This window comes from Macaca nemestrina, chromosome 14, assembly GCF_043159975.1.
Source record: "Macaca nemestrina isolate mMacNem1 chromosome 14, mMacNem.hap1, whole genome shotgun sequence".
Taxonomy (NCBI): domain Eukaryota; kingdom Metazoa; phylum Chordata; class Mammalia; order Primates; family Cercopithecidae; genus Macaca; species Macaca nemestrina.
Genome location: NC_092138.1, coordinates 81,424,046 through 81,989,715, shown reverse-complemented (window position 1 = coordinate 81,989,715; position 565,670 = coordinate 81,424,046). Strand labels below are relative to the sequence as shown.

Here is a 565,670-nt window from a genome sequence, read left to right as displayed (position 1 = left end):
GGCATGGTAGCATGCACTTGTAGTCCCGGCTACCTGGGAGGCAGAGATAGGAAGATTGCTTGAGCCCAGGATTTCAAGGCTGCAGTGAGGCATGATTACACCACTGCACTCCAGTCTTGGTGACAGAGTGAGACCCTGACTCAAAAAACAAAACAAAAAAACCTATCCCAAACCTTTCTCTTGAAGCACTATAAAAGAAAAGGCAAATTAAACCTGAAGGGAGGAAACAGATCAGAGCAGAAATTATGAAATTGAGAATAGGAAAGAAAAAAAAAAACTGCAAGTTGGTTCTTTGAAAAGATCAACAAAATTGTTGATCAGCAAATCCGTAGGTAGACCAAAAACCAAACAAAACCCACTGAATTACTAAAACAGGAATGAAAGAGATATTGCTACTTGCTAATCTTAAAAGATAAACCAAAATATAAAGGAATACTATGAGCAACTATATGGCAACAAATTAGATAACTTAGATGAAATCAACACATTCCTGGGAAGCTACAAATCAAAAAATTAAATCTGACTCAGAAGAAATAGAAAATATGGATAGACCTGCAGCAAGTAAAGAAGTTGAGCTAGTACTCAAAAAGCTACCTGCAACAAAAAGTCCAGGCGCAGATGGTGAATTCTACCAAACATTTTAAAAGAATGCCAGTTCTTTTTAAATTTTTAAATTTTTTTATTTTGATTTATGGGTACATAATAGTTATGCCTATATCAAAAGAATATCAATTACTTACACACTCTTCCGAAAAATAGAAGAGGGAGTACTTCCTAATTTGTTCTGTGAAGCCAGTATTACCCTAGTACCAAAATTGGACAAAGACATAGATGAAAAACTAAAGCTACAGAGAAATTTCTCTTATAGACACAAAACTTGCAAACAAAGTACTAGAAACTGAGTGAAGCAATATGGAAAAAGGATTATACATCATGACCATGAGGGATTTATCTCAGGAATACAAAGTTGGTTTAACATGAAAATCAAATTGTGTAATGCCTCACACCAATATAATAAAGGAGAAAAGCCATATTATAATCTCAATAGATGCAGAAAAAGCATTTGATAAAATCCAGTGCGCCTTAATTTTACACACACACACACACACCCCACTCAACAATTTGGAATAAAAGGGAACTTAATCAGCTAATAAGGGGGATCTACAAAAAACATATAGCTTACACCATAAGGCTACATGATAGTACATAATAGGGTTACAAGATACCTAATGAAAGACTGAATGTTTTCCTTCTAAGCTCAGGAATGAGATAAGGATGTTTACTCTTGGTCCTTCCTTTAAACATTATGCTGGAAGTTCCATCTAGGGAAATTAGTCAAGTGAACAGAAGGCATCGAGATTGGAAAGAAAAGAAGTAAAATAACAATATTTTCAGATAATATGTTGCATATAGAAAATCCTAAGGAATTCACTAAAAACGTATTGGAACTCTAAATGAGTTTAGCAAAGTTGAGGATCAATTGATAATTGATTGATTTTTATAAGTTAATTAAAAATATCACTTATTTCTATGTTGTACCAATGGACAGTCTAAATGAAATTCAGAAAACGGTTTCATTTGCAATAGTAAATTCTTTGTTCAAAATGCATTTTTAGGGATGAATTTAATGAAACACATACAAAAATTACACTGGGAAATTACAAAATATTGCTGAAAGAAATTAAGGAAGAGCTAAGTAAATAGAAAGACATCCATTCTTATCAGAATAGTTAATACTGTTAAGATGACAATAGTGACCAAGTTGATTTACAGATTCAGTAGACAAACTAATTCTAAAATTTATGTGGAGTGCAAAGGACCCAGAATACTTAAAATATTTTGAAAAAGAACAAAAGTGGGCTGAGTGCAGTGGCTCACGCCTGTAATCCCAGCACCTTGGGAGGCCGAGGCAGGTGGATCACGAGGTCAGGAGATCAAGACCATCCTGGCTAACACAGTGAAACCCCGTCTCTACTAAAAATACAAAAAATTAGCTGGGCATGGTGGCATGCACCTGTAGTTCCAGCTACTTGGGAGGCGGAGGCAGGAGAATCTCTGGAACCCGGGAGCTGGAGGTGGCAGTGAGCCGAGATTGCACCACTGCATTCCATCCTGGGCGACAAATCAAGACTCCATCACACACACACACACACACACACACACAGAGACCAAAAAAACAAAAGTGGATTACTTCTCTTTCCTGACTTCAAAACTTAACTAAAAAACTATGGTAATCAAGACTCTGTGGTACTGGCACAAGACTGGACATGCAGTTCAAAGGAATAGAATTGACAGTCCAGGATTAAACCTTTACATTTATGGCAAATTGACTTTCAACACAGTGTCAAATTCACTCAATGAGGAAAGAATAGTCTTTTCAACAAATGGTGCTGGTACAACTGGATATCTACATGCAAATGAATGAAGTTGGACTTCTTCCTCACGTTGCATGCAAAATGAACTCAAAATGGATCAGACTTAAATGTAAGAGCTAAAACTGTAAAATCTTCAAAGTAAATCTAGAAGTAAATCTTCATAACCTTGGGTTAGGTAAAGACTTCTTAGACATGATACCAGAAGCTCAAGTGACGAAAAAATATATAAATTGAACTCCATTGAAATTAACATCTTTTTGTGTTTTCACAGGACACTATCAAGAAAGTAAAAAGACAGCCTATAGATTGGGATAAAATATTTGCAAATTCTATACCTAATAAGGAACTTGTATCAGAAAAAAACTCTTACAACTCAAAAAGACAACCTAATTTCTAAAATGGACGAAGGATCTGTATAGACATTTATCCAAAGAAGATATACAAAAGATATATACATAAAAATTGCTAAAAATCAATAACCCTTAGGGGATTGCAAATGCAAACCACAATGAGATGCCACTACAAACTGTCTAGGATGGCTATTTAAAAAAAAGACACAGAAGTATTGATAAGGAAGTGGAGAAATTGGAACCCTCAAGCATTGCTGGTGGGAATGTAAAATGATAGAGCTGCTTTGGGTAACAGTTTTGCAGTTTCTCACATGTTTAAACAAAGTGTAACATACTCAAGAGAAATGAAAACATACTTCCCACAAAAAATTATAGATTCATGTTCATAGGAACATTATTTATAAAAACCAAAATCTAGGAACAACCCAAATGCTCAACTGATGACTGGATAAAAATTAAATGTGGCGTATCTATACAATGAGATGTTTGGCATGTATCGTTATTTCATTCCTTTACTTGCCAAATAATATCTCATTGTGTGGATATCCATATACAATGAGATATTTGGCAAGTAAAGGAATGAAATAATGATTCATGCTATGACTTGGATGAATCTTGAAAACATATAAGGGAAAGAAGTCAGCTTTAAAGACCACACATTGTGTGACTCCATTTATGTGAAATGTCCAGAATAGACAAATCCATAGAAACAGAGTAGATTAGTAGTTTCCTAGGGTTAGGGGTTGGGGGAAAATAGAGAATTTCTGCTAATGAGTGTGAGTTTCTTTTAAGGGTGATGTTCTCAAATTGTGTGCTGATAGTTGTACAAGTCTGAATCCACTTAAAATTTTTGGATTGTACATTTTAAATGGGTAAATCATATAGTATATGAATTATATCTCAATAAAACTTTTTAAACATTTGGAACATGTTGGAGCATTTTTGAATATAATTTATAGATACAAAAACATCTGTTGGTTATTTTCTATACCCACTACTTGTTAAAATATGTTAGTACATCATATTTCCTTGAAAAAAAAAACCAACATGGGTCATCACATATTGAAATGACGAATCAAAGAGTGACAAAATCAAGTGGTCACACAGATGTGGAGCAACAGGAATTCTCATATCGCTAATGGGATAGCAAAATAGGAACAGCATCTTTGAGAAACAGTTTGACATCTCATACGAAGTTAAGCATACACTTCTACTATGACCCATACATTTTACACAAGTGTATTTACCTAAGACAAGAGGAAATCTATGTTTGCACAACAACTTGTAAGTAAATATTCATTATAGGTCAAAGCCGAAAACCATCCAAATGTCTATCGATTAGTGAGTGCATCAACAGTTGTAAATCTACACAGTGGAATACTCAGCAATAAAATAAATGACTACATAAACATAAGACATTTTGCTAAGTAAAATGACTACATACTATACATAGTTCTATTTATGTGAAATTCTAGATAAGGAAAAACTATAGTGAAGGAAGTCAGGTCTGTAGTTGGGGGCATGGGGTCAGGGGAGATAATTGACTGTAAATGGGCATGAGGGAACTTCTTGGTTCAAGAATATTCTACATCTTGATTTGGTCATAAACCAAATGATGTCTCTATCTTATTTAAAACAATTCTCCATTGTCCCAGAATTAATTTCAACTTAATATGGCATTAAACCCATTTATGATGTCAGTACCTCCTACTCTTGAAGTCTTATAAGTAAGTTTATGCTTTCATCTGACTCTTTTGACAATCAAAACAACTTTCAAATGCAAAAATGTGCTAAGCTAGAAGTTCCATATTGGCCATGGTCTGGAGTCAGCTACCGCCTGAAAGACTTTTCTGGGAAAGTTTGGGAGTAGGGAGGGGGACTCCTCATATGGGAGTTACCCTTTTTCATTGGTGATTACAATAAAGAGTTTGCAATCATTGGCTGCAGATTACAGCATACAGGCTAAATTGTTCTATGTGTAAGACAAGCAGTAAAATTGTATGATTCAGAAACAAATCAGTGTTCTTTTCAATGTCAATAAGTTATGTATTAATCAGTACGTCAACAGTTGGAGGAACTCACAATAAGATCCGTTACTCAGGGAACAGGATGTAGGCCATGAATTATAAGACTTTCCCCAGGCAGATAATTTGAGAGTCTGCCAGATGTGACCTGCAGATTATCACTTCTACGACCCCTCTATATGTTTATGCTCACATAATTCCATCATAAAATATATAAAATTGGAGGTGTTCTTTTAGGTATTATTTTTACATGTCAACTCCTAATATTAGACAATAATTTATTTATTTTTTTTGAGACAGAGTCTCGCTCTGTCACCCAGGCTGGAGTGCAGTGGCACAATCTTGGCTCACTGCAACCTCCACCTCCCGGGTTCAAGTGATTCTCTTGCCTCAGCCTCCTGAGTAGCTGGGATTACAGATGTGCACCACTACGACCAGCTAATTTTTGTATTTTAGTAGAGAGGGGGTTTCACTATGTTGGCCAGGCTGGTCTCAAACTCCTGACCTCAAGTGATCCACCGGCCTCAACCTCCCAAGGTGATGGAATTACAGGCGTGAGTCACCGCATCCAGCTAGACCATAAATTCTTTAGTGAAATAACTTTCTCTTAGATAATTCTCCTAGAGAATATTTATTTACAGAATGAATCCTCTCCTTTCATTAGTTTTACCAGTCCTTTTAATTCTGAGGATTAGCTCATCAGCTCTGACCATAGCTGAACCAACTCCTAAAAGAAAAAAATCTAACTACAAAAATTAAAAAAAAAAAAAAAAATTTGAGTGAAAAAAAGAAAAGTTTCTAATCCAAAATCTTTGCCAAACTTATACTATTCAATCTCTCACAAATACTTCCATTAAGTAGTCTGAGTTTCTGACTCAGACATGCATGATATATAGGAAAATGCCTATTGTTTAAGTCACTAAATTTTGGTTTAGCTTGTTATGCATCAGTAGGAAACCTTGAGGTTTACTTGAGGGTGCACATTTTCATAACATACTGAAAAATAATTTAGTACTATCTACTAAAGTTGACTTCAGCATGTCCACTATCATGTCCACCTATCATTTCCACTCCTAAGTATATACCCAAGAGAAATGTGTACGCCTGTGAACCAAAAGGCATATGCATGCAGGTTTTTAATGACATTGTTGAAATAGGCAAAAAGTGAAGACAGTTCAAATGTCTAACAATAGGACAACAGATAAAGTGTGTTGCTTATAAAATAGACAATAACAGCAATAAATATGGACAAGCTGCAACCACAAATGTCAACATGGATGAATCTTGCAGGCATACTGTGGAGGGAAGGACACCAAACACGCCATAATGCGTATCATATGCTTCCTTTTTTTTTTGAAGCAAAGTCTCACTCTGCTGCCCAGGCTGGACTGCAGTAGTGTGATCATAGCTCACTGCAACCTCAACTCCCAGGCTCAGGCAATCCTCCCACCTCAGCATCCTGAGTAGCTGGGACTTCAGTCATGTACTAATGAATTTTTTTAATTTTTAGTAGAGACAGGATCTCACTGTGTTGCCCGGGCTGGTCTCAAACTCCCTGGACTCAGGCAATCCTCCTGCCTCGGCGTCCCAAAGTCCTTGATGATAGGCCTGAGCTACTACCCCTGCCCTGATTACATTTTTTAAAAGCTGCAATAACAGGCAAACTAACATAGGAAGTAGAATAATTCAGGAGTGCAGTCACCTTTGTGGAGAAAGGGCATACTGACGGGCATGGGCACAAAATCAGCTGGTAATATTCCGTAATCACTGGAGAAGAATGTGCAGTGTGTGGGTGTGTGCAGTGACATGGTGAGAGGAGTGTGTGGTGGCATGGTGGAGAAGACTGCGGTGCGTGGGTGTGTGCGGTGGCATGGGGTATTCTCTAGAAGCTGCTAGGTCTGTAGGTTTGTAGTGTAGTTTCAGCCTTACATCTTCTGTCCAGTTCTACCAGTTATTGAAAGTGCAGCATTAAAATCTCCAACTGTGGTAGCTTAATTGTCTATTTTTCCCTCCAAATCTGTCAGTTTTTGTTTCAAATATTTTGGAGCTCTGTTTTAGGTGTATATACATTTATAATTATGTCTTCTTGATGGATCAATACTTCTTTTTTTTTGAGACCGAGTCTTGCTCTGTCGCCCAGGCTAGAGTGCAGTACTGCAATCTTGGCTCACTGCAACCTCTGCCTCCTGGGTTCAAGTGATTCTCCTGCCTCAGCCTCCTGAGTAACTGGGATTACAGGTGTACGCCACCGTGCCTGGCTAATTTTTTTTTTTTTTTTGTATATTTAAATATAGACATGGGGTTTCACCATGTTGGGCAGGCAGGGACACTTTTATCATTATAAAAATATGGACCATACTTTCCTGTCTCTTCACATGTCTTATAATCTTTTGTTGAAAATCAGATACTTAAAATAATATGTGATTATATAATTACATATTATTTTAAAGGGAAATAAAACATATTAACTATTTAAATATTAAATGAAAACCAGGTTTCCCTCCCATTCTAGGGTTTGTTGTTGTTGCTATGTTTTTTTAAGTGACTTCCTAAACTAATTCTGCAAAGTCTTCAATTCTTTTTTATATGTGACCATGGAAGTCTCTGCTCAGTTAGCTGGGTGGTCAGCTAATGACTGGACAGAGATGTCCTTAAGTGCCTTGCACCTAGAAGTCCTCCATTCTGGTAGCTAGTCCTGTTCTTCCATAATCAAAGCTCCATTATCCAAGACCATTGTATTTGCATGACTTTACCTGAAGGTTTGGGAGTGACAGACAGGGGAATCGAGAATAGTTGAAAGCAGTCAGCAACCTAAACTTCAATCTGAGTCCTCACAGTTTTTACAAACCTTAGCTTTCCCTTCCTCTTGTTAGTGTCTTTGGATTCCCTATTCCTGCAAGGTTTCTGGGCTGCTGCTTCTCTAATTCCCTCTCTGCTTTCTCTCCCAGTGCCCCAAGCTTCTCCTCAAGAAGCCAGGAATGAATGCTAAAATCCTATAAGATCATTATTAAATAGAATAATTTAGTTATCTTTATCAACACATTTCCCCATTTGAACTAGCCCAGGGCCTGCTTTCATAAGAAAACAGATCCCTTGAGGTGTTTTCCTAAATAAAAGAGCCACGTAACCCAGAGGGGAGATCCTCATGCTACTCTTCTGAAAGGTGAAGTGGCTGAAGTATACGTTTTGTTATTCCATAGCATTTTTTTCCTTTAAGTTATTTGGTTTTGTGAGAAACCCTCAAAAGACTCATTTATCTCTATAATCTTTTAGGGAAACACCTGCTTAGTGATTGCTCACTTGAAGGTTTCATTTTAATATAACATTTTTTGTTTCATCAGAAAAGAATTATTTTTATTTATTGTTAAAATAATGCATGTTTACAGAGGTAGACTCTAGATTTTGCATTGGTATCCATCCAGTTTATTGGCTAGGGCACTCCTGTCATTAAAATTTTATTGTTTCTTTTTTGTAAGTTCTGCACTGTTCTCATTTGAGTCATTCTAAGATAGCTCACATTTTTAATGCAACTGATAATGGAATCTTTTTCCGGTTACCATATCTTCCAACTGGCTGCAAGAAAATGATTGGTTTTTATTTATTTCTTTTATTAGGCTATTTTACTAAACTCTTCACTTCTGGGGAACATTCTAGTTGATTCTCTTGTTCTTTTTTAGATATAAAATCATATAGTTTGCTAGTGATAATTTTACATGCTTTTCTTCAATATTTGTGACTATTATTCCTATTTAACATCTGATTGTCAATTTTTTTTACCATTATAAGTGTTTATTTCATTATCTGTTTTCTGCACATTATCATTATATGTGTATATGTTTGTATGTAAAACCACACAACTACTATATATTAAAAAACAATATTAAAAACATTCTACTGAAAGTGACCATCTTTGGTTTAAAAATAAAACAGAACAACAACAACAACAAAAAAAACCAAAAAAAAACCTGACATTTTCAAATCTTTTTTTATTTATTTATTTTTTATTTTTTATTATTATACTTTACATTCTAGGGTACATGTGCATAACGTGCAGTTTTGTTACATATGTATACTTGTGCCATGTTGGTGTGCTGCACCCATCAACTTGTCAGCACCCATCAACACGTCATTTACATCAGGTATAACTCCCAATGTCATCCCTCCCCCCTCCCCCCTCCCCATGATAGGCCCCGGTGTGTGATGTTCCCTTTCCCAAGTCCAAGTGATCTCATTGTTCAGTTCCCACCTATGAGTGAGAACATGTGGTGTTTGGTTTTCTGTTCTTGTGATAGTTTGCTAAGAATGATGGTTTCCAGCTGCATCCATGTCCCTACAAAGGACACAAACTCATCCTTTTTTATGGCTGCATAGTATTCCTTGGTGTATATGTGCCACATTTTCTTAATCCAGTCTGTCACTGATAGACATTTGGGTTGATTCCAAGTCTTTGCTATTGTGAAGAGTGCTGCAATAAACATACGTGTACATGTATCTTTATAGCAGCATGATTTATAATCCTTTGGGTATATACCCAGTAATGGGATGGCTGGGTCATATGGTACATCTAGTTCTAGATCCTTGAGGAATCGCCATACTGTTTTCCATAATGGTTGAACTAGTTTACAATCCCACCAACAGTGTAAAAGTGTTCCTATTTCTCCACTTCCTCTCTAGCACCTGTTGTTTCCTGACTTTTTAATGATTGCCATTCTAACTGGTGTGAGATGGTATCTCATTGTGGTTTTGATTTGCATTTCTCTGATGGCCAGTGATGATGAGCATTTTTTCATGTGTCTGTTGGCTGTATGAATGTCTTCTTTTGAGAAATGTCTGTTCATATCCTTTGCCCACTTTTTGATAGGGTTGTTTGTTTTTTTCTTGTAAATTTGTTTGAGTTCTTTGTAGGTTCTGGATATTAGCCTTTTGTCAGATGAGTAGATTGCAAACATTTTCTCCCATTCTGTAGGTTGCCTGTTCACTCTGATGGTAGTTTCTTTTGTTGTGCAGAAGCTCTTTAGTTTAATGAGATCCCATTTGTCAATTTTGGCTTTTGCTGCCGTTGCTTTTGGTGTTTTAGACATGAAGTCCTTGCCCATGCCTATGTCCTGAATGGTATTACCTAGGTTTTCTTCTAGGGTTTTTATGGTATTAGGTCTAACATTTAAGTCTCTAATCCATCTTGAATTAATTTTCGTATACGGAGTAAGGAAAGGATCCAGTTTCAGCTCTCTGCTTATGGCTAGCCAATTTTCCCAGCACCATTTATTAAATACGGAATCCTTTCTCCATTTCTTGTTTCTCTCAGGTTTGTCAAAGATCAGATGGCTGTAGATGTGTGGTATTATTTCTGAGGACTCTGTTCTGTTCCATTGGTCTATATCTCTGATTTGGTACCAGGACCATGCTGTTTTGGTTACTGTAGCCTTGTAGTATAGTTTGAAGTCAGGTAGCGTGATGCCTCCAGCTTTGTTGTTTTGACTTAGGATTGTCTTGACAATGCGGGCTCTTTTTTGGTTCCATATGAACTTGAAAGCAGTTTTTTCAAATTCTGTGAAGAAAGTCATTGGTAGCTTGATGGGGATGGCATTGAATCTATAAATAACCTTGGGCAGTATGGCCATTTTCACGATATTGATTCTTCCTATCCATGAGCATGGTATGTTCTTCCATTTGTTTGTGTCCTCTTTTATTTCACTGAGCAGTGGTTTGTAGTTCTCCTTGAAGAGGTCCTTTACATCCCTTGTAAGTTGTATTCCTAGGTATTTTATTCTCTTTGAAGCAATTGTGAATGCAAGTTCATTCATGATTTGGCTCTCTGTCTGTTACTGGTGTATAAGGATGCTTGTGATTTTTGCTCATTAATTTTGTATCCTGAGACTTTGCCGAAGTTGCTTATCAGCTTAAGGAGATTTTGGGCTGAGATGATGGGGTTTTCTAAATATACAATCATGTCATCTGCAAACAGGGACAATTTGACTTCTTCTTTTCCTAACTGAATATCCTTGATTTCTTTCTCTTGCCTGATTGCCCTCGCCAGAACTTCCAACACTATGTTGAATAGGAGTGGTGAGGGAGGGTATCCCTATCTTGTGCCACTTTTCAAAGGGAATTTTTCCAGTTTTTGCCCATTCAGTATGATATTGGCTGTGGGTTTGTCATAAATAGCTCTTATTATTTTGAGGTACATTCCATCAATACCGAATTTATTGAGAGTTTTTAGCATGAAGGGCTGTTGAATTTTGTCAAAAGACTTTTCTGCATCTATTGAGATAATCATGTGGTTCTTGTCTTTGGTTCTGTTTACATGTTGGATTACATTTATTGATTTGCGAATGTTGAACCAGCCTTGCATCCCAGGGATGAAGCCCACTTGATCATAGTGGATAAGCTTTTTTTTTTTTTTGAGATGGAGTCTCGCTCTGTCGCCCAGGCTGGAGGGCAGTGGCGCGATCTCAGCTCACTGCAGGCTCCGCCTCCTAGGTTTACGCCATTCTCCTGCCTCAGCCTCCCGAGTAGCTGGGACTACAGGCGCCCGCCACCTCGCCCAGCTAGTTTTTTGTATTTTTTAGTAGAGACGGGGTTTCACCGTATAGCCAGGATGGTCTCAATCTTCTGACCTCATGATCCGCCCGTCTCAGCCTCCCAAAGTGCTGGGATTACAGGCTTGAGCCACCACGCCTGGCCGGATAAGCTTTTTGATGTGCTGCTGAATCCGGTTTGCCAGTATTTTATTGAGGATTTTCACATAGATGTTCATCAGGGATATTGGTCTAAAATTCTCTTTTTTTGTTGTGTCTCTGCCAGGCTTTGGTATCAGGATGATGTTGGCTTCATAAAATGAGCTAGGGAGGATTCCCTCTTTTTCTATTGATTGGAATAGTTTCAGAAGGAATGGTACCAGCTCCTCCTTGTACCTCTGGTAGAATTCAGCTGTGAATCCATCTGGTCCTGGACTTTTTTTCATTGGTAGGCTATCAATTATTGCCTCAATTTCAGAGCCTGCTATTGGTCTATTCAGGGATTCAACTTCTTCCTGGTTTAGTCCTGGGAGAGTGTAAGTGTCCAGGAAATTATCCATTTCTTCTAGATTTTCTAGTTTATTTGCGTAGAGGTGTTTATAGTATTCTCTGATGGTAGTTTGTATTTCTGTGGGGTCAATGGTGATATCCCCTTTATCATTTTTTATTGCATCTATTTGATTCTTCTCTCTTTTCTTCTTTATTAGTCTTGCTAGCCATCTAACAATTTTGTTGATCTTCTTATAAAACCAGCTCCTGGATTCATTGATTTTTTGGAGGGTTTTTTGTGTCTCCATCTCCTTCAGTTCTGCTCTGCTCTTAGTTATTTCTTGCCTTCTGCTAGCTTTTGAATGTGTTTGCTCTTGCTTCTCTAGTTCTTTTAATTGTGATGTTAGGGTGTCAATTTTAGATGTTTCCAGCTTTCTCTTGTGGGCATTTAGTGCTATAAATTTCCCTCTACACACTGCTTTAAATGTGTCCCACAGATTCTGGTATGTTGTATCTTTGTTCTTATTGGTTTCAAAGAACATCTTTATTTCTGCCTCCATTTCGCTATGTACCCAGTAGTCATTCAGGAGCAGGTTGTTCAGTTTCCATGTAGTTGAGCGGTTTTGATTGAGTTTCTTAGTTTTGAGTTCTAGTTTGATTGCACTGTGGTCTGAGAGACAGTTTGTTATAATTTGTGTTCTTTTACATTTGCTGAGGAGTGCTTTACTTCCAATTATGTGGTCAATTTTGGAATCAGTGTGATGTGGTGCTGAGAAGAATGTATATTCTGTTGATTTGTGGTGGAGAGTTCTGTAGATGTCTATTAGGTCTGCTTGCTGCAGAGTTGAGTTCAATTCCTGGATATCCTTGTTAACTTTCTGTCTCGTTGATCTGTCTAATGTTGACAGTGGAGTGTTGAAGTCTCCCATTATTATTGTATGGGAGTCTAAGTCTCTTTGTAAGTCTCTAAGGACTTGCTTTATGAATCTATGTGCACCTGTATTGGGTGCATATATATTTAGGATAGTTAGCTCTTCCTGCTGAATTGATCCCTTTACCATTATGTAATGGCCTTCTTTGTCTCTTTTGATCTTTGATGGTTTAAAGTCTGTTTTATCAGAGGCTAGGATTGCAACCCCTGCTTTTTTTTGTTCTCCATTTGCTTGGTAGGTCTTCCTCCATCCCTTTATTTTGAGCCTATGTGGGTCTCTGCATGTGAGTGGGGTCTCCTGAATACAGCAAACTGATGGGTCTTGACTCTTTATCCAGTTTGCCAGTCTGTGTCTTTTAATTGGACCATTTAGTCCATTTACATTTAAGGTTAATATTGTTATGTGTGAACTTGATCCTGCCATTATGATATTAACTGGTTATTTTGCTCGTTAGTTGATGCAGTTTCTTCCTAGCATCGATGGTCTTTACATTTTGGCATGTTTTTGCATTGGCTGGTACCGGTTGTTCCTTTCCATGTTTAGTGCTTCCTTCAGGGTCTCTTGTAAGGCAGGCCTGGTGGTGACAAAATCTCTAAGCATTTGCTTGTCTGTAAAGGATTTTATTTCTCCTTCACTTATGAAACTTAGTTTGGCTGGATATGAAATTCTGGGTTGAGAATTCTTTTCTTTAAGAATGTTGAATATCGGCCCCCACTCTCTTCTGGCTTGTAGAGTTTCTGCCGAGAGATCTGCTGTTAGTCTGATGGGCTTCCCTTTGTGGGTAACCCGACCTTTCTCTCTGGCTGCCCTTAAGATTTTTTCCTTCATTTCAACTTTGGTGAATCTGGCAATTATGTGTCTTGGAGTTGCTCTTCTCGAGGAGTATCTTTGTGGCGTTCTCTGTATTTCCTGGATTTGAATGTCAGCCTGCCTTACTAGGTTGGGGAAGTTCTCCTAGATGATATCCTGAGGAGTGTTTTCCAACTTGGTTCCATTTTCCCCCTCACTTTCAGGCACCCCAATCAGATGTAGGTTTGGTCTTTTTACATAATCCTATACTTCTTGCAGGCTTTGTTCATTTGTTTTTCTTCTTTTTTCTTTATATTTCTCTTCTCGCTTCATTTCATTCATTTGATCTTCAATCGCTGATACTCTTTCTTCCAGTTGATCGAGTCGGTTTCTGAAGCTTGTGCATTTGTCACATATTTCTTGTGTCATGGTTTTCATCTCTGTCATTTCGTTTATGACCTTCTCTGCATTAATTACTCTAGCTATCAATTCTTCCACTCTTTTTTCAAGATTTTTAGTTTCTTTGCGCTGGGTACGTGATTCCTCCTTTAGCTCTGAGAAGTTTGATGGACTGAAGCCTTCTTCTCTCATCTCGTCAAAGTAATTCTCCATCCAGCTTTGATCTGTTGCTGGCGATGAGCTGCGCGCCTTTGCAGGGGGAGATGTGCTCTTATTTTTTGAATTTCCAGCTTTTCTGCCCTGCTTTTTCCCCATCTTTGTGGTTTTTCTGCCTCTGTTCTTTGATGATGGTAATGTACTGATGGGGTTTTGGTGTAGGTGTCCTTCCTGTTTGATAGTTTTCCTTCTAACAGTCAGGACCCTCAGCTGTAGGTCTGTTGGAGATTGCTTGAGGTCTGCTTCAGACCTGTTTGCCTGGGTATCAGCAGCAGAGGCTCAGTTGAAAATGCAGAAATCACCGGTCTTCTGTGTTGTTCGCACTGAGAGTTGGAGACTGGCGCTGTTCCTATTCGGCCATCTTGCTCCGCCCCCCTTCAAATCTTTTTATTTTACATTGTATTGTCAGAATTATCTTTTGTCTTTACATACTCTTGCAAACCAGGCTTTTTTAATGATCAAATAGTATCACAATATTTGGTTATAATTTTTAAATCCATCATTCTACTTTGTTGGACATTTATGTTGCTTCCCATTTTCACTCTTTGATAATGGGAAATAGACACAACAATTAGTAGTAGCGCTTATTGACACAACCCTTCCCCTGTTCGCGATACCATTTTAAGTGCTTGTCTCTCTATTAGTTATTTTAGTCCTCTAATTATTATACTCATTCATAGATGAGTAAACTAAGGCACAGAGCTTTGAAGAAAACGCTAAGTAACCAAGCAGTGGGGCATAGAGTAAAGAGTCCATGTTCTTAGCCAAGAGCTGAATAAATAACTGCTCATGGTCATACAGGGCCAGACACTGCTCTAATAACTTTATACACAACAACTCTTTTATTTCCATTAAATACAACCAACCCTGCTTGAGACCAAGAATTTAAGACCACCCCAGGCAACATAGTGAGAGCTCATCTCTAAAACATTTTTAACAAATTATCTGGGCACGGGGGGCAGAGCAAGATGGCCAATTAGGAACAGCTCCAGTCTCCAGCTCCCAGTGCCAGCGACACAGAAGACGGGTGATTTCTGCGTTTTCAACTGAGGTACTGGGTTCATCTCACTAGGGAGTGCCAGACAGTCGGTGCTGGTCAGCTGCTGCAGCCCGACCAGCGAGAGCTGAAGCAGGGCGAGGCATCGCCTCACCTGGGAAGTGCAAGGGGGAAGGGAATCCCTTTTCGTAGCAAGGGGAACTGAGACACACAACACCTGGAAAATCGGGTAACTCCACCCCAATACTGCGCTTTACCAAGTGTCTTAGCAAAACGCACACCAGGAGATTATATCCCACACCTGGCTGGGAGGGTCCCCCACCCGTGGAGCCTCCCTCATTGCTAGCACAGCAGTCTGCGATCTAATGGCAAGGCAGCAGCGAGGCTGGGGGAGGGGCGCCTGCCATTGCTGAGGCTTATGTAGGTAAACAAAGCCCCTGGGAAGCTCGAACTGGTTGGAGCCCACCGCAGCTCAAGGAGGCCTGCCTGTCTCTGTAGACTCCACCTCTGGGGACAGTGCACAGCTAAACAAACAAACAAAAAAGCAGCAGAAACCTCTGCAGATGCAAACGACCCTGTCTGACAGCTTTGAAGAGAGCAGTGGATCTCCCAACATGGAGGTTGAGATCTGAGAATGGACAGACTGCCTGTTCAAGTGGGTCCCTGACCCCTGAGTAGCCTAACTGGGAGACATCTCCCACTAGGGGCACACCGACACCCCACACCTCACATGGCGGGGTACACCCCTGAGACGAAGCTTCCAAAGCAAGAATCAGACAGGTACACTCGCTCTTCGGCAATATTCTATCTTCTGCAGCCTCTGCTGCTGATACCCAGGCAAAAAGTGTTTGGAGTGGACCTCAAGCAATCTCCAAGAGACCTACAGCCAATGGTCCTGACTGTTAGAAGGAAAACTAACAAACAGGAAGGACACCCACACCAAAACCCCATCAGTATGTCACCATCATCAAAGACCAAAGGCAGAGAAAACCAAAAAGATGGGGAAAAAGCAGGACATAAAAGCTGGAAATTCAGAAAATAAGAGCGCATCTCCCCCTCCAAAGGAACGCAGCTCATTGCCAGCAACAGATCAAAGTGAGATGGAGAATGATGAGTTGAGAGAAGAAGGCTCAGTCCATCAAACTTCTCAGAGCTAAAGGAGGAATTACGTACCCAGCGCAAAGAAACTAAAAATCTTGAAAAAAGAATGGAAGAATGGATAACGAGAATAATCAATGCAGAGAAGGCCATAAACGAACTGACAGAGAGAAAAACCATGACACGAGAAAGACATGACAAATGCACAAGCTTCAGTAACTGACTCGATCAACTGGAAGAAAGAGTATCAGCAATTGAGGATCAAATGAATGAAATGAAGCGAGAAGAGAAGTCTTAAGAAAAAAGAAGAAAAAGAAATGAACAAAGCCTGCAAGAAGTATGGGATTATGTGAAAAGACCAAATCTACATCTGATTGGGGTGCCTGAAAGTGAGGGGGAAAATGGAACCAAGTTGGAAAACACTCTTCAGGATATCATCCAGGAGAACTTCCCCAACCTAGTAAGGCAGACCAACATTCAAATTCAGGAAATACAGAGAATGCCACAAAGATACTCCTCGAGAAGAGCAACTCCAAGACACATAATTGCCAGATTCACCAAAGTTGAAATGAAGGAAAAAATCTTAAGGGCAGCCAGAGAGAAAGGTCGGATTACCCACAAAGGGAAGCCCATCAGACTAACAGCAGATCTCTCGGCAGAAACTCTACAAGCCAGAAGAGAGTGGGGGCCGATATTCAACATTCTTAAAGAAAAGAATTTTCAACCCAGAATTTCATATCCAGCCAAACTAAGTTTCATAAGTGAAGGAGAAATAAAATCCTTTACAGACAAGCAAATGCTTAGAGATTTTGTCACCACCAGGCCTGCCTTACAAGAGACCCTGAAGGAAGCACTAAACATGGAAAGGAACAACCGGTACCAGCCAATGCAAAAACATGCCAAAATGTAAAGACCATCGATGCTAGGAAGAAACTGCATCAACTAACGAGCAAAATAACCAGTTAATATCATAATGGCAGGATCAAGTTCACACATAACAATATTAACCTTAAATGTAAATGGACTAAATGGTCCAATTAAAAGACACAGACTGGCAAACTGGATAAAGAGTCAAGACCCATCAGTTTGCTGTATTCAGGAGACCCCACTCACATGCAGAGACCCACATAGGCTCAAAATAAAGGGATGGAGGAAGACCTACCAAGCAAATGGAGAACAAAAAAAAGCAGGGGTTGCAATCCTAGCCTCTGATAAAACAGACTTTAAACCATCAAAGATCAAAAGAGACAAAGAAGGCCATTACATAATGGTAAAGGGATCAATTCAGCAGGAAGAGCTAACTATCCTAAATATATATGCACCCAATACAGGTGCACATAGATTCATAAAGCAAGTCCTTAGAGACTTACAAAGAGACTTAGACTCCCATACAATAATAATGGGAGACTTCAACACCCCACTGTCAACATTAGACAGATCAACGAGACAGAAAGTTAACAAGGATATCCAGGAATTGAACTCAACTCTGCAGCAAGCAGACCCAATAGACATCTACAGAACTCTCCACCCCAAATCAACAGGATATACATTCTTCTCAGCACCACATCGCACTTATTCCAAAATTGACCACATAATTGGAAGTAAAGCACTCCTCAGCAAATGTAAAAGAACACAAATTATAACAAACTGTCTCTCAGACCACAGTGCAATCAAACTAGAACTCAGGACTGAGAAACTCAATCAAAACCACTCAACCACATGGAAACTGAACAACCTGCTCCTGAATGACTACTGGGTACATAGCGAAATGGAGGCAGAAATAAAGATGTTCTTTGAAACCAATAAGAACAAAGATACAACATACCAGAATCTGTGGGACACATTTAAAGCAGTGTGTAGAGGGAAATTTATAGCACTAAATGCCCACAAGAGAAAGCTGGAAACATCTAAAATTGACACCCTAACATCACAATTAAAAGAACTAGAGAAGCAAGAGCAAACACATTCAAAAGCTAGCAGAAGGCAAGAAATAACTAAGAGCAGAGCAGAACTGAAGGAGATGGAGACACAAAAAACCCTCCAAAAAATCAATGAATCCAGGAGCTGGTTTTATAAGAAGATCAACAAAATTGTTAGATGGCTAGCAAGACTAATAAAGAAGAAAAGAGAGAAGAATCAAATAGATGCAATAAAAAATGATAAAGGGGATATCACCATTGACCCCACAGAAATACAAACTACCATCAGAGAATACTATAAACACCTCTACGCAAATAAACTAGAAAATCTAGAAGAAATGGATAATTTCCTGGACACTTACACTCTCCCAGGACTAAACCAGGAAGAAGTTGAATCCCTGAATAGACCAATAGCAGGCTCTGAAATTGAGGCAATAATTGATAGCCTACCAATGAAAAAAAGTCCAGGACCAGATGGATTCACAGCTGAATTCTACCAGAGGTACAAGGAGGAGCTGGTACCATTCCTTCTGAAACTATTCCAATCAATAGAAAAAGAGGGAATCCTCCCTAGCTCATTTTATGAAGCCAACATCATCCTGATACCAAAGCCTGGCAGAGACACAACAAAAAAAGAGAATTTTAGACCAATATCCCTGATGAACATCTATGTGAAAATCCTCAATAAAATACTGGCAAACCGGATTCAGCAGCACATCAAAAAGCTTATCCACCATGATCAAATGGGCTTCATCCCTGGGATGCAAGGCTGGTTCAACATACATAAATCAATAAATGTAATCCAGCATATAAACAGAACCAAAGACAAAAACCACATGATTATCTCAATAGATGCAGAAAAGGCCTTTGACAAAATTCAGCAGCCCTTCATGCTAAAAACTCTCAATCAATTTGGTATTGATGGAACATATCTCAAAATAATAAGAGCTAGTTATGACAGACCCACAGCCAATATCATACTGAATGGGCAAAAACTAGAAGCATTCCCTTTGAAAACTGGCACAATGTAATCCCAGAACTTTGGGAGGCCAAGACGGGCGGATCATGAGGTCAGGAGATCAAGACCATCCTGGCTAACACGGTGAAACCCTGTCTCTACTAAAAAATACAAAAAAAAAAAAACTAGCTCGGTGAGGTGGCGGGCGCCTGTAGTCCCAGCTACTCGGGAGGCTGAGGCAGGAGAATGGCGGGAACCCGGGAGGCGCAGCTTGCAGTGAGCCGAGATCCGGCCACTGCACTCCAGCCTGGGCGACAGAGTGAGACTCTGTCTCAAAAAAAAAAAAAAAAAAAAAAAAAAAGAAAACCGGCACAAGACAGGGATGCCCTCTCTCACCACTCCTATTCAACATAGTGTTGGAAGTTCTGGTGAGGGCAATCAGGCAAGAGAAAGAAATCAAGGATATTCAGTTAGGAAAAGAAGAAGTCAAATTGTCCCTGTTTGCAGATGACATGATTGTATATTTAGAAAACCCCATCATCTCAGCCCCAAATCTCCTTCAGCTGATAAGCAACTTCAGCAAAGTCTCAGGATAGAAAACCAATGTGCAGAAATCACAAGCATTCTTATATACCAGTAACAGACAAACAGAGAGCTAAATCATGAATGAACTTCCATTCACAATTGCTTCAAAGAGAATAAAATACCTAGGAATACAACTTACAAGGGATGTAAAGGACCTCTTCAAGGAGAACTACAAACCACTGCTCAGTGAAATAAAAGAGGACACAAATAAATGGAAGAACATACCATGCTCATGGATAGGAAGAATCAATATCGTGAAAATGGCCATACTGCCCAAGGTAATTAATAGATTCAATGCCATCCCCATCAAGCTACCAATGACTTTCTTCACAGAATTTGAAAAAACTGCTTTCAAGTTCATATGGAACCAAAAAAGAGCCCGCATTGCCAAGACAATACTAAGTCAAAACAACAAAGCTGAAGGCATCACGCTACCTGACTTCAGACTATACTACAAGGCTACAGTAACCAAAACAGCATGGTCCTGGTACCAAAACAGAGATATAGACCCATGGAACAGAACAGAGTCCTCGGAAATAATACCACACATCTACAGCCATCTGATCTTTGACAAGCCTGAGAAAAACAAAAAACGGGGAAAAGATTCCCTATTTAATAAATGGTGCTGGCATAATTGTCTAGTCATAAGTAGAAAGCTGAAACTGGACCCTTTCCTTACTCCTTATACGAAAATTAATTCAAGATGGATTAGAGACTTAAATGTTAGACCTAATACCATAAAAACTCTAGAAGAAAACCTAGGTAATACCATTCAGGACATAGGCATGGGCAAGGACTTCATGTCTAAAACACCAAAAGCAACGGCAACAAAAGCCAAAATTGACAAATGGAATTTAATTAAACTAAAGAGCTTCTGCACAGCAAAAGGAACTACCATCAGAGTGAACAGGCAACTTACAGAATGGGAGAAAATGTTTGCAATCTACTCATCTGACAAAGGGCTAATATCCAGAACCTACAAAGAACTCAAACAAATTTACAAGAAAAAAACAAACAACCCCATCAAAAAGTGGGCAAGGGATATGAACAGACATTTCTCAAAAGAAGACATTCATACAGCCAACAGACACATGAAACAATGCTTGTCATCTCTGGCCATCAGAGAAATGCAAATCAAAACCACAATGAGATACCATCTCACACCAGTTAGAATGGCAATCATTAAAAAGTCAGGAAACAACAGGTGCTGGAGAGGATGTGGAGAAATAGGCACACTTTTACACTGGTGGTGGGTTGTAAACTAGTTCAACCATTATGGAAAACAGTATGGCAATTCGTCAAGGATCTAGAACTAGATGTACCATATGACCCAGCCATCCCATTACTGGGTATATACCCAAAGGATTATAAATCATGCTGCTATAAAGACACATGCACATGTATGTTCATTGCGACACTATTCACAATAGCAAAGACTTGGAATCAACCCAAATGTCTATCAGTGACAGACTGGATTAAGAAAATGTGGCACATATACACCATAGAATACTATGCAGCCATAAAAAAGGATGAGTTTGTGTCCTTTGTAGGGACATGGATGCAGCTGGAAACCATCATTCTCAGCAAACAATCGCAAGAACAGAAAACCAAACACCACATATTCTCACTCATAGGTGGGAACTGAACAATGAGATCACTTGGACTCAGGAAGGGGCACATCACACCCTGGGGCCTATTATGGGGAGGGAGGCGGGGGGAGGGATTACATTCTGAGTTTTACCTGATGTAAATGACGAGTTGATGGGTGCTGATGAGTTGATGGGTGCAGCACACCAACATGGCACAAGTATACATATGTAACAAACCTGCACGTTATGCACATGTACCCTAGAACTTAAAGTATTTTAATAATAAAAATAATAAAATAAATTTATGATACTAGAAAAAAAAAGATGTACTCTGAATAATTTTCTGTGTGTATATAAGGGAATAATCAATACACCTTCCTTTACAACTGAGAGCTGGGTTCAGCAACTCCAACGGTTCTCTGATTTCCAATTTTATCTCTAAATTCAAGTAAGGAGCAAAATCTTATAACTGGACATAACATGTAGAATAATAAGTGACTTACCAGAAGAAACAAAAACAAAACAAAACAAAAAAAACAAATTATCTGGGCACGATGGCACTCACCTGTGGTCCCAGCTACTCGGGAGGCCATGGCAGGGGGATCACTTGAGTCCAGGAGTTTGAGGTTACAGTGAGCAGTGATTGCGCCACTGCACTCCAGCCTGACCCTGTCTTTAAAGAGAAAACCAAACCAACCAACCAAGCAACCAACCAAAGCAACCTTAGGTGGTGACGAGGCCAGGTTTAGAGGTATACAGACTTGGTTTCAAATTCTAACTTAAACTTGCTAGCTCTGTGGCCTTGATACAATGCATCCTTTGCAGAGCTTGTTCACTTTTCATAATATCGAGATGTTGATTTTTCCTTCATCGTATACTTTTACAGAGAGAATCTGTAAAATGCTTTGCATAATACTTTGGCATGTGGTGAGCATTCAATAAATGATAGTTGTTGATATGAAAATTATTACTTCTATTATCTTAAAGTTAGCTTAATGTTCACCAACATATTCTTGTATTATTATTTTTTAAAGATTTTATTTTTAAGGCACTTTTAGGTTCACAACAAAATTGAGAGTTCTCATATACCCCATGCCCCTACACATCCATAGCCTCCCCAGTTATCAACATCCCCCTCCAGAGTGGCACATTTGTTACAATAGATGAACCAATATTGTCAGACCATAATCGCCCAAAGTCCATAGTTTGCCGTAGGGTTCACTCTTGGTGGTGTACAGTCTATGGATTTTAGAAAATTTATAATGACTTATACCCATTATTATAGTATGATATGGAGTATTTTCACTGTCTTAAAATTCTTCTGTGCTCCTCCTATTCATCCCTCTTCTTACCCCCAACTCCTGTCATCCACTGATCTTTTTACTGTCGCCATATTTTGCCTCTTCTAGAATATCATATAGTTGAAATCATACAGTATGTAACCTTTTCAGATTGGCTTCTTTCACTGAGTAATATGCATTTAAGTTTCCCTCATGTCTTTTTTTTGTTTGTTTGTTTGTTGCTTGACTTGAAACTCATCCCCCATGCCTTTTCTCAGGACTTAATAGCTAATTTCTTTTGAGTGCTGAATAATGTTCTACTGGCTGCACATACCATTGTTTATCCATTCACCTACTAAAGGACATCTTGGTTGTTTCAAAGTTTTGGGAATTAAGAAAAAAGCTGCTATTAACATCCTTGTGCATGTTTTTTTGTATGGACATGTATTCAATTCCTTTGGGTAAACACCAATGGGCACAATTGCTGGATCATGTGGTAAAAGTATGTTTGACTTTGTAAAAAAGAAACTGCCAAACTGTCTTCTAAAGTGGCTGTCCCATTTGGATAAAAGTTTTAGAGTCAGTTTATTGTTATCTACAAAAGAACTTCCCATGATTTTGATTGGGATTGTATCGAATCTATAGCTCATGTTGGAAAGAGCTGATTTGTTTCTTTTTTTTTAAAAATTATACTGTAATTTTTTGGAATACATGTGCAGAACGTGCAGGTTTGTTACATAGGTATACATGTGCCATGGTGGTTTGCTGCACCCATCAACTTGTTATCTACTTTAGGTATTTCTGTTAATGCTATCCCTCCAGAACAGGCACCAGTGTGTGATGTTCCCCTCCCTGTGTCCATGTGTTCTCATTGTTCAACTCTCACTTATGAGTGAGAACATGCAGTGTTTGGTTTTCTGTTCCTGTGTTAGTTTGCTGAGAATGATGATTTCCAGCTTCATCCATGTCCCTGCAAAGGACATGAACTCATCCTTATTTATGGCTGCTTAGTATTCCATGGTGTATATGGGCCACATTTTCTTTATCCAGTCTATCATTGGTGGGCATTTGAGTTGGTTCCAAGTTTTTTGCTATTGTGAACAGTGCTGTGATAAACATATGGGTGCATGTGTCTTTATAGTAGAATGATTTATAATCCTTTGGGTATATACCCAGTAATGGGATTGCTGAGTCAAGTGGTATTTCTGGTTCTAGATCCTTGAGGAATCGCCACCCTGTCTTCCGCAATGGTTGAGCTAATTTACACTTGCATCAACAGAGGAAACGCGTTTCTATTTCTCCACATCCTCTCCAGCACCTGTTGTTTCCTGACTTTTTAATGATTGCCATTCTAACTGGTGTGAGATGGTATCTCATTGTGGTTTTGATTTGCATTTGCATTTCTCTGATGACCAGTGATGATGAGCAGTTTTTCATATGTCTGTTGAGTGCATAAATTTCTTCTTTTGAGAAGTGTCTGTTCATGTCCTTTGCCCACTTTTTGATGGGGTTGTTTGTTTATTTTTCTTGTAAATTTGTTTAAGTTCTTTATAGATTCTGGATATTAGCCTTTGTCAGATGGATAGATTGCAAAAATTTTCTCCCATTCTATAGGTTACCTGTTTACTCTGGATAGTTTATTTTGCTGTGCAGAAGCTCTTTAGTTTAATTAGACCTCATTTGTCAATTTTGGCTTTTGTTGCCATTGCTTTTGGTGTTTTAGTCATGAAGTCTTTGCCCATGCCTATGTCCTGAATGGTATTGCCTAGGCTTTTGTCTAGGGTTTTTATGGTTTTAGGTCTTATGTTAAAGTCATTAATGCATCTTAAGTTAATTTTTGTATAAGGTGTAAGGAAGGGGTCCAGTTTCAGTTTTCTGCATATGGCTAGCCAGTTTTCCCAACACCATTTATTAGATAGGGAATTCTTTCCCCATTGTTGTGTATGTCAGGTTTGTCAAAGATCAGATGGTTGTAGATGTGTGATGTTATTTCTGAGGCCTCTCTTCTGTTTCATTGGTCTATATATCTATTTTGGTATCAGTACCATGCTGTTTTGGTTACTGTAGCCTTGTAGTATAGTTTGAAGTCAGGTAGTGTGAAACCTCCAGCTTTGTTATTTTTGCTTAGGATTGTCTTGGCTATGCAGGCTTTTTTTTGGTTCCATATGAAATTTAAAGTAGTTTTTTCTAATTCTCTGAAAAAAGTCAAAGGTAGCTTGATGGAGATAGCATTGAATCTATAAATTACTTTGGGCCATATGGCCATTTTCATGTTATTGATTCTTCCTATCCATGAGCATGGAATGTTTTTACATTTGTTTGTGTCCTCTCTTATTTTCTTGAGCAGTGGTTTGTAATTCTCCTTGAAGAGGTCCTTCACATTCCATGTAAGTTGTATTCCTAGGTATTTTATTCTCTTTGAAGCAATTGTGAATGGAAGTTCATTCATGATTTGGCTCTCTGTTTGTCTGTTACTGGTATATAAGAATGCTTGTGATTTTTGCACATTAATTTTGTATCCTGAGACTTTGCTGAAGTTGCTTATCAGCTGAAGGAGATTTTGGGCTGAGATGGTGGGGTTTTCTTAATATACGATCATGTCGTCTGCAAACAGAGACAATTTGAATTCCTGCCTTCCTGTTTGAATACCCTTGATTTCTTTCTCTTGCCTGATTGCCCTCGCCAGAACTTCCAACATTATGTTGAATAGGAGTGGTGAGAGAGGGCATCCCTGTCTTGTGCCAATTTTCAAAGGGAATGCTTCCAGTTTTTGCCCATTCAGTATGATATTGGCTGTGGGTTTGTCATAACTAGCTCTTATTATTTTGAGATACATTCCATCAATACAGAATTTATTGAGAGTTTTTAGCATGAAGGGCTGTTGAATTTTATCAAAGGCCTTTTCTGCATCTATTGAGATAATCTTGTGGTTTTTGTCATCGGTTCTGTTTATGTGATGGATTACCTTTATTGATTTGCGTATGTTAAACCAGCCTTGCATCCCAGGGATGAAGCCCACTTGATCGTGGTGGATAAGCTTTTTGATGTGCTGCTGGATTCAGTTTGCCAGGATTTTATTGAGGATTTTCACATCGATGTTCATTAGGGATATTGGCCTGAAATTTTCTTTTGTGTTGTGTCTCTGCCAGGCTTTGGTATCAGGATGCTGCTGGCCTCATAAAGTGAGTTACGGGGGAGTCCCTCTTTTTCTATTGTTTGGAATAGTTTCAGAAGGAATAGTACCAGCTCCTCCTTGTACCTCTGGTAGAATTCTGCTGTGAATATGTCTGGTCCCAGGCTTTTTTTGGTTGGTAGGCTATTAATTACTGCCTCATTTTCAGAACTTGTTATTGGTCTATTCAGATATTTGACTTCTTCCTGGTTTAGTCTTGGGAGGGTTATGTATCCAGGAAATTATCCATTTCTTCTAGATTTTCTAGTTTATTTGTGTAGAGGTGTTTATCGTATTCTCTGATGGTAGTTTGTATTTCTGTGGGATTGGTGGTGATATCCCCTTTATCATTTTTTATTGTGTCTATTTGATTCTTCTCTCTTTCTTGTTTATTAGTCTGGCTAGTGGTCTATCTATTTTGTTGATCTTTTCAAAAAACCTGCTCCTGGATTTATTGAGTTTTTGAAGGGTTTTTTGTGTCTCTATCTCCTTCAGTTCTGCTCTGATCTTAGTTATTTCTTGTCTTCTACTAGCTTTTGAATTTATTTGCTCTTGCTTCTCTAGTTCTTTTAATTGTGATGTTAGGGTGTCAATTTTAGATCTTTTCTGCTTTCTTTTGTGGGCATTTAGTGCTATAAATTTCCCTCTACACACTACTTTGTGTCTTAGAGATTCTGGTATGTTGTGTCTTTGTTCTCATTGGTTTCCTAGAACTTATTTATTTTTGCCTTAATTTTGTTTTTTACCCAGTAGCCAATCAGAAGCAGGTTGTTCAGTTCCCATGTAGTTGTGCAGCTCTGAGTGAGTTTCTTTATCCTGAGTTCTAATTTGATTGCACTGTGGCCTGAGAGACTGTTTGTTATGATTTCTGTTCTTTTTCATTTGCTGAGGAGTGTTTTACTTCCAATTATGTGGTCAATTTTAGAATAAGTGCGATGTGGTGCTGAGAAAAATATATGTTCTGTTGATTTGGGGTGGAGAGTTCTGTAGATGTCTATTAGGTCCGCTTGGTCCAGAGTTGAGTTCAAGTCCTGAATATCCTTGTTAATTTTCTGTCTCGTTAATCTGTCTAACATCGACAGTGGGGTGTTAAAGTCTCCCACTTTATTATTATTGTGTGGGAGTCTAAGTCTCTTTGTAGGTCTTTAAGAACTTGCTTTATGAATCTGGGTGCACCTGCATTGGGTGCATATATATTTAGGATAGTTAGTTCTTCTTGTTGCGTTGATCCTGTTACCATTATGTAATGCCTTTGTTTATCTTTTTTGATGTTTGTTGGTTTAAAGTGTGTTTTATCAGAGTCTAGGATTGCAACCCTTCCTTTTTTTTGCTTTCCATTTGCTTGGTAAATCTTACTCCATCCCTTTATTTTGAGCCTATGTATGTCTTTGGACATGAGATGGGTCTCCTGAATACGGCACACTGATGGGTCTTGACTCTTTATCCAATTTGCTAGGCTGTGTCTTTTAATTGGGCCATTTAGCCCATTTACATTTAAAGTTAATATTGTTATGTGTGAATTCGATTCTGTCATTATGATGCTAGCTGGTTGTTTTGCCTATTAGTTGATGCAGTTTCTTTGTAGTGTCGAAGGTCTTTACAATTTGGTATGTTTTTGCAGTGACTGCTACTGGTTGTTCCTTTCCATGTTTAGTGCTTCCTTCAGGAGCTCTTGTAAGGTAGGCCTGGTGGTGACAAAATCTCTAAGCATTTGTTTGTCTGTAAAGGATTTTATTTCTCCTTCGCTTATGAAGCTTAGTTTGGCTGGATATGAAATTCTGGGTTGAAAATTCTTTTCTTTAAGAATGTTGAATATCGGCCCCCACTCTCTTCTGGCTTGTAGAGTTTCTGCAGAGAGATCTACTGTTAGTCTGATGGGCTTCCCTTTGTGGGTAACCTGACCTTTGTCTCTGGCTGCGCTGAACAGTTTTTCCTTCATTTCTACCTTGGTGAATCTGATGATTATGTGTCTTGGGTTTGCTCTTCTTGAGGAGTTTCTTTGTGGTGTTCTCTGTATTTCCTGAATTTGAATGTTGGCCTATCTTGCTAAGTTGAGGAAGTTCCTGGATAATATCCTGAAGAGTGTTTTCCAATTTGATTCCATTCTCCCTGTCACTTTCAGGTACACCAATCAAACATAGGTTTGATCTTTTCACATAGTCCCATATTTCTTGGAAGCTCTGTTTGTTCCTTTTCATTATTTTTTCTCTAATCTTGTCTTCATGCTTTATTTCATTAAGTTGATCTTTAATCTCTGATATCCTTTCTTCTGCTTGATCGATTTGGCTATTGATACTTATGTACGATTCATGAAGTTCTCATGCTATATTTTTTAGCTTCATCAGGTCATTTATGTTCTTCTCTAAATTGGTTATTCTAGTTAGCAATTCCTCTAACTTTTTTTCAAGGTTCTTAGCTTCCTTGCATTGGTTTAGAACATCCTCCTTTAGCTCAGAGAAGTTTGTTATTACTGACCTTCTGAAGCCTACTTCTGTCAGCTCATCAAAGTCATTCTCCATCCAGCTTTGTTCCGTTGCTGGCAAGGAGTTGTGATCCTTTGGAGGAGAAGAGGCATTCTGGTTTTTGGAATTTTCAGCTTTTTTGTGCTGGTTTTTCCTCATCTTTATGGATTTATCTTCCTTTGGTCTTTGATGTTGGTGACCTACTGATGGGGTTTCTGTGAGGACATCCTTTTTGTTGTTGTTGATGCTGTTCCTTTCTGTTTGTTAGTTTTCCTTCTAACAGTCAGGCCCCTCTGCTGCAAGTCTGCTGGAGTTTGCTGGAGGTCCACTCCAGACCCTGTTTGCCTGGGTATCAACAGCAGAGGCTGCAGAACAGCAAAGGTTGCTGCCTGTTCCTTCCTCTGGAAGCTTTGTCCCAGAGGGGCACCCACCAGATGTCCAGAGCTCTCCTGTATGAGGTGTCTGTTGATCCCTGCTGGGAGGTGTCTCCCAATCAGGAGGCATGGGGATCAGGGACCCACTTGAGGAGGAAGTCTGTCCCTTAGCAAAGCTCCATTGCTGTGCTGGGAGATATGCTGCTCATTCAGAGCTGGCAGGCAGGAATGTTTAAGTCAGCTGAAGCTGCACCCACAGTCACCCCTTCCCCCAGGTGCTCCATCTAAGGGAGATGGGAGTTTTATCTATAAGACCCTGACTGGGGCTGCTGCCTTTCTTTCAGAGATGCCCTGCCGAGAGAGGAGGAATCTAGAGAGGCAGTCTGGCTACAGCAGCTTTATGAGCTTTGGTGGGCTCCACCCAGTCTGAACTTCCTGGTGGCTTTGTTTACACTGTGAGGGGAAAACCACCTACTCAAGCCTCAGTAATGGTGGACGCCCCTCCCCCCATCAAGCTTGAGCGTCTCAGGTTGGCTTAAGACTACTGTGCTGGCGGTGAGAATTTCAAGCCAGTGGATCTTAGCTTGCTGGGCTCCATGGGGGTGAGATCTGCTGAGCTAGATCACTTGGCTCCCTGGCTTCAGCCCCTTTTCCAGGGGAGTGAACAGTTCTGCCTCACTGGTGTTCCAGGTGCCAGGTTCCGGGTTCCTGGGGTCTGAAAAAAAACTCCTGCAGCTAGGTTGGTGTCTGCCCAAACAGCTGCCCAGTTTTGTACTTGAAACCCAGGGCCCTGGTGGCGTAGGCACCCGAGGGAATCTCCTGGTCTGCAGGTTGCAAAGACTGGGAATAGTGCAATATCCGGGCTGGAGTGCACCATTCCTCACAATATGATCCCTCACAGCTTCCCTTGGCTAGCAGAGGGAGTTTCCCAAGCCCTTGTGCTTCACAGGTGAGGCAACGCCCCACCCTGTTCCAGCTCCCCTCCCTGGGCTGTACCCACTGTCTAACCAGTCCCAGTGAGATGAACCGGGTACCTCAGTTGGAAATACAGAAATCACCTGCCTTCTGGGTTGATGTCGCTGGTTGCTGCAGACCAGAGCTGTTCCTATCTGGCCATCTTGCCAGGCCCGTTTGGAAAGAGCTGATTTTTTGATCTTCTTTGATTTCATTTATCAGAGTTTTATAGTTTTCCTTATATAGATCATGTACATATTTTGTTAGATCTATGCCCAAGTATATCACTGTGGGGGAGGGACGCTAGTGTAAACAATGTTGTGTTTTTAATGCAAATTCCATTTCTTTTTTGCTTGTATACAGGACAGCAATTGACTTTTGTTCATTAACCCTGTTTCCTGAAACCTTACTGGAATTGCTTATTGTTAGTTCCAGCAGTTTTTTGTTGATTCTTTCAGATTTTCTCCATAGACGGTCATCTCGTTGTCAATTTTCTTCTAAAATTCTTGTTGTCTTGCTGTATGGTGGTGGGAGGGATTTGTTGTGAGTGCTGACTTTTAGAAAAATAAAGTTTCAAGATTAATATTATTAAAACTTCAAGTCATTAGCTATCATGTTTCGTATGTTTTACAATCAAACAAGCCTATTGGATTTAGCCAGTTTCACTATTCCAAGCTCATGCTATTATGGGCTACTGTAGCCCATTATCCCCAAAATATAATCCTACCACTTAATTAGCTCTGTTTTATATGTTTATATTATTCAATATAGTTGTTGTTCCTTCTTTTCCTAAGAAGGAAACAATTTGCTTATTCATATGGTAGGACCAAGTTCTTCTGAGGGTCTTCTTTCTGGAAATTTGCCATCAGCGATCCAGAGTAAATGAGCTGTCATAAGAACACAGAAAATATGGAGGCTGCATGACTTGCAAAAAAATGTGGCAATAAGTGCATCTTCTCTCCACACATAATTTTTAAAAACCAAATTTTTACCAATGATTTGAGGGTAAATTGGAGACATTTTGCCCTTTTAACACTAAATGCTTCAGTCTGTATTTCTTAAGAACAAGAGCATTATCTTACATAACCACAGTACAGTCATCAAGACCAGGAAATTTGATATTCATAGAATATGAATATCTAATCCCCAGGCCATATTCAAATGTTGTCGATTGTCCTAATAATGTCCTTTATAGCCCATTTTTTCCTGATTTAAGATTCAATGCTGGCCGGGCGCGGTGGCTCACGCCTGTAATCCCAGCACTTTGGGAGGCCGAGATGGGTGGATCATGAGGTCAGGAGATCAAGACCGTCCTGGCTAACACGGTGAAAACCTATCTCTACTAAAAATACAAAAAATTAGCCAGGTGTGGTGGCGGGTGCCTGTAGTCCCAGCTACTCGAGAGGCTGAGGCAGGAGAATGGCGTGAACCCAGGAGGCGGAGCTTGCAGTGAGCTGAGATTGGGCCACTGAACTCCAGCTTGGGTGACTGAGCAAGACTCTGTCTCAAAAAAAAAAAAAAAAAAAAGATTCAATGCTGGGGCATGCATCGTATTTAGTTGTCCTGTCTCTTTCAGGTATGGAACATTTTCTTGGTTTTTGTTTCCTGATTGTGACACTTTTTTTAAAAAATTAGGAGTTTTTAAATTTTATTATTTCTTCTTTTTTATTTCAGTAGGTCTTGGGGGAACAGGTAGTGTTTGGCTACATGGATAAGTTCTTTATTGGTGATTTCTGAGATTTTGGTATACAATCAGTGTACACTATCCCCAATATGTTGTCTTTTGTCCCCTAGTCCCCCATCCTTTCCCCTGAGTCCCCAGAGTCCACTGTGTCATTCTTATGCCTTTGCATCCTCATAGCCTAGCTCCCCCTTATGAGTGAGAACATAGGATGTTTGATTTTCCATTCCTGAGTTACTTCACTTAGAATACTGATCTCCAATTCCATCCGAGTTGCTGCAAATGCCATTATTTCGTTCCTTTTTTGTGGCTGAGTAGTATTCCATGGTATGTGTGTGTGTGTGTGTGTGTGTGTGTGTATATATATATATATATATATATATATATATATCACATTATCTTTATCCACTCATTGATTGTTGAGCATTTGGGCTGGTTCCATATTTTTGCAATTGTGAATTGTGCTGCTATAAACATATGTGTGCAAGTATCTTTTTTGTATGATGACTTTTCCTCTGGGTAGATACCCAGAAGTGGGATTGCTAGATCAAATGGTAGATCTACTTTTAGTTCTTTAAGGAATCTTCACACTGTTTTCCATAGTGGTTGTACTAGTTTACATTCCAACCTGCAGTGTAAAAGTGTTTCCCTTTCATCCCATCCGTGCCAACATCTATTAGTTTTTGATTAAGGCCCTTCTTGCAAGAGTAAGGTGGTACTGCACTGTGGGTTTGATTTGCATTTCCCTGATAATTAATGATGTTGAGCATTTTTTCATATTTATTGTGGCCATTTGTATATCATTTTTTGAGAATTGTCTGTACTTTTGGAAAGTATAGACTGATTATGTTGCATGATATCCCTACATTTAGGTTTGTCTGGTTTACACTCATGGTTAGATTCTGGTGATTTAATTTTGATGGGAATACCGCAGAAGTGATAATGTGTTCTCAGTACCTCGTATCAGAATGTACATGGAGTCTATTTGTCCCAATATTGGTGATGTTAACATGATTACCCTTCAGGCCTCCCCACCGTAAAGTTATTATTTTATCTTTAAACTTACTAAGTAATTTGTGGTGAGATATTTTGACACCATGTAAATACTCTGTTCATCCAACTTTTACCTTCAACAACGACACTGCCTACATTAACCTAATACAACATTTTACCTATGGTAATCTATTGCCTACAAAACCCTTAACTGTGATTGATTATTTTCTAACATCATTCCTCTATATTTATAATTTTTGGCATCCTACTGTGAGGAAGAGCTTCCTATTTCTATTTATTTACATCATAATGAATACGTACATTTTTATATTATTCTATGAATTATGATCAATTATCATTTTTATTTTGATGCTTCAAATAATCTGTCCTAAATTTAGCAATGGGAGCTTCACCAAGTGGGTGTCTATGACCCTTTGCTATATCTCTACCATTCTTTGCATATTTCTTATTTTCTTGTTTGATAAGATACACTAAGTTAATCTTGTTCTTTCCATATCCTAGCTCTGGTATTAGTCATTTTTCCAAGGAGCCATGTTTCCTGCTAGTTGAGAATGGTGTTTAGAAACTAATATCTGGGGCCGGGGATGGTGGCTCATGCCTGTAATCCCATCACTTTGGGAGGCTGAGGTGGCTGGATTGCTTAAGCTCAGGAGGTTGAGACCAGTCTGGCCAATGTGGTAGAGACCCGTTTCTACCAAAAATACAAAAATTAGCCCAGCGTGGTGGCACATGCCTGTAGTCCCAGCTACTCAGGAGGTTGAGGCAGGAGAATCCTTTGAACCTGGGAGGCGGTGGTTGCAGTGAGCCAAGATCATGCTACTGCACTCAGCCAAGATCATGCTACTGCACTCCAGCCTGGGTGACACAGCCAGACCCTGTCTCAAAAACAAAACAAAGATCTAGGACGTGCCCATTACTACTGAGGTTTCATTGCTTTGCAATCCTCTCAGTATGGGTATACTGAATAACATTTCTGATCACTTGTTGGGGCAGTCAGTGATTTCTCTGCAGCTTTAAAAAGTAAATGTTCTTTCCCTAATTTCTGAAAACCAGGAATTAAATTCACGATTGCACAAAATGTATTTTAGGGACATCTTTTCTCTGTATTCTGTTAAGTATTCTACACTGAAATCATTCATAAAAAAATCTTGACATAGCTAAGGATTGACAAGAAGAAAGCAAATAGAAAACTTTGTTTTCTGAGTTTTCCAAAGTATTTTGGAGGAACTGTGTGGTTCACTCTCTATTTGACTTTTTAAAAGTTTGATATAATTGGATCTTTGGGACAATATCCCTGAAGGATCTGAAGTTTCAAACCTCTGTATATTTTAACTGCTGAACTCTAAATTGTTCAGGGACAACAGGTATTCCCCCAAAACAACAAATGATTTAAATTTGCCTAATATTTCAGTTGCTATCTTTTGATATTTTTAGTTATGGCAGTAAGAGTTAACAATTTTGAAAGAAATGAATTGCACTATTGTTTTCTACATAACATTTAACATTTTAAAAAGTGAATTAATTTATTATTTCTTGGACATAGTTAACTTTATGAAGTGCATCATAAAACAACATTTTATTTGAAGTCGGTGACAGGGAATTCAGATGGGAGGGCCAATTCTTCTTGGCTACTACTAAATACTTTTTAAATAACAGAAAAGATCAGATCTCAGGTAACTGGGCTGATTTTTTTCATTTAAAAACTTTTATGCTTGTTAGTCTTAACAGTGGCACAAAAATTAAGCTTCTTCGAAGTAATGCTTTATAATAATCTAATAATTTTTTATTATTAGAGAAATCTATTAAATCTAAAACTTGGCAGAGAAATTTGTAAGATGAAAGCAATGTTTAAGGACATTTGTATTTGAAAATACGAAAGACTCAGTGGAGAAAGAAAACGGTTGAAGGTTTATTAAAAGGCAATATGAGTGAAGAAGCAAGGTAAGTTTTCTGTAGTAATTTTTTGTTTATAATGTGAAATGTAAGAAAAAAAATAATGCTTTGTTTCTGGCTGCCCTGCTAGAAACTAGTTTTGCCCTGCAGCGATCCCTCTGTGGGAATCTCATTGATCACAAGTGAAATTCTGGTGGTGCTAAAGTTAGTTTGCACAAGTTCACTGCTCATGGATATGATCATGACGGTGGTCAACATTCTTCTCTTGCCAATTCCAGTGTTCTTATTTATAACTATGTGCTCTGTAATCTTTTTTTTTTTTTTTTTTTTTTTTTTTTTTTTTGAGACGGAGTCTCGCTCTGTTGCCCAGGCTGGAGTGCAGTGGCACGATCTCCACTCACTGCAAGCTCTGCCTCCCGGGTTGACGCCATTCTCCTGCCTCAGCCTCCCAAGTAGCTGGGACTACAGGCGCCCACCACCATGCCCCACTAATTTTTTGTATTTTTAGTAGAGACGGGGTTTCACCGTGTTAGCCAGGATGGTCTTGATCTCCTGACCTTGTGATCTGCCCGCCTTGGCCTCCCAAAGCGCTGGCATTACAGGCATGAGCAACCGTGCCCAGACTGTAATCTTATTTTCAAAGAGATCTTATGGTAATCTTCCAAGGGAATTTAGTTTCTGCATTTCCTGTATATATGGGTTTTCATGTATTGCCTGGCTATAATTTTTAGAACTCTTCACACACTCACAAAGATATGGGGCTCAACAATGAATGAAATTGTACAGTGGATGTATTAGTATTAAATGTGTTAGTATTAAATTGTGTGACATAAGCTGGCTCTTAAATATAATCACAAATTAGTATCTACAATGCTTCGAGCATTGACTACATTGTAGTCCTTTTTGAAACCAGTGTACAGCCCCCCAAACTGTTAGCTGGAAAGGGTAGAGTTCATTTAGACCCAGTGCCTCCGCATATGAAGTTGGTTTAATTTTTGTTTTTTTTTTTTTGAGACAGAGTCTCACTGTCACCCAGGCTGGAGTGCAGTGGCGCAATCTCGGCTTACTGCAACCTCTGCCTCCCTGTCTCAGCCTCAGCCTCCTGAGTAGCTGAGACCACAGACGTGTGCCACCACATCTGGCTAATTTTTGTATTTTTCGTAGGATTTCACCATCATATTGCCCAGGCTGGTCTAACTCCTGAGCTCAAGCAATCCACCCGCCTCCGCCTCCCAAAGTGCTGGGATTACAGGCATGAGCCACTGTGCCCGGCCTAAAATTTATTTGTTTCTTTCAAGGTTCCTCCTCTTCTTTTAGTGAAGATCAATATTGCTTTTTATTGTACATTTTATTGTACATTAAATGTACAATGTACATATTGTACATTTCTTTTCTCACTTATCTGCATTACTTTTCTGATTTGAGCTCAATAACTTCTTCAATGTACATTCATATTTTTCCTCATTCAGTCACTTTCAAATCTTTATTAAAGACCTACTGCGTGCTAAGGATAGGTTTAGGAGCTCAGATTCAAGTATTAAATATGTATATTGTTTTTTTCAAATTTGCTGTTTTCTAAATTTTGTTGTGGAAGAATCAACTTATATAGATCAAACCTGCTTCCCCCCTTACATCAATAAACACACTGTCCTGTCATTTCTTGTAGTAAAATTGCATTTATAATAATAGTGAAAATGTTTGAGAGTATTTCCTAACTTTATTCACACTTTATTCATTTCTTTATGTCCTCAGGTTAAATGAAGAGAGTAATACTGGAATAAATATAGATGAAAGAAAGAAAATGGAAAGAGAAAACTTCACCATTTGGAGCATTTTTTTCTTGGAGGGATTTTCCCAGTACCCAAGGTTAGAGGTGGTTCTCTTCGTCTTCAGCCTTGTAATGTATCTGGCAACCCTCTTGGGCAACAGCACTCTTATTTTAATCACTATCCTAGATTCACGCCTTAAAACCCCTATGTACTTATTCCTTGGACATCTCTCTTTCATGGATATTTGTTACACATCTGCCTCTATTCCTACTTTGCTGGTGAACTTGCTGTCATCTCAGAAAACCATTATCCTTTCTGGGTGTGCTGTACAGATGTATCTGTCCCTTGCCATGGGCTCCACAGAGTGTGTACTCCTGGCCGTGATGGCATATGACCGTTATGTGGCCATTTGCAACCCGCTGAGATACTCCATCATCATGAACAGGTGCGTCTGTGCACGGATGGCCACGGTCTCCTGGGTGACGGGTTGCCTAACTGCCCTGCTGGAAACCAGTTTAGCTCTGCAGATACCCCTCTGTGGGAATCTCATCGATCACTTCACGTGCGAAATTCTGGCGGTGCTAAAGTTAGCTTGCACAAGTTCATTGCTCGTGAACACGATCATGCTGGTGGTCAGCATTCTCCTCTTGCCAATTCCAATGCTCTTAATTTGCATCTCTTACATCTTCATCCTTTCCACTATTCTGAGAATCAGCTCAGCAGAAGGAAGAAACAAGGCTTTTTCTACCTGTGGCGCCCATTTGACTGTGGTGATCTTGTATTATGGGGCTGCCCTCTCTATGTACCTAAAGCCTTCTTCATCAAAGGCACAAAAAATAGACAAAATCATCTCGTTGCTTTATGGAGTGCTTACCCCTATGTTGAACCCCGTAATTTACAGTTTAAGAAACAAGGAAGTCAAAGATGCTATGAAGAAACTGCTGGGCAAAATACCATTGCATCAAACACACGAACATCTCTGATTGGGTCCCTATGGTTTTACCAGAGATGTGCCCCTGGCAGAGCTCACCAGAGAAATTCTAGACAACATACAACCTCTTAGAACTCTGATCGGATCTTACCTCTATATAATTTCATAATTATGAGATGCGTACACAGAGTGATTGCCTATTAACAATAGTAGGTTTCAATTTGCATTTGTTAATATTTCCTTTTTGTGTTTTGCGGTTGTGAGGTTTTGAGTTATCGAGTCATCAAATGTTCGCTCCAGAAGAAATCTTGTGTATCTTCTGTGCTTAAGATACAGAAGGTGGGAGCATAAAGAAATGAGGTGGGAGCATAAAGAAACAAATAAAGACTGGCCTTGATTGTGCAAGTGAGAAAACAGAATTTAAAAATATAAAAGACTAGCTCAACATCACACAACTGTAGAACTGGGACTACGACATCCTTCCGATTTCTTGGCCAGACCTTGTTTTACCACATGGGGGTGGCTCTCTAATTACCCTTCATTATTCCAGACTCCTCATTAAAACTCCGTATCTCCCTGAGTAAGGCATTCAATGATGCCTACTTGATTTTTCCACTTGCCAGCCTTGCTTTTCTAAGCACATAAAGATGCAAATTGTATCTGCTTTTATGCCAGTATACTACTCATATACTAATTAAGTCTTTTTCATTCATGCTTTTCTTTTTTCTTCATTGGATGATTGACTTCACAGGGACAAGTATTCCTGTTATTTTGTACCTTTTCTGTTTACAGCAGTCATTCAGTAAATTAACACATTTATCAGCTTTACACCAGTCACTTTGAGAAGAAAGTACCACTTGGGAAATTACAAAGAAGAAACAAGGGCAATGAGGTATATTGCTTTATAAATAGTTAAACATTATAGAGACAATATTTATATTAGTTGTTTTAAATCTTTTATTTGCATACAAATATTGCTTGTTAAAAATGCCTTCACTCCCAGATATTCTGAGTCAGTGACTCTAGGGTGGTTCCTCAATAATCTGTAGTTTTAGGTGGAGCCCCAAGAAATTCTGATATAGATTGTGTGGTGACCATACATTGGGAGACGTTATTTCCAGCAAAACTTTATCTTTCAAAAAGAAAAGTAGGGTTAGTTTTTGTTTCTCTCTTTTTCCTTTTTTATTTGATTTTTTCCTTCATTCTTTCTGCCTCCATGTGTACCTTCTTACTTGTCTATCTCTACTTCTAGAGTAGAGAAGGGAAGAGGGTTTTAACTGGAGGAATGTAAACTCACTGGACAAATTAAAAATATAAAATACTTTAAAAGTTTTAGCATTAGATGTTGACTTTTGGATTACTTAACTCTAGCATTAGGAGAAATACCTAATGTAGATGACAGGTTGATGGGTGCAGCAAACCACCATGGCATGTGTATACCTAGGTAACAAACGAGCATGTTCTGCACATGTATCCCAGAACTTAAAGTATAATAAAAAAAATAAAAATAAATACATTTAGGACTTCTGTTACACGTCCCTAGATGTAAAGAAACTCGAAATAACCACATAGCAAAATTCTGGAGAGGAAGCAATGAAACAATTTCTTTTTTTTTTTTTGAGACGGGGTCTCACTCTGTCACCCAGGCTGGAGTGCAGTGGCACAATCTCAGTTCATTGGAACCTCTGCCTCCCAGGTTCAAGCGATTCTCCTGCCTCAGCCTCCCAAGTAGCTGGGATTACAGACATATGCCGCTATGCCTGGCTAATTTTTTGTATTTTTTGTAGAGGCGGGGTTTCCCCATGTTGACCAGGCTGGTCTCGAACTCCTGACCTCAAGTGATCTGCCCATCTCGGCTTCCCAAAATGCTGGGATTACAGGTGTAAGCCAATGTGCCCGACCAACAACGGGACAAATTTGATGCCAGATATTGCTGCCAAGAGACATTTGATAGTAGAGAATGGAATTATGTCCCCAGTAATGGTTTTGGAATGGTAAGGGAAAGCCGGCAGGGAATCATTTATCCTAAAAGTAACTATGTTTCTTCCTAGATACCTCAATCTTCCCAATGCAAAGGGCACAATCATTGCCTGGCAATTTTAGTGTTATGTTGCATTGTAATTTTATAGTAGGCTTTTATTTGAGTAGAGCTAAATTTTGTTATAATAGAACTGAATTGTCTGCTTTCTGGAATTTGTTATGTGTGGTTCTAAATATAAACAGAAATAGCTAGAGCTATAGAAATAGTTGGAAGATTTACTTCAAAGAGGGAACTATGAGAGACTTTGGAGACAGAGACTGAACACCCTGTGTAGTCAGTCTATCAGCTTTGACATAAGGAACTGAGCAGATTGGCATGGAACCAAGTGTTTTAGAATGGGATATAGACCAGAATGGGACAACAAAACAGATGAGAAATAACCCAGATGTCAGAAGACGACCCAGAACAGAACCTGGGTGGGTATCTCCTTGCAGCAGATCTTGGCTAAGAGAATAGTAGTTAAAGCCATATGTTCCATAACATTGTTGTGCACAACTATATATATTATATATGCATAATAAATGTGCTTTATATATAATATGCAATACTAAAGTTAATTATTGGTAAAACAGTGCATTCTTTTCTTTGGATCGCAATCAACACTAATTTCAATTGTTACTTTTATAGAGCCTCAGGTAAGGGATCCTTTTGAGGTACTGTTAAAGCGGAATATATTTGACAGAGAAGGTAGAACTACCTCTGATGGAGAACCAATTCTTGCATGAAGGATTATGTGACTAGATTTATGCTTTAGAAAAATCCATTTATGCCACTTCTCTGCTTAAATCCCTTAGCACTGTTTCACTGCCCTAACATTTGAAGTCCTTAAGATGACATGCAAAAACTTTCATAATCTGATTACTCACCATTCACATCTTTTGCTTTAAGCACACCAAAATTCTTTTGTTTCATGAATGTGTTATGCTCTCTCTTGTTTCTTTCTTTCTTTCTTTCTTTTTTTTTTTTTTTTTGAGACAGAGTCTCACTCTGTCGCCCAGGCTGGAGTGCAGTGGCGTGATCTCAGCCAACTGCAACCTCTGCCTCCCTGGTTCAAGTGATTCTCCTGCCTCAGCTTCTAGAGTAGGTGAGACTATGGGTTGCACACCACCACACCTGGCTAATTTTTGTAATTTTTAGTAGAGACAGGGTTTCACCATATTGGTCAGGCTGGTGTTGAACTCCTGACCTCAGGTGATCCACCCACCTTGGCTTCCCAAAGTACTGAGATTACAGGTGTGAGCCACTGCACCCAGCCTCTTGTTTCTTTTTTTAATTAATAGCATTTATCATACTTTGTAATTCAATAATAATTTCAATTTATTTACCACTGTATACCCAGGACCTAGCACAAGTCTGGCATAGAGAAGACAGACATTCAGTGCATAGTTTTTTTATAAAAAATTAAGTGCTTACTGAACATTGATTGAATAAAAATATACATGTAATAAGCTTTTAATAGCTATTCAATTAGGTACTTGACCATTTCTGTGTTGAATGCCTCTCTTTGATTGCTAGTGGTGGTTAGGTGGTGGTGGTGGTGAGAATATCTACCTAGATTTAAAGAACAAAAATGTCATTAGTTCTTAGCATGGAATCTTTAAGACTAAAGCATTTGATTAACTATCTTTACTTTTCCAATAGAAATGGCACATTGTTAAAAAAGGTAAATATGCTAGAAATTATTGTTTCAGGTCTTTGGCCTCTGGTACTGTATTTGATGCAAATTCTAATGATCAAGATGGAGCATTCTATGTACATTTATGAATGACTCATAATTTGAGTGACTCTAGGGCGGGTCCTCAATAATCTATCGTTATAGGTGGAGCATCAAGAAATTCTGATATAGATTGTGAGATGACCATACATTGGGAGACATTATTTGCAGAAAAAAAATCTATCATTCCAACAGAAAAGTAGGATTAGTTCTTCTTTCTCTCTTTATGAGGAATAAGATGAACACTGGAAGAGTGTTGGATCTGATGAACACAGGAAGAGTGCTCACAATAGAATCAGTACTTGGTCTGTTCATAGAAGGGATTCAAGTATCACCTGAATGATTGGGCCATATGTCCCTTACAGCCTTGACTCCTCATTTGCAAACTAGTAATTATAACATAATAGGCTTTTAGCATTCCTTCATTCTCAGCAATATAAATAGCTGTAATTTTTAGACCTATCTAAGCTATCTAACCTTAGAACTTGTCTCCCTGGATAGAAGAAAAGAAGATAAGTATCATTTGTAGATAAAGTGACCTGGACATGAACAGAAGCTCTTGGACTGACTTGGGTTATGCAAGTTTTACGCTCTCTTTTTTTGATAAGGCACAGAAATAGGAAGTAAATATTGGGCTGATATGTGAAGAAAAAGAGATGATGTGAGGAGGAGTAGAGAGTATCTCTGGCAAGGGAGCAAAAGAAAACATGGCATGAAGAACCAAAAGAAGACAAATGAGTAGAGGCACGTAAAGAAAAGGGAGGAGTGGGGCTGGGTGCGGTGCCTTAGGTCTGTAATCTCATTACTTTGGGAGGCCTAGGTGGGTGGATCACTTGAGGCCTGGAGTTTAAGATCAGCCTGGCCAACATGGTGAAACCCCGTCTCTACTAAAGGTACAAAAATTAGCTGGGCATGGTGGCACATGCCTGTAATCCCAGCTACTCTGGGGGCTGACTCAGGAGAATCGCTTGAACCCAGGAGGCAGAGGTTGCAGTGAGCCGAGGTCATACCACTGCACTCCAGCCTGGGCAACAGAGCAAGACTCTATCTCATAAGCATATTGAACAGCCATTGAAATGGCTTGAGTAGGGGTTTAGCAAGTATTTTCATAGAAAAGTCATTCTGGCCGCCATGTGGAGAACTGATTACGGAGAATAGAAGTGGTCACAGGGAGATCAAGTTGGAGAAAATTGTAGTGGTTCAGGTGAATGTTACTGGAAGCTTGGATTAGCATGGGGCAGTGGAGAAAGTAGACAGATTTGAGAGTTATTTAAAAAGTAACCTGTCAACAATTTGAGAGGTAACATCAGCAGGATTAGACATAGGCAGAGAGAGAGGCAAAAACATCAAAGATGACGCCTCGGTTTCTTGTTTGTAAAACAGAAGACTGATGTTGTCATTAACTGACATAAGGAATCCTGAAAGAGGACTAAGTTTGAGGTTGAAAGGTAGGTCATGATTTGTATTCTAGACATGCTGAATTTTCCCATGATTTTGAGATATGTGGTGGAGATATCAAGGAGTCAGTTGGATATGTTAGTCTGGAATTAATGAGAAAGGTCAGTCTGGAGATACAAATTTTGCATGTACATGATAATTTAAGTAATGAACATGGTTAACATTAACCAGGGAGAGAAAGTAGAGTGAGAACATTGCCTAAAATGAGCCTAGGGGAATGCTAATATTTAAAGCCAACCAATTAGGAAAAGCTAACCAAGGGGCATTGAGAAGAAACAACCCCTGAAGTTGGGGGAGGATAAAAACTAGGAGACCACTTCCAGCTTTGGTCGAGATGAAGTAACCACATTCCACTTTGCCTCTCCCCCGATAGCAATTTAAAACCCTAGACAGAATGCATGGGACAGCTGAGGACTCCTCCACCCCCACCCCCAATGTATCTTGGCTGGGTGACTCCAGTGCAACCTGAAACCCAAACCTACACACTGGGGACAGACAGAAAGCTCTAAAAGAAGCTCTAAGAGAAAGCTCCCTAAAAAGAGGGAAATGGGTCCCCTATACATCAGAGTGAAGTAAATGCCCTGATTTTTTTTCTATTATGCCCAAATCCCCAGGAAATCCTGTGGTGGCAGTAGCAGCATCAACAGTGGTGACTGCACAGGCACCTAGAATCCTCGGGAAGAAGGACTCTTCTTTTTGACCAGAGGAACTGTGACCCCAAGAAGATGGGGGAGTCCCTATTGTTCCCTTACCCACCTCTATCTTCTTACCATTTGGCCCCTGAGACAGATGCAGTTGTGAGATGTGAATAGCAGACTGGAGAAATAAAAGCCCTGGCTTTTTAGCTAGAGAAGGAGGACTTTTAGGGAGTGAAAAGTTTCAGAAAGATCATGGAGATGAGGGAGTCAATAAAGCAATCCCATAAAGTTATATATAAACATCTGGGCCATCTTCAAGTGGAACATGAATTGGTCTGACCCTAAATAGTGTAACAAAGGCTTTGAGAACTAAGCTCTGTAATGTAGGCCACTTTTAAGTCCCAAATATGCCACTGGATGGCATGCATACAGGGCAGATTTAAATAACACTGCAAAGTCTCTGAAAATTTAGGTAAGAGTGAACCATACCTTAAAGAAGATGGGTAGAAGCACATAGCCTGAGCTCAACCAGGTCAATGGCTTGTTGAAACACACACACACAAATCATAATTTCTTTTGGATTTAAACAAGAGTCAAAGTCTCATGACATAATATTCAAAATGTCCAAGATGTAATCCAGAATCACTCAGCATATGAGGAATTAAGAAAATCTCAATATCTTGCAAGGAAAAAGGCAGCAAATGCCAACCCCAACATGACAAAGATGTGGAAGTAATCAGATAAAGGCTTTAAAGCAGCTGTTATAACCATGCTCCAAGTCGTAAGGGCAAACATTCTTAAAATGAATGAAAAGAAAGAGAACCTCAGCAAAAAAAAAAAAAAAAAAAAAAAAAAAAAGGAAGATAAGAAAAGAAACAAGTGGAAATCTTGGGATTAAAAAATACAACTGAAATAAAAAATGTACTTAATGGGCTCAATATAGAATGTAGATTACAGAAGAAAGAGTCTGTGAACTTGAAAACAGATCAACAGAAATCATCCAAACTAAACAACAGAGGGAAAAGATTGAAAAAATAAAACTAACATTTATTTTCCAGTTGTTTTTTGAAGAAAAAAGTGGTAATCTATGGCCAGGCATGGTAGCTCATGCCTATAATCCCAGCACTTTGGGAGGCCAAGGTGGGTGGACCACCTGAGGTTGGGAGTTCAAGACCAGCATGACCAACATGGAGAAACACCATCTCTACTAAAAACACGAATAAATTAGCTGGGTGTGGTGGTGCATGCCTGTAATCCCAGCTACTTGGGAGGCTGAGGCAAAGTGATTGATTCAGCTCACAACTCAAACAAAACAACTGAACAAATGCTTTTCCTCAAGGTAATCATGAAACTTCCAGATGCAGCAGAGCTGCATCCTTCCCATTTTATCACAGTGACTGTTAGAAACACATGTGCTCAAAGGTCAAGATTTAATAATTTTTTTTTTTTTTACTGCTTCATCATATATGCTTCAGTGAAACTGGAACTTTTTTCTATGAGTGCATTATGATAAAGAATACAATAATTACTAGTAGAGTTAGGTGCTAGTGCTTTTATTTCTACTACGGTGCCATCAGTTTTACTCACCATTGCTTTTGCAACATTTGCAACCATTGAAAATATCAAGGTGAAAAAGTAAAATAAACTTGTTTGTATAATTATAAATATTGTTTTGACCTCACAGAAAAGGGCTTGAAGACTTTCAGGGGTCTGCATACCATTTGTGTTAGTTTTCTATTGCTGCTGTAACAAATTACTCCAAACTTAGTGGTTTAAACAATACAAGTTTGTTATCTTACATTTATATAGGTCAGAAATCTGACATGAGTCTCAGTGAACTAAAGCCAATGTATGGGCAGAGATGTATTCCTTTTAAGAGGTACTGGGTAGTAATTATTTCCTTGCCTTTTCCAGTTTCTGGTGGCCACCCACATTTCTTGGCTCATGGCCCCTTCCTCCATCTTCTAAGCTTTCTCATGTAGCAACACCCTGACTCTGCTTCTGTCACCACTTCTCTTTCTCTGACTCCCTCTTACGCGCCTGTTTGTCCACTTTTAAGGCCTCTTTTGATTGCACTGGGCCAAGCTTGATCATCTTTCTGTCTTATGGTCAGCTGATTAGCAACCTTAATTCTATCTTCAACCTTTCTTCTCCTTTGCCATGTAACTAAAATATTCACAGATTCCATGGATTAAGACATGGACATCTTTTGGGGCCATCATTCTTTTTGCCACAACTTGGTTTCAAAATAATTGCAGTAAGAAACAAAAACACGCAGAACTTTTGGATTTCTGAACATTGATTCACAGCTTACTCCAATTCCCAGAGACCCAGAATGATACTGCAATATATGTATCTTGCTCCATGGCTCAGGCTGGAGTGCAGTGGTGTGATCACAGGTCAGTGCCGTTCCAAATTCCTCGGAGCTTCCTCTTCTGTTTTTTGAAATAATTTAAGAGGGTTGGTGTTAATTTTCTTAAACGTTTAGTAGAATTCACTAGTGAAGCCACTTGGTCCTGGGATTTTCTTTTTTGACAGGTTTTTGATTTCCAGTTCAATAACTTTGTTACTTACAGGTTGGTATCGATTTTCTGTTTCTTCTTGAGTCAGATTTGGTAGTTTGTGTAGTTTCCCAAATTGAAAAGGAAGAAGAAAAATTATCTCTTTTGGTAGATGAAATGATGTTATGTAAAAAAATTCTAAACAAGTGACCAGAAAAAAAAAAGAAAAACAATTAGAGGTAATAAATGAATTCAGCAAAGTTATAGGATCCAAGATCTATGTATAAGAACCAGTGATGTTCCTATACATTAGTAGTGAACATTCTGAATAGAAAAAAGGAAAACTATTTTGTTTATTTAGTATCAAAAAGAATAAAATACTTAAGAATAAATTTGACCTGGGAGTTGCAAGACTTGTGTACTAAAACTATAAAAAATTTGAAATTAAAGACCTACTAAATGGAAAGATATTCCATGTTCGTGTAGTGGAAGACTTAAGATACTCCCCCAAAGTGATACCCCCCAAAGTGATCTACAGATTCTATGCAATCCATATCAAAATCCTAATGGATTTTTTTCATGTTAAATTCTAAAGGACGCCAAATAGCCAAAACAATCTTGGAAAGTTAGAAGACTCCCACTTCTTGATTTCAATATGTACTATAGAGCTACAGTAATCAAAACAGTGTGGTACTAGCATAAAGATAGACATATAGGACAATGAAATAGAATTGAGAGTCTAAAAATAAATCCATACATCTGTTGTCAACTGTTTTTTGACAATGGCACCCAGAACATTCAATGGGGGAAAGAATAGTCTGTTTAACAAATAACGTTGGAAATGCAGGATATCTATGTGCAAAAGAATGAAGTTGCACCCTTACCTCATACTATATATACATATATATAATTCACATTATATGTAAAATTCACATTATATATAAAATTCACATAGCTATAATTCACTATATATAGTGAATTATATATTATATATTTATATAATATAACCTATAAATATATATTTAAATTAAAATATAATATTTAAAATAAAATAAATATAAATTAATAAATTAAAACATACAGTATACAGTATTATATAATAATATAATATAATATATAATAATATATAATATATAACAATATATACTGTCATATGTAATAATATATATTATGTATGTAAATATAATTACATATATAATATATATATAATTAACTAAAAATAGATCAAGGACCCAAATGTAAAAGCTGAAACTCTTTGAAGAAACAGAGGGGCAGATATTTATGACTTTGACTATAATAATGGTTTCTTAGATATAACAGTCAAAGCCCAAGCAACAAAAGAGAAAATGGATAAATTGGACTTGATCAAAATAAAAGACTTGTAGCATCAAAGGACACTATTAAGAAAGTGAAAAGGAAACTCACAGAATGGGAGAAAATATTTGCTAACCATAAATCCAGGTCTTGAATTTATGCTAATCATAAATTAGATTCTAGTATATAAAATATATAAAATCCCTATAACAAAAAGAGAAACAATCCAATTAAAAAGCAGGTAAAGGGTGGGCATGGTGGCTCATGCCTGTAATCCCAGCACTTTAGGAGGCTGAGGTGGGCGGATCACTGGAGGTTGGGAGTTCGAGACCAGCTGTCCAACAGGCAGGTCTCTACTAAAAATACAAAAATTAGCTGGGTGTGGTGGTGCGCACCTGTAATCCCAGCTACTCATGAAGCTGAGGTGAGAGAATCACTTGAACCTGGAAGGCAGAGGTTGCAGTGAGCCGAGATCGAGCCACTGCACTCCAGCCTAGGCAACAGAGTGAGACGCTGTCTCAAAGAAAAAATTAAAAATTAAAAAAATAATAATAATAAATAAAGCAGGTAAAGGACTTGTATAGCTATTTTTAAAGAAGATATACATACGGTCAATAAACATATGAAAAGGTACTCAAGTTATTAGTCATGAGAGGAATGCAGTTGCAAACCATAATAAGATTCCCACTGGAATGGTTATAATTAAAAAATGGAAAATAACGAGTGCTAGTGAGAATGTGGAGAAATTGAAACTTTCACACATTGCTGATGAGAACATAAAAGGGGGCAGCTGCTGTGGAAAACAATTTAGTGGCTACTTAAAAAGTTAAACTTAGAATTATAATATGCCCCAGAAATTTCATACCTAGGTATATACCTAATAGAACTGAAAATATGTGTTTACGAAAATACTTGTACCTGAAAACTCATAGCACTCTTCACAATCATAAAAATGTGAAGAAAACTCAAACATCCATCAATGGATTAATGGATAAACAAATGTAGCATAACCATACAATGAAAATATTATTCAACCATAAAAGGAATGAAGTACTGATATGCTACAACATGTATGAACCTTGAAAACACTGTTAAATGAAATAAGCCAGACACAAAATGCCATATATTGTGTGATTCCATTTCTACAAAATACCCAGGTTAGGCACATTCATAGAGACAGAAAGCGGGTTAGTGGTTGCAATGGGCTGGGAAGAGTGAGAAGTGGGGATTACCTGCTTACAGGGTTTTCTTTTAGGGTGATAAAAATATTCCGGAAATAGATTGTGGTAATGGTTGTACAACACTGTGTATGTGGTAAATGCCACTAAATTGTACATTTTAAGGTGTTTAGAATGACTATATGAATTTTACTATGATAAAAAAATAAGAAAATACTATGAACGCTAATGTCAGAAGCTTTGAAAAATTAGATGAAATAGACCACATTGTTAGAAAAATATAACTTGTCATAATTTAGTATGAAAGAGAATACTTGAGAGTTTCTTACGTAGTGATTAAAAACTTTTCTCACTAAAATATTTGGTTTTTTTTTTTTTTTTTTTTTTTGAGACGGAGTCTCGCTCTGTCTCCCAGGCTGGAGTGCAGTGGCCGGATCTCAGCTCTCTGCAAGCTCCGCCTCCCGGGTTTACGCCATTCTCCTGCCTCAGCCTCCCGAGTAGCTGGGACTACAGGCGCCCGCCACCTCGCCCGGCTAGTTTTTTGTATTTTTTAGTAGAGACGGGGTTTCACCGGGTTAGCCAGGATGGTCTCGATCTGCTGACCTCGTGATCCGCCCGTCTTGGCCTCCCAAAGTGCTGGGATTACAGGCTTGAGCCACCGCGCCCGGCCCACTAAAATATCTGTAAATTTTACCAGAAATTTTGGGAATAAGTAACTCTAATCTTAGAAAAAATAATTCCAGGATATAGAAGAAGTGAGAATGCTTCCAAACTCATTTTGTGAAGCTATCAAAATCTTGATACCAAAATATAAGGAAGAGTATATAAAAAATGAAAATCATGGGCCGGTTTTATTCAAGAACATAAATGCAAGTGTCAGAGATAACCCATTTACAATAGCTACAAAACCGGAAAATATCTAGGAATCAATCTAACCAAAGAAGTGAAAGGAATGTAAGGAAAATGATAAAACTCTGGTGAAATAAATTGAAGAGGATGCACAAAAAAGGAAAGATATTCCAAGTCCATGGATTGGAAGAATATTGTTAAAATGACAATACTATCCAAAGCAACTTACAGATGCAACGCAATCCCTATCAAAATACCAATGACATTCTTCACTGAAAAAAAAATCCTAAAATTTATGTGGAACCACAAAAGACCTCGAGTAGCCAAAGCAATCCTGAGCAAAAAGAACATGGCTGGAGGTATCACACTACCTGATTTCAAATTTTACTACAAAGCTATAGTAACCAAAATAGCATGAAAACAGACATATAGACCAATGGAACAGAACTGAGAACCCAGAAACAAACATACACATTTACAGTTCACTTATTTTTGACAAAGGGGCCAAGAACATACAATGGGGAATGTTCTCTTCAATAACATTGAAGATAGTCTCTTCAATAAATGGGGATGGGAAAACGGGATATCCATATGCAGATAAATTAAAGTAGACTCCTATCTCTCACCATACACAAAAATGAAATAACAATGGATTAAAGATGTAAATCTAAGACCTAAAACTGTGAAACTACTAGAAGAAAATATTGGGGAAATGCTCCAGGACATTGGTCTGGGCAAATTTTTTGTGTGTAAGACCTCAAAACCATAGGCACCAAAGCAAAAATAGACAAGTTAGCTTGATTATATCAAGTTTAAAAGTTCTGCACAGCAAAAGAAACAATCAGTAAAGTGAAGAGACAACCCACAGAATGGGAGAAAATATTTACAGACTACCCATCTGACAAGGGATCAATAACCAGAATATATAAGGAGCTCAAAAAACTCAATAACAAAAAAACAAGTAATCTGATTAACAAATAGCCCAAGGAACTAAACAGACATTTCTCAAAAGAAGATGTAGAAATGTCCAACACGTGTATGAAAAGATGTTCAACATTACTAATCAGCAGAGAAATGCAAATCAAAACCACAATGTGATAAACAGGCAGATAAAATGGTTGATATACAAAAGACAGACAATAACAGATGTTGGTGAGAATGTGGAGAGAGGAGAACCCTTGTACACTGTTGGTGGGAATGTCAATGAGTACAGGCACTATGGAGAACAGTATAGAAGTTCCTCAAAAAACCACAAATAAAATTATCATATGATCCAGCACTCCCACTGCTGGGCATATATCCAAAAGAAAGGAAATCAGTGTATCAAAGAGATATCTGCACTCCCATGTTTATTGCAGCACTAATCACAATAGCCAAGCTATGGAATCAATCTAAGTGTCCATCAGTGAATGAATGATAAGAAAATGTGGTATCTATATTCAACAGAATATTATTCAGCCATAAAAATGAATGAAATCCTATGATTTGCAACAATATGGATGGAATTGGAGGCCATAATATTAAGTGATATAATCCAAGCATGGAAAGACAAACATCGCATGTTCTCAGTATTTCGGGAAGATAGAGAATAGACTGGTGGTTACCAGAGGCTGTGAGGCGGAGGAGGGAGGAATGAAGGGAAACAAAAAGAATATACGTGTATTTATTTACTATTACCACAGAACTGTACATTTGAAAATGGTAAAAGTGAAAACTTATATATGTATATTTTACCTCAACAAAAAAAGTTTTAAAATCAGAATTAAACAAGTAACGAAATCTAATCACGTATAAAAAAAGGTAATGCATGTAAAACTTGTATTACATGTAAAACATATCCCAGATATGCATTTGTTTGTTTGTTTGTTTGTTTTGTTTTGTTTTTGAGACAGGGTCTCACGCTGGTGCTCAGGCTGGAGTGCAGTGGTGCAATCTCAGCTCACTGCAGCCTTGACCTCTTAGGCTCAAGAGATCCTCCCACCTCTGCCTTCTGAGTAGCTGGGACTACTGTGGGTGCTACCATGCCCAGTTGATTTTTGTATTTCTTGTAGAGACAGGGTTCACCCTGTTTCCCAGGCTGGTCTTGAACTCATGGGCTCAAGCAATCCACCTGCCTCGGCCTCCCAAAATGCTGGGATTACAGGTGTGTGCCACTACACCCAGTCCTGCAAAGTTGTTTTAATAAAAACATCAACTACCACATTAGTAGATTAAAGGATAAAAGTTATATTGGCATCTCAACAGATGAAAAAAATCCCATTTGATAAAATTAACATCCTTTCATGATTTTACAAAATTGCTAGCAAACTTAAAATAGACACAAATTTCCTTAACTTGGACAAAACCCCATATACTTATTGTGAATTTTGAAAGCATTTTTTTCTTTAGTTCTGTGCAATTTGTTAGCTCATAATTTAATTGTTTAATTGAGATAATATTTGTATATTTTATGGGGTACATGTGATATTTTGTTCTGTGCATAGACTGTGTAATGATCAAGTCACGGTATTTAGGATACACATTGCCTCGAGCATTTATCGTTGCTATGTGTTGGGCATATTTTTTTGAGATGGAGTTTCGCTCTTGTTGCCCAGGCTGGAGTGCAATGGCACGATCTCGACTCACCACAACATTTGCCTCTTGGGTTCAAGCGATTCTCTTGCCTCAGCCTCCTGAGTAGCTCGGATTACAGGCAAGTGCCACCATGCCTGGCTAATTTTGTATTTTTAGTAGAGATGGGGTTTCTCCATGTTGGTCAGGCTGGTCTTGAACTCCTGACCTCAGGTGATCCACCTGCCTCGGCTTCCCAAAGTGCTGGGATTACAGGTGTGAACCACTGCCGTTTCAAGGCCTCTCTTTTAGCTATTTTGAAATATACAATACATTGTTAACTATGGTCACCCTACTCTGCTATCGAACAGCAGAACTTGTTCCTCCTATCTGTTCCTGTATGTTTGTACCCATTAACCAACCTGTCTCATCCCCTGACTCCCCCCACTTCCAAGCTTCTGGTAAGTATTATTCTACTCTCTACCCTCATGAGATTAACTTTTTTAGCTACTACATATGGGTGAGAACTTGCAATATTTGTCTGTAATTTTTCTTTCTCAGGCTAGATTTATTGGGTCTGGATATAAAAGAATGCTAGTACTATAAAATGAATTCAGAAGTGTTTCCTTTTCTCTATTCTCTGAAAAAGTATGTATAAAAATTGGAATTATATTTCCTTAAGTATTTAGTAGAACTCACTGGAGTTTTTCTTTTTCTTCATTTTCTTTATGGATCATGGGTGAATAGAATTGTAGTAATTGGAGTCCTTGGTTCATTAAATAATTTCATTATTCAAATCTCATTTATTTTGGATAATAGCATGAAGAGTCATGAGCTCATTCATTTGCATATAAATTAGAATATTGACAAAATAACTTGTGTCTACCTATAGGCTCATTCCCAGCCTGTTCCTCGACCTTCTTATTAAGGTAAACACTGTTCTGAATTTTGTGTTTATCATTCTTTTGCTTTATTTTTATATGGTTTGTCATATATAATGAGGTGTATTTAGGATCTTCTTTGTCTAAGAGGCATCTCTATTATGTTTTGTGCGAGTAGGTATTCATTCTGACTTCTGCATAATATTCCATTGTGTGAACATACCAAAATTTATACACTTTCCAGTTTTGAGCATTGGGGCTATTTTTTCAGTTTGTTTGTTTTTTGCTATCACGAACAATGTCATTATAAACAATCTTGAACATTTCTTCTGGTATAAATGTGAAAGAGTGCCTGTTGGTTTTTGCTGAATGGAATTATTAGCTTGTATGAAATGTGAATGTTTACTTTTAAAGGATAATCCCAAACTAGTTTCAAGAGTGGCCATTAACAGTTTATAGTCCAACCACTAATGTTTCTGTTAATACACATGCTATCTATAGATTCTGTTAACACACATGCTATCTATAGATTCTGTTAACACACATGCTATCTATAGATTCTGTTAACACACATGCTATCTATAGATTCTGTTAACACACATGCTATCTATAGATTCTGTTAATACACATGCTATGTATACTTGGTATGTCAGACTTTTAAATATTTGCCAATATGAATAAATATAAATTGATATTGTGGTCTTGATTGCATTTCTGTGCTTGTGGTATTAGCTCACTGTTATGAGGATACATAAGAGAACGATATCTTACCACATTTCCTATATGTGCCCTCTGTGCCGATGGAGACTATCTATCTTAGTTTGTTGTGCTGCTGTAACACAATACCTGAGACTTGTGAACACCGAAATTTATGTCACACAATTCTGGAGACTAGGAAGTCTGAGATCAAGGTATTCACGTGTTTGGTGTCTAGTAAGGGCTGATGTCTGCTTCCAAGATAGTGCCTTCAATGCCGCATTCTCCGGAGGAGATGAATGCTGTTCCTCACATGGTGGAAGAACAGAAGAGAATGAATCCTCTCTTGCAAGTTATTTTTATAGCAGCATTAATCCATTCTCGAGGACCCTACCCGAAACACTTCCTAATAGGTTCTACCTTCCAACGCTTGCACTGGGGATTAAGCTTCCAACAAACGCATTTGAATGGGGAGAAAAATGTTGAAACTGTAGCACCATTAGATGATAGAATTCCAGCACAGCTAAGTCAGAAGATTGGCCTCAGGAATATGGTAGGAAGGTTAAATAGAAACATTTCAACTTTGGTGATTCTCTGATGCCCAAGAAATGTAAAGAAGGTGAAAGGTATTACCTAGGACTATAATGAGGGCTGTGTGAAAGAGAGGCAGCCCCAGATAGAGAGTTAAGAACCCCACTACCTCTTAGAAATCCTTGTAGAACTATGACTTTATCAGAGACGGAAGGTTCAAGAATCTTACTAAGGTTAAAGCACACTGAACAAATAATCTGAGATTTGTCAACAAAACAAATTGAGGATGTTTTGCTTTGGCTTTCTGGGAGCTGGTGTTTCTTAGTGCTTGATTTAAGGAGTGGTGTGGGTGTTATCAGACACTTGTGGGAAATAAAACTAGAAGCAAATAGCTTTCGTTTGCCCATTAAGGTTTTTCTAATTTTGGTATGGACATCTCTGGAGCCATAATGTCTTTGCGTGGTTCATGGAGATGGTGCTGGGAAATTAATTATAGGGAACTGCTAATGTATTTGGGCAGTATAGCTATGCCTGGAAGAGCTTTGTAGGTTCATAGGAAACTACTTATTAAAGAGTTTATCTTCTTAAGCAGAATGTGTTGAAATTGTCACTGGATGAATATAAATTCTATTGCAGTTTATTGAAATATTTATGGCATCTTTGTTCCAGATATGGGTGATACAAATGTAGCCAAAATGCCAGCTTAATCTCACTAGTCCTAGAGAAATGAAGCCATTTTATGCATGGTTCAAGTGCTATTAGCATTTTATTAAAAAATTAATGTGCATTTCTAACTCACCCAAGGATATGAGGACAGACTTTGCACTATACAGCCAGATAGTGGATATAAAACCTAGAAGGAAGAGCATGGATCAGTTTGCAGAAATATGGGACATGCCTATGAGCTGTCATTCATAATACATGAGAACGGTCAATCACCATTGAGATATTAACTTTTGTAGACCCTCACATCTCTTTACTCTAGACACTTGCGTTAGCTGGAAGGGCATAGGGATGATACAAGGATGACTCTGGGGAAGACGACAGTGTGAAAGCAGATCTGATGGTGAGCTAATAACCGAGCCATAAACTGGACTACACATGATACATTCAATATGCATATGGAGTAGTCTTTCAAACGGCTTGACCTAGTAATGATCCTCTCTGTTCTGACATGAGCTAAACTGAATGCTACAGCCTAATGCTTTCTGGCTGCTTTAGTTTACTGTAATTGTAATATTCTATTTTGTTGGGTGCTAAGAAATAGAGGCAGTTTCTTTTACCTAGAGAAGGCTCCAATCCAGGACATGGATATTACACCAATTGAGATAATAAAATGGTCACTTCTGCTAAGAGGAGCAGCCAGAGCTTACCCTGAAGGATGTGCCCCAAATAATCTGAATTACATTATCCTATATTAATTGCTCCTGCCCCAGGAAAGGCGTGGGGAGCTGCGGAGCAGAGCACAGTGGGCTGATTTAGGGACTGGGTCAGTAATGGAGGAAAATATAGCCCTGCCTGTGGGAAGGAGGTGAATTTCTTCCAAATGCATAAGAGTTCTGCTTTGAGATTGGCAGAAATCAGCACTAAGTAGAAGGGATTGCATAGATTGTTTTTGTGGATTGTGGAAGCCCAGACATTTATTTCTTGTCTTTCTGTGCTTCAGCGTGGATAACATTCACCTGTGGAGCTTGTTATACATGAAGACTTCTGGGCCTCATTCTCAGTAATTCTGATTCAATAGACCTGGGGTGAAACCTAGGCAACTGCACTTTATGAGCACGCCAGGTGATTACACCATGCATGTAGTCCAAAGGCCACATTTCGGGGGACCATAGTTCTAGAGCAAAGTCCACCATTTCCAGTAGAAACATTATTGTACTCACTCTCATCCCCCTATGAAACTTCATAGTATTTGCAATTTCATAAACCTGAGAGTGATATTTTGAGAGTGAAATAAATTTCTTAAACTTGAGAGTGACATTTTTTTTTTTGAGACTGAGTTTCACTCTTGTTACTGAGGCTGGAGTGCAATGGCGCGATCTCAGCTCACCACAACCTCCACCTCCCGGATTCAAGTGATTCTCCTGCCTCAGCCTCCCAATTAGCTGGGATTACAGGCATGTGCCACCATGCCTGGCTAATTTTGTATTTTTAGTAGAGAAAGGTTTAGTAGAGAAACCTCCATGTTGGTCAGGCTGGTCTCGAACTCCTGACCTCAAGTGATCTGCCGGCCTTGGCTTCCCAAAGTGCTGGGATTACAGGCATGAGCCGCCGCGCCCAGCCGAGAGTGACACTTTTATGCCACTCTTTATGGGCCCTTTTATGAATACTTTCAACTACTCTCACTTCTCAATATTTCACTGTTACTCAAAAGAAGAAATCAATTTCACCTTGAATCCACTTCAAATTCCCCTCAGGAAACTTTCTGAGAAGAAAAGTTCTCTTACTAATAAGTCCCAATTGTATTTGTACACACTCCTACGCTATTGCCTACCCCCAGGTCTGAGTCTCATGGTATCTTATTTAACCTGTGCACAATTCCAGGGCAGCGGTGCCTCTTGGTTCTAACCCATAATGAAGTCTCTTGAAACTCAGCTCCCTCCAGAACAGTGAGGATTAGTCTGTAACTCGTACTTGGTGTAGTGGGAATACTGTCATGATGAACTGAGGTGCCAAATAAAAAGAAAAGCATTATGACTGTGTTGGTTTGGTATATTTTGTCAACAAAGGCATACTCTTGGGCTATTTGCAGAGCGAAGCCAAGTGGCTGCTTCTCCCAGAAGGCCACAGGAAGGTCTTCCGAGAGTGAGAGACAGGCTAAGTGGAGTGGGCTGCGTGCATTTTACTGCTCCCCGAGCAAAGAAGTCCTTCCCAGTAGGGCTCCAGCTCCTTTCCCCATCTTCCATTCCTCTGCCTCTAATGCACCTGCAGATTAACCAAAATATTTTCTTTTATCTTCATGCTCTATTGTTCAATTGTTAGGGAAGAATGATTCCTAAACATTGTATTAATATTAGCACAGTGCCCAGGACAAGTCAAGGGCTACTTCCATTCTACCCTGCATGGGTCAGAACTGTTTCCACTGTGTCTGCTAAGTTGAAATGGAAGGTACCTACTTTAGTAATTATTCTGAGCAGTCCTGGTCCATAGGAGGCTACTCCTAGTACCAGATTGCCTGCCAGCTGTGCTTAGAGGAAACGAATTTAGGCATGGCATCAAAATCCATTTTAACTTCCCTTCTAGTATTGGTTGTCTTTCAGCCGTAGACCAAAGTTAGCAATGGATGAAATTTCTATCTAGAGACTAGCATTCCTATTTACGAGACATATTGATAAAAAATGGGGGCTATGCCATATTTTATGCAAATATTTCCTGAGTACATTATCCTTGAAAAGAATTATTTCAGGTTTTGTTGTATTTTCTAAATTATACTTTAAGTTCTAAGGTACATGTGCACAACGTGCAGTTTTGTTACATATGTATACATGTGCCATGTTGGTGTGCTGCCCCCATTAACTCGTCATTTACATTAGGTATATCTCCTAATGCTATCCCCCCCTGCCCCCACCCCACGACAGGCCCTGGTGTGTGATGTTCCCTACCCTGCGCCTAAGTGTTCTCATTGTTCAGTTCCCACCTATGAGTGAGAACATGCGGTGTTTGGTTTTCTGTCCTTGCAACAGTTTGCTCAGAATAATGGTTTCCAGCTTCACCCATGTCCCTACAAAGGACATAAACTCATCCTTTTTTATGGCTGCATAGTATTCCATGGTGTATATGTGCCACATTTTCTTAATCCAGTCTATCATCATTGATGGACATTTGGGTTGGTTCCAAGTCTTTGCTATTGTTAATAGTGCCACTATAAACATACGTGTGCATGTGTCTTTATAGCAGCATGATTTATAATCCTTTGGGTATATTTTTAAATAGCATAAGTGATGGGCCGGGTGCAGTGGCTCATACCTGTAATCCCAGCACTTTGGGAGGCTGAGGTGGGAGGTTCGCTTGAGCCCAGGAGTTTGAGACCAGCCTGGGTGACATAGGGAGACCCTGTCTCTACAAATAATTAAAAAGTTAGCTGGGCATAGTGATATGCACCTGTGGTCCCAGCTACTCAGGAGGCTGAGGTGGGAAGATTGCCTGAGCACAGGAGTTCAAGGCTGCAGTGAGTCGTGATACCACCACTAAGCTTTAGCCTGGGCGACACAGTAAGACCCTGTCTCTAAATAAATAAGTAAGTAAGTAAATAAATAGCTAGCATAAGCAATGAACCAATATATTCTTGTAAAAAACACTATAGCGATATGCTTTACCAGAGTTCTCCTTTGACCCCATTGCCACCCCATCCCAGCCCTACTCGTAGAGTTAATTTCTCTAATTAGTTTGGCATGTATCTCTCTGGACCTTTCTTAAGTCATCTTATAATAGTTCTCAAACTTTACTGTGTTTGAGCATCACCTGGTGTTATGGGCTAAATCTTGTCTTCCCAGAATTTATCTGTTGAAGCCCTTGTCCCTAGTACCTCAGAATGTAACTGTTTGGAAATAGGGCTTTTAAAGGGGTGATTAAGTTAATATGAGGTTCTGATTCATACAAAGCAATATTAAAATTATGATGTACTCTCATAATAGAATACCATGCTATAGTTAAAAATGATGTATATCTGTGTTTATTCAACTGGGGAAAAATCATGTGACATGAAAAGACAAAAATATTTATATATGAAACATTTTTATATTACTTAGAGATAGGGGGTCCTGAAACCTGTCAAGGCAAACAAACTGGAAAAAAGCTAGCATCCAAAGTTAGCAATGGATGAAATTTACATCTAGAGACTAGCATTCCAATTTACAAGACATGATGACAAAAAATGGGGGCTATACCATGTTTTATGCAAGTATTTCTAGAGTACATCATCCTTGAAAAAAATTATTTCACACAAGCAATGGGCTGGGTGCAGTGGCTCATGCCTGTAATCCCAGCACTTTGGGAGGCTGAGGATCCTTATAGGAAGGAGAAATTTAGGCATTACAAAGAAACACCAGAGATGCTCAAACACAGAGAGAAAATGCCATGTGAGGACACAGCGAGAAGGTGGATATCTGCAAGCCTGGGAAAGAGGCCTCATAAGAAACCGAGCCTGGCAGGGTGCGGTGGCTCATGCCTGTAATACCAGCACTTTGGGAAGCTGAGGCAGGTGGATCACGAGGTCAGGAGTTCAAGAGCAGCCTGGCCAAGATGGTGAATCCCCATCTCTACTAAAAATACAAAAAAAAATTAGCTGGGCGCTCTGGCAGGTGCCTGTAATCCCAGTTACTCGGAAGTCTGAGGCAGGAGCATCGCTTGAACCCAGCAGGTGGAGGTTGTAGTGAGCTGAGACCATGCCAGTGCACTCCAGCCTAAGCAACAGAATGAGACTCCATCTCAAAACAAAACAAAACAAAACAAAAACATAGAAACCGAGCCTGCTGACACCTTGATCCTGGGCTTCTAGTCTCAAAACTGTGAGAAAACAAATTTCTGTTGTTTAAGCCACCCAGTTTATGGAATTTTGTTATGGCAGCCCTAGCAAACTAGTACACTAATAATCATGTTGGGAAAGCATGATACCCCAGCCCACCCTAGAAATTCTATTCAGTAGGTTTGGAGTGGAAGGTGGGAATATGTATTTCTAACAATGTCCCAGATGGGACTTCATGTTTCAGGAATGCAAGATCTTCTTTTACTTCTCTTAAAATACCTTGTTTCCCTGCATAATTTTAAAAATTATTTTAATTTTTTGTGGGTACATATTAGGTGTATATATTTATGAGGCGTATGTGAGATATTTTGCTACAGGCATACAATGTGTAATGACCACATCTGGGTAAATGGGGTATCTATCACCTCAAGCATTTATCCTTTCTTCTTGTTACACACAATTCAGTCATACCTTTTTAGTTATTTTTAAATGTACAATTAAATTATTATTAACTATTGTCATTCTGTTGTGCTATCAAATACTAGATCTTATTCACTTTTTCTGACTATTTTTTTGTACCCGTTAACTATCTCTACTCTCCCACCCCCCACTACCCTTCCCAACCTCTGGTAACCATCATTCTACTCTATTTCCATGAGTTCAATTGTTTTAATTTTTAGCTCCCACAAATAAGTGAAAGCACTCTGTATAATTTCTAATTTCTCGGATTTGGCTTTTTTTCCGGTTTGTTTGCCTTGACAGGGTTCAGGACATGGTATCTCAAAATAACATAAAAATGTTTCATATATAAATATTTTTGCCTTTTCATGTCGCATGACTTTTCCTCAGTTGAATAAATACAGATACATATCATTTTTAATTACTGCAAGGTATTATGAGAGTAGGTCATAATTTTAATATTGCTTTGTCTCTCTCTGAATACTCATTGTTTCTCTTCTTGAGTAATTTCAATTTGCCCAATGGTCAAGAAGCAAATTTTGTCCCAGTGTTCTCTTACTCATTATTTCCACATTGTCTGGATTCAGTCTGGATGATATTTGCTGTTCTTCATCCGCTTTGTCTTTTCTGTTTAGAATTGCCACATATCTGTTTACTGTGCTGGAACAAAAAGAAATTCTTAATTCTCTGTGATGTTGCTTTTACTAAAGACAGGCCTTTAATTCAACAGCTTTAATACACTTTATTTACTGAAAACATGCAATCTTTTATATGACTTTTGTACTGGTTTAAAAACTGCGGAAGATCTTTCACTATTGTGTCTTCTGGTTTTATGATACAGAACATACACACACGTAAGTAAGAATTAATTCTATTAAGACAGAATGAGTCTCCCTACCTGTACACCCCTCCTGTTTTGAAAATGGGATATTGAATCAATATCCCAAGCATGATTGACTTCATCTAAATATATTTCCAAAGCAGTACATGGAAGGAGTCTTTAAGCTTTTTGAAGATACAAAAATGAGAAGAGGTCTACGCACAATCTGTTAAATAGTCAACATAAGCAGAATCATATGCAATAAACTATAAATCATATCCAGTGGGATTTTGATATTAATTTACAAGTAGTGTGTAACTATGAGAGTTTGCCTTGTTCTATCAGGCATAGATTTCTCTTTTCACATAATGTAGATTCTGCTGATCTTCCATACAGGAGTTATGATAAAACTTAATGCAACAGAGTACTGAGAAAAAAGTCCTCTTTAAAATAGTGAAGGGAATGTTGAGAACATGAAGATCCAAACAATGAGGGGATAAGTAGTCAACATAAATTCTTGGTGAAACAAGAGGAGAATGAAGTTATGAGAGCCAACGTGCACGATAGATGTTCCATCTTGGGACATCAATTGGGTCCACGAAGGAGAAATTCTTTAAAGCATGACACACTCCAGGGTTGTTAGGTGGAGTCTTTGGCTTGGCTGAGTACCTTCTTGTCTGGCTTCATAGCATTCCTTTTTATGATTCCAAAGTATTGTAATTCTCAGGGATCAGAAACTTCTGGAAAGAGCTATGATTATTTAAGCAAAGAAGACTAATTTCCAACTTCCCAAGCCTTGGCGGAACAAAAGCGTAAATTATTGCATAGAAAACCGAGGAGCACTGGTGGCCAGAGGTCATCAGAGCTAGCAGGTGGTCAAGAAGAACTTTGATGATATGAGCTCTCTTACAAGGAAACAAACAGCCCTGGGTACTGGCTCAGAGAATAATACCATATTACTGTTACCCAAGCTCTTGCTATTCCTTCTAGCTGGTATGCTCTGGTGGCAATCCATTCTCTTCCTCCTTCTGTCTTTCTTTCTTTCGAAACATGCATCGGTACTTTTCATTGTCTCCATACACCTTGATGCCATTGCCTCCCACTTGAATGTGATTTTTTTGTTTATTTTCATTTTAAAAAATTTTACTTTAAGTTCTGGGATACATGTGCAGAACATGCAGGTTTGTTACATAGGTATACATGTGCCATCGTGGTTTGCTGCACCTATCAATCTGTCATCTAGATTTTAAGCCCCACATGCTTTAGGTATTTGTCCTAATGGTCTCCCTCCCTTCGCCCCACACCCCCTGACAGGCCCCAGTGTGTGATGTTCCCCTCCCTGTGTCCATGTGTTCTCATTGTTCAACTCCCCCTTATGAGTGAGGACATGCTGTGTTTGGTTGTCTGTTCCTGTGTTAGTTTGCTGAGAATGATGGCTTCCAGCTTCATCCGTGTCACTGCAAAGGACATGAACTTATTCTTTTTTATGACTTCAGAATGTGAATATTTTAATGCCCTATTATTAGTTGAAAATAATATATGTTTCTTGATAAAGTAAATAGGTTTACCCCAACAGACAAATTCCTTGATAGTTTAAAAGGAGAAATTCGTTAATGTCTTCGAATGTACTTTTCTCCAGCCTGATATCTTTTGGATCCACACTAGGGGGCACTGTTGAGTTATAAACGCTTTCAACACTGCCTGTTTTGTATTAATGTTGAACTTGCAACTCCTTTCATTTATGTCAGTATTTCACCTTCTGTGCTAACAGTAGGATATGAAAAAGACGTGTGGATTTGCTTCCAGCACAGAAAAAAATAATGATGAATTAAAACAGTGCTTGTTGGAAGGTGGGGAAAGAAAAAATGCATATTTGTGAAGGAGTGCTAATTTTTTTTTCTTTTGGCATTTTTGGATTATAAATTCACATTAGTGATACAGCCAATATACAAACCACAGTTGTAGCAACCAGAGAAAGAAACAGGATATGACCCCTTTTGTAAGATGCTCATAATATTCCCAAGGAGGCAGGAGAAAACTCCATTCATCTGTAGTTTATTCAGAATGTTCTTTTCTGTTGCTTGTCATTTTGGAATGGATTTAGCTGTTGCTAAAAAGTTACAGGAACAACAGCCTCATAGCTAGAAATCATCTGTTTCTTTACAAAACAAGTTCATCTCAGATCAGCCACGTGACTTGCCCCAGCAGTGCCCAGCCCTCTGACCTGAGTTTTGCTGGAACAGTGTCTCTTTTGGGACTAAGAAAGAATTTACGTTCTAAGTTCTTCCTGCTATTTCTCTCAAGTTTGGTGCCTGCTGTGATGGAGAGTTCTTTTTCCTTTAAACCAGATACTGAAAAGTAAACCTAAAATCCCAAATCCATTCAACACAGAATTAAATGTGCAGATTTGGGATAAAATAAGCCACAAATATTTGACCACTATCATGATATACCAGTGCAAAAATTTACAAAAATTGGCCAGGATGATTGAACTTTCTCAGTAGTAAAGCTGACATAGCATCTAAACTGTTTGCAATATTATTTAAGCTGTACTTCAAAAGATTCTTACATTAATTTTTGACCTTTTGTATTAATAGAGTCAGATCTGTCTGTTTTATTATCTACACTTAATATAATTATCATTTTACAAATATTTTAGAAATGATATGCCCTCATTGACTTCCATTAAAAACCGTTTATTAAAAACACACATCTGTTTATGTAGTCGCTGTGCACAACCCGTTTTTTGTGATTCCTGTTGACCCGATGTCCACTCTCCACTAAAGCACCAAATATACTTGGGTTTGCATCCCAGCCCAGCGGGTGTATTTGATTCTCTGAGTCTCACATTAATGAGGATAATAATACCTTCATCATAGTGGCTTTGTAAGAATTAAATGATGCATTAATGTGGAGTAGCCAAGTTGGCAAAGTATTCAATGGGGTCTAGTGTGCTCCTCTTTGCATTCACTTAAGAGCAGCAATGATGTAATATACAGAAACAATGAGTCCAATCTGCTGCATTGTTGTGTGTTCCCACATGACCCTAGAAAAGTATCACAAAGGCAAAAAAAAAAAAAAAAAAAAAAAATTAGAAAGGGGGAATGCTTATTTCTTGCATTATGATGTCAAAGAAAAAACATATATGTTGTTTAAAACCTAGAATAAATTTGAGCTATTTATACTCCAGAATATTTTAATCAAAGTTTTATGAATAATTTTAGATCAAAGAAATGAATAAAATAATCAACAGAAGTACAGCCTGTATTTCTTTAATGCTTCATATTCATATTTAGAACATTTAAGTACTTCATACTTACATGAAGTACAGCCCTTTTGGAAAACATTGGGAGGTTCCTCAAAAAACTAAAAATAGAATTGCCATGTGATCCAGCAATTCCACTTCTGAGTATATATCCAAAGGGAATGAAATCAGCCTGTTGTAGACATAGCTACTTTCCCGTGTTCATTGCAGCATCATTCACAATGGCCAAGGTATGGAAACAACCAAAGTGCCCACCAGTGGATGAATGGATTAAAAAACCGTGGTATGTGTATACAATGGAATACTATTTAGCCTTTAAAAAGCAGAAAATTCTGTCATTTGCAACAACATGGATGAACCTGGAGGGAATTATGCTAAGTAAAATAAGCCAGGCCCAGGGTGGCAAATACTGCATGATCTCACTTATATGTGGAGTTTTGAAAAAGTTGAACTTGTAGAAATGAGTAGAATGAGAGTTACCAGAGGCTGGGAACTGGGGAGGTAGATAGGGAAAGAGGAGATACTGTCAAAATATACAAAGTTTCGATTAGACAGGAGGAATAAGTTCTGGTGATCTGTTGCACAGCATGATAACTATAGTTAATAATAATGCACTGCATACTTTAGGACTTTAAATGTTCTGGCCACAAAAATGGTAAATATTTGAAGTGATGGACATGGTAAATAGCCTGTTAAGTGTAACAATATATACATGTATTGAAACATCACATCATACCCTATAAATAGATACAATAAAGACAGGAAAAAAGATAGTTTAAATTTCTGATTACATTAATTAGTGTGAAGGAAAAGTTAAAGAAAGGCATTGTAATAAAAATGCATTTTCTTAATTTAAAAAATATGAAAAAATATAAAAAATAAATTTTGAAAAGGTAGTAGGGCTTGAGGTCCAAAGGGTACAAACGAGTGTAGTAAATGCATGTAAAGAAAATAGTTTTTCTTTCTTCTTTGTATTCCACTATCCATTGTCCTTCCCAGAGGCAGCCTCTGATAGATTTTTGGGTATCTTTCTATGGAGAGAGACCAATGGATATGAATATGGATATAGATATAGATGTTAATATAATCTTTTCACACATTTAGGATATATCTTTAGGATAAATTACTGGAAGAAATTGCTGATCAAAGTCTTTGTGCATTTTTAATGGTTATATGGCTACATTGCCCTCTGTAGAGGATAGGAGGGCAATGTAGCTATTATAACTATTATAAATATAAATATATATCTTTCTCTCTATAATTCCATACACACATGTGCACATGAATATGTTCTTATCAGCAATACCTATATACTTCAGCAGCATTGATTTTTTTGATCATTTGTTATTTTATAGGTTAAAATATTTTAGTGTAGTTTTGTGACAGAAAGCACTCTTTTTTATTTTTTATTTTTAAACAGGGTCTCACTCTGTCACCCAGGCTGGAGTGCGATGGTGCAATCATGGCTCACTGCAGCCTCAATCTCCTGGGCTCAGGTGATCCTTTCACCTCGGCCTCCTGAGTGGTTGGGACTACAGACACATGGCACAATGCCCGGCTAGTTTTTGTATTTTCAGTAGAGGCAGGATTTTGCCATGTTGCCCAGGCTGGTCTTGTGCTCCTGGGCTCAAGCGATTCTTCCACCTCAGCCTCCCAAAATGCTGGGATTACAGGAATGAGCCACTGTGCCTGGCCTTGTAAACACCTTTTAAGAGTCATTTTCACTTTTTTTCTGTGAATTGTCTTTTCATATCCTTTACCCATTCTTAATTGGACTTCATCTTTTTCTTACTAATATTTAAATATATTAGGAAAATAAGACCTTTGTAATCTCGATTACAATTTTTCGAGCTTTCTATTTATCTTTTGGCCATTTATTTAAGTTTTAATATGCAGACATATACAATTGTTTTGTAACCAAGCCATTCTAAGGTTATAAAAACATAGAATTTGCCACATGCTGAATCCCTATGTGTATTTTGATGTGTTTAGTGTTTACAACATTGCATTTTAAGAGAATTTTTTCTTCCTTTCTACTGGAATTACTATCTTTTACTCTAAAAAATATAATAAAATTTTCTAAAACGGTTTGGAGAGACCAAATTGAATTATAGAAATGGATTGTATTAAAGAACACACAATATCAAAGAGTAGAGTAAGGCTTGATGAATAGAGATAAGTGATTTTAATTGGCACGTTGATTGTATGTCTGTAAATGAATGCTTCTGATGAGCCTGAAACTAGTCCTTCTCTTGATTGGCTCTTTTAAGACAACTTTAGTTTAAGAAGAACATTTGTGAGGTATTCTGGCACTGGCTTTAAAAATATCCCATTAGTATGGCCAATTACTTTTTAGCATTCCTGGGAATATCTGTTGTATATGACAGGTGCATTTTGCCCTGCCCAACAGCACAACATTACACTCATAACATAAGGTTGGAGAAATGTTTTATTAATGACCTTGTTTACATTCTTGATATATATATGTATGTGTACACACACACACACACACATTTTCCTATAAAGGATAATGCTGAACATCAGCAGATAATTTCCAAGATATTTTTAAAAAACAGTGGAGTGCAATCTGATGAGATTTCTCTACAATACTTGTAGCACTTCAAGTCATCGTGTATTATATTTGTAAATATTTAAACAGCGTCACTGGGAGAGATTTTGGCTTATGAAAAGTTATTGTAGAAATGTGCTTAAAAAGCATTTGTGTAATTGTGAGAAGAGTTTCTCAGTGATTAAAGATGGTTAAAGAAAGGTGAGAAGCTGGTTCTCTTTACTTGTTCTCCTCGGCCCCTTTCAGAAGTTTCTGGTTTGTCCTACTAAATGGCTACCCATGGTTTTACTCAACAGCTGTAACTTAAGACTGTCAGGGCTTGTTTCTTTGAGTGAAGGCTGCTGAATTGCTCTTTTTCCAATAAATATAGACTCTAATTTTTTTCATGTTAACCAGACAAAGATTCCCTTTGAAACATGTAGTCTGAGCAACAAACACTGGACCCATTGTCTCTGAAACAATAAGTGCCACATTCAGTCTTTAGAAATGGTGACCAATTTGCTTGTATTCAAGAACCATAGAAGTTTTACACATCTAGAAAAGTGATTCACAGCTGAGTTTTCAATAATGCTAATACTGCATGTAGGAGTGTGATTTAATGCTGTGATGTGTACGGTGTTGTATCCTGACTGTTACATATCTGCCACTCATGGATCAGTCTTGGACTTTTCACAGTGAATTACTAGTAATTCACCCAGTGACTTCAAATGAGAGTAGAACAAATTCTTGTGGATGTTTAGTTTTGCATATAAGCATATAGAATTTGATTATAACTGTCGTACACATTCTGGATGTAATGTGGCACTCAACATCAGGGATAGTCTTGTAGGAGTTACTCCAGGGGCAGACACTGAATCGAGGATTTATGTGCAAATTATATTAGGAAATTGCTCCCTGGGAAAAACTTGTAAAGAAGTAAGAGAAGCAGATCAGGGAACGGAAGGAATCCAGCCAAGGGTAAAATTTCAGGCAAAGTTGTAGCCTCAGTTATATTGTACAGATGAACAGTGGAGATTAAGTTATAGCTCAGAATTTGTTCCAGTTTGAGGCAAGGGGGCTGGACCTTCATAAGTCAGACATTGTTGAAGTATACTTAGGAGTCTTAAACTCTCAGATCTTCCCAACTCACAGCACAGGCAGGCCAAGTGGCATCCGTGGCTGAGGGCAGTCTTTTGAAGATGGTCATAGGTGCAGGCCCATGGAAGTAGAAGCACAGAATAGCTCAGGGTGTGTCGAAGTGGATACAAACAAATGGCAGAAGGACTTCAGGGGGATCTGGGTCTAGTACCAATAGTTGTTTGCTGCAAAGGTATTTGGGTAATAATTCTGAAGAAATTCTTTTCAATAATTAAAAATAATTTATTTAGTGATTATAATACATAATATATTTTTAAAATGTTAGATAAATGATTCTGATCAGATATCCATTTAGTCAAGGACTACACTACAGAAAATCTTACTTCTCACTATTTCTCAAATACACCACACATGCCTCTGTCTCAGGGACTTCTTATTTGTATCTTTTGCCAAGGTTTCACCCCACAGATTGATTTTTGGTAAAAAGCAGGAAAAACATAACTTTGTGATTGATCTGTTTCACCTTGATCCAGTTCTGCTGTCATTGACTAGATGTTGTATACCTCTTAATGTCAGGCAATATGAAATATACATGTTCATGAAGCGTTCTTGCCCAAAATAGAACCTGATCAGATCTTTCCCTAACTTCTGGCTCAGAATACAAATATTATTGTTTTATTTTATTTTGTTTTATTGGACAGAGTCTGTCTCTGTAGCCCGTCCTGGAGCGCAGTGGCGTGATCTCGGCTCACTGCCACCTCCACCTCCTGGGTTCAAGCGATTCTCATGCCTCAGCCTCCCAAGTAGCCAAAACTACAGGCATGCACCAACATGCCCAGCTAATTTTTGTATTTTTAGTAGAAATGGGGTTTCACCATGTTGGCCAGGCTGGTCTTGACCTCAAGTGATCTGCCAGCCTCAGCCTTCCAAAGTGCTGAGATTACAGGTGTGAGCCACCACACCTGGCCTACATATTATTGTTTTATATAGTCAGTGTTGTTTAGAACATTGTACCCACATATTTACCCCTTGCTTTCCTCAACCTCCCTTCTTGCACATCAGCCCTTCCATCTGGAATCACTTTCCTTCTATCTAAAGTGTATCTTTCAGCACGGTACTGACCGATATAGTGATCACTAGTCATGTGAATACTGAGCACTTGAGATATTACTAGTCTGAACTGAGATTTGCCATAAGTGTAAATTACACACTGTGTTTCAAAGGAAGTACCAAACCCAAAATATCTCACTAATGATTCTTTTTTTTTTTTTTTTTGAGACGGAGTCTCACGCTGTTGCCCTGATTCTTATATCAATTACATTTTGAAATGATAATATTTTGGGTATATTGGATTAAGCAGACTCTTATTAAAATTAAATTTACTTTTTTGCTTTAAAAATGTGGCTACTAGAACTTTTAATTTACAGATTACTCACATTATATTTCTGTTGGACAACTCTGTTTTAGAATGTTCTTTAATGATGGCAAATTACGAAGTTTTGTTTTGTCTGAAGATGTCTATTTTGTACTTGCTCTTGAAATTTTTTTCCACTGGATCTGCTGTGCTAGGTTGAGTTATTTCATCTTATCATATTGAGAATATTATTTTACTGCCTGCCTTCCATTTTTGCTGTTAAGATGTCAGTTAATGTTGTTACTCTTTTGGCATTAGTTTGTCTTTCCACTCTAGTTCCTGTTTGAAAAATCTTCTCCTGGTTTGTAATATCCTGATATTTTATTATGATGAATTTAGCTATATGTTTATTATTTTGTATCCTGCTTGGATTCACTATTGATTTCTTCTATAAATTCTAGGAAATTATTCATCATTATCTCTTCAGGTATTACCTCTTCCCCGTTCCATTTCTCCCTTTTTATGAAACTCCATTTACATGTATATTACACTTTAACTGCTAGATCTTAACCTTCTTTTTATTGTTTTCCGTCTTTTTGTCTCTCTAAGGAGCATACTAAGTTAATTCTGTCTAACCTTTTGCTAATACTTTTATCTGTGTCTAATCTTCTGGTTCAGCTCCTTCATGGAATTTGTTTCATATCAATGATTTTATTTTATGTTTTGATACTAGAGGCACAATTTGGTTCTTTTTCAAATCTGCTTACTCTTACAATCCCTTGCTCTTTAATCATATTTAAAACACTTCATTTCTTTGAATATATTTGAAATCAACATATTTTAAAAATATTCTATTACCAGTAATTCCAAACTCTTTGCAGGACTGATTTTATTGTCTATTATTATTGCAGGCTTTCTCAGATGGTAGCTTCTTTCCTTTTGTATTTTGTAATTTTTGACTGTAAGCTGCTCATGGTCCTTGGAATACCTTTGGTGGGAATTCTTTGAGGCTTTTGCTGAGGGTTGGTTCATTGAAAAAATATTAACATTTGCTTCTTCCATGAGCCTAGGGACACTGAAAACCCAGGGGGATAACTTTAAATTAAGTTCTCAGGTTGGTTAGATCATCTAGATAGAGAAAATTTCAGATTCCCGAGGCGGTTAGCCTGTGGAATGAATTTGCATACCTTCTTTACCCCATCCAAAGTTTCAAACAGGCAATTTTCTCTCTTATGCCCTTGGTGTGTGAGGTGTTTGATTCTATTCATCTTACACTGATGTACAAGTAGTTCTTTGGGAACCCACTTGTTATTTGGCCAGTTTTCCATGAGACTGTGCATCATAGGTGAGCTTTGTCTTCTGTCCTCTGCAACCCATAAGCCTGTGAAAACAGAAGCCTAAGGTCACCTGGATTCAGAAAATGCCCCAAAACAAAGCCAGGTTTAGTTCTCCACTTATTCCTTTAGGTATTTTTTTGTTCTTTTCAGTTTTTATTGTCCAAAGGTTGTCTATTTTCTTATCAGCTTATTGAGTATTTAAAAAGAAGTTTAAAAACTATATGTGTATATATTTATTTATTTAGGGCCAGGTATGGTGGCTCATGCCTCTGATCCTAGCACTTTAGGAGGCCAAGGCAGATGGATCACTTGAGTCCAGGAGTTCAAGACCATCCTGGGTAACATGAGTGAAAGCTCATCTTTACAAAAAATACAAAAATTAGCTGGGTGTGGTGGTGCATCCCTGGTCCCAGCTACCCCAGAGGCTGAGGTGGGAACATAACTTGAGCCTGGCAGGCTTGTAGTGAGCCATGATTGAGTCACACTGCACTCCAGCCTGGGCAACAGAGTGAAACCTCATCTCAAGAAAAAGAGTTAATTAAAAAATACATACGTTTAATCTAGCATTTTTAGTCATTTTCACCAGCAGGGTCAATCATGGTCTTTAGTCCATTATGATACCATAAATGGCAGTCTTATGTTTGCTTTAAGTGAAATTTTAAAATTTTATTTGCAACAGGTTTTGTAGTTATTTTATGTGTTCTATTGTCATGTTATCTTGTCTATACTGACACTAGTGCTTTTATATTTTGACTTTTGACTTCTTGAATCCTCTTTCAACTACTTTAACTTCAGAATGTAGTTTAAGACATTTCTATCAAAGGTGCATTTGTGGAATTCTTGCTGTATCTTTAGCATGAGAAGTTTTTTCTGTTGCTTTTGTTTGTGAAAGTTGACAAAGTTTAGAATTTTAGTTCACTATGTTTTTCCCCTCAAAATCTGGCAGACATACTTCCATTTTCTTCCGGAATTTACATGTGATGAAGCTTGAATTTTTTCCATTTCTAGATAAACTTTTCTTCTTCTTGTACTCTATAGTATTTTTTTATTCATGTAATTAAAATAATTTGCCTTTTGTGTTGGGTTTCTAGTTCAATAATTTTTCCCAGAACATACTGAACACTGTTTTTGAATAGACTCAGGATTTCTATTTTTTTAATTCCAGAGATTTTTTTTCTTTCTTTTATGTTTTTTGTTCAGTTCGTTTTTGGATCCTAATGTTTCTGACTTTTCTGTTTTTTAAAAATATTATATTTCCTGTCATTGTTTAATTTTTGTTCTTATTTTCTCTCTGTGCAGTGATAGATTCTCAAGTTTGTCTTCAATATCATTGTTTCAGTTTTACTCGGTGTCACATCTGCTCGTTACCTTCTTCAATGGAGATTTTAATTTTTTTATAAAATATTAGAATTTTTTGTACTTGTTTTTCTCATTTCAGCTAGTTCCTTCTGCATCTCTTTCTTCATTAAACTATACTCCCCATTCAAACTTGGAGTTTTTGTTTTACAAAGGTCATGTCTTCTTATAACTCTGGGAATACTAGGAAACTGTTATCATAATTTTCTTCTGATTCTTCTGGAAGTCATTTTATTATTTTTTTAGAGTCTACTTTTCTCCTGAGTTTTCATGCCTTATATTTGGCTTCCTTCTTTGTTGCACTGTCTTTTCATTGATTCTATATTGATTTATTTGTTATTCACTTAATTTTGAATATTTAGATCTCTCCAGGCATGGTATGGTCTACAAATCAGGGTAGAAGTTTATCTATCTATCTATCTATCTATCTATCTATCTATCTATCTATCTATCTATCTACCTGTCTATCTGTCTATCTTCTATCTATCTACACACATATACACACATATAGTATTTAAATAATTCAGATTCTGTTAGCACAAGTGTTTTTAAAATGTGCTCTACAGGTTCCTAGATTTCTAGAAAGATCCTTCTGGGCAGCCTCGGGGGTCAAGAATGAGCACAAGCCTACCTGTCTGAGTTCTCTTATCCTGAAAACTGAGGCACTCCACACTTACCTGTTTTATATATCAAGTGTCTGCATTAAAATTTATTTGAAGAAAGGAGCAAGCTGTTTAAGACATTTCTGAAAACGATTCCTCTGATGTATGAGTAACATCTTAGGTTAAGTTAGTCACTTTGGAAACTTTGCTGTTTCAGGATATTAGAGTACCAAAAAGTATAAAAGCTGAAGGAAATAGGTCCCAAGAGAAAACAATGGACTACTAACTGCCTAAAAAGACTTAAAGGAGGGGCAAATGACTTAATAAGAGGAAATAGATGTAAATTACTTGAACAAAAATCAGCCAGCTACCATGAAGATGTGCTTAGCTAAAGCGAAATAAGTATGACTTGTATCTGAACTCTGAAATAAAGAGTGAGTCAGCTTAGAGGTTGATGAAGTTTCAGCTCCTTTGGTTTCTACTTACTCCCTTGTGACAGCATCTAAAATACAACTGTTCCAATGAATGCTCCAGGATTTGATAGTTTCTGCAAAGGGAATCCAAGGGGACTGATTGGCTGGAAGCGGGGCGCAGGACTTGAGAATGTCCATGGCGGAAACATTGTGGACAGCAGTGGGACTGACGTCTCAAGGTGAAAGACAAAACCTAAGGAACATCCAGCTCCACTAAGAAAGGATTTTTTCATATCACGCTTTTTTTTTTTTTTTTTGAGACAGAGTCTCCCTCTGTCGCCCAGGTTGGAGTGCAGTGGTGTGATCTTGGCTCACTGCAACCTCTGCCTCCTGGGTTCAAGCGATTCTCCTGCCTCAGCCTCCTGAGTAGCCTGAGATTATAGGCATGCGCCACCATACCCGGCTAATGTTTGTATTTTTAGTAGAGACAGGGTTTCACTATGTTTTCCAGACTGGCCTTGAACTCCTGACCTCAGGTGATTCACCTGCCTTGGCCTCCCAAACTGCTGGGATTACAGGTGTGAGCCACCATGCCCCACTTCACACATATTTTCGTAAGTGTGTTTATGTGATAGGAATTGAGTGGATCAAAACTATAAGATAAAATTTGAGTAAGGAACTAGAATTAACATTAGTGTAGGGTTTGGATACATGGTAGAAGGTGGAGATGGGGGTGTAGTTCTGGGAGCATAATTTTCTCTTTGGCTCTTGTCATTGGCTTCTGCTGGCATCAGTTTACATTTGGGAGTAAAAAGCACACACTGCTTCTCTTCCCTTTCCTCTGTGTTCTTCTTCCTCATTACTTCATCTGTTATCTTACGGGTAATCACATGTTATCTTACAAAAGTACGTTTTTGCTTAAAAGCTTTCCTTTTCTATGCAACGAATTAATTTAATTTAATTTGTTTTTGGAAACAGGGTCTCAGTCTGTTGCTCAGGATAGAGTGGAGTGCAGTGGTGTAATCATAGCTCACCATAACCTTGAGCTCCTGGGCTCAAGAGAGCTTCCTGCCTCAGCCTCCTGAGTAGCTGGGATTATAGGCACGTGCTTCTATATCCAGCTAACTTTTAAAATTTTTGTAGAGACAGAGGTCCCACCATGTTCCCCAGGTTTGTCTCAAACTCCTGACCTCAAGAAATCTTCCCACTTTGGCCTCCCAAAGTGCTGGGATTACAGGAGTGAGCCACACTGGCTGGCCAAAGAATTGATTTTTTTTTTAAAGGAATTATCTCACGTAATAATCTTAGAATATGTGTTTGTATATGTATGTATATGTATGTATGTGTGTACATATATAAATATATATGTGTGTATATATCTATATATCTATATGGACACTTTATCTGTAGATAGTTGATGAACTTTGAGATATGTCATGGCTAAGTGGCAGGAAATGATTGAGCCACCTCAAAGGAGTGACTCAAGGTTGCCTTGAAGCTCAGCAGAACCTTTCCCAGAAAGACGCTGGCCTCTGTGTGAATGCATTCCAATGCTTCCAATGCATTCCAATGCTTCCAGCCTGAAGCATTTGAGGCAGAGGGAGAAAGATCATCAAAAGGCCTGGAGATCCATCTTTGAGAGAGTTGATTTCTCTACTGAATGTGTGCTAGGATTGCTATGAAGGCCAGACCAGAGGTCAAACCCTCTGTTTCTCAGGCTGTATCATTAGGATAAAAGTGAGGCTACCCCATGTGGAGAAATCCTCTATCTCAGGTGAGAACCCTGCTACTATCTTGAAAGGTGGCTCAGATGTTCAGAGGGACCTGCTCGGCAGAACTGGTTTTATACCCTTCAGCAAGCCACATTGGCATAGACGAAACAGTATCACCGTCCTTGATATGGCACCATCTAGAACAAGGTGCTTAAACTGTGGCTGCCCCTAAGAATCACCTGGGGAAACTGTGAAAAACACAGACTCGTGGGCCTCACCACAGACCTACTAAATTAGAGCTTTTACTAAGGCAAAAGAAAATGAGGTAAACCTAAGACAAATTGTGCCCATATTTGTACCTTGTTGAACATATAACTCATCTTGCTAACAGTCATTATGATCGAGGAAAAGGTGGCATTGTAGTCTAGTGAAAAAGCACGGGAGACTAATCACCAGAGAACCTCAAGTGTAAATAACACTCAATTATGTAATAGTTGAATGACCTTACACATTTAACTTCATCTTCAGAGCTTCAGTTTATTTATCTCTTCTCTTTTTTGAGACGGAGCCTTGCTCTGTCTCCCAGGCTGGAGTACAGTGGCGCGATCTCAACTCGCTGCAAGCTCTGCCTCCCAGGTTCAAGCCATTCTCCTGCTTCAGTCTCCCGAGTAGCTGGGACTACAGGTGCCTGCCACCATGACCGGCTCATTTTGTTTTTGTATTTTTGGTAGAGACGGGGTTTCACTGTGTTAGCCAGGATGGTCTCGATCTCCTGACCTCGCGATCTGCCCGCCTCGGCCTCCCAAAGTGCTGGCATTACAGGCATGAGCCACCGCGCCCGGCCTATTTATCTTTTCTTAAGAATTATAGGCCAGGCATGGTGGCTCACCACTGCAATTCCAGTGCTGTGGGAGGCCAAGGTGGGAGAATCGCTTAAGGCCAGGAGTTTCAGACCAGTCTGGGCAACCTAGTGAGATCCTATCTCTACATAAAAATAAAAATATTAGCTTGGTATGGTGGTGCATGTCTGTAGTCTTAGCTACTTTGGAGGCTGAGAGGAGAGGACTGCTTGAGCCCTGGAGTTTGAGGCTGCAGTGAGCTATGATCGAGCCATTGCACTCCAGCCTGGGTGACAGAACCATACCCTGTCTCTAAAAAAAAATAAAATAAAAGTAATAGGAACTGCGAAAGTTTAAGTTTCTCTCTCCTCATGTGTGGATCCAAAGAAATAGACCTTCTGGGTTTCACTGTAACTATACAGAATTTGTATGTTCTCTATGTAACAATTCTACCATATTGAATAAGAAGTTTGTGATATTCTGCTTTGCTTCCATTGTATTACGGAAGTTAAAAGCATATTCCTTTGAATGTGCTTTTTTAAAAAAACGATTGCCCAAGGTGAAATAGTAGTTTACTGATCTGCCAAACAAATTAGCTGAATACTGTGTTGTTCCTTGTGCATGGCAAATTTCATGAGTGGATTTGGAAAACAGATTAAAACTATGAAATACAAAAAATTTCTTTACATTGATCTGACACTAAGTTGGACTTAACTGTGTTTCTTCATATGCCAGTGGATTTACAAGCTTTTCAAGTTTGGTTAGGAAAGGGGTTGTATTTTAGGTACTTATTAGTTGAAAAGAATGTGTATACCATATTGATTTGCAGACAGCTTGCAGCCCTCCACAATCTCAAATTTCTCAGATTGGGAAATATCGCCTTTTAGGAGACATTTTGGGATTGAAGGAGACTTATTTAGGTCAGAAAATTCAAATCCTCTCCTTAGTTTTATGCTGCAGATTCGTTTTTAGGTCATTGGAGGTTTCTCACATTCCAGATGAATCCTTAACATTCAGATAATGGGGACCAGTTTCAGCACCTGCAGGTTCAGCACTCAGTTGGGGTCAGATGGAAGGGCATTTTTATATCTTGTTATTTGATCTGTCACAATCTATACTGAACAACATCTCCCAGGTGTACTGGCCAGTCAATGGGCCTACAATTTGCTGTTTCTACAGTAAAAATATGAGAAAAGCATTACATTTGTTAGGTCACAATAATGACTCACAAATCCTTTCAGTATGTGTGTGTGGCGGGGGTGGGGGGTGAGTGAGGGAGCTGGGAGAGGCTGTACTTTTTGCTTTGCCTGATTTTGGCTCATTGGTAACGTTAATAGTGTAAATGTGTTTTGCTTTTTATTATAACTCAAATGTTGGAACTCATCGGAGAAATCCATACATCTAAAAATCAATGCAAAATACAAAAGTCTAACTCAAAAACGTTTAAAAAACGATGATCCTTACTGTTGTTTTCTTGTGAAGATGGGGGAAGGGTTTCAGTGCACACCTTAGAACAAAACTCCCTAAAAGTCCTCTGTAAGCATCTTTCTTCTGTAAAGTTAGTTTCACTCCACATAGCAGCTGCTCTATTTCTCCCCTTTTCACTTTCTCTTTCCCACCATTTGCCTGAAACTCCTCAATCCCTTCCCTTGTGCCTCCTCAGAATTCTGCCAGTGCACCTTATTCAGGCATTCATCAAGAAAAAGTCCAGTTGAAGGCAGACAGCCAACAAAACCCAGTCGTTAGCTACAGCTCTGGCCGTCCTCGTCCCTCAAGCATGCCCATCGGGAGCTTCCATTCATCTTACCAGTCTGTTATGGAAGAGCTCAGTGAAATGGAAAATGTACAGAGGACTCAGAAGACCTGCTACCAAGAAGCAGTGTGGTACCAGTAAGCTTATTGAATGCTGAGCCCCATCTTCCTCATTCTACAATGAGGCTAGTAGTTTCCACCTTACCAACCAGATAGGTTGGCCCTGTATAAGGGCTAAATTCAATGATGAATGCAGTGGAAGTGCTTTAAGAGCTGGAAACACTTTGATACTGGTATGAGTTTTAGAATAAGAATGTGATCACTGGCTGGGGGTCTTAGAGTTATCTAGTCCTATCCTTTACTTTAACAATGAGAAAATTGACAACCCAGAAAGTGTTGTAACTCACTCAAGGCCATATAGGCAGCTGGAAGCAAAACCAGGTTAGAGCCAGTTTTCCCAGTTTGATGGCCTAGAGTTAGAATGACTTTTTCAACGGTTCCATAATGGAACAAACACAAATTGATCAAATGGCTTTCGGTGTTGGAAGTGATGCTAGCAGATTAAGGATAAAATGGAGGAACAGAGTCAGTGATATTGCTGATAGTGGACAACAAGGGAAAACCATATGAAACAGGGCATCGATGTGGGAAAGAGTGATTGAATTCTTGGAGTTGTTGGTCAAGGATGATAGGGAGTCAGTAACATTTGTTATCCTACCTATTCTAAAATGCCACACAAAGATGTGTTTTGTTTGGAGCATTTATTTATTTTGAATGATTAATGATAGGTTATCATCTCAAATTGAATTCCCTAATTTCCAGTCTTAATTATGGCTATACAACAGCTGTGGATATGTGTCAGAAATTCATTTACTGGAATGAGAAAATTCTCCTTACCCATGAGTCATAAGAATCTTCTTGCCATTGGAGTTTTATTTTAATAGATCCAGTGATTTTTTTTTTTTTTTTTTTGAGATAGAGTCTCACTCTGTCGCCTAGACTGGAGTACAGTTGGATGATCTTGGCTCACTGCAACCACCACCTCCTGGGTTCAAGCACTTCTCCCAGCCTTGCCTCTTGAGTAGCTGGGATTATAGGTGCCCACCACCACACCCGGCTAATTTTTTTTTTTTTTTTTGGATTTTAGTAGAGACGAGGTTTCACCATGTTGGTCAGGCTGGTCTTGAACTATTGACCTCAGGCGATCTGCCCACCTTGGCCTCCCAAAGTGCTGGAATCTGCACCTGGCCAGGCAGTGATTAAGCAACTGGCAAATTATTAGGTTCATGATGTCCAGATTCTCATAATCTGCCTACCTGTATTGCTTACCTTTTATTTTGGGGTTCTCCATCACTTGGGTGAATAGACCTCAGATAAGGCAGATGGCCAGGTCATTCTCTCCTTCTAAATGGCAATGTCATGAGAGACCTGACAACCTGATGGTGGCTAGGTGAGAAGCTGGTGTTCCCAGGTAACAGAGTGATATGCATTAGGAATGAAGTGAGTTAGTTTACTCCGTGTCCTTGCTTTTGTGTTTCTTCCGTTTACATGTCACATGATGTGTGCCCTTAAAGCTTACTCTGTCACCAAGTGTTACCATTTTTCTTAAGCAATTCCTTCAAGGGAAGTTTCATTACCTCTTTCTTTGAAATGATACTCTCCATCTGTTTTTGTTGGCAACGCATGGAACAATTTGCAGTATCCAATTGAAGTTATGCAGGCTGACTTTCATTAATATGTTGCCAAACATTTCTGACTCTTGTGCATTTTTTAAAAATAAAAAATCAAGGTCCCTTGGTAGTCACTTTCTGAACTTTCTGTTCCAAAAGTCCTCTTTTTGGAGGTACTAATGCTTCCTTCTTGTTATGGAGACAGCATTTTTTTTTTTTTAATGTGAGGGACAATGCCTTGAAGAGCTCCGATAATGCTCATTCAGGTTCTTACCATGAACAGTGGGCCAGAGTATATGTATATTGCTGTGGTTGAAGTACATAACTTTAATATACATTCACAGTTTTGATTATCTTCTTGTACAATTTTGAAATTCTCATGTCTGAAAGCATGTTTTGTCTCATCACATCTCAAACTCTTGAACCTATTCTCAGGATGGACTTAAGGACAATAAGAATTTATCTGCTCATTGCCACATTTACAATTCATTACAATTAATTTCATTTGATATAAAACAGATTCTGAAAGAAACTTTTTCAATTTTAACATGGTTGGATATTTCATGAAAAAAAAAAAGCCATACAGAAGCTAGAAAGAGGGGGCAGATCTAGAGAGTGAGAAGAAATTATACATTCTGATCGCAGGCTCTGTGGGGGAGAGGGGAGGGAGAGAGAGAGAGAGACAGAGGGACACACAGAGAGAGAGAGAGAGAATGAATAAATCCTAGATAGCAGGTGCTGAGATCTGAAACCCCCTTGGATCCAGTCATCCTTGTGCTGAGTGTTTCCTGGGGAAAATGACTGCTTGTGGGTGTGTATAAGGTCAAAATAAGTAAGGCACAGGCTTGAGTCTGGGCTATTGGTTGAGAGCTCTAAGAATCTGTGAACCCAAATGATATGGACCACATCCAAGCATGTGGCTGTGTTTCCTCTATCTTTTGCCCAATAAAGTCAACAATTGTACAAGTGGGAAATTATTGGTTAATGATGTCCAGGTACTCACAATCTGCCTACACATATTGCTTATCTTTTAGCCTTGGGTTCTCCACTACTTGGGTGAATAAACTTCAGATGACATCTGTTGCCATTGGTAGAAAAGCCTGAACTAAGGGCTCTATGCCTGGAAGTGGACCACAGTTATCACAAAACTGATGGGTTGGCTGGGCACGGTGGCTCATGTCTGTAATCCCAGCACTTTGGGAGGCTGAGGCATGTGGATAACCTGAGGTCAGGAGTTCCAGACCAGCCTGGCCAACATAGCGAAACTTCGTCTCTACTAAAAATACAAAAATTAGCTGGGCATGGTGGCGTGTGCCTGTAATCCCAGCTACTGGGGGAGCTGAGGCAATAGAATCACTTGAACCTGGGAGGCGGAGGTTGCAGTGAGCCGAGATTGTGCCACTGTACTCCAGCCTGGGCAACAGAGTGTGACTCTGTCTTAAAAAACAAAAAAACAAAAAAACAAACAAACAAAAAAAAACTGATGGCTTGCAAGATTTTGATACATGTGTGGGCCAATTTTACCATAAATCTAGCAAGAAAAAAAGCTGGATCATACCCAAGTTACTGAACCACCTGGGCTTCACTAGTGACCTCATGTGGCAGTGTCAACCCCAGAGGCAGTAGAGTATGGGTCCATCTGGTGGACAAAATTTTCTCTCTGGCTGCATCCATGTTCCTGCAAAGGACATGATCTCACTCTTTTTTATGGCTGCCTAGTATTTCATGGTGTATATGTACATTTTCTTTATCCAGTCTACCATTGATGCACATTTAGGTTAATTCCATATCTTTGCTATTGTGAATAGTGATGCAATGAACATATGCGTACATGTGTCTTTATAACAATTTCTATTCCTTTGGGTATACATCTAGTAATGGGATTGCTGGATCAAATGGTAGTTCTGTTTCTAGCTCTTTGAGGAATCATCACACTGCGTTCCATAACAGTTGAACTGATTTATGCTCCCACCAATAGTGCATAAGTGTTCTCTTTTCTCCACAACCTTGTCAGCATTTGTTATTTTTTGACTTGTTAATAATAGCCATTCTGGCTGGTGTGAGATGGTCTCTCATTGTGGTTTTGATTTGCATTTCTCTAATGACGAGTGATATTGAGCTTTTTTTCATATGCTTGTTGGACACATCTGTATCTTCTTTTGAAGTGCCTGTTTTGTGTCCTTTGTCCACTTTTTAATGGGGTTGCTTGTTCTTTTCTTGTAAATTTGTTTAAATTCCTAATATATGTTGGATATTAGACCTTCGTCAGATGCATAGTTTGCAAATATTTTCTCCCATTTTATAGGTTGTCTGTCTTCTCTGTTTCTTTTGCTGTGCAGAAGCTCTGTTTGATTAAATCCCATTTGTCACTTTTTGCTTTTGTTGCAATTACTTTTGGTATCTTTGTCATGAACTCTTTGCCAGTTTCTATGTACAGAATGGTATTGCCTAGATTGTCTTCCAGGGTTTTTATAGTTTTGGGTTATACATTTAAGTCTTTAATCCATTTTGAGTTGATTTTTGTCTATGGTGTAAGGAAGAGGCCCAATCTTCTGCATATGACTAGCCAGTTATCCCAGTACCATTTATTGAATAGGGAGTCTTTTCCTCATTGCTTGTTTTTGTCAGCTTTGTCGAAGATCAGATGGTTGTAGGTGTGTGGACTTATTTCTGGGCTTTCTGTTCTGTTCCATTGGCCATTATCCTGAGCAAACTAACACAGGAACAGAAAATCAAATATTGCATGTTCTTACTTATAAGTGAGAGCTAAATGATGGCAACACATGGACACAAAGAAGGGAATAACAGATGCTGGGGCCAACTTGAGGGTGGAGGGTGGGAGGAGGGAGCGGATCAGAAAAAATAACCATTGGGTACTAGGCTTAGCACCTGGGTGACAAAATAATCTGTAAAAAAAGCCTCTGTGACATGAGTTTACCTATTTAACAAACTTGCACATGTACCCCTGAACCTAAAATAAAAGTTTTTTTTTTCTCCCTAAAAGGCATTTGTAACCAAGAATGAAGCTTTGAATTGAACAGTAAATTCTTGAGGTTGGTGGACTTATCTTGGATGTGACAGTGGTGTGTTGAAGGAGGAAGAATAAAAGGCATGCTTTAAAGAGAGATGAAGGATTCAAAAATAAGTAACTTTGTTTTATATCCTAAGCTACTAAAGCAGGAACTATCTGTTGCATAATATTAATTCTATGAGATTTTCCTTAAAACTGGAAAACAGAGAAATCACTTCCCAATTGTAAAGGATGCTTATGTTTTTAATTATTACATTCCATCTAGAATATGTAAAAATCCCATAAAAGGGTAAAATGTCAATATTTAGATAACAGAGGTCAAGCTATTATGCAAACGTGGTGAATCCTAGAAGCCTTTAGGCAGATGTTCTCTCCCTCACTTGGGAGAAAGAGCGCATCCTAACACACTCTGGTTGGTGTTCTTTATATGAAAGTGGAATTTCTACTTGTTTTGAATGAAACAAAAATATCTAGGGCATACTTTGATAGGTAGAAACAAAATGTAAAGTTACGGGGTCTTAGTATTTCTGCGGTATTTGGATAATTAGAATCTGATTTGACTGCGCATATTCCCAAGCTAGCATACAATTCTTTTTTTTTTTTGAGACGGAGTCTCGCTCTGTCGCCCAGCTTGGAGTGCAGTGGCGCTATCTCGGCTCACTGCAAGCTCCGCCTCCCGGGTTCAGGCCATTCTCCTGACTCAACCTCCTGAGTAGTTAGGACTACAGGCGCCCGCCACTGCGCCCGGCAATTTTTTTGTATTTTTAGTAGAGACGGGGTTTCACCGTGTTAGCCAGGATGGTCTTGATCTCCTGACCTCGTGATCCACCCGCCTCGGCCTCCCAAAGTGCTGGATTACAGGCATGAGTCACCGCGCCCGGCCACAGTTCTTTTTTTTTTTTTTTTTTAAAGCCATAAAATTACACATCGCAGAATGTAAATTCTGAATGTAAGACTTGAGCAGGAAATGGAGTGTTATGGCCTTTTAACTCTTTTGTATGACTTACCTTGCAACTCAGCGGTGAAGAAGAGCGTCATGGGAAGGTTATGACTTTGAAATCATACTGACCAGGGTTTGAATTGTTGCTCTAGCTAGCATTTGCTAGCCGGTGTGACCTTGAACCTCAGTTTCCTTATTCATAAAATCTACCTTGTTATAAGAATAAGAAATCTGTGGCCAGGTGCAGTGATGCACACCTGTAATCCCAACACTTTGGGAAGCTGAGGCAAAAGAATCGCTTGAGCCCGGGACTTTGAGACCAGCCTGGGCAACAGGGCAAAATGCTTCCTCTACAAAAGATTTAAAAAAAAAAAAAAAAAAAAAAAGCTGAGCATGGTGGCGTGTCCCTGTAGTCCTGGCTAGTTGGGAGACTGCGGTGGGAGAATTACTTGAGCCCGGAGGTTGAGGCTGCAGTAAGCCGAGATAGTGCCACTGCATTTCAGCCTGGGTGACTGAGCAAGACTCTGTCTCAAAAAAAAAAAAAAAAAAAGGTTAAATAAAGTTCCAGGCACCTAGAAGTTACTCTTTAATGGTAACTATTATTATGACGACATGTGTTTTTCATTCATGAGTTGTGCTTTTATGTGTATACATTCATATAAAATCTATACATAATATTTTTTAGGTTCTTACATCTTTTACCATCTTGTTCAGAAATAGTATACATCATATTAGTAAGCATCAACAATTGATCACATCTGTAATCAACCCCCCTTGTCCAATAAGACAGTATAAAATTATAAAAACTGCAACTTATTTTATGCATTGTTTATATAGATATTATTTTACATTCATTTATAATCTGCATCTATGATTCCTTTTGTACTTGGGCACAAAGTCTAAATATTGTATTTAGAGTTATCTAAAACTTAAGAAAAATTATTAGAGGGCAGAGTTCAACGGAATTTTAAGGAGCAAAGGAAATAAGATAATTTCAAAAGATAATGAAGTTAAGTAAATGTGAAAAAACATCTCCATTGGAAATCAGGGGAAAGGGAGCAATAAGATGCCACTCCCCACTTAATGAGATAACAAAGAAAAGAAGAAAAATTGTAAGATAGAAGTTGAAATTCTTAAAATGACAATACCCCAAATTTGAAAAGAAAGTAATGAAAATGATTTTTTTTGGTTATTTTTGGTAAGAACACATTTTGAAGGAAAAAAATCATCATAGAAAGCTGATTTGATTATATGTATTTATTGAGAATGAAAATTGTTTATTTACTTTGACTCAATATCCAGCTCCTCCTGGGAATTTAGAATGCATTGATTCAGGGAAAGGCTATTGAAGATATATGTTCTTTACAACATTCAAAGCGGTGTAAATGTTTAAATTTGGGGGGTGGTTAAGCAAATCTCAGCATAGTCATTTAATGGGCTATTGTGAAGTGGGTGAAAAATTATGAAGGCTGTAAAGCATATGAAAAATTGCTAATGACAAACTTTTAAAGAGAAAGGAAAAACATAAAAATTGATTATAGGCTATGACCACAGTATGTTTTTTAAGTGGTCTTTCTTCTCTATGCTGGGAGGAGGCTGGTCTGGCTTATTTCTCAAGTCCTTGACATTCCCAGGTCTAGTGAGAGATGTTCTCCCTTGAGTCCTCCTTCCCTACACCTAAAGCCAGCTTGCTACTTACAGAAAATACCTTTTGCCCTTTCTCCGGTTCCTTTGACCCACACTTCGTTATACAGACTAAATTCTTTAAAGAGCAATTCTGCCTTGTGTTTTAGTGTCCTCATAGGTGTCTAAATCCAGCCCTTTTCTGTTTATCATTTAGTATCCACAGGGCTCCAGCACAGACCCTTAGGGGAAAGGGATCGTGCTGGAGAAAAATCTGAGTTGCATATACAACATTCTACTGAAAATGACACCTTCCTTCTGGTCCTTACCCAGTGTGCTTGGCCTAAGCGTGCGTGCCACATATTTCCTTTCCTTATGATGGGTTTTTAGCAAAGAAGCTTCTCACTTTTCTAGTAAATAGCCCTGCCTGGGCGATTCCACCAAATATCCAGTCATGCCCAAACCCATCTGAATTTAGATTGAGCATGTTCCAATGCTGTTCCACTGAAACCGCCAGTCCTCCCCCGACCCTTCACATAAGCTTTTGGAGAGTATCTGTGTTGTGTATTGTGAGCTTTGAAGAGATTATATTATTACGTAAAATCCTTACACATCTTTTTTTCTTTTTTTTTTTCTGAAGTAGTTTGGTAATTTCCAGGATGGTTTTCACTGAGTCCATTTGTTTCTATGTGTTTTGACAATATAGTCTTAGTTCTGCTACTGGATCGTTGTATAAACTTACATAACCTGCTACTGGATAGTTATATAAACTTACATAACTACATAACTGTTTAATTTGCAATTCTGAATTTGCAAAAAGAGCAGGTAGACTTCCATGTGTTTAAAGCACTCATCAGAAAACTCTGGGAACTCTTGGTTAAGGACAAGATGAGCTGGGGACCTTTGATTGTCCTCTCAAATCCCCAGGGACTCAGACTGTATTCTTACTTGCCACTGCCTACTTTCTCTTTTGGGGTTGAATAGCCTTCAGATTTTCATCAGCATGAGCTTTAGTATTTTCAGATCTTATTGTCTTTTTTGTGTGTGTGTGCTGAAAGGAAGCAAATATGTCCTTGTAGCTTTGAGTTTTCCTGTTGTAAGGAGACAGACAAAACATAACCAAGGCAATAATTCTAGAAAGTTAAAAAATGATCATGGTTGTGTTCATAATCTGTGTTTCCCGAGTTCCTTTTTTTGTTTTGTTTTGTTTTCAGGAGAAAGCATGAATATAGTCCCAAGGTCCCTGTTCAGTTGGTAACTGGAAATGTCTTTTAGATGATGCTGAAGGTTGCTTTTAGATAGCTGAGTTTCAGAGTAAGCTACTCATAAGGCAGCCTGCGATAGCTGCTACTGCCAGGTCTGGTGGTACACTGTATTTTCAATCTGTTTTCTAATCTTCTTTCATTTGCTGTTTTCATCCATTCTTCCATTTGTCCATTCATCTATCAATCTATTTCATGTTGAATCTCACAACTTGCTATTCAGAAATGAATAAGATTCATGACCAGGTGTAGTGGCTCATCCCTGTAATCCCAGCACTTGGGGAGGCCAAGGTGGGCAGATCACTTGAGCTCAGGAGTTTGAGACCAGCCTGGGCAACACAGTGAGATCCTGTCTTTACTAAAAACACAAAAAATTAGCTGGACATGGTGGCACGTGCCTATGGTCCCAGCTACTCGGGAGGCTGAGGTGGGAGGATCGCTGGAGCCCAGGAGGCAGAGGTTGCAGTGAGCTGACTTCACGCCGCTGTACTCTGGCGTGGGTGACAGAGTAATACCCTGCCTCAAACAAAACAAAACAAAACTAAAAACAGCCTGGCTAACATGGCGAAACCCCGACTCTACTAAAAATACAAAAATTAGCCAGGCATGATGACGCATGCCTGTAATCCCAGCTACTCGGGAGGCTGAGGCAGGAGAATTGCTTGAACCTGGGAGGTGGCGGAGGTGGCAGTGAGCCAAGATCACGCCACTGCACTCCAGCCTGGGCTTTCAATGAACTTACAGGATATAAAAGAACAATGTATTGCTGAATGTGAGAAATGTAACAATCCAATCATGCACAAAATGAAGCAGCAGCACGTTGGAGCCAATATCTGGCTAGGTTTTAAAGAAGAAAACTTTTTTTTTTTTTTTTTCATGAAGACAGGCAAGTGCAGAGACATTCCAGGCAGAGGCAATAGTATATGCAAAAGCGCTGATATAGAAAGTAGTGTGGTGTGTTGGGGCCATAATGAGAGATCAGCTGGCTGAACAGGGGCCACATCGTGAAGAGCTTTGAGTGTCTTGCTAAAGAGCTTGGATTTGATTCTGTAGAGAATGGGGAGTCATCGAGGGATTTCAGACAGAAGGAGGTGTGATTTCATTTGTGCCTTGGAAGAATGGATTGACAGTACACAAGGCTAGAGGTGTGAAGAACAACTATAAACATGTCCAAACATGAGAAGCAGGACCCAGGCATTGTTAGTTAGGATTAGAACAAAGACGGACTAAAATATTTCGGAGGTAAAATGGACAGAAATGGGTATGTTTAGTATTGGACATGAAGAAGAGAAAGGAAGTCAGGGATGACTTGTTTGTTCTGGGTTGGGAAACTGAGAAACTTTTGTGGTCATATACTTAGGGGCACTAGAGAGGTAGTTCGGGTTCCTGGTTGAGTAGTTATGATAGATACCTCCAAATACAATTGTTTAAAGAAAGATGAAGTTTATCTTTCAGTTCTCTAAGTGTCAGAATAGGTGGCTCAGGCAGCTGAAAACTTTTGGAGACCTAGGCTCCTTCTACCTTTTTTTCCTGTCATTCACAACATGTGGTTTCTATATCAAGATCTGGGATAATTGCTCCAGTCCTGGCTATCATGGACACACTGCACACACACCTTCTCTTTAGGGGAATGATTCAGAGGCTGAGCTCATCATTTCTGCTTACATCCACTCTGCTCACATTTGTTGGCCAATCTTAATCAAAAGGCCATAGCTAGATGTAAGAGAGGCTGGAAAATGTTTTCACTTGGGCAGCTATGTCCCATTTAAAATTCTGGTGTTCCATTATTAAAGGAATCAGGGGAGATCAAATACTAGAGGACATTCAGCAATGTTTGCCACGTGTATGCTGTTTCAAGTGCCTGTTGGATATCCAAGTGAAAAATGTCTGTATGTATTTTGAATATATAGGCTCACAGACCAGGAGAGAGGTCTAAACTGAAGAAAAAAAATTTCAATACAGGACATTAACTCTCTTCGTTCTTCCCCCCCAGCAGAGATTGCCAATTCTCGCCAAGTATCCATTCTCTCCACCTTCCTATTAGTGATAGGAGTTGCAGAAGGCCAGGTGACTGCTCAGCTACAGACTCTATCTACCAGCCTCCCTTGCAGATAGGTATTGCCATGTCATGAAGGTCTGAACTTCTTTAACTATTTTTTTTTTTTTTTGAGACAGGGTCTCACTCTGTCACCCAGGCTGGAGTGCAGTGGCATGATCACGGCTCACTGCAGCCTTGACTTCCTGGGTTCAAACCGTCTTCCCATCTCAGCCTCCTGAATAGCTGGGACAACAGTTGTGTGCCAGCCACCATGCCTGGCTAATTTTTAATTATTTGTAGAGATGGGATTCTTACTATGTTCGCTTACTATATTCCCTATGTAGGCTGGTCTCAAACTTCTGAACTCAAGCAATACTCCCTCCTTGGCCTCCCAAAGTGAAAACTGAACCTTTTTTTTTTTTTGAGGTGGAGTCTTGTTCTGTCACTCAGGCTGGAGTGCAGTGGGGTGATCTCGGCTCACTGAAACCTCTGCCTGCTGGGTTCAAACGATTCTCCTGCCTCAGCCTCCCGAGTAGCTGGGATTACAGGCACATGCCACTATGCCTGGATAAGTTTTGTATTTTCAGTAGAGACAGGGCTTTACCATGTTGGCCAGGCTGGTCTCAAAGTTCTGACCTCAGGTGAACTGCTTGCCTTGGCCTCCCAAAGTGCTGGGATTAGAGGCATGAGCCACTGTGCCCAGCCAGAACTGAACTTTTTAATGAAAATTGTTTTTTTTTTCTTTTTTAAAATTTCCTCTCCAAGCATAGTGGCTTATTCCTGTAATCCCAATGCTTTGGGAGGCTGAGGCAGGAGGATGACTTGAAACCATACCAGCCTGGGCCACGTAGTGAGACCATCATCTCTATAAAAAACTAAAAAATTAACTGGGCTTGCTGGTGTGCACCTGTAGTCCCATTTACTCTGAAGGGTGAGGCAGGAGGTTGAGCTCCAGAGTGTAAGCAGCAGTGAGCAATGATCACACCACTACACTTCAGTCTGGGCGACAAAGCAAGATCCTATCTCTATTAAAAAGAAAAATCTGAAACCCTAAATGGAGAAGGAAGAGAGATGTTGAGTCAGCACACTGGAGCAGTAGTGGGGAAGAGAATGCTGGCAACTTGAGGCCCTGCACAGTTTGGCCTGATGCTTCCAAACTTTCAAATTTAAATTACTTTTCTTTAACTTTCTTAGTTCTTTTTCCAACCATCAAACTGAAGGTCTTAGAGTCACAGAATTGCTTTATACCCATTTAACCAAGAGCAATGCTATTGTATACAAAAACAATTCTTTAATGTAGCTGTCACTTAAAAAAAAAAAACAGGGAAATGATTGTAGCCTTCATTTCTTTCTGCTTTGTTCTGTAGTTCAGTATGTGACACTTTCCACCACAAAATTGCAAGTCCTTATCCCCATTTCTTATTTATTCATCTTTGTACCTTTATGTCTATCATCTTGTAGGTTCTGCATAAATGGATTTTGAAGTGATTAAAACCACCATTATTCCTGGCTCCATCAGCTGGTGGAAGAAGCAGCTCTCCTATTTCACCTTTCCTCTCTCTTCCAGCTCCATTGCAATCAGAAGATTATTTATGTATAAAAAGCAAAATGGAGATATTTAAAAGACTGAGAGAGAGCAGAAAGCTGCTTAAGAAATTGCTTTGAGTCCACAGGAGGGAAGCACAAAGGAGATGGGATAATAGTTTTATACACTACATGGTAAGTGTAATAAACTCCAAGCTGGGAGGACAGCAAGGGCACTCTGTGTGGGTTAATTGGTGCCCTGCCTACACGCAAGAGAGAATAAATTTTCAACCACATCAAAGTCTTCTCCAGGAAAAAAAAAAAAAAAGCTCATTAAAAATCCCATTTCCAGGAACCCTGGCAGCCAGACAATAAGAAGGCTTAAAAAAAAAATCACCTCTATTTGGCCTGCTACTCCCTCGAACATTAAACTATTTGCCTTGAGAAGAACAAAGAAAGTATGTAAGTAATATGTTTAAATTCAACTTCTTAGAAAGTGGAGTGATTTAGCCAGGGTTGGCTTCGATCAATCTGAGACCTCCCAAAGCCTCAAAATGTATTATTTAGAACTGTGTAAAAATTCACCTTTGGATACCCTTCTGTCCTGTCCTCTTGAAATGCTTACAGTGTGATACATAGACGCATACAAAATTGCACAATTCCCCTGATGGGGAAAAAGGCAGATTGGCTTCTGCATTCACTTTCAAAGGAAGAATCGGTAGTTCATAGTTTTTTTTTTTTTTTCCCCCCGCTATTTACCTCATTTATCCCAAGATTTTGTGTCACTGTGAGATCACTGATGGCAGGGAACATACCTTACTCAATTTTTAAGACTTTTAAAATTTGGAATAATTTTAAGTTTATGGAAAAGTTGCAAAGATATTATAGAAAATTCCCGTATATCCTTCACCCAGCTTTCCCTAACATTATCATTTTACATAACCATGGTACATTTGTTAAAACTAAGAAGTTACATTAGTACAATGCTATTAATTAAACTACAGACTTTATCCAGATTTCACCAGGTTTTCCACAAATATCCTTTCACTATTCTAGAATTCATGCCAGGATACCACATTCCATTTAGATCATTGTTGCATTTAGATCTTATTCACTTTTATATTTCTGGTACCCAGGATGGTGACTAGTAGGTACTCAATGTATGTTTGCTGAAAGAACAAGCCAGAAAATACAACAAGAATTGAATGGTCAGATACTGAAGAGGGGACTGGGGTGGGGGCCATGGAAGTAGCAGACCTGGATCTAGCACTCAGCAGGGTCCACTTCTGTCTCAAAGCTTCAAAAGGGTGGAGGGGGCAGGAGACAGTTTTAATGAACTGAAGAGTGAGTGGGAAGAGGAGATTGAGTGTGGAGAACTTGCAAAGCAGATTGTCAATGAAAGCAAAGGCAGAAAAGGTACACTAATTGAAGGGGAATAAATGTCATAAAAGTAGTTTTAGGAAAGGGAATAGCGAGCTGTTTTGTAGTCTGAGAAAAGGGAAACATGAAAAGGTGGGGGTGGGTTGGGGATTGAAGACCCAGTAAAGACGAGATGATTGCTGAAATAATGCCCAGGAAAAAGCAAGGGGAATATGATTTGGAGTCCAGGTAGAAATGGGGGCTTGCAGAGACTGATGAAAATTATTGGAATATCTGCTATGTAGTAAGGAAGAGTAAATCAACTAAGAATGAAAGAAAAGAATGACATCATTATTGAAGGCCCAGAGATAATCAGGTCATTATATTTTGGGTCTGGCACTAATGACACTTAGTGCTACTCTTAGACTGCCAGGCTCCCTGAGAACATGCAGTTTCAGGGAGTCTGGCAGTCTAAGTGTGGCGCCAATGTGAATCTTCTTAAGTTCACTCTTTCATTTCTGTTCATACGACTACATCATCGGTCAAATCATTTACTTTGTCCCAGGATTCGGTAACAGGCTTCACTGAATTCATAATGAATAATTTTTGTTTTGTGTTGGGATCCCATAGAGTGACCTGGATATATTAACAGTGGAATTTTTCTATGTTGTTTATAGCAAATTATTCTAGTAATATTTATCCTAATAAAAACAGTAACTATAATCAGAATTTTTTGAGCAGTTACTCTGTTATAGCAATGTACTAGACATTTTATGGACTCTACAAGGCATCTCCATTTCAAATGTGGGAACTGAGTCTTGGAGAGAGTCATTCTTTCATCAAATATTCATGAAGCATCCTCCATGTGTCAGATTCCACTTGAGGCAATTGGGATACATCAACGAGAAAGTGAGACAAAGATCTCTGACCTGTGATGTCACATTTTAGCAGAAAGTCCAAGTAAGTGAATGATGTACCTAAATTCACAAATGTAATAAGTAGCTGCAACGACCTTTACCAATTTTTGGCGGCCTTGTGTCCATTTCACCTTCTTTTGGGGGGGAATTTTACTTTCCCTATTTGATGCAGTTTTGTAGGACTGTTGGTCAAGGTGTCCTGTTTTCCCTAGTACCTATACACTAGGTACATGAGTAGTCTTGACTAGGCCAATTGAATGCTTTTTTTCCCCCCTGAAATACGACTCTTGTATCTAGAGGAAAAAAGTACAGAGAATCATTGAAACTTATCCACCCTTCTAGTACCCTAAGATTTTTTCTGAATGAGATCCCTTGGTGTGTTTATAGGGTTTCTCTTTTCCAAGTCTGATTGGCTGGACTCCCCTTCAATTCGGAGAGCTCCTCCAAATCATTCCATCATCATCAATCATCATCATCATCATTTTCACTTACACTAGCTTTAGTTAGTTTCTGTTGCTTACTATCCAGGAACTTGGATTTGTGATTCCAGAATCAACACTTTGACTACACTTAGCTTCACTAACATACGTTCCGTCACACATTGGAATTCCTGAGAGATTGTCCAAGGATTTTTCTGTTAGCATATATATTCTGACTGGAAAATTTTCCGTCTTTAGACAGAACTGGGCATTGACTTATCTGTGTTTCTTGATTTTGAGCATGACTTAGAAAGGGTGTCCCCTGCTTCATTTCTCTTGGGATATGGAACAGGCTAGACAGAATACCCAATCAGCTTTTACTCAGTTGGCCTTCCTACAATTGTGGAATTTGGCATTTACAAGTGGTTGATGTAATCTTATTTCAGCAAGGGGGCCCAGTCAACAGTTCCCACAACCTCTGGAGACTTCCGTTGCTAGAATCTTATACTGCAGGCCCTATTCATTGATATTCATTGACACAAGCACAAGAGGAATAGCTGGCATTGCTGTCACTTGGAGGGTCATCCTATATTTGTAGAAACATGGAATTATTGTTGCTAGCCTTTATGCCTTGCTGCAGCATTGTACAAACCCCAGGGCACCATTCACATTGTAAGCATCATGAGTGGCACTCCCAGAGTCAGAAGATGCCTGGTGTGGAATTGGCTTCCTGCCTATTTCTTCCGGCTTGGCATGTTCTCCTGGATGCTGGCCCAGACTTCTTTCTTAGGACTCTTCATGGCTGCTTCCTCACGCTGTCTCTAGTTGAGGCTCAAAACTTAACTCTACACTCAGAATTTATTTTTCGTATCTGTTTTATCTAAGAGCTAATTCCTGGATATGCCATGTGTGTGCAGAGACTTTCACTACTCTTCCCCCTTTGCCTGCCTGACTCTTGATACTGCCTCTGCTCACTTTCTCTGTTGCATGCACCAAAGACCTGCACTACCCGTACAGTTCTCTATAGGTGTAAGTTCAGGCCCACTTCTAAAATTGGTGGAGCCCAGTGCAAGGATAGAAGTGAGTGTCCACATGCTATGCTATCTAAATATTTACAAGTGATACTTCAAGCTAGTAACATACCTTCTGTCCACCTACCTTGACTAATATGTCTTCATAATAACTTGGAAGGTCAGGGGTCTTGGACTTCTATAGGTTTTGCTTCTGAACATAGCAGCAGGGAGAACCTGTCACCTAGTCCATATTCTGGCTCTGCCTTCTCTTCTCACTCTAGGTTTGTCTTATACAATGAGAGGTCTCATGCACATGTGTGTGGAAACTCCAGCCCATATTTACAAGCTCCATTCGCATCTCCACAAATGGCTCTCTTTTGGCCATTCCCTGGGCCTAAGGATGTTCTTTTCATTGGTGTTGGTCTGCCCTCAAGAGACAGGGCCTAGGGAAGAGGCCTTCTCTGGCTCTAGACGTGAGCTCAGGGACACTTTGGCAGAGAATTTTGGGGTCCAGGTACGAGAAGCCTGGTCTAGAGGCAGAGATGCAGGTTGAGAGTGAGCCTATACCCTTGGCTCCAGAAAGGTCTTCGTCTGTGAGAAGGAAGATGGCTAGAGAAGGCCAGGGGTTTTCTTTGCCTGAGCTGAAGTATGCAATGGTAAAAGGTAGAGCCAGTCTCATTCTTCTGTAATGTTGGGAGTATAAGCCAGTTTAGCCATGCTCTTCTTCACAAGGGACATTTTGGGGCAATGGGAAGTAGTGGTTATCTTTATACTCAAGATGAGGAAAAAGTGTAATAATATGGTGTTTCTGACCTACTTCTTAGAAGGTGATGAACATAAAAGATATTTCCATTGTCTCTGGATCTTGAGGTAGTTATGTAAGCCATATGACTAGCTGTTTTAGAATAGTACTGTTGACACAAATGCCTAGTCCAAATGAGAAACTGTTCAAATATCATGTGTGGGGGAGAAAGCTCTACATTACTCAAAATTTCAGTGGATAAATTCACTCTTAATTTCATTTCAAGAACAAATGTCAAGTTGCTTTACAGCTACTTTGTCTTTATTAAATTTAATAATCATTTGTTGAATGTCTATTATGCTTTGAATTCTAACTGGAAGGCTATAGAACTAGATGATAAAATGTGATTTGTACCTTGAGGGATAAGAAGGGCATTACTGGGTGAGTAAATTGGAAGAATGTCTTTGAGAAACAAGTTTCCTTATCTGTAAAAAATAACGATAGTGCTTACCTTACAGGGATTTTATGAAGATTAAAAGAGTAACAAAGGCAAGAAACATAGCGCATACTCAATAAATTTTAAGTTTTCCTGTTTTCTTTTTCTTTTTTTTTTTTTGAGGGGGAAGAAAAAGAAAAAGAAAGTGGATTGAGAACATAATGACTTGTTTGAGAAGCTGGGTGCAGCTTGTGTTGTTAGAATATAGTTTGCACAAGAGAAGTGACTGGAGATTAGTCTAAAGAGCTAATTGAAACCAGACTGTATTATCTGACGAGGAGTTCATGTATGTCCTATAGGCAAGAGTACTCAGTGAATGGCCTGATGAGAGGGCTAACATGGGGAGATTTACCATTTTAGAAAATTCATTTGCATAGTATCATAGAGGATGGTTTGGAGATAGAAGAGACTGGAAACAGGATGATCTGCAATCATTTAGATAATACGTGAAATGGTCTCAAACTAAGACTCTGGCTGTGGAATACTTAAGAGAGGACCAATATTAGTGGCCAAGTCAATGATACTTGGTACAAAAGGTTAGAAAGATTAAGTGACAAAGATACTTGAACGTTTCTGGCTGTTGCAGCAACTTGTTTGGAGGGACTACCAACTGGGATAGGCATGACAGATTAGAGGAAGCTTTGTGGGGCAAACCTAGAATTGAAAACATGAGACATCCAGTGCAGATGCCCAGCTGGCCATTGGTAACAGAGAGATCACAGTTGAAATACAAATCTGGGGTCTCCTTCATTTGTATGATAACTGAGACATTCTCCCAGTGCACTCACCTGGTGATATGGTTTGGCTCTGTGTCCCCACCCAAATCCCATCTTGAATTGTAGCTCTCATAATTCTCATGTGTTGTGGGAGGGGCCTGGTGGGAGATAATTGAATCATGGGGAGAGCTACCTCCATACTTTTCTCATGGTAGTGAATAAGTCTCATGAGATCTGACGGTTTTATAAGAGGTTTCCATTATTGTTTCTCTCTCATTTTCTCTTGTCTGATGCCATGTAAGATGTGTCTTTTGCCTTCTTTCATGATTGTGAGGCTTCCCTGGCCACGTGGAACTGTGAATCCATTAAACTTCTTTTTCTTTATAAATTACTCAGTCTTGGGTATGTCTTTATCAGCAGCAGGAAAATGGACTAATACAGCAAATTGGTACTGGTAGAGTGGGGTGCTGCTGTAAAGATACCCAAAAATGTGGATACAATTTTGGAGCTGGGTAACAGGCAGAGGTTGAAACAGTTTGGAGGGCTCAGAAGAAGACAGGAAAATGTGGGAAAGTTAATTTCCTAGAGACTTGTTGAATGGCTTTGACCAAAATGCTGATAATGATATGGACAATGAAATCCATGCTGAGGTGGTCTCAGATGGAGATGAGGAACTTGTTGGGAACTGGAGTTAAGGTGACTCTTGCTATGTTTCAGCAAAAAGACTGGAAGCATTTTACCCCTGCCCTATAGGGACTTTGAATTTGAGGAAGATGATTTAGGGTATCTGGCAGAAGAAATTTCTAAGCAGCAAAATATTCGAGAGGTGACTTGGGTGCTGTTAAAAGCATTCAGTTTTAAAAGGGAAACAGAGCACATAAAAGTTTGGAAAATTCACAGCCTGAAGATGAGATGGAAAAGAAAAACCCATTTTCTGCAGAGAAATTCAAGCCAGCTGCAGAAATTTGCATATGTAATGAGGAGCCAAATGTTAATCCCTAAGACAATGGGAAAAATGTCTCCAGGGCATGTCAGAGACCTTTGTGGCAGCCCCTCTCATCACAGGCCTAGAGGCCTAGGAGGAATAAATGGTTTCATGGGCTGGGCCCAGGGCCCCCCTGCTGTGTGCAGCCTAGGGATTTGGTGCCCTGCATCCCTGCCACTCCAGCCTTGGTTAAAAGGGTCCAAGGTACAGGTTGGGCCATGGCTTCAGAGAGTTCAAGCCCAAGCCTTGGCAGCTTTCATGAAGTGTTGAGCCAGCAGGTGCACAGAAGTCAATAATTGAGGTTTGGGAACCTCCACCTAGGTCTCAGAGGATGTATGGAAACACCTGGCTGTCCAGGCACAGGTTTGCTTCAGGGGTGAAGCCCTTATGGAGAACCTCTACTAGAGAAGTGCAGAAAGGAAATGTGGGGTTGAAGCCCCTACACAGAGTCCCCACTGGGGTGCTGTCTAGTGGAGCTGTGAGAAGAGGACCATCATCCTCCAGACCCTTGAATGGTAGCTCCAGCGACAGCTTGCACCGTGCACCTGCAAAAGCTGCAGACACTCAATGCCAGCCCATGAAAGCAACCAGGAAGGAGGCTGTACTCTACAAAGTCACAGGGGCGGAGCTGCCCAAGATCATGGGAACCCCTCTTGCATCAGCATGCTGTGGATATGATACAAGAAGTCTAAGGAGGTGATTTTGGAGCTTTAAGATTTGACTGTTCTGCTGAATTTCACATTTTGGAGCTTTAAGATATGACTTCTCTACTGAATTTCAGACTTGCGTGGGGCCTTTAGTTCATTTTGGCCAATTTCTTTCTTTTGTAATGGATGTATTTATCCAATGCCTGTACCTCCATTGTATCTAGGAAGTAACTAACTTGCTCTTGATTTTACAGGCTCATAGGCAGAAGGGACTTGCCTTGTCTCTGATGACACTTTGGACTGTGGTCTTTTGAGTTAATGCTGAAATGACTTAAGACTTTTGGGGACTGTTGGGAAGGCATGATTGGTTTTGAAATGTGAGGACGTGAGATTTGGGAGGGACCAGGGGCAGAATGATATGGTCTGGCTCTGTGTTCCCACCCAAATTCCATCTTTAATCATAGCTCTCATAATTCTCACATGTTGTGGTAGGGACCTGGTGGGAGATATTGAATCATGGGGGCAGCTTCCCCAATACTGATCTTGTGAGAGTGAATAAGTCTCATGAGATCTGATGATTTTATAAGGGGTTTCTGCTTTCGCCTCTCTCTCATTCTCTCTTGTCTGCTGCCATGTAAGACATGCCTTTAGCCTTCTGCCATGATTGTGAGGCCTCTCCAGCCACGTGGAACTGTGAGCCTTTTTCTCTTTTTCATTATAAATTACACAGATATGTCTTTATCAGCAGTGTGAAAACAGACTAATACATCCAGCAATGCCCTTCTTATCCCTCAAGGTGCAAGTCACATTTTACCCCCTTGTTCTCTAGTCCTCTGGTCAGAATTCAGGACATAGCAGACCTTCACCAAATGATTATTGAATTCAGTAAAGACAAAGTAGCTGTGAGGCAACTTGTCATTAGTTCTTGCATGGGTTCTCACTTATAAGCGGGAGCTAAATGATGATAATACATGGACACATAGAGGGGAACAGCACATACTGGGGCCTTTTGGAGGGTATTGGCTGGGAGGAGGAGGAAGAGGACCAGGAAGAATAACTGATGGGTACTAGGCTTAATACCTTGGTGATGAAACAATTTGTACAACAAATCCCCATGACACAGGTTTACCTATGTAACAAGTCTGCACATGTACCCCTGAACTTAAAATAAAAGTAAAAAAAAAAAAAAGCATAAATTATCCACAGATGTTTTGAGCCATTTGGAGCTTCCTTTCACACACGTGATATTTGAACTGTTTCTCATTTGGACGTGGCATTTTAGTCCACAGTACTATTCTAAAACAGCTAGTGGTATCACTTACATAACTACCTTAGGGTCCAAGACAACGAAATGCTTTTCATGTTCCTCACCTTCTAAAAAGTAGGTCAGAAACATCATATTTTATACTTTTTCCTCATCTTGAGTATCATGGGCAATGATCAGGTATGTCAGTGAGAGTATAAAGTGATGAAGAAGGAGAATCAAAGAGAAAGTGGGGGAAATAATGAGAATGAGACGAGGTAGTGTGGCAAGAGAGTTAAAGGACTTAGGAAAAGAAGGCTGGACTTAGATTGTAAGGTGCTATATGTGAGATGGTAAAATGAGGTAAAGACTGAAAAGTGGCCATTGGATTTGACAGTGGGGAAGTAATTGTTGATCTTAATGAGATTAAGGGTTGAACAAGTGACAACAGGAGGAAACAGCTAGTTAGATCTTGTTATAGTGAATTTTGGGGCATTCTCTTGGGCAAATTTGAGCATACAAAACACTATTTTTATTAGAAAAACCTGTATATGTGTATACACACATGTGTATATATTTGTAACTCATAGAGATGTGGAAAAATACATTCTTTATGGGTGATAGTGTTTGCCTCAAGATAATGGGAACAGAAGAACAATGGAGAGATATTAGTAATATTTTCTTCATAAACTGTATGGTTTCAATGTTTATGAGTACTTCTTTTGTAATAAAAATATTTAAAACATGGCATTTATTAATAGTTGGTAACTTGAAAAATTAGATTCATGCCTACCAAAAATAAGAAGAATATTTGTAATAATAATAAATACATCTACTGAGTATAAATCAACCACAGGAGAAAACATGCTGAATATGTATTAAAACTCTAAAGTATAGATGACTTTCTAAGCTCAGAAAAAAATAGAGAGATCTGAAAGGAACAAAGGAACATGTTTATTACTAAGGAAAAATTACAGGATGTTAAAAATTAATTTTTAAAAAGTCACAACTAAACACAGGTGGGGCAAACAGTAGATTGGGAGAAGCTACGGCAAAAATAGCAGAAAGTCTGGTGTCTTTATGACACAGAGTCAGGAACGTGCGAGCTGTTATCTGATGGATGAGGCCTTCCAGCGCATTGTGGTGTACAATTTCTGCAACCCCTCTGTTTTCCCTCTCTCTTTTGAAAGTTGACCGGGCAGGACAGTGTGAGAAGTGACCTCCCAAGTGTGCTTCCTCTGTGGCAGGTTTTAGTACAAGAGAATCATTGTCTTTTCTTACTGGACTCACCCCTCTTTTGGAACCAAAATGTTTCTTTTACCTCGAAGAGTGCCAACTTGGTCCTGTTCCCTCTCTGAACCCCAAAGCATTTTAAAATAAAATGACTTTACTCAGAATCTTCTCAATTTTCTAAAACCTCTTGGCTGGAAAATATTAAAACAAAAGGCTTGTTTCATTGAGCAACCTCAAGCCATGTTTTAGGAATTATGGAAAAAGAGTTTACGCAGTCTCTTTATTTAGGATGAGCTTTCCCAGACATTTTAGATAAAACTAGTATTTTATCTTGATATTACTGAAATCATACCAAAGAACTTTGAAAGCATTTTAAAAAGCAGAGAAACCAAGGACTTGATGATCTCAAGGCTTAAAGTCTGCAGCCTGCATTTGCTAGAGCAAGACTTGAAGGGATCTTTCAAGATGCCTTCAGTGAGTGTAATTTAACAGAGTGCCATAGACAGAGTAATTGTTTTGTCCATTTGAGCACCAAGTCTTGGTTCAAAGAGTCAGGCAGAGTCCAACTACTTACATATAATAAATTTTATGGAACTTTGGAGGATGACGACAGAAGTTCAGAATCCATACTTTGAAATAAGAACTAATGTTCCTAATCAAACACATCCACACATAAATATGTGTAAAATATTATATTTTTTCATAAAATCCAACTCCTGCAGAATAAAATATTATTACATGGGATTCTGATACCAGTTCAAGTTCCTCCTCAGTATGTGAAGATAACTCTTTTTTTTTTTTTTTTTTTTTTTGAGATGGACTATTTCTCTGTCCCCCGGGCTGGAGTGCAGTGATGTGATCTCAGCTCATTGCAATCTCTGCCTCCCGGGTTCAAGTGATTTTCCTTCCTCAGTCTCCTGAGTAGCTGGGATTACAGGTGTGTGCCACCATGCCTGGCTAATTTTTGTATTTTCAGAAGAGACGGGGTTTCACTATGTTGGCCAGCCTGGTCTTGAACTCCTAGCCTCAAGTGATCCACCTGCCTCGGCCTTTCAAAGTGCTGGGATGACAGGCGTGAGCCATCACGCCCTGCCCAATATGTGATGATAACTCTGAAAAGTCAAATAGTTTTGGTTCTTATCCAGTCTGGCGTTGCTTTCCCTGCATTTCTCCATGTTTGCATTAGAATGTCCCTTGCTTATTTCACATTGTGGCCTTATCAGGATTTGTACACAGTTCTTAGTCTTTGCATCTACAAATGCTCTAAGTTCACTTTCAGTACAGAATTTTGATGCACTACAATTTGTCCAGTAACATGTTCACCATATGCTTGATGTTAACATTGGGGTTTGTTGGGTCTAATGTTCCATTACCAGAGTTCACCATCCTATTTTTAATTCTCTTCTGGGTCTTTATTCTCCAATACTCTATGGCAGCATTTCTGAACACTGGCTGACCATCAGAATCACTTGGGGGAGGTTTTATTTATTTACTTACTTATTATTAAATTTTTTGAAGAGGAGTCTTTCTCTGTCACCTAAGCTGGAGTGCAATGGCGCGATCTCGGCTCACTGCAGCCTCTGTCTCCTGCGTTCAAGCGATTCTTGTGCCTTGGCCTCCTGAGGAGCTGGGATTGCAGGCACGTGCCACCACGCCTGGCTAATTTTTGTATTTTTAGTAGAGATGAGGTTTCACCATGTTGCCCAGGCTGGTCTTGAACTTCTGACCTCAGGTGATCCACCCACCTTGGCCTTCTAAAATGTTGGGATTACAGGCATGAGCCACCACACTCGGCCAGGGAAGGTTTTAAAACATACAGATGCCCAGGTCCCATCCAAGACTAATCAGAATCTCTGGGAGTGAAACTTGAGCATCAATACATTTTTAAAGCTCCCTAGTGATTCTAATGTGCAGACTGGTTTCAGAAATTTTACTCTAGGGTTAAAAGGGGGAAGATTTTTATGCTGTTTCTTTTGGTAGCAATTCACCCCCTTTTTGGATGCCAAAAGTTAATTCATCATCTGATTCTACAACACAGTGATACTTCCAGAATAACTCTATTAAATATCTCCCTAGGAGTAGTAGTTCATGAAAGCATTTCATGTCCAATATTATGTTGGCTGATAGTTAGCATTAAGTATAGGATAGCCTTCTTCAAGAATTGGGCTTCTGATTCTAGTTGCTTGTACGTTGACATTCATGGAATAGGTAGATGGGATAGATGACTATGTGTCATCAATGTTAAATTGGAGAAGGACTGATAAATTTTCTTTTTGTTCTTGGGGTATAATTTCTATGATGAGTTTAGATCTACAGGGTTTCTGAAATATTACACTTCCTCTGTTTTCTATTTGTCTAATCCTTGCATGTAGGAATCTGAAGGTGCTACATCACCTGCTGTCTTCATGCACAGTGATAGGTTGAAACCTTGGGAGTGACTTGCTTTCTGGAATAATGAGGTTAAGGCCTTGGGAGGAAGTTGCTTTCTGGAATAATGAGGTTAAAGCCATGGGAGAGAGTTGCTTTCTGGAATAATGAGGTTAAAGCCTTGGGAGGGAGTTGCTTTCTGGAATAATGCTTGATCACACTGTCCTGTAGGGGAGGCTAGTTTGGGGTGTAATATCTCTTTTTCATAGCTGTTGTGTATGATGCCAGAGGCTAAACTCTGAGGGACAGTGTTTTATTTGAGACCAAGATGCACATCCAAGATTGGTCATAAAAGCAAAAAGCAGGCATGAGGCTAGATTTAGAAGCTTTAAGCATGGATTTGAGCCCAACTTTGAGATCAATAGAGGTTGATGAACTAGGAATAATGAGAGGTGCATAGATCTGAAGAATAAATATGAAGTCATCTTAAAGAATTCTGAAGACAGAAGTCAGTGATTTTCACTAATTTTTCACGTTGTCATGCTAGGTATCTCTATAGGAGAATATTATTTACTGGTGGCTGAGATGGTTGAACATAAAATAAAAAATCCCAGGGCTATTTTGTCTGAATTGTTTGGTACATCCCAGAGGTATTGATATTACTTTTGCAAAACTCAATTTTGTGTCTGCCTTAGTTCTCGTCCATCTCAAATTCATAGTAAAAGTAATGTTTCACTGAAGTTCACTAAGGCATAGTTTGTAACTCTTGTCAATATAAATCCATTAATTCCTTCTTTTTTTCATTCGGAAAACATTTATTGGTTGCTGTTATGATTTGGATATGGTTTGCTTGGCCCCATGAAGTCTTATGTTGAAATTTGATTCCTAATGTTGGAGGCAGGGCCTGGTGGGAGGTGTTTGGTTCGTGGGGGTGGATCTCTCCTGAATGACTTAGTGCCTTCCTCAAGGTAATAAACGAGTTCTTGCTCTATTAGGTCCTGAGAAAGTTCCCTTAGGAGCTGGTTGTTAGAAAGAGCTTGGCATCTTCCTTCTCGCTCTTGCCTCTTCTTTCAGCAGGTGATCTCTGCACACCAGCTCCCCTTCCCCTTCTGCTGTGAATGGAAGCAGCCTGAGGCCCTCACCAGATGCAGACATCAGCACTGTGCTTCTTGCACGGCCTGTGGAGCTATGAGCCAAATAAACCTCTTTTCTGTACTTTATAAATTTCCCAGCCTCAGATGTTCCTTTTATAGCAACACAAACTAACTAAAACAGATGTCTGCCATTTGCTAGACCTATGATACAATACCTATAGAATTCATTTCTGATATTAAAAAATTTTTTGAGATGTAATTAATATTTCATAAAATTCACCCATTTAAGGTGTACGATAGATACATTTGTTATTCTGGAAATTTGCCTATAGACTTTTAAAATGTCTGCACATTTGATATAAACAGAATCACATGGTAAGTGGTCTTTTGTGTCTGGTTTCTTTCACCTCATAATGTTTTCAAAGTTCATTCATCTTGTAGTAGGTATCAGTACTTCATTACTTTTTATTGCCAAATAATATTCCACTATATGGATTGATCACATTTTATTTTATTTTATTTTTATTATACTTTAAGTTCTAGGGTACATGTGTACAAAGTGCAGATTTGTTACATATGTATACTTGTGCCATGTTGGTGTGCTGCACCCATCAACTCGTCAGCACCCATCAACTCGTCATTTACATCAGGTGTAACTCCCAATGCCATCCCTCCCCCCGCCCCCTCCCCATAATAAGCCCTGGTGTGTGATGTTCCCCTTCCAGAGTCCAAGTGATCTCATTGTTCATTTCCCACCTATGAGTGAGAACATGTGGTGTTTGGTTTTCTGTTCTTGTGATAGTTTGCTGAGAATGATGGTTTCCAGCTGCATCCATGTACCTACAAAGGACACAAACTCATCCTTTTTTGTGGCTGCAGAGTATTCCATGGTGTATACGTGCCACATTTTCTTAATCCAGTCTGTCACTGATAGACATTTGGGTTGATTCCAAGTCTTTGCTATTGTGAATAGTGCCGTAATAAACATACATGTGCATGTGTCTTTATAGCAGCATGATTTATAATCCTTTGGGTATATACCCAGTAATGGGATGGCTGGGTCATATGGTACATATGGTATTTCTAGTTCTAGATCTTTGAGGAATCGCCATACTGTTTTACACAATGGTTGAACCAGTTTACAATCCCACCAACAGTGTAACAGTGTTCCTATTTCTCTACATCCTCTCCAGCACCTGTTGTTTCCTGACTTTTTGATGATTGCTGTTCTAACTGGTGTGAGATGATGTCTCATTGTGGTTTTGATCTGCATTTCTCTGATGGCCAGTGATGACGAGCATTTTTTCATGTGCCTGTTGGCTGTATGCATGTCTTCTTTTGAGAAATGTCTGTTCATATCCTTTGCCCACTTTTTGATAGGGTTGTTTGTTTTTTTCTTGTAAATTTGTTTGAGTTCTTTGTAGGTTCTGGATATTAGCCCTTTGTCAGATGAGTAGATTGCAAAAATTTTCTCCCATTCTGTAGGTCGCCTGTTCACTCTGATGGTAGTTCCTTTTGTTGTGCAGAAGCTCTTTAGTTTAATTAGATCCCATTTGTCAATCTTGGCTTTTGATGCCGTTGCTTTTGGTGTTTTAGACATGAAGTCCTTGCCCATGCCTATGTCCTGAATGGTATTACCTAGGTTTTCTTCTAGGGTTTTTATGGTTTTAGGTCTAACATTTTAGTCTCTAATCCATCTTGAATTAATTTTCATATAAGGAGTAAGGAAAGAATCCAGTTTCAGCTTTCTACTTATGGCTAGTCAATTTTTCCAGGATCATTTATTAAATAGGGAATCCTTTCCCCATTTCTTGTGTCTGTCAGGTTTGTCAAAGATCAGGTGGCTGTAGATGGGTGGCATTATTTCTGAGGGCTCTGTTCTGTTCCATTGGTCTATATCTCTGTTTTGGTACCAGTACCATGCTGTTTTGGTTACTGTAGCCTTGTAGTATAGTTTGAAGTCAGGTACTGTGATGCCTCCAGCTTTGTTCTTTTGACTTAGGATTGTCTTGGCTCTTTTTTGGTTCCGTATGAACTTTAAAGCAGTTTTTTCCAATTCTATGAATAAAGTCATTGGTAGCTTGATGGGAATGGCATTGAATCTATAAATTACCTTGGGCAGTATGGCCATTTTCACGATATTGATTCTTCCTATCCATGAGCATGGTATGTTCTTCCATTTGTTTGTGTCCTCTTTTATTTCACTGAGCAGTGGTTTGTAGTTCTCCTTGAAGAGATCCTTTACATCCCTTGTAAGTTGGATTCCTAGGTATTTTATTCTCTTTGAAGCAATTGTGAATGGAAGTTCACTCATGATTTGGCTCTCTGTTTGTCTGTTACTGGTGTATAAGAATGCTTGTGATTTTTGCACATTGATTTTGTAACCTGAGACTTTGTGAAGTTGCTTATCGGCTTAAGGAGATTTTGGGCTGAGATGGTGGGGTTTTCTAAATATACAATCATGTCATCTGCAAAGAGGGACAATTTGACTTCTTCTTTTCCTAACTGAATACCCTTGATTTCTTTCTCTTGCCTGATTGCCCTAGCCAGAACATCCACCACAATGTTGAATAGGAGTCGTGAGAGAGGGCATCCCTGTCTTGTGCCAGTTTTCAAAGGGAATGCTTCCAGTTTTTGCCCATTCAGTATGATATTGGCTGTGGGTTTGTCATAAATAACTCTTATTATTTTGAGATACATTCCATCAAAACCGAATTTATTGAGCGTTTTTAGCATGAAGGGCTGTTGAATTTTGTCAAAGGCCTTTTCTACATCTATTGAGATAATCATGTGGTTTTTGTCTTTGGTTCTGTTTATATGCTGGATTACGTTTATTCATTTGCGTATGTTGAACCACCCTTGCATTCCAGGGATGAAGCTCACTTGATCATGGTGGATAAGCTTTTTGATGTGCTGCTGGATTCAGTTTGCTAGTATTTTATTGAGGATTTTTGCATTGATGTTCATTAGGGATATTGGTCTAAAATTCTCTTTTTTTGTTGTGTCTCTGCCAGGCTTTGGTATCAGGATGATGTTGGCCTCATAAAATGAGTTAGGGAGGATTCCCTCTTTTTCTATTGATTGGAATAGTTTCAGAAGGAATGGTACCAACTCCTCCTTGTACCTCCGTAGAGTTTGGCTGTGAATCCGTCTGGTCCTGTACTTTTTTTGGTTGGTAGGCTATTAATTATTTCCTCAATTTCAGAGCCTGCTATTGGTCTATTCAGGGATTCAACTTCTTCCTGGTTTAGTCATTGGAGAGTGTAAGTGTCCAGGAAATTATCCATTTCTTCTAGGTTTTCTAGTTTATTTGTGTAGAGGTGTTTATAGTATTCTCAGAGGGTAGTTTGTATTTCTGTGGGGTCGGTAGTGATATCCCCTTTATCATTTTTTATTGCGTCTATTTGATTCTTCTCTCTTTTCTTCTTTATTAGTCTTGCCAGCAGTCTATCAATTTTGTTGATCTTCTCAAAAAACCAGCTCCTGGATTCATTGATTTTTTGTAGGGATTTTTGTGTCTCTATCTCCTTCAGTTCTGCTCTGATCTTAGTTATTTCTTGCCTTCTACTAGCTTTTGAATGTGTTTGCTCTTGCTTCTCTAGTTCTTTTAATTGTGATGTTAGGGTGTCAATTTTAGATCTTTCCAGCTTTCTCTTGTGGGTATTTAGTATTATAAATTTCCCTCTACACACTGCTTTAAATGTGTCCCAGAGATTCTGGTATGTTGTATCTTTGTTCTCATTGGTTTCAAAGAACATCTTTATTTCTGCCTTCATTTTGTTATGTACCCAGCAGTCATTCAGGAGCAGGTTGTTCAGTTTTCATGTAGTTGAGCAGTTTTGATTGATTTTCTTAGTCCTGAGTTCTAGTTTGATTGCACTGTGGTCTGAGAGATAGTTTGTTATAATTTCTGTTCTTTTACATTTCTGAGGAGTGCTTTACTTCCAATTATGTGGTCAGTTTTGGAATAAGTGTGATGTGGTGCTGAGAAGAATATATATTCTGTTGATTTGGGGTAGAGAGTTCTGTAGATGTCTATTAGGTCCACTTGGTGCAGAGTTGAGTTCAATTCCTGGATATCCTTGTTAACTTTCTGTCTCGTTGATCTGTCTAATATTGACAGTGGGGTGTTAAAGTCTCCCATTATTATTTTATGGGAGTCTAAGTCTCTTTGTAAGTCTCTAAGGACTTGCTTTATGAATCTGGGTGCTCCTGTATTGGGTGCATATATATTTAGGATAGTTAGCTCTTCCTGCTAAATTTATCCCTTTACCATTATGTAATGGCCTTCTTTGTCTCTTTTGATCTTTGATGGTTTAAAGTCTGTTTTATTAGAGACTAGGATTGCAACCCCTGCTTTTTTTTGTTTTCCATTTGCTTGGTAGATCTTCCTCCATCCCTTTATTTTGAGCCTATGTGTGTCTCTGCATGTGAGATGCGTCTCCTGAATACAGCAAACTGATGGGTCTTGACTCTTTATCCAATTTGCCAGTCTGTGTCTTTTAATTGGATCATTTAGTCCATTTACATTTAAGGTTAATATTGTTATGTGTGAACTTGATCCTGTCATTATGATATTAGCTGGTTATTTTGCTTGTTAGTTGATGCAGTTTCTTCCTAGCATCGATGATCTTTACATTTTGGCATGTTTTTGCAATGGCTGGTACCGGTTGTTCCTTTCCATGTTTAGTGCTTCCTTCATGATCTCTTGTAGGGCAGGCCTGGTGGTGACAAAATCTCTAAGCATTTGCTTGTCTGTAAAGGATTTTATTTCTCCTTCACTTATGAAGCTTAGTTTGGCTGGATATGAAATTCTGGGTTTAAAATTCTTTTCTTTAAGAATGTTGAATATCGGCCCCCACTCTCTTCTGGCTTGTAGAGTTTCTGCCGAGAGATCTGCTGTCAGTCTGATGGGCTTCCCCTTTGTGGGTAACCCGACCTTTGTCTCTGGCTGCCCTTAACATTTTTTCCTTCATTTCAGCTTTGGTGAATCTGACAATTATGTGTCTTGGAGTTGCTCTTCTCAAGGAGTATCTTTGTGGCGTTCTCTGTATTTCCTGAATTTGAATGTGGCCTGCCTTACTAGGTCAGGGAAGTTCTCCTGGATGATATCCTGAAGAGTGTTTTTCAACTTGGTTCCATTTTCCCCCTCACTTTCAGGCACCCCAATCAGACGTAGATTTGGTCTTTTCACATAATCCCATATTTCTTGGAGGCTTTGTTCATTTCTTTTTCCTTTTTTTTCTCTAGACTTCTCTTCTAACTTCATTTCATTCATCTGATCTTCAATCATTGATACTCTTTCTTCCAGTTGATTGAGTCGGTTACTGAAGCTTGTGCATTTGTCACATATTTCTTGTTTCATGATTTTTATCTCTGTCAGTTCATTTATGGCCTTCTCTGCATTGATTATTCTAGTTATCCATTCTTCCATTCTTTTTTTAAGATTTTTAGTTTCTTTGCATTGGGTACGTAGTTCCTCCTTTAGCTCTGAGAAGTTTGATTGACTGAAGCCTTCTTCTCTCAACTCGTCAAAGTCATTCTCCATCCCGCTTTGATCTGTTGCTGGTGATGAGCTGCGTTCCTTTGGAGGGGCAGATGCGCTCTGATTGTTTGAATTTCCAGCTTTTCTGCCCTGCTTTTTCCCCATCTTTGTGGTTTTATCTGCCTTTGGTCTTTGATGCTAGTGACGTATTGACGGGGTTTTGGTGTGGGTGTCCTTTCTATTTGTTACATTCCTTCAAACAGTCAGGACCCTCAGCTGTAGGTCTGTTGGAGATTGCCTGAGGTCCACTCCAGACCCTGTTTGCCTGGGTATCAGCAATGGAGGCTGCAGAAGATAGAATATTGCTGAACAGCGAGTGCTGCTGTTGATTCTTGCTCTGGAAGCTTTGTCTCAGGGGTGTACCCCGCCATGTGAGGTATGAGGTGTCGGTCTGCACCTAGTGGGGGATGTCCCCGAGTTAGGCTACTCAGGGGTCAGGGACCCACTTGAGCAGGCAGTCTGTCTGTTCTCAGATGTCAGCCTCTGTGCTGGGAGATCCACTGCTCTCTTCAAAGCTGTCAGACAGGTTCATTAACATCTGCAGAGGTTTCTGCTGCTTTTTGTTTAGCTATGCCCTGTCCCCAGAGGTGGAGTCTACAGAGACAGGCAGGCGTCCTTGAGCTGCTGTGGGCTCCAACCAGTTCGAGCTTCCCAGCGGCTTTGTTTACCTACTTAAGTCTCAGCATTGGTAGGGGCCCCTCCCCCAGCCTCGCTGCTGCCTTACAGTTAGATTGCAGACTGCTGTGCTAGCAATGAGGGAGGCTTCATGGTTGTGGGATCCTCCTGGCCAGGTGTGGGATATAATCTCCTGGTGTGCCATTTGCTAAGACCCTTCGTAAAGCGCAGTATTGGGGTGGGAGTTACCAGATTTTCTAGGTGTTGTGTGTCTCAGTTTCCCTTGGCTAGGAAAAGGGATTCCCTTCCCCCTTGCACTTCCCAGGTGAGGCGATGCCTTGCCCTCCTTCAGCTCTCGCTGGTTGGGCTGCACCAGCTGACCAGCACTGATTGTCCGGCACTCCCCAGTGAGACGAACCCGGTACCTCAGTTGTAAATGCAGGAATCACCTGTCTTCTCTGTTGCTCGTGCTGGGAGCTGGAGGCTGGAGCTGTTCCTATTCAGCCATCTTGCTCCGGAATTCCCACATTTTATTTATCTAGCATCAGTTGACGGACATTAGGATTGTTTCTGTTTTTGCCTATTATGAATAATGTTGCTATGAACGTTTGTGTATAAGTTTCTCTTGAGTATATGCCTAGGAGTGGAATTGCTGGGTCATATGGTAATTCCATGTTAAGAAACTACCAAACTGTTTCTAAAATGACTGCATCTCTTTACATTCCTACCAGCAATGTATGGTGGTTGTAATTTCTCCACATCTTTGCCAACAGTTGAGTGTTGTGCTGAACAATCTTTTTGACATTCTTGATTTTCCAAGTTTAATGATATGTGTATGGTGTTTACAATCCTTTGGATTTTCTAAATAGTACATAACAGTACAGAAAATTGTCTACTTTGAAGTTATGCTTTTTCAATGAAACATTTTATCTGTAAAGTTTTAGTGTTTTAAAAAATAAAATGCAGTATGAGAATCCTTTTAGCAAAATAAGGTAGACTGTGTGAGACATATCAACTCTGAATGAACTCTATGAATGAAAATTACTTTGTACAGGAACATGAAACACCTGGCACAGGAAACTCTCAGTGTTTTGAGAACTGGGGCTGTGTGGTGAAGCTGGAGCCAGATCCTGGTGGTTGTTTGCCTGGTCACTATGGGAGAATACAAGGGATCAACACAACCTCTCAAAGGCTTCCTTTTGGAAAATGAAAAATATGATTGGCAGGAGTGAGGGAAAACATCAAGATTGAGAACGGGACTGGTTCCTTATTCTAAGACCGAATAATGACCTCTGGATTAGGACATGAAAACAAGAGAGCTCTGTATTGCTACTGCTGGCTCTAATGGGCATGCTCTGTCCTAGGCTAGTAATCTTTTACTGCAGGTAACAGTTGGGGGAAGGAATGGGAGACAAACATGCTGACCTCGGCAAGCTGTTTATTGTCAGCCTGCCCTGCAACATACTGATAGCAGAGTTCTAATCCTACCAGTTTTTCATCCTTTCCAACCCTGGCTACCCTCAAATGCAAGCCCTTCTTGTCACCTAATCTTTCCCATACTTGCTTGCATTCTTGTATCATGCTATAGTGCTCTTCCTTTATGCAAATCCACATGACTCTCCCCTTTCCAAAGGACTCCTCTGTGCTCTTTGGCACATTCACTCCATGCTAAACGAACTCTGTTATCTTTTATGTCTTTTCTGAACGATCCTTCCACTTCCTGCCTTAATTTAAATGATGCTCTCATTTGAGGAGCGACCCCTTCCCCTGTAGCCTTCTCAAGAGGCTGCTCCTTCACCCCAGTCTCAGCTACTACTCAGATCAACATCCTCCCTGATTACATTGCATTTACAACCCATTGCTCTTCCAGTTGCATGGGAAAATGACCTTCTTGTGAAATTCATTCTATCTAGGTAAACCGTTTTCTAAGTTCAGTTCATGCATGTCATCCATGACTGTGAGCCCTATGACCATATTCATGAACTACTCTGGTACTTGGCTCAGTCTTCTCTCCATCCAGACTCCTTGTGTCATCTGAGCAAATATCATATTCATGGAACAATCTCCCAAGACTCTATCCTCACAGTTCTTTGACACTTTAAGCTTGAATGACTCTCAACCACCCACTTTCAGGGTTATACCTTAGCTTCATTATCATACACTAAAGTAGCAATCTCTTAAATCTGATTTATTTTATTTCATTTTTAGAGATTCATTCTTGCTATGTTGCCCAAGAACACCTGGGCTCTTGTGATCTTCCTGCTGCAGCCTCCAGATAGCTGGGACTACAAGCATGAGCCATCACGTCCTTAAGTCTTATATCCTAATAGCATACTGTTTACCATGAACTATTCATCCCGATCTCTGTCTTCCTTGTTCTATGCTTGTTCTTTGGCCTCATTCTGGATCTACTTTCTCTAAACTGAAAATGTTTAAGAGTAAGAAACAAGTGAGGTTTTTGTTATATTTTGCTGGGTTTGTACCCACAATTATTGTTCATTAGCTGTCTATTTTTACTATCTCTTATTTATTTGGAGTTCTTCTTTGAGTAACTTTTTCCAGGAAAGGTCATTTTGGGGCCTTTGCATACCTGAGAATGCTTTTCTGTTACTTTCACATGTATTGTGTTGCCTGTACACAGATTTCTTTTTACTGCCTTTCCCCCAGAAAACTCAGAAAAGCATTGCTGTACAGCACTTGTTATTGTGGACTAGTATCTGGGGCCAGACTGAGCTTTCTTTGTACTTTAGTGGACTGTGATAGTTTTTTTTTTTTTTTTTTTCCCCTACCCAGTTCTTCTGGTTCCTTAGGGAAAATCTACATGATCCCGTTAAGCCTGTCAATAATGATGCCATGCGGGCCCCCACCCCACCCTGCACTCCCACAGGGTGTGTACATAATGCAGGTTGATCAATCAAAGCACTGCAATCACTAGACATGCTGACTGCTTCTTGGATGGAACCTGACTCAGCCGGGGCCAACCAGAATCTTCCCTGCAGCTGATACAAGGAGTTGGGAGAAATAGTTATTTCTGTTGGGTTTGATAATTGAGGGAATGTGAGTCTGGGATTACTGATAGCTATGTTGAGAGAGAGAGGATGGGGAGAGAGCAAGAGTGAAATCAAGGGAGAGAGGGAGAATATGAACATGAATATGAAGGTAAGCAGCGGCACACAGAACTGAGAAGTGGAAAGAGAAAGACAGCCCTGAAGGTATCATTTGAAGCCTAGAGTCAGCTGACTCTGAAGCAAAATTCATCCTAGACTTCCCAGATTACATGAATCAAAACATTTCTTAAGCTAATTTGAGTTGGGTTTCTTTCACTTGCAGCGGAAGGGTTTTTTTTTTTAAATTAAAAATAAAAAAATCATTTTAGACTGGGTTCAGTGGCTCGCGCCTATAATCCCCACACTTTGGGAGGCTGAGGTAGGCAGATCACTTGAGTTCAGGAGTTCGAGACCAGTCGGGGCAACATAGCAAAACCCGTCTCTACAAAAAAATACAAAAATTAGTTGAGTGTGGTGGCGTGTGCCTGTAGTCCCAGTTACTCAAGAAGTTGAGGTATGAGGATCACCTTAGCCCAGGGAGGTCAAGACTGCAGTGAGCTGTGATCACGCCACTGCATTCCAGCCTGGGTGACAGAGTGAGAAGGTGTACAAAAAAAAAAAAAATTCTTTTAGAGTTGGGGTCTTGCTGTGTTGCCCAGGCTGGTCTTGAACTTCTGGGCTCAAGCCGTTGCTCCCACTCCAGCCTCCTGAGTAGCTGGGACTACAGGTATGTGCTACCAGGCCTGGCACGCTGAAGGATTTCGACCAGTAGTGTCTTAGTCTATTTGGGCTGCTATAATAAAATACCACAGACCAGGTGACTTATAAACAACAGAAATTTATTTCTCACAGTTCTAATGGCTGGGAAGCCTGAGATCAAGCTGCCGGCGGATTAGGAGATGTCTGGTGAGGGCTCATCTTCTGATTCATAGATGGTGCTTTCTTGCCGTGTCTACATGTGATGGAAGGGATGAGCTAGTTTTCTCGGGTCTCTTTACAAAGGCACTAATCCCCACCATGAAGATTCTGCCCTCATGACCTAATCACCTCCCAAAGGCCCAGTCTCCTAATACCATGACTCTGGGAGTTAGAATTGCAATATATGAATTTTAGGGGGACACAAACATTTAAACCATAGCAAGTAGTAATAAATCCACTTTTTCCCCTTTGAGTAGTTGCAGAATTCTTCTCCTCATGAAATCTTAAAACATCTGCAGAGTACGGTTGAGATATCTTCTCAGCAGATTTGCCTGAATTGGTAAAATCAGAATCATTAAAGTTTTTTTTCTATTATTTCTCTGAATACTGCTTTTGTTCTATTTGTTCTTTTCCCCAAATGTTGAACTTCTTAAAACCAGTAATCTATATTTGTCACCTGTTTAGTTTGTTCCCATCCTGCTATGAAGAAATACCCAAGACTGGGTAATTTATGAAGAAAAGAGGTTTAATTGACTTACAATTCTGCATGGTTTAGGAGGCCTCAGGAAACTTACAATCATGGCAGAAGGGGAAGCAACACATCCTTCACATGGCAGCAGGAGAAAGAAGAATGAGAACCGAGTGAAGATCTTGTGAGAACTTACTATCATGAGAATAGCATGGGGGGAACCACCTCCATGATTCAGCTATCTCCCACTGGATCCCTCCCACGACAAGTGGGCATTATGGGATTATAATTCAAGATGAGATTTGAGTTGGGGACACAAAGCCAAACCGTATCATCACCTTTCTTGACATTTCATCTTCTTGATCTTTTTTCTCTGTAGTCGAGAAACCTTCCAAAGTTTGTCCTCCATATTACTGATTTGATTTTCTACATTATATACTTGGTCTTGACTACTTCCAATGAAATTTTGCCTTCTCTTACACTACTTATTTCCCAACATTACTTCTGTATCAAATTCAGATTTATTTTTAAATTTCTGCCTATTTTGTAGCCTCTGTCTTTGAGTCTATAATTTTAATGAGTCTATATTTTTTCAAATTTGTGGAAAGCAAAAGAAATTCACCGGAAGTTTTTCTTCCTGTAACAAATCTTTTGCAAATGCGTATGCTTCCTCCATAGAATATTTTCATAGGCTATTTTTTTTCCTTCTACTTATATCTTCTTGAATAAAGATAGATCTATTTGTCCTTAGTGTTTACCTGTTTATCCACAAACAAGGGGGCTGAATTATTCTTGGATCTACTCCCTATACACCTAATTACTATTAGATTTTTCTTTTCAGGTTTTAAGCTGGAGGACTAACTGGTGCATATGTATATTTCCAGCACATTGAAGTGAGTGAAGAGGGACCATGATCCTAGGCTGTTACATGGGTAAGAACTTGGTGTTTATTTATCTTCCTCTTTCCCTGAAGCTGTTGTACTTGGTGCTAATTATTTGTGCCCAGCAATCCATGCGGCATGGCTCTTTCTGTCATCCAGTCTTGTTCTGCTGCCCACTGCCTTGAAAGCCTTACCTCACTGGGGAGAAGTGCTGTCATTTCAGAGAAGTCTTACTACACTGCCTGCTTCCTTCTTGGCAGAACAACAGCACAGTGCTTGAAATCTCCTTAGATAGTTGCTTTTGATTGTTGCTATCTTAGTCAGTTTGGGAGGCTATAACAAAGTACCATAGATTGAGTGGCTTCTAAAAAACAGAAATTCATTTTTCACAGTTTTGGAGGCTGTGAAGTACAAGATCAAGGTGCTGTGGATTCGGTGTCTGATGAGGACCTACTTCCTGGTTCATAGACAGCACCTTCTTGCTGTGTTATTACATAATGGAAGGGGCATGGGATCTCTCTGGGGCCTCTTTTACAAGGGCACTGCTCCCATTCATGAGGGCTCCACCCTCAGAACCTAGTTGCTACCCAAAGGCCCCGCCTCCAAATCCCATCATGTTGTGAATTAGGTTCAACATTTGAATTCTGGAGACACATAAACATTCAGTCTGTAGCGCTACCCACAGCTACTGGTATAATTCTAAGGAGTGCTTCTCTTTTATTCACTGCTACCCCATCCCAACCCTTGCTCCTTCACATTTGTGAAGGTTAGTAGGGGTATGCCAGGATGTTGTCCACTTACTTTTTTTTCATTAGAGGCTCATCAATGTTGTCTCTAGGCATTATCTTTCCATCTGGTTTCATCATAATCATTCAGAACCCATACAAAAGAATCCTTTCTCAATTTTTAGCAGGGATTCAGGTTTTCTCCCATGTTCCTTTTTTTCATTTCCATGGGGTTTGGGAGGAATAGATGAAAGTTAGGCCCAGTTTTTCTAAATATCTTAAGTCTGACTCCTTTATTTCATCCCCATTGTTACTGCCTTATCTCATATCTGAGCATATCTAACTCTTTATTGCAAGAGTTAGATATGCAATAAATATCTAACTTATTGCAGCTCTTCCTGCCTCTTTTTTGTCATTGCTCCTCTAATGTTGGTGTTCAAGTGAACAATGGTTTGAATCCTAGGAGATATTTTATTGTATTAGAATTGTGTTCAATTTCAAGTAATTAAAAATGGTTCTACTGTTGCTTTAGTAAGTACAGGGGTGGTCAATCCAGGACCAGTGGAGTGACTCGATGATACCATAAAATCCAGGGCCCTTCTGCCTTCCTGCCTTACCATTTTCAGTGATGTCTGCTGTACTTCCAGGCTGTGTATGTAATAGTGAGAGGAAGGCTAAGGAAAAGAGGGAGCACCAAGAGATTCTGCTTACATTTCTTTGTCTGGGAGTGTGCCTCATGGCCATGATAGCTGACAGGAGGCAGGGAAATTGAGTCTTTTACAGACTTCATGGCAGAGGCAAGCAAGAAAGGAATGGGTTGGGGAAGGAAGTGGGTCAGTTAAACTCTCTTGTTCACCACCTTCTTAGTTCCCAACACCTGTTTGTAAGAGGAAAAAACAATGATAGGATATGGCTACTTTATTAGTCTGTTTTCACACTGCTGATAAAGACATGCCTGAGACTGTGTAATTTATAAGAAAAAGAGGTTTAATGGACTCACAGTTCCACGTGGCTGAGGAGGCCTCACAATCATGGTGGAATGTAAAAGGCACGTCTCACATGGCAGCAGATAAGAGAGTTTGTTCAGGGAAACTCCCCTTTATAAAACCATCAGATCTTGTGAGACTTATTCACTATTACAAGAACAGCACAGGAAAGACCTGCCCCCATGATTCAATTACCTCCCACCATGTCCCTCCCATGACACATGGGAATCGTGGGAGCTGCAATTCAAGATGAGATTTGGGTGGGAACACAGTCAAATCATATTCACACTCAGGTCCCAGGGTATGGTTTCTAGACAGGGGGAAAATAACAGGAGGAGGAGAATGGCTGCAAGTGGATGTTTCTCATTTTTTCCCTTAGCTCCCATCTCTAAATCTCTGTCTCTTCAAATTAAGGGATATAATGTTTCCTTCCAAATTTATTCCATTTTATGCCATCATACTGCACAATTATTTCAGTAACAGTGATATGTGGGTTTAATAGTTGTTAAGGTTGAAACATTCCCCTGGAATTTACATGGATTATTTTTGTTGAATAATTGTGCCTTTTAAAAAAAAATTGTAGTCTATTTTAGGGAGGGGTGATTTGTATATATATATTTAAGTCACAGAATTACTCAGAAATGTCCTTGTTTTTTAGATAAAGATGTTTTTGTGGCTCCAGATCTTTAGTACCTTGCTTTTCTTATTTCTAATAGTCCAGCAATGTCTTTTCTTTTTTTTTTTTTCCCCCACCCTCTATGCTCTGACTGCTCCTTGGCATTTTGGACCACTCCAGAACATTAAGTGGCTTTTTCCATTTCTTTTGTGCGTCTCAATGGCCACAGCAGGTTCACAGCTGCAGCACAACTGTGGAGAAGGTCAGAGAATGCTAATGGGACATTTAGCAGCAAGCGTTCCTGCTTGACTTTTTGTTGAAAATAAAATTGAATTGACAGAAGGAGAAAGTGCAATTCTAACTTAATGTAGAAACAGTTTCAAGTTAGGGCTTTTAGATTAGTCATTGATAGATACAATTAAAGATATCATTTCACAAGAAATAATATCCTTACTCTAAAAATGGCCTTTTGAGTGAGTGATGAATCATTATATGAGTCACCAGACATACCCTACTGAGTGCTTCTTCTGTAACATATTAGAGAGATTTGGACTGTGCCTAGTAAATATGCAGTAAAATGTGTACGTTACAATTATGTTGAAATTTGAACATGAGGATAAATGAATAATTTGGGGATGTACACTACTACAGTTGTAATTCAAAAGACATTTTATCTACCTACTTATGTAAACATCGTTCCCTGTAAGTACAGTGTTATGTGCTCTTGCTTTCCCCCTTAGGCAATGTGATAAAGTGAAAAGGTCAGGTGATTTAAGATTAGACGCTCTAAGTACAAGCCCTGGATCTCACATTTACTGGCTACATGAATTCAGATGAATCACTTGATTCCTGACTCCAGTTTTATCATCCACAGAATGATGATAGTAGAGTACCTCACAGAGTTGTTGGAAGTATCACATAGCAGGATGTAGTTTGCACATTGCAAAGTGTTATATATAAGTACGTACTATTTTGTGAACTGATTTTTTTAAATTTTAATTTTTGATGTTAGTGCAATGGCGTGATCTCGGCTCACTGCAACCTCGGCCTTTTTTATGCAGCAAAGCTAAGTACACTTTTCACGTGGATGCATGCTATTCCACTATATGGATGATTCCAACATTTAAGTTATTTCATATATATATATGAGAAACACATACATATATATGTAAATTATTATAAATACTGCTGCAATAAACAGCCTTGTAGACAATCCTTTGCTCGTATACATTACTATTATTATTATTATTATTTGAGACGGAGTCTCACTCTGTCGCCCAGGCTGGAGTTCAGTGGCATGATCTCAGCTCACTACAACCTCTACCTCTTGGGTTCAAGCAATTCTCCTGCCTCAGCCTCCTGAGTAGCTGGGATTAGAGGTGCCCACCACCCCACCTGGCTAATTTTTTATATTTTTGGTAGAGACAGGGTTTCACCATATTGGCCAGGCTGGTCTCAAACTCCTGACCTCAGGTGATCTGATCACCTTGGCCTCCCAAAGTGCTGGGATTACAGGTGTGGGCCACCATACCTGGCCTCATTATTATTTTTTAAAGAAAATATTAGTTCACCTTGAACATTCCTGTGACTCAATGACATGTAGAAGTTAGTTAAGCCCTTATCTGATTCCTAAGTATTCACAATCTAATGCTAACTCTGCCTTCTAAATTTGATTGGTTAGATTACAATCTCTTTTAGTTCAGAAAACATGCCTATTCACCACTGTATCTTCATTTGTTAGGTGATTAGACAAATGACTCCATTAATTGTTGCTGTTATTTTTATCGTAATTTTTCTCATTAGAAAAACTTCTTATGTTGTATGTTCTATTCATTTACAGTCACGTGTTGTTTGATGGGATTACGTTCTGAGAAATGTGTCATTAGCTGCTTTTGTTGTCGTGCTAACATCATTGAGTGTACTTTCTGAGAAATAAAAAACTTTTAATCTAGGAATGTGAAACCCCTTTAGTGATCAGGCCCAGAGAGGCACTGAAATGCAACAGCAGTCACGTCTTACTCCCGCTTCAGTGAAATTATAACCTCCTGAAGCCACCTCTTACGTGCGCTCTGGACTAACTTTCTCCAAGGAGCCGTAAAATGCAATATGCTGAACACCGTAACTTATACCCTGTGGTTCAACAATGCATAGCCAATCACTAACCCATGTAACTTCTGTAAACCAGGGAGAATTCCTGTAAAACAACTTTCTGTCAGCTAATTTCTTATCCCTTTTGCCTTTAAAATACCTGCTTGCCAACATGACAAAACCCTGTCTCTACTAAAAATACGAAAATTAGCCAGGTGTGGTGGATTCGCTTGTAATCCCAACAGCTACTCAGGAGGCTGAGGCAGGAGAATTGCTTGAACCCGGGAGACACAGGTTGCAGTGAGCTGAGATTGTGCCATTGCACTCCAGCCTGGGTGACAGAGCGAGACTTTGTCTCAAAAAACAAAAACAAACAAACAAAAAACGCTGCTTGTAGCAAAGGCTGAAGGGAGCACTCCCCAAGGCAACTTGGAAGTGTGTCTCAGGCTGTGGTCCTCGACCTTAGGCCAAATAAACTCTCTATATTAATTTTGCCTCCATTTCTTTCTTTAGGTCAACATTACACCAACCTAGATGATATAGCCCTGCTACACACCTAGACTAAATGGTATAGCCTGTTACTCCTAGGCTACAAACTGGTACAGCATGTTACTGTACTGAATATGGTAGACAGTAGTAACACAATGGTAAGTATTTATGTCTGTAAACATATCTAAATATAGAAAAAGTACAGTCAAAATCAGCATTGTAATCTTATGAGAGCACCACCATATATGTGGTCCATCTTTGAACAAAACATTGTTGTGGCACATGACTGTATTTCTATTTCGCATTTGAATCACTTATTTCTCCCAAACATGGTATGAAGCAAACAGTTATTAGACAGAAATGATCCAGATGAAGGTCCTGTATGGTTTGTTTCTCAAGTTAATTTTATTCTAAATATCCATAATCTTTACATTAAACAGCAACAAGAGTACATACAACAGCTGTTTCTCTGTTTTGTACTCTTAATTTCTCTTCCCATCATTTCTGAATGATTTCTAGATCAATTTATTAATTATGGTTTCAGCCTCATTTTTATCCTTTTCATGGAGAATTTTGCCAATATTCTCCAGTGTACTCACCTTACAAAGAGAAATCCTAAAGCATTTATATGAGCTTAAGTAGAGAGAGAACATGAAACCTTCAGGAGGCATATGGAAGCCTAGTGCTGTTTTGTGCATCCTACCATGAGAAGATCATGCACCAGTGGATCATAGAAGCAGAGTGAAGGTTTAAATTTCTTCATAATCATTGAGAAGATTTTGTATAAATTCTTCTAAAGGTCTATTTCAAATACACTTTGGTTAAAGTATACGTTAAGAAAGGAAATGTATTTTCATTTATCTTTTCTAATAAGGACAATTATAAAAGTAGAGTAATTTGCTTCTGAGCACAGCTTTGGCTTCCTCTCATATTATTTTCCAAAAAAATCAGTACAGTAGTCCTCCCTTATTCACAGGGGATATGTTCCAAGACCCCTAGCAGATGCCTGAAACCATGGATAGTCTTAAACCCAATCGCTGTTAATAGAAACATGTTTAGGTCTTCCACCCACAGATTTAATGCCTTTTCCATCTTCACAAAGCACTTATCATGCACTGTGGACTTTTGCAGTTTGAGGTGCAACAGCAAAACTGGCATGAATTTCTTTTTTCTTCACAATTTCACTGATAGAAAGCTTGTTCTTATGGTAGATTTTAGCAACCTCAATATGCAATGTTTTTATTTCCTTACTAACTTGAGAACTTTCACCTTTTCGCTTAAGGGAAGCAGCTTACAGCTTCTCTTTGGCGTATCAGAATTGCCATTGTCACTATGCTTGTGCTTTGCGGCCATTATTTAGTAAAGTGAGGATTCTTTGAACATGAGCACTGGATACCATGACAGAAGAATGGATAACTGAGACAACTAGAGACAACTAATAACTGACTAGTGAGCGTGTAGTGTAGACAGTGTGGATACTCGCGACAAAGGGATGATTCAAGTCCTGGGTGGGACAGAGTGGGATGGTGCAAGATCTCATCATGCTACTCCAAACCGTGTGCAATTTAAGACTTCCTAAGTGTTTATTTCTGGAATTTTTCATTTAATATTTTCGAACCATGGTTGACCTCGCGTAACTAAAACCGGTGGGGTTGTGGAGAATACTGGTAATTGCTATTTCGATTTCTTTTTTGTGTATCTGATACTTCTTGTGACAAAAAGTGTTAAATCATACACAAAATTTGAGAGAGTAACACAATGTAACAGATACTTTCCACCTAGATTCAATCATTGTTAATCTTTTGCTACTTGCTTTAGCTATAGATCTACATTTATTTTTTGCTCAGGCATTTGAACCTAAGTTTCAGATAATGTGACATTTCACCCTTAATTACTTCAGCATGCATCTCCTAAGCATGAGATGTTCTCCTAAGTTACCACAATAATATTGTCATGCCTAGGAAAATTCGTAGTAATTTCATAATACAGTATTCTGTATGATCCAGTTTGTAATCAAGTATATCAAAAATTTCCCTCAAAGTATTTTTAAACTAGGATCCAATCAAGATTCAGCACCACATTGATTATTGGCTCTCTTTAGTCTCTTGTTCTACATATTGTTTCCCAGGGACACTGACTTTTCAGTTCTAGGCGGTTGTCCTGCAGAACGGTCTACTTCTGGGGTTGTCTATTTCCTCTTGATTAAACGTTTTTGTCAGGAATATGTCAAAGGTAATTCTGTGTTCTTCATATTACATCCCATCAGGAGGTATAAAAACCATGTTGTTATTAATACAATGCTAGTGATGCCAACTTTAGTTTTGTTACTTGGTTAAGGTTGTGAATGTTAGATATCTCCATTATAAAGGTACATGTTTTCTATTGCAATTAAGACACAATGTGTGGGATGGTATTTGGTGCCAGGCCAATATCCTGTTTTCCAATAATCTTTCATCTAATGGATTTTAGCATTCATTGATGCTAACACGAGTGTTATTACACTAAGAGTTGAAAACGGTGATTTTCTAATTCTATCACCCCTTTTACAGTTATTAGCTGGGACTCCTCTTAAAAAAAAGAGACTGTGTCTCTCTCACTTCCCTCTTCTCTCTCTCTTTTCCTTCTTCTCTCTCTGACACCATTATCCAAACATGGATTTTATTCTATGTATTAGTTCAGTTACTGTTGTTGTGTATTATGTCACCCATACTGTCCCAAAGTGGCCAATGTGAGCCCCTTCAAACTAGCTCTATGTGTGACTGACATGCCCCACTGGCCTTTGAGAATGTCTTTGCTTTCTGGCCCCTGTGTTTTACCTATTCCAGACCTGGTATTAGTCATTCCAAGGAACCCTAGCTCTTTTTAGATAGAATAATATTTAGAAACAAATATTTGGGTGTTAAGTATACTCCTTGATTTTACTGTATCATCTGCTTCCAGGATATTTTAGTGTGTAGATCTAGAAAATATATGTTTTTTAAAAATCATGAGGTCATGTTGATATTTCCAAATCAAGTTTTCATTATTGGCTATTGTCTTTGTTTACTTGTCTCTGTTGTTCTTATACTATATATCTTTTTTTTTTTTTTTTTTTTTTTTTTTGAGTCTCGCTCTGTCATCCAGGCTGGAGTACAGTGGTGCAGTGTCAGCTCATTGCAGCCTCTACCTCCTGTTTTCAAGTGATTCTCCTGCCTCAGCCTCCTGAGTAGCTGGGACTACAGGTGCGTGCCACTAGGCCTGGTTAATTTTTGTATTTTCTTTTAGTAGAGTCAGGGTTGCATCATGTTGGCCAGGCTGGTCTCGAACTCCTGACATCAAGTGATCCACCTGCCTTGGCCTTCCAAAGTGCTGGGATTATAGGTGTGAGCCACCATGCTTGGCTGATGTCTTTGTTCTTAATAGCAGTATATTTACTTATTTGTTTTCTACTACAATATACATCAAATGGGTTTAAAATTAAAATAGAAATACTGTTACCACAACAAATCTATATTTTTGTTCTTTCAATAAACTTCTCTAAGAATATGCAGTCAGCATACTATGCTTAAAAGTTTTGGAAATAATTATTTATGTGATGATGTAGCCAATTTGACAGGTTCACCTGTTCCTCTTTGAGCACAAGCACAGTGATTTTTTTCTTTTTTATTTAATTTTTGAACATGTTTAAATCATTTACATGGTTCAAAATTTGAAACTATATAAAAAGGTGTAGTTGGAGAAGTCTTACTTTCATCCCTATCTTCTTGATCCCTACTCCCACAGGTATCCTTTTTTTTCTTTGAGACAGAGTCTCGCTCTGTTGCCCAGGCTGGAGTGCAGTGGCGCTATCTGCGCTCACTGCAATCTCCACCTCCTGGGTTCATGCCATTCTCCTGCCTCAGCCTCCCGAGTAGCAGGGACCACAGGCACCCACCACCACTCCCAGCTAATTTTTTGTATTCTTTAGTAGAGACGGGGTTTCACCATGTTAGCCAGGATGGTCTCGATCTCCTGACCTCGTGATCTGCCCGCCTCAGCCTGCCAAAGTGCTGGGATTATAGGTGTGAGCCACCACACCTGGCCAAGTATCCATTTTTAATAGTTTCTTGTGTATCTTTCAACATTGTGGCAGCATAGTTATCCGGTGTGTGGTGTGTGGCTATCTTAGAGGTTAATCAGTCCCCTCTTGATGGGTGTATTCATTGATTCCAGACAAATAGTGTCGCACTGAATAACCTTGAGCAAAGCATGAAGATATCTCTTTAGGATGAATTCCCAGATAAGGGATTGCTAGTGAATGCATATGTAGTTTTGTGAGAAATTGCCAAAGTCCCCTTCAAAATAGTATTTGCATTTTGTACTCTCATAATCAAATGAATAAGAGTGCTTGTTTTTCAATATCTTGTCACCAAAGGTATTGTCAAACTTTTAGATTTTTTGCTAATCTGAAATTGTAATTCAGTGTACATGCAGGGGATTGACTCCAGGGCACCTGTGAATACCAAAATCCTCAGTTGCTCAAGTATCTTATATAAATGGCATAGTATTTGCATATAACCTGTGCACAACCCCCTGTATACTTTAAATCATCTCTAGATTAATTATAATACCTAATGCTTTAAATCATCTCTGTATACTTTAAATAATCTCTAGATTAATTATAATACCGAATGCAATGTAAAATCTATGTAAATAGTTGTTATACTATATTGTTGTAAATTTGTATTATTTTTAATGTCATATCACTATTTTGTATTGTTTTATTTCTTGAATGTTTTTGATCCATGGTTGGTTGAATCTGCTCATGTGGAACCTGAGGATATGGAAGGCTGATTGTATTTTTGCTCACTTTTTTCTTACTATGAGTGATGTCGAGCATATTTTCATATGTTTAAGGGATATGTTTCTTTCTTTTTCTATGAATTTCTGACTTTCTGCACAGGACTACCTCTTCTTCCATATGAATGCTATTCTTATCCATTTGGTCTAATTATGGATATGTTATCAAACGGCATTTTAATTTTTTCATTTTCCACCAAACTCTTCCTAACTATAATTTATATTAACCAACTAGTGTGTAATCTTTTATTTGTTTCTCTATGCTCAAATAATCACATATATGTCCTTTTATTTTTTAAAAATGGGGTAACATTATGTACTCTTCTCTGTGCCTTGACATTTCTTTTCTCTCTTGATGATGTATCATTGGCATACCCTCCAAGTCAACCAGTATTGTTCACTGTGTCCTTTTTAAAGACTGTATAATATTCTACAGTATGGATTTGTGATGCTTTGTTCAAACATTTCCCTGAGATGGGCATTCCTTTTGTTTCTGATCTTTTGCTACTGCAGACATAGCTACTGCCAATATCCCTGTATCCAATTGCTAGATTACTCAGTCTTATAGACTGACCAAGGGGAGGTTCAATTCAGGCATTGGGGAAAAAAGAAGCTGTTGATTATTTTCCTCTGGTTCTGGAAGCAGTGCTTTTATCTGAGACTTAGATTTGGGTTTGGGGGTGGGGAAGTATTACTTAAATGGCCTATTTCATATATAAAAAGGAGTTTCCCATATGCTGCATCCTATTTGTTGGCAAGTTACCTTGGATTTTGAGGCCAAACCCCTAAACTGTAATAAAATGCTGCTTTATTCAGCTTTGCCTATTATGTACACTTATCTCCCTAAGACAGTTGTTTTCAACTGGGGGTGATTTTGTCTCCCTGAACTCAAGGGAATATTTGGTAATGTTTGAAGACACTTTTGGTTTTTACCACTGGAAGGATGCTACTGACATCGAGAAGGTAGAAGCCAGGGACACTGCTCAAAATACGGCAATGCACAGAGCAGTCCTCACAGCAGAGTTATTCAGTCCAAATGTCAACAGTGCCACTTTTTCTTAAACTTTTATTTCAGGTTCAGGGGTACATGTGCAGGTTTGCTATATAGGTAAATTGCATGTCACAGGGGTTTGGTGTACAAATTATTTTGTCACCCAGGTTATAATCATAATACCCGATCGTAGTTTTTTGATCCTCACCTTCCTCCCACCCTCCTTCCTCAGGTAGACCCCAGTGTCTGGTGCTCCTTTGTTTCCAGGTGTACTCAATGTTTAGCTTCCACTTATAAGTGAGAACATATGACATCTGGTTTTCTGTTCATGTGTTAGTTTGCTTAGGATCATGGCTTCCAGCTCCATCTATGTTGCTGCAAAGGACATGATCCTGTTTTTTATGGCTGTGTAGTATTCCATGGTGTATATATGCTGCATTTTCTTTAGCCAGTTTACCATTGATGGGTAGGTTGATTCCGTGGCTTTGCTATTGTGAATAGTGCTGTAATGAATATGCATGTGCCTATGTCTTTATGATAGAATGATTTATATTCCTCTGGGTATATGCCCAGTAATGGGATTGGAGAAACCCTGTCATAAGTGAATTCACAGAGAACTTGAATGGTTGAGAATAGATTCAGAACATCATTGGTCTTCTTGGTCATGACATCACCAAATGCCAACTTAGTATCTCCCCATAACTGTACCCCAACTTAATATTTAATATAATACACCTCAATTCATCTCATAGCCTTAGTTTCCAACAGAAAGCTCAATCAACAGATTGTTTATTTAAAAACTTAGGATCAGTTGGGGTCCCTTCTGATAATTAGCTAGAGGACTGGCTAAAATGTGTACATACTAGACTAACTTCCCATGTTTTACAATATTCATTTCATGTGGCTGTGTCAGATCGAGGTATGTATTCCTGTTTCCACCAACTCTTTCTTTTTCCATTTGGTATCAATAACTAAATGGATAAACATAAAAAAGGACAATATTCTGCATGCAGGATTTGCATCACTCTATTTCTCTTTTGTCCTATGGTATTTTCCTTGTTGGGACTACACCTCCCCAAATGTCCTGCATAACTGACCCTCAATTCCACCCTTTTTGATGTCTGTAATTGTTTAACTTTGGATATAAGTTGCATGAGAAGGATGAAGAGGAAGGGAAGCGGAAGAAATTAATTTTTGGATTCTTTAGAAAGCAATACCCACACAGTGTATGGAAGGCTACTTAGTTTTCTGATTGGTTTAAACCCAGGGTCTCTGAGAAAGGAGTAAGCAATGGAGGAAGTGGTGAAATCTCTACTTACAGGTTTTCAAGATGGTAGTCTCCCTTTTTAAAGCAGCAAATCATATGTCAGCATGAGCCCTTGTTTATAATTCTCATTTTAGCTTTATGAATCTTATAATTTAGGAACATTCCTCCCTAATTTGGGAAAAAAGTTGTCTCTCAGATTTGATATTGATTATTGTCATTAGCATTTGTCTCTTTCTAGATATTTTAATGAGAAGTTGAGGAAGTCTGGTTTAGACCTCCAGCCAAACCCTATCTTAATTGTGATTTTAGCTGGAATAAATTGTTCTATGTTAATTGAGATAAAAACCTAAAGAAATCAAATTTGTTCAAAGTCATCATTTGCCAACTTTGGGAAGAAGTCCAAAAGAATCTAGCTAAATTAGTCTCACACATTTCACGAAAAATGGGGAGAGACAATCCATCTGTCTGTGGTTGCCTCTAGCATTTTATTATTTAAGACTGCATGTCAATTTAGGGATAAGCTAACAGTTGAGCCAGGCGCAGTGGCTCATGCCTGTAATCCCAGCACTTTGGGAGGCCAAGGCAGTTGATTGCTTGAGCCCAGGAGTTCAACACCAGCCTTGGCAATACAGCAAGACTCTGTCTTTACAAAATAATACAAAATTTAGCCAGGCATAGTGGCACTCACACTTCTTGTCCCAGGTACTTGGGAGGCTGAGGCTGGGGGATCACCTGAACTGGGGAGGTCGAGGCTGCAGTGAGCCATGATTGTACCACCGCACTCCAGGCTGGGCAACAGAGTGAGACCCTGTCTCAAAAAAAGATAGCAGTTGATATTAATGAAATAGAAAGCCAAAAATGTTAGAAAGGACACATTAATCCAAAAGGTAGATAACCTCCTGGTATTTTGAAAAGTAAGATGCAGAGAAGAATATGTAATACATTTGTACATTTTATAAAACAATCAATGGCTTAAACTCCTGCTATGTATGTACATATACCTGTATGTTTGTATTTGAATATGATTTTATTACTTTATTATTAATATAATAATTAATTATTATTAATAATAGTTTTATTATGACTAATTTTTGAGTGTCAGCAAAATAAGCAAACAAAGGAAAGCAAAGGCTATCTGGGGAACTGAAGAAAACCAAAGTACTGCATTAAAAATGATTATGTGAGCTGGGTGCAGTGGTTCATACCTGTATTCTCAGTGCTTTGGGAGACAGAGGTGGGAAGCCAGGAGTTAGAAATTAGCCTACACAACCTAGTGAGACCCTGTCTCTGCAATACAAAAGAAAAAAATTAGCTGAGTGTGGTGCTGCTCACCTGCAGTCCTAGCTGCTTGACTAGGACTACAGTCAATAGTAGAAAAGAGGCTGAAATAAGAGGATCCCTTGAGCCTAGAAGTCTGAGGCTGTATAGTCTGCTGAGTTGTGATTGAGCCACTATACTCCAGTCAGGGCAACAGAGTGGAGGCCCTATCTCCAATAAAATAAAATAAAATAAAAAATAAAAGTAAAGATGATAATGTCTCATGTTTTTGAGTTTTTAACATATGTCAATATGTGTTTAGGGATAAAAAGTGATGCAAGAAAAAATGGTCACCAAAATATTAATGATTATCTCTAAGTTGGTGGTTTTCAGAAGAATTTTTCTATATAATTTTATGTATTGTTCCAATTCATTGTAATGATAACTTATTGTTTGTAAATAATGAAAAACTGTTTTTGTTGCAAAACCTCACTCTCAACTTCTACAATGCAAACAATCCTATAAATTACATAAAAAATGAAAGACCAATTGGCAGTGTCTTTTTATTACATATATAGCAAATTAATCTCTTTGATACACAAAGAGCTTTTAAATAAATCCACCAAAACCAGTTGAAAACATTAACATAATTTAGGTAAAGATCATCAACTGGCAAGAAATAAAATTAAAATTAGAGTTCATTTTTTCCACTTAACATTTTGGGAAAGATTAAAAAGTTTGAAAATACAAAATATATTTGAAGGTGTAGAAAGCCAGGCATAAAATATAAATTGGTGTGACTTTTTAGGAGTCATTTCATATTTTCAAACATTTCAATGTAAAGTTTGACCCAGTATTTTAACAATTTATTCTATAAAAAAAATAGTTGGACACTGGGGCCTGTCGTGGGGTGAGGGTCTGGGGGAGGGATAGCATTAGGAGGAATACCTAATGTAAATGATGAGTCGATGGGTGCAGCAAACCAACATGGTATATGTATACCTATGCAACAAACCTGCACATTGTGCATATGTACCCTAGAACTTGAAGTATTATAAAAAAATTGGATAAATATAAAAAGATAGTAGTATAAGGATGTTCACCGTAACATTTATGCATATATAAGTGTTAGCAAAACTAACTAGAAACAACTCACGTAGTCTGTCTCAACAGGGCATTGATTGAATTATGTACAATCATCCCTTGGTGCCCAGGGCGGATCAGTTCCTGGACCCCTTGAGGATACCAAAATCCAAGAAAATTCAAGTCCTTGATATAAAATGGTGTAGTGTTTGTACACAACACACACACATCCTCCTGTATGCCTTGAATCACCTTTAGATTACTTAGAATACCCAATACAATGTAAATGCTGTGTAAATAGTTGTATTATTTAGGGAATAATGATGAAGAAGAAAAGTCTGCACATATTCAGTACAGGTACAACTATCCATTTCTTTCCCTGAACAATTTTTGATGCAAAGCTGGTTGAATCCATGGGTGCAGAACACAAGGAAACAGAGAGCCAACAGTATATTCATAAAATGAAATTTCATATAACTAAAAAATGAGACTGATTTCTGTATACTACATACTGATTTGAAAAGATTTTCCTGATGTGTTGATAACTGAAAGCAAGTTTCAGGTTTGCTCTTATGCACTTAATGTTGTATGATGCATGCCATCAGGTACAAAAAAATATGTGCTTATATATGTACAGACAACTTCTGGGAGGATACATAAGAAACTGTTAATAGTGAATATCTTCTGAGAACCAGACTTAAGTAAGTGAGTAGAGTTTACTTTTCACTCTATGCTTTCTCATACTTTTGGAATCCCTTACTCCCAATATTTTATTATAAGAAGCTTCAAACATACAGAAAGTTTAACAACTGTATGGTGAACACAGGAATTAAAAATAAATTTGCCAGACCTGGTGCAGTGGCTCATGCCTGTTATCTCAGCACTTTGGGAGATAGAGACAGGAGGACTGCTTGAGCCCAGGAGCTGGAGACCAGCTTGGGCAATATAGTGAGACCTTATCTCTCCCAACAAACCAACCAACCAACCAACCAACCAACCACCTAGATGTTACAATTAACATTTTGCTATCCTTGCTTTATCACTAAATTTCAAAAAGGAAGGATGATGAATTATTTTAAAAATATACCTAGTGCCCAGGCACGGTGGCTCATGCCTGTAATCCGAGCACTTTGGGAGGCCAAGGCAGGTGGATCACCTGAGGTCAGGGGTTCGAGACCAGCCTGGCCAACACAGTGAAACCCCATCTCTACTAAAAATACAAAAAATTAGCTGAGCGTGGTGGCAGGTGCCTGTAACAGCTACTCGGGAGGCTGAGGCAGGAGAATCACTTGAACCCAGGAGGCAGAGGTTGCAGTGAGCCGAGATCACGCCACTGCACTCCAGCCTGGGCAACAAGAGCGAAACTCTGTCTCAACAACAGCAACAACTACACACACACACACACAAACACACACACACACACTTAGCAAGAAATGAAAGCTTTAGCCAGAAGAGCATAGAATAATGAAACAATAAAATAAAAAAGTACATAAATCTGCTGAAAGAGACAATTAAATAGGATAATGTGATAAATGTCAGCAGCTGTTAGGAGTATAAAGTCCAGTGTTCAGGTCTATGCAAGAGCAAAGAAAAAGACTCTGTGAAGCATACAGGAGGAGTTTCCGTCCCGCAGTTCCTCAGGCCTGTGGTCAAGGGAGGATGTTCCCAGAACAGGAGACCTCGGAACAGGTAGCTTTGGCTCCATGAGAGGTTTATGGCGGATACATGCAATGTGGTCTCTGGACCTCTAAGACTCTGCTTCATCAGGAAGATTTGCTGAAATGCATTTGACCCCCAGGAACCCTTACCTTAGATCTCATAAAAGTGTTGCAAATCAGTTTGGATTTGGATAATGCCTAAACAGGAGGTTGTTTTGTTTTGTTTGCTTTTAAAAAAATTCCTAGTTATTTAACACGAGCTATTCCTTTGTATGTAAACCTTCAATTAAAAGAAAATAATTGGGTTCCAGAAATCTAAATTTCTGAATTCTGAAATCTGAAGTTTTAACAAGCACCCAAGGTGAGTTCATTGCAGGCAGGTGTTGCAAATATGGTCATCTTCTAAAAATGTGGTCTATTTGGGCCTCATGAAGATTCACCTGCTCCAGGAGTCTACAACCTTGTTTTGCCAGGAATGCCTTTCTTCTCAAACAGCTAGTACTTATCTTCTAAATGAGCTTAATTACTAAATTCCTAAGGGAGTTGAACATCAAGGACTTTATCTCTTGGTGTAGATAAATTAGCTCGCTCAAATGTTGTAAACCAGTTTGGACCTGGGAGGGGTCTAGAGAGAGGAAATTATTATTATTTGATACATAACATTTGTACATATTTATGGCATACAGATGGTAGTTCATCACATGTGTAGAACGAGTAATGATTAAGTCACAATATTCAGAGTATCCATCACTTGATTTATCATTTCTATATGTTGGGAACATCTCAAATCCTCTCATCTAGCTGTTTTGAAAAACATAGTACATTGTTGTTAGCTATGATTATTTTTAACTTCCTTGTTATTTAATACTGCTGCTATGTCCCTTTGTGTAAACCTTCACATGGGCATTTAATACCATCTTCTTTAACCCCTGGTTCACTGGGGTCTTCCAGATACAGGCAGTTTAATTCTTCGCTTTTCTGAGTGAGAAAAGTCTGCACATCTTTTTTTCTAGTGTTTTTCTTTGGAAGCTTCGTCCCACTGTTATCACAGAGTATTTGAATTCTCATCAGTTTCCTTGTAACTTCTGTGGAATGTGCTGGTAGAACTGCAGCTGTTAGTCCTTGTTCTTAGAATAAGTTTTCTTCCCCTGAAGGATTAATAAGGAGGCCAACTATTTGCAGTTGCTTCTACCTCATCTCTGACAGTTCTTTAACCCCCTAAGAAGGAAGGATCTCAGAGTTTCTCATTCCTTCTCAGGGTGACAATTGTTGTGAATTCTTTCTTGTCTATTGTTTTTACCTCCTCTTTTTCCATTTTGGCCTGTCAATTTGAGTTGAATTCGTTTCTGGGTGGTCTATCACCTAACAGAAAACATGGTGCACCAAGTAATGAATAACTGAGTTTTTATTATGTTTTTAAAAATACAATAAACATTTCTTGAGCACTTTCTGTGCACTAGGCATTTGCTAAATGCTGGTGACACGAGTGAGAAAGTGGGGACAGAGGCAGCCAAGTCTCTGAAGAATCTTGACACATCCAGTTTGAGAACATCCATCAAACAAGAAACAGCGTTAAGAAAAAGCCTGGAAGTAAATTTGTAAGATGGAGACAATTCAGGTATGCTCAGGATCCAGGGTACCTGGTGAGAAATAAAAGCTGCTTTTCAGACTTGAGAGCTGCTGTTAAAAATCTGAATATTACCCAATAGGAAATTATTTCTTAACCCGCTTCTAAAAGTTAAGCTATGGAGAACTCATTCTCATGCAAAAGCACAATTATACATAAAATGATGCTTCTACTTTCTTTTATAGTCAGTTTAGACAAGGGAAGTGTGGGAAGGGGTGGAGATGATAAAAGAAAAAGGGGGAAGAAATCCAGATTGAAAGATGGTCAGAAAACAGGAGGTATCAGCAAAGGGAAAGCTACGTAGAGAAAAAGGTTGACAGGTCTGTTTCTCAAGGGTCTAGAACAGCATCTGGCACATAGTAGGTGCTTATGAAATGCAGTCATGTGCTGCATGATGTTGTGGTTAATGATGGACCGTGTATACTATGGTGGTCCCATAAGATTATAACAGACCTGAAAATCCCTATTGCCTAGTGACATTGTAGCCATCTTCACATGTATGCCTAGGCTAATGTTTGTATTTGTGTCTTGGTAGTTATGAAAAAAGTTTTAAAAGTTAAAAAAAAGTTAAAAATAGAAAAAAGGTGATAGAATAAATATTTTTGTACAACTGTACAATGTGTTTTCAGCTGTGTTATTACAAGAATTGAAAAATATTAAAAAGCTGAAAGTTAAAAATGTTACAGTAAGCTAAAATTTATTATTGAAGAAAACAATTAATATGGCCTAAGGGTACAGTGTTCACAAAGTCTACAGCAGCGTGAAGTAATGTCCTCAGCCCTCACATTCACTCACTGGCTCACCCGGAGCAACTTCCAGTCCTGTGAGCTTTACTCATGGTAAGTACCCTAGACGTACCATTTTAAATCATTTATACCATCTATTTTTTGTTGTATTTCTTCTACGTTTGCAGATGTTTAGATGCACAAATACCATTGTGTTACAGCTGCCTACAGTGTTCATTACAGTAACATGCTGTACAGGTTTGTAACCTAGGAGCAAAAGACTCTACCGTATATACCAGACGTGTAGTGGGCTATGCCATCTAGGTTTGTGTGAGTACACTTGGTGATGTCCACACAACTTTCATCAGTGCCTAGCAACACGTTTCTCTGAACATAGCCTCATGGGTAAGCGACACATGGCTGTAGTTATTATTAAAGGAAAGAAGAAATCTTTTGGAGAGAAAGATAATAGAAGGGAAATAGATGGACAAGCACAGATGTACAAAGAAAAAAATGTTGAGAGAGGCAACTAATGCAGATAGAAATACAAAAAGGAGGCAGGATGAAAGGGACATAGGGAAAGAAGGGATTGGGACTCAGAGAGGCTCATACATTTATGCCAAGTACTATTGAGCAAATAATTCTTTTTATGTTCTGTGTCTTAGACACTGTGTGGAGTATGTGATGTGGACCTAGGGAGAGTCATTCAACCATTTTGTGTTTATTTAAAAAAAATTCTGAAAGGAAATGGAATCAAATACAGTATTGTAAAATGTTAAGAAGACCTGGTGGGTAGTTGGGATTTTTGCCTTACTAGTCTCTATATAATGTATGCTTGAAACTTTTCATAATACAAACTCAAAAAAATTTTAGAATGATCAATAATTGAGCATGGGCCCATTTAGGCCCCATTCCCTTACACAAAGTCCCTAGAGTTAGAATTGTCAAGGTCTGGCAACAGATGGCATGTGGAAGGCAAATGGGAGAAGGTCGTGTTCACTCCAAATGTTGGTGTCCTGCTGATTAAGAGGATGATTATTCCTCATGAATTGCAGGTTTTGGAAGAAAGCTAAGTAGTTCATTTCTATTTTCCCTGATGGGGTCTCACTCTGTTGCCCAGGCTGAAGTGCTGTGGTGCGATCTCCTCTTACTGCAGCCTTTTAACCTCGCAGGCTCAAGTGATTCTCCCTGCTCAGCCTTCCAAGTAGCTGGGATCACAGGCATAAACCACCATACTTGGCTGATTTTTGTATTTTTTGTAGAGACAAGGTTTCACTATGTTGCCCAGGCTGGTCTTGAACTCTTGGGGCTCAAATGATCCTCCCCACTTGGCCTTCCAAAGCACTGGGATTACAGGTGTGAGCCACAGCGCCTGGCCAGAAGTTTTTTTTTTATTAATGTTGGGGGAATTCTCAAGGAAATATTTGTAGTCCAAAGGAATTTTGTTCCTTATAGAACCGGGGTTTCACGAGGTACAGTGGAGAGGCTGAGAGAGAGAGAGAGAGCGGGGCCTGGGTGGGGAGCTAGAAGACAGGGCTGGGGGCTGTGGCTTCTGGTTTTCAATAGTGAAGAAGGATGAGGTTTGGATGGAAGCCCAGACTGAGGGTGTGGCCAGGATAACAGCTGAATTGGTTGAATTATCCAGCACAGAATTCCTGGTGGAATGTTGATTTGTTGGCTTCTGCAGGGTTCTTTTGCCTCCCAGGTGCTGGGCACAGTTGCTCAAAGCGGCTCCTGCAGGGGAGGTCAAAGGGTCAGAAAGGAGGGAGGTCAGAGGAGAGAGCTGGCGATCTCAGCCTCTGCAAAATGCACTTATTTTTCTTGGCATTTAACAGGTGGACTGGATTGAATCTAGCTGAGGGCTGGGCCGGTCAACAAATTCCCTCAACTCTTTCTCATCACTTCATAACCTCCTCCCTTGTTTAAGGGATCTCTTCTTTTTAAAATTCTTTTTATTTTTATGTTTTGCCTCTGGTGGATATTCTACTTCAGTGTTCATTTGCTAAATGATGGTTTAAGGGAAGAATATTAACCTAATCAACAAAGCAGTGGTGTGAGTGTAGTGGTGTGATCATAGCTCACTGCAGCTCCAACTCCTGGCCTCAAGTTCTGTCTCGGCCTCCCAAAGTGCTGCGATTACAGGTGTGATCCACAGCACCCAGTCCTAAATTCCAGATATTTAGCACTATTTTTCAGGACTTCAAGCTGGCCAACTCAATTGAATTAGAGAAAGATTTTTTGATGTATGAGATTAAGAAGCAAAATTTTAATTTTGTCTATGTAAAGGAAGATTTCTAATGCAGTGATTACTGATTGGTTTAGAATATCACAAACCCGCCCTGTAACACGCTCATGACAACAAACAAATACCACATCAACAGGGAGTCTCAGCAAAAATTAGCATGTCCTAAAACAAACAAAACACCAGCTGAACATCATAGAGGGGGATGAGAGAATTCAAACTTAATTATTTCCTTGGTTGGAAAACAAAATCTTTAAACAAAGAGATTATATCTATAAGGCACTAGGATTTCCAAGGTTCCACCCACAATAAGGCCAGAAGACATAAAGCCAAGTCGTTTGCTGGTTTTTAAATTACTCATATAAACTCGGAAAATTACAAGAGAGTATAACTGAGAGACTGTGTCTAGATCAGCAGTCCCCAACCTTTTTGGCCGCAGGGACTGGTTTTATGGAAGAGGATTTTTCCATGGATGGAGTCAGTGAGGATGGTTTAGAGATGAAACTGTTCCACCTCAGATCATCGGGTATTAGTCAGATTCTTGTAAGGAGTGCACAACCTAGATCCCTTGCATGCGCAGTTCACAATAGAGGTTGTGCTTCTGTGAGAGTCTAATGCCGCCCCTCATCTGACAGAAGGTGGAGTTCAGGCGGTAATGCTTACTTGCCTGCCTGCAGCTCACCACCTGCTGTGTGGCCTGGTTCCTAATAGGCCATGGACTGGTATCAGGGGCCCAGTGTGGGAAAAGTTCCTAAGACAGCTGATAGTCAAAAGACCGGTCTGCTTCCTTTTCTTTGTTTTCCTCCCTGAGTGTACCAATCAGTATTCTTATCTTTTATTCTTTTGCATCCAGGTTGTCATCAAATCTGATTTCTTAAAAGTACCATCTATTTCTTACGATTCTTTAATATCAGTTGCAATCAAACTGCAAAACTTGTTTGTAAGGTGAGCGATAAGAGTGAAACTTCATTGACTACCAGACACTATCCTAAGCACGCGCTATCACCTTTCATCCTTATAACAACTCTCCAACAAGGTATCATCATCATCATCATCATCATCATCATCATCATCATCATTGCAGTTTTACAGATGAGGAAACTGGGGCTTACAGCAGTGGTTCACAGCCATGCTGCCCATTAGAATCTCCTGGGAGCTTTCAAAATGATCAGTGCTCAGGCCATCATTCACCTGGATCAATTAAATCAGGACCTCTGGAGGTGGCACTGGGTTTTTGTAGTTTTTTTTTGAGACGGAGTTTCACTCTTGTTGCCCAGGCTAGAGTGCAATGGTGCGATCTCAGCTCACAGCAACCTCCACCTCCCGGGTTCAAGTCATTCACCTGCCTCAGCCTCTGGAGTAGCTAGGATTACAGGCATGTGCCACTATGCCTGGCTAATTTTGTATTTTTAGTGGAGACAGGGTTTCTCCATGTTGGTTAGGCTGGTCTTGAATTCCTGACCTCAGGTGATCCAACTGCCTCAGCCTCCCATAGTGCTGGGATTACAGACGTAAGCCACCACACCCGGCCAGTTTTTGTAGTTTTTAAAGCTCCTCAGGTGATTACAAAGTGCAGCGAAGGTTAGAGCCACTGGCTTAGAGAGCAAGTAAGCATCACAAGGTCACAAGATTGAGTAATGGACTTGCAATTGGAATCCAGGTTTGTTAGATTTCAAAGTCTCATTTTAACCTCTCTATTATGTTGTCTTTCAAAGTATTTAATTGCTTTTAAACAAAAACCAATTAATATTTTCATATTTTAGATAACTGTAGGAAAGTGCATAAAACATACGTAGAGCTATGAATGGTAAACATACAGTGGTAGTGAAACCACACACATTTCAACATAGAACACTTTCCTATGGTGCCTTCCATGAGTGTAACTTTTATCTTCTCCCTTTAAGAATCTTACGTCCTGACTGTTGAGATAATTACGTTTTGCTTTTCTTTATGCTTTACCGCTTATGTATTTCTAAACCATACTTAAGTTTTGGCTGTTTTTGAAGTTTATATGGAAGGATTCACACCATATGTCGTATTTTGCGTCTGGCTTTTTTCACCCAACATTATGCTTGTGACTCACCTGTGATGCGTGGCTATCTACTGTTGCTAATGTTCATTGTGATGTGATATTCCATTGTAAAAATGTAGCATAATTTGTCTACTTTATGAATGACAGATATTTCAGTTGATTCCAATTTGAGGCAATGGTAGCATATTTCCTGTTGTATGTGTAAATGAGACTCTAGAAGCTGACTTGCTGTAAGTTATGCCTACTTAAACTGACAGGTAAAAATTGTACATGCTTATGGTGTACAACACGTTTTGATATATGTATATATGTGGAATAGCTACATCAACCTATTTAACATATGTATCATCTCACATTTATTTTTTTGTGGTGAGAACACTTAAAATCTACCCTTAGCAATTTTCAAATATATAACATTATTATTAATTGTAGTCATAATGGTGTACAATAGAGCTCTTGAACTTATTCCACCTGTCTAACTGAAATTGTGCGTCCTTTGACCAACATCTCCCCAGTTCTCCCACCCAGGCTATACCTATTTTCAGATTGATAGGTAATGCTATTCACATTTCCAATGTAGCTTATGCTATTAGGTTGGTGCAAACAGAATTGCGGTTTTTGCCTCTAAAGTAATGGCAAATTACAATTGCGATTACGTTTGCACCAACCTAATACTTCATCTTCTACACAGTGGTGTGTGAGATTTCCTAATGTTCCATTTTCTACAATGCGTGCTAGTGTCAGAGTTTAATGTTTGCCGGTGAGGTGGTTCTGAAATAACTGTTGGTATTTTTAATTTATATTTTTCTCATTACCTATGAGGTATAAAATTTTCTCATATGTTTATTGTCTATTTGAATTTCATATTTTGTGAAGTGCCTATTTGAAACTTCTGACTATTTTTCTATAGGTTTTCTGTTCTTGTTGATATATAGTTGTTCTTTTTTTTTGTTTGAGACAGGGTCTCTCTCTGTTGCTCAGGCTGGCATGCAGTGGTGTAATCATGGCTAACTGCAGCTGGACCTCCTGGGCTCAAGTGATCCTCCCACCTCTGTCTCCTGAGGAACTGGGACTACAGGCACATGCCACCATGCCTGGCTAATATTTTTACTTTTTGTAGAGACAGGATCTCACCATGTTGCCCAGGCTGATCACAAACTCCTGGCCTCAAGCAATCCTTTAGCCTCAGCTTCCCCAAGTGCTGGGATTACAGGCATGAGCCACTGTAGGCCTTCTTTATATATTCAGTACTTGCTCAGTAATATTATTGAAAATATTGCTGAAGTATGAGAAAAGTTCTTAATTTTAATACAGTTGAATTTTTCCTTTAGGGTTTATTCTTTTCTATGTTTGAGATCTTCACTTACCCTGGTTTAGTAAAGATATTTTCCTATATTTTAAAAACATCATAGTTTTGCCTTTCTTACTTAGGTTTTCAATTTACATGGAACTAATTTTTGTGTACATAGGAGAGAAAGGACCAATTTCATTTTTCTCCATATGGGAAAAATGGTCCCAGCACCATATTTTGAGCAGTCCTTTCCCTTATGATCAACAGTGTTATTCTGTCATATATCAAGTATCTATTATGTATAAGTCTGTCCCGCTTTCTCTATTGTGTTGCTGTGTCTACTTGTCTATCCCTGAGCAAATACCACACTATCTGAATTATTATAGGTTTATAATGTCTTGATAGCTGGTGAAGCAAGTCCTTCCAACTCTATCAAGAATATTTTGGGTATTCTTAGGTCTCTGCATTTCTATAAATTTAGATGACCAAATCTCACAAAAGGAAACCTGCTGGATTTTGACTGGGATTGCAATGAGTCTATCTAATCCACTTGGGGTAATTTATACCTTTACAATTTTGAGTTTTCAGATTCATAACATGATATGTCTCTCAATTTTTTAGAGATTTTTATTAATGACTCTTTAAAAAGTTATATAATTTCTCTGTATAGGTTTTAAACATATTTTATTTGAGTTAATCATATAGATGGTATTATCTGTTTTAAAAGCACTGTTTAAATTTCATTTTCTGGTAGTATGTAATGGATAAAAAGCTAGTAGATATGAGTAACGATACTTTTGCAAGGATACTAAGAGAAGGAAAAATTACAGAGTATCTCACACAATTATAGATAGAAAATTCTTTAATCAAACTGAATACTATACAAAATAATTTATCATGATCAATTTGGACTCATCCCAAAAGTGTGAAGTTACTTTAATGATTCTAATATTAGAACTTTCATTTACCATAGTTAATTACATTGACAAATTAAGGGAAAAATATTTCAGTAGTGTAGATAAAAATCATTTTTATAAAATTGAACATTCATTCATGATTTGCAAACTAATTGAAAATTAGCTTAATCTAAAAAAAAGTTAACTTCAAAGAACATAGGGCAGGTATTATCTCTAATGGTTAAACATAGAAAACATCTCCTTTACAAGTAAGAGGATTCCAAGAATATCTTCTCTTAACATTGAAATAGGAATCCTTGCTGGATCAATTTGGCAGAAAAAAGGAAAACAAAAGGCATAAGGATTTGAAGAGAATAAACAAAACCATTACTATTAGCTAATAATGTCTTCACTGAAATTTCAAAGAAATTTATAGATAAATTAGAATTAATAAAGAAATTTGGTAAGTTTGCTTGATACAAAAATCAGTATACACAATTATATTGCTATATTCTTGCCACCTACAGTTAAGGTAATTCTAAATTACCTAGGAATAAATGTGACAAACATTTGTGAGACTTTTTAAGGACAAAATTATAATATTTTATTAAAGTAACATTAAAGTACATATCATGTCCATGGATCAGAAATCTCAAAATTCATAAAAATTGCAATGCTCCATCAATTGACCTGTAGATTTGATTGAAGTCAAAATACCAACTTTGTTTATTTTTACAGAACTTGCTAATCTGGGCCTAAAATTTACATGGAAAAGCAGAAATTAATAACCCACTCATTCCTGAAGAACAAGGGAGGTAGATTTCTTTACTAGGTAGCAAGAATTATTTTAAAGCCATAGTAGTCTGATATCTGCAAAGGCAGAGACACAGAGACAAATGAAACAACAGAAACAACAGAAAACTCAAAACCAGAACCAGATATATATATATATATGTATGTATGTATGTATGTATATTTGACTTTTAGCAAAGTTTGCATTGAAGATAGACTACAATAAATCAAGCCACTAAAACTGGTTACTCATATTGTAAAAAGATCAAATTGTATTCCTATTTCTATCATATCTTCTCCCAACAGATTCCACACATGTAAAAATTTAAATATGAAAGGTAGAACTATACAACCTTTAAAGGAAATTATCTTTATGACTTTGGAATAAGTTTCTTAAAGGAGACACATGCACCAATTGTAAGATAAATTATTGATAAATGTAGCTATACTACAATTAAGAACTTACGTTTACCAAGGGACACTGTAAAGAAAGTGAAAAGACAAACCTGGAAGAAGTTATTTGCAACACATACAACAGTAAAAATAATTGTAACCAGAATATAGAATAAAAGTACAGAATAATAATAAAAATATCCCAATAAAAAACAAAAGTCTTGAATGGCATTCCACAGAGGAGAATTAGCCAATAAGCACATGAGATCCCCAACTTCTTTAGTTATTTGATAAATGAAAAATTAAAACACTGTGAGATACCCTTTCATATTCTCCACAGTGAAAATAATTTAAATGTCTGACAATATCAAGTGTTGATGAGGATATAGAACAATGAGTGCTATATCTATCACTGATGGTAGCGTGAGTTTATATCACAGTATTATAAAACAATTTGGCATTATCCAGTCAAGTTGAATATATTCATCTACCTCTGAATATATACTAGATATTCTAACAATGGAAGCCATGTATAAGAATATTTACAGTAGCCGTTTTTGTAATAAGCAAAATCTAGAAACTGAAGTGCTCAACAGTAACATGGTTAACTGTGGTATGTTAATAAAATGAAATACAATATAGCAGTAAAAACGGAATGCACTCTAACTTTGCACAAAAACATGAATATTCAGGCACACAATTTTTAATAAATCAGGTTCTGGAAAACACCTTTCCATTTATTCATAATCATAAGCCATGTAATTTTATATTTGGTTATATAATATTTGGGGAAATTTCCAAAGAAAAGAGAAGGATAAAGCAGAAATTTAGGAAAGGTGCTGGGTCATGAGAGGACTACACAGATAACTTCAAATGTAACGTAATGTTCTATCAAACTGGATGGCGAGTATGCAGGCATTAACATTTTATTTTCATAGGCATTTGCTTTAGTCTTTATACCTTATACATATTTTATAAGCATTCTTTTTATGTTGATAACATATTCTTAAAAGGTTATAGAAAAGAAGCACCATAAAGTACTTTTTAAGCAAAAAGCTAAAATAAAAAAACTAAAACAAAACCCAAAAAAGCTTATCAAAAATATCAGCACCCAGAAACACACATTAAGTGATAATCATTTCATAGTATTCTTAATACATATATACAGGAAGGATAAAATAGAAACTATTAGGACTGTCTCAGTTATCTACCATGCATAACAAACCACCCCAAAATTTAGTGGTTTATAACAACAAAACCAGTTATTTACTCATGATCCTGCCACTGAGCAGAGAGAACTTGATGGGATTGCTAACTTTATTCCATGTGTTGGCTGCAGTTACATAGTTGTATTTAGCGAAGAACTCGGCTGGGGTTGGAACATCTCAGATTGTTTTACTTGTCCATTGGCAATCTTTGCTGGAACAGCTGGGATGGCTTGGGGCCTATCGGCTGGGCTTCTCTTTTCCCATAGTTTCTTGTCATTCAATGAATCTCAAAAATGGGGAAGCAGAAGCTACAAGTCTTTTAAGATCTGGGTGTGGAAGTCCCAGAATATCACTTCCGTGCATTCCATTGGTCAAAGCAAGTTACAAGACCAGCCCAGATGCAAGGCAAAAGGAAACAGGCTGTCTTTTGATGTGCAGAGATGTGTGCCTGCAGGGATTGTAGGAATTGTTTGAGGTCGTCTTTGGAAATGATCTACCCCTGGAATCATAATAAGTATGCAGCTTCCATAGTCTGTTGTCAGAACGCTGGTTTTGCCTGGTTCTTCGAACAATTTCATTCAACAATTATTACTAAATACCTACTATTTGCCAGGGACTGTTTTAGCCATGGTCAAAGCAATGAACCAAACATTTCAGAGATTCAGGCAATCATTCAGGTCATATGCAATTTTATACCAGAAGTCAGGATGGCAAAAGAGTGAATGTTTGGTTAATTTAAATAAAAGAATAGCAACAAGCAATAGCTGCTGACCGTACTCAGTGGCTCAACTGAACTCAGAACTAATAGAACAAAAGTTTCCAGAAATATGAATCTGCTTGAGATCCCATTCAAACAAATTCAGCAAATACCTACTATATAAAAAGACCTTTCCTAGCCCACTAGAGTGAGAGATTATTTTGAAAGCATTTGGTTTGATTCAATTAGGATTTGTTGGACCTATTTGTGAGTTGCCAAAGGAGATAAAAAAGATTAAAAGCACAGGATTCCTGGCCTCACGGTGTCAACGATGTTGAGTACTCGTAGCTATGATACCAGGGAAGTAAAAGTGCCATAACTTGATATTAATGCTAGGGGCATTATAGAAGCTAATATTTCCTTCATCTGTGGGAATTGTGTCTTCATGAAGTAGGTAGCATTGTGAACTAGTTCTTAAAGGTTGCCCACATTTTCATTTGGCAGGATGCCAGCAGGCTTGAAGAAGGACATACTAGCTTAATGTGCTCTGTACTATCAGCTTTGATGGTAGGTGTGTATTTCCTCTTTGTTTCTGACTGAAACTTGTGTGGTGCGTTAATGGTAGTTCAATGATTTCCATTTTCTACTTGAATTCCTTGTTTAAATGACCTATTTACATTACTAGTCTGGGTGACATCTGTGCCTAGAGATGTCTACTAGTTGAAAATGAACAAACAGCAGCTAGGTATTTCTTATCTCTAATGGATGGTCTGCAAATCCCTTTGCTTTAGAATTTTGTGTGCAATGAGTTTTTTAAAAAAAGGAATAAAAGTGACAAACACATGTCGAAGTGCTTTGTGTAAACATGATATTCTTCTTCTGTCGAGGTGACTCTAAACATAGGATATACAGTTGGAATGTGATTGATACAGAATTGTTTGTGCCATTTCTCTTACTCCGTTTCCTGTTTGAAAACTGGACTTATCTTTGGGGTGGAGAAACACTTGAGATTTCTCACCTTTCAATGTCTTAAGGTCTGCTATATTGAGATTCTTAAGGTATGCTTTTCATCCGGATATTCCTCTATAGAAAAGGCTAAAATGAGTCTGAACAGCTGACTGCAGTCAGGCCACCTTTTGGTGCTCTGGGTTCTCAGAATAATATTTCTACTGTATCATGAACATCTTTCTCTTTTTCCTCTTCCTAACAAATATTCATCCATTGCTTTGACAAATTAACATTTAAATAACTGTTGTATACCAGCCGCTATTCTATGGACTTGGGATACATTTATGAAGAAAAGAAACAAAATTCATGCTGTCTTGGAATTTATAGTCTAGCTATAAGTAATAAACTCAATAAGGAAGGAAGTTATAGAATATTAAAAGGTGACAGGTGCTATAAACAATTGAGTAGGGCAATGGGGGCAGGGTGAGAGTGTAAATTACAGCTGTAAAGAGATTTGTTGGGATGATGCTCATTAAGGAGTGAGTTAGCTTTTGGTCCTCTGGGTGTAAGAGCCTTCTGAGCAGGGGGAGCCACCTGCATTCAGGTGCTTTAGTGGGAGCTTTTCCAGGATGTTCTAGGAACAGCCTGTAGGTTAATGTGATGAGCAGACAGTCAACAAAAGGGAGAATAGTTGGGAAGGAGGGAGAGTGGTAACAAGGACAAATTGCATGGGGATTTGAAGGAGTTTCTAAGGACTTTGACTTTTATCCACAGGAGGCTCTTCGGCAGACAAGTGACTTTTTCCCTTCTTTTGTAGTGTTGCTGTCGTATGTTTTACCTCTGCAAATGTTGTAACAGTACTTCGTTGTTTTTGCTTTAAACACCAGTTGACTTTTTTGGAGGGGTAACTTTTGGATTAATGTTTGCATGATATAACTTTTACCATTCTTTTACTTTCAACATACCTATGGTGATATATATGAAGTGAGTTTCTTATAGGCAGCATATTAATGGTTCATGTTTTTTATCCAGTGTGCCAATCATGGTCTTTTAATTGGTATATTTAGATTATTTATATTTAAGGTAATTACTGATAGGGCTTAAGTCTGTATTTTTGTTTTTTGTTTGTTTGCTTCCTCTACTTCTCATTCCTCTGTTTCCCTCCCTCTCTCTCTTTCTACCTTCTTTCTTTTTATGCCTTCCCGTGGGTTACTTGAAGATAATTTGGAATACCATCTTAACTTATTTATAGTAGATTTGTTTGTCTATACTACTTTGTATAGCTTTCTTTAGTGGTTGCTTGGGAGAAATTTTTGAAATTTTGATATCATTTCAAACTTAAAAATAGTTGCAAGAGTAGTACAAAGAACTCCTTTACCCTCTTTACTCAGATTAACCAATATTTTACACTTTGCCCCACTTGCTTTATCATTCTCTGATTTTCTCTGTGGTGTGTGTGTTTGTGTATACATAAATTTTTTTGAACCACTTGAGAGTAAGTTGCAGATATTGTACTTCTTTAACTTGAAATACTTCAGTGTGTATTTCCCAAGAGTAAGGACATTCATTTATAGAACAATTATCAAAATCAAGAAATATAGGCCAGGTGCAGTGGCTCACAGATGTAATCCCAACACTTTAGGACTCCAAGGTGGGCAGGTCACTTGAGGTCAGGAGTGCCAGAGCAGCCTGGCCAATATGGTGAAACCCTGTCTCTACTAAAAATACCGAAATTAGCCCTGCGTGGTGGCATGTGCCTGTAGTCCCAGCTACTCAGGAGGCCGAGGCATGAGAATAACTTGAACCTGGGAGGCGGAGGTTGCAGTGAGCTGAGATTGCACCACTGCACTCTAGCCTGGGTGACAGAGCGAGACTGCCTCAAAAAAAAACAAAAACAAAAACAAAAACAAAACCAACCAACCAAACAACAAAAAAGCAAGAAATATAACATTGTACTCATTCATAAATCTGCTCCACAGTCCATATTCCAATTTTGTCAATTACTCCAATAATGTTTTATGAAACTATTTACCATTCAGTCTCTTTAGTCTTCTTTAATCTGGAGGAATTTTTCATTTTTTTTTTCCTGATGTTTTTACTCTTGACTTTTTGGAGAGTAAAGGCAATTATTCTCTAGAATGTTCTCCAATTTGGGTCAGCCTGCCTGCCTCCTTTCCTTCCTCTCTCCCCTCATCCCTTCCTTCCTCTCACTACGTTGGCCTGTTGCCCAGGTTGGCCTTGAACCACTGGACTCAAGTGATTCTCTCGTCTCAGGATGCCCAGTAGCTGGGACTACAGGTGCATGCCACCATGCCTGGCTTTCTGATATTTCTTTTTTTTCTTTTTTTTGAGACGGAGTCTCACTCTGTCGCCCAGGCTGGAGTGCAGTGGCCGGATCTCAGCTCACTGCAAGCTCCGCCTCCCGGGTTTAAGCCATTCTCCTGCCTCAGCCTCCCAAGTAGCTGGGAGTACAGGCACCTGCCACCTCGCCCAGCTAGTTTTTTGTATTTTTTAGTAGAGACGGGATTTCACCGTGTTAGCCAGGATGGTCTCGATCTCCTGATCTCGTGATCTACCCGTCTCGGCCTCCCGAAGTACTGGGATTACAGGCTTGAGCCACCGCACCTGGCCTCTGGTATTTCTTAAGGAAATATTCACAATATTTATTTGTAATAGAAGAAATGTGGAAACAATCTAAATGTGACATTTAAAAAGTTTGGTTGAATACATTAAGATATAGCTGTATTATGAGATATTATGTAGCCATCAAAATCATGGTATAGATATTTAAATATTAACATAAAAAGTTCTGAATACATTAAGAACAAAAGGCAATGTACAAAGCTGTCTGTATAAATGATCCAATATTTGTAAATAAACATATTATTTACAAGTGCAAATACGCATAGAAAATAGTTTGGAAGGAAATACACCATGTTATTAACAGTAGTTATCTCTGGATATCATTGCTATCTAAATGATGACCTAGAGATTTTTCCTCAAATTTTTCTTTTTAAATTCTATTTCCTGTTTTTCTATAATAAAGATTATGAAGTTTTAAATAGGAGAAAATTCTTTCTTATAACCTCATCGTTCATTATATTGAAGTTATTGTATACACTGTCACTGTATCTCAGCATAGTCTCAATAAAAAGAAACACATCTCTGAGGTTCCGTTGCCAGGAATGGATGAGTGATTTGTTGAGCAACTGCTTTATTTTCATTTCATAGGCATTTAGAGTTATATCATTGTCTTTGTATTAGCTGGAAAAGCATATTAGAGCCAAAGCTGTGGCCCATTCTTATCAATGTGAATTGTACTTTATGGCTTACATTTTGTGTACTTAACTTTTCTTAATATCATCTTATTTTTTTTCAGACTTTGGTTTATCTTCTTTTCCCACCCTAGTTTTCTCATACCACACCTTAATTTTCTTACTGATTAAAAAAAATCCTTTTTATGCTCCACATTCATTTCACTTTGAAATCCTCTTTTGAATAAAGTATGATACAAAAAAAAATGAATAACTTGTTAACTGACCAATTAGTATAAAATCATATATATATAATACAGTAGAATAATAGCTATTTGAGTGCTTACTCTCTGCCAGACCCCGGGTTAAGCAATCGATAGGCATTTTCTCATGAATCCTTACAACCATCCCATATGGTTGATCCTATTTATTTCTCGTAATTTTTAGATAAGGAAAGTGACGCTTTGTTTTTTATTTCTGTATCAATTTTTTCTTTATTTGTGAATTATTTCTTAATTTTGAAAGAGTATGAAAATTTTTCCTTTAGTCTTTTGAAATTTCTGATTTGTCATATCCTAGGAAATAGAAATAATAAAAAGCTGCCAATGAGTGTGTATTGTCACTAGAGGTATAAGCAGATGCTCCTGGGTTCTCAGAGGTTAAATAACTTTCCCAGGATCAGTCAATAAGAAGCGCTGCAGAACTGTCAACTACATAAAAGAAGTATGTTGCATAAGAAAAATACTGAAGGGAACACAAACTCTTAAGTAGTTACCATGAAACTGGTAATTTGTGAATATGATTGCTATTTTTTCATGTTTTCCAAAATTTTCACAAGTATATAATTTTAATTAGAAGGAAAAAAGTTTGTGAACACAGTAACCTGATCAACCATCTTAAAATGAGACCATTTCGATAATTGCCCATTGACAAAGTTGGATTTATGAATGCAGATCTGTTCAGTTATTCACAGTTGTGTCTTTCTCTTCTTTGACCAGCTCCCACCTCTGACCATTTTCCCCCTGAACATTTAAACAACTCACAACTGTATAGTATGGAAATTTCACTTCTGCAATGGCCTCTTCAAGTTGGCCCTTTGCCTACTGATCCACTCGAACAAGATGGGGAATGTTTCCTGCTTATATTTATAAGGATGGGCATTATCGATGAGGTGGTAAGATAGGGAAGATGTGTCCAGACAGTGCAAGAGGGCAGGAGTATTCTGTGAACATGCCGGTGAAGCCACACCAACTATATTGCAGTTGTGTAGCCAGATATTGTTATATGAATAGCAAAAAACTTAACTGCCACACAAATAACCTTTAGATATCTGGAAAAGCCAGTTTCATTTTCAATGTTTTAAATAGGAGCTCCTTAACTTTTCCAGAAAGCTGGGGGTATAAAAAGCCATTAGGGTGTAATGGAAAATACACTGCACTGAGATCAAGGCCAAATATCATTACTTACTTTTTGTAAGATCTTGGTTAGGAGCCTTATGATTTTTTTAATTTTTATTTTTGGACAAGTTCTCAGTCTGTCGCCCAGCCTGGAGTGCAATGGCATGTTCATGGCTCACAGTGGCCTCAACCTCCTTGGCTCAAGCAATCTTCCCACCTCAGCCTTGTGAGTAGTTGGGACCACAGGAGGGTGCCACCATACCTGGCTAATTAAAAAAAAATTGTAGTCATGGGGTCGTGCTGTATTGCACAGGCTCTCTTGAACTCCAGGGCTCAAGTAATCTTCATGCCTCGGCCTCCCAAAGTGCTGGGATTATAGGTGAGTGCCACCACACCTGGCCAGATTTTTGAGCCTCAGTTTCCTCACCTGTAAAATGGAGAACATAGCATAACTTTCCATTTCACAGTCATTTTGATAATCAGATGAGATAATGTAAATTATAGCTTGTTGTAATCTTTAAAACCAAATACCAATAAAAGGCATCCTTACTTTTCACTGAAATTATTCCCAGATCATTGCATGCCAAAGATGAATTTTTCCTAAAATTAAGTACAGTAAAAAAACCCCAACAAAACCTCAAACTATCAGGCATTTGAACTTCATCTTTGAAAGTCTGCAGTGTTACATTTCTTCATCCAGTGACATTGAGCAGGAAGAAGAATTAGCAAGTCAACCACTGCAACATTTATCAAGATTTATCTTTATGAACTCAAATCATTTTTCCATTTCTGCTTCAAATTTTTTTCACTTATTACACAATTGGCTATTTCTTAGTTTTGAAATAGTACAGAAAATTTACCCTTTTTCTTTAGACGTTTCTGATTTGCTGTGATATAGGAAATAGAAATAAGAAAAAGCTGTTAATGAATGAGTAGTTACATCTGGATGCTTCTGAGATCTCTGAATTTCTGAGAAAGATAATGCACCCCATTTCTGGGATGGATGGAAATGCTTCACTGCCTTCTGCTTCTACTGACACCAGGACTGCAGAGCAGAGCAGGTAACTAACAGGGGTAAGGAGAAGCAGCAGCAGTGATGGATAAGATGGCCTATAAGATGGTCTTTGGTCACAGCAGAGAGACTTCTGGAGTCATCCAGGAATTTTGCTGGAAGTCAAAAGGTGATAGAAGAGGTGATAGAAGAGGTGATAGAAGTCAAAATAGCTGGGGAAGAGGTGCTCAATGTCACTGGATGAAGAAATGTAACACTGCAGACTTTCAAAGATGAAGTTCAAATGCCTGATAGTTTGAGGTTTTGTTGGGGTTTTTTTTACTGTACTTAATTTTAGGAAAAATTCATCTTTGGCATGCAATGATCTGGGAATAATTTCAGTGAAATTTATATATATATATATTATATATATATTATATACATACATATATATATGATATACATACATATATATAATATATAAATGAAAGTTAGCCAGGCATGGTGGCACATGCCTGTAGTCCCAGCTACTTGGGAGGCTGAGGCAGGAGGATCATTTGACCCTGGGATGTGGAGGTTGCAGTGAGCCGAGTTTGCGCCATTGCACTCCAGCTTACGCAACAAAGCAAGGCCCTATCTCAAAAAACAAAAACAAGAAAACCCTGAACAGACCAATAATAAACAGTGAGACCGAAAAACTAATTTACAAAAAATGACTATCCTAAGGGAAATAACTTAGCAATTTAATTTTTTAAAAAATTTATTTGTATAAACAAAAAAAGCTCAGGACCAGATGGATTCACAGCTGAATTCTACCAGACATTCAAGGAATAAATGGTACCAATCCTACTGAAACTGTTCCAAAAGATTGAGAAAGAGGGAGTCCTCCCTAAATCATTATATGAAGCCAGTATCACCCTAATACCAAAACTAGGAAAGGATATAACACAAAAAGAAAACTACAGACCAATATCTCTAATGAACATGGGCATGAAAATCCTCAACAAAATGCTAGCCAACCAAATCCAACGGCACATCAAAAAGATAATACATCCTGATCAAGTGGGTTTTATCCCAGGGATGCAAGAGTGGCTTGACATACACAAGTTAATAAATGTGATAACATCATATAAACAGAATTAGAAACAATATGATCATCTCAATGGATGCAGAAAAAGCTTTTGATAATATCCAGCATCCCTTACTGATAAAAACCTCAATAAACTAGGCATAGAAGGGACTTACCTCAAAAAAATAAAAGCCATATGTGACAAACCCACAGCCAACATCATACTGAATGGTGACAAGTTGAAAACATTTCCCCGGAGAACTGGAAGAAGACAAGGATGCCCACTTTCACTACTTCTATTCAACATAGTACAGGAATTCCTAGCCAGAGCAATCAGGCAAGAGAAAGAAATAAAGGGCATCTAAATTGGAAAACAGGAGGTCAAACTACTGCTGTTCACCAATGATATGATCTTATACTTAGAAAACCCTCAAGACTCACCCACAAGACTCTTAAATTTGATAAATGAATTCAGTAAACTCTCAGGTAACAAAATTAATATACACAAATCAGCACTGCTATATATCAACAACAACTGAGCTGAGAATCAAGAATTCAATTCCCTTTACAATAGCAGAAAGACAAAAACAAAAACAAAACCTTAACCAAGGAGGTAAAAAACCTCTATAAGGAAAACTACAAAACACTGCTGAAAGAAATAACAGATGACACAAACAAATGGAAACACATCTTATGCTTATGGATGGGAAGAATCAATATTGTAAAAATGACCATACTGCCCAAGCAATCTACAGATTCAATGCAATTCTCATCAAAATACCAGTATTTTTCACACGAAAAACAGTCCTAAAATTCATACGGAACAAACAGAGAGCCCAAATAGCCAAAGTAATTCTAAGCAAAAAGAACAAATCTGGAGGCATCACACGACTGGACTTCCAATTATACAACAAGATTATAGTTAACAAAACAGCATGGTACTGGTATAAAAATAGGCACTTAGACCAATGAAAGAGAAGAAAGAACCCAGAAATAAAGCCAAATACTTAAACAGCCAACTGATCTTCAACCAAACATATATAAATTGGGAAAACAACACCCTATTCAATAAATGGGAAAACTGGCAAGCCACATGTAGAAGAACAAAACAGGATTACCATCTCTCACCGTATATAATAACCAATTCAAGATGGATCAAAGACTTAAATCTTAGCCCTGAAACCATAAAAATTCTAGAAAATAACATTAGAAAAAGTATTCTGGACATTAGCCTATGCAAAGAATTCATGACCAAGACCTCAAAAGCAAATGCAAAAGAAATAAATGGGACCTAATTAAACTAAAAATCATCTGCACAGCAAAGGAAATAATTGGCAGAGTAAACAGACAATGCACAGAATGGGAGAAAACAGTTGCAAAGTATGTATCTGACAAAGGATTAGTGTCCAGAATTTACAAGGAACTCAAACCAATCAGAAAAAAAAATTTCATCAAAAATTGGGTGAAGGATATGAATAGACATTTTTCAAGAGAAGATACACAAATAACTAACATGAAAAAGTGCTCAGCATCACTAATGATCAGGGAAATGCAAATCAAAACCACAATGAGATATCACCTTACTCCTGCAAGAATGGCCATAATTAAAAAGTCAAAAAACAACAAATAGATGTTGGTATGGATGTGGCGAAAAGGAAATACACTTACACTGCCAATGGGAATGTAAATTAGTACAACCTCTATGGAAAATAGGGTGGTGATTTCTTAAATAACCAAAAGTAAATCTGCCATTAACTCCAACAATCCCACTACAGGGTATCTATCCAAAGGAAAAGAAGTCACGAAAAAGACACATGCACACACATGTTTATAGCAGCACAATTCACAATTGCAAAGATCACAGAATCAACATAAGGGCCCATTGACCAATGAGTAGATAAAATGTGGTATGAATAACCAAGGAATACTACTTAGACATGAAAAGGAATGAAATAATGTCTTTCACAGCAAGTTGGATGATGCTGGAGGCCATTATTGTAAGTGAAGTAATTCGGGAATGGAAAACCAAATACTATATGTTCTCATTTATGAGTGACAGCTAAGCTCTGAGGATACAACGATATGCAGAGTGATATAATGGACTTTGGGGACTTGAGGGGGAGGGTGGGAGGAAGATGAGGGATAAAAGGCTACATATTGAGTGCAGTGTACATTGTTCAGGTGATAGGTTCAGTGAAATCTCAGAATTCACCACTATATAATTCATCCATGTAGCCAAAAACCACTTGTAGCCCAAACCAAAAGCTATTGAAATTAAAATAATAAATAAAAAGAGAAACTATTGTAAGCCCACAACACACAGAATCAGGGAGTCACTGAGTTTCTGTAAGAATGTTCAGCTAATTTTTTTTTTAAATGACAACTTAATGTCCCCAAAGCAATCTAAACAGTTTAGGCATCATTGTAAACTACTTTGTGAAAGAATTTATTATAAACACAAAATTTACTTTCCTCAAAGATAAAGTCTACTGGAAAATTAAATCTTCAGGGTATTATTGAAGATTTTCATATTCTTTCTTAAAAATTTAATTCTGAAGAAGGAAATATAATCAGGTGAAGCAATTAGTTCTGTTTATGAAAAGCATGGCAGACTTACCTCCATCGTAGAACCGTCTTATGCAGATTGCCTTTTAATTACTTAGCTGTTGCTGTATGTCTTAATCCTAGGATGTTCTAATAATGTTGACAATCTCAATGGTGTATGGAGAAGGTTCATGCTCAACATACAAATTTGGGACGTGAGTCAGGCTTGGTTCAAACACATTGAGGTTTTTTTCCACACATACTTTCTTTTGGTAAGTAATCCTTCACAATATGTCAATATCATGAGATCATTATCAGTGGAATTAAACAGAAACAGCTCAAATTGATATAGTTAATTGCACCCTAGATAGAACTAGATAGGAAGCAATTAAATGGCAATATCAGTGGCATACTTCCAGTAAATCAAGAATGGGGTTACAGAAGTATCCTGGCATCTTGGAGGCACATAATGAGGAACCCAAAGGAGCATCTTGATTCTGTTTTTCAATTACCACAAAGGATGATCATTGGGTTAGAAAGAACAGAGTTGCCTATGAAAAAAGGCTATTGACAATCAGTTTAGGATGGCAATACTGGGAGCGGCAGTATCATCCCTATCCTGCATTGCATAGTGAATTTTGAAGGGAAGCAAAGTCTTCCATTAACATCAAATAATTGCAGAAATAACTGCTAAGAATTAGCAATATGTTCCATGAAGTGAGAAGTAAATATCCTAGCATAGAACAAATGGAGCAAAGTCCAGAGTGGGACATAGCAAGGAAGATGGGAACCATTAGTTAAACTGGTTAAAAAGATTAACTGTTGCTTGCCATACCAAGGAACAAAGGAAGAGATAGTCAAACTGGTTAAAGATTATTATGAATTTATTACTGAGTAAAATGTGGAAAGTGGAATCAGAATGTCCTAGAATAATGGATTGGAGCAAGGAGCCAAAGAGAGGATGGATTAAAAATACATGTTCTCTATGAGCCTGCAATTCCATGTCTAGGTATTTATCCAAGAGAAAAAGATATGTCCAAAAAACCTTTAACATAAATATTCATGTCAGCTTTATTTGTAATATTCCCAAATTAAGCTGGGAAGGAGCACACAGGAACTTTCTGGGGTAATGGAAATTTTCTATATCTTGATTGGGTTAGTGACTGCATGGTTGTATACATTTGTCAAAATTCATTGAACTTTGCATTTAAACTCCATGAATTTATTGTAAATTATACCTCAGTAAAGCCAAAACAAAACAAAACAAAACAAAACAAAAGAAAACAGATGGAAGAGAGATTGGGGAGGTGGACGCATACCTTCAAATTGTGGCACCGAACAAGTAGAAAAATCTTCTTGCCTTCCAAGATAGCAAGTGAACAGCAGCATCTCCAGGTTCAAAGCAGCTCTGTTTTCTTGAGCCAATAACCCAAACTACTTTATAGTTTGAATGTATAACTATGTACAAGTAGACCATGTAAAGTAAATAGAGTCTCAGACTAAAACTGAACTATTCAAAATATCCTTATTTATTTGGACACAAAGTTATAAAAACTTGGACATGTAGAACAAATAACTATCTTTTAAAATCTGACACACTTAAGAGAAATTTGCTGTCCTGATGCTACACAATTTCTGAATATTTTAGTGGGTGTGATAGAATAATGGCCCCTGATGCTACACTATTTCCAAATATTTTAGTGGGTGTGGTAGAATAATGGCCCCTAAAATATCAGATCCTGATTTCTAGAAGCTGTAAATGTTATTTTATAAGGAAAAAGGGTCTTTGCATATGTGACTAAGGCTCTTCAGATGAATATATTATCCTGGATTATTCAGGTGGGTTCCAAATGCTTTCACAAGTGTTCTCATGAGAGAGGAAAAAAGGAGATTAGAGAGAGATGCAGAAGAGGAGGAAGCAATGTGACCATCCAGGTAGAGATTATGGTGATGGAAAGCAAGGGAAAAAGGAATGAAGAAGAGCAGTACTTTATTTTTCATTACTTAAATAAACATCTATGTATAGACCTGTCATGTCTGCCAGGTGGAAATTTCATTTTTCGTTTCTATGAGTTGTTCAATTCCATGAGGTTGTGCTGCAGTTTGAGGGGGCTTGCATTGTGCTAGGGTATTGGTGAGAAGCCCATCTGTTTCTTGGTCATTGGAACACCCAAGCCAGTGCTGAAAACCCTTGTCTCTGGTTCATGTAGCCTCCCCCAACCAGAAGACCACTGCTTAATTGCTATGTTGGGAACCTCATAGTTCTTCTGCTTCTGGCTCCTACTTTTGAAGTTAACTCCATGCAGACCGTCTTCATTCTTTTGGTCTAAAATCCAGGGGAACATCATTCTGGCATTGGGGGCAGCATGGGGAAGCCCCACAACCTTCTGCCTGTTATTCTCAAATATTTAATTTATGCCCCAACCTTCTTTTTGCTTCAACTTTTAAGTTCCAGGGTACATGTGCAGGTTGTGCAGGTTTGTTACATATGTAAATGTGTGCCATGGTGGTTTGCTGCACCTATCAACCCATCACCTGGGCATTAAGCCCAGCATTCATTAGCTGTTCTTCCTGATGCTCTTCCTCCCTGTGAGCCCACCCCAGCCACCGTGACAGCCCCCAGTGTGTGGTGTTCCCCACCGAGCGTCCATTGTCATTGGTCAACTCCTTTTTAAAGTTCTCTCTAAATGCTTGAAATTTTGGAGCCCCAGAAGCCAGATTTAGCCACACATTGTTTACCCTTTCTGTCACTGCTAGCTTCATGAAATTCTAGGGGTGAACAACTTTCCAGCAAGTATTGTATATGAGCACCTGGGCCTGGCGGACCTTGCTTAAGGATTGGAGTGAAAATTCTGATGTTCAGAGTGGGTACATCCTGTGGAATGGTTTCCTTCAGGAATTCTATTTTTTCCTGTCTCAGGACATATGTAAACACATTCAGTTCTAGTTACAATTATTAAGTTACCCAACCAGTAATCTTCTGTTTAAATATCTATTTATCTGTAAAATCTGTTAAACTGCTGTTAAAAACACCCCACAAACATTATGCAAGTTTGAATATGGACTGTATTTGATGATATTATGGAAGTTTTGTTAATTTTGTAAGGTATGACAGTGGTATCATGGTTCGTAGGATAATTTCCTTATTTTAAAAAGATGCATGTTGAAATGTTATGGGTGACATGGTGTGAAATCTGCAACTTGCCTTCAAATGGGTCAGTAAAATTGTGTGTATTTGTGTTGTGTGGTATGCATGGTGTATGTATGTGTATATGTGTGTGTGGTGTGGTATGTATGTGTGTGTGTGTGTGTGTCCCTTGCCCCGTCTTTACCCTTTTCTACCTCAAACACAGAAGACTCCTATAAAGATAGGGATGAGGGAGAGGAAGACAGGTAAATCACATGTGAAAAAAATATGAAAAAAATTGTTAAATTTAAGTAAAGGGTTATGGATGGTCACTGTAATATTATAATATTGATTCAACTTCTCTAAAAATCCTCAACTTCTCCTAAAGTCTCACTTTCTTTTTCAGTAAACTAATAATAATGAGAAAAAAGGATTATCAAAATTTATGATGTTCTTGTGAGATAAAGCAAGCTAATAATATATGTAAAAACACTTAGCATGTGTTAGAAAATGCTCAATATTCATCACATTAGCTGTTCCATTATCATTATTGTTGAACCCTCAGACCCCTTGTGGGTCATGAGATTTTGGGGAATGATCTGAGTTGCTCTGGGGCCACTAAGCTCTGAAACAGGAAATTTCAAAGTCTCAAGTTTTGAGAATTTTTTGAAAGCTTTGATTGCATAGAGGTAGGCTATTCCTCAGCTTTATTTGAAATCAGAGCAGCTGTGGGTCTCCTAAAGACTTTCCAGATATATGGAAATACTGCGTTAGTAAGAAGTTGGAAATATGAAAGTTCTGTGATCCTTCTGTGGCTTGTTCCTCTTGGGACACATGCTAGGAATCTTTTTCTAGAGAGACCGCAGGTTATAAGGAGACAATGCTGTGGATTCTGTGCCTCCCTATAACAAATGTGTATTTTTTCAGTTGAGAGTTTGAAATACATAACATGTAGGAAAAGGAATGCTTTTTCTTCCTGTTAATGACTACCTAGTCTGGGTATTATTCATTTATTCATTCATTTATTCATTTATCCATCCCTGTAATATTTATTGAGCACCTGTTATGTGAAGACATGTCTAGATATTATTTTTTTTTTAATCTTGCTTCATCTGCCCCAGGCTTTTTTTCCTCAACGTACAGTAAGAGACGCCTGGAGAGAAATGAAATGCCAAGTGTATTTTAATCCCTTAGAAGTACTGAAATAACCTATTGGGTATTCTGCTGATTACCTGGGTGACAAAATTGTCTGTACACCAAAACCCCACAACACACAATTTACCCACATGACAAACCTGCACAGGTATCCCTTGAATCTAAAATAAAAGTTGGAAAGAAGAAAAGAAAACATTTAATTTCCACTCTCCTAACTTCAATTAATGTAAGTCTGGACCTGTTACTACAAAAATAGTACTATATCCAAAAGATCAATAAGTTCTAGTCAACATTTTTCTTAGTCAATTTAATATAGATAAAAATTACAGTGCAAATGAAACGATATGAATTATTCCTTATAGTAGAGACTCTCAAACCTGGATGCTCATTAGGATCAGCTAAACATTTTTAAATGTTTCTCTTTTTTTTTTTTTTAAAGCCCTTCAGAATCTACTGAACCTGAATCTCTAAAGTCTCAGGACTCTGTTGTTTTAACGGTTTCTGGATGATTTCTGATAAAACTGGTACATAGATTGGCATTTAATAAATGCTTCCTCAGAGTACACTGTAATAGGGTGTGTATTACAAGACATTTTGAAATGGAAATGGAAAGGTTTTGTTTTTCTGTGTCAATCTGAAAACTTAATCCTGAAATAAAGAGGTCAACTTAAAAAAAAAAAAAACTGGAATAAATTTAAGAACCCTCCCACCCTCAAAATGAGTAGACCCTTAGTTCTATACTCATCAACACAAGCACCCAAGCAGGTCGTCCTGATCTGGTGAGTAGGTTCTAGAAACCCAACAACAGTCTCTTAAAATTGTGTTAAACATTTTGCTAAGGAAGACTTTTCATCTCATTTCTTCGCAGTATTGGGGCCGCACTGTGTATACTGCATTGGAACCTTACACAGAAAGCAGGTGTTGTAATGTGGTTTTCTTGTGCTGACTCTCCTGTTGATGAGACACACCTGGGGTGTTTTTCTCAGCCTTGGATCATGCAATTCATTGTTTTTCAATTTCTTCAATTTCTTTTCAATTGCTTTTCAAATCATCTTGAGGACCTAGAGACTCACAGGACTTTTGGAGGGTATCTGATGTTTTTAGTTACAATTTATTTTTAAGTAAATATTTGAAAAACTTCTTAAATGTTCCAAATATTAAGAATTAACCTATACTGAAAATGTAAATAAAGCAAGTTTTCCACTGAGAGGATATTAGAATATTTTAAACTATATTTCCTTTATGAAAAGTGTGCCTTAGAGACAAAGTAGAGAGATGTATCAGAAAGATAATTCTTGATATTTGAATGGCATAATTAAATATATCTTGGAATTTAAAAAGTTTGTATGCCAAAAAGAACAATATTTTGGATTTGAAGCATGGTGAATGAAATAAATTCTGCCTTCCTTCCTTTTTTCTACCCCAATGACCAATAATTCTAACTACTTACGTAGCATGCTACCCAGCAAGTAATATATGCTTAATAAGTATATACTAAATATAATAAAGACCAACCTAAGATGAAAGTTAAAGACAGACTTAACCAATTGCCTGAGAATTCAGTTGCTATTTTGGTGAAAATTTTGTTTTACATAGGTAGTGGAATGGCCATAATTCAATGAAAAGATGAGGGGTATATATCCTGAAAAAGGAGAAAGAAGATTTAGAAAAAAAGGTAGAAAAACCAAGAGTACTTCAGGTTTATAGTTTATCTTTTTTTTTTTTTAATTTCTGCTGTATGTTATTTAGTCTAATATGGTGCAAGACTACATAGTACAATTACAATGGTTTAAAAAGACAACTGTGATTCTTTGACACTCCTCCCATTGAGAGGCAGGGTCAATATTCCCTTCCCTTTGAATCTGGGCTTACCCTAGTGATTTTTTTTCTTCAACTTTCATTTTAAATTCAGGGGTACATGTGCAGGATATGTAGGTTTGTTACATAGGCAAACATGTGCCATGGTGGTTTGCTGCACAGATCATCCCATCATCTCGGTATTAAGCCTTATTTTTTCTGATGCTCTCCCTCCCCTCCCCGCTCTGAAAGACCCCAGTGTGTGGTCTTCTTCCCATATGTCCATGGCTTCTCATCATTGAGCTCCTACACATGAATAAGAACATGGAGAATTTGCTTTTCTGTTCCTGCATTAGTTTGCTGAGGATAATGGCTTGCAACTCCATCCATGTCCCTACAAAGGTCATAATTTCGTTCTTTTTTATGGCTGCATAGTATTCTGTGGTGTATATGTACCACATTTTCTTTATCTTGTCTATCATTAATGGGCATTTAGTTGATTTCATGTCTTTGTTATTGTGAATAGTGCTGTGATGAACATACACATGCATGTATCTTTATAACAGAATATTTCTATTTTGGGAAGTATATACCCAGTAATGGGATTGCTGGGTTGAATAGTATTTCTGCCTCTAGGTCTTTGAGGAATTGCCACACTGTCTTCCACAATGGTTGAACTAATTTACACTCCCACCAATGATGTAAAAGCATTCCTTTTTCTTCACAACCTCACCAGCATCTTTTGTTTTTTGACTTTTTAGTAATAGCCATTCTGACTGTCATAAAATGGTATCTCATTGTGGTTTTGATTTGCACTTCTCTAATGATCAGTGATGTTGAGCTTTTTTTCATATGTTTGTTGGTTGCATGTGTCTTATTTTGAGAAGTATCTATTCATGTCCTTTGCCCACATTTTAATGGGGTTTTTTTCTTTCTTGTAAATTTGTTTAACTTCCTTGCAGACTCTGGATATTAGACCTTTGTCAGATGGATAGATTTCAAAATTGTTCTCATTCTGCAGGTTGTCTGTTCACTCTAATGATAGAGTTTCTGCTCTGTAGAAACTCTTTAATTAGATCCCATTTGTGAATTTTTGCTTTTGTTACAATTGGTTTTGGCATTTTTGTCATGAAATCTTTGCTCATACCTATGTCCTGAATGGTATGGCCTAGATTTTCTTCTAGGATTTATAAGTTTTGGGTTTTACATTTAAGTCTTTAATACATCTTGAGTTGATTTTTTTTTTTTTTTTTTTTGAGATGGAGTCCCACTCTGTTGCCTAGACCGGAGAGCAATGGCGTGATCTTGGCTCACTGCAATGTCTGCCTCTTGGGTTCAAGTGATTCTTCCGCCTCAGCCTCCCAAGTAGTTGGGACTACAGGAGTGCACTACCATGCCTGGCTAATTTTTGTATTTTTCGTAGAGATGGGGTTTCACCATGTTGGCCAGATTGGTCTTGAATTCCTGACCTCAGGTGATCTGCCTGCCTTGGCCTCCCAAAGTGCTGGGATTACAGGTGTGAGCCACTGCACCTGGTCCTTGAGTTGATTTTTGTATATGGTGTGAGGGAGGGGTCCACTGTCAATTTTCTGCATACTACTAGTCAGCTCTCCCCCAGGTTTTTCTAAGATCAGATGGTTGTATGTATGTGGTCTTATTTCTGCGTTCTCTATTCTGTTCCATTGATCTATGCATCTGTTCTTGTACCAGTACCATGCTGTTTTGGTTACCATAGCCTTGTAGTATAGTTTGAAGTTGGGTAGCATGGTGCCTCCAGCTTTGTTCTTTTTGCTGAGGATTGTCTTGGCTCTTCAGTCTCATTTTTGGTTGCATATGAATTTTTTTTTTTTGTTTTTGAGACTGAGTGTCTGTCACCCAGGCTGAAGTGCAGTGGTGTGATCTTGACTCATTGTAAGCTCCGCCTCCTGGGTTCATGCCATTCTCCTGCCTTAGCCTCCTGAGTAGCTGGAACTATAGGTGCCCGCCACCATGCCTGGCTAATTTTTTTGTATTTTTTTTAGTAGAGATGGGGTTTCACTGTGTTAGCCAGCATGGTCTCGAGCTCTTGACCTCGTGATCCACCCGCCTCAGCCTCCCAAAGTGCTGGGATTACAGGCATGAGCCACCGCACCCGGCCTCCATATGAATTTTAAAATAGTTTTTTTCTAACTCTGTGAAGAATGTCAATGGTTGTTTACTGGGAACGACGTTGAATCTATACATTACTTTGGGCAGTATGGCCATTCTGACAATATTGATTCTTCCCGTCCATGAGCATGGAATGTTTCTCCATTTGTGTGTGTGTGTGTGTGTGTGTGTGTGTTCTTCTCTGACTTCTTTGAGCAGTGGTTTGTAGTTCTTTTTGAAGAGGTCCTTCACTTCCCTTGTTAGCTGTATCCTTAGGTATTTTACTCTTTTGTTGTAGCAATTGTGAATGGGACTTCATTCATGATTTGGTTCTCTGCTTGCCTGTTGTTGGTATATAGTAATGCTAGCCATTTTTGCACATTGATTTTATGTCCTGAGAATTTCCTGAAGTGGCTTATCAGCTTAAGCTTTTGGGCTGAATTGATGAGGTTTTCCAGATATAGGATCACGGCATGTGCAAACAGATAATTTGATTTCCTCTCTTCTTTTTTTTTTTTTTTTAATTTATTTATTATTATTATACTTTAAGTTGTAGGGTACATGTGCATAACGTGCAGGTTTGTTACATATGTATACTTGTGCCATGTTGGTGTGCTGCACCCATCAACTCGTCATTTACATCAGGTATAACTCCCAATGCAATCCCTCCCCCCTCCCCCCTCCCCATGATAGGCCCCAGTGTGTGATGTTCCCCTTCCTGAGTCCAAGTGATCTTATTGTTCAGTTCCCACCTATGAGTGAGAACATGCGGTGTTTGGTTTTCTGCTCTTGTGATAGTTTGCTAAGAATGATGGTTTCCAGCTGCATCTATGTCCCTACAAAGGACACAAACTCATCCTTTTTAATGGCTGCATAGTATTCCATGGTGTATATGTGCCACATTTTCTTAATCCAATCTGTCACTGATGGACATTTGGGTTGATTCCAAGTCTTTGCTATTGTGAATAGTGCTGCAATAAACATATGTGTGCATGCGTCTTTATAGCAGCATAATTTATAATCCTTTGGGTATATACCCAGTAATGGGATGGCTGGGTCATATGGTACATCTAGTTCTAGATCCTTGAGGAATTGCCATACTGTTTTCCATAATGGTTGAACTAGTTTACAATCCCACCAACAGTGTAAAAGTGTTCCTATTTCTCCACATCCTCTCCAGCACCTGTTGTTCCCTGACTTTTTAATGATTGCCATTCTAACTGGTGTGAGATGGTATCTCATTGTGGTTTTGATTTGCATTTCTCTGATGGCCAGTGATGATGAGCATTTTTTCATGTGTCTGTTGGCTGTATGAATGTCTTCTTTTGAGAAATGTCTGTTGATATCCTTTGCCCACTTTTTGATGGGGTTGTTTGTTTTTTTCTTGTAAATTTGTTTGAGTTCTTTGTAGGTTCTGGATATTAGCCCTTTGTCAGATGAGTAGATTGCAAAAATTTTCTCCCATTCTGTAGGTTGCCTGTTCACTCTGATGGTAGTTTCTTTTGCTGTGCAGAAGCTCTTTAGTTTAATGAGATCCCATTTGTCAATTTTGGCTTTTGCTGCTGTTGCTTTTGGTGTTTTAGACATGAAGTCTTTGCCCATGCCTATGTCCTGAATGGTACTACCTAGGTTTTCCTCTAGGATTTTTATGGTATTAGGTCTAACATTTAAGTCTCTAATCCATCTTGAATTAATTTTCGTATAAGGAGTAAGGAAAGGATCCAGTTTCAGCTTTCTACTTATGGCTAGCCAATTTTCCCAGCACCATTTATTAAATAGGGAATCCTTTCCCCATTTCTTGTTTCTCTCAGGTTTGTCAAAGATCAGATGGCTGTAGATGTGTGGTATTATTTCTGAGGACTCTGTTCTGTTCCATTGGTCTATATCTCTGTTTTGGTACCAGGACCATGCTGTTTTGGTTACTGTAGCCTTGTAGTATAGTTTGAAGTCAGGTAGCGTGATGCCTCCAGCTTTGTTCTTTTGACTTAGGATTGTCTTGGAGATGAGGGCTCTTTTTTGGTTCCATATGAACTTTAAAGCAGTTTTTTCCAATTCTGTGAAGAAAGTCATTGGTAGCTTGATGGGGATGGCATTGAATCTATAAATTACCTTGGGCAGTATGGCCATTTTCACGATATTGATTCTTCCTATCCATGAGCATGGTATGTTCTTCCATTTGTTTGTGTCCTCTTTTATTTCACTGAGCAGTGGTTTGTAGTTCTCCTTGAAGAGGTCCTTTACATCCCTTGTTAGTTGGATTCCTAGGTATTTGATTCTCTTTGAAGCAATTGTGAATGGAAGTTCATTCCTGATTTGGCTCTCTGTTTGTCTGTTACTGGTGTATAAGAATGCTTGTGATTTTTGCACATTAATTTTGTATCCTGAGACTTTGCTGAAGTTGCTTATCAGCTTAAGGAGATTTTGGGCTGAGACAATGGGGTTTTCTAAATATACAATCATGTCATCTGCAAACAGGGACAATTTGACTTCTTCTTTTCCTAACTGAATACCCTTGATTTCTTTCTCTTGCCTAATTGCCCTAGCCAGAACTTCCAACACTATGTTGAATAGGAGTGGTGAGAGAGGGCATCCCTGTCTTGTGCCAGTTTTCAAAGGGAATGTTTCTAGTTTTTTCCCATTCAGTATGATATTGGCTGGGGGTTTGTCATAAATAGCTCTTATTATTTTGAGGTACGTTCCATCAATACCGAATTTATTGAGCGTTTTTAGCATGAAGGGCTGTTGAATTTTGTCAAAAGCCTTTTCTGCATCTATTGAGATAATCATGTGGTTTTTGTCTTTGGTTCTGTTTATATGCTGGATTATGTTTATTGATTTGCGAATGTTGAACCAGCCTTGCATCCCAGGGATGAAGCCCACTTGATCATGGTGGATAAGCTTTTTGATGTGTTGCTGAATCCGGTTTGCCAGTATTTTATTGAGGATTTTTGCATCGATGTTCATCAGGAATATTGGTCTAAAATTCTCTTTTTTTGTTGTGTCTCTGCCAGGCTTTGGTATCAGGATGATGTTGGCCTGATAAAATGAGTTAGGGAGGATTCCCTCTTTTTCTATTGATTGGAATAGTTTCAGAAGGAATGGTACCAACTCCTCCTTGTACCTCTGGTAGAATTCAGCTGTGAATCCATCTGGTCCTGGACTTTTTTTGGTTGGTAGGCTATTAATTATTGCCGCAATTTCAGAGCCTGCTATTGGTCTATTCAGGGATTCAACTTCTTCCTTGTTTAGTCTTGGAAGAGTGTAAGTGTCCAGGAAATTATCCATTTCTTCTAGATTTTCCAGTTTATTTGCGTAGAGGTGTTTATAGTATTCTCTGATGGTAGTTTGTATTTCTGTGGGGTCGGTGGTGATAGCCCCTTTATCATTTTTAATTGCGTCGATTTGATTCTTCTCTCTTTTCTTCTTTATTAGTCTTGCTAGCGGTCTGTCAATTTTGTTGATCTTTTCAAAAAACCAACTCCTGGATTCATTGATTTTTTGGAGGGTTTTTTGTGTCTCTATCTCCTTCAGTTCTGCTCTGATCTTAGTTATTTCTTGCCTTCTGCTAGCTTTCGAATGTGTTTGCTCTTGCTTCTCTAGTTCTTTTAATTGCGATGTTAGAGTGTCAATTTTAGATCTTTCCTGCTTTCTCTTGTGGGCATTTAGTGCTATAAATTTCCCTCTACACACTGCTTTAAATGTGTCCCACAGATTCTGGTATGTTGTATCTTTGTTCTCATTGGTTTCAAAGAACATCTTTATTTCTGCCTTCATTTCGTTATGTACCCAGTAGTCATTCAGGAGCAGGTTGTTCAGTTTCCATGTAGTTGAGCGGTTTTGATTGAGTTTCTTAGTCCTGAGTTCTAGTTTGATTGCACTGTGGTCTGAGAGACAGTTTGTTATAATTTCTGTTCTTGTACATTTGCTGAGGAGTGCTTTACTTCCAATTACGTGGTCGATTTTGGAGTAAGTACGATGTGGTGCTGAGAAGAATGTATATTCTGTTGATTTGGGGTGGAGAGTTCTATAGATGTCTATTAGGTCTGCTTGCTGCAGAGTTGAGTTCAATTCCTGGATATCCTTGTTAACTTTCTGTCTCGTTGATCTGTCTAATGTTGACAGTGGAGTGTTGAAGTCTCCCATTATTATTGTATGGGAGTCTAAGTCTCTTTGTAAGTCTCTAAGGACTTGCTTGATGAATCTGGGTGCTCCTGTATTGGGTGCATATATATTTAGGATAGTTAGCTCTTCCTGTTGAATTGATCCCTTTACCATTATGTAATGGCCTTCTTTGTCTCTTTTGATCTTTGATGGTTTAAAGTCTGTTTTATCAGAGACTAGTATTGCAACCCCTGCTTTTTTTTGTTCTCCATTTGCTTGGTAAATCTTCCTCCATCTCTTTATTTTGAGCCTATGTATGTCTCTGCGTGTGAGATGGGTCTCCTGAATACAGCAGACTGATGGGTCTTGACTCTTTATCCAGTTTGCCAGTCTGTGTCTTTTAATTGGACCATTTAGTCCATTTACATTTAAGGTTAAGATTGTTATGTGTGAACTTGATCCTGCCATTATATTAACTGGTTATTTTGCTCGTTAGTTGATGCAGTTTCTTCCTAGCCTCGATGGTCTTTACATTTTGGCATGTTTTTGCAATGGCTGGTACCGGTTGTTCCTTTCCATGTTTAGTGCTTCCTTCAGGGTCTCTTGTAAGGCAGGCCTAGTGGTGACAAAATCTCTAAGCATTTGCTTATCTGTAAAGGATTTTATTTCTCCTTCACTTATGAAACTTAGTTTGGCTGGATATGAAATTCTGGGTTTAAAATTCTTTTCTTGAAGAATGTTGAATATTGGCCCCCGCTCTCTTCTGGCTTGGAGAGTTTCTGCCGAGAGATCTGCTGTTAGTCTGATGGGCTTCCCTTTGTGGGTAACCCGACCTTTCTCTCTGGCTGCCCTTAAGATTTTTTCCTTCATTTCAACTTTGGTGAATCTGGCAATTATGTGTCTTGGAGTTGCTCTTCTCGAGGAGTATCTTTGTGGCGTTCTCTGTATTTCCTGGATTTGAATGTTGGCCTGCCCTACTAGGTTGGGGAAGTTCTCCTGGATGATATCCTGAAGAGTGTTTTCCAACTTGGTTCCATTTTCCCCCTCACTTTCAGGCACCCCAATCAGACGTAGATTTGGTCTTTTTACATAATCCCATACTTCTTGCAGGCTTTGTTCATTTCTTTTTCTTCTTTTTTCTTTTGGTTTCTCTTCTCGCTTCATTTCATTCATTTGATCCTCAATCGCTGATACTCTTTCTTCCAGTTGATCAAGTCAGTTACTGAAGCTTGTGCATTTGTCACGTATTTCTCGTGTCATGGTTTTCATCTCTTTCATTTCGTTTAGGACCTTCTCTGCATTAATTACTCTAGCCATCAATTCTTCCACTTTTTTTTCAAGATTTTTAGTTTCTTTGCGCTGGTTACGTAATTCCTCCTTTAGCTCTGAGAAATTTGATGGACTGAAGCCTTCTTCTCTCATCTCGTCAAAGTCATTCTCCGTCCAGCTTTGATCCGTTGCTGGCGATGAGCTGTGCTCCTTTGCCAGGGGAGATGCGCTCTTATTTTTTGAATTTCCAGCTTTTCTGCCCTGCTTTTTCCCCATCTTTGTGGTTTTATCTGCCTCTGGTCTTTGATGTTGGTGATGTACTGATGGGGTTTTGGTATAGGTGTCCTTCCTGTTTGATAGTTTTCCTTCTAACAGTCAGGACCCTCAGCTGTAGGTCTGCTGGAGATTGCTTGAGGTCCACTCCAGACCCTGTTTGCCTGGGTATCAGCAGCAGAGGCTGCAGAAGATAGAATATTTCTGAACAGCGAGTGTACCTGTCTGATTCTTGCTTTGGAAGCTTCCTCTCAGGGGTGTACTCCACCCTGTGAGGTGTGGGGTGTCAGACTGCCCCTAGTGGGGGATGTCTCCCAGTTAGGCTACTCAGGGGTCAGGGACCCACTTGAGCAGGGAGTCTGTCCCTTCTCAGATCTCACCCTCCGTGTTGGGAGATCCACTGCTCTCTTCAAAGCTGTCAGACAGAGTCGTTTGCGTCTGCAGAGGCTTCTGCTGTGTTTGTTATTGTTTACTGTGCCCTGTCCCCAGAGGTGGAGTCTACAGAGACAGGCAGGTTTCCTTGAGCTGCTGTGAGCTCCACCCATTTCGAGCTTCCCAGCTGCTTTGTTTACCTACTTAAGCCTCAGCAATGGCGGGCGCCCCTCCCCCAGCCTCGCTGCTGCCTTGCCGCGAGATCACAGACTGCTGTGCTAGCAATGAGGGAGGCTCCGTGGGCGTGGGACCCTCCCGGCCAGGTGTGGGATATGATCTCCTGGTGTGCCTGTTTGCTTAAAGCGCTGTATTGGGGTGGGAGTTACCCGCTTTTCCAGGCGTTGTGTGTCTCAGTTCCCCTGGCTAGGAAAAGGGATTCCCTTCCCCCTTGCGCTTCCCAGGTGAGGCAATGCCTCGCCCTGCTTCAGCTCTCACTGGTCGGGCTGCAGCAGCTGACCAGCACTGATCGTCTGGCACTCCCCAGTGAGATAAACCCAGTACCTCAGTTGAAAATGCAGAAATCACCGGTCTTCTGTGTGGCTCGCGCTGGGAGTTGGAGACTGGAGCCTTTTTTTTTTTTTTTTTGAGATGATTTCCTCTCTTCTTGTTTGAATACTGTGTTTGTTTTTTTTTTTTCTCTCTTGCCTGATTGCCCTGGCCAGAACTTCCAATACTATGTTGAATAAGAGTGGTGAGAGAGGGCATCCTTGTCTTGTGCCAGTTTTCAATGGGAATGCTTTCAGCTTTTCAGTATGATATTGGCTGTGGGTTTGCCATATATGAGTCTTATTATTTTGAGGTATCGTCCTTCAATATCTAGTTTATTGAGAGTTTTTAACCTGAAGGGATGTTGAATTTTATTGAAGGCTTTTTCTGCATCTATTAAGATAATCATGTGGTTTTTGTCTTTAGTCCTGTTTATGTAATAAATCACATTTATTGATTTGCATATGTTGAACTAACCTTGCATCCTGGGGATGAAGTCAACTTGATTGTGGTGGATAAGCTTTTTGATGTGCTGATGGATTCAGTTTGCCAGTATTTTGTTGAGGATTTCTGCGTTGATGTTCATTGGGATATTGGCCTCAAGTTATCCTCTTTTGTTCTATCTCTGCCAGGTTTGAGTATCAAGATGATCCTGGCCTCATAGAATGAGTTAGGGAGGAGTCCCTCCTTTTCAATTGTTTGGAATAGTCTCAGTAGAAATGGCATCAGCTCTTCTTTGTCTCTCTGGTAGAATTCAGCTGTGAATCCATCTGGTCCTGGGGTGTTTTTTTGTTGTTGTTGTTATTGTTGTTGGTAGGCTATTTATTACTGCCTCAGTTTCACAACTATTGCTTGGCTATTCAGGCATTGAATTTCTTCCTGGTTCAGTCTGGGGAGAGGGTGTATGTGTCCAGGAATTTACCCATTTCTTCTAGATTTTCTAGTTTATGTACATAGAGGTGTTTATAGTATTCTCTGATGATTGTATTTCCATGAGGTCAGTGGTGATATCCTCCTTGTCATTTTTGATTGTGTTTACTTGATTCTTCTCTCTTTTCTTCTTTATTAGCCTAGCTAGTGGTCTATGTATTTTATTAATTTTTTCAAAAAACTAGCTCCTAGATTCGTTGATTTTTTTGGAAGGGTTTTTTTTGTGTCTCTCTCTTCAGTTCACCACTGATCTTGGTTATTTCTTGTCTTCTGCTAGCTTTGGGGTTTGTTTGCACTTAGTTCTCTAGTTCTTTTAGTTGAAATATTAGGTTGTTAACTTGAGATCTTTCTAGCTTTCTGACGTGGCCGTTTAAGTGCTATAAATTTCCCTCTTAACCCTGCTTTAGCTGCATCCCAGAGATTCTGGTGTGTTGTCTCTGTTCTCATTAGTTTCAAAGAACTTCTTGATTTCTTCCTTTGTTTCATTATTTACTCAAGAGTCATTCAGGAGCAGGTTGTTCAATTTCCATGTAGTTGTGTGGTTTTGAGTGAATTTCTTAATCTTGAGTTCTAATTTGATTGTATTGTGGTCTAAGAGACTGTTATGACTTCAGTTCTTTTGCATTTGTTGAAGAGTGTTTTACTTCCAATTATGTGATCATTTTTAGAGTAAGTGCTGTGTGGTGATGAGAAGAATGTATATTCTGTGGTTTTTGGGTGGAGAGTTCTGTTGATATCTATAGGTTCACTTGACCCAGAGCTGAGTTCAGGTCTTGAATATCTTTGTTAATTTTCTGTCTTGATGATCTAATATTGTCAGTGGGGTGTTAGTCTCCCACTATTATTGTATGGGAGTCTAAGTCTCTTTGTAGGTCTCTAAGAACTTGCTTTATAAATCTGGGTGCTCCTGTATTGGGTACATATATATTTAGGAGAGGTAGCTCTTGTTGTTGAATTGAACCCTTCACCATTATGTAATGACCTCCTTTTTCTTTCTCGATCTTTGTTGGTTTAAAATTTATTTTGTCAGAAACTAGGATTGCAACTCTTGCTTTTTTCTGTTTTCCATTTGCATGGTAACTTTTCCTTTATCCCTTTATTTTGAGCCTGTGTGTGTCTTAGCAAGTGAGATAGGTCTCTTGAAGACAGCATACTAATGGGTCTTAGCTCTTTATCCAGCTTACCATTGTATGTCTTTTAATTGGGAGCATTTAGCCCATTTACATTTAAGGTTAATATTGATATGTATGAATTTGATCCTGTCAAGTTGTTAGCTGGTTATTTCGTGGACTTGTTTATGTGGTTGCTTCATAGTGCCCCTAGTCTGTGTGTTTCAGTGTGTTTTTGTATTAGCTGGTTATAGTTTTTCCTTTCCATATTTAGTGCTTCCTTCAGGAACTCTTGCAAGGCATGCCTGGTGGTGACAAATTCCCTAAGCATTTGCTTGTCTGGAAAGGATCTTACTTCTTTTTTGCTTATGAAGCTGTTTTGCCGGATATGAAATTCTGGGTTGGAAGTTCTTTTTTTAAGACTGTTTAATAATTGGCCCCCAATCTCTTCTAGCTTGTAGGGTTTCCACTGAGAACTCTGCTGTTAGTCTGATGGGTTTCCCTTTGTAGGTAACCTGGCCTTTCTCTCTGGCTGCCATTAACATTTCTTCCTTCATTTCAACCTTGGAGAATCTGATGACTATGTGCCTTGGGGCTGATCTTCTCATGGAATATGTTATGGGGTTCTCTGGATTTCCTGAATTTGAATGTTGGCCTGTCTTGCTAGGTTGGGGAAGTTCTCCTGGGTGATATCCTGAAGTGTGTTTTCCACCGTGGTTCTATTCTCCATGTCTCTTTCAGGTCCCCCATCAGTTGTACATTCAATCTCTTTACATAGTCCCATAATTCTCGGAGGTTTTGTTCATTTCTTTTCATTCTTTTTTTAAATTCTTGTCTACCTGCCTTATTTCAGAAAGATAGTCTTCAAGCTCTGAGATTCTTTCCTCTGTTTGGTCTATTCTGCTAATGATAGTTGTGATTCATTGTGAAGTTCTCATGTTGTGTTTTTTGGCTCCATCAGGTTGGTTATGTTTCTCTCTAAACTGGCTATTCTGGCTATCAATGCCTGTATTGTTTCATGATTATTATTATCTTCTTTTTATTGGGTTACACATGCTGCTTTAGCTCAGTGTGGTTCCTTATTACCCACCTTCTGAAGCCTACTTCTGTCAATTCAGCCATCTTAGCCTCAGCCCTGTTCTGTGCCTTTACTGAAGAGGTGTTGTGGCCATTTGGCAGAGAAGAGGCAACTCTGGCTCTTTGAGTTTTCAGTATTTTTGCGTCGATTCTTTTTTTTTTTTTTTTTTTTTTTTTTTTTGAGATGGAGTCTCGTTCTGTCACCCAGGCTGGAGTGCAGTGACATGATCTCGGCTCACTGCAAGCTCCACCTCCTGGGTTCACGCCATTCTCCTGCCTCAGCCTCCTGAGTGGCTGGGACTACAGGCACCTGCCACCACACCTGGCTAATTTTTTGTATTTTTAGTAGAGACAGGGTTTCACTGTGTTAGCCAGGATGGTCTTGATCTCCTGACCTCGTGATCTGCCTGCCTCGGCCTCCCAAAGTGCTGGGATTACAGGCATGAGCCACTGTGCCCAGCTGCATTGCTTCTTATCTTTGTGGGCCTATGTTTGATCTTTGAGGCTGCTGAGCTTTGAATGGGGTTTTGGTTTTTTTTTTTATGTTGTTGTTGTTGTTGTTGTTTTCTGTTGGTTTCTTCTTCTTTTAACAGGCCACCCTACTGTTGGGTTGCTGTGGTTTGCTGGGTGTACACTCCAGACCCTAGTTCCCTTGGTTTTTCCTGTACCCTGAAGGTATCACCAGTGAAGGCTGTGAAATAGTGAAGAGGGCAGCCAGCTCCTTCCTCTGGAAGTTCCACCCAGTTGGGTACTGACCTGTAGGAGGTGGCTGGAGACCCTCATTGGGAGGTCTCACCCAGTCAGGAGGAATGGGATCAGAGACCTGCTTAAAGAAGCAGTCTGGCTGCTATTTGGCAGAGCAGGTGTGCTGCATTGTAGGGGACCTTTCCTTGTCTGCACCGTTTGTGTTCTCCAAAGCCAGCAGGCTGAAACAGCTGAGTCAACTGAACCACAGACATGGTGGTTGCCCCTCCCACTGGGAGCTCTGTCCCAGGGAGAGACCAGAGCTCTATCTGTAGAATCCTGGCTGGAGTAGCAGAAGCCCCCGCACTGATGTCCTCCCAGTGAGGATAAATGGAAAGGGGTCCTGCTTAAAGAAGCAGTCTGGCTACAATCTGGCAAGGCAGCTGTGCTGTGTTGTGGGGGACTCTTTCTGGTCCAGACCCTTTGTATTCTCCAAAGCCAGCAAGCTGAAATGGCTGAGTCTGCTGAACTGCAGATGTGGTAGAAACTCAGACCTGTCTCCTGCAGATTCCAGCCTGTTGCCGTTGGCTGGCTGGAATTCCAAGCCAGTAGGTCTAAACTTGTGAGGTGCTGTGGAAGTGGGGCCACAGAATGACATTGCTTGGCTCCCTGGATTCAGCCCCCTTCCTAGGAATATGTACAGATGGATTTTCTACCTTTCTGGGGATCCTGGAACCAGAGTATGTAAAACTCCTGGGTCCCTGTGTATGACTGAGTGGCTGCTCTGCCAAGTCTCCACACAGCTCCGTGTATTGGACCCAAGGTCCTGGTGGCATGGGCTCATGAGGGGATCTCCTCATCTGTGGACTGCAAAGATCCGTGGGAGAAGTGCAGTTTCCCAGTCAGGGTCACACAATCACTCACTGCTTCTCTTGGCTGCGGGTGGGGGTTCCTTTGGCTCCAAGCCATTTCCAAGTGGACTGTCACCTCCCCACCCCTCTGCTTTTCTTCATTCTCCAGGGGTTGAGTTGCTTGCCTAGTTAGTCCCAATTCAAGAACCTGGGTGTTCAAGTTGAAGGTGCTGAATTCACTCACCCCTTTTCATTCCTCTCTGTGAGTGCTGCAAGTCACAGCTGCTTCTAATCTTGGATTGCTCTACCTTAGTGATGTGCTTGTAATTAACAGAATGCAGGAGAAATAATGTTTCCCTTCCAGGGTCAGTCAACGTCATGTGGCTTCTGAGTTTATCTCTTGAAATTCTCACTGGGAGAAGCCAGTCGCCATGTTCAAAGTCTGACTTCTCTCAAAGCACCATGCTGGAGAGGGCGGATGTAGGCAGTTGAGTGCTTGGCTAATGGTTAGCAGCAACAGCTGGCTATGTGATTTGCTCCACCTTGGACATCTAGCCAGGCAAGCCTTTAGATTACTGCAGCCTCAGTGGACATCTGAATGCAACTGTGTGAGAGACCGCGAATGAGAGCTGCTCAGCACTGCTTCCCCCAGTTCCTGACCCTCAAACCTGGGAACAAAATAAACGAATGGTAGTTTATACCTCTAAATTGTGGAATGATTTTTATACAGTAAGAGTGACTGGAACAATTGTGTGGCCTCATACACTTTAAGGAAAAGTAGAAGCAAAGGTTTCAAGTGTCATCCTGCTAGGAGAATTTCAGAGCAGGCACATCCTTTGCCAGAATGCAGTTTTCCATTTCATGTATCACTCCCGCCTCCCATCCTCTCCCTTGGTGAAACTCCACAGCCCTGCAGCAGCCCCAAATCTTATAAGCCTGTGTGATTCAGGCTTTAACTTTTCCTAGACCTTCTCATGATTCCAACAGCCTCTAGCTCTGTAAAATCTGCATGAGGAACTGTTGTCCAAACTAGGGGAATAAAAGAATCTGTGTTTCGCTCAAAGCCACTGATTGGATTTTGAATTGCTTTCCTTCTCCCTGACATTCCCAGAACAAGATGCTTGTTTTTCCAAGATTCTTTCCTGCTGAATAACAGACTACAAACCATGGCGTAATAGACTTTTGTTGTGAACTGGCCACATGGGCTCAAAGTTCCTTTTCCCATCTCCCTTTTTTATTTTACTTAGACTTACCTTCGTTGGATTACCATGGAGGCAAGAGGAGCATGGAGGGAGCAGGATTTTTCCTAACAGATGTGTAGACTTTTCACATCTTGCTTCCATTACTGTGACTTATATTGTTTTGCACCAAATTTAAAGAAAATTTAATATACGATTTAGGGAAAATTTCATGGACCAATAACAGAACATTTTCACAATTTGACACCTATTTAAGGAGAGGCAATCCTTTCTTTCTTCCTTTCTTCCTTTCTTCCTTTCTTCCTTTTTTTTCTTCCTTCCTTTTTAATTTCTCTTACTGCGTGAGACAACTTATTGTCTTGGTATTTTTTCTCCTCCAACTCCCAAAACAAAACTCATTTTATTTTTTCTTATTTACTTATTCAACAAACATTCATTGAACACCATGTGCTTCCCACTGTTCTAGCTCTGGAAATAAATATATGAGTAAAAAACACAAAGTCCCTGGTCTAATGTAGTTTGATAAATTAACTTGTATTAATGGATATGGAGAAGAATAAAGTGAGAAAGATAGGGGTAGGGATGGGAGTAGAAGCTATTTCTAATTTTATGCAGGTCTGTCATCAGTTTTTGATAATGTTTGAATTAGATCTGAAGGAAATTATAGTAGACAGAATAATGCTCCCTTCTAAAAATTTGCATGTCCTAATCTTTAAATCCTGTGCATATGTTACCTTATGTGCAAAAGGGACTTTGCAGATGCAATTAAGTTAATGGTTTTTTGGTTTTGTTTTATTTTGTTTTGTTTCTAGATGGAGTCTCATTCTGTCACCCTGGCTGGAGTGCAGTGGCACGATCTCGGCTCACCACAACCTCTGCCTCCTGAGTTCAAGCTATTCTCCTGCCTCAACTTCCTGAGTAGCTGGGATTACAGGTACCCGCCACCATGCCCAGCTATTTTTTTTTTTTTGTAGTTTTAGTAGAGACAGGGTTTCACCACGTTGGCCAGGCTAGTCTCGAACCCCTGACCTCAGGTAATTCACCCACCTTGGCCTCCAAAAGTGCTGGGATTACAGGTGTGAGCTGTCATTCTTAGCCAGGTTAATGGTTTTGAGATGGGAAGATTATTCTGGATTATCCCAAGAAAATAGTCCCAATGTAATCACAAGGCTCCTTATAAAAGGGAGACAGAAGGGTCAGAGTCACAAAAGGAAACGTGACATCAGAAGCAGAGTCAGAGAGATTTGAAGATGCTATGGTGGTGATTTGACAGTGGAGGAAGGGGCCATGAACCAAAAAATGCAGATAGCCTCCAGAAGCTGAAAAAGGCATGGAAACAGGTTCTCCCCTACAGCCTCCAGGAGGAACACAACCCTGCTGTCACCTTGATTTTAGGGCTTCTGGTGTCTGGAACTGAAAGATCATAAATTGACGTTGTTTTAAGCTACTACACTCGTGGTAATTTATTACAGCAGCAATAGGAAACGAATACAGTCATGTGGAAGTATGATGTGCAGGGAACTTGGGAAAAAGAAAACCCTAAGGAAAGGGAAGCAAGGGCAAAGGCCTTGCTTGAGGTGGGGTGGGAGCATGTAGGATGGGTTGAAAAGAGAAAAGGAGTCCATATAGCCATGAGTCAAGTGATTTGGGGTAGGGCGTGTTATAAGGGTAGCAGTAGATAAGGCCAGAGAGCTGGAGGATATATGGAGTTAGACCTTTTTTCTGAGTGAGCTAGGAACTCCCCAAAATAGAAAGCATTCATTACAATTGCACTTTGAGAGGCTAAGGCAAGAGGATTGCTTGAGCCCAGGAGTTCAAGACCAGCTTGGGCAATGTGGTAAAGCCCCATCTTTACAAAAAATTAAAAAAATTAGCTGGGCATGGTGAGTAGTCCAAGCTACTCAGGAGCCTGAGGTAAGAGGATCACCTGAGCCCAGGAAGGTACAGGCTGCAGTGAGCTGTGATTGCACCACTGCACTCCAGCCTGCATAACAGAGTGAGTCCCTGCCTCAAAAAAAAATTATTCATTACAGCTGAAAATATATTACCCCATTTATTCATATTTTTTCCTTAATATGTCAAAGTTTCTAAATTTCCTTTGAGGAAATTTTTATGCTTAGAAATTCTTTTTATACCTCAAATCAATTAAATAACTGATTACTAATAAGTAATTACTTCCAGTTTGTAATGGTCTCACCTACACTTAACTTTTAAACTACATCTTGTTAATTTTCATGCGTAGTATTATTAGGTAAGGATCAAACTTTATCGGTCTGAAATTTTTTTTTTTGCCCCAGTGGAAGCTAGTGATCTCAACATTTATTAGATTGTTTACCACATTTTCACTGTGGTGTGACTCCTCTATATTACACATTAAATTCCTATACGTACTAAAATCTGTCTTCTGGCTGCATATTCTGTTTCACTGATCTGTTTGTTCTAGACCAGACCTGTTATGTTTTTAGCAAAGTGCCTAGAAATAGTATATATGTATTTTAACAACTTGCTAAAGGTCTGGAGGTTAAGATAGAGTTTGACTCATTTGAAAAGTTGTTCATATTATTGGAGTACAGGGGAAAGAAGGAGAGAAGGTGAGGTGGGGGCAGTGCCTGGAGATGATGCTAGACACATAGGCAAGACTTGTAAGTCAAGCTGAGCAGTTTATACTTAATTGCAAGGGCAATGGAAAATTATTTTATTAAAAGCTTTTAAGCAGACAGTGATAGGATCAGATACAGCAGGCCAAAACAATTGTATTCAAAATAAACTCAGTGGAAAGTGAGAGCCCAAAGTCAGAAATAACCATGAGAATTTAAATCCCCTCCTTAGGCATATGCAAGATTGTGGGAGGAAGCATTGGACTTCCCCAGTGCTGATCTAAGGGTGCACCCAACTGACAATTGTTCACAGAAAATGGTTAAATAAATGGTGGAACAGTCACAGTTTATTATTTTCCATATTAAAATAAACTAGTATCTAACCCCTACCTTACCAATGACACTGTAGGAGAATTTTCAATGACATAGAAGACAAATTTGTGGCAGATTGTTAAATGAAACTGGAAAGTTATCTTTGGATAGATAACCCAGAGATGTATAGGTGATTGTAACATTTTTCTATTATTTGAATATTCTTTTAATAATAAATTTGTTATACATTTTATACTTAAAAATAAAAAATTAAGATAAAGACACTTGGATTCTGTATTTTCGGAATTCTTATATATCTGGAATGATGATTTTTTCTTTCATACAGGAACAACTATTCATTTAGAGATAATATTCTCATGTCACAGCTTTTCCCCCAGGAAATCCTATAGACTTTTCTCTATTTATTTATTTTTTTTGCATTTTTTATTAGACAGAGTTTTGAGGCCACACAGTGTCTTTTTATGGGGATACAGGGTATTCCTTTGTGTGGTAATTTTATGGGTCAAATTTCCTGGGCTAAAGGATGCCTAGATAGCTGGCAAAATATTTTTTTCTGAGTGTCTGTGAGGATGCTTCTGGAAGAGATGGAATTGAATTGATAGACTAAGTGAAGATCTACCCTTCTCAACATTGAGGAATATCATCCAATCTCTTGAGGTCTGGAATAAGATAAATAGGCTGGTACGTCAGAGCTGCTGCTTTTTTCTTCAGACTCTGAGACTTATACCACCAGCATCCACTCCAGTTTCTTCCTCAACCCTTCCCTTTTTACCTCTTCCCTCCCAACCCCAGGCCTTCAAACTCTATTCCATTGGCTCTCCTAGTTCTCAGGTCTTTGGATTCAGAATGAATTATACCACTGGCTTCCTTGGTTCTCCATTTCACAGGCAGCAGATTGTAGGACTTTTGACTTCCATAATTACATGAACTGATTCCCATAATTAATTATATCTGTATCTATATAATCTCTATCCCTCCTATTGGTTCTGTTTCTCTTGAAAACCCTGATACAGTAGGTCACATCCCTCTAACTCTGAAGACTTACAGGACATTTTCTTGATCTTTGTAATTCAGAAATTTTGGCCTGGCTCTCCTTGGTAATTTTGCCTAGAACATGCTAATCACCTTTGATATGAATAATCTAATCTTTACATATTTTAACTCAGAAAAGTTTTAACCTCTAAATTCTGATTTTGTTGGCCTGTCACTAATGTTTTGACTGGATTTTTATCTAATTTCTCTATATTTATAAAATCATATAGTTTTCAGGTCTGCGTCCTTTATAGCTAAATTTTAGGATGGCTCTTCAAATTATTTTCTACATTTGTTTCTTTGCCACATAATTTCTTTTCTTCACTGACTCCATTGTAGATTTTAATTATATTTCAATGCTGGTTTCTTTTTTGTTCTTCTCTACCTCACCTGGCCTCCTATTCATCTCTAAGTATTGGCTTTGCATCAAATTTTGTTGCGCTAAGTTGTTTCTATTCTCTCTTCATATTTGCTCCATTTTCTGGCATCCTGTTAAGGATGCCAAGTTTTCTAAAAATTTCCTTTGCTTCCCACCAGTTTTTTGTTTGTTTGTTTTGTTTTTGTTTTTGTTTTTGTTTTTTTGAAACAAGGTCTCACTCTGTGGCCCAGACTGGAATGCAGTGGTGAAATCATAGCTCACTGTAACCTCAAACTTCTGGGCTCAAGTGATCCTCCTGCTTCAGCCTCCTGAGTAAGTAGGAGTGCAGGCCTGTGCCACCATGTTTGGCTAATTTTTTTTTCTTTTTGTAGAAACTGGGTCTGCTACATTGCTCAGGCTGGTCTCAAACTCTTGGCCTCAAGCAATCCTCCCGCTTTAGCCTCCCAAAGTGTTGGGATTACAGACATGAGCCATCATGCCTGGCCTCCACCAAATATTCATATGAATAAGTAAGTCGCCTCTAGTCATCTGGGTGTATTATCTTTTCCTTGTGATGCATTATGTTTCTATAGAACCCACTTAATATTTTTTTCTGTTTAAAAACATTTTTAACTTTTAAATTAAAAAATTAAACAAAATTTAAAAATTGAAATAAAAATATTTTTTTCTTCCTTTACAAAAATGGAAAGAGCTATTTAGACCTGGTGTTTATCATCGGTCAAGATGAGTGGATTATCCCTGAGTCTTTGCACTATCTCACTGGGTGCCACTTAGCCAAAATTTCACTGTACTCTATACATTTATTGAGCACATTCTACTGGAATGAGATATGCCTTTTCTCTTAGCTTTGCTCTCTGAACAACATGTGCAACATCACAACCTGCATTGTATGTTCTTATCAAGGCTCTTCCTATTTCTGCCTTTGGTATCTATCTCTCCTATGGAGCCAGAGCAAGAGAGTGAAGGATGAAGCGTATCTCCTGTTGTCTTTCAACTCAGCATTGCCCTTCGTTTCATGTGGCGAAGCTTGAGAATGCCTGAATTATTTTTTCTCGATGAAACTCCATTGGCATTTTAGTCAATGGAAATTAATTGCCTTCCATATATTTCCATTATAGTATCTATTAATCTTATTAATGGTTTCATAGTTTTCTGAATCTTTATCAATATATTAGTATGTTTTCAGGAAAGGTTGCTGTAGAAGTTGCTAAGCAGATACTAATTTAAAAATGTTAAACTATATGTTTTTAAAGAATTTTAATTACATTATTTAATTTTTGTGGGCACATAGTATGTATATATTTGGGGTATAAGGGATTTTTTTTTTTTTTTTTTTTTTTTTTTGAGACGGAGTCTTGCTCTGTCGCCCAGGCTGGAGTGCAGTGACACGATCTCGGCTCACTGCAAGCTCCACCTCCCAGGTTCACGCCATTCTCCTGCCTCAGCCTCCCGAGTAGCTGGGACTACAGGCGCCCGCTACCACGCCTGGCTAATTTTTTTGTAGTTTTTTAGTAGAGACGGGGTTTCATCATGTTAGCCAGGATGGTCTAGATCTCCTGACCTTGTGTTCCGCCCGCCTCGTCCTCCCAAAGTGCTGAGATTACAGGCGTGAGCCACCGCGCCTGGTCAGTATAAGGGATTTTTTGGCACAGGTGTACAATGTGTAATAATCACATCAGGGTAAATAGGGTATCCATTGCTTCAAGCATTTATTCTTTGTGTTACGGTCCAATTATACTCTTTCAGTTATTTTTATAATGTACTACTATTGACTATAGTCACCCTGTTGTGCTATTAAATACTAGGTCTTATTCATTCTATATTTTTGTACCCATTAACCATCCCCACTTTCCCCTGACTTCCCATTACCCTTCCCAGCCTCTGCTAACCATCATTCTACTTTCTATCTCCATGAATTAAATTGTTTTAATTTTTAGCTCCCACAAGTAAGTGAGAACATGTGAAGTATGTCTTTCTGTGCCTGGCTTATTTCACTTAACAAAATGACTTCCAGTTCCATTCATGATATTGTAAATGACAAAATCTTATTCTTTATTATGGTTGAATAGTACTCCATTGTGTACATGTACCACATTTTCTTTATCCATTCATCTGTTGATGGACATCTAGGTTGCTTCCAAATCTTGGCTTTTGCAAATAGTGCTGCAATAAATATGGGAGCACAGATATCTCTTTGATATACTGATTTCTTTTCTTTTGACTATATACTAGCAGTGAGATTGCTGGATCGTACAGTAACCCTATTTTTAGTTTTTTAAGGAACCTCCAAACTGTCCTCCTTAGTGGTTGTACTAATTCACATTCCCACCAACAGTGTATGAAGGTTCTTTTTATTCTACAACCTTGCCAGCATTTGTTGTTGCCTGTCTTGTGGATAAAAGTAATTTTGACTGAGTTGAGATGATACCTCACTGTAGTTTTGATTTTCATTTCTCTGATGATTAACGATAAGCACCAAGCAGATGCCATTTTATGCCAAAACCTTGTATTTTTCTTTCCTTGGTGGAAATACCTAAGTCTTATGCTTAGTTGAAGTGTATTTTCTCAATGGAGTTTTCTCACATAATTACTTATTCTACCACAGCCTCACAATGGCTTGATTAATCTGTCTTTTCATATCATTTGAAGTCTTCTAAAATCCTTTTTGGAATTTGGAGGACATAAATAATAATATATGAAATGAATTTTTGCTTTAACAAAAGTACCTAAATCACTAAGATTAAAATAATATAAAACTTCAAAAATTAATAATACTCAGAATTTCCAAGCCGGGTTGCCTATGTTGAATGCTTCCTGTATATTTTAAGCTAATTGCTCACCCAGCATCCTGGGTAAACATTATCATATTTATCTCTGTGCCAAGAATAAAGAGAAGAACTGATAATTTGATGTCTACACTGCACTCTTGGTTTGAAACAGCTCATGGTCATTTAGACTTTTCATTCATTTTGAAATAGTATCCCTGAGGAAGCAAGGAAGGTAGCATTTCTATCTCTGCAGACAGTAGATAGTTTGGGGCTTATAGATGGACATATAAGCATTCTCTTTGTTTTCTGTTTGTTTGTTTGTTTTGTTTTGTTTTGTTTTCCTATTTCAGAGTCTCACTCTGTTGCCCAGGCTGGAGTGCAGTGGTGTGATCTCAGCTAACTGCAACCTCCGCCTCCTGGGTTCATGCAATTCTCCTGCCATAGCCTCCAGAGTAACTGGGACTACAGGCGCACACCACCACTCCCCACTAATTTTTTGTATTTTTAGTAGAGATGGGGTTTTGCCATGTTTACTAGGCTGGTCTTGAACTCCTGACCACCTCAGGTGATCCACCCACCTCGCCCTCCCAAAGTGCTGAGATTGCAGGCGTGAGCCACCACGGCTAGCTGAGCATTCTTGGCTATATGTTTTCTGGCCCAGGTCTGTCTCTTTACAAATGCTCTGTTCTTTCTCTATGTCATGCTGCCTCAGTATTACCAAATAGTCCTGACCTAATATCAAGGATGATCTCCCTACTACAATTTACAGACACACAGTGTACTGTGATAATTATACTTAATTGCAAACATTTTGGGTGCTGTCATAGTTTCTGTGAAATTTTAACTCTGTCTAAATTATCAAAGGTATAATAAATTTTCAGAAAATTTTGACACTAAGGGAAATTTTTAGACAGTTCTAAAACTATATAAAGTAGTCTTTTTCCCATTGTTCAGGAATGTGAAAGGATATAAATTATTTAGATGTATGTGCTCCACACATCATCAGGCACTCTGTCTCATATATATAATGTGTGTGTGTGTGTGTGTGTGTGTGTTTGTGTATACACACATACAAGGGAAGTGAATACTTCTACCTTAAAAAATATTTAATCTGGCATACCTAAACAACAGATTTGGCTGGTGAAAGTTACTGTGACTCTTACAACTCTCAATGAAAATTGTTCAAGAAGTCATGTTTTAGGCGCATATATTGCTAGAGTATATATAACAAATGGAGTTAGTCTTTGCTGTCGAACGTATTTTGGGTTCTATCTTGCTTAATAAGTGTGTGCACACTGTTTAGTTTGGGTCATCATGTTCCTGGTCTGTGTTTTTTAATAAAGAAAAGCCATTAATACTCAACCAGAAAGCTTTATTAGTCACAGAAAAAGCTGGTAGACCACTGGAACTTTAATAAGATGAAATAGAATTTGTACTATTCAGCTTCTGGAGAGCTGAGTTAGCAAGGAATTTGAAACACCCCATAGACCTTAAGAATCATGTATTTTACTTGGAAATAATGCTACTAAGAAGAGAAAGGGAGATATTTTGAGAAGCAGAGACGGGAGGATTGCTCGAACCCAGGAGTTTGAGACCAGCCTGGGTAACATGGTGAAAACCCAGTCTTTATTAAAAAAAAAAAAAATTAGCCAGGCATGGTGGTGTGTTCCTGTAGTCCCGGCTACTTGGGAGGCTGAGGTGGGAGGATTTCTTGAGCCTGGGAGAGTGAGGCTGCAGTGAGCCGAGATCGCACCATTGCATTCAAGCCTGGGTGGCAGAGTGAGAACCTGTGTCACACATACAAAATAAATAAAAGGAGGGAGAGAGATTACTGGCACAAAATACTACTTAGAAAAGGATAATTTTAGAGTGTGATTGATTTAAAACATTAACTTATCTAATTATGTCATTACATGGATTATTAAGTCATTCAAGTTTTTTTTCTCCTTTATTTTTGTGCCAAATATACCTATATTCCCATCTTGTGTGCTAGGCTTCTCATCAATGTTTACTGCCAGTGAATGCTGTGGTATTCATGTGCATTCTCCCTTCCATTAGTGTATTATTAGATTATACAAGCTGTGGTAAAGAACATTGTTCTGGTCTATGTCTCCATCATGTACTATGGATGACAAGACATTAGAGAACCAATAGATCAGACAGCATTCAGATTAAACACAGAATGTCATAAAAATGCTGGCAAGAGCTAACAAAGCAGTCATTTACACAATGACTCTTGGCACAATAGTTTTTACAGATTTCACATGTCTTAGGTAGGATACAGTCATGGAAAAGAGGCTGGAATCAGATTGTCCAGGTTCAAATTCCAGTTCTACCATTTCCTAGCTGCAGGATCTTGGGCAAGTCACTTAGCCTTTTTTCTCGGTGGTGGCAGCAGTCTTCCAGATTGGAGCTCTCATATCATCTTTTCTGGTATCACCTTCCCTACTTCTTGCCCCATTTCCTAAACCTGCTCCTCTAAACTTCTCAGCAATTTTAATAAAGCTCTTATTTAAATCAACTGTAATTTATTCTGTTGATTACTACTAATGGTTCTCAATGCATACAGGCTTCCAAAAGTAGTGTGACCATGTATTCACATGCTGTGCTTCCCTTCTACCACCAAACTTCCTTTATATCTATTGCCCAAGTTTGAACAATACATAAAATCTGACACCTAACATTCCACACTATTGCATAGTGGTGCTGTGCCATCAATATTTGCAGTGTCATCTCTTTTGTCTATAAAATAGCAGTATGAAATTATGTGAATATTATTTTACTCCTCCTAGCAAGAATTTCTTGAATAAATACCAGTACTAGGTCTATGTTAGGTGTTATAATTGTATTATTTTTCCTTTTAAATGGATTTTTATTGCACATATGATATAGTAATATATTTTTATTAAAAATCAGAACATTATAGATTAAAGACAAATATCCTTGGACTACACTCATTTCTATTCCTGTCTAAACCTTCCAAAGCAAAACAATTACTGCAAGTTTAGAGTAACTTTCCAGATACCTTTTTTACAGATGAAGTACAACAGGAACTAGATGAAAAATAGAAAACCACTCTGTGTTCTGGGTATAAGCATTTATTTACTTAAAATTTTTTTGTCCTACCCTCCCTGGTAGCTGAAGACAGAGGGCATATCTTGGGAGTGCTAGGGTCCCGACCACCACTGGTTCCTCTTCATGCTACCACAGCTGATGCTCCCTGGAAAGCACCACTTCCCAGCAGAAGGCAAACCAACACAAAAATAGAGCATTAAGCCACCAAAGCTAAGAACCCTCATGTAGTCCATTGCACCCCCCTGCAACCTCCATCGGAATAGGTGCTGGTATCCACGGCTGAGAGACCCATAGATGGTTCACATCACAGGACTCTACGCAGACAACCCTCAGAACCAGGTTATCCAAATACCCTCACTGAGAAATGAAACAGGAGATGTTACAACTGACACCACTGGAATACAAAAGACCATTCAAGGCTACTATGAACACCTCTATGTGCATAAACTAGAAAACCTAGAAGAGATGGATAAACTCCTGGTAAAATACAACCTTTGTGGCTTAAATCGGGAAGAATTAGATACCTTGAACAGACCAATAACAGGCAATGAGATTGAAATGGCAATTTAAAAATTACCAACAAAAAAAGTCCAGGACCAGATGGATTCACAGCAGAATTCTGCCAGACATTCAAAGAGGAGTTGGTACCAATCCTTTTGACACTATTCCACAAGATAAAGAAGGAATCCCTGCTAATTCATTCTATGAAGCCAGCATCACCCTAATACCAAAATCAGGAAAGGACACAACCAAAAAAAACAAACTACAGACTGATATCCTTGATGAACACAGACGCTAAAATCCGTAACAAAATACTTGCTAACTGAATCCAACACATATCAAAAAGATAATCCACCATGATCAAAAGGGTTTCATACCAGGGATGCAGGGATGGTTTAACATGTGCAAGTCAATAAATGTGATATGCCACATAAACAGAATTAAAAACAAAAATCACATGGTCATCTCAATAGATGCAGAAAAAACATTCAACAAAATCCAGCATCCCTTTATGATTAAAACTCTCAGCAAAATCTGCATACAAGGGACATACCTCAATGTAATAAAGGCCATCTATGACAAACTCACAGACAACATAATGTTGAATGGGGAAAAGTTGAAAGCATTCCCCCTGAGAACTGGAACAAGACAAGGATGCCCACTCTCACCACTCCTCTTCAACATAGTACTGGAAGTCCTAGCCAGAGCAATCAGACAAGAGAAATAAAGTGCACCCAAACTGGAAAAGAGGAAGTCAAACTGTCACTGTCTGCTGACAATATGATGGTTTACCTTGAAAACCCTAAAGACTCCTCCAGAAAGCTCCTAGAACTGATAAAAAAAATTCAGCAAAGTTTCTGGATACAATATTAATGTGCACAAATCAGTAGCTCTTCTATACACCAACAGCAACCAAGCAGAGAATCAAACCAAGAACTCAACCCCTTTTACAATAGCTGGAAAAAAAAAACCCCTTAGGAATATAACTAACCAAGGAGCTGAAAGACCTCTACAAGGAAAACTACAAAACACTGCTGAAAGAAATCATAGATGACACAAACAGATGGAAACACATCCTATGCTCATGGATGGGTAGAATTAATATTGTGAAAATGAACATACTGGCAAAAGCAATCTACAAATTCAATGCAATCCCCATCAAAATACCACCATCATTCTTCACAGAACTAGAAAAAAACAATTCTAAAATTCATATGGAACCAAAAAAGAGCCCACATAGCAAAAGCAAGACTAAGCAAAAAGAACAAATCTGGAGGCATCACACTACCTGATTTCAAACTATACTATAAGACCATAGTTGCCAAAACAGCATGGTACTGGTATAAAAATAGGCACATAGACCAATGGAACAGAATAGAGAATCCAGAAATAAACCCAAATACAGCCAACTGATCTTTGACAAAGCAAACAAAAACAAAGTGGGAAAAGGACACTCTTTTCAACAAATGGTGCTGGAATAATTCGCTAGCCACATGTAGGAGATTGAGACTTGATGCTCATCTCTCACTTTATACAAAAATCAACTCAAGATAGATTAAGGACTGTAAGACCTGAAACTATAAAAATCCTAGAAGATAACATTGGAAAAAGCCTTCTAGACATTGACTTAGGCAAGGATTTCATGACCAAGAACCCGAAAGCAACTGCAATAGAAGGAAAGATAAATAGTTGGGACTTAATTAAACTAAAGAGCTTTTGCATGGCAAAAGGAACTTTGAGTAAACAACCCACAGAGTGGAAGAAAATCTTCACAATCTATACATCTGACAAAGGACTAATATCCAGAATCTACAATGAACTCAAACAAATCAGTAAGAAAAAAAAATCCCATCAAAAAGTGAGCTAAGGACATGAATAGAGAATTTGCAAATGAAGACATACAAATTGCCAACAAACATATAAAAATGCTCAGTATCACTAATGATCATGGAAATGCAAGTCAAAACCACCATACCATACCACCTTACTCCTGCAAGAATGACCATAAAAAAAAAGTAGATGTTGGCATGGATGCAGTGAAGGGGGGAACACTTCTGTACTGCTGGTGGAAAAGCAAACTAGTATAGCCACTATGGAAAACAATGTGGAGATTCCTTAAAGAACTAGAAGTAGAAATACTATTTGATCCAGCAGTACCACTACTGGGTATCTACCCAGAGGAAAAAGAGTCATTACATGAAAAAGATACTTGCACATGCATTTTTATAGCAGCACAATTCACAATTGCAAAATCGTGGAACCAACCCAAATGCCCATCAATCAATGAGTGGATAAAGAAACTGTGGTATATAGATACAATGGAGTACTACTCAACTATAAAAAGGAATGAATTAACAGTATTTGCAGTGACCTGGATGAGATTGGAGACTGTTAGTCTAAGTGAAGTAACTCAGGAATGAAAAACCAAACATCATATGTTCTCACTGATATGTGGGAGCTAAGCTAAGAGGACTCAAAGGCACAAGAATGACACAATGAACTTTGGGGACTTGGGGGTAAGAATGGGAGGGGTGCTAGGGATAAAAGACTATAAATATGGTGCAGTGTATTGCTCAGGTGACGGGTGCACCAAAATTTCACAAATCACCACTAAAGAGCTTATGTTACCAAATACCACCTATACCCCAAATACCACCTGTACCCCAGATACCACCTGTACCTCAATAATTTATGGAAAAATAAATTTAAAATTATTTTTAAATTTTTTCATGGGTACATATAGTAGTTATATATGTGTATAAGGTATATGAGATGTTTTGATACAGGCATGCAGTGTGAAGTAAGCACATCATGGAGAATGGGGTATCCATGCCCTCAAGCATTTATCCTTTGAGTCACAATCAATCAAATTACACACTTTAAGTTGCTTTAAAATATAAAATTATTAACTATAATCGCCCTATTGTGCTATCAAATAGGTCTTATTCTTTTTTCAGTACCCATTAACCATCCTCACCTCCCCTGCAAAAGGATTTAATACAGGTATTTTGGACTTACACAATCATTACACCATAAGAAGAGCTGGGGGGAAGGAAGGGCATGCTACTTCTAAATGGTTTTATCCATTAAAGGAATTAGTTGTATGCAACAGAAATGGACTCTAGCTGGTTGAAGCAGAAAAAGACTTTATTAAAATTGTGTACTGTGTCGAAGTAATAGGAGGATCTTCCGGATAACATTACTGAGCCAAGGATTGTTCAGACACATACACTGACTAGCTCAGGTCTGTGAAGTTCATCTATATAAAAAAGGATCAGCTTGTGTTCCTGCTACAGACACATTCCTTGCTCATGCAGGCAAATGGAGATGTGCTACCTGCATCCCTGTGGAGTTGCGGTGGAGGTCCCTACTCCTCCAACCATTGGATTCCTGGTGCCTTTCTCCATGCAAATCTACCCCATCTTTTGCCACTCCTCATTTATTCATGGCACCAAAATCTCAACTTCCATTTATCATTCCTGTGACAGAGAATGAAAAAAGTGCTTAAGGGAAATCATAGACTCACAATGATCCACTAGGATGAATGCAGGAACTGAAACAGTTCTGGGACCTTAGGAATATGGTATAATTAATATATCTTACATAATATACAGTCTCCACTGAATGGGTTAGGTAATCAGTGAACACTGTTACACCACTGCCCTGAGGAACCTTCTGGTTTCTGTCTCATGAACCTGCTTGACCATTCTTGTATTTTTGCATTTTTAAAATAGTATTGAAACATTTCTTCCAACCTTGAGCAGCATAATATTTAACAGTGAAAGCAGTGAAAGAGAGTAAGAACAGGGATTCTTGATACTACCATTAGTTTGCAATATGGTGCAAAAATTATTGCCATTGCATTAATAGCCAAGCTGTCTGGGAGCCCTTGGGAACTCTTCTACCTCATATCATCTTAATTACCTATAAAATATAAATAAAACAATTGTTTGTCTCGGTTTCCTTGGGAATACCCTGGTTCCTAGTTGTCCCAGTGCAATTATCGATAATGTCCCAGTTTGGTAAATTCTATAATCACCCTGTTTATAAAGGTCGCCTTTCCTCTGGGTATCATTATCTCAGTAAATCTCTATAGATGTTTGAATCCATAACTAGTTTAATGAATATTCCCTAATGTTTGGGGCAGATGTTTTCTAATTTTTTGCTTGTTTTCCACTCCTGCCTTTTGATGCATTGATGTAGGTTGCCATTGCCTCTCAAGCATGCTTTCATCTGGGACACTGACATTGGCTACCTTTTCCTCCATGAACATATTAGCAGGCAGGCCCTGTATTCTTTTATTCCTTTCTATTCCATGATTAGCATCCCTAATGGCGCATACCCAAAATTACAGCCTTGGCACACTGTGGAAATGTGTAATGGTTAGAAGGAAACTCATGATGTAATGTTACATAAAAGGAGAGAGACTTGAAACTATTTCCATGTGTGGCACTAATTATGACTTTTTAATAGCTGTGACTAGAAACATAGTATTTTGAATTGGTAACAGTACTTATCACCTCCTGGGGAAACAATATTATGAAACAAATATTATTTTGTCTTTTACTCATACAAATTTGCCTTTATTCCACAATTCATCATATAACAGAGAAAGGATGTTTTTAAAATAATACAATGGTGTTAGTTATCCCTTTGCCTTAAGGAGTGCAGAGTCCACAAGTTTCTAGAGGTGCTCCGGCAAAATCATTTAGTATGTAGATTTTAGATCAGTGACAAACCTCTCCAGCTTTCTTTATTTACATATGGAAAGAGACTCTGAGAGACATTTTCAAGGCCTCTCTACAGTGAGTTTAGTGGCTCCACAAGAGAGATGAGAATCAAGGTCATCTTTGGTTATCCAGAAAACTCCTCATCGGGGACTTTGAGGATCTCCTAAATTTGTCAAGCTTTGCATTAACCAGTTCACAATGAACCCAAGGAAATATGGAGCTTTGTGCATCACTGGAATTGATGGCTGGTTCTGGGCCATCTCATGTTTCTTCTTAACATTCTCAGCATGGGTTGTATTATCTAATCCAGACGTAAAACAACCAGTTAAGTATTGTGGATGATCTCTGAGTAACTTGATCTGCCAATGTCTCCCCATGAGATTTCTTGTCTCTTCAGTGGCAGCCAAAATAATTTAGTGAAAAGAACATGACTTTTCAAGTCAGGTTGTCTTGGGCTTGAATCTTCAGTCTACCACTTAATAGCTTTATGTCTCTGGACAACAGCTTTTTTTTTTTTTTTTTTTTTTTTTTTAAAACCCCTGTGACTCTGTTTGCCTAGAATAATCACAACTTCTCTTTGATTATTGGGAACATTTTAAAAGTTTCCTCTACGGTGCCTGATTTGTAACAGGTACTTAGTTAGCCATGTGGTCTGCTCTAGCAGCTGGGAATAAAAAGGTTGACAAGTATCTTGATTTTCAATTAATTTTCTATGAATGCAGAGGTGTACTCAGTTTAGGGGGTGTCAGTCTTACTTCCAAGTCAGGTGGAGAGAGAGGACTGGCAGTGTGACTCAATCCATTGGCTCTACTGCCTTTTGTGTCTCATTGCTATGGTAAAGCTGGTTCTGCTCAGCTTGCTGTTGAGAAAATCCTGTGGATGATCTGGATTCCTGCCGGCACTGCAGTGGTTCCTGCTTGGTCTACCAGATGTTCTGTTTTGGTCGTTGTCCTTCTAATACTATGCCAGAGTGGCTAAGTCTGTAGGGCTTCCTATCTCAGTCTTTCCCCCTTAAAATTAGGCTTGCCTTGAGTTTGTGGCACCTACTTAAGAAAAGCCAATTATTATTATTATTATTTTTTCAATTTCTCTTTGGTGTGCTCACTGTCATTTTCTTTCAGCATCTCTTGCTGTGTAGTACCCTGGTTGAGCCCAAATTTCCCTAACTTTGAGGGAATAGGGGCTGGATTCTTCATTCTTTCCTCTTTGAAAAATCTGAGCTTCTTATGCAGGGTGATACATTCTCTACATAAAGCTTTCCAGAGGAGGGGCAACCTTTCTTCTAGCTGAAAAGTGACTGCTGCTTTTATATTTGCATAATCAAGAGGAACCACACAGGTGAACTGTCACAGAACAGAGATCAGCTCCTAGGTGACTTTCTTTTTAGGTTTCTTCTTAAATCGAGAGGTCACTCCAGAATAAAAATCAAATAAAACAAAACAAAGCAAACAAAACTCGTCTGCCTCATCAGTCACCATCATTAGAGCTATTATATTTCATAAATTCTAGGACAACACTGACAGTAAATGCAGCATTATTTTATGTTCCACTAAGGAAAATACAAAAGTAGTAGACGAAGAATAAAACAAGAAACCTTTGCCAATTAAACTATGACGCATGCTTGATTGTAAGACCCATCGAAATTACAGAGATATTAAAATATGAAAATAAAACAAAAACAGCCAAACCTGAGTCTTACAGTTGGTGAAAAAATGATAAATGACTTCCTCATCAGTAAGAATTAAAGAACCTCCTTCTTCAGTTGGTGATCAGGAGACTAACCAGACCAGACGGCATCCTGTCGATTCAGAGGGAGGTTAAGAGGTTTGGGGTAAGGAAGCGAGGAGGAGGGAATAATGAGGTGGCCGTCCTTGGTATGTATTAAATCCAAGCATGTTAAATTCATGAGTGAGAAACCCCCTGCTTTAAATCCTTCACACACACACACACGCACACACACACGTGCACACACACACACGTTTCTTCCTCATTTCCATCTGGACTTTGTTGAAAACCTCGGGTCAAGCCAGCCTGGAAAAAAAAAAAAAAGAAAAAAATACAGTGGAGCGACCTTCTACAGCATGACATCATGTCTCCCCTGTTTCTCATTATAGAGTTGAGTTTCAGATGTTAAAATCATATCCTCCTTACCCCTCACTGCTTTCTTCTTGCCTTCCCCCACACAATCCCAATTTGATGGAGTTCCATTGTTTTTACAGTTATACCGCAGTGCCAGATGCATAAAATTATTAACCTGACATTGGGAAAACACATGAGTCAGACTTCAGCTTCTATAATTTTTTAACTCGGCAGAGTTTCTAGTGTATTTCTTCACCAGCTGCCAGCCTATAACTTCTTTTTAAGTTTTTAGTTTTGCCCTACATACAAGAGGTTATATTTCATAAAATAAAACTTTGGGTTTGTTAAACAGCATTACTTAATTTACATAATTTCTTAGGCACAGATGTGAAATTGTGACAGGAGTTACAGAACAATGTGTACAGTTTAAAAAATTAACAAATAGTAAAATAGTTTTAAATTTATAAAATAGTGACAATTTGAAAATTTATAAAATAGTGACATAATTAAAAACATTAAAAATGGTGAAGATAAGCCACAAAAATGGAATAATGCTTGTTCTTCTCACTAGAAAATATAGAAAGGCTGTATAAGAATTTTGGCTACAACATACAGTCATTTCTGAAATCTTAATCTAAAAATATCCAAATTATATGAAAACTTAGTTAAAAAATTTAAAGACTAATTTATAGTGAAACTACAGTTTGAAATATATTACATTATTTTTAATATTAGTAACTGTAGTCCCTAGTGTTTTATTAAAGAGAAACATTTGTGCAAGGTACTTAATATCAGCGGAAAATGGCAAACTAACCATTTCTAAAATAAGTTACATTTCTATAGAATGATGACAATGAGATATGCGAAGCTGTCATTGTCTACCCCTCTGCCAGATGTAAGCGTCTATTCATAGAAGAGTTGTAGAAAACTGGAAAATGAGTGAAAGGAAAATAGCATGGTTGATCCTGGAAATGTAACTGACGGGTGAAGTGCTTTAGGTATGAATAGACAGGGAGAAGCCAGATGGAAAAGCAGAGTTATAAATACATACAAAACTTACAACTCCACAAAAGAAACATATTCTTTCTTAATATCTAAAGATATTTTCAAAATATATAATCATTGGCCAGGCGTGGTGGCTCAGGCCTGTAGTCCTAGCACTTCGGGAGGCCAAGGCGGGCAGATCACTTGAGGTCAGGAGTTCAAGACCAGCCTGGACAGCATGGTGAAAGTCCATCTCTACTAAAAATACAAAAATTAGCTGAGCATAATGGCATGTGTCTGTAATCCCAGCTACTCAGGAGGCTGAGGCAGGAGAACTGCTTGAACCTGGGAGGCGGAGGTTGCAGTGAGCCGTGATCACGCCATTGCACTCCAGTCTGGTCATTGCAGTGAGGCTTCCTCTCAAAACAAACAAAAAAAATTAGCTGGGCATGGTGGCATGTGCCTGTAGTCCTACTTACTCAGGAGGATGAGGCATGAAGATTGAGCACAGGAATTTGAGGCTGTAGTGAGCCAAGATCATGCCACTACGCTCCAGTCTAGGCAACAGAGCAAATCCCTGTCTCTAAGAAAAAACAAAAGAAAAATTTAAAATAAACAAAACAGCTAATAGAAAATATTTTTAAAACTGTGTAAGATACTGATAGTTCTCTACTTATCTGTGCTGTCATTTTATATAATATAGAATTTTTAATTGGGCCCACGGTCAACCAGTGAAAGAATACATTTCCTAGGATCCCTTGATTCTAGACGTGGACATGCGATCAAATTCTGGTCAACATGGCAGGTGGCAGTGATGTTTGCAACTTACACTTTGCAAATCCTTTTCTTCCTCCTTATGCTGCTTCTGTGGGATAGAATGTGGTTATGATGCTAGGACCTACAAGAGTGATCTGAAATCACGATGGGAAACTGCCTATTGTGGAAACTGTTGTGGGTACAGCAAAGAAGAAAAAGACCAAGCACCCTCAGCCCTAGACTGCCTGCATGGACATATACCTCATTTTAGCCACTGTTGGTTAGGACCTCTCATCTATAGCAACTGAACAGGATTTCTAACAAATACGCCTCTTTTCTTATGTTAAGAAGGAAAAAACTCAAATTCGAGATTATTGAAAAATGATGATGAGGATATTGGATATCAGATCTTACGTGCTGGAAACTAAAAATATACCCAGAATATATTCTCTTGGTGCATTTTTTTAATTAAATAAGGAGGAATGAAACTAAGCTAACACTCATCAAAGAGTTAGAAAATATTCAAATTAATCTAAGGAAAGCAAGAGAAAAAAATTATAGAAGCAGAAATTAAGACAGAGAAACTGCCCATAAAGTTAAATATATAGCGTGAAAACAAAACATTGCAAAATAATTTTCTCCAAGATGGATACAGACTTGAGTCATTTTTATGAGTTTTTTTCAAATCTTCTGATAACTGGCACTTGCCATGGCACATGAAATATTCCAGAGTCTACAAGAGGAAAGAAAGTTTTGTAATTTATTATACAATGCTAGCTTAACACTGATACTCGAATCTGACAAAACAGACAACTTTTTTTTTTTTTTTTTTTTTTTTTTTTTTACTTTAAGTTCTAGGGTACATGTGCATAATGTGCAGGTTTGTTACATATGTATACTTGTGCCATGTTGGTGTGCTGCACCCATCAACTCATCCTTTACATCAGGTATAACTCCCAATGCAATCCCTCCCCCCTCCCCATAATAGGCCCCGGTGTGTGATGTTCCCCTTCCAGTGTCCAAGTGATCTCATTGTTCAGTTCCCACCTATGAGTGAGAACATGCGGTGTTCGGTTTTCTGTTCTTGTGATAGTTTGCTGAGAATGATGGTTTCCAGCTGCATCCATGTCCCTACAAAGGACACAAACTCATCCTTTTTTATGGCTGCATAGTATTCCATGGTGTATATGAGCCACATTTTCTTAATCCAGTCTGTCACTGATGGACATTTGGGTTGATTCCAAGTCTTTGCTATTGTGAATAGTGCCGCAATGAACATACATGTGCATGTGTCTTTATAGCAGCATGATTTATAATCCTTTGGGTATATACCCAGTAATGGGATGGCTGGGTCATATGGTACTTCTAGCTCCAGATCCTTGAGGAATCGCCATACTGTTTTCCATAATGGTTGAACTAGTTTACAGTCCTACCAACAGTGTAAAAGTGTTCCTATTTCTCCACATCCTCTCCAGCACCTGTTGTTTCCTGACTTTTTAATGATTGCCATTCTAACTGGTGTGAGATGGTATCTCATTGTGGTTTTGATTTGCATTTCTCTGATGGCCAGTGATGATGAGCATTTTTTCATGTGTCTATTGGCTGTATGCATGTCTTCTTTTGAGAAATGTCTGTTCATATCCCTTGCCCACTTTTTGATGGGGTTGTTTGTTTTTTTCTTGTAAATTTGTTTGAGTTCTTTGTAGGTTCTGGACATTAGCCCTTTGTCAGATGAGTAGATTGCAAACATTTTCTCCCATTCTGTAGGTTGCCTGTTCACTCTGATGGTAGTTTCTTTTGCTGTGCAGAAGCTTTAGTTTAATTAGATCCCATTTGTTAATTTTGGCTTTAAAACAGACAAAATTAAAACTCAACATTTATGATCACTGAGGCAAAACTTGCTAAAATGCTTACTATAGGAAAAAAATTCTATGTTTCCAATTACATGGCAAAAAACTACCTAAAATGTTTATGAAAGACAAGAATAAAACTGTGTTTACCATATAAAGGCAAAAAACTACCTCAATAGTTTACAAACCAAATGTAGAACTATGTTAAAAATGATATCTAAGAATATGAAATAATAGAAACACTATTAGCACAATGTATCATGGCATCACTAGATCAAAGGAAAAAAATTTGAACATTTTTATAAATTCTGGAGATGCATTTTCTATACTTTTTTTTGAGACAGAGTCTTGCTCTGTTGCCCAGGCTGGAGTGCAGCGGCACAATCTCTGCTCACTGCAACCTCTGCCTCCCAGGCTCAAGCAATTCTCATGTCTCAGCCTGTAGCTGGGACTACAGGCCAAGTGCCACCATGCCCAGCCAATTTTTGTATTTTTAGTAGGCTAGTCTCGAACTCCTGGCCTCTCCCAAAATACTAGTATTATAGGTATAAGCTCTATAAGTATTTTTTAATACTTAGAGATGCAAAATTGTATATCCAACCATGACAAAACAAGGAAAACTAACATGGTAGCAAACAGTGCTCTCTCATAACACTAACATCGTATCAAGCCCACAAGGAGGACAGGAACACTGGTTTTCATTACTTTTTAAAGGTAGTTTTTTTTAACAGTTCTAGCCAAGCACAAGTCTATAATATTACCATTTCTCAGTGATATTTTGAGTGTAAACAAAAATGACAACACAAAATCCTAGAAGGAAAATAATAGAGATAATGATATTTTCCTCTACATGAGAAACAACATTGGTAAGTATTATGGAAAAATATATAATTAAAATTTACGTAATACCAATTCTAGATTAGCTAAGGAAAAAAACATAAAACAATGAGAGACTCAAATAAAAATGAATAAATGGAGACACAGTATGTTTCTAATAGGATGATCCAGTATGTTAACAATCCTCCTCAGGTTGATTTATATATTTAATGTAACTTCAAGCAAAACCCCACCATGAATATTTGGGCCTATCCAAATTTTTTTGGAAGTACAGGAAGTCAAGAATACAGAATAATATGTACAATAAACATTTTTAGCGTTGTCTATGTTGAGGTAATTGATACAGTAAAATGTACAAATCTTGATTTTACAGGTCAGTGCATTTTTATGAATGTATATATCCCTTGTGATTATCACACAAGATATAAAACATTTTCACACTCCTAGAAAGTTCCCTCATGTTCCCTGCTAATCAACAGCCCCAACTCGGAGATCATTATGACTTTTATCACCATAAATTAGTTTTGCCTGGTATTGAATTGCATAAAAATGGGAGCCTATAGTATATACTCTTTCGTGTCTCTTTTTGACCATCACCCATGTAGCTGTGTGTATCAATCATTTGCTCTTTCTTATTGCTGTGTAGCAGTGCATGATATGACTCCATAACTTGCTGATTCATTTTTCTCTTGATGTACATTGTGTTATTTCCAATTTTGGACTTTTGGAAATAAAGCTGCCATAAACATTCTTGAGTACGTCTTTTTGTGGCTATATACTTTCATGTCTCTTAAGTATATACATAGAAGTGAAATTTCTGGGTCATAGGATAGATGAACTTGATTAGAAACTGGCAAACATCTTTCCAAAGTGATTTTACCGTTTTTCTTTCCCCTCTCCCATCATTGTATGTGAAACCCAGTTGCTCTATATCCTCATCAGCACTTCTATTGCTGGTCTTTTAACTTTAGTCATTTTGCTTGTGTGAAATTGTATCCCATCATTTAAATTTTCATTTTCCTGGTGAATAATGACATTGACTATCTTTTTATTTGTTTACTTTCTATTCAAACATTTTGCCTTGTGAAGTGACAGATGGAGTCTTTTGCTTGTTTTAGTTGTCTGCTCCTTATTGATTTGCAGGTATTTAAAAATATGTATGTTGGGCACAGATCTTTTTTTGTTAGGCATATGTGTTGTAAATATTTTACCCCAGTGTGTGACTTGCCTGTTTGCTTTATTGATGAGAAGTGACTTTCTGATGAGCGGTATCATTTTTGATTCAGTCTATTTTCTTTTAAAGCTAGTCCTTTTTGTATATTGTCCAATAAATAATCTCTCACCCCAGGGTTGCAAAGATATTCCCATATGTTTTCCTGCCAAGGCTTTAAAATTTTAGTCTTCACATTTAAATCTCTGATACTTCCTTGAATAAATTTTTGTGTACGATGTAAGAAATGGATAAAGATTAATTTGGAAGATGTCTAGTTGTTCCAGGACCATATATTAAAAATTAAGTTCCACAGTGAGAACACTTGGACACAGGAAGGAGAACATCACACACTGGGGCCTGTTGTGGGGTGGGGGGAGGGGGAGGGGGGAGGGATAGCATTAGGAGATATACCTAATGTAAATGACGAGTTAATGGGTGCAGCACACCAACATGGCGCATGTATACATATGTAACAAACCTGCACGTTGTGCACATGTACCCTAGAACTTAAAGTATAATAGAAAAGAAAAAAAATTAAGTTCCAGTTTATAAGCAAGATAATCTCTCCATTTATTTAGATCTTATTTAATTTTATTCAGTCATGTTTTATAGTTTACAGTGCTTTTGTCAGAAATCAAAGGCTCATATTTTTGTGGGTCTATTTCTCTAGTTCCTTTGATCTATTTGCCTAGCTTTAACAACAATAGCACATTGCCTTGTTTATTGTAATTTTGTAGTAACTACCGAAACCTGGTATTGTAAGTTCTCCAACATTGCTGTTCTTGAATTTCTTGGTTATATCAGGTCATTTGCATCTTCATATAAACCTTATAATCAGCTTGTATATCTTTACTAATAAAAGCCTGCTGATATTTTGACTGGGAATATGTTGAATTTTTAGAGCAATATGGAGAGGACTGGCAAATTAACAATATTGAGTCTTCTAGTTCATGAGCATGATAATCTCTCCATTTATTTAGATCTTATTTAATTTTATTCAGTGATGTTTTATAATTTTCAGTTAAGAGGCTTTGTATAATTTTCATTAGATTCCCACCCTAGGTTTTTACACTTTTTAATGCCCATGTATGTAATGTTTAAAAAAAATTATTCCCAATTGCTGCGGCTAGTGTTCAGAAATACTCTTGATTTTTGTTCGCTTACCTTATAACCAGCAGTGTTGCTAAAATTCACATATTATTTATTGTCAATAAATCTGTCGGCTTATTTATAGATTTCTTTGGAATTTCCATGCACATAACCATGTCAAGTACAGAGCGTTACTTCTTCCTTTCCAATGCTTAGAACTGTTATTTCTTTTTCTTGCCTTATTTCAACGGGTAGAACCACCAGTATGATGGTCAATAGAAACAATAATAGTGAATATTTACATTAAATTTCCTATTAGCTGTACCATTGTTTTGGTAGATAACCTTTATAGATTAAGTTCTTCCTTATACCTACCATGTTAAGAGTATCCTTTTAAGTAAAAAGGTGTCAAATTTTATGAAATAATTTTTCTCTATCCAATGATAACATTTTGTGGTTTATTTTTCTGAATCATTTGATGTGAATTAAACTGACTGATTTTAAATGTTATGCCAACTTTGCATTCATTGAGTAGCTAGACTTGTTTATGATATATTATCCTTCAAATATATTACTGGATTCAATTATTTTGCATAGGATTTTTCTATGTAAACGAGGAATATTGGTCTATAATTTTTCTTTTTCTTAAATAGTCTTGTCATATTTTGGTAGGATGGTTATGTGAGCCATATAGAATGAGTCAACATGTACTCTTTCTATTTTCTGAAAGTTTATGTAGAACTGGTATTTCTTAAATGCTTGGCAGAATTTTTTTCTTTATTTTGTTTTGGCTTGTGTGTCTCTTTGAAGATTGTTAATTTCAGGTCTTATCTCATAACTCTCTCCCTCTCAGTTTTTTTTAATGTTCTTTTTTCTCTGTTCTAATTTCTATTTCTATTGATCTGTCTTTAAGTTCACTCATCATTTCTTCTGCTGCCCTTCTAGCCTGGCATTGTCCATCTAATGAATGTCTAATTTTAAATATTACTTAAAATTATTTATTTTTATTTGATGAATAAAAATTGTATATATTTATGGTGCACAAACATATTTTGATATATGTATACATTGTGGAATGGTTAAATCATGCTAATTAACATATGCATTAACTTAAAATATTTTATAATACCTATCTCAGTACTTCCTTTTCTCTGTTGAAATTATCAAGTTTTTCATCCATTAGATCTATTTTTTGCTCTAATTTTAAGAGATACTTTTAGTAGTGATTTTACAGTCATTTTTGGGTTATCTGTAATCCTCATATAGATTATATTTTTCTTTTGCACAAAAGTTACATTTTCTATATTTTTGCCTTGAGCTGTAACTTTTTATTGTGTTTAAAAACCATGGAGACTCGTGCTCGCTTTGGCAGAACATACACTAAGAAGATTAGCATGGCCCCTGTGCAAGAATGACGCGAATTTGTGAAGCATTCCATTTTCAAAAAAAGAAAAAAATAATAAAAATAAATAAAAACCACAGAGACTGAAGTAAATATTATTTCTTCCAGAAAGGGCATATCTTTTCCTCTAATCAGGCAGCTAGAATGAAAATGGGAGGCTTTTTGCTTTGATCCAATAAGGAATTTAATAGGATTGTGGCTGATTTGGAGATCTAGTTTCAGATTGCCTTTGTTTTCAAGATTTCTTGAGTGTGAAATCTTATCTATGTATATAATAGGCCCTTCCTTCTTGTAGACTTTGGCTTTCTAATCACTTTTCAGTCTTGCCTCCAGCTTCCCAAATGCTTCTGTAAGACACTGAGCAAAAGTCTATGAGAATTGGTGGCAGGAAGGCTCTGCTATCTCTGCATTTGGGGTTTCTAAGGTTCTGTTTCATTATGCCAGCTCACATGGCTGTTAAAAGTTTAACTTTTTTTTCGTACCCCAGAAGATTCTTTCTGCCTAAATTCAGCAAGTGGTCCCGGGAGGAAAGCAGTTCATAGTCTGTGTTCACCCAAGAAGGGCCTGCCCCACTTTGGAAGTCTTTAATTCTTTGCATTCATAGTCCTTCAATGTGTTAAAAATATTAATTTTACTTCATTTTTTCTATTGTTTTGGTGAGAGAAATAGTCTGTCAACATTCTATATCTGACTTTACTTGAAGTAAAGCTCTGCAATTAAATTGTTGGGGAGAAAAGGAATCTCAAGGTGATGTTTGCATCACAGAATTTTAGAGCATACTATAATTTCACACTGTAATATTGCACAGAGTAGACCAATGTAGTTTGGTAAGCAGAATAGAAACTCAAAAAATGGGTTTTAGTTTGTGATAAAGATTATTTCCTCCCAAAATTTGTAGAGTAATGTGTATTTAAGACATATAAAATACCTATTTATTTAAAAAACTTAGAGCCTTTCCTCACCAAGTACTCCAAAAAGAGATTATATAGGAGTTAATTTGAAAAATGAAGCTACAAGAGAAAATATTTTACAAATACAAGAGAACATACCAAGAGATGCAAAAAATAAAAAACAGAAACAGACTCTGCTTACAACATTAGTAAAATATTTCTAAGCATAAAATTAAGAAAAAATGAAAAAGGAGAATAAAAATAGAATTTTTCTGTCTCAAAATTATTACAAATTTAAAAGTCCAACTTCAAAGTAGGTATATTTGCAAAATAAATGATACACAAGTGTTATCACCCTTAATATATAAAAAGCTCTTATCAATCAAGAAAAAAGCAAATAGAAAAATGCTTTAAGAGGTAATTCACAAAGACATATCAATGGCTTATGAATATATTTTAAAATTTACATCATTAGTAATCAAACCTACCTCATACCATTTTTTTTTGTTCTCCTCCTGAGGTGAGAGGGAACTCCTTAATATTTTCATAGACTCTTTTTTATTCTGTATATTTTAGGTGTACAAAACAATATTTTGATATACACAGTGAAATCATTGCTACAGTCAAACCAATGAACATATCCATCATCTCAGTTACTCTTTTTTTGTGCAAAGAGTATCTAAAATCTGCTCTCTTAAATTTCCAGGATACAATACAATATTATTAATGTGCAATACAATATTGTATTAATAATACAATATATCTCCAGACTTATGCATTTTTCTAACTATGTCTTTGTATCCTTTTACCTACATATAACAACTTACCATCAACAGATAAAAGAATTTTACATTTTTGTTCCATCCTCATTTTATGTTTTGATGTCACAATTAACATATTTTTTCCATTAAGGAAATATTGTATCTATCATTATTTATAATACTTTTGTCTTTTGACCTTTATACAAAGTTGTAAGTGATTTAAACACCACCATTATGGTATTATAGTATTCTGCATTTATATGTTTACTTTTACCAGTGAATTTTATACTCTTATGTCTTTTTATGTTAGTAATTAGTGTCCTTTCATTTTTTTTTTTTTTTGAGATGGAGTCTTGCTCTGTTGCCCAGGCTGGAGTGCAGTGGTGTGATCTCAGCTCACTGCAACCTCTGCATCCCAGGTTCTCCTGCCTCAACCTCCCGAGTAGCTGGGACTACAAGCATGCACCACCATGCCTGGCTAATTTTTGTGTTTCAGTAGAGATGGGGTTTTGCCATGATGACTGGGCTGGTCTTCAACTCCTGACCTCAAGTGATCTGCCCACCTCAGCCTCTCAGAGTGCTGCACCCAGCCTTCTTTCATTTTCATTTGAAGAACTCTCTAGCATTTCTTCTAAGGAAAGTCAATGGTGATGAACTTCCTCAGCATTTGCTTTTCTGAGAAAGTCTTTATTCCTCCTTCATTTCCGAAAGACAGCTTTGGCAGGTATAGTTCTTGACATTCCCTTGTATGTGACATGTTGCTTGTCTTGCTGCTTTCAAAATTCTCTCCTTGACATTGACTTTGGAAAAGCTTATTATAATGTGTCTTGGTGAAGATCTCTTCGGATTGAATCTATTTAGGGACTTTGGGGCTTTATAGATCTGGATTTTCATATCTCTCCCAACATTTGGGCAGTTTTCAGCCATTGTTTCTTTTTTTCTTTTTAAATGTATTATACTTTAAGTTCTGGGATACATGTGCAGAATATGCAAGTTTGTTACATAGGTATATACGTGCCATGGTGATTTGCTGCACCCATCAACCCATCATCTACATTAGGTATTTCCCCTAGTGTTATCCCTCCCCTAGCCCCCCACCCCCTGACAGGCCCCAGTGTGTGATGTTGCCCTCCCTGTGTCCATGTGTTCTCATTGTTCAACTCCCACCTATGAGTGAGAACATGTGGCATTTGGTTTTCTGTTCTTGTGTTTACTGAGAATGATGGTTTCCAGCTTCATCCATGTCCCTGCAAAGGATATGAACTCATCCTTTTTGATGGCTACATAGTATTCCATGGTGTATATGTGCCACACTTTCTTTATCCAGTCTATCATTGATGGGCATTTGGGTTGGTTCCAAGTCTTTGCTATTGTGAACAGTGCCGCAACAAACATACATGTGCATGTGTCTTTATAGTAGAACGATTTATAATCCTTTGGTTGTATACCCAGCAATGGGATTGCTGGGTCAAATGGAATTTCTGGTTCTAGATTCTTGAGGAATCGCCACACTGTCTTCCATAATGGTTGAACTAATTTACACTCCCACCAACAGTGTAAAATTCTCCACATCCTCTCCAGCATCTGTTGTTTCCTGACTTTTTAATGATTGCCATTCTAACTCAGCCATTGTTTCTTTAAGCTTTCTCTTCTCTCTCTCTTCTCTATTTTGGAATCTCATAATGCATATACTGATTTGCTTAATGGTGTCCCATAAGTTCCATAGGCTTTCTTCATTTCTTTTCATCTTTTCATTCTTTTATCTCCTCTGACTGGATAATCTCAAAATATCTGTCTTCAAGTTCACAGTTTCTTCTGCTTGCTTTAGTCTGTGGTTGAAGTTCTCCATTGCATTTCTGGTTACATTCACTGTATTCTTCAGCTCCAGGATTTTCTGTCTGGCAACTTTTTAAATGATTTCTATCTCTTTATTGAATCTTTAGTGTTTTTTACATATTTTTTTCCTGACTTCATTGAGTTATCTATTTGTGTTCTCTTATATCTTGCTGAACTTCTTCAAAATAATTATTTAAATTTCTTTCAGGCAGTTTATAGATCTTGATTTCTTGGGGGTTTTTACTGTGTTCCTTTGTGGTGGCATTTTCTCCTCCCTCCCTCCCTTTCTTCCTTCTTTCCTTCCTTTTTTTAATGTTTTAAAAAAGCAAGACTTATAGCCTTGCATTGATGTCTGCATGTTTGATAGAGCAGTCACCTCTTCCAAACTTTACAGCCTGGCTTTGGTGGGAATCGATTTTCATCTGCACCTAAGTGAAAGACTGCAAGCTGGGTGGGGCTGTGGCAGCTTTGTTTCCAGAGTGCGTGCAGGTATAGTCTCCATGTATTGCTCCCCGTTGAGTTCAGCATTGACAAAGACTATGAGGGCCTCAGTGGCCAAGGCTGCAGGTGTTTGTAATGGCAGCAATAACAGTGTGGGCTGTTGGAGTCCCCAGAAGGAAGGTTGTTGTGGTCCTTCTGTTATCCCATTCCTCACAGGAGAGAGTCCTAGCTGAGGGATTCCCTCTTGATACTGGGTCTGGTGTGGGCTTCAGGAGGCTGCAGTGGTTTCTGGCCAGGGAACAGGTGCTCAGAACAGGTGTGGCACCTGGGTCTTGGGATACTGGTGCGCTCACAGAGGCATGGGTTTATGCACATCACCTACAGAGCTGGGGTCTAGGACTTTGGGGTGTGCATCTCAAGCCCAGAGAGAGGGGATACAGCAGTAGCTCAGACTGTGGGGACAGAGTGCAGCAGTGGTATGGCCCAAGGGATAGAGTGGTGCTGTGATGACTTAGGTCCCAGGGTATGCGGTAGTACAGCAAAGACCCTAGTTCCTGGGAAAGCAGGGTATTGTAGTATCTCAGGCCCTGGGAGTGGGGGTGGGTTGGGGTGCTGTGGCAGTAAGACCCCAGAATGGTGGGGCGCAGCAGCAATGCAGGTCCCATGGGGTGGGGTCCAGCAGTGACTTGAGCGCAGAGGGATGGAGTTGCTCTTCAGCAACTTGGGCCTAGGGATAGTGGGGTGCTGGGTGTCCCAGGCTTCAGGTGGTAAGGTGAAGTAACAGCAAGACCCCAGAAATTGAGAGGTACTATGCCTACTCAGGCAATCAGGGGTGGAGTACAGCATTGGCTCCCTTAGTTGGGCTCAGCACTGGCAAAAACCACAGGGTGTTGAAGCCTGCAGGTGTCTGCGTGGTGATGAGGGCCACTGGGGTCCTCCTGCTTACCTTTTCCCCTTGGAAGAAATCCCTCTGGCTCTGAGCTGATCCCAACTGAAGAATGGAGTAGTGCAAGCAGGGTGTTTCTACACAGCCATCTTTGGTGTTTTTTGCTTCACTGAGTTTCTGCTACCTCTTTGTTCTACTCTGGAGCTCTCTCAGCAATTTCACTGGCATATAGTTATTAGTTGTTTTTGTGGGGGAGATGAAGATTGGTACCTTCTAGTCTGCCATTCTGCTGGTGCTACTCTCTAATAGGCTTTTAAATGAAAAATTTAACATGAATTAAAACTTAGTCAAGGAATGAATTGCCCACAATGAAGTATTTTTGAATCGTTCAAATAATCAAGTCATCTTTGGTTATTTGTTTGGTGTCTTTTCTTTAGCTCACATTCTTCCATCCTGCCCACCCTTCTGAAAGTCTGACATTCATGAAATCTCCTGAGCATCAGTGCACCTGGTATCTACCATGACAACACTGATGATAATGCTAAAAGATGATTTTCCAAATCCCCAGACCGCCCACAATGAAGTATTTTTGAATCTTTCAAATAATCAAGTCATCTTTGGTTATTTGTTTGGTGTCTTTTCTTTAGCTCACATTCTTCCATCCTGCCCACCCTTCTGAAAGTCTGACATTCATGAAATCTCCTGAGCATCAGTGCACCTGGTATCTACCATGACAACACTGATGATAATGCTAAAAGATGATTTTCCAAATCCCCAGACCCTCAGGGTGCCTGAGAGATACTGCAATTGCTTCAGTTTTCACCAAATCAAAGCGGTGCTATGTTGTGGGCACAAAGGAGGAGCCTGTACCCTCCCTTCTCTGTATCACACCTTATCACCTGGGTAGCACCATGAGCCTTTGTTTCCTTGGGGAAACAGCTCCTTTACCTCTTTCATATAATACCATCTATTCCAAGTTACAATGCCGGGAACTAAGACAAAATTATACCGTATTCCAATTAACCCAATTATAGTTATACCCAGTTATCCCATTTAAAGAGCACCCTGGCAAGCAACGTTCATCTGAACTATTTCTTGTTCCACATAAAATCAATGTAGAAAAATGGACACCTAAGCTATTAGCCCACTGCTTATCTTCCATGTCCAGATATAAAGGAATCTCTTTAATGATCATCTGCAACACCCACCAACAAATTCACAGGCTGAGTTAGGAATTAATCATGCTCCATTCCCTTATCTCTTTCTGAAAATCTTCTTCAAAGTTGGCGAGAACTCTCTGCTTCAACACTTACTGTACTGCTAATACTTGTTTGATCATAGCAAAACCATTTTGCTCATAGCCCTCATTTTCTTTCTCTATGTAAGTCACTATCTTTACCTATATTCCGGAGACACAGTGAAGTACAACTAATTGACTCTAGTCAATCTATAGTGAAACAAGTGGCAGAGAAGCCCAAAAATAAGCATCAGGAAAATCTTAAGACTCTAAGTCAATGAATTAAAGAGCTAAAAGCCTCCATAAGAAAGAGAACTGACCTTCTGAGCTTTTGTCCCTTGGGGAATATTAGTTTTACCTTTTCTGCTAAAATGATGGCAGCCAGGCTGGGAACTTAGGCTAGATTATTTATTTAATGTGACAGCCCCTCCTCTCCTTTCTCTCTCTCCAACCCTTTCCCCATGACCTTTCCAGATTCTTCAAGTTTTTTTTTCTTTTTAATTAAACCTCATCAAAAAATGAGAATTAGGTGAACAGGTATTGAAAACTTGAGTTACCTTTTGTTGCTCTTTGTTTCAAAAAATGTTTAAATATTTCCCAGATGATCTTTACCTATGGAAATTAATGGCAGCAACTGCAGCCTTTAAAAGATGTTAAATCATCTCACTGATGTTCAGAAAAAACAGAAGTTCCGTAGTTCCAACTGCCTGTGTGGCAGGAAGAAAACTGAATTCTTGAAAAAGGCCTGTTAATTACAGCTTTCTCTTGTTATAAGAATGATTGCTCAATGGGAAATGGAAGATCACAAATCTTCCACTTTTGGAACTAAATGATAATAGAGTTTTAATACCCTAACACAAATAAAACCTCCTCCTGAGTGAGCTACTCAAACCCTGCATTGCTTGACTAATGTGTTGAGTTAAGTAGGGAGGCCTGCAATGTAGTAATTTCTCCAAGGAGGCTGCAGGGAGAGGAAAGTACATTCCAGACACCTAATCATTTACAATTGAGTTTAATGAGGTAGTAATTTACAGCTTTCGGGGTGGAAGTATGGAAAGGTCCCTGCCAGGAACTGGACAGACTCTTTAAAATCCTGGAGTTTAACGAAGGCATTAGAGGGTGGTTTCATACAGCCGAACTTGTGTAATTCCATCTGCTCAGTGCTTGGACAGGAAGTAAATGACGGGGCACTTGGGACCTACATCTGGAAACAACATGTTTCAGAGGATTTTATAAATCCTGCAGTAAAAGGAGAAGAAGAAGAAAGAAAAAAACAGAGGTGAAAGGGCATAATTATGGAGGACGAGGAAGTACAACAAAGAAGGGGCTTTGCAGGTTCTTTTCGGTTTGAAAAACAACATTTTCTAATGTCAAGGTCAGCCATTGATAATAATTGACAAAACACACTTATCAAGCCTGATACATGAAAACAGAAGGTACTGAAGCTTCCTTTTTGGACAGGATTTGGATGAAGGCTACAAAGTAGTTCAGGATGCACTGATCTTACCTGAAGACGCCCTTCCAGTCTTCCAGCAGTATAGCAGCTACCTTCTTTGTTGTCATTGTTCCTTGGTTTGTGATATACTGGGTTAATTTTGCTTTCTGTTCACTGTTGCCTTTCAAATACAGCTAGCACATGAAAGGAGTCTGCCTTAAAGAGCAGGAAAAAGCTGAAGGCACGATGACATGTTGTAAGGGTAAAAAGTAGCTGCTAGACTGGTCTTTATATTATATGCCAATGATTGACATAAATCGAGATTTGTTTCTTCTCACTTAGGCTGAATGTTCTTTGTATGTCAATTTATGTTACCCCTGTTTCAACTCTCCCAAGAGAAAGTCTCATGCTCCCCAGTTTCCAAATCCTCAAAAACATTCTCCTGTTCGTGACCAAGGGTTCTCATTCTTTCCTCCTCTTGCTGTTTCTGAATGTTGGAAAGAAATGAGGTTAGATCAAAGAGAATAGAGAGGAACCATTACATTCCTGGTCATTAAAGAACATGGATCTCGCTTAAAATTCATCCCTTTGTCAGGCTGTTATAAAATATTTTAGAAGGAAATATTGTGTGACTATGTGCCAGGCAGGCAAGTGGTGCTAGCAAGAGAAATCAGATGCATTCATAGTGAGCTATGTTACTTATTGGGATCTCAATCACATTGACAATCCTAATCATTGATAACAATGTTTGAACATTTACTCTATGCTATGTGGTTTACATGCATTATCTCATTTAATTCTTTCAGTAATCCTATGAAACAGATTATACTTTTATCTCAGTTTGCAGATGAGCAAACAGGTGCATAGACGTTAATAGCTCAAAGTCACTAGGATAGTAGGTGGAAGGGAGAATTCAAATTCATCTTTTTGCTCATATATAACTCACAGATCATAAGAATTAAGCCTATAGTTTCATCTCTTTTGATGTATTACCTTGAGTTTCATATGTTTGGATGTCATAGGAACTTTTAAAAGATTTGGCCAGAGTGATAGTCCTGATGACATCAGGGAAACACTTTCAATTCCTCCAAAAAGCAAAAATTTCTATCTTTAAAGTATGTCATATGATACTTAGACTACTGAGTACAGAAAAAAAGGATTTTTTTGTATCATACTTTTTAAAACCATAGACCTTAAATATAGCTCAAAGAAAAAAGAAATTGGTTTTCAAATGCTTTGTTTTCTTGTTTTCCAGAGAAGGAGCTCTTTTCCGTCTTAAGTTTGAATACATTCTTTTGCTGATTAAAAATCAGAAACAAGTTTTTTAGTGTCTCAAGATCTATAGTCTATGTTTTGAAAGTCTGGGAAAAATATCTACACTGGAATAATAATTATTCTTTGCAAAGCTATGTGTGCCTGTCCACAATGAGAACCACGTGACAAGGTGTTTAGTTACGGTTCCAATCCACATGAACTGGGAAGGAGTTTCAAGTTAAATAAATCTTCACATGTGTGACAAAAACAAGGTCCAATATATTCTACTATTGGTAATGCCAGCAAGGAAATCTGAGAAGTGCTAATAAGGGTGGAGAAAATTTGAAAGTTTTAATATTAAGCTCTCATTTCTTTCTCTTTCTGGTCTGCAGAATTAATAGCCTGATTATTGTAATTTCATTGGGTACTGCTAGTTTATTTCCAGTTTTGAGAATATTACGCTCCTAATCTTAGAAAAAACCAGTCTCTAACTTGGAAAAAGTATATTTAGTTACCCACAAAACTGTTTTCTTTCTTAAACAGATCACAGAACTAATAAAGTAAGCAATCTCCCATCTTCTGGACCAGTGAATGCAAGCTTACATTAGATTGCTGACATCAGATGTTACTTTCATGGTGCTGGAGTTGTGATATGTATTACCTCTCAAATACATTTGGCATGAGTCAAACATTTAAAAATTAAGTCCATTATTCTTTTTTATCCTTTAGAGAAGTACACTAGTGTCCCATTTATCCAGCATGGTTGGGGACTGAGATCTTTTTTTAAACAGATATTTATCCAGAAATTTTACCTTCTCAAATGCCAGTTTTAAACACTTGTGACCAGATTTTATGGATATCTTTCTGGACTATATGAGTTATCTGCTTGCCTTCTTAAAAAGAAGATGCTGAATACAACTTCATCTTATCTTTACAACCTCAGATCTTTGTTCTGAATGACATTGACTGGCACTACCCTGTATTCTGCTGCATTGTAGAGTCACTGCTGATGTTTAAAAGGCTATTGAGGTGTGAAGAGCTGTGCTAAGGCTGACTAGACCAGGTCATTTGAGTTCTTGCACAGGCCTTTGGAAATTGTGTGCGTATATGTGTGGGGGCGTGCTCTCTCTGGTACCATCCTCATAGTTGGTTGCTTTTACTCTCTTTGGATGGAATACCTCACCCTAAACACGTGGCTCTGAGAGAAGCTGCTAAACTCCGCCTGGGTAAGCTGGGACTTTGTGACATCTGTTTAGGTCATTTGGAGACCGTGGTTGTTCCATTTCTCATTCTGGATTGTGTAGTAGATATCCGAGACTGCCAGATTACTCACCTCTGAGTAAGCAGGCAATTTCTAATGTTATGCTTATTTTGCAAAATATTAAACAATTTCACACTCTCCGTCCCAAATCTTCTTGTGTGTGTGTGTTGTAGGCCTTACTTTACTAATGATACTACTGTCTCTTTCAATCACCCCCATTAGAGGCCCAGGTCATAGCATGGACCTTTGGGGCACATTATTTTAAAGCCCAATATCTGAGTTTGAATTTCTTTTCCCCAACTTGATATTTGCATGATCAGAATTAGGTGAACAGGTATTGAAAAGTTGAGTTACCTTTATGTTGCTCTTTGTTTCAAAAAAAAGTTTAAGTATTTCCCAGATGATATTTACCTATGGAAATTAACGGCAGCAGTTGCAGCCTTTAAAAAATGTTAACTCATATAATCATTGTTTCTGATAGGATGATCCAATATGTTCTCAATCCTCCTCAGGTTAATTTATATATTTAAGTTCAAGCAAAACCCCAACATGAATATTTTGGGCCTATCAAAATTTTTTGGGAAGTACAGGAAGTCAAGAATATAGAATAATATGTACAATAAAGATTTTTAGCATTGTTTACATTGAGGTAATTGATACAGTAAATGATCACAAGCTAAGACCCATTTAACAAATATTTTTTGGGTACCTGTTGTGTACCGAAGAACATTCTGGGCTCTTGGGATAAAGTGTACAGCCTAGTTAGTTAACAACAAATAAGCAAGTAAATGTACAGGTTGTCAACTGGTGGTGGTGCAGGGGGTGTGTGGGATAGAGTGTAAGTAGTTGAGATGAACTGAAGATGTTTATGAAAGCTGCTTCAGCAGAGTGGTTGGGAGGAAAGCCTGGTAGGAATGCATCCAAGAGAGGATGGGAAGAGCAGAATTGGAGGCACCATGGATAGGTAAGCTTTTATAGAAGTTTTGTAGTAAAGAAAGGCAGAGATGTGTTATGGTAGCTGGGGTAAATGAGGGTTTTGTTTGACCTTCTAGCATTTTTGTGTGCTGGTATGAATGATTGAGCAGAGAGGGAATTGAAATGCAGGAGAAAGAGGGAACAATTGTTGAAGCAGTGTTGTTATTGAGTTGGCAAGATGGATGAGATCTACTGCACAAGTGAAGGGTGTGGCCTCAGCTCAGACACCAACAGGTCATTCACAGCCCCAGACTGCTAAGAATAAGGCACATATACCAATATATCAGTAGATGTGGTAGCTGGTGCATGTCAATGCCTATTCTGATTGCTTCTGTTTTCTCAGTGAAAAAGGAAGCAGTGTTATCATCTGAAAGAGAACACAGGGTGGATGCATGGGATATTTTTTCTTTCTTTCTTTCTTTTTTTTTTTTTTAGGAGACAATGTCTTGCTCTGTTGGTCAAGCTGGAGAGCAGTGGCCCAATCAGTGCACTGCAGCCTCAGACTCCTCAGCTCAAGCGATCCTCTTGTCCTCAGCCTCCCAAGTAGCTCGGACAACAGGTATGCACCACTATACTTGACTAATTTTTAAATTTTTTGTAGAGACAGGGTTTTGCTATGTTGCTCGGGCTGGTCTTGAACTCCTAGCCTCAAGTGATCCTTCCACTTCAGCCTCCTAAAGTGCAGGGATTATAGGGATGAGCTACTGTGCCAGGTCAACATAGGATATTGAGGAGAGAGAAAAGGCACAAACCAGTCATCTTAGAAATTGAGTGAATGAACTGAAAAAAATATAGTTGAATTACCAGGAGGCTCTAACGGCCCATTTGAGATACATGATCATCAGTGTAAAACTTGATCAGTTTCTTTTTATGGAACATACTTCCCTTATTTTCCTGCCTTTTATGAAGAATTATCATATTGTCATTGCCTCTGGGAAGCACTGGATATTTCTGCCTCCATCCCCTCCTCCCATTCTTGCTTCTCAATTTCTTTCCCCTGTTCCTTCATTCCTAGGAAAGAAATTACTGGCTTTCCCTTTTGACTTTCTGGAATATCTTACACACATCTTTATTATAACACTCTTAAATAAACTGTAATTATTTCTTTACATTTCTGCTTTTATCCTTAACCTCATTATGCATGAGTTTCTAACTGAGGTCCCTAGTACAATATCTTCATATTATAGATTTCTAGGTAAAGGTTTACTGAATAAAAGAAGGAAGGAAAAAAAGTTCTAGCTGTTATTTCTGTATATACAGTTCTTATAGATGGCCTCTTTCCGGTATTCAAAGATTAAAAATCAAATCACCCTTCACTTTGTATCTCTAGAGACTGGCTAGCAGTGATTTTTCTTTGACTTTATTTTGGAGATTCCATTTATTTGTTATTTGTTATTTTTCTTCTGGTGTCTAAATGATGGAGAATATTTCTTGGCACCACTTTAGTAAGACAGAGTTAAAAAAAGATTTATTTTCTAACAAATGTTTCCCTTTCACATAATGGCAAATTACATAAAACATTTCTAGGTCAATCAAGGCAACTGAGAAATTTTGATTTTGACCACAGCTGAGGCAATTTGCTGTGGGGATGGCTGGAGGCACACAGAGGTTCCTGAAGCCAGTTGGTGGGGGCTGTAATTGATTTCAGATGTGCCTGAATAATGCTGAAGATAAATGTCCCAGAGGTAGATTATTGGAGAGCATTTTGGCTGTTTCTAATAAAATTTTCTTTAAAATTCCAAGTTTTTTTTTTTACAGATGCATATAATAGTTCTATCGTGATCTAATGGGCCTGAGTGGAAGCTACATGTTTGTTTGTGATTTCCCATTTCCCCCTAGTTATGAAGGGAATACATAGTCTTAGTAGAAAAATACAGATGACTATAAAGACCCAAATAAAAAGAGTCACTGGATATTTACATACATATATTTATCTAGTTGGAATCATACAGAATGTAATTTTGTATACTAATTTTTATGTGATATCTTGAACTTTTTCCCTCAACAAGATTACAAATTTTCAAGATATGATTTCAATAGTTTTATAATATTATATAGCAGTTTTTTTTTTTCAGTTTCCCATGTTGTCTTGAGGATTTATAGAGATGAGTGTCTTGGGGTCTACCAAGGGCTTTGGGGAAGCAGGAATTGGGAGCGCGGTAATTGAGCCAGCTGGCTCCAGGATCCCCTTGGATTTTTCAGAGTTCACGTTTGACTAATTTTTATATTGGGCTTCTGCACAAAATTCTCCCTGAAGAAGAATTCCCAAACATGTTAAAATTTGAAATCATTATTGGTGAGTTGTAATTTCACATTTGTTGCACATCTAGTGTTTCTATAGTTTAGTGTTATGGGGCACTTTGTACACACACACACACACACACACACACACACTCTTATTTCTTCAGGATATATAAGTAGATATTGAATTACTGGGTCAAGTAATAGATACTGTTAAATTGTGCTAAATATTGTCTGGAGAGTGGTTATGCAACTTCAACTTCCAACAGCGGCGTATAAAAGGACTCATCTCATAACACACAAATCACCTTTCCTTGGTTGTATTTTCTATTTTGAAAAGTAACATATCACTGCTATTTTAATAAGCAATTGCTTTATAATGGTGAGGCTAAATTTTATTTACATGTTTATTAGTAATATTTTCTTGCCTGAATTTACTTGCTCATATTTTTTGCTAACATTTCCATTGGAGCATTAGTATTTCAATCTCTAAGGGTTTACTTGTATGCAAGATTTAAAGATTTAAACTGCAAGGGTCTACTTATATGCAAATTTTTTTCAACAAATACACAGATCAAAAATATAGTATTCACAGATGCGAAACCTGAGTATGGAGTGCTGACTTTTCATACATACAGGTTCCACAAGGCTGACTGTGGGACTTGAGTATGCATGGGTTTGGGTATGGGAGAGTCCTGGAACCAATCCCCCCCACATATACCAGGGATGACCATATAACTGTGCTTTGTATATTAAAGGTATTAACCTTTTGTCTTATTTGTGGCTATTTTTCTAGTTTGTCACTGAAGTGTAAATGATATTTTTATATCATTTAACATATTTTATGGAATCTGATTTGTCGATCATCTGCTTTATGACTCCTATGACTTTTAGAAAATCTCTTTCCATTCACCTATAATTTATAGTTTCATTAAAAACATTAATATTAATTCACGAGGACTTATTTGGGACTAAGATGTGTTTTATTTGTAATTTATAATAGCTTTTATGTTGCTGTTTGAATGATCCATACCAATTTCATTGAATTATTAATGTATGGGAATGTCATTAACTTTATATAGTGACCTGTTATCCAACTATCTAAACTGTATTGTTTTCTCTGATCATTTATTTGAAGAGTTTCTTGGAGTTTCTAGATGGAAAAAAAAAACTATCAGAAAATAATTATTGTTTTGTTTCTTTCTCTACAACCTGTATGCCACTTATCTTTTCTTATTTCCTTACCCCTCTGGCTGGGGTGAGTACAATGTTGAATAGAAGTACTGATTGTGGGTGTCTTTATCATGTTCCTATCTTCAAAGGGAATGATCTAACTTCTTGCCATTTTGGGTGATTGTTGCAAGCTTTCATTAGATTCTGCTTATCAAGTTAAGAAAGTTCATTTTAATTTTTATTTGCTAAGAGTTCTTTAAAATTGTGAATTATTTTTGAATAATAAAATATAAAATTTCTCCATCCATTGAAATATTCATTTGTTTTCTTTTCTTTTGCTAAAGTAATTGAATTATGCTAATTAGGTTTTCTGGTGTGAACCCATCTGAAATTGGACTCAATGCATTATTTATTTTATACATTGCTGGTTCAATTTAATAGTAATTGATGTAGGTACTTTTAAATTTATGTTTTAAAATAAATGTGGCTTATTCTCCTTTCTCCTTCTCACAGTACTTGAGTATGTTTTTGGAATCAAGGTTATAAAAGCATCATAAAACAAGTTGGGGGCTGGGAGCTGTGGCTCACACCCATAATCCCAGCACTTTGGGAGGCTGAGGCAGAAGGACCGCTTGAAGGCAGAAGTTTGAGGCTGCAGTGAACTATGATAGCGCCACTACACTCCAGCCTGGGTAACAGAGCGAGACCCTGTCCAAAAAAAAAAAAACAAACAAACAAAACAAAACCCATCTGGAAACCTCTAGTCACAGTTGAGCTGCTGTAGTCAACACAATGTAAGGTAGAAATAAACTGTTTATTCTGAGCCCTACCCAAATTTTGGAATCATGAGAAGCAGTAAATAATTGTTTTGTATTAAATTCTAATGTGTGCTTGGGTCTGTTTCTGTCTCATCACTTAGTGTGATTGTATCATCTGTCTGTTTATGTCTCATATTGTTCTTAATATTGTTTCATTATATTTTAGAATCTGGTAATGCAATTCCCCCTGCTTATTCTTGTTGTTCAAAATATTATAGCAGGAGTCTCTGAGCCTACTCTGGCTCAAGAGACTGCCTGATAGAAAATAAAAACTAATACTGTAGCTATTACTGTCTGTTTTGCCTTCAGGTGAAATTGAGAATGGTTTTGTCAGTTTCCTAAACCCTTTGGAATTTTTATTAGAATTGCATTAAATTTGTAGATTATTTTGCGAAGAATATTTGCAAGATTTTCTTTACAACCTGAATTGACAGGTCTTTTCAATATCTTCAAATATTGTTACATTCCTAATCTTTGTAGTCATTACATATTTCATGCAATCATGCATTTATTCATTCATTACTAATCCAGAGGGCACAATTCTTTTTTTCTTTTTTCTTTTTTTTTTGTGAGATGGAGTCTTGCTCTGTCGCCCAGGCTGGAGTACAGTGGCACAATATCAACTCACTGCAACCTCTGCCTCCCAGGTTCAAGCAATTCTCCTGCCTCAGACTCCTGAGTAGCTGGGCTACAGGCATGCACCACCACGCCTGGCTAATTTTTGTATTTTTAGTAGACACAGGGTTTCATCATGTTGGCCAGGCTGGTTTTAAACTCCTGACCTGAAGTGATTCGCTCACCTCGGCCTCCCAAAGTGCTGGGATTGCAGGCGGGAGCCACCATGCCCGGCTGCAATTCTTATTAAGCTCAAATTTGTAGACTACTGCTATTTAGTGTACAAGATTTTACAGAATGTGCTTTATATATTAATCCTGTCATCTGGTAGTAGTTAATCTCTACTTTTATTTCTCAATTTCATACATTTTTCTTTTTTAATTTTATTGTGGTACCTGGAATGATACTGTGTCAGTAATGGCTGAGCCTACTCCCCTCTTCCTTGGTCATTGAATGACCAATCTGAGGCTTCTCTGAGAAGGGTAAGACTTTGGGCAAAGCAACTCTAGGCAGCTGAGGCTGACCCTGAAGAAGCTGTCAGTTGGAGGCTCACCAATGACCACATTCCCCTTAGCTGGGCAGCAAGTCCTTTCTTGAAAGGTGACCTGGGCCATGCATTGCTGTGTTATCCACAGCCTGGTTCTGAGAAACTTGGGAAAGTCACATCCCTGGCCCTGTCATGTGGGATGGATGAGGTGGTTCTCTGTAATATCTGCCCCTTCTCATTGTTCCAAACACTGCATTTTTCTCAACCACAGCTTTTCCTCTTTCCCCTGAGGGGTGTTTATTTAAATTGCTTTAAAGTCACTGGAGTAGCTTGACTTACAGCTTTGATGTAAAGTGTGCCTGCAAGACCCTCAGCATGTAGCTGTTCACACATAAGCAAGACACAGCTGTGACAGGGCAAGAGTCCTCACTGCTGGCCCTGGAAGGAAATCCCAGTTAAATTGCATTCATGGTTTTATATTTAATGAAACCGCTTGGTGTGCCGCTGCCATTGTTTCATTTTTCTATGGTGTTTTTAGTGGTTTGCAGTATTGCATGCAGTTCCCAACCTCTAAGCTTTCTGTAGGTAAATAAACCTGAAATTGTATTAATGCATTGTTGGCTGCCATTTCCATTTGTCTACACCCAGAAGCCGTCTCTGCTGTTTTCAATGAACTTTTTGTCCTTGAAGCAAATTAATCAAACTCAGCTGGTGTCACCATTTTAAAAAACCCACAAGAAAAACAAAATTATTTTTCTCTTTTTACATTACCTGTTTCTCCAGTCGTCTCAATTAAGTTCTCCTTGGGACCATCAGTCTAGTCAAAGACAAATACAGAAATGGATATGAGTAGCAGAACTGCAAATAGGTTTTTATGAAAAGAAATTATATAATTAAAGTGATATGCTTTGAATTTTCAAAGAAATATAAAAACTATTTACAATCAGATACTCTCAGCAACTAATTTGGAGCAGTAATCTGAGGTCAAGATGTTTTAAACACTCCTAGGTATGGCAACTGTTTATTTTAACAATGCTTACTTAAAGTTGGTACTACCAAATTTGCTTTTAAAACTCAGTGTGTCATATATCTTTTCCCAATATTCCATTAGAGTTTTAATGGTATAGAAAACTAACTAGATAAGGATCCTAAAACCAAATAAAACTAAATTAATAAATATCATGCAAACTATGGATAATAAGAGAGCATGTTTCAGAGAAGAAAACTAACTAACTTCTACCAGATGCAATGACACAGAGGCTGGATTGAAAATAAAAGATTATAACCTGTACAGACTTCCTTACTAATGCCACTGAGCACCGCAAGCTGGAAAATAAAGCAGAGAGAGATTTCGATTTTCCACTATCTGGTCTTCACAAAACAAAAGATTTATTGGCCAGAAAAAGGTCAGTTTCCCTCCTGACCTCATATGTGAATTCTTTTGTAAGAGTGTCAAATATGTTTTCCTCCCTCTTAAACTCTTATTCCCCATGAAATATTCAGATTTCTTTCTTTCTCTCTCTCTTTATTTCCTTCCTTCCTTCCTCCCTTCCTTCCTTCCTCCCTCCCTCCCTCCCTCCCTCCCTCCCTCCCTTCTTTCTTTTCTTTCTCCCTTCCTTCCTTCCTTCCTTCCTTCCTTCCTTCCTTCCTTCCTTCCTTCCTTCCTTCCTTCCTTCCTTCCTTCCTTCCTTCCTTCCTTCCTTCCTTCCTTCCTTCCTTCCTTCCTTCCTTCCTTCCTTCCTTCCTTTCTTTCTTTCTTTCTTTCTTTCTTTCTTTCTTTCTTTCTTTCTTTCTTTCTTTCTTTCTTTCTTTCTTTCTTTCTTTCTTTCTTTCTTTCTTTCTTTCTTTCTTTCTTCTTTTCTGAGACAGAGTCTTGCTCTGTCACCCAGGCTGGAGTGCAGTGGTGCAATGTCAGCTCACTGCAGTCTCCACCTCCTGGGTTCAAGTGATTCTCCTGCCTCAGCCTCTCAAGTAGCTGGGACTACAGTTTCCCACCACCACACCCAGCTAATTTTTATATTTTCAGTAGAGACGGGGTTTCAGCATGTTGGTCAGGCTGGTTTCGAACTCTTGACTTCAGGTGATCTGCCTGCCTTGGCCTCCCAAAGTGCTGGGATTACAGGCGTGAGCAAGCACGCCTGGCCGAGATACTCAGATGTCTTCTTCTTCCTCCTCCCTCCTCCTTCCTCTTCCCTCTTCCCTCCTCCTTCTCCCCTCCTCCTTCTCCTTCCTCCTCTGCCTCCTCCTGTCTCCTCTTCCTCCTACTACTGCAGTTGCATAGCTTAAAGGAGTGGAGTACAGTGATGGGTTATTTCCCAAGATGTGTGTCTGCTTCAGGTGAAGAAGTTACATGTCAGGAAAGAAAACGAATATGGAAGGTACAGGAAAGGCTTCTATGGGAGTATATCTGAACAAAATAAATCTTTAGACTGCACCAATTATCTATTGCAGTCTGAGGCCTCGAGTTACACTAAAAGTCTCTGTACATTAGTACTTCTGAGATAGAGATTTGGTCAGGATGGAAATGAATGGAAGAAGAATGAAAATAAGCTACATATTCTGATTGTAGGCAAAAATAAAGTCTGCATGAACATCTTGTTTAAGCCTGAGAAAACAGAATAACATGAGGTCCATGAAATATTCTTAAATGTGCATTAATACATTATAACACAAACATTTTTAATGTTATCATTTACTTTAAATATATTTTAATTATTACACAGAATGGACAGATTTTTCTAGTTATTTCCCTGTTGTCAGATATTTAAATCATTTTTCGCTAACAGAAGATATAATAACCAATTATAAAAACTGTAAAATTTATAATTTTTAATTAAAAATTCTGTAATTTAAATTTTGTTAGAAAATAGTCTTAGAGACTGGGCATAGTGGCTTATGCCTGTAATTCCAGCACTTTGGGAGGCCAAGGTGGATGGATAGCTGAGCCCAGGAGTTTGAGACCAGCCTGGGCAACATGGTGAAACCCTGTCTCTACAAAGAATACAAAAATTAGCTGGGCATCGTTGTGTGCACCTGTGGTCCCAGCTACACAGGAGGCTGAGGTGGGATGGTCACTTGAACCCAGGAAGTTCAGGCTGCAGTGAGCTGAGATTGTGCCACTGTACTCTAGCCTGGGTGACGGAGTGAGACCCTGTCTGTAGGTAAGTAAATAAGAAAATAGTCTTAACATGGAAATTATTGGTAAATAGCTATCAGTTTTTAAGGAATCTTGCTACATACTATCAAGTTTCTTCCTAAAATACTATTGCACTTTTGGCCACCATCCCTTTTGGATGAGGAGTGCTCATTCTGATGGACAGTTGCCAGTAGGGGGCCTTTTGTGTTTGTTTTCCTTTAATAAAATAGCTGAAAATTTACATATTATCATTGTCATGATAATTTATCATAATTTGTTATAATTTATCATAATTTATAAATTATAATTTGTATATATCTATTTAATATACTGATGCATTATATATTGATATATCTATATTTTGTATAAATATATAATTATACATATAATTATATACCATCGATGTGATATACAATTATATATGATATATGTGATATATATAATGATATATATGTGATATATATCATGGATATATAATTGTATGTATAATTATATATTTACAATATAAATTATGTAAATATTCAAATATAAATTTATATATTTGTAAAAATTTGTTTATAGATTTTATATATTATGAATATATTATAAATATAATTATATATCATATATATGATTATATAAAATATATTGTTATATATCATACATACTGACATATAGATATATATCACATATATCAGTATATCATATATATCAATATGTCATATATATCATATATTGACATATATATCAATATATATCACATATATAAAACCTTGAAAACCATAGCATCTTCAGTATGCATTTTTGAAGGCCTATTTTTATTATTTAAATATTTATGATCTAATGTTAATAATGCAGTATTTTTTTTCTTTTATTTTGAGACAAGGTCTCACTCTGTTGTCCAGGCTGGAGTGTGGTGGTGTGATCGCAGCTCACTGAAGCCTTGACCTTCTGGACTCAAGTGAACCCCCCATTTCAGCCTCCTGAGTAGCTGGAACTACAGGCATGCTTCACCATGCCCAGCTAACTTTTGTATCTTTTGTAGAGACAGGGTTTTACCATGTTGACCAGGCTGGTCTTGAACTAGATAGACTAAAGGGATTTTCTCATCTCAACCTCCCAAAGTGCTGGGATTACATGTGTGAGCCACTGTGCCTGATTCTATGTAGTAATATTTTGAGGTAGCTACTACTTGTTTTTTTTCTATGTGTAAGTATTTTAAATGTTAAATTAAGAAAAATTTAGGATAAGAACTATATTTTGTTTTGCTAATAAGCATGAAAGCACAGACTTAGAGAAGCACAGCCTAGGATTCGAATCAAATGTATATGACTCCAAACTCCAGACTCCTCTTCATTAGAGCATAGTGCTTTAACAAGTTGACATCAGTGAGTCCTTTTCAGAGTCATTAAACTCTGTTTAGTGCTCAGCATTTTGTATATTTTGGCTTGTTTTCTTTTAAATACCATATGGCTTTTTAAGAATGGAAATATAATCTTACAAGTAATCACTGTCCTAAGACAATTAATAAATTTTGCTGAGTCAATAGTAAAAGTAACTGATAGTAAAACTGACAGTAATTGGAAACATTTGTAAGATATTTCACATTTCGCAAACTGTTTTTCACATGTCCACATTTGCAACATATTGTGAAACAAAAATATAGTTTACAAAACAACATGTATCGCTGATGCTAATCTTATTAGATAAGTTTTCCAAAATTCATACAATGGTGAGGTTATAGGTAATTTTTAATTTTTTAAATTTTTCTTTAAAAACTATATGTATCCTTTTAATAATCATTACATTTAATCTTTTATATAGTTTTAAAGCAATCTAAAAAGATTGAAAGTAAACACCAGACTTGCAATTTTTAAAAAGTTAAATATATTTTTTTGTATAGAACTTCTGTGATTTTATCAGGAACACATTAGATGCCTGTAGTTGAATGGCCAAACTTTATGGCATTCAATTCTCATAGCAATCTGAAGTAGATATGACAGACTTTTTTTTTTTAACAGGTGAAGAAACTGCAATTTAGAGATGTTTGAATGATTTTTCCCCAACCCAGACAATTAATAATTTATGAAGCCAGAACTAGAAGAAACATTTTCTAAATATGAACAAGCAGCTGTAGACTCTTAACCCAATTATTATTCCATATTGAGGGCCAAACATAACCCAAGAAAGCAGCTACAGTCTCCTGCAACCAGGAAAATGAGGAGAAAATGCCCTGGAGAAAATGAAGTCAGAACTTGGAAAATCAAGTGGTGATGGGAACCCCCTAGGTTACTATCTGCTGATGGGTGTGCCTGTTCACAATGGAGCCAGGGGTGTCAGGACACCCTGAAAATCCAGGGGTGTGGTACCCATGGAAAGAACAACTCTAGCTGGCCTCTGGCCTCCCACGCTGCAGGGCCAATTCTTGCTGGGTGTGCTCCAAATTACCCCAAAAGGCAACAGCAACAACTGTGCTAGTATGTCAGCCTTGGAGTCAGGCTTTCTCCTGACTCACATAAACATGACCCAAATGTGCAGCTCTAGAGCCAAGTCTCTGTTCCCTACTCAAAAATTCTGGATAAACTGGTTAGTTCTTGCAAATCCAGTTGCTTAAAATGACTTACCTTGCTTTACGTATGTTCATTACTCTCCTGTGTCTAGGTGACAGCTCTCCTATGAAGCAGTCATTCTAGAGCACTTGTTAAAAACTCCTGTTCTAGAGTGGCACTAGGGGGAGTCAGGCTGGTTCCTGGGCTTGCTCAGGTTCTGCTGTGATGTGTTGGACAACCAGATGGACCTAGGTCTCATCTTCACTAATATCCGGAGAAGAGCTTTGCAATCGGAAAATAAATTCAAATATCCCAAGTGATGTAGGTTGAGATGTACCAGTGTGGGATCTGGGATGTGAACTAGGGAAGTATTAAATTCTAAGTCAGTGCTGGTAGTGGGTATGGAGACGTTAAGCTTCCTTGTGAAATACTGGATTCTGGGGATGAGAAGGGGAGCAGATAGAACCTAGGAAATTTTGGTTGAAATATTAAGATGGTCACAAGACAGAGTTGGAATTACAAAACAAGAGAGGCAGAAGGAAGTGAAAACCTGAGTGGTATTTAGTAAGTAAATGGTATTTAGTGTCTTGTTAAGGGGTGACAGAAAAATGTGAGTCCACTCATAGTGTTTAATTTTTGCTTTGATTTTAGGCCATTTAGCATCCATTCTAGTTTCTTTTGGTAATAGCATCTGAATTTCCATTTGGAAATGATTTTTCTCCATTGTATACAGTCTAATGGACAAGGAAGACCAGTTGGAAATTATCTGCATATTAGATTATGAGCAGAATGGTGAAAGTCTGTTAATTATTGGAGTTCTTTCATGACTGCATCAGTCCCTGGGGCAATGCTACACTTCCTGCTACTACGCTCTCTGGAGCAGTCTAGTTTCTGTATGTTCTGTGCCTCGTCCAATCCTGTGAGTCCTGTGAGCTTCCCTATATCCTTCCCATAAATTCCTCATTTGCTTAAGTTAGAGTCAGTTTCTGATCACAACCAAAGAATCTTCACTAATACTCTCATACTCTAGGCAAAGTAATTGAAGTTGAGCCTTGTGATGTTCACAGTGTTAGCAGTATACCGACACAACATAGCCTGTTCTGTTTTTGAGAGAATGAAGCTGTAACGCCAAATATTTAAAATGATCAGGAGTGGAGGAGGTCACTGGAGGCTGATATAGCAATGTAATATAGTTACTTCCTAATTTAGCGTTCAGCTTGAGGATATGAGTTGATTTCTTTTTCCCTCCAGCATTTTATTATCCAAAATTTTCAAACATATGGCTAAGCTGAACAAATACTATGATGAACATCCCTATGCCCGTTATCTACATTCTATTATTAACATTTTACTATGCTTGCATTGTCACATATGTATCCATCAAATAGTCTTTCTATCCACCTAACAGTCTTACTAGCCATCCTCTTTTTGTTTATGCAATTCAAAGAAAATTGCAGACCTTAATATACTAACATTACTATTCTGTATCATGAGTATCATCAAGAGTTAAATATTCATTTGTAATTGTTTCTTTTGATGTAAAATGTACATACAAAGAAATGCATGAATCTTCATGTTAATTTCCTCAGTTTTAACAAATGCATCCATTGGTGTAGCCCAAACTCCTATTAAGATATAGAACATGGCCAGGCGCGGTGGCTCACACCTGTAATCCCAGCACTTTGGGAGGCCGAGGTGGATGGATCACGAGGTCAGGAGATCGAGACTATCCTGGCTAACATGGTGAAACCCTGTCTCTACTAAAAGTACAAAAAATTAGCCGAGCATGGTGGCCCACGCCTGTAGTCCCAGCTACCCGGGAGGCTGAAGCAGGAGAATCACTTGAATCCGGGAGGCGGAGGTTGCAGTGAACCGAGATTGCGCCACTATACTCCAGCCTGGGCAACAGAGCAAGACTCTGCCTCTAAATAAATAAATAAATAAATTAGTTAATTAAAAATAAAATAAAATAAAAATAATAAGATATAGAACATGACTTGCCCAGAAAGTTTCTTTTGCTCTTTCCTAGACAATTTTTCTTCCTCCCCCAAAGTTAACCACTGTGATTTTTTTCCCAGAGAGCTTACTTCCCATAATGGGGAAACAAGTGAGCCAACACGACAGCTGCCTGGGCCTCTAGTCGTGGGGGTGCTGAAGCATTATTGGGATTGTAACTGATGGACAAAATCTTAGCACTACTCTCAGAGAGAGTTCTGTAGGTGGTTGGAGGGTGTTTGCTTAGATAAGCACTCTGGATGGGAGGAACTGGCTTCTAGGAAGCATGCTTGAATTATAGTTAATGGGTCTCTGGTCCAGGGACAGTGCAGAAGAGGCTAAAAACTGTGACCCTGGTCCTCCTGGTGCAGCAGCACTCAGCCTTGTTTTTAAGTAAAGGTCACACATAGACCTATTAATATCTCTTTGAAGGGACACAAGTGATTAGGCTACCTGTAGTATCAAATTACTGGCCTATAAAAGTCCCCAGATGTCTCTGGGCATGAAGTGAAATCAAAACGTGTGCTGAATAAATGTGTGGCAATTTTGTTCATGTCACTTTAATTACTAACAGGGAGACAACACACCAGGTCTTATCCATTTGCTACAGAAGGCATAACTGAGAAGACTGGAAACTTAGCAAGAAAGGGTGGAGTTATAAATTCACAGATGGTAGACTCGGGACATTGGAAAGGGATGGGCTGGAATCTGGGGAAGACAGAATATCCTCCCCTTTCTCTGTTCCTTTTTTCCCAGGGAAGGTCCAGGAGGGTCTGTGGTTATCATGAATTGGTGAAATTTCAGATTCTGATGTTTTCGGTCTCTTTCTTTGCTACCATTTTCTGCCACAGGTCACAAGGTGACCAGACCACTTCACATAATTCTATTTTAAGCTTGCCCCCTGCAGACAGGCAGGCTCCTTAGTTTTTTCAAAGGGTGATCTTTACCTGGAAATAAAAATGTATGCAGTTGCTCAGTATTACAGCACTGCCCTTTTTCTTCTGCAGGTTTATCACTCATGTATCCCACAAGACTATTCTCTTTTTGGTATTCCTCCTCAAAAACGTTCACATGACTGAATCAACATGATACATAGGTCTTGGGATTCTGAGCTCTTTAGAAGCACCTGCTGGGAGGGCTGAAAATGGGACTCTGTGGCTAAATGGCTGCCACATATCCCTAATTGCCTTGAGGATTTTAGTTTATGGCCCAAAAAACCATGGATGCAAACAGACTTCATCTATATTTCCACACATAATTTTTCTTATAAAAGTAACTTCACCCTACCAAAAAAAGTAGAAAAAAATTCGTAACCTGTCACCATAACAACTGTCTTTAGCATTTTATGTTAGCTCTCCATATGTTTTATAAATTTGACATACGCTCATTACCTCTGTATATTTTGCATTGTTTTTACATCTATTCAATCAAGAATTTTCCCAGGTTGCATCTTTAAAATCATGATTTTCTAAGAGTTCTGAAATATGTCGCTGAGCTAAGGTGATGGGATGTTTAACTATTTCCTATTCCTGTGCATTTTAGGTTATCTGCATTTTCTGCTGGTATAAATTGCGCTGTGATGGACACTTTTTTTCACATAATATTTCCATGTGTTGGCACTTATGTACGAGTATGAAAGGCAACTACTATTAGGGGCTATTACCGTTTGCTAAAGAAGATGGAAGCCTTACCCTCAACATACATAAGCATAATAGTGAAGAGTGCATAATAAAGAACAATTAATGAAGGCTAAGTAATAAAGAATAGATAGCGAAGATAGAGTGCCCCACTGGTGCAGTGGTGGACTCCTCTCCATTCTACCAAGAACTCTGAGCCATGGGAGCCTGTTTTGCAGAGAATATACTATTGTCCTCATGCTTTTTAATATTATAAATTATTAAATACTTTTAATGGCTTAGAACATTATTGGCTATTTTGCACTCGTGTTGCTGCCTGTTTTACTCATCTCTTCAAGTTTTTATGTGATTCCAAAACTTTTATGCTGTGTTAATGGTTTAAATAACATGTTTTTTCCTTATTGCTATTAATAAGTGTTATTCCTATTAATACATTTTTATTCCAAAGTTTTAAGGCATTTTTGTTAACCCATATTTACTTTTTTCATGCTTTCCTCTATATTTTTTGTTATTTTAAAATGTTTTCATTAAGTAGAATTAGAAGAGTTAGTTACACAAATATTTTGTGGCTCTCTGTATATATTACTATATAAAAAGTTGCCACATTTGTTATACCTTCATCTATATTTAGCTTTTTCAAAAAAATTATTAATGCATTTAGAAATAAAACTTGAAAACAGTAATCATAGATGGTGCAGCAGGAAGACACAAAAGCATCTGGAAAAGTAGATTCTGTCTCCTTGACTGCCTGTTACAAGAATTTATTGGTTTGTAATCCAGAGGTTCCTGGCTTCTACAGTTGTCAGAAGTGGCACTTCCCTTTAATTATAAATGAAAGGATCTGTGCCCTCATTATGTTTGACCACAGTCCCAAGGTCTCTGAGACTCCCTGGAGAATATACCCATGTCACCACATCAGTCCTGGTTTGTACTGTGCTTTGGCCAGCAGCCCCATTCTGGCCTGCATCTCTGATCTCTGGATAATAATGTATTATTTCTTCACTGGCTTCCTTAGGCCATGATTACTCTCCCTATACAATTTCATTCCAAATATGAATATAGGCCTATCAGTTAATACCCAGAGCTCAGCTAAGATCAGGTTATAACAATTAAGCAAACTCTACTAACAATACCAGAGAACAAAAGGAGATTCGCCATATAAAAGAAAATCCTGGATATTAAATATGAACATTTCCAGAGTTCACCAGCCAAAACCCATTCCTCATTCCTAGGATCCTCCAGAGAATCTATCTTTTTCCTCCCTGCTTGCAAGTTGCAGGAACTGGTTCACATCTCCAAATTAGTGTGTCTTTGACCTTGTGCCCTGCAAGGGAGTCCAGGCCCCTCTATTCTTCCAGGACCCAGCCAAGGGAAAAATCCATTGTCCCCTCCCTAACTTTTAGCCCAGTATCCTAACTTGAAAACAAATAAACATCCTGCAATGTCTGTTTCTGTAAAAAGAAGAAAACAAACAAATATGTAGGTAAGCATCATTATCTATAACAAAGCCTCTGTAAATTTGAAAGAGCAGATACTAAAAGGCATAAAAAGATTGATTATTAAAAATATATTAAGCGAAATACTTATCCTAAGGAAATTCTAAAAAATATGAAATTTCTTGATTCAAAGTACTATTTTGAGTCAAGTATTAATTCAAAATTGAAATGTAACTACTAAAAGTGAAAATGAGAATAATATGTGATCAAATATAACAAAGTATAAGTCACACATTGTGGTTGTGTAACCAGAAAACTCTAAAGAATAAATCAAAAAATTATCAGAATTAATAAAATAGTTAAGTAAAAGGCCTGAATTAAGGAAAACCTGTGCAGAATTAAGTGGTTTTTAATTATTTACCATCGTAGATAATCAGACATAAGGAGGAAATGGAAGTTTACAAAAATAAAATGATAAATCTGGGAATCCAATGAATAAAGTTATCAAATATACTAAGTTATTTAAAAATTAACATAAAGGTAGAATCCTATTATTTATGCATTTATCCTTTAATTCCACAATTATCTTTGCCATGTCTATGTTGCAGAGACATTTACCACTGAGAATATATCAGTGAACAAGACAGATATAGTCCCTGCCTTTAAAATTCCCACCTATGTGAGGAGGGATGCATGTTTTAAATCGGCATTTTAAATAATTATATGGCAAATTAAAACTGTGATTATTGCGATATATAATGTAGGGGGTTCCCTACACATATGGAAAACATGAGGTGAGAGTGGCACATTTGAGGAATTCAAAGGCAGTTATAGTGACTCAGTGTCAAGAAGAAATGGGAAAAAATGAAGTGGACGGGTAGAGAGAGGAATGTCCTAAAAGATCTGGGGTCTTGTTGACTGTGTTAAAAATGTTGACCTTATTCTAAGAGCAATAGGAAGGCACTGAAAGTTTTTATGAGGGTTTGGAAAAATGTGAATGGCAGGAAACAATCTATACATCCAACAGAAGGGGGAAGACTTTAGAAATTATAGCCAGAGCTAGAATATTTTTCATTACTAAAAATGTTTCTTCAGAATTATTAATGATATGGATAAAATGAAGGTAACTAAGATTTAATATGAAGTGTGGCATCAACTATGTTAATATATGTATATATTATATATATTTTTATAATATATAATTTGTATATAACATGTTTTCTACATGTGTATATATGTATATATTTTCTATATTTATGTGTATATATGTGTGTATAAGTAAATATACATATATACACACACATGCATAGAAAAAGTTAACAATGGTAATCTATGATTTGGGGCTTTCAGTGAATCTTATTTCTTTGATACTTTTTCTGGGTTTTCCACATTTTCTATAATGAATGTGCATTAATTTGACAAGTCTAGGAAAGCATTGTAGTCTTGTGATCTCTTCTAAATTGGTAACTTATCAAACAATTTATTTCTGGGCTACAAAAAGTAAATGATTGGGTACAGTGGCTCACGCCTGTAATCCCAGCACTTTGGGAAGCAGAGGTGAGAGGATCACTTGAGCCCAGGAATTTAAAGCCAGCCTGGGCAACATAGTGAGACCCTGCCTCTATTTAAAAAAGAAAAAAATACAAAAAATAGCCAGGTATGGTGATAAGCTCCTGTAGTCCAAGCTACTCGGGAGGCTGCGGCGGGAGGATCACCTGAGTCAAAGAGGTCGAAGCTGAAGTGAGCCATGATTGTCCCACTGCAGTCCAGCCTGGGTGACAGAGCAAGACGCTGTCTCAAAAAAATAAAAATAAAAATAAAGTTTCAATTAAACTTTATTCATTTACTTTTTTGTTACTGTTGTTTAACTGAGTATGGACCAATCTAACACATTTTTGTACATGATTCCCATATCTGGTAATTTGGTAACTGTTCCTTAAGAGGGAACATGTATGTGCAGAAAAGAGTTAGCACAACAGTTCTGAGACAGCTGTCATTAGAAAGACCTGCTCTCAAGGTAGGGCCTTGACTGGTGTCTGGAAACTTGCATTTTTGGAAGGTTCCCACCATTTGCAGAACTGGTAAGAGTGGCTTGTTATGCCTAGATGGTTTATACAACCTACGTGGTGTACACTGAACACCCACTTTTCTGCTGGAAGTCTGGAGTTTTGGAACATGCTAGGCAGAAGGTAACCACTGTGACCAGCCCCCAGTAAATATCTTGGGTGCTGAGTTTAATAAGCCTCCTTCATAGATAACATTTCACACATACTGTCACTGCTTGCTGCTGGAGGAATTAAGCACACCAGGTGTGACTCTAATGGGAGATAATTCTTGAAAGCTTGGGCATGATTTCCTCTGGGTTTAGACTTGATTTTGCTTTGATATTTTTGCTATAATAAATTGTGCCATGAGTATAGGTTTATGCTGAGTCCTGTGAGTCCTCCTAGCAAACCATTAAACCTTGGGGGTGGTCTTGGGGACCCCCTAACACCATAGCCACCTAAATTTTCATGTCGTTGGAGCTTTTATTACAGAATTGCATTTTTAATTGACTATTAATAAACGTTTAAGTGTGGCTGGGTGTGGTGGTTCACAAATATAATCCTAACATTTTGGAAGGGTGAGGCAAGAGGATTGCTTGTGTCCAGGAATTTGAGACCACCCTGGCAATAAAGCAAGGCTATATCTCTACTAAATAATAATAACAATCATAAATCATTTAAACATAAGAGTTTAAGGAAACGTGCTGAATCCATCATTTCAGTAAAAGATGGTATTTATTTATTTTTTATTTTATATTTTAAATATTGATTGGTTGAGACAGGGTCTTGCTGCCGCTCAAGCTGGAGTGCAGTGGCATGATCATGGCTCATTGTAGCCTTGACCTCCTGGACTCAAGTGATCCTCTTGCCTCAGCCTCCTGAGTAGCTGCGACTACAGGTATGCACTGCCATGCCTGGCTGAATTCTTAATTTTTGTAGAGCCAGGGTCTTGCTATATTACTCAGGCTGGTCTCAAACTCCTGGCCTCAAGTAATCCTCCTGCTTTGGCCTCTCGAACTATTAGGATTACAGGTGTGAGCCATTGTGCCCAGCCGTATTTGTATTTGCATATAATACAGAAGTAGTAGTTAAACCTGTGCTTGTAAGTAGCTATATTACTCACGTGATTGGGCATTGATGATTCACGATCATAGTCCCGTTGTGTTTGAAAATGAAAAATGTCTAAATAACTTCCAAATATTATGCAGTTCATCTAAAACCAAGTAATTCCCACTTTATACTTCACCATATATTTCTATTTTGCTTGAAGTTGTTAGAATTCAACATAGTATATAGCTTTAGCTTTAATTTTTGTGTGTTTTGTGTTAAAACATGTTTACTGTCAAAAGTAAGCAACATATGAAAACATGCATTACCCCACTATACAGTGACAAACACTGCTAACATTTCTGCATACATCACAGCAACCTGTCTTGTCTCCCTTTCAATTTTTTGCCTTTTATGCACATACATACAATATTTTTAACAGAATTGAAATGTGTGTATGTATTTCTGCTTTGTTTCACTTAACATTAAATTGTGAATATTTTCATGTCAGAAAATATCTTTTAGAGCAAAATCTCATTTGCCACATAGAATTCTATCTTATGGATATTCTGTATAATTAACCAGTCTCATCTCATGATACATATAAGCAATTTCTCAGTTGTTAGTATTTCAACAATTACCATACTTGATTCAGATTTTCCAAAAATTGTATTTTAAAAGCATTCTAGAAATACATAAAATTCAAAAATTATAAAGATATCAAAGATATGAAAATACCGAAGGTTGTATTCTAAAGAAAATGTTATTAAATATTTACATAATCTTACAGAAAGCATTTTTAGGCATGACTTCAAATAATGACAGAAATTACAAAAATTGTTAGATTTTTCTGCATAAGAAATATAAACAAACTTGTTATAGAAGAAAACAATATAAAAGGTTAAAATACAAATGACAAACTGAGAACAGATAAATTGAGAAAACCATTTGTAATCCTTATAACGCATGAAAAATATCAGCGATGGCTTACATATTTATTAGGGAAAAATAACAGCAATTGATAAATGGAAAAAAATCAGCAGGGAATTTGCAATGGCCAAGAAAAATGGAAAAGTGTCTTCAATTTCATTATAGAAGATAATAAAATGTAAATTAAGGTAACACAAATATATTTATCCTGTCAAACTGTCAGTAAAAAATTATAAGACCTAATATGAATATGAATGTCTATACCTTCAGCAAGGTTTGTGACATGACTTCTCTGTCATGCTTATGACAAATGCAGACAAATAGTCTTACGTAAATCTAAAAGTGGGTGTTAGTTTTAACTGCCAATTGTTGAACACTATTCCAGACTATTGAATTTAAATCTCAAGAGGTGAGTCTAGGGAATTTACAAGCTGCCCAGGAGACCCTTAAACACACTGAGGTCTGCACACCTCTGGGCTAGATGTCAGAAGCATGAAGGGAACTGACAAGGTAGAAGGTGATTTTCATATTATGCTGCAGTCGGTGTTCCCCAAGATATCCCAATAATCATTTTAATCAGTGACTTAGATTATGATCTAAAGATTGTCCCTTTCAAATTTTCAGGTATCACAGAGCCAGTAGAGTTAATGAATATCTTGGACAATTGCACCAAATGCAACGGATTGAGACAACTAGATCAAGATGTAATTTGATAGAAATAAATGTAAGGCCACTTTATTCCAAGTATCAAGTGCCAAAGGGACACAATACTAGAGAAAGTTTGGGCTTAGCAGCACTGATGATGGAAAAAGTCATACGGCTTTAGTTAGTAGTATCAGTCAACATTATGAATCAGCTACCCAAAAAGGTTAATATGATTTTAGGATGCATTAATATAAATGAAGTAACTAGAATAACAAGAAAATTGACCTTTATCTTATGCCCATCAGTCCACATCAAATGTATTCAGGTTAGGTGCCAAACTCTAGGAGGCTATTCATAAATTAACCTATATTCAGAGAAACCAACAAGTCTGAAAAAGTGACTTGAAATCATGTATATAAGGATACATTGAAACAAGAGATTTTCAGCCTGAAATAGAAGAAACTAGCATTGGAAAAGGAGAAGCATAATTGGAGTCTTTATTTTTTAATTTGCTTTTGCATGATTTACTGCTTTATAAAAGTCACATGGTTGTCCCTAGGTATCTGGGGTGGGGGTGGATCGGTTCTAGGACCATCATGAATACGAAAATCCATGGATGCTCAAGTACCTGATAGAAAATGGTGTAGTATTTGCATAAAACCTTTGCACATCCTCTTGTATACTCTAAGTCATGTTTAGATTAGTTATAATAATATAATATAAATGCTATGTAAATAGTTGCTAATACTGTATTGTTTAGGGAATAATGACAAGTAAAATAGGCCTGTATATGGTCAGTTCAAATGCAACCATCTTTTTTTTCCCCCTAACATTTGTTTATCTGTGGTTGGTTAGAATCTATGTATGTGGAACTAATGGATATAGAGGGCCAACTGTATACTTGCATTACTTTAAAAATTAAAAATTGAAAAATATCTCACTGAATGTGATTTAAACATGTTTTAAACATTTCAATATACACGTGTAATATAATATCCAGGAGAGCTAAGTCTATAACCTTACTACCCTAGATTTTATATTTTCCAGACTTTTAAATGATTCTTCCACATTTATTTTTCCATAGAAATTTTGAATCATTTTGTTAAGTCAAAAAAGGTTCTATTAAGATTTTGATTGGATCTACATGGAATTTATGGGCTAATTTAGGGAAGGTTGACATCTTTTCAATATTGAATTTTTCTATCCCAAGCAAGAGCCCTTATGTCCTTCCATAGAGTTCTTCAGAAGTTTAAAAATGGAGATATAATTCGAATACCATTAAATTCACCCTTTTAAAGTGTAGGATTGGATCGATTTTAATATGTTTGAAGAGTTGTACAGTCATCATCATTATCTAATTAGTACTTAAATTCCTACAAAGAAACTCCCACTCATTAGCAATCACTGCTCATTCCTGCTTTTCCAAGCCCCTGTCAAACACTAATTGATCTTCTGTCTATATGGATTTGCCTATTCTGGACATTTCATATAATGGGAAGCACACAATATGTGGCCTTTTTGTGTTTGGCTTCTCTCACATAGCATTATGTTTTTAAACCATGTTAAAGCATGTATCAGTGCTTCAATCCTTTCTATTGCTGAATAATATTCCATTGTATGGACATACCACATTTCGTTTATCCATTCATCAGTTGATGGATTTTGGATGGTATCCACTTTTGGGCTATTATGAAAATTCTGCATGAACATTGTGTACAAGTTTTTTTTCGAACAAAAATTCCATTCAGAATGTGTACAAATTTTTATGTGAACCTATGTTTTCAGTTTTCTAGGAGCAGAATTGCTGGGTCATATGATTACTCTGTGTTTAGAGAAGAACTGCCAAACTGTTTTCTAAAGTAGCTGCACCATTTTACAATCCTACCAGCAATGTACAAGGGTTCCAATTTTCCACATCCTTATCAATACTTATTGTCTATTTTTAAAAATTTAGCTATTCTTTTTTTTTTTTTTTTTTTTTTTTTTTTTTTTGAGACGGAGTCTCGTCGCCCGGGCTGGAGTGCAGTGGCCGGATCTCAGCTCACTGCAAGCTCCGCCTCCCGGGTTTACGCCATTCTCCTGCCTCAGCCTCCCGAATAGCTGGGACTACAGGCGCCCGCCACCTCGCCCGGCTAGTTTTTTTTTGTATTTTTTTAGTAGAGACGGGGTTTCACCGTGTTAGCCAGGATGGTCTCGATCTCCTGACCTTGTGATCCGCCCGCCTCGGCCTCCCAAAGTGCTGGGATTACAGGCTTGAGCCACCGCGCCCGGCCAAAATTTAGCTATTCTATTGGGTATGAAGTGGTATGTCATTTGTGTTTCCTGATAGCTAATGATTTATTTATTTATTTATTTATTTATTTATTTATTTATTTATTTATTTTGAGATAGAGTGTCACTCTGTCACCCAGGCTGGAGGCTGGAGTATGGTAGCACGATCTTGACTCACTGCAACTTCCACCTCCCAGGTTCAAGCAATTCTTTTTCCTCGGCCACCTGAGTTGCTGGGATTACAGGCATGCACGACCACACCCAGCTAACTTTTTTGTATTTTTAGTGGACACAGGGTTTCAGCATGTTGGTCAGGCTGGTCTTGAACACCTGACCTCAAGTGACCTGCCTGCCTTAGCCTCCCACAGTGCTGGGATTACAGGCCTGAGCCACTGCACCTGGACAAATGTTGAACATGTTTTCATGTGCTCATTGCACATGACAGCACATTAATGTGTTTTCTCTGGAGAAATATCTGTTCAAATCCTTTGCCCATTTTCAGTTTAGTTACTTGTTGACTTTTAAGAATTCTGTATACATTCTGGGTGCAAATCCTTTATCAGATAAGGGATTTGCCAATATTTTCTCCCATTCTGTGGGTTGTCTTTTCACTTTCTTATAGTATTCTTTAAAGCACATGAGTTTTTAATTGCGAAGGAGTCCAATTTATCGTATTTTCTTTTGTTATTTGAGCTTTTGGTGTCATATCTAAGAAACCACTGCTTAATCCAAACTGTAAAGATTTATACTATACTTTCTCCTAAGTTTTACAGTATTAGCTCTTACATTTAGGTCTTTATGGTAATCATTTTGAGTTAATTTTTGACATGGTGTGAGGTAAGTGTCCAATTTCATTCTTTTGCATGTGAGCATACAGTTCTCTCAACAATATTTGTTGAAAAGCCTATTCTTTTATATTAAATTGTCTCGGTGTTTTTTGCCAGATATCAATTAAACATAAGTATATGGGTTTATTTCTAGATTCTCAATTATATTTCATTGATTCGTATGTCTATCTGTATGAAAGTACCATCCTGTCTTGATTACTGTAGCTTTATAGAAAGTGTTAAAATTGATGTGTGTGTCCTTTAACTTTGTACTTTGTTTGTTCATTTTTTTAGGGATGGGTTCTCGCTCTGTTACCCAGGCTGGAGTAGAGTTGTGCAATCATAGCTCACTGCAACTTTGAACTCCTGCCCAGGCTCAAACGATCCTCCCACCTCAGTCTCCTGAGTAGCTGGGACTACAGGCATCTGTCATCATGCCCGACTTGTACTTCTTTTGTAAAATTGTTTCAGTTATTCTGGGTTCTTTATATCACATGAATTTTATGATCAGCATGGTAATTTTGGGGGGAAAAGGCACCTGAGATTGATAAGAATTACATTGAATGTATAGATTAATTTATGGAGAATTTCTCTCTTAACAATATATATATTTTTTAATTTTTATTTTTAGTAGAGATGAGGTCTTGTTATGTTGCCCAGGCCTCTTAACAATATTAAGTCTTCCAATCCATGAATACAGAATGCCTTTCCATTTATTCTATTTACTTAGGTCTTTTACTTTTTCAATGATGTACTATAGTTTTCAGTTGTTACATTTTGAACTTTCTTTCTTTTTTTTTTGAGATGGAGTTTCACTCTTGTTGCTCAGGCTGGAGTGCAATGGCACGATCTCGGTTCACTGCAACCGCTGCCTCCCAAAGCCTTTCTCCTGTCTCAGCCTCCCAAGCAGCTGGGATTACAGGTACCAGCTACCACGTCTGGCTAATTTTTTGTATTTCTAATATAGGTGGGGTTTCGCTATGTTGGCCAGGCTGGTCTCGAACTCCTGACCTCAGTCCACCTGCCTCGGCCTCCCAAAGTGCTGGGATTACAGGCGTGAGCCACCGCAACCTGCCTGAACTTTCTTTGTTAAATTTATTCCTGGGCCAGGCGTGGTGGCTCATGCCTGTAATCCCAGCACTTTTGGAGGCCAAGGTGGGCGGATCACGAGGTCAGGAGATCAAGACCATCCTGGCTAACACGATGAATCCCTGTCTCTACTAAAAATACAGAAAATTAGCCGAGCGTGGTGGCGGGTGCCTGTAGTCCCAGCTACTTGGGAGGCTGAGGCAGGAGAATGGCGTGAACCCGGGAGGTGGAGCTCGCAGTGGGCCGAGATCGCACCACTGCACTCCAGCCTGGGTGACACATCAAGACTCCATCTCAAATAAAATAAAATAAAGTCAAAAAATAATTATTTCTGATTATTGTATTTATTTTTATACTATTGTAAGTGGAGTTGTTTTGTGAAATAATTTCATTTACCCTCATTCTTTGTGTTACTGTCATAAATTTTACTTCTACATATGATATAAACGCTAGAACACATTGCCATGACTTTTGCTTTAAGTCATCAGTTGTCCTTCACGGAAATTGAGAACAAAAAATATTAACCTTTTACATTTACTCAAATATTTACCATTTCCAGTGCTTTTTATTCCTTTGTATCAATACACCTTTTCCTCTGATAGATCATTTTCTTCAGCCTAAATAACTTCCTTCAGCATTTCTTATATTGCAAGTTTGCTGGATACAAATTCTCCTAGCTATTCTTTATCTGAAAATGTCTATATATCATTTTCATTTTTAGAGAATAGAGTCACTGGCTAAATAATTTCAGATAGTTTTTTTTTCTTTTAAAGAAAATGCTGAATTTTTTTTGGCATTTTAAAGATGACATTCTCTTGTGTCTTAATCTCCACTGTTTATGATAGATCAGCCATCTTTTGTATCCTTGTTTTCCTGTTTTGTTGTTGTTGTTTTTTTTTTTTTTTTTTTTTTTTTTTGAGACAGAGTCTCTGTCGCCCAGGCTGGAGTGCAATGGAACAATCTCAGCTCACTGCAGCCTCTACCTCGCCGGTTCAAGTGATTCTCCTGCCTCAGCTTCTCAAGTAGCTGGGATTACAGGCCATGTCACCATGCCTGGCTAATTTTTGTATTTTTTAGTAGAGACAAGGTTTCACCATGTTGACAAGGCTGATCTTGAACATCTGACCTCAAATGATCCACTTGACTTGGCCTCCCAAAGTGCTGGGATACAGGCATGAGCCACCACGCCTGGCCTCCTATATTTAATGACTTTTTTTCCTATAGCTCCTTTAAAAAGTTCTCTTTACTTTGACTGTAATATACCTAGGTTTGATTTTGATTTTCTTTTAATTTATGCTATTTGAGTTCTCTAGGCTGCTTGAAGCTGTAGCTTTGGTTTATCACCGATTTTAGGAATTTTCAGCCATTGTATCAAACCAAAAAAATATTTTTTTGCCCCTTGCTCCCCTTATTCTTAGGGTATGGCTTTTACTTACGGGAATGGTCCTCATTCCCTAGGGCATTTCTGGAATCTCAATGTCCAGGATTCTCAACAGGGCCTCTCAACACTGTCTCAACTAGAAACCCAACATCTCTCAACCCTCTGTGACTCTCTTATCTCCAGTCAGCTCAGTCCTGCATCAGCTACAGTTTGCTGGACCTGTGGAGATGCACCCTGTGTATGTACAGCTCAGTCTTTAGCCAATAACCCACTGGACTCCCCCATGCAGACTTCTTGACCCCTCCTCCTTTGTGCAGCTACATCATCTCCCAAGCCCTAATCCAGCTGCTTCAGCAGCTCCAAGCTCTGACTCCCACTTCATTAGCTCAGTGAGGCTACTATGCTCTGCTTGGGCTTTACTTTCCCTACCCAGTCATCTGGAAATTGCCCCCAGGCAGCAATCCAGGGAAAATGTGAAGTTCATCTTACATATGTTCCTTCTCTTGAGGATTATGATCCTGCATTTCTTGTGGTCCAGTACCTGAAAGCAATTGCCTTATATATTTTGTCCAGTTTTAGAGTTGTTAAGGGTGGTTACACTGTCATGGCAGAGATGAAACCTGACTTTTCTTGTTAAATGATTGATTTAGAATATGCAAAATATGCAATCAGATATATGTAGCTTAAATGAGGCTAGCAAATTTAGATGTTCACAAGAATAATCCAGAGACATTAAAACCTAGTAAGATGGTTTAGGTATAACTCTTCTAGAAGCTGAGCTACATGTATGTCCTTTGAAAACAAGTTGGTCAAATAAAACTTTCATGAGTATTATAGCTCAAAATCCCTGGTGGCAACCTCTGGCTTCATAAACTTAGTCTATCTAAGTCTCGGTTTTCTCATTTGTAAAATTAGAATAATTACACTTACAAGGTTATTGTGAGGTTGAAATAAATGCTTACCAGGGAATATTCATTCCTTAAATAGCTGAGAGCTGGTTTCATCTACAGATCTTGGATTCACCATCAGCTCAGTCAAGGAAGTTGATTCTACTAGCTACTAGGACCCATGACTACCTTCCTCAAAAAGATCACTGAGGACTGGACGTGGTGGTTTCACGCCTGTAACTCCAGCATTTTCGGAGGATGAGGCAGTGGATCACTTGAAGTCAAAAGTCTGAGACCAGCCCAGCCAACATGGCGAAACCCTATCTCCACTAAAAATACAAAAATTAGCCAGGTGTAGTGGAGCATGCCTACAATTCCAGCTACTCGGGAAGCTGAGGCATGAGAGTCACTTGAACCTGGGAGGCAGAGGTTGCAGTGAGCCGAGATTGTACCACTGCCTGGACGACACAGGGAGACTCTGTCTCAAAACAAACAAACAAACAAACAAACAAACAAACAAATGGGGGGGGCTTCTCATTGCCTTTAAACCAGTCAAAGCGTGAGTGAAGTCCCCATCATGGTTGCTGCTTCCCTACTCTTGAACTAACCTCTCTATATTCCTTCACATCTCAAACTGTCTACCATTCCCTCTAGAATTACTGTTCTATAGCCAGTGACCACTACCCCTTTATTTTCAACTATTACCTCCGTGTTCTCTCTCTCTCTACTTTCTTGCCTTTAAATCTGGCTCTTTCCTAAGAAAACTAGAAGTAGCTGTGGCTGTTTACCTTATTTCTTTTTTTGTTTTTCTTTTGTTTTTTTGGATCAGAGTTTTGCTCTGTTGCTCAGGCTGGAGTGCAGCAGTGTGACCATGGCTCACTGTAGCCTCTGTCTCCTGGGCTTAAGTGATCCTCTCACCCCCGCCTCCAAAAATGCAGGAATTATAGGCGTGACCCACCCTGCCTGGCCCATTTACTTTCACTAATCCTATTTACCATAGGACCAGAAAGTAGAGCCAATATCCTTTTGTAGCTCACCATTTCCACTTCATTTCTCCACCATCTCATAAAAACCTTCTCCACTGAGGCTTATTCCATTACACTTTATTCTACACTATTGCTTGCTATTTCATATCAATACTCCCAATTATTTCCCTAATATTCATTCTAAAATCTTGGTACCTGTCTAATCTCCACCTCAATTCCTGTCTTCTTTCCACATTACCTATGGGTGAAGATGACATTGATGACCCAGTCTGTGCCATTAGCTCTGAGCTCCTTGATCTCCTAATCAGTCGTGGCCTCCTCATCTCCACTTCTGCCATGTACTCTCATGCTAATCACTAGCACTTCTAATCGATCCACTTATAAAATTACTAAATCATATATAGTTATCCGTGACCACAATCTCCTTTCCTTCCAGTTGCTTGTTCAACACTCCCATCAGAATTTTCGGCAACCTCTTTATAACAGTAAAGTAATAACTCTTTTAGCATCTCTTTTCTTCATTTCCTTCTTTGTCTCCAGATTAATGTCTGGAGCTCAGGATTTCAAAAACACTCCTTCCTGTAGTCAGAATTCTCTTTAACCTCTGTTTTGTTCATCACCTTGGTCTGGTCTGGCAAATCCCTGATTCCAAATGAATTCATTCATCTGTTCCTTCCCTATCTGTCCACACCAAGTGCTGCTGGCGGAAGTCACACAATAGGTCACAGGAGTTCAGCTATAAAACAGTAATTGACTCAGCCATTCTCCACAATGGCTATTTCAAACTTCCTACTTCCCTTCTTCCTACTCTGAAGTTTTGGTCAACTGGAGTAATGCAATCTGAGCCCCACATTATGTGAGGTATAGATAGAGGCTCAGGTCTAAAGCCAGGCACAAATGCCTAACTTTTATTCATAAACTTGGGCAAATATGTGGAGATTCTCAGTTCATCCATGAGCAACACATTCCCAGTGTTCACTTTTATAGAGTGAACCCAGTTCTGACACAGCACAGCATTTGAGTCTTATGGTTTCAACATAGGGCACTAAAATCCCAGTCCCAAGGACTTGTATCTCATCTGGGTCCTCTATGGGCTTTGTACCTTAGCTCCCACTAAACACATTCCTTCTGTTTCTCATATCTTGAGATGTCTTACTCTGTCTCTTTCTCTGTTTCTCTCTCTCTCAAGTTCTATATTTTAAAATAATATAATTTTATATAGCATTTATATTCATTTAAAATGAGAGGGAATTATTTTCACTGTGTGCATTTTTTCCATCCCAACCTAGAAATCTAAACCTCTTGTTTGCAGCAGATATAATTTTAGTTGTAGCTGATGTAATTTTATATTTGTGTGATTATTTAACGTCAATATCCTCTACTGCACTCAAAGCTTCATTAAGGGCAGAAACCATGTCTGCTTCTTGCCCACCATGTGTCTTCAGCGCAGATCATAATTCTCATGTTTTATAAGTATTCAATAGTTGATCAAGTGAATAAATTATTTTTATTACATATGTAGGAATGGCTTTTAGTATCCTGGACTATTGCTATTCCTAGATCATTCCTCTCACCTCACCAATCCAAACTTCCTTCTCTTAAGGCTCATGCTGTTGGGATCAGGTCATTCTCATCCTCTGCTTGTCATCTTCAGATTTTACTCCATACTGGTTACAGTTATATGAATGTCCTCTCATTATCTGAAACCATCCTTGAATAATTTAGGATGACTTTGGCTGCGAACCAAAGTTTAATTTGCTTTAAAAGATAAGGGAGGCCAGGGGCAGTGAATCACCACCTGTAATCCTCACACTTTGGGAGGCTGAGGCAGGAGAGATGCTTAAGCCCAGGAGTTTGAGATCAGTTTGGGCAACATGGCAATACCCTGCCTCTACAAAAAATATGAAAATTAGCCAGGCATGGTTGTGTGCACCTGTAGTCCCAGCTACTCAGGGCATTTAGGTGAGAGGATCACTAGAGCCCAGGAGGTTGAGGCTACAGTGGGCCAAGATAGCACCACTGCACAATCTGCTTGGATGACACAGCAAGGGCCTGTCTCAAAAAAAAAAAAAAAAAAAAACAAAAGGTTTATTGTGGCACTGTTCACAATAGCAAAGACTTGGAACCAATCCAAATGCCCATCAATGATAGACTGGATAAAGAAACTGTGGCACATACACACCGTGGAATACTATTCAGCCATAAAAAAGGATGTGTTCGTGTCCTTTGCAGGGACATGGATGAAGCTGGAAACCATCATTCTCAGCAAAGTAACACAAGAACAGAAAACCAAACATAGCATGTTCTCACTCATAAGTGGGAGGTGATCAATGAGAGCACATAGACACAGGAAGGGGAACATCACACGCTGGGGCCTGAAGGGGTTGGGGGCTAGGGGAGGGATAGCATTAGGAGAAATACCTAATGTAGATGACGGGTTGATGGGTGCAGCAAACCACCATGGCATGTGTATACCTATGTAACAAGCCTGCACATTCTGTACATGTACCCCAGAACTTAAAGTACAATTATAAAAAGGAGTTTATAACTCACATAATAAATTCAGACATAAAGCACTTCAGGTATATCCATATGAGCAAAGATACAAGCTAATATGAAAAAATAAAGCAATAGTAATATTAATATCAGATAAATTTGAACTAAATGCAAACAACATGAATTGGGCCTAAGAAGGCAATTCATATTAACAAAAGATCTATTACAAAATGAAGGAATAATATTCATGAGTATTTATATACATTTTAATGAAACATAAAAAGAAATAGATACTGACAATAGCACAACACTATTAAGAAATATTTGTATTGTTTTGGTTGAACTACTAAAAGCTTTTAAGAAGCTGTTACTCTTGATTGTAGACAATATATGGTGTTTGAGGTACTTTAGAGACACAATTTTTGCGTATATGTGAATGAAAGTTCCTGAAGAATGCTCAGATCAGTGGAAGGGGGGCCTAGAACAAGCCAACTCTTAAGAGTTCTGAGAGAAACAGTGACCAGGTGTTTTAAAAGCCTAAAGAATTATGCGATATCATAAATAGTTGTGCTGATCTAAAGCATATGCTACATCCTATAGAAAAACATCCTAATTGTGCAGGGTTTTTTCTCCCAGCTCCCTTTAACAAGTCACTCACTGCTTCTATGGTACATGATACTATTAGTGAATTTCTTAGGCACATGCCCTTTAACATAGTTCTTTCACCATTTCTTGGTCAGAAATGTTGTATGGAATACCATGACAATAAATAGAGCAGTCTATAAAGCCACAGGAATTTGTATGCATGTACTTGAGGATAAATTGTTACCCCTTCTAGATTGATGATGGCAGGTCACCTTGGCAAATGGTGCCTTATCAGGACTTTAGCACTAGTCTCATTTATTGGTAGAGTGGACAATCATCAGAGTAATAGCAAAATTAGCCTTGGTAAGGGGAAATCCACACTCCAAGCCCATGTATAACTTTCAACCCTGCCAACATGGTCACTTTGTACATAAATTCATCAAACAAGTCATTGAGGGAAAGAGGCTATCTGATATCCACAGGATGGATCATCTTGTCAACCTACATTCTGAGATCGTCCTCTATAGTAGGTACCATGTGATGAGACACAAATATCTTCACCCACTTTGGCCATTCTGTAAGGTCCATCCACATATCTCATGTCATCAGTTATGGACTTTTCATGTCTCATATATGCTGGCTGAACAGTCAGAGTTTATTTCCCATCATTTGGCATGCATATATCTTACTAAGGCAGGTAGGCCACTTTTTACATCCTGCTTACCAAATCAAATTAGCATAAGGTCATGTATATAATAAACCAGCATGATATTCTATGATATATCAAGATCCCCAAGCTCCGCCAGACTGTAAGATAATAGATATCAAGAGAGTCAGCATAGCACAAAGTCAAGGCAGTGAAGGGATACTATTCTGCCTACCATTGGAAGGCTGAGGAGGGCGGATCACTTGAGGTCAGGAGTTCAAAACCAGCCTGGCCAACATGGGGAAACCCTATCTCCACTAAAAATACAAAAAAGCTGGGCATGGTGGTGGACGCCACCAGCTACTCGGGAGGCTGATGAAGGAGAATCACTTGAACTCGGGAGGTGTAGGTTGCAGTGAGCCGAGATTGTGTCATTGCACTCCAGCCTGGGCGACAGAGCAATACTCTGTCTCAAAAAAAAAAAAAAAAAAAAAGCCAGGAAATATGTTAATTTGCTCCAGTTGAACTATCACATTTGCTCTCTGATAGCAGCTGCAGTCAGAAATACCGCTGGCAATAACTTTAGTAATCATGATGCCACTGCATACAGCAGTTACCATATTTTCATCTTCCACCATAACCCGAAGCTGGGAGGTTATTGTTATTAAATAAGAGAATAATCTTGTTCAAGAATTCTTATCCACAGGTATTGATTATGGAACCACTTTTGGTTCCCGGTATCAGTCAGAGTTCTGATAATAGATGGAATCCATCTCAGTAGCTACAATTAAAAATTTCAATTAAAGCCGGGCGCGGTGGCTCAAGCCTGTAATCCCAGCACTTTGGGAGGCCGAGGCTGGCGGATCACGAGGTCAGGAGATCGAGACCATCCTGGCTAACACGGTGAAACCCCGTCTCTACTAAAAAATACAAAAAACTAGCCAGGCAAGGTGGCGGGCGCCTGTAGTCCCAGCTACTCGGGAGGCTGAGGCAGGAGAATGGCCTAAACCTGGGAGGCGGAGCTTGCAGTGAGCTGAGATCTGGCCACTGCACTCCAGCCTGGGCGACAGAGCGAGACTCCGTCTCAAAAAAAAAAAAAAAAAAAATTCAATTAAAATACTACTTATAAATATATGGGCAGTATTAACAGATTTTGAGGTACCCAGAGTTAACATTAACAGGGAGCCATTAGGTCTGAGAGACAAATGGCGGAAATAGTGTTACTGGAGCCCAGCGAGAAGAGAGTTGCCAGTGGAGAGCTGTATTTATGGACAGTCACGGCTATTGCTAGAGATGTAGCACTGAAGTGAAAAGGATCAAGGAATAAATATTCTGAGCTTCCTCTCATCTCACCTTCTTATCTCCATCAGCCAAACCTAGTGGGAAGTTGGTAGCAAGGGAGCCTTGGTGATACATCGGGAAGAGGTCACTTTTCCAGAGTAAACAACAGTGCAGAGAAGGGTAAATAATGAATATGAGGGTGAGGAAGCAAACAGATTATAATCAGAACAAAAATGCATGTAGAAATAAGGTTTATGTGACCCTGATTTTAGATAACAAGAACTTAACCAGATGATCTATCCAAATACAGTCTTCATGAAGAGATTTTTACAAATGATTTTCTTTTTTTTTTTTCTTTTTTGAGATGGAGTCTCTGTCACTCAGGCTGGAGTACAACCAGGCGATCTCGGTTCACTGCAACCTCTGCCTCCCAGGTTCAAGAAATTCTCTTGCCTCAGCCTCCCGAGTAGCTGGGATTGCAGGCGCCCGCCAGCACGCCTGGCTAATTTTTGTATTTTTACTATAGACGGGGTTTCGCCATGTTGGCCAGGCTGGTCTCAAATTCCTGATCTCAGGTGATCCACCTGCCTTGGCCTCTCAAAGTGCTGGGATTATAGGCATGAACCACTGCGCCCAGCCTGCAAATGCTTTTCTACGATGATTTGTAATGGACAACTACTATTTGGTCAAGGCAACTCAATACCTTTTCTGAGAATTCCATCCTCCATTACTCATCCATCTATGCAGTCTGAAGAGCTAAGTCAGTAAACAGCAAGATAAAGAATAAAGCAGATGTGCAGTGAGCATGTGGGAAAAAATGGGGGAAGCACATGGATAGAGCAGTTCCTTCTCAGTCTGTGCCAGAAACACAGTGTCATATTGCTCTCACATTCCTAGAACGAGATTTCCTAAAATCCTTCAAACAAATCCATCCCATTTTCTTAAGCTTAATTAGTTTAGGATCTGTTATTTAGAATCCTAACTAATAGATCTTCATTATAAATGCATAGTTAGGGTCAACACAACTTTATTCATTGATATATCTTGTCAATTCAAATTTGTACCAATGTGTCCTTTCTTAATTTTAGGTGGTTCTTTCTGGAAAATGTGAGAAGCTAATGAAAACCAAAAGAAACATGACATATATAGACTATAGAAGAGCCAAAGTAGAGGAGAGCCAAAAAAAAAAAAAAAAAAAGAAACAGTAGAAACCAAGGGGGCGAAGTTTTCTACTCTAACAGAATAACCCATTACATCTGTGTAGGCAGTTCTAGGAATATACTGACTGCAATATGTACATGAAATTCTCTATGGAAGGTAGATAATTTCTTGTAGATTTTTAAAATGGTAAAGCGTTTGACTCACAACCAGTTTGATTTTGCTTTGCCAATGTATTCACATTCCAGAAATTAATGGAGGTCTCTTCTCAAAACTCCACAAAGACCAGTGACTTAAAAAAAACTATATATTTACCACTGGTGGAACTGAAATTAAAATGCATATTCTTGGTGAGGCCAGGTACAGTGGCTCACACCTAAAATTCCAGCACTTTGGGAGGACAAGGCAGGTGAACCACTTGAGGTCAGGAGTTTAAGACCAGCCTGGCCAACGTGGTGAAACCCCCATCTCTATTAAAACTGCAAAAATTAGCCGGGCGTGGTGGCAGGCACCTGTAGTTCTAGCTACTTGGGAAGCTGAGGTGGAAGAATCGCTTGAACCCAAGAGATGGAGGTTGCAGTGAGCCAAGATCCTGCCACTATACTCCAGCGTGGCTGACAGAGTGAGACTCCATCTCCAAAAAAAAAAAAAAAAGGAAAAAAAAGACACTTATTTATTAGAACAAATATCCTCAAGAAAGTAACATCATTCTAATGTTCTCTCCTAAACCCAAGCTTAGTGCAAGGAAATAAACTTAATTTAAGAATTGGCCATAGAAATTCAGTTTGGATATATGCTAAGAAACGTATTTATTACATTCTGATCTTGCCCCAAGAAAGGTTAAAATGACTTTGCTTGGTTGGTTGTGTTTAGTTGGTGGGAGAATGTTTGTTTTTCTTCTATATTGCTCTCATAAAACATGCTGGTCATTGTTTGTGGCCATTTGGTTTTGTTGTTTATAGTTGAGAGATGTTGCAATATTAAGTAGGGAAATCTCTGTCATAGAAATTATTTGAACCATAAATGGTTATTTACAAACAAAGCCAGTTTATTCATCTGTGTTTTGTTTATGTTGCTAATTATCAGAGCTAAATGAGTCTTTTCCTTTAGACATCTCCTGAGTCCCAAGTTCCCTTCAGGCAGATTTTAAATACCAGAGACTTTATTTTTCACTAACCACCATGAGCGAATATTTAACCTAATTTCCAAACTATCACTTTGTGATTGTTATTCCCTTATCATTCCCTAATCTCACAGAATCAACATTAAAAATAAGGAGATTTTGAATTCAATGGAATAAACACTGAATATTTTCATGGGCTAGACCCTGTGCTAGCCATTTAGGGTGCAAAAATGCATGTAGTTCCTGGTATATTTGGAGATGAAAGGAAACCAGGGGATCCATAAATGTTGGCCTTTTTCATAAAGTCAAGAAAGTGTTCAGAGTAGAAGGCAATGGGGAAGAAAAGCAGACTCAAGTTAAAGGAAAGGCTTAAGAAAAAGAACAAAGTTTAGGATTTGCCATTAAAATAAAGGCTAGCATTAACTGAGTACTATGTGCCGGGGAGTAGAAAAATTGCTTCACATACATTGTCTTTTTAATTTATAAAACAATCTTTTAATGTCAGTACTGTTGTTCTCATTTTAGAGATGAAGTAGCTGAGGTTCAGAGTTTAAAGGGTTTGCCAAGGTCACACAAGCCTAGTGAATCATGTCTATGAAAGGAGTTGACTAGAAAGCATTAAAGAATTGCTGCATGGCACTACGAATTATATTCAGTTGAATATCTATGAATTTATAACAACACAAATCTGCAGAACTACACCAATTTTTCTAGCAAGGCTTAGCAACTCAAAAAAAAAAAAAAAAAAAAAAAAGAATGAAGACAGCTCATTGCTGCTGCATTCATCTGAAATTGATTGGGCTGGTCTGGCGGTTGTGGCTGAAGTCCCATGATAGAGAAAGAATTGCATGTGCTGAAGAGTCCTGTGAAAATGAATATTAGATTGGAAAAAGAAGATAGTTCCACCAGCTGAGTTCTGATTTATTAGAAAAATTGAGCTGGATTGATAGGATATAGGATTCAACAAAGACAAAAGCAGGACTGAACAGAGGTCAGGAAGTGAAAAAGATGAAAGAATAGCAATTGCTATTCTTGTGTAATTATGTTGTTCAAATTAGATTAAATTTTTTTTTTATTCCATGACACAGTCTTAAGAGGTCCTGAGAACATGGGCCCCCCAAATTAGATTTTAAATGTAGAGTTATGGAAGTCAAAATAGTTGACTCCCACAACGTTCAACTCATCCCAAATGATTACACTAAGCTAAGCATGGTAATCTCAGTCTCACTACTATGGGCTGATTTAGGACTAGGCCAATAATCTGTAAGTCTTGGTGTTATGAGGGAAAGTTTGAAGAGCTTCTGGGAAATGTTTTCTTAACTATAGAAAGGAAACACTGGAAAAAATCAGCTCCAATTATTCATTTGGATAATACAGTGTCTTGCTGCTTTGCCTGAAACTACTGTAGCCATCTTACTACCAATCGAAAGATAAAGCCAATGCAGAGAGGAAGACAGAGCCCAAGGGAGTACTAGAAAAACAAAATCAGAACCCTGATGGATATACTCCATTTCTGACAGGTAATTTGGCTGGAATTATTTGAAGGTAATCCCTGTTTGATTATCTGCTGACATTTTAGTGGGAGGTGAGCATATATAAAGTATCAGATAAGGCCAGGTACTTTGGGAGGCCTAGGCATGAGGATCAGTGAGCTCAGGAGTTGTAGCTTGTTGTCCAAGCTACACAGGAGGCTGAGGTGGGAGGATCACTTGAACTCAGGAGTTCAAGGTTGCAGTGAGCCATGATTGCACTACTGTACTCCAGCCTTGGCAACAGAGTGAGACCCTGATATGGTTTGGCTGTGTCCTCAGCTAAGTCTCATCCTGAACGGTAGCTCCCATAATCCCCAGGTGTCATGGGAGGGACTTGGTGGGAGGCAATTGAATCATGGGGGCAGGTTTATTCCTGTGCTATTCTCTTAATAGTGAATAAGTCTCATGAGGTCTGATGGTTTCATAAAGGGCAGTTCCCCTGCACACACGATCTTGCCTGCTGCCGTGTAAGATATGCCTTTGCTCCTCCTTCACCTTCTGCCATGATTGTGGGGCCTCCCCAGCCATGTGGAGCTGTGAGTCCATTAAACCTCTTTTTCTTTATAAATTACCCAGTCTTGGGTATTTCTTCATAGCAGTATGAAAATGGACTAATATAGAAATTGGTATTAGGAGTGGGCTGCTGCTGTAAAGGTACCTGAAAATGTGGAAGCAACTTTGGAACTGGGTAACAGACAGAGGTTAGAACAGTCTGGAGTACTGAGAAGAAGATAGGAAAATCTGGGAAAGTTTGGAACTTCAAGTCTCTTTGATAGAGACTTGAAGGGCTCAGAAAACAGAAAGATGTGGGGAAGTTTGTAACTTCCTGGAGACTTGTTTAATGGCTTTGACCAAAATGCTGATAGTGACATGGACAATAAAGTCCAGGCTGTGGTGGTCTTAGATGGACATGAGGAACTTGTTGGGAACTGGAGTAAAGGTCTCTCTTGCTCTGCAAAGGAAGCGGTGGCATTTTGCCCCCACCCTAGAGATCTGTGGAACTTTGAACTTGAGAGACATGATTTAGGGTATCTGGCAGAAGAGATTTCTAAGTGGCAAAGTGTTCAATAGGAAGCAGAACATAAAAGTTTGAAAACTTTGTAGCCTGATGATACAATAGAAAAGAGAAACCCATTTTCTGAGGAGAAATTCAAGCCAGCTGCAGAAATTTGCGTAAGTTACAAAGAGCCAAATGTTAAATGCCAAGGCAATGGGGAAAATATCTCCAGGGCATGTCAGAGACCTTTGCGGCAGCTGCTCTCGTCACAGGCCTAGAGGCCTAGGAGGGAAAAATGGTTTCCTGGGCTCAGTCCAGGGCCCCCCTGCTGTGTGCAACCTCGGGACTTGGTGCTCAGCATCCCAGTCACACCAGCTGTGGCTAAAAAGGGCCAAGGTACAGTTCAGGCTGTGGCTTCAGAAGGTACAAGCCCCAATCCTTGACAGCTTCCATGTGGTATTGAGCCTGTGGATGCACAGAAGTCAAGAATTGAGGTTTGGGAACCTCTGCCTAGATTTCATAGGATGTATGGAAACACCTGGATGTCCAGGTAGAGATGTGCTGCAAGGAAGGTAGCCCTCATGGAGAACTTCTGCTAGGGAAGTGCAGAAGGGAAATGTGGGGTGGGAGCTCCCACACAGTGTCCCCACTGGGGCACTGCCTAGTGGAGCTGTGAGAAGAGGGCTACTGTCTCCAGATCCCAGAATGGTAAAGCCACTGACAACTTGTACCCAGCACCTGGAAAAGCCACAGATACTCAATGCCAGCTGTGAAAGCAGCCAGGACTGGGGCTGTACCCTGTAAAGCCACAGGGGCAGAAATTCTCAAGACCATGAGAACCCATCTCTTGCATCAGCATGACCTGGATGTGAGACATGGAGTCAAAGAAGATTATTTTGGAGCTTTAAGATTTGACTGCCCTGCTAGATTTCAAACTTGCATGGGGCCTTTAGCCCCTTTGTTTTGGCCAATTTCTCCCATTTTGAATGGGTGTATTTACTCAGTGGCTGTGCCCCCATTATATCTAGGAAGTAACTAACTTGCTTTTGATTTTACAGGCTGATAGGAGAAAGGGACTTTTGAGATAATGCAAAAATGAACTAAGATTTTGGGGGAACTGTTGAGAAGGCATGATTGGTTTTGAAATGTGAGGACATGAGATTCAGGAGGAGCCAGGGGTAGAATTATATATTTTGGCTGTGTCCCCACCCAAATCTCATCTTGAATTGTAGCTCCCATAATCCTCACATGTTGTGGGAGAGACCTGGTGGGAGGTAATTTAATCTTAGAGGTGGGTTTTTTCCATGCTGTTCTCATGATAGTAAATAAGTCTCATGAGATCTGATGGTTTTATAAATGGCAGTTCCCCAGCACACGTTCTCTTGCCTGCCACCATGTAAGATGTGCCTTTGCTCCTCCTTCACCTTCTACCATGATTGTAAGGCCTCCCCAGCCATGTGGAACTGTGAGTCCATTAAACCTCTTTTTCTTTGTAAGTTACCCAGTCTCAGGTGTTTTTTCACAGCAGTATGAAAATGGACCAATACAAACCTTGTATGATAAAAAAAGTAGCAGATAAAAATGGCTATGAGGAATCTAAAAACATGGTAATTAAAATTCACATTTGAGGAGAAAATTCAGACTGTGGGAAATCTCATCAATAAAGTAGAATACAAAATGGCTATGTTCCTGTAAAATGCTGAAGAAAAGGTTAATGATCAAAGAGAAAATGATAGCTGTAGAAGAGACTCACAGACTCTTCTGGTTTTATTGTAAACCAGTTATCCTACAGAAGAGACCCAGAACAAGTGGAAAAATTGAAACAATTAAAGCTGCAAGGTAGGAAAATATTCCTGAGCAAAATTAATGAAAAGAAATCCATAATTAAACATATCCTGGAAACAGTTTTAATTGTAAGATTGAAGACAAAAATGCACATTTCTTGGCAAATAAAAGAGATCATTTAAAATAGAAGATACTCGATTTAGTTTTAGTTTGTGATTTTTGTCTTTTTTTCCTTGTCTTCATAGTCTTTTTAGTAAGAAGCAGACAAGCTAAATGGGAAACTGCTAGCTAGATGTCATTATAATCTAAAAGTATTTTACAGAATTTTAGAAAAGCTAGGACAAAGTTTAGTTATTGTGAACTATGTTAACTGTCCAATATATAGCTATTATTCCTTGTAGTTGGAGGTTACTAACCAACAAATGACACTGGTGCCCTTTTGCTGTCTGAGTCTGTCCTGTGGCATGTATTTGTTTTATTATAGAGATTTCAATTCAAATTAGAAGTTTATGGCTCTACATTCCAATTGAATGAGATGCAAACTCCATTTACAACATAGAACAATCACAATCAGCTATGAACAAGAATGGGTGGGTGAGGAAGCATTTTCTTCCATGAGTTTTACATAATTTCTTAAATTCTTGTTTGCCCTTGAATACACTGGCCTGAACTGGTGTCATTTATATTGGCCCTCTGAAGTCAAATTGTTGCCACAAGGATTTTGTATGCAGCTTAGCATACTAGTCATAAATTATCAGTTTTAAAGTCTTTTCTTTACAGGGTCTAGATACTGAGTGTCTCATGGAATAGTCATGTTCTCCATGAATTTGAAATGTTTTTCACTGGATAGAGACTGTTGACCAGCAGAGTCTGGTTTGCAGTGATTCAGCTGAAATAGTTGCTCTCTGTCATCAGGGACTCAGAGGAGACAACCTGTGCTATGATTTTACTGTGTCCTGCTTGGTTCGTGTGTTGGAAACTTGATTCCCAGGGTGGTATTGCTGGGAAACGGGGCCTAATAGGAGGTGTTTGGGTCATGGGGCTACTAGCTCATGAATGGATTAGTGTCTTTCTCTTTGGGGTTCATTATCAAGGGAGTGAGTTCCTTATAAAAGAACAAATTCAGCCATCTCCTTTCACCCTATTTTGCCCTTCCATCTTCCACCATGGGATGATGAAGAGCAAAGGCCCTCACCAGACACCAGCCCCTCAATTTTGGACTTCCTTGCTGCCAGAACTGTTTACCAAATAAATTTATGTTCATTGTAAATTACCCATCTGTAGTCTTCTGTTATAGCAGCACAAAATGGACTAAGATAAACCCCTTCTAGCAAAAACAAGCAAATAAACAAAAGGCCATCTCAGTCTTCTGGACCACTTAAATCTCTGTGTACATTTTAGCTAACAAGTCATTGAGGGGCGTGGAGAGCATAATGTTGGTAGGTGGAGATTCACAGTTATCATCTCTTCCTACAATGTTTTAATACTAGAAAATGCTTTGAAGTGTCAAACAGTATAATATAATATAATAAATATAATATAATACAATATAATATAATATAATATAATGTAACCTAGGGTGATAGGAATCCTTTGCAAGCCCTGCTGAGATGCTGCCCTAGGAAAGGAATTATGGCTCAAAGGTACTAAGTTATTGAATGTATTCTGTCCTCAGAGCACTTGGGTGTAAATCTTATCCCAAAAAGCTGTATGTACTGATTGATTTCCTTTATGACTTCTGTTTCCTTATCTCTAAAACAAAATGGCTGAGCTTGGTTGTTATAAGGATTAATGTTAAGGAGCAAAACATATACAGTCACAGTCATATTGTGAGGGGATTGGTTCCAGGAATGCTGCAGATTCCAAAATCCATGGATGCTCAAGTCCTTGATATAAAAGGGCATAGTATTTGCATACAACCTCTGTACATCCCCTTGTGTACTTTATTATGTATTTATTTTTATTGTTTGAGACAGATTCTTGCTCTATCACCCAGGCTTGAGTGCAGTGGTGTGAACTTGGCTTACTGCAACCTTTGCCTCCCGGGTTCAAGAGATTCTCGTGCCTCAGCCTCCTGAACAGCTGGAACTATAGGTGTGAGCCACCACACCCAGCAAAATTTTTGTATTTTTAGTAGAGACGTGGTTTCACCATGTTGGCCAGGCTGGTCTTGGACTCCTCCTGACCGCAGGTGATCCTCCCGCCTCTGCCTCCCAAAGTGCTGGGATTACGGGCCTGAGCCACAGCACCTGGACCCTCTTGTGTGCCTTAAATGATCCCTAGATTACTTGTAATACCTAATAAAATGTAAATGCTATGTTAATAGTTGTTATACTATGTTGTTTTTTATTTGTATTATTTTTATTGTTGCACTGTTATTTATTTTTTAAAAACTGATTTCTATATATGGTCAGTTGAGTCCACAGATTCAAAATCTGACTATGGAGAGCCAACTGTGCAATGTTTAGTTATAATAGATGCTCAATACATGTTACTAGAGCTCCCTCCTTGATTCAATCTCAAGAGAAATAGAATGAGGATCCTTCTAGGTATTTCTGGGAGCAGTTAGAAAATTGCTTTCTATGAGGCCGGGTGCAGTGGCTCACGCCTGTAATCCCAGCACTTTGGGAGGCCAAGGCGAGTGGATCACGAGGTCAGGAGATTGAGACTATGTTGGCTAACATGGTGAAACCCCATCTCTACTAAAAATACAAAAAATTAGCCGGGTGTGGTGGCACACTCCTGTAGTCCCAGCTACTCGGGAGGCTGAGGAAGAATCACTTGAACCTGGGAGGCGGAGGTTACAGTGAGCCAAGTTCGCGCCACTACACTCTAGCTTGGGTGACAGACTGAGACTCTGTTTCAAAAAAAAAAAAAAAGAGAGAGAAAAAAATTGCTTTCTATGAATTAGACTTTATGATTTTTTTTTTCTAAAAGTGAATGTGGCTGTTTTGGTTCAACAGTTAATAGTTGGGCAATCTGAAGAAGAAAGATGTATGCCTGTAACTTATGTTGTTGGGGTGACCTTGAAGAGGGGAAGAATCCTTTGTATTGATCAGAATTAGGTCCAGAGAGGCAATACTTTTATAGAATAATGAAAAAGTACAGATTTAAGAATGAAATTAAACCTAGCGTTGAGGTTCTCCCACTTACTAGCTGTGTAATCTTAAATAACTTCTGTTTGAGCTTTAGTAAGAGATACCACTTGTGAAAGCAATGATTAATTTTCCTTTTTTTCTCCCCTCTGAGTTCTGTTGATTATCACAGTTCCATTGATTTCCTGTTTTTTCCTTCATAAAATGAATAATATTTAAAGGAAAGTTTTCCCCAATTACCCCATTTCAATATATAGCTTATCTCATTTTTCATCTTCTATTTGAACTCTTCTCTGTATTCAGACTCATTATTATATAATCTATATTCACACTAGCACCTCACTGCTTTGATTACTCTTATAGTGTTTTGCTTGCGAATATATTTGTTGGAACTTTAAAAATGTTTATTTCGATAGATCTAGAAGTCGATGTAAAGTGAATTTTATGTCTTTACCTATCTATTGATAATCATTGATGATGAATCTATATACAGTGTTGACCCTCATTCTATAAAGATTACGCAAGGGCAAGATAATCATTTTACATTCTACATGTATAATACATAATACTCGCCATAACCTGCAAAGTATGTGTTACTGAACTCCTTTTTACAAATTGGGAAATTGAGGGTCAGAGTGATTCAATAGCTTGTTCTAAGTCGTATCTAAAAAGTGACATAGCTAGGAATTTAAAGCTAGGTCTCTTCCCATTGTACCATGGTACCTTTTATTTTTGATCTTCATCTCTCTCATTTTTTATACCTTTACAGTTCACACGAATTTAACATTGGCTTTATTCTTAAGGTTTTGGTGGCTGTTCTTGGGGCAGTTGCAAATGACCTCTACATCCTACACTAGATTTAATAGATGTTAATACCATGTCGTAATTGCTTTAGATTTGTCTTTCTATTAAAGAAAGAAAATGTTACTCACACAGCCAAAGCCCATCTTTTCTTTTTCCTTCTTCCCAGGAGCTAGCCAGTATCCTGAAACTTTACCACAAAAGTATATATCTATAAATATAGTATTCTAAATATTAATAATATAATCATATATCATTTCCTCATATATTTTTAAAAGAATCAGACATCATTTTATCTGGAATGCAAGATGAACCAATAAGCAGATGTATTACTTTACAACAACTGGGGAGGAAAATATACCAAAAGCATTATATTTAAAACAGATGCTCTGTTGTCTGAAGTGATTCAAAGAAAAACAATTTTTTTAAATTTATTTATTATTATTATACTTTAAGTTGTAGGGTACATGTGCATAACGTGCAGGTTTGTTACATATGTATACTTGTGCCATGTTGGTGTGCTGCACCCATCAACTCGTCATTTACATCAGGTATAACTCCCAATGCAATCCCTCCCCCCTCCCCCCTCCCCATGATAGGCCCCGGTGTGTGATGTTCCCCTTCCTGAGTCCAAGTGATCTCATTGTTCAGTTCCCACCTATGAGTGAGAACATGCGGTGTTTGGTTTTCTGTTCTTGTGATAGTTTGCTAAGAATGATGGTTTCCAGCTGCATCCATGTCCCTACAAAGGACACAAACTCATCCTTTTTGATGGCTGCATAGTATTCCATGGTGTATATGTGCCACATTTTCTTAATCCAATCTGTCACTGCTGGACAATTTTTTTGATCATAGAATGAAAGAGGAAAAATGGTCACTTTTAAAAAACGTTTTTGTGTTACTTTATATTTGAAGAGGGAGATATGTTGAAGTATTTTCTTTGGTTAAAACTAATCAAGTATGGAAAAATTAATAGTCAAAAAGGAAAGAGAATAAAAGGCAACCCAAGAAGGCTTTCATACATCTTGCATTGTGAGGACTATAAAATGTCCTGGCATAGAGTTAAAGACTCTTTGATTAAAGAAATTGTTCATGAACTAGATTAGTGCAGGACATTTCTCCTTTGTCTAATTAAGCTTCCTGAATCAAGGAATGTAAATTATACCTGGTGATGCTCTGTCAAAATGGACTCCCCTGCTTCCTAAGCAATTAAAGGTAATCAATATTAGCCTGTGGCCCACAACATCTAGGAAACTTCCAATTTATTTTCAAGTTTAGACACATAAAACCAAATATCTTTAGTCTCCTAGATAGATTCCATATTTGCCCTTATTCAACATACTGTTGAATTTTACTATGTTTCTAATATTGTGTCATAGACATACCAAAATAAAACTAAGGTGGGAAAACATAATTTAAGCTTGTTTACAATTCTTCTCTATTCTTACCTGGGCCATATGTTTACCCTGGCCTCAGCTCTATTCAAAGGCACGGCATTTCAGAGTTACTCATGGGGATTTAGGATTCTTTTGTGGAATGCAGCCTCCGAATTATAGCCCCTGAGAGTCAGGAAAGATAAGGATGGAACTCAGGAAGTGGAAACATCCCTGGGCTATTAGCCTTCTGAAGATTCCCAAACCCCTGTGACTGTCTCCCCAAGATGGCGCCCAGCCCTGACTTCCACTCTTCTTTTTAGTTTGTCAGTTCTTTCTTTTGAAGTGAAGTGGCAGCTGTAACTACAATTCCAAGCTATTAGGGATATTAAAATTTACAAGACTGTAAATGTTTTGATTTTTCTTTAAAAATATCTGTAGAATTCATACTAGAAATAACTAACTCTCTATAAGCCATAAAGCACTGATTTTGTTTTGTTTTCTTTTTTGTTTTGTTTTGTTTTGTTTTTAAGAGATGGGGTCTCTCTCTTCCCCATGCTGGAGTGCTGAAATGCACTGGCACGATCACAGCTCACTTCAGCCTCAACCCTCTGGGCTCAATTGATCCTCTAACCTCAGCCTCCTAAGTAGTTGGGACTACAGGTGTGTACCATCACATTTGGCTTTTTTTTTTTTTTTTTTTTTGTATTTTTTGTAGAGACAAGGTTTTGTCATGTTGTCCAGGCTGGTCTCACACTCCTGGACTCAATTGATCCTCCTGCCTTTGCCTCCCAAAGTGCTGGGATTGCAGGTATGAGCCACCACACTTGGCCATGAAGCACTAATTTTCAAATACCTGATTGTGTTTGAAATAATTTAAAGCAATCTTATAACCATTTCAGAATACCTAAGCATAAAGGAAAGTAAATTAATAGCTAAATTCCTAGTAGTTAAATTGAGATATGTACAACAGATGTTTGAAATTACTGTTGATAAAATAGGACTTTAGGAATTGTTTCTAAAGTGATTGCTTTTTTAAAAAAATTGTATTAAACAACAAAAGAATCGTTTTTTAAAGCTTCTCCCTGTCCAATAACCCAAGTTTTGAAATCAAACATGAAAACTGAAAATATATTAGAAAAAGAATTACTGATTTTCAAGCGCCGTATTATGAAAGACAAAGAAAAACATCAGAAGAAAAAATTGTCAACATAGTTGTAAAAACTCAAATTTTATATGCAATTTGTCTTTTTATAATGAATATTAATCCCTAAAGGAATATTTGCATGTTAGATGGATACAAATAGGTGTCCTCTACACAGATGAAATTTCCAAGGTCTCTCTCCAAAAATCATCTCCTTCATTGGTCTATCATTGCCCAAACCACTGTCCCCAGTGCTATTAAAATTCTTGCCTGAAATTATCATCATTTAAAACCTCCTTGGTGAATTAGTCAATTGATGAGAGTACATTAAATTCAAAATACCTCATATTTGACTAAACTGTTAGTATTTTAAAAATTTTCACTGTAATCTCATGGTGAACTCTTGCCTCTCAGTCTTAAAATCCCAATCTGTGGTTCTATATTTTCCACAACAAGATTTTAATTGGGTATTATTTCATTTAAAAATAATTATACTAAACCTAGTACATCTTAACATGAATAACATTTTAATTTAAAATAACTATATTTTCCAAGACAAAAGAATTTGGTGAGAAGAAATGCATTGTGTTACGTTTTTGCAAATGTAATGTCTGGCTTTATAGACAGCTAGATTCTCACATCTACTTATGTATTCAATCTGCTGTAATACATTGTTTTGGCTGAGATTTATAAAAGTACTTGGAAAAGTGAGAGTGTTTTGTAGCCATTTCAGAAAATTTTAGATATACTTCTTTGACACTATACCAAATGACAAGTGATAGTTTCTTAAACGTTAGTTGCAATGTGAAATCTGAAACTATATCAAGGAACTTTTATACTCAATTACGTGACCAACCTATTGGTCTATTTTGTACTTTGAATGGACCTTTTATCCACTCATGATGTTAGAGTATTGATTCACTGAGTTATGTAGATCTTACAAATGTTGATATATTTTATTATGTAACATTGAAACATCAAAAAGATTCACATCAACACCAATCTCAGAAAAACAATTTAAGTAACTTAAAGGTAGAAATGTCTTTAAGTACAATGGTACAGGTACCATTTTTCCAAAGTTGTGATTTTTGCTTGAAAGCTCAAACATTGTAATTGGCAATAAACACTGTCAGTTGTTTCTCTTAAGGTGACAGTCTCACTTTTTTAATTTTCAAGAAAGATGCCTGTCAAACAACCAAATCTGAATAAGAATATTTGTCTTTCAGCTGTTCAAGTTAAAAAAATCATGTTCCATGAAAAAAAAAAAAGCTAGTTCAGCTTGCTACTCAAAATTACACAAGTGTTTTTCTTCAATGAATATGTTAATTTGGTATGTTTTTAAATGCATACTGCCAAGTTCATTACACAGAATATTAAAAAGTAACAAGATTTAATAAAATTAATACTTTTTGCTGCTTCATCAAGAACATTTGAAAGTGAAACTGGCTTTCCCTTTGTGAATGTGTAAAGAATACAATGACTGCTAGTCCGTTAGTACATTTTGGTGTCCTGCCTTGATTTATACCAGCAGTTTCACCCAACATTGCTTTTGTACCATCAGTTCAAAAGTCAATACAGTGAAAACGGCATGATATCTTAGTATTCTTAGGAAAATCATTTTTTACCTATGGACCTTCTGAAAAATCAGGTCTCAGGGATTCTGGTTGGTATGTAGACCATGCAATGGATTCTTGTTGACTCTGCCTCATCTAAGGTGTTGGGGAAAGTAAAGGTCTTCACTTCTCTACTTCACTTCTTGAAAATTTCGCCAGTACTGATACGGAGCTGCAACAAGCTGTTAAATTCAATGCCATGACAGGGGCTGCCCACAGAACTTGGAATTACAATCTGCTGTTCTGGATATTCTTTATTCCTATAAGCTAAATTATCAGTAATAGGAAAATGAGATCTTTATAAAACCTTTCTTTCAGGTGCTAGGAGGATGGGAGGAGGAACAGCAGGAAGCATAGACTGATGTTTTCCCAAGTTCCTGCAGCCATAGGCTTCCTGGGAAGTATAATGGGCTCGTTGATCCAACACTTCTGAAAACCTGGATACCAAGGGTTGACAGAGGTTACTTTGCCTTGGAACTCTTCCACCCCAGAATTTGTAGCTTCTACAGCCCCATTTGCAGTTTACAAACCCATATCCTTCTTCTAGTCCTACGAAACAACCGTTACTCCATCCCACCTCTGCCCAAGGTATTAAAGGGAGCGAAATGCAGGACAGGCTTCCTATACCATCATAGTCAGCTCTAACAACCACAGAAATGGCTAGCAGAGTCCCTTCCAGGCTTCTGTTGGCCTTACTTGGAGAACAACGCTCATGGGTGAAGCTTGCTTCAAAATAAAGAACATCCGAGAGAAATGGGACAGGATGCATCTGAGCATGGTATAATTCATGGTATAATTCTGGTGGCATTTTGGCTTTTCCCTGTTGCTGGTCTAAGATTCACCTTTCTTGAATCTGCTAAGTTGGTTACCATTCATCTTTCTGTGATTTTAGTTTCCCCAAATTTGTCGTTATTGTTTTGCTCTGGGATGAGTGGGCTCTGGGATGATGACATTAGAGCTTTCTTTTTTCCCCAGGGTCACGATGCCCTACGATAGCCATGGCCCATACATGGAAAATTTGTCAGAATCACTACATGAGGACTCAGGGCTGCTTTACATGGTTGTAAAGTTTGTCCATTTGACAAAAGGTGTCTGGCCCAGGGAATGAATGGTGGTTAGCATTCAGCCCTGCTCTGCTCACTAAGCCATGCCCCCACAGTGCTGGGTCTGTCCAGAGGGAGCATCTTTTTTATTGTCTCTACAGAGGGAGTACCTTTTACAAAGGGACTACATTTTTCTAGCTCATAAACGATGCTACTGTAGAAGGCAGCAGCTGCCTTATCAGGACTGGCCTTGGCCCATCCTGGGACTTGTGAGTGATATTTTCCTTTATGGACTGCCAATGTGTGTCCTACTTAGTAGGATTATCTTTAAGGCCTTCCACTTGTCCATTTACTTCTTGCCAAACAGACACCTGCAGAGGGCCCTGGAAAAGTGGGCCAAGAGCTATAATTCCTCCCTGTTGGCTAAGTGGACTAAATCCTCCCACCAAGTTCCAGCAACTAAGTTATCTCTCCCACTAATCTCCTTCCTGTAACTACATCAAACACATACCCTGTTCCGTGCAGCAAACCATCATGGCACATGTATACCTATGTAACAAAACTGCACATTCTGCACATGTACCCCGGAACTTAAAGTATAGTAAAATAAGAAAGAAATGGCAAGAATGAGCTGGGTGTGGTGGCTCACGCCTGTAATCCTAGCACTTTGGGAGGCTGAGGTGGGTGGATCACTTAGGTCAGGAGTTTGAGATTAGCCTGGCCGACATGGTGAAACCCCATCTCTACTAAAAATACAAAAATTAGCCGGGCATGGTGGCGGGCACCTATAATCCCAGCTACTCGGGAGGCTGAGGCAGGAGAATCGCTTGAACCTCAGAAGCAGAGGTTGCAGTGAGCCGAGATCGTGCCATTGCACTCCAGCCTGGACAACAAGAGTGAAACTCTGTCTCAAAAAGACAAAAAAACAGAAATGCATACCCTGTTCCTCAGGAAAAAAAAAAAAAAAGGATTCTGTGAGAATCTAGGAGGGAAGAGGATCTGATAAGCGAGAGGCCAATACACAGCTGGCAAGCACCAAGTTCTCCCTGGAGAAGATCACGTAAGTGAGGACATAAATATGATTTTGCTCTCACCACAACCACCACAACCAGATGATGTAGGCTATGACAAAGTTGTGTACAGTCCTGGCAGTGAGAACTGCTGCTGCTCAGTTCCTGTTGGGCAATCCACGATCCAGAGCAGCAGCTCACAACCAGAATCTGATATTTCTTTCCTCTGCACCTTCAGGTCAAAGGGTGCTGCTAGCTTCCTTTGGGTTCCTTTCATCGTGGTCTGTATACATAGTTCTTTCATTAAAAAGTCTCCAGAAATTCCATTTAAGAGTATGGTTGGTTTCCTGTCAGGCCCTTGGCTGGTACATCATCATGAAATTACAACACCCTGGAGACAAACAGAAAAATCCTGTAAGCTTGAAGATAGAGGTGGATGGTGGGGAGAAGATGTTAGCAGAGAACAATTTTGGATTTCTCAACAGCAGGATAGGAGGCTAGAAATCTATGGATCTTTTTTTTAAATTAAAAAAATGTTCAACCTAGAATTCTATTCCCAGTCAGAATATCAGTTAGGTATGAAATGGACTGAAGATGTTTTCAGACCTTTGGAGTCTCTAGGAATTTACCACCAAACATCCTTTGTCAGGAAGCTATGGGAGGAGATGTTCCACCACAATGAGAGAGTAAACAAATAAAACAGAAAACATGTGACCCATGAAACTAGGAGATACCCCCGAAGGCAGAGGCGAAGGGAATCCTCAGGGTGAGGCCAAGGAAGATCCCAGGGCAGCAGCCGCTTAGCAGGTGTAGGGAGCCACCAAACCAGTGAAGACAGGTCAGCAAGCTCCAGGAGACAGCTCCAAAAGAAGGAATTATTAGGGTGAAAGAATATATTGAAAGGAGATTTAGACAATGGGGAAGAACTTGATGCATTTCTGATAAATGTATAGAAAAGCAAATAAAAATGTAATTAGTAATACCATAGAAAGCAAAAGTGCTGGCCCAACTGGGTTCAGTGTAAATATTGACTATTGAGTTAAACAACATTAATATCTAAACACGCCAGGAATATCAGGGGATAGGATGTATGTGTGCATGTATATGTGTGTGTGCATATATGTGTGTGAGTATATATGTGTATATGTATACATGTATATGAATGCGTGTTTTTATGTATGCGTGAGCACATACATGTGCGTATGTGCATGGGTATGTGTGAGTGTACATGGGCATGTGTGTGTGCACACATGCATGTATGTGTTTGGTGATGGTGGAAGCGGGGAAGAGGTAAAGAAGTAGTCTAGGCAGAGGAGCAAGCTAGCCAATAAATAATGTCTAAAACTGGCAAATCAAGAAATATCACTATAAACATGCTACTGAGATATATGGAAATAGAATTCACTGAAATAAGCAGTTGTCTTTGGGTAGCAAGAAACGGGAGAGAGCTATGGTATGAAAAATTGCCATTTTTTGTTTTGTAATTTATTTTTCTTTTTGTCACAAGCCTTATAAACTTTAAGTTATCTGCAGGTATAATTTTGAAAAATGTAAAAACTACATTTAATATGTGTCAAGATAAAATATTTAAAGTGAGTATATTAATACAAAGGAAATAATTTTGAGTTTATGTTAAGAGAGAAGCAGGATACAAATTGTATATCCAGTGTAAGTTCACCAACTAAAACAACAAAAAACCCAACAAATCTAACCTAAATATAGGAAGAAAGATGTGAGAGCAATGAGATTGATGTGATTATTTTTTCTTTTCTATGATTTGTCTTACTAACCAATCTTTCATGGGACAAAAACCAACAAAAAACATTGCTGAGCGAATCTGAAACAAGAAAGCTGGCAGAAAACATTGCTCCCATGATACCCTGGGCTGGCTCAACGGCTGTTGCCAGGTATCATGCTCAGCACCCACACAGCTTTGATCTCTGAACTGTATCAAAGGATAACAAAAAACCCATTTCACAGCCAGGCACAGTGGCTCACGTCTGTAATTCCACCACTTTGGGAGGCCAAGGAGGGTAGATCATTTGTGCTCAGGACTTTGAGACCAGCCTGGTCAACATGGTGAAAACCCGACTCTACGAGAAATACAAAAATTAGCCGGACCTGGTACACAGCTGTAGTCCCAACTACTCAGGAGGCTGAGGTGGGAGAATCACTTGAGCCCGGGAGGTTGAAGCTGTAGTGGGCTGTAATCGTGCCACTGCACTCCAGCCTGGGTGACAGAGTGAGACTCTGTCCCAAAAACAAAAACAAAAAAACAACTATTTCAGCTATAGCAGGTTGAATTGTGTCACCCAGAAGATATATCCGAGTCTTAACCCCAGGTACCTGTGGATATAACTTTATTTGGAAATAGAGACGTTGCAGGTATAATTAAGGATCTTAAGATGAGATCATCTTGGTTTAGGGCGGGTCCTAAGTCCAATGGCTGGTGTTCTTATTATAAGGAAAAAGAAAGGGAAATTTGAGGTACACAGACACAGAAAAAACACAGGGAATGAGGCCAGGTGAAGATGCAGGCAGAGATTGGAGCTTTGCAGCCACAAGCCAAGGAACACCAGGAGCCACCAGGAGCTGGAAAGAAGGAAGGATCCTTCGCTAGAACTTTTGGAAGGAGCGAGGCCAACAGTTTGGTTTCAGATTTCTGGGCCTAGGTCTGTGAGAGAATTAATTTCTGTTGTTTTCACCATCAAAACCGTGTGGTTCTTTGTTATAGCAGCCCTAGGAAAACTAACACAGCAGGCTTATGCTGATGGAGGAGATGCAAGCCTGCGAGCCAGCATGGATTTCCCAGGAACCTTGCTGTTTGCTAGGCCATGCGCTGGCCTCACAGCTGGTGATAAGAAGGCGAAGACAGAGTCAGCTTGACCAGGGCACTGTGGGCTCTGTGAAAGCCCTTGGCTTCAGCTTATGCACTAGAACAGGCCACTGAGGGCTCTTAAGGTGAGTTCTGTGCTTTAGAAAAAGAACTTGAGAGTGTGGGGGTTGTAGGAAGAACAGGTTGTAATGGGGGAACTGGAGAAATGTCAGTTACGACAGAGTTTCAACTGGGAAGTGTTTGGCCCCCTTACCAAATACCTTAAAATCTTGGCCAGAAGCCTGTGATGTCTGAAGAAGAAGATCCAACATGTCTATCGCTTTCATGATATAAATTATAAGAAAGGGAAGCATGAGAAAATCTTTGCTGGTAGAATTATGCAAAAGAGAGCGTGGTAAAACATGGTAGAGTGATGGATTTTAAAAGGTTAATAACAATGCGCCTTGGCTGGCACGGTGGCTGACATGTATAATCCCAGAACTTTGGGAGGCTGACACTGGTGGATTGCTTGAGCCTAGGAGTTTTAGACCAGCCTGGGTAACATAGGGAAACCCAATCTCTAAATAAATAAATAAATAAATAAAATTAGCTGGGTGTCATGGTGCACACCTGTAGTCTCAACTACTCAGGAGGCTGAAGTAGGAGGATTGCTTGAGCCTAGGAGGTTGGAGCTGCACTGAGCCATAGTGGTGCCACTGTACCCTAGCCTGGGTAACAGAGCAAGACCTTGTCTCAAAACAAAATGCACCTAATATTTTCTGAATGTTTTATTATGTATTATGCCAAGGATTGTTTGTTATTTCATTTAATTCTTCAATGGCACTATGAGGTACTGTTATTTTATTCATGAGGATTTTGAGGCTTAGGCTTGGGTGAGATCACACAATTAAAAGTGGCAGAGCTGGAACCCTAATTCAAGCAACTGTGTTTCTTAACTATTACATGGTACCGCGTTCCCTCTGAGAGGTTTGTTACGTGGATAATAGAATGGGCCAGAAATTAAAAGGGTTTGAATGGGGGCAGTGACAATCAGTATTGGTGGAGGGAAACAGATGGGGGGCTATTTTAAAAGTCATATCTATGGGACTTGGTGGCAAATTAATTGGGAAAAGGAGAGTTTAAAATGACACAAGCAGAGACGTTATAATTTTTTTCTTTCTGCTTTCGAAATAGATGATATTTAGAATTTTGTGTTTGAAATATTGAAAGTTCTACAGAGTCAACTCAATGCAATCTGCCTAAAACAGTTCACTGTATCTTGAGATACAATGGGAAAGGGCCAAATCTCATCTGAGTCACAGAATGAATATAATTCCACGGAAACCTATTCATCAGTAAATTCTGTAGCAAAGATGATATAAAATCAATTAACCACTCACCAGTTTCTCTCATGGACAGCTGGATTCCTAGAGAACTTGTAAACAAGTGAATCCATTTTACATGACACAGTTGTGCATCATCCAATACCCTTCATTGCAAAACAAGACTGATTTTTTTTTTTTTTTTGGCCAGGTGTGGTGGCTCATCAGTAATCTTAGCACTTTGGGAGGTCAAAGTGGGAGGATTGCTTAAGGACAGGAGTTTGAGACCAGCTTGGGTAACAGAGTGAGACCCCCATCCCTACAAAACAATTCATATAAAGACTGATTTTGTTTTCATTTAACTTTATCTTGGGGAATTACTGGTGCATATTTTATACCACATTAAGAATTACCTATACAAGGTCAGGCATGGTAGCTCACGCCTGTAATCCCAGCACTTTGGGAGGCCGAGGTTGGCAGATCACTTGAGGTCAAGACTTTGAGACCAGCCTGGCCAACATGGTGAAACCCTATCTCTGCTAAAAATACCAAAATTAGCCGAGTGTGGTGGGGCATGCCTCCAATACCAGCTATTCAGGTGGCTGAGGCATGAGAACTGCTTGAACCAGGAGGCAGAGGTTGTAGTGAGCTGAGATTGTGCCATTGCACTCCAGCCTGGGCGACAGAGCGAGACTCTGTCTCTGGGGGAAAAAAAAAAGCCTAGGTAACATAGTAAGATCCCATCTCTACAAAAAAAAAAAAAAAAAAATTAGCCATGCATGGTGGTACATGCCTGTGGTCCTAGCTTTTCGGGAAGCTGAGGTGGGAGGATTGCTTGAGCCTGGGAGCTCGAGGCTACAGTGAGTTGTGATTGTGCCACTGCACTCCAGCCTAGGTGACAGTGAAACCCTGTCACAAAACAGAACAAAACAAAACACGACAACAAAAAACTGCAGTGGCTCAGGCAAGTAATCCCAGCACTTTGGGAGGCCAAGGTGGGTGGATCACTTGAGGTCAGGAGTTCAAGACCAGCCTGGCCAATATAGTGAAACCCTGTCTCTACTAAAAATACAAAAATCAGCCAGGTATAGTGGCAGGCACCTGTAATCCCAGCTACTTGGGAGACTGAGGCAGAAGAATTGATTGAATCTGGGAGGCAGAGTTTGCAGTGAGCCAAGATTGAGCCACTGCATTCCAACCTGGATGATAGAGCGTACTCTGTCTCAAAAAAAAAAAAAAAAAAAGAAAAAAAGAATTGCCTGTGTTAGTTTGTTAGGGTTGCCAAAACAAAGTATCGCATCCTGGATAGCTAAAACAACAGAAATTTATTTTTTCACAGTTCTGGATGCCGCAGATCCAAGATCAAGGTGTCCTCAGGTTTGCTTTCTTCTGAACCCTCTCTTCTTGGCTCGTACATGGCCAACTTCCAGCTGTGTTCTCCCATGATCTTTCCTCTGAGCATGCATGTCTGTGTCCAAATCTCCTTTTATAAATGGATTAGGGCCCACCCTAAAGAACTCATTTTAACTCAATTACCTCTTTAAAGACGTTCTTTCCCATGATAATTACATGCTGAGTTCCTGGGGTTGGGACTTCAACATACGAATTTTGGGAGTGAGGAGAACACAATTCAACCCTTAACATTGCCCAGGGTCACAAAGGTCAGAAGAAGGGATGATAAGATCCAGTCACTCAGGCCATTTAAATAATCAGAACCAAGCCAAAAGTGACTTCACTGTGGGACGCTTAAGAAAGTTACCTCCCTCTTGCTTATTACATGGCCTGTTTCCCGGGGCTAAATAGAGATTTCAGTCATTCTTTGGCTTTACTGAGAGCCGTGGGGACATCTACATCTGATATTGGATGAGAATATGGGTGGGTGGAAGTTGAAACGATTGTTTGTTTAGATACGAGTAACGGAGAGGCTGAATGAAATGGTATGATCTCAGAGGGTGGGTTGGAACTGGCAGGATACTTTGAAGGTCAGTCCTATGGGGCTGCTGAAATTATGCCACCTGTCCCCTAGTACAGCTCTTCCTATTAAAAGTCGTCACACATTCATCAGCTTCACCTCACAGAAGAAAGGTTTCCTCTAACCCTACATATGACTCAGTCTATTTCTTAGGGGAAAAAATATTGGAGGGATGTGTATATTTCCCAATGAAACCAAGTGAGGGGAAAGATTTTTGCTATATTTTATTTGATCAAAATACATATTTCCAACAAATTTGCTTTCTAATAAAAAAAACCCACTATAATAACCTATTGTTTGGAATCTTTTTCCCTTCCCTCCCCAGTCTGCTCCCCTGTTTGATGAATGGCCTTCTTTTTCTGCATCACCTGAGGCCTACATATGAATGGTTCCCAAATCTGTCTACTGCTAGAATTTTCTGCTAAGCTTCAGGTGCCTATTGCCAGTTCCCTGTAGGTTTTGCCACCTGAATACTCTGCCATGTTGCTCAGGCTGGTTTTGAACACCTGGCTTCAAGCAATCCTCCCACCTCCGCCTCTCAAAGTGCTGGGATTATAGGCATGAGGCACCACACCTGGCTGGTTCATGAAACTCTTAATCACCAGTTACTCAAATGAAAAACCTGGAGTTGTACCTGCTTTCTTCCCACCTCTCATCTCCCCAATCCAGACACCAAATCCTGCTGACTCCGTGTCTTACACATTTTCTGGCTGTGCTTTCGTCTTCATTCTATTCAGTTTAGATCCCAACCATCTATCACTGAGCCTGTTGTATTTGCTTCTCCAGATGTCTCTGTCTATGCCACCCACTGCTGTTTTTATTTGTACCCCAAACCTACAGGATAAATTCAACCTCCTTAGCCCAAAAGTCCAGGCTTCCATCCTAGGCCCCACTCCTTAGCCTGCATCTTATCCTAAAACACATCCTGTGCTGCAATTATTCGGAAGCAACTTGCTGTTGCTTTAATGTAACCTGATGTTTCCTGACTCAAGGTCATGAGCTCATTTGCAGTTTGTCCTTCTGGCAAACTCTTGTTTCTTTTGCAAGCATCATATCCTTGGGATGCCTTCTTTGGTCCACACAGCCTGAACTTGATGCTTTTCTGTGGCTTGTGGCATGTTGTGTGTGTCCTTCACTCCCATTATCAACTCAACTAGACTGATTTCCTTGTCTGTCTCATACATTAGATTTTGGGTTCCTTATACCTAGGAAAAGTTTTATTCACCTTTTTACCACCAGCATCTAGTCTGTGGATGTCATACAGTGGTCTCTGTAGGTATATTGAATAAGTAAATGTGAAAATGCTTTGAAAAGTTTTAAATTTGATGGAACTATTGGGTTATTTTTACTTTACAAATATTCCTTAAACATCTACAACAAGCTATTGTTTTACTGCAAGAAGAACAATAGAATCAGAGTTAAAAGTTTCAAGTGCAGGCGGGGCATGGTGGCTCACGCTTGTAATTCCAGCACCGTGGGAGGCCAAGGCAGGCAGATCATCTGAGGTCAGGAGTTCAAGATGAGCCTGGCCAACATGGCGATCCCTGTTTCTACTAAAAATACAAAAATTAGCCGGGCGTGTTGGTGTGCACCTGTAATCCCCGTTTCTCAGGAGCTGAGGCAGGAGAATCGCTTGAACCTGGGAGGTAGACGTTGCAGTGGCCAACATCACACCACTCCACTCCAGCCTGGGCAACGGAGCAAGACTCTGTCTCAACAACAACAACAACAACAACAACAACAACAACAACAAAAAGAAGCTTCAAGTCCCTGTTTATTGTCTAGCTGTAAGTTTTCTCTACTGTAAAATAAGGATAGTAGAACTACTTAATCCAGTTGTAAGAATCAATTATGGTAATGTGGGCAGAATTTATTTCTAAACTATAAATACTGTTCTATGAATACATGGGTTAACCACTATGTTCAGTTCTTTCTAAAACTGGGGATACACACACATACACACACACACACAACTTTTTTGTACTTCATCTTGCTTGACTATCTTGTGTAATGTTCCCTTGAATAGGAAGAGGGTAGTTTTGTCATTTTCAAAGGAGAGCAATTTTTAAATTAAGACTAGGCCTCGTTATTCTACTCATCATATATCAGTGCAACTGAATATAAAAGTGCTGCTCAAAAATTCAACCTGTTCTCAAAAAAATATGAAGATGAAACTGGATCCTATTTAGAGAGAATTGTTGTAAGCCACAAAAGTCAGTGATTGAGTGACCTGGGCACATGTCTTTATTTCACCTGAAATAACCAGTAGGCTCACAAAGCCATTTGATCTTTTGAGAGCAGGTGGGAGTTAAACACTGATTTTGGACCTGGAAATGAAGAACAGCTTCTCTTCCCAGCCCCCACAGGCATTTTCTGTTTTTACACAATATAGTATATAGAAAGTGCTCAATAATAAGGTGGCCATACCTCTCGTTTTGTTCAGAGACGTCCTGTTACGAGTCTGTGGTCTTGGTGGAATTAATACAGCACCCCTTATACTCTTTAAATTGTCTATGTTTGGATAATAAATTGTATGTTCATCTCAACCCCTGTACATATTGAATGAACGAATGAATTCTTAGCCTCATCCAACCTGAATAAAACAAACATCTTAGTGATAGCACTGTGTATCATGTCTCACAGAAATTTGACTCACAGTGTTTTACCCACAAGCATAATTCGACTATAGAAACAAAGATTCAGATTTCCTAATAGAGAAGTCAAAAGATTCTTCTCTCTCTCCACTTCTCTCTTAACTTTCCCCATTTTCTTCTTTAAAAGAATTAACATAGTGATCAGACCTGCCAGAGCCATCAAGCCACTCATGATGTTCAAGGGAGCAAAAGGCTGTTGTGATGGAAACAGAGACCTTATAATCACCAGATTTCAGTGTTATTTTCTTATGTGGGATTTTAAACTTGAACCTGGTGGTGAGATTTGTAAAATTTATCTCCAAATTTAACATTGGCTCCATTTGATCAGGAATCTGAATTGCCTAAATCTGAGTTTCAACAATGGGATTAATATTGTTGTGGGTTTATTTGGTTTGCCCTTTGACCCCTCCATTTCAGAACACCTAGAGATCGTGGGACAACAAGTCCTTTCACATGTGTAAAACAACTGCTGGCCATCTGGGAGACTTGCTAAGAATAAATGCACATTTATAGAGGTTCTTTGCCCCAGGCAGGCAAAGCAGCACTGCTAAAAACCTCTCCTCCAGGCAGAAAATGTGACACAAGCACTCCAATTAGCATTAGCAGAAGCTGGCAGGCCAGGGGCCCTGTAGTGGACTACAAAAAAAAAAAAAAAAAGCAAAAACCCTGTGAAGCTATGGGTAATTGCTCCCAGGTATTTACTTAACACCTGTGAGTCCCGGCAAAGGAAAGTTTATGGGGTAGGATCCTGCTAAGGAAACAAATGCCTAAGGGAATGGAGGAGGCTAATTAAGAAGGAAAATCGGAAGCCTGCAGGGATTTCATTTCCTTAAGTGCTCCAGACAATGGTGGGCTGATTTACCAGGCTCTGCTGATGTCATCTTGGGTTCCTACTTTGGATACAAACCTTCCCTAAATGTTAGCCCCCAGGCATTTGAAAACATCTGCTGCCCCTGGGACAGCATATGCAATCGGGCCTCCAATCTGAAGCCAGAAACTGTAGAGAATACAGATAGAGCACTAGGCTAAGCATGAAGGGAAAAAGTCCTATCCCAGATTGGCAGCTAGATCAGAGATAACCTAAGTGGTTGTGAACATAGGATAGCACACACAGGGAGGTGTCGCAGGGTGTCAGAGAGCATGCAGTAAAAGGTAGAGCCAAGAAGTACTACTAAATAGTATCTGAATGTCTCAGAAGTCATTACATGGGAGGGGGTGGAATTGGGACAGTCAGGACCAGAGTTAAGATGAGGAACAACAGGGCGCCTGTCCTGTGTGCCCTTCATAAAGGAAACATGGGGGTAAGGTCTGCAGAGTCCTGGTCAGCGGACAGGTGCACTGGGATAAGGGTGGAGAGAAAGGCAAGTTTTAAGCATGAGTTCAAGTTGGTTGAACAGGGGTGCAGATTCTTAATGGAGGCCTCCAGTTGGGAAGTAACTATTATCTGGCTCTGCCTGACATCACGAATTATTAAAAATGGTACTTCTTAAACGAAGAGATAAATCAGACTCATGCGAATTGAGTCTCTTGAGCTCTTGAATGAATTTCCAATGGCCTCTCAACTTCTTGTTTGGAATTTGTCTCTTAAGAGAAGGAGCTTCACATTCTGTAATCCAAGATTGTTTCAAGAGTTTGAAGCCTTATTCTAACATGCCTGAGTGTCACCTTACAAATGACTTGTCTTTGCTTATTTTGATAAGGGGGCCAAGAGAACATTTGTTGGGGTAATAATTACTGAGGAACGGGAACATATAAAGTGTTTACAACCTGGGCTTTGGATATAGAAGGGAACAGATTTAAGGAACTGCTTTAGACACTTTCTTGACTTTTCTCATCCGTAAAGTGAAGCTAATGTCGAGGGGTTAAATGAGATTTAAGCTTGTGTCTTTATGCAGTAAGCCCTCATTGAATGAGACCAGATGCTTTATAAATGGATTTATTAGGGGAAAAAAATCACTGCTGCTCCTTACCAGTACCGGAGACTGAAATCTGGATTTCCCTGCTTTCCTTACTCCAATCGTCTTTAGGGAGTTACCATTTGGTCAATCGTTGATAGACTGTGGCTTTGCCTGACAATATTCCCCCCTGCCTGCAAGCTCTTTTATAATGGAGAGAAATCTCATTAAGTGTCTCAGAGCTGGTCTTGATCTCTGAGATGGGTAGGCAGAGATAGATAACCCTCCCTATCTTAAGTTTAGGTTGCACAATTTCTATTATCATAGTAAAAATAATATTGGAGCACAGGGGATTCGAGGGGCAGTGAAAACACCCTGTATGATACTGTGAGGGTAGATACATGCCATTACACATTTGTCTAAATCCACAGAATGAATACCATCAACCGTAAACTCTAATGTAAACTATGGACATTGGGTAATTATGATGTGTCAACACAGGTTCATCAATTACAACAAATGTACCACTCTGGTGGGGATTTTGATAATCAGGGACGCTATGCATGTGTGTGGGGCAGGGAGTATATGGGAAATCTCTGTACCTGCCTCTTAATTTTGCTGTGAACCTAAAGCTACTCTTTAAAAAATATCTTTTAAAAAATCTAACTTTTTCGAATATTTACTGCATGCCAGGGATTATCTTAATGCTTTAAGTGCATTTTCTTGTTTAATCCAATAATGACTCCATGAATGGTCCACATTAAATGTGTGTTCTTTGTTAAGAAAAATCAGATATAGAGAAAAATAAAAATAAAACCTCAAAAACAAGAAAAAAAAATTTTCAGGGGATTGTCAGAGGATTATTTTAAATTGCAAGCTCCTTTCCTATTCTGTAGTCATTAAAAATTTCATTTGATTTACCAAAATTCTATATACGATTTTTCTGCATACATCTTTTCTATAAGGCAAGGTGCAGTTAAGGATTTTAGGTTTTGGACAGTGTTCTTTCAAGTCAAGTTCTTCTAATTCTTTAATTCGACGGGTCAAGAAGGGAAAGGAGGCTGGTCTGATGGGCTATCAGAACTTATTAACATTAGTGTCACTAAAGTTGGAAGACAATCCCCCACTGCTAAATTTGACTGACTTAAGAAGAAGGAAGGAAAGAAAAAAAACTTCAGGAGCCTTGAGAAGAAGCAATTACAGTGCTCACTGAGGCACATTGCTGTTCCTTGGGCAACTTGGAGTTGATGAGACAAGGAGTCATCTGGTTTGTACAGAGCTTGAGCTTTACTGCTCATTCCTAAGAATTGTGCCGTGCAGTTTCTCCTTTCTCTCTTTCATCAACCTTTGGAGCGCCATGTTGTGTGCCACCTGCCTCACTTCTTTCTGCTCCCTAACCCTTACTCTGAGACCTTACACACTTTCGTTTTTCTCCCTGTGCCCATTAAACTCTACTCTCCTATTCTTTTGTCATGCTAAGGCAGTGTTTTTTAAAATGTGGTACAAGAACTATGCATGTTGGAATTCCAAATGGGACTTAAAAATGCCGATTCTGGGCCCCATTCCAGACTTATCAAAGAAAACTCTCTGAAGGGAAGGCACTCAGTTGTTGCTTTTACACTGAATTTTGATAACCAATGCAGAAAATTAGAATAGAGTGTTCTCTCCCAGGGAACCTAACTATTTAACAGAAATGGTCACTTTATACCAAAGGCTAAAGTAAATGAAGAAAAAACATCTTTTTATAGCAGCGATTCTCAGCCTGGAGTTTATATTAAAACCCCCTGGAAAGACTTAAAACATTGTTTGAAAAACTGCCCAGGCCACACTCAAGACCAATTATATTAGAATCTCTGGAGAGAGGATCCACACTCAAGGGCAATCATATTAGAATCTCTGGAGAGAGGATCCAGGCATCACTATTTTTGAAAGCCTTTCCAGGTGATTTTAATGTACAACCACTGTTAAGAGCTACATACTCTTTTGCAGAGCAGAAGGAGGCTACGGAAAAATAGAGTAATGCTTCTCGAACTTAATGTGCATGTGAGTCACCTGGGGATCTTATTAAAATGGAGATCTTGATTCTGTGGATCCGGATGTTGCCTGAGAATCTGTATTTCTAACAAGCTCCCAGGTCCTCAGACCACACTTTGAGTAACAAAGCACCGAGTGCTTGTTCTCAAACTTAGCTGTAGATTAGAATCCGCAGGTGGCTTCACAATAGGTTGGTGTCCCAGCTGCACTCTAGACCAATTAAATCAGAATTTCTAGGAGTGGGATCTAGCCATCAGTAGTTTTTTAAGCTTCTCAGGTGATTCCAATGTACAGCAAGGTCTGGGAACCAGTGCAGAAGAGGGGTAGTCAATTTTTACTAAGTCCCACAGAAGATAGGATATTTTAAATATACTGAAACCCAAAAGAGCAGAGGACGTTGATCCTCTGATAATTGCTGATGTCAAAATCTGGCATCATGGAATTTTTAAAATCTTAATTTGTTTCACTTGGTTTATGAAAAAATTATTGTGTTCCCCCTTAAGATTTCTACCTTCCCCACCCCTCCCTTGTTACACCCTCACGGTGGGTGAATACTCATGTGTTTCTTCAATTTCCTGGTCCCAAGCATGCCTGGGATGAACTTCATGCCCAGTTAGCCTGTCATATCACATTACTTTGCTCAGACATGGGCTCAGCTGGCTTTCTAAATAAGACATCAAGTCCAGAAAATTTAAACACATGTGGGGGTCATAGGAAATCTGTTTAAAACAAACACTTTGGTGCTCATGGAAACAAGAAGTTTAATGACATTGTCTAAGAAAGCCATCCAGAAGGACTCCTCAGAGCTCTCAAATGGTTCTTGGTTATCAGTTGCTGGGAACATCCCAACTGGCAGGAAGCACATCAGTTTGATGACATGTAGGGGCTGTTAGATGGAAGGATTTTAGAATTTCACTCCGGGTTTAACTCCATAGGGACAGATACTTCATGCTTCTCTCTGTGATCTAATCAAGAATCTTGTTTTTCAAAAAAGGAGTCCTAAAAATAAATTAATACCAGGGCCATTTGATTTGACTTTCATCTTTTCCCAGTTTGTGCTAGGATGGGTCTTGTTTAAGTTCTGTAAGTGAACCCCACTGCTCTTCTCCTAAAGTTATTCCAGGAAATGGTATAACCAGGCAAGCCTTACCTTGTGGTTTTTGTGCCTCCAGCAGGATATGACATGCAAGCTTCCTGACTTCTTCGTCTGTCTGAATCCTCTGGGTTCTGTCTTGTGATAAAGGTCTCAGCACGATATTCCACATATTTCATGCTCTCCTCTTCACAGAAACAGACTGAAAAAGACAGCATGCTTTCAGGAGAGTCCCATTGAGAGAAGATGGACATAGGGTAGTACATAAAATGCTAATTGAAAGAATAATGGTACGATTCTTGAAACCTATGAGCAATGCTCTTCATGCCGAGAAGTGACAAGGAAGATTTGCAAATTCAAAGAATCTGACTTTGTTGACTTTGGAAAATCTCACTGTATCCCTTTTGCTAAGATGCCGGAGAAAAGGGCCTTTTGCCGTGATTCCAATAAGTGTGACCTGCTCTAGTTAATAGTCCCATTTCCTGGTCCATGCTGAGTCACTGCTGAAGTTTTTAGTCATGGACAGTCAGAAGCCAGTCTGTGTAAACTCTCCTGGCCCCTCCTGGCTTCACCGTCTCTTCCTCTTTCTCTACTTCTCTGAAGACAGTGCTCTTTGGTTTCTAATTTTCTGGAATCCAGAATACACCCTCCCCTTTAGGGAAGTGAAATAGAGACTCTGGAGATATTCCACCCCCTGACCATCAGAGACACAGGGAAGGGGTCATCGTGTGGCTAAAAGTCAGGGAGATCAGAACCAAGGCCAAGGTTGAATTTCTCTCTGAACTAACCCTCAACTCTGACCTAGAATGTCCCCCTTTTGAGGTTCTTTGTCATAGATGTAGCAACAGCAATGCAGGATCCCACAGAGAGGTCACGATGTTCCTGTTCTTCCAATTCATACAGGCCAGGATCAGGGACTTTAATTTTGAGATGAACCTCTTACACTTATCTTAGTAAACCTTGTTGCTGAAGTAGAAGGTCACTGATACATAAACTCTTGAGTTTAATCAAATATTAAAATGAGGCTGGGTACAATGGCTCATGCCTATAATCCCAGTACTTTGTGAGATGAAGATGGGAGGATTGCTTGAGCCCAGGAGTTCAAAACCAGCCTGGGCAACATAGTGAAATCCTGTCTCCACCAAAAAAAAAAAAAAAAAAGATTAAAATGGCAATTATTCCTTTGTTTCTTTCAGAACTAATATCAGAAGATTCACTGAGTGTGGGGTAACATGCCCTTTAACTCTGTTTGGCTGAATATTAAGACAATGTTCTCTGTTTTTCTATGCAACCTATAAGTATTGTTAAATGTTGATTATATGAGAGCTTACAGAGGGAGATCTAAGCAAGTGGTGCTTGCCCTTAAGTATAGACAACATCTTTTGGGAAAGAAGGCACACATATGTGAAAAAATGAGAGTGCAACAAGTATAAGCAGAGGGAGTCACCCCCGTGGGCTAAAGTGGTCATGGACAGCTTTGGAGAGAGGTTTTGGAGAAACCTTTGGGGGCTTGGTGTTCAGGGGCAGCCCTATAGGGGTGTCGAAGGGTGATATATGCAATCCTGATAAAATCTCTGTAGATACAGAAGTGGATTATATATGACATGTATGATCATGTATGTGTATATGTATGTGCACACATGTATGTATGTGTCATAGATGATGGACTCTATAAAGGCTAAACAATGACTAACATCAGATTTTTAATTAGGAATTTAACTTTAATAAAGAGTTATTCAGATTTTCATTTTTTTGCATCAGTTTTGGGATTTTTTTGCATCATTTATTTCAGCTGAATTGTCAAAGTTATTGACATAAGCGATTTCTAATGTTTTCTTCATCATCATCATCATCATCATCATCATCATCAATTTTTGAGACAGAGTCTCACTCTGCCATCCAGAGTGCAGTGGCACAATCATGGCTTACTGCAGACTTGACTTCCTGGGCTCAAGCGATCCTCCCACCTCAGTCCCTCAAGTAGCTGGGACTACATGTGTGTGCCACCATGCCTAGTAAATGTTTTAAATTTTTCATAGAGATGGGGTTCTTACTATGTTGCACAGGCTGGTCTTGAACTCCTGGGCTCAATTGATCCCCAAATCTCTAGCTTCCTAAAGTGCTGTGATTACAGGCATGAGCCATCACACCTGGTCCTGAGGATTTCTTACTGTTTTTAATGTCAATAAGATTCACAGTGATATCTTTTTTTCAGTTCTTCTGATATTGGTTATTTGTATTTTCTTTTATTCTTGATCAGCCTGATGAAGCTCCTTAATTTTGCTAAACTTTACAAAAAGTCAGCTATTAATTTCATTGATTTTCTCTATTTTTTTTTTGTTTTCTCTTTCATTGATTTTCATTGTTTTATATTTTTTTCTTTTACTTACTTTGGGCTTAGTTTTGCTCTTTGTTTTCTGATTTCTTAAGGTGGTCACTAACGATCAATTTTAGTTCTTTTTTTTTTTTTCCCAATATAGGCATTTAAAGATACATATTTTCCTCCAAATACTGCTTTATCTCATCCCATAAATTTTGGTATCTTGTATTTCCATTATCATTCAATTCAAAATATTTTATAATTCCTTTGTGATTTCTTCTTTCACTCATTGCTTTTTTCCCCCCACAGAGACAGGATCTTGCTTGCCCAGGCTTGAATGCAATGATATGGTCATAGTTCACTGTAAGCTCAATCTCCTGGGTTCAAGACATCCTCCTGCATTAGCCTCCTGGGTGGCTAGGACTATAGGGATGCTCCACCATGCCCAGCTAATTAAAGAATTTTTTTTTTCTTTTCTGTAGAGATGATGATATGGTTTGACTGTGTCCTTACCCAAATCTTAACTTGAATTCTATCTCCCAGAATTCCCACGTGTTGTGGGAGGGACCTAGGGGGAGGTAGTTGAATCATGGGGGCCAGTCTTTCCCATGCTAGTCTCATGATAGTGAATAAGTCTCATGAGATCTGATGGGTTTATCAGGGGTTTCCACTTTTGCTTCTTCCTCATTTTTCTCTTGCTGCTACCATATAAGAAGTGCTTTTCACCTCCTGCCATGATTCTGAGGCCTCCCCAGCCATGTGGAACTGTAAATCCAATTAAACCTCTTTTTCTTCCCAGTCTCGTGTATGTCTTTATCAGCAGCATGAAAATGGACTAATATAGTAAATTGGTACCAGAAGTGAGAAGTTGGGGGTGGCTCCTGAAGATAATCAGTATTATTTTGCCTGGCAACTGCCTCAGGGGAGTCCATCACTGTTGCCTCTGGCAGTGCAGGGTTCATCTCCTCAGACAAAGGTGGAAAGGCTAGTGGCAGCCCGAGTCAGGGTGCGGATGTTGCCACTACTGGAGATGGGGAAGCTGTTTCTTCTGGCAAAAAAGGTTCATCAGAATTTACAAACTCAGCATCCCCAGCTTCATCAGGGTCCTCCCACACATCCCCATTCCAAGTTGCAGGGTCCCATTCTTTTCTAATCATTGCCCTCACTTTAACTGTAGATACCTGGTGAGGCTGCGGATGCACCTTTCATTGCAGGTCAGCCACTTGCAGGATAGGAGCTGTGTCTGTTTTTCCAATTTCAGCTCTTTCTCTACAGGAGATAAGATTCTCACTCAGGGCAATTTTAGCAGATTTGAGGCTCAGCATCTGTTTCTGAAGCCAGGAGACGCAATCCCTGAGTTCATTGTTTTCTTTTATCATTTTGTCCACTGAACTTAGGAGCAGCCAACCAGCTTCATTACGTATCTTGGCTCTCCACATATGGTCAAAGGTATTACATATAGAGTCACTAAACTCCTTGTCTCTCATGAGTGGTGAACCAGGAGTGTCAAATGCATTTATTTTGCATAACTCTAAACAGTTCATGCCAAGGACTATCAGTGTTTTCCATACTATTGGAAGTAGAGTCCTTAGTATTTTTGGGTCTAATTATATTAAGCAGCCAACTCCAGAAACCCCAAAACCAACAAAAGAACTCCATCCTTAGTATTCTGTTCCTCTAAAACCATTCCTGGTAACAAAATCTGTATTAGTCAAGGTTCTCTAGAACGAAAGAACTAATAGGAGATATATATGTATAATATATATATGCACCTATACATATATACACATATATATACATATATAGAGAGAATATTTCATATATATATATATACAAATATATATATATGACTTTATTAAGTATTAACCTACACAATCACAAGTTCCCAAAATAGGCTGTCAGCAAGCTTGAGGAGCAAGGAGAACCAGCCCAAGTCTCAAAACTGAAGAACTTGGAGTCTGATGTTCGAGGGCAGGAAGAATTCAGCATGGGAGAAAGATGTAGGCTGGGAGGCTAGGCCAGTCTCACCTTTTCATGTTTTTCTGCCTGTTTATGTTTGCTAGCAGCTGATTAGATAGTGCCCACCAGATTAAGGGTGGGTTGCTTTCCCCCACCCACTGACTCTAATGTTAATCTCCTTTGGCAACACCCTCACAGAGGGTGTTGTGATTAATAAAGAAATTGGGCACTTTCTTTTGAAGGAGAATGATCAATACTTCACATCCTTCAATCAAGTTGACACTCAGTATTAACCACCACTGATGTGTTCTTGCTATGTTGCCCATACTGGTCTCGAACTCCTGAGCTCAAGTGATCCTCCTATCTTGGCCTCTCAAAGAGTTGGGATTACAGGCATGAGCCACCATGCATGGCCAGCTCATTTATTACTTATCGTTTATTTTAAAATTTTCATCTAGTTGGATGTCTTAGATATCTAATTCTTTTTTATTCCTAATTTAATGCCATTGTGGTCAGAGAACATCCTCTTTGTGCTTTTAATATTGTTAAATGTATCAAAATTATTTTCATGGCTCCAAGTGTAGTCTATTCTAATAATTATGCACACTAAAAAGAATGTATATCCTACTGGTATTGATTGTATTGTTTTAGAAATATCAGTTGATAATGTTGATCAAATAATCTATGTCTTTGCTGATATCATGTCTAGTTCTATCAGTCGCTGAGACAGGTATTTCAGCAATTAAAATATCTAACAATATCTCTAGCAATTAAAATCCATATTATGAAACTGTCTATTTATTCTTTATGTATTTTGAAGCCCTATTACTGGCTGATACTGAAAGTTCTGGTAGTTGTTCAACTTACAGTTACACATTAGTTTTCTTTCTCTAGTAGCTGCTCTTGTTTAGTCTCATCCTATAAATATACAGCTTATATATACAGCTTATTATTTGGTTAAACAGTCTAAGGTTTATGGAGCAATTTCTCTTAGAAACTTATTTTTTTCTGGTACTCCATACAAATTTAAGCCATTTTGGCCTCCCTGAACTCTGATCTCTGTGTCCTCAAGTTACTAAGACTTCTGGTCGGGTGCGGTAGCTCATTCCTGTAATCTCAGCACTTTGGGAGGCCAAGGTGGGTGGATCACTTGCGGCCAGAAGTTTGAGACCAGCCTGGCCAACATGATGAAACCCCATTTCTACAAAAATAAAATAAAATGAAATAAAAAATAAAATTAAATAAAAAAGACTTCTGTGTTGTGCTTGGATTCCTCTTCCTTGATTCATCCTGTAGAAAGCTGGGGTAATCACTGGACTCCTCATTTGTTTCTCTTCTTTCAGGCATCATAGTCTTGTGCTACCTATCATATAATATGTAAAAATAGTTGAGTCGTTTTATATATTTCGTCCATTTTTCTAGTTGTTTATAGTGGAGGGCTAGTCTGGTACCAGATACCCCACCATGGCCAAGGATGAAAATATAAAGTTTATTTTTAGGTACCAAATCACAAGAGCTAGAAAGCTTCTTTTCTAAAGCTCCCATTCATCTGAAAACCTCCTTTCATTGGTCAGAGTGGGGTAATTAATATGCTTATATCCGAACCAATCTCTTTGGTGTTCAGACTACTAATTGTAAATCAATCACTCTGGCAAGGCAAACTATATTCCCTAATTTGTTTAATCCGATCAAGGCCCGCTCTTGAAACTGGAGGTGGAGTCAGGTGACCTGAAGTATTCGAACTCCATAATGAAAGAGTGAATACCTGAACTTAAATTATGAATAATGTTTAGTTGAAAGAAGGAGGGATTGTATTTTGAAATAGGTAACAAATATTCACTACACTAATTTTATAAATGAAACCAGAAGGACAGAGAGGTTAAGTGAGCTGCTCAATATCTCAGAGTTGATAATGACTGAATTAGGGCTTAAACTCTCACCCATTTGACTCCAAAGACGATGAGGATGATGGAACAATATTTGAATGGAACTTTGCAAATTGTAAAATACTTTATGGAACCTTCTCTTATTTTAATGTTTTCATGAATTCAGTGGCTTAAGCCAGACATTGGCTCTATTTTATAGTTGACGAAACTCTGCTGTAGAGAAGTAAAGAGACTGATTCAAGAATACATGGCTCGTGTAGAACTGGGACTAGAACCCAAACCCTAGTTTTCTTTCCATTGAATACGATCATTCCAACATTCCTTTAGTTATTTAGCCCAATTTTTGGTCTTTTGCGCTTTCTCTTACCTGTTCAAAAGAATAGATTCCAGAACTTCCTTGTAATCCATTTTTTTGGTTGTTTTTAAATTTTGTAACTGAGTTCCTTTCACTGGGAGTTGCAAACCACATAATGAAAGATAAAATAATGTGTTTGTTTTATCCCTTTTCTTGGGGAAATGTCTCGGTTCATGGGATAAGTTAGCTTCTCTTGGGAATTTGAGATAATCAGAAATTGATTACTTGAATCATTTTAATCTCTATCATTTTAATCTTTTCATGCAGAATTAAGGATGGTCATAAGTCATGAACTACAGACAAGAAGAGTTGCAATACATGTTTTTTTTCCCTAAAAGTTAAAAATAAAAAATTACAAGATGGTATCTTAGAAAGAAGAAGGGTTTTGGAGTCTGAGAGCTCTCAATTAAACCTCAGCCCAGCTACTTAGTAACTTAACTGTTTTAAGCCTTAGTTTTCTCCATTGTAAACTGAAGACAAGAATAAGCTCTTGGCAGGGTTATCGTAAAAATGAAATGAAATAAAATTCCTGGTGTAGCATCATTAAGTAGTTGATGCTCAATAGTGATAATAATTATTTTCTTAATACTGTGAAGAATTCTGGTGCTTTGGAGCTAGGGTGCTAACTCTTATCTCTGCCAGGTCCTTTCTCCCAGCCTCCTTAACATGCACCAGGAAGAACCTCAGGGTCCTCAAGTCTTAGAAAAGCTGGTTAGGTAAGATGGTTACCTTACCTTCTCTTAGCCTGGAAGCTGTAGTTAACCCTGACTTTTGAGAGTAGAGTAGAGGGTAGGTAACAGGTGCTAGAGCCAGATTGTCACTCCCTGGCTGTGTGACCTTGAGCATCTTTCTGAGCTTCAATTTCACCATCTGTAAAACAAGGATGTGATAATAAATGTATCTATTTCCAGAATTAGTTAAAAAGGAAATGAGATAATCTGTGTAAAATACTCAGTGGCTCACACATAGTAAGAACTCGAAAAGTCCTGCCATATATTGCTGAAATTATAGAAGAACTTGGAGTGGAGAATGATGATGATTTCCTGGTTCTCCATGAACACTGCACTTAACTCCCAATATACAGGGTTTCCCGACTAGATTGAGCTACTTGTTGGTTTTGTCTAAACGCCTACATCATTTTTTTCTTTGTTTTTTGTTTCCCTAAGAACCACATTTCCCCCACCTCCTCTCTGGAAATTGAACTGCAGAAGTTGTAATAGGTACATGCAATAGGAAATGCTACATAGGGCAGATTGACTCTGGCTAAAGCCAGTAATTCCCCAAAAGAGGATGAGAAATGTTACTGAGTTAGAAAATGTGGCAAGCAGAGGATGTTGAGGGGCATGGAATAGTGGCCACAAGGAACTTGTGGAAATGATGTTAATGCAGTAGTGAGAGCAAAAGTTTGAAGACATTGGGAGGGTAACTATGGGCTTGAGGGGCAGAGTAAAAATACATTTCTAGGTCTGAGAATGAATAAATGAGTAAAGAGATTTAAGGAAGTCAGATAATAAATTCAACTAGTGGCAGCCCAGTGGGATGTCCAGTGGGAAACAGAGGAGTCACAGAAGGTTTCACCACCCAAAGATCTTGAAAAGAAACTTTATTTATTATTATTATTGTTATTGTTATTATTTTGAGATGGTGTCTCGCTTTGTTGCCCAGGCTGGAGTGCAGTGATGTGATAGCAGCTCACTGCAACCTCGACCTCCCAGGTTCAAGCAATTCTCCCACCTCAGCCTACTGAGTAGCTGGGATTACAGGTGTCCACCACCATGCCTGGCTAATTTTTGTATTTTTAGTAGAGATGGGGTATCACCATGTTGGTCAGGCTGGTCTCAAATTCCTGACCTCAGGTGATTCACCTGCCTCGGCCTCCCAAAGTGCTGAGTAGGAAACTATATTTATTGAGCAGCTGTTATATGCTAGTTAATGTCACCTCATGTAATCCTCACAGCAACACTGTGGGGTAGGTACTCTTATCACATCCATTTTGAATGAATGGAAGTGCATTTTGAATAATAATTTTTCAAGATCACATAACTAGTCAATGTTAGAATTAGCCATGTTATTTCATTCACTTTGACATAGTTACTTGCCTTCTGAAAAACCTGTGAAATAATTCATTTTATTTTATTTCGATTGATACATAATGTATGTATTTTCAGGGTTTATGTAATATTTTAATACATTCATATAATATATAACAATCAAATCAGGGTAATTGTGATATCCTTCACCTGAAACATTTCTCTTTTCCTAATGTTGAGAACATTTTAATTATTTTCTACTGGCTGTTTTGAAATACACAAAATTAATTATTGTTTACTGTAGTCACTCTACTGATTCATCAAACAGTAGGCTTATTTCTTCTATCTAACTGTATTTTTGTACCCAATAATCAATCTGTCTTTATCTCACCCTCCCCAATCCCCTACCTAGCTTGTGAAATCTATTAGAGATGACAACAATTTTATATAAACAAAAATCAAGTAGATACATTATTGCTAAAAACCGGTCATTAAGAGAAACAGCAGTAAGTGGAAAATAAATTTGTCACAGTGAGGACAATTATTGATAAGCTAGGAATTACATGCACTGTAAATGCCAACTTAGAAATAATCTAAAATTATTTGAGTGTTCAAATGAGGACTATGTGCATTAGAATAGTTTTAATATAAAATTTACCCTCTTCCCACAACACAAGAGTACTCCCTACTATATCTGGCATCTGAAACTGAAAGTATTCAGAGAATTCGCTGCCCCACCAAAGTCTCCTAGTAGTGGGATTTTGATGTGTTCTGATCTTCTACCCTAGAGCAAAGGAAGACTGTCTTTAATATTTCCCCATGATCTGTCTTTGAGAGAATAGGATTGTGGATGAGAAAGTTGGGTTCTTACTCTCTGCAGCAAAAGAGCTTTGTAGAAGCAAGTTGAGGATTATTTGTTTGTTTGTTTGTTTGAGACAGGGTCTCACTACGTTGCCCAGGCTGCTCTCAAATTCTTGGACTCAAGTGATCCTCCTGCCCCAGCCCCCAACAGTGCTGGGATTACAAGAATGAGCCACCACTGCACCCGGCCTGGGGAAGTATGTAGGACTGGGTTCACTCTCAGGTATGATTTAGCATTTTTTGTTTTCAGGAAATAGAGACATGCCTTTACACTAAGAAGAGGAACTCACTCTAATGATTCTTTTTTTTTTTTTTGAGATGGAGTCACTCTTGTTGCCCAGGCTGGAGTGTAGTGGTGCGATCTCGACTCACTGAAACCTCCGCCTCCCGGGTTCAAGCAATTCTCCTGCCTCAGCCTCCTGAGTAGCTGGGATTACTGTTGCCCACCACCACGCCCAGCTAATTTTTACACTTTTTTAGTAGAGACGGGGTTTCGCCATGTTGGCCAAGCTGGTCTCAAACTCCTGACCTACCCACCTTGGGCTCCCAAAGTGCTAGGATTACAGGTGTGAGCCACTGCCGTGAGCCACTGTGCCCTGCCAAATCTAATGATTCTTTAGTGTTGTGATGATGAATGTGCATAGTGCAGGGCTGTCTCTTGTAGTCAATGACCAGTCCCCGTGGGCAGGGCTTGGACTGTAATCCCCAGTAAGGAAGAAGAGGAAGTGAGTAAGAGAAAAAGTTGATGGAGAAAGAAAAATACTGACAGGTTCCAGATTTCCTTTGTTTTCTTTCTTTTCCTTTCTTCAGTTTAGGGTGGGAGGTAAATAACAATTTTCAGAAAGTCAATATAAATGTAATTCCCTTAGGGCAACAGAGATAGAATCCTTAAAAATAAGTAAAAATAACCAAAAGTAGACATCTTTTGGAGAATTTCAGTTCATGGACAGTCCAGAGAGAGTTGTAGGATTTCCTTTCTATCCTACCAGAAGCATACTTTTACTGTCTTCCCCACTAACAAATTATAATAACTGCTAAGTAAAATAGTGGAAGTACAAAAACAAAAATAGCATAGCAGCACAGGTCAAATTTGAGAAAGTTACTTTTCTTACACATTCTATGGCTATGGGAGGAAATAGGGATATAGACCTGTGGGGAAATAAATATCTTGGTATGAGAATATATTTAACAAGGGGGAAAAAAACGACAACCTGTGAGATTTGCTACCTAAGGAGAAAAAAAATCATCTGCTGTCTTCATACCAGGCTTTTGTTCTCTTTTCCAGGCCAAGAATATGGCTAAAAGTTATTTCTTGCTGAAAGGCTGCTGAGGGAAGGGGAATCCCATAGTTACAGGGCTTGATTCCTGACTAAAACATTGTCAGTTCAAAAATTCCAGCAGTTCTTTGGTCGTGTGTGTGTGTTTATGGTGGAAGGGAGGCAAACATGTTATGGGAAGACCACCACAAATACCCTATTCTGGATTGGAGAGGAGGGAGACCACGTAGTTTCAAGGAACTAAAATACTCTGCTATTCCTTTTTTTTTTTTTTTTTTTTTTTTTGAGACAGAGTCTCGTTCTGTCACCCAGGCTGGAGTGCAGTGGTGCTCTATTGGCTCACTGCAACCTCCACCTCCTGGGTTCAAGTGATTCTCGTGCCTCAGTCTCCCAAGTAGCTGGAATTACAGGTGTGCACAACCATGGCAAGGTAATTTTTGTCATTTTTAGTAGAGACAGGGTTTTGTCATGTTGGCCAGAATGGTCTGGAACTCCTGGCCTCAAGTGATCCACCTGCCTTGGCTTCCCAAAGTGTTTGGATTACAGGTGTGAGACACTGTGCCTGGCCAGTACTCTGCTATTCCTTTTGACTTCATTGAGGATAGAGTTGGATCTTTGTAGATTTTGTAACCTTTAAGAAAATGTTACTTTTCCAAATGTGATTTAGCCTGTACTGTTACTTAAAATTATTTATTATTCATATGAAATATGTGTATGTGTGCTTTCACAGTTATCCACAGGCCACTGGGAGTTGGGTATAAGGCTAGGAAAGACCAAAAACACTGATAATGATCAAAGTCTCCCAAAGATCATACTTAGAAACTCATGGTGCTAATTCAGTCAGAATAACCTGGATTTTTGGAAATATCTTCAAGTCCGACTATTTTATTCTGAAGCTAATAGGCCTTAAATATGTATTTCCTCTGACTCTCAAGTTGAAATGCAGTCCCCAGTGTTGCAGGTGACTGGAACATGAGGGTGGATTTCTCATGAGTGATTTAGCACCATCCCTTTGGTGCTGGCCTTGCAGTAGTGAGTGAGTGCTTGTGGGATCTAGTTGTTGTAAAGTGTGCAGCACCTTCCTCTCACTCTCTCTTTTGGTTCTGCTCCTGCCATGTGAGATGGCTGTTCCCTCTTCAACTTCTGCTATGATTAGAAGCTTCCCGAAGCTAAAACTGGCACTGTGCTTCCTATACAGCCTGCAGAACCATGAGTCAATTAAACTTCTTATAAATTACCCAGTCTCAGGTATCTCTTTATATCAATGCAAGAATGACATAATACAGATGCCTTTGGTATAGAAGAGAAGTTTCTATTGAGGAACTTTCTGCTGTCAAGCAGGAAAAGAATTTAGACAGTTTTAACTTGATCATATCAGGAGATGTGATTTTTACATGTTAACAATATCTAGAAAATGTAGGTTACATGAGCTACTTGTTAGATATTGAAATTGGAAAATATTAAATGAATTCACATTATAATGTTACACGCTTGAACTTTACTCAAAAACAATCTGAATTCTAGAAATGCTTCTTCTTTTATTAGATAGAGCAGTAACTCTGAACTTGTTTTTTCTTTCCCTTCCTTTTGTAATAATTTGTTTTACAATATCATAGCAGATGTTTGTAATTTTTGGTTGCCCAGTTTGAACTCTCAACCTATATTGGGAAACTGCTTTATATTTGAGTCTGGGTAGCAGGCAGAACCTGAGAATGTTTCCCAGCAGAAGAGGAAATTCTTGCCACCTATACTCACTGTGCATGTGTGTTTTAAATGAAAATGGAGCATTTTATTGGTGTGTGGCCATTGAGAAAATAATTGTTAGTCAAAAAGTCCCTTTCCAGGTTTTCATATTGATCAAATAAAGTCCCTGAAGATATATTTTATTGGTTAGTTAAAATCTGGAATATATGCAATTAGAAGATGATTCTTCAACTTTTCTTTATTAGTGAGCTAAAAAATATTTAGAATATTTTTTATTAGAATGATTCTCCCTGCCTACATATTGGAATCACTTGGACAATTATAAAAATGCTGATGTCTACATACTATCCTAGAACAAATTAAATCAGTATCTCTGTGGTTGGGATCTAGATGCTAGTATTATTCCAAAGCTTCTCAAGGGATTTTAATGAACAATCAGGTTTATGAATAATTGATTTAGAGCAGGGGTTAGCAAACTTTTTGTAAAGACCAGACAGTAAATATTTTAGGCTTTGCTGGCCTTATAGTGTATGTTGCAGCTACTCAACTCTGCCATTGTGGTGCAAAAATGGCCACAGACAATATATAAATAAGTGGGAGTGGCTGTGTTTTAGTAAAACTGTTTACAAAAACAATCCACAGACCGGAATTGGCCTACCAGCCATGGCTTGTCAACCCTTGATTTAGACTAGAGAGAAGGACAAGAGGATTTTTTAAAGAAAGAGAAGCATTTTAGCAATGCTGCAGTAGTACCTTCTATCTTTTATACTACCCTCAAGATGTTGTTGGTTCACACCCAGAATGCTTTGAAATAAATAAAACCTAAATAACAGCAGAAATTACCCATGTTGGAACTTAAACATATGAAAAAAAGTTCAACGTCACTGATAATTAGAGAAATGCATATCAAAACCACAATGAGATGCCATTCAGAATGGTGGTTATTAAAAAGTCAAGAAACAACAGATGCTGGTGAGGCTGTGGAGAAATAGGAACACTTTTACACTGTTGGTGGGAATGTAAATTAGTCCAACCATTGTGGAAGACAGTGTGGTGATTCCTCAAGGATCTAGAACCAGAAATACCATTTGACCCAGCAATCCCATCACTGGTTATATACACAAAGGAATATAAATCATTCTATTATAAGGACACATGCATGCGTATGTTTATTGCAACACTATTCACAATAGCAAATACATGGAATCAACCTAAATGCCCATCAATGATACACTATATAAAGAAAACGTGGCACATATACACCATGGAATACTATGCAGCTATGAAAAGGAATGAGATCATGTCCTTTGTAGGGACATGGATGGAGCTGGAAGCCATTATCCTCAGCAAACTAATGCAGGAACAGAAAACCAAACACCGCATGTTCTTACTCATAAGTGGAAGCTGAACAATGAGAACACATGGATGCAAGGAGAGGAACAACACACACTGGGGGCTGCTGGTGGGGGTGGGGGTAGGGAGGGCATCAGGATAAATAACTAATGCATGTGGGGCTTAACACCTAGGTGATGTGTTGATCCATGCAGCAAACCACCATGGCACATGTTTACCTATGTAACAAACCTGCACATACTGTGCATGTATCCCGGAACTTAAAATTAAAAAGGAATTACCCCTGTCCCCTTGTCCTTGAAAAGTTACATACAATTCAAGAATCTCAACTCATGGCCCGTATCCCAAGGACTTGGGAAATGCAGATTTTAGCGCATGGTTTCACTTATATTCTCAAGATTACTTCTTGTTCTAAAATTGACTGCGTCACTTTTTCTATGGCTGATCTCTTCTCTCTCTTCCATGACAACCTTGCTTTCTCCCCTTAATATATGCATAGCAGACTCTCCTGAAGTTCTGAGGCAAAGAAAGATATTTATCTTACAGCAATACAAACAACTTAAGTTTGATTATTAATATCTCTCTTCTAAAAAGTCTATTGGCCACCTAAGGAGTTTCCCCAAACATTGTTTGACATTAAATTATTATAATCAAACTATCTCTCTTATTAAAATGATAATTTTTTATTCTATGACATGTAGAAGAATATAGTGCTATATTATGACAACATATGTCCAAATTGGGGTACTATTTCAGTTTTAACAGTAACTGTTTAGATTCATAAACATTCATGAACCATCAGCCTGAGAGAACAGCATTATCATAGACACATGCAAACACAGAAGTCCAAACCAAGTAGCTCACAAAGTATATATATAATATATATAAATCAAATTATATAGTGTATATATCTTATATAAATTATATTTAAATAAAATAGAATATTCCATATTCTATATGGAATAATATACTATGATGGTATATATGTCTATCTTATAATATTAATGGTATATATTACACTACATATATATTGTATATACTCCATACATTATAGTATATATAGCGTATCACATGATTTCATTTGAATATATTTTCTTTTTTTTTTATTTTGGAGACAGAGTCTCACTGTGTTGCCCAGGCTGGAGTGCGTTGGTGCCATCTCAGTTCACTGCAACCTCTGCCTCCCGAGTTCAAGTGATTTTTGGGCCTCAGCCTCCCAGGTAGCTGAGATTACAGGCGTGCATTACCATGCCCGGCTAATTTTTGTATTTTCAGTAGAGATGGGGTTTTACCATGATGGCAAGGCTGGTCTTGAACTCCTGGCCTCAAGTGATCCACCCACCTCAGCCTCCCAAAGTGCTGGGATTACAGGCATGAGCCACCACTCCCAACCTGAATAGAATTTGCTTAATGAAAATAAATTGTTAACTAGGTGGTAAGGCATCAAGGAATTACTATCCTTATTTTAACTTTTTCTGAAAATAACTCTAACAGAAGCTGAAATTTCAAGAGCTCTTAGCATACAAAAAATGGGTCAGAATCTTGCAAATGGTACTAAAGGGTAGAGCATAACCTTACTAAAGCTAAAAATGGAAATGTGGGAACAATGGAATATGAGGGTAGCAAGAAATTTAGCCTGAGAGAAGTGATGATGTTGAAAGAGGGAGTAGCATGGTGAGAATTAAAAGTGGAATTCAGCAGATAGTGCCAAGCTATATGTGCACAGTGAACTTCGTGATCTGCATTAATGAATAGGTCTGAAACTTAGAATTTATAATAGAATCTGTATTTCAAAGCTCGACAGGACTTCGGAAGGAAAAAGCACATTTACCAAGCACTAACTATGCACCAAGCATAACATTTTCGTACAGGTATTTTCAGGGAGGCAATACCTTTGAAGTCAGTTAATATAGATGCAAATCTTGGCCCTGCCACCTTTTGTGGCCCTGGAGAAATTAATTAACCTATTTAGTTATTTGGTTCCTTCCTTCCTTTCTCCTTTCCCTTTTTCTTTGCTTAGAACTTAATGGAACACACTGGGTTTACTTTGTTGGAGTTTCTTTTCCTCTCTTCTTTCTTATCTCCTTCTTCTCCTTCTCTTCTTCTTCTTGGGTTTTTTTTTTTTTTTTTTTTTTTTTGAGACGGAGTCTTGCTCTGTCGCCCAGGCTGGAGTGCAGCCATGTGACCTCCGCTCACTGCAAGCTCCGCCTCCTGGGTTCAGGCCATTTTCCTGCCTCAGCCTCCTAAGTAGCTGGGACTACAGGCACCTGCCACCACACCTGGCTAATTTTTTGTATTTTCAGTAGAGATTGAGTTTCATCGTGTTAGCCAGAATGTTCTCGATCTCCTGACCTCGTGATCCACCCACCTTGGCCTCCCAAAGTGCTGGGATTACAGATGGGAGCCACCGCGCTCGACCCAGAAAGTCTTCTTCCTTGCAAGAATTTTGTGTGAATAAAATTGAAGTGGTTCTCTGAAGTGTATGGAACATTGTAGCTACTCAGTGGATGTTAATTTTCTGCTATCCCTTTAATAGTTTAGAACACTGAGGCTTACAGGTTTGGTGTCATCTTCGATGAAGAGATTTGGCCAAATTTAGGTTTTTTTGTTTTGTTTTGTTTTTTTCTGGTTTGATACCCACCTCCCCCCACCTCAATTATACTTTGTCACCACTCAAGTTTGAATGATGTCTACTAGGTAACGTGAACACATCTAGTGATGCCACATCACTAGGCAGTTTCTAAAAAGGCAACTATTCCTTTCTGTTTCCTAGAAATGCGTAAAAAGTAGCCCTAACATGGAGACAGCAAGGTAGATGACCAATCAACTGTCCCTGAAGTTACATAATTTAATCCAGTGGTTGAATTAGATGGAAAAGAACTGCAAGATATTGTATAGTAGGAAAGGACAGGCACTTAGATGATCTGAGTGGAACAGTGAAAGTATTTATTAATGAAAAAGTGTTTGTTGATGGGCCACTGGGATGGTGGAGCTAAGCTTTTGGGATCCTGTGGCTATAATATGAAAGCTATTTTTTTTCCAACTTTGAGATAATATTTCATCTGTCATTTTCTGGAATAATTGGACATTAACAAGACATTAAACATTGAGCTCACTGATTCAGATTCACACAGAATAGAAGCTTCAACAAGTCTCTTTTCTTGGGAGAGGTCAAGCTTATCTAAGCACTCTGAGACTCGTGTGGTATTATTTACGCTGGACAGATGCAAAAGGGCACTGGCTTAAACTCCTTCTCTTTCTCCATTTGTTTTTTATAGCAAAATATACAAGGATGATCATGCCTGTGTATTGTACAAGTCAAAAGCCATGTGACTTGTGGTTTTATGAACTTAACTGGTAGCTAGCTCTTTCCAATGGGTAGTAGCCACCCCGCTCCTAGGAACATACCCTAGGGGCAGATATGTAGATTTGTTGATGGCAGACATGAGACATCATACCCTTTACTGGGGCTGTGGTCCCAGTGGTCAGACAAGAAACAGACATGCTGAGTGGTGTGCTCTCAGACAGTAAATGGAAGGATTGATGTCACTTGATAGTCCATATTTCACAATAAGGCACGAAGTCTAGCTCTCTCTCCCTTCAGAACTGAATCATGCGCACAAGCCTAAAAAAGGAAAACTAAAAGCAGAACATGAAGAATATGTTCCATTATAAGCTCAGGAGGGAGGTGAAAAGTTTAAGCAAATGAAAAACAGAATCATTGTCAACGGTTGGATATTGTGATTCACATACAAATGCACCAACTCATTAACCAACTGCCAATAGTCTTTTGGGGGCAGAAGAAAATATTACAAGATACAAGATGGATATTGAGCTAGTTTTCCTTAGCATAATAAAATGCAGGCTTTTGATCTTTTCCAACTCTTATGTGCTATGGAGAAAGGGTTTTAGTAGAGAGTGGAAGAACAGATCCCTGCCACAGGGACACAAAGCTGGTATAATCAGAGGAGGGAAAAGACCGTATTATTTAGGATAAACAAGAAAGGGAGAGCAATTTAATTGGTTCCTGATGTTCCATATAACACAGGCCAGGGCTTTTAAAATCCAGTGGCTTATTTTTATTTGTGGATATATTTGAGTTTTTTAAAAAACGGGTTTTCTGGCTGGGCACGGTGGGTCATGCCTGAAATCCCAGCACTTTAGGAGGCCGAGGCAGGCAGATCATGAGGTCAGAAGTTTGAGACCAGCCTGACCAACATGGTGAAACCCTGTCTCTACTAAAAATACAAAAATTAGTCGTGCGAGGTGGCACACGACTGTAATCCCAGCTACTCACGAGGCTGAGGCAGGAGAATCGCTTGAACCCAGGAGGCGGAGTTTGCAGAGAGCCAAAATTGCGCCACTGCACTCAGGCCTGGGTGACAAAGTGAGACTCCATCTCAAAAACAAAAAACAAAAAACAAGAAACAAAACCAAAAAAGCGACACAACAACCGGTTTTCCATCTGTGTTGGTGGAATTCCAGTCAAGGAACTTCGATCCTGGCCGCTTTGATCTTGTGTTCACCTTTCAAAACCATAAAAAGATCTTCTCTTTTCCTTTATGTAAAAGTACTTCCAGCCAATATTTAATATGAAAGGGATGTTTATCAGATTTGGGATGAGCATATTGAAGCTATTCAGAAGTTGATGCTTTCTTTCCCTGGCTCTTCTTTTTCTCATATACACTTTTTTTTCCCCTTACCAGTCTCAATGCCTTAACTATATTTCCTGTTGTGGATTTGTATAGCTGAGAGAAGTATAGGTAGAAATGAAGTTCTTTTAAAAGCAAGTGAGAAGACTAAGAATTAAAGGGGAATTGCTACGTAAGAGAGAAATGTGCATTAATTCAATTGCAAAACCTCTGACTGACAGTGAGCTGTGATTATTTCAGAGAACTGACAATTTCAGTACTGTGTGTTTGCCAGATCTTGATCTGAAGTCCAGACTTAGAGGCGGTATTTGGAAGATAATTCTCAGTGGGTGCTGTTGTTACATTTTTTTCCCTCCTATCTCTAGGAAAGCTATCTGTCTATAAATTATTTAAATTCAGTAAATCAAATGGGTTTCTTTGTGAACTTTTGCAAATAAAAATGGAATTCGTTATTTTAAAAACAAACTGAGGATGATTAAACAGTTTTTTTTTTCCCACGTGAAAGAAGTATCTAGTTTCTGAATCATGAAGCCTCATGACCTGAGACAACTCTAAAGCAAACTAACATGTTTCAATCCACTTTCCCCATAATATTTTTTATAAGCTGTGACACTCATAAGTTAACTTACATATAATTAACATGTTTCTGATACAAGGTAAACATACTTGCAGCGTTTGTGTTTATCTCAACCTTTAAAACAAAACACTCAGTGAAAGACATGCCTCTATTTTAAGAAAAATAATTTTTTGATCAACCTTAATTTACAAAATAAGACACAATAGGATGAATATTTTCATGTCAAAAAGAATTAATTACTTGACCAAAAAATTACTACACAATTCCTTTAAATTACAGACGCTGGCAATACTATTTAAGGATACTTTTACTAACCCTAATTTCATCAACATGTAACTTTTCAGTAACAGATTGCAATAAAGGACCACAACCTTCTAATTAGTTGCGTTTTAACTGTTTTTAATAAAACAACCACAGTCTTTGCCTGTATTACACTTCTGCAGGCAACAGTTTTTGAAAAGATTTTTTTTTCATACTCTTCTAACACAGAACTCTACTGGAATATTTAAGCCTTTTTTCATAAGGTCTATAGGATGGAAGCTTTCTTGAAAGATAATGAGCTAGTAAAATTATGGTGAAGGATAAAGGTGCCAGGACAATGTCAGCTTTTAAATATCTATTTATCATACATTCCAGATGATAGAAAAGAAATGCTGGAGCAAGAGGTCAGCTGTTTTAATGTTTCTCTCTGAATCAAAGAGGGGAGGGGACTTTATGGATCCCAGCTGTGCTTACTTTCGGGTTTCCTGGCTCGTTACCATTCCGTATTCTGTAGTCTACATGTCCAAAGCTCAAGGGAGATTTTGATCCAGCAGCTCTTGCACAAGTTAGTTTTCTTTTCTTTTTTAAAATAAAGAATATCAGATACTTGTAATGCTTAGCATGCTGCCATGATGCACTTAAATGCCAGGCCAAGGCAGGGCAGGGGTGGTGGTGCAGGGATTTGGGGGAGACCGGGAAAGGAGGAGGACGGGGAGAGGCTGAGAAAAGAGAGATGAAGAAAGAGGGGAAAAGAGGAAGAAAGACTCCCAGAAAGTGAGCCCAGTATGTTCCATTAGGTGCCAAGGATAGAAAAAAGGGAACAAAGAAGGAAGGAACCAACCAACCAAGAATTGAGAGGATTAAAGGACCTTATGTATTTTTTTTTTTAACCTCTTTTCTAGGTCAGTAGTTCTTTTTTAAAAAAGTTTTTTTGAAACAGTCTTGCTCTGTTGCTCAGGCTGGAGTGCAGAGGAGTGATCTCGGCTCACCGCAGCCTCAACCTCCCAGGCTCAAGGGATCCTCCCACCTTAGCCTCTCTAGTAGCTGAGAATGCAGATATGCACCACCATGTCTGGCTAATATACATTTTTAAAAATTTCTTGTGGAGACAGGGTTTCACCATGATGCCCAGGCTTGTAGGTCAGTAGTTCTTGAGTGTTAGTATGCATCATCTCATCTGGAAAGCTTACAAAATACAGACTCCTAGGACCTGCCCAGAGTTTCTGATTTGTTGGGATGGGGCTGGGGTCCGGGAATCCTCATCTGAACAAGGAAATACTTAATAGTAATACTAGTGTTGAAAAGCAGTTCATCCAGGTATTGGGGCCTTGGAGAGGTTGCTTGAAGATGGGCTACATGCACTGGATGAAGTCACATACACAGAAAGAATGAACATTTCAGATGGAACTGGAGGACATGGGGAGAGAAGTGTCTAATGAGTAAAACAAAAGTAACAATAATGAGATGTGGGAGAAGGGGGGTTGAAAGAGGAAGTGAGTAGCTACAGAGATCCATTTTAGATTATAACATCTAGATTTGCCTACCAAAATGAAATAGACGACCATGTTGCTGTTAAGACATTCATTAAATTAGAACTTACGGCTAAATTTCTTGATCCCGTAGTCACATATCCCAACGTTTCTCTTTGAGATACTTACTGCACAACAGAGAAATCATAAGAAAGTACCATCAGAAGTAAATGACTGACTGAAATAATTGCCCTTATTCCCAGAGAGGAAGATGGTATTTCAAAGTAGCTGAAGCAAACCTGTTGCAGAAGAGACAGGATCAAAAAATTCACCAACAGAAGGATGGAAGCCTGTTATTCTCTGTCTCAAAAAAGAAAACTTCAAAGTTCAAGTGCCTGTTTTAAGGGTTTAGAGTTGAAAATGGTACCTGGTTAGCCACTGATGATTACAAAATTTATATGTATAAAAAACTTGGAGGCAGCAATAGGGTTGGAAGGAAGCCTAAAGTTGGATTCACACAATACTTTACCTAAGTTTGAGAAAGTCAGCTGTTCCTTTCAAGGAATAAGGGGTGACAGAGATTACTGGTATTGGAGTAGGGCTGGGTAAAGCTATCCTAGTCTCTTTTTTGGTGTGCCAACAAGGATACTATTTCCTGAAGCAGATTTACATGTCTCACTAAAATGTCCATAAAACCACAGAAAAAAAATGAAAACATGAGTCTTCAAAAAGACAAACTATCGTCTGCATTCTGGAAGGAACTCTACTTAGACTATCAAGACCTCGGAATAACCTATACACATGTCATCACTGCAGCCTCGTTGTCTCAACAACATTCACGTGCACTGGTCTACCAATCTCTTTGGTGTCCTATGTCCTCCCAGGAAGGCATGTGCTAATGTCAGGTGCCCCTGTATGGCTCACACAAATGTGGGAAGCCATCTATCCAGTCACTCTCTCGGCCAGTGCTGCATTATAGCTCTCATACATTGTTGGACATCACATTGCGCAAGTGTAGTTAGGGGTTCTCCTAGTCCCAAGAAAGCACTCCATGAGCTCCAGTGTTCTCAGTTTCCCTGACACCTTTTCTGGGTGTTTTCCTCTAAGAGGAGGAAAGTGAGGACACTGGTTTCTGATTTCATCCTCTCCTTTCTCTCAAAACTCTGCTAGAAAAAGAAAGGATGAACTTTCACTCTTTCCTATGTGGCAGGGGCTTTGTTGAGTGCTGTCTACTTTATACTTGTAATGAAACTCTATGATCAAGCTAGTAATTGTGTAAGTGAGAACTCAGATAATTGAGGAAATCCCCTTCCTGTCGGTCAAAGCCATTTGACAGTCAGAAGCTGAACATTGACTGCTTTCTTTCTCTTGCGCTCCTGCTGTTAACAGTCCTAATCATCCCTGACTATCACCCAAACTAGATGGATAATCGAAAAAGGAAAATCACATTAAAATACTTCAAAAATAATTTTCATATTGCATAAATATTTCCCCCAGTTTATCATTTTTTAAAAAATCCCTTGTTTTTATTTATAGGCATTTTAAATTATTATTTAATTTAAACCTATCAGTCTTTTTCTTTATGCTTTCTTCCAGTGGTGTCATGCCAAGCCATTCCCAAGTCAAAAGATTTTTTAAAAAATCAATCATATATTTTTCTAATGCCTTTGTATGTATTGTAGGTATTTATTTCATGAACAACCACTGCAGTACCCCCTTAGTAAATAATACTTCCTTTCTTCCCGTTGTTCAGGGCAAAACTTTGGCATCATGTTTACTCTGTCTTCCTCTTATGTTAACATATTAAATCCCTCAGCAAACCCTCTTAGCTTTTCCTTTGAAATATATTCAGAATCCAACCATCTCTTGTCTGGTCAATTGCAGTAGCCTCCTAAATGGTCTCCTTTCCCCTGTTCCCGGTAGCCTCTTAACATGGCAGGCAGATTGTTCTTCTAATACTTGTTATTTTTCTGCCTAAAACCTACCAGATTGCCATCTCATTCAGAGGAAAATCCAAAGTCCTTCCCATAGGCTGCAAGGCCCTCTGTGGTCTCTACCACAATATACACACCAACTCCCACCACACCCAACTTTCTCTGACTTTCTCTCCCAGCCTTCTTTCCCTTACTCCTTTCTCTCCAGCTATGACCTTGACCTCATTGCTGTTCATTGAATAAGGGAAGCAAACTACCATCTCAGTACTATTGCACTTGCCTTCCTTTCTACCTGGAATGTGCACTCCTGTCCCTTCCTCACCTCCTTATCTGCTTTCCTCAGGTCTCTCTTCAAAGGCCATCTTTACAAAACCTCATTCCCGATCACTTTATCTAAAATGAGCACTCACAACACTTATTGCTACCTGACATATCACTTATTAGTCAATTTTCTGTCTCCTCCCATTAAAACAGAAGCTTGAGGGAGAGCTGTGTTTTGTATATTATCGTATCCCCAAGGTCTAAAATGGGACTCTACTATCTTTATTAAGATGTCTTTTTTTTTTTTAACATTTTGACCACATTTTGGTACGATTGATGAATAAAATTACAAGTCACTTTTAAACACCTAAAATTAATTGTATATACTTATTTTTAAATTTCATAATAATGGAATCTATATAATGTTGCCTTTCAAACATTTTAATCTATACTTATGTCAGATTGGCTTGTACTTTGTTTTACTGTATTAAAATCTCCTTGTATTTCTAATAATTTTTGCTTTAGATAGTTTAAGGCAATATTGCTTGAAGCTCAAAGGTTCACTACTGTAGCTTTTTGATAAATTATGTTGTGTATTCCTATGAACTGTCCATGTTTACCTCATTTAATTTTTTCCTTGAATATTACTTAATCTGATCTTAATAATGCCACCCATGAGTTTTTAAATTAGCATTTGGCTTAGTACTTTCCCATCCTGTTTATTCTCAAACTTCTGTTTTCTTTTCATTCTAGGCATGCTTCTTAAAAACAGCAGACTTTTTAAATTCACTCAACCTTTAAAAAAATGTTCAAACTTGTTTTTATTGCTACCATCCATGTGTCCTTCAATTATTTAGAAAGAAATCTCAGACATCATATCATTTTACATTTAAATATTTCAGTGAATATCTCAAAGAGAATTCTTTTAAAACATAATCGTGTTATCACACCTAAAAATTCATAATAGTTTCTTAATATCACGAAGTACTCAATTACAATTCAAATATTCCAATTGTCTCTCTTTTTTCTTTTTCTTTTTTTGAGATAGGGCCTTGCTCTGTTGCCCAGGCTGCAGTGCAATGGCACAATCTCAGTTCACTGCAACCTGTGCCTCCTGAGCTCAAGCCAACCTCCCACCTCAGGCTCCCGAGTAGCTGGGACTACAGGTGCATGCCACCATGCCCAGCTGATTTTTATATTTTTCACAGAGATGGGGTTTCACCATGGTTCCCAGGGTAGTCTGAAATTCCTAAGCTCAAGTGATCCACCAGCCGCGGTCTCCCAATGTGCTAAGATTACAGATGTGAGCCATCATGTCTGGTACATTTTTCAAAATATAATTTATTTGTATGAGAATCCAACTAATATCTAAGCATTGAAATTGGCCAATATGTCCCTTAAATTCTATTTATTCTAAAGATCCACCTCTATCTCTGATTTTTTTTTTTCTTACTCCACTCTTCAGTCAAATTCCTCACCTAAAACTGTCCCAGAGCAAGTTGTCAAGAGAGACCCTTGGACTTTACAATGAATGGTGCATTTCACTGGTAGCCTCACTTTTATTTTATATTTTCCAGGTCTCATCAACATCTTGGACCAGAGTCAGGTGGAACAGGAGTTAGTTACAAACATTATCTTTCCCTGATATGTCTGCTATGTCCATGGCTTAGTAGTGGTTTCATGAGGTAATATGTACAATCAATGAGAAGCACATGTAGTCATTTACATGAACTTTCTGAAAACTCTTACCTTTCTGCTTTCTCTTATTATAAACTGGGGTTGGGGGAAAAAGTGTTGTTAATAGCTAGGACATATTACGCCATCTCTTATTACAGCTTGTAAGTCTGCCCCCACTTTTTAGCATCTCTCTTTAGAAAGTGCATACTTGGAAGCTCTTTATTTTCAGCTGTCAACCTTAATTACTCACTTTTGTAAAATTTGAAAACTTATACTCAGCATCATATCAGTTGCCATAAAGCAGTTGATCTCCCATATCTTTGCTTTATATTAATAACAATAGCTAACATTTATTAAGTATTTTATGTCAGACATCTAGAATTTTGCATAGATTACCTTATTTAATCCTCACGGCAATTCAATAACAGAGGTACTACTAGCTCAATATAATAGGTGAGAAAATTGACACCTAGAAAGGTTAACTAAAGCAGTATGAGGCTAAATAGCTAAAAAGGAGTGGAGCTTGATTTGAACTCAAGTCTTCTAACTAAATGTTCATGATGCCATCACAATGCTGCCATGGTTATACTCTGTTCTAGAAGAACAATGTATGCCAGTGACTCTAACTCATTAATTTGATTTCCAGACTTTTGCTGCTTAATTGGTTTTGCTTTTCTTTGTTGGCAGTCATGTTTTTAAATCTATTAGAATTCATTCTTCTTTTCCAATTACTACTTTCTAATACATTCTAATGGAAACATGTTTTTTATTGTATTTATGCATTATCCAAAAGATCTTATTGGAAATGCCACTTTAAAATTTTTAAAGGCCTTATTTAGTTTTCTTCATTACCATTGTTCCCACTGAGGCCATTTTTTCTGATTTAAAAAAAAATTCCTTTTCTCTTCTTGTGGCTTATTCTTTTCCGTCATCTGGTGATTTTTCACTGAACTTTTACTTATGAATGAGGATTAGAATGATCAGCACCAGTGGGCTTCCCTAACAATCTGGTTGGATTGTGTTTAATATTCTTTGGTGGGGACCTATCCCTCCTTCCCTTTCTTCCTTCCCTCCCTTCTTCTCCCCTCCTTTCTTCCCTCCTCTTGCCTTCCCTTCATGGGCTTCCCTAACAATCTGGTTGGATTGTGTTTAATATTTTCTGGTGGGGCCCTTCCCTCCTTTCTTTCCTTCCCTTCCCTCCCCTCTTCTCTCCTCCTTTCTTCTCTTCTCTTGCCTTCCCTTCATGGGCTTCCTTAACAATCTGGTTGGATTGTGTTTAATATTCTTTGGTGGGGCTCTTCCCTCCTTTCCTTCCTGCCCTTCCCTTCCTTCCTCTCCCCTCCTTTCTTCCCTTCTCTTCCCTTCCCTTCATGGGCTTCCTTAACAGTCTTGTTGGATTATGTTTAATACTCTTTTGTGGGACTCTTCCCTTCTTTCCTCCCCTTTTTATGAGAAAGGAGAGAAGGCTGTGGTGAAAGATTCAGAAAATGGGAGTATTAGAATAGATGTCAAGCTGCTATAAAAAAAAAGTACCTCAAAATACCGGCACTTAAATAGTATACCAATGTATTTCTCTGTCAAGTATCAGTCTAGTGGTGAGTAGTCCAGGTTGGTGGGGCAGCTCTCCTACCTTCAATTAGTCATTTAAGGACACTGTTTCTTCCATCTTGTTGCTTCTTCAATCCCTATGGTGTTATCTTAACTGGGTGAAATTAGATCAAGCTAGAAGGAGAAAGTACAGTGATGAAGGGCAAGCAATTTCCTTTCGTGCAAATGATATAGAAGCTGCTGCAGACATCTCTTCTACTCACATTCTTTCACACACCTGTTCCATTTCCATTGATGAGAACTAATCACATGACCATAACTGGTTGCAAAGTAGGTTGGGAAATGGAGGCTAGAGCTGAATATCTATGTGCCTAGCTAAAATTCCACTACTAGGCAAGAGGAGAAGGAAAGATTTCTGGTGACCACTAGCAGTTGATAGGAAACAGATCTCTTTAAAAGTATGTAAAGCCTGGTCAATAATGTTTCTCTAAGAGCCCAAAGTCATCTGTGTGGCTCACAAGCCAAAAGGTGAGTCTCTGAAGTCTGGTGCAGGAGCACAAATGGAACCTCTTTTTTACCACCATAAAACTGGTTTTTAAATTGTTGAAATAATTTTTTTTCCCCTTCATCCCCAAAGATTCTGTGCGAAAGTGCAGAATACTTTTTCTCATGTTCTAAAAGGTAGCAATCCAGGCTATTTATTTAAATACCCTGAATGAAGAAAGTCTATTCAGGGATATCCTCAAATCCCAACTCTTGTTCTCTCCAGAGCCTTCTTCAAGTGCTCCATTGTTTCCCTTAACAAAGGAAAATGGAGAAATTCTCCCCAAAGGGGCCAGGGACTCTTGGTTCTCTTCCTTCTGTTGGAACTCCTTAGACAGCAAGGGAAAATTTAAAACTCTGAAATAAAAATGGGAATGTATTCGCTATGCAATGTAAAAGTTCAAGGAACAGACAAGAGATACAGCTTGATCCAGGGGTTCAAAATAGGTTATCGGGATATGTCTTCTAAAACTACTTTTCTGAGTGTTGGCTTACCCCTTTGGCAAGTTCTCAGTCATGGCAGTCTCCAACATTTGAAGTTTTTGGTTTCACAGCTCCAATTCTATTTTATTTTATCATTAGTTTTTGAGACAGGGTCTCACTCTGTTGCCCAGGCTAGAACAGTGGCATGATCATGGCTCACTGCAGCTTCAACCTCCTGGGCTTGAGTGATCTTCCCACTTCAGCCTCCTAAGTAGCTGGGACTACAGGCACATGCCACTACACCTGTCTATTTTTTTTTTTTTTTGCCTCAGCCTCCCAAAGTGCTGGGATTACAGGCATGAGCCACTGCACCTGACCTCAACAGCCCTAATTCTAGCAAGAAAAGAGCATATACCACTTTCTCATCAGCTCAAGTGAAAGTACCCAAGATCATTAGCATAGATCAATGACTCTGACTTGATCACTGGTACATGTTAGAACTTTTCAATTCCATGATCACATGAATGTTCTGAATGGTCAGTACCACATCATCCACATTATAGGCACCCATAAAAAGCAAAAGGTTAAGACCACACAAAGTAGTAGAAAGGAAGATCAAGATACTGTTAGCAGAAGGGAGCTTGGATTGTAGGCAACAAAATAACAACAAATGTCCACCACTCTCATCCATTTTCCTATGGAGTTGACACATCTGGCTAATCTTAGGATGACTCTTAAATACTTGCCTTTGAGTAAGGATGTTCTCGAAATCCCTTTAAACTACTGAGTTTCTCTGAGTCTTCCTCTTGCAGTGTCTTATTCCAAGTGTTTGTGGTTATCATGTCTTCACTTTCATGTTCTTTCACTTTCGGGGCAGGCATATGTCTTCCCACTAGGACCTACTGATCCCTGAATAATATCACAATAATGACCATGTTGCAAAACTCCTTGTAGTGTTGATTTTATAGGTCACTTCCATTTTCTGTAACTTCATGCCACACTTTATTTCTTCTGCAGATGGATATTTTTTAAAATTTCATGTTTCACTTTAAGAAAATGGGGAACACCAAGAGTCATAGCAAAATAGGTTGTAAAGAATTTTAGGGATAAAGAAACCCTTCATTTAATAAACAGAATAATGGATCTCTCCAAGATTTTTTTTTCTTTTTCTTTTTTTTTTTGAGACAGAGTCTCGCTCTGTCACCCAGGCTGGAGTGCAGTGGTGCCATCTCGACTCACTGCAAGCTCCGCCTCCCAGGTTCACACTATTCTCCTGCCTCAGCCTTCCGAGTAGCTGGGACCACAGGTGCCTGACACCACGCTCGGCTAATTTTTTGCGTTTTTAGTAGAGACGGGGTTTCACCGTGTTAGCCAGGATGGTCTCGATCTCCTGACCTCGTGATCTGCCCACCTTGGTCTCTCAAAGTGTTGGGATTACAGGCGTGAGCCACCGTGCCTGACCGGCTCTCCAAGATTCTTTAAAGACTGTACCTATCGATACGTGGCTATATACCGTAGGGTTTTCTCTAAGGCTTGGAATAGACAAGCCATTTGTTACAATAATACCAAGGCTCTGTTCATATTGATGAGGACTAAGAGGGGAGCAGAGAATTTTGTTTTACCATTGTTCTTTTGAACAAGATAGATTAGTTGGGACTTCGACAATGTGGTGTGTGGTGGGGTGGCTAAGAACACAGACTGTATCAAAATCCTAGTTCTGCCACTTACTGCCTACTTGATCTTAGGTAAGTTACTTGACTTCAGTATTCCTTATTCTTCAATAAAATGGAAATAATAACAGTACTCACTTCGCAGAGTTGTGATGCTTATAGGAGTTAATGTGTATAAAATGTTTAGAGTAGTGTAAGAACTTGAAAGTAATATAAGAGCCAGGTAAGGACATAGTAAGAACTTTGTTAGTGATTATTATATTATTTTTCATGAAAATTCCTACATAAATATTCAATGAACAAAGTGAAAGAAGTGGTTGGGTGAAGTGTAATCTCAACCTCATGCCTGTAATCTCAACACTTTGGGAGGCTGAGGCAGGAGGCTTGCTTGAGGCCAGGAGTTTGAGGCCAGGAGTTTGAGGCCAAGAGTTTGAGACTACCCTAGACAACGTAGAGAGAATCTATCTCTACAAAACAACAACAACAAAATAAAATAAATAAAAAGTTTAAAGTGAGAGAAATATGCAGTAGCAAGTTCCTTGAAGAAACAACCAAAGCACAAAACCCACATTTTCTTTTTATGAATTCTGCCTAAATTATCCGCTTCTGAGTAAGAAGGTGGAAGTAGCATACTAATGGAAAAACAGGCTAATGAGCCTACCCTAGTTTCACATTCAAGAGGTGGAATAATTTATGGGAAAGCTTTCAAAGCTTCCAAATGCTGCAATCAAATCACTATATGGAGAAAGCTACAAAATCAAATTCCAAACAATGAAGACATCAGTTTCTTAATGGAACAGTTCCAACCATCTGGCATTCATATGTTGTTTGTAGGGGTGGTTATTGTACAGATATAATGACCCAGTTCCACCTCTAGGCAAGAAGCTTTCATGAAGGAAGTTTACCCTGGCCACTTGTGGCTGGTTAAAATGACCAGAAGAGTTTTCTTTTCTTTTCTTTTTTTTTTAACTGTGCTATTGTTAATGTTTCAAATTCAGACCTTTTCCCAGCAAAACACAAAAAGAAGTAGCTTCAAATATATTCATAGAGTGCAAGAAAGTGAGCAGGAGATTTCAATGTTTCAGAGAGAAATTTTTTCTTCAAGACAATTTTTTTAAAAAAGAAGTGCTTTATTACATAAGCTGGATCCAGGATTAATGATACTCAGTTATTACTACTAAACAGGTTTAAATTTGGGATACTTTTTTTAAACTACACGTTAAAAACAGACTTTGAATAAAACTTGGAACACAAAAAGTAAAGACATTTCATTTTCCTTTGGATGCACTGCCAATTTTGTTAGCATAGCATCTTTTCCATTTACTATGGAACTTGACCTACAGTCTAAGGTTCAATTGTTCATTTAAAATTAATTAATTCAACAAGTATTTACTGTGTAACTAGAAAGTGCTAGATATTGAGGTAGGTATATTTAACGGAGTGCAAAAAAGTGGTTTTAAATAAATTGGACAGGCAGGTTGTGAAAAGGGCAGGTTGATACAAAATGTTAACAGCATGAGAGATTTTTTTAAAAAGATAACCAGATAAGGTGAAAAAGAAAATGGAAGACAAAACGGAGACATCTGAGAAAAATTAAAATGCATTCTAAATAATCTATATTGGAGTAATTAAATATAAAAATGTTCTGGATAATAGTTAGTAATGTGAATTTTACAGTTTATAAGCTCTCCTAGGATGCAATGGGGAAAGGCAAAGAGATAAAAATGACAAGTGAGTGACTGAATGGGGAACAGAGATCTCAGAGCCAATATGTGGATAAGGCTATTCTCGAAGAAGACTGAAATGAGCAAAAGCAACAATTAAGTGTATGGTAGAAGAAAACTTTCCTGAACCTATTTTATGAAGGTTTATATATTTATTTATAATCCTATTACACAAAGACCTATTTGTGTAGATTTGAAGGGGTTTCTTAGTTCCAACATAGTTTTTTAAGGGAAAAAAACATTTAAAGATGTGCCGAGACTAAAATATAGATCATTGCTGGAGTGCATTTGGGCTGCTATAATAAAATACACTAAAATGGGTAGCTTTTAAACAAAAGACATTTATTTAAAACAGTTCTGGAGGTTGGGAAGTTCAAGATGAAGGCAACAGCAGATTTGGTGTCTGATGAGGGCCCATTTCCTGGTTCACAGATGGTACCTTCTTGCTGTGTCTTCACATGTGAAAGGGGTCAGGGCACCTCTCTGAGGCCTCTTTTCCAAAGGCACTAATCCCATTCATAAGCACAGAGACCTCATGACTTAATCATCTCTCAAATGCTCTACCTTCTGATACTATCACCCTGGTGATTAGAATTCAACATATAAATTTGTGGGCAACACAAATGTTCAGACCATAGCAACACCCAGGAGGCCTTGTTGAAAAATGTAAAGACTAGCCCAAGCAACTGAGTCGTATACCAAGTTGAGAGCATTTAAAAAGTATTATTAAGGGCTGGGTGCAGTGGCTCATGCCTGTAATTCCAGTGCTTTTTGAGGCCCAGGAGGAAGAATCGCTTCAAGGCTGGAGTTTAAGACCAGCAATGTAGTGAGACCCCATCTCTATAAAAAATTAAAAATAAATTTAGCTAGGTGTGGTGACATGTGTCTGTAGTCCTAGCCACTCATGAGGCTGAGATGGAAGGATTGCTTGAGTCTAGTTTGAGGTTACAGTAAGCTATGATTGTGCCACTGCACTCCAGCTTGGGTAACAGAGTGAGACTCTATCCCAATAAATAAATAATAAAAAATTATTAAAAAGGAAGAAAAAAAATTAACTGAGTGTTCAGCACCAGAAAAGAAAGAGGATAACAACATAAACCCAAGGAAGTCAGTAGTTAAACCCAAAGATTTGACTCTAAGCAAAATAATTAATGAGATACACAAGAGTAAAATGAACTGCATTGATAAATACATCCTGGATCTGATTTTGCAAATTTTTTTTTTAAAGTATTTACAGTACTAGGGTAAACAAAGGGGTAAAGTACAGTAAGCAAATACCATAACAATTTCAGTTCAGGCAATTTGAAATCTCAACAAAAAGATTATTACATGAAAATTATTTTAAGATAAATATAAGATCAATAGGATAGTAGCTATGGAAAAGACTTGTTATAGGGTGAGTTCTCAGGAAGTAGATGGGGGAGATTTAGGAGTGCAGAGGGTTCACTGGTGAGTAACATCTGTGAATGGAAAAAGTAGAGAAGCAGGATAGGGCAGGGGATGCCATCAGATCGTGATACAGACCTTACAAAGTCTTTGCTATCCCAACGTGGATCTTGGGGGCAAAGATGGTCCATCAGAGAAACTTCTCACTGGGCCCTTGCTCAGTCATTGGGCATGGTACACCATGAGAAGAACATAACCTCGGCTATCACCTCTTTGCTCATTTATTGACTGAAAGGATGCCCCAAGAGGAATATGAACCCACTTCCGAAGCTACACAGGACCCTGAAGGCGCTAAATACCATGGGCTATTAGCTAACTACATTATTTGCAGCTGGTCAGTGTGCTTTCTTGAAAGAGATCTGAATGGCACATTTCCATATCTTCTATAGTCCACCCCTTGCTCCGTGTGGAGCTATTTCTCCAAACTTGTTGAGGTAGCAGCACCTCCAAGTGTCTGATGGGCCTCTTTTCCTGAGGGAAAACTTAGAAGAGGAAGACTAGCAGGATGGATGTCAGGCTTCATCACAATAGTTGGTCTCAGGATCAAAAATAGTACTCAGCCTCTTCTTCCCTTATTATATATGCTAATTCTCTAAACCCTCAGTGAACACCTCTGCCGGTCTTGCTAATGTACCTCATGGTGTGACCCAAACCCTCATTCCTCACAGGTCTGTGTTTTCATAACCGTACTCTTCTTTAGTTGTGATATTTGTCCATTCATAGCCATAGTTGGACAAGAGAGTACCAAGAGGCACCCAAGTGGGCCCTGTGAGTTTCATACATCTTCCTTCCTGCCCCCATTTAATTACAGCAGCCCTATCTCCTCCTGTTAATTATCAGGGTGGATTATTCTTGAAAGGATGGTGATTGCACTTGTCTGCTGATTTCTAGGCATAAGGACACCAATTTGCCCAGGCAACAACCATGGCTTGTAGTTCAATGGGAACTTTGCAAGAGCGCAGAACCTCTAACCCTGAAGAGCCCAAAGTTGTGTGAAGGGAAGCATGAGATGCTGCAGGGAGTCACTGACAGTGATGTTAAGTGGGGTCACTTCTGCTTCCATCTTCTTGGTCCATGGACCCACGTATTTTTCCTGTTAGTGGCAAAGCACTGCATAAACATCCCTGATCCAATGCATATACTGCATCCTGAAAAACAGTTCTGTATTCTTGCCAGATACTGTCCCAAGTTGGTGCCTTAGCTGCATCTTCATTGCAACATTCCATCCGTTAGTAGGAAACTTCTGGATGGTGCAGTATGTGATAAGCCCATATACACCTTCTTCATTGTAAACTAAATGCCCGGGTTGAATGTTGCATGGTATTCCATGCCTGTAGGTCAGGCATTCCAGAAGCCCTGGATAGCGATACTGGCTGAGGCCCCAAGGGCAGGAAAGGAAATGACATATCCAGACTAGGTGTCTATTCCTAAGGAAATGAACTACTAATTCATCCAGAAAGAAGAGGCCCAACCTAGCAATCTTGCTACCAAGTTACTAGTTGGTCTCATCAAAGAATCTAGGGGCTGAGCTGGTCTCTGTTGTTGGCAGTTTGAAGGTTAAGAAGTAGCTCTAGCTAGATCAGCTTTGGTAAGTGGAAACCCATGCTCTTGGGCCCATGCAGCCTCCCTCTTTGCCATGGTGGCCACTTCATTCATTTGTTCATTGTGTTAGCACTGGTAGCGCTGCTAACAAAGGCTGACTCAGTGTTCCTGCTTGACAAGATAAGCAGTAATTCTAGCTCTTCCCTCTCCTTTGCCTGTTGGAAGAATTATGGAAGGGGGGGGGCCAGGCACAGTGGCTCCTGCCTGTAATCCCAGCACTGTAGGAGACTGAGGCAGGTGGATCACTTGAGGCTAGGAGTTCGAGGCTAGCCTGGCCAACATGGTGAAAACCTGTCTCTACTAAAAACACAAAAATTAGCCACACATGGTGGCACACACCTGTAGTCCCAGCTACTTGGGAGGCTGAGACAGGGGAATCACTTGAACCTGGAAGGTGGAGGTTGTAGTGAACCTAGATTGTGCCACTGCACTCCATCCTAGCCAACAAAGCGAGAATCTGTCCTAAAAAAAAAAAAAAGAAAGAAATTATAGAAGGGGAGGATTGTGTTCATTCAAGTTCATCTTGGAACTGATTATGGCACTCAGTTTAATACACTTGCCAAAACTTGTCCCTAATGGTCAGATTCATGCTCTCTCAATCTAAATTTCTACAAGTCAGGGCAGATCTCTCTCTGGGAAGAAGTCCAGTAATTTCTACTGTTAATCTTTCAGAAACCTAAAGTCTCAGAAAAAGTTTTCAAAGATAACTTTTCATACTCGTTCCTTTCTAGATGTTTTCTTAGAGATTGGAAATAAAGTATCCTCATCAGCAAATCCTAGTAATGCGCAAGTGCTATCACTTTCTTTCTTCTGATCACACTGCGTCTTCCCAAGGGGTTTAAAGTGTCCTCTGCTACTGTTTCAAACTCCTTACAGTCAATTTGTATTCTGCAAATTAGCAGTGATTTCTGCAAAGTCACCTCTTGTCTGCATAGTAATCCTCTCCAGGTTGTGACTATGTCTTATACCAAAGTGGTTCTTACTCTGGGATTTGTAATCTTTCCATGGTATAGACATGAGATGCCCAAGGATTTCTGGCAATCATGGATGAGGACTCCACAGTTAGTGGGTATTATAGGCTGAAACGTTTCCCCTTCTAAATTCCTAACTTGAAGTTCTAAACCCCAGTACCTTAGAATGTGTCTGTTTGGAGATAGGTCCTTAAAAACAGTAATAAAGTAAATGAGGTCATATGGATGGGTCCTAATTCAATACGACTCATATCCCTATAAGAAGAGGAGATTAGGACATAGATACACACAGACCTAGGGAAGATGAAGAGAAGATACGAGAAGACAAGCCAAGGAGAATGGCCTGAGAAGAAACAACCCTGCCAACACCGGGACCTTGGACTGCCAGACTCTAGAACTTTGAGCAAATAAATTTCTGTTGCTTAAGCCAGCCAGTCTGCAATATTTCGTTATACTAGCCTTATCAAACTAATACAGTGGGCTTATTCCTTTTCTTTTCTTTATTTAAATTATTTTTAAAAAAGAGACAGGATCTTTCCATGTTGCCCAAGCTGGTCTTGAACTCCTGGGCTCAAGCAATCCTCTTGCCTCGGCCTCCCAAAGTGCCAGGATTATAGGTGTGAGCCACTGAACCTGGCCAGTACAGTAGATTTGAATCATTCCATCAATAAATTTAGATATGCAAGAGTATTTTTCTTTATTTCGGATTAAATTCCTGCTCTGGTACCCTTATTCTTCAGAGTTAGTGGGAAAACAGGAGCTCAGCTTTTTGGAGTTTTCTTTCATTCTTAGGGAATTACACATAGCTACCCAAGTCAGTCAACATTCCAGGGTTTTCTGTAGTTGCAACATGTTGGAGAAGGTCCAGCTAGTTTTGGTCATTAGAGGTTAACTTTGCTACTTCATTTGCCCAAGTCCATTGCCACTATGCCATTGACGGGACATGGGCATCTGTGACTAAGCTATTCTAGGGCCCATCTACCTAAGAATTCCCATCCCTTGAAGTCTTTTATTCTCCAGGGTCTTGCTGTCTCCCCAGCCTCACTGCTGGGAAGCAGGGCAGATGACCTCTCTGCTCTCAGGATACACAGACCTCTGTTTGTCACTCTTTCACTTATAGAGTATCTGTTTTTAGTCTATGGAACTAAGGTCTATTCACACCACTTTTTAAATCCCTTTCTCCTAATCTTTCTGTAAAGATTTTTGGCTCTTCTGTTTCCTGTCCTGTCATATACTTTCTTGAGCAATAAGCACAGAGTATATTACTATGCAACAATGAGAGAGGGAAAAGTGGAAATACAGGGAGAAGACAATACAGAATAAGAATCTCAAAATAGAGTCCTGTCAATTAATTCTTCTATCCCACTACAGACAGGAAAACCATACACACTGATTATCAAAGTATATTTTATGGTTACATGGAATTAGGATGCTATCTCTAAGAAACCACAAGCTTTATGCATAGGAACAAACTATTAACTTGTTTCTTATAATTTGTCTTAGGACATGTTTATCGTGTGTCTTGGTTTTACCTAGGAGTACAATCACTTTCTGCTGTTAGGTGTTATAGTGATAATATGTGGTTAATCACAACAGTAGCTCCCAAAAGATATAATGGCTGAACATTATTCCCTAATAGTTTTAGAAATATTATTGTATGGATAGACCCCAATAATTTCATTTGCTTTTTTTATTTTTTTTTATTTTTTGAGACAGAGTCTCGCTCTGTCACCCAGGCTGGAGTGCAATGGCGTGATCTTGGCCCACTGCAACCTCTACCTCCTAGGCTCCAGCGATGCTGCCTCAGCCTCCTGAGTAGCTGGGACTACAGGTGCATGCCACCACACCCAGCTAATTTTTAGTATTTCTAGTAGAGACAGCATTTTGCTATGTTGGCCAGGCTGGTCTGGAACTTCTGGCCTAAAGTGATCTGCCGCTTTGGCCTCCCAAAGTGCTGGGATTACAGGCATGAGTCACCACAACCTGCCTCATTTGCATTAAAAAATATATTATTGAGGTGTAATTTATAAATGATAAATTCTACCAATCTTAAATGTTCAGTGCAATGTCCTGCATCTTGCTTTGTGTGGTGGTTACATATACTCATGTAAATATTATTTACATATTTACATATACCCATGTAACCACCATACAAAGCAAGATATACAGGACATTTCCCTAACTGCAGTTTCCTTGTGTGCCTTTTCAGTCAATCCCCACCCCAAAGGCAATCAATGCTCATAGATTAGTTTTTTCTATTCTAGAGCTTTATAAACATGAAATCATGTAGTATGTACTGTTTTGCGTCATTTTTTGCTCATCATGTTTTGAGATTCACCCATGTTGTGTATATCAGTAGTTTGTTCCTGATATTGCTAACCAGTCTTCCATTTGTGTCCTTTAAAAAAAAATCACTGGAATGTACTCTGTCTCTGTATCTGGCAGAGTATATATTGGCCTCTGAGAAATGCAGGGGTTTGGCAGAGTCATGCAGTTCAATATAATCAGTGCCCAATCAAGCAGAGTTTCTGCAAAGGTGTCACATCTCTAACTTGTCCACTTATAGTGAGTGCTCACTCTAGGGGCAGTACATTCGAGTCTCTCCTTTTCTCTGATCCATCCACGATCTAGGCTACAGGGTGTCATTGAACCCCAAGATTATGTTCAAAAGGTATGTGAATATATGCATTAGTTAAGCTAAGATTCTCACAATTTAATGGATCAAGGAAATTTCTTTTTCACACAAGAATCCATACTGGCTATTTATGTTAGCAGAGAGGTGCTACTCCATATGGATGCTTAGGTGTCAGGACTATGGCTGCTTATTATCTTCAACTCATGGCTTCCAAAGTTGGTGTGAGCAACACCATCTTAGCCAGAAGGGACACACAGCACAGAGAAGCACCCATGGGAGGATTTCATAGGTAGTCTCAGAACTGGCAGAAGTCACTTATGCTCACATTCTACTGGAGAGAACTGTTACATGTCCTCAACTATCTCCAAAAGAAGCTGATGTCCAAGATGGCAACAATGGATATTGTCACTAGGGGCCTCTCCTACAATATGTATATTCTACATTTATCTATAGCTTTGATTAGGTTCTCAAAGGGACAGGTCTATACCCAGAAATATTTCAGAGCCTGCTGTAAGGGCACATGGGCACTGCTGCTTCCACCTTGCCCTAGAAGGTATACTACGCCATCAAGGCAAAACACAGAAATGACATAAAATACACATAATGTAGGAAAACCTCTTTCCTGCTGTTGCACAGGGTGACATAATACTGTTCATATTCCCTGGAATACTCATTGCAGAACTTGAGCCAACATCCTGTGAGCTACTAGATCTCGCAAAAATCCAGCATATCAGAACAAGCCATATTTTATTTGAAAGAAAGGAGCAATTCTCTGTGGTTTGTATTTTTGTGTCTTTTGTAAGAGATTCTTTTCCACCTTGAAGTGATAAAGATATTCCAAAAATCTGGAAGTTCCACTTTGCAAATTTAGGTTTTTAATTCATTAAGAAGTTTTTTTAAAAAAATACTTATTTAATACTCATTTTATATACAACAAAGTAACTTTTTAATTAATTAATTAATTTTTAAAAATTATACTTTAAGTTCTGGGATACATGTACAGAACGTGCAGATTTGTTACATAGGTATACATGTGCCATGATACTAAGATAATTGGCACTTTATATAGAGGAAAAGATATCAGATCCCTACGTCACACTACTTTTTAAAAGGTTCTTATAGAGGAAAAAATATCAGATCCCTATGTCACACTATTTTTTAAAGATTCTTATAGAGGAAAAAATATCAGTTCTCTACATCACACTATTTTTTAAAAGGTTAAGAACCTTTTAAAATGGCCTCCAGCTCCATCCATGTTCCTGCAAGGGACATGATCTTATTCCTCGTTATTGCTGCATAGTATTCCATGGCATATATGTACCACATTTTCTTTATCCACAATTTCTTCAGCCCATCTGTCACTGATGGGCATTTATGTTGATTGCATGTCTTTGCTATTGTGAATAGTGCTTCAGTGAACATATGTGTGCCTGTGTCCTTATAATAGAATGATTTCTATATTCCTTTGGGTATATATCCAGTAATGGGATTGCTGGGTTGAATGGCATTTCTGTCTTTAGGTCTTTGAGGACTTGCCACCCTGTCTTCCAGAATGGTTGAACTAATTTACACTCCCACCAATGGTGTATAAGCTTTTTTTTTTTTTTTCTCCACAACCTCACTAGCATCTGTTATTCTTTGAGTTTTTAATAATAACCATTCTGACTGGTGTGAGATGGTATGGTATCTCATTGTGGTTTTGATTTGCATTTTTCCAATGATCAGTGATGTTGAGTTTTTTTTTCATATGATTGTTGGCTGCATGTATGTTTTCTTTTGAAAAATGTCTGTTTGTGTCCTTTGCCCACTTTTTAATGGGGTTGCTTGTTTTTTCTTGTAAATTTGTTTAAGTTCCTTACAGAGGCTGGATATTAGACCTTTGTCAGATGCAAAGTTTGCAAAAATGTTCTCTCATTTGGTAGGTTGTTTACTGTGTTGATAGTTTCTTTTGCTCTGCAGAAGCTCTTTAGTTTAATTAGATCCCATTTGTCAATTTTTGCACTTGGTGTCTTCATTATGAAATCTTTACCTGTGCCTTTGTCCTGAATGATATTGCCTAGGCTGTCTTCAAGAGGTTTTTATAGTTTGGGGTTTTACATTTAAGTCTTTAATCCATATTGAGTTAATTTTTGTATATAGTGTAAGGAAAGGGTCCAGTTTCAATCTTCTGCATATGGCTAGCCAGTTATCCCAGCAACATTTATTGAAAAGGGAATCCTTTACCCATTGCTTGTTTTTGTCAGGTTAGTCAAAGATCATATAGTTGTAAGTGTGCAGTCTTATTTCTTGGTTCTTTATTCTGTTCCATTGGTCTATGTGTCAGTTTTTGTACCAGTATCATGCTGTTTTGGTTACCATAGCACTGTGGTATAGTTGGAAGTTGGATAGCGTGATGTCTTCAGCTTTGTTCTTTTAAGCAAATCATCCTTGATGTATGAATTTGCATGGACTTGGACATTCACATGTAGTTGTTTCTGAATTCTCTTTCATTACGTTATTTATCAGCCACTGCACCAATACCACATTTTTTTTTTTTTTTAATTTGAGAAAGAAGCCTTAGACTATCTTGATAGCTGGATGGAAAATTTTCCCTCATTAAGCTTCTCCAGAATTCTCTTGATTATTCTTGGCTTCTTAGGCTCACCCCTGAATTTTAGAATCAAGTTGTCAGGGTCTGTGAAAAACCCTATTGCAATTTTGAGTGATTGCATTATGTATACTGGAGGTTTTGCATCCACAAACATGGTGCATATTCAGGCCTTTTTATGTATTTTAATAAAGTTTTATAATTTTCCATACAGGCACTGTACTTTTCTATTAGTTTTGATTAAAGTTATAATAAAGACTTGTTGCTAATATGGGCCAGACACAGTGGCTCATGCCTGTAATCCCAGCACTCTGTGAGGCCAAGGTGGGCAGATCACTGGAGCCCAGGAGTTCAAAACCAGCCTGGCCAAAATGGTGAAACCCCATCTCTACTAAACATACAAAATTAGCTGGGCATGGTGGTGCATGACTGTAATGCCAGCTACTCAGGAGGCTGAGGCAGGAGAATGGCTTGAACCCAGAAGGCAGAAGTTGCAGTGAGCCGAGATAGTGCCACTGCACTCCAGCCTGGGCAACAGAGCTAAACTCCATCTCAAGAAAAAAAAAAATTTTTTTTTTAAAAGACTTTTTGCTAATATTGAGATGGTATTTGTTACCTTGACCTTGACCCCTTTCGTGGACAGGAATAGAGTGGCTGATTTCACTCAGCCAGCAGTCTGTGGATGGCTAAGTGTTAACAGCTCAGTGAAGAGTCAGGGTGACAGCCTCTTGCACCTGCCTTTTTTGACACTCAGTTCTTGTTTGGTGTCCAGGGAGAATCAGGTCACATGAACTGTTTAAAACATGAATGCAGAAGGCTTTATTGAGCAGTGGAAGTGGCTCTTAGTGAAAGGGGAGCTGGAAAGGGGATGGTGCAGGAAAAAGGTGATCTTTCCCTGAAGCCCAGCTGTCTCTGGCTGGGCTCCCTTCTGAAACTGCACCTTCTGAAGTTAGCCACATTTATCCATAGCCTCTGAGGCTTAGTTGCTTCTTTGCTTGCTGCTTGGCTGCTTGTATCCCCTCCAGTCAGCTGCTTGTGCTTCTCTTTTCCTTTTTTTTCCTGCCAGCTGGTCTGGTTTTTATGGGCACAGGATAGGGGACAGGGTGGGCCAAAAGGCAATTATTTCAGCGGAAAAATGGGGTCAGCTGTTTTCCCTTAGGGCCGAGGTTCCAGGCTTGAGGGTGGGGTTTAGCCAGAAGCCCAGCCCTTCAGGATCAGCTGTTTTTACTTAGGTCAGGGGTTCCAGGGTGGAGGGTGGGGTTTAGCCAGGAGCTCAGCAGTTCTGTATCAATATGTGTGAGAGGTCTTTAAAAAATTATTTTTTCTAAGGGGGTGTGGCTTTTTTGCATATTGATCTCATATTCAACGATGTTGCTAAGCTCTCTTTATTAGATACTTTATTGGATTTGCTTGAATTTCTTAAGCCGACAACTATATAACCTATAAATCATACTTTTCTTGTTTTCTAACTTTTATACCTTCTAATTTGTTTTTCTTGTCTTATTATATTGACAGGTGGCTTCAGTATGATGTTGAATGGAGATGGTAAAAGCTATCTTTGTTGCCAATTTTGAAAGAAAAATGTTGAATGAATTAACATTAAAAATAATGCTTCTAGAGTTGGGTTATTGGTAGCAACTCTTTATCATGTTCAGGAAATTCCTCCCTATTCCTACTTTGCTAAGATAAAAAAGATGAGTTGTGAATTACTTTAGATTTTCACATTTTCATAAATATATATATATACATATATATATCTTATTTATTTATTTATTGTTTTCTCCCATAGTCTCACTCTGTCACCCAGGCTGGAGTGCAGGGGTGCGATCTTGGCTCATTGCAACCTCCACCTCACAGGTTCAAATGATTCTCTTGCCTCAGCCTCCTTAATAGCTGGGACTACAGGCGTGCGCCACTACGCCTGGCTAATTTTTATATTTTTAGTAGAGATGGGGTTTCACTATGTTGGTCAGGCTGCTCTTGAACTCCTGACCTCGTGATCTGCCCGCGTCAGCCTCCCAAAGTGCTGGGATTACAGGCGTTAGCCACTGCATCCAGCCACATTTTCTAATATTAAGCCATCTTTACATTTATGGTCTCAATCCAACATGTTTGTTATGCATATTGTGAAAACACATTGGCCGGGCGCAGTGGCTCATGCCTGTAATCCCAGCACTTTGGAAGGCTGAGGCAGGTGGATCATGAGGTCAGGAGATCGAGACCATCCTGACTAACACAGTGAAACCCCATCTCTACTAAAAATACAAAAAAATTAGCCAGGCGTGGTGGCGGGCGCCTGTAGTCCCAGCTACTCGGGAGGCTGAAGCAGGAGAATAGCACAAACCCGGGAGGATGAGCTTGCAGTGAGCCGAGATCACGCCACTGCACTCCAGCCTGGGCCACAGAGCGAGACTCTGTCTCAAAAAAAAAAAAAAAAAAAAAAAAAAAGAAAGAAAAAACTAAAAAACCACAAAAAACAAAACACATTGAACATGGTTTAATAACACTATATGTAGAATTTATCATTTTTTATTCCTTATTGGATTGGTCTAGTATTTTCTTTTCTATGGGTTTGTCAGGTTTTGGTATCAAAATTTTATTAGCTCACAATGGACTGGGGTGTTTTTTTTCTTTTTCTATGCTTTGCAACCATTTGAATAGAGGTTATTTGTCTATGAAGATTTGGTAAGTCTTATCAACCAAAACTTTGAACTTTTTTGCATATTTATTTAGAAATAAGAATTTAAATTATTTAAAGGTTTTAAATACATTCATATTATTTTTGAATTAATACAATTTTATAATTTATTAAAAGTATTTCAGCTCTGTAATTTTGCTGTTTTTCAAGTTTTAAAAATATTGAGCTTTATATTACTTTAAAATTTTGCACATAAAGTAAAATTTTCTTGATATGTTTATCATACATTTAAATGTACTCTGGCCAGGCACGATGGCTCATGCCTATAATCCCAGCATTTTGGGAGGCTGAGGCAGGCAGATCACCTGAGGTCAGGAGTTCGAGACCAGCCTGACTAACATGGAGAAACCCCGTCTCTACTAAAAATACAAAATTAGCTGGGCATGGTGGCACACACCTGTAATGCCAGCTATTCAGGAGGCTGAGGCAGGAGAATCACTTGAACACAGGAGGCAGAGTTTGTGGTAAGCCGAGATTGTGCCATTGCAGCCTGGGCAACGAGAATGAAACTCCATCTTAAATAAATAAATAAATAAATGTACTTCAATTAAAATCATACAAAATGTAACTATACTGTCTTGCTAAATTACACTACAGAGAGTTTGCATGAGTTTATATCTATATTGCAAATATCATTATTTAAAAAAATATTTGTTAACAAAGGAAAATGTAAAATCATATATTATTTTAATTTTCATCTTTTATTGAATTAAAAATCAATTTATTGAAGAAAGTGTTTCAGCCAAGTTTTTTAATGTTCATAGTTTTCTTAGATTTAAAAAGTTCTACTAAAACTGTAATCATAATCTCCATATTCATAGCCTTGTTTCTTTTCTTTTTCATTGTCAATTTTACCAGAAATTTATCTATTTTACTATTGTTCTATAGAACTAGGTTTTTGTTTTGTTGACCCTTTCTATGATTTCTTTGTATCCAGATCCATTTTCAGCTTTATAGTTGTATATATAACACCCATATATTTTTTTCCTGTTCCTTTTCTGTCTTCACTCTGTTTTAGATCTAAGCCTTTTTTGCTTTGGATGAGGGAGCCTACAGAGAAAGGATTTGCTAGCCTTGACCTACTTCTGATATTACCCAGATTATTCATGCAGATGTATGTGATAAGAAAAACGTGTACACAGAGTTACTCTGTTTGGGGCTTTCATTGCAGCCTAGTCCTTGCAGGAGGCTGCTGCACGCAAACCCAAATTCTCTCCATTTTTGGAGTCTCCTTATGCCACCTGTACTCTAAAGAGTGTTATTATTATTATTTTTTTACTAAATTGGGCTGCCTCACCCACTTTTGCCGCTGGCCTTTTAAAATAGAAAGGTGTCCTAAGGAGAATGCTTTTTTTTCCCCCCTAGCCAAGGGGAAAAATACTGGAGAGGCACAAATACCCTAGTTCAAGGAGGAAGAAAACAATGCCTGCAGGCATCTGCAAAACTTTCCCGAAAAGGCTGAGTTCTCTCAGGGTATTGTTTCACCAAAACACAGTCTTTGAATCAGTCTCTACCTTAATAGACTGGAGGGAAAGTTTCCAACAGATCGTTTTGCTGATAGTTTTGATTACTCTCTAATAGAAAATTTCAAAAGCTTTTTGCCAGAGGGAAGTAAACAGAGGGAGGAAGAGAGAACTCTTCCATGAGTGTGCCATGACTGGGGAAGCTTTTGAGCAAATAATAGTGCCAAAGGCAGTGACAGCCAATTTTTCCACCCTAAATGCTTCTTAAATTATAGTCCTTGGATCACTAGCTTATATCAATAGTCTGACAAGGTCTATGGTGTCCTTCCAGATACTAATGTAAAACCCAAACTTGAAATATCCATCACAGTGTTTCATTTTGCTGAACTTTTTCTTTTTTTGAGACAGAGTCTTGTTCTGTTGCCCAGGCTGGAGTGCAGTGGTTCAATCTTGGCTCACTGCAATCTCTGCCTCCCAAGTTCAAGAGATTCTCATGCCTCAGCCTCCCGATAGCTGGGACTACAGGCATGTGCCACTATACCAGCTAATTTTTGTATTTTTAGTAGAGACAGACATGTTGGCCAGGCTGGTCTCAAACTCTTGGCCTCCAGTGATCTGCCCACCTCGGCCTCCCCCAAGATGCTGGGATTACAGGCGGGAGCCACTATGCCTGGCTTCATTTTGCTGAACATATATATATATTTAAAAATGTAAAAACTTTTTAAAGAGACAGGGTCTGGCTCTGTTGCCCAGGCTAGAGTGCAGTGGCACAATCACAGCTCACTGCAGCTTCAGACTCCTGGGCTCAAGTGCTCCTCTTGCCTCAGCCTCCCAAAGTGCTGGGATTACAAGCATGAGCCACTGTGGCTAAGTATATTTTTTGTCATGTTTGACAGCTCCAGGTGTCTTTTGGTTCTTTGCCTCTGCTGAAGTCATTCGAAGAAACAAATCTAAAGAAATCCTGCTTGGCAGAGGGTAGGAGAGAAAGGTTAGGACAGAAAGCATCAGGATGACTCTTCAAGAAAGGGAATGTCTGAATGTTAAGAGGACTACAGACAGGAGAAAACATTCAAGAAAATTTATCAAAGTATTCTTTGTTCCTGTTGAAACCTCATCATCAATGTTAGTGTCTTTAGAAGCCCACTCAAATATATTATTTTACTTTGATAGAAGACAACTTGGAACCATATAAAAGACTGCACTGGTACTATCATTCCATTTTACAGATGAGAAAAGTAGCTCATTTGGAACATAACGAGCTAGGTTTTACGGATTAATCTAGAAGATGAACTGAATTCTGTATTGTATTTCATTTTCTCTGTCCTTTTCCACTGGATGTACATACCTACATTTAATGTTAAAGTTATCGATCTAAAGCTGGCTGCAGAAGCTATCTCATTCAGACAGGTCCACGCTTGTCAGGAAGACAGGTCTGTCCAGGCAGACCTTTTAATTTGTTCTATATTTCATTTCAGGCCACAGCAGGCCAAATAAAGAGGAAATGAAGTGTTTTATAGCAAATAGCTTACTTTTGAATACACATGTCTTGTATGGACAGGCCTCCCAATTTGATGTTAGAAGGGGCCACAGAGTAGTTAAGATAGTTAATATGTAGTCAAAACAGAAGCAACTGTGTTCCTTAAGAAGGTAAGAGAAAAAAAATCAACATATTAAAAATATTCAAGTTGAGTGGTAAGAAACTCCTTTTACCCAACCTTTGATTTATGGGGAAAGGCCAAACATGGAAATAATTAATTTTAAAATGTTCTTTATATTAGATAGAGAAGTATTGGTGTTAAGAAATCTGACAGTAAGTAGAGTGTATAGGAAGAAAGAGACAGGAAAATTAGCTAACAAGTGATTTTTCTGAATTGAGTAGAGCTATGGTTAAAAACATACGGAAACCCTTTCGAGTATATTTTTTTCTTACCAATATATATGATACTTAGATTTTATAGTGAACATTTGCCTATTCATCCCAATATAATATTTCTTATAGTTTAGTATCAACCCCTATCATTATCTGTGAGATAAAGGAGTGGTCTGTATTCATGGGTATACGTATTTATACACAGTTCTGCATGCTGTACACAAACATGGTAGCATTGTGCATGAACATATTAGCACTGTGCATGTACTAAAATTTCAATTTTTTCACATAGTAAATTGTTATAAAACAAATCATATATTGGTAGGAAAGGTATAGAAAGCAAAGTTATTTAAAGTGGATTTTTAAAAAAGATTCGATTTTTTTTTTTTTTTTTAAAGAGTAGAACCATTGTTTTAAAAAGGAAACAGCTTTAGATAGTAAATTATTTACAGCCAGGGCTCAGCCCTGAGCATCCTGCGAAAACCACACGAGCTTGGTCAAGGTTCTAAGCAGTCACCGGTGGGAGATGGTCATGGTCCCGTCACAGCATAACTCACTTGAGGCTTGAAAAGCTTCCGTCCAACTGCGGTTTGCAGTGACCTTTCTCTTCTGCAAAGCCCACGGTTACCGGGTGGCCACCACCAACATAGCCCTGCCTCGCTGTTCTGCGTTTCTCTCAATGGGATCAGTCCTGCTGAGTCCCCATGCCTTACTGCTGTCGTGCTGTGTCCTCTGTGCCATTTCAAGGCGAGGGCTTATGAAACTTTTACTCGCACGCTGCTATTTTTGATATGCGGTGGCCTTAGCTGTGCAGCGAGAGGTTGATAATTCTGATTACTCCGGAAATCCTGGGAAGCCAGAAGTGGGAGATGGGTGTGGTGAGGTGGCGTGGCTAGGGAGACCCCATTTAGTGGGTGTTGTTATAAGACCTGGGCGAATCCCTGTGGCTGCCACTCTCCTGAGAATGATCCCTGGGCCTTAGTTCCGCGCCGCGCCCACCTACACCTCCAGGTGTGCAGTCCCCGCCCTTAATTACTCTCACTAAAATTGATAGTTTACACTTGCAAAGCTACACTGGGAAAGAGGAAGAGAAATTTATAATCATGGATATGGAGAACTAGGGGAGCAGACACACTTGCTTTGGTTTACAGATCCAGTGAAGTGAAAAATCAGAACTAGAAACGTATGCACCTTCCTAGCAGCAAAGCCGCCTCTGCGTTCTTTTCAGCCTCCAGTGTAGGGCGGCGCTGGGAGAAACTTTGCGCCTTCTGGAAAGTTTAGAAAATGAACCACGAAAGAGAGGCCACATTTCGGGGGTTTGTGGGCCCCGCGATGTTTTCCAGAGCTTTTCGAGTGGCAAGAGGAGAGCGACAACGTGAAAATGCCCCGTGCCGTGCCGGGGCGTCCACCGGAGTTCTGCCAGCTGTCCCGCGCTGGGGTGAGCTCAGGAGGGGCGGGGGTGGGACCCGAGCTGGCGGCCACGGGTCTCCCGCTGCGGGTCTGTCGGCTCGGGGGCGGGGCGGGGGAGGCTGCTGAGATAATGAATGGGAGGCTAAGGCCACCCCCTAGCCCCGGCCCTGCAGCCAGCGAGGGCTGTCGAGCCAATGAATGGAGGAAGGGGCGCAGAAGTCAGGGGCGCTGGGGGCGCCACGCCAGGTAAGGGGTCCAGCTTGGGAGCGGGGAGGGCGGACTCTGGGGGTCCCGGGAGTTGCTGACTTGTGCTACGTGGAGCAAGCAGAAAAGAAGGAAGGCGGAGGAAGAGAGGACGCTGGCGTCGGCGCTGCTCCTCCGGCCCTCCCTCTGCGCCCCCTCCTGCCAGCGCGCCAAAGCCGGGCCGTAGGGGCCGACCGGCGGCTGACGCTCCCCGAGTGGCGACTCCGTCTGCAGCTCCGCTGCTGAGCGCGGGCGGGATCTGGGGCGGCCAGGGCCCGGAGCCGCGGAGCCCTCCCCGCCGCCCGGCCGAGCACGGGATCCCGGCGGGGTGGGCGCAGGGGGCGGCCTCGCTCTGGGCGACGGCCGAGGGGCGGGCGGAGGGACGGGCTCGGCTGGCGGCGGGGCGGGGGCCGCCGGGACTGGGCGCGCGGCCTGAAGCCAACCCGGGGGCGGCGGGAGCGGGACGCGCGGCGGCGGCAAGCGCAGGTAAAGGGGCAGGCGCGGCGTGTGGGGACGGCGCCCCCTGGGCGCGAAGCCAGAAGCCGCGGCGACGGCTCGTTAGCCACACGGCGCGCTGGGCTCACACTGTCCCGCGGTGGACGGGCTTTGTGGTTGGGGGCGCGCGTGCGGGTGCCAGAGAGAGTGTGAGTGCGCGCGCTGGGCCGCGGCGCGGGTGGGTGGCCGTGCGTTCTTACTAGCCGGCCTGCAGGAGGCGAGGCTCCCCGGACCTCCCGCACCCAGCGGCTGACCGATCCTCGGGAGGGAAGTTGCCGCAACCGCCCGGGCCGCCGGCCCTCCTGTCTCGCTCCAGGTTAGTGCGCCCCGGGGCCCGCCCAAGTGACACGTAGGTGGCCTCCGGTTACCTAGGTCGGGGTGGGTGCGCGGGAGGGCTTACGAGGGGCCCTCGAAATTCTCCCAAAACCTCGTCCTGCTGGACGTGCACCTCCGAGGGGTCCCTGCGCCACTGGGGCTCCCACACCTCTCGTTTCCCACTGACGAGTCGGTTGTCCCCTCACACCGGGCTGAGGACTTTTAACTAAGTTTCTGTCCAGCCGCCTAACAAACGTGCTTAGCAAGTAACTGGAGGTTGTAAGGCAAGGGAGGGACCTGGCTTTGAGTTGATGGTTTTGAAATCGACGGCTCCTTTGGCTTGCGTAGGACTGCTTTGTGGTGAATGGATTTAAAGTTTATTCTTGTTTTTCTTTGCTGCCATTTGGCCTTTGAAATGTTACGAGTGAAGGCATTCGGGACTTGCTGCTGCCTGCTGTCTGGGGCCTGAGGTTGTGGCTCTCCGCTTCTGCTCCCCCCTCTTCATTTTTGTTGAAATCCGTGGATTTTTTCATAAATGTGGGTGCTGACTTGTTTCACTATGGACGCGTCGTTTCCTATGGGGTTAGATAGATATTGGTAAACATCAATATTGAAAATGTAAATAATGATCACAGCGAAATCCTCTATTCCTTCAGGCTCTAACAGTTTGTTTTTCACGTATTTGCATAAGTGTGTTTGCTCAGCTAAGCATAACTGGTAAGCCAGAGGTCTGTGATTCAGAGTCTGCAGTTCTGGTTAAGGGGAGACTGTGCACTTGGAAAATGCGAAGTTTTTAAAGAAGTTATTCCCTTGCCAGATAGAAGAGTGAGTCCAAGGAAAAAGAGGGAATGTTAAAGGTATGGTTATTGAACCAAACTAAATAGCATTAAAATACACAGGGAGGTAGAATGTCACCTAGTTGTTCCTGCCCTTGATTTCCATATCCCAGTAGGAGCGAGTATAATTGCCCCAATGCAAAATTATGAATAATAATCAGCATTGTAAGTATATTAAGGTTGCATTTTTTTCTTGATACTTGTCTAATTTGAGGATAAAAACACCAAGTGGCAAGAGAAGGAGGTAGCTTGAGGCAGGAAGGCACGGGCGAGGAGCGAGGAGGGAAGGCTGGGTTGTCATCATCCGAGCCCGCAAGGCACAACACGTCCCCTAGCGGCGCGACCTCAGCCGGTCGGGTCAGCTCAGCTCCTGGTCTCCGTCTCCCCATCCGGAAAATGGAAGGGGTTGGTGATCCTTGCTGTTCCTTCCAGCTTCCCAAATAGCTAGAAACCGGTGGGAGGTTATTTTATGTTAGAGCAGTAGGAAAAGGTAGGGGGGAAGTGAGAGGTCCAGAGAGCCAGGAAGATGGAAGAAAACCAGCAACAGAGGATGCCTGGAGGAGAAAAATCCTTGAGCTGGGAGCTCATTTCCTCTGTTTTCTTTTTTTTTCTTTTCCTCAAGGGAATCAATAATACTTCCCCCCTCAGATCAGTCTCTTGTTACCTTTATTATTTAAAGCTTGTGAGTTTGCTTAGCTAATGCACTAAGGTGAGGTCAAGGTGATTCTTGCGGTCTGACTTCTACTAGGCATCACTTGACCCATTTGCATCATTGTCTCTCAGGGGAACAGCTCCTACTCAGGTCTGTGGGCACACAGCACTCTCCCTGTGAGTGATGGGAAAGAAATAACAGAGGTAAGAATGTAAGTGGCAGCCCTTTCGAAACTTCTATTTTTGTTCAAAGCTAATACTTTCCAGAAAGTAATTTGATTTTTTTGTTGTTGTTTCAAATTATACCGTATAGACTCTGCAAGGTTTTACTGAATCTATTCCATTAGTGACCTACTGGAACATTCAAAGAATAAAAATTTCACTTGCTCAGTGTTTTTGATACACAGTGACATTCAGTCTGAAGTAAGTGATATTTAGGGCCAAGAATAATTTCAAATGCTTAGTATGGAAAGTTGCAATCTGGGCAGAATACACTGTATCATTTTCACTGGGAAGCTCCAAGTATTCAGCAGATAACAGAACTTTTAGAATTTAGTTTGAAGTCAAGATTTTAATGTCTGTGCTTGATGTGTGGCCTGTCTTCCTTTTCTTTTATGTTTTGGTATCAATATGCCTACACCCTTGAGGAACGTTATTTATTTTAAAAGCTGAACTGTGATGTAATAAAAACTTAAACATAAGCTCTTGGTTTAAAGTCCAATAGTCTTCTCTGGCCTTAAGTCAGCATCATACTACTGTTTGGTTTCTTATTTTTACATGTCATGTTACCCTCTTATTTAAATATCCTTGGCCAGGTGTGGTGGCTCATGCCTGTAATCCCAACGTTTGGGAGGCTGAGGCAGGAGGATCACTTGAAGCCAGGAGTTTGAGACCAGCCTGGGCAACATAGTGAGACACTGTCTCTACAAAAAAATAAATACATTAGCTGGGTATGGTGGCATGTGCGTGTAGTCTCAGCTACTTGGGAGGCGGAGGAGGGAGGATGGCTTCAGCCCAGGATTCAAGGCTGCAGTGAGCTGTGATTGTGCCATTGCACTACAGCCTGGGTGACAGAGAGAGACTGTCTCTTAAAAAAAAAAACACTTAGGGAAAACTATTATGGATGTCTTAGAAAGTTGAGAGAAAAGGAGGCGATTTTATTTCAGCAAACAGTTACTGAATTCCTTCCATGTGGTAGATGCAAGGATGGTGAAAAGGAAGCTCCAGAAAGAACTGCAACGCAGGGGGGAAAGACGCAGCGAGCCTCACGGTTTATACTGAATAGTATGTGCAGTGTTGTGTAGCTGGGTGGTAGCTGTAGAGTCCAAAAACTTTGTCATTCAGGGGACGTTTTGATTCAGGGGACGACTTTATAAATGTGGCTTGAAGAATAACATATCTTTTAAAAGACGAATGGTGGGGTAATGAAGACGAAGTGAGAGTGTGGGGTGATGAAGGCTGGAAAGTTACAAAGGGACAAATTGTGGGGGAGTTGTGCTACATGGGGATAGGGAGGTGAGGAGGAAGTATTACGTAACCTCAAGATGTGGAAAGACACTGAATAACACATATTGGGGCAGAGTGAGGGGTGCAGTGATGGACGGAGGACTGGGCTTTTATTCCACTACAATCCATGTAACTTATGGCTGCTAGGTTTTAAGACACTATTGCCAGTTTACTCAAATTATATAAAGGTTGTAGAATAAACTAATAAGTGGTTTCTTCCTCCCCACTCCCCGCAAATTGATAGTGCTTTGTACTTTTGAGAAATTTAATTTAGTAAAAATTAATGATGCTATTGTGTTACAGCTGGACCTTGTGGAGCCTTTTGAACATGTGGGATTGAAGTCATTCTGCAAGCACAGAGCTGTCCAAGAAAACATTTTTTTTTCCCCTCTCTCTTTTTTGTTTAGGGAAGGGCTTGCTGGTTAATGCTAATTTAAACATGACTCTTCTGGCAACTGGCATTCTTGACCCTGTTTATGTTATACATGGTATTTAACCACAGTGGTTGGGTATTTGCAGCACAGAAGAAAAAGAATTATTATTAGTTTGAAACTGGCATTAATGCCTCTGTAAATGATAGGGCAAGGCGGTAGAGGGAAGGAGAGAGAGGGGGAAACCAAGTAGCACCCTGGGTACTGCAGTGAGAGATGACATAACGATGAGAATTCTTTAAGTTTAACTTCCAGTAGAAGTAACTTGCTTTCTATATATTTTAAATCCCTAGAGCTAAAGCATTTAACTTATTATCTTCACTCTGTGGGATCCATTTGGGAGAGGTATTCAGGAGCTCTGTAGGTTCACATGTGCTCCCCAGTACCTCTGTGTCACAGGAGGATATACATCGGTTTTCAGTTGCATGTCAGAGGTGGAACTGACTTGGATGTCTCTGAATTGCTCTTAAATCTGGAGATGCTAGGGTACCCAGGAGACAGACAGGAAAAAGAAGAGGCTGGGCACAGTGACTAACGCCTGTAATCCCAGCACTTTGGAGGCTGAGGCGGGTGGACCTCACCTGAGATCAATAGTTTGAGACCAGCCTGGCCAACATGGTGAAACCTTGTGTCTACTAAAAATACAAAAAATTAGCCGGGTGTGGTGCTGGGCATCTGTAATACCAGCTACTCAGGAGGCTGAGGCAGGAGAATTGCTTGAACCCGGGAGGTGGAGGTTGCAGTGAGCCAAAATTGTGCCATTGCACTCCAGCCTGGGCAGACAGAGTGAGACTCCATCTCAAAAAAGTAAAAAGAAAAAAAAAAAAGAAAAAGAAAAAGAAAAAGAAGCTGGCCGAATTTCTTTCAATTACCTTGTGAATTCAATTTGAATGAATGATCTTCCCAGAAGTTTGTTTTATCTTCTGCAAGGGAACTTGAGTTTGGCATGTTTAATAAATTAAGTTAATTAAGTTGGAGAAGCCCAAGGTTAGTACACTTCATTTTAGGACACACTTTTGGTGGGGGAAGTGGAGGGGTGGTGTGGCGGTGGTGATGATTTTATTTAAACTCCTTGGCATTTTTTAGCAGGTTAGTATGATTTCAAAGCAGTGTTGTTGTATTATTAACTTGTGGGACTGCGCCAAAGAAAATTGTCTTAATACTTGCATGTCCCTGTCATCTAATCAGTGCTATAGAAACTTTAACACTGAAGTCCATGTAAAATTCTAATTATTTTTTTTTCCAGAAATGAAAGAGAACTATTTTACTACATTCATGGATTTAGGTTATAATTTATTTTATTTTTGTGTTACTGTTTAAAAAAAGTGATATAATGACAGGGCAGACCCTTAATTTTAGTCCAGTGCTAAAACAAACATGCAATAAGCTTGCATGAGGCAGGGCAAGCTGTGTTTGTTGTATTATGAAAATAAAGGAAAATGTTTTCAAAACCAGCCTTTTTCTCTAAAAGCAAAAGACTTTGACTAATACCTGGCCATGGGTGGGATTTCCAACTGTTGGTTGAAGGAAATTTTGTTCATTATGGCCATTACGTGTGCTATGTTTCTCAGAGTTTAGGATTTGCTATGCTGAGATTGCTACTGTGAACCATTTCTTTATAGCAAGTTTCCCTGTATTCATTACCTTATGTGTCTAAACAATGCTCTAGATTAGACTTTATGTCGATCTGCTATACTAAATTTTCTTCCCCTGTATCTAGGTGTTCTCTTTGACCAACCTTTAACTGCCCTGGTTCTGAAATTCTGCCCTAATTGAAGGATATTCCTGGGTCTTTGGAGGGAGAAATGGTTCAGGGGCAGAGGCAGAGGAAACATGTTTTTTTTTGTTTTGTTTTGTTTTGTTTTTTTAAGCCCCCATCTCAGGAGCACTTAACTGACTGCCTACTATATACCAGACTTTGTGCTAGTTACTAGGGGTGAGTGTGAATAAGGCAGGAATCCCACCCTCCAGGAGGAGCTTACACACGATTAACAGATAATTACAATTCAGTGTAACAAGTTTTATGAGAGAGAGAACTTTGCGGGAGCACCAAGCGAAGCACTTGACCCTTAGTGGTGAGGTGGTGGAGGTCAGGGAATGCTCCTGGAAGGTTAGGATCTGGAAGGACCCTGGGAGATAAACCAAGCCTAGAAGAGGTAAAAAAGGGATCAAGAGGCTTTCTATCTCCAGTTTTGCTACTCCTGGGTAGGTCAAAGTGCCTGTCTTTTTACATCTGGAAAATAAGAATAAGAACTGATATCTGGTTGGTAATTCTAGTTTTCATTTACGACGTGTTCCTTAATCCTTTATATTACTCTTTCTTCCATATTCAGTAGACATTTGTACCCACCCTGTACTGGGAAGATAGCACTGCAGGAAACAAGATGTGAATGGACCCCTTCTGTCATGGAACTTCCTTCTATCATATGACATTAGTAGGAGAAGTTCTTTTAAAATGCCTTCAAACTCAGGCATATGTATCTTGTTATTCTTCCATTTTAAGAACATTTTCTGCAAGAGAATCTCAATACCTTGAGGTAAGCTGGCCTTTCCCTCTGAGGGAAGGAGACCACAGAGCCTGGTAATCTGATTTTCATTTTATATGCTTGAAATATTTTGCTAGGATTTATCTGTTTTGAAGTCTAGAGATAGACATAGCTGTGTTTTATCTATAGCCCTGCCTTGCTTCCATCTCATTTTCTCTATTCTTACTTTTAACCCAACTTATGTTTGAGGTTCTTTGCTCAGTGTATAGTTTGCTTTGTAGAATAATTCAAATATAGTGCCTGTGGAAAGTCAGACTTATTTTTTATTTATTTGAGATAGGGTCTTGGAGTGCAATGGCATAATCCTGGCTCACTGCAGCCTTGACCTCCTGGGCTCAAACTATTCTCCCACTACAGCCTTCCAAGTGGCTAGGACTGCAGGTGTGTGCCACTATGCCTGGTATTTTTTTCTTTTTCTTTTTTAAGAAATGGGCTCTCACTACATTACCCAGGCTAGTCTTAAACTCCTGGGCTCAAGGGATCCTCTCACCTTGGCCTCCCAAAGTGTTGGGATGACAGGTGTGAGCCACCGCATCTGGCTAATACTTATTTTGAAGTCACCCCATCATGGTGCTTTGCTTCACTAATGCATTTCACTTATGATCTTCAAGTCACTCAGGGATGTAAACACAATAGAAAGCATCCCAACCAGAGGAAGGTAGCTGCATTCATTTACAAATTTCTTTTTTGCAATGATTCAAACACTACAGATGTGTCTAAAGTAAACATAAAAAATCTCTCTCTGCCACTTTAACCTTACACATCTGATATCAGTTTGTTCCATAGCCTTCCATAGTTGTCCTTTTGCTTATACAAACCTACAAAAATTAGTACTTATGTATATTTATGTGTGTGTGGGATGAGTGTGGGTATGTTTTTACATACTCATATGTATGTTTGTGTGTGTATCTGTCTGTGCCTGCCCCCCTTTTCTTTTGCTTTAGAGCGGCTATACTTGAGGCTGCCATGAAGAGTGAGAAGTTTGAAGCTGGAAGAGCCTGCATGGGCCCTTCTTGAACTTGTGCAGCATGACATCACTCAAGAGTTCTTGTCAGAGTGATAATGAATGTCTGGCTATTGTAAATGGGAACAAGAAAACTATTTCCAGCTGTGCAACAACCAAGATGACAAAAAGCATTGCAGAGAATATTATTGCCACAAGGACCCTGCTTCATCTGGGTCTCAGACAACAGGAGGAGGGGCATTTTGGAGCATGCGTTTGGCATCTGTGAAACTTTTGTTAGGTAGAAAACAAGTCCTGGATGAAAGGCCTATCAGCCACTTCTGGAGCAGAGAAGATAGAATTATTAATTATAGGCAGGTTTCATTGCAGGAGTATTCAATGAGAACCCCCGCCTTAGAAGTCTGTAATCAGCAGATGATAAGGATGGTGTGTTCTTACTAAGAGAATAACACAAATGAAACAGAGTTGCCTTTTGTTAAGGGGATGCTTTGCCTTCTTGGACTACGATTCTGGGGAGAAGGATTATTGTCAAGTAAATGAGGCATTCATTCTGTGCCCACTATTTATTGTAGTTCCACAGAGAGCTACTTGCTTTACTTTCTGACTAGGCACAAAGAAGTAAAGGTTCAAAGGCTAGGGCAAGGTGACTGACTTTTCCAGATTCAGCACCATATGTTCTCTGGTCACTTTGAGACGCTGTCAATTTAGTTTTGTGCAACTGAGATCTTGGAGAACTTCTGTGTCCTCTATGTTTGGCTGAGGACACTAATTTTTTTTTTTTTTTTTTTTTGAAGCGGAGTCTCACTTTATCGCCCAGGCTGGGGTGCAATGGCATGATCTTGGCTCACTGCCTCCTGGGTTCAAGCAATTCTCTTGCCTCAGCCTTCCAAGTAGCTGGGACCACAGACGTGTGCCACCATGCTTGGCTAATTTTTTTTGTATTTTTTGGTAGAGATGGGGTTTCGCCATGTTGGCCAGGCTGGTCTTGGACTCCTGGCCTCAAGTGAACCACCTGCCTCGGCCTCTCAAAGTGCTGGGTTTATAGGCGCAAGCCATCGTGCTTGGCCTGAGGACACTAAAGTCAAAAAATTTAAGAAAGTATGGTCCCCACTCTTGAGTAGGTCATGAACATGGAGTGACATGGACTCAAATCATTAAGATCAGGTAGGTGGTGATGAATATGGTAAACCAAGGTTCAAACAAAGAGCTTTCTGCGTATGTGAGGATGGAGAGGGTAAGTCAGCCTTAGAGGGAGGAAATGACTTGCAGCAGGATGCCAGCCTCGATGGTCTGTGGAGCTCATTCCATGAAGAAGAGTAATGAGGAAGACCCATTGAGTGACAGGCTTGGGGAGGAGTGCCTGGAATTGATGGTTTGTGGCAGGAAGTGGTGGGACCAGTCTCAAAGGTTGTGGAGGTAGAAGGGTACTGGAGACTACTGAGGACAAAAAAGGGCATGTTGATGCCATTACCAGACAGGACATGAGAGTATGCTGATTGTTGCAGTAAGGCTTGTTAGTTTTAGACATGTCTAAAACCACGCAGGCAGAGATTTTCAGCTGGTAGCTGGCAATTTGAGTTTGAAGTTTAGCTGAGGAGTCAGTTGGCAGTATTCAGGAATAATTGCTAAATGTAGAAGTAAATGCCAGTGAAATGTGTGTGATAAGATGGAGAGCACTTTCAGAGTGAAAAGAGTGATATATTTTCACAAGGACAAGACTTATTTCAATTCAATATTTTTCTTTAGCAGATTAAAGTAGTTTTATGGGTTATCAAGCATTTGTTGAGTATTTACTATGGCTTCTCTTGATAGGTGGTCCTGGGGATATAGGAAGGAAATGGTGCAAATTTCAACAATATCCCATTGGGGTGAACAAAAAATCCCTGAAACAGCCCATTCCAGCTATTGTTATCTGGAAAAAACTTCTTACCATAATTAGGTGGTGATTTGAGGTCTGGGGGAAATTGCAGATATAGTTGTTTTTTTTTTTTTTTTTTTTTTTTTTTTGAGACGGAGTCTGGCTCTGTCACCCAAGCTGGAGTGCAGTGGCTGGATCTCAGCTCACTGCAAGCTCTACCTCCCGGGTTTACGCCATTCTCCTACCTCAGCCTCCTGAGTAGCTGGGACTACAGGTGCCCGCCACCTTGCCCGGCTAGTTTTTTGTATTTTTTTTAGTAGAGACAGGGTTTCACTGTGTTAGCCAGGATGGTCTCGATCTCCTGACCTCGTGATCCACCCGTCTCGGCCTCCCAAAGTGCTGGGATTACAGGCTTGAGCCACCGCGCCCCGCCTTGCAGTTATAGTTTTAATATACTGTAGGACTAGTGACAGTGAGTGTCACATTGCTGTCATATAAAAGATAAACCTTCCAGAAGAACTTTGGAAATTTCAGTAGCCTAAAGATCACACTTTGAGAAACTCATAAAAGTTTGTCATAGAGGTTTTAAAAGCTGATCAAATAATTTTAAGCTCTAGTTGCCTACTAAAAAGTAGGATGCAGTGCAAGTTTGTCCTTTACTTGGTTAAAAAAAAAAAGTCTTTTTCTAATTAAGAATTTATTTTCACTTTAGATAATTTTATTGGCATGCCTTCTTGCATGCAAGATAGAAAAAAGATAAGTTTATTCTTAGTTTTCCTTTTTCTAAGCCATTATGATTCTTTTAAATTATACTCATTTCAATTTGATAGGGAAAAACAGTACATGCTCATTTTAAAACATTTGGAATGTACAGGGGATTCATGTGTAATTCCACCACTTAAGATTGACTTTCTTGCTAGGCATGGTGGCTCACGCTAGTAATCCCAGCACTTTGGGAGGCCAAGGTGGGCAGATCACTTGAGGTCAGGAGTTGAAGACCAGCCTGGCCAACGTGATAAAACCCTGTCTCTACTAAAAATACAAAAATCAGCTGGATGTGCTCTCTTGAACCCAGGAGGCGAAGGTTGCAGTGAGCTGAGTTTGTGCCACTGTACTCCAGCCTGGGTGACAGAGTGAGACTCTGCCTCAAAAAAAAAAAAAAAAAAAAATTTACTTTTACAGAATATTTAACAGCATTCTCCTTTGTATCATAAGTATGTACACAGGCCATTAAAATCTTTCATTTTTAACTTCTAATGGCTACATATTAGTCACACTATTTAATGTGTGTGACTAATTAAATACACCTAATTATGTTTAGTCATTCCGTATCTCTGCTTGCTTCTTTTTGTTTTGTTTTGTTTTGTTTTTTGAGGACTTGTGCTTCTCTGCCCATATTTCCGTGTTGATGTACCCAGAGTTGTATCCTTACTCTAAATGATCTCTGTTTTTGAGCTTATCCACACAGTGGACTGTGGTTTCCTGGTCTGTGTCCTTCTGCGTAGGACGTTCTTTCCTACATATCCATACACCTGCTTTCATTATTTTCATGTCTTAACTCAAAGGTCAACTCCATACTGAGGCCTTCTATCACTGCACTTAAAATTGTGTGACCTTTCCTGTCTACCCAGCTTGCCTGATATTTTCTTCTCCATTGCACTTTCCTTCTGACTTCTTAGATGAGGACAAGACTTAAAAAAAAATTCTGTTTTTGTTTTCTGCTGTTTACCCAAAATATTTTTCTTGTTTTGTTTCTTAAAGACCATGTTTTGCTGTGTCACCCAGGCTGGAGTTCAGTTGCTCAATCATAGCTCACTGTGGCCTCAAACTCCTGGGCTCAAGCCATCCTCCTGCTTCAGCTTCCTGAGTAGCTGGGACTACAAGCACATGCCACCATGTTTGGTTATTTATTTATTTATTTTTTGGGTAGAGACAGGGTCTTGCTTTATTACTCAGGCTAGTCCCTAACTCTCACCTTGACTTCCCAAACTGTTGGGATTGCAGGCATGAATGCCACACCTGGCCTGTTGATGTGGGGTGGAGAGTTCTGAAATTGAGGCAGTATTTAATAGCCTACCAACCAAAAAAAAGCCCAGGACCAGATGGATTCACAACTGAATTCCACTAGAGATACAAAGAGGAGCTGAGACCATTCCTTCTGAAACTATTCCAAATGATAGAAAAAGAGGGACTCCTCCCTAGCTCATTTTATGAGGCCAGCATCATCCTGATGCTAAAACCTGGCAGAGACATAACAAAAAAAGAAAATTTCAGGCCAATATCCCTGATGAACATTGATGCGAAAATCCTCAATAAAATACTGGCAAACTGAATCCAGCAGCACATTAAAAAGCTTATCCACCACAATCAAGTTGGCTTCATCCCTGGGATGCAAAGCTGGTTCAACATATACAAATCAGTAAACGTAATCCATTGCATAAACAGAACCAATGACAAAAACCACATGATTATCTCAATAGATGCAGAAAAGGCCTTCGATAAAATTCAACACCCCTTCATGGTAAAAACACTCAATAAACTAGGTATTGATGGAACATATCTCAAGATAATAAGAGCTATTTATGACAAACCCACAGCCAATATCATACCGAATGGGCAAAAGCTGGAAGCACTCCCTTTGAAAACTGGCATAAGACAAGCATGCCCTCTTTCACCACTCCTATTCAACATAAGTATTGGAAGTTCTGGCCAGGGCAATCAGGCAAGAGAAAAAAAGGGTATTCATACAGGAAGAGACGAAGTCAAATTGTGTTTGTTTGCAGATGACATGATTGTATTTTTAGAAAACCCCATAGTCTCAGCCCCACATCTCCTTAAGCTGATAAGCTACTTCAGCAAAGCCTCAGAATACAAAATCAATGTGCAAAAATCACAAGCATTCCTATACACCAATATAGATGAACAGAGAGCCAAATAATGAATGAACTCCCATTCACAATTGCTACAAGAGAATAAAATACTTAGGATTACAACTTACAAGGGATGTGAAGGACCTCTTCAAGGACAACTACAAGCCAGTGCTCAAGGAAACAAGAGAGGACACAGACAAATGGAAAAACATTCCATGCTCATGGATAGGAAGAATCAATATCATGAAAATGGCCATACTGCCCAAAGTAATTTATAGATTCAGTGCTATTGCTATCAAGCCACCATTGACGTTCTTCACAGAATTAGAAAAAACTACTTCAAATTTCATGTGGAGCTAAAAAAGGAGCCTGTGTAGCCAAGACAGTCCTAAGCAAAAAGAACAAAGCTGGAGGCATCACGCTACCTGACTTCAAACTATACTACAAGGCTATTACTGGTACGAAAACAGATATATAGACCAATGGAACAGAACAGAGGACTCAGAAATAACACGACACATCTACAACCATCTGATCTTTGACAAACTGGACAAAAACAAGCAATGGGGAAAGGATTTCCTATTTAATAAATGGTGTTGGGAAAACTGGCTAGCCATATGTAGAAAAGTGAAACTGGACCCCTTCCTTACACCTTATACAAAGATTAAGATGGATTACAGATTTAAACGTAGAACTAAAACCATAAAAACCCTAAAAGAAAACCCAGGCAATACCATTCAGGACACAGGTATGTGTGTGCCACCAAAAGCAATTGCAACCAAAGTCAAAATTGACAAGTGGGATCTAACTAAGCTAAAGAGCTTCTGCACAGCAAAAGAAACTATCATCAGAGTGAGCAGGCAACCTACAGAGTGGGAAAAAATTTTTGCAATCTATTCATCTGACAAAAGGCTAATGTCCAGAATCTACAAGGAACTTAAACAAATTTACAAGAAAAAAAGAACTCCATGAAAACGTGGGTGAAGGTTATGAACAGACACTTTTCAAAAGAAGACATTTATGCAGCCAATAAACATATGAAAAAAAGCTCATCATCACTGGTCATTAGAGAAATACAAATCAAAACCACAATGAGATATCATCTCATACCAGTTAGAATGGCGATCATTAAAAAGTCAGGAATCAACAGATGCTGGAGAGGATGTGGAGAAATAGGAACACTTTTATACTGTTGGTGGGACTGTAAATTAGTTCAACCATTGTGGAAGACAGTGTGGTGATTCCTCAAGGATTCAGAGCCAGAAATACCATTTGACCCAGCAATCCCATTCCTGGGTATATACCCAAAGGATTATAAATCATTCTATTTATAAAGACACATGCACACACATGTTTACTGCGGCACTATTTACAATAGCAAAGACTTGGAACCAACTCACATGTCCATGAATGATAGACTGGATAAAGAAAATGTGGCACATATACACCATGGAATACTATGCAGCCATAAAAAAGGATGAGTTCATGCCCTTTGTGGGGACATGGATGAAACTGGAAACTATCATTCTCAGCAAACTAACACAAGAACAGAAAAACTAACACTGCATGTTCTTACTCATAAGTGGGAGTTGAACAATGAGAACATATGGGCACAGAGAGGGGAACATCACACACCGGGGCCTGTCGGGGTGGGGGACAAGGGGAGGGATAACATTAGGAGAAATACCTAATGTAGATGACGAGTTTATGGGTGCAGCAAACCACCATGGCACATTTATACCTGTGTAACAAACCTGCACGTTCTGTACATGTATTCCAGAACTTAAAGTGTGTGTGTACACACATGCACACACACACACACGCATATATAAAAGATGCCCAGCACACTGAATGTATTAGCTGCCATTTTCATTATCTTCATTGGTAAGTTGAATCATATGAGATTGCTGGTATTTGCTCTTGACCTACATAATGGCAGTTTTCTGCGGTTCAGTCTAATATTACTGGCTCTTCAGATTTATCTGGCCAGTTGCATCTTCCGCATTTCCTGAGTTCAACTCAGGATTTTTTTCTACATTTGTTAGAGAATCTGTCTTGTTGAAGTTCAAAAGGTATGGTATACATCGTGCATATGGTCCAAGAACATGCTTCTTACCCATTTTTTGTACTATGTAGTTAGTGGAAATAATGCCTTGACTTTGGCTTCTTTTTCCTTGTATATTTTTAATGCTATTGCTAATTTTTGTCTTTGTGTGCACCTTCTTGAGCATTTTAATGGGAAATTGGGATGAGTTTTATTGGGCCATTTAGTTCAGTGACTTTTGAACTTTTTAATCATGACCCATAGTTAGAAATGTTCATATATGTATATGAATGAGACATTAGTTGTATATAGTTTACTACACATAGTAAACTCTGATATTTTCTTTTCTATTTTTTCCTATGATAATTTGTTCATTTTCATTTTTAAAAGTACTGGTTACAACTCATACATTTTGAAAACACTGATCTGGTCATAAACTGCAGTTTGAAAGACACCATCTAGTCTGTTGCTGTGCTGTCTAAAATCAGGTTCATTCATTTTTCAACATCCATTTGTTGGGTACATTAGCGGTTATCTTGGTAGTAGCTGGGAATAGAGTGATGAGTAAAGCAGTCGTTATCACTGGAGGCATGATGCATAGAGTCTAGTGGGATGGAGCACATGAACCAAATAAAATCATCCAAATGTATATATACTGTGCATGATCAATTCTGTGGGAGAAAAGAGCAAAAGCGATTAAGCAGGGGAACCTCATCTGACTTTGGGGGTGATTCAGGATTTCCCTGGGGAAGCGACATTTGGTTAGGTCTGCAGAATGAGAATGGGTTAACTCTGTGAAGGACTGAGCAGGGGTGTGTGTGTGGGATTGTAGAGTCATGGAAGAAATAGTAACAGATGCAAAACAGAAAACTGGAAGGGAAAGACAGGTGGAAGGCAATCTTCTTTGTTTGATGAGTTGGCATTTTTTGTGATATTTAGTGGGTCTTCCTGTTTGTGGCTTTTTTTTTTTCTTACTTGACAAAAGTCAAATAGGAATGTCAAGGATTTTTTTGGGGAGATGGGTATTAGCGTTTGTTGAAGTAGTTTTGTATTAAAGCAATATCGTATATTGCTAAATAGCAGGGTTTTTTGAAGGCTTGCTCCGTATGAGGAGCTGTACAAAGTTGTGTATGATCTGTAGGAGAAGTAGATTTGGTTGGATTAAAACATACTTTTATATAGTATAATTACCAATTTTGTAACTATGCATAATTTGTAAGAAATTATAACACTGAAGTTAAGTTTTGGTAAGTGAAGATCAGATGGTTGGGTGAGTATTTCATTGCTTGTTGATTTTGAATATAATGATAGGAATTATTGCTGTGCTAGGATTTTTATTTTTTTAACTTGGTAGGATTTTAGTGTTCGTTTCCCCCATCCTCTTTTAAAACTGCATGAAGAGTTTAAAAGAAAGCTTTTAAATTAGAAATCCGTAAAGTAAGTTGGAGACCACATGAGATGGGAGACCATGATTCAGGTGCCAGTTCTTCCAATGCTGTGCATGGTACCCTTGACCTTTGATACCCAACCTTGGAGGCCCTGGGATCCTTGTCTTAAAATGGAGGACTTGAAATCAGTTTTCAAGAATCATTCTCCCAGTCCTATTATTAATATTAAGTGCCTTTATGCTTTCTCTTTTCAACTTTGCTCTGACTCTTTAAAGACTTGGCACCCCACCATTTAACTAACCTAGTCTGACAAGCTCAGGCCAAACTTGGGAGAACTCCAGGTATTTGCATTTTTCTGTGTCTTTGCGGAGTCAGGCTCAGGTGGCACTAATTCCTTCACATTGGGAAACACTGCTAATGCTTCTCATTAAAACATGGAAGAATGGGCAAAGATTAGAATTCTATTGAGACTTTTTTTTTTCTTTTGGTGATGGAGTCTCGCTCTGTCACCCAGGCTGGAGTGCAGTGGTGGGATCTCGGTTCACTGCAACCTCCACCTCCCGGGTGGTTCAAGAGATTCTCCTGCCTCAGCCTCTTGAGTAGCTGGGATTACAGGTGTCTACCCCCACACTCAGCTAATTTTTGTATTTTTAGTAGAGATTTGCTTCACCATGTTGGCCAGGCTGGTCTTGAACTCCTGACCTCAGGCGATCTGCCCACCTGGGCCTCCCAAAGTGTTGGGATTACAGGCATGAGCCACCGTGACTGACTTAAATCTTTAATACTTTATATCTTAGTTTGTAGTTTGACCACACTTGAAATTATTTTTTTTAATCCTTTCAGATTCAGCAAACATGGAAAAATATGATTATCTTATGTTTATATGCTGGATGCTTGCTTTGGAGAAATATGCAGCATCTAAGTTATGTATAATCCACATTTTATAAAAACCCATTGGATGAGGGTGATGTTATTTTAAAAAGATTTAAAGGGCTAAGGAATCATATGGAAGATGAATTCAGTTTTAATGACTACCAAGTTTAAGGAATATTTTATAAGAAATGGGCTTATGTGGAAGAGAATGAAAGGTACTTGGCAATTCAGCTTATCTTTTCTTTTTCCTCCTAGCTTTATTGATGCATAATGACAAGCAAAACTGTACTTAAGGTCTATTTAGGATGATGATATACATATATACTGTGAAATGAGTACTATTAACTATCATCACCATGCTGTGCATTAGATCCCCAGAACTTACTCATAACTGGAAGTCTGTACCCTTTGACCAGCGTCTTCCATTTCCCCCACCAACTCAGCTTTTCTTACCAGTATATTAAATCAGTTGATTCAAATACATTTCAACATTATTTTTTGTAATTCAGTATATTCAGTCTTTCAAGTTCATTTATTGTAATGTGAGTATGTTATTACACTTGTTCTTATTTTTTGCTTAGAAATCAAGGGAAGAAAGATGAGATACATGCTTTTTCTGTTTGTCTGAACTCTACTGAATTCCTCATTCATAGTAAAATATTTACTCAGGAAGTCTAGGTAACTATGGAGATTTTACTTAGTGTGTTTTTGGTGCTGATTCATCAGTTGATTTTTTTTTTATTTGTTGTTGAATATCTTCTTAAGCTAATTATTATATGGAAACCATCCAGGACTCTAGGCTCCTGATCTGAGACAGGGTGGGGGCAGGTCACACAGGCACAGGCAATGTTTGGTAATGTGTAGGTCCAAGCAGGTACTAGGCACAGGTGCTCAATGCTAGTACTAGAAACAGGTTGGGTCTGAAGGGGTTGGGGTCATGGGGTTAGGGTAGGTTCAAGGTAGACAAAGCCAGGAAGAGGCACAGAGCATGTAGACGCCTGGCCTAGAATTCCACAAAAGGCATTCTGGAGAGCCCTAAGAGAGAAGTGGTGTAGACAAAAGTCTAAAGCTCCCAGGAGAAATGTATTTTCAGAGTTGGAAGCATCAGTTGAACTTCTCTGATTGTTCAAGGGCATTTCAACACTCAAGCAGGGGTTTAGTCACCATGACCTTGGGAAAAAGTCCCAGCTTCTCTTTAAGCATTTGGCCATCTTAATTTGTGATTTAATTTGGCTTTGAAATCACAAATTCTCATCTGATTCAGGGATTAGGAACCTTGTTGAATACTATTTCTCTAGAAGCAAGAATTAGCCGAGGTCTCTTGACAAAATGTATTCTTTCTACAAGAGATTTATTATAAAACATATTTAACATTTGCTATGGACTGGATTTTCTCCCTAATATTCATGTTGGAGCCCTAACCCCCCACGTAGCTGTATTTGGAGATAGGACTTTTAGGAGATAATTAGGATTAAATGAGATTATAAGTGTGGGGTCCTAATCTGATAAGATTGGTGGCCTTATGGGAAGAGGAAGAGAGAGGTCTTTGTCTCTATACACATTCACCAAGGAAAGGCTGTGTGAGGAAACAGTGAAAAGACAGCTGTCTGCAAGCCAAAAGGAGTGCCCTCACCAGCCACCAACCATGCTGGCACTCTGTATTACATTTCTAGCCTCTAGAATTATGAGAAAATAAATTTTTGTTATTTAAGCCACCTAATCTATGGAACTTTTTTTTTTTTTTTTTTTGAGACGGAGTCTGGCTGTGTCACCCAGGCTGGAGTGCTGTGGCGTGATCTCAGCTCACTGCAAGCTCCGCCTCCCAGGTTCACGCCATTCTCCTGCCTCAGCCTCCTGAGTAGCTGGGACTAAAGGTGACCGCCACTACGCCCAGCTAATATTTTGTATTTTTTTTTTCGTAGAGACGGGGTTTCATCGTGTTAGCCAGCATGGTCTTGATCGATCTCTTGTCCTTGTAATCTGCCTACCTCGGCCTCCCAAGGAACTTTTTAATGGCATTCTAAGCTAATACAATATGCCATTAATTTGGGTAGGGAATAAGAGTAGTAACTCTGTCCAGTAGCTGTTTAGCAGAAAGTACACACTATCATTTACCTGCCTTTCCTTTTTCCTTCTTCATCCTGTTTTAATGGCAGAATAACTCAGTGAGTAAAAATATTTTAGTGAACACATCTTAAAGTGTTTAAAACCGTTGAACTTATTTAAAACTAATTGTTTTTATATGAAGTACTCTTTATTATCTTTTAAAATATATCTCTATTATTGTTATTTTTAACAGAGAACGGGTCTTGCTATGTTGCCCAGGCTGGTCTCGAACTCCTGGGCTCAAGCAATCTTCCCAAAGTGTTGGGATTAGAGGTGTGAGCCACCATGCCTGGTCCTTGGTGTATTCTTATAAACATTTAAAAAATTATTTTTGAAATCACATTATGGCAATATTTACATGAACAAACCCACTTGTATTTGCAGTTCCCTAATGAATATATTTGTTATTTAGTCATGTTAGTTTTATGGCCTATTTCTATTATGTTCTATTTTATGGTCTGCTTCTACCTAGAAGTAACAAATGTGTGTTCTTATTTCTACTGATCGTTTTTAACCCACTGTTATATAAGGCAATATAGTCTGAATCATATTTTTAATAGCCTGATAATAATCCATTAAGCTGTTAAACTGTTCATTAAACCATTGCCCTATTTTTACAGTTTTATTTCCTTTGTACTTGCTGTTTTAAAAAGCATTGTACTCAACAACTTTTATGTAATTTCTGTAGACTGATTAAGAGTTAGATCACTGGTTTGAAACTAATATTATTTGGTTTCCAAGTCGATTTTTTTTTCTTTTTTTTGTTTTTTTGAGACGGAGTCTCGCTCTGTCGCCCAGGCTGGAGTGCAGTGGCTGGATCTCAGCTCACTGCAAGCTCTGCCTCTCGGGTTTACGCCATTCTCCTGCCTCAGCCTCCCGAGTAGCTGGAGCTACAGGCACCCGCCACCTCGCCTGGCTAGTTTTTTGTATTTTTTTTAGTAGAGACGGGGTTTCACCGTGTTAGCCAGGATGGTCTCAATATCCTGACCTCGTGATCCGCCCGTCTCGGCCTCCCAAAGTGCTGGGATTACAGGCTTGAGCCACCGCACCCGGCCTCAAGTCGATTTTAAAAGGTAGTTTAAAAACTTGACTTTCAAAAGTAACACCTGTTTGTGTTCATTTTAGAAAACAAAGAAAAACATAAAGAAGAAGAAGGAAAAAGTACCCATACTCCCCACCTAGAGATAGCCATTGTCAAGTGTATGGGATATTCCCTTCTAATATTTTCTCTGTAAATTTTATCTAGTTGAAATCCTACTGGGCATAATCAGTACTTTGTCCTTTCTCTTAATAGTATGCAGTAAACAGAAGTGATGTTAATTCCATTCAGCTACTGCTATAGTGAACTCACTTCAGTGAACATCTTTGCAAGCCTATTTTTGCATTTCAGGTAATTTCTTTAGAGTAGATTCCCAGTAATATAATGTGCTGCCTTAAAAGGCAGGGATGATTTTTATGACTAGAGATAGAAATGATTAAATTGATTTCCAAAACAATGATAATGCTTCATACTCCTACCAGCAGAGTTTGAGAAAAACTTAAAGATAGAAATTAGTATAAGTGAAATGTGGATTTGTAAAACTTGGAAAATGATTAGAGCAATGGGAAACTTTAATAATAATCTGTCGTGGATGACATTGACTAGACCTCATTGGCGGATGTTCTCTCCACTGTGGTGATATCCTTCACTCATCCACAGTTTTGTCTTCTAACAGAGAACATTATGTTTCAAGCTTCCCTTAGTTTTTATGTCCTTTAATATGCTGTGAAAAGGTTTTTTTTTTTGTTTTTTTTTAAAAAACAGAGTTTTGCTCTGTCGCCAGGCTGGAGTGCAGTGGTGTGATCTCTGCTCACTGCAACCTCCGCCTCCTGGGTTCAAGCAATTCTCCTGCCTCAGCCTTCCTAGTAGCTGGTACTATAGGCATGTGCCATCATGCCCAGCTAATTTTTGTATTTTTAGTAGAGATGGGTTTCACCATGTTGGCCAAGATGGTCTCGATCTCTCGATCTCGTGATCTGCCTGCTTCTGCCTCCCAAAGTGCTGGGATTACAGGCGTGAGCCACTGCGCCCGGCCAAATTTTGTTTTTAACTGTATTCACTGCATCAACTGATGGTAGGGTATTCCTGATGAGTATACTTCTGTGAAATAACTGGTTAACTATTAGAAAATGGAGCAAGTACTCTAAAAATGGATAGCAAAGAATTAAAAACTAATTGGTAATTATATCTGTGCTGGTTTAGTGTGTATTTCGCATATTTACCCCCATAAGCTTACTTTTCTTCTAGATGCCATTGATATTACAGTCAGGGACCACTTTTGTGCCTTGGGGAAATAAAGTGAGCTTCCTTAGGAGGTAATAGATTTGTAATTTCACCCATTACTGGAAGTAGTCACATGTAGTCCAATTAAATTTGACATCTAATTAGTGATCACTTACTAGACCCTGGAGATACAAAGGTGAGCAAGATGGAGGCCCACCTTCAAAAAACTCAGACTCGAGGGATGGGAACTGAATGAAGATACCATATGATAAATGCAATGTTAGAAGTTAGTTGCATATCTATTTTCCTATTAAATATAGTGAAGTTTAATAAGCATAGGAAGGAAATGGGGTAAGAGGAAGTGAGAGTGTGAATTTAAGCAGAGACTAAGACCAAGGCCCACCTTAGGGTGCTATTCATGTATTAGAAAAGGGCCACACGTTTTGCTGTTCTTCCTCGTAGTTGACATGAAGAGGGGACTCAATGAACTGTGTTACCATGAAGATAAGGACTAACCAGGGGGGACAGCTCTTCATGTGCTGGGAGGAGATGGGATTTTATCCATGGTTCTCCAAACATTAGATAATTTAATGTAATGAGTCGTGTCTCCAAATGCAATCTTACAATGAATGTGACAGTGGGGTTAAAAAAATTGTATTGCTCAATGTAGGTTAATGGCATAATGCCAGTTGCTTATCTCAGAAAAGCCATTCTGTAAGAGCCAAAGCAAGACAGTTCAGACAAGCAGCTCACTTCTGGCTCTGTCCAAGGATAGACATTCCATATTCTTTGTGGAATGCTGAATTAGATACTTTTCAGGATGTTCCCTATGAATATTACTTCATCCAAAAGGATATTTTTGATAAGAACTGAGTGGCAGTGAGTTCAAGGTTATTAAGCTCAATACTGCATCCTGTCTTTGTGGTCAGTTAAGTGTAGGTTCCTGTGCTTTAAGCGCTGGCTTGACTGAAGATAGCATGAACAAAGATCAGCCTATGAGCACGGATTTTCTGGAGTCTTTTTGCTTCAGGGAGTAGAAGGAAGAGAAATGAAGGCTCTGACGCCTTTGGCCAGAGTTTGCAAGACTGGAAGTCTATGTGCTAAATGAATTTGGCCCCACATACAATTTATTTGCTCAGGTCAAGTTTCAAAAGTCAACATAGACAGGTGGACATTGTGATTGTTCCTCGTGCAAGTGTAGTTTCTGTATCATGGAAGTTGAAGGTCTGTTTTCACTAGGCACTTCATGTATTTATGTATGATACCTGGTTGGTCCCTGTGGGTATTTGTGTTTGTGACATTTGCTGGTATATGGTCACAGTATAATGATGTATGTGTAAGTTCAGAAGCAGCATAGAGGTGGCGGTGATTAATCTGGGTGGGGAGTAGGACCCATAAAAGGCTTCATTGAAAAGCTGTGACTGGAAAGATGAGTAGGTATTTGCCAGGCATGGAATTTGGACAAGGGAGGGTATTCCAGGAAAAGCCAAGTGCATATGCAAAGACAGTTGTGTGGATTAGCATTATATGTCAGGGGATTTCTGAGTAGATCCAAAGTGCTGGGGCTTAACAAGCAAGGTGAGTTATAGCCTAAGCCAGAAGTACCTGAAGGACTCAGTTTGCTGTACATGAGGAGGCTGGGCTTGGGGCAATGCGGAACCGTGGAAGAGGTTTAAAACAGATCATTGCCATACTAGATTTCTGTTTTAGGAAGATTATTCTCCAAACACCCGAGAGAAATAGTTGCAGGTAGAAGGGACTAGAATAGCTTTTTTTTAAAAAAAGTTATTTATGAAAACATCTTTATTTTTCCTGTAAGTAGTTTTCCCACGTGTAAGAATTACTTCCTATTGTCAAAAAAGAAATACACACATAAAGTTAAAAGCAAGGTTTGGAAAAGAAGAGAAAGGTGGAATGTTGGTTCTCTGAAATTATTTTTGTTTACAAAAATGATACTTGTATTCAGTATCACAGAACAATTTAATTGAAAAAATTACCCATAATTATATTATTGAGAGATATCCATGACGTATCATTCTAGGTGACTATTGCTGTTTTTTTAATCCCAAATTAAATAGCTTTAAGCAATAATTTATTGTTATCTTTCACTGTACTGGGATGAAAGATCAGGCACTGAGGAAGGGCTTGGTTGATACCACTTGCGGTGGAAGGTTAGAGGGGTCCCTGATTATCGCTTTCCTTGTGGACTCCACTGAAATTATGAGGAGGACAGCAGGGTATGAATTTTTTTTACACCCTTTATTTACATCTATTGAGATGATCATGTGTTTTTTAAAGATTATTAATATACATTGTATGTATCAAAATATCACTATGTACCCCATGAATATGTACAACCATAATTTTTTAATAAGAAATTTAATATTTTTGATTGACAAATCAGAATTGAATGCATTTATAGGTACAATGTGATGTTTTGATCTATGTATACAGTGTATGGTTAAACCAAGCTAGTTAACATATCCATCACTTCACTGACCTATATCATTTTTTATGGTGAGACATTTGAAATTTAGTCTTATTTTGAAATACAGAGTACATTATTATTGACTCTAGCCACTCTGCTGTGCAGTGGGTCTCAGAAAGAAGTTATTCCTCTTATCTGTCTGAAACTTTGTACCCTTTGATCAACAACTCCCTATCTCCCACCCTGCTGTTCTTCATCCCTTGCCCGCAGCCTCTGGTGACCGTCATTCTACCCTCTACTTCTTGGTTCAACTTTTTAAGATTCTACCTGTAAGTTGAGATCGTATAGTACTGGGATATCTTAAGAGAGATAATTAGAGCTTGAGTTAAGGCAGTAACAGTGGGTTTGGAGGGAAGAAGGTAGACACGAAAAACATTTAGGAGGAAGAATTGATACAACTTGGGTATTGAATAGATATGGTGGGTGAGGGAGAGGGAAGAGTGATAGTGAATGGATGGCAATGCCGTTGAATGAGACGAAGTAGGAGAGAGTAACAAGGACATGGGAAGTGTATTTATATTAGATTGCCAGGGCTACCATAAAGTCCCATGGACTGGGTGGCTGAAACAGCAAAAATTTATTTTTTCATAATTCTGGATGCTGGAAGTTGTAGAGAATTGTGAGGACTGCTTTCTTCTGAGGCCTCTCTCTTTGCCTTGTATGTGTGATCTCCTCCCTACGTCTTCATGTGGTTTTTCCTCTGTACTTGTCTGTGTCCAACTTTCTTCCTCTTATAAGGACACTAGTCATATTGGATTAGGGCCTACTCTAATGACCTCATTTTAACTTAATTACCTGTTTATAGACCCTGGCTCCAAATGTGGTCACATTCTGAGGTACTGGGAGTTACGACCTCAGAATATGAATTTCTCGGGGGGACACAGTTTAGCCTAGAACAGGAAGGATAAGGAGTTTGGTAGATGTTGAATTTGCAAACCCTGTGGAGTATGTACTATAATGCATTTGGATATGTGAGAACACAGCCCAGAAAAGAACTCCAGATTTCGTATTTAAAATCATGGGCGTGGATAAAATTGTCTTCACCAGTAATACCCAACCTTGGCTTATTTTAAGAACACCTGGGGGAGCTTTTGAAACATACAATGTGCAGGGGGCTCACTTCAGGCCATGACTCAGTCTTTGAAAGAGAGGCCAGGGCAGACACATGGTCATTCTAATGTGATCCAAGGTTGAGAGGATGGGTCTAGGGTAAGTGTAGAGAAGATATCTGAAAGAATGGCTTGAATCATTTAAGTGGTGGTTGGTAAGAGAGAGAAGGATGGGAAGGATGGGGGTTTGCGGGGTTTCTTGCCTGATGTCCATCCACTTCTCCATGATGGATGTGCAAACTGGGGAGTTTCTTTGAGGGGATTTAAGGCTTGGAAGAGGTGCTGAGAGAAATGGCAGCATTGATGGCTTCTCTTTGTGGGCTCATCTGAGATTAGAACGCATTGATTAATAGTGACAGCTTTAACTTGTCCTTAAGTTTTCCCCACGAGGCCTCTGGAGGCTGTGAATGGGAGCAGAACAGGCAGTTTGGAGTTTAATCATGATTGCGGTGTTAAAGGGCAGATTGACAGAAAGGAGCATGAATGGTAGGTAGCAGACTGGTGTGAGGGGAGCCCAGAGGGCTGACCATGGTATTTAGGCTGGGCATTGTGAGAATTGACCTTGGATAGGGCTGTTGAACAGGAAAGAATGGAAAGAGCAGGAGGCTGGGTATTTTGGAGGGCTGAAATAGTGTGTGTGAGCGCAAACAGCTGCATAGATGCACAGTTTCAGATATAAAGGGGGATTTTGAAGTGTCACAGGCAATTCTGAGGGATGAGGGGCTAAGTGGTATAGTCAGTTCAGAAACTAACTTGACAGATCAGACTGCTGGGTGTGATGAAATTGCCCTTGATAATGACTTGCTTGATGATTGAGTTGTTTGCAAGAGGGAATGAAGGTTGGGGAAATTTACTAGATAACCTTTAAGGTTTCTTCCAGCCTCAGGATTTAACAAAATGTCATTGTTTTGTGCCAAGCTCCTTGATCTCCCTTTTTTTCTTTTCCTTTTTGGAATCAGAAGAATAGAGCAATCTGAAAAATGCCATCTAAAAATCTAGTTCTTATTGATCCCATTGTAATTGTAAATGTTTGACAGGTTATAGCCTCTTTAAATGCCTTTGGAATCCATTAATGCATGTTTCATAGAGTTCACACAGGGTAAAGTGGTACTTTGGTCAGAACATGCTTTGCTCAATGTCACTGATTTGTCTCTGCCACACAGCTGGCTTCTGAGGCTTATAATGGGCAATTAGGACAGGAAGGAGTTACTTAAGTTCTTTTTAAGGTAACATTAATTGGATTCATCTTTTACCACATGGTGAGGATCATGGTTATTACATTTACCATTTCGGGTTTGGTGTTTAACCTCTTTATTGTGGATTGGTTGGTTCTGGACATTTTCAGATTTAGTTTTGTGGTAGGATGTTTTGTCTGTAGTTTGCATGTGTATTTAGAACCGGAATGAAGTGTACTTTGTAAAACTGTGACCCCAACAACAAAAAGGATTTTACAAGCACTTTTGGCCTTCATTGTTAGAGTATCTTCTTGTTCTCTGAGGACGTAAATTTGACCTCATCCTGGAATTAAAAATAAATACTTGAATGTATTTTTTGTTCTTGCTGCAGCAAATGCAGATATCAGCGACTTTTGTGATGAGTTTCCTTATTTAGGGGAGAACATTTTCTAAATCACATAAAGCTTAATATTAACAGAAGAAAATTTGAAAATTAAAATTATGAGAGTGAAATCCTAGACCTTTCACAAAGTTACAGGCTGAATCCAGCTGTTCTACCCTGTCCAGTCACAGGAATTCCTCCTTACTATTACTTGCAATTTTCCTTCCTTCATCCTCTCCTCTCTCTTTCCTTGCCTTTTTCTCCCCTCTCTTTTGGCATATTTCTCTCAATTAAACAGTTTCTTAGTCTTTTACCACCAACCTCAAAGAATCAAGTGTGAATGAAGTAATTGCTTTATTTTAGGCTCTTTATTTTGCCCCATCAGCCCCATTTAAAACTCTGTCTCATCCTCCTACCAAATCCCAGATAGTGTTCTCTTCTTTCTTCTTGGACTGGAACTGAAAGATGTGATTACCTCGGTCTCGTTCTAATCCCAGCTTTACCATCAACTGAGACCAACCCAGATTCACTTCCGCTTTTGTGGACTGCCAGGACACTGAGTGTGTGTGTGTGTGTGTGTGTGTGTGTGTACAAGCGTGTGTGCATGCATGTGCATATTTGTGTTTGTTAAAACAATAACAATTTGGCAAGCATAGAGTAAGGCATTGGTTCTCACTGTTTACTGTCATCAGAAATGCCAGAGGTGTGTATTTAAATGCATAGTTTTCAGCCTGCTCACAGTGTTCACGATTCAGACAATTTGGGAAGGATCCAGGACTCTGCATTTTTTGTTTGTTTGTTTGTTTGTTTTTATGAGACAGAGTTTTGCTCTGTTGTCCAGGCTGGAGTGCAGTGGCATGATAACTGCTCATTGCAGCCTTGAACTCCTAGGCTCAAGCAATTCTCTTACCTCAGCTACCTGAGTAGCTGGGACCACAGATGTGCACCACCATGCCTGGCTAATTTTTAAATTTTTTTGTAGAGACGGGGTCTTGCTATGTTATCCAGCCTGGTTTTGAACACCTGGGCTCAAGTGATCTTTCTGCCTTGGTCTCCCAAAGTGTTGGAATAACAGACATGAGCCACTGTGCTTAGCTGAGACTCTGCATTTTTGACAGACAACTGGTGGGCCACATGTTCTTTGAGAAACAGTGGATTTGGGGACTTCAGTTATTATTATTTTCCATCTCACGGTACAGCATTTTTCAAAGTTGGGCCAATTTGAAATGGCTGTTTTATCAAACTGTAGGCAGTTTTTTTTTTGTTTGTTTTTTCATTATCATGTGCTCTCTAAACACCTCATATCCAAACATTAAGAGCAAGTGGGTTTCATCATATTCTGGACTGGTCAGAACTAGCCAGCAAGGGTACCATATTGTGTTTTAGGTGTCATCCTTGAAGGATAGAATAAATCAACTGTCGTGTTCTCAGTGAAAAGTGCAAAGAAGTTGTAAAGGATCTGCAAAATAGAATTATAAGACAGAGGAAAGAAAGAAACAGACAATCTGATCTCTATCTTCATCGGCCAGATAAGCTTTGAAGTGTTTAACGAATGGGATTCATTTTGGTTACAAAAGAGTAGCTGGGTCCCAGGGATGGGTTTTTCAGTTGAGATAATGTGAACTACATTTGAGAGAGAATTTCTAGCAAACTCTCTGTCCAAGGACCTCATGACTGGCCTTGGAAGGTAGTGAGCTTCCCGTTATTGGAAGTGTTCCAGCACACATCATACAGAATAGATTCTGCAGTGACTACAGGATTGGATAAGATGTAGAACTAGATGACCTCAGAAGTTTTCTTCCAATCATGAGATGCTATAAATTTTATGAACAACACACTTAAAATAGCTTTAGGACACTCTACACGAATTCAAGGCTGAAATAGGACTAGTTAAACTACAGTCAGTCAATTGATTATTAAAACCAAGCACAGATTTACACCCACTACACACACTTATGCCCACAAATGATAAATGCCAGGATAGTTTGGATTGCCTTTGAAGTTTATTATTTGCAGGTGTAGAAGCTCTTAAGTTTTAGTTTGTAGTGTTTCTAAAAGTGAGGCATTCTCTTGAACTGTCTTTGATGATTTGATGTTTATACATTGTGTCTGCTGTGAATTTGGAAAGCACTGCAGAATCACTTTTTCAAAGATCAGAGGAACGTGGGATAGAATAAATTAAGTTTTGGCTAATATTTGGTATTCTTCTTTAGGGATCTGCTTTCAGAGATCTGTTTCTGGAAGGAGAAGGGAAGCCATGACATTTTATGTGAACTCAACTGGACAATGTGAAGTTTTCCTATCATTAGCTAATAATATACATTTAAAGTCACATGGAAGTGTGTTGCCTGTGATCTGAATTTTTATTCCTAAATAAATTCGAGATTAAAATCTGTGGTTTCCAGTTCAAGGGTAGTATACCAAAAAAATTTGCCTGATGTGGGTTTTTATGTCATTAAGAAAAGTGGCAACAGTTAAGCATTATTGGCTTTTCCCTTTTTCTTGGTTGATTGGTCCTTTTCCCTTATCTTGAAGGGCGGTAGTAAATGTTGACTTTTTGCCTCTAATTCACCTCAATGATTGTACATTTTAACATGTTTTAAGATAGATGGTTTTAGCCCCTGTCTTATTTTCCTGGTCCTCTTGCTTCCACTGCTCTGGTTCCCAAGAATCAAAATTGAGGCCAGATGTGTGTTAACATCAAGAAACTCTGACTGGCTCTCTTGTTCTCTCCCTCCCCAGATATTAATGCAAGAAGGGAACTAGGACACCAGGAACAGCTACTGTTAACATTCTCCTGTAATTTCTGCCTGTTATTCCTCTGCAAGACCTTTATGAGACCTGCATGTATTTTTGTTCTGTGTTTTAAAATTTTAACATTTAAAGGCAGTGCTTTCCCATAACATTGTCTCTGAAAACATTGTATGTAAATATATAGATATATTGCATATTTGTTTTCAATTTTAAAATGGGATTTTATTGCACAAAGTTTTGTACACAATTCTAAGGCCAACTGACCTATCTATCTATCTATCTATCTCTATATATCTTTTCCTAATTATGAAATGATAAGTGAAAATATGTAAAGTGTAAACTATATAAACAACAAAAACAAACGAGAATTTGTAAAATATAAAAATCATAGTAACTTAGCATCCATAATAAAATCTCTATTAATGTTTTTAAGTACCAAGTCTTTTCCCCTCCATATTTAGACATATAATTTATTCAATTATTGATTAGAAATTATAGGTAAAATTCATCCAAATCATGCAAATTCTCACAAACTAGAAATAGCAGCTGTTAACAGTTTTGGTATATGTCCCTTCATATACTCAAATATATATATGTGTGTATATATATATGCCCAGTATTATTTTCTATTAATTTTTAAATAACTTTTTTTACTATAAAAGTGATTCACATATAATTCAGAATCCCTGGAAATTATAAAAATTTAAATTAAAAATGGACTGAAATATTTCCACTCAAACATAAACCAATCATTTTTACCAGTTCTTCCAAATATGTACACTTATGTCTGTAAACCCCACACTTTTCAAAAAATAAAAATGACACAAGTATATATTGGTTTGTGGCTTTTTAAAAAATATTTAGGAATGTGTCAAACATTTTTATGTCAATAAAGGCTCAATAAAATTTGTTTTGGTATGAATTTTTTTTGTTTTAATCTCATTCCTGACTCTAAACCTCACTTTGAGATTTCCCGTCTGTGCCTCTGTGTGATTTGTTTGTAGTGATGGTCCAGTTCACTAATTATCTCTTCAGTTGCACTTAATCAGCTGTATTACCTACTGAATTTCTAATTTGAAATACTGTGTTTTTATATTTCTAGGAACCCTGTTTCTATTTTTATTTTAGGAACTCTGTTTATATCTTCTTAAAAGTTGTATAGTCATTTTTAATATCCTTTAATATGTCCTCTTTTGCTCTTAAACCTATTAAACATTTTTATTTTATAGTCTGTATTTGATAATCCTAGTATCTGTAGACTTTGTAAATCTGTTTCTGCTATTTGTTCTTTTTGATGACTCCTGTAAATGTTGACTTGTTTCTGTATGTGCTTTGCGATCCCATCCCACTCCCCACTCTCCCAATGTAAGCTCATGTTTCTAGGAACTTTTTCTCTGGGAATTCTTTGAGAGCTTAAGGTGAATCAGTTCAGAAAGAATTTGTGTTTTCTTCTGTTTGATGCATTAAAGGCACTCTCAACCCATGTCCACATCAGATTGAATTATTAGCTTGAGGTTTTTGGGTGGCTACACCAGCAGTATAAATTCACGTCTTCCTCAGTTTATTAAGGGCAAGTGTCCGGATATAAATTCTCAGGGGCGACTGTTTCCTACCTAGATCCATGTGTGAGACAGTCACATTTTCTGACCCTCTCCCTGTGTGACATGGGTCAGTATTTTTATTATTAGTTCAGCTGTTAAGGGTAGGATGTCCCAGCTTTTTGTAGAGGTCTTTGATCTGACTTCCATTTTTCACTTGATTTCTGCTTTTAAAGCCAAAACTCAAAGTCACCTGGGATTATTGGGATATAATCGGCTGACAGACTCCGTTGTTGTTGTTGTTTTTTTCTCTTTTCCCAGTTGACTTCTTGACTTATATTTGTTTCTTGGTAGATTCATGACTTTTGCCAAGTTGGGTAAGCATTTACAGAGGTGGAGGTGTGTACTTGTGTATGCGTACACACACAGCAGTTTTACACGTTTTTGTGCTAGGAGAGTTTTCACTGTATTTTGCGCTTAATATTCTGGGAAAAGATATCTATAGTGTGACTTTTAAAATAGTAGGACACATTTTGTCCTTCAAATATATTGTTATTTACTTAATAACCTTTTTTGTTGTTGTTGTTTTTGAGACAGAGTCTTGTTCTGTTGACCAGGTTGGAGTACAGTGGCACAATCTTGGCTCACTGCAACATCCACCTGACAGGTTCAAGTGATTCTCCTGCCTTAGCCTCCCGAGTAGCTGGGATTACAGGTGCCCACGATCACGCCCAGCTAATTTTTGTATTTTTAGTAGAGATGGAGTTTTACCATGTTGGCCAGGCTGGTCTTGAACTCCTGAGCTTGGGTGATCTGCCTGTCTTGGCCTCCCAAAGTGCTGGGATTACAGGTATGAGCCACCACACTCGGTCTCTTAAATTAATACCACTTCTTGAAACCTTAAGGTTGCTTTCAGTTTCACAGATAGAGTTTTGTAATGATTGTCCTCAATAGGTATGTTAGCACAGATTGTTGATTCTTTTCCAATGATAAACATCTTGAAGTAGAATTGCTAGGTCAAAGGGTGTGTTTGTCTGGCTTTTGATACATATTGCCAAAATCATCCTTCAGGGACAGGATGAGGTTGTTCCATACTGAAACCCCTGATCACAATGTACAAAAGTCCAGCAACTTCATTAACCTGAGTATTATAAATTTAGAAAAATTATCAATGTGTTGGGGGCATTTTATTTTTAAAATTAGATCACTTGAAGTTAGGCACAATTTTTTCTTATGCTTATTGATTGTTTGTATTATTTCTCATAAATTTCCTGTGGATGTTTGTCAACCATTTTTCTATTAGGATGCTCATCTAAAAATTTACTTGTTCAAGCTATATATTTAATACATATAATTTTCTTTTTTAAAACTTTAAGAATGTTAACAGTTTATGATGTGATATAAAGCATTTTTTTCATATATGCATTTGTTTAATATAATGAAGCTTTAAATGTTTAGGGTAGTGTATTAGGCCATTTTTATACTGTTGTAAAGAAATACCTAAGACTAGGTAATTTATAAAGAAAAGAAGATTATTTGGCTCACAATTCTGTGGGCTCTACAGGAAGCATGGTGCTGGCATCTGCTCAGCTTCTGGGGAGGCCTCACAAAATTTACAGTCATGGCAGAAGGTGAAGGGAGAGCAGGCACCTCATGTGGTGAAAACAGGAGCAAACAAGCACCACTGAAAGAGAGAGAGAAAGGGAGAGAAGGAGTGAGTTAGTTGGGGTGAAGTGACACATGCTTTTAAATGACCATATCTTGAGAGAACTCAGATCACTTACCACCAAGAGGATGTTCCAGAACCATTCATAGGGATCTGTCCCCGTGGTCCAAACACCTCCCATCAGGCCCCACGTATAACACTGGGAGTTGTATTTCAGTGTGAGATTTGGGTGGAGACAAATATCCAAACTATTTTAGGTATTTACCTTTATCAATCTTTTCTTTGGCCTTATGCTAAAATAGCCTCCTCTCAATCTGTGACTATATAAACATTCTACTGTATTTTCTTCTGGATCTCTTAAGGCTTTATTTTTCATACTTAATTCTAATGCATAAAAATTTGTTTATGTGCTATAAAGAGTTATACCTTATACCCCTGTGAATTTATTTGAGTTGGCTTGCCTGTGTACCAATTTAAGGTGTGATTTGGATCAAGCCAAATTATTTGGGTTTTTTTTTTGTGTTGAGTCTGTAACTTTTGAATATGTAATTACCATAGCATGGAATTGGTAATATAGATATTTGCACAGGTAATGGTGAACTCCAAATTCATGATGGAACAAGCAGGTGACTGTGTTGTGTGTTAAGGAAGAAGGAATAAGGTAAAGGATGTGCCAAGACAGAAAGTTAATTATAATGCTTAACCATTAGGGAGCATTTCCCCAACATTTTGTATATGTTTCTTTTTCTTCCTAATGGCCATTGGGAATGGAATGTGTGGGATTGACTAGGAAGGCTCTTGTATCACCAGAATTTGCAGTGACTTGAGAAAGCTGGGAAGATTATATTACCAGCACTTTGTGTCTTGTGTATAGCCTTTTGCATGCATGCATGCATGCATGCATGAAGAAAATCAGTGGACCGGAAATAGTTGTGTTAGAATACTTGAACTTTTGGGCAAACCAATTCTTCAGTTCATTTTTCATTTTTAGTGGCTATATGCCTTCATTAATTCCTCCTTTTCTTGTTCAATTACCCTTTATTGAGCACTGTCTATATTGCCAGGCACACTGAGCATTAGGATAAAGAAATAATTATAGTGCTGGCTGTATCCTCAGGAAGTTCAAAGTCCAGCAGTTGTCTCATAACTGAATAGGGTTTAGTGTGATGAATGTTATGACTTATGTGCAAGGTACGGAGGTGATGGCATATAGCAGGGCACACCAACGCACTGCTGATGATGTGTGAGTGGCAGTGATTAAGAAGGAGACTCCTGAGACATCAGCTGGGCATTGGAAGATTGAAAGATAAAGGAAGTTCATCTTGTGGATAGGCAGTGGAAGAAGGCATTTTAATTGTGAAAACAGAATATGGAAGGCATGAAGTACCATGATGTTTTCTAGGAACTCCAGGTAGTTTTGTTGGTAAATGACGTAAGACTTGCTAGTGGACGAGGCAGAGGCTGAATCAGAGGAGGTCTTGTGGAATGTAAAAAGGAATCTGAAGTTTGCTTCCTCCCTCCTAATTCTTTTTTTTTTTTTGAGACACGGTCTCTACTCGTTGCTCAGACTGGAGTACAGTGGTGCGATCACAGTACACTGCAACCTCCCCGCCTCCTGGGCTCAGGTAATTCTCTCACCTCAGCGTCCCGAGTAGCTGGGACCACAGTCACACACCACCACACCTGGCTAATTTTTTTCACCATGTTGCCCAGGCTGGTCTCCTGAGCTCAAGCAATCCACCTGCCTCGGCCTCCTACAGTGCTGGGATTATAGTCTTGAGCTGTCTTGCCAGGCCTTCCTCCCTCCCAATTCTTAACAATTGAAAGATTTCCACAGTTTTGTTAGATCATTGCAAGAGGTTAAATTGGAGAGAGACAGAGAAATGAAATGAGATTAGAGATAGAGATCCTTGTAATTGTCCAGGGGAGGTAACTTGAACTCAGTAAGTGACAGTGGGGGCTGGAGGAGAAAGAATTTTTTTTTTTTTTTTGAGACTCTGTCACCCAGGCTGGAGTACAGTGTTGTGATCACGGCTCACTGCAGGTTCGACCTCCTGGGCTCAAGCAATCCTCCTGTTTCAGCCTTTTGAGTACCTGGGACCACAGACACATGCCATCACACCCAACTGTTTTTTTTTCCTCTGTTTTTTTTTGAAGATGGGGTCTCACTTTATTGTCCAGGCTTGTCTCAAATTCATGGGCTCAAGTGATCCTCCCACGTTAGCCTCCCAAAGTGCTGATATTATAGGCATGAGCCACCATGCCCAGCCAAGAATGGATTTGAATCTATTAAGTTCGAATGTTGGATTACGTTCTGGAATGGGGATGCATAATTAAGCATCACCAGACTGTAAGTGTCTGTGGAATTTATTGGTATGAATAAGATGGCCTAAGGAGAGTAAGCAGAAGTAGAATAGGAAAGGGCTAAGTACAGAGCTTGTGGGTAAGCCAACATTTCCTAGTCATCAGGGGAAGAAGGTCCTCCGAAGATGCTTAAGAAAAAGCTATCACAAAGATAATAATCAAGGGAGCATGGTGTCGTGAGTAGGGCAAAATTAAAACGAGTGATTACTGTTGCAAAATGCCAACAAAAGGTCAAGTAAGATAAGGACAGAGAAAGATCCTTTTTAGAGGACAGTGATCTTACAGTTTTGAGTTGGTGGAGGAAGCCATGGTTCATTATGTAAAAATGTAAAAGCAATAAGCACTGTTTCTTCAGTATCCTGGGCCTTGAAAAGGGAGGATGGAGAAGAGAGACGGGAGAGAAGGAAGAGAAAGAAGTTGGGATCAAGGGAGTATTTTTTCTTTCTTGAATAGTAAATTTAGCATGTTTATATTCTGAGGACTGGGAACTGAGAAGAAAACAAAACTGAAGCCACAGAAGAGAGAATAATTGAATTAAGTAAACTGCAGTTCAAAACAAGATGTGGCCAACTGAAGACTAGGATGAATGGGAGAGATGTCTTGCAAAGTCATTGTTAGCCAAAATTGACGGTGACTATCATTGGAGGATCAAGACATGCATTTCACAAATGTTTATGAGCACAAAGAACTATGGCAGCTGTGTACTGGGTGAAGGATGGAGCCTTGATTATGCCCTCATGGAATGATTAGTTTTTCTTAAGTCTGGGTTGTTGGGATGAACTTCATTGAAATAGTTAATGTGACTTTGACACTACTAACAGTATGAATATTACATGTTAGTTGGAGTAGTGGTCCAAGACACATATAAATCAGTTATTTCTGAGTTACGAATTCTGAGCCTAATTATTGTTACCATTATATTTTTGTTTCTGTGAGCCATATAAATCTGAGATACAGCTGGAGGTTTGGGAGAATAATTCCTAGAATATGTGGCTGCAGCATCTCCCCTTAACTCCCACAAAACATGGTTTGGTTTTCATGGTCCAGCTCTGTGGGATGGTGGAGGAGGAAGCTCCTGACCTGGCTACACTGCATTGGCTCCTGGGTGACTGCCCTTTCTGTGATTGCAGCCACCACTTTTTAGTCCCTGAACCCCAAATAATAGGTCACCATACTTATCCTCCCTTCCTCAAAGAGGAGATTTTTCTTCCAAAAAACAAAACTCTTTAGGGCATCCTCAGGAATGCCTATGTCTTTGTAACACTTTAAGCACCCAAGATAGCCCTTTGTCTTTTGGTTTGTGGTTCACTGTATTAAGCAAATTACATTCATTGTCCCTTGAGAATGGGTTCTAAGTAGATTTGTGTGCCACCCTGCTGGTCTCACTCTTGCCTGCTTTTACTTGAGATGTGAGGGTGCATGTGTTGACTCTTTCTTACCTTGGAGTGTTCTGGCTTGCCTACTAAACTCCAGGGATAGGGACAGCCATAATCCTCCCTTCTCTGTTTGTGACTTAATCTCTGTGGTTTAAATACGTTATATAAAACTTACACATTTCAGCTGATTAATAACAGCTATGCAGGAAATTCAATTCTGAGGCAATTTTAACGTAGTCATTGATAAAATACAAACTATCATAATAAAATGATTCAATTTACAGTTGCTTCCACAGGATCAGGGGATTTCCATTTCAAATGGGATCCTGATGATCTGCCTGGATTCCCAGAATTTCTCATCTGGGTATACAAATCAAGTTTCTTGTAACCAACACTTCATATTTTATTTTATTTTATTTTTGTACAGATGGGGTCTCACCATGTAAACCAGGCTGGTCTCAAACTCCTGGCCTCAAGCAGTTCTCCTGCCTCAGGCTCACAAAGTGCTGGGATTACAGGTGTGAGCCACCATGCCTGGCTCCCTTCATATTTTAAAGAGAAGTTACACCTATAGTGCTTTCGACTTTTGATGGACACATCTTTCTAGAGCATAGTTCTTGTATTTATCTTTTACTGAAAGTTGTAATTGCTTATTTCCATTAGCCTCAGCAGGAAAAATCCTATCTCTGGAGTTTTAGGTCCCTTGGTTTATCCTTATTTCGATTAGGAATAAAGAATACCTACCTATTCAACTCTCAAACAGCAATGAATATTGCACTGTGTTCATCCTCACTATCTCCCATTATTAGTTTATATTCTGGGACACTTTTTCTCTCTTTAAGGATAAGTTCATTCAGAAATATGTTCCCACATTGAGCCATACTTCTGGTTTTGTGTGATTAACTTTGGCACCCCATGAGTAGTGTCTGTTAAAATTAAAGGCTTGTTTTGCCTCAAGAGAGCTAGAATACATATACATATTGCTGTGATTTACTGAAGTGTGCAGATTGAAGTGGTTTAGAAGTTTTAAATTAGTTTCCCAAAGGAAATTTACAACAGAAGTATAATAGATGAATATGTGATTAGAACTGTATTCCTTTTGTAAGTAAATTAAACAGTTTTATTATGATAGCTTGTATTTTATCAATGACTATGTTAAAATTGCCTCTGGAATTGAATGTTCCTGTGTAGTTGTTATTAATCAGCTGAAACGTGTAAGTGTTATATAAAGTAAAAAGAGCTATAAACAGAGGAGAAAGTCTCAAGATACAACTTTAAAAAACCACTGTTATTTCCAGGTAAAATATTTAATTTCCAAAGAAGGTTAGCATATATTAAAAGCTAAATCTTATTCTGCATTTTTGGCTACATTTATATGAATTTTATATGGAAGTTTCTATCCAGGGTATTTATTAGTCATTTTAGAAGTTTTTATCCAGGGTATTTATTAGTCAGCATCTTATATGTTCTTTGAGAAGCTATATATATTATTTTTTAAAACAGAATTCTAATTGAGCTTTTAATCTGTCTGCTGATCAGGAACATTACATGACTCTCTTTGGAGGGGAAGGAAGCCAGTGGTTAGTTTTAGGTATAAAAGAGATCTTCAAGCACGATATCAACTTTTTAACTTCTTGTTTCTGTATCATTTCAGGAGATAGAGGCAGCTTTCCCTACATTAGATTGTTAGCACAGAGTAACAGTAGAAGGGTTCAGAAATGAAGCTAAAAGGAAGTAAGAGACCAGCATGATGCTGGAGTTCCCCGAGGCCAGTCAAATTATGTTCAGGCCTTTAATCCATCTGGATGTTAGTTCTGTTTATGATGTGAAGTTAGGGTGTCTGATTATGTACATTTTTCCTTTTGCCTTACAACCATTTTTTTTTCCAGTCCCTTTGTGTCCCCACTGTAATGTCATGTGTATCATCCATGTAAGACTGTTTTGAGACTCTGTGTACCTCTGAATGTCTAGCCTGGAACAATTGTCACTTTACCTTTATTATATGGCTTTTTATATCTTACTCATTCGTAGGTCAAGTCTTCTACTTCTGTTCTCTTAATTTGTATTGACTGTTTTGGTCCTTAGCATTTCATTGGAAATTTTGGAGCAGGTTCATCTGTAGACTTTCTTGGACTTTGAATTTAAATAATCATTTTGATTACAAATAAGGAGAGTTTTGACTCTTTTACTCCTTGCATGTTATTTATTATTGTCTTGTTTCATTGAATTAACTAGCCTGTCTAGAACTGTGTTGAATAATAGGAGTAATAGTGAGATTCTTGTTATTCCTGATATTGAAGAAAATGCTTCTAATGAGAACCTTATTCCTTTTTGAGGAGTATTATTTAAAACAGCTCAGCATTTCCATGTGTTTGATTTTAGCATATTAAAACATAGGAAACACACAGTGAACAAAAGGGGTTATTATGAGCTTAGCGTACTAGCTGTCTTAATGTTTTCATTGTTTTAGAGGCATTTAGTTAGATTTAATTCTGACTTCAAAATGACCGACCTCTCTGGAGACTGTATTTTGTAGGAGAGAATAAGAGTATTTCCATTTTAATTGAAAAGTGGAGAAGTGTCCTTCCACTTCGTAATTTTTGTGGACAGGATTCCAGCACCGTCCAACAGATTTTTGCGATAATGGAAAATGTTGTATTTCTGCACTGTGCATGTAGAAGAGCAACCATCATATTGGACAATGCGGGCTTAGACTTTGGAGTTCTAACCATGCCCCATTTACTAGCTGCCTAGTTCCTGCCTGGTTTCAGAAGGCTTATTCTTTTGGGCGAGCACAGCTCACCCTGAGGCACGTGGCTGGGGGCGGTAGTGCAGTCCTTGCTGGATTGCAGCCATGGGTCTCCTTTTAGCCTGGTGCCTTTGTGCAAGTGAGGAGCTGGCACCATTGACAAGGGTGATCCCGGTGACTACCTCTGGAGGCTCTGGGCCCTGACTGCTGAAACAGGAGAAAACCCTGGCCCCATGCCCCTAAGAAGTCACCCGATCAAAGTGGAGCCCGTTGTTTCCTCAGTCACAAGTCAATGCTAAGAGATTTGGTTAGTGACAAGGAAATTTTTCATGTTAGAATTCTTGCACCCAGCTCCTTTAGAACTGGACTACTGTTCTCCCATATTCAGGAGGCCATGAACCAGCCAGTAGATTGTTTATTGTGCTTACTGATTTATGAAAAAACTTCTTTGTACAGAACTTCTGAAAGGGGTAAGAGAAAGGGAAGAATAGCAGTGTTATGGACTGAAGATTGTGTCTCCCTGAAATTCATATGTTGAAATCTCAGTCCCCAGGGTGATGGTATTAGAAGGTGATTAGGTCATAAGGGCTCCGCCCTCATGAATGAGATTAGGGGCCTTATAAAAGAGACACTACACCCGGTGTGTTGACTCACACCTGTAATCCCAGCACTCTGGGAGGCTGAGGCAGAAGATTTGCTTGCGCTCAGGAGTTTGAGACCAACCTGGGCAACACAGCTAGACCCTGTGTCTACTATTAATAACAATTAAAAAAAATTAGCCTGGCGTGGTGGTGTGTGCCTGTAGTTTCAGCTGCCTGGGAGGTTTAGGTGGCAGAATCACTTGAGCCTGGGAGTTTAAGGCTATAGTGAGGTATGATCGCACCACTGCAGCCTGGGTGGCAGCAAGACCCTGTCCTAACATGCTCTTAGGAGTTTCATTAAATGTGACCCCAGAAGAGCTCTCTAGCCCTGTTTCCACTTGTGAGGCTATAATGAGAAGATCACAGACCACAACCCTGAAGAGGGCCCTCATCAGAGCCCAACTTTGTTGGCACCCTGGTCTTAGACTTCCAGCCTTCAGGTCTGTAAGAAACAAATGTTTGTTGTTTAAGCCACCCAGTCTGTGGTAGCTGTCATAGCAGCCTGAACTGACTAAGACAAGTGGATAGCTGTTTGGTTGTTTTAGAAAGCAGGGCTGCACGGTGTGGGGATGCTGTTGCTGCTCATTCCTGCTGATTCCAGTGTTCTGGAAAATGAAGTAGGGTGGGGGAGGTCTGAACCTTCTAATTTATTTCTAGCTGTTCTTTTTTAGCAAGCAAAGCATTCATTGGACACCAATTGCTTTTAATTCAGTTCCATCTGCACTGTACTTAATAGATATTACTCCCAGGTTCTTATAAATGGCTGGCTGTTATTCTTGGTTTCTTAGCTATTTTGAGTTTTTGTCTTCATGTATATTTTGAGTGGAAATTGGATATGGACATATTGGGGAATTGGGGCTGATGTTGTCTTTATTCAGAAGTCACTTTATGACCATTTGCGGGATATATTAATTTCACCAGAGCTTTTGATCTTAATAAAATGTCTCTGGGTTGAGGTGACTGATCATGAAGATTTTAGACTTTAATGTTTCTTAAGAGGATTGATACAGCCATCCAGAGAATAATGTAGTATATGGGAGTTATCTTTTGACAGATCAATTTCCATTTCCAAATGGTATAAAATCCACCTGTGTCCACAGCCTTATGCCTTCTTTTGAATCTATGATTTAATAACTTAAGAAATCTATCTATGCATTAGATATTGCCTTTCCGATAGAGCTATAGTGTGATCTTATGCTCATGAACAGAAAATGAATTTAAGAATCCTCAGACCTATTGGCCAATTCTTTTATTTAAGGAGAACTTGCTATTGACTTTGTCAAAACTAAATCTGTTGCCTTGGGCGGCACCCTCCAAAATTCAGATTCAGATGGATTACACCTAATACCTTTATGCTACAGATCAAGTCATATAATGTGGAGGTACATTTGCAGCTCCCTTATTGTTGCACATGCTTGCCGGGATGAAGTTCTCAAACTTAACATGCTCTTAGGAATTTCATTAAACATGTGTGTGTATTTTTAATGTCCAAGATTTATAAATGGTAACACCTGCCCTCAATTCTTTTTTCCACTGGTCCACGGTGTTTCAGTTATAGTCTTTATTGAATCATTCAAACGTTCTCTCCTAAAACAGTATTTCTGGCAGTCCTTATAATTGACCAAGTGGAATGGGCTTCAGTTTGGATGAAAGTCCACTTTATTTATTTATTAATTAATTAAAATGCCAAATTTGTCTTTTATGCCAGGTATTAAAAGCACTTAAAACTGTTTCTAATCAACAATACTAAACACTTAAGATACTTATCAGAGACTTTAGTCTTGAATTATATATTATTTCAAATTATTATTTCCAGTTCTATTAAAGACCATGTGAAGCCACTGATTTATTAAATGGACAGTTTAGTGAGTGGTTCTTAAAGTGTGGCCCCATGACCAGCACCAGCATCACCTGGAGACTTGTTAGTAAATGCAAATTCTTGCATCCACCCCGGACCTACTGAATCAGACATGCAATGGGGTGGGCTCATACATTTGTGTTCGAACAAGCCCTCCAGTGAATTCTGTGTGCCACATATTACAATTTGAGAACCACTGGTGTAATGCAGTAGTTAACACCCCTAGCTTTCAACCTAGACCCACTTTGGGTGCTTGTTAAAATACAGATTCTTGGTTCTCTCTCATACAGCATCTTATTCACCAGCTTTGGAGAAGACATAGGACTCAGTGTTACTATATTCTGCAGTAAAGCTTGCTCTGCTCACCTTGTATCATATTAGATCACTTACTAGCAATAAATGTAGAATATAATACATTTGTTCTAGTCCAAGTATCTGTGAAGAACTCTGATTTAAGATAATGGCATGTAATCAGATATATGCTTCAGAATTAAGGAGACTTAAAAAAATACAGGTGTCTAGGTTCTACTAAATCAAAAACTCTGTTTTGTTTAAGTCTGGTTTTGTTTTGTGTTTTAAGTTTCATGGGCGCTATACCATGCAAGAACCATTTATTTTTATCTTCAGCTTTCACTGAGAGTTGATAAAGAAGAAATAGCCATATTAATATTTTTGTATATTTTATACCATTTGATAACTCTTACTAGGATTTAGTAGAAGAAAATAACATCTCTTTCTCTCAATAGTTCATATGCAACTCTTCATTTTCCCTTTTGCTTTGGTTACCAGAGAGCTCAGAGTAAAATTTTGCACTCAGTTTTGAAATACCTATTTCCCTTGCTTACTTTAGTCCATGACTCGTGTTCTTTATAATCTTCTGTAACATATCTGAAACTTATTTGGAAGTAGATGAGGCTCCAAAACTAAGTAAATGATGAAATATCTGTCCTTTGCTTTGAAATGGGCTTCTTGATGGACTCTTTCCCAGCTTGGGATCAGTGTCTTCTTTATAGTGTCCTTCTTTTCATAGACACAATACAGTTGTTGGTAGCCTGACTGTGAAAGAGTTAATGTTTCCCAATACCAGGCACTGACATAGGCAGTAGGAAAAATCTGGTTCATTTCATTTCAAAATACACCATACCACGAATAAGTACGAACAGCTGCAATTTGGGCTTGGGGCCAAAGGAAATCAGTGTGGTGCTATGAATTCCAGCTGAGAGGAGGAGTTCATGTAACTTGGATTAGAGATCAGTCTCCATAACGAGACCATCAGACCCCAGAAGGAGAAGGGTCCTTGTATGTCACTTCAGTTACCTCCACAGTCACCACCGAAAGAAACTGGGGTAGTTCTTTGGAGAACTGGCCTTTTAGAAATCTAAAATTATACCCTTGGAGCCACTTCTCTGCAATGGGTTGAACACATCACATTTTATCCCTTGCCCCCAGCACTATATTACTGTAAAATGGGGAAATCTGGGAATACAAAAGATTTAGAGACTTGCCACCTGCTCATTTTATCGCTATGACTTGGCTTAAAACAACAGTCACTCTAACCTCAGCCATTTGGCACATGCTTCCTTCTCAAGCCCCAGGAAATTCTTGGTCAGGTCAAACCCACAGCCACTGAGTCTGGTTGTTTCTTCTTCTCCCAGATTTGTTAGGGAATATCGGTTTAGTAAAACTTAATTTTTTGTAAGTGGAATCCTTTTGTTTCAGAATTCCCTTCCTTTAAAAATATTTTTATATTTATTATTATTTTTTAAGTAGAGATGACATCTTGCCATGTTGGCCAGGCTGGTCTTGAACTCCTGGTCTCAAGTGATCTTCCTGCCTTGGCCTCGGAGAGTGTTGGAATTACAGGTGTGAGCCACCACACCCAGCCCAGAATTCCCTTCCTAATGTCATAATGCCTTATCTCTTTTTTGGAGTGGTCATCAAATCCCTTTTCACACTAGTTAGAAGTTTTCTGTGTGACATTCTCTATTCTCTACATATTTGGACTATCCCCCTGTGTTTTTTGGACATGTAGGACAGCATCTTTCAGGCCAATTAGCAGATAGAAGTCTTTCAAGTGGGGCCTCACAGCTGTTTTTAGGTCTCCAGTTGGTTTTTAGGTCATGTTCAGACATAGGGACTTTGTGGCTACTTTGTGGTTTTACTATCTTCTCATAGTTTATTAAAAAAGAGGCTTCTTTTCCCTTCCATTTTCTGCTGCTTTCCTGATAAAATACTTCAGCCATTATTTTTAAAAGTGTCCGCTATTATCTTTTAAACTCTTTCATAACAGGAAAACAGGAGTTAACCACTCACATAAGTTAGAGAGGGGACCCCTCCCCCCTTTTTTGGTGATTTTCATAGTTACTAAATCATTGTGAACAGAGAAAAGTCACTTAATTCCCTTTGCTTCACTTCCTGATTTCTTCAACAGAGTGGTAACATTTGAGATGTTATTCATAGAATTGTATATCAAAGAACGAGGCCAGCTCTTTCTTGGTGCCCCCTCAAGTTGGTAAAATCACGTATATGACTTCTCAGGAAGCCGGAGTATTTACATATCCTCTACCCAGCTGGGAATAATTCATCCTCTAGCACAATACTAGTTTTCTTTAGATTCCCCTCTATTCTTACTGTTTTAGAGAGGTATTGCCAAGAGGGTTTTCAATGAGGAAGAATGGTAATATGCTGGGAGCAGGAAAGGAAATGAAATTCAAGCGTCTCATTATTTTTCCCATGCTGAAGTAGATACTAGGATTGTATTCCACAGGTCTTATTTTCTTCCCCGTCCCCCGCTCAAAACTTTGGGCAGGATGTATAAGTCTAGACTTAGGTTATATAGTGATTTTTTTTAAGCTTTTATCTCCAGTTTAATTAGAGGCTGGTGAAGGAAACTGGCTTTCTTATTTGGCTCTCAAACTTTGAAAATAAACAAAACTTTCATATATTTGAATAGCACATTTGGGCCAAACAACATCTGGAAGAGATTAGTCTCACTGGTAGGCAGAAGAAATTTCATAATGTACCATCTTCAAAGAACATGGTACCTCGTCACATTTCTCATGTGACATGTATCCTGGAAACAGAAGTACTTACGGCCACATTGCTGGAGCATCTGCTTTTATCTTTGTTTTGTGTTGAACATAAATGTATCTTTCTAATACTGTGATATTTCTTTAGCTTTTTTGAAAACACAGCTAAACCTGGTGGTATGATGCTGCCTGCACTGTTGACTGTGGTCTAGACTTCTCCTTTTTCAGAAGACCTATTTGACTTTTGGCAACATGCCTCTTAGAGTTTGTGATTTGTTTGAGACATCTTTTCCTGTCTTCTCTAAAATCAGGCACATGTGTGTCTGGGGTAGTCATGTACTTTGTAATAGTCACTTCTAGCCAGATCTTGGGGATGTCTATTCTTGTGGTTAGTAGTGACACATGAACCCTCTCTTCCACTTACAATTATTTTATGTAAGATGACTGCCTCTCCTAGCCCTGCTCCTTCCTCTCCTCCTCTACTCTGCTTCCCTCAAACTTATAGAAAAGTTGCAAGTACAGTAAAAAAAAAAAAGTGTGAAGAACCTTTTATTTCCCTAAGTCAATTAAGAGTGAATTGTTTACATGGATGCTCTAACATCCTCAAATACTCTGTTTTTCTCACAAACAAGCACATTCTTCAACATACTCACAAAGCAACCACTGAAATCAGTAAATTAACCCTGTTATCTTACTATCATCTAATTATCAGATCCCATTGAAATTTTCTCATATTGTCCCAACAATATCCTCGATAGTGAAGTATCCAGCTAACCATCTTGCATTGTATTTATTACTAGGTCTTTTCTAAGTCTACTTTATTATGGAATAGTTTCTCAGTTTTTTCTTGGCTTTTATAACCCTTGATCTCTTGATTATAGGCTGTTTATTGTATAGAATGTTCCTCAGTGGGTTTGTTTCATGTTTCCTGTTGATTCAATTCAGATTTCGAACTTTTGGCAGGAATATGACAGAAGTGATATTCTCATTGCATTTCATCAGGTGGCACATACTGTTGATTTGCTCCATTATTGGTGATATTATTTTAATCACTTGATTAAGGTGATGTCTTCCAGACTTACTTACTGTGAAGTTATTATTTTGCATTTTATAGTAAGTATTTTGTAGGGAAGTGTTTGAGTCTCTGTAAATATCATTTTTTTGGTCAAACTTTTATTTATATTAAAATGAACTTATGGATTCTTTTTTTGTTTTCAAAGTTAGAAATAATTAGACCAGTGAGTACCTTTGAAACTAGTTTCCTTGTCCTTTTTACATGTCTACATAATTCTTTAAGTGCTGTCTTAACTGTCTGCTCAAGATGTCCAAGACATCATGTATTTCCCTAATCTGAAGAGCAGACATATCTCCAAGGAGCCTGGCTCCTTTCTGTAGAGAATGGTATTAAGAGACCAAGATATAAGTGTTAGGTGTGCTCATTGTTATTGGGATATCACTACTCCCAAGCTTCTCACTGTGCAACACACACATTGATAACTGTTTTTATTTCTATTTCTATTGAAAACCTCTCTCCTTCTCTCCTGGATTACCTCAGTCTTTCTCTCCTGGTTGACCCCTCATCTTTCAGGCTTTGACACAAACTCTGGGCTGCCTTCCCATGGGGACATCCTCTTCACTTCACTTAGACTCTGACATGCTGCATTGGGTTGCCCTTGCATTGTTACAAACGTATAGTTTTTAAAAATTAGTTTGTGGTATCAGGCAGGGGAACATCACACACTGGGGCCTGTCAGTGTGTGGGGGCTGGGGGAGGAATAGTTAGGAGAAATACCTAATGTAAATGATGAGTTGATGGATGCAGCAAACCAACATGGCCCATGTATACCTATGTAACAAACCTGCACGTTGTGCACATGTACCCTAGAACTTAAAGTATATTAAAAAAATTAGTTTGTGGTTAGTGGTCATATTTTCTTGTATGCCAGAGTTTGCCATTTAAGGAGAATGTTCTTTAAATATTACATTTTAAAAAGTTGTAAAATAGCATTTTTCTTTAAGACTTATGCTTTCTTTTAATGTTTTCATTGATAACATAGACTGCATATATTTATACAATTTGATTTGTTTTGACATATGTATATACTCTCAAAATTATCACTGCAATGAAAATGGTGGACATATCCAACACTCCTCAACTTTTCTGCTATTGAAATCCTTCCCTCATGTCATTCTGCTCTTGTACTCCCAGGCAACCACTGAACTGCTTTTGGTCACTATAAATTAGTTTGCATTGTCTACAGTTTTATATAATGGAATCATACAGTAAGTGCTGTGTTTTGTCTGGCTTCTTTCACTTGGCTTGAGAGTGATAGATAGTATTATGTATACCAGTAGTTCATTTGTTTTTATTGCTGAGTAGTCTTCTGTTTTATGGATATGTAACAATTTGTCCATTCATTTATGAATTGACATTTGAACTGTTTCCAGTTTTTTGGCTATTTACAGATAAAACTACTAGAAGCATTTGTGCTCAAGTCTTTGTATAGACAAATACTTTCTTTTCTCTTGGGTAAATACCTAGAAGTAAAATGGCTGAAGTGGATAATTAACTTTTAAAGAAACTGTCAGATTATTTTCCACACTGATTCTATCTTACATTCCCACATCAGTGTGTAAGAGTTGCAGCTTCTTTAAATCCTCACTGACACTTGGTATGGTTGGTTTTTTCAGTTTTATCCATTCTAATAGACATGTAGTGGTGTTTCATTGTGGTTTTAATTTGCATTTTTCCTAATTACTCTTCTATGCTTATCTGCCATCTGTATATTATCTTTGGTAAACTGTCCCAATCTTTTGCCCCTTTTTGAATTTTGAAGTTTCTTATGTGCTTTGGATACAAGTTCCTTATGAACGTATACTTTGAAAGTATTTTCTCCCAGTTTGTGGCTTGCCATTTAATTTACTTCACGATGTCTTTTAAAAGGTAAATTTAAATGAAGTTCAGTTTTTCAATTTGTTCTTTATAGATCATGCTTTTGATATTTTGACTAAAGAAAAAAAACAAGCTTTTAAAGAATTGTAAGTTAGTTTTATTCAGAAGTCTTACTGAGAGCTATAGCCTGAGGACTACAGCCTAGGGGGAGTCCTTCAGAAAGGTTCTATTGCCCAGGAACGGTGGCTCACACCTGTAATCCCAGCACTTTGGGAGGCCAAGGTGGGCGGATCACCTGAGGTCGGGAGTTCGAGACCAGCCTGACCAACATGGAGAAACCCCCGTCTCTACTAAAAATACAAATGGCACATGCCTGTAATTCCAGCTACTTGGGAGGCTGAGGCAGGAGAATTGCTTGAACCCGGGAGGCAGAGGTTGTGGTGAGCCGAGATTGTGCCATTGCACTCCAGCCTGGACAACAAGAGTGAAACTCCATCCAAAAACAAAAACAAACAAACAAAAACCCAGAAAGGTTCTATCACACTGCTCCAAAATAGTGTTTCAACTCACAGGTTATATACAGGTTCAGTACATATAAAATCACATCAGTTTGGGTGCAAGAGTCTATCTAGTTATAGATTACAGAAGCATGATCACTAACCCTGTCAGGTGTTCTCTTATGTGTAGGAAAAAGCAAGGCAAGGACTAGAGCCGTTTATCTTTTTTTTTTTTTTTTTTTTTTTTTTTTAAGGAGCCGTTTATCTTTTAAGGAATACAGTGATTCAGGCAAGAGCTGGAGGGTGGGAGGCCCTGTTCTTTATTCTGTTTTGTCTTCGATGAAACTTTCTGGAGAGCTGCACATTGTCACAGAGTCAGGGGCTTTGGGAGGGTATGCTGACAAGCAGAAATGAGCAAATATGTCTTTTTACATTTGTTGCTGTGTCTCACAGGTATCTTATCTAAGGAAACTTTGCCTACCCAAAGTACACAATGATTTTCTCTCATGTTTTCCTCTAGAAGTTTTATGGTTCTAAGTTTTACATTTAGGTTTATGACCCTTTTCAGTTAAAATTTGTATATGGTATGAGGTATGAATCAAAGTTTGTTTTTTCAGTTTATAGTTTTGCTTACGGATATCTAATAGTTCCATTATGATTTTAAAATTGTGACTTCATTTTTAAAAGTGGAAAAAAGGCCATACTACACTGTCTTAATCATTTATTATACTTTTAATGTCTCTGACAGGGACAATAGTAATGACCCCTCTTTCAATTTTATTATTAGTCATTTATATCTTCTCACCTTTTTTCTTGACTAATCTGGTTAGAGGGTTAGCAATTGTATTGATATTCTTAAAGAAACGTCTTTTGGATTTGTTTTCTAGTTTCTATATAATTATCTACTATTTTATTTTTTCCTGCTTACTTTGATTTTAATTAGATTATCCTTTTCTAGTTTCTGATGGTAAAAGATGAGGTCATTTATTTGAGACTTTTCTTCTTTTCTGTTGTATAGGTGTTTAATGCTATGATTTTCCTCTTTGGCACTGGTTTAGTGGCATCCCACAAATTTTGACATGTTTTGTTTTCATCTTCATTTAATTCAAATTATTCAATTCAAAGTATTTTTTAATTACCTCCTTTGACTTCTTTGATTTATAAGGTATATAGAGATATATTACTTATTTTCCAGCCTTTGATGATTTTCCAGAGATCATTCTGTTATTGATAATTTAAGTGTGGTCAGAGAACAGACTTTTTATGACTCAAATTCTTTTAAATTTGTTGAGACTTGTTTTATGGCCCAGAATATGGTCTATATTCCTACAGATTTCTTTTGTTCTTGAAAGGAATGTGTAGTCTGGTGTTGGGTTGAGTCTTTTCAAAATGTCAAATTAGATCAAGTCGACTGTATTGTTCAAGTCTCATATCCTTACTGATTTTTTCTGTTCTGTTAATTAATGACTGAGGAGTATTTATCTCTGGCTATATTTGTAGATTTGTTTATTTCTCCAGTTACGGGTTTTTACTCCATATATTTCAAAAATCTGTAATTAGATACATATGCTTGTAGGATTGTTATGTCATCTTGATAAAGAGACTATCATTATGAAATAACTTTTTTTTAAAATCCCTGGTAATATGTTTTGCTCTAAAATCTACTCTGTTGGCTTTTAATATTGGCACTTCAGCTTGGTTTTGTTTAGTGTTAGCTGGGTATTTCTTTTTTTTATCCTTTTACTTTTAATCTATTTGTGTCTTCATATTTAAGGTATGGTTCATGTAGGGAGCATATAGTTGTGTCTTGCTCTTTTATCCAGTCTCATAATCTATGCCTTTTAATTGAGTTGTTTAGACCACTTACATTTAATGAGTGTATATATGTATATGTGTTTCCATATGGTTATGTTTAAATCTATCGTCTTGCTTTTGTCTATTTGTCACATTTGTTCTTTTTTGTTTTTTGGATTTGGTGTACTTTATGATTTTATTTTATCTTCTTATTGGATTATTAGCCACAATTATTTATTTTGTTTTTAGTGGTTGATTCAGTGTGTGCAGTAGGCTTTAATTTATTGTAGTCAACTTTTAAGTGACATTGTATCCCTTTATGTATAGTACAAGAACTTTACAATAGTACAGTATACTTACTTTACTCCCTTGCTTTTTAAAACTTTTGTAAAAAACTCTATTGTTATTATTTTCATTATCTTTTTTTAGAACAACTTTATTGAGATATAATTTAATACCATAAAAGCCAACCATTTAAAATTCAGTAGTTTTTGATATATTAAGAGTTCTGCAGCAGTGGCATGTGCCTGTAGTCCCAGCTATTCATGACGCTGAGACAGGATCACTTGAGTGCAGGAGTTTAAGGCCAGCCTGGGCAACATAGCCAATCCTTGCCTCCAGATAGATAGACAGATAGATAGATAGATAGATAGATAGATACATAGATACATAGATAGATACATAGATAGATACATAGATAGATAGATAATGTGCAACTATCACCCCAATCAAGCTCAGAAAATGTTTATCATTCCAAGAGAAACCTCATATCTTGTTTTCAATCACTCCCTATTTATCCTCTTCCAAACTCCTGAAAAACACGAATCTACTTTCTTTCTCATAGATTTACTTATCTTGGACGTTTCATGTAAACAGGCTCATATATTTGTGGCCTTTTTTGATTGGCTTTTCACTTAGAAAAAAATACACAATACTGCATGTTGTAGTATGTATCTTTCTTTCCTTTGTTGTTGTTGCCCAATAATATTCCATTGTTTGAAAATACCGTATTTAACTTTATCCTTTCAACAGTTGATAGACATTTGGATTATTTCTACTTTTTGATGATTCTGTAATGCTTCTGTGAATATTCTTGGAGAAGTTTTTGTGTGGATATATATTTTCAGTTCTTTTGGGCATATACTTAGGAGTGGAATTGCTAGGTCATATGAAAATGCTATTTAATATTTTGAGGAACTACCAGATTTTCACAGTGGCTGCACCTTTTATATTCCCATCAGCAATGTATAAGGTTTCCAATTTCCTCACATTCTTACCAACATTTGTTATTATGTCTTTTAAATTATAGCCATCTTAGTAGTTATGAAGTGTGGATTTGACTTTTGTTTCCCTAATGGCTAAAGGATATCCAGTGTCTTTTCATATTCTTGTTAGCCATTTGTCTATTTTCTTAGAAAAATATCTATTCAGATATTTGATCATTTTAAAATTAGCTTGTCTTTTTATTATTGAATTGCAGGAGTTCTTTATTCTGGATACAAGTCCCTTATGATTTGCAAATATTTTTTCTTTCTATGAGTTGTTGTCAATTATATTTTTAAGATACTTATATAATAAAATGGTTTTTATATTTATCCATGTTATTACTATTAATATTTTTGGTATCCTTCATTTCTTTATGAGGATCCATGTTTTCATGTGGTATAATTTTCCTTCTGTCTGATGAACTTCTTTTTAACATTTCTTATAGTCCAATGTCTGCTTATGAATTCTTTCACCTTTTGTATGTTTGAAAATGTTTTTGTTTTACTTTCACCTCTGAACATTTTTTATGTGTATAAAATTCTAGATTGATTGTTCCCCCCACTTCCCATTATGTTAAAGATGTTGATCCCCCGTCTTTTTGCTTGGATTGTTTCTGATGAGAAATCTGCTGTCATTCTTATCCTTGTTCCTCTCTATGCTACATGTCTTTTTTTTTTTTTTTTTTAATCCAGTGACTTCAAAGATTTCATTGCTATGGTTTTGTAAATTTGATTGTGCATTAATTATTTTTTGTTTCTTGTGCTTATGCTTCGTTGAGCTTGTTGAGTCTGTGGGTTTACAGTTTTTATTTTTATCCTTGTTTTTTCACTCTCCTTCTTTCCTTTGGGGACTCCAAATACATGTACAGTTGACCCGTGAACAACATGGGTTTCTACTGTGCAGATCCATTTATATGCATACTTTTTTCCAACCAAATGCAGATCAAAAATACAGTATTCATGGTATGTGAAACCCATAGATATGGAGGACCAACTTTTTATATATATGTGCAGGTTACACAGGGTTTTCTATGGTGTAACTGCCCAATGAGTTCTCCTTACCTACTCTCCAGATAGAACTGATTTATCAAGACAGGAGAATTGCAATAGTGAAAGAGTTTAATTCTTATAGAGCCAGCTGAATGGGTGACTGGAGTTTTATTACTCAAATCAGTCTCCCCCCAAATTTGGAGACTGAGGTTTTTAAAGAATAATTTGGTGAGTAGGGAGCCAGGGAGTAGGGAGTGTTATTGATAGTGCTAGAGATGAAATTATTGGTGGTTGAAATATTATATAAACATATATATTATATAAACATATGTATTATATAACTGAAAATAATACCTATTATATATGCAATATATTATATAGAATAAACATAATTGAATAGATATTATATGATAGTTGAATTGAATGTAAATGTAGTTTTAATAACAAGGTTGCCAAGTACTGTATTACTCGATGCTTAGACTGTTCCTAAAATTTTCCTATCATACATGATATTGCATTAAGCATCCTTGTACCAAACTCTTTGTCCTTTATATTGTTCCCACAGTATAAATTCCTAGTGGTGGAATCACATGCCTTCTGATTCAGCATACTTTTTAGGATCTTGATGCTAACCATACATATACACACGTATCCCTAATATTAGCATTCCAGAAAGGTTACGACAGTTTCACCTATACCAGAAATTTATTTGAGTGCCTATTTTCTTATACTTTGTATATAAACACATCAGAAAACCATCTTTAAAGGATGACTTTCTTATGTTGAGGCAGTTTCAAATCACAATCCTTCAAGCACTCAGTATTTTGATTCCTTCTCCCAAAGGTGCTTGAATTTTAAGCTACTTGAAACCTTAAATAATGAAAGACGTCTCTGTTAAGAGAACCCTCTGCTATCGAACACTGTTATTCAGTGCTGAATCACTTCACTTCCCACAGCCACAGACTTCTATATTCTGACTAGCTATTTCCACACTTTGTTTCCACCCCCATTGGTCTCTTTTCTTCCGTTTTTCTTTCCTTCACTTCATATATTCACATTCCTTCTATTTTAGGCCATTTGGGAATTACTGGTTTTCTTTTTTTTAAAGAATAGTTTACTTTTTAAATTTTTGTTTTATTTTAATTTTTGTAGAGTCAGAGTTTCACTATATTGCCCTGGCTGGTCTCCAGCTCCTGGACTCAAGCAGTCCTCCGGCCTTGGCCTCTCAAAGTGCTGGAGTTATAGGCACGAGCCACCACACTTGGCTGAGAATTACTTCTGATGTTAGAAACATGCACTTACTCTTAGAATAAAATATTTTTCAAGACTCATCAGTGGTTGGAAGAGTCTAGGCTGGCTGAAGCTTGGTTATAGAGGTTGTAATTCTCCTTGTTCTGAAAACCATGGACTGAAAACACCCCAGCTTGGCACAGTGGCGCCCTCAGTAGAAATGTATCCACCCTGTAGGGTGCTTCTCCTGTAGGTGAAAATCCTAATTCTAATTTATATTTGAATTGGTCTAGGTCCCTATGCAAATGGCTGAGGGTCATGGCATGTACACACTAAGAAGATCAAGAGTTTAGACGACTCCGGAAAGAAACAGGGCAGAATGAAGTCTGTCTCTTACTCAGAGTAGAATTCTACTTTTCAAGAGGATTTTTTTTTTCAGTCTTCTTTGTTGAATCTTCTTCATTTTCCCTTAAAATGTAGATCTCATTCCTTCTCTTCTTGCTCTCTGCCTTCATGACTGATCACACTCCCTTGAGTTCAATTTTCTCCAACTCAGAAATCTGTAGTTCCAGGGCCGTTCCTGATTTACTACTTCTAAGTAGAGATTTTCTCCCATTTTCTAAGCATTGTAACACAAACTAGCTTGACCTTGAGGCTAAACAGTTTGGCCAATATATCCTTTGCCTTCATGGTGACACTTATTCTAAGATAGTAATCTCCATAATTTGAATTTTACAATTCTTGGTTATTTTGGTAAGTGTAAGGATAGCGTTCCTATCCATCAGGACCACTTCTAAAATGAAAACTATATAGCTGGCAATACAGTCTTTGAAATTAAGACAGTGAGTTTACTTATATAAGTTTTGGTCAGTTTCTCCAGCTTCTAGAATACTGTACCCTGACCTGATAAAATACATGTAAAATGGCGCAATTGTGTTAATTGTGTTTCTCTCTCTGCATTCAGTGTGCGCAGGATGGGCTAGTTGTATTTCTTCCTTGGAATGCATCAGCTCTGTGCCCTGTAGAAAAAATGATAGACTTTTAGACCAATTTGAGAATAAAAGGTCTAATTGAAAAGCTGGAGAAGCAAATGAAAAGACTGATCTTATTTGTGAAAAAGGATTTATGAACATGAAATATATTGTATCCTGTGAGTACACTGAAGGCCTGATGCTTTGAGGAAAAGAGGAAAGCCACAGAGAGGAAAGTAGCCTGTAGCCACAGGTGGCGATGGTATTTTAAAACAAAACATAAGGTAGTCATTTAGTTTCTCAAATGCATTTCTGATTTCTTTGTCCTGAATCTGCATGTGAAGCAAATGGACCCATAGCCTCCTTCATCCCAGCTAAACCATTTGCTTCACTGTCAGTGAAGGGGATAGAGTCGGTAGTAGGGATAAGTAATCCAGATAAAAAGTTTAGCATGGCCGTATCTCTGTCATTCTGTTTTCCCCTTTCCTTTTTCCGATTCTTTAAACCAGAAATTCTGATTTTATCAACTTTAGAAATGAAATAGTACTGATTGGCTCCTTTCTCAAAAGGTGAAGAATGGTGTCCTTTTTCTTGTGATTTTCTGTAGTTTTCATCTTAGCTTATTAGTTACACGTATTTCAACTATGTGTGTTAAGTGAAATAAGCTAGTCACAGACAAACTTTGCATATTCTTATTTGTAGGAACTAAAAAAATTAAAACAATTGAATGTATGGTGATTAAAAATAGAAGGATAGTTATGAGAGGTTAGGAAGGTGGGTTGGTTAATGGGTACAAAAATATAGTTAAATAGAATGAATAAGATCTAGTGTTTGGTAGCACAACAGGGTGAATTTATTGCACATTTAATAATAATTAAAAGTATAATTGGATTATTGGATTGTTTGTAACACAAAGCAAGGATAAGTGCTTGAGGTGATGCATAACCCATTTACCCTGATGTGACTATTACATATCGCATGCCTGCATCAAAATAGCCTGTATACCCCATGAATATATACACCTACTATGTACCCACAAAAATTAAAAATATTAAAAGTGGCTTGTTTTTGTTATTGCAGGTAAACAAAGGCTTGATTGGCTGTAGAATTTTTGAATCATTCCGTATTTCTGACAAAATCTTGAAATTTATTCCTTCATCTTATTTGTTGGGGTGAGGTTAATGGCTGTGTCCAGCCCATTTTTTTTTCCCCATTATGATTTGATTTATTTTCCCCATTTGATTTTTTTAATGGGATTTCTTTTAATTTTTAAAGCTTATTAACTTAAACTTGTTTTTCAGTTATCATTTACTTCATAGTTTTCCTGGAATTTTTAATCGTGGTAAAATACATATAACATAAAATTTACCCTCTTAACCATTTAAGTGTGTAGTTCAGTAGTGTTAAGTGTATTCAGACTGTTGTGCAACCAATCTCCAGAACTCTTTTCATCTTGTAAAACTGAAACTCCATACCCATTATACAGCAATTTCTCATTCATCCTTCTCCCCCAGTCCCTGGCAAGTACTACTGTACTTTGTCTCTATTAATTTGACTACTCTATTAGCTATCTGATATATGTGGAGTATTTGTCCTTTTTTGACTGGCTTATTTCACTAGCATAATGTCTTCAGGGTTCATCTATGTCACAGCATATGCCAGAATATCCTTTTGAAGGCTGGATGATAATCCATTGTATGTATATACCAATTTAGTTTATGTCTGTTCATCTGTTGTTGAAAACTTGGGTTGCTTCTACCTCTTGGCTCTCGTAGATAATGCTACTTTGAACATGGGTATACAAATATCTCTTTGAAAGATCGTTTTCAATTATTTTGGATATATACCCAGAGGTGGGATTGCTAAATCATATGGTAATTCTATTTTTAATTTTTTGAGGAACCTCTATACTGTTTTCCACACTGATTGTACCATTTTTGGTCCCACCGGCCGTGCCAAAGGGTTCCAGTTTGTCCGCATCCTTGCTAATACTTCTTTTCTTATTTTGATAATGGCTATCTTAATGGTGTCAGATGTTATCTTACTATTTTGATTTGCATTTTACTGATGATTAGTGATGTTGAACATCTCTTCATGTTTGGCCGTGTGTGTGTGTGTGTGTGTGTGTGTGTGTGTACATTTTTGTAGAAGTGTCTACTCAAGTATTTTGCCCAATTTTTAAGTTGCTTGTTTTTGATTTTGAGTTGTAGGAGTTAGGAAAGTTTACTTTTATCGCTAAGTAACTTCTGTTCCACTTATTTTTCTCAAGTGTGCCGATTATGTTGAATCTTTGTGTTCTGTAATTTATATCCATAATTTCTTTTTAAATTTTTGTTATTTTTATATTTTATTATTTTACTTTAAGTTCTGGAGTACATGTGCACAACATGCAGGTTTGTTACATAGGTATACATGTGCCATGTTGGTTTGCTGCACACATCAACTTGTCATTTACATTAGGTATTTCTCCTAATGCTATACCTCCCCCAGTCCACCACCCTGTGATAGGCCCTAGTGTGTGATGTTCCCCTCCCTGTGTACATGTGTTCTCATTGTTCAGCTACCACTTATGGGTGAGAATATGTGGTGTTTGGTTTTTCTCTTCTTGTATTACTTTGCTGAGAGTGATGGTTTCCAGTTTCCTCCCTGTGCCTGCAAAGGGCATGAACTCATCCTTTTTTATGGTTGCATAGTATTCCATGGTGTGTATGTACCACATTTTCTTTATCCAGTCTATCATTGATGGGCATTTGGGTTGGTTTCAAGGCTTTGCTATTGTGAACAGTGCTGCAATAAACATATGTGTGCATGTGTCTTTATAGTAGAATGATTTATAATCTTTTAGGTATATACCCAGTAATGGGATTGCTGGGTCAAATGGTATTTCTAGTTCTAGATCCTTGAGGAGTTGCCACACTGTCTTCCACAATGGTTGAGCTAATTTACACTCCTACCAACAGCATAAAAGCATTCCTATTTCCCCACATCCTCTCCAGCATCTGTTTTTTCCCGACTTTTTAATGCTCACCATTCTAACTGGCGTAAGATGGTATCTCATTGTGGTTTTGATTTGCATTTATCTAATGACCAGCGAAGATGAACATTTTTTCATAAGTTTGTTGGCTACATAAATGTCTTCTTTTGAGAAGTGTCTGTTCATATCCTTCGCCCACTTTTTGATGAGGTTGTTTTCTTCTTGTAAATTTGTTTAAGTTCTTTGCAGATTCTGTATGTCCATAATTTCTAATCAATCTAGTAAATTCCATTATTGTAAGTACATGTACTTTTTCCCAAGCCAGACTTCCATGGCACCAACTCAGTTTTCTGCAGTGGCACTTCTGTCTTTTGTAGTTTTAAATTTTTAGTTTCTGCAATGTTATTATTAATTTTTAAAATTTTCCTAAAAAACTTAAAAATCAAACTTGTAAATTTTTATAATTTAAAAATATATAGGTAGATACTTTATTTGGCAAACAATTCTAGCTATCACTTTTACCATGTTCACTATATTGTTCACAGTATCATAAGTATTACTGCAGGTGTCTTAGGTATATTAATCAATTCAGTTCTTACAGTTATATGTGGCAACCTTACTATTATCATACCCATTTTACAGAGGAGAAACTGAGACAAGGAGACATGACATAACCTGCCCAAGGTCACACTGGCAAGACAAGGATTTGAACCTAGGCAGTTGGATTCCCTAGCGTACTGTACTTGTAACTACTATGCAGCACTGCCTGTCTCTCTTCCTCCTTTTCTTAAAAAAAAAAAAAAAGAAAGAAAAGAAATGTATGTGCTTTATTTGAATTCTGATTCAACCAACCAAAGTGTTAAAAGTTATAAGAAAATTAGGGGATTGTGAAATTACTGAATATTTGATGATATCAAGTACCTCTGGTTAATTTTTTAAGTGTGATGATGGTAAGGTAGTTTCCTTATACAAGAGTTCTTTTAAGGACAAAACAACTAAATTAGTTAACATAAAGTTATTTACAACGTATATTTTATGCTGAGTTATTTACAGAAGAAATTAAATGATGCTTGGGATTTGTTCCTCTATATTATCTTTTAATATATTCATTTTAATTGATGTACAGTTATACATATTTATGGGATATAGTGTGATATTTTGATACATGCATACAATGTGTAATGATCAAATTAAGGTAATTAACATATCTATCACCTCAAACCTTCATCATTATATGGGTAACAGTCAAAGTCCTTTCTTCTAGCTATTTGAAAAAATACAATAAATTGTTGTTTGCTATAAGTCACTCTTCAGATCTATAGAACACTAGAAGTTATTCTTGCTATCTAGGTGTAACTTTGTATATCCGTTAACCAAACTCTCGCTATCCCTCCCTGTTCCCTAGGCTTCCTAGTATCTAGTAAGCACTATCCTACTCTCTACTTTTGTGAGATAAACTTTTTTAGCTCCCTCATAGGAGTGAGAACATTGCAGTATTTATCTTTCTGTGCCTGACTTCGCTTAACATACAGTCCTCAAGGCTCATCCCTGTTGCTGCAAATGACAGGATGTATGTAATTTAAAGTGTCAAGTAGCTCTGAGGCTTGCCAGGAAAGAGGAGTCCTTGCTCCCTTCCTACAATTTTATCTTCCCCAGAGACCACTGTCAGTTGTTTTAGCAGCCTCATTTGATATTTGCATTGAATCTGTAAGATTTTTTTTTTTACTTCTTTTTGAAAATTTTTAAAATTGTGAATATATTTTGAAATATGTACTTTGTGGAATTCTAAGATTTTTATTTCTTTTTGTCTTCCTAGTTTTGAACATTTAGAGATGTACCATGTGCAAAGTGTACCGTTCACATACTCCCATCCTGAACCTCCTTGTCTTAGTATAGTTAGGTCAAAATTTTGACTAGGCCATTATTCAGTGTTAATAGGATGATGACTTTGTTAATGCCTTTCATATCTGAGCCATGTAGAATTCTTTGAATCCTTTTCCTCTTCTGCAAATTTTTTGTTTTATTTAAACTAATTGTTCTTTTGATGTTTGCTTAGTTTTCTATGGGCTTTTTACTCATTCAGCCCTAAACGCTCTTGGTTATCCAAATCTCCTCTTGATATACTACTTCTTGAGTCTTCTTGTGTATCACCCAAGGATTTCCCTTCGCAATTATGTCAGGAGTTCCCTTTTTTCCCACTCCTGTATTGGACTCCTGTTTCCTGTATCACATGCCTGTCTTTTTCCTAGTTTCCTCTCTGCTTTGCAGAAGAATATCCGCCAATAGAGTTCTAGCTTGTAAACTGCCTTCCTCATTGCTTCATTGTATTCTAGCTTTCAGGGTTGCTGTTGAAAAGTCCAAAGACTTTCTGATTCCTAATCCTTTGCTTATGAGCTTCCCTACCTGCTTTATGATATTTTATAGGACCTTTTTAATATCCTTACAGTTAAAAAAATACAACTCTTGATGACCGATACTGTGTTTAATGTGGGCATATTGAAATCAAATGAAATGGGCAGGTAGGCACTCAGTGAGCCCTTACAGTCTGCACAATTATGACCTTACATTTTAGGAAATATTTTGAGTTAGTCATTTGACTTCACTCCCACCCCCATTTCCTTTACTCTTTTATTCTGGAATTCTATTTGACTATTAGACCTTCTGGACTCATTTTGTAGCCTTCTCACTTTTACTGTTCTAGTCTCCTTTACTTTTTTTTTTTTAAACTCTACATTTTGGACACATTCCTTAAAGTTATATTCCAGTCTGTCTACTGAATTTTTTTTGAAATTCTTAAAAATTGACGTATAAAATTATATGTATTTATCATACACAACATGATATTTTGAAATATATATATACACACGCACACACACGTACATAGCAGAATGGTTAAGTCTAGCTAATTAACAAATGCATTACTTCACATAGTCTTCATTTTTTTGTGGTAAGAACAGTTAACATCCACTGCCTTGGCATTTTCCAAGAATACCATGTATCATCATTATCTATAGTCACCATCCTACATGATAGATCTGACCTTATTCCTCCTAACTGCAGTAGATCTGACCTTATGCCTCCTGTCTAACTGTAAATATGTATCCTTTGATCAACATCTTCCCAACTTCCTCTCCCCACAACCACCCCAGCCTTTGGTAACTACCACTTTGCTCTATACTTCTGTGAGAACAACTTTTTTAGAATTTTGAATTACCACTTTTTAAGCATCCTGTTTTTGTTTGAATAAGTGCAATATATTATTCTTGATGTTACTATTGTTAAACCTATTCATCTGCTCAGATTCCAGAGAGAAAAATCCTTCAGCCTCAGGCCTTAGATGGTGTAAGACTGGCTTCAGATGCTATTTAGCTCCAATACAGGGAAGAGATAATAAGAAACAATACAAGCTTCAGCTCTAGCCTGCCTGTATCTCATCTTGTTCCTCCAGGTTTGGGGTTCAGGAATTTTTTCTATTTTGTTTCTATCAGACCATAGGGCTCTCTGAAGAATGATACACAGTCTGAAAAATTTCCCCATTTTATCTAAATTGTTGTTCATCTATAATAGTTTTCTAAAGTTTTGAGAATAAATTTGTCCTTTCCTGGTTTCAGCAATGATGGTTTCTTCTTTCCTCCTTTATTGCTTTTTGTTCATCTATTCTGTTTTGGGGATGAAGGCAAAAATCTTTACCCATGTAGCTTCCCCCAACCACCTCTGAAAAGTCTGTTTTATCTTTTGCATCACTAATTTTATTTTTTGCTTTTTAAAAATATTCTACTTTCTGCTTCATTGGTTGCTTTTATTCAAGTTCATAATTCAGATTTTCTTTTCTGGTTAACACACACTCTTTTCTGGTCTCACGTTTCTTTCTATGACTACCTGCTCTATGTGCAAATGTCCCCTGGAATTTTAAGAACATGAGCTAGAAATTTTCTGTTAATAGAGTTTTCTCTTTTATGTAGTATACCTATTTCTTAAGTAAATATTTTCTCTGATTCTAGAATCTTCCCCTTTTTTGAACCATAATGTGTTCTATTTGCTTGGTGGATTTAGATTTTTCTCCTTTGCTTATCCTTAGGGAAGTCAACGCATATTCAGTATCGGGTATTGCCCTGTGTTCCTCCCTCCCTCCGTCCCTCCCTCCCTTCCTTCTTTCCTTCCTTCTCTTTTTGTTTTAAAAATTTACTTTAAGTTCCAGGATACATGTGCAGAACATGCAGGTTTGTTACATAGGTATACATGTGCCATGGTGATTTGCTGCACCTATCAACTCATCTAGGTTTTAAGCCCCGCATGCGTTAGCAACCCTGTGTTCTTTCAAGAAACTTGGATGAGTCACTATTTGACTCAAGTCCAGACAAAGGAAAAAGGTTACATTTGTAGTAGATTAATTTACCAATTATGAATTCATATTCCTGTGAGGCCTGGGAAAAGTGCCAGCATCAGTTCCAGAAGTAATCACAGGGAAGTTTGCCTCAAACCAGAGACTTTCTTTTAGGTATTTGGTGTGGCACTCAGTAATTAGCAAGGTCATTGTCACTTGGCGTGGCTGCCGTTGCCAGGAGCCAGCTGGGAGTGTCTTTTTCTCACGTGTTTTCCGTGGTAGTCATCATAGCCACCTGTCAACCAGAAGTAAATGCAGCCAGAGGTTACTTGCTTGGCTGGCCTCTGAAGCCAGGAACCCTTTTAAAGGAGTTAGTGTATTTTAAATGTACCCCGAGTCTCCCTGGGCTTCAGCGCCCCCATCCCACTGAACTAGGGGTATCATTATGGGTTTGGTGGATTCTCATTTGCTTATTTTCTGGTCGTGCAGTTGCAGTTTCACATGAAGAGGATATCGTGTTTTAGTCCTTTTGTCAACCTCCCATGTTGATTCTTTCAAGTATATATTTCTGAATGTTTAAGATCTATCTCTAGTTTCCAGGGCTGATTCAGGATATTTCCTGTCTTATAATCAGCTGGTCATTTCTTTGGTAATCTGGCACAAAAAAATACGCTTATAGCTTTCTTATTTGGAAATTGTATTTTATACATGAGATTTGAATTGTAGGGGGATACTGAGGTAATTTAGACCCAGTGATTATAAAGGAATGGATGAATGATCCAATAAATAAATAGATGACAAAGCTCATCTTTTGCAAGTGAGAGGCATTAGAGGTAATTTTACGGTTTTGAGAAGAGAAATATAGATGAGAAGAGATGCCTAGGAGAATAGAAAATGGAGACAACTAGGAAAGAAGAGAAGGGGCAACAGTAATGCTCCAAGGGCAGTTGGAGAGCCTGATGTCAGCCGGGCAAACCCACATTGCTTCATGGTTTTCTATGGCTAGAACATAGTTTTGAAGCTCAAGCAAAGGAAATGGAGAGTTAGGTTGATGGCAGGCTAGAAGAGTTGCAGCACAGGTGTCGAAGTACTTGGAAGAGTTCAGAGGGGTATGTTTCTTAGTCTCATTCTGTTGCCCAGGCTGGAGTGCAGTGGTGTGATCTTGGCTCACTGCAACTTCTGCCTCCTGGATTCAAGCAGTTCTCTGCCTCAGCCTCCTGAGCAGCTGGGATTACAGGTGCCTGCCACCATACCTAGCTAATTTTCTTTTTCTTTTTGTTTTTCTTTTTTGTATTTTCAGTAGAGATGGGGTTTCACTATCTTGGCCAGGCTGGTCTTGAACTCCTGACCTCATAATCCACCCGCCTCGGCCTCTCAAAGTGCTAGGATTACAGATGTGAGCCACCACGCCCTGCCCGGGGTGTATTTCCTTAAAAATTATTGTGCAACTCTCTAGTTGACAGTCTGGGGCTCTGGTAAGGCAGGGAGTTTGTCTGTCAAAGTGAACCAGCTTGCTCAGCTAGATACTGCATGGCATGATTACTTAGGGTGATGTCTTTTTTGTCTTTAGTTCCCCCATGATTTGTGCAGTTTCATAAATAAGTTGAGAAGCAAATAGATTTCATAATATAATTTTAAGACTTTGCTCCCAAAAGAAAACTGATTTGTACCTTTGAAGTTAAATGTCGTTCAGCCCTTGTATTTGGCAAAGTAACCATACGCTATTTTATAAAGCATTCTCGTAATGTGTGAATAGGTTCAACAAAATTAGACATGTCTCATGTTTTAGGAGAAGGAAGTTAATTTTCTGTCTTATTTTCTTCTTGAAAATGTGAAACTAACCATCTGTCATGTTTATTAGGCATCTCAAGGAAATGAAACATCCAAATGAGGGTCACATGATTAAAATTTTATATAGATGAGAGGAGCACAAGGTTCTCTGTCTCAGGGTCACTCTGCAAGTCATCTGACTTTCATCCTACTTTCTCCATTTTTTATCTGACATTTTTGCTTAAAGATTCCACATGCTTTCCATCTCTTTTTAATCTTTGATCACTTGGAGTATTGGCCTGTGGAAAGAGTATGAATCTTAGCGTAGGCCCTGGTTCATACCTCAGCTCTTTCAGTTCCTGACTGTGTGACTGGGGGTATGTTGCATAATCTCACAATACTTTTCAAAGCCTCAGATGTCTCCCTTGTAAAATAATTGAATAGTATCTGCTTCAAACTCTAGGGTAAATTACTGCTCCAAAGCTCAGCATCCAGTGGCCTTTCATTAAATCCCAGTCTCCCATCTTTCCCTCTGCTGTTGTTAGTAATAACGCCATATGACATATTTGTTTGGTGGATCTCATCCATTTCTATATCGCTTTCCTTACTATAAGCTAGCTGCCTCTATTTACCTTTCAGGCAACTCTCTATATTCTGAATATTGAATATATTTTAAGGTTCTATTGCTTAATGACATAGCTTGGTGAAATGATGTTAGACCTGAGCATATAGTATGCATCCTTAAGAATGGAATGTTGTGTGCTTGATTTTTTGCTTTATAGTTATATTATTGATATATTCATTTATGTCACATAGAACAAGATAATGTGAATTATAAATACATAAGAGGGAGAAAGGAAAAATGAAAGTAGGAGTGGGCAAAAAATAATGCTAGGAATAAGTTCAATATAAAACAGTGCACCTTGGGGTTCCTGTAATTTTCTTGGGTAAGTTCGGCACTCTAGCAGTCATCTTGAAAAAAGAAAGTTCCTGTATACGTATACTTTTCTCCTGGGTTGTTTATTTACTTTCACAGTGTGATAAACAAGTCTTATTTGTTCCTATAACTGGGACTAAGGAGAACATCAGTATTGTCACAGGGCAGCTGTGGAATTTGCTGTTGAATGTCATGACAAGATAGCTTGATAACTTTACTACTTATTTGTCAATGAAAATAATTGCTCGAATGGGAGAAGAAAATAGGAGGGCTCTATAGTTCTAAGCAGCTAGAACCTAAAGTGATTGAAACTGTAGTATGAAGGATACTGCACAAAAATGTAGCAATTAAATTTAAGCTTATAAAAGTTGCTGTCAAACCTAGATTATTTCTTAGAAAAGCAGCACTTCTGAGCCTCTCATTTGCCCTGTATTCCTGAGCTAATATAGGGTAGCACCATGGGATTTGGGGGACAAAGGACTTGGATTAAATGTCTAACTGCACAGTTCCTAGCATACAAGATTTGGATCTTGTGACCTCTGGTTCATTACTTTTACTATTATGAAAATTATCATTTCCCAATAGTTTAAAAAGTGTTCAGGTAGCCAGGTGCGGTGGCTCACGCCTGTGCTTTGGGAGGCCGAGGCGGGCGGATCACCTGAGGTCAGGAGTTCGAGACCAGCCTCAACATGGAGAAATCCCATCTCTACTTAAAAAAAAAGAAGAACAAAATTAGCCGGGCGTGGTGCTGCATGCCTGCAATTCCAGCTACTCGGGAGGCTGAGGCAGGAGAACTGCTTGAACCTGGGAGGCAGAGGTTGCTGTGAGCCGAGATCGGGCCATTGTACTCCAGCCTGGGCAACAAAAACTCTGTCTCAAAAAAAAAAAAAAAAAAAAAAGAGAAAAAAGGTGCTCAGGTATCATCTTGCATGCTGGTGAAACTAGAAAGCGTATTTACTGACAAAAGCTCCTTAAAGGCAAGGTTGGCTTAGCCTTACTTCTTGTGCGCCCAGTTCCCTATTGATGCTCAATAACTCTTTTTTTTTTTTTTTTTTTTTTTTTTTTTAGACGGAGTCTCACTCTGTTGCCCAGGCGGGAGTGCAGTGGCATGATCTCGGCTCACTGCAACCTCCGCCTTCTGGGTTTCAGTGGTTCTCCTGCCTCAGCCTCCCGAGTAGGTGAGATTACAGGCATGTGCCACCACACCCAGCTAATTTTTATATTTTTAGTAGAGATGGAGTTTCACCATGTTGGTCAGGCTGGTCTCAAACTCCTGACCTCTAATGATCTGCCCCCATTGACCTCCCAAAGTTTTGAGATTACAGGCGTGAGCTGCTGTGCCCGGCCAATAACGTCTTTGAATAAAAGAAAGGATATTGTTAGGGGGTATGAAAATCACCAGAAAATGAAAATGTTTCTTAAAAATGAAAGAATTTTTAAAAATTCTTTTCTTAAAATGAAAAATTTTTTTCTTCTGGACTAAATTGCAATGTGGAAAGAGTCACATCAGCCTTTGGACAGAACTAGGGCCGTGATTTAGTGTGCGGAAGTTAGCATCTCTCTGAGTTTTCTTAATGAACATGTGAATAAGAGAAGATTTGGTTATACTTTGTGCTTATTTAGCATCCTCTCTTTGAGGATGTCAAAAGGATTTTAGAAATGTTCTCTTTCTCACACAGGTGGACATCTGATTTATGAAGCTCCCCATCCACCTGTCTGAGTACCTGACTTCTCAGGACTGACTCCTACAGCATCAGGTATCTTGCCTTTCTTTAGTCTTAAAAGCGGTGACTAAGTTCCTTGAGTAAATATAGGCAGGGAACACATTCACTTTGTTATGTTTCATATAGGCCTGGGAATTGGAGTTGCTGCTGTAGTACTGGTCCTACCGTTAAATGTGTGACTCTAGTCCCTTTTGTTCTCTAAGCCTCAATTTTTTCTTCTGCAAATAGGTGGGGTTGGACTGGGTGATATCTAATTACTTGACGGTATTATGGTAGTCCACCCTTATCCGAAGTTTCACTTTCCACGGTTTCAGTTACCTGCAGTCAAACTTGGTCCAAAAATATTAAATGAAAAATTTCAGAAATAAACAATTCACAAGTTGTAAATTGCACTCCATTCTGGATAGTGTGGGTGAAATCTCATACTGTCCATGTGATTCATCCCTTTGTCCTGCATCTCCACATATGCTACCTGCACATTAGTCACTTAGTAACTGTCTCTGTTATTTACAAGGTTGGGTACTATTCACAGTTTCTTTTTCTTTTTCTATTTTTTAAAGATGGAGTCTCGCTCCGTCGCCCAGGCTGGAGTGCAGTGCTGCCATCTTGGCTTACTGCGACCTCCACCTCCCAGATTCAAGCAATTCTCCTGCCTCAGCCTCCTGAGTAGCTAGGATTACAGGCACGTGCCACCATGCCCGGCTAATTTTTGTATTTTTAGTAGAGATGGGGTTTTGCCATGTTGGCCAGGCTGGTCTCAAACTCCTGACCTCAGGTAATCCTTCCCTCTCGGCATCCCAAAGAGCTGAGATTATAGGCTTGAGCCACCACGCCTAACCCACTATCCACCGTTTCAAGTATCCACTGGGGGGCTTAGAATCCACTCCTCAGATAAGTGGGGGTGGTTACTGCATTCCCTTTGCCCTCTATGTAAGCCATCAGCTCTCCACTATGGATTATTCAATTCCTTTATTATTTAATGGCAGGATGGCTTTTCCCACCGACTCACCCTCCCCAGCTCTGCAACTTGAAACTGTCTTCCCAAAACATCTACCTGGCATGTTGGATTCAAACCTATGAAAATTCCTCAACTTAAGAGTATTTGGACAGATAGCACAGAAGTCATGGCTTTTAGACCTTAGCTTTTCCCTACAGGCTTTCTGTTTGCATTAAGCTAGTATTTGAAACTTGACTCTAGGGATTCTTACCTCCTTTGGCCAACGGTACTTCACACCCATATGCTAGTCCTTTTATGCTAAATGTGGGTTTTCCTGTTGTTTTCCAGATACACAGCTTCTCCTAGCATGACCTTGATCTGATCAGCAAACAAGAACATTTGTCTCCCGTAGTTCTGGGGCCTATTCACCATCTACAACCACAGAGCTGTCATGGCTGCCATCTCTACTTCCATCCCTGTAATTTCACAGCCCCAGGTAAGGGCTTCAGACTAGCAGAGGTCTGACGTAATCATAAGTTTGTCAAATATTTAAACTGGGTTTCAGGAAGTGTGTTTGACTCTAGGGATCATGTATATCTCTCTCGCTATCATTTGGTGAGTATTTGAATAATGGTCCTTTTGTGAGTGAGGTGCCATTTAGTTCAGGAAGCAGCTGGAACAATGAACAAGTGATTTTAGTGAACTGGCCTCTGTTCATAGGAGGCCTTGGTTTTCAGTGCTTAGGATGCCCGACTGTCACTATAGGCATCACACTCTAAATCAAAATAAGTCAGTAGTAAACCCTGCTGCTTTTCCTCTCTTGGCTTTTTTTGTGGGCTGGGGGTTGGGGTGGGGTTTAATGAAATATATCAGAATGGATCTAACTTTAACAAGTTTTTTGAGGGCTGTCTTGTCGTCCTCCTCCTATACTTACTCTTTTGCCTTGACCTGTTCTGGGAACTTTGAAAACAAAATGCGATTCCAGGAACTTCTGAACAGCAATCGTATGAGTTATCTTTTTCTGTCCAGTGAAGAGCAGTAATACGGCAGGGACATGGTCTTTGTTCGGATGATTTTACAGCCTGATTTAATCAAGCATTCACGGGACTCTTTCAGATTCAGCAGGCAGCAGGGTACAATGTGGAAACAGACTTTGGAGTCATAAGGCCACAGTTCACATCCCTGCTCCTCTGATTGCGGGATAAAAAGCCTTAGTCATGCCAACCTCTCTCAGCTTCAGATCTCTCTCATGTAATCGTTCCTCACATGATGGTTACATGGATTAAATGATGGTTTATATACAAGAGGCATACGAGGTGCGCAGGAAGTGTAGTTTCCCATTTACTCTTCATTTATCTTCTTTCTATAGTGTGACCTCCTCTCTCATTCGTGACAATCAAGTTTTGGCCAACTTTATTTTTATTTATTTATTTTTTTGAGAGGGAGCCTTGCTCTGGTACCCAGGCTGCAGTGCAGTGGTGTCATCTTGGCTCACTGCATCCTCTGCCTCCTGGGTTCAAGTGATTCTCCTGTCTCAGCTTCTCGAGTAGCTGAGATTACAGGCGCTTGCCACCAAGCCCAGCTAATTTTTGTATTTTAGTAGAGATGGGGTTTCACCATGTTGGTCAGGCTGGTCTTGAACCCTTGACTTCAAATGATCCACCTCCTTGGCCTCCCAAAGTGCTGCGATTACAGGCCTGAGCCACTGTGCCCAGCCTCGGGTAGCTTTGAAGAAAAAAGCATACTTTCAAGAAAGAGCCATATTGATTGAAATTTGAACTTGATACAGAACGTTATTCCACACTGTTTTTTTCAGTATGATTTTGCAGGCTCTTCAATTTTGTATGTATTTTAATAGGGGTTTGTGTGTTTGTGAGAGAGGGAGAGAAGAAGGAGAGGGAAAAAGGAGAACAAGGGGCATTTTTCCTTCATATAGTATAGTGTTTTCTCCTCAGCACCATTTGGGATGTCATCATTGTTATCCACCTTGGGATTTTATCTTATGAATAAAGCCCTTTATTCATATCATATGAATACAGAATAAAGTACCAAGGCCTTCAGTATTATTTTCCAGAATGTTTAGTGTTACCATCGTCATATGCATTTCTCTTTCTGGTAAGTGGACCATTGTCCTTTCAACACTTCATTTACTTTGGGTGTTTGGTTTCCCTTATCTTCAGTAGACTTTTTTGGTATCCGAGAGACTTGGAGAATGGGCAAAGAGATTTAGTGCCTGTTACCTGAGGTCACCATTTCAAAGTCCACAGAAGCTGTTCCCATGTAATGACTCTTCTTAGTCCTTTTGTGAAGTGAGTTAGGCTAGTGCAGGTTTTCTAGACAAGGCATTTCCACATCCCGGTGTTGCTGCTGTCATCTGTCAGCATTTCCAACAGCTTCTTCTTATCTATACATCTTCTCTGTTACACAAGCTCCTATCGGCTGGTGAGGAATAGAAATACTTCTAAATGACTCATTTAATTAAAATGTTTAACACTGCTCAAAGGAGAAAGAGGTTCTATTTCATACAATTACTGGGGGAAATGTGTACTCTTGTAAATTCTCTGTGGGAAAGTAAATTGGTACAGTTACTCTGGAGGGTAATTCAACAGTATCTATTCAAATTATACATTACTGCACATGCCCTGCTGCTGTCTTGGAATCTACATTAGAAAAACCCTCACACGTGAGCCCAAGGAGTGTATAAAGATATTCATTGAAGCATTGGTTGCAAACCAAGAAATACAAAATTTTGTGAATATCCAATAGTAGAAAGACTTAATGAATTCAGGAATGTGGACATGATTGAAATACTATTCAGTCATTTTATTTCTTTTTCCTTTTTCCTTTTTCTTTCTTTCTTTTTTTTTTCGAGACAGAGTCTTGCTCTGTTTCCCAGGCTAGAGTGTAGTGGCGCAATCTTGGCTCACTACAACCTCCGCCTTCTATATTCCAGTGATTCTCCTGCCTCAGCCTCCTGAATAGCTGGGAATACAGGCACGTGCCTCCACGCCTGGTTAATTTTTGTATTTTTAGCTGGGACGGGGTTTCACTGTGTTGTCCAGGCTGGTCTCAACTCCTGACCTCAGGCGATCTGCCCATCTCGGCCTCCCAAAGTTCTGGGACTATAGCCGTGAGCCACCGCGCCTGACCACTATTCAGTGGTTTTAAAATGAGGATATCTACACAGCCATATATTACTTCAAGATATCGTATGGAAGAAAAAGGAAGCAAGATGCAAAATAGTACTTATGGGAAGCTACCATTAAAATTCTAAAACAAGACTGTGTATTTTTAGGGACAAATATATGGTACATTAATGGAAATGGGTAATGTGAAAGTCCTAGAACATACATTCTTAACATAGTGATATTGCCCCAAGAGGACAAAAAGTGGGTTTGGGGAGATGAAAAAAATTCCTCCAAAGCTTATACCTTTATCCAACAAAATCTTATTCCTTAGTATTTAGTTTTTTCTCGTTATAGAAAATTTAAATATAATTAATTTTTCTCCTTAAGGATCACTAATGAGAAAAAAAATGTGGCCAAGAAACACTGGTTTCTTGAGGGAGAAACATAGGCTCACCAGTCACCCTGCTTTGATTTACTAATTACCTGAGCCTGAGGGGAAGGTATCCACCCTCTTAGTGCCCCTATTTCCTTACCCACAGAATGAGCATGGTAATAATGAAGCCAACCTGATAGGGTTATTTTAAGGAGGAAATGAAATAATTTCTATAAAACTCAGAATAGTGCCTGGCACATATTCTGGGCACATATTGCCCAGTGTGTGTTAGCAAGCATTGTTATTATTGTTCAGCAAGCCTTGTGGCAGGCCTGGGGGATACAAGAATAAGTAAGAGAAATAAGTTTTGCTCTGCCAGAGTTTAGAGATAAGTGGGAGATATACAGATAAAACAAAAAGTTACAAGGTTTTGTCACCAATGCAGGAATGCACAAATACAGGAAGTATGGGTGCTCTGGGAGGAAAGTGGAGAACCCGGAAAAGATTTAGAGGATCGGGGAAGACTTCCTGAAGGAAGACCACTAGGCTGAGAACAAATGAATATGGGTTATCTTGGTAAAAGAGAAGAAAAAGCATGGGTGAATGTCAAGTGTCCCAGGGTGGTGTGTGTGTGTGTGTGTGTGTGTATGTGTTTGTGTGTGTGTGTGTGAGAGAGAGAGAGAGAACAAAGCATTTAGAATTCTGTTTTGGTTGGTTGCACTACAGTGGGGTGTGAGATTGTAAACAGTAATGTCCCTAGAGCCACCTATACCAACTCACAGAGGCGGATTGTTAAATTTTCAGGAATTTTGTGAGCCAGTTGACTTCATGCTAGCTTCTTGAAATCAGCCATATAAAATAGTTACACTGCAGAAATTGGCAAATGCTGGAATTAGCATAAATAGGTTAGGTTACAAAATTGGAGATTTTATAAGGCCTTTCAAACCATATTAACAAATTTAACATTGATCTTAAAGAAGTCTGTGTTAGCTTAATGGTCCCAGCCTTTGAAATAGACTTGGGTTCAAGTCCTGACTTTCGATAATTGTTTTATTGAGCAAGTCTGTTAATTAACTTTAACCAGGGTAGTTCCATTATCCTCGCTGTATTTTGGGAATAGTGGCAGCCTCTGATGGTTGGGGAACTAAGCCCACGGGGAAGGAGCCAGCTATACACTCGGGCATTAGGTCATAGAGATAGATAGCTTCTTCTGGAGAGATGCAGACCATTGGGTCACTTGGTTCCCAGGATCCTTTGGCCAGTGATGGACCTCCTAATTATATGTCAGTTCCTCGCATGTAATTTGTACAGTCAAATTTAGTTCAAGGCTCACTTGCCCTTGCCCTGAAACTTCTACTAATGTCTTCTCCCTTATTATCAGTTTTGCCCATGTTCAAAGAAGGTAAAAATAATTTAGATATAGCATCTTCTTAGGCAAAGCATAATAAGCAGCTCACTCAGTCACCTTAGCCTGGTATTGTTTGGCACATCAACTTGCATTCTTTTCCAGTGAATTCAGGGACTTTGTAAAGATAAATCCACATTCAAGTGTGAAAGGCCTAAAAACCCTTTTCTAAGGCCAAAACAACAATTTTTTTAAAAAGCTTTTGATTTTGTTTGTTACTCTATTCATTTAGTAACAAAGAGCATTTTTCTAATCAAGGCTGCCTAATACTACATATAAACTAATTAATATGAACAAATAGCTTGTGATTGTTTCAAACAATAATAGGGAAGAAAGCTTGCATTGTCATGCCTGCTGGGATTGCTGTTTAGTTAGTTGAAAGATATGCCTTGTGCTTTGAAGTGGAGCAAGTTCGTATTCTCTGCTTTACCCCTGCCTTGACTCTGAGACAGATTTTTATTTTCTCATGCTGAGAGAGCACCTAGCTCTTACAAAGCTAGGTGATGAATACTAAGACAAAACTGGACTAGCAGCAGCAAGAAGATGCTGTGTTTGTAGCCGATTTGTAATTCTGCTGGTCCAGACACAGAAAAAGAATTTTCTTATCCAAAGGAAACTCCTGGGATGTATTTGCAGACAGGAACCTGTTCATCATTAGGCTGAGTTAATGTGTTCATGTCCTGTGGATATTGGGGGCATGGGGATGGGGTAGTAAACCAAACAAACTTGCAGCTCTCCAGAGCCATTTTCTGTTTCTAGCACTGTGTTAGGCACATTACCCTGTGCTTGATCAGGTTACTGTGGATAGAATTTGGATTAAAAGTTTCATTTTCGTTTTTCATGAAAGAGTCAATAGTTCAGTACCAGAGTGAGCAGTTTGGCTTCTCACAAACCTAGGATTATATTAGAGACGAGAATAGGTATCTGAGAACCTCAAAGGTATTCGGGTCTCACACCTGTGATTCCAGTAAGGAAAGATTCTTCTATATCAGTATTTTTCAAGGTGTATCATGCTGTCTCTCATTTGTTATGTGATCATTTTGTTATTTTTTAATTTTAATTTTTATATTTATTTGAATTTAAATTATTTTATTTTAAAATATTTTACTTTAAGTACCGGGGTACATGTGCAGAATGTGCAGTTTTGTTACATAGGTATACATGTGCCATGGTAGTTTGCTGTACTGGTCAACCCATCATCTACATTGTTTTTTTTTTGAGACGGAATCTCACTCTGTTGCCCAGGCTGGAGTGCAATGGCGTGATCTTGGCTCACAACAACCTCTGCCTCCCGGGTTCAAGTGATTCTGCTGCCTCAGCCTCCGGAGTAGCTGGGACTACAAGCGTGTGCCACTATGCCTTGCTAATTTTTGTATTTTTAGTAGAGATGGGGTTTCACTATGTTGGCCAGGCTGGTCTTGACCTCCTGACCTCATGATCTGCCCTCCTTGGCCCCCCAAAGTGCTGAGATTACAGGTGTGAGCCACCATGCCCAGCCCATCGTCTAGGTTTTATGCCTGCATACAATAGGTATTTATCCTAATGCTCTCCCTCCCCTCTTCCCCCACCCCCAGACAGGTCCTGGTGTGTGATGTTCCCCTCCCTGTGTCCATGTGTTCTCATTGTTCAACTCCCACTTATGAGTGAGAATATGTGGTATTTGGTATTCTGTTCCTGTGTTAGTATGCTGAGAATGATGGTTTCCAGCTTCATCCATGTCCCTACAAAAGATGTGAACTCATTCTTTTTTATGGCTGCATAGTATTCCATGGTGTATATGTGCCGTGTCTTCTTTGTGCAGTCTATTATTGATGGGCATCTGGGTTAGTTCCAAGTCTTTGCTGTTGTAAATAGTGCTACAATAAACATGTGTGTGCATGTGTCTTCATAGTAGAAATGATTTATAATCCTTTGGGTATATACCCAGTAATGGGATTGCTGGGTCAAATGGTATTTCTGGTTCTAGATCCTTGAGGAATCACCACATTGTCTTCCACAATGGTTGAACTAATTTACACTCCCATCAACAGTGTAAAGGTGTTCCCATTTCTCCACATCCTCTCCAGCATCTGTTGTTTCCTGAATTTTTAATAATCACCATTCTAACTGGTGTGAGATGGTATCTCATTGTGGTTTTGATTTGCATTTCTCTAATGACCGGGAATAATGAGCTTTTTTTCATATGTTTGTTGGCCACATAAATGTCTTCTTTTGAGAAGTATCCGTTCATATCTTTCAACCACATTTTGATTTTTTTTTTCTCTTAAATTTGTTTAAGTTCCTTGTAGATTCTGGATATTAGACCTTGGTCAGATGGATAGATTGTTGGCCACATAAATGTCTTCTTTTGAGAAGTATCTGTTCGTATCCTTCACCCACATTTTGATGGGATTTCTTTTCCCTTAAATTTGTTTAAGTTCCTTGTAGATTCTGGATATTAGACCTTTGTTAGATGGATAGATTGCAAATTTTTTCTCCCATTCTGTAGGTTGCCTGTTCGCAACCATTTTGGTTTTAAGCCAAGTGCATAAAGGTATTTTGATCCCTCCAAGTGATTTCCTGTAGCTTTCACTGAAGTTGTGAATTTGGGTAGATTTTCAATGTCTTAGTTGAGAGATTGTTCCTCCAGTTCTCATTCAGTGTTCTGATAAAAGGTGATTGAGGCTGGACGTGGTGGCTCACGCCTATAACCCCAGCACTTTGGGAGGTCGAGACCGGTGGATCACCTGAGATCAGAAGTTTGAGACCAGCCTGGCCAATGTGAAACCCCATCTCTACAGCAAATACAAAAATCAGCCGGGTGTGGTGGTGTGCACCTGTAATCTCAGCTACTCAGGAGGCTGAGACAGGAGAATTGCTTGAACCCAGGAGGCAAAGGTTGCAGTTAGCTGAGATTGTGCCACTGTACTGCAGCCTGGGTGAAACAGTGAGACGTCTCAAAAAAAATAAAAAGCAAAAAACAAAAAAACGTGACTGGTGTCTGCTTGTTGTCTTTTGGAAGACACTTTTTTTTTTTTGGACATCCTTACCAATAGGTTCTCTCAACAAAATATTTATTTTCAAAATCTGTGTTTTGGAAGGTTTTATTTCTGATATTAGAAAGTGGATTTTTTTTTAATCAAAGCAACTGAATTTCACATTAAGTGGGTTGCTTTTTTTTGAGGCTGAAAGATTTGTTTTTTTGAATAGAACTTTGTACTATGGCAGTTTTCAGACATTCACAAAAATAAAAATAACAATGAATCTCAATATAGCCAACACCTAGATTCAGTAATAACATTTTGACATACTTGCTTCACTTGCTCCTTTTTTTGGGGATGAAGTATTTCAGAATCCCTACCATTGTCATCTTTTAAAAAGTCCGCTTATGTTAATATGCATATCTAAAAAATAATTTGCTTAAATAACCACACTGCCATCATCACACTTAGCAAAAGTATAAATAACTCCCTAATATCACTTGATACTCAATTGGTATTCAGGTTTCTTCAGTTGCTTTTCTAAAATGTGTTTTTGTAGTTGGTGGGTTATTTATTTTTATTTTTTAAAAACGTTGATAAGATCAGTTTACTCTTCTGCATAAAATGATTCAATGACTCTTACGGTTTAAAAAGGCAATTCCACTTCCTCTCTTTATTTTCTAAGTGGGAAAATAGATTGAAATTATAACCAGAATATTTCACAACTGAAAAATACAAAAATGAGACACACAGAAGGCTCCAGAGTAAGGGAATTAATACAATGTTTGCAATTATTAAATTATGAGTTTCTGAAGTAAGGGATTATAGATTGATAGTGTTTTCTTTCAAACTAAAATGTGAACAATTAATTGCAGTATGAAGTATGTTTCCAGTGCCACACAATAATTTCATCTAACATGGAACTGGGAAAAGGTAATGCATGGGCGTAGACCCAGGTGGATTTTGGTTCAAATCTAGACTGTTCTACACCATAGCTAGGGGATCTTCAATACATAGGTCTTTTTCAGCTTTATTTTTTAAAATCTCTAGAATTCAAATAACATACACTGTGGTCACAAGTTTAAATGGCAAAAATAACTGCTAAGTGCTTTGTAGAGTATCAGCCTTTTAATAGATACCTGACATATGTTAGTTCTTTCCCTTTTCCCCTTGATTATTCTGTAAGTTCTTTACAGGGAGAAACGGGGAACCACTACATATGGTCTGTGTATGTGGTATGCCAGAAGACCCATCAAAGGAAGGCCACGTTGGATAAACACTCTATGGAAAACTCCAATGTATTGCCAGGAATAAATGCATCTGGAGATAAACATTGAGACTTCTGACTTCATCTTGAACCATGTTTCTATTAGAAGTTAAATTTGTTTCCATATTGCAATTTAAATTCATCTTGTACCTCCTTTTGTGTTTATAAACTCAGATAAGGTTTGAGAAGAGATATTATTTTGGAATCTGAAAGCCCATTTTGAATTTTCTATTCATAAGATGAAATTGTACAGGGGCACCTAGGGTAAACCACGTATGACACCTTTCATGTTTGTTTATTTTTCTAATACATCCTTTTTAATTGGTTTAGTCTTTAATGGTTAATGAAGCTACTCCTTTATCCTTCAAAGTGGGTCTGGCTTATTCCCACTTCTTGCCCATTAGGAAACTGCTCGATCTCCTTTTCATACCCCTGGATTCTCCAGTCATCTTTCTTTGAACTTTTGTTGCAGTTTTGCTGTGACTACACACTAAGGTGGGACAATGGCCTGCTGTTTTTTTCCATCTGAGGAAATCATAATTATAGAGCCCAGGGAATTTCTATCTTTTAATATCTGTACCTTGCCTTAATAAGACTGTCACTAAAAAAAATCAACCTTTCCCTGCTGTGTGATAATATTAATACGCCATTCAGTAGTATAACATCACTTAAGAGCTGCCCTTAAGTTAAACTTATCCCATTTCATACATGATTGTGTTAGGCAGGCTCAGACCAGGAGAAAAGTAAAAGTGGGTTGATACTTGCTTCTCAGCATCAGAGAATATGTTTATTAGAGGGCCATGGAACATATTAGTTTCTGAAAGCATAGCTTGGAAATAAAACAACTTTCAATGATTCAGACAGCCTTTAATAGCAGGAATTCCAATCTTGCAGGAAGAAGAGTAGGGTGTGTGTGTTGGTGAACTAGGTGGCTGATTTCAAAGTCAGAATGTCCAGCAGGTAATATCAAAACATTTGCACTTAGATGGTTTTCCACCACCAAGCATAGGAAGGTTTTGGAGTGGATCAGGTGTAGGCCCCAATTCTCAGAGCTTTGCATACTTAGAACTCTGTTTAGTATTACCTTAATTGTGGTTGATCAGGTTACTGAAGTAACCTAGTAAAGACAATGGAGGAGAAGACCCTGGAAGCATCCCAGCTCAATGGCATAGGTCATAGTGCAGGGCTCACCTCTGACATGCTGGATTGTGTAGAGATGACTGATGGGAACTTAGGAATGAGCTGTCATGGTCAGATGTAGATCCCACTATGTAAGATAGGTCAAGATGGAAAGACTCAGCCATAGATCATTCCACTGTCTCGTTCAAAACTAGCTGGAAAACTAGGGCAACATTGAAGTTGCAGAGGGGAATTCAATGCTATGGCAGTAGAGAAAGAAAAGGCAGAAGAAACAAGGTGGCAAATGATTGTGAGGATTATAGTAATCAGTTACACCATGGTATTTTACTCTTTCAAATGATGTATCACGAATATACATGATATGGTTTGACTGTGTTCCCACCCAAATCTTATCCTGAATCGTAGCTCCCATAATCCTTATGTCATGGGAGGGACCTGGTGGGAGGTAATTGAATCATGGGGTGGGTTTTTCCCATGCTGTTCTCATGATAGTAAATAAGTCTCATAAGATCTGATGGTTTTATAAATGGCAGTTCCCCAGCACACACTCTCTTGCCTGCAGTCATGTAAGATGTGCCTTTGCTCCTCCTTCACCTTCTGCCATGATTGTGAGGCCTTCTCAGACATGTGGAACTGTGAGTCTATTAAACCTCTTTTTCTTTCTTTTTCTTTCTTTCTTTTTTTTTTTTTTTTGAGATGGAGTCTCACTCTGTCACCCAGGCTGGAGTGCAGTGGCACGATCACAGCTCACTGCAACCTCTGCCTCCCAGGTTCAAGTGATTCTCCTGCCTCAGCCTCCCAAGTAGCTGGGACTACAAGTGTGTGCCACTACACCTGGCAACTTTTTGTATTTTTAGTAGAGACGTGGTTTCACCATGTTGGTCAGGCTGGTCCTGAACTCCTGACCTCAGGTGATCCATCCGCCTCGGCCTCCCAAAGTGCTGAGATTATAGGTGTGAGCCACCACACCTGGCCCTAAACCTCTTTTTCTCTATAGGTTACCCAGTGTTGGGTATTTCTTTATAGCAGTATGAAAATGGACTAATACATTACTCATAGGAGTCTTAGGAGCACATTTGGCTTTTTTTTTCCCCCATTAAAATGGTTATAAATGAATTGATATCAGTATCTAAAATATTAAATGCTGCTTTAAAAAAATTGTATAAGTTTATTGCTGTCTCTTAACTCGTCACAGAAAAAAGATAGTTTATAGAGATAAGCTGTTTCATAATTAAAAAAAAGGACAATAATGGAAGGTAGTAGAAGATAATAAAAACTAAAATAGATAAAAAATTCCATTTTTAAAATTGAAATGGAATAAATTTATAAGGAAATATATTGTTATTAGCCTTTCAGCAAAATGAGCTAATGGAAAATAATTTTTCATTTTTGTTAGGATGAATTACTATATTGTTTTGACCTGTCAGTTCAAGTAAGGCTGCATTTTAGAGCTGGCATTTGGTTTATGAAGGTTCAAGTCTTCTGGGTTGACTGATTAAAAGTTTCAGGAGAATAGAGTTCACAGAGATAGAGTTCTCAATGCTCAACATATAAAAAAAGGTGATCTTTTCCTCTTTGTTTTATGGATGAGTAAACTAACATCCCCTCCCGTTTCTTCCTCTCCCTCTTAATGGCTCAGACTGAATTCAATTTCTTTCTTTCCTTTTTTAAAAAAAAAAAATTAAACAAAATGAAATGCATACAGGGAGTTATAATGCAATAGCATAGCCATTACCAAGCTTTGTAAAATGTTAACATTTTGATGTAATTTCTTCAAGCTCTTTTGGGACTTAATACATAAAACAATTCAGTAGTTACAGATAAAGTTGGAGCCCTTTTACTGCTTCCTAATTCCATTAGCCTCCTCTTTGCCCAGGCCATTAATTGATACTTATCATCTCTCTGCATGTGTTTGTGAATGTATATGTATGTGAGAAAAACATAAAAAACATATAGCAGGCTTCTGCAGGTTTATTTATAGATACATAATGTTCGTACATGTTTACAGGGTACATGTGATATTTTATTACACACATAGAATGTGTAATGATCAAGTCAGGCTATTCATCACCTCATGTACTCATTATTTCTGTTGAGATGTGTTGGTAACACATCCATGTGTTCCCGTCCATATCAATGTGTAGGGAACATTTTAAGTTCTCTCTTCTAGCTATTTGGAAATATACCATACATTTTCATTAACTATAGTCACCCTACTGTGCTATCGAATGTTAGAACTTACTCCTTCTATCTAACTGTATATTTTTTGTACCCATGAACTAACCCCTCTTTATCCTTACCTCCCCATTACCCTTCCCAGCCTCTGGTAACCACCATTCTATTCACTATCCATGAGATCAATTTTTTTTAGTCCTATGTTCATAGATCCCATGCCTGGGATATTTGTTGTTCTGTGTCTGGCTTATTTCACTTAATATAATGACTGCCCCCTCACCGCCCCCCCTGGCCGCACTCCATTCATGTTGCTGCAACTGACATGATTTCATTCTTTTTTATGACCAGATAGTATCCCACTGTGTATATATACCACATTTTCTTTATCCATTCATTAATTGATAGGCACTTAGGTTGAATCTGTGTCTCTGCTGTTTTAAATAGTGCTGTGGTAACACATGAATGCAGGTGTCCCTTTGATATAATGGTATCTTTTTCCTCTTTTTTTTTTTTTTTTTTTTTTTGAGATAGGGTCTCACTCTGTCACCCAGGCTGGAGTGCAGTGTTGTGATCTCAGCTCACTGCAACCTCCATCATCCAGGCTCAAGTGATCCTCCCACCTCAGCCTCCCAAGTAGCTAGGACCACCAGTGTGTACCACCACACCTGGCTAATTTTTTTGTATTTTTGGTAGAGATGGGGTTTCACCATGTTGCCCAGACTGGTCTTGAACTCCTAAGCTCAAGCAATTTGGCTGCCTCGGCCCCCTAAAGTGCTGGGATGATGCCCTCCCTCCCTTCCTCCTTTCCTTCCTTCTTACCTTCTCTTTTTTTCTTTTTTCTCTTTTCTGATAAATAGCCAGTAGGGGGATACCTAGATCATATGGAATTTCTGGTTTTAGTGTTTTTTGTTTTTGTTTGTTTTAATAGTGGCTGTACTAATTTACATTCCCACCAACAGTGTATGAGAGTTCCCTTTTCTCTGCATCCTTGCCAGCATTTGTTGTTTTTTTTATCTTTTTAATAATAGCCATTCTGGCTGGCATAAGATGATATCTCATTGTGGTTTTGATTTGCATTTCCCTGATGATTAGGAAAGTTAAGCATTTTTTTTCTTTTCATATACCTACTGGCCATTGGTATGTCTTCTTATGAGAAAGTGTATTCATACCCTTTGCCCACTTTTTAATGAGATTATTTGCTTTTATTATTATTTTTTTTAACTCTTGACTTGTTTGAGTTCCTTCCATGTATACTCTGGATATTAGTACCTTGTCAGATGAACAGTTAGAGAATATTTTCTCCTCATTCAACCAGTTGCCTCTTCATTCTAGTGATTGTTTTAAAGCATTTAGTTTAAAATAGTCCCTTTTGCCTGTTTTTGTTTTTATTTGTGCTTTTGAGTTCTTAGCCGTAAAATTTTTGCCTAGATCAATGCCCTGAAGTGTTTCCCAATGTTTTATTTTAGTAATTTTATAGTTTGCAATCTTAATAAAGTCTTTATCTTGAGTTGATTTTTATATATGGTGAGACCTAGGGGTCCAGTTCTATTCTTCTGCATAAGGATATCCAGTTTTCCCAGCACCACTTATTGAAGAGGGTTTCTTTCCTCAATGTAGGTTCTTGATGCTTTTGTCAAAAAATAGGTTGACTGTAAATACAAGGATTTATTTCAACGTTTTCTATTATGTTCCATTGGTCTGTATGTCTGTTTTTATACCAATACCTTGCTGTTTTGGTTACCATAGCCTTGTGATATATTTTGAAGTCAGATAGTGTGATGTTTCTAGCTTTGTTCTTTTTGCTCAGGATTGCTTTGCTATTTAGGCTTGTTTTTGGTTCTGTATGAATTTTAGGATTGTTTTTTCTATTTCTTTAAAAAATGACATTGGTATTTCGATAGGGATTGCACTGAATCTGTAGATTGCTTTGGGTAGTAAGATCATTTTAACAATGTTAATTCATTCCATCTATGAGCATGGGATGTCTTTCCATTTGTTTGTGTCCTCTTCTATTTCTTTCATCAGTGTTTTGTAGTTTTCCTTGAAGAGGTCTTTTCCCTCCTTGGTTAAATTTGGTCCTAGGTATTTTATTTTATTTTATTTTATTTTTATAGCTTTGGAAAGGGGATTGCCTTATTTCTTTCTTTTTCAGATAGTTCATTATTGGTGTGTAAAAACACCATTGATTTTTGTGTGTTGATTTTGTATCCTGCAACTTTACTGAATTTATCCAGTGTAGGAGATTTTTGGTGGAGTCTTTAGATTTTTCTAGATATAAGATGATGTCATCTGCAAAGGGGGGCAATTTGCCTTCCTCTTTTCCAATTTGGATGCCTTTATTTCTTTCTCTTGCCTGATTGCTTTGGCTGCAACTTCTAGTTTTATGTTGACTAGGAGTGGTGAAAGTGGGCATCCTGTGTTGTTCCAGTTCTTAGAAGAAAGGCTTTCAGCTTTTCGCTATTCAGTATGATGTTAGCTGTGGATTTGTCATATATAGGCTTTATTAGGTTGAGGTATGTTCCTTTTATGCCTAGTTTGCTGAGAGTTTTTGTCATGAAAGAATGTTGAATTTTATCAAATTTTTTTGCATCTATTGAGATGGTCATATGGTATTTATTCTTCATTCTGTTCATATGATGTATTGTGTTTATTGATTTGCGTGTGTTGAACCATCATTGCATCCGTGAGATAAATCCTACTTGATCATGGTGCATGTGCATCATGATGATGATGATGATGATGATGATTATTATTATTATTTTGAGACAGAGTATTGCTCTTATCACCTAGGTTGGAGTGCAATGGCATAATCATAGCTCCTGTTCTCAAGGGTTCCACTTGCCTCAGCCTCCCATGTAGCTGGGACTATAGGTGCACACTACTATGCCTGGCTAATTAAAACTTTTTTTTTTTTTGTAGAGATGGCATCTTGCTTTGTTGCCCAGGCTGGTCTTGAACTCCTGGGCTCAAGTGATCCTCCCACTTTGGCCTCCCAAAATTCTGGGATTACGGGCATGAGCCACTGAACCCAACGTGGTATATTATCTTTTTGATGTGCTGTTAGATTCAGTTTGCTGATATTTTGTAGAGGACTTTTTTCATCCGTGTTCATCCGGAATATTGCCCTGCAGTTTTCTTTTTGTGTTGCATCCTTTTCTGGTTTTGATATCAGTGTAATGTTGGCCTTGTAGAATGAATTAGGAAAAATTACCCCCCTTTGATATTTTGGAATCCTTTTAGGAGCATTGTGTTAGTTCTTTGTAAGTTTGGTAGAATTTGGCAGTGAAGTCATTTAGTCCTGGAATTTATTTTGTTGGGAGACTTTTTATTACTGATTCAGTCTCATTATTCATTATTGGTCTGTTTAGGTTTTCTACTTTTTGATTCAATCTTGGTATGTTGTATGTTTCTAGGAATTTATCCATTTCCTCCAGGTTTTCCAGTTTGCTAGCGTACAGTTGTTTATAATAGTCTGATGATCTTTCGTATTTCTATGGTATCAGTTGCACTGCTTTTTTTTTTTCATTTCTTACTATATTTGGGTCGTCTTTTTTCTTGGTTATTCTAGTTAGCAGTCCAATTTTGTTTATCTTTTCAAAACAGTAACTTCTTGTTTGATCCTTTGTATTGTTTTTTAAAGTCTATTTTATTTAGTTTTGCCCTAATCTTTCTTTCTTTATTTTTAAAATAATAACTTTTATTCTCTACTACACATAGTATTTTTATTATTATTATACTTTAAGTTCTGAGGTACATGTGTAGAATGTGCAGTTTTGTTACATAGGTATACATGTGCTATGGTGGTTTGCTGCACCCATCAACCCGTCACCTACATTAGGTATTTCTCCTAATGCTATCCCTCCGCTAGCCCCCCAACCCCCCGACAGGCCCCCGTTTGTGGTGTTACCCTTCCCATGTCCATGTGTTCTCCTTGTTCAACTACCACTTATGAGTGAGAACATGCAGTGTTTGGTTTTCTGTTCTTGTGATAGTTTGCTGATAATGATGGTTTCCAGCTTCATCCATGTCCCTGCAAAGGACATGAACTCATCCTTTTTTATGTCCTAATCTTTATATATTTTTTTCTTCTATTTATTTGGGGCTTGATTTTGTTCTTTTCTAGTTTTTTTGAGATACATTTTTAGGTTGTTTATTGGAAATCTGTCTAGTTTTTTGATGTAGGAATTTATTGCTATGAATTTCCTTCTTCACACTGCTTTGGTTGTATCCTATTGGTTTTGGTACATTGTGTTTCAATTTTTATTTGTTTCAAGAAATTTTTTGATTTTCTTCTTAATTTCTTCCTTGACCCAGTGGTCATTCAGTAGTATTTTTTTTTAATTCCATGTATTTGTATAGTTTCCAAAGTTACTCTTGTAATTGATTTGTGTTTTTGTTTTGTTTTGTTTTGTTTTTTCTGTTGTGGTCTGAGGAGATAATTGATATGATTTTTATTTAAATTTGTTGAGACTTTTTTGTGTGGTCTATTCTGGGAACTGTTCCACGTGCTGATACAAAGAATGTATATTCTATAGCAGTTGGATGAAATGTTCTCTAAATGTCTGTTAGGTCCATTTTTGTGTAAAGTGTAGTTTAAATCCAGTGTTTCTTTGTTAATTTTTTTCCTAATGCTGAAAGTGGGGTGTTGAAGTCCCCAACCATTATTGTGTTGGAAAATGTCTCTTCCTTTAGATGTATTAATATTAAACATCTAGATGTTTGTGTATTTTGTGCATATGTTTAGAATTGTTATATCTTCCTGGGTTGATTCTTTTATCATTATATAATGATCCTCTTTTTCTCTTTTTACTGTTTTAATTTAAAGTCCATTTTATCTGACATGTGTATAGGTACTTGTGTTCATTCTTGGTTTTCATTTGCATGGAATATCTTTTTCTATCTTTTTACTTTCAGTCTACATGTGTCTTCACAGATGAGATGAGTTTCTTGTGGGTAACAATATAGTGGGATCACGTTTTTAAATCCATTCAGCCAGTCTATATCGTTTAAGAGGGCAATTTAATCAGTTTACATTCTTGGTTGTTATTGATATATGAGGGATTATTCCTGTCGTTTTGTTAATTGATTTTTGGTTGTTTCATGTATCCTTTTTCCTTTCTTTTTGTTTATCATTGTGGTTTTGTGGTTTTCTTTAGTGGTAACATATGAGTTCTTTCTCTTCCTCATTTATGTGTTTGCTCTACCAGTGGGTTTTACACTTTTGTGTGTTTTCATGATGGTAGAAATTATCCTGTCACTTCCAAGTCTAGGACTCCCTGAAGCATTTCTTGTAGGTATGGTCTAGTGGTAATTCCCTCACTTTTGCTTGTTTGGGAAATACATCATTTATTCTTCATTTATGAAGGATAACTTTGCTGGGTATAGTATCTTTACTGGCAGGATTTTTTTTTTCTTTCTTTTTCCCTCCTTCAGCACTTCAAATGAATGTGTCATCCCATCCCATTCTCTCCTGGCTATACAATTTCTCCTGACAAATCTATTAGTCTGATGAGGGTTCCCTTATAAGTGACTTGATGCTTTTTTTTTTTTCTTGTGGTTTTTGTAATTCTCTGTCCTTGACTTTTGACAGTCTGATTATAATATGCCATGGAGAAGACCTTTTTGGGTTGTATCTGTTTGGGGATCCCTGAGCCTCCGATATCTGGATGTCTAATTCTCTTGCTAGACTTGGGAAATTTTCAGCGATTATTTTGTTAAATAGGTCCTCTATCCATTTCATTTTTCTCTTTGCCTTCTGGAACATGTAAAATTCAAATATTTGATCAGTATATTGTGTCCAATATGTCACATAGGCTTTGTTCATTCTTTTTTTATCCTTTTGTTTCTCTTTTGGTCTGCCTGGGTTATGTCAAAAGACCTGTCTTCAAATTCTGAAATTGTTCTACTTGATCTTGTCTGTTGTTGAAGCTTTTTGAAAATATTTTGTATTTCTTTCAGTGAATTCTTTAATACCAATATTTCTGTTTGGTTCTTTTTAATGATATCTGTCTCTGCTAAATTTCTCATTTATATCATTAATTGTTTTTCTGATTTCTTTTTATTGTTTAATCTGAATTCTCTTAAAATTCACTGTTTTTTAAAATATTATTATTTTGAATTCTTTATCCTGGATTTCATAAGTTTCTTTTTCATTAAAGTCTATTGCTAAAGAATTATTGTGCTCTTTTGAAGGTGTCATGTTTCCTTGCTTTTTTGTGTTTCTTTTGTTTGCATGTTGATAATTTACACATCCGATATAAAAGTTTCTTATTCCTGTTTTGGGAATTTACTTTCATAGGGGAGGATGTTTTCCTGAAGATGTATCTGTGGTGTTGGTTGTGTAGGTCACTTTGGCTTTGATTCTGAGTATGTGAAGTAGTGTAGTCTCCATATAATTTCTTTGGCTGTAAATGCATCAGTAGTGTCTGTAATTTTTTTTTTTTTTTTTGAGACCAAGTTTTACTGTTGTTGCCCAGGCTGAGTGCAATGGTGCGATCTCAGCTCACCACAACCTCTGCCTCCTGGGTTCAAGCGATTCTTCTGCCTCAGCCTCCTACGTAGTTGCAATTACAGGCATGTGCTACCATGCCCAGCCAATTTTGTATTTTTAGTAGTGTTGGGGTTTCTCCATGTTGATCAGGGTGGTCTTGAACTCCTGACCTCAGGTGATCTGTCCACCTCGGCCTCCCAAAGTGCTGGGATTACAGGCATGAACCACCACACCCGGCCTACGTGTCTGTAATTTTTTAAGTGGCTTAGGGTATGGTTGGTTGTGGACGCTGTGGAAAAGATTTGCTGGGGCCGGGGATGTCAGATGGGTCAGTCCTGAGCCTCAGTAGTGGCAGTTGCAGGCTGAGCATGCCTGTTCTTGGTGTATGCTGGTACCAGTGTAAGAGGTCCAGGCAGGCTGATTCTTGGGCTTCCAGGCTTTCCTGAGTGGCAGCAGTGGGCCAGGCATGTGGGTAGGTCCTTAGGTCCCTTTGAGTGTCAGGTGTGGTGTGGGAGATAGCAGTATTAGTGATGGGACAACCCTGTGGGATCCAAGTGGTCCATACTGTGTTGACAGTGGCTGCAACAGACTGGGAGCGCCAGTCGCTAGTCCTGCAGGTGGCACATATGTCTGTGTGCCAACTGAGGTGATAGTGGCAGTTTGGGTGAGCCCATCCTGAGGCCCCCAGGAAGCGTGCTCAGATGCCAGTGGTGGTGGTTGGGGCAGGGAGATCCTGAGGCCCCTGGATGGCATGCTTGAGCACTGGGGGTAGACGGCGGAGCTGGGCCAGGTGGTCGTGTCCTCAGGCTCCCAAGTGCTGTGTGCTGGTGCTAGCTGTGGTAGGCAGGGGCGGGGTGATCCTCAGTTCTCCAGTGGAATGCTTGGTGGGGGTGGCAGTGACTGTGCTGTGGTCCTACTGCTGGAGAGGGCGGGGTTGCTTTCAGTGGCAGCAACCATAGACGGGTGGCTGGAGAGCTCATGTTTCAGCCCCAGGTGGCAGCTATAAGCAGAGTAGCCTTTCCTCAGGGCACTTTTAAATGTGTTGTAGCTCTGCTGTTGCGGGCAGCAGAGTTGCTGCCAGTGGCAGTCAGCTGTGGTGGTAGATGCAGGCAGGGGGTGTCAGTGTAACTTCAGATATGTGGAGCGAGGGGGGTCTTGGGCCCCTTGGGTAGAATGCAATGTGGTGGGGGCTGGGCTCTCAAAGTGGTGCTTTGCTGTAGCTGCTTAGGACTAGAGGGTAAGGGGGAAGGTGGGAATTGGCATGAGCTCCATCTCTGGAGTAATGCTGTTGTATGGTCTCCAGGCAGCTCCCTACATGAGTCTCAGGGCTCTTGTGGGTTGAGGGCCTCTCCTGTGTCTAGGATTGGAATCTGTGGTGGGATTGTGGACCACTGGGGGTCCCTTCCGCTTTCGCTGCATCAAAGAGCCATTCCAGGCTTCTCACCAGTCCCAGAAAAGCAGGCTGCCTTGCTTCCCTCTTCTTCCTTGCCTTAGGTGTTTCCTGTCACTTCTCTGTTGAATTCTAGTACTCTTTCTTAGGTGGTCTTTTTGAGGTGTGATTATCTACTTGCTATTTCCATTCTTTGTGGAGGAGGTGAGTACCACATGCCTCCAGTCAGCCGTCTTGGCTTCTGCAAGTTTTTAATATTCACGAGAATAATGTACTGCATGCATCCTTGTGCAAATTGCTTCCATCATTAGCATATTTAAAGCTATACTTTGTTTATTTTAACTGCTTTATAATATATCTTTCTGGTAATATTGTGGTTTATTCATTTACCAGTTGATCAATATTTGTGTTGCTTTTGATATTTTGATATTATAAAAAGTGGCAACTGGAATTCTTGTGTCTCTCCTTAGGCACATGTGTGATTTTTTTTAACTAGGGTTAGAATCTTTTGATCTAGTGTATGAACATGTTCATAGTTAATAGTTTTTGCCAAACTGGTTGTCAAAGCTATTGTACTAAATTTTACTTTCACCAGCACTGTAGGACTGACCTCACTGACTCTTGACATTTTCCGACTTGGTAATTTTTGCCAACCTGATGAAAATAAATTGGATCTCACTGCAGTTTGTAATTAATTCTCTGATTCCCTGTAAATGTAATTTTCTTTTCATGTGATTGTTGGCTCTTAAGGTTTTCTTTTCTGTGAATTGCCTATCCACATCGGTGCCCCTTTTTCTATTGGATTTTTTTTGATTGGCAAGAAGTCTTTACGTTTCACTGTAGAGAAAGTCTTTCTTATGTGTGTTTCTAAAGTTTCTACTAATTTAGTTTTTCTTTTCACTCATTAGATTTTGCGGCACAGAAGTCTTAAAATTTTGATTGGTTTAGTTTTATTGATGCTTTTTGGTCATATTTAGAAATAGTCCCCTCTTCAGAGCTTATACATATATTTTTTCATTTTCTTCTTAAAATTGTATTTTATTATATGTATATCTTCATATTGCCTGAAATGGATTTCTGTGTTTAAAATAAATATTAAGTTTTTAAGTATTTTTACATGAATGAACAGATATGTCATTTTCTTAATTGATGGGCAAAATCATATCTCTCATATCAAGTTATAATATGTGTGTTTCAGGCTCTCTATTCTGTTCCATTGGGTTATTCATGTATTCCTATGCCAATATCACAATGTCCTGACTATTGTCACTTTAAAATGTATTCAATAAGGCATCTAGTTATTAGTTTTCCAGTTGTCTTGGGTGTTGTTCTTTTGTGCTTTCATATCAACGTTCAGGGAGTCTGTCAAGTTCCATGAGAAACTCTTTTGGGATTTTAATTTTATCATGTTAAATTTATATATTGATACTGGGAAAACTGACGTCTTTACATCTTTATTCACAAAATATTTTATTTCTTCATTTAATTAGGTTTGCTTGTATGCTTTTGTAAAGTTAAACTTATTCCTGGATACATTAGAGCTTTCATTACTGTATATGTGTTCTGTCTGGAAATAATAACTAGAATGTTTTTTCTGTTTTTTTTTTGAGACGGAGTCTCGCTCTGTCGCCCAGGCTAGAGTACAGTGGCACGATCTTGGCTCACTGCAAGCTCCGCCTCCTGGGTTCACACCATTCTCCTGCCTCAGCCTCCCGAGTAGCTGGGACTACAGGTACCTGGCACCACGCCCCGCTAATTTTTTGTATTTTTAGTAGAGACCGGGTTTCACCACGTTAGCCAGGATGGTCTCGATCTCCTGATGTTGTGATCCGCCTGCCTTGGCTACCCAAAGTGCTGGGATTACAGGCGTGAGCCACCGCGCCCGGCCTTTTTCTGGTATTTTTATAGTAGCAGTTGATTCATACGGCTTGATGATTAATTCAGAAAATTTGTTAAACTCTCTTAATACAGTTTGTTTATAGGTGTCTTGCATTTTCTGTGTAGCTGATTATATTATGTGTGGATAAAAATAAGGTTTTAAAAAAATTTTCATGTTCTTTTTTTTTTTTTTGAGACAGAGTCTCACTCTGTCACCCAGGCTGCAATGCAGTGGTGCTATCTCTGCTCACTGCAACCTCCATCTCCCAGGTTCAAGCAATTCTCATGCCTCAGGCTCCCAAATAGCTGGGATTACAGGCATGTACCACTATGCCCAGCTAAATTTTGTATTTTTATTAGAGATGGGATTTTGTCATGTTGTCCAGGCTGGTCTCAAATTCCTGGCCTCAAGTGAGCCGCCTGCCTCAGCCGCTCAAAGTGCTGGGATTATGGGCATGAACCACTGTACCTGTCCTTGTTTCTTTTTTTTTTTTTTTAATATTATTTTAAGATTTATTATTATTAATATTTTATTTATTTATTTATTATTATTATTATACTTTAAGTTCTAGGGTACATGTGCATAACGTGCAGGTTTGTTACATATGTATACTTGTGCCATGTTGCTGTGCTGCACCCATCAACTCGTCAGCACCCATCCACTCGTCATTTACATCAGGTATAACTCCCAATGCAATCCCTCCCCGCTCCCCACTCCCCATGATAGGCCCCGGTGTGTGATGTTCCCCTTCCGGAGTCCAAGTGATCTCATTGTTCAGTTCCCACCTATGAGTGAGAACATGCGGTGTTTGGTTTTCTGTTCTTGTGATAGTTTGCTGAGAATGATGGTTTCCAGCTGCATCCATGTCCCTACAAAGGACACAAACTCATCCTTTTTTATGGCTGCATAGTATTCCATGGTGTATATGTGCCACATTTTCTTAATCCACTCTGTCACTGATGGACATTTGGGTTGATTCTAAGTCTTTGCTATTGTGAATAGTGCCGCAATAAACATACGTGTGCATGTGTCTTTACAGAAGCATGATTTATAATCCTTTGGGTATATCCCCAGTAATGGGATGGCTGGGTCATATGGTACATCTAGTTCTAGATCCTTGAGGAATCGCCATACTGTTTTCCATAATGGTTGAACTAGTTTACAATCCCATCAACAGTGTAGAAGTGTTCCTATTTCTCCACAGCCTCTCCAGCACCTGTTGTTTCCTGACTTTTTAATGATCGCCATTCTAACTGGTGTGAGATGGTATCTCATTGTGGTTTTGATTTGCATTTCTCTGATGGCCAGTGATGATGAGCATTTTTTCATGTGTCTGTTGGCTGTATGAATGTCTTCTTTTGAGAAATGTCTGTTCATATCCTTTGCCCACTTTTTGATGGGGTTGTTTGTTTTTTTCTTGTAAATTTGTTTGAGTTCTTTGTAGGTTCTGGATATTAGCCCTTTGTCAGATGAGTAGATTGCAAAAATTTTCTCCCATTCTGTAGGTTGCCTGTTCACTCTGATGGTAGTTTCTTTTGCTGTGCAGAAGCTCTTTAGTTTAATGAGATCCCACTTGTCAATTTTGGCTTTTGCTGCCGTTGCTTTTGGTGTTTTAGACATGAAGTCTTTGCCCATGCCTATGTCCTGAATGGTACTACCTAGGTTTTCTTCTAGGGTTTTTATGGTATTAGGTCTAACATTTAAGTCTCTAATCCATCTTGAATTAATTTCCGTATAAGGAGTAAGGAAAGGATCCAGTTTCAGCTTTCTACTTATGGCTAGCCAATTATCCTAGCACCATTTATTAAATAGGGAATCCTTTCCCCATTTCTTGTTTCTCTCAGGTTTGTCAAAGATCAGATGGCTGTAGATGTGTGGTATTATTTCTGAGGACTCTGTTCTGTTCCATTGGTCTGTATCTCTGTTTTGGTACCAGTACCATGCTGTTTTGGTTACTGTAGCCTTGTAGTATAGTTTGAAGTCAGGTAGCGTGATGCCTCCAGCTTTGTTCTTTTGACTTAGGATTGTCTTGGAGATGCGGGCTCTTTTTTGGTTCCATATGAACTTTAAAGCAGTTTTTTCCAATTCTGTGAAGAAAGTCATTGGTAGCTTGATGGGGATGGCATTGAATCTATAAATTACCTTGGGCAGTATGGCCATTTTCACGATATTGATTCTTCCTATCCATGAGCATGGTATGTTCTTCCATTTGTTTGTGTCCTCTTTTATTTCACTGAGCAGTGGTTTGTAGTTCTCCTTGAAGAGGTCCTTTACATCCCTTGTAAGTTGGATTCCTAGGTATTTGATTCTCTTTGAAGCAATTGTGAATGGAAGTTCATTCCTGATTTGGCTCTCTGTTTGTCTGTTACTGGTGTATAAGAATGCTTGTGATTTTTGCACATTAATTTTGTATCCTGAGACTTTGCTGAAGTTGCTTATCAGCTTAAGGAGATTTTGGGCTGAGACAATGGGGTTTTCTAAATATACAATCATGTCATCTGCAAAGAGGGACAATCTGACTTCTTCTTTTCCTAACTGAATACCCTTGATTTCTTTCTCTTGCCTGATTGCCCTGGCCAGAACTTCCAACACTGTGTTGAATAGGAGTCGTGAGAGAGGGCATCCCTGTCTTGTGCCAGTTTTCAAAGGGAATGTTTCCAGTTTTTGCCCATTCAGTATGATATTGGCTGTGGGTTTGTCGTACATAGGTCTTATTATTTTGAGGTACGTTCCATCAATACCGAATTTATTGAGCGTTTTTAGCATGAAGGGCTGTTGAATTTTGTCAAAAGCCTTTTCTGCATCTATTGAGATAATCATGTGGTTCTTGTCTTTGGTTCTGTTTATATGCTGGATTATGTTTATTGATTTGCGAATGTTGAACCAGCCTTGCATCCCAGGGATGAAGCCCACTTGATCATGGTGGATAAGCTTTTTGATGTGCTGCTGAATCCGGTTTGCCAGTATTTTATTGAGGATTTTTGCATCGATGTTCATCAGGGATATTGGTCTAAAATTCTCTTTTTTTGTTGTGTCTCTGCCAGGCTTTGGTATCAGGATGATGTTGGCCTCATAAAATGAGTTAGGGAGGATTCCCTCTTTTTCTGTTGATTGGAATAGTTTCAGAAGGAATGGTACCAGCTCCTCCTTGTACCTCTGGTAGAATTCAGCTGTGAATCCATCTGGTCCTGGACTTTTTTTGGTTGGTAGGCTATTAATTATTGCCTCAATTTCAGAGCCTGCTATGGATCTATTCAGGGATTCAGCTTCTTCCTGGTTTAGTCTTGGAAGAGTGTAAGTGTCCAGGAAATTATCCATTTCTTCTAGATTTTCTAGTTTATTTGCATAGAGGTGTTTATAGTATTCTCTGATGATAGTTTGTATTTCTGTGGTGTCGGTGGTGATATCCCCTTTATCATTTTTTGTTGCGTCTATTTGATTATTCTCTCTTTTCTTCTTTATTAGTCTTCTAGTGGTCTGTCAATTTTGTTGATCTTTTCAAAAAACCAACTCCTGGATTCACAGATTTTTTGGAGGGTTCTTTGTGTCTCTATCTCCTTCAGTTCTGCTCTGATCTTAGTTATTTCTTGCCTTCTGCTAGCTTTTAATGTGGTTGGTCTTGCTTCTCTAGTTCTTTTAATTGTGATGTTAGAGTGTCAATTTTAGATCTTTCCTGCTTTCTCTTGTGGGCATTTAGTGCTATAAATTTCCCTCTACACACTGCTTTAAATGTGCCCCAGAGATTCTGGTATGTTGTATCTTTGTTCTCATTGGTTTCAAAGAACATCTTTATTTCTGCCTTCATTTCGTTATGTACCCAGTAGTCATTCAGGAGCAGGTTGTTCAGTTTCCATGTAGTTGAGTGGTTTTGATTGAGTTTCTTAGTCCTGAGTTCTAGTTTGATTGCACTGTGGTCTGAGAGACAGTTTGTTATAATTTCTGTTCTTGTACATATGCTGAGGAGTGCTTTACTTCCAATTATGTGGTCAATTTTGGAATCAGTGTGATGTGGTGCTGAGAAGAATGTATATTCTGTTGATTTGGGGTGGAGAGTTCTATAGATGTCTATTAGGTCTGCTTGCTGCAGAGATGAGTTCAATTCCTGGATATCCTTGTTAACTTTCTGTCTCGTTGATCTGTCTAATGTTGAACCTGTCCTTGTTTCTGTTTGAAAGTGAATGCTTAAATATGACATGAATGTCGTATTTAAATATGATATGAATGTTTTGAAAGCGAATGCTTAAATATGACAATTGGTGTACATATTTGATAGCTACCTTTCAATAAGTTAGGGAAATTAATTGTCTTCTAATTGTAGATTGTCAAAATATCATGAAAGTGTATTAAAAATTACCAAGCACATTTTCCATGTCTTTTGAGATGATCATTGGCTTGTTTTCTCTCTTTGAATTTGTTAAAGTGGTTAATTATGTAACCAAATTTTTAAATGTTAAATCATCTTTGCATTCTGGAATAAACCCTATTTGGTCATAAGAAATATATATACATACACACAACCCATTTAGTTATACATACACTCACCCTATCGTGTGTGTGTGTGTGTGTGTGTGTGTGTGTATCTTGAAGATGCATGTTTTATTTACTTGCATTTTATTTAGAAACTCTCATTTATGGTCTTAAATTAGATTAACTCATCATTTATCTTGTTCTTACTCTCCTTGTTTGTTCTTGTAACATAATTCTACTGGCTTCTTATGGGGTAACCAAATAAACTTTGAAAATAAATAATAGCAAGTAATTTTAGGTAGGCTTCAGAACAAACGGAAGTCGAATGTTGAGCCACAGTAACATGTAAGATGGGAGTGGAGGCAGTGGAGAGAAAACGTATCAAGGGAAGAGGATTACCTTCAGACTTCTTGTCAAGTGTGCATGTTAGAATATTAAGACTAAGCATTAAGGAATAGAAACAGTGTATAACTGTTGAAGCAATAGAAGTGGAAAAGGGAGAATGCAGTTAGTTCAGTTTTGTCTTTAATCATTTATTATCTGACATTCTTTGGTCTAATCCTGCTGTGGACTGTTCTGGGGATTCTCACATGTGGCATCCTCCTGTGTTTTTTCACTTTTGAAAGATGAGTTTATATTCAGTGGGGCTGGTTTGAGAGAATCCCATGTGACTGTGTTGAGGTCTCCTCCTCCAGAGAAGTTTGGTGTTCGCTAGTATTAGGCGGTGAGTGGGAGGAGCATGGGGATATCCCAAACTCGGGACCTTGGTTTGTGTTAATTTTTTCTCCTGGGGGTTCTCAGGCTTGACGTAGTCTAACTTCAAATCCCAGCCTTGTATGATTTATGGGACTAGAGTCATGATTTCTTAAGGGACTCTTTATTTATTTATTTTCCAACCTGGAGCCTGAGCTCGACAAAACTTCCTTGTTCTTCCCAATGCAAGTAGGGATATCTTTTTTTTTTCTGATATACACACTTACTGATATGAAGATCTTTGAGGCTGCTAGCTTGATGGGTGGGTCTTAATTCCAACTGACTGCCTCAGTCAAGCCCAAGGGCTTATCTTGTTTCCCAGTAGTATTAAAGCCCTGTCCCCATGATCTCTGACAGTCTGCTGCCTGGACAGCCTTTCACCTTGGTTTAAGTTCCCTCTTAGCTTAGCAGTGCATCTAAGGACTATTTATTATGCTTTATCCAGTACATCTTAGTGTTTTTAGTGAATTTTCCATTCCTTCCTCTTAGGACTGACACAGAATTCTCTTCGGAAATCTGGCAAGTACGATGATGTGTTCCTTTTCTCAGCATGGTAGAAAATGGGCTATAATAGATAAAAAGTGCTTTTATTAACTTACAATTTATGTGTTCCACAGTTTCTTTTTGCCTATGTGTATATCACATTGATATACATTATTATTTTATAAGAAGTAGCATTTTATGTATTTTTTCAGATAAACCTCCTAAAATTTACTAGTTGCATATTCTTCAGCAATTTTAAGTATTCTAGTTTAAAATCATTTTTAGTGGATCTCAGTATTGTTTTGTGGCCCATTTTCTAGTTCTTGTGACAAAACACCTCACTTTTGAAAATGTCCAATTTGAAGCTCTAAGAAGGGCGAGGACTTTTTTCTTGTTAATAGAGACTTAATGGAATTTAATTAAATTCTATGCTGTCTCTTTTCTAATCTTTTTTGGAGAAAGAAAATAGGCCTGATTATTTTGAATTTAAGAATAAGAATATAAAAAGTCTTAGAGGTCATCCTTACCTTAATTTACAAATGAGACAACTGAGATTCAGAACAGTTGTGGAACGTACTGAAAAACAAATTAGCTGGTTGAACATGAGAATGCTTAACCAAAGCTGCAAATCAGGCACCCGCCTTGCCTCACTCTACTGTATTTTAATGGAAGTGGAGGAAGTAAGTTTTTTTGATTTATATCTTATTACTAGTTCTTTATCAGCAGAGATTACAGTCTCCCTTAGAGTATCTCAGTAGAGTACATATTTACATTCATATCTAAATACTAAACCACATTGATGTAATTACTAGTATGTGAGTTTATGCCAACTGTTCCTTTTTCCTCTTGGCTAATGTGTATGTAATTGTCTTTCAAGAGATGAAAGAACACATCAGATGTACTATGAGTGGCTCCATGGCAGGCACTTGGGTGCATTAGTCGTACCCCTAGAAGGCATAATGCAGTGCCATGCCCAACTTGGTATCCTATTAAAGTTCATGAATGTGTACATGGATGAATGAAGTGCATGGTGAAGGTGAACACCATATGTGACGCTTTAGAGCTTAGGCTTGGCAGATTTGTTATAACTTATTTTGAGATCACACAATAAGGTGAGGTAAATTTCTGAGATTTGGAACATCTACTGTACAGAGCAGCCAGCGAGATCACTTCCTTTGAACCCTCTCATCTTAAGATAAAATAATTGGTGGATGAGAAAAGGCCATGAATATGAACTTCTCTTTTCAGTTTTGAGGACAACTTAATTTGGGAATAATGCTATCTTATTTAATGTTTTTGTTGCTTGGGCAGGGTAAAATTCTACAACTTCTTATTACAGAGAAGTTTCTAATTATAGTGATTTGGATTTCATAATGAACTTTTTAGAAAAGTACTTATTGAACTTTGTATGATGTATTTTTGTTTTTCCCAAAATTTCTTGCAATAAATATGAGCTACTTTCTAAAGATGAAAAAATCATCTATAATCTCACCTATGTAAATTTTGCAAAATTGTCATTCTGTATATTGCTTATGCATTCCTCCTATTTTGCACTCTGTTTTTCTCCAATAATACGAAAAGTTGTCATTCTGCTTTAGTGTAATAATTATTCAATTCAGTGGTTTTTGAATCAGCATATTTAAATTTATTTTTGAAAACTTGTCACAATTTAAATCGTCTCATTTTTACCTGAGTAATAAGATAAAATTAATATGTTTACATTCTGCTTCCCCATTTCAAGTTTTTATCTACACAGTAAGTAATTTTAATCCCAGATTATTATTAAATTGCTATTTTATTAATAGGTATAGCTTCTTTCAATAATTATTTTTGGTATTTGCTTTAAGTTTTATAACCCTATGAAGAACAATTATTAAGAATCATGTTCTGTGGGTTTTAATGCTTGCTGCCAGGGTCTTGTATTTACTGTATGTGTGTATTTGTTTTTTTCTTTTCTCATGAGCTAAATAGTATATATACTTTCTCTATGAAGGAAATGTAGATGCCATTCTTTCTGAATACTTACATTTCTGTGACTGTTCTTTGTTGTCCTCATATGAAAACATCAGTGTAGTTGGCTGTGTATCTCAAGAAATTTCTCTGCATAATGGATCTGGTTTTTGAAATTCTGATTTTCTCTCTCTTTAGATATTTGACTTGTTATTTATTTTTTCTCTAAACTCTTACAATTTTTCTTTACCATTGAGATCCCAAAATCTCATCAAGATATGCCTACGTTTTAGTTGCTTTTAATTAACTTTGTTTTGTAATCTATATAAGTTTAAATCAGTAATCTGAGACCTTTCTTTTCAGGCAATAACTTGTCTTCTGTTTGGAGCTGTGTTTCTTCAGGTTCCTTCTGATCTTCCTTGGATTCCTGGTGCATCTTGAATTTTATTCCTATATGTGCCTTCTTTTCTTTTGTTCCTGCCATCTCTGACTCTTTTCTGAGTGTTGGGTGAATTTCTTAAGTCTTCTACCTGCCATTTCAGTTTTCTGTAATTTTTATACTTCATTTCATTGTCTGCATTGCCATTTTTAATTCAGAAATTGTTTTTCAGTTTGTTCTGATAGGCACAATGATGGCTTCCAAAGATATCCATTACTTAATCCTCAGAACCTGTGACTACTACCTTGCATAGAGAAAGGGACTTTTCAGATATGTTTCAGTTAAAGATGTTGAGATGGGGAGGTTCTCCTAGATTTTTGGGTGGGCTCAGTGTAATCACAAGGGTCATTGAATGTGGAAGAGTGAGAGAGAAGATTGAGTGTCAGTCATGTGAGGAAGACCTGACTAGTCATTACCAGCTTTTGAAGATGACAGGTGACCATGAGCCAAGACATGTGGGCAGCCTCTAGAAGCTGGAAAAGACAAGGAAATGGATTCTCCCCTAGAACTTCTGGAAAGAAACGCAGCCCTGCCCTCTCTGTGATTTTAGTCCCATGAGACCTATTTTGGACTTCTGACCTCTAGGACTGTAAGATAATAAATTTGTATATTTATGCCACTAAATTTATAGCAATTTGTTAAAGTAGCAATAAAAAACTTTTTGTGAAGTTTTTACTGATTTCTTTTGTCTTCCTAATGGCTTGTTCTATTTTCAGTGTTACTATATTAACGAAACACATTGAGGACACAAATCAGAGATGTCCCATCATTTAATCTTTTTCTCTTTCTCTCTCTTCTTTTTTTTTTTTCCCCTCCCATACATCTGCTTCAGTGGGAGGTGATTTCTTCTTTGGTGGGAGATGAGTGGCCACCTCCTTTGATTATATTTTTCCCCGTTATGTTCCATAATTGTTTTTCTGTCATTATAGCACTGACTATCTTACTGGCTTATAGTCCAATCGCAGTTAGATTGGATTCTCTCTGAACCATGTGGGTTTTCTAAGTCTGTCAGCTCCTGAAGAAGTAGGAAAGCCCATTCACACTGCCCTTCTGACTGCCATTGGAGGTACTTTCAGGGTCTCCACTGCTTATTCTTTCGACCTGTTGCTTTCTGCAGACGATAAGAGAGGGGGTTTAATTCCTCTCTTTTAATTCCTCTATTGTCATAAAACCAACTGAAATTCCTCTCACTTCTTCTGAAGCATATTATACACTCCCAATTTTTAATTCCTGGTGTATTTTCTACTCTTTCAATATTTAGCTGCTAATTTTCATGAAATACAGAGTTCTTATCCAGAATCCTCTTAGTATAGGATTTTAAATCTGAAATAGAACTTATGTATAAGTTAGTCCAATTTCCTCATTTCACAAATGATAAAACTGAGTTTCAAAAATCATTTAAGTTATGCCATTAAATATGTATGGTTTTTATGGCATTACAGTTAATTGTTGAGAGAAAAGAAATGGCACAAGACAGGGCACTTTTCTCTACCATTAGAGAAAATCTGTCAGTTTTACTCATCTTTGTACATTGTGGCTTAAAGAGATAATTTATACTTTTTAATTTTGCCATCCTTAACTTTATAGTTTTTCCCTGTGGAAAGGGCTAAGAAGCTTCTTGTATCTCTCCTTAACTTTGTTGCTACTTGGTGTTCAGAAGTTGGAATGCTGTGAAATAATATATGCTTGATATTTGGTTTAAACCTTTCTTGATTCAGAGAAGGTAAATGGTTATAGAGACTAATGAAAAGAACAGACTTTTATATTTGTCTTGACAAAGTTTTAAATATCCTTTGCAGAAAGGAAAGTTGTAAAGTTTAAACATTTTTGGAAATATCTTTAATTTATTAAGGAAATCAATATGTATTTAGCATGTAGTCCATAGAACAGTTGAATACTATACAACAATGAATATAAGCAAGCTAGAATCTCTGCGTTTATAGGGTTTCATAGCCTAGTGTAGAGGGGATCAACAAATGATTAAGCAATTATGTTACAGTGATTCCTTGCACCAGCAGCCTTGGGATTACTTGGGACCCTACCTCAGATCTACTGAATCAGAAGTTCTTGCGGGGTATGTCAGCAATCAGTGTTTTACAAACTCTCAGGTAATTCTGATACAGGATACCAGTGTTTTCACTGTTGAGAACCAGAGTTGAGAGAGAGAGCACAACACATTAAATAGAGCTGAACCTGAGAGTTTGGAGTCATTAATATCTTGAGTTGAGGCTGGAGAGGCAGGTAAGTAAGGTCTGATAAGATGATTGAAGAGTTTAGACTTTTATCTAACGTGTACTCATAAGCCATTAAAACATGTCCAGGCCGGGCGCGGTGGCTCAAGCCTGTAATCCCAGCACTTTGGGAGGCCGAGACGGGCGGATCACGAGGTCAGGAGATCGAGACCATCCTGGCTAACACAATGAAACCCCGTCTCCACTAAAAATACAAAAAAAATTAGCCGGGCGTGGTGGCGGCGCCTGTAGTCCCAGCTACTCGGGAGGCTGAGGCAGGAGAATGGTGGGAACCCGGGAGGCAGAGCTTGCAGTGAGCCGAGATCGCGCCACTGCACTCCAGCCTGGGCGACAGAGCGAGACTCCGCCTCAAAAAAAAAAAAAAAAAAAAAAAAAAAAAAAAAAAACATGTCCAGTGGGGAAACAGCTTGATCAACTTTGTCTTGTTTTTTTGCGGTGGAGTCAGGGTCTTGCTTTGTTACTTAGGCTGGAGTGCAGTGGCATGATCTTGGCTCACTGCAACCTCCACCTCCCGGGTTCAAGTGATTCTCCTGCTTCAGCCTCCCAAGTAGCTGGGATTACAGGTGCCCACCACCATGTTAGTAGAGAGGGGGTTTCACCATGTTGGCCACGCTGGTCTTGAACTCCTGACCTCAAGTGATCCACCCACTTTGGCCTCCCAAAGTGCTGGGATTACAGGTGTAAGCTACCGTGCCTGGGACTGTGATCTCTTTAAGAAGCAGACAAGTAAACAGATAAATAATTATACAGTGTATTAAGTATAATGTTTGAAGCATAGTCTAAAAGCTATTGAAGTCTAGATAAGGAAAGAGACTTTAGATGCCTGGGTAAGTCAGAAGACTAACCACTTAAGTGTTTCACATTGTTCTTGGAAGTTTCAGTGTTTGGTAAACATTTATGTACAACCTACGGATATTCAGTAGAATATTTGATCAAAAATAGTGGTTAAAAGTGTCATATGTTTTGGGTAATTTATTAGATGCAAAGCAAAATAAAAATGAAATAGTAGAATGTGAACTGTCTTCAAGATACATTTTTTAATTTTAAGGGTCCCAGGTAAGCTTACAGCTTCAAGAAAAATGACTTACTCTATGTGATGTACAATTTTCTAATTTCTCTTTTGTTACTTATTTTCTAATTTTGTTTAAATATATTATTATATATAATTACAATTTATTATATATTATGATATATGTAAGTAAATATATATTATTCTGTTTTACACTGTCTCAATCCTTTTTAGATTTAAGTGAGATTATAAATAATAAGGAAATATATTCTTATCAATGATGTTGAAGAATAAGTAAACATGTTATAAAGCATTGTCACTCCATACTTTAAAAAATACGCTGCATCTAATCTAAGTATATTTTACTTGTAGAGAATTGTCAAAGGGCCACCTACTCTTTGGAGGTTACGTTGGGTCCTCCAAAAAGAAAAAAAATTCTGAAATGTCATAGATTGGTTGACGAGTCCTATTCTGAGGTTAAGGAGTTATGGGGGTAGGCAGTGCTGACCACAGGAATGTTGAGCAGCAAATGCTGGCTTTGGGCAAAAAACCTTTGATGCACAGTGACTTCTTTGAAATATTCGGAATGATGGTCCTTGTGGGAACCTGCATTACAAAATGTCTGTCCCACATGGAACATACTATGTGAGAATAGAAATGGAGAATAATAGGGCAATGATACCCTATCTAGAAACCAACTGTGTTTACAGATTCCCTAAATAACAGATCAAATAGATTTTACTATGGTAAATATCCAATTGCAATGTTCTGCAAAATTTTTGTCTGTCTCATATATTTTGAGCAAGATTTCTTGGCCATGTGGCTTTTCTAGTAGACTTCAATGACGTGAAACCACTAAACAGAGACCTTGTCATTTATTTAACTCCAACTGCCTTTAATCTTGAGGACAGTAATATTGTGAGAAACCTTGGGGTTTCAACATAATCACAAGATGGTATGCAGGATCAAATGTTCAAATTATTTGCTTTTGTTTTTCTGTTGCATGTACTATAGAAGTCTTGTGTTGTCTATATAAGCTTTAAATTTGGACCTGTGGCTTCTTTTTCATCATCTTTTCTCCTTTTCTTTTAGTTCACAGCCATGAATGAACCACAGTGCTTCTACAACGAATCCATTGCCTTCTTTTATAACCGAAGTGGAAAGCATCTTGCCACAGAATGGAACACAGTCAGCAAGCTGGTGATGGGACTTGGAATCACTGTTTGTATCTTCATCATGTTGGCCAACCTACTGGTCATGGTGGCAATCTATGTCAACCGCCGCTTCCATTTTCCTATTTATTACCTAATGGCTAATCTGGCTGCTGCAGACTTCTTTGCTGGGTTGGCCTACTTCTATCTCATGTTCAACACAGGGCCCAATACTCGGAGGCTGACTGTTAGCACATGGCTCCTTCGTCAGGGCCTCATTGACACCAGCCTGACGGCATCTGTGGCCAACTTACTGGCTATTGCAATCGAGAGGCACATTACGGTTTTCCGCATGCAGCTCCACACACGGATGAGCAACCGGCGGGTAGTGGTGGTCATTGTGGTCATCTGGACTATGGCCATCGTTATGGGTGCTATACCCAGTGTGGGCTGGAACTGTATCTGTGATATTGAAAATTGTTCCAACATGGCACCCCTGTACAGCGACTCTTACTTAGTCTTCTGGGCCATTTTCAACTTGGTGACCTTTGTGGTAATGGTGGTTCTCTATGCTCACATCTTTGGCTATGTTCGCCAGAGGACTATGAGAATGTCTCGGCATAGTTCTGGACCCCGGCGGAATCGGGATACTATGATGAGTCTTCTGAAGACTGTGGTCATTGTGCTTGGTAAGTTTTGTCTTGACTGTAACTTACCTTATAGATTCTCAATGACTTAACATAAACCACATTTTTTTGTGTGACAGAGGTAACCAACAGTATGAATATTCACCAGGTATATATGCAGGAATTACAAGGGGATGAGGCACCTTTATATTAAATGTCAGCTTATGAGTCTTTCTAAAATTATAGAATTAGTGTTAGGGAAACATGGGTCTCAGTGGTGTAGTATAAATGATGATGATGTAAAAAATGTCATTGAAGAGTTTGGCTATCTAATATTGAAAATACCAGAAATACCAATCAAACTCGTTTTGTTTTTCTTACAGCCTAAATTGTGAAACTTTTGCATTGTGGTTTCTGTATTACGTATTTTCAGACAGAAAGTGCTTTCATAGAATATGAATATGCTTCCATGTATAGTTATTTTTATTAGTCTATTCTGTAATTGCCACTACATTATAGGTAAGTATATCAAAGTTTTGTATAGATTTACTGAACAAAACAGATTGGAATTAATGATATTCTCTGACCGTCATCTTCATGAAAACTTCCTTCTTTTCTATTAATTTTCTATTTGTAGTAATGGAGGTTAATCCATATTTCAAGGTGAAGAGCAAGATTTGTAGAGTCAAATACCTTCTGCTTTTAAATAAGCATTGTTTTTCTTGGATGAAAAATTCATAGTAGTGATCAAGAGGAACATATTTATTCAGTTATGTATGTAGAAGGTAGTTAAAGAGCACCTACTATGTTCTGGCTCCTGGAGGTATACCCATGAAAAGGACAGATGCAGACATTTCCTTTGGAGCTTAGAATGAGAATTTTTAAAAATAATTACCCAATGGAATTACACATTCTCCATAGACTGTATTCAGGTTAACATTTGATCACATTAAAAAATCTTTTTTGAAAACCTTTTATCATTTCATCTTTCCCTATGGAAATTGAAAAAAAAAACAAAACAAAAAAACAAAAAAAACCATTTTATCACCTCCTCTTTCCCCGCAGAAATTCAATGGGAAGTTCCTATAATTCTCTGTGCTCCAATTTGTATAGCATTTTTGAGTGAATGTAACATGGGATTATGTGGCTCCTCTGAAACTTTGGGAGTGACCTTAATTTTAGCCACTGAAATGAGACAGGGTCCTAATGATCATTATATAAAGTAGCATTCGGATTGATGCATAGGTCTTGTCTGTTTTGGTTAGGGTGAATGCATCATAGACATCATTTTCAGCTATACTCATTGTTGACTGTCTTGTAGACCTGTGAGAATAGCAACTAAGCCTTGGGATCACTGACACACCTAAAAGCCTGCCTCACTAACTGAAACACAGAGGACCCCGTCACCTCAGATATGAGATTGTCTTATTTCATCCAATGAAAATTAGTAGTAGAACTACAAAAATGGTTTCTCTGTATGTTTATTAACAGGACCTTAAGCACACCTGTGCCACAAGGCCGTATTTTCCATAATGTGGATGAAACACATCTTCGTTTACCATGGATGCTATTTTTGTATGAAATAAAACATGAGACATTAAATAACATGAGACTTTTTATCTGTATTGACTCAAATGTTTATTTGCTGATGATCTAAATGTTGGTTGACATTTTTTATATGCGTGAACTTTTTCTATTACGAAAAGGGCTACTCATAGTTCACAGAATTGCCAGCAGCAAATGACTACTGAACTTGGACTGTTAACTTGCCAAGTTCTTGTTTTAATTTTGACCTTTCTATAATATCTTGTGTATTCCAGTGTGCAAAGTACTGAATGATTGACATACTTTTGTGCCTCATTGGGTTGTTTTTCATGTTGAAATAATAATTTTGAGGCTATAGGAGCTAGTGTTTCAGTGTACATCTGCCCTAAATGCCTCTTTCTCATGCCCAACTACTACCACTATACAACTACTAACTTTAAAATAACAGAAATAATATTTAAACTAGTATACTTCACAAAGATAGAATGCAGTTGACATCTCTGGAATAAAGAGCATGATTTCTAAAGCTGTGGGATGGAAGAAGTTTTAGAACATGGAAAACCCCATCACAGTGATAGGTGAAGGTATTTGGTGAAGAAAGATGGGAATATGATTGTGATAGGGGAAGCAGAAATTAAATGGACCGTAGCCTTTTTGAGAAAAGTGGTGAGAATCAGAGAACGGGCAGGATGTGGGCAGGGAGTGGTTGGAAAGCTTAGAATAGGGAAGTTGCAATCTTTACAGATGTTTTTCAAGGCGTGGTGCCTAATGCCATTCCTACAATGTGCTCTCCTATTTGAATTGTAAGTGTCCATCCTTAGATAGGCATGGTAACATGGGAGACATGGGTTGGTCTTGTCGTAGTGTAGGCAAACCCCAAAATTGGGGCTTAGCCTGGGAGAGTTCTTGACTCTGCCCAGGAAAGAATTCAAGAGTGAGCCAACAGTGAAAGAAAGCGAGTTTGTTAGGGTAACAGTGTACAGCAAAATGACTGCTCCATAGGCAGAGCAGGGCTATCTCATAGGCAGGGTAGCATAGAGCAGCACTAATAGATTGCTGACTAGTTATATTTGTACCCATTCTTTTTTCTTTTTCTTTGAGACAGGGTCTTGCTGTATCACCCAGGCTGGAGTGCAGTTGCATGATCTTGGCTCATTGTAGCCTGGACCTCCTAGGCTCAAGCAGTCCTCCCACCCAGCCTCTCAATTAGCTGAGACTACAGGTGCATACCACCATACCCAGCTACCCAGATTTTTTTCTTTTTTTTTTAGAGATGAGGTTTTGTCATGTTGCCCAGGCTGGTCTTGAGCTCCTGGGTTCAAGTGATCTTCCTGCCTTGGTCTCCCAAAATCCTGGGATTGCAGGCATAAGCCACCATGCCTGGGCGCCCACTCTTAATGATAAATATAATTAAACAGGTTATTCATGAACTTCCTAGAAAAGGGATGGGGAGTTCTTGAAACCATGTAAGGTTAACTTCCATTGCATTTGTAAACCGTCATGGTGCTGGTAGGAATGTCTAATGCATATGTATTATGATTCCTGGTCCTTGCTGGTTTGGGTTGGTTTCTTTGCTACATCCTGTTTTGATCAGCAGGGTTGTGAAAACAAGTCCTGCTGATCTCCCACTTCAGTAGGAACAAGAATTCTGGTCTACTCGAAGTTCTTCTCTTTGTAAATTAGTCCATTGATAATTCTGGTTATTTTACCTTAGTTTGTGCACATTTGGTTTTTAATATTTTTCTTCACTGCCAGATTTCCAGGTGTGTGAGAGCAGGCAAGATTGTAATGATTTGTTGTCTGTTTTCTCCACATTGCCACATTGCCTGCCATGGCTATCTAGTAGTCAATGAATGCCGAGGAAATGCATGTGATGACAAAACCAAGTTTCTGTGCCTTCAAAACTGAAGACCAGAGCCATAGTGAATTCATTACAGTAAATACCACTTTATTCAACTATGTGGGAGCCAAACCTAGTGACACCTTTATGTTCCATGCCTTCTAAAATACAACAGCCTGGAAGATGCCTGGCTACAATGGGTGCTCAGTAAATAATATGTTTGTTTTACTTCCATTTATTCTGGGAATGATTACTCAGTTTCCATTTTAACTTCATCAAAATGATCCCTGGGTTTTAGACCTATTCAGTCTTCATGATCAAGAGAAGAATTTGTTGGTCAGCAACTGACTTCCTGTGAGTCAACTTATATTAAAATAAAGGCATCTTTGAGATTAATGGTGGGCAATACCAATGGCTGATTTTTAAGCATGATCTTGTATTAAGCTGCTTTTGAGTGAGTACTGGATCTTAATAATTATTTTTGGTTGTGAAATACTTATCTGGCATAAATCAGGTGCTACCTTAGAAATTTGTATTTGTAAATTACAACCCTATGGAGTATAGGTACTGTTACTGGTTTGTTATCCTTATTTTCCAGATGATAAAAACTGAGGTAAGGAGAGGTTAGGTAACTCTCCCACAGCCACACAGCTAGTAAGTATAGGAACAGGGATTCAAGGTCAGGAGCTGGGATTCAAGGTTGGGCACTTGGGTTTCAGAGCCCAAGTGTTTTTCTCCTCCATGTTATTCTACTTCCCTTTAATCAAAACAACTAGCAGCACATGCTGTATTTAGTTATAACATTTGAACGGCCAGCAATGTGCTATTAAATTGAAACACTGTGATCTCATTTGTTTCTGTTGAAACTGCCTAGCTTTGCTGCCTGGGCAGAGAAAGCTTTAAAGGGAGCAATCTTTTCTTCCTTTTGCCTCTGATGACTCTCATTTCATCCACCCTTTTCCACTGTTTGGTATTGCATTAGCACTAACTGATGGCTTCTGATTGAGGGAGGATTTTGTTCAAGGTATAGTTAACTTTAAGGTTCATTGCCCTAGCATGAAGTCATGTTATACCCCTAGGCTTGAAGTCTCCCTACTTGACATTTTACCAAGAATTCCTTCTGAGTCGGTTCCACTATTGAGTCAGAGTGGCAGTCAAGATGTTCTTCCTTATTTGACCACAGCGTGTCTTGAATTATAAGTCCTTTCCTTTCTGGCTGTATTCTTTGTGATGACACTTCTGTCTGAGAAACTTAGAAAGGAGGAAATCCAGAATTTGAAGAGAGAAAATCATGGTTAAGATGTGGAGGTTTTTACATCTGAGTCCTGGGGAGAGACATAAAGTAAAATGAATCCAGGTGTGACTTACTTCTTTGGAGAAGAAGAGGGAGACACTGTTTTTCTAGTTTGATCTGTTCTGGTTGGAAACTATCACCATGGAAATCAAATTACTCCTTATGTCTTACATACTCTGTGCTAGGGTCAGTACGCAGCCCTACTCTTCCTGTGTTGTTTATAATCTTACATCAAGGAGTTACATTTTCTTCATTTTACGTTGAGGGAACTGAATTAGGATAGGATAAATAACTTGTTTAAGATCATTATTTTGGTAAGTGGCAGAACTGGAAATCAGCTTTCAGATTCTTGTAGACCATGCCTTTTGACCACAGGACACTGACTCTTCACATACCATGGTGACTGTCACCAGTGGTGACGAAAGTGGCGGGAGTCAGATAAGTTTAAGACCATTGTTTTCTTGTTCACTCTGATGAAAGATTTAATTTGGCTAGTATCCTGTTAGCAAATCTATATGTGCTTCTCTTTTCAGTTTACTTCAATAAACATGTTGTTGAGTGCTAATTGTGTGCTAAGGGATAAAAGAAAAAATTCTTTACAGAGCTTATGCTGTAGTAGAGGAGACTAAAAAGAGTTGCAAAGCACTCGGGTTCATGTGCTAGTAGAGGTATGGGCAGCGAGTGATGACGAGTAGAGGGATGGGAGGGGCTCCCAGAGGAGGCAATCTTGAGCTGGGTCTTGCTGGATGTAGAGGAGCTTGCCTTACTGTAGCACTGGGTGGAGGAGAAGGTGACCAGTTCATGAGCAATGATGATCACCTTTGAGGAACTGAAAGTAGTCAGGTGTGATTAGCATCTAGTGGATATGCCGGATGGAGTTTTGACAAGAGGGTCAAAACCTTTGTAACATACTAAGAAATTTGAGCTTCTGTCTGTGGGAGATGGGAGATGGTGAAGGGTCCCCCAAGATCAAATGAACACCAATTCCTTATAGGCAGCATCCTCACATAATGTATCATCCAAACACGCTTTTGGGAGCAAAAACAGGCACTAACTGTTGGGAATCTGGGATAACAGGAATAAATCAAGACTGTTTAGGGCAACCTAGGATGTATGTTCAACCTCCTCTGAGGCTCTGCTCTGTTTGTTCTTTTTTTGTTTTAGAGACGGGGTTTCACCCTGTTACCCAGGCTGGTCTTGAACTCGTGAGCTCAAGTGATCTGCCCACCTCAGCCTCCCAAAGTGTTGAGATTACAGGTGTGAGCCACCATGCCCAGCCAATATTTTTTCTAGATTCTCTTTCAGCTTTTCCAAATGCAGCTTTCAACACTGGACTTGTATTACTGTGTATAATTGGTAAAGCTTTTTTTTTTTCTTTTTTTGGCTGGAGTCGGTCCAGATTTAGAATTCTTAGAACTTGAAAGGATCCCTAAAAATTACATCATTCAACTCCTACATCTTACAGATGAGGAGACTGAGACCCCCAGGTTAATTGAGAACTTCAGGTCTTAGTTAGCTCATGATCCAAGGCAGGATCCAGGTTTCCTGACTTCCACTAAGGTGCTGTTTTTACTGCCCCTGCCTTGTTCACTCCCATCCACACTTTCCATCTTCATCTTTTTTGGGAACTTCAGCCGTGTGTTTATGTGGCTAGCCAGGATTAGGTGTAAACATTGTGGCTGTGAAGGTAACTGGTTCTCACAGAAAGAGTTTCCTTGAATAGGTCTTCTTATAACCAATTGGTAATCTCCCTCCCTAATGAAACCTTGAAAAAAGTCATTGAAACCGAATTGCTTGTACATTATTAGCTTTTCACATATATTAACATCCTGTTAGCTTTCTTGACAACAGCATTACTATTTTTCATTCCACTTGGTTTTTATATTAAGTTTGTGCTATCTCTCTCCTCTCTCTCTGTCTCTGTGTGTGTGTGTGTGTGTGTGTTTGTGTGTGTGTTCACTTATATTCAGTAAGTCAGGGCACCTCTGGAATCTACTCTTTGACAAGAACTCTCTGGATGATTCTGGGCAAGTTACTTTCCCTGTGTGTTAATTTTTTCTGTAGGATGAAGTTGACCAATTTGATTTCCAAGATTTCTTAGGACTCTATTCTATAAATAAAATTATAAGGACAGTAACTACTGTGGATCAACCATGTAGAGCTTTCTAGAGGAAAACTTGAAAGGGGATTAGGACAAACATAAGAGACTATGATTCTTCTTTGTATAAACGGTGCATCCCACCTTCTTTTTAATTTTTTAAGGCTAGTCAAGTAGAATAGTGGGAGTGGAGAAAGAACAAAGAAATCTGTAATTGGTTATGATCAATTAGTTGTACACCTCCCTGCACTCGGACCAGCCATTACCTTCTCTAATATTAAGCGTTTAGATGCACTATCCCCCATTAAAGGGAGTGGTGAGTGTATAAAGGATCCTCTCAAAGAGATGAATCTGGGGGCTTTACTTTCCTGTGGATTGCCATGTGGCAGGAAGGGAAGACTTCCCAATTGGTCCTGTTGCTGGGGGCAGGGAGTGGACACAGAGTCTCTTATTCCCTGGCCACAGGTGACCAGCTACACATTCTGTTACTCTGAAGAGGAACTAAAGCTACCCCAAGTCTCCTCAGGTCCCAGTGGCATCCCTGTAAAGGCCTCTTTGAGGAAGAACCTGAGAGAATATCCATGAGAGCCTCCATTGTTTGGCCAGCCGCTAGGCATGGGTGGTGGCCAGGAGACAGTCCTTGCAAAAGTCCCACAGTGCTTCCCAGACCCCACACCCTGGGCTTGGGTCAAAACAGAAAACAACTTTCAAACACCAGTTCTTTATACCCTTTTGTTGCCCATCTCCATTCAAATATTTTTTCTCAGAAGAAACGTTTAAACAGAAACAGAAACCAAAAATACCGCGTGAACCTAACAGAGTTCCTTTTGAAGTGTGGACAGAGGAACCAGAACATGAAGCTCTTATTTTAGGTCTGTTGAGTGATTCAGGCCTTGTCTGGCCGAGACTCTTGTTCATCCAAATATGAATGTTGGAAAGTCATTTACTTTTCCTTGTCGTTAAAGGTAATAAATGATGCAAAGATTTCTTAAATGAAGTGTGGTGACCACTGAGAATCACTATTGCCTAGGGGTTGAGAGTTTAAATTTGCAGTAAGATAGGCCAGAGTTTGAAGTTCAAATCCTGGCTCCTCGCTGACGAGTTCCATAATCCCGAATAACTGACTTAACCTCTCTGAGTCTTGGTTTCAGAATTAATAAAGTAAGAATCGTAGGACCTTCCTTAAGTGGTTGTGAGCATTAGATGAACTGATTTATGTAAAGCACATACATGTGGCTTACAGAAAACACTTAATGGTAGCAAGTATTATTACTCTTAGGTTGTGTCCTCATGAGCATTCCCCTTCTTTTTCTTTCTCTTTTTTTTTTTTTTTTTTTTGACACAACCACATCCATTCACATCTACCTACACACCAAGTCCACATATAATTTGATGTTTGAGAGGGTGCTTCATTTCTATGACGTAGTATGAAATTACTATTGTGTTCTGGCAGCTGTTGGCTCGAATTATACTCTGCAAATTTTTATCCCGAATGAATGGCCTTTGCTTTTACTGCAGCTTTGCCTACACCCTACTCGTTGAGCCTCAGCCTTGTGTATGAAAAATCCTGTTAGCATCACAGGAAATGCTAATAGTTTTGACCTGCTAACTCTTCAGAGATAAATGGCATTGACTATTAAAAAGAACTTTGGAATGGAACAGGCCACTTTGTCAATATAAGAAAGTCATGAGCTCCTTCAGATGGATCTGCAGTACTTAAGGCACAGCTGAAAGCCCAGGTATCATCTAGGGCAGTGATCCCCAACCTTTTTGGCCCCAGGGATCAGTTTCATGGAAGACAGTTTTTCCACAGATGGATTGGAGGAGGGGGGATGGTTTTGGGATGAAAATGTTCCACCTCAGATTGTCAGGCATTAGTTAGATTCTCATAAGAAGCACGCAGTCTAGATCCCTCACATCTGCAAATCACAATAGGGTTCACACTCCTATGAGAATCGAATGCCACCACTGATCTGACAGGAGGCAGAGCTCAAGCAGTAATACTTGCTCATCTGCTGCTTACCTCCTGCTGTGCGGCCCGATTCCTAACAGGCCATGGACCGGTACTGGTCCTTGACCTGGGGGTTTCGAACCCCTGATCTAGGGTACCATTCTGTTATTCTGTTTCCTTTTGATCAGCAGTGAAGGGCCATGTCTGGCATGTATAGAAGAAATGGCAAATGGTTGGGGTCATGAGACTTGATTGCTGTTCTCTAGCCAGTCCTAACTTCACAGTGTGACCACCTATGAATCCTTTAGTCTGGAATTCATCATCATTTACTTAGGAAGAAAATGATATTTATTAATAACTCCTAATCTCTCACTGCTACCTCATGAATCTCTGTGAAGAATCATCATGGCTGTTCTATGATGCTGGGGCTTTAATCCTACTTCCCAGCACCTAGAATAGGGCCTGGCATTCTAGTTATTTGTTGAATGACTACATGAAATATACCTCTTGTTTTGGATTGGGAGTTTTACAGGTTGCCTAGTTACAATAATAATATATCCAGGTATCCGAAAATTCAATGAGGTTTAATAATGGGTCCCATTCAAAGGGATATTTGCCATAAGGTCATTGAAATGAAGCAGCTATAACTCCTGCCTCTCAGGACTTTTTTTAAGGCTAAGTTCCAGTGCAAACTTGTTGATAATAGTTTACTTTGTCAGCAAACATGCATTGAAGTCTTCTGGACCCTCTGTTAATGAGGATGACTGCAAAGATCAACAAAAATATGTATCCTGCTTTCAAGAAGCTCTCATCATAGTAGATGACATATAATTTAAATAAGTGCAATATAATATGGTAAATAAATACAATATAATATGATAAAATAGGCAAAGTGCTATATGAATGCTGTATTTCACCTGGCAGTGTCTGGAAAAGACTTCGAGATGAAATTGATGTTGGAATTTCATCTTAGATGGTGTATAGAAGTTTTCCAAGTAAGCCTAGGCAAAGGAATTATTTCTATTAGATATTCTTTATACCCTGAATTGAATGAAATATTTAATTACCTTTCTTATATTGTAATTAGTATGTCACTTAGCTATGACAATAACCCTTGTTAGGCATGTACATCTTGTATAAATCCTTAGAGTGGAAAGGGAAGCTTCCAGAATTGTCAGGCAATATTTACTTATAACTTTTTGGCTGCATTTTGCACTGGCATAATATTTACTTTTTTTTTTTTTTTTTTTTTGAGATGGAATTTCGCTCTTGTTGCCCAGGCTGGAGTGCAGTGATGCGATCTTGGCTCACCGCAACCTCCACCTCCCGGGTTCAAGCAATTCTCCTGCCTCAGCCTCCCGAGTAGCTGGGACTATAGGCATGTGCCATCACACCAAGCTGATTTTGTATTTTTAGTAGAGACGGGGTTTCTCTATGTTGGTCAGGCTGGTCTCAAACTCCCAACCTCAGGTGATGTGCCCACCTTGACCTCCCAAAGTACTGGGATTACAGGTGTAAGCCACCGAGCCCAGTCCAATATTCACTTTTTAAATTGACTAGAGATAGCAGTTTGACATCATCAAACTGGTTATGAAGTAAATGGGTTTTGAATGGTTACTGACTTATAAGGAAAGGGATTCATTTCTTTTTTTTTTCTTTTTTCTTTTTCTTTTTTTTTTTTTTTTTGAGACAGAGTTTTGCTCTTGTTGCCCAGGCTGTAGTACAATGGCGTGATCTCCGGCTCACCGCAACCTCCACCTCCTGGGTTCAAGCGATTTTCCTGCCTCAGTCTCCCAAGCAGGTGGGATTACAGGCTACTACACCCAGCTAATTTTTTGTATTTTTAGTAGAGATAGGGTTTCTCCATTTTGGTCATGGTAGTCTCAAACTCCCAACCTCAGGTGATCCGCCCGCCTTGACCTCCCACAGTGCTGGGATTACAGGTGTGAGCCACCGCGTCCGGCGGAAAGGGATTCATTTCTATATGTCAGAATAACATCCTATGGAGAAGAAGGGATTGACAGTGACATGTATGTGTTTCAGGATCTGAAAGATCATTGCCAGGAGAAGTTGACACCTATACCTGAAGCATAATGGGAATATAATTTTCTATGGTATTTTACAGTCTGTAATGGCCTGGTTGAGGTTTCAGAATGTCTTCAGGTGTTTTTTGTTATTGTTACAGCAGTAGAATTCACAAGCAGCTGTTTCATCTAGAAATGTATAGTTCTATTTTCAGGGGTTTACATTCTTTGCAACTCGAAGCATCATTTCTGATTTCCTGATACAGATTGAAAAAATGAGAATGAACATAGGAGGCACACACATGAATTGCCGAATTCAGCCAATAAAAATAATTGCATGGGCTATACTTATACTAAAAACAAAAGAAACACAATACTTCTTTATTTGAAATTAAAATTTAACTGGGTATCTTGTGTTTTATCTGGCAACTATAACACACACACACACACACACACACACACACACACACACTATTGACTGGGAAATACAGCATTTTGGATAGCAATTAATTCTATGTTACATGGATTTTCTCCTTTGTCTTACAGGCTTCCATATTATCCTGGAGTTCAATTTAACTACACAAGAAGTTTCACTTATTTACTATTTCTGCGTTTTATTTTGAGTTGCCTTGAAATAAAGGATTGTATTCAGGTTATAGAATCATGTATTTGTTTCTCAGAAATTTTGTTTGCTTATGAACAGGTAATGTTGTATACTTCTATGTCAAAATTGAATTTTTCCCTTCTGTTACATAGTCTTTGTCATGCTCTTTGAAAAAAGCATTTTAATGAAATTTGTTTTTTCATATAAACAATTTTTTTCTTCTGTTGGTACCTTTGATATTTTTTTCTTTGAGGCCTAACTAGAGCCTATGCCTCTGAGAAGTTACTTTCTATTCATGTATTTTAGTGAAGATGATAGTGTCTAGACTGAATGTGGTCATGGCTTTACTTAAACCCTGGCAGGGCTCCTGCACCCATAGAGGAGTTATTATAATGATCCAAAGCAAATATGAAGTTCTAATAGGGTGACACAGCAATAACAGGGTCTTTTTGAAGAAATGGGATTTAATCTGGCATTGGGAGACTGGAAATTCATGGCTTCACTTATTTATTCTGCCCAAGTAGACTTTTGTTGACACAAAGAACACTGCATTTTAAGTTGGGTTTTCCATGAGTTCATTCTAAACAGGTATTTCTGTGCTTCAAAAAGCTTCCCATATTTATATTGCAGGCATGAACTCATTCACTCAAGTTATTTTCCTTTCTCTTGGGAGAGAGAGAAGGTAGTCACTTAGGAGCCTAGCCTTAAAGAACATGCAGAAAAGATGGATGAATTGAACAGTCAAGAAGCTTTTGCTGTAGCCAGCAAGTGATTCACCATTTTATGCTGAAGAGACTGGGTTTGCTAACCTTGCCAAGCACGTGGTACTCCTTTGTATATTGGTCCAGTCTGAGAGGAAAGGCCAAGCTATAAATTGAGGAGCTGGAATCAGTCAGTTTCTGAACTAAAGCAAAAGAGGCTGTATTTAGACATTCTTTAAAAAGTGTGTGTGTATATATATGTGTGTGTGTGTGTGTGTGTGTATAAAACGATCAGATGGTAGAGATTAGAGCACTGGCTTTGTTTATTTTGGCAAATTCTAATGTTCTAGAAGAAAAGTGAAGATGTTTTAATTAAAAACACTATTTCTAAGGCATCATACATATACTCTAGATTACCAGTACATGAGAACTACTTATTTAGAGTGGAAGAGCATGCTATAGAAACAAAATTTGAGTAATTCTAACAGTAGTTTATGTTATTATATAGCATAGTGAGATAGTAACATTAATAGAATTCCTTAGTGGAATTTCATAATGCTTTAGTTCAATCTAAATTAGTATTAATACTTTTAAGGCAAGAAATCTGTCTGAAAGCATTTGTAAATTTAAAAAGCATTAAAATTAGAAGCAGAAACAAAAAGTATTCATTTCTATGTATTGCTGTATCTATATTACATAACTGATTTACTACCATTAAATTATAAAATATTACATGTTCAATGTATTTTCCTTCTACAGTTACCGATTTATAACTTTAATAGTAACAGATATAACTTTATTACTAGGAAGCTTATTGAGATCATGGGACATTTTGACCCATTGTTTTGATTAGACTTCAAGGACATTTTTGTAGTATCTTTATAAATATGGATATTTAAATCAGAATTACAGTAACATTGATTTTTATTGAGAAGACATTTCTAGAGTGCATATTATTTATTCACTTTAATCCCTTCAACATATAGCACAGTTAAAATATTTCTAGTTTGCCACAATTTTCAGATACAGCTAAAATTTTCATAACAATAAAATCTTTGTGTGTAAGTTACACAATGAAGGCTTATTGATTAGTTTTTTAACATATCTATCTATTATTGTGAGTTATTTTTCCTCTCACATTTACTTTTCTAGTTTTTTAACATATCAAATTGCAGTAACTTTAGTTACTGCATCTATCTATTATTGTGAGTTATTTTTCCTCTCACATTTACTTTTCTAGTTTTTTAACATATCAAATTGCAGTAACTTTAGTTACTGCATCTATCTATTATTGTGAGTTATTTTTCCTCTCACATTTACTTTTCCTTGGCCCCATTTTACAGCTAAATTTTATAAAAAGATTTGATTCATTTTTGAAGTTCTAATATGTATTAAACTTTGTTGCGTGCGGTTTGGCTGTTTTCAGTTTTGTTTTCAATTTTCCTACTTTTCTTAACTTTTCCTAGGTCAATATTTTTAGTTTTGAGAGTTTCTAAAAAGAAAATATAATAATGTTTAACATTTGAGTGCTTACTAGTTATCAGGACTCATTAAGTCCTACTTTGTCCCAAATTGAGTATAATTTTGAGCAAGAATCTTAATCTCTCTGAATTTCAGCCCCTTCATCTGCCAAATACAGAAAATATATTTTTGTGAGGATCATATTGGATAATGAATGTGAGAGCTCTTTTTATAGGAAGTGCCACACAAATGTAAGCTATGAATGTTTTTGCAGCTGCTGCTTATAGAGCAGTGACCCAAATTAAAAAAAAAAAAAAAGTGCGGAATGCTAAGTAAAAAATGTGATGTAGCGTAGTTGCAAAGGCGTTAGCTGTATTCTAATTCCAGATTTGCCGCTTACTAGTTGGATTGACTTTGGGCAATCCACTTAACCTTTACACAACCTCTTTATCTGTACCACGAAGGACTTCGCTACCTCAGTGTTTCTCCAGGTGTGATCCAAGGGCCACCTTGCATCTGAGTCACCTGGGATGCTTATTTAACAGGCTGATTTTTGGGCCTGAGCCCAGACTATTGAAGCAGAATCTTTGTGTTGGGATTCAGACATCAGTACTTACATCACACAAACCTCAACAATGACCATGTGAGGAGTTGCTGGCTTTGGTTTAAATTACATGGCATTCAACCTGTCCTTGCTCAATTTTAAAACCCTTTTCACCTTTTCCACTGGAATGGGTACATTTTTGGTACTGCGAGTATCCGTGACTGCCCCAGGCATGTGAGTTTGCACACTTGCTTTACAGGGGAGAAGATCAGAAGGGAAAAGGAAAGGAAAGGAGAGTTAGGGGAAAAAAACCCCACAAAACCACTAGGACAAAATTCTTGGCTCTTGAAGAGCTATCAAAGAAAATAGATTGTTTCACACTAAATAGACTTTCCTCTCAAAATATTTGAAACATCCACACTAATTAGTTTTATCACCCTAGGAAAATTTGTCACCTGTAAATTAATGTCTGAAAATCACCCAATCTACTAAAAGGTATCTTGAGAAATCATGGGGTATCTAAGAATGTTTCAAGTAGGCATATGATTTTATATTATTCTGAGGAGAAACCATTTGTTTCCCGCAAGAATGGGGATGGACCAACAATGTTTATTTTTGCATTAACCTAATACAATTGTATGTGTCTGCATGGAAACTTTTGTAGAAAAAGGGTAAATCAATCATTTGCTTGTTCATAGGCTTTAATTTCTTCCTGAGTCAGCATGGTATAATCTGAAGAGCTTGGGAGTTGGACTTACATGTCCTTGTGTGCAAAAGCCCAGTTCTGCTGACATATTAACTGTGTGATCTAGAGCAGTATATTTACCTTTCTGAGTTTCTATTCCCATCTATAACTGGGTAGAGTACTCTTCCCCCAAATGGGGAGGTTGTTGAGAAAATTAGATTTGTTCAAGTGCTTAGCATGCTGCCTGGCACATGCTGCGATGAATGTAATGTTCTTATACTTTCCCTATGGCTCACATACATGAAAGGGCCACCTGTGGCCTGCTGTGGTTAGTGGTTGGAGCTACCTTCCCAGGATCGTCATTCCTTGAAGTTATCTAGCTTCTTTTATAGGCTTGTATAATGATGAGTGGCATTTTCCCATTCTCTGCCTGTACAAGGTGATCTGAAGGTTCTATATGGGGATTCCACCCATTAATTTGTATATTTGTCCATAAATTCATTCTCTAATCATTCATTCAATCAATGAATGTAGAATCCCAGCAGGATTCTATAAACTGTCATCTATCAGGATTATGAGACTATCAGGACTATGATGTTCATACAGTCTTCCAAAGCCAGGCTTGATTTGTCTGTATGGTAGCAATGATAAATGGTTTTTCAGCATCTGCTGAAACATCTTGGATACAGGGATACTGGCCCCCTAGAGGCCAGACAGTCTTTAGATATATGGACTATTTTATATATATAAGATATATAAAATTAAATATATATTTTGTCATATATCTATATCTATCCAAAATCTCAGAAAAAAATTGTACTTTGGGGTACCATCCACTAAGTGTATTTGTCTCCTTGGGTGCCATAAAGAGCACTGCAACTATATACAAACCAATTCAACTTGGGTGGCATATTGCCTATTGTGTGATGGGAAAACAAAAACCAAAATGTATAATCCCTATTCACTTACAAATATGACTAAAATACAGGGAGAATGGGAGTCAGACTCATGGCAGATGTAATTATGAAGCAAATATGGCCCTGACATGCCAATGCCTATAGTCTCGTAGGAAGGATGGCACATATACATAGACAGTTATTGAGAAAGGCAAAAGGTGACAAAAGTACCATAAAAGAAGTACAAATAAAGCTGTATGAGAATTTAGAGGAGAGAGACTATCTTGTTGGAAGCAAAATCAGGAAAGCTTTATATAAATGAATTTTATGACTTGGGTGTTGATGTATAGGTGATGTTTACGGAATGAAGTATTAGACTGCATTTACCTTGTTAAGTACTGAATCTTATTTTAATCACATCACATTTCCTCTTTTTAATTTTTTTTTTATTTTAAAGATAGTGTATTGCTATGTTGCTCAGGCTGGAATTGAACTCATGGGCTTAAGTGATCCTCCTGCCTCAACCTCCTGAGTAGCTAGAACTGCAAGTGCATGCCACCACACCCAGCTTACTCTTTTTTTGATTAGCAAACTAATGCATATTCATTAAGGAAAAAAAAAGAAAATCATTTAGAATGTTACCTTTTATAGTTAAAAAAATATTAAATTGAATATACTGTTTCTTTCTAGTCTTCTGCTAATTGTTTACAATTCAATTCATATAACACATACCATTTTATAGATTCTTTAAAAGATTGTCTTGAGCATTTATTATGCCATTAAGTAATCTTTGAAAGTGCGATTTTTCTACCCAAAGTTTGGTACATTCATATGATGAAATAAATATATAATCACTGGACATCTAAGTTTTCTTTTTTTTGCTATTATAGCATTAAGATAAATATCTCTTATGATTCCTTCCTCAGAGAGTAATGAATCATAATGACTTATTGTTAAATGTTCTTCAGAAAGTTTGTGCCAATTTATACTCTTATCACAAGGGGATTGGGAGTCTTTTGTCACATTCATGCCAATATTGGATTTTTTTTAATGGCGCTATGTTACGACCATTTATGTTATCTTTATTTGTGATGATAAACATTAGCAAACCTAAAAAAGAGATGGAAACTTTTTAAGGATTTAGAAACTAAGAATAAACAAAAATAGGAATGCATTTGGCCACATTTAAATATACGTACTCCTTTGAAGTACTTTGTTCCATGTGAAAGTCTAGTGTATATTTACTTCTTTAGAAACCGAAAGGCCTAACAGCTGAACAGTACAGCATGGTGATTAACAGTGTGACTTTTGAAGTCCCAGCTTCCTGGATTCTAATCCTGACACTACTGCATACCAGCAGAATCCACTTGAGCAATGTATCCAATTGCTGCAAGCTCCAGTTTCCTTGTCTGTTAAATGAGAGACACAGCAGAAACAGTAAAACCTCAAAAGGTTAAGTAAGATTATTACACAAATGTTTCCAGACTTAACAGTGAGTGGGGTTACATCTCCATAAACCCATCATAAATTGAAAATATTGTAAGTCAAAAATGCATTGAATACACATAACCTTGGAACATCATAGCTTAGCCTAGCCTACGTTAAACATGCTCAGAACACTTACATTAGTCTACAGTTGGGCTAAATAATCTAACACAAAGCCTGTTGTACAATGAAGCATTAAATATCTCATCGATTTATTGAATACTGAAATGAAAGTGAAAAATAGAATGGTTGCATGGGTACCCAAAGTACAGTTTCTAAGGAATGCTTGTATCACTTTCACACTGTCGTAAAGTCAAAAAATCCTAAATCAAACTATTGTAAGTCAGGGACCGTCTGTATAAGATGCCAAGTATATAAGTACTTAGCAGGTACTATTATAAAATACGTGATACATAACTTGTTTTCATCAGATTATCATATTGCCTTGCTGAAATCTAAAGTCCCTGAATTAATCCTGTCATTGTGGCACATCTTTATTATGCCTTGAGCAGGACCAGACTACAAGGGTCAGGACCCATGATGCTTCTGGGACTCAGTGGGGCAAGTCTCCTTTGTATTGAGTGGTGTTGCCATGTCAAAGCACGGACACAGGGAGGAGAATACCACACACCGGGGCCTGTCAGCGGTTGGGGGCTGGGGGAGGGATAGCATTAGGAGAAATACCTAATGTGGATGATGGATTGATGGGTACAGCAAACCACCATGGCACGTGTATACCTATGTAACAAACCTGCACGTTCTGCACATGCACCCCAGAACTTAAAGCATGATAATAATAATAGAAAGGCCTTGAAAAGAGATATGCAACTCACTGCTGAGATCCTTTACTTTTCTATCTTCCCTAGACAACTTTAATCCCTAAGTAATGTTCCCACGACTTCTCAGTTCAGTGCTCATACTATCTCAGTTTTTTACAGTGCTCCAAAGCTAAAAGAAATACCTAACAGTTTCGTTTATTAAATCAACTTAATAAGTATATTCAACTTACTTAGTTAATTCAACTTAATATGTATATAGGTCCTAATAAATTAGTAGCCATTTTGTAAAACAAAACCATAAAAATTGAAAGAAAAAATTATTTTTATCTAATTCTTCATATTTACCAAGGTATGTATGCACCTGTTGGGCACTGCACAACTTCTCAAAACTTGAATTCAGATTGGAAAACACCATCTTCATTTTCTGTTCCACACTGAGTTTTATGTTTACACTTCATTTTTATTGTAGCAGATATCATATTGCAAGGACATGATGTCATTGAAAGGAATGTAATGCCATCTAATGTTGAAGCGCTGAACTACTTCATGCTAGTAGTTCAGAGGGTGTCTGATAGATGTCGAATGTTAGTTGCCCTCAAATTAAAAATATCTAGTAGTATTGCTCTGAATTCACTGTGGCACCCCAAGGTGCCTTGGGGCACAGTTTGGGAACCAGAGCCCTACTGTATTTCTGGTTTCTGGCTTTACTTCAGTTTTTTTTGTCTCATTGACTCTTCTTCTTCCTCAGTTCCTACTTTTATGTCTTGGTTCCAGCTCTTTGGTTACTTTCTTCATTGCTCATCTGCTCTCTGCATAGTCACCATCAAGCAGCAGCAGTCTCTGTAGCCTCCGGACCTTTGCAGACCTAGATGCAGACTGGTAGGCTCTGATGTGGTTTGGTAGCTGGCTGTAGGTCAATCAATGTGTTCTAAATTCTACAGGACTTCTTCAGTTCACAACTCCAGGGAGCATTATGTCCATCATAACCTGCCCTAATGGCATGCCTTTCATGTGGCTGGCCATTAGATTCTGTCTGTGGCGGTCTTCCTGCAGTGTGGGTGGGCTTCTCCTCCACATCAGGTCTCCTAGCTCACTAGTAACACTTTCTGCTTTACAACAACAAAGACCACCTGTATGCCGAGACCACATCTCATCGCTCCTTTTCTTGGAGTATCAACCAAGAAAATGTATTTGAAACAGTTGAGTGGTTAATTGTGGACTCTGGATTAATCTGCTTAACTTTTTTTATTACAGGTGTACCACTTACTCTTTAACTTCCTGAAACTTCAGATTCCCTATCTGTAAAATAGAGATAATTGGTTTCCTTCATGTGAGAATCAAATGAGAAGTTATGTGATGCCCCTTAGTCAATGTCTGACATTTATTAAATGTTAACTGTTACTATATGTATTTTTCTGACAGTAACTTTGTAATTTACTTTTAACTATTTTAATTTTTTTAGGAACAGAGTAATAAACTACTGGCTTTTAAAGTTTAGTTTGTCAGTTCATGAAAGGAAACATAAATATTGAAATGAAAAATACATTCATATAATTTTTTTAAATTAAATTGAGATAAGGTCTTGCTCTGTCACCCATACTGAAGTACAGTGACTAGATCAAAGCTCACTGTAGCCTCAGCCTTCGGGGCTCAAGCCATCCTCACACCTCAGCCTGTCTGTTTTTGTTTTGTTTTTATTTTTGTTTTTTGAAACAGGGTTTTGCTCTGTCACACAGGCTGGAGTGCAGTAGCGATCACAGCTCACTGCAGCCTCAAACTCCTGGGCTCAAGGGATTCTCCCACTTTAGTCTCCTGTGCAGCTAGGACTATAGGCAAGTGCCACCACATCTACCTAACTAAAAAAAAGTTTTATTGTTGTTGAGATGGGTTCTCATTATGTTTCCCAGGCTGGACTGGGACTCCTGGCCTCAAGCATTCCTCCCACCTCAGTCTCCCAGAGTGCTGAGAATACAGGCATGGGTCACTGTGCCTGGCCACATTTGGTTTATTCTACAATATCTTGGTAGACATATGATCTGTGATGATTTTTATGAAATTATAGGTATGATAGTGCAGATAGTGTTTTACCCATTTTAAAGATGATAAAACAGATTCAGAGAGATGATGTGAATTGCTGAAGGAATTCAGTATTTGCTGGACCTCATACCCTAACCTAGGACTTGTAGTTTCAATGCTGGTGCTTATTACTTGTTATTTTGCTGCCTTTAGTATTTCAAAAGTTAAAAACAAAAGAGGAAGGAAAGAAAAAAAAGGAAAAGAAGATTGTTATTCTCTGATTTGTTTTTAAACAATGAAAATTTGCTATTTCTGCTTTGTCTAGTATATATAAGTATTATAATGGTTTTACTTAGTGCATAAAAATCACACAACACTTGAAAAAAATTGCCAATTCTTTCTCATTAGAAATAATTTCAAAAGATAAATTGCTTGTAGACCTTACTTAAACTATGCATCCAAAGCATTATGTTCCTCACTCAGAAAAGTATAATGTAAGCATTGGTAAGTTTGATTTCCAGTTGACAGAAAAATGCTTCAGAAAAAGAGACAAACTTTCCCTTCCCCCAATTCTCTACTTTTCTAAATATTCAGATGCCTAACCTTTCCACCCATGCTAGAGCTGTTGCTGCCTAACCACCTTCTGGGCACAGTGGCATGGAAATACATAATCAGGGTATAATTTTGTGCAGAGTAGAGAGAACATGCTATTATGGAATCAAGTCTCAGCTGAATAGCCTGGCCTTTGGCTGTGTTTTGATCTCAGTGCTAAAATGGAAATGAAACGTTGCCTCCTCCTTTGAGGCCTATACAGCCTTTGCTGATTCTGTGCTCATTTGGTGATTTTCATGCCCAAGTAGGTGAAGGGAGAACAACTATATACATAGATATGCAGCTTTGGGGTTGAAGGCATTGGTGTGTGTGTGCTGAGTCATTATGACACTCTAAAGAGGACTCTCTGGTGGCTGATTAGAAAATTGTGGAAGTTACAGGCTGTCTGGGTTAAACATTTCCTGGTTTATTGGAGGCAGATTTCCTTGGGCAAGCAAGCATTGAAACCCCCACAATGGTATCATGTGATGGTTCTCCAGCGAAGCATTTTGGATATGGTGACAGCTGCTTTAGTTTAAGTATCTGGAACATCTAGTGTGGGAGAACTTGGCTAAGTGATGTGAGAAGTTAAGAGAGGAGTCTGAAGTTTCCATTACATTTTTTTTCTGTTTAGTTGATTAAAAGGCAATTTCCAAGCAAATTGTCTCTGTCTTTAGATGTTGTATTCATTTTCTATGCTATATCACAAATTGTCACAAACTTAGTGGTTTAAAACACACCCATGAATTATCTCTCAGTCTCTGTAGGATAGAAGTCCAGGCATGCTTAGCTGGGCTCTGTGCTCAGGGTCTCACAAGCTGAAGTCTGCATGCCAGTTGGGTTGCATTCTCATGTGGAGGCTCAACTAGGGAAGGATCTGCTTCCAAGTTCCTTAGGTTGCTAGTAGAATTCATTTCCTTGTGGCTGTAGAATTCATGGCAACTTGTGTCTTCAAGGCCAGCAATGGGTGGGGGCAGGGGGTGGGCAGAGGGAGAGAGGGAGGGAGAGAGAGAGAGAGAAATCTGTACTTCTTCCAGTCTCTGGCCTCTGTAAGAGCTCACTTAAGTAAGTCCAACTGACCCAGGATAATCTCCCTTTTGAGCAATTTATTGTCAATTTAATTACATCTGCAAAACCCCTTCACTTTTGCTATTTAACAGAACCTAATCAAGGGAGTGGCATCCTATAACCGTTGTCATATTCTGTGGTTAGAAGCAAGTTACAGGTTCTGCTCACATACCAGGGGAGGGGGAACTACACGAGAGTGTGACTCATTTTGGAATATCTTAGGGTGTGTCCACCATAGATGTACCCTTTTGAGTACAGATGGAAAAAAAAAATCAGCTTTTCAAAAATGCTGTTTTAAAGGAATTGATGTTGTTAGGTTGAAAACTAAAGGATGGAATGTTATGTATTTAAATGTATGCTTAGTTTTTAAAAAGTTTGTGCCAGGAATATTAGTCATCTGTTAAAGAATGTATCATCTAGTACTTCCTTTTTGAATTTTTCTCTAATTTTGGCTACAGAGACATTACTCTTTTCTGAGTCTCATATCTCTTTACCTGTTCCTTCACTTTCACTTCCTTCATCCCTTCTGTTTGTTTTTGAAATGCTGCATCTCTAACCTGATGGTCCCTTCTGTCCACTCTCCTCAAGGATGGCTAGAAATCTTATACCCAGACCAGTTACTTCCTGAACATAGTGGCATGGAAACACATAATCACGATGTAATCATGACCCCATAGATAAGCCAGCTGCTCTGTTGGGTTCAGGTTGTAACCTGAGTGTCTGCTGAATGACCTGTGGGTGAGAGACCTTAGATTGTTTCAATCTCACTGTTAAAATATAAATGAAAATTTATTTTCTTTTTAGTGTAGGAAATATGCTGGTTTCATTCATGTTGAGTGGTGTTTATGTACAATAGCAGTATTGCATAAACAGTCTTACAAAAGTGGACAGAGTATGTGTCTGTTTATTTATACTTAATCTTTTATTAAAAAAAGAATTTGACTGGGTGCAGCGGCTCACACCCATAATTCCAGCACTTTGGGAGGCCAAAGTGGATATGGATTGCTTGAGCTCAGGAGTTCGAGACCAGCCTGATGACATGGAAAAACCCCATCTCTACAAAAAAAAAAAAAAAAAAAATACAAAAGTTAGTCAGGCGTGGTGTCTTGTCCCAGCTACTTGGAAAGCTGAGTTGGAAGGATAGCACGAGCCCTGTAGGTGGAGGCTACAGTGAGCCATGATCGTACCACTGTACTACAGCCTGGGTGGCAGAGCGAGACCCCGTCTCAAAAGAAAAGTACCTAAGACAGCTTAAAAAGATGCATTCAGTTCAGAGGACAAAGCTGAGTTTAAAATAAGAAAAAGGAGGGAAAGGGAAAAAGAAATCTAAGAAACTGACGTGGAGTCAGGTAAAGACATACTTTCCAGCAGTTAATGAAGATGTAAAACACAATAAGATTCGTGATTTGGTGGCCATAAAGTAAAATCAGGAGAAATAATCCTTCTAACTACTGAGTCCAAAGAGACATTTCTCATGTGGGTGTTGCTCTGTGATGGATGCATCAGCTATGATGTGATGTTCTGGAGAGCTCTACATTCTTTATAGCGCATTCAGTGCCATGGCCTATAAAGTCATGTCATTTCTCAGTGAAGGTTGGTGGTCTATAACCAAAGTGCAGTTCAATGAAAGCAATTCTTTGGGGCTTAAAAGATACAGCCCAGTCATGTGGCTTTCTAATATATTTGGTTGGCTCCCTCAAGAATCAGGTTTAGCACAGTGTTTCTTAGTCTTATTAAAAACTTATTGCCCTGCCCCCAAAAAGCTTAAGAACTTTATTATTATTATTGTTATTTTTGAGATGGAATTTCACTCTTGTTGCCCAGGCTAGAGTGCAATGGCACAATCTCAGCTTACTGCAGCCTCCAACTCCCAGGTTCAAGCAATTCTCCTGCCTCAGCCTCCCAAGTAGCTGGGATTACAGGCATGCACCACCATGCGTGGCTAATTTTTTTTTGTATTTGGTATTTTTAGTAGAGACGGGGTTGCACTTTGTTAGCCAGACTGGTCTCGAACTCCTGACCTCAGGTGATCCACCTGCCTCGGCTTCCCAAAGTGCTGGGATTACAGGCGTGAGTCGCTGCATCTGGCCAAGAACATTTTGAAGTTTTGTTTTTCGTATCTTAGCTTATATTTGAAAAGAAGTTATTTTATCTTCCAACTACAAAGTTGTTACAATATTGACAATGTACACATTCAACACTAGTTATTCTACTGTATCTGCCCTCAACAGTGTTAAAAAAAAAAAAAAGAAAGAAAAAGAAAAAGAAAAGACGTTGTTTTGGCCTATCCAAAAGAATGAATTATATAGTTCTCCATGCATATTGTTACAGTTATTTTTTCCAAGTTTAAAAAATATTATCTTTATTGCTAACATCTGGATATACCTTTTTAATAATTTCCAGTTAAGTGGAGTTTTTGAATTTTTCTCTAATTTTGGCTACAGAGACATTACTCTTTTCTGAGTCTCATATCTCTTTACCTGTTCCTTCACTTCCACTTCCTTCATCCCTTCTGTTTGTTTTTGAAATGCTGCATCTCTAACCTGATGGTCCCTTCTGTCCACTCTCCTCAAGGATGGCTAGAAATCTTATACCCAGACCAGTTACTTCCTGAACATAGTGGCATGGAAACACATAATCACGATGTAATCGTCAGTGGAGTTTTTTTTAGGGAGTGGTTTGGGAGTAATTAGCATTCTCTAGAGAAAACTGTAGGAATTTAAAAAGACGTCTGCCTCATTAGGAGACTGTTCCACGTTACCTACAAGAAAAGAAGAGGAAAAAAAAAAATCATGGCCAACCCAAGGGTCGATTCCTCAAGGATCTAGAACTAGAAGTACCATATGACCCAGCCATCCCATTACTGGGTATATACCCAAAGGACTATAAATCATGCTGCTATAAAGACACATGCACACGTATGTTCATTGCGGCACTATTCACAATAGCAAAGACTTGGAATCAACCCAAATGTCCATCAGTGACAGACTAGATTAGGAAAATGTGGCACATATACACCATGGAATACTATGCAGCCATAAAAAAGGATGAGTTTGTGTCCTTTGTAGGGACATGGATGCAGCTGGAAACCATCATTCTCAGCAAACTATCGAAAGAACAGAAAACCAAACACCGCATGTTCTCACTCATAGGTGGGAACTGAACAATGAGATCACTTGGACTCGGGAAGGGGAACATCACACCCCAGGGCCTATCATGGGGAGGGGGGAGGGGGGGAGGGATTGCATTGGGAGTTATACCTGATGTAAATGATGAGTTGATGGGTGCTGACGAGTTGATGGGTGCAGCACACCAACATGGCACAAGTATACATACGTAACAAACCTGCACGTTATGCACATATACCCTAGAACTTAAAGTATAATAATAATAATAATAATAATAATAATAATAAATAATGGCCTTCCTACGGAGGGTCTGAGTGATCCAGGCCACCTGGGTCTGAGTCACAAAGCCTGCATGCAATATTTATTATTCATTAATTTATTTCTGATTATAAAAGTAAATCATATCCTATATCAGTGTTTTATAGTATACAGAATCATTTAAATAAGGATACAAAATTGAGTCTGAACTTGACTACCATTTTGACATACTTCCATCCAGTGTGTCTTTTCTTGTGCCAATATAGCATAGTGGCTAGGAGCAAAGGCCTCTGGAGGTATCCAGATCCAGAGTAAGATCCCAGCCCCGTCATTCCTAGCTGTATTGCCCAGAGAAGTTTCATGACCTCTTTGAACCTCAACTTCTTCATTTGTAAAATACAAACAGTCCTATCTCATAAGGTTTTTGCCGAGAACTACCTGAGAAAGTATATTCAGTAAGCTTATTAGCACAGTGCCAATTATATGACAGGCCTCAGTAGATAATGGCTATTGCATGCTTATATGTGTGTATACATGCATTTAAATGTATATAGTAGTGTTATATAATTGATATTATACTCAAGATTCCTTTATCCTTTAAATTTAACATCTAACATTTTACCATAAGGTTATATCACTCTATACTTACCTGTTTGTTTGATTTTAGTCATTCATGTTATTACCATGATTTTCAAATTGATAATTTGATAACTTATTATTATATTGACAGACAGAAGTAAGAAGTAAGACACTCAGAAGTAAGCAAGAGAGAAAAATAAGGCACACTTGTTCAATTTTTCTTCTTTCTTAGGGTAGTCAGTGTTTCGTTTTTGATGATAACATATGGAAAAATAGCTAAAATCTACATCTAAGGAATTTAAACCATTCATATCCATTTACATCTTAATAATTCCAGAAATTTATTCTAAGAAAAATGAGTATGTACAAATATATTATTGTGGTTATATGTGTACATACACATGTGGACATATGTATGTGTGTATAGACACATGTACATATTTTGTATCATATGTTCACAGATTGGATTTTGGATCCTGGAGATGGAATTATAGATACTTTTTTGTTGTATATTCTTTTTTTTTTTTTTTTTTGGAGAGACAGAGTCTCACTCTGTCTCCCAGGCTGGAGTGCAGTGGCATGATCTCGGCTCACTACCGCCTCCACCTCCTGCGTTCAAGCGATTCTTCTGCTGCTGCTGCCTCAGCCTCCCAAGTAGCTGGGATTACAGGCACATACCACCACCACTGGCTAAGTTTTGTATTTTTAGTAGAGATGAGGTTTCAATATGTTGGTCAGGCTGGTCTCCAACTCTTGACCTCCAATGATCTGCCTGCCCCAGCTTCCCAAAGTGCTGGGATTACAGGCGTTAGCTACCACACCCAGCCTGTTGTATATTCATTTTCAAATAGTCTATAATGCATACTTTTTATTCTCGTGATCATAAAATGGCAATAAATATTACTGTTTTTTAAAACAAAAGAAGATAAAGAAAAACTATGAATCAGAAGCACACTTTAGAGGATACAATTATATGGGAAGTTTAAAAACCATAGAAATTATCCTTAAGGACAATGTCTGCATCTTAAATGAGAGACCTCCTTGACTGTGTTTGCATTCAGCTTGCACAAAGGGGCTCTCACTATCATTCTGATCATTAAATTCTTTTTTTTTAATTTGTGAAATCTGTTTTATTCAAGTTTCTTTCAAGCTAAGTGGCTAGAACTAAGGATAGGTTTCATTTTTGAGGATGAGATTAGCATTTGACTTAGCTCGAGAGCTAAAACATTAATTTTGAAGGACGAAAAGTAAAACAGAAGTATCATCTCAGCAAGCAAAATAAAACAAGCTTTTTTTTTTTTTTTTCCTTGAGTCTTTAATGGAGGAAGGAAGTGAAAAGAGATAAAAAGAAGCCTGTCTCTGCATACTGTACTAGGCATCTTACATGTCAGTATCAGCATTCTGCCTCTCTCGATAAGACTGTCAGCCTGGGAAAGAAGGAAACCAAGAATTATTCTCACAACCAGAATTGTTCTAGAAATTTTGTAGAAACACATTTATTAAAGACTGATATAGTTTGCCTGGGTCTCCACCCAAATCTCTTCTTGAATTGTAGCTCCTATAATTCCCATGTGTTGTGGGAGGGACCTGGTGGGAGATAATTGAATCATGGGGATGGGTCTTTCCCATGCTGTTCTGGTGGTAGTGAATAAGTCTCATGAGACCTGATGGTTTTACAAGGGGAAACCCCTTTCTCTTGGCTCTCATTCTCCCTCTTGCTTGCCGCCATGTGAGATGTACCTTTTGCCTTCCACCATGATTGTGAGGCCTCCCCAGCCATGTGGAACTGTGAGTTCATTAAACCTCTTTTTCTTTATAAATTATCCAGTCTCAGTTATGTCTTTATCAGCAGTATGAAAACAGACTAACACAAAGGCATTTGTGTACACAATGATAAAATGGTTTAAAAGTTAGGGAGACAGTGACATAAGACGAAGGGAAACAGGATTAGAATCAGGCAAAGGAGTTTGTAAGGTCTTAGGTGTGGAGCTTGCTTGTTCCTGGGAAGAGTTGTCTTTTGAGATGCTGGCATCCTTTGTGGGCAGGAACCAAAGGAAAAAAGCAATGAGGGAACTTCTTTTTGTCCCAAATCGCCTGCCAAAAATAAGTCAGTGATGCTTGTCAAGCTTGGACGTGTCTTGTTCATACAGTCTGGTAATAACCAGCCTTCTTGTGGAAAAATATAGCAGGTACCCAATTGAGCTTCTTAGACGTTCTCTCCTCTTTGAGCATGTAACCTTTCATCTACATTCTACAAAATAGTCACTTTGATCTTCCTACTCAACAATTTAAATGGATCCCCACTGCCTAAGAAGGAAAGCAGAAATCTCTTACCCTAATGTTCTCATCCTTCCGAAATCACATTGCAGCCTGTCCTTTAGTCTTTTTTTCCATAACTCCACTTCACTTGCTTTGTTCCATTCAGAATGTGCTTTTTGTTTCTGGACATACTTGATTAGGCTTATCTGCTGATCTACTCTGATTATTACATAGTTTTGTAATATCTGAAGCTAAAAATGGATATATATACTTATTGAAATGAACTTGATACGTGTGTGTACATATACATATATATATGTATAAATACCTTTCATCAATACTTTTGCAAAACTTTCATTTAGAGACTTTTAGAAACAAATTGTGTGTATGTATATTATGACAAGTTGGCACTGATTTTAATTTCTTTTAGGATAATGAACCTTTCTGATTTGGCTGACTTGTAGTAGTGGTAAATACTACCTATTGGAAACCTGTACTTAATCTAACAGGTGCTCTAAAAGTCTGTACTTTCTATGCAGCGTGGTCTGGCAGAAAAATGCTTTTGGAGTCAGACAGTTCAACACCTATCTGATATATATAAACAAGAATTATCTACATAGATACATAGCTAGATTCCTAGATAGATGGCACCTATTATATTCCAGATGGTTTTCTAGGTCAGGGAATATAATGAAAGATCTGGATTTGAATACAGACTTCAGTTTGAATGGAGCTTGACAAGTCAATTACTTTCAAGTTTAAGTTCCGCTCTGGGAAACAGCACAAATAGCACACATGACACCACTTCATAGGATGTGCTAAAGAGTAACTGGCTTAATGCCTATTAACCTCCTAACCTTGTTCCTGTGACAGTACTTTCTGAGGCAGAAAATCTGATCTTCCCAGGTTTGACCAGTTGCTCTGTTTAGCTAAGGTCAGCCCATTTATTGTTTGGGACAGTCCCAAGAGAGGCAAGATTAGCATCCTTTGAACTGAAAGGAACCCTTCTCATCTGGTGGGTGAAGAAGGAAGAACAGAGTGTCCTGGTGACATTTAGAATAGAATCTCTAGCCCTTCTCCTGTTTGAGTAATGAAAAAACTGTGATATGGAGACACTGTCTCCAGCAAGAAATTGATGGCTGTATTTCAATAGTTGGTTCAAATTTAGACTATGCCAGCTTCCATGGTTGATGAAAGCCTGAATATCCAAATACTATTTCCATTAATAAAACCTCAATGTTCCCAGAACGAGGAATGTCTGAAAACGGGTTTTATTGTGAAAGGAGAAGCTCATTTGGTGTTTCCTCTTCTCTTTTTGCTTTTAGAAGAAAAAAAACCGAGGAAACTCTGTAGTCAGCCAAAAGATCTTTGCCCCCTAATAATTCTTTTTTTAAAAACTGTCATGAAAAGATAAGAGTTTTACAGTTTTGTATTCTATCCCTGGGTCAGAGATCAAATATTTGCATTTGTAAAGAAATCGGAATTGTCTCTGAGGGGTGGAGATTCCTGGCAATGTTCAAGCTCACAAGCTGCACAATTCTGTAATGTGAAGTTCTAGTCACTTTGATGATGGAGAGGGTCACAGCAAAGAGTTCTGGCTTCATGGGTGGTCAGAAGTAGGGTGTGTTTAGAAAGAAGTAGTTTTTCTTTCCATTTTCTATTATTAAGTATTTAAAAGCTGTGATGTAGTCACATGGTTTCTGCATTGATACTGTGCTTTCCTTTCTCCCTCCCACAGCCCTCAGTAACCCAGATGTTTATTCTTCTATCTACCTGCCTTCACTTCCTATCACCCAAGGGTTTCTGCCTTTTAGGTTTTCTTCAGACTGAGATACTGTCTCCCTAGACTTTCTGCTTTCCAGCTGGCCCTTAAAACAATCACCCAGCCCTTTTCTGTATTACAAGTGTTAATTCTGATCTCAATTGGGAAATAGGCAAGTGGGAAAGATACAGGCATACCTTGGAGATATTGCAGATTTGGTTCCAGACCACTGTAATAGAGCAAATACTGCAATAAAGTGAGTCACACACATTTTTTGGTTTCCTGGTTCATATGATAGTTATGTTTGTAATATACTATAGTCTGTTAAGTGTGCAATAATAGTATGTCTAAAAAAAAGTACATACCTTAATTTAAAAAGCTTATTTCTTTAAAAATGCTAACTATCATGTGAGTCATAAGTCATAATCTTTTGAAAATATTTTTTCTTCTACTTAAATTTAAAAAAAGTATCTTAAGTTGTTTCTTAGTTTTTCAAATCCTCCACTTTTTTTTTTTTTTTTTTTTTTTGGATAGGATCTTCTCTGTTACCCAGGCTGGAGTGCAGTGGCACAATCTTGGTGCATTGCAGCCTCTGCTTCCCAGGCTGAAGCAATCCTCCCACCTCAGCCTCCCAAGTAGTAACTGGGCCACAGGTGTGCACCACCACGCCTGGCTAACTTTTGTATTTTGGGTAGAAATGACATCTTGCTATGTTACCCAGACTTGTCTCAAACTCCTGGGCTCAAGCAATCCACCTGCTTTGGCCTCTCAAAGTGCTGGGATTATAGGCGTATGCCACCATGCCCTGCACAGGTCATGATCTTTTTGCTGGTGGAAGGTCTGGCCTTGATGTTGATGGTTGTTGACTGATGAGAGTAGTGGTTGCTGAAGGTTGGGGTGACTGTGGCAATTTCTTAAAATGAGACAGTAATGAAGTTTGCCACATTGATTGAGTCTTCCTTTCATAAAAGATTTCTCAGTAGCATGTGATACTTTTTGACAGCATTTTACCCACAGTAAAACTTCTGTCAAAATCGGAGTCAATCCTCTCAAACCCTAGTGCTGCTTTATCAACTAAGTTAATGGAATATTTTCAATCCTTTGTTGTCATTTCAACAGTGACAACCAGGATATATTCTATCTCCAGAGACCACTTTCTTTGCTCCTCCATAAGAAGCAACTCTTCATCCATTAAAGTTTTATCATGAGATTGTAGCAATTTAGCCACATCTTCAGGTGCCACTTCTAACTCTAGTTCCTCTTGCTCTTTCTCCCAAATCTGTACTAACTTCCTCCACTGAAGTCTTGAACTCCTCAAAGTCATCAATGAGGGTTGGAATCAACTTCTTATAAACTCCTATTAATGTTGATATTTTGGCCTCCTCTTATGAATCATGGATGTTCTTAATGGCATCTAGAATGGTGAATTCTTTCCAGGAAGTTTTCAACTAACTTTGCTAAGATCCATCAGAGAAATCACTATCTATGGCATCTCTAGCTTTACAAAATGTACTTACTAAATAAGATTTGAAAGTCAGAATTACTCCTTGATCCATGGGCTGCAGAATGGATATTGGGTTAGCAGTCATGAATACAACATTAATATCCCTGTACATGTCCATCAGAGCTCTTAGGTGACTAGATACATTGTCAGCGAGCAGTAATATTTTGAAAGGAATCTTTGTTTCTTAGCAGGTCTCAACAATGGACTTAAAATATTCAGTAAGCCATGATATAAACAGATGTGTTATCCAAGCTTTGTTGTTCCATTTATAGACTATAGGCAGAGTAGCTTTAGTATAATTTTTAAGGGCTGTAGGATTTTTGGAATGGTAAATGAGCACCGGCTTCTGCTTAAAGACACACCAGCTGCATTATCCCCTAACAAGAGAGTCAGCCTACCCTTTGAAGCTTAGAAGCCAGACATTGACTTTTCCTCTCCACCTATGAAAATCCTAGGTGGAATTTCCTTTCTGTACTTATTGGTCAGTTATGTTGTGAAACTAACCTGCTCTAAAAATAACATTTGAGTTGGGCGTGGTGGCTCATGCCTATAATTCCAGCACTTTGGGAGGCTGAGGCAGGTGGATAGCTTGAGCTCAGGAGTTTGAGACCAGCCTGGGCAACACGATGAAACCCTGTCTCTCCAAAAATTGCAAAAAATTAGCCGAGCATGGTGGCAGGCACCTATATTCCCAGCTAGTCCCAGCTACACGGGAGGCTGAGGTGGGAGGATCACTTTTGAGCCCAGGAAACAGAGGTCACAGTGAGCCGAGATCACACCACTGCACTCTAGTCATGGCAACAGAGCCAGGCCCTGTCTCTAAATAAATAAATACATAAATAAAACACTTTATTTAATAAATGAAGCAAAACAAAAAGATCACTTGTCACAGATCACCAGAACAGATATAATAACGAAAAGTTTGAAATATTGTGAGGATTACCAAGATGTGACACAGACACAAAGTGAGCACATGCTACTGGAGAAGAGGTGCCACTATCCTTATGTGATATGGGGCTGCCACAAACCTTCAGTCTCTAAAAAATGTAATGAGCATAGTGAAATGAGCTGTGCCTGTACAAGTAGGTGCTAGGATCATGTAACTTATACTGTTACTGAAACACCAGGGGTTTGGTCTAGGTCCTGCTGCCTGCTGCACAGAAAGCCAATCACTGAGATGCCAAGCATTGCCAAGGAAGAAGGCTTTACTTGGGTGCTGCAGCTGAGGAGATGGGAGCCAGACTCAAACCCATCTCCCTGACTGACTAAAACCAAGGGTTTATATAGAAGGGAAAAAAAAGTCACAATGTGTAAGAAACAGGAACTAGAGAGGGGCAATGAATGCAATCATGACGAGTGAGGGATGTGGCATTTGGTGCAGTGATCTGGTGAGTTTCACTTCTTTGATACTTTTTTGAGAGGCCTGAAGGTCCTTTCCTAAGAAAGGAACTCAGATAAAATAAATATAAGTTTCAAGTAAGCTTTAAAACAAAAAAGGTCAATTTCTATGTTTATCAAAAAGAACAGTCTGTGGAACAATGGGGTTGGTTTCAATACTACCCTGGCATCTGATTGGTAGTTCTCTTGTCCCTTCTGAAATGGAAACTATAAGACTCCTTGAACATTTTTCTCTATGTGACCACACCAGTTCTTCTGAAAGGATGCTGGTCACACCTGCCCTTTCCCTTCAATATAGTTCTTTCCAGGAAGGGCAACTCCAAGAGCTGGCCCTTTGCATTTTCATGGCCTCTTAGGAAGTCGTATTCGTGTCAGGGAATTCCTGGTCCACAGAAGAAAAGGTACTTCCTCATAGTGCTTAGGTAACTTCACTAACTAATGAATCTCTCTGAAATACCAGAATGTTCCATTCATCCTCAAAATGTATTTTTTCCTTTAAGGTTATTCCGCTTTATATTTCCCTTTGGATTTCTCTTGAATATAATATATGACAAGAGACTAATTTCAGTAGTAATTTCCTGTTTTAATACTTTATGATGAAAATAATTATAATTCAGTACATTTAAATTTTAATAAAATAGCATCTAGACAATAACTTATTAGTATCAATTTACTAATATATAGTTAATTATAATCCATATAAATTTATTAATAGTTTATTAAGCATTAATGAATTATAAAAATATTTAAACAAATGTTATTTTAAAATAATTTAAGTAAAATATTTTAAAATAGCTTACTATTTATAAACATTTAGATATTTAAAATTAATAATAATTTAGTTCCTAGTTTAAATAGAAAAATGTTCCTAAAATATGCATAAGGGAAAAAAAAAGAAAAGAAGAACACACTATTTATTTCCGAAGAACAAGTAAACAAGAAGCAACTGATGAGAAGCAGAATTATTTGGGTTGGCTATAAGCCTTAGCCTCCATCTTCTGTAGTGTAATTTTCTTATGAATCTATTTTAGCTTTTCCCTGAAATCAGAATAGCTGTGTGTGTGTGTGTGTGTGTGTGTGTTTTGTCAAAGGTTAAGTCTTTCTTTTTTGATGTGAAAGTTTTAGAACAATTAAACTGATGTAAATCAAATTACTGTTCTTTGCATAGTAAGCCATCCTTATGCTCTCTGTAGTTTCTGCTCTTTCTGTTTTAATCTCTGCATTATTATTAATAAAAATTATTTTCTTCTGTAAAGATAACATATGATCAGTACAGATATATAGGGAAATATTAAGAATCAAAGAGAGAAAATAGTAACCTGTAGTCCCACCATGTAAAGAAAACACATATCCTTTATCTGAGATTTTCCTGTTGTCCAGACATGTGAATGTCAAGAGAGAATATAGAATTAATGAATCAAAACAGTTTCTGTGAACTCATATAGATGTTGCTTTACTGGAACCTGATTTTTAACATTGTTATAGAAAAGTCTGGGATCAGTCTGATTATTCTCCCTTTACAGGTAACCTGTTTATTTTGGCTGAGGTGGTTGTGTGTTCTTTATCCCTATAGTTTATTCCCTTTCTTTCACCAGAGTCTGTTCCATTAAAGACCAAGAATGATTACCCCTTACCTTTTTACAGAGCTAAGGGTATTAGAACCATCAGTGGCTCAGGGCCCATCAAGTCTCCAGTGAGTCATTCTAGGTTGTTCACCATATATCTCTGTTCATCTTAGCTTCTCTCTTCCTCTCTTGATTTTTCGCCGGACAGAATATTATCAGGAATATTTATTGTTTATGACATCGGGGCCATCAAATTCTTAAATAAGATTTAGTCCTTTCTCAGAGGTAGTATTATCCTTTTCTCCTTTTTGTTAAAGTGATATGATCAATGTAATTTTTAACATTTTTCAAATATATATCAACTTTTGAAATCAGATAGCTGCATGTAATACCAGAAAATGTACGTTCATAGAAGTTGTTTTGTTCTTAATTCTAGTTTTTTAAGTTACATAATTAAAATGTTAATGTGAATCCATTTTGCATCAATAAAGGATTTTTATATCATAATTTTTAGAAACTTCCTTTATCCTTAAGTTGGCCTTCAAAGCATATATATCCAGTGTCACTCCATAGATACTTTGGTTTTGCAAGTAAATATATAGTTCATTTACTTTATGTGATGTATTTGTTATGTTTTGTATTTGTTACGTTTTGTATTTGCCGAATATACTTATGCATTTTATGTGGAAAAGCATTTTAATTTAAAAAGTTTCATTCTAGAAGAAAATAAGCTGTTTTAAAAGTATTTTGATAACTGATTATGAGCCATAATAGTATTGTTGTTGTGAAGCATTTTATTTTCCTAAGTTTCAGAGTCAAACCCAAGAAAAATATTTTAATATGAAAAAATGTTCTACCACACAATGATCAGAATATGTACTTTTATTAGATAATATTTGGAGGTGACCATTTTGGCATATGTTTGGTTGGTACTAAAAATGAAAAGATAAACGTGCATTCCTAGCACAGGCTAAAATTATGTAGATGATACTCTTCATGATTATGTGTCTTTAATCAGAAGTAATCAGAAGTTTTCACCCAAAGAAAAGAACACACGGCTTGAAATAAGTTTTTTAAAAACATCACCAGTGTGAATATTATATTATACAAATTAAGAAGTAGGATTTTTTCCTTTTTTTTTTTTTTTTTTTTTTTTTGAGACGGAGTCTTGCTCTGTCGCCCAGGCTGGAGTGCAGTGGCGCGATCTCCGCTCACTGCAAGCTCCGCCTTCCAGGTTCACGCCATTCTCCCGCATTCCAGGTTCATGCCATTCTCCTGCCTCAGCCTCTCGAGTACCTGGGACTACAGGCGCCCACCACCACGCCTGGCTAATTTTTTGTATTTTTGGTAGAGACGGGGTTTCACAGTGTTAGTCAGGATGGTCTTGATCTCCTGGCCTCGTGATCCGCCCGCCTCGGCCTCCCAAAGTGCTGGGATTACAGGCGTGAGCCAGGGCGCCTGGCCGGATTTTTTCCTTTTTTTAATGAAACACATTACACCAAGGTAGGAAGGGTTAACATCATCCTACATGTAATAGAAGACAGAGAGTGGACCAGCAATGTAGTCAGATGGTTGATTCTAGAGTTCCAAGGATCTTAGAAGTCCCTAACATAAGCAGGGAGAATTTTGGCTTTAGAGGTAACATCTATCTTGTCCATAGAACTTGATGTATTTTTGTGCTATAACCTTTACTAATCTGATTTCTTGAAATGTTTTACTTTGTTTCCAAATCCATTGCTACCTATGGTGAAGTTTCTGACAAAGAGCATGCTCCTGGATTATAATAGCTACTGTAGAAAGCTTATTACATGTCAAGTGTTTGAGATACAGAAATTCATTTGGTTCTTATAGCACTGCTATAAATTAGGTATTACCATATCCTTTTCATAAACAAAGAAACTGAACCTCAGGGTATTGAGCCAGGACACTCAGCCAGCAAGTGCACACACTGGCATGTTCTAGCCCAGGTAGGTTCACCACTATCTGTCTAGGAAAAATAATTCCGTAGAACATAAGACACTGAGGAAATGTTTAGAGCCTTTTAAATCTTTACATATGACTGATAAGAAAATGGAAACCTTTTAACTTTTACGGTAAATGGTGCAATTAAGGTGTTTATACTTATTTATAAAACATAGCAGGCTGGGCGCGGTGGCTAACGCCTATAATCCCAGCCCTTTGGGAGGCCGAGGCAAGCGGATCATTTGAGGTCTGGAGTTTGAGACCAGCCTGGACAACATGGTGAAACCCCGTCTGTACTAAAAATAATAATAAACAAAAATTATCTGGGTGTAGTGTCACACGCCTGTAATCCCAGCTACTGGGGGAAGGTGAGGCAGGAGAATCGCTTCAACCTGGGTGACAGAGGTTGCAGTGAGCCAAGAGCATGCCACTGCAATCCAGCCTGGGTAACAGAGTGACACTCCGTCTGAAAAAAAAAAAATAGCAAAGGCATATTTTGTTTTAAATGCATGTTATTGTACAGTGTACCCAACCATCCATATATGACCTAGCACTTCTCAAAGGCAAATTATCTTGCCACTTATGCAGACTTGGAATAGGATAGCGTGGTGAACTGAGGAAGAAGTGAGAGCATGTTAAGTTGGTGGACCATGATCGGCATCAGCCAATTTTCATATAGTTCCTTTAGTTCCGGGGATTTGTTATAGCTGATCTAAGAGGATGCTGAATGAACAACAGTAAATAGTTAACTCTGCTTTTCTTATTTGTGTTCCGTACCAGAGGTGGGAAAGAAATGAATAATTCCTCTAAGTGGAAATGGTCCATGCTCCAGAGGGTTTATGCTACACTTGAAGTGTCTTCCTTCTGTCACTTCCTCTCCTCTCTACTTTGGGGTTTGTGAGAGATTGGAGTGTGTCATACAATATCCTCTTTGGATTGTGAACTTGCTTACAGTTTTCAGAGCACTTTGAAAGACATCTGAATAATAAGGGATAACACAGGATGGATGAGAAGAATTAAAACCTGTAATAATGTATAGAATTATCACTGGGTGTGGTCCAGGTTGTCTTTCAGACCTACTTCTCCAGCCACTCCTATTTCAAAGATGTGGCAGTTAAGGTCCAGGAATTTCTGGTGATCCACATTCCTAGTTAAGAGTCAGAAACATGCTCCAGTGTAGTTCTGTCTCCGAATGAGGTAGCTCATAGCCTAGGGCTTTGCTGTGAACTTTATGCTTTTATTTATATTGAGTCATTTAATATGCAGAATCTCAAAGATATTGAGGACTTTTGGGATTATACTTCAATTTATTATGTCTTTGAATATACCTCTGAATAATTTTCCTTTTGGTTGCTCTCTCATTACAATACACATATGACTTATCACAGTCTACTGATATCAACGTTTTACCACTTGGAGTGACACATGGGAGCCTTATTTTCATTGAAACGCTTTTACCTTTCCCTCTTTTAAATATTATTATCTTGAGTATCAGATGGTGTTATAATGTTTGTTTCAGTCATCTAATATGTCTTATGAAACTCATGAGGAGAATCATCTATCATATGTAGCCATATTTCAGCTTGTTTTTTTGTTATTTTCTTTCCTCATGCTCCAAGATTCCATCTTCCATCATTTTCTTTCTGTTCAAAAAACTTATTTTAGCAATTTTTAAAAGGTCTGCTAGCAACACAATCTTTTTGTTTCTTGCATCTGAGAATGTTTCTGTATTCCCTTCATTCTTGAAGTATCATTTTCCTGGATATAGAATTTGAAGATGACAGTTCTTTGTTTTCAGCACTTGGAAAATGCACCTTGTCCTTCTGGCCTGTATGGTTTCAGGTAAGAAATTTGCTGTTATTTGAGTTGATGTTCCCTAATGGGTAATATATTGTTGCTCTCGGAATGTCTGAATGCTTTCAAGACTTCTTTTTTTCAATTCACTTCTCAAAATTTTAATTATGAAATGTCCTGATCTGGATTTCTTTGGGTTTATCCTGTTTGAGATTTATACAGCTTATGAATCTGTAGATTTGTATTTTTTTGCCAAATTTAGAAAATTTTAAGTCATTTTTTTAAATATACTTTTTCAGACCTACTCTCTTTTTTTCCCTCTGTGCTGGACCTCTGTAATATGAATGTTGAACATTTTGTCATTGTGTTACAAGTCCTGGAGGGTCTGCTATTTGTCGGGTTTTAGTCTATTCTTGTTCATAGTGAATAAATTTGGTAATTCTGTTGATTTGTTCTCAGGTTCACTGATTCTGTCCTTTGTTGCCTTCATTTTACTATTGAACCCACTAAGTTTATATTTGTTGTACTTTTTAGTTTTACAATTTCCATTTGGTTGTTTTTTTAATTTCTTAAAAAATATGGAACACGTCACGACTTTGCATGTCACCTTTGTGCGGGGGACCATGCTAATCTTATCTATGCTGTTCAAATGTTAGCGTATTTGCTGCTGAACTGTGAGCGCTGTGGTTCTTTTTTTGTAACTTCTAGTTCTTGGCTGAGATTTTCTGTTTTTTCATTTGTTTCTAAATAATTTGCAATTATTCATTGCACCATTTTGAGGATGGGTGCTTTAAAATATTTGTCAATAAGTTCTTCATCTGATTCATCTCAGGGTTAGTGTCCATTGTCATTTCAGAGTCAAGTTGTGATTTTCCTGATTTTTGGTTTGATGGGTAATTTTTCATTCTATCCTGGAATTTGGCTATGGTGTTAGGAGACTCCGAGTCTGATTTAAATCTTTTGTTTTAGTAAGCAGTCATCCCATTTAGGTTTAGCAAGAAAATCCTTGCCTAATTTTGTGGGCTGTGCATCCAATAACAATTACATTTTCAGAGACTTTGTGGTGCTATTTTGGTCTGCTTGGTTTATCTGGGGCTGCTGGGGTTCCTCCTGGTACCTGCTGGTGCTGCCTGAAGGAGTGGAGCTCCTGGGTAAAGCCTCATGATGCCTCTGATGGGGGTAGAGGGAATACAAACAGATATCCTGGAGACAGGCACTAGTGCTGAGGACTGCCCCTCTCTCCAAGGAAAACACTTCCCAGGTGGTGCCTTTTTTTGTGGCAGGATCCCCTTTGCTAGTGATGCAAGGCACCTGCTGTTTTTTATTGGAGGAAGGAAGTCTTAGGCTTGGTGAGTAAGGAGAGTGCTTTCCTGTCTCATAGTCAGCAGGTATATTGGTCTCACACTGCTAATAAAGACATACCTGAGACTGGGTAATTTATAAAGGAAAGAGGTTTAATTGACTCCCAGTTCCACATGGCTGGGAAGGCCTCAGGAAACTTATAATCATGGTGGAAGGGGAAGCAAACACATCCTTCTTCACAAGGCCGCAGGAGAGAGAAGTGTTGAGCAAAGTGGGAAACACCCCTTATGAACTCATCAGATGTCGTGATAACTTAATATCACAAGAACAGCTTAAGGGTATCCACCCCCATGATTCAGTGACCTCCCACCAGGTCCCCCACAACACGGGATTATGGGAACTACAATTCAAGATGAGATTTGGGTGGGGACACAGCCAAACCATATCATCATGGCTCCTGCTCCATTTTCCCTGGCTAGTACCGCTGGTCAGCCTGGTAGTGTTATTGGGACTCCCCTTTGGTCTGAGTGGGAATGAGCCTATTTGGGCTGGCCACTAGGATGAGGCCCTAGAAACACTGGGCTTGGGTGACCTTCTGTGAGGTTGTGGGTTGTAAGACACTGTCACTATGACATTCCTCTAGTTGTGAGGTATCTAACCAGTTCATCTTTTGGAGTTCTCTGGCTTCTTTTTGTGTTTTTTCTAGGGTTTATATTTATACTTAGCTGGGAGGAACAGGGAAAAAGTATCCATACAATCTTGTCCAGACCAGAATTCTTGTGCAGGGATTATTTTTGGTTAGAGGTGGGGTGGGAGAAGACCCGTAAGACTACTCATAATAGAAAAAATGAATTTGGTTTGTGGCTTTGTTTCAGTAGAAAGTTCTCTATTTCTTTATGTTTCTACCTTTCATAGTTCCCTGTAAACAAAACTGAAATGCAGTCTACCTGCCTTCTTTCTTCCCCCTACGTCATAATCACGCTGTGATATGGTTTGGCTGTGTCCCCACCCAAATCTCATCTTGAATTGTAGCCGCCACAATTCCCACATGTCATGGGAGGTACCTGGTGGGAGGTAATTGAATCATGGAGGTGGGTCTTTCCCATGCTGTTCTCATGATGGTGAATAAGTCTCATGAGATCTGATGGTTTTATAAAGGGCAGTTCCCCTGCACACACTCTCTCTTGCCTGCTGCATGTAAGACATACCTTGCTCTCTCACCATGATTGTGAGGCCTTCCTAGTTATGTGGAACTGTGAGTCCATTAAACCTCTTTCCTTTATAAATTACCCAGTCTCAGGTATGTCTTTATTAGCAGCATGAGAACAGACTAATATATGCTGCCTCTATGGGCTTCAATGAGCTGAAATTCTTACATCTTTAGGAGTGTGGAGGAAGAGTTAAAGCCTCATTTTCAGTTTTGCCACTCTTGTCGTAGTGGGAATGTGAGTCAACAAATACTCTATCTTTAGGCCACCACTTCTCCTTCTCACCACTTCCTCCTAATCACCTCTTGTCAAATTCACCGGCTGGGAAAAATGAGCTTTTAAAGACAGTCAAATCTTATATGTCAAACTCAAAAAGGGAAAGAAACCCCAAGTGTAAATGCCATCTGGCTTTATTTACTCATCCTCGCCCATCTCAGAAACATTTTGAACAGATGCAGGCTTTCACTCTAAAGAGCAGTTTATAGGAACAGATTGAAGAAAAGGTTTGTTTTAAACATTTCAGCACTATAATTAGATTCAATTAAATTTGTCACTAAGTGTTCTGTAACTTAAGATGTCCTAGCCCTTGGCACATATGAGCAAAAATCTAAAAAACACAGGGAAGGTGCTGATGAAGGTTTTGGATGAGGGTTCAAATAACCAAATACTACCTTCACTTTTAAGATATATCTAAAAGAAAAATTTAAAGTAGTAAATATAAGTCTATAAAATACAAATGGAATTCTTAAATTTCAGGAAACACCCAGAGATTCAGAAATGAATCATATTTCCTCATTTGTTGGGCATTAAAAATGTAATTTTATACTAGTGATAGCAACAGGGTCAAGAAAGCCTGGGAATGGTGCCAGAAACTGTAACATTGGTTCTTCTTTAGATGAATTTATGTGTGACTATAAATGCTATGAAATGTTCTCAGGTAGGAAAGTACTTGTGGCACAGAAGAAAATTCCTGTTCTCTTGAATTTTGGGGGAAAACTTTATCATAAGTTATTCTAGGTATGAAATAATTTACAATTGTAATTTTAATTTTAACATGGTGGAAGTGAGAAATATGGATCACTAAAGATGCTCACATCCTTTTCCCTGGAACCTGTGAATATGCCACTCCACATGGCAAAAGAGACTTTGCAGATGTGATTAAGTTAAAGGCCTTGAGACAGGGAGGTTTTATGCTGGATCACTGGCTTTGGAGATAGAGGAAGGGTCCATGAGCAGTGGAAGCTTCTGGAAGCTGGAAAAGTCAAGGAAACCGATTCTTCCCTGGATCCTAAAGAAAGAATTACAGCTCTGCTAACACTTTGATTTTAGCCTAGCAAGGACTCACATCAGATTTCTGACTTCTAGAATTATAAGATAATAAATTTGGGTTATTCTGAGTCAGAAAATTTTGTGATAGTTTGTTACAGCAGAAATAGAAAATGAATACAAATAAGTGAGTTATTTTAAAGAGTGTTGCTATTTGTCTCATATAACTTTTTATGTAAAAGCATTATCTACACCACTGACTTTGCCCTGGGAAAACATTTGGCAATGTTTGGAGACATTTTTTATTTTCGCAATTGGGGCTGTGGGGGGTGGTGGTGTATTACGGGCATCGAGTGGGCAAAAGCCAGCTGTGCTGCTAAATATCTTACAATGGAATGAACAGTCCCACAAGAAAGAATCTCATCTAGCCAAAGTAGAGAAATTCTGAGCTAGGTTAATTTATATACTCAAAGCATGTAGGAAATTGAGGCTTCCCTATTCAGTTTGCTCTAAACTAACTGCATAGTCTAGAGCTGCACTGTCCAATAGGGTAGCTATTAGACACACATGTCTGTTCAAATTTAAATTCATTACAGTTAAACAAATTGAAAAATTCAGTTTCTCAGTTGCACTCATCATTTTTCAAGTGCTTGATAGCCATATGTGCCTAGCGGCTACCACATTCAACAGCTCTGATACAGAACATTTCTATCATTGCAAAAAGTTCTATTGAGTGCTGATCTTCTAGACTCTTGCTACCCAAAGTGCTGTACATGGATGAGTAACATTAGCATTACCTGACAGCTGTTAGAAATGCTGACTCTCATGTCCCACTCCAGACCTACCGAATCGGAATTTGTGTTTTAATAGATCTGTCAGTGATTCATGTACACATTCAAGTTGGTGAAGCACTGGTCTAGGTGATTTTCTCTTGCTTTCTTTCTCTCCCTGTCATTTCCTTTCTCCTCCCTCTGCTATTCCCTGCACTTATGTTTCCCGTTTAGCTACATAAATGCCTTTCTTCTCAGCTTCAGTTTCTGGTCTCCTCAAGCCGGGTCTGTGTTTTATTTCATCTCTATATTCTCCCAAAGACACTGACCACATTGCATTGCACAAGATAGCTGCTTGACACTATTTATGGATCAAATGAACTTCTGAAAATTCTTGATGTAGATAATTTTCGTTTTAACTGAATGGATGGATGCCATCATTTTTACTTTGTACTTTAATTCAGACATTTCCTAGAGTTTCAACTGTGAAAAAAGATAGTCATTTCAAATGTCTAGAAATTTCATAGTAAATTGAAGCTTCCTAATGATTTCACATTGTGAAGAAGGAAACTCATCCTAAGTATCCTATATTCTGATTCTTTATGTGTAATAAAATGTAGCCAGTATTTCCATTCTTAACATTAATTCTCCAGAACAATCATTTGGGTAATGGAATAATTTGTATTATATTTTAAAAAAAACAATTATCTGATATTTGTCCAAGGAACCTAAGGGGATTATCAGGTTTTTGGTATTTATCAAAATCTGTTACTTTATATGATGGTTACAACTACAAGGAATTATCTCATTTTTTTTCTTTGCACGAATGCAGTGAAAACACTCATAGGATGTTTTGGAGTTAAGGTGACACACATTATGTGAAAGGCCTGATTTTATGAATACTGCATCTTACAATAAAAATAAGAATTCAGTGCTGCAGAAAAGGAGCAAGTTAAAAATTCTAGTTTAATTAGCCAGAGATTTCTCAGGCTGTTAAGTGATCTCCTTCATTTTGCAGATGAAGAATTTGAGGCCTAGAGAAGTTGGTGCTAGTCAAAAGATCAAACCATTGCATGTTTTGTGGAAAGGACAATATTGGAGGCTTGCTTTTAAACATAGCTGTCTTCATCTCGTAAATTTGTGCTGTAAACCAGATGACCCTTGAGGACCCTTGCAACTTTTAAAACATTTTAAATCCGGTTCTCCCACTCTAAATATAGTATTCTTAGAGTTTCATACTGCCTCACTGTAGACTATTTCTGTCTGGAGAAAAGGATGGGTAAATGGATGGAAGCTGTCACTACAATACTAGTACAAAAGTTAGATTTAAATTCATGTTTCTTTGCACATGGTAATCTACATAAAAATGTTTTTACTTCATATGTAAATGAATAAAAGTGCCAAGTTATGTTAATTCTCTGATAAAATAATTTTGTAATTCCAAAGCTACTGGGCAAAGTCAAACAGACACATATATTTTAAATTTCTAAAAGCAAAACTAGCACTGGAAAAAATAACTTGGTCTAGAAATATTGGTTTGTATTGCTTGGAATTGTAAGCGTTGTGCTGTTTTAGGGTCCTTTTTACCCTTCAGGATAGAGCCTTGGCTTTCACTGGACTCCCACAGGCACCAGTGTCACAGAAATGAGTCACTAGTTTTTTCAACTCTTGAAATACGTATCTGAAGACCAGTGAAAATCTGACTTGTCAAGACTATGATTCTAATTACTAGGGTTTCTTGAGCTCACTGTTTTTGCTATTAAATATTTTCTTCCTTCCTCCAGAAATTCTGCGTTTGAGGATTTTATGTATCCCTTGTGAAATAATCCCCAAGTAATGAAAATTCAACAATAACAGCAACACAGAGACAATGATCCTTGACTACAGTAGTGTGGATATCTGCTCATTAAAAAAAAAAGAAAAGGAAAAAGAAAATCAAAGGCCTTATTTTAATCTATATCTAGTTATTTTTTCTACTTTTAAATGTTCCTCCCTGTCTTTCTAGAATTAGTTCTCCAGTTATCTTTTTCCTTCTACCTTAAGTTGTCTTATCTTCAAAGACAGTGTGATGGAGCTTAGTAAGGATGCTATGATTTGAAGAACACAGATGCCTCTAACTTATGGAAGAGGAAGCCAAATGCTGTTCCACTCTCAGATAAACAGATGACACGGATGCAAAAGTTTCTCCCTATAAGATCTGTTTGTAATTCTGATGCATAAGAACTTTGCCAGCATGCTAAGGGGGTTGAAGCATACTGTATTAGTCTGTTTTCACACTGCTGATAAAGACATACCGGCAACTAGGCAATTTACAAAAGAAAGAGGTTTATTGGACTTATGGTTCCACATGACTGGGAGGCTACACAATCACGGAGGAAGGCAAGGAAGAGCAAGTCACATCTTACATGGATGGCGGCAGGCAAAGAGAGAGCTAATGCAGAGAAACTCCTGTTTTTAAATCAGATCTCATGAGACCCATTTGCTATCACGAGAACAGCACAGGCAAGACCCTCCCCATGATTCAGTCATCTCCCACCAGTCCCTTCCATAACACGTGGGAATTATGGGAGCTACAAGATAAGATTTGGCTGGGAATACAGAGCCAAACCATGTCAGGTAGGAAGGCAGGATTCAGGAAAATAAATGTCTCTGTCTGATTAAAGAGTTCACTAAAAAGTTACGTATTCAAATACAAGTCATTTAACTCACCCCCTCCCAAATTTTAAGTCATGCTTCAATGTATTCTGTGTTTACTTCAAGTTCATACAGTGCTTAAATCCCAAAGTCACCAATCTAGTAACCTCACTCTGGGTCATCCTTAGTGTAGTATTCTACCAGATCCTTTCCTTTGTTTTTCTTGCCTACTTAAGTGTAGGGTTACTTTCTAGATCATACCATGGAGTACAATGGGGAATGTTGTAAAAATCAAATACTTAAGTGCAAAACACAAAATAAGTTGTAATTGAGTTATAATCAGACTAAGCAAATAAAAAGCATTCTGAGATGCCTTTTAAATGTTTCAAATGTGGGTTGCCCCTGATAAATTTAATTAAGCATTATAAAGATATATAAATGCATTTAAAAGATGTAATTGCACGTCAAAACTTTACATAGTTAAAAATCAAAAGGCCACAAATGACCTGAATAAATAGCAGGAGTCTGAAAACTAACTGTCAAAAAGAAAATTGTCAGCAATGTTTTTGAAAATAAGAGGGCCCTAGAAAGTATCCAGCACAGTTAAAAATCTTTCGTGGTAACAAGAATAATTATGAGCAGGACTTGAAGTTCTTCATTAGCATCATATACCTGGATTAAATGGAGCAATACATTTCTCCCTCTAATCTAAACTGGAAGCGAGCACTTTACTGGTTTACAGTTAAAGGAAGACAAAGGAATTGACCCAGCTTACATCTTCCCTAATGAAATTTTTCACTCTGTAAACCTGATCTGATTAAGATCTTTGACAAAGAAATGTATACGAAATGGATGGGTGAATGGCATGAGAAGCAAGAGAAGTGCCCAGGTGTCCCAACGGCTGTCTTTCTATTCTTCACACGGGGCCAACATGAAGCCCCTCTGGGCTGCATCTGGTTCTCTTTTGTTGCTACTTTATTTCTTAGGAAAATTCTTTTTATTGTTTTTTAGCCAGAACTGTTCTGCAATGAAATTCTCTCAGTGCTGGCCTTTGCCCAGCAGTCCAGCTGTTTCTGTAGGGTGGGGTCCAATCTTACCGAGGTGGCCAGAGTGCATCCAGCTCCAAACACCCCCGGTCAGTGCTATGTGGTCTGATAAGTCTCCACCAGACCCTCCCAAGCTGTAACCTGTGAAAAACAGAAATACAAGGCCTGCATGTTCGCTCCCTAAAGAGTTCCCTCCCTGGCTTATCTGTTTTCCTCAAACATCTCAACTAGGTCAGGCCCTGTCATTGAAAAACAAGTGGGTTTCCCCTAGTTTCCTAGCTAAGAAGATCTGGCCTCTGCCTTAGGCCCTGACTGGGGGTCCCCGTGCAGCAATAACTAATTGTGCAGCCTACACAGCCAAGTGACCAGGCCCTAGTGTCTGCCCGAGAGGAGAGGTTGGAGCAAGCCACCCAGAAGCTTTGCTGGCTACACCTGGCTGTGGGCAGCTGTTCTGGCTATGTAGGGGCATCCACTACACCCTGTCTTCCCAGGCTCTCTAAAGCCAGAAGGATTTCATCCTTTTCCAGAATGTGGTACTTTAGCAGGCTGAGATAGCCCATTCCTCTTAGAAATTATTCCCCTTTACTTGAAGGATGGTAAAATAAAGGACCATTTAAACTTTTAAACTTACCTCAAATTCTTTTTCAAATGAGATAGGGTCTAAAATTAAGACATTAAAAGCAAATACTCATTTTAGATTTTTTTTTTATTTTTTAAGACTAGGTCTTGTTCTGTCCCCCAGGCTGGAGTGCAGTGGCGCAATCATAACTCACTGCAACCTCGACCTCCTGGGCTCAAGCGGTCCCCACACCTCGGCCTCCCATGTCGTTGGGACCACAGATGTGCTCCACTGCACCTGGCTGGTTTTTTTTTTTTTACTTTTTCTAGAGATAGGGTTTCACCTTGCTGCCCAGGCTGGTCTTGAACTCCAAGGCTCAAGCGATCCTCCCACCTCAGTCTCCCAAAAGGCTGGGATTATAGGTGTGAGCCACTGCACCTGTCCCTTATTTTTAATTTTAAGCAAAAAGGGGACTGGCTCTGAAGTTCAAGAAGTCATCAAGAAATGCTGATGGGTGACTTCAGCATCGTTTCAGATGAAAGGACAGCCTGATGTCACTCTGTGACTAGGGTAATGGCATTGTAGGGAGTACAGCTTCCCACTTTGCTATCTCTAGGTTGGGAGAACCAATAACAGTTCACCCAAAATATCCACATTTCTTGGAGGCCTAACCTTTGGGTATTCACTGAAGAGGAAAAGGAAATAAATGAAGGGAACCCATTAGGTGGCTCTGTGCTTCATATTCCACTTGCAGTGTCTCATTCAGTCCTCACAATAGTGCTGAAAGTAGATCATATCCCCATTTGACGCATAAGGAAATTGAGGCTGGACAAAAGTGAATAACTTGTCCAATGTCCCATAAGCAGTAAGGAAAAGAAACAGTGTTTGACCTCAGGTCTGTCTCTTTCCTCCTGTAAAAGATGAATACATACCTTTTAAAGTCCTCCAAATTATGCAGCCTTGGAGATTAAAAGAAATTTTATTTCCAAGATATCTCTAGTTTTCTTCCTCCCCACTAACTAGCTTCTTGAGTTCCCATGTGAATATTGTCGTGCATTTCCTTAATTATTAAAGAAAAACATGTTTCTTTTTTTAATGGTAAATAGTGTTTAATAAAGGTTTTATCATTATTTTAAAAACATTTTTAATGAAGTTCTTTCCATTGAAGCATTTCTAATTTATTCTAATGAAGCATTTCCACAGAATTAAAAAAAGTAATAATTTAGGGTTAGTTATCTACATCAATATCATTATCAAAGTCCACTGTCTGTCTTTCCTCTTTTCTCCTCCTGCTTAGACCAGGGAGCATAGTAGATGTACTTCATGCGGGCCAGCACCCTGAGGCCACGTGTAAGCAGGTGGGAAAATGATGTCCATGAAACAGACAGTCCCATACCACTTTTAGTTACAAACACTTACCCTGGATGAGAGCAGGAATTGAGACCAAGTTTGTGTCCCAGTGGGTTCCAGGACTTTTTTTCCCGTCAATTTCCACCCTGTCCTGGGCAGGCTTAGAAAAACGTATTTCTTACCAAAAAATTTACAAAAACAATGTTTACATTAAAATTTAAAGTCCATGCAACTGCCTCTGGTTCCTAAAGGTAACTGCTGCCAATGATTTGGTGTGTATCCTTCTAGACATTTTTTGAAATGCACATAGGGTACACATGCATATAAGACCTATAGCAATTTTATAATAAGCGACCTATTGTAAATGATGTAACTTTACAGACTTAATGTAATGTGCATATCTTCCCATGTGGGTAACTATGGTAGAGCAGTGCCAATCTGCTTAATGGCTGCTTACTACTCCACTTATGTATCCTATCAGTGGATATTGAGATAGTTTCTAATTTTCTACCATTATGAATATTTCATTGAACATTTTGTGGTCGTATTTTTATATGCTTCTTCAAGTATATCTGGATGATACACTTCTAAAATGGAATTGTTGAGTAAAAAAGGACATTATACATTTAGATAGATATTGCCAAATTGCCCTTCAAAAAGATGGTCAAATGACTCATCTATCAACAGTGTATGAGTGTGCCCATTTATTTATTACCATTATGTCATTAGTAGGAGCATTTTAAATCTTTCCCACTCTGCTAGCTATTCTTTTTAAGATCAGAATAACATATTTAATACTGATGAACTTTAGTTCTGAAGCCAAAGCACTTGCTAACATTTCGTCCCTCGATCAACAGACTCAACCACCCAGCCACAGATATTGCTGGACAATCATGGGTTTCCCCAGGAAGGGCACAGCCTGCACCACTAAGCTTATTGAGTGTTTTTGAGCCAGCCAGCCTGCCTGCCTGCCTTCCTCCCTTTCTCCCTTCCTTCCCTCACAGAGTGAGACTTCTCTTGGAGTCTCACTCTGTCACCCAGGCTGGAGCGCAGTGGCATGATCTCAGCCGACTGTAACCTCTGCCTCCCAGGTTCAGGCGATTCTCCTGCCTTAGCCTCCCAAGTAGCTGGGATTACAGGCACACGCCATCTCACCTGGCTAATTTTTGTATTTTTAGTAGAGATGGGGTTTCACCATGTTGGTCAGGCTGGTCTCGAACTCCTGACCTCATGATTCACCTGCCTCAGCCTCCCAGAATGCTGGGATTACAGGCGTGAGCCACTGCGCTGGGCTGAGCTATGAGCTACTTTATACAGGTAACAAGAAGAAGAAACTAAAGATGGTTGGTGCTGGCCTTTCTAGTGTTGGTCAATCTCTTCCTCACTCTCTCTCTCTGTCATTCTCTCTTTCCTACTTTATTCAACTATAATTGACATATAACATGTTGTTGCATATATTGATAGTTTGTTTCTTTCTATTTATTACTGACTAGTATTCCATTGATCACAAACACTACTGTATATTCATCTGTTGATCTGTGGATGGACTTTTAGGTTGTTTCTAGTTATTGACTATTACAAATATTTTGCCCTGAGCATTTCATACACATCTTTGTGTGGACATATTCTTTCCTTTCTCTTGGATAAATATTAAGGAGTAGAATGGCTGAGTCATATGATATGTGAATGTTTAACTTTTGAAGAAGCTGCCAAACTGTTTTCCAAATAATTAATACCATATTACATTTTCACCAGCCGTGATGAAAGTTTCAGTTCCACTATATCCAAGTCAGCATTTGCTAGGGTCACTCTTTTAAAATTTGGACATTCAGTGGGTGTGCAGTCATATCTCATTGTGGATTTAATTTGCATTTCCCTGATAACTAGTGAAGCTGATCACCTTTTCATATGCTTAATGGGCCATTTATACATTTTCTTTTGAGAAGCATCTATTAAAATATTTTGCATTTTAATTGGATTATTCATTTTATTATTGTATTGATATATAATGGGAATCTAACTTTGATATCCCTCCCTCAACCTAATGTCAAATTATTCCAAGACTATTTATTGAGCATTTGATCTTTTCTTCATGTTTTAAAATATGTATTAGATTTTGTTATGCAGAGATTCATTTTTGGATTCTAATGTGTGCCACTAATCCTCCTGCTAGTACCAAACTAGCTTAAACCTGTGGCTTTATATCATGTTTTAATGAGATAAGCCCTTCATTAACTTGCCCCTGCAAATGCGTTTAATACACTAACTAATTTTGAAAGAATTCCTATTTTAAAAGTATTGAATCTTCCCCTTCAAGAATATGGTACTAGCTCCATTTATTTAGGTATTTTTTCTTAAAAGTTATATAATGTTCTTTATTGAAGAATAACATAATTTTGCTAAATGATGATTATCTTGCAAATGGGACCTACATATTTATTGTAAGAAATCCATTTAGTTTTGCACTTTAATTTATATATGCCCACTTTTCTGAGGTACAAATTTTTTTCCAATAGTTGATTGAATAGTTATCGGGTATTTTAGTTTCTCTATTAACAAGTAGGCAATCTGAAGACAACTTATTTTCAATTGTTTATCAGTTTTTTTCTTTTCCAGCTTAATTCATTGACTAGAATGTCAGTACAAACAGATATCCTTTTCGTATCCCTTATATTAATGGAATACTTCTAGTATATCATTGTTAAATAAGATTTCTGTTGGTTTCTAATAAGTTTTCTGTAATTTCCCCCTATTCCCAGATTACTAAGTGTTGTACTTGTAATTATATTTTGATTTTTTGTTGGTGGTGTTTTATCTTCCTTTTAAAAAAGCAAATGTTGGATTTTACCATGCTAGTCATTGGTGCTAATATTTTTTCTTAATAGTGTGGTGAATTGCATTAAGCGATTTCCTAGTGTTAACCCTTTTTAGTTGCATCATAGCATTCTGCTGACGGATTCAATTATACTCATGAAGTTGACGGTCTATACAGTTATTCTCAAGGAAAGGTGGTACTTCCTGCTGAGTATTCTCCAGGGACATTTGGGAATGTGAGGGAGTAGTTTTTGCTGGCCACAATGGGCAGGGTGCTAAGGACCCTATAATTCATGGAACAGTTACCTGCAACAAATAAGTTTTTCATCCCCAAAGCCAATTCCGATCCCATTGAGAAAAACTCATCTACAGTTTTGTGGTGGAGAGATTTGTTTTGTCAGTTTTTTATAGTTTATTTTGGTCTCTTAGAATGAGTTGGAATTTGTTAAAACATTTTAGTGCTTGGGGAACAATATAAATTCCATAGGAAGTAATACGTCCCTTAGGTTTGATAAATTTCATCTACAAATCAATCAGAATCTGTTGCCTTTTGAGGGGGTGAAGGAACTTTTTTAGTAATTATATACTCTATGTTTTTTGTTTTGGGTATATTCAGATTTTCAAACTATTGCATCAATTGTCATAGTTTGTTTCCTTAGAAAAACATCAATTTTAGCCATACTTTCAAACTTATTGGCAAATAATTTCATGTAATTTCTTCTAGTGTGTGAACTTCATCATCTATGGTTATCTCTTCTTTCTAATCTGTTTTATTTTGTTGGTCATATATAAGACACTTGTCTCTTAGGTTGTTTCTTTAAATACCAGATTTGTTGTCTTAATCAAGTTTATTATTTTTTATTTTCTATTTCAGTCACGTGTTTTAATTTCTTTTTTCCTTTTGGGGACGTTATATATTTTTGCTCAACTTCTTGAGTTTAATGCATGGTTCATTTATTTCTCATTATTTGTATTCATTTGTAATAATATTTTGGCCTCTGAATGCAAAACTGTGCCGTTAATGGATTTCTAGTCTGTTACAGTCATTCCATTTGGATATAATGCAATCACTTAATTAGGGTATGTGATTTGTATTACTAGAACCGATAGTGATTATGCTATTTGCACAGCAAACAAACCTAAAGCCGCTTTGAATTTCCAGCAGCTCAGTTGGTATCCTGTTGTTATTGACAGTTGTAAACTCAATTACAATTTTACAATTAATTTTAAAGTAATGATTTGTGATAAAAATTCTAGTAGTTAAAAATACACAATGAGTCTACTTTCTCACCCCAATCTTTAGCCATGGCAATACTAATTTCTGATGTAGAATTTTAAAAAATTATCTACATATATAAGCATAAGCGAGTGTAGGAGGGCACTTGTGTATCTGCATATACACACTGAGTATATGCACCTATTCTTACATGACTTTTCACCAACTTAATGTGTTAACAATAGTTTTGTGAAACATACTAATTCATGCCCATAGCCACTTTTCTATTCTCTTCCAGTAAAACTGCTTCAAAGACTTGTATATCCTTGCAGTATTCAGTTTCTTTCCTGTTCTCTCTTGATCTTACTCCAATCAGGCTTCTGTTCTCATGACTCCACTGAACTGTCATCAGTGACCTCCTTGCCACTAAATTCATGTTTTCAGTTTTCAGGTATTTTTGACTTTTCTCCTTCTCTCTAATGTCCAGTCTGTTAGCCATACATATCAGCTGTGTGGTCAAAATGTGTCTATGATCTCCACTTTCCCGTATTCAAAGCCACCCATTATCTCTTGTCTGATTTATTGCGTGAGCTTCTACCTGCTCTTCTTTATCCACACTTGCTCTTCCATAGTCTCCAAATATTATTCCCCTCTAAAATGTATCTTACTTATTTTGTATTTTGTTGATTGTCTTTCTCATTCCTTTTAGAACCTAAACTTAATGAAAGCAGAGAATTTTTTTTTCTGCTGGGTTCATTGCTGTATCCCTAGTTACATAACTAATTAAATAATTATACTGTCTAATAAAACAAGTGCAAAAAGAAGGCATTGTTTCTATGAAAATTAGGTGAATGCTTTGTTAACATTCAATTAAGGTAAATTGGGGGAAAAAAAAAGAGCTGATGAAAACAACTGTCGAGGTTTGAAGAAACCATAAAAACACTCCACAAGGTTTTTCACTGAAATTGCTTTGCAAGAATTTTAAGTTCTGACTATTCTGGAGGAGCCAAATTGGAAGTAGTATGGGATGCTTAATTGGGGTGGCTTTTGCTTGGAATATGACACAGAACTCCAGTCAATGGACCTGTGTTCAAATAAAAAGCCTTGACTCTATGTCAAAAGATTGGTAAATGAATACAAATTTATTTTTTTAAATAAGATGTTTAAAGTATCATTTTTATTATTTGTTGTTCTAAACACTATTAGATGCATTGACTATTATCCTCAGTTAAGGCTTACTGTAGGGCATCTGATGATTTGGTATCAGTAAAGGCAGAATAAACTGGTAGAAGTTGAATAGGATTTTACTTTATGGGTGCAAGTGTACCTTATTTTACTTCTCTATTGATGGTTATCTAAGTTATTTACAGTTTTTAAAACAAAGAATGCTGCAAATCTTTGCACATGCATAATTGTATTGTGTGTAAATATATCTATAGGATAAGTTTCTATCAGTGATATTGTTGCAGTTTATTTTGACAGCTTTAGAACTGATTGACTTTTGCTTAGGATTTATGGGCTAGTCAGAATTTGCTTTGTGATATTTAGACTTGGTGTTGTCAATTGTATCAGCCAGCTTTTGTACTCTACGCTTGTAGTTAAATAATTGAAATTTATGTAGAAAAACTATGTTTATGATTGTGAATCTGGAATTTTATAGCCTAAACACCCACTTCCCAATTGAATCATTGTTTTTATAACCTTACTTTAAGGAAATTTTTTAATTTATAAAAAGTTTTTGATAATGAGAGATATCTTAGATACACAGCTATCATCTTAGAACAGACCATACCTCCTTTCTGCTCTGCCTAGAATCTGTGCTTCCTAAAGATCAATCCAGGACGTTTGGCAGCTATAGGAGATGTAACTAATCTCAAAAAGAATGACAATGACCACATTTACAGTTTATACTGTTCTTCTTTTCATGTCTTTTGGCTATTAAAAATTATACAAATATAAACATTTTTAGGTTATGTAAATAATTCACAAAGTTTTCTGAATTGGCTTTTAGATTAAATTTTTAGTATTTTCCCCATTTTGATAGTAAGGAAACGAATTGTAAATAAAATTTCCATTACGTTTCTCTATCTTTGAAGTTTGTCTCTTGGGTAATACATATCTTGTGATTCATGAAATGCAAAGAAAAAAATCCACAGGATTTTGTCATCAGCTACATTCTATGAGCATTTTCAGCCAGATTTCTGTACTTGTTTAGATTTACATTATTTTGGGAGAATCTTAATTTGTAGTTAAAAAATTAAATATGTTGCAAAACCAATTATAAACTTCCTGTTAATGTTGAACTTTTGCTAGGGAAAGATTCTGAGGGGAATTTCCTTTATCCTTTTAAAGGGATAAATATTATTTAAATCACCTTAGTAACAGTTGGACCACAGTCATGCAATTAGTTTAGTATCACTTTCTCAGTTAGATGGTGTTGGTCTGGAGTTGACAACACTGATTTTCTGTGAAGTTTATTATTTATTATTTTTTAAATAAGGGGGAAATTTTGCTTTTTAAAACATTTGCAGTCTATCACTAGGTTTACAAGGCAAAATAGATTTAATCATTTTGAGAATTGTGAATTATTTTCTATGTGAAGAATATATGTGGCACCATCGTTTTTGATTGAGTCTCATAGTGCACATTATGTAAAAGAAAACAAATCTTATTGTCTTTTTTATGATACAGTAAAGTGAAGACTGTCCTGAGTGTGCATGGTGCATACATGTTATATGTATGTGTTATATGTGTATGCATACATATGTGTGTGTATATCTATTTTTTCTACAAATTTAAAATAATATCAGTGACTTGAAAATAGTAAGGGCTTACCAGGTAATCTCTTTGTAGGCCTTGGAGTAGCTTTTTTTTTTTTTTTTTTTTTTTTTTTTTGGTTATTGATGGGTAACCGTGCTCTGGTAAATCAGTCTTTTTCTTTTTTTTCTTTTTCTTTTTTTTTTTTGAGATGGAATTTCGCTCTTGTTGCCCAGGCTGGAGTGCAATGGTGTAGCCTTTGCTCACTGCATCCTCTGTCTCCCAGGTTCAAGTGATTCTCCTGCCTCAGCCTCCTGAGTGGCTGGGGTTACAGACAAGTGTCACCACGCCCAGCTAATTTTTTTTTTTTTTTTCTTTTGAGATGGAGTTTTGCTCTTGTTGCCCAGGCTGGAGTGCAATGATGTGATCTTGGCTCACGCTTCCCAAGTCCAAGCAATTCTCTTACCTCAGACTCCGGAGTGGCTGGGATTACAGGCGCCTGCCATCACACCCAACTAATTTTTGTAGTTTTAGTAGAGACAGGGTAACAACATGTTGGTCAGGTTGGCCTTGAACTCCTGACCTCAGGCAGTCCACCCGCCTCATCCGCTCAAAGTGTTGGGATTACAGGCATGAGCCACCATGCTCAGTCTAATTTTGTATTTTTTTAGTAGAGACGGGGTTTCATCATATTGGTCAGGCTGGTCTTGAACTCCTCACCTCAGGTGATTCACCCGCCTTGACCTCCCAAAGTGTTGGTATTATAGGCATGAGCCACCACGCCTGGCCTGGCAAGTCGGTCTTAACCTCAATTACTTCACCCTAAGACAGAGCTGGGTAGAAATCAGAAGACAAGAATTAGGAAAAAAGGAAGAGGCAGTGATCCATCTTAACAAGGTTTAGACTGTATTGGTTTTATTGCAGGTAAATTAAAGCCTTTCCTTTTTTGTATGCTTATAGACCTCAGGGGTTGCATTCTATTCCTGAGAATAGTAGCTACCATTGGCAGTGAGGTATGTGTGCATGCATCCTGGATCTAATTAGGTGGCCTGTGCTGCTTCCATATTTTTGGAACATTATTCTGACTTTATTTGTTCTACTTGTAGATAAGAACATTCAGAGAAACACTCTCTGCCCATGTAATTATCTCATATAGCATTTTGCCTACTCAGATGGCATGGCTGAATGTTTTAGGTATAGGGAAAAGCTGACTTTGGTGGCAACTCTTTATGCTGTCTTCTCAAATTAAGAGGGTCCTCTATTCAGGAATGTTTCCTGCATAATGAATAGACATTCCTTGAAGCATGATGACCCCCACCCACTGCATTTGAATGTAGAGCAACATTTTACATGAAAACAGTGATAGTATAGGAAGCACAAAATAACATCAAATAAACTCTAATTAATAGCTTCACAGATTCAAGAAGATACCGTGTTGACTAAATTAGTACACATTACTATGTAAAATGATCATTCAGAGAACAGTGTTCCTGAAAATAAAAAAATCTGATCACTTGCCCTCCTTTACCCATTACTAACAAACAGACAAACTGAAAGTCACTACCAGGTAGTGACATGGATATAGCTAAAAATCAAATATTTGACCTTGAAAATAAATCCAGGATATCACCCGGGATACCAAATCAAAAGTAAAGTGTTAAAAATATAAATGGAAAATTAAGAGATGTCAAGGGTCAATCAGTTTTTAAATGTAGATTCCCAAATATCCAACATTCATTGTAAAAGAAGTCTCAAATGAACAGAAAAAATGGAGAGAAAAGTAGTCAAAGTAATAGGATATTTCCTTAATCTAAAGACAAATGTGAGACTGTAGATAAAATTGCCGATCAAGGGCAAAGCAAGAATTATGAGCAAAGCCGAGACATCATATTCTAGTGATATTTGTGATCTCCCAAAGTTAATGAAAGACATTGTGACAGTTTCAGGTAGGAGAGGATGAGAAAAATGTTTGGTTAATGGCCTAGGTAGCTAGCTTACTAGATCCTTGTTCTTTCTTTCACTTACTTTTTTTATTCATTCAACAAATGTTTATAGAGCACTTACTATATGCCAAAAATTTTGTTAGGTAATATAGACACAGTGGAGTAAAAATAGTCGGATGAGGGACAGAAGTAATCAATAATCACACTATAAATAAAAATAAATTACACCTGTGATAACTTCTACCATGGAGGGTTTTATTGTGCCAAGAGCATGTTACAAAGGGATTTTTGACTTAATCAGGGAAGGCATCCCAGAAGTAGCGGTAAGTAACGTGTGAGTAGGAATTAGATTGTGAGGAGAGCAGGTAACATCCCAGGAAGAAAGAGTAACATGCACAAAGGCCCATGGTTAGGGGGATTGCGATAGATTGAAAGGAATGGAAAAACTAGTAAGTCCAGAAAGCAGACATGCAGTGCAAGACAAAGCTTGGTGAGTAAGTAAGGACCTGTACTATGCAGGTGTTTTACACGAAAAGAATGGGAATCATACATCAGACTTCTCATCTGCAAGACTAAATACTAGAAGACAGTGTTCTGAGAGAAAATGATTTTAAGCTTATGCAAACTTTCTAGAAAGAATGCTCATGGTACACTCTAGAAAATGGGGGTGGAGGAGGGAGAAGAAAAGAGGTTCCAAAAAAAAAGATGTACGTTTGAAGAAGCAATGTACCACCTGGGTATGTAAAATAAGCAACCCCCAATGGAAGTTGAAAAGCAGGCCTAGAAATCAATGGGTTCGATTGGGTTAGTAAGTCATAGGGCTGCAGGAAATGTCTTTGGGGATAAATTGTATAATTAAAAAGTTGGAAATACATCTGTGGTATGCTTCTGCTGTAATAAACCACGTGTTTCTTATCTGTAACAAAAGAGAGAATAAAAAGAGAAAGCAGTTAGAAGTTCAAGGGAAAACAAAAATTTGTTCAAAAGTCATGGTGTTGAATCTGTTTTTAATAAGAGAATTAAGGGCATCACATTTTGATGTCTAGTCCCATGTTTGGGCTTATTCTTGACATTCTATTTATGTGTGTGCATTTCCTTGCTTTTGCTTCTATCTTTTCTTTTCCTACCTTTTGATAAATTGAGTTTTCTTTTCAAACTGTTTTGTTCTTCCTTCATTTTTAAAAAATATTTCTTTCTTTTGTGGTTTGAGTGGTACATCCAATATCTATTTTTAGTAGTGGCTAACTTTAAATTTTAAAAACATACTTTAAAAAATTCAAGATACAGGCCAGGCATGGTGGCTCATGCCTATATTCCTAGCACTTTGGGAGGCCAAGGCGGACAGAACACCTGAGGTCAGTAGTTCAAGACCAGCCTGGCCAACATGGTGAAACCCCATCTCTACTAAAAGTACAAAAATTAGGCATGGTGGTATGCACCTGTAATCCCAGCTACTCAGGAGACTGAGGCAAGAGAATTGCTTGAATCTGGGAGGCAGAGGTTGCAGTGAGCCAAGATCAAGCCACTGCACTCCAGCCTGGACGACAGAGTGATACTCAGTCTCAAAATAAAAAAAAATAATAATAAAATAAAATAAAATAAATTCAAGATATAGTTCAGTATCTACAGTAGCCCCCAAACAAGACAAAACTATCAGCAAACTTTCTACTGTTCTACCTGCTCTTCTTACCTCTTACATAAGAAAAGAAAAATCAAGACTCCTAGTTTCTTCTTGTTAACATTTCTAAATTTATAAATATCTGAATGAGAGAGTCAAATATATAAAAAACACAAAAAGTAATGTGACAATCATCTAATTGCCAAACATTAAAATCAAACATGCTAACATTTTGTGTAATTTGCTTCAGGTCTCTGAAAAGAATTGTAGATATAACCAAAGCACCGTCCCCCAGTCCTTCCTCCTGCCCGTTGTCTCAGAAGTTGTCCGGAAATTGCTGCTTCTTGTTCTCATTCATGTGCTTGCACTTTTATTATCTATCTGTGCACTTATTTAAAAAACCCTCACACTTAAAAAGAATTCGGCCAGGTAATACAGGCTAAAATTATAGGATACAAATTCTGAACCTTCAAAAGTGTGTAGGAATTGTTCCACCATTCTAGAATTTGGTCTTCTAGGATCTTCCTTATGCTCCTTTGAATGTCCTATAGCATCCATTTAAAGACCTTACACACGGTAGATGTTAATGTTTATTTTCCACCCATAATTTAATGACATTTCTACTCATTAATTTTTCTTGTTTGGGATATATGTACTAGGCGCTTAGCTATGACTTGCTAATTCATCCAATGGAAGACACTGAGTGTCTACTGTCGCCAAGTGATATTCTAGATTCTAGAGATACAGATATGAAAGAGGTAGCATTCTTTCCTTCATGAAGTTAATATTCTTGTTGAGGGAAGATAAAACAATAAACATGTAAACCAATAAATACGATAATTTTGGGTATAAATAAAGGATATGTCATTTGGGTATATCATGATGTGGTGATAATAAAATGGGAGAATATGGTGATGGTGGTGGGCTGCTGCTTTGGCTAGGATAACCAAGGATAGCCTTTTTAAGAAAGTGACATTTAATAAGTAAATGGACATAAAGAGCTGCAGAGAGAGTAATCCGAGCAGATGGATCTATAAATGCAAAGATCCTGAGACAGAAATGGGCTTGGTCTGTGTGACTGGAACCTCATAAATGGGGAGTGAGTGGAAAGAGATGAGATCCAAGAAAGTGGCAGGGGCCAGTCATGTGTAGGGCATTATGGATAGCAGTAAGGATTTCAAGTAGGAAGATTTTGGAGGGTTTTAAGCAGGAGAGTGACTTAATGCAAATTGATTTATACTTGTTGTGTACAAGCTGGACTTTAGGGAAGCAGTGTGGAGGAAGAGGAATTGGTCAAGAGCCTGTTGCAATTGGCAGATAAAAGGTATTGCTCACTTGTCTAGGGGAGGTAGCAGTGGAGAAGTGGTTTCTCCTGGCTTTTCAGCACCTGAATGGTCTGTAAGAATGGCACTAGCATACAAGTTATTTCAATGTGGACTTTCCAATGTACAGTTGCAGGATGAGAGTTAGAGTCTGTTGGAGGGTATGGAGCTTGTACGTGTGCGATACACACTACTTGAGAGTATGCCAGAGGAAAGGCAGCTTTGGCATTCTCTTGGGTACAGGAAAGGTAGCATGTGGTGATAGAGTCTAATGAAGCTAAAACTGTCACCCAGGAATGTTAAAAAGAGAACATAATGAGTATTCTGCTTGCTTTAGAGCTCTGTATGGTGTTATTATCCTTCTCTAAAAGATAAATGTTGCTCTCAAGAGTAATGAAAATACTAGAGCACATCACACAGTAAATGAAATTGTGAAACTTTAAACATATGCAACATGTGCTGTGACCAGGAAGGAATGGCAGTGTTGAACACCAAACTATATGGAGTAAAATTGGTATCAGGGTGGAAATAACATAGAACAATAATACTTTGGAGATATCTCAGTTAAATTACAAAGTTTCAATAGTCAGGAAAAAAGATTTTATAATTAATCTGAGTTACTCTTTTAGAAAAAGGGTTAATCTCAAAAAGCCATCCACCTATACCCCCATTATAATGAACCCTTAGCTGCGAGATTGAGGAAGAATAAGCTTTGCATCTGTGGCCTATTTTTCTGACATAGGCTCTGTTAAGATACATAGCATCGAAGGATTTCCTAGCTAACTATATATTATGTGTGTATCTTAATAGCAGAAATCACAATATAACTACAGAGATGAACTAAAATTTGATTAGATTCTGGGATACAAGCTGACTGACCTGAGGGAATAAACAATTTAGGGAAAACAGAAAAAGAAACTTAGGCACTCACCTATTTTCTCCCTTGATTCCCACCCCAGGTCTCTGAGATAGGACTGTATCTGGGATCCTCATTTGAAAATCAAGAAGAGTGAGGCCACCTTGGGCACAGTGCTGATGTAGAATTGATTTACCTTGACTTGTTTTGGATCTGTGGGATGTCTGGTTCTTTTGTAAAAACACAACTTTGCCAGCCAGACTGGAAATGCTTTCTGTGTTTTTCATCAAAAATCTTGGACACTCTCTCTAGAGGTCTTCTCTGGCAAGGACTGTTTTCCTCTTTAACTTTGGTTCTTGCATTCCATATGTAAGCAAAGTTCAACTAGTTAGGAAAAAGTCATTCTAGAAAAAAAGATTGTAATTGTGAGACCAGATGGTAAGCATTATTCAGCTGATGAGGTTGTGTAGATTTGAGGGAAGGTGTGGTAATATGATCTCGATCTGCAGCTGTGACCTGTTGTTCCAAAACAGCCTCATTCCTTCCTGCCTTTTGCGTCTGCATTCCAGCACCTCTCCCTCCATCTTTGTGGGCATTGGAGTTCTCACGGATTGCTTTGACAGATGCATCAGGGAGGAATAAAGCTTGTTCAAGGAAGGACAACCCACAAATCTGTTTTGAATATCCTCTGCCCCATGTTACTTGTAATATTGGCAAATCCGGGGGAATATAACCACTTTTGTTCAGCACTCTGAGAGACAGTTTCCCATGACACAAATTGCCATGAGCCTATTTAGATGTAATTAAGGCATTTCCATTTGATGTCTTGCAGGTACCTCAAACTAAACACATACTGAACCCAGCTCATTAGCTCTCTTCTCCTTACCTCCCCTAACAAAACACCAATCAAGATTTTCTCCTGTGTTTCCTCCTTCAACCAAAGGGAAAATTTAGAAGTCATTCTAGACTTCTCTGTCTCATCCATCTCATGGAGTCCTTCTCCTAAATACTTCTCCAGTCTTCTATATCTCTTCCCAGTGCTGCTGCCCTGATTCTGGCTTTCATTATTTCTCTTTTGGAATTTGGAAATAGTTTTGCCTTTACTTTATTTTCTTCTTCCACTCTGTCACCAATGTTGTGTCTTAAATGAAAATCTGACCAGTAAGGCCAATGAGATTACAATCCCACAGTGGGAGGGTTGGATGAAGGTCTTTATTTTTTAAAGAAGCTCTGCAGGCTATTGTAATATGTGGCTATGGTTGAGAATGTATGCTGGACTGGACAAATTTCAAATATCTCAGCCAGATATACAAGACGTTTGTGACCTTGGGCATCGCATCTTCTGATTTTTCTTCTGTTTCTGACTTTACAATAAATAACCATAACTACTTGTACTTCCTCTTTTTTTTTTTTTTTTGATATGGAGTCTTGCTGTGTCACCTAGGCTGGAGTATAGTGGCGTGAGCTCGGCTCACTGAAACCTCTGCCTAGTGGGTTAAAGTGATTCTCCTGCGTCAGCTTCCCAAGCAGCTGGGACCACAGGTGTGCGCTACCATGCCTGGCTAATTTTTGTATTTTTAGTAGAGATGGGGTTTCACCATTGTTGGCCAGGCTGGTCTCGAACTCCTGACCTCAGGTGATCCACCCGCCTCGGCCTCCCAAAGTGCTGGGATTACAGGCGTGAGCTCCCACACCGGGCCCTTCCTCTTTCATACTGTTGCATACTGTTCATCAGTGTTGTGCCTGGGTTTGTGGGATTCTTCTATCAGAAATGTGCTGGAAATATACAAACTAATAAAACACTATGACTACTGAGTACTGTATTTCATTCCCCATCTTGGTAAGTGTTGGCATTGACCCATGAGAACCTCCAGAAAGATTTGAGGCTTACATGCTTCCCTGTGTTCTCTCTCTATTCCCTCTTGTTATCTTCTTCATACCCAACTGCAAGTCCTAGGAATTTCTTTATAATCAGGATAGTATTGTCTTAGAGCCTTTTGACATGCCAGCTCTTCCTTGTCCAAAACACATTTTCACATTCTGCCCTTGGAGAATCTGTCCTAGGGCTCTGTAACAGCAGCTGCCACAAGTCTGTGCCACTCACATAAGTCATGGTGGTCAGGTAGATATGCAGTTTATAGAGGACTTTTACAAGTTATATCTAAGTTTGATCCTCACTGTGCCATATGGAGTAGGCAGGGAGCTATTATTTCTCCACTTTACAGGTGCTGAGATGGAGGTGTTTTAACTCGTATCAACCTGTCTTTCAGGTGTACACTGGACTCTATAGATTACATGTTGAAGGGTCCACAATGCACATCTCAAGTACTGTAACCTGACTGAATTATGGTTAGCTCCCTATTATTAAAGGACTTTAGGTGTGGTTTATTATTGTTTTCAGAAGCTCAAGGGGAAATCCCTAATTTGAGCAAACTTTATTTCAGAATATCCATTCATTATGGGTTAGGAGCCTCATCCCTTGAAATTTTCCAGCCCCCATTTTCCTCTTCTGTATTGCATCCTCATCTTTTGGTCAGTTTGATCCTTGAGGCCTCTGTGAAATAGAAAGGAGGGGGAGGGGGGCATGGAATTTCCATATGATTGGTTTTAGATGTTGATTTCTGAGGCCTGTACTGTGAGTCACTGAAATGATTGGATTGAGTCTTGAAGATCCAAACACAGAGTGTTGGGACTGTGTGGTGGGGCCTAATCCTAGTACAAAAACCAGTTCCTTTCAGTGAAGAGAAAAAGGGATAGGACTGTAGGTTCCTCAATGAAGCATCCATACATAGTAGCTCCTGTGTCAGGCTGTGGCATTTCCCACTTCCTGCCTTCGGTCTAGCAGGGTTCCTTGCATTTCTTGGTCTAAAAGTAAGGCTCATGGGCTCTTTCTGGAAAGATCTTACACCATTTAAATTTTAACATTGGGAGAAATTATAAACAAATGACAGTATTTGAATTATCTCACTTTTGAACAAAGTTAAGCAGCTTAAGTATGTCAGAATAAAGATATTCCCTTCTGCTGCCCAGGAGAAAAAGATCATTTTATTTAAAATCTAGCTATTGACATGCATGTTCCTTGTGTCTAATCAAGTTCTGAATTTGAACTCAATTAGAGCTTTGATAAAAGAAAGGGGAAAGGAAACTTGAAAGAATGCTGTTCCATTCATGAAGGGCCTGTGTGTTTTTAGTTTCCAAGTAAATGGCATAATGGGACCATGTATTTTCCATCCAAGCATTTTCCATCCTGAGAATAATTCCCTTCCTGGCTTCTCAATGAATAATGCATTATTTTTGAAACCCAAGAGGCATTCCTTTGATTTTCCTTTATGTTTAGCTTTCTGAGTGATTTTCAAGCAAGGAAATTCAAGGACTTGGAATGAATGCTTTATTAACATTTTTATTGAAGTTCAAATCGCTCCTTGGCTATTATCTCCTGATATTTGAAATATTTTTTTTCTCTCCAAGGAAAGTCTAAGGTATTGTATTTATTAGAAAATGAAGTACCTTGGCCAATCTTCAAAGTGAACAGCAGTTTAAAACCAATACACATTTGTGTTGTAGAACAAAGAGCTTTATGGGGGTACTTTTCTCCTTTATTTTCATTTCCCTGCTGAAAAGTTTCACAAAAGAAAGCTCAGATTCAAAAGTGGGCTGTTTGGAGACTAAATCTCATTTGTTTACATTTTGTGAAACTAATTCCTTGAGGCTGGACCAAATCCATGACCCCAGTCCAAGCCTGCATCCACCAAAGCCAGTGCCATTTAAATCTGAAGATGCAAATGCCCTTCTGGGATTGCCCCTACTTCCGCTCTGCCTGATTACACATATGTAACCTGCCTGATTACACATATGGGGCCCATTAGGTGAGGTGTAATGGGACACAGTGGTGCCCACCGCTATTGGCTCATGTTCTTTCAGTAGAAGATCCCCAACAGAGTCTGGAGTAACACAGTGGTAGGTTTTAATGCTATTTTATGCCTCCATTTTCCTGGGATCCAAATGATGAGGGATGAAATACTTCAGAAAGTAAATGAAATAGAATTAAGCATATCATCTATATTTTAATTCCTCTTATAGTAAAATTGTAATGATTCAGAATAATTGGGGGAAGAAAGAGAACAAAATTGATCTAAATTAATAAAATATCTAAAACATTAAATGTGGTTTAAAATATTTAATGTTATCATTTTCAAGAAGTAGAAACGTAATATTTTCTAGAGCTTGAACTCCGGAGGCAGCCTCTAAGAGCAGAAACTCTGGGATTTTTCTACTTTCCAGTACTGTGGCCTTGAGCCAGTTATGTAAACTTTCTGGGTCTCAGTTCCTTCACCTGTACAATGGGGATATTAGTTTCTATGTCATATGGCTACTGTGAACATTCAATGAGTTATTACTGGTACAGCATATAGGACAGCACTATGTAGGTAGTTGTTGAATAAAAATAAAACATAGATCTTATCATTGAAAATCACAATTTCCAAACAGGTCCATGCTACTCAGCAGGTAATATTATTGTTATTGTAGGTACAGGTTGAGTGATTATTTCCTTAACACTCTTTTAATCCATACAACAAACCTCATGAGGTGTAAATATAATCATCTGCATTTTTCAGATGGGAAGATTAAGGAAAGAAAGTAGTTTGCCTAAGTTCACCCGGTTCATTACATGTCCACCAAGGATTTGGGCCCAGACAACCTGAATCCAGAAACTATGCCTTAATTAAACATTAAAGGACACTTAATCATTAGTGCTTATCTTTTGCATTAGTGCTTATGCAGTTTTTCATATCTCAATTGCTTATCAAACTCTTTGTGTTTTGCTCAAAATAATAATCATCAATGTCTCATAATTACTTGATTTTAGTAACGTCTGAAATAAAATTTTAAGTTGACTATCGTTAAATTTTTTCTGATTATCTCAGGAAATGAGTATTTCATTTGCAACAATGATTTGTGGCTTCCAACTTCAGTATTTTTATATTGAACTGAAATCATTTCACTTTATGGTTGCATGTTTTATGTTTTTTCATTCTCTTTTTAAAAATCCTTCTGATCCCTATCCTTGTCCTTGTAGGGGCCTTTATCATCTGCTGGACTCCTGGATTGGTTTTGTTACTTCTAGACGTGTGTTGTCCGCAGTGCGACGTGCTGGCCTATGAGAAATTCTTCCTTCTCCTTGCTGAATTCAACTCTGCCATGAACCCCATCATTTACTCCTACCGCGACAAAGAAATGAGCGCCACCTTTAGGCAGATCCTCTGCTGCCAACGCAGTGAGAACCCCAGCGGCCCCACAGAAGGCTCAGACCGCTCGGCTTCCTCCCTCAACCACACCATCTTGGCTGGAGTTCACAGCAATGACCACTCTGTGGTTTAGAACGGAAACTGAGATGAGGAACCAGCCGTCCTCTCTTGGAGGATAAACAGTCTCCCCCTACCCAATTGCCAGGGCAAGGTGGGGTGTGAGAGAGGAGAAATGTCAACTCATGTACTTAAACACTAACCAATGACAGTATTTGTTCCTAGGCCCCACAAGACTTGATATATATTGAAAATTAGCTTATGTGACAACCCTCACCTTGATCCCCATCCCTTCTGAAAGTAGGAAGTGGAGCTCTTGCAATGGAATTCAAGAACAGACTCTGGAGTGTCCATTTAGACTACACTAACTAGACTTTAAAAAGATTTTGTGTGGTTTGGTGCAAGTCAGGATAAATTCTGACTAGTTGAATCCACAGCTTCATTTATATACAGCCTTCCCTTTTTTATTTTTAAAGGATACGTTTCACTTAATAAACATGTTTATGCCTATCAGCATGTTTGTGATGGATGAGACTATGGACTGTTTTTAAACTACCATAATTCCATTTTTTCCCTTACATAGGAAAACTGTAAGCTGGAATTATCTTTTGTTTAGAAAGCATGCATGTAATGTATGTATGCAGTATGCCTTACTTAAAAAGATTAAAAGGATACTAATTTTAAATCTTCTAGGAAATAGAACCTAGACTTCAAAGCCAGTATTTGTTTAGGTTATGAAGCAAACAATGCTCTAATGACAATATTAACTGTTTAATTAAAATGTTGTAACAAGTTTAAAACAGGGAATGTAAATTTTTGCCAAAGTGATATGTATTCCAAAAAAGTCATAGAAGATGAAGCACTGTAATATTGTTCCCACATATTTAAAATACCCAAGTACATTCTAATTACCAGTGTATCAGAGGAAAGTTTTCGTAGTCTTTGTAAAATAATATACTCATCATAGAAAACTTGAAAAATGCAGAAATGTATAAAAAAGCAAAAATTGTTACTGATAATATCACAACCCAGAAGGAACCACCTTTCAAAAGCAACCCCCATATATGCCTATGTATGTATTGTATACCTTTTTTACATAATTGGAATCATACTGTAAACAGTTTTATAAGTAGATCTTTTTCATTGCAAAATTGCCACATTTTCTTATGGTATTAAAAATTTTACAAAAACAATTTTAATGGCTATATTATATTCCATTGAATGGATGCAACTCAGTTTATTTAACCATTCCCATGTTGTTAGCTGTTTAGGTTATTTCTAATTTTCATTTTGCAGAAATTTTGTGTGCATAAACTTTGTCCATATAATTGATTATTAGGACATATTCCCATGAAGGATTCTTTTTTTCAAAAAATGTGAAATGTCATCTTTTACTTATACCTTTCATAAAAAGGGATTTCCTGTGTTTGCACTGCATGGGTGGCAGTTGTGAGGAAAAGCCAGTCAAATGACCTTTTTACAAAAGAAATGCAGTGGTCAGTTTAGTTGAGAGTGACTTTTTAATATAACAAGATCAACTAGAAGCATTCAACTGTCTCAAGAATCAAGATATCCCAATATATCTCGCAATTCCAAACTTTGTTTGAGTGACTCGTTATCCAGCTCTTGGTAGCCACACCTGCAATGTAAAATTGAAGAAAATTCAAAGAAACCAAATGTGCTGAGTGAATAAAGGATTGTCATATCAATTAGTTTGGGTCCATCTGTAGCAAATGGGTTGAGTGTGTCAGTATGTGATTGGTTACTGTGTATTCTCCAGGAATCACCCCAATAGGCTGCTGCCCTATTAGGTGATACCTGTTTAATACGCTGTCCAGGTAGAGTAGTAGTTGCATCAGTTTGCTGTAACAAGTGACCAGTGAAGTAACACAGTGGTGAAGCAGGTCAGGGGAGGTCAGGAGGATGTCTGAGAGAAAGAAGTCTGGGAGATGAATGACTGTCTAGGAAGGAGGACATCAGTGCACGGTTACTGTTTGAGCAGAGGGCAGACTTGTAAAGTACCCGTAGTGAAAAGAATGTGGGGACTCAATTAGCAGAAAGGTGTTTGCACATACTTTTTACAAAATACAGAATACTTTATATTGGAAGTGAAAGAAATGAACTTGGACTTTTACGCATGTGCATATTTTTCTGGAGGCTGTATGGATTATTTGAAATGAAAAGCATACTAATTGGACTTTAATAAATCATTTTCAATCAGCGCTTGGTAATGTGTGGTTCTGGTCAGTGCTATTTCTCTTGTTCGAGAGTCTTCCAGCTTGCCTTGCATGGGTGTTTTTCCCGCTGTGACCTCCTTTATTTCTCTGTTACAAGGGCTGCTTAACCCTGAGGTGGAGCAACCATGTGCTCCCCCAACCCCCAACTGTTTTTTTTCAATCTGAGTAATAAATCTTGCCAGTGTCTGTAAGATAGTAGTTTATGTTCCATGAGAGGAGACAATTTATTAAGATGGTACTTTACCTCAACAGGATAACTGTTAGAGTGAGTTTCTTTTTGAAAAACTCTGATTTTACAAAAAATGTTGACAGCTTTCATGAAACACTCTCACTAGTTTATAAAATCACAGTAGTATTTCTATTTATAGATTTAATAACCAATAAGATGAAAGTTACATATATCTTCCAATGATATAACCATTATAACATTTTCAGTATATCACTAAGGTGTTGGAAAAAGATAAAATATTTATTCAAGTGAATGTCTCAGGATTTGGAAGAGAATTCTGAACCTTTAATTTTAGGTGGATATAAGATTGTTAGAAATCAAATGTCTTTGAATTGTTCTTTACAAATTAGCCACCCCTCACATATTCCTCTTTTGAAATTAGTGAAACCATAATTTTCAAGACCTAAAACCACAGCTAACATACAATTAATGAATCTTATCAGCCTTCCTTTTCTCCTTCCCAGTTAGCTATTGTTTTAGGTTCCACTGTTCATCTTCCTTCTAATTTACTCCAGAATTCTCTCAGCTTCTGAAAAATTATATACTGCTTCTAGCTCCTTCCCTTAAAACCGAGAGTATGCACTCATGCTAGGTTAAAAACTGTAGAAACACCTCTTTTATCACATGCCTTCACTATAGCAAAGTAAATAGAACATTTTAATGAAAAGAGCTTTTGAAACAAAGTGCTAATTGTTTCATACCAACTGAGCTTCACCTGATTCCAAACCCCATAAGAATTAGGGATTATTTGTGGGTTTAGAATGGGTGGTTTGTGAACGAGGTTGGACACTACATGATAAAAGAGGTGTATGTAACTAGGAGCCAGGATGTATTGTTAATCTTCCTAAACAGGGTCTGTTCATGTTCTAGCATTCACCTGCATCTTGTATAGTCTGACAGCAAATTCTCTAATTCTTCCCTTAATCTTATAAAGCTCATATTCACAGACTATTAGCATATTATTAAATTATAAACTTAAATCATAAATTATTAGCAAATAGTCTATGAATATGAGCTTTATAACTCTGAATATGAACTTCAATGATGTGACATGTAATGATCATTTGAAAATATGCTGGAGTTGCAAACTAAGGCACATCAGTCGAATCTACTTATTTTTGTATGACCTATGAGCTGAGAACAGGTTTTAAATTTTTAAATAGTTGGGAAAATATTTTGTGACACATGAAAATTTTAAGAAATTCAAATGTCAATGTCCATAAATAAAGTTTTATTGGAATACGGCCATCCTTATTAGTTTATTAATTCCCTATGACTGCTTTTGTACCATTAAATACTAGCACAGAGTGGAGTAGTTGCAACAGAGACTATAATGGCCCTCAAAGTCTAAGATATTCACTCTCTGGCCCTTTATTGAAAAAGTTTGCCAATCCTTGATTTAGGAGATTCCATTTTCAATCATGCTATCCTCATTTGACTATGGATGTTCATTAGAAGAGGAAGAAGGAGAAATTGGGCACAAGATTCCTTAATCTAGCCTGCAGAGAGAATTCTCAACCCAATTTTTTATGCTAAAGATAACTTGTATTTTGGAACTTACGGAGAAGCTAACCAAATTTACAGATATTTGTGAATAAATTGCCAACATGATGCCCCATCACCCCGAATACTTTCTTATGTAATTCCTACAGATAAGGACATTCTCTTTCGTAAGCTCAATGCAATTATTAAAGTGAAATTAACATTGATACAGAAACAACCATTTCATTCACAGATCCCACTCAATCTTCATCAATTTGTCCAATAATGTCCATTATAGCAAAATAACCTAGTCCAAGCTGGCTGGCTGTATTATCTCTCTTTGAGTCTTCTTAAATCTTCAACGGTCTCTAAGTTTTTTCTTGACTTTCATGACCTTGTCACTTAAAGATCACAGGTCATTTTTTAGAGTGTCTCTCAACTTGGCTTGTCTGACATTTTAAATTGTATTTAGGTCATTTATCTTTGACAAAACAAGACAGAAATGCTGCTGTGGTTCTTCTGACCACATCCCATCCAACAGCACGTCATGTTGATTTGTCCTATTAGATACTTTGATTATGCAGTTAAGGTGGTGTCTACTAGGTTTGTCCACTATGAAGAAAACAGATACCTGTTGCACACACACCCTCAATCATTTTTTCGTTTGTAATAAGCACCCTGTAGAGAGGAAATTGGGACTATGTGAGTATCCTGTTCCTCATCAAATTTTAATGTCTAGTTTTAGCTTCCATTGATATTTCTTGGATGAATTAATTATTATTCTGATAGTTGCCAAATGATGAATTTCTAATTCTCTTTTCAAAACATACTGGCATTCTTCTGTGAGAAACTTTTTTTCTCATTTATTCACTCATTTATACCAGTATGAACTCATGGGTTCCTGTTTTGTTTAATTGCTTATACTGTTACTGTCGCTTTCCAGTTAAATCTTTCCTTTTGAGATAACTGTAGATTCACATGCAGTTCTAAGAAATAGTATAGACTGATTCCGTATATCTTTTACCTGGTTTCTCCCAGTGGCCAGTATCTCACAAAACCATAGCATAACATTACAACCAGGATGTTAACATTGATATAATCAAGGTACAGAACAGTTCCATCACCACAGAGATTCCTCATGTTGCAATTTATGGCTTCATCCAACTCCCTTACCCCCATTCTGACTCCTAGCATTCACTAATCTAGTCCTCATTTCTTCAATTACATTTAATAATTTTCTCATGCTAAAACTCATAAGACTTCTCTGTAACAATGGGTATGGTGCTGATACTTCCCTAGAGTTAATAGAAAGGGAGAGAGAGTCCCTGTATACATGAACTATAGACTATATATAGTCCAGAGAGAAGTCATGCAAACAAATATTTCAAGGAATACAGAAATGAGTAAAGTAGAAAGTGGAAGTCTCCCCTACAGTTTGGAAGTCAGACGACAGATAATCTGTTGCACACATTACCTGATCAACACAGACATTCACAAAGTGATTTTACTTTTTTTTTTGTTTTGAGATGGAATCTTGCTCTGTTGCCCAGACTGGAGTGCAATGATGCGATCTCTGCTCAATGCAAGCTCCACCTCCCAGGTTCACGCCATTCTCCTGCCTCAGCTTCCCGAGTAGCTGGGACTACAGGCGCCCACCACCACACCTGGCTAATTTTTTTGTATTTTTAATAGAGACGAGGTTTCACCATGTTAGCCAGGATGGTCTCGATCTCCTGACCTCATGATCCACCCACCTCGGCCTCCCAAAGTGCTGGGATTACAGGCACAAGCAACCACGCCCAGCCGTGATTTTTATATTTTTGTTTGTTTTGTGGAACTCTCAACATCTCTTTGGCATCAGGAAAGCCAGACTTCATTTTGTTTCATGTGTGGCATTGTTTATAATTTGCATCATTTAGCTTTCATCTTTCATGAAAGGAATCTTTGTATTTTCTATTATGAAGAACATATAGTGCTAAGTAGTACTTAACACTTGTTTATGTAAATGAAATGTGTGAACTACAAGTAAAGGCATGCTTAATCAAGAAATGCTCTTTAATTCCATAATCCTGATAAAGAGTTTCCTTCATGTTTAAGAATATTACAGTTAAAATTAAGTCAGAATAATGTTAAAAAACAAAAAAGAAAAAAACTTAAATCCTTTGAATGATATGACCTACCAATGTGTTTGTGTTTTCTGAGTAGTGAACTTATTTTGCTATGCTTTGGGAAAATTTTTAATAGCACTACTGTGTTGCATGGGTAATGGATTTATTGCTCACAGAAAACATTCATATAATTTGTATTTTGATCTTTGTGATAACTCTGACACATGAAGAAACGGTCTCAAGGAAAAAATTGGAGGTCTAATATTTGTTGTTTATAGCATTATTTGATGCCTAATTACATATTCTTTATATTGTAATCCATAATTCCTTATATATATTTATCTATTGTGGCTCCCCAAACAAATTATGAGTACCTGTTTATATATTTTTTAATCCCTCAAAGAATTTAACACTGTAAAAGTAAGAGAAGAAAACATAATGTCATTAACAGGTGCATGAACTGTGCTGTGCAGTGTTCATATTATTGCAGGCGTGCTTGTGTTCTAAGCTAGAAAACAAGTATTAATATTTGAGAGTAAGATAATCTTGTGCTTTCCATGACCTTTGTATTATACCAATGACTAGAACAAAACTAGAAATGTGGTGTCACTCAACAGTTCTTAAGTGAAAATTTTATGACCATAATTAGATGTGGTAGTTGTTATCACTATCTGCCATTCATTCTTTGACTTACTCATCTACAAATATTTTTTCAGAGTCTTCTGTGTACCGGACTCTTACGTTATTGCTGGGAATGTGATAAGCAAGATCTTTAATAGAACTTAAAATTTAGTTGCAGTGAAGGAGAAGAAAATAAGTTAAAAATAAAAGTACAAATTGTGTTAAGAGTTATGAAGGACACGATGGCATGACACAGAAATTAAAGGAAAATGAAATGGATGGTGGAAGGTAGGGAGAGGAACTATCTTTGAAAGGATAATTTAGAATACTCTGTCTTAGAATGAGAACTGTCCTGTCAAAGCCATTCACCTTGAACCTGAGTTGCACAGAGGTGTACCCCTGTTCAGCTCTTGAACTTGCACTCACTCTGGTAATCAGTTTACATCAAAACAACCCTTTAGAAAAATTGGCATGCATCTATCATATGCGGATAGGAATTTCAGACAAGATGTGTAAATGCTTAGTGAGAGAAAGCATGCCATTTGGGAAAGAAGGGCAGGTATAGACTGTGAGGATGAGGCTTGAAAGGCAGGCTGGCATGATGACTTCAGTGATTTTGGAAGTGATTTTATCCTTGAGAATTGTAGGAAATAAGCTAAAGGATTTAAGTTAAAAAAAAACACACAATCTGGTTTATACTTCAGAATAAATTGGAGAAGAAAGACTGAAGGCAAAAGATAGGATCAGAGGCTGTCACATTAACTGAGACAAAAGGTGAAGGTGACAATGGTGGTGCAGAGATGAATGGATTCCAGGGGTGTTTGGGACACGGTGATTGTTTGGATACGGATGTTTTCCTGAGTTGTGACCTCGAACACTGGATGAATGGGAATGTGATATGTTGAGATAAGGAACATAAGAGCAATTTTACAGAGAAAATATAATGAGTAGAGCCTTCAAATGAGAATTTTGTGGTAGGAAAGTGGCTGTGTGAAACTTGAAGCTCAGGATATATCCCTGGACTGAAGACTTAGATTTTGGAGTCTGATTTTTTTCAGCTGCCATCTTGCTATATTCTTCCCCAAGATGAGAAGCACATAGCCTCTGATCTGCTTGAATAAGAAGAAGGGAATGAGCTAAAACAAGGAGAAATAAAAAAGCAGAACTTAATATCTGAATATATTATCCAGAAACATGTGAAACTGTTTCTTTTCAACAAAATAAGTTTATCTATTTACAATGTACTTGATTTTTAACTTGATAATACACTATAGTTATCTATCCAAGTTTTAAGTATGTGTCTGCCTTACTCTGCAGTTGAAGTAGAGATTATTACAGGTCATCAATGTTTTGTTTACCCCTGCTTCCTGGAATCTTGGAAAGCTACAACTCTGTTAGGCAGGTCTGTGCCACTAGTTATGGCCAATGGCCTGTGAGTGGATGTGACATCTGTCATTTCCAGACTTGATGAACTAAAATACCCCATGCTACTTTTCAGATCTTTTTTTTCCCCCTCCACCTTCCAAAAGCCAAAAATAGAGGCGGCAGAATAAGAGAGTGAAACCCCCATCAGCTTGAGTGACTATGTACAGCAAACTCCCTGATGTCTCATATTGAATGGACAGCTTTATCAAGTCTGAAAGGAAAATAAAATCTCACTATGAAAATCACTATGCCAAAAGGGAAAAATTCAGCTGAAATCTAAGTCATGCAAGAAACTGCTTTTCCTTTTTTCCCTAAGCACATGGTTGCAGATAAAAGGCCAGATATCTTCACATCTATCTATGTTCACCTTATCATATATAAAGTGCTGATTTATTGAGCACCAGACAAATATGTAACTGACTTTTCCCCTACCTGCTCCTTTTCTCGTGCAACATGTGGATTCAGTAATATGACCATACCTTCTCTCTTTCGCCTCCAAACTGTGTTTCCCATTTAAATACTGAAGCCTTTTTCCCTTTGGAGAAAGGCACACAGGACAGACTGTTTCTGTGATTTCCGTGTTCCTTTCTTCAGGGGATGTCCATAATGTCGACAAAATAAACTTCTAAATTGATTGAGCATTGTCTCCGATAATTTCTGATTTATACAAGAAATAAGCACGTGCTCTGTTTTCAGTGAGATTTTGGCATTCATTTGTTACTGCAACATAGGTTATCCCAACTGATAAATAGTATTCAGTCTTGATGAGCATTAAGATTGACTTTTGCCTTTTCCTGACTATAGGAAACGGACATTTAAATTTTCATTTTTTTGTAAAGCATACCAAAGTGTACTCCAAAAATGTTGTACCAGTTTGTAGTACCATAGTGTATGAGATTATCTTTTAACCCATCTCTTTGTCAATATTGGATACTATCAGTCTTTTAAGTTTCTTTAATTAAAAAAGAGTTTGGTCAAAAGACCCCAAAAGACTTACATGTTAAACAACACACTTCTAAATAACACATGGGTCGAAGAAGAAATCTCAATAAATTTAAAATTTGAACTAAATTAAAAAAAATCAAAATTTGTGGGATGCAGTGAATGCAGTGCTTCGAGGGAAATTTTTAGCGGTGTATTCATGTACTAGAGAGGAAGAAAGATCTAAAATCAATAACATTCCTCCTTAGGGAACTTTTTTAAAAGAGTAAATTAAATCCAAAGTAAGCCAAAGAAAAATAATAAAAATTAGACAGAAATCAATGAAATTAAAAATAGGAAGTCAATAGAGAGAAATCAATGGGAGCAAAAACTGGTTCTTTGAAAAGACAGAAAATTAATAAACCTCTAGCCAAACCAAGAAAAAAACAGAAAGTCTCCAAATTACTAAGATCAGAAAAGGAAGAGTGGACATTACTACAGATCCCATGAATATTATAAGGATAATAAAGAAATACTATGAACAACAATTCTATGTCCACAAATTTGATAACCTAGATTAAATGGACCAAATCTTTGAAAGACATCTTCCAAAACTCACAAAAGAAGAAAGACAATCTGAGTCAACCTATACCTATTAAATACATTAAATCAGTAATTAATAACATTTTAAAACAGAAAGCACTGGACCCATGTGGGTTTATTAACTAGGAATTCTGCCAATCATTTAAAGAAGAAATTATACCAATTCTCTATAATCTTTTCCAAAAGATAAAAACAGAGAAAATACTTCCTAACTCAATTCTATGAAACTAGCATTACCCTATACCAAAATCAAATATATTATTAAGATGAAAACAATATCTTTCATGAACATTGATACAAAAATTATCAACAGAATATTAGCAAACTGAGTCCAACAATGTATAAAAAATACGCTATGACCAAGAGGATTTTAATTTGGGCATGCAAGGCAGATTTAACATTAAAAAATTCAATGTAATCCATCACATCTATGGGCTAAAGTAGGAAAATCACGTGACTATATCAATAAATGAAGAAAACCATTTAAAAAAATTAATATTCATTCATGATAAAAAAACTTTCTAACTAGGGATGGAGAGTGAACTTCCTCAACTTGATAAAGAACATCTTCAGAAAACTTACAGCTTATATCATACTTAATGGTGAGAAACTAGAAGCTTTCCCACTAAGATAAGGAACAAGGCAAGGCTATCCCCTCTCACCATTCCTTTTCAACATCATACTGGAAGTCTTATCTAGTAAAATATGTTAAGAAAAGGAAATAAGTTTCAGAAAGGAAAAATAAAACTGACTTTAATGATTGCCTAAGAAATCTGAAGAAAATGACAAACTCCTAGAACTAATAAGCTAACTTAACTATAACTAACAGGGAATTAAAAAGCCCAAAATACTGGCAACAACAAATGCTGGTGAAGTTGTGGAACAATTGGAACTCTCATTCATTGTTGATGGGAATGCAAAATGGTATAGCCACTTTGGAAGATAGTTGGCAGTTCCTTACAAAACATATTCTTACCATATGACCTAGCAATAATACTCTTTGGTATCTATCTGAATGTGTTGAAAATTTATGTCCACACAAAAACCTGCACGGAATACTTAAGGCAACTTTATTCATAGTTACTGAAACTTGGAAGCAACCAACATGTCCTTCAGTAGGTGAATGGATAAACTATGGCACATCCAGACCATGGAATATTATTTAGCACTCAAAATAAATGAGCTATCAAGCCATATAAAAATATGGGAAAATTTAAATGTAGATTACTAAATAAAAGAAGCCAAACTGAAAAGGTTACATTGTTCTCCAGGTCTCTTAGTGTTTGTAGGGATGATGGTGATGGTGGATGAAATCATTTGTGTTAAGAGTCTGTCGTGTCTATAGGGTGAGGCCTAATTAAGAAGAGGTTCAGAGGAGCCTGACTAGAGCAGAGCTTAGTCAAGGAAAGAGCCTTTGTCACATCTTCCAAGGCTAGTAATCCAAGAAACCAAGGCTGAAGTGGCTGTGTATTTAACAAGTTAGTTGGGAAATCACACTCTATCACTTCCATAATAGTCTATTGGTCACATGGTCAGCTCTAATTCAGTGTGCAGGGAATCACCCTAAGGCAGAAATACCAGGAGGCAAAGATCACTGGGTGCCATCTAGAAGTCTGGTTACAACAGTTTTCACTCCACTCTCCAATTATTTATGTTTCTCCACATGCAAAACATATTTATTCCCCCTTCCCAGAGTGCCCAATAGTCTCTCCTTTTACAGCATCATCAAAGTACAAGATCTAACCATTTGTGTTTCTACACGTGGATGAGGCTCTTTGACTGTGGTTCCTTAAGGACAACCCCTCAACAGGGTTTCTTTCAATATGAAGACCTGTGAACTAAGGAGAAATAGTTATCTGTGCCCACATCCCCAACCCCATCCCCAACAAATCAAATAACTGATGGGACAGGCATAAAAATAACCACTATAGACATTCAATAAAGGAGAGACATGGAAGACACATGTAGGGAATACATTATGCTATCCAACAAGAGAGCTGTTGGCAGTTCCTTGATTATAACTTAAAACTTGAGAATGATTTTCCATGGTTATTAGTGCCACATTCTGAGTTCTTGGTTTGTCATTTGAGTTTTCCTATCTTCTCTATGAAAGTTAGCTTGTGTTTGCCACTAAGTTGTTTTCTTAGCCTGCTTTCAGACTGTAGAAGTCTGGGCATTCAAACGTTTCTTTGCATTTGTGCTGTGTCTACTTCAGTTCAACCTGACAATGAGTCTGATAATATATTTACCTTAAAACATTGTGGGTTTTCTATGAGTTTTATTGGGGTTTACTCCATTAGACAAAAGTATCAACCACTAAATAACAGATCCCTTTGAAATAAGACATTTTTATCTTTGGCTTTTGCTGAAGCTGCTAAGAAACAGAATCTTTTAGTTTCTTAGAAGCCCTATTGTTTGAATTATTCTTGGAGGCATCAACTTAGACCTTTTCCAAATCTGAACAAAATGTTTTAGTCACTAACTTAGCTTCATTTTTAGATCATGTTTTCTTGAAATCGCCCTCAATTTGTTCTTTGCCTGAAGCTATTTTTTACTTAGCATCATTTTCCATTGTTGGAAGTGGACAGTTTTCAAACCAAACAATTCCTGGATCTTTTATATTTAACAGCACTTTCTTTAGCTCTTCTATCTTCTCTTGCATTTTACTATAAATGGCAAAAAGGAGGTAGAAAACACCTCCAATACCCCATTTGGAAATTTCCTTAGCAAAAGCACTGAGTTTATAGGTACCTCTTTTACTTTCCATGTTACTGTAGGTGTCAGCACTGCTAAACTTTCTGCCCCAACCTGAGAAGGATTTCCCTTCCTTCTAGTTTCCAGTATCATTTTTCTTGCATTTCCTTAATTCTTCACCAGTAGCGGCCTTGAAGTCCATCATTTACAACTCTGGCTTAGAAATTTCATATGATCACTTCTTTGGTGTTTGTGTTAGTCCATTCTCTCACTGTTATAAAGAACTGCCCAAGGCTGGGTAATTTATAAAGGAAAGAGGTTTAATTGACTCACAGTTCCACAGGTGCTAGAGAGGCCTCAGGAAACTTACAATAATGGTAGAAGGGTAAGCAAACAGGTCCTTCTTCACATGATGGCAGGAAGGAGAAGAATGAGAACCAAGCAAAGGTGGAAGCCCCTTATAAAACCATCAGATTTCATGAGAACTTACTATCATGAGAATAACACAAGGGTGACCACCCCTGTGATTAAACTACCTCCCACTGGATCCCTCCTGGGGATTATGGGAACTTCAAAATGAGATTTGTGTGGAAACACAGCCAAACCATGACATTCCATCCCTGAGCCCTCCCAAATCTCATATCTTCACATTTCAAAACAAAATCATGCCCTTCCAACAGTCCACCAAAGTCTTAACTTGTTCTAGCATTAACTCAAAAGTCCAAGTCCAAAGTCTCATCTGAGACAAGGCAAATCCCTTCTACCTATGAGTCTGTAAAATCAGAAGCAAGTTAGTTACCTCCTAGATACAAGGAGGGTACAGGTGTGGGGTAAATACACCCATTCCAAATGGGAGAAATTGACCAAAACAAAGAGGCTACAGACTGCATGCAAGTTAAAAATCTACTAGGGCAGTCATTAAACCTTAAAGTTCCAAAATGATACCCTTTGACTCCATGTCACACTGATGCAAGAAGTGGGCTCCCATGGCCTTGGGCAGTTCTACCCTGTGGTTTTGCAGGGTACAGCTCCCCTCCTGGCTTCTTTCACAGGCTGATGTTGAATGTCCGTGGCTTTTCCAGGTGCATGATGCAAGCTGTCAGTGGATCTACCATTTTGTTATCTGGAGAATGGTGGCCCTCTTCTTACAGCTCCACTGGGCAGTGCCCCAGTGGGGACTCTGTGTGAGGGCTTCAACACCACATTTTCCTTTCTTACTGCCCTAGCAGAGCTTTTCCATGAGGGCTCCACCCCTGCAGCCAACTTCTGCCTGGACATCCAGGCATTTCCATGCATCCTCTGAAATATAGACAGAGGTTCCCAAATCTCAATTCTTGACTTCTGTGCATTCACAGGACTAATACTATGTGGAAGCTGCCAAGGCTTGGGGCTTGCACCCTCTAAAGCAATGGCCCAAGCTGTACCTTGGCCCCTTTTAGCCACTGCTGGAGCAGCTGGGATGCAGGGCACCAAGTCCCTAGGCTTCACACAGCTGGGAGGCCCTGGGCCCGGCCCACAGAACCATTTTTTCCCTCCTAGGCCTCTGGGACCTTCTGGGAAGGTCCTTGACATGCCCTGGAGGTATTTTCACCATTGTTTTGGTGATTAACATTTGACTCCTCTTACTTTTGCAAGTTGCTGCAGTAGGCTAGAATTTCTCCCCAGAAAATGGGGTTTTCTTTTCTATTACATTGTCAAGCTGCAAATTTTTCAATCTTTTATGCTCTGCGTCCTCTTGAACACTTTGCTGCTTAGAAATTTCTTCTGCCAGAATTCGGGCAGGGTGGCTCATGCCTGTAATCCCAGCACTTTGGGAGACCAAGGTGGGCAGATCATGAGGTCAGGAGATCAAGACCATCCTGGCCAATATGGTGAAACCCTGTCTCTACTAAAAATACAAAAATTAGCTGGGTGTGGTGGTACATGCCTCTAATCCAAGCTACTCTGGAGGCTGAGGCAGGAGACTTGGTCGAACCCTGGAGGTGGAGGTTGCAGTGAGCCAAGATCACAACACTGCACTCTAGCCTGGCGACAGAGCAAGACCCCATCTCAAAAAAAAAAAAAGAAGTTTCTTCTGCCAGATACCCTAAATCATTTCTTTTGAAGTTCAAAGTTCCACAGATCTCTAGGGCAGGGGCAAAATGCTGCCAGTCTCTTTGCATAGTAAGAGTGACCTTTACTCTAGTTTCCAACAAGTTCCTCATCTACAGCTGAGACCACCTCAGCCTGGACTGAGCATTTTGGTCAAAGCTATTCAACAAATCTCTAGGAAATTCCAAACTTTCCCACATCTTCCTGTCTTCTTCTGAGCCCTCCAAACTTCTGCCTGTTACCCAGTTCCAAAGTCACTTCTGAATTTTTGGGTATCATTACAGTAGCACTCCACTACCTTGTACCAATTTACTATATTAGTCTGTTCTCACACTACTATAAAAAACTGCTTGAGACTGGGTAATTTATAAAGGAAAGAGGTTTATTTGACTCACAGTTATGCTGGACTGGGAGGCCTCAGGAAATTTACAATCATGGAAGAAGGGAAAGTAAACATGTTCTTCTTCACATGATGGCAGGAAAGAGAAGAATGAGGACCAACTGAAGGGGAAAGCCCCTTATAAAACCATCAGATCTTATGAAAACGTACACACTACCACGAGAACTCATAGAGGTAACTGCCCCCATGATTAAAGTACCTCACACTGGGTCTGTCTCAGTGGGAGTTCTTTAAGGGAACTACAATTCAAGATGAGATTTGGGTGGAGACACAACCAAACCATATCAGTCTAATATCTTGAATAGTTTCCTCTGCTGGAGTCCTCCAAAGTTCATTCCCGTGCCTATACTCTTCTTTTTCTATCATTTTTACTATGTGCTTCTATCTAGTTCCATGATTTTAAAAACACCTGTACACTGACAACTCTTAAATTTTTATCTCTAATCCTGTGTAGTCTCTTGGGCTCCAAGTTTATGTTTCCTATTGTATTTTCAAAATTTTCCTCATTTTTATATAGAAGCTATTTTTATATAAGGGGAAATAACTCTGTCTATTAAAATATTGCAAATATTTTCTCAAATTTCACACCTTTTAATTGTGTTTTTAGTTTTTGTTTAGATACACTTATCAATCTTTTCTTTATGGCTTCTGTTGTTTTGGTGTTTTTTGTTTTTTGGTTTTTTTTTTTTGTCTTGTTTAAAGAAGTCTTTTCACCTACATGATAATTTAACAAATCTTTCATTTTTCTAAAATTTTGTGACTCTGATTGTTATACTTTAGATACTTATCAATCTTGAATAACCTATTCTTAAAATTTTGCTTTATAGTATATTTATGTGTGTGTGTGTGTATACAAACATGTATGTATACACATACATATATATTTGTTTTGGGGAACTTTTATTGGTACTAATGATCAATTTTCTACTATTGTTCATTTTGTTTATGATAACTTTAAAACATCATTATTATTATTATTATTATTTTGAAATGGAGTCTTGCTCTGTCACCCAGGCTGGAGTGCAGTGGCACAATCTTGGCTCACCGCAACCTCCACCTTCTGAGTTAGAGCAATTCTCCTGCCTCAGCCTCCTGAGTAGCTGGGACTACAAGTGTACACCACCATGCTCCACTAATTTTTGTAGTTTTAGTAGAGATGGGGTTTTCCCATGTTAGCCAGGCTGGTCTCAAACTCCTGACCTCAAGTGATCCACCTGCCTCAGCCTCCCAGAGTGCTGGGATTATAGGCATGAGCCACTGCACCTGGCCTAAAACATTATTTGATATCTGGTAGGAATAATCCCTCCTAATTAGTTTATATCTCTAGTATAATAGTTCTGGCTACTCATATATAACATTTCATCTGTTACAAGTATAACAGTTGTTCAATATAGGAAAATGTAAAAGTGGGAAGAAAGCAAAATAATAAAATGTTTTCAAAATAAAACAAAACATAAAAATCACTCGTGGTTTTCCAGCTATGGTAGAACTACTCTTTATATAAAATTTTGGGCTACATTTGAGATATAATCGTATAATCTCTACCACTATAGTTGAGGTAGAGACCGCTAGTGGTCCACCCAGTATCCATTTATTTATCTCCTTTGCTAAGAAATTCCTCATCCTCCCTCACAGATAAGGTTGGTCATGTGTCATAGTTCAGATCTTTGAGAGGTAAGGAGAATGTGCTAGGTAGAGTTTTTAAGAAAGTTCTTTAAAGGGGGCTAACTTAGATGATGTATACTGTTTTGCTCTTTGCCCTTCCCCTTCTTTCTGGAATGTAGATGTGATGGATCAAATTATCTTGTGACAGCTGTGCAGGCTCTGGACTCCCTACATTAATGTTCTTCATGATATAAGAAAAGTGAAATCACTAATGTGTTTTTCACATTTCTGTTGATCACAGCTGAGTGCATTTCTGTTTATACATTCGTCATAGCCTATAATAGATCTCTACTTGTGTTTTTCAAAAATAGAATCATACTTTACCTTCTCTTTTCCAAACTTCTTTTAAATGTTTCTGTGGTTCCTAATGAAGCATTTATTTAGCTGTACTAAACATATGCTGCATGTTTGAGAAAGTGGTAAAATGAGAAAGATATGGTACCTATCCTTACAGAGCTTACAGTCTAGAAAGGACATCCATTGGGAGAGTAATTATGTTATTATTATTATTTTTTACTCTCTTGGAAAGGAGAGAGTGGGTTGACCTCTGCGAAATTAGATCAGTAGGGTGAGTAATTATTACAAGTGAGGGTGAGGTAACCTTGTCTAAGAATGGGGTTGGAGTTGCAAATAAGGCTTGCCTGAGAAAACGATTTTAAAGTTTACAGCTAAGGACTGTGTAGAAGTTATTTAGGTGGAAGGGACACATGGGAATGAGAATGGAATGTCATGTGTAAAGTTTTTAAAGCATGTATTTAAGGGCTTGAATGGTTACATATGTGGAGCATGTGAAACAGGGGCTGGAGTTGGGATAGTTATCAGTAACTATATTAGGCTGACCCTATAAAATTATGCTCAGGAGTTTTTTCTTTATTCTTGAAGGCAATGAGCCATTCAAAAGTTTCAAGGTAGGGAGAAAAATGATGAGATAGGCAATTTCAAAACCTGCTAATTAGATAACTGTTTAGATGGGGCATGAGTGGATGGAAGGAGAGCAATTGAATGCTACTAATATATCTGAAGTGAAAAATGACATTAGCTTGAGCGAGGTGCTGGTGGTGTGCATGGAAGTGGGTGTATTTTAGATATATTTAGAAGGTAAAACCAATGAAGATTTAGTGATTGATGGGATGAGGTTTATAAGGGAAAATGAAAAAATAAGGAAAACCCTCTTGCTTCTGGCGTAAGCAATTGCATGGGTAGTGTTGCCATTTATGAAGATGGGAAATTTTAGAGAAGGAACAGATTTGGGGTGAGGGTCGGGGGAAGAATACAAGTTTAGTTGCAGATGTGTATGGTAGTAGGTATCTCTGGAACATCCAAGAAGGGAGGTTGTGTAGGAAGTTGAGTTGTACTAATTGCACATATAGGACTTGCTTTAGAAGAAAGGAGTAAGTTTGAGATAAAAATCTATAACTGGCATATGGATGGCAGTGGAAACATGAGCATGTTTGAGATTTCTCAAGGAAAGCATGCAGAATGAGAAGAAAAGAAAAAGCCAAGAGCAACCCTGGAGAATTGCTAACATTTATGATTAGAAAGGAATTCATCAAAAAGACTGAAGAAAGTTATCACAGTGGCAAAAAAGGGGGAAGAGAGTAAGAGGAATCCCATCATGTCAAATGTTCCCAAGATATTATACAAGATAAAAAATATAGCTTCTGGATTTACCTACAAAGTTGTCATTGGCGAGAAAAGTTTCAGAGAAATTATGGAGAAAGAATCTAGATTGAATTAAGTAGTGATGTAAATCAAAGGTGAAAAATTGAAAACAGCAAATATAGCCAACTTTAAAAAGATTGGCATCTAAAGGAAGAAAAGAAAATGGTTGCAATGAAAGAAACAGGTGGTTGACGGATTATCTATCTATCTATGATTTGAATATAGTTAAATGCTGGTAGGAAGAAACAATTGATGATACAATTGGGGATTACACAATACAAAATTGTTGATTAGGAGGAGAAAACAGCTTTGAGCACAGGTAGAATAAATGACCTTATTTAGGTATGCTGTAAGTAGGCTTGTAGAGTTTGTGATGTAAAGTCAAATAGCTCACTACTGATGACTTCCTGTCAATTAGTAGGTGAAACGTTTTGTGGAGAATAAGGTTTGAGGTCAATAAAGACAATGGAAGACAGTTGTAAGCGATCTGACTATAAAAACTTTGTAGGATTGTCAGAAAGATTTGAAATATTTTGTTTAGTTTCATTATCATGATTAGTTCTCAAAGTAACAATATACCAGCTTTCTGGTTGTGGTTTCTTTTTCCTTCAAAATATGCAGCATCTCAGAGTAGGCCAAAGAAGGCAGATAATTTAATTGATACCAACAAGTGACACAAAAAGACAGAAATGTGAATCAAGAGCATATGTTAATGAAAGGGACAGGAGTGTTGTTGACAGGCTTAGTTTGGATTCTGTGGTCGAAATGATGCTTTGTCAGTTATGGGTTTAGCTCTGAGCCACACTGGAAGATATTCAGGTTACTCTATAGGACATAGAAGCCCTGTGAAGGAGTAACAGTCAGGCAAGTAAGTGAAGAAGTCATCTTAGACTTTCTAGCTCCAGTAGACACCATAAGGAAGAAAACCAAGCCAACCCAGCTGATAGCCACAACCAAGGTGTGATACTGTGATATAAGAATTTTCTGTCTGATTTTCATCCTCAGTTCCTAGCCTAAGGGCTTCTAAAGCCCTAGAAATTTCCTTTGAGATAGTGAGAGAAGTGATGTGTGTTATTCTTAAAAAGCCTGTTTAAACTGTACCTGAGTTTATGCTAATGTGGTGACTCTTGGTGGGCACCTAGATAGACTCAGGATAGGGATTGGTTGCCAGAGAAACTAACCATGTGATAAGAGGGTTGGTACTTTTAGCCCCCACCCCCAGACCTCCAGGGAGAGGAGAGGGGCTGGATATTGAGCTCAATCACCAATAGTGAATGGTTTAATCAATCATGCCCACATAACAGAATGTCCATAAAAGCCCACAAATGGTGGAATTCAGAGAGTTCTAGTTGGTGAGTCTATTGATGAAGTGCTTGGAGGGTGGTGTGCCCAGACTGGGTATGGAAGCTCCTGCCACCATACCTTGCCCCATACATCTATCGTTTCTGAGTTGTGTCCTTTATAATAACCCAGTAGTAATTTGTGAACTGTTTTCCGGAGTTCTATGGGCTATCATAGCAAATTATCAAACCTTAGGAAGGGGTTGACAGAGCTCCCTGACTTATAGCCTATTGGTCACAAGTATAGGTGGCTCAGACACATGATTGACGTCTAAACTGACACAGCCCTTGTGGGACTAAGCCCTAGTGGAGTCTGTGCTAACTCTTCACAGTTAGTGTCGGAAATGAACTGAATCCTAGGACACCAAGTTTGAGTAGAGAGAGTTGGAGACTTAGTTGATATGAGAAGTCCTCTCCCATATGTGGTGTCAGAAGTGTAATATAGAACATTATCAGATGAAGCCTCAGACACATGTGCCCAGTTAAATAGGCCCTCCATTTCTAGTCACTCAACTAGGTCCCCAGAGAGAGTAGAGCTGAATCAAGCTACCCCTGCTATGCCTTTTCCAAAATGCTGACACATAGAATCATGAACATAATACAATGATTGATGTTTTATGCCACCAATTTTGAGATAGTTTATTACACAGCAATAGTCAACCAGAAAAATTCACAGGGGTTGAAGTGAAGGCAGAAAAGTGCTAATGAATAAGGAGGAACTAAAAGGGCCAATACAATGAAAGTGTCAATAAGATAAAGAATTAAAACAAAAGCAAATATAGGTAGCAGTAGTGTGTTTTTTACATTATTTCTGTTTTCTCCACAGTCAGTTCTGTGGGTTTATCTTATTCCTTTTCCACATCATTTGCTTTTCTTTAATACCTGATGACCTTGAGTTCTTCATTCATATTTAAGAGTAAGGGTCCAGGTAGTTTGGTATTATTACCTGACATGGATTTCTTCTGCAGGTGTGCAGGTCTGAAGTACAGGGCTTGGTGTGGACTCTGTAAAGAGTTCTGTACAGAGCAGTTTGGCAGGTTCTACACTCATCCTAACAATAGAGGCATTTCACTGGAAATGAAAATATATTCTATTTTGTGACTGAGTGGAGTTTTTTTTTTTTTTTCTTGTTTTACTTTCCTAGTTCATGATGGAGGTCCTAAGTTATCTGAATGTACTTCTCTGTTTGGCTCTAACACATCCCAGGTGCTACAATAAATTATGGTGCAGTCATGCAATGAAATATACCACTTAATAGTTAAAAAGTATAATGTAGACATAGAGGAACAGATATGTTAAGATGTCTAGGATACCCATTACAGAAAATATATTTGATATGAATTATTTAATAATGAAGTATACTAAAAATATACGCCTGCACACATATGCACCCTATCCTGACTGACAGACAAGGTAAAGATACAGAACATTATTAATGGTACTTACTTTTATGGAATGTAATTGGTGGGGGAATGTTTGACTTTAAATGTTGTATTTCTATATTGTTAAAATTTGTTAAAATGAGTATATATTATTCCTGTATTTAAAATGAAGGGGGGCGGAGCAAGATGGCCGAATAGGAACAGCTCCAGTCTCCAACTCCCAGCGCGAGCCACACAGAAGACCGGTGATTTCTGCATTTTTTTTTTTTTTTTTTTTTGAGACGGAGTCTCGCTCTGTTGCCCAGGCTGGAGTGCAGTGGCCGGATCTCAGCTCACTGCAAGATCTGCCTCCCGGGTTCCCACCATTCTCCTGTCTCAGCCTCCTGAGTAGCTGGGACTACAGGCGCCCGCCACCTCGCCTGGCTAGTTTTTGTATTTTTTAGTAGAGACGGGGTTTCACTGTGTTAGCCAGGATGGTCTCGATCTCCTGACCTAGTGATCCGCCCGTCTCGGCCTCCCAAAGTGCTAGGATTACAGGCTTGAGCCACCGTGCCCGGCCATTTCTGCATTTTCAACTGAGGTACTGGGTTCATCTCACTGGGGAGTGCCGGACGATCGGTGCTGGTCAGCTGCTGCAGCCCAACCAGCGAGAGCTGAAGCAGGGCGAGGCATCACCTCACCTGGGAAGCGCAAGGGGGAAGGGAATCCCTTTTCCTAGCCAGGGGAACTGAGACACACAACACCTGGAAAAGCGGGTAACTCCCACCCCAATACAGCGCTTTAAGCAAACAGGCACACCAGGAGATCATATCCCACACCTGGCCGGGAGGGTCCCACACCCACGGAGCCTCCCTCATTGCTAGCACAGCAGTCTGTGATCTACCCGCAAGGCAGCAGCGAGGCTGGGGGAGGGGCGCCCGCCATTGCTGAGGTTTAAGTAGGTAAACAAAGCTGCTGGGAAGCTCGAACTGGGTGGAGCTCACAGCAGCTCAAGGAAACCTGCCTGTCTCTGTAGACTCCACCTCTGGGGACAGGGCACAGTAAACAATAACAAACACAGCAGAAGCCTCTGCAGACACAAACGACTCTGTCTGACAGCTTTGAAGAGAGCAGTGGATCCTCCAACACGGAGGTTGAGATCTGAGAAGGGACAGACTCCCTGCTCAAGTGGGTCCCTGACCCCTGAGTAGCCTAACTGGGAGACATCCCCCACTAGGGGCAGACCAACACCCCACACCTCACACGGTGGAGTACACCCCTGAGAGGAAGCTTCCAAAGCAAGAATCAGACAGGTACACTCGCTGTTCAGAAATATTCTATCTTCTGCAGCCTCTGCTTCTCATACCCAGGCAAACAGGGTCTGGAGTGGACCTCAAGCAATCTCCAGCAGACCTACAGCTGAGGGTCCTGACTGTTAGGGGGAAAATTATCAAACAGGAAGGACACCTATACCAAAACCCCATCAGTACATCACCATCATCAAAGACCAGAGGCAGATAAAACCACAAAGATGGGGAAAAAGCAGGGCAGAAAAGCTGGAAATTCAAAAAATAAGAGTGCATCTCCCCCGGCAAAGGAGCACAGCTCATCGCCAGCAACGGATCAAAGCTGGACAGAGAATGACTTTGACGAGATGAGAGAAGAAGGCTTCAGTCCATCAAATTTCTCAGAGCTAAAGGAGGAATCACGCACCCAGCGCAAAGAAACTAAAAATCTTGAAAAAAAAGTGGAAGAATTGATGGCTAGAGTAATTAATGCAGAGAAGGTCATAAACGAAATGAAAGAGATGAAAACCATGACACGAGAAATACGTGACAAATGCACAAGCTTCAGTAACCGACTCGATCAACTGGAAGAAAGAGTATCAGCGATTGAGGACCAAATGAATGAAATGAAGCGAGAAGAGAAACCAAAAGAAAAAAGAAGAAAAAGAAATGAACAAAGGCTGCAAGAAGTATGGGATTATGTAAAAAGACCAAATCTACGTCTGATTGGGGTGCCTGAAAGTGAGGGGGAAAATGGAACCAAGTTGGAAAACACTCTTCAGGATATCATCCAGGAGAACTTCCCCAACCTAGTAGGGCAGGCCAACATTCAAATCCAGGAAATAAAGAGAATGCCACAAAGATACTCCTCGAGAAGAGCAACTCCAAGACACATAATTGCCAGATTCACCAAAGTTGAAGGAAAAAATCTTAAGGGCAGCCAGAGAGAAAGGCCGGGTTACCCACAAAGGGAAGCCCATCAGACTAACAGCAGATCTCTCGGCAGAAACTCTACAAGCCAGAAGAGAGTGGGGGCCAATATTCAACATTCTTAAAGAAAAGAATTTTCAACCCAGAATTTCATATCCAGCCAAACTAAGTTTCATAAGTGAAGGAGAAATAAAATCCTTTACAGATAAGCAAATGCTTAGAGATTTTGTCACCACTAGGCCTGCCTTACAAGAGACCCTGAAGGAAGCACTAAACATGGAAAGGAACAACCGGTACCAGCCATTGCAAAAACATGCCAAAATGTAAAGACCATTGAGGCTAGGAAGAAACTGCATCAACTAACGAGAAAAATAACCAGTTAATATCATAATGGCAGGATCAAGTTCACACATAACAATATTAACCTTAAATGTAAATGGACTAAATGCTCCAATTAAAAGACACAGACTGGCAAACTAGATAAAGAGTCAAGACCCATCAGTCTGCTGTATTCAGGAGACCCATCTCACATGCAGAGACATACATAGGCTCAAAATAAAGGGATGGAGGAAGATTTACCAAGCAAATGGAGAACAAAAAAAAGCAGGGGTTGCAATACTAGTCTCTGATAAAACAGACTTTAAACTATCAAAGATCAAAAGAGACAAAGAAGGCCATTACATAATGGTAAAGGGATCAATTCAACAGGAAGAGCTAACTATCCTATCCTGGAATGTAGCTCAAAATAATAAGAGCTATGTATGACAAACCCACAGCCAATACCATACTGAATGGGCAAAAACTGGAAAAATTCCCTTTGAAAACTGGCACAAGACAGGGATGCCCTCTCTCACCACTCCTATTCAACACAGTGTTGGAAGTTCTGGCCAGGGCAATCAGGCAAGAGAAAGAAATCAAGGGTATTCAGTTAGGAAAAGAAGAAGTCAAATTGTCCCTCTTTGCAGAAGACATGATTGTATATTTAGAAAACCCCATTGTCTCAGCCCAAAATCTCCTTAAGCTGATAAGCAACTTCAGCAAAGTCTCAGGATACAAAATTAATGTGCAAAAATCACAAGCATTCTTATACACCAGTAACAGACAAACAGAGAGCCAAATCAGGAATGAACTTCCATTCACAATTGCTTCAAAGAGAATCAAATACCTAGGAATCTAACTTACAAGGAATGTAAAGGACCTCTTCAAGGAGAACTACAAACCACTGCTCAGTGAAATAAAAGAGGACACAAACAAATGGAAGAACATACCATGCTCATGGATAGGAAGAAAATGGCCATACTGCCCAAGGTTATTTATAGATTCAATGCCATCCCCATCAAGCTACCAATGAGTTTCTTCACAGAATTGGAAAAAACTGCTTTAAAGTTCATATGGAACCAAAAAAGAGCCCGCATCTCCAAGACAATCCTAAGTCAAAAGAACAAAGCTGGAGGCATCACGCTACCTGACTTCAAACTGTACTACAAGGCTACAGTAACCAAAACAGGATGGTACTGGTACCAAAACAGAGATATAGACCAATGGAACAGAACACAGTCCTCAGAAATAATACCACACATCTACAGCCATCTGATCTTTGACAAACCTGAGAGAAACAAGAAATGGGGAAAGGATTCCCTATTTAATAAATGGTGCTGGGAAAATTGGCTAGCCATAAGTAGAAAGCTGAAACTGGATCCTTTCCTTACTCCTTATACGAAAATTAATTCAAGATGGATTAGAGACTTAAATGTTAGACCTAATACCATAAAAATCCTAGAGGAAAACCTAGGTAGTACCATTCAGGACATAGGCATGGGCAAAGACTTCATGTCTAAAACACCAAAAGCAACAGCAGCAAAAGCCAAAATTGACAAATGGGATCTAATTAAACTAAAGAGCTTCTGCACAGCAAAAGAAACTACCATCAGAGTGAACAGGCAACCTACAGAATGGGAGAAAATTTTTGCAATCTACTCATCTGACAAAGGGCTAATATCCAGAACCTACAAAGAACTCAAACAAATTTACAAGAAAAAAACAAACAACCCCATCAAAAAGTGGGCAAGGGATATGAACAGACATTTCTCAAAAGAAGACATTCATACAGCCAACAGACACATGAAAAAATGCTCATCATCACTGGCCATCAGAGAAATGCAAATCAAAACCACAATGAGATACCATCTCACACCAGTTAGAATGGCGATCATTAAAAAGTCAGAAAACAACAGGTGCTGGAGAGGATGTGGAGAAATAGGAACGCTTCTACACTGTTGGTGGGATTGTAAACTAGTTCAACCATTATGGAAAACAGTATGGCGATTCTTCAAGGATCTAGAACTAGATGTACCATATGACCCAGCCATCCCATTACTGGGTATATACCCAAAGGATTATAAATTATGCTGCTATAAAGACACATGCACACGTATGTTTATTGCAGCACTATTCACAATAGCAAAGACTTGGAATCAACCCAAATGTCCATCAGTGACAGATTAGATTAAGAAAATGTGGCACATATACACCATGGAATACTATGCAGCCATCAAAAAGGATGAGTTTGTGTCCTTTGTAGGGACATGGATGCAGCTGGAAACCATCATTCTTAGCAAACTATCACAAGAACAGAAAACCAAACACCACATGTTCTCACTCATAGGTGGGAACTGAACAATGAGATCACTTGGACTCAGGAAGGGGAACATCACACACCGGGGCCTATCATGGGGAGGGGGGAGGGGGGAAGGATTGCATTGGGAGTTATACCTGATGTAAATGACGAGTTGATGGGTGCAGCACACCAACATGGCACAAGTATACATATGTAACAAACCTGCACGTTATGCACATGTACCCTACAACTTAAAGTATAATAATAATAAATAAATTTTAAAAAAAAAACAAAAAAAATAAAAAATAAATAAATAAAATAAATAAAATAAAAATAAAATAAAATAAAATAAAATGAAGACAGGCCGGTGTGGTGGCTCACGCCTCCCAGCACTTTGGGAGGCTGAGGCAGGTGGATCACCTGAGGTCAGGAGTTCAAGGCAAGCCTGGCCAAAATGGTGAAATCCTGTCTCTACTTAAAAAAAAAAAAAAAAAAAAAAAAAAAAGCCTGGCTTGGTGCACCTGTAGTCCCAGCTACTCGGGAGGCTGAGGCGGGAGAATCGCTTGAACTCAGGAGGCAGAGGTTGCAGTGAGCTGAGATTGCGCCTGCACTCCAGCCTGGGCAACAAAAGTGAAAGCCCTATCTCAAAATAAATAAATAAATAATAAAATGAATACAGATTTTTAAGAATTCATATCATAGGAGAAGCAGGACCAACTTCATAATTTGTGGGACCCAGTGCAAAATAAAAATGTGGAGCCTATTCTTCAAAAATTAAGAATATCAGGACACCCATAGCAGAGCACTAAACCACATGCAGTCTCTCATAAGTGTGGAACCCTGTGCAACTGACTACACTGATCTTATGTCCGTGAAACCAGCCCTTAGGGGGAAATTCAGCCACCAAGTTAGAATGATAGGAGCTTATGGCTGGCTCAGAGAGTAGAATATCTGCATAAAGAGATTTGGAGGGTGGAACCATTTCAGATTCTAAGGTGTGAGGAGAATTGGTGGTTCAGGTAGACAGGAAAACAAGGTTCATGGAGAGGAAAATATCGAGAGACTGAATGTCTAGAGTGATGACCGGCAAGTCCATGTGAACGATGAATGGTTCACTTAGGATGCTGGCTGGACTTAAGGTGGAAGGTCATGTTAGGATGCCAGCTGGATTTAAGGTGGAATGGAAGCCTGTGAATCAGGAGCCAGAGTCTTCAATGAATCAGGGGGATCAGGAGACACATCCTGGGGGCCAGTAGATGACAGCAACCAGGAAGTATTGGAAGTTTTTGGTAGAAGGAGGCAGCGTTGCATGTCTAGAAGCAGCCCTAGGGAATGAGGAGGAATGATTAGCTCCGCACTCCCATTCCTAATGTACTTAAGTTTTACAAAAGTGAGAAGTTAAATGAAGAAATGAAGAAGGATATGGCCGAATGTGTTCATCTTTAAAACATGTAGTTGAGTCCAGCAGCATTTGTTTCATCTGGGAGCTTGTAAGAAATGCAGACTCTCAGAGCTGACCCAGGCCTGCTGAATCAGAATATGTATTTTAACAGGATCTCCAGGCTATGTGTGTGTACATTAAAGTTTGAGAAGCTCTACTCTAGAAAATACAATAAAAATGTTTGGGAGAAGCAAGAGAATTGGCACATTGGGCAAGGAGGAACAGAAAATTATTTTGATGAGAAAATGGAGGGGCAGTTATTTTGAAATATATATTAGAAGAAAAATTAAGTTTTAGGGAAGGGATATTTTAATTTTTTCTTAACTAATATTTAGGAAAGTTTTCATGTAGTACATATAGTAACACTTTTCCATATGTGCTATGAAGGTTATCATTTTCCCTTTTAATAAAGGAAACTTTCTTGTTTATTTATTCATTTATAAATCTGTTTCACTTTACATAATTTTAAACAGTATGGGGTTTATTATACCAATCTTTTACTTGAACTTCTTAGCTTCCATAGCTTGTTTACAATTTTGCTTCCTATACTTAGGTTATGTCAATAGATACCTATGTTTCCTGCTAGTAGTCTAATGACTTTTTTAATACAATAACAATGTGAAATCATTTGGAATTTATATTTTTAGAAGGTATGAGGTATATAGTTAACCTTCAAGAAACCAAGTTTTAAAATCATTTTTGAAGTTACCCTGCATGAGTGAGATTGATTTTTCTTTCTACCACTGAATGGAAGTAGGGTTTTATAAGAAGGCTAAATTTAGTTAAAGCAATAAAGTTAGAATATTGTACCTTAAAGATGTAACTATGAATTTTAATCAACATCATTCAAAAATTGGATCTTGGCATACAAATTGCTTTGTAATATGCTTTTGGTTTTGTTTCTGGTTTTGTTTTCTATAAATTTTGGGCAACTCTGCATACCTACACATATATATGCATCTCAGCTTTTCAGTTGCTACGTGAAATTCCATTGTGTTCACGTACTGTAATTAAAATAATGTTTCCTTGGTGGCAATTTAAGTTTTTATAATATTTTATTTTATTTTATTTTATCTTATCTTACCTTATTTTATTTTATCTTTGAGAGAGGGTCTCGCTCTGTCACCCAGGCTGGAGTGCAGAGGCACGGTCATGGCTCACTGAAGCCTCAACCTCCCAGGCTCACGCAATCCTCCTGCTTCAGCCTCCCAGATAGCTGGTACTACAGACGTGTGCCACCAAGCCCAGCTAATTTTTGTATTTTTTGTAGAGACAGGGTTTTGCCGTATTGCCCATGCTGGTCTTGAACTTCTGAACTTAAGTGAACCTCCCACTTCGGCCTCCCAAAGTGCTGAGATTACAGGTATACACCACCACACCTGGCCAATTTTTTCTTCTTATAAAAAAATGCTGAGATAAGAATCTATATCTTTGTGCAATTATTACTTCCCTAAGATAAATTTCTAAAAGTGAAACTGCTGCTACCTGTATGAACATTCAATTTTTGTTACTACTGATGGGATATTCTTCGAGATTTTTAGTTATTAGAGACCATTTTCCCATGTCTTCATCAATACTGGTTATGAGCAATCTTTTGATTTTTAGGCACACTGGTATGTGATTATTTCTCACTTTTATTTTAGTTTTCAGTTCTTTGTTTATTGGTGAAATTGAGGATTTTTTCATAAGTTTATTCTTTTCTGTGCATATCTTTTATTTTTATGAGTTGATGTTTTTGTTAATTTGGAAGCTATTTATTTGTTAACAAACTAGCGCTTCATCTTTCTTATATATTTTTTCAGCTTTGAATATAATGTCTTTGGCTATATAAAAATTTTTCATTTTTTTCTTAATCCTATATAATTTTCATTGATGGTTTCTGAATTTTGAGACAAGATTAGACATGCTTTTCCCTCTGATTTTTAAACTTATTTGACTATCTTTTCTTTTATTTTGTGCATCTATTATTTTTAATTACTAAGTATTCAATTTCAGTGCAGTTTATTTAAGTATATTGTAAGAAAATGTACCTTTTTTCCCCTAAAAAGCCAATCTTTTAACAGCAGTTATGGAATTTTAAAATATTTGTAAATGAGTGTTACAGATTATATGCATATGGAGAAAGAAAAAGAATAAGAAAGAAAAAGTAGCTTGTTGATCTCAACTCTTTCAGTTTAAAAATTTACATATTATAATTTTACATTCATTTTAATAATATAATATTTAAGTCATCATAATGTTAAATTTTTTAATATGTGACATGGAAACTCATACTATTCCTCTGTGCCAATATTTTTGTACGTATTCTTACACATTTGTTTCATTTACAATTTAGAAGTAACATGTCAAATCCCTAAAACTTGAAAAGTTTGTAAGTTCTTTACTGGGTATACGGGTCTATATTTTATTTTTCATAAAGTTTGGAACTGGTATGTTTAATATATCTTAATTTATTCTCTTCTACTTTAATTATGAAGTTAATATAGTTTTTATATGATCTGTCATTATGATTGTGATTTGGCCAGTCTAAATGCTTTTGACTTAGATTGACATTGGTTGAACATTTTATTATGCAATCAAATTTTTTGTTTATTTGGTTTTAGATTACTCTAAATATTAGTATCTCCAAGACTGCTCTTTTTAAATTAATTTTCCAACTCTACATTATTTTGTTTTAGGCACACGTCTTATAAACAGCAGAAATCTTGTTTTTGCTCTATTATTCATTCCATGAGGCTTTTCATAATAGGGTTATTTAGTTTTTTAAATTTCTCTTTATTATGCTTTTGTACATCCTTGTTTTTCTTTGTTCTAATTTGCCATCTTGAAATTATTTTTTCCAGTTACTTTGAAGTTGTCTGTTTAAAAAGTATTTTCCAAAAACATTTTAAGCTCTATTAATCATTAGATTATATGTGTGTGTGTTTCCCTTTTTCAGATTCAGAAATTTACCAGAGTTGTAGGTCCTTCCTATTCTTTTCTCTAAAATTCCTCATCTATTAAAACAACTCCATATTTATTTTCAGATCCTTTTTTTTCCTAATGATGTTTCTCTTTGAAGGATTTTTGCTAACATCTGCCAAGAAGTCCTTAGATAACTCTAGCCTGCCGGTTATGTTGCTTGTTAAGTTTTTTTTTTTTTCTTTTTTTTCCCCCCATCTTCCTCTTTCTTTATCTCTTTATGCTGAATCATTTTTCTTTTGGCTTCCATAATGACTTTTTTCCCCCAGAAAGCATACTTTGTGACTGCTTATATGTATGAAAACATATTTCATTTTTCCTCTTATGTGAATATTTTTTGGCTGAGTTTATAGTTCTTGTGTAATAATATTTTTCTTAAGAAATATTAAAACATTGCTTAATTATTTCTAGCATTACGTGTTTCAGCAGTGATAAATGATGCCAGTCTAGTATATAATCTTTTAGGATGTAATATTTATTTTGGAATTCAGAAGCCAAGAGTTTTTATCTTGGTATCCATATTCTAAAAGTCTCTTGCAGGCTTGAGAAAAACTAATATTCTCCAATGGTTGGATGCAAAATTCTATGTTTTCATTAGATCAGTCATGCTGATTATGTTTGAAAATCTTAGCTATGTTGTTGTTTTCTGCTTTTTCTATCTGCAATTGAGAAAGATATATTGATATCTCCTACTTTGATGGTGCATTTGTCATTTTTTCTCTGGGGGTGGGTCTATGAATTTCTGCCTCATATATTTTGAGGAGTATTCATGTTTAAAATTACCTTCCTAGTGAATTAAATTTTATATCATTATATGGTGATGCTTCCTATATCTAGTAATGCTTTTTAATTTATATGCTCTTAAAATTTGATATTAATATAATTGAATGCACTTTATCATGTCTCCAGAGAACTCAGTGAGTCTTTTTGCTGTAAATCTCAAGCAGCTCAGAGAAATTTTCTTCTACTCTTTCTTTCATTTGCTCTCTAGTGTTCTTCTGGAATACCTAATTATATAAATACAGTGTCACCCTTATCTATTGTCCATATTACTGACAATTTCTCTTATCATTTATATCAATATATTTTTCTTCACCAAATTCTGTAAGATTTCTTACAAGGATGAAAGCTCCATGGGACTGCAGTTTATTTTCTTGATATTATATATTCAAGGCTTATGTGTGAGCCAGAATAGAGAACAGAGGAGGTACTTAAAGAATATTTGCTGAATAGGTGAGTGAATTTCTAGGATGCTGTTCTAACTTGTTTTTCAGCAGTATAGTGTTCATTCTGCTATTTCTGGCCTCTTTTATTCATTTTTTAATTTTATAAATCATTTTTCCCTTAAGAACCCATTCTATTTTCTGATTGCTTACTTTCCCATAGTCACATAAGTTAGTTTCATGCATCCCTAAAGCCTGTCAAACTGCACTGAAAATATGCATTGTGATCTTTTAGAAAAGTTTTTTTCCTATTTTTTCTATTATCTCTTTTTCTCTGAGAGAAGGGGCTTTGACATTAAACTTGTGATCCTTTCTATAGCAAGGTGTTTTGATGAATCTACCTTTTTTTTTTTTCCTTTTTTAATCAGTGAAGGGTAAGCTTGATTTATACTGGAACTGATGTGAGCCCTTTCAGCAATTACATATGTCGGTTTTTAGTGTCCCCAGGATGGCACAACCTGACTAGCTACTGACTGCAGGAGTCTGAGACCAAGCTTTTCTCTGGGTATAGTAAATGGATGGAGATTCCCTTAGGTGCTCAGCACTAAAGCTTAGATCGAGCCCAATGTTGAGGGAAGCAGAAAATTGCATGGGTCCGTAGATGGATGCCAAAACTCTGTGGGTTTTTTCTTTTCTTTTTTTTAAATGGTATTTAAGAGTGTTTTAAAGATTTTAGTGATTTGAATTTTTATTTCTTTTCTGGTATTATGTCTTCTGTTTTCTTTGACTTCCTTCAGAGTTTCTGGCCTACTAAAAAATAAAAGATTTGACCTTATCTCTTATGGTTCTCATTTTGTTTCTCCGCTTTGCTACAGAACTTCTCAAATTTTGTTGAGAGTCACTATTTCCACTTCCTTACAACACATTTTCGTTTCATTGTTCTTTACTTTTCTTTTCTTTGAGGCAGAGTCTTGCTCTGTTGCCTAGCCTCGAGTGCAGCGGCACGATCTCAGCTCACTGCAACCTCTGCCTCCTGGGTTCAAGCGATTCTCATGCCTTAGCCTCCCAAGTAGCTGGGATTACAGATCTATACCACCATACCTGGCTAATTTTTTTGTGTTTTTAGTAGAGAGGGGGTTTCACCATGTTGGCGAGGCTCGTCTTGAACTCCTGGTCTCAAGTGATCTGCCTGCCTTGGCTTCCCAAAGTGCTAGGATTACAGGCATGAGCCACCACCTTTTCAAATTTTTAAAAAGAGATTAAAAATTTTCTTTTTAATCCACCCTAATTGGGCTTTAATTTCTACCTCTCTCTTAAAAGCACTCTTGTCTTTCTAAATTTGGTGGTCATTTCTCTTATCTTCTCTTACTTACTCAGCAGCATTTGATGGGTTTGACAAACATCTCCCTCACTAGGCTTCCATAATTAAATGCTTCCATGGTTTTCCTCCTACTTCTATGGCTGCATCTTCCATGTCGGCCTTTCTGGTTCTGTTTCCTCTTCATAATCTCTAAATATTGTAGTGCCCCAGGGCTTGGTCCTGGGCCTTCTTCTAAATACCGTCACACTGATTTCTGTCAATTATAACAGGACTTTAAATATACCAACGTGTCTTTTAAATATATGTGCCTAGCCCTGTGCCCTCCCTTGAATCCCAAACTACCTGACAACTTCATCTTACTGTTTAATAGACCTTTCAAACCTAAAATATCTAAAACAAATCACTTCACATCCATTCTCTTCCCCTGCCCCAAAATAACCATCATCTTTTCCTATCCCAATACCTATCTCAACAAACACACCCTACTAGCCATCCAGTCACTTGAGCCCCATATTCAGAGGCACCTTCAGTACCTCCTTTTCTTCATTCACAACACAATCCTCTAGCAAGTGTGGTCTGCTTTATTTCTAGAATGTAACTCAAATTCAAATACCTGCTTTTCATTTCAGTTGCTACCTCTCTGGTCCCACTTCCTATCATCAGCCTCTAAATTAATTTAACAGCCTCTTAACTGGTATCCCTCATCTACCTTTGAAAAAAAAATCGATGTTTTAAAACAGTTTCAGATTTACAGAAAACTTAGGAAGATAATAGAGTTCCCACATCCCCTATACCGGGTTTCCACTATTATTAACACTCTACATTTCTAAAGTATGTTTGTTATAATGAATGAATCAATATTGATACATTATTATTAACTAAAGTTCACAGTTTATTCAGATCTCATTAGTTTTTCCTAATTTCCTTTTTCTGTTTCAGAATTTTATTTAAGATACCGTATTTTATTCCGTTATCATATCTCCTTAGCCTTCTCTTTGCTGTGACAGTGTCTCAGGCTTTGCTTCTTTTTGATGCCCCTGAAAGTTTTGAAGAGCCTTTCCTTTTGTGCTCTTTTTGTTCACTGACTGCTATTTCATGATTTTGGGGCATCGTGGAAGTGCAAGAGGTATTAAAAGAAAAGGGCAATGGCTTATATGGCTTTTGTGTCATAACCTGACACTGGAACCTCCTGCATGTCAGATTCTCAATTCCTGTTTTTCTTTTATGGGTCACTTTTATGTATTCTTTGCAAATTATCTGGGGATTTTTAATTTGGCACTACTCCCTAGTATTAGTAATTCAGTCTGCATCTGCCACCTCTGATATCTTCTTATCGTCAGCTTTTGCTTCTCAGGTTAAGACTACAGAGCTCTTATCACTGAGGTCCCCTTGCCCTGGCCAATTTCTCAGGTAGAGACCTTGCAAGATGACTCAAACTAGGCTTCACTGAACTTCACTGCTACTCTGAGAAGGTCTGAAACTCTCATACAACCCATTAGGAAAATCTCAGCCCAAATTCTCTATGGATAGGTATATCAGTCCGTTCTCACATTGCTATAAAGAATTACCCGATACTGGGTAATTTATAAGAAAAGAGGTTGAGTTGGCTCATTGTTCTACAAGCTGTACTGGAAGCATGGCCGGGGGAGGCCTCACGAAACTTACAATCATGGTGGAAGACGAAGGGGAAGCAGGCATGCTCAACACAGCTGGAGGAGGAGGGAGAGAGAGTGAAGGCGGTGGTGCTACACACTTTTAAACAACCAGATATCATGAGAACCCAATCATGAGACAGCACTAGGGAGATGGTGATAAATCACTAGAGACCACCCACATGATCCAATCACTTCCCACTAGGACACACCTTCAACATTTGGAATTACAACTCAACATGAGATTTGGGTGGGGACACAAAGCCAAACCATATTAATAGGCTACTCTCCCATAAGCCCTATATCTTTGTTTTGCTATCACAGGTGGCCCCAGACAAGAGAGAAGTTTTACTCTATGGACCATCTACATTCCAGGAGATCCATGTCAACTCTCCATGTGCCTCCCTGTTTCCCCCAAAACTGTGTCCAGTTAAACTTGGGAGAAACAGTGAAAATCATGCTTGAGGAAATTTTGGGAAGCATGCCAACATTTTTAACTATGGCTTGAGATTCTAATTTGACTTTAAGATTCTCTTCTATTGTTTACTACCTTCATTATGTTTTAAATTTGGTAGTTGTGATAGTAGTCTGATATTCTTGGAATATTCTTGGAAAGTCTTGGAATACTTTCCCTTTGGGTCATAAAGACTTCATCTAGGAAATGTTTTTCAATGAGCTACTGTGAGAGGAATTCAGAGAGAGTCTGACCTGCCTTGAGTAGTTCAAGGCTCAGTCTGCCTTTACCAGAGGGAGTTAGATTCATCTTTCACCCCCAACCCTCACCCCCAACACACACACATCTTCCAGCTGGAAGATGCCCAGAGGCACAATCACAAGGGCCGTGACAGGTATCCCCTGTAGAAGAAAAAGAGCGGGGAAGTTATACTGTAAATAAAAAGAGTTTCTGGGATCCCCACTTAAAATAAGAATTTTTCTGTGTGTATATATATGTGTGTGTGTGTGTGTATGTTGCGAAGTTGGGGGCGTGGTAATTTTGACCAGAGGGGCAGAGACACATAATAAAAATTAAACTGTATAAGTCACTTAAGCATCCCAGTTACCCCAAGAGAAAGCTGTTTTCCTACCTAGGGTAATCTCCACCCACTGCTCTCTAAGGAACATTTCTCTCTGCCCCACCAGCTCCTGGATGCAGAAAAAGGCACAGAAATAGCTGATGGGGAAGGGACCATGGTGGCTGGGGAGAGAGATAAGAAGTTAGTCTCCACAGAAAGATAGGAATGCTTTTACACTGTTGGTGGGAATGTAAATCAGTTCAACCATTGTGGAAGACAGTGTGGCGATTCCTTAAAGACCTAGAACCAGAAATACCATTTGGTCCAGCATTCCCATTACTGGGTATATACCCAAAGGAATATAAATCATTCCATTATTAGGATACAGACACACATGTTAATTGTAGCACTATTCACAATAGCAAAGACATGAAATCAACCCAAATGCCTACCAGTGCCAGACTGGACAAAAAAAAATGTGGCACATATACACCGTGGAATACTATGCAGTCATAAAAAGAAATAAGATTATGTCCTTTGCAGAGACATGGATGAAATTCGAAACCATTATCCTCAGCAAACCAACTCAGGAGCAGAAAACCAAATTCTGCATGTTCTCACTTATAAGTGGGAACTGAACAATGAGAACATTTGGACACATAGAGGGGAACAATACACAATGAAGCTTGTTGAGGGGGTAGGGGAAGAGAGAGCATCAGGATAGATAGCTAATGCATGTGAGGCTTAATTCCTAGGTAATGGGTTGATAGGTGCAGCAAACCACCATGGCACATGTTTACCTACATAACAAACCTGCACATTCTGCACATATACTCCAGAACTTCAAATTAAATTAAATTAAATTAAAAAAAAGAAGTTAGTCTATACAGTAACTCAGAGAGAATACAAGCAAGAGTTTTGAATGTACATTTACTGTTTTTGTTGTTTTTAAAGGTTGCATGTTGAAGATTGAAAAAAATTTTTTTTGGCCATTTCTGCCAGTGCTTCCTCGAATGTGACATCATCCAAGGGCCAGGTCCACTGTACCCGTGATTCTTAATAGTCACACGGTCAGCCTTACCTGCCGCATCCCCCTTGCTGCTGATCCCTAACCCGAGTCCAGAATTCTGCCTCTTTTTGAATGGGCTCTCCAAGCCTCAGCACATGAACCTCTGACTGTGACCTCCTCATTTCTATGATAGAACGGACTTGACCCTTAACTCCCCATTTTAGTATCGTAACCCATCTCCAAACTCTTCCTGACCAATCCTGTCCCTGATGCTGTCTTTCAATAGTCTACTCCCAGTGTTCCTGTTTAAATCATTCTGTTAGCCCTGCAGAGCAAGGGGCATGTTCCTGTCTTATGGTTTTATAAAGCTGTATAGCTGTATATTCCCCTTCATTAGCACCCAAACAGAATATGTTCTAAATAGCACTCCTGCCATTTGGTTATTCCTATAGAAATCCCATACTGATTTCTTGGTTATTAGAAGCTAGTCATTCCATAAACATATTATTTCTAACTCTAGGCCTTTCCCCCAATCAGCACACAGATTGTATGTATTGCAAAACATCATGCCTATTTGTGATTTCCTATTAGATAAATTGATTTTGGTACAGGACGATGTCTTTGCTTACCTCCTCTCCCCTCCCCACCCACCTTACATTCAGCTTTACAGTACAGGCAATGCTGGTGATATTGGTACCAATGCAGAGTGTTCCTTTTAGATGTCTTCAATTAAATACCAATGAGGAGATATACACAGGTATCCAGAAAAAATCTCCCCTCTTTTTTTTTTTTCCTGGAAAACAAAACATAGGGGGTAAAGCCAAAGTCAATCAGAGAAGGTGGGTTAATTTGAATAATTAAAGCTGATGGATAGTTTTAACATCAAGTGCCTGAAGGGTTATATGAACAAGATAGGAAAGAGATAGGGACAAGCTGTTTTCACTCATATTTGTTAAAAGTTAGAACAGGCTGTATATGGTGCATGAGGCTACCAAATCGGATAGAAACTTGAATTTGGAGATGAGGTATGAAAATTTACCTCTGAAAATGAAATAAAAATGAGCCTTCTCTTCTATGCATACGAGCACTCAATAATAAAATGAAGTGTATTTGCTGATAAAATATTTCTAACTCTTCAGCAAATGACCAAGGTTTATGTTCAGTCAAGAAAACCAGTCAGGAGTATATAACTGGCATATAATTGAAGTAAACAGTAATCTTCTCAATTGTCATGTATCAGAAGGGCTGTAGTCTGTGTGGAGTCTAGAAATCTAAAGCCAAAGAGTGAGTCATGTGTCTCTAACTCAGTTTGGAGAGGAAACTGTGATGGACTGGAATGAATAGTGGACCCCTTGGTAGAATATCCCCATAGGAATACTTGGGCAACGTTTCCCCACTGTTTTGATCTCATTCAATGCTCACTGAAAAACCTTTCTTTTTAAATTTTCAGCTTTTGTTTGTAGATATTATTTTATGTGATACATTTATTATTTTTCATCATAAAGTTATATTCCTACGTATTTTGTAAAACAGATATATTTTAAAAATTTTCTTACCTTCACTCAATTAAATCCCTTTGGACATGTATTTTCTTATCTTTTTTTTTTTTTCTTGAGACAGTGTCTTGTTCTGATGCCCAGGCTGGAGTGCAGTGGGCTCACTGCAGCCTCAACCCCCTGGGCTTAAGCTATCCACTTACTCCAGGCTCCCAAAGTTTAAGATTGCAGGTATGAGCCACCATGCCTGGTCAGGCATGTATTTTCTATCAGTCAGTTTTCTAGGAATATGTTATTAAATGATAGTGTACAAAACAATTTTGCTTTCTGTTTTTTCACTTAACATTATATCATTAGCATGTCCCATACAGCCCAGTCAGGCTCGTAATCATTGTTTGTAATGTCTCCACACAAGCATCAGAAAGCTTATTTTGCGGGGGCAGAGCAAGATGGCCAAACAGGAACAATCCAGTCTCCAACTCCCAGCACGAGCGACACAGAAGACAGGTGATTTCTGCATTTTCAACTGAGACTCCACCTCTGGGGACAGGGCACAGCTAAACAACAACAACAACAACAAAAGCAGCAGAAACCTCTGCAGATGCAAACGACTCTGTCTGACAGATTTGAAGAGAGCAGTGGATCTCCCAACACGGAGGTTGAGATCTGAGAAGGGACAGACTCCCTGCTCAAGTGGGTCCCTGACCCCTGAGTAGCCTAACTGGGAGACATCCCCCACTAGGGGCAGACCAACACCCCACACCTCACACGGTGGAGTACACCCCTGAGAGGAAGCTTCCAAAGCAAGAATCAGACAGGTACACTCGCTGTTCAGCAATATTCTATCTTCTGCAGCCTCCGCTGCTGATACCCAGGCAAACAGGGTCTGAAGTGGACCTCCAGCAATCTCCAACAGACCTGCAGCTGAGGGTCCTGACTGTTAGAAGGAAAACTAACAAACAGGAAGGACACCCACACCAAAACCCCATCAGTACATCACCATCCTCAAAGACCAGAGGCAGATAAAACCACAAATATGGGGGAAAAGCAGGGCAGAAAAGCTGGAAATTCAAAAAATAAGAGCGCATCTCCCCCTCCAAAGGAACGCAGCTCATAACCAGCAACGGATCAAAGCTGGACGGAGAATAACTTTGACGAGATGAGAGAAGGCTTCAGTCCTTCAAACTTCTCAGAGCTAAAGGAGGAATTACGTACCCAGCGCAAAGAAACTAAAAATCTTGAAAAAAGAGTGGAAGAATTTATAACTAGAATAATTAATGCAGAGAAGGCCATAAACGAACTGACAGAGATGAAAACCGTGACACAAGAAATACGTGACAAATGCACAAGCTTCAGTAACCGACTCGATCAACTGGAAGAAAGAGTATCAGCGATTGAAGATCAAATGAATGAAATGAAGCGAGAAGAGAAATCTAAAGAAAAAAGAAGAAAAAGAAATGAACAAAGCCTGCAAGAAGTATAGGATTATGTAAAAAGACCAAATCTACATCTGATTGGGGTGCCTGAAAGTGAGGGGGAAAATGGAACCAAGTTGGAAAACACTCTTCAGGATATCATCCAGGAGAACTTCCCCAACCTAGTAGGGCAGGCCAACATTCAAATCCAGGAAATAAAGAGAATGCCACAAAGATACTCCTCGAGAAGAGCACACTCCAAGACACAAAATTGCCAGATTCACCAAAGTTGAAATGAAGGAAAAAAATCTTAAGGGCAGCCAGAGAGAAAGGTCAGGTTACCCACAAAGGGAAGCCCATCAGACTAACAGCAGATCTCTCGGCAGAAACTCTACAAGCCAGAAGAGAGTGGGGCCAATATTCAACATTCTTAAAGAAAAGAATTTTCAACCCAGAATTTCATATCCAGCCAAACTAAGTTTCATAAGTGAAGGAGAAATAAAATCCTTTACAGATAAGCAAATGCTTAGAGATTTTGTCACCACTAGGCCTGCCTTACAAGAGACCCTGAAGGAAGCACTAAACATGGAAACGAACAACCGGTACCAGCCATTGCAAAAACATGCCAAAACATAAAGACCATCGAGGCTAGGAAGAAACTGCATCAACTAACGAGCAAAATAACCAGTTAATATCATAATGGCAGGATCAAGTTCACATATAACAATATTAACCTTAAATGTAAATGGACTAAATGCTCCAATTAAAAGACACAGACTGGCAAACTGGATAAAGAGTCAAGATCCATCAGTTTGCTGTATTCAGGAGAACCATCTCACATGCAGAGACATACATAGACTCAAAATAAAGGGATGGAGGAAGGTCTACCAAGCAAATGGAGAACAAAAAAAAAACAGGGGTTGCAATACTAGTCTCTGATAAAACAGACTTTAAACCATCAAAGATCAAAAGAGACAAGGCCATTACATAATGGTAAAGGGATCAATTCAACAGGAAGAGCTAACTATCCTAAATATATATGCACCCAATACAGGAGCACCCAGATTCATAAAGCAAGTCCTTAGAGACTTACAAAGAGACTTAGACGCCCATACAATAATAATGGGAGACTTCAACACTGCACTGCCAACATTAGACAGATCAATGAGACAGAAAGTTAACAAGGATATCCAGGAATTGAACTCATCTCTGCAGCAAGCAGACCTAATAGACATCTACAGAACTCTCCACCCCAAATCAACAGAATATACATTCTTCTCAGCACCACATCACACTTATTCCAAAATTGACCACATAATTGGAAGTAAAGCACTCCTCAGCAAATGTACAAGAACAGAAATTATAACAAACTGTCTCTCAGACCACAGTGCAATCAAACTAGAACTCAGGACTAAGAAACTCACTCAAAACCGCTCAACTACGTGGAAACTGAATAACCTGCTCCTGGATGACTACTGGGTACATAATGAAATGAAGGCAGAAATAAAGATGTTCCTTGAAATCAATGTGAACAAAGATACAACATACCAGAATCTCTGTGACACATTTAAAGCAGTGTGTAGAGGGAAATTTATAGCACTAAATGCCCACAAGAGAAAGCTGGAAAGATCTAAAATTGACACCCTAACATCACAATTAAAAGAACTAGAGAAGCAAGAGCAAACACATTCAAAAGCTAGCAGAAGGCAAGAAATAACTAAGATCAGAGCAGAACTGAAGGAGATAGAGACACAAAGAACCCTCCAAAAAATCGGTGAATCCAGGAGTTGGTTTTTTGAAAAGATCAACAAAATTGATAGATCGCTAGCAAGACAAATAAAGAAGAAAAGAGAGAAGAATCAAATAGATGCAATAAAAAGTGATAAAGGGGATATCACCACTGACCCCACAGAAATACAAACTACCATCAGAGAATACTATAAACACCTCTACACAAATAAACTGGAAAATCTAGAAGAAATGGATAATTTCCTGGACACTTACACTCTCCCAAGACTAAACCAGGAAGACCTGAATCCCTGAATAGACCAATAGCAGGCTCTGAAATTGAGGCAATAATTAATAGCCTACCAACCAAAAAAAGTCCAGGACCAGATGGATTCACAGCTGAATTCTACCAGAGGTACAAGGAGGAGTTGGTACCATTCCTTCTGAAACTATTCCAATCAATAGAAAAAGAGGGAATCCTCCCTAACTCATTTTATGAGGCCAACATCATCCTGATACCAAAGCCTGGCAGAGACACAACAAAAAAAGAGAATTTTAGACCAATATCCCTGATGAACATCGATGCAAAAATCCTCAATAAAATACTGGCAAACCAGATCCAGCAGCACATCAAAAAGCTTATCCACCATGATCAAGTGGGCTTCATCCCTGGGATGCAAGGCTGGTTCAACATTCGCAAATCAATAAACGTAATCCAGCATATAAACAGAACCAAAGACAAAAACCACACGATTATTTCAATAGATGCAGAAAAGGCCTTTGACAAAATTCAACAGCCCTTCATGCTAAAAATGCTCAATAAATTCGGTATTGATGGAATGTATCTCAAAATAATAAGAGCTATGTATGACAAACCCACAGTCAATATCATACTGAATGGGCAAAAACTGGAAAAATTCCCTTTGAAAACTGGCACAAGACAGGGATGCCCTCTCTCACCACTCCTATTCAACATAGTGTTGGAAGTTCTGGCTAGGGCAATCAGGCAAGAGAAAGAAATCAAGGGTATTCAGTTAGGAAAAGAAGAAGTCAAATTGTCCCTGTTTGCAGAAGACATGATTGTATATTTAGAAAACCCCATTGTCTCAGCCCAAAATTTCCTTAAGCTGATAAGCAACTTCAGCAAAGTCTCAGGATACAAAATTAATGAGCAAAAATCACAAGCATTCTTATACACCAGTAACAGACAAACAGAGAGCCAAATCAGGAATGAACTCCCATTCGCAATTGCTTCAAAGAGAATAAAATACCTAGGAATCCAATTTACAAGAGATGTAAAGGACCTCTTCAAGGAGACCTACAAACCACTGCTCAGTGAAATAAAAGAGGACACAAACAAATGGAAGAACATACCATGCTCATGGATAGGAAGAATCAATATCGTGAAAATGGCCATACTGCCCAAGGTAATTTATAGATTCAATGCCATCCCCATCAAGCTACCAATGAGTTTCTTCACAGAATTGGAAAAAACTGCTTTAAAGTTCATATGGAACCAAAAAAGAGCCCGCATTGCCAAGACAATCCTAAGTCAAAAGAACAAATGGAGACCTCATGCTACCTGACTTCAAACTATACTACAAGGCTACAGTAACCAAAACAGCATGATACTGGTACCAGAACAGAGATATAGACCAATGGAACAGAACAGAGTCCTCAGAAATAATACCACACATCTACAGCCATCTGATCTTTGAAAAACCTGGCAAAAACAAGAAATGGGGGAAAGGATTCCCTATTTAATAAATGGTGCTGGGAAAATTGGTTAGCCATAAGTAGAAAGCTGAAACTGGATCCTTTCCTTACTCCTTATACGAAAATTAATTCAAGATGGATTAGAGACTTAAATGTTAGACCTAATACCATAAAAACCCTAGAAGAAAACCTAGGTAATACCATTCAGGACATAGGCATGGGCAAGGACTTCATGTCTAAAACACCAAAAGCAATGGCAACAAAAGCCAAAATTGACCAATGGGATCTAATTAAACTAAAGAGCTTCTGCACAGCAAAAGAAACTACCATCAGAGTGAACAGGCAACCTACAGAATGGGAGAAAATTTTTGCAATCTACTCATCTGACAAAGGGCTAATATCCAGAACCTACAAAGAACTCAAACAAATTTACAAAAAGAAAAAAAAAAAAAAGCAAACAACCCCATCAAAAAGTGGGCAAGGGATATGAACAGACATTTCTCAAAAGAAGACACGCATACAGCCAACAGGCACATGATAAAATGCTCGTCATCACTGGTCATCAGAGAAATGCCAATCAAAACCACAATGAGATACCATCTCACACCAGTTAGAATGGCAATCATTAAAAAGTCAGGAAATAACAGGTGCTGGAGAGTATGTGGAGAAATAGGAACACTTTTACACTATTGGTGGGATTGTAAACTAGTTCAACCATTATGGAAAACAGTATGGCGATTCCTCAAGGATCTAGATCTAGAAGTACCATATGACCCAGCCATCCCATTACTGGGTATATACCCAAAGGATTATAAATCATGCTGCTATAAAGACACATGCACATGTATGTTTATTGCAGCACTATTCACAATAGCAAAGACTTGGAATCAACCCAAATGTCCATCAGTGACAGAGTGGATTAAGAAAATGTGGCACATATACACCATGGAATACTATGCAGCCATAAAAAGGATGAGTTTGTGTCCTTTGTAGGGACATGGATACAGCTGGAAACCATCATTCTCAGCAAATTATCACAAGAACAGAAAACCAAACACCACATGTTCTCACTCATAGGTGGGAACTGAACAATGAGCTCACTTGGACTCAGGAAGGGGAACCTCACACCCTGGGGCCTATCACGGGGAGGGGGGAGTGGGGAGGGATTGCATTGGGAGTTATTCCTGAGGTAAATGACGAGTTGATGGGTGCTGACAAGTTGATGGGTGCAGCACACCAACATGGCACAAGTATACATATGTAACAAACCTGCACGTTATGCACAGGTACCCTAGAACTTAAAGTATAATAAGAATAATAAAAAAAAAAAGCTGGAAAGAAAAAGCTTATTTTGTATAAACAACATAAAAGAATTATACACAAACTTTCTGTGTCACCATGTGAAAAGTTTTGCAATAGAGGTTTTCCATGTCAGCCTGTCTCCCTCTCACCTATGCCAGAGGCTGAATGGTCCTCTAAACAACGGCAGTAATACCTTCTCATGAGTGTTAGAATTGGATACCCAAATTGCTTTTATTGGTACTCATAGTGGGATTCACTGCCTGCCTGTTTCCCTGGGTTTGGCGATAAGTTTGGATTGTGAGCCAGCCTTTTTATTTTAGCGTCATCCCAAGACAGTGCCTTTCTGGTTTCTTCTCTCACAGACAAATTCCTGAGCTACCATCACTCTTGCAAGACATAGGCTTCTAGAATGCTGAGCCCTGGATGGTGCCTAATGCCCCAAGTTTTTGCTCCTGGCAAAAACAAACAAACAAACAAACAAAAACCTCAAACAAAAGCATTGAAAAATAAAAATATTTCTACTTGCATAGTTTTTCAAGTTACTCCAGATTTCAAGAGAGCTGGGCTCCCTGAATTAAACAAGGTGAAAGTTGGTTTGTTCATGGCAGAAAATCAGGTACTTCTTCACTTGATTGTCATATAAGTAAATAAAGGTTCCCATATATATGTAGAATATATTATAAAAGTTAAGGATAAAATTATTTTGGTTAAAGAATTAACAACTTAAGGGAAAGGGCTGAAGTCTTCATTTATTTGGAGGAATAGTACAAGGCAGGGTGTTATTATCTTTTGGAAAACTATTAGAAAGCAGAGAGGATGTTTTTTCCCCTTTGACTAAAGTTTGAATGGCAGCAGGTCAAGGTGCCAGTTTTACTTTCTCATTTGTCTTGGAGAAGAGCTGGACTAACACACGCAGAGTGGCTATGGGAGGACAGAGGACAAATAAACTACACTAAATGTTTTTGTTAATCTACAACATACCAAAAAAGAAGCAACCACACCTCTAAACTGCACATACCAGTAAGGATTTATCTGATATGTCTTTTGGTCCTCTGACGGTCAGCTGATCGGAGAAGTTCTCCATGTGTTTCTCATGATCATTTTGAGACAGGCTCAGACAGCTTCTTCTCATAGGGATGTCATAAGTTTGTTTAAAAGGGTTTGGAACTGTCACATTATTACCTCTGCTTCTGTGCTGTTGGCCACAGCAAGGCACAAGGGTGGGAAAGTCTACTTTGGTCATGATAAAGCCATGGCAAAAATGTATAGGCAGAGAGTGGTGAGCAAATGCAACCTATCACACTGGGGAAAGGGCAGACCTCTTTTGAAAGGAATAAATGAATTGATCCTAGGAAGATGAGAAAAGAATAAGTTTTGAGGTTTGGAATGGCATTCCAGTAGAAGAAATGAGTGTAGGAAGGCAGTGATACATTAAACAGCATGATGTGTTTGGGAAAATCGAGATAACGATTGAGATGCAAGGGATGTGGGATTGTAGATGTGAGTCTAGAGGTAGAATAAAGCCTGACCATGAAGGGCCTGTGTACAAAGCAAAGAAGCTTAAATAACTCTAGAGCTATGGAAAAGCCATTTAAGAGTCTCAAACAGGCCTTTGATAAAGGTGATTATGGGAGGACTACGTAAGAAAAATTGGCATGGCCCAGCAAGGAGTCAGGGAGATCAGTAGAGAGAGCAGAGAGGCTGTTGAAGGAGGTGTCATTCACTCTTGAATTAAGGCAATGGAGGTGGGGATGATGAGGAGCGAGGGGCTATAAACAAGGAAGAGTCTGCAAGACTTGATAATCCAGTGTTGGAGCCATGAAAAAAGTTCTCGCTTCTCAAACTTGCTACTCAAAGTGTCATTCATAGATTAGCAGCATCAACTTCACCTGAGGAGTTAATTTTCTGAATTGGACAGTGTGGGGAAGGCATAAGGGTAGACACTTAGTTCAGTTTGGGGTCTGTTGAGTTTAGGTCTCCAAGGTTTGTTCAGGTGGAAATGTCTAATCTATAGTTCTGGGTCTTAGGATAAAGGTCTGGGACTTGAATCTATGGATCTGGATGAGGCTACCCAGGGAAAGGAATTTGAACCCTAATAGTTGAGTATTAAAGACAGATCCTAGATGCAAAGGATAAGATAAAGAATAAGGAGAAGGATCAGCTGACAGGTAAGTGGAAAACCAGAAAGGTGGTGTCATGAAAACTTAAGGAGGAAAGGTGATCAGCAGGGTACAAGGCCATGGAGAGGTTAAGTGAGAGTTTAATAAAAGAGTGTATCGTACTTGGGAACCAGCAGGTTATTGGTGACATTGGTAAAGCTAATTCTGGTGGAATGACGGGTCTAAGTGGCTCAGCCAGGATCACACATAGTATTTAAATGACTAATTTGGGACTTGGACCAGGGATTCTGACTCCAAGTCAGTTTTCATCTGGTGTACCCCAGCTACTGATGTATTTCTAAAGATAAATTAATGGACTGACATCTTAGCCACCAAAACCTCTGTGGGAAGGAGGCAGGTAAAGACGCATAAATGACTGGTTTATATATTTTTTAAAAATCTGGTAAGTTCATTTAGTCAAAGCTCTTGGACATCCCAGAATAACCTCAGTTGAGCAGATTTATTTGGGCTCTTGGACCTGCAAAGCTGAAGACTCGCTTCAGCCTAGAGCCCTGGGGTCTCCAGCAGCCGGCAAGATGCTCCATGACATTGTTACTCTGTAATTTCCTTGAAGTCACACAGACTTCAAAGGACTCTGGGGCCTTTCTTTTTTCTCTACATTACTGGAGGTTTTGGATAGTAGGTCAGGGAAGACGGGAATACACAATATTGGCCCTTAGCTTTTCCACTCTTCCTTTGCAAAAGTTCTTCCTTTTTTTTCATGTGGGCAATAAATCCTATAACTAGTAAAAGGTCAAATCATTATAACCTAAAGATCCACGAAAAATTTTCTCCTCTTCCTTCCAGTTAAAAGGCTGACACACAAAAATAAACTATCTGTCCAACATTGTGGTTTCAAGCATTTTTCCAGGCAAAATAGGCAAGGAAAAAGAATGTAAAGAATTTTAACTGGTATGCATTCTTGGGAGGTGAAACAGGACTTAATGATTTCCAGTTTATGGGGACTGTTCAGCCTGAAAGATGAATTTGAGCTCTAACCCTCCACTCCCATTGCCACTCCCACACACGTATATCTTTTTATTTTCACAGACTTTCAGTTTCTTGGATTACTGAAATGTTGCATTACTAAAGATGATTTTGAAGTTGGTTTTCTTTTATTTTTCTATTTATACAGACATAATTATTTTACATTTTCTTTTTCAAGAGAAACCTCATATTTTCCTTTTACTGACTGCATTAGTTAAAACATGTAGAATAAATTTAAGTTAGGGTAATGATAACAGATATGTTTTATTTTTTATTACTTACATATGACTTTCTTGTGTCAATGTTAGGTATTAATTACAGTTATTTCAGATAGACGTGTAAGCATGCTTCTATTCTTGTTTACTTGTGGGGATCATCCATCTATTTTTTTCTGCTAGAGATAGATACTGAGTGCTTTTGGGGTTAGTATTTTTTTCGCTATTATTATTGGTGTGATATGTCACTTTGCGAGATTTATTCAAATTGAACAATCTTTATATTCCTGGAGTAATTTCTACTTATTCATGAGCTTTCATTTTTGTAATATAATGTGGTAGGGCATTGCGGAGTAGTTAGGAGAATGTATTCTGAAGACAGATTGCCTGAATTTAAGTCCCAATTCTACTGTTTACTAGTTGTATAACTTAGGCAAGTTTCTCAACCTCTCGCTACCTCAGTTTTCACATCTGTATAGTGGGGCTATTCACTTCTACCATCCAGCATTGTTGCAAGGATACAATAGATTACAGAAGTTAAGTATTGGTGTGATGCCTGGGGTGATGGGGTGGTGATGGGCTCACAGAAGTGGGATTTCTTTTTGGGGTGATGAAAATATTCCAGAATTGATTGTGGTGATTAATGTACAACTCTGTGAATATGCTAAAAGCCATTGAATTGTACCATTAAAAATGTTTGCATTATATTTTATGTTGATGTCCAATAAATATTAGCTAAGAATATTAATATTGATAATATTTAATGTTGTGATTGAGAGCTTGGGTTTTATAACAGTGTTGTATAGTAAGCTCAACCACTTGCTAGTTGTATGATGTCAGGCAATTTACACAACCTTTTATGTGTTCCCTCATTGTAAAATGAAAATAGTAATAGTGTCTACCTTTTGGGTTGTTATGAAGAATAAATATATTAATACATTTAAAACACTAAGAACAGTGGCTGTCAAATAGCAAGTTCTCAGTAAACGTTAACTTTCATTAAAAATGTTAGGTAACGCTTGTAATCCCAGCACTTTGGGAGGCCGAGGTGGGCGGATCACGAGGTCAGGAGATCCAGACCATCCTGGCGAACACGGTGAAACCCCGTCTCTACTAAAAATACAAAAAAATTAGCCGGACATGGTGGTGGGCACCTGTAGTCCCTGCTTCTAGGGAGGCTGAGGCAGGAGAATGGCATGAACCTGGGAGGCGGCAGAGCTTCCAGTGAGCGGAGATAGCGCCACTGCACTCCAGACTGGGCGACAGAGCGAGACTCCGTCTCAAAAAAAAAAAAAAAAAAAAAAAGTTAGGTAACATTTATTTCTAAAATCTTTAAAAAATCTTTTTTTCTAAATTATATTGGTTCATTGTTCTTTTGGTTTTTTTTGTGTGTGTTTTTTTTACAATAACCTCCTCTTGTAACAGAGGGGATACTCTATTATTGTATATCTACTTAAGAAATTATAAACAAAAAAAAGAAATAAAATAAACCCACAACCACATTGTTCTGAAATACTCATTGTTACCATTTTTATAATCTTTTTCCTTCTCACTCTCATTCTCTTTCTCCCCAGAAATATGTGTGTGTTATGTGTTTTGTTACATATTATAAATTAAAATGTACATTACATGTAATATATCTATTAATGTGTACTGAATATAACACAATTTACAGGAATAATTCGCAAAATGAGTTTGTACCCTATAACTTGTATTACCTAATTTTAAAACTCAGTGATCTATTGTGAAATCTTTCCATATAATTAAATATCCTCTAATTCTTTTAAAGAATGCCTGACAGTCTGTGTGAGGCACCATAATTAACAAGCAATTACATACTGATAACTTCAAGATGTTTCCAATGCATGTTATTATACACCATACTAACATATAGCATAATACTTCAAATACTAAAAAATATCAGTTTAAATGCCTAAACGTATCTATATTTTGTTATATTTTATTATTTGGTTCTTTACATTTAAGGTATCTGAGGATTATTTTGGTTTGTGTAAATTGCTCAGCTCACCATCTAGTCCTCCTCCTTCTAATGCCCTTCCTTGCATTGCACAGGCTGGAAAACTAAAACCTGCAGTTTCCACACATCTATGTAACTAGTGTTGCTGACGTGACTTAGCTTTTGTGGATCAAATGTACTTGTGTGAGATTTAATTTGGCAAGTGAGTTGTGCAGAAACTAGCAAAGGCAGTATGCCTTCAGACCTATCCACTGTAGAAGAAATTTAGCAAATTGGCACCAACTTTCCGAGCCCAGACCTACCCTGTGGCTTTAGGAGCTGTTCCTGGAAGTACAAACTATGGGTTTTTGTTTGTTTGTTTGTTTGTTTGTTTGTTTGCCATTTCTCTTAATGATTCCGTAAGCCCTTTAGTACCATGTAATAAATTTCCTTCCGCTTAAACTAGCTAATAAATACGCTGGATTTTTGCAGTTGACCTTGACAGATACATAATGGTTCTAACTTATTTTTTCCCAAGTATAATTCACTAATCCATCTTGTTCTCACTGATTTGAAATGCAACCTTTATCATGTTTCATTCCTTTCAGATTTATCATATTAATCTGTTTTTTAAAACTGACTTTTTCTTGTTTATTCTACTGCCGGTTCTACACTTTTTTGATTACTGTAGCTTTATGGTAATCTTTAAAATATGTTTGGATAAGTGCCCCCATTAATCCAACATTTTATAAGCCCCATAGGTTTTTCTTTCAGATGAATATTTTGTCAAATTCTAGATGTATCTTTGTTGAATTTTAATTATATTCAGGAAATAACTTACATCTAATAATACCAATTATCCCATCTCAAGACATATATCTCTATTTAAACCACTTTTACTTTTAAAATTAAAATTTAGGGGGCTTTTTGGGGTTGCTATTGCTATTTATATACTTCTTACACATTTATTTTCATGCCCACCAGTGGGATCATTCCCAAATTTTTTGTGTCTTTGAGAGTAACATAATACATATTTTAACCAGCTTTATTTAGAATATATTGATTGGTACATATTTAACTACCTACTCACCTGAACTCTTTGATAAGTTTCATAATCTTCAGTTACTCATTGGCTAGCAGTGTAGTCAGTTCTACAAAATAATTTCCTCCATTATAATTCTTATATCTCATCTTATTATGTAAAGTTATGATTAATACATTGTGGCAGAGTAGGTATCCTTTTGATGGATCAGCTTTGGACACCAGTGGGATCATGAGGAAATCTTTATGGGTTGGGCAATTTCCTTCAGACCTAAAAGGTATCCACCATGTTCAGTTCCTTTTCCATTGTGATGCAGCACACACTTATCCATCCTTCTGTCCATTCATTCAAAGATCCCCTTGCTTAGCATGATCTTACTATTCCATATTTAGCCATAAATGATCTCATCATTTTTTCCAATGGAAGAGAATCCAAATTTATATCAATAGGAGTCCCTGTTCTCTGAGTCTAAATCTCTTAGCAGTATCCATCCCTCCTATATTTCTGTGGCAAAGACAGTGTGCTATTTCTGAGTAAACTGGTCATTAGAATATAAAAAAGAATTTGTAAAGAATTGAAAGAATGAAAATATCCAGTTAGTAAGAATGGAGGGAAGCAGGCACCTGTCACTGGGTAAATGAATCCCATGCACTCTCTGAAGAACTACTTGGCAATATGCTTCCAGATCTTTATAACGTACATATGCTATGTTAATAAAAATTCTTTGGTTACAAGTAACAGGAAACAACAAAGAAGAAGGGTTGGAGAATTTACTACAAGAATGCAGAAGTATCATAGACAATCCAATAGCAGACTTACAACTGGGCTTTGAAACAGGATTAGAACCAGGATACTATAAGTGTCAAGAGCTTAGTCCTTGAGCTTCATGTCTTTGTCCCCTGTGGATCTGTTTATCTGTACTTGTCTGTTCATATTTGTTTTTGCCATGGATACCCATCATACACTCTTCTAAATTCTATGTCCTTGACTACCTATGTTCCTCTTTGACCCTGGTGTTCAGGCTCCCTATGTAGTCATTTGGTGTTCTGAGCTCTTAATTTTCAGCTTCAGCCTGTACTCAGTTTGGTCAACATTTACACTTTGCCATTCTGTCTGTTTTCTCCCAGGTGTTTGATCTTAGTTTTGGGCTTTGTTCATGCTTGCTTAGCAATAAGCTGTGTCTAGCATTTTATCACTAAAGCGTCTAAAACTACTGCTTCAATATAGAGATTAGTGACTTTTAAAACCTTTTTTTCTTTGATGCCATTGATTCCAAAATAAATTCCATTGATCAATTCCATTGATTCTCAGAATAAATTACTGATCTCTGCCCCCCCACCCCCCCCCGCCCTATAATTAGGATAAGTGTTAGAACAGAGCTTTTGTACTGGTTTTGGTGTGGAGTACTTGCAAGAGAAATAGGATTTATTCAAGCATCGTTCTGGTTTGGGGTTGCCAGTCTCTGCCCTAGGATACTAAGGATGTAAACCGGCTGGGTCTAATTTCAGGTTTCTTGGCTTATAATAACAAATTATTCAGCTTGGGATTTTATAAAACAATGATGATACGGGAGTGCTGGGAAGGGTAGAGTGTGGTCCCTTTAAATGATAAGGAATGGGAGAACAGAAGTGCTGGTTAGAGACGGGGGTGGTCCCTGGTTAGGGCTCCGTCCTCACAGACCTAGGTGAGTACTGGCACTTCTGCCTTCTTACCCTAATGTTGCATTTTCCAAGACCACGCTGGCCAGTCACGCCCCCATCCTGGGACTATAAAGACATGAGACCCTAGCAAGGCAGAGACACAAACGGCAGGACGTCCTGCGGAGCGCATTGGAGGAAGAAGACGCAAGCGGCTGGTCATTGAGAGGACGTCGAGAGGAGCATGACGGCGGAAGAGCATATAGAACAGGCACAGGCACAGGCAAGCCGGCAGGCCATCCACAGGTGGGACCAGGTGGAGTTCGGTGGGGCAGTCGGAGGACAGCCGCCCCCGAGCCGCCCAACTCCAGGAGAAAACCATCTCCCTTCTGGCTCCTCCATCCGCCGAGAGCTACTTCCACTCACTAAAACTTTGCACTCATTCTCCAAGCCCACGTGTCATCTGATTCTTCGGGTGCACCAGGCAAGAACCCAGGATACAGAAAGCCCTCTGTCCTTGTGACAGGGTAGAGGGTCTAATTGAGCTGGTTAACACAAGCCACCTATAAACGGCAAACTAATAGAGCACCCTTTAACACACGCCTTTTGGGGCTGGGGAGCCTAAACATTCACCCCTAGACACTGCGGTGGGGTCGGAGCCCCACAGCCTGCCCGCCTGTGTGCTCCCCTAGAGGTTTGAGCAGCAGGGCACTCAGGAAGCGAGCCACACCCCCATCGCATGCCCTGTGGGGGCCAATGAGTCAACCCAAACTAAGGAATAAAGTAAAGCACTTGTGTTTAGTAACCTTTGTCATCACAACCTACCCCCACCCCTTTTCATGTGCATATCTGTGGTATGTTCCTTTTTTTTTTTTTTTTTTTTTTTTTTTTTTTTGTCTGGGACGGAGTCTCGTTCTGTCATCCAGGCTGCACTGCAGTGGCGCAATCTCGGCTCACTACAAGCTCCGCCTCCCGGGTTCAAGCAATTCTCTGCCTCAGCCTCCGGAGTAGCTGGGATTACAGGCGCCCGCCACCTCTGTGGTGTGTTTCTATTGTTAGGTACCCATCCTTATTACTAGGTTATTGGTTAAATCTTGAGCCTGGAGTGATCACTACTAGTGTGTTCTACCCTCGACGGCACGTTGCATGGAATAGCCTATCTTAGTTACTTCTCGATTTTAGACAACACAATTTCACAGAACTCCCTGACTTGTAACATAATCAGTTTACTCTTTATGGAACTTCTTACTGTGACTTTATGATTTCATCCATGTTTTCCATTATTCTGGCTTTTGGAGGGTTATTTTTTGCTATCTGTCAGTTGTAGGGATGATAGAATTCTGCCTGTTCTATAATGTTAATGGTTCTGAGGAAAAATGCCATCTAAAAAATTACTGAAATTGTGGTTGGAGAGGGTTAGAGACTTCTCTGGTTTTCGGCCAGGAAAAGGGTATCTTTTAAATTGGATGGTTTTTGAAAGACTTGCCCTCATCAATCAGAAATTCTTTCTTCTGTGTTCACTTTCTGTTTACCAATATTTAACATCCCTTAGCAGCAGGAGGTAGAGTTAAAAGCTGTGCACCTATAGCCTTTCTGAGATAATTCTGCTGTTTTCCTAAAAATGAAAAGCTTCATTAATTAGTGTCCAAACTATTTATGGTTCTAATCATCATATCATTGCATGGACTGATTTTTAAAATATTAACATGTGTGGAGAAAATATTTCTGAGAAACAAGACAGGATACTTAATACAATAATACTAATAATCTACTTTTAAGTATGCTAGCAACTAATGAATATAACAACCTAAAGTCCTTAAGAATGATTCTCATTCATTCTTGATACTAGTTGTCCAAAAGATTGTTAGTAGTTACCCTTATTTGAGCACTAAAAGGGCTTTAGAAAAATCAGCCATTAAAAATTGGCTCTGATTAACAGGCTTTCTCCTTTCTCAAACAACCAAGTGAAGTTTTATAGTGGATTATTTTGGTGATTATTTTGGTGATTAATTTGCCAATTGTGGTTAACAGATACTTTGTAAGGAAAATTAATTGCTTTATTGTCATAACTAGTATTTTTTCCCACAGCCTTACAATTTTAATTTTTTTGGTTTTGGTGAACTATTCAGTACACATACTCTCCTAATCTTCTCATATGTGTGTCAGCTGCTGGTCCCTATCCAAATGCTGAACTCATTTGACTAAGTACTGCCAGGGCCTTTTCTGTGTGATTTCCTGCCTCCCTTCCCACTTCTGGGGACTGAAGACTTCTATTTCTCCTGAATGCCTCTGTCTGGGAAAGATTATCTTGGCAAAAAAAAAGGGGGACTTTGGGAAATAAGAGAAGGCAGCTTCTTTGTTGCCAAGCAGAAGTAGTGCCTCACTGACTTCAGAGAAATGTGGGTGGGAGAAGTGGGAAGCTCAGGGCGTCCCTCTGTCTTTAAAAAGTGTAAGTGATCTCATTCCTTTCCTTAAATGATTTCAATCCCACAAAGCAAAGAAAGATGCCTGAGAGCTTGACATTCGAGCTGATCAATCTTGTTTTTACATAGCCTCAGATACATGATTTGCGGGCACTAAGATGACGTTACTGAGCACTCAAAAATGAGCCACTGCATGTATTTGTCCAGTCCATGAAACTTTGTTACCATAGCACATTACATGGTTGTCCTAGCCAGCAGAGTGGTGTTCAAATGGTATGCACTGGGGGACAGACCCGTTGTTAAAATGTTGAACTACTTCAGGGATCCTCTGGGTCTTCCTTGGGTCCACTAAAATGTCATCTGGCAAGAGGGGGCCTCCAGGCCTTCTATGGATGTCAGTCTTTCTAATCTGTCCATGCCTGGGGCATATCAATTAGTAAATTCTTTGATCATCTATCCTAATACCAATCTTCATTCCAGTTATTCCTTCCACCAACGTATTTATTCATTTTTAATTCATTCAAATTTAATTTATTCAACAAATACTTCCTAATTACCTGCTAATGGCTAGGCATTGTTGTAGATGCTAGAGAAACAAACACTAGTGAATAATATGGACAAGGTCCCTGATCCAGTGGTGCTTTCATTCTAGTAGAGGAAACAAACAATAAACATGAGCACAATGATATAAACAAGATAATTTCATTAATGATGGGTGATATGGTTTTGCCGTGTGTCCCCACCCAAATCTCATCTTGAATTATACTCCCATAATTCCCACATGTTGTGGGAGGGACTTGGTGGGAGACAATTGAATCAGGGGGGCGGTTTCCTCCATACGGTTCTCGTGACAGTGAGTAAGTCTCATGAAATCCTATGGTTTTATAAAGAGGAGTTCCCCTGCATAAGCTCTCTCTTTTTGCCTGCTGCCATCTATGCAAGACATGACTTGCTCCTCCTCGCCTTCTGCCATGATTGTGAGGACTCCCCAACCATGTGGAACTGTAAGTCCATTAAACCTCTTTCTTCTGTAAAGTGCCCAGTCTCAGGTATTTCTTTCTCAGCAGTGTGAAAATGGACTCATATAATGGGTGCTATGAAGGCAGTATAAAATTAGCGAGATTATTGCCCAAGGCAGGGTTCATTAGGTAGAGGGGCCAAGGAAGCCTCCCAGGAGAGGAGCATTCAGCTGAGACTTAAACAGGTGGTTCTGATCTCTGTCAGGCTTGAGAGTATCTTTTTTTTTTTTGAGACGGAGTCTCGCTGTGTTGCCCAGGCTGGAGTGCAGTGGCACGATCTCCACTCATTGCAAGCTCCGCTGCCTCCTGGGTTAATGCCATTCTCCTGCCTCAGCCTCCCTAGAAGCTGAGACTACAGGCACCCGCCACCGCACCCAGCTAATTTTTTTGTATTTTCAGTAGAGAGTATCTTTGAGAGTCTACAGGCTGCCCCTCGAGCTCTACTCCATGTGTTTCTTACATATGTCAAGAAAATAATGACTAAGGTAAAAGAGAAGGAACACATTTTTCTAGATTCTGCCTGTGTCACATTTGCTAGCATCATCATTGGTTAAAGGAATTCACATGGATGAGCTCAGAGGCAAAGAGGGAAGGTGCCATGAAGTTAAATAATGAAGGACTTGGATAAAGTGAGGGGTGAAGAAATGAGATAATTAATACAGTCAATCAACCATATATTCTTTTTGTTTCTTTTTACGTTTTGTGAGTACATAGTAGGTATATATATTTGTGGGGTACATAAGATGTTTTGATACAGGCATACAATGAACAATAATCACATTAGGGTAAATGGGGTATTCATCACCTCAAGCATTTATCCTTTCTCTGTGTTACAATCAAATTATACTCTTTCAGTTATTTAAAATGTATAATAAATTATTGTTGAATGTAGTCACCCCATTGTGCTATCAAATACTAGCTCTTATTCATTCTGTCTAACTATACTTTTGTACCCATGAATCATCCCCTCTTCCCCCACCCCCATCTTCACTACCCTTCCCAGCCTCTGGTAACCATCATTCTACTCTCTATCTCCATGAGTTCAATCATTTTATTTTATTTTTTAACTCCCACAAATAAGCAAGAATATGTGAAGTTTATCTTTCTGTGCCTGGCTTATTTCACTTAACATAATGTCCTTTTGTTCCATCCATGTTGTTGCAAATGACGAGATCTTATTCTTTTTATGGCTGAATAATACTCCGTTGTGTATATGTACCACATTTTCTTTATCCATTTGTCTGTTGGTGGATATAAATTGCTTCCACATCTTGGCTATTGTGAATAGTGCTGCAATAAACATGGGAGTGCTGATAGCTCTTTGATATACCGATATTTACATATGCCATGCCACTAACATTTGTATTATGTTTTCTGGGTGTTTTGTTGTTTTCTTTTACTCCTTTCCTTCCTTTCTGTTCTTCTTTTAGTGAAGGTGACTTTCTCAGGTGATATGTTTTAATTTCTTGTATTTTTGTGTGTGTATCTGTTGTATGTTTTTTGATTTGAGGTTACCATAAGGCTTGCAAATACTATCTTATAACCTATTATTTTAAACTGATGCCAATTTAACACTGATTACATAAAGAAGCAAAGAGAAAACTAATAAAAATTATACTTAAACTTTATCTCCCAGCTCTTTAACTTTTTGTCATATCTATTTATATCTTACTATACTATTTACATCTTGAAAAGTTGTTGTAGTTATTATTTTTGATAGGTTCATCTTTTAGTCTTTCTACTCAAGATATACCACAATTACAGCGTTATGACATTCTGTGTACTTACTTTACCAGTGAGTGTCATACCTTCACATGATTTATTTTTGCTCATTAACATCCTTTTCTTTCAGATTGAAGAACTCCCTTTAGCATTTCTTGTAGAACAAGTCTGCTATTGATGAAATACCTCAGCTTTTGTCTGGAAAAGGCTATTTACCCTTTATGTTTGAAGGATATTTTCACTGAATATACTATTCCAGGATAAAAGTTTTTTCTTTTAGCACTTTAAATATGTCATGCCACTCTCTCCAGGCCTGTAAGGATTCCACTGAGAAGTTTGCTGCCAAATGTACTGGAGCTCCTTTGTATGTTATTATTATTATTTTTTATCTTGCTGCTTTTAGGGTCCTTTCTTTATCCTTGATCTTTGGGAGTTTGATTATTAAATGTCTTGAAGTAGTCTTCCTTGTGTTAAATTTGCTTGGTGCTTATAACCTTCATGTACTTGAATATTGATATCTTTCTCTAGGTTTGGGAAGTTCTCTGTTATTATCTCTTTGAATAAACTTTTTATGCCTATCTCTTTCTCTACCTCCTATTTAAGGCCAATAACTTTTAGATTTCCCATTTTGAAGCTATTTTCTAGATTCGTAGGTATGCTTCATTGTATTTTGTTCTTTTTCCATTTATCTCCTCTGACTGTATTTTCAAATAGCCTGTCTTTAAGCTCACTAATTATTTCTCTTGCTTGATCAGTTCTGCCGATGAGATTCTCTGATGAATTCATTCTTCAACATGTCAATTGCATTTTTCAGCTCCAGAATTTCTGCTTGTTTTTAATTATTTCAGTCTCTTCGTTAAATTTATCTAGTAGGATTCTGAATTCCTTCTCCATGTTATCTTGGATTTTGTTTAGCTTCCTCGAAACAGCTATTTTGAATTCTGTGTCTGAAAGGTCAAATATTTCTGTTTCCCCAGGATTGATCCCTAGTGCCTTATTTAGTTCATTTGGTGATGTCATATTTTCCTGGATGGTCTTGATGCTTGTGGATGTTTGTCAGTGTCTGGGCATTGAAGAATTAGGTATTTGTTGTAGTCTTCACAGTTTGGGCTTGTTTGAACCTGTCCGTTTTGGGGAAGGCTTTCAAAGTATTCAAAGGAACTTGGGTGTTGTGATCTAAGTCTTTGGTTACTGCAACCATATCTGCTTCAAGGGACACCCCAAGCCGAGTAATGGTGTGGCTCTTGCAGACTTGTAGAGGTATCACATTGGTGGTCTTGGATAAGATCAGAGAGAATTCCCTAGATTACAAGGAGACTCCTGTTCTCTTTCCTTACTTTTCTCCAAACAGAGTCTCTTTCTCTGTGCCAAGCTGCCTGGAGCTGGGAGAGGGATGATACAGGCACCCCTGTGGCCACAACCACTAGGACGGCATGGGGTCAGGCCCAAAGTCAGCACAGCACTGGGTCTCGCCCAAGGCCTCTAGTGACCACTGCCAGGCTACTGCCTACTTTCCCTCAAGGCTCAAGTGCTCTACAATCAGTAGGTAGCAAATTCAGCTGAGCATGTGTCTTTCCCTTCAGGCTGGCAAGTTCCCCTAGCCCTGGGTGGTCCAGAGACGCCATCTGGGAGCCAGGGCCTGGAGTCGAGAACCTTAGAAATCTACCTGCTACTCTATTATACTGAAGATTAGCTGGCACCCAAACTACAGGACAGTTTTTTCCACTCTTCCCTCCCCTTCCCTCAAGCAGAGAAGTCTCTCCCGTGGCTGCCACTGCCTGAGGCCTGTGCTGAATGCTGCCTGGCTACTGTCAATATTCACTCAAGGCCCAAAGGCTAGTCAGTCAGCTTGCATGATTGCTGTCAGGCCTGAGTCTCTCCTTGCAGGGCATTAGATTCCCCTCTGGCCCAGGGCAGGTCCCGAAATGCCATCCAAGAGCCAAGGTCTGGAATCAGAGACCCCAGGAGCCCACAAGGTACTGTACCCCACTGTGGTCCAGCTGGTACCCAAGCTGCAAGACAAAGTCACCTTTACTCTTTCCTCAAGTAGGAGGGGTCTCCCCATAGCCATCTCAGCTGAGAATGTGCTTGGTCACACCTGAAGCCAGCAGGGCTCTGAGACTCATCCAAGGCTCATAGCAAGTACTGCCGGGCTGCCACTGCTGATTATTCAGGGACCAAGGGCTCTTTAGTCAGCAGGTGATGAATCCTGCCAAGGATGGGTGCTTCCCTTCAAGGAAACGTTTTCCCTTCTGGCCCAAGGTGTGTCCAGAAATGTTGTCAGGAGTTAGGGCCTGAAATGGGGGCCTCAAGGACTCTGACCAGTGCCCTATCCTGCTGTGGCTGAGTTGATATCCAAGTTGCAAGACAAACTTTTCTTGACTCTATTCTCTCCTCTCTTTAAGCACAGGGAGCTGTAAGCTGCACTGCCTGTGGTTGGGGAAGTGGTGACTCAAGCATTCCCATGGCCACCCCAGCTGACAACCATATATTCTTATATTGACTTTTCTCTTTTAGCTAAAATAGTTACACTTTAAAAAAAATCTTAATTTTTTCTCCTTTTCTATAGCAATCTGCTTTTATAGTTTTGGATGCAATATCTCAATATCCTCTCAACCTTCCCTGAGAATACAAATTAGAATTTTTTCCTTAGATCTTCTCAGTTCTATGAAAAATTGCTTTTTCCTCAGGGGTCATTATTATTTTTGTAATGTGCTCATTTGGTTCCTCTCATTGGTGTTGTGATTTGTCTTGGCTTTCTGCTAATGCTTGAGTCTCTCTTCCTTTCGTGAAGGAATGGGTTGGTGAAACTCAGGCACAGCTGTGAGCTTTTTCTATAGATTTTTCCTTCAATAGGCCTCTCCCCTGAATCCTCATTTTGGCATTTGGCTATTTGCTCATCACTTTTGCTCTCCAAACTAAAGCCTGCAAAGTTCTCTGAAGTACCTGGATCGTCAAGGGTAACTATAATCCTACCCAGATAAATGATTTACTATTTTAGAGAATAGCTTCTACTTTGGTTAAATGTTGGTGCCACCCATTACTCTATATGGTCAGGGGCCTAGAACGGAGATGCTGGCTGAGCGGAGCAGCCATTCTAGTGGCTGAAGGTGACTTCTCTTTCTGTTTCCCTTTCTACTCTCTACGCCTGCCTCTGCCTAGCCAGAAGCCTCTCAACGGTTCAGCCATGAAGAATGGCTTCTACTGCCTCATTCTCTTGTTTCCTATGCTCTGTTATCTGTCAGCCTGACCCCATCTGCTTTCCATATTCCACATATGTTTTCAATCTGTAGTCTACTGAGGCCACAGGTATTGAGGCAAACACATGTGTTTCCTCTTCCATCTTGAATTGGAAGCTTATCTAAAATGTAAAACCTCACAATAAACCCCTCCCAAATTAAGATTACCAAGCACTAAATCTTCAAGTTAAGGAATATAGGTAAATCAATTTATATTTAACATCATCCATTTTATATCATAGCATCTTACTATTCATGTTTTCCTTTTTAACACAAAAAAGAATTAATTTTAAAGATTTCTGTTCAAAAGGTACACATCCATAAAATCCCCCTATGGGATTTTGGTGCTGACTATTCCAGGAGCAAATTGCCTGTAGGAATTATAGGTTTAGCCTAACTTTAACTGAACACTTTCTTCTAAACCTGTTCTACAGCTCTTAGAACCTTGTTTAATCTCTCTAGAAGACATATTTAGATATGAATGACGATTTTTTGGAAACTTATCTGCTGAGAAACATCTCAAGTAAAGTAGACCTTTCTGCCCCCCACCCTTCTCCCTCCCAGTTGCCCCCAGCAAAGAAATTTCCTGGAGATAAACTATTCTCAAGCAATGATTCTGCCCAAGAGATTCCAGGCTCACAACTGCTTAGGCAAATTGCCCATCCTGCACTGCTGGTCCACAGCCAGGGGTTGTCCAACAACACAAAGCCCCAATTTAGTTGCCCCCTTCTTTGAATTTAAAGTTTAGGGAGGGTGAGCAACTCTTTCATCCCTTTCTCTTGAAGTTTTGGTGGGAGGCTTCTCCATTTTTCTGACTTTGGAGAATTGAAAAAAAAAAAAGTTGATATACACAATATCATTGTAATGGCTCTCAACACATACTTGATAGCAGGCCCTTTTGTCAGAACACTGGAAAACTTATCTCTGGCAGGAATTTTGTTTGACCATTCATTCATGAAAGGTATATAATTATAATTCCTAGTACTTTAAAAAAATATTTTGGGTTGTTTGGGAATCTGTTAACTTCAACTAACTAGAACATATTGAAAGAAGAAAAATATGTAAATCAAGTCAATAAGGCCTTCATATACACATTGTAATTGCAATACTGCTGTGAGTACTCTTGTACCCTAAATATCCCTCAATATTTCAGCTATTTTCAACTGAACTATATTTATTTTGTGTACACTTTAGGTAGGAGGTAGAGACTTTGGGACAGGGCCAAATGGCTTTGACCATGGTCTCTGGTCATACATACTAGTTTGTGACTAGTAGCCTATGCCTCACTGGTCAGTCAAGGAGACACACAGACAAGATTTCTGCTGTAAGACCAGCAAGGATCCAGAGGCACTGCATGTAATGTTGGGTCCTCTTTGTTGCTTTCATAAGGTCAGGTAATCATTTTGCCACTGCCCATATCCCATCCTAAAGAAAGAGGATGCGTCACTCCATCTAAAAATCTGAGAGCCACAGAATTTTGTATGAGATGACTGAGTTTCTACAAGGGCTGCTTAAATAAAGTTGGTGGACCAAATTTACTGTAGTAAACTCAAAGATAGATATCCTTTCTACACAGCAGGTAAGATTACTTGAAGAAGCAACAAAGAAGCTATGATTTTCTGTCTTTTCTCTGGTTGTAAATAAATCTGTGACTCTGATAGTATATGTATTTATTGACCTGTTTTTCCAGCTTGGGACACAAGCATGTTCACATGTCTAATTTTTTCAATTACTACTTCAAACACCCACCAATTCCTCCTCTTGTGTTCTCTCATTCTATATCCTCAATTACCCAAGGACCCTAGGCAAAAAAGACTAGCTGTGCTTCAACATCCCAGAGGAGACAAGGAACTGGAAGGAGGAATCAGTCCATCAGCTCTACTGCTCTAGTTACTGCCCACAACACTGTTGCTGCTGGAGACCTGGTCTATGCAGACTGGCGGATGCTTGGATGCTTATCCACTGTGCAGTGATCTCTTATCTAATCCAATCTCATGCCCGTGCTTTGGCAAGGGCTTAGGCTAGCAAGACTTTCTGTAAGTCACTGGTCCAGAGGGGCTTCCTACTTTAGCTTCACGCTGCTACAGAACCAACCTCCCTTCCCAATTTTCATACCTTGTGTTGAGTTCCAGTACCATCCCAAACTTTCTTTCCCTTCTGGTGAGTGTTTCTGGGGGGCTTCGCTTGCTTTCTTGCTAGAGGAACTTGCACGAGACCATCTCAATCCATTCTGATGAGTCCTTCTAACTTTGAATCTTAGGCATGAGGAGTTGAGTTTCCTCCAGGAAACCAATGGCTTCCTGAAAATTACTCTGTCTCACCTTCAGAGTATAACAAGGTGTTCATGGGAAAAGTGGACTCCAGCAATTGACAAAAAGCTTCTCTTTTGTCTTTCAGTCATGACATTAATGACCTCACCTTACATTTGCTTAAGTAAGCAGGCACCTCAAATGATATATTGTGCTTCTACTATTTGAATGTATCCCAAGAATACAAATACCAAAGAAGAATTTTTTATAGTGTTATTTATATTGATGCAAAATGTATAACAATTCAAATATCCTATATAATCATTTGTTGAATTGTTATTATTTTTTTTGCTGCTGGAAAACAGATATTTGAGATGCTTGTCCTTCTGGAATTTGTTCCCAGGTTTGTTTATTTATTTATTTATTTATTTATTTTTATTTTTTATTTTTCCCCCTAAATGGAGTCTTGCTCGGTCACCAGGCTGGAGCGCAGTGGTGCAATCTCTGCCCATTGCAACCTGTGCCTCCTGGGTTCAAGCGAATCTCCTGCCTCAGCCTCCCAAGTAGCTGTTACTACAGGTGTGCACCACCACGCCCAGCTAATTTTTGTATTTTTAATAAAGACGGGGTTTCACCATGTTGGCCAGGATGGTCTTGATCTCCTGACCTCATGATCTACCCGCCTCGGCCTTCCAAAGTGCTGGGATTACAGGCATGAGCCACCATGCCTGGCCTGTTCCCAGTTGTAAGGCCTTTGTTCCTTTGCTATGGATGTTTTTTCAGTGCCTAAAGCCTGAGTTGCTTGAATACAAGCTTTCTTTTTGGCATTTGGAAAAGCCAAAAGCAATTGGAGAGAAAATGTTAAATGTCTCAAAAGGGAAAGGAGGGAGAGAAAAAAATGCCTTTTTTAAACAAGCAGGATAAAAAAGTAGCAAGAGAATGGAGAAGCTTCTCTAAGGCTGAGGAGACAGGTCTTTGGGTTCCAGTGGTGATGGAAACCCACTCTCTAGGTGTCCTGGTGAAATGGCATGACTCCCAGGGCAAATGGTTGCTTAGAGCACCTAAGGAGACCAAACTGTAGGCACAGGAGTTCCTAGACTGACTCTGTAATGATTTGAATGTCCAAGTGTGGCATAGACATGGCAGAAGTCCCAAACTTCAAATGACTACATATACTTGCAATGGGCATCTCAGTGGTGGTCAGTGTAAACCAAACCCTAGAACATTCTTACCAAATACTGTACTCTGCTTAAGACCCCAGAGTCTTTGCATGACCCACTCTGGCAGGAGTGAGTAGGCCCAATAAAGATTAATAATAAAAGTGAATTTCTACTTTGAATCAAAAGATCATACTCTCGACAACTACTGATTTGTATCATCTTTGAGAGTCATTTTTCTTGCTCACAAGGTAAGGTTATACACAATTAAGTTTCTGTAAATTTTTCCCTGAATATTAAAAAAATAGGAATTTTCAGAGAAGTGACACAGTTTTTTCATTTCCTCTGGATAAATTTTCAGAGGCAGCTTTTAGGTTGAAGGCAATGGACTTAGAGATATAATAAACACTTCAGCTCTGCCCTCTTCACCTTCCCCTCACTCTTGTCTTGAAAGCGTTTTGCAGTGAGTTACTTATAATTAAAGGGCCCTCCAAGATTCTAGCAGAGAGAGATGGGAGAGAAATGATTGAGATTTTAGGTGAATGTTTAATATATAACCAAGTTGTATTAAAGTTTTCTGAGGTTTTGTTTTGTTTTGTTTTGTTTTGTTTTTTGAGACAGAGTCTTGCTCTGTCGCCCAGGCTAGAGTACAGTGACGTGATCTCGGCTCACTGCAAACTCCGCCTCCCAGGTTCAAGCGATTCTCCTGCCTCCGCCCCCAGAGTAGCTGGGATTACAGGCACCCGCCACTATGCTGACTAATTTTTGTTTCTTTTTTAAAGTAGAGACGGGGTTTCACCATTGTTGGCCAGAGTTTCTCAAACTCCTGACCTCATGATTCACCCACCTCAGCCTCCCAAAGTGCTGGGATTACAGGTGTGAGCCACTGCGCCTGGCTTCCAAGTTATTTTTAAAATAACTATTTTGGTAGTAGAAAAAAATGCTCATTTTTAACTTTAAATTTGAGATCTATGTACAATTTTAATAAAATCCCATCCATGAAAAAATAAAATAAAATAAAGAGCCCTCCTTCCTATTTGTTTCTGTTCTCCTACTAGAGGCTGGAATAGATTGTCCTGCTCTCATCTTATTTGCTTGCCTACCTTGGACCTATCTTTTAAGACTTATTTCAGAAACTGTCTTCCTCTGGAAGTGCCCCTTGACTCCATGGTCTGGGTTAAGTTTCCTTCACCGCGTGTTCTTGCAGCAAGCTGCTCTATATAGCACCAGATCCACCCTGTTGTTGTAACTAAGCAAGTCGCCTTCTCCAAGAAAATCATGTTGTTTTTTTGTTTGTTTGTTTGCTTTTACAAAGCAAATTCTAAGGAAGATTGTGATACACGTCAAATTTATCTAATCTAGAAATTCACAAAGGGATGCAAAATTGAATTTTAATGGTGAAATAGGAGTACACATTTTGGAACCAGGCTGCATGGGATCAAATCTTGGGCCCACCACTCACTGTGTGGCCTGGTGCAGGTTATTTAATCTCCCTGTAAGCATATTTCCCATAAGGTTATTGTGAAAATTAAGTGAATATATTTATATATAATATATTGTAATTCATATAATATATATATTTGTATATACATATATGATACTGAGAATAGTGCCTGCCAGTCCTGACTGTGCGTGCCACATAATAACTCAATTATTACCTAAACTGAATACTATTTATATGGAGAGTTTTAGGACTTTCAGAGGTCTTGCTGAAGTACGGTCGTGTGGGAAAAGCTAGGCCCTGGATCACAGCCCTTCTACTCTCTTTTCCCACCCCTGAGTTTGCCCAGTACATGAAGGGTCTTGCACACACATCTGTGTTCATTATTCTTACAATGGCTGCTCCTTGGACAACCCCCAGCCTAAAGATATGACTGCCAGAGGCACTGTCCACTCTACAGTAGAGGGACTCAGAAAAGGGCCAGTGCCAGAGCTGAAATTCTGGGGTCCCTCATATCTGAAATATGGTTTAAAAGAAGGGAGTCAGGTTCTAGGTAGGCATAGCCTTTTGACCCCTGGGACCCTCACCCCATGAGAAGGATGGTGCCTGGAGAAAGACCAGAGTGAAATCCTCTTAATAACAGTGCCCAAGTTAGTCTCCTCTTGCCCAAGTCTAAGAGTGGTACTGGTCTGTGCTGTGGATCATTCAGACCAAGTGAGACTCACTGGTGCCAGTTGATAGATTACATTGTTTAGTGCCAAGCCTGGAATTGTCTTTGCTGAGCATGGTCCTTTTGTGGCATTTGTGAAATATTGTCAAATCTACTTTGAGAACTTTCCCATGTGTGAGCAAAGATGTGAAATCCTTTGACAATAGGAAGAATTATGGTTTACCAGACTCTAGCTGGGACATTTCCCCTTTCTGGTTTCCAGCACATAGAGACATTGGCCTCCGGGAATGTTCTTCATCAAAGTTACAGAAAAATCTCAGTTCCTTCTTAAATGCCAAGAAACCAGATTATAACAATGAAAGAAATAAGGGACACACTATAGTTTGTAAATACTAAAGGGGATAGAAAATTGTTTCTCTGTACTTTTTCTTCCTCTTTCCTTGTCTGTTCTCAGCATTTGTGACACTCTGAGAACTCTAAAACCCTGGGAAAAATCTTTTTTCTTTTTTGAGACAGGGTCTCACTGTAACCCAAACTGGAGTGCAGTGGCATGATCATGGCTTACTGCAGACTTGACCTCCTGGGCTCAAGGTATCTCTCTGCTTCAGCCTCCAGAGTAGCTGGGACTCCAGGTGCACACCACCATGCCCAGCTAATTTTTAATGAAAAAAAAATTTTTTGTAGTGATGGGGTCCTACTATGTTGCCCAGGCCAGTATCGAACTCCTGGGTTCAAGTGATCCTTCTGCCTTGGTATCCCAAAGTGCTGGGATTATAGGCATGAGCCACTGCACCTGGCACACATATTTTATTACTGGTAATCAGTAGTGTCTTTTTTGAAGGGAAGACTTAATTAGTGGACTATTGTTATTATTGCATAAAAAAGGTAGAATGGGCAGCTTCTATTTTATTTATTTTGTATCTAGCTCAGGTTGAATTTGGAAAGTTAGCTCTTTCCTTTAAAGTTCACTTGCTTCTTCAACAAGAAGGAAAATGGAATCTTGGACCAACCAAAAAGAATTGATTTTGTTACAATGATTTATGCCACATCTGTCAGCAGTTTTAAGGGAGGTCTTCAACATAGAAGGCTAGTGTGTCACTATTATTTAATAAAATGACGGTTTCTATAAAAATAAGCTAGACAATAATAAATCTTCCCAGATTGAAAGTTGGGAAGTTAAGAAACCCTTCTTGAGAGGATTGCCTTTGAATGACAGGAGCTGTCTCAGCCCAGGTTGAAAGTTGGGAAGTTAAGAAATCCTTCTTGAGAGGATTGCCTTTGAATGACAGGAGCTGTCTCATGTGAAGATGCCTGAGAGGTTACCCACCTCTGGCCCTTGCCCTGGGGTGGCTCATATCCAAAGGCCAAAGCAGAAGTATAACAGTTCAATCTCCTTTGCCTCTGGGTAGGACAATCTTTGTGGTACAAGTCATACTCCAGAGCTCTCTGTGAGTGCAAGCTGAGGTCACACTTCAGCTGATAACACACCTTTGCCCAGCTCCTTCACTAAACAAACCTACTTCTATCACTCCCAGAGGCATTTCCTCTGAGAGCACTCTCTCCATAAACCACTTGCACAGGAATCCTTACCTTAGGCTTGGCTTTTTGAGAACCTGTCTGATATGGTTTGGCTCTGTCGCTATCCAAATCTCATCTTGAATTGTAGTTCCCATAATCTCCATGTGTTGTAGGAGAGACCTGGTGGGAGGTAATTGAATCATGGGGGCAGTTACTTCCACACTGTTCTCCTGGTAGTGAATGAGTCCTCATGAGATCTGATGGTGTGGTCTTTTCCCCTTTTGCTCAGTACTTCTTGTTGCCACCATGTGAAGAAGGACATGCTTGCTTCCCCTCTGCCATGTTTGTAAGTTTCCTCAAGCCTCCCCAGCAGTGCGGAACGGTGAGTCAATTAAATCTCTTTCCTTTATAAATTACCCAGCCTTGGGTATGTCTTTATTAGCAGCATGAGAATGGACTAATACATGACCTAACCCTGTATTCTAAGAGTAGTCCTAGGAAGCATACCCTAAGGTTGGGATTCTGGAGTAAGATCATTTGCTGATAGCAGTGAGAACTCCAGCCCTTGGAGAGGTGGAATTTCAACAGCCTTTGGAATGTTGTAGCAGTGCAATTACTAATAAATTTATTTGTGATGAGCAGGTGGAAGGATATGCACCAATTCCTGTAAGGTCTCTGCCTTCATAGAACTCACTACTATTTAAAATGATCTGTTTATATTTTTGTTTTCATATTTATTATTTGTTCGTTAGTAGAATTAAAACTCCCCCAAATCAGCCTTGTCTATCTTGTTCACTAGTATTTCCCCAGCATCTGTGACAGTGCCTAGCATTTAGTAGCTAATCACTAAGTATTGGTCAAATGAATGAATACAAAATTAATGGAGGATTTTAAGGAAGGAAACTGAGAAAAAGAATTGTTGTTAGGAGTGAGGGGTATGGCCCAGGCACTGACACCAGAAAGGTAATCATCTATTTGGAGTTCACCACCGCCCCTCCCCGCAACCCCCACTGCTTCCTGCCAGGTGATAGTATTTTAGTTAGTAGAGCTAGTGAAATAGTCTCTAATTAGCCTCTCAAGGGTAGAACCAAACAGATGGTTTCTTTCTCTATTGTATCACTCTTTTGTTTACTGTGCGTTTTGTCTGTTAGCATGATACCATGTGTTTTCCATCTTGCAGAAATTTATCCAAATCTGTAGTCCATTGAGACCCCAGGTGGTGAGACAAACACATGCGCTCTCTGCATCTTGGACTGGAAGCCCACCTAAACATTGAAAATTCTATGATAATTATACTTAATGTAATTATTACTATGTCGAGGCTTAAGTCTGCCATTTTATTTGTTGCTTTTTATTTGCTCTGTGTGTGTGTGTGTGTGTGTGTGTGTTTTCCTGTTTTCTTGTTCTTGCCTTCCTGTGGGTTATTTGAACATTTCTTAGAATTCAGTCTTGATATTTCTATAGTGGGTTTTGTTTGTTTGTTTTTGAGATGCGGTCTTGCTCTGTCACCCAGGCTGGAGTGCACTGGTATGATCTTGGCTCATTGCAACTTCTGCCTCCTGAGTTCAAGCTTTTCTCCTGCCTCAGCCTCCCAGGTGTCTGGGAGGCATGCACCACCACACCCAGCTGATTTTTGTATTTTTAGTAGAGACAGAGTTTTGCCATGTTGGCCAGGTTGGTATTGAACTCCTAACCTCAGGTGATCCACCTGCCTCGGCCTCCCAAAGTGCTGAAATTACAGGTGTGAGCCACCACGCCCGGCCAATAGTGTTTTGAAGTATATCTTTTTGTATATCTTGAAGTATATCTTATCTTTTTGTTATGGTAGCTCTAGGGATTCCATTATATGGCATTATACAGTATGTATGTAACTTATCACAGTTACTAGTGTCGACATTTTACCAGTTCAAACAAAGCGTAGAAAGGACCTCCTTTTATATCGCTTTAGCTTCCTATGTTTATAATACATTGCCTTAAATATTTCCTCTACACGTATTTAGAGCTCAGGCATGAAAGTCTGAGTTGTGGAAGAGGACTTTTCTGACTCACACCTGTGGGAAGTTTGAGCCCCTTATTACACCTGGTGAGGGAGAAGTCTAGGATCCCCACTTGGTCTTTGCTGGCGTGGGTGAAGGTGAGGCCGGTTTTTTTTTGTTTGTTGTGTGTGTGTGTGTGTGTAGTATTTGGCTAGAAGAGAGCAATTATCTTATAAAAGGTTTCTGTCTTGCTAGGTGCCCTTTTCCTGGTGTTTTGTCTAAAGATAGCAGGCTTTAGTTGGGGCATTTTTTTTTGTTTGTTTTGTTTTTGTTTTTGTTTCTGGTATATGCCCACTGGCGTTTCTGTGTTGCTGGCTTCTTAAGCTTCAAGTCTGAGATAACTGAGGCCCAAACAAAACCTAGAGAGCTCACCAGAGTATCATTCCTTGACTCTGTCTTCTTCCTAGATGGACTGTCTACTTCTCTCCACCTTTCATAGTCTTATATTGGTTTTCTATATGATGTTTGAGTTTTCAGTTGTATTTAGTGGAAGGAAGAGGAAAAAGCACATCCACCCCCTCTTCCTATAAGCAGAAGTCTACTGTGCAGATTTTTATGTCTTCGAATGCTGACCCAAGTGAATGTATTATTATTTAAAATAATTAAATAAAAAATAATGCAATGAAAACAGTAAAAAGCAGATAGGAGATGTAATGAATTACAAAATCAGATTAAGACATTTACCTATCTCAGAAGAAATTGATACAAAATTTACACAATGAAACTAAAGATAAATAAATGTGAAGGGCAGATCTAGAACATACGTTCTAACAGGATTCCCAAGAAAAACTAGACTGTTCCATGTGGAGGACAATCAGTAGAAGACAAACAGTAGAACATACTTGATAATTCACAAAATGCCCCAAAAAAGCTCGTAAAAATTCTGAAAAACAAACAATATTTGCAAGAATTTAAAAGAAAAATCAAATGTAAGCAGGGAGCTAAAGCTTCTCAGTTATCAAACTGGCTAAGAATTAAATTTGATGATATGCTAAATTAGCTGAAGTATCAGAAGTAGGCACTTTCAAACATGGCTATTGGTTGTGTAAATTGTTGCAAGATTTCTGGAGGGTAATTTTGTAACATATATTAAAATTCCTAAAAAGGTTTATTGCATCTGACCTAATTATGTTAGTTCTATTACTGTATCTGTAGGAAATAGTAAAAAGATCTGTGTAGTGATTTAGCTATAGTATGCCAGTTTTCTATATAATTGAAAAAAATTAGACACAATTATATTAGCAAAATCCTTGGTAGTATTTACTGTGTATTAGGTACCTTTCTAAGCCTTTTCTACATATTAAATCATTTAATCTTTCCAATAACCTATGAGCTTGGTGCTATTCTTATTCTCATTTCATAAATGAGGAAAATTGAGCACAAAGGGATTAAGTAAATTGCTAGGATTTGAGAGGCAGCAGATGGAGTGTTGAAATACATGGATTCAGCCCTGAGTCCATATATTTCAACACTCCATCTGCTGCCTGTCTTGATAACACTTATGCAGCATCTATATACACTTGATAACAAGTATGCAACATCTAATGATTTATTATGTCATCACCAAAATAATGCACATGTTGATATTTAAATATAAAAAAGTTCTAAATTTATTGTTAATGGAAAGTTGTTAGGTTAGTAAATAACAAACAACAATCTTAGAAAAAAAATCTAAGTGTAGATTTTTGAAGTGTAGAATCTAATTGTAGAATATTTATCTCAAATAATTAATGGTTTTTCCTTTAGGGCTGTGTTTTTCTGGAATCGTCTTGTTGGTTATGTTATAAATATAATGAATTACCTGTTAACGCTAAGTTTGGGCAAGTGCCAGCTAAATTCACAGTTACTGCAATAAGAAAATAGATCTTTCATAAGAATAACTAAACTTTCTCAGAGTTCTCTGAAATTGGATGAGTAGATACCTACTTTCTTCCAAAATTGTCTCTAGTATACAAAAATTAAAAACTAGTTTCATATAGCTTTGTAAAGCTTATTAGAAACAGTTTGACAGTTATAGAAACAGAGATAAAGATGTTTTCCCTAAAATATTTGGGGTTTATTATTTTAAAATGTCTTAAAAATTGTGTCTCCTAATTGCTTGAACCTGGGAGGTGGAGTTGTGGTGAGCCAAGATCACTGTACTGTGCTCCAGCCCAGGCAACAGTGCGAGATTTGAGAAATTATTTGAGAAATCGATGAGAAATGAATGAGAGTTGATCTACCATTTGATACAGCAATCCCATTTCCTTTGGTATACTTAAAGGAAAAATCAATCATTCTACCAAAAGACACATTGTACCCATATGTTCATTGCAGCACTATCCACAATAGCAATGACATGGAATCAACACAGTTGCCTATCAATGGTTGATTGGATAAAGTAAATGTGATACATATACACCATGGAATACTGTGCAGTCATAAAAGAACAAAATCATGTCCTTTGCAGCAAAATGGACACAGAAACAGAAAAGTAAATACTAAATGTCCTCAAGTATAAGTGAGAGTTAAACATTGAGTACACATGGACATATAGATGGGAACAGAAGACACTGGGGAATAGAAGGGGCAGGTCTTTGAAGAAGGGAGGCAAGGGTTGAAAAGCTATCTATTGGGTACTATGCTCACAACCTGGGTGACAGGTTTAGTTGTACTGCAAACATCAGCATTACACAATATGTCCACATAACATACTCGCCCATGTACTCCCTAAATCTAGAATGAAAGTTGGGAAAAAAAAAAAAAAGGAATATCATACCCTCTTCCTCCAAAAAAAAAAAGTGTTTCCTGAGGCATTTCCTGGTCATCTTTGCTTTGTTCTTAGAAATGAAATTTATTTGTGGTTTTTTTGCTCTCTCAGTGTCACTCCTCTGTAAACCTTTCTCTCATCTTCGATCAGTTTATTCCTTATTGCCTGTCACTTGTGAGGGTACTCTGGGAATGGGCTGAAATTAGGGCGGGCGGCTGCTTTTTTAGGTTGCCATAAACAAGGCAACTGAGTGATGTCAGACATAATGATGCTGAGAGTCTCCTGAGAAGGTGATCTGAGTCAGAAAGTGACTTAAGTGAAGAGAAGATAAACACATAATACTAATGGACTTTCTTAAGATTCTTAAATATAATGCATCCTAATAATTTTAAAAATCAAGATAGCAGAAGTGGAGGTGACTTTAAATTATGTTTCGTCCATACTTGAGTAAAACATCAATTGAAAATAAGAAGGAGCAACACTAACATGGCTAAAAATGACAGTCAGAAAGCAGTGTCATGCCAACACTTCTAATTTTAATCACAGCTCTAAAGGGTAAAGAACACACCCAGAAAATGATAGTGTGTATCTAAGTCTGGATTTTTTTGTGGTTAACATCTCTCTGACATAACCTTAGATACTACAGGTGGTTTCTCTTCTTATGGGCAAAATTCTATATACGGTGTGTACTTTCCAGAGACTGTGGTTTGAAAGAGCAGTGCTGGCCAGTTGCATAATTACAGGTCTGATGATGAAGGTTGTAAGAAAAACTAACCCTGTTGAATCTCTTAGAAGTTTTTAATTAAGAGGGATTCTATAAAGAAGACATGTAACAGCTTACACATAAAGGCTTACCTTGATTTTGCTTCATTCAGATGATATGACCTCTTAGAAGGCAAGGTAAACATCTAGACACATAAATCTTTGTTTATAATGATAAGAAATGTACTGGCAAATACAGCAGGCCCCCATACCTATGGGTCTTTCCTGTTGATGTAGTTTCTGACCTTCCAATATGTGATGACCCAGTACCGAAGGCCATGTGCGAGTGGTGAGTGGTTTCTCTGGTGATCTATACCAAAATAAAGGCTTGTAAGTGTTCTGTCTTGCTGGCTGTGCTACTTAAATAGATCTGAAACAAGTAAAAGAATAGTTACCAGAAATACGCTTGCTATAAAGCTTTGACTCCACTGTAACAGAGATACGGCCTCTTCATAATAAAGAACACTTTGGTTAAAATGATGGAATGAGCACCATATCGAGTTTTCCTCTCCCAAATTCTCATGGAGTGACACATAGACCATGCAGAAAAGGAAACAGCCAATCATGCTGCAAATCAGGAATGGGTAACAGATAAATGCAACCCATTTGCAGCTGGGGAATTTCTACAGCTGTAATGGGAATGGGCGAGGGTATTGAAAGCTATTAAAATGGACACAATCTACCCTCTTTAGAATAAGTACGTAAGTCAGCAGCACTAGGACACTGCAAGTGTGCATTTGCATTGGAGAGGCTCTGAGACTCCTCCTTGGTATGAAGGCAACACCAACCTCCATAGTTTTCAGCTTTGCTCCTAGATCAAGCAGAAAGCCTAGTCCCGGGGAGGAGAATCTAAAGTTATCATCCATAACATACAGTTAGAAATGTGAGTGTAAAGTTGAGGAGAGAGGTTTGAGCTAAAAATAAAAAAAAAATCTCAGCATACAGGTGGCATTTATAGCCTTGCAACCAGAAGAGATCACTAGGGATGAATACAGAGAAAAGGGAGATGTCATCCAAGGATCGAGGTGTGGGTTGTTCCAACATTAAGAAACAGAAAGAGGGAAAAAATAAGTCTGGAAACAAACAAGACAAAGAAGGAGTGAACCGGTAACTCCTAAACTATTTCAACTATTCCAGAGAGGTCTCTTGATGAACATGGTAGTCAGAACCTTTTCTTTTCCCCTCAAGATTTCACCAATATGACAGTAAATGTATATGAATAAGAATCAATCTATGTACATGCTGAAACCAATCCAAGTGCCATCACTTTGACAAATATTCGAAAAGTGGAAAGTATCTTAGTGTTCTTATCCATGGATAAGACAAGGTGCAGGAAAAAGTAAATTGCAGCTTTTGCAATACACACAAGCCAAGCGTCAGGGGAGGGGAGATGTGATTTCACATGTATGAAGTCTCCATGCTCTGAGTCAGCAAATACTGAGACAGGGATGGGCTGTGGGTTGTCAATCAGGATGGTCGACCAGAAGATTGTGTATAGAGCAGGTGGACCAAGAGGCCTCATGTCTATTCCTGTGAACTGCTATCTGAATAGATCAATTTGCCTGAGAAAGGTCCTTGGTGTGAGTTTGAAGGATCCTGGGTGGGAGGCAGTACAGAAAATGGGGAGAACATCATACTCTTTCGGGTAAGGGAAACAGTGAAAGAATAGCAAGTAGCTCTCCCTGGGAGTGAAATACGTCAAAATATTGTATCTCAGAGCACAGTCTTTCATCACTTTGGAACTGTGGGGGTTCTGACTCCGGCTGCCTATACTTCCCCATGAGCCACATAATCAGAGCCCAGAGATAGCCATCCTATGGAAAAGAGGTCACGCTGGGTGAATATACCAAAAAACAGCATAGGGACCCCACTCCTGCTACCAGTACTAACCAGAGCAACTCTTCATTTGTAATTATGTGTGGTAAATTAAAAAAAATCAAAATAATTTTCAGAAAAAAAAGGCATGAAAGAAGAGAGGCAGCAGAAACAGGAACCATAAAACAATGTCAGGAAGAGAAGTGAATGTAAAACTTTTGTGATTTTTAAAATATTCTCTCCATAAAATAGAGAAAATAAGAATTAATGTATATCAAATTTATCAAAATAATGAAATACCATTATTTGGCAATGCATACATGACCACATAATTGCAGATATTTTATTTTTGTTTTTTGATGTTTAGAATCAACCTAGTCAAAGCACCTAAATCTTCATTTGTTGCAGAACAAAATGCAAATATTACAGATTCATAGAAATGAACATATAGTTGACAGCATAGAAATAGGTGTGTAGTTGACTGATGGTGAGAGTAGAGGGCAGGGAGAAGTGACGGAGGGAAATTTGAAGCTCTAATTTTATCTAGCATAATCCAGAATCAGTAGGTAACCTCTATTTAGAAATATTTGTGCAAGTTATGATAAACAATATAATATTAGAAGTTAACATATCTCAGGAAAAGAAAAGGGAGTTTGAGTAAGAGTGCTGCATATTTTTTAAAAATTGATCAATTCAGAAGGAGAAATGCAAATCTATTTGTTAGAATTGCACTGGTAATCACCAGAAGAACTAACACTACAAATGGGTGAAGTGGTTAGCACTTAGGCTGGGACTAGAGATAAAAAGGAAGAAAGGAACTTTTATTTATTTTTTTTTATTTGTACCCTCTTGTGAGTTTTTTTAAACAACATTTTTACATATTACTTTCATAAATAACAATTATTTAAAAATAAACTAACCAAGATTATAGAGAAAAACTCCTGAGTTTTTCCTAATACAATGTTAATACAAATGCTAATGCCAATACAAAACTCTAACAGAGAAGAAAATGATAAACTTTTAATTTTATGAACTTATCAACACTGACGCAAATATATTATACCAAATATAATAAATTTGGTAGTTAAGTAAAAGATTGATGTGATTCACCCACAAAGTTTATTCCTAGAAGACAAGGATATCTCTATATGAGGAAATAAATGCATACAATTGTACATATTAACAAATCAATTAGGGAAAAAAGCCACAATTATCCGAATGGACAGAAAAGTCAATGTTCTTTTCTGATTGATAAAACCTATAATAAAAGATAAATAGAAGTCTATATTTTTAACATGATAAAAGTAGTTGAAACATTGTATCACAAAATTTAACTCCTTAATATGTAAAGTGCTCTTACAAAGCAACAAGAAAAATATATACCCAATAGGAAAATAATAGTAGGAGGGAAATCACCAATCAAGTATCCTCAAAACATTACAAAATGTTCAATTTCATTAGTATTTAAAGAAATGTAAGCGTAAGCTATGAAATAACTTAAAGCTATTAGCTATTATATTGGCAATGATTAAAATGTTATACTGAGTATTGGTGAGGTTGAAATAAATGGGCTCTCTGATCTGACTAGGAGAGGTACATATTAATAAAATAATTCAGGAAGGCAATTTTTTAATACATTAAAAAGTATTGAAAGTGCATTTATCCTTTGATTTAGAAATTTCACTTCTAGGATTTATAGATAAAGAAATCACTTAAATGCTTTCAAAATTTAGCAACAGGATGATCAAAACATTATATTTTATAATGGAAAATAGAAATAAACCAAATGTCTAACAGTAGAATAATAGTTATGTGAATTATGATAAATCTGTATAATACTATTCAACCTTCAAAATTAATGTTGCATATGCATACTTGTTCATGTAGAAGATATTTAAGATATATTAAGTGATAAAAGCAAGGCTTGAAGTAATGTAACAATATGATCTTGTTTTTGTTTAAATTATCTATCTATCTAGCATCTATCTATTTACCTACCAACCTACCTACCTACCTATCTATCTGAAAAAGGCTGGAAGAATATTTATTATGATGTTAATGTTAATTACCACTGGTTGGTGTTTTTTCATTTTTATTATTGTTTACTATGATTATACATTATATATTGTATATTATTACATATTATTTTTCTTTTCAAACATACTGCTTTTACATGAAAATAAGCAAATGTTATTTTAAGGTAAAGTAAGTATATGTGATCTCTTGTGTAAAGTATGAAAAAGGCTTAATATGCTTTTTACGAGATAAATCCCACAATTCAATAGAAAATGAACACAGTAGAAAAATGGGCTGTAGACAATTGCCAAAATAGAAACTGTTAATGACCTAGGAACAAGAAAAATTCAACCTGACTAGTAATTTAAAAAATAAAATTAAAAAGAGATTCTCTTTTTCTATAACCAAAGAGACAAATATTTCTAACAAACAGAAAATTAATTCTCTACGAAAGCAAATGTTTAGGGCTATGAGATCTCTTGTACAATGCGGAAGTGGGAGTCATATTTCTGCAGAATATGAAACCACATAACAAAAGTGTTAATATTGTACGTGCCGTTTGGTCCAGACATTTCCTTTCTCTGAATTTTCATAAAAAGAAATGTGGACATGCACAAATAAGGATGTTAATTACAGCATTTTTCATAATGATGAAAATTGGAAAAAACCTAAATGTTCAAAAATACAAGATTGATTAACTAAATTACAGCATATGAATAAAATAGAATATTACTCCAAAATTAAATTGGGTTTTTAGAAGAATAATGACGTGGAACAGGTTTGTAATATACTGTAAAATGAAAAGAAAGTGTTCTTTTTCTGCTCCCCCACAACACCAGAGAATATGTTTTTGGATGTCATGTGAAAAATACTCTGGTATCTTACCATGTTTGGCATTTGACCACTAAAAATGACTGCTGGTGCCTTACTGATGTCTGTCCTGGCGCTTGGTAACAGTGACACTGTGAGTGTCTCTCTTTTGTCTACCTTTTTGAATTTATATGATGATTCTACCATGAAAAAATACCTTATTTAAAAAAGAAAACAATATTGGTGAATAATGCATCTATATTCCTGTGATTCAGAACATTAGACTGAGCCCTTGCGAATAAGTTAGTGATCTTAACTTGAAAATGCAATTAGAACTCATGAAAAAATAAGCACGTCACCTATTAGATGTTTTGATTAACTTGATAATGCTAAAGTATGCTTTTTTGCTACTCATTAAAAAGACTTAGGAAGTTAACAGAATAAAAGGTATAATGTGTGCTTGAAACTACATGCAAATTGCAAAGCACGTCCACAGAGTTACTGAGGTTCAGTTATTGCTTCTATAATGTACAGAGGCTCCACAGTGTGGTGGTTGAGAATTTGGCCTTTTTTGGTCAAAAAGTAAGCTCTGTTACTGTGTGTGCTTGGGCCAGTTGCACAGTCTCTCTGTGACTGTTGGAGGCGGAGCCTGCAGTGAGCCGAGGTCACGCCACTGCACTCCAGCCTGGGAGACAAAGCGAGACTCCGTCTCAAAAACAAAACAAAACAAAATAAAGCAAAACTAAAATGTATATAATGATAGTACCAACATTACAGGGATGTTGTGAGGTTTAAGTTCATATATTTAAAGGCCTCAGAATCCGCATGGTAAGATTTCAATACATGCTAGCTGATATTACAATTTTTATGATTACTGTTACTCTATTTCCTGTCAGCCTGATTTCTATGTCTGTCTTTTACAACAAAACTTTATCAGTGGAGAAAGCCCGAAGCTGTCTTTGAATTTTGCAGAGCATACATGAACCATCTAAAATAAGCCATGGATATCTATGCTAAAGTTCTAGACTTGCTGGTGGCCCTCTCCAACTTTTCTGCTTTCTTGGCATCTGACTTTCTGTTTTGGACGCACACTGCAGCTTTATTCTTCATTCAGTCCTTTGGATGACAGTATCAATTTTGGACTTAGAATCATGATTTTTATCTGAAGCACTTCTCTAGGTCTCAGTCCTCAACGCTG

At 38.5% G+C, this 565,670-nt stretch overlaps 3 protein-coding genes, 2 long non-coding RNA genes, 1 other non-coding gene and 1 pseudogene across 17 annotated transcripts in view; 3 read left to right on the top strand and 4 right to left on the bottom strand.

The window, feature by feature from the left end:
- The first annotated feature begins 33,718 nt into the window (after positions 1–33,718).
- LOC105481065 (olfactory receptor family 2 subfamily K member 2) lies at positions 33,719–37,074 on the top strand. The gene is made up of 2 exons (XM_011740350.3): positions 33,719–33,848; positions 35,821–37,074. Exon 2 carries the CDS (start codon positions 35,870–35,872, stop codon positions 36,818–36,820), a length of 951 nt encoding a protein of 316 aa, XP_011738652.2. The 5' UTR covers positions 33,719–33,848; positions 35,821–35,869; the 3' UTR covers positions 36,821–37,074.
- Positions 37,075–180,129: 143,055 nt separating this feature from the next.
- LOC105481064 (uncharacterized) lies at positions 180,130–204,005 on the bottom strand. Its single transcript, XR_986755.2, has 3 exons — positions 203,870–204,005; positions 202,136–202,385; positions 180,130–180,532 (listed from the first exon to the last, which is right to left on the bottom strand). It is a non-coding gene; the product is annotated as an uncharacterized lncRNA (long non-coding RNA).
- LOC112426536 (U6 spliceosomal RNA) lies at positions 197,208–197,303 on the top strand (annotated as a pseudogene).
- Positions 204,006–318,763: 114,758 nt separating the features above from the next.
- Positions 318,764–489,180, top strand: LOC105481062 (lysophosphatidic acid receptor 1). Of its 7 annotated transcripts, none has more exons than XM_071078146.1 (6): positions 319,757–319,773; positions 319,997–320,098; positions 384,887–384,964; positions 386,217–386,364; positions 420,521–421,268; positions 486,735–489,180. In XM_071078146.1, the coding sequence occupies exons 4-6, from the start codon at positions 386,320–386,322 to the stop codon at positions 487,034–487,036; spliced, it is 1,095 nt and encodes a 364-aa protein (XP_070934247.1). In that variant the 5' UTR covers positions 319,757–319,773; positions 319,997–320,098; positions 384,887–384,964; positions 386,217–386,319; the 3' UTR covers positions 487,037–489,180. The 7 variants fall into 7 exon arrangements, with proteins under 7 accessions (XP_011738649.2, XP_011738648.2, XP_011738647.2 ...); XM_071078147.1 differs by lacking the exon at positions 319,757–319,773 and adding an exon at positions 321,717–321,788 and having other exon boundaries at positions 319,794–320,098; XM_011740347.2 differs by lacking the exons at positions 319,757–319,773; positions 319,997–320,098 and adding an exon at positions 318,764–319,072.
- LOC112426535 (U6 spliceosomal RNA) lies at positions 459,569–459,678 on the bottom strand. The gene has a single exon (XR_003017903.1). It is a non-coding gene; the product is annotated as a U6 spliceosomal RNA (small nuclear RNA).
- On the bottom strand, positions 476,625–538,140 carry LOC139358194 (uncharacterized). Of its 3 annotated transcripts, XR_011612786.1 has the most exons (4): positions 538,029–538,096; positions 537,258–537,318; positions 523,844–523,985; positions 476,625–476,751 (listed from the first exon to the last, which is right to left on the bottom strand). It is a non-coding gene; the product is annotated as an uncharacterized lncRNA (long non-coding RNA). The 3 variants fall into 3 exon arrangements; XR_011612784.1 differs by lacking the exon at positions 537,258–537,318 and having other exon boundaries at positions 538,029–538,140; XR_011612785.1 differs by lacking the exons at positions 476,625–476,751; positions 537,258–537,318 and adding an exon at positions 478,640–478,777 and having other exon boundaries at positions 538,029–538,140.
- Positions 538,141–562,702: 24,562 nt separating this feature from the next.
- Positions 562,703–565,670, bottom strand: part of LOC105481110 (muscle associated receptor tyrosine kinase) — a 135,809-nt gene continuing 132,841 nt past the window's right edge. For 3 of the 4 annotated variants that reach the window (XM_071078143.1, XM_071078145.1, XM_071078144.1), the window contains one exon: positions 562,703–565,670. This exon is cut by the window's right edge and continues 2,503 nt beyond it. The gene's annotated coding sequence lies outside the window, so the exon portion shown is untranslated. The other variant, XM_071078142.1, reaches the window with a different exon arrangement.

Coding starts and splice junctions, on each gene's coding strand:
- LOC105481065 (XM_011740350.3), top strand. CDS start 35,870: ATGGAAAGAGAAAACTTCACCATTTGGAGCATTTTTTTCTTGGAGGGA.
- LOC105481062 (XM_011740347.2), top strand. CDS start 386,320: ATGGCTGCCATCTCTACTTCCATCCCTGTAATTTCACAGCCCCAG. Junction 386,365..420,520: donor CTGTAATTTCACAGCCCCAG/GTAAGGGCTTCA, acceptor CTTTTCTTTTAG/TTCACAGCCATGAATGAACC. Junction 421,269..486,734: donor GACTGTGGTCATTGTGCTTG/GTAAGTTTTGTC, acceptor TTGTCCTTGTAG/GGGCCTTTATCATCTGCTGG.